Here is a 576,716-nt window from a genome sequence, read left to right on the forward strand (position 1 = left end):
TCAAGGCATAGCTAGGCATTCGTTGCAGGTTAAGAACTGGTAGGTTTTTTTTTTTTTTTTGTGCAGCTGTTAATGCAACAACCTCCTTGCTTCTGAATTCAACTTTTGCGGCACGTACTGGCACTTACTTACAGGTATTAAGTGGACAAAAACCCATGAATCAAGGTGACGCTGAATTAAAAAGGAAGAACAAACAGGAGTTTGGAGGGTCGCTGGATACCCATATTTGGTCAGGGAGTGGAGTTACTCCCATCCCTTTGAAATGAGACCAACCTCCTCCACCTCCCCCTCCTCCTCCTTCTCCTCCTTTATTATTCTGTCTCCGGGCATTTTTCTCTCCATTGATGAGAAAGCCTTTTATGCTAGTGACACACATCCCCTACTGTGATGGAAGTAAGGGTGGAAAGACAAACAAAGTCCTTCCCCTCCTCCTATACCAACCAACCTCCCATCTCTACCGGTGGAGGTCCTCTCCTCCTCCCATAGATACCACCCTCCCATCCTTTACCGGTGGAGAAGAGTCTAAGAATAACAAGGACGATGAACAATGAATATTTGCCTCTGCGTTGTTTCACTCCCCTGCTTGGATAGAACACTGTTGAGAGAAGGCGAGGGGGTGGATGTTTTGGAGTGGCTCATCCCGGTGACTCACATTGCGATAGTAGACCTTCACTAGAAAACTCTTACCAAAATACAGCGGTGCGCACACATTTTTCATTACTTCTCGATTTCAGGTCCTTTGTGTGTTGTCAGTTAAGAACCAGGAGTTCATTTCTCTACAGACGTCATGAAGGAATATATACATGTCTCGTTATCAGCTAATGATATAAAAATTTGTAATTTTTATAAACATTTGATGTATAATCCTCTTATCCTCCTTATATTGGTATGATTTGGTATATATCAAAATATATACCAAATCAAAGTTACTGGAGGGGGAGGGAGGGGAAGGATCTGTCATGTTAGCAGATTTTAGCAAAAAAGAAAAGCTAGGACAAAAGAATGCATTTTGAGACTGAAGACAAGAATTCATTCACAAGAACTAGATACAATGCAAGAATAATCCAAAAGTTGTCAGTTGACGTGAACACAATGATATTCCATTTGTATATTTGATCCCAGCATACACATTCTGCATTTATTTGATTTTATTCTCTTAATTTTCAGGTTGACGTAATACCTCAGTCTTAATCTAAAACATCAATGAGTGGCCATAAAACTCTTTGACAATTAATTATCAACCTTAATGCCTTACCATCCTAGTATCATGAAGAATAAAAGTGGATGTTCATTAGATTTACCACTGTCATAAAAAATTGTAAGGGCGGTGACATCACCATCAATCACAGATGACTGCTCAGATGCAGTATTTGTAGCCATGATTAACACCCCTTGTGAGAGGGCTGAAGACTCATCAGGAGAGATGGGGGGGGGGCTGTCTCGCAGGACAAATAATATAAACAATGAGGAATTATGCACGTGTGTACAGTGTAATAAAGGGATTGGAGGAGGAGGAGAAGACAGTGGAATGAGTGAGAGTAAATGCACACAGCTTGGTTCCCTCTTTCCATGATTTAGATATCACCTGAACGCCAACTCCCCCATTCATGTTTATATGGCTGTCAAATGGAGTGCCAAATGTGTAGTAACCCCCGGAGAAAATATTTGCCTAACATTTAGTGGATGACAGCGTGAAGGGAGGCGGCTGCATTAAAGGGAAAATGCCACGTTTGAGGGCCGAGCTTGTGAAGGCATGTGGTAACCACATGATCTGATGCCGGACTGAGATTTATCCCTTGAGAGCAAAGAAGCTGTGCTTGTTATTTCTCAGTCAACCAATAGTAACCGTCAGCATAAAGTGAGAAACTATACACTTCTATGATAGAAGCAGTAAAGGCAAGGAGTAGTAATAACAGTCGTGTTTAATAACAGTAGAAGAAATAGTGTAGGAACAGATGCTTAAAAGATAAGGCAGATTTACAATGGCAGCATAACTGGTAACTTAAAACTTAATGTACTTGTCAATTATTTTTATGATGCCGCTTTTGTCCTATCTATACATACTATGTGTATAAACAAGTAAATAATATACAGTAAAACAAGATATTTTCACGGCGTGAAATTTTTGCAAATTGGAGCCGGTGGCCTTTTTCGCGGCATGACATTTTCGCGAATTGCCTCTAACATTCAATGCGTATAGTGTAGACAAGAACTTTCACAGGCATTTTAATTTCGCGAATCTTGGCTCTCACGAAATTTGCAAAATTAAAATACATGCAAACATTCGTTTTACAGAACATTAGACCAATGGCATTCTGCCTTATACACAGTGAATATCAAAATAAAACCTTGCCTTCTACAGACTAGAAAGATATTACATAACGTGGATACTATCAGCATAAGATATGAAAGTATCGAAACATTGATATACGCATGTATCAAATGATGACATTAAAAGCTTCTCTAGCGGATAATATTTAAAGAAAACAGTATTAACCCGTTGAAGATGAACTGATTTTGCTGCAACAGCCTTTCCCACAGTATACTCACGACTCATCCTCAACGGGTTAATAATAATTTCCTGAGTATAAACATGTCACATATGACTCTACAAAAATGTTAACAAAGGTGTAGTACAGGTAGACATACATAACAAATAGATTTGCATGACACATATCTAAAGGGCATATCTCACTGGAGGAGACTTTACATAATACCACAACTGCTGTGACTGATCAGTCTTCATAACTCATGCGACTTAAAACACAAAAAGACAACAACAACAACAAAACGGCTTGCACTCTCACCAAGAAAGCAACTCCACTGCAACTTCATAGTTGTCTCCAAATAACATGATAATCTATTTGTACGGAGATAGTGGAAACGTCACTGAGACGTCTCCAGTAGATTACCAATGGGTCTCTACAAAATCATGCAGACATCTCGGAGACCTCATGAATAGAATTAGTCTCTGTGCAGTGACTACTTGGACATCTCTGTGACCAGCTGGACACTGAAAAGAGTCTCTGAAAAAAATCAAACATGTTCGATTCTCTCGCAACTCCCCGGAAATTCAGCTACATTCCAGGAGACGTTACGGAGATGCCCACACGACTATGAAGACTAAAGTTGCCACTAGGTTCCTGACTAGTCTACATCCTAATGAGATACCCACTTAGATGAGCAAAAACTGCACAAATTTTAAACTGCAGTGTGATCATCAGATTTGGCTGGCGCACTAATTTCTACATGGAGCATCCATGCATTCAAAGAGAAAAGTACATGATATCAAAATGAAACTAGAAATGCGGGCATATGGAATCAAAAATTTACAGAGCTCTACTGCTTAACTTTGCTACATAAGAGCAACCTCTGGACAGAATGCACCTTTAAACCGGTTAGGCTCAGCCCAGATATCAGAATTGATGTCAGCACCCAGGGTTCATCCTATTAACGAGCGTGATACCACTCTGCCAGTACTGAAGAGCAGAAATAAATCGTATCCCAAAGAACCTCTTTGGCACTGGCATGATGGGGGAGACAATCAAAGATGACTGAGGGGAAACAACACACAGGATAAGAAGAAGAAGAAATAAGGAAGAATATCACTCTGACTTCGGAGAGATTTGTTGCTAAATAAAGAACACAAGAGAGGGGAGAGAATGAGTAGGAATATCCATTCACGATGGAACTCTGCAATGTCATTTTTTTTTTGTCCTCAGCATCATGATGATCTTCTGCCGAGAGACCCAAGAGGCCAACGTATCACAGGTAAATAACACAGTCTCTTTTTACAAATCTGATGGGGTCCTAGTGCAAAAGACCTTCAAGCCAGTCTAAATAAAAGGGACTGTGAAACCCCATTCATACTTGGAGCTCTCGGACCTAAGTGAGCCAACTTTCTGTATAAATGGTAGAAAAATAGTCAGCCCAAGCTAAAGTTATATATAGCTCACTCTCGGGAAATAGTTCAGGTTCAATGCAGGCCCATGCTAATGTCAGTTAATATGGTATCTCAATTTTAGCTTAGGCTATATTCTGTGACCCTTGTGGGCACAAGCGAGACTGCTGAAGTGTGACAAGGAAAATATCTGTGGCCCAAACAAGTAGGCCTACAGGAGACATGGAATTATCAGAATATGTGGGAGTGGTGGTAAGGTTACCATGACAACTACTCTGGTCTTGCATGCAACTTGGTGCTGGTCAAGAATGGCAGTATAGGCCTACAACAACTTAGCCAAAGCTAAAGTTATCTCCCTTCAGAAGCAAGCTAAAGTTGGGCACAGTATGAAAGGGGCGTGAGTGGGACGTAGGTACTTATTGCCTCATTTCCCAAGTGTGCAAAAGAGAGAGAGGGAGGGAGAGAGAGAGAGAGAGAGAGAGGAAAGTAATATATGGCTGGTTCCCCTGGGCTAGCAGTTTCCATCAACAACACAGAAGGTGATCAGTGTGTAATTGCATACAATCTAGCTCCAAGGTACAGGATTTTCATTGGGGTCTACACAATTCAGATAACTAGTTCAGCAGAAGGTAAACTTTCTCCTCTGCCAAAGGGAATAAAAACAGAACAGATTTGAATATTATCCTTAAACGCCAACACCGACATTGCTATATACACTATATATTTATATTTAGCAAGTCTAATTTTTCACAAATCAGGATTTCCTGACATTTTTGCAAGTGGTTACATTCGCCACTGTAGAGCACAGCAATGGACAGAGAACTGTAGGCCTACTCGTGCACATTGCATTCATGTGAAGATTAGAACAAGGAGGTACTAATTCGCCTAGTACCTCCTTGATTAGAAGTACAATATTTTCCCATGTTTCAAAAATTTGCAAATAGCTCCCAATTCATGAAATTTGTTAGAAACCCTGCAAAATATATGGCATAATATACAGAACTCCTGGTTATAATTAGCCTCAGTGATCATTTTCTTTTTCTATAGAGCTGGCACAATAGTGTATGCTGGAAGTTTGACATCCCCCTCCCCCCCCCCCCATAGGGTATGACTTCTCATCATGTTATTGCTCATGATGTCAATATGATGCATGGTTATGGATAAGCTCGATCATTTTACTTTCCTTAAACAAAGATCTCACAATGAATATAAAATCAACATGAATTTCAAAAATAGCAAAACCTAAACTTTGGTGGGTGTTTCAGACAATCTCTGAACTATTGATCCTTTTTACATAAATTACACTTTCCCAATATTTCGTCATCAATAACAAACGAAAGTGCAAAACTACTGTCTATGCTTCCCTTAACAGATATTACTTTGTATGAGGTATCTGTTCTTGATGATTCAATAAAGAATGAAAGAGAAGTTTGTACACGTATCATCTACAGATCACATAAGGCGTGTCTTCATCAGCCCGAAGTTCAAACTAGCGGGACATTTTTCAGTCTTAGAAAATAGCCCGATAGAGCAAATGTGCGTCTTTATCAGCTCGAACAGCCTACTTCGGGAAATTAGTCCGAAAATTGACGTATGCACACTTTGCATCATTACTCTGCCTAGCTCGCTGTTCGAAAGTGGATTTCCCGCTCAAAATCTCCTACAACACCGTATGTACGATACTACAACCAGGGAGGTGAGCAGTACAGCAAATTCTCTCCAAAGGGATATTAATAACGCTACTCTTCTGTCCAGTGACACATCTTATATGAAATGAACGAATTGCATGATAAACAAATCCAAAATACACACAATCTGCAAAAATCTTTAGCTAAGGTAGAGTGGACCAGAAGAAGTTTACAAAAAAAACAGCTAGCATGCACGGAATCACCTCCCTGGTTTTAAAGATGTCAACAACAGTAGGCCTAGTACACACATGTGATCCTTGAATACGCCGTGAGTGTATGCACTATACACAATCACAATAGCTTGTACATGCGCTTTCAATCGCCAGCTGGCTAACCAGAAGCGTGGAGGGATCGAGAAAATTTCGGGCTGATGGAGACGCACCCGAGATAGCGCGCTATTTCACGAATTAGCGCTCTAGTTCACGAACTAGACCAAGATTTCGGGGGAAAATTTCCCGATCAAATAGCGCGTCATTTGCGTCTTCACTACACAGATAGCGCGCTATCTTGACATCAGACTAGTTTGGTAACCGCAAGATAGCGCGCTATTTTGAAACTTCGCGCTGATGAAGACACGCCTTTTGAGACTGCATACAGCCTTTAAGGTCTAAATAGCACCCCTTCCCACAGCATTGTGGGAGCAATGTGATCCCCCTGTCAAAACAACAGGCCTGGGACTGACGGGAGATGTGTTTGCAGAGACTCATTGGGAAGGAAAACATGGATGTGATTTACGGCAATGATATTGACGCTGAGTGATCTCTTGAATAGGATGAGCCGAGCGCAAGCTGCGATGGTGAAAACAGGAGGAATAATAAGGGGAGTGAGAAGGAGAGACAGAGAAATGAGAAGAGAGAGAGGGAGGAAAAGGAGAGAAAAAGAGACAGATAACAGAGATAAGGGGAAGACAAAAAGACATAAGGCAAGAGATGGAAGATGAAAGACATGGGAAATAAAAAAAAGGTTTGCACGTGAGAGAAGAGAAACGGAGAAAATAGAGAAGAGAGAGATGGAGAGAAGATACAGGGAGATGGGGAGAGAGGAGAGCAGAGAAGGAAGTGAATAGAAGAGAGGGAGGGAGAGAATGTAATGATTGATTTGAACTCTGCTGTAAGCATTTTTGAAGTCACATACTCTACCATACTAAACTGCATCAGCTTTTCTTTGAGACATTATTCCATGATACATCAAGGTCTTTGGTAAAAGTTATATTGAATTAATACAATAGGCTGTACCATTAGCTCAAATTTGACTTTTGATACAAATGCTTTTGTTAAGGAGGCAGCTCTTCATAAAACCTTATTTTTCTTGCTGTCTCTACACTCTACTGCATACATGTTGTCAACCTGAATTTATGTATAGGATCTGTACCTACGCATGTACCTACACATGGGTCTCCCTGAAATCTTATATGGATTCTAAGCCAAGTAGCAAAAAGTGTACACTTGAATGGCCTTACACTACACCAAATGTTTGCTCTTTAAAATCTAATCTAAACAAGACTAAATTATCATGTAATATAATTCTACTAAAGCGGTGACACAAGGGAAACAAATAAGAGCATTGTGGAAAAAGACAATCAAATTACTATTTAATCCATGACTATTTGAAGGTTAATCAGCCATCAAACATTATGAACTTACGTTAGAGTTTGATATGCTCTGAAAATAAAAAGTCCCTGGCTTTAAATATTCACAGTTTTATTTTTTGTACAGACTTTGACTTCTCTTAGTTTTCAGCTTATTTTTTGTAAAAATGCCTGAATGTTGATTATTGATAATGAAGCAAAAGCAATGCATCATGTATCGATTCACGTACAGAAGGTATAGAACTACCCAAAGTCAACAGCAGTATACAGTTCATTCGAGAGAAATTTTACATCCTGGAATATTTAATGATTTGAACAGAATAAACAGCAGAGAGACCAAAGCTTCAAGATAGTTACGGATTTGGTGGAAAGGATGGATGTTGGGCCGATCTCAGGAGCAAAGATGATGAATCAGTCCTCTGATGACTGCTGGTGTCTGGGAGGATTATCATCCATCCCAGGAACCAATCAAACCCCTGACCTAGAGGCAGCAAGATGCGGAAGAAGAAATCGCCTTGAGCATCAGAGACTTAAATTACCAGACCTTGTCTCTTCTTGTTAATATTCTTCCTGCTAATATTTTGTTTTCCGTTCCGTCATTAATTGCATATCAAATTTTGAAAAGTGGGATGGATGCCACGATGCGTAAAGTACTTCATAGACCACTCAAAAAAATTTTATAAGTCTAGTGTCATTTAAAGAATATTTTCAACTTTACATTATCTACAAATCTCATAAAGTCTATTCTACTCCAAAAAGACTGTGTAAGTAACTTGTAATGAATTTGCATGTACTACTTTTCCTCAGGAGAGAATAAATCAGATGAAAAAAAAAAATCACATCAATGAATGCTGTCCAGGATTTATTGTCAGAATATGGAGTGAAGGCTTATCAAAGAATACAAAAACTTTATAATCATTCTTCATATGGAGATGATTCAACTCATTTCAAGTGAAAAAAGGGATATCAACAAAGGAATTACCATTAACCAAATTTAAAGAAAAACTAAAATTCAGGTGAAGCCAAACACAGGCTTGCAAAGATGAAAGATGAAAAAGATGAAAAAAAGATGAAAAAAAAAAGATGCAAAGATGAAAGATGAAAGATGAAAAAATTGATAAGATTGTCTATGAAGGCAATAATATAACAGATGATGGAGAAATTGCGGAAGCATTTAATTCTTTTTTTGTTAACATTGGTCCAAATTTGGCACGCAACATTTCGTCTGCACACAGACCTTTCCACTCATACCTACTAAATTCCAATCCTCAGTCTTTATTTTTTCTCCCTGTATTTGAAGCAGAGGTCTTAGACATTATCAATTCTCTTTCCCCCAAGAAGAGTGCAGGTCACGATGGATTTTCTAATCATCTCATAAAATGTATTATAAATGAAATTCTTTCACCATTAGTCCACATTTTGAATTTGTCTTTACTTACCGGCATTGTGCCCGCTCAAATGAAAATTGCCAAAGTTTTACCAATCTATAAGAAGGGTAGAGAGGATGAGTTGGGAAATTATCGACCAATATCATTACTGTCTTCTTTTTCTAAAATACTTGAGAAGGTGGTTTATAATCGTTTACTTAAATTCTTAAATGAATGTGATATTTTAGCTGATAATCAATTCGGATTCCGGAAAAAACATGCAACCACTCATGCTATATTATTATTTGTAGAGAAAGTTGCGAAAGCTATAGACTCAAAGTCGCATACAGTTGGCTTGTTTCTGGACTACTCCAAGGCCTTTGACACAATAGACCACGAAATACTTTTGTACAAATTAAATCATTACGGCATTCGTGGAAAGGCCTTGGAGTGGTTCAGAAGTTATCTTACCGAAAGAACTCAGTTTGTTACTGTGAATAACCACGACTCAGAAATAGGTTCGATTTGCTGTGGCGTTCCACAGGGCTCCCTCTTAGGTCCTCTTTTATTTATTCTTTATATTAATGACTTCCGCAACTCATCCTCTCTGCTGTCTTTTCTTCTGTTTGCGGATGACACAAGTCTTTTTTATTCTCACTCAGATCCTTATGTGTTGCTTGATTCTGTGAATAACGAACTGCAACTGGTATTTGAATGGATACAGGCGAATAAATTATCGCTCAATATAAACAAGACTAATTATATGGTTTTTAGTAATACAATAAAGTTTCTTCCAGGTTCAGTATTAGTGAATGGTTTGCAGTTAAATCAAATAGATTCAACAAAATTTTTAGGTATTTATATTGATAGTAATCTTTCTTGGAAGGTTCATGTTGATTATTTATGTAAGTTGTTGTGTAAAAACGTTGGAGTTGTTCACAAATTGAAGTACCTCTTCCCCAAGCCAATATTGCATTCCCTCTATTCAACTCTAATATTACCTTACTTAAATTACGGAATATTGGCCTGGGGTAATTGCTCTAAGACTAAAATAGATTCGTTATTTTTTATTCAGAAAAAGGCCTTGCGGATTATAAATCGTGCACATTTTTTGGATCATACAGATGAATTGTTTGTTTCCAGTAAATTACTAAAAGTTTCTGATTTGTATTTGTATCACGTTGGAATTTTTATGTATAAGTTGAGCATTGGCGATCTTCCTAGTTTATTTTCCTCAATGTTTGTTAAAAACAGTGAAATTCATAATTACCCTACAAGACAAAGTGGATCATATCACTTTTCTCCCGTTCGTACAGTTCTAGCCCTTAAGACAATTACTTCTACCGGTCCTTCTTTCTGGAATGAGTTAGATTCTGTGCGGCTGCAATCAAGTTCTCTAAGTTCCTTTAAGCAAAATCTAAAAGCCAATTTTTTACAATCTTATGTATAGTTACTTGCTGTGACCATTTTGATATATCTGTTCTTATTCTCAATGATGCCTCGCTCGGGTGTCTTCATTTGACTTCATTTGACTATATTTCTTTGACCAATAGTGCAATTTTATGGAGCATTGAATCCCTGAGTTTTACCTTGACCATCATAAACTATTTTGTACATTGTGTATCATCTCGACATACCGATTTTCGCTTGTGTTTCGTCATCTTTCGTAATTTAGCATGTTGTACTAAACGCTTATATTGTTTCTTTGGAACCTACATCCTACAAGCATTGCTTTTTAGTAGGTTCCTCATATTTACACATCATTTTATTACATGTCCTTATACATTTGTGAAATTATGTCTACAATTGAATGTTGTGTTATACATATTTTACTCTGAAATCAAATGGAATATGAAGCCTGAATATGGAATGTGGAATATGGAACTTGAATAAAAAAAAAAAAAAGAAGAAAAAAAAAAAAGAAAAATATTTCTGGTAACTTCTCTTGGAGTAACTCAACTTTCTTTAATCAAACGGCCATGCCTGGTGATTCAGCATAACTTTTGACAGCTGAAACACATTATGTCACCTCACAGAAACACTTGATGACAGTACTTTAATTAGAGAACTGCAATTATTCTATCGGAGCTTGGCATCTGCTGCTTAAGGCCAAAAGGACAAGAAAAAAATTATACAGCTGATGAGCTAACAAGCCAAACTTCATCAAGCTGTTGTCAGTCCCACACTTAATTCTTTAACAGTAATGTGATCAACTCTTCAACCTTCTACAAAGATTTGGATGACTTCAACATTCTGCAATCAGGCAGAAACATGTCCCTGCTTATTGTACCACAGATCATAACTACCTTGTAATTAAGTTTCTGGCATTGGGCTTGGTGGCAGGCATGACTGCACAGTGCAATGAATCGAACATAACATCTGTCTTCAGGAAAACCAAATCATATTAAGCAAAAACCAATTTCTACAGATATAATTTTTTTGTTTGGTTATATTTTGTATACTGTGGCGGTAGAAATGTAAAAATTAATGCACAGATCCTGAAATTCATGTATTTAATAATTTCAGATGCAAATGCCGTCACACACAATTTTTGTACAATTTTTGGAAACAGAAGTTCTGCATGACATTACATATACATATATATATATGTACAGTAATCTGTTGTCATACAGGATGGAAGTCCTAAAGAGGCGGAGGAGGAAAACGATGATGAAAAACTAGGCTGTCGCCATGGTGACGGGTTGCAAGGAGAGCCAAAAATCCCACACTGTCCCCTCTCTCAACTCACGTTCAACCTGAGTTTGCTCATCGCACACCACTACCAACTACGCTTCGCAAACAACGTTCGGCCACCACCGTTTTTCACACTTGCTCATCGCTGGGGGCAAACACTGGGAGGGGATGGAACTGAAACCAACTCTGCTGCGCATTTTTTCATCCACTTTCATCCATCCATGGATAGTTGGAGATTTAAGTGCCTCTAACCCTGCCTCACGGGTCACTAAGTAAATGAGGAGTGACGAAAGAGGGATACTGATTGAGTACACTCACTGGAAGTTCATCACAGAGTTAATTTCTTTCAATCACTGATGAGAATAAAGTGCTTAAGCACTCTCATCCCTCCATACCAATTCTCTCCTGGATATAAGCTGTAAGGCTTGTTCACACATGCCCAAAAATAACGGTTTGCGAAAATTGATTTCTGCAATATTAAAAAAAGAGAGATACACACTGTAATTCCTGTGTGTGAAAACACACACACACATGCAAGCAATAGAAATTTGCATCATAGTGCAAAAAAAAAAAAATCAGTCCATCATGACTTTTTTTTTTGGAAGAACTTCCGTACTGTGTGTGAACTGCAAGTGAATAGAAATCAACTTTTCTATGTAATCCCATGAATCAAATCCAGCACTAATCCCTGGGTAAGAGTGCCCTGGGTCATACTCCCGTAATTGTTTATGCATGCATGCACAATTTTAAAAACTGTGAAAGGGGACAAATAAATATAATATTTGCATCATCATCCAAATACCACTAATTCTTGGATGTGAATTGGTTTTAAATATAGCATGAGATTACTGCTGCTTCTTAACCCATTGAGGACAGACTGATTTGCTACAACACACATTTCCCATAGACACCTGCCCGAGTATACTCGAAACTCATCCTCAACGGGTTAAGCCTAGGTACTTACAGGTTTAACCAGCAAAGAAGAAACAAAACAAAAAATGCTTTTGACATTACATTGTGAGTTCTTTTGAATGTCTAATGGAAATCTGCCTATAACAAACAAATCTCAGAGTCTCTTTGCATATTCCAGCCATCTAAAATGTAAGCAACCTGATAATAGACAGGTTGATGATAGCCTGAATGCATGATATACTTTCAACATCTGTGGTATGAAGGCATTCAATAGAGGATTGACTTCAAATTGGCTTTACAGCATAAGTCTCTATGTTTGCATAGAAGCATCTCAATAAATATAATATACGCATATGCACACCTTACAGACACATGCATTATGTTTTCACACAAAAACACATACATACAAGTATATGAACAAACAAATGAAAAAATAAACACAAAGACACACATACACACAGCCACATACACACACACACACACATGAAATACATGTGCGTATGATTGCATCCATTGTGCTTTGATTAGCATCGTAGATATTTCCAAAAGAGTTGTCTCCAACCAAACACCAAATTGTTCATCACTTCCCCTTCATCACCACACAATTCAGTCCAGCTCTATCAAAAATTAGGTCAGCCAGTTTAAAGGCAAGGGGGCGGGGAATGGGATGAACATTCCCTTACATGCCCACATACAAATATTTACTGCACTTTAACGACCTATTTGATGTCCCTATGACGGCCATTTGATAGCAGTCAAGCTGCGCTCCTCCTGCCTCACAGACCAATGTCATTGAAAGAGGAGGGGTTGCTATGCGCCAGCCGGATGACTCAGAGGTGTACGATATGTAACCAGCCCGTCTGATAACCCCTTTCAGACTTGGTAGATCTTCCAGACGTTGCACCCCTGTGGGTCTCGGCCACTGAATCTCCTCTGTCTAAAATTACTCTATAATGAACTCCCTCTCGAAGCACCGATGAGACACAAATAAAAATGTGAAGAAAGAGTTACCCCTCTCTCTCATGACAAATTCCCTATTTTTTTTTCATTGGGGATATCACAGTACACTCAAGTCTGAATGGCTCGCCATCTAACATTTCCATGAATTCAAACGTAGTGTCCAGTGTGGCAAGGCACTGGCGCTACTGCACTTATGAGCTGACACACACACAGAGATTGCTGACATTTGAGATTTGCATATTATTTCATCCATGTGATATTCATTGAATTTCATCTCCTTTTCGGCCCTAAAGGTGGGTGGAAGATCTTCATTGATAATAAAACTCTTACACTTGCTTCATCCAAGTTTCAAGGGCAACACACACATAGAATTGTATAGAAATGGATATAACATGCAGATACAACAGACACAAGCATGAAAATATGAAAATTGCTATAGCAACCTAATACATAGCATATTACACTGACTACATATCTTTTTTTATCAAAGGGTCTACATGTAGAAGAGCAAATCCTCGAAAGTGTGTTTGATATTGACAGTGCATTTGATATTGACAGTGCATGATAACTATAATGACTATAATTGAAGAGTTTGAGTGCAAAACATGTTAACCCATTAAAGACTAGTCCCAAGTTTACTTGGGCAGGTGTTTATGGGGGAAAAAAAAAACTTCCAGTAATACCTTACTTGCTACATTATCTAGAGGTTGTGTTATGATGACAATTAACATGAATGGAGTTTTGTGATCAAGTTCTTCAAATATCCTCATTATGTTGGACAAAAAAATACATACATACCAGTTTGAACACATTATGACATAAATGGTATCCCAGGGTACCAAATAAAAATCAGCCATTTTGTTGAATTATTTTTTTTTTTTTAAAGGTTGTACCCTGGGTGTCAAAAAGAGGAAATTATTTTGGTGCTGGAGCTAGTGTGCGCTAGCCACTGCACTGCACTGCACTAAAGCACACGCTAGTGGTATCGCAGCTTCCATGCACGCATAGTATAACATGAAGTGGCATGGGAATGCTATGTACATGCACACACAGTGCATACATTTTTCTCTGGCTGTCCTCGAGTAGACATGAGGTGGCGCTACACAACGTGGTTACCCGGGGTACTTAGGTACCCCCGGGTAACGCGTGATGCATCACATGCACAATCTTGTCACTGAATGTGAGCAGACAACACATTGTGCACAGTTGTTCAACATACAATGTTATATACTAAGAGCTGAGTTTGCTGTAATTAGCATTGCATGGACAAAGGGCTACGGGTCTTGATAAGCACGTACAGAGGCAACTATGGGATAGTTAGGATGAATATAATTGTGGAATGAAATGTCTCCCATTTCATATTTGTGATTGGCAAATTTTAAAGATAACATTCCTGTATCAAATTTGATTTTAATGATTTTTTGGTTTGTTTGTTTCATTTTATTTTATCTATCCATATCACCCTGATATCATCCTAAGTATGTGCAATGTGGTATTTCTCACTACCTTTGATATGTGAATCGAACAATGTGCCTATCACAGAGACCCATTACCAGAAACTGTCACAAGAGGGCAGCACCACACTGTATTTGCTCTGACTGGATTGAGTGGCTTGTCAGACAGTGAGGCATGCAGGGAGAGTAGCATTTGGTGAGCTCATGGCGTTCTTTGATACAACTTATGATGCAAGGCTTGCAGGGAAAGCTGGTGTTCTTTCTGATTTTTATTGCATCAAATCCAAACATCATGAAATGCAAAAAGGAGGAGACTCTGTCATCTAGTGCTAGTAGTTACTTTAGTTGAAGTATGCATCATTTGTCATATGTTTGATTTGTTTTGTTAATTTTATTTCTGCTTTTTCAAATAACACATAACAAAAGAATACATACATAGACTGTACATTTTGAGCATTAACATTAGCAGATGCATGATGCTTAGCATACTATATTACCAAGTAATTCAAAAAGATATTGTGAAGATAGCAATTGCAAATTAGCTACATAATGATTAAATATTAATTCATATTATATTCATTCAAAATGTTATGGCATTACTATAACCAAAATTTAGGCAAAAAAATAAATAAATAAAAGTGGGCTACCTGAGGTAATTAATTTAGGAATTATGTATTTGCAGGAATTGTATGAAAAGGAAAGCAGGAGGCCTCCACTGCGATCATAACCAGCTGTTTGACATAGATCAAGGCCTCGGGGTTAAATTTGAAATTTAGATTGACTTACATAACTATGAGGGGCATGTATACGAAATAGAATTTTATGATCATGTAATAAGCAGGGCAATCATAGTGATAAAAAATGGCTCGAATATAATCCACCTTAGTACTCAAAGATCTGTATGTATATGTACATTTATGTACAATCAATTTTGTTAGGATGGTATGTTTACAATGTATGTAGAATATACGTTAGAGTGTTTTTATGCTTGGGAAGGAATAGATGCTCCCTCCACATCTATCTATTTCATCACAATAGTCATACATTCAAAGTGTGAGTGAGTTTACCCTTTTCCCCTCTTTCTGTGGTGAATCGAAATTATCTCATTTTTGTTGTGAACTACTGCGTATCTTCCGGTTTTTCATTTCCCCTCTCCCATTGATGGAGGGCTGAAGGTCAAATGTACCTCTACTTTGCTGCCTTTTTTCTCTTTTTCTTTTTTTTTTCTCGCAAAATTTATTTTTCTTGTTTGTGTTATTTGTATACCATAATTAGAAATGATTTATGTTTGTATGCCAATAGTTGAAATCAATAAAACATATAAAGAAAAAAAAATCATAATTATTATCGCAATGTAATTTTATAATGTCAAGACACAGGTCAAATTACAACATATTCCAATTCAATAATATTTGAGACATTTACGCCATGCCTTTGACTTTCAGTGCAAATATGTATACATGTACATGTATGTATGTATGTATGTATGTATGTATGTATGTATGTATGTGTATATTCACACATGTGTATCTCATGGATATGAATTATGTATAAATCATATGTGTGCAGTCATGTTTATGGGTTCATTTATTCTAGTCTAAATAGTCGAGGAAGAAACAGAGAGATAGATACTACAGAGAGAGAGAGCAAAAAGAGAAATATTGAAGATAACAAAGCTTTAAAGAATTACTAACGATCTAATCACCCACACGCTCTCAGTTTTGTCAGGATAAGATAAAGGTGTTGTTTCAAGAAGTCACTTAATAAAATACAATTCCAGACACTGAAATGGGAAGGGGAGAAGAGAGAGAGGGTGAGAAAGAGATAGGAGGAGGAGAGAGAGAGAGAGATGCACTATCTCTCTCTCTCTCTCTCTCTGTTTGCAATATTGTGTGCATCGCAATTAGGGGCATCTGTAAACAATGCGTTGAATAAATCGAAAATGTGGGTCTCTGCTGCTTGTATTATATTACTGAGGCAGACAGGGGGCCTCTCCACACTAGAGACACAGCAAGCTGTTGAAGGTTATCATTATTCAGGCTGAAGTACGAACACGTAGTGGAATGCAGATTACGAGGAAGAATCTGGATGCTTCTAATTCTCCGCTCCTCTTCTCTTCCCCCCCCCCCCCCAAAAAAAAAAACTCTTCTTGCTCTATTTCAATGCTTATGCATGCACTTGATTACTGATTGTTGTTATATTTTGCTCTTTCAATGACATGGTGTTTAATTACTTGGACCAATTGGTACGTTTAGGTCGTCTTGCTTCTTGCTTCTGTTAAGGATGCGTCACCTCCACTGTGCGAGGACTCACAAATGAATGAATTAGGCGTATGGGTGGCTTAAATCATTCGCTGCCCACACACAGGGGTACTCTGAAAACCACTTATACCACCAGTCAGCAAATATGTGCATCAAAGCATATTCATTGGTAACGGTCAACTCCAGTTAAGAATTTTTTTGTTCGTCAGTGCATGTGTATAGGCCCTACTTATTACATAGAGATTAGTTGATAAAGCTCTACACAATTCATTACGGGGATTCTCAAATATATCTGACGCGGGCCAGCCTTCCAACTCTGTGAATCCCCACACTACTGGGTCTTCAGCATTGACCGCTTTCTGCTGACATCCGGCTGAACAGCTTCTGTAGGTGCAAGCTTTCAGTCTCTTTCAGTTTCTCTTAATTTATTTATTTCTAAACATGTACTGACTCCCCAAAAAGCAAAGATATATTGCTTTATAGCTGACAGAGTTACCCCTGCAATCAAATTTGAAAACAGACTTCATAAATACTTGGAAAGCGGTCAGTACTCCAGCCAGTATTCAGTGGGGGCACATTCAGAGCACATACAACTCAACAGGCTCTTTCAGGATTCAAAGTGAGAAAATCCAGGACAATATTACATTACAAACATTTTTGACAGCACCTAATAATGACTAAGTGCTCACGTTCTTCCCTTGGTATGTGATTGCAGTCACGTCTGTCTGGAAGGAGATTTAAACCCCATCGCAGTCATATTCACTAATCCTCAGGATGACATGCATTGAATAATGAATACAGTAAAATAAAACACACATACAAACATATCAAGTGTCAAGATCATGTATTTATGCTAAGATCTTCTAAAATTGCATGTGCACTGGATGGACTGTAAATGGATGTAATGATCAAGCAATGGGAATGAGGAATAGCTTCTTAGCAAATGCACAATGAACGTGATAAGAGGAAAATTGATATCATCTATCTTAGAAGAACAATATCATCCTCCTTCAGCAACGCCCCCCTCCCCCTCCACCTCACCCCAATCCTGAGTGGCAGGCAAGAGCTGAAATCACAGACAAAATATGTATATCTAAATGGATTTACCCTAAACAAAAAGCCCTCCCCAAAAAAACAAACAAACAACAACAACAACCACAACAACAACAACAACTAAAAAAAGATAAAGTTAATCAAGACTGGCTACACAATTACATCTTCCTATTAAAAATACCAAAAGATTGATTGGTCTTTTGCAAAGCTGACAGCCAGACAGACAAATTTGCACCCTGATGCAGCATCACCAGAGTCGGTGCCACAAACACCCTCCAAAGTGCTAGAGCGGAAGTGGGAGTTGTTGTTCCTCATCCTCTGTCGCGAAATGAAGAAGCCCCGCCAGAGATGATGTGAGGGATTGTGGGAATGGTCACCTCCACGGAGATGGGGCCTGTGGTCATATTGGCGACGCCGACTGGCCGTCTGCTCAAGTCCCATTTACCCATCATCCCCCTGGCAAGAGTCCTTGAAGTCGGGCAAGCGCATGAAGGAAAACTCACCCCTTTCAGACTGACTTCGCCCACTGGTCTCGGTGTCAACACGGAGAATTCTGTAATTAACACTGATGGATTTCTCCTCCTACATTTTAGACTGACAGGCAATACATGTACCTAAGCCTGTTCAAGATCTCAACTGAACCCTTGATGACAACTACCTGTGTGCAAGTTTTGATACAAGGGCACAGGTAGTACAATGGTGGATTCCCCACCAGGAGGAGCAACTTCATGAATGTTCAATGGCAGAACATTTTCATATACCGGTACCAGAGTCTCTTGTTGATTTGCCATGGATAGTAATCTTAATCTTACTTACTCAGGGAATGAGAAGGGGGACTTGAGCTATAATTTCCATACAATATTTCCATGAGAGTTAAGCCCACCACACACTACACAATCCAACTGGTCGCATGACTTCGGAGGCAAGCCAGGTAGCACGACCAGTCACACAACTCAACGCCCCACGTTACTCGATCAGACTGCACAGCTAGGCATATGACTGTACTGGTGTAAGTAGGCCTACATAGTGTAGCTTGATTGGATGAACTTTTGTCCACGACCAGATGTGAAAATTTAACATGTCCAATCTTCACATCTGGCATTATGACCCAGTCACATGACTGGAAACTGGCAAGGCTGGTGACATCACACTTTTTTTGAATTGTGGAAAGGTCATGTACTGGTAGCATGCAATGGGCTTTACTCTAAGCAACACTGCAGACCAAAGGCTATGGCCCAAATTCATGGCCCCACTTCACAAAGAAGGTACAAATTTAAATCATGGTTTATGCAAATTTCTTCTGCATAAATATGATTTACAGATTGTGCACATCAATAGACATCCACAAACAAACACGCATTGATATATGCACATGTCAAAGGTATACGCCTATTTCACGCTTATTTTTGACAATGGTCTAAATATGTACCATGGTCTGGGTTTAAACCACCATTGTGAATTTGGGCCAATAAGTCTGCACAGCTTGGTGCAAACATTGGTAATTGTCCAGTGTGAAAGGGGGTAGAAAGTGGCGAAATGAAGGCACCGGCATTTACCTTCCCCACAAGAGGGACTATGAGAGCTGGGACTCGGAGAGCAGGAGGATAAGCCCGGGGAATCGTTCACATTCGATCAGATTTTCATCCACTCGCAACTTGCGATGCATGCCGTGACATTACGAGAAGAAGCTATCTCCTCCAAGCTCTCCACTTGATCCACAAAACTTCCTCTCGTAGGCCTACATAATAAATGCCTCAAGATATGTGGACTAGTCAAACTCTCTCTCGTGAATAAGCATTCTATATTCTTGATGATATGCCTGAGTGCTAAAGTTACTTCCTGATGATTCTTTAAACATTACTCCATCCTACAGATCATTGTGGCTTGAGCATGAAATACAGGTATTTCAAGATCTATATTGTCCTTTGCACTAAGGTTTTTTTGGGTTTTTTTTCAAATATTATTTATTCACTTCCAATCAAATAATACAAAATACATCAATTCTCTTTGGTATTACTGTACAAACATAAGGGAATAATTCTTTTAAAGAATATCAGCATTTCAGCATATTGGCATATCAGCATTTTCATGTTTCAATATAACAAATAAAATAGCAATAGTACAGCAATGACTGGGAAAAAATGGAAGTACATTACATCTAAATTAAACCCATCTCCCTAACTAACCTCACTACCCTTCTTAACCATATAATATACTACTTTAATATACATTACTCCCCCCCCCCAAAAAAAAAAAAAAGGAAAAGTAGGAGACACACTCATGTAAACACATGAAATATATAACTCTGCAGAATCATCATGGATTCACAGGAATAAGAAAAAAAAAACTATCTGTCGCAGAATATTTGTCAGGATGGACGATGTTGTTTGGAGGAGGTATTATGCAGTCAAGGATGAAAAGCTTAGAAGATGTGAGGAACACTAGTCTGTTTGGGGTGGAAGATGGAATAATCGAGAGGCCACTGTCTGCTGCAGAGGAATACAGGCAAGATTTGCCTGGAATACATCTTTCAGTTAGAGAGTGACTATCCATGAAGACAAGTCATTTCTTTACATGATTGTTATTGCCTTCGTCATTCATCATATCAAAAGCTTGTGTCATTTCCTGTTAGCACTTTCTACAAATTTTGTTGTCATTATTCCATATGAGGTTCTAACCAGTACCATGTAGTGCATGGTATCTCCACTTCCCATGGAAGCATGGGGACACCATGGAATGGGAAGGTGGGCCCAGCTCAGAGGTATAGGCCCTATTTGAGATTCCCAGTAATGAATTGTGTACAGCTTTATCACTGATCTCTATGCAAGTACACAAATCAATCAAAAATCTTGACTGGAGTCGACCTTTATCAATAAGCAGACACTTTGATGCACAAATTTCCTGACACCTGGCTAATGGGCCCTATACATGGTTTTCAGATGCTGTGGTAGACAGCAAATTCAATCAAACCACCCATGTTTCCCCATGCTACCATGGCTTTAAAACTACTACAACCATCAAAATCGGTCCCAAATTAGTAAAAATTTTGACAGTAGGTACAGAAAAGATTACTTTCCCATATATTAAAGACACACTTTTACAAATTTGAGTTGGTCAACCTACATGATATACTTTGGTCCATTGCAGAGATTTTGCAACTTTTTGTGGGTTTTGAGCTGGGCAGTCACATTATGTATATTAATATTTGAAAATAGTATTTAAGGCAAATACAGACTTATTCAATTCAATACAATTCAATTTCAATTCAATAGTTTATTTATTTCCATCATCACAAAGAAAGAAAAGAAAAAGTTGACATAATCCAAAGTGATACAATTTTTTTTTTTCATTTCTCTTACACTCGTCCGATAAAGGATTTTTTTCAATACAATATAAAGTATATTATACACGAATGGTGTCGTAAAAAAGAAACAATGCACTTTGTCATGGCAACAAAAATAGTAAATAATCACAATGATGGAAAACAGTGTTCCACTAAAAAAAGCCACGCTTGTAAAACGTGGAACACTGGAACAAAACAACAACAGCACCAATTTGTTATACCAAATAGACATATTCATTTAAATTCTTCTATATACTATTGTACATTTTACTAATTGATATAATGATGTTGATACTATGAACAATACTTACTAGGATTTTAGGATGCAATCGTATAAACTATATAACATATCACATTCGTGGCACAGACACTATGGGGCCAGGTGTGCCAGGAAAATTGAATGGAAAAAGATATGCAATCGGCCACAAAAAAACATAACGACGACAACAACAATAACACAATACACAGAAATAACAAAATTTGAGGAAATGCACTCAGACAGATACTGGACAACGAAGAACGAGGAAAAAGTAGCAGGGAAGAATAGAGAAGGAAAAGGAGAGGGATGGAAAAGGTCTGTGGACACACTACAAAATCTCAAGGAAAAGTGAAACATGACGGGTTTTTCCATTGAACAGAATTAACTGGTATATTTAGAAAACAAATATTTTTTGAGTTTATACTTAAATGTAATTAACTTCACAGATTCTTTTAGATCATTATCTAAGCTATTCCAAAATCTGGGTCTGGTATAAACAAATGTATTTTGAGTGTGTACAGTTCTAACTAAGGGAAGATGAAATTCTTTAGATTGTCTAGTGGGATAATTATGTACGTGGCTGTTACGGTGAAATAAAGAATAAAATATTTTGGGTAGATGATTGCAGTTGTAATTAAACATAAATTGACCAAGTTGTAACAAATACAACTCATTTATTTTCAGAATTTTGTGCTCAAGGAAAAGCTTGTCAGTATGTGCTCGGATATGAAGGTTAAAAACGATTCTGAGCGCCATCTTTTGCAGAAGAAATAGTTTATCTAACAATGTCGAATATGTATTCCCCCAAGCAAGAATTCCGCAATTCAAGTACGGCAATACCAAACTTGAATAAAGCGTAATCAAAGCCGAAGAAGGAAGATAATATTTCAATCTATTCATTATGCCTATGTTACGTGCAATTACTTTACAAATATTGTTTATGTGACACTTCCATGATAACTTATTATCAACACAAACACCTAAGAATTTAATAGACGAAACCTCTTCTAGAGGAGTAGTGTCAAATATAACATTACCTGGTAATCTATCTAAAGAACTACTGAAAAACATATACTTTGTCTTCTCAATATTCAGTGACAATTTATTTGCATATATCCATTGTGAGACATTCTTCAATTCATCATTCACTGTACTAATCAAAGTATTAGGGTCAGGGTGGGAATAAAAAAGATTGGAATCATCCGCGAATAATATGAAAGAGAGTTTATCTGAAGATCTATAAAAATCATTAATGTAAACTATAAATAACAGTGGGCCTAACAAACTTCCTTGCGGAACACCACATTCTATTTTCTTCATAGAAGAATCAAAACTGTTGACATGTACATATTGAAATCTGTCAGATAAATAACTCGTAAACCATTGCAAGGCTTTTCCGCGAATACCATAATGGGATAACTTAGAAAGAAGTATACCGTGATTAATCGTATCAAAAGCCTTTGCAAAGTCCAGGAAGATGCCTATTGTATGCAAAAATGTATCAAGTGCATGTGTAATCTTTTCCACAAAGGTAAGTAAAGCGTGGGTGGTGTTGTGAGTTTCTCTGAATCCAAATTGAAAATTCGTAAATATATTACTCATATTGAAAAATTTTACAGTTTGGATATATACTATTCTTTCCAAAATTTTAGAAATTGAGGTTAATGACGATATTGGTCTGTAATTATTGACATCATTTTTCTCCCCTTTCTTATATATAGGTATAACTTTGGCAGTCTTCATTTGACTTGGTACAAGCCCAGTACTAAGTGATAAATTAATAATATATACTAAAGGATCTATTATTTGAAGAATTATATTTTTCAACAAATAATTATCGATTCCATCACAACCTGGGCTTTTCCCTTCTTTAAAATTATTCATTCCAGCAAAGGTGTGACATGCATCCAGCAGGTGATATCCATACATATGCTACACAATTATCATAATTATGTAAAAAGGTAATTGTTGACTGCAGTTTTATCAAAACTCTAGAGCAATGTGACGTGAAGGATGTTATTTGCTCTTTGTGATTTCATCGAAATACAAGTGAATCTGAACAAGATTTATGCTAGGTCAGAGGGAGACCAAAGGGTGATGATGTCATCACATCATCCATTCACATAAAAAAGTAATCATGGTCAATATTACTGTATTGTGAGAACACATGATTTTGTGAAACACCATAGCCACAAAATCTGCAGCTACAATATCTTATTCTATAGTGGATTTTTGTGGAGATTGTTTATCTCATTTCACTCTCTCTATGACAGTCAAGAAACCTTCACTAAAGTTTAGTTTAACTTTAATTCAAATGTATCTGTTGCATATTTCCACAAACATTCCACTGGCAGTGACCTTATAGCATTCGAAAGTAGTAAGAAAAAAGAGAACAAAATTAAATGGGTTAAAGTTTCCCTTTAACCCATTGAGGATGGCCTGATTTTGCTACAACATGCATTTCCCATAGACACCTGCCCGAGTATACTCAGGCCTCGTCCTCACGGGTTAAACTGCATGAGTCTTGAATTTAAATTGTGTGATGAACCATCATCTTTGTGAGAAAGTCTGGGAGGAAAAAGAAAAGTCATTTGTAAATAACCAGATCATGAATGTCTGGAGAGCACAACACAGCCCTATTGAGGACTTAGTTTGTAAAGCTTCAGTATCATCTGATAACATTACCGACCGGTATGACAGTTTTGGTCCCGGTGCTCCGTAATTCATATTTCTGTGACCAGTGTCTAGGGGAGCCAATAAATGTTCCCGTGGCTGGCATTATGGGTTCATGTTAATTAGCAATAAATCTTCCCATTCTGAGTCACAGGCGGGGATCCTGATGTGAAACATGACTGGAAAGAAAAATGACGAAAGAGACATTCAGAATGATAATATAGGGAAAAATACACGTTGTGTGATCGACGGTGAACATTCCAACAGACGCAGGTAAACAGCAGAAATGTTGTGGTGTACATAGACAAGGTTACGCCTGACTTGAGAAGGGGAGATTCCACATTGATGAGGAGGAATAACTGGAAAGCGTTGTCGCTAAGAATCAACGTCGAACTGCAAAATCATACAAAATTTATCACAACATTTATAGCTTTCAATGATAATATGTTTCATATGTCATTTCTAATGATGCATTTGTCATCGCATTTGCATGACAAGTAAAGGAAGAAAGATGAAAATCAAAATATCTATTTATGAAGAATAATGAATGTGAATAAGACTTATCAAATGATACTACTAATAATGGTTTGTTTATTCAAAATCAGAGAATAATATTCCTGTGACATGGCACAAAAATGACAGACATTTATGTCACGGGAGACATATACATAATCATATATAATATATATTACATGTATAAAGAGAGAGAGAAAGTAATAGAGGAAAGAGAAAGGAGAGAGAGTGAACAGAGACCCGAGGAACACCAACACAGCAAAGCTGAGCCTAATAGGGCACCCCACTGTCCCTATCAACCATGCCTGGCAGGCACCCCAGTAGACTAATGACTCTACCAATTGCCTGGTAATGTCTGAATTGGGTCATGCAACATCAGGCTGCAAACACCAGCATAATACAAATAATATTTCCTTGGTGGGGGGGGGGGGGGGGGGGCAATATTGACATTACCATTTAATTCCCCTATAAGTATATATCCCCTCAGCCCTTCAAACATTCCTCTCTCTAAATACATACCCTTTTGTTTTGTAAACCCTGGATTAAATTAACATTGACCTCTGTTTTCATTTTGAAAGGAAATTAACAAATAGCTTGCATTCTCCTACTTCCCTCCTTTTCTCTCTCCCCTCTCTTTCTTTGTCCATCTATCTATCTATCTATCTATCTATCTATCTATCTATCTATAGATCTCTATCTATTTATCTATCTATCTATCTATCTATCTATCTATCTATCTACCTACACTGTATTTTATCGGTCTAAATTTCTGTATTTCCCCATCCCTCCACTTGGTGTGTTTTCCCACGAGGATTAAAAAACACAAGTGTTGCTATACAGGAGCCATCCCTATTTCCAACAATTGCACACATATTTAGTTATCAGGTAGATAGCATCTACTTCTGTTATGAAATCATGTGCGGCAACGGGATAGGAAAGACATTTTGTCTGCCATAGTGTGTTTTCTCCCACAGCAAATCACTTTATTTCTAAAATGCTATCAATTTATGAAATGAAAAATTACTTTTGCAGCATCGACAGTCTCTTAGTCTCAGATGATATTAGTCTACTCCACTGCCTGCAGCGTTATCTGTGACGACAAATCAAACCATGCATGATTGCCACTAAATTCAAATTCTGCATTTTCATTTCCTACATCCTGGAATTGTTCCCAACAACCCATTCTAAACTAAAGGCTAGATTACAACATTTTCAAACAGTAGTAAAGCTGCACCATGCACAGTGAGTAGAGTTAATTTTAGACACACACACACAAAAAAAACCCTCAAGTTTATGTGTTATTACAAAAATAAATACATTCTGGTACCACATACATTTTTAGACAGTCAAGCTTTATGTTATATTGCTGTGAACCATCATGCCAATGTAAAGCATAGGAAAAGCATGTGTACAAAATCCAGAACCAAAAAGTAAGTGTGTATCAAAGGCACAATCATCAGCAGTTGATAGCTAATTTCACTATGCAATAACATCCTTTTGTTTCTCATATGATGAATTTATATTCAATATTAAAAACCACAAGCAATGTGTTATCAATTCTCAAGAAGCAAAAAAAAATCACTTTTCTTTCACTTCGAATACTCCTTTTTCTTCATTTGCAAAAGAATCAATATTTTTAGAGTGAAATGGCATGACAAACTTGCATATCAAGAGCTCTGCTTTTTAGCTACCCTTCCACTTTCAACATATTATCCTTCATTATTCAGTAATATCATCGGGATAATAATAGAACTTATGTATGCACCTTGAGCACTCTACGAAGTGGATTGGGCAAAATATAAGTGACATAAGGGTATACTATCATTATTATCTAGGCTTCACAATTTATTGTATGTTTACATTATATTTCAATATATGTAGAAAATTTATTGTGATTGCTTTTTTTTTATACATTTAAATTCTTTGTTGAAAAAGAAAATTAATCTATGAAATGAAATGAAATACCTGACAAGCAAACTACACACATATACACTATGACTATGCTGTCATCAATATCATACTGCCTTATAATGCATTTATATATACATGGCAATGAATTCCCAATTTCCAGGAATGTTCAGTTTGAGCCCATGCTTTGCTTTAAATTACCAGGGGAATTGCAATAGCTTTCCAGTTGGAATGGATCATAATTCCTGTCTATGGCGAGACAGGGTATTGCAATTATCTTCTGGATGTGTCAACTTCCCCATTTCGCCTGACTTATTCCACCACTCTTCAATCATCAAGTGCGTGTGTGGGGGGGGGGGGACTTTGTGGCTGCACCATGCAAAGACTAAAAGAGACAAAATGAAATATCACAGGAGGCAGAAAATCCTCAAGACCTCTTCCTGGAAAAGAAAAAAAAGATAGGGAGAGAAAAGAAAACCGAAGTCAATTGATGTCCCGTCCTTGTTCTCGTCACCCAAACACTCCGAACACAAAATTGAGCAATCGTGACTCAAGAGGGAATAAGCGCCCAATGTCCCTGCCCTCCTACAAGACACCATGCCCCAAAGAAAAAAGGGCCAACTCTTGTTTAAAAAGTTCAGTGGATGGGATATCAAATTTTAGCTTAGAAAAATAGAAATCATTGTTAGGGTTTCTCTGCATGTCATATCCCACCCCCAAGAACAAGAAAGAAAAAAAAACTTTGCATAGTTGTTAGATTGTTGGGGGCCCTGTCACTTGCTCCGAAGGGTATTAACTTCTTAGGGTTTCATTTCCGATGCCCACGCATAAAGGCCTGTGTGTGTGTGTGTTGCATTGAACTGTATTGAGTCTACCCTATCAAAAGAGGAATCGTGTCTATATATCGCACGGATAACATAATGGTCACTGTTGTATCTGCAAACATGCAATAATTTTTTCCCCCAACATGGGGTTGAAAGTACCTTGAAATACAAATTGGGAATCCTGACAAACAACCATGCAATTGTAATGAATGAATTGAGTGCACTTCCTGATATCCACCTGTTTATCACCTAGTACAGTCATGGGTTGGTGCAAAATCTTACAATCTCCCCCCCCCCCCCTTTTACCTGAATGCATCAAAAGTAGTGACTGTGCTGAACATCAACAGTATTTTAATCACCAGGTCACTGTATCTAACATCAACATCTCTATTGTAGTCAAGAGCTACAAGGACACTTCTGTAATCCTTTGTTGTTCATTTAATTAACTACTTGCTTAGTGCTTAGTCATGATATAGTTCTGTCGTTACGGCAAAGTAGTCAGACTTATCTATAACATTGCATCCATGCATCTGAATTCTTAATAAATCGATGTTGTTTTAAAGAATCTTACTGCCAATAGAATTATTTTCAAAAACTTGCTCATCTACCACATTGCCAGTCTACAAAAAAATGTGCCTTGCCTCTCAACCCAACTATAAACTGACATGGTAAAGGGCAAGGCAGCAGCAGCTGACCTATAAAAGCATAATAAGGGGGGGCAGGGTTCGAAATTGGCAATGGTCCGCTGGTAATTGGCCACCCAAAATCATGTCGGACTAACTAAAAATCGTAAAATTATGAAGTTACTAGTCCGTCTGGCTAGCCAAAATATTGCTTCAGTGTCAAAATTGATTCTAAGTTGTTTTTAGTCCGCCTGGCTAGTTAAAAAAAAAAAGTTAAGTACGACCCCGGGGGGCGGAGGGGTGAAATGATTGAACTTGATGATTGAAATGATTGAAATTGAAATAAATACTGACAAGATAATCATACCAGGTCCAATTAATGGTGAATATTTAAAATCACAATGTAATAATTCAGTGACTTATTTTATCTTAAATGTCTGGAAGACATATTGCGCAATAAAAGGCTAGAAAAAAGATCTGAAGTCATTTGAATTGTATCATATTATAGCAAAACAAATGCACAGTTCTTGCTGAATTTGATCACAAGGAGTCATAGGCCATCTTCACATGAACTTTGGCTAAAATTCTGAAAGTTCACTCAAGAGAACTACTTTCTCTAAAATGGGGTTAAATGCTTTCAAAACCTCTGGCATTACTTGTAGAACTGAGCAAAAAAGAAAAAAAGGCTGTGCTTTAGGAATTGGTGTGGGGGTATTCACTTTGACAGGTGGTGTCAAGGGTTACAGAAAGTCCTCCAGTCCAAGAAAAACACTGCCCCAATTTTCACATTTGGCATCAATTACAGCCTACACCTACATTTTGGATTTTGTCAGTTTTGGGGGGTTTTATCTTTCTCTAGTTAAAAAGCCTTGTGTCAACATTTTCAGTCTGTAGAAGATTGTTCTGCAAAACGTCAGCTTCCATTCACTGTAACAAGTAAAACACAAGCAATTTGCACAGGTGTGATGGACATCTATAATGTAGAAAGGAAATGAATGCAGAGGATTAGGCAAAAATACATACTGCATACAGATCTAAACATTACAAATATGCCTACATCAAGGAAAGCAGAAATATGCAGTACTGCTGCAATTGAGCTTTAATGCAAAATTTCATTTATTAAAAATTTAACAAATAATTATAACAGAAGCTACAGACTCTGACTAACCTTTGAAAGTTTTTGCTCCCCTAGAAAATAAATAAGGACAAAAGCAGCTTCCTGGTGAGGAATATCACACACTATTATATGGCCCGAATTCACGAAGGTGGTACAAATGAAACCATGGTTTAAACCATGGACAAAAACCACGGAGCGCCAAGTGTTGCATAGAACATTTCGTTACAAAATCAGTCATTTCGTCGATGAAATGATTATTTTGTAACGAAATGATAACATTTTTGTAACTAAATGAACATTTCATCCACGAAATCATAATTTCGTTAACGAAACGGTCATTTTGTCGACGAAATGATCAATTTCGTAACGAAATATTCCATGCGACACTTGGCGCTCCATGGTTTTTGTCCATGGTTTAAAACCATGGTTTCATTTGTACCACCTTCATGAATTCGGGCCTATGAGTCTGACAAATTTGCTCATAGTCACATGGTCAATGAAACAAGATTTTTAGTATCATATCCACCTACAGGATTCCTCCTCCACTATGTCAATCTTTCTCATGCCATGCAATACTGAGGAAACTGTAAGAAGATAGTTCTGCCTGCCCACACTTGTTTAAATAATCCATGAACTAATCTCTCCAGATTTCATACCAATGTCAAAGGGCACATACCTCTCACTCCGTTCTTGGTAGATAAGGAATTTCACTTCGAAAATGATAATGGTGTCACTTCTCTGAATCACGGAAACCGACAAAAAATGCAACAGATGTCGGCACCACTAACATATAAAGTAATCTAAATTGAAGCTCAAATTACATTTCTTGTATTCCTTTTTTTTTAAGGTTTGCAGGAAAAAAGTGATGTCTGAAATTTGCTTCCTAAAATTTGCTGTGCTTTCATCGGTGTAAGAGGAACGGTCACTGACACATGAAACCAATCATTCATTGATAGTGCTATGCTGGCTGGGTTTGGGTAAAGTATTTGATAGATAGGCCTATTCTTTAAAGATGCAAAGCAGAGTGTAAACAGGCAAGAGCATGTTTCAAAATCAATGGACAAAAGGAATTACAAGCTGTTCAATTCTTGTTTCAAAGCAGATTAAAAAAAATGAAAGGCTCATATCATGCCTCTGTGTTACCAAATCAACAGTTCTCAAAATGATCACACCTACAACAAACCAATTAAGTATCAAAATGAAAATTAGATAAAGTTTTGCAAAGTTACCACTGTAAACATATTTCCTCTGCCTTACTAAGATCAAAAGCTTTTTGACTCCATTTGAAGATATGACAAAAATAAATAACTCTTCCAAATCTCTCCTATAGATGTAGGCCTAGATATTGGAAAAAAAAAGTAAAAAAGCTTGTCATTTGATAAGTTTTTGCACAAAGCATAACTCAGGTTTTCTTCTTTTGCCACAGTCACTGATTTACTTGCCACAACTGGTTGACATCTTTGGCGCGGATGCGACTGCAGGTATGAAAAAGTTGTAGCCTGTGGTTTGTAAAACAGCAGGCAGCTGGAGAACTGAGGTCATCTGAGGTTAAAGACAGGTCTTTGGGAGTAATGTACCGAACAATGATGGTATAGGAGTAGAAACAGGCAACTACTGTCTTTGTTTGAACTTTAACCTCATCATCATGTACACTGGAAGTTTTAAACTCTCTTTTGGCAACCAGCCACACATACATTTCTTTCTTTTGTTGAGCAAACTTTGGCATAGCATCAAAATATCACAGCTATATACTTCTTTTCTTTAATGAGTGTATGCCAGAATAATCACATATTTTGCCAAAGAGAAATGATATTAATAGAAAATAAATGCCTTGCATAATCTTTGTATGTGTGTGTGTGTGTGTGTTTTAAGTATTCTGATGTGCCTGAAATCTAAATATCATCATGCTTTGAAATTTACATGCTTACTACTGTAGCAACCATAATGATTCAGACACAAATTTCACATTTCAAATATTACATGTGATTATGGGCAAAATTGGTAGGCTTGCCACTTACACCAATCATTGGAAAAAAAAAATGAGTTGAGTGACTCAGCAACTCAGATATTATTTATTTTCCTTTGAGATCTCCGAGTCTTGGATTAATATGCAAAGTCATTAACAGTTAATTATGATAGCATTCCCAGAATGTCATTCTTCCATTATTTTTTTTTTTACATGATTACCTCTCCTCATAATTTCTAGGTCCCCTCTCTAGATGGGTTTTTTTTTTTAATGAAACTAAGAAAATAAAGACCAACTATTCTTTCCTTCTGTAGACTCATTTTCTAAAATGTATGTTTTCTTTTTGACAGAGAAGGGGCAGGGATTTATGGATGCGGCATTATGACACATGTATCCCATGGGAAACATTAACCAGCAGTTTCATCTTAATTTCAGTGGGACACCCCAGTGGCCATCTACTCAGTGACAAATTTGTCAGTGACCTCAAAAATTCTCGGTGATATGACTTGTTGCAGATGGATTTCTGTTGCTGACAGACATGCTAGGCTTGCTACCAGACCACACAATGGGGAGAGAAGAACTGAGCTTGCAGCTCTAATACACTGTTACATCTATTTTTTTTTTAAATAAAAAGAAGTAACCCCTGGATCCATGGTCATTAGAATCATATCGAATAAAGAATATAGGTGCGAAACAACATTTCAGTTGTAACTTAAAGGACAAGTTCACCTTCATTAACATAAGGATTGAGAGAATGTAGTGATATCAGTAGAACACAGCATTGAAAGTTTGAGGAAAATCGGACAATCCGTTCAAAAGTTATGAATTTTTGAAGTTTTTGTGCAGTCACCGCTGGATGAGAAGACTACTGCAGTGTATGATGTCACATGCGTACAAAATATAAGGAAAATACAAAGAGAATTTCACAAAATTTTATCTTTTGAAAAGAGTACACATTCCCTCGACTCATTTCTGACATATGTTATGGGTAATATTATTCCCATTGCCTTTAGAAAGAGGCAAGTCAAGTGCTCTTTTATTATGCGAAAAAAGTGAAAATATGTTGAATTTTCTTTACATTTTCCCTATACTGTTGTACTCATATGACATCACGAGCCGTGTAGTAGTCTCCTCATCCAGCGGTTCCAACACAAAAATTTTAAAAATTCATAACTTTTGCATAGATTGTCCAATTTTCCTCAAACTTTCACTGATGTGCTCTACTATTGGATTGCTGCATTCTCTCAATCCTTATATTTATGAAGGTGAACTTGTCCTTTAATGTTCTGATTTTTTTCTTTCTTTTTTCTTTACTGTTTTTCTCTGTTAACTTCCCTTTTTATGTTCTGTGATTTTGTTAGTTTAATCATGCATCATCAAATCAGTTGTAAATAGTGTGATTTTTTATGATTCTTTTAATAAAACAGAACAAAAATAAATTAATATATGTGAGAAAGTCTTTTTGGCCACTGGATTACACACACACACAAAAAAAAAAACACTTTGAGAGGTTGTTCTAATGATTGTTCCTCAGCTGTTTCACCATCATCTTGGATCAAGTGAATCCACACATTCTTCTTTACACCTTTGCAACAGATCACCCTTCTCTACGTCCAGGAGACTCAGCCACAACCATACTGAACACAAGTTTCCTACACAGTTCAGTCCATCTGACATCAAACTGAAAAAAAGGTAGGCCGAACTCAGAAAGATAAAATACCAGTATGCAGTGCATATATATCTCAAACTCGAGCAATTTTGAAAGATAATGCTAACACTAATGTTATCTTTACAGAAAACAAGAAACAAGAAAATATTCTTATCTTTTTGATTATTTCTGCTTCCTTTGTAACAATTTGGTTTAAAAGTGAAACAGCACTTTGCAAGAACAACAGTGATTAGTGTACATACAACTGAAGTGACCCACATATACCTTGTATGTTCCTAATCTTATCATAACTATCCTTTCTTTACTTCATCTTGGCAGACAACATGCTTGACATGCCAAACAAATAAAATGAGCACTGTACCTTTCATTCCCCCCACTGCCTAGGAAATCTACAAGGCATCAATGCTTCACCTGCTAACACACCTGTGGAAAACATGGATTGGTGCATACCTATTGATTGGTATTGATCAAAGCTCTTTGTTTCAAAACAACTTTACCATAAATTTGTACATTATGCATGACATGCCAAACAAATAAAATGAAAATGAAAACATTGCCTTCTGCACTGCCTAGGAAATCTACAAAGCATCAAAGCTTCACCTGCTAACACACCTGTGGAAAACATGGATTGGTGCATACCTATTGATTGGTATGATCAAAGCTCTTTGTTTCAAAACAACTTTACCATAAATTTGTACATTATGCATGACATGCCAAACAAATAAAATGAACACAAAAACACTGCCTTCTGCACTGCCTAGGAAATCTACAAAGCACTAATGCTTCACCTGTTAAAACACCTGTGACAAACCTGTGGATTGGTGCATATCTATTGTAGTGATTGGTATTGATCACAGCTCTTTCTTCCAAAACAACTTATTTATCACAAATTTGGTACCTTCACTGAATCTCCCACTGATGAATCCAAAGCAAAGAATTACAGCAATATGCAATTGTGCCTTTCATAAAGCAGAAATACTCAATTCCACTGTTCTGTGCTGCAGGTATGGGTTCTCACCACTTGGCAAAAGACTGAAATTAAATCCTTTATAAAGATATCACAGCTATCAAACAGATATAAAAAAAAACCTAGAAATGTCACTATGGCAACTGGTATGCCTCCACCATCACATTATTCTCCAAATAGGTCTGTAGTAAATATTGACAGTGTAAGACAGCAGTTACACATTATTGGTACAGAATTGAAATGACATAGAAAGTTTGTGGCACAACCCCAAATGAGTTGAATGTTCATACATTCCTTGAACAAGATTTCATTTGGATGGCTAAATTTTCACTTGGCCATTGACTCCTGCCCCTTGATCCCATGGCCCACATTTTTCTTCAAATAATCACTACCTGGTAATATCCAATTTTTATAACAATATTTTGAGCTATTTTGAGCTATTTTCAAAATGAGAGAAAAAGACATCACTTAACCTTTGGCCCCATGGCCTAAATTTTCCTGACAGAATCATTGTGCAGAAATATGCGTATATATCTAGTTTAATCATAAGTGTATGCACTGAGTAATTTTCAAGGTATGGAGAAAATAGTGTCATTTCAGCATGAAACAAAAGAATTTAAGTATTTTTACCAAATCTGTGTCCCTTGACCTTTGGCCCAATGACCAATGCATAAATATGCTAAGCTTTATGTAGATAACTTGAGTCATTTTTGAGATGTGAAGAAAAGAGTGAAATTTTAGCATTTGCACTTGACTTTTAAACCTTTGATCTTTCACTCTATATGACCCAAAACTTTCCCTAGTGAATTTCTACCTAGTTACACTGTACATTAAATTTCATGTAAATACCTCCAGGAATTGCAGAGATATGAAGAAAAAAGTAAACTCTTATCAATATGACCTTGATCTTTGATATTTGACCTTAAGCATGTGTACCCAAAAGTTGATAAGCTCTGGTTCACCCACTCATACAGTATACATTTGCCAAATTTCATTTGGATACCTCCAACGGTGTTTCAGTTACGCTGTCCACAAAATCGATTACAGACGGAAGGATGGATGGACAGAAAGACAGATGGAAGGACAGACAGAAGGACAGACAGAAGGACAACCCTATATGTAATGCCTTTGATTGGAGGCATTAAAAAAAAAGATTGGTAGGTGCAAGTTTAAATACACTGCTACATGACCAATGTAGACAAAATTTTATCAACTCAAATATTTCAAATATTTTCCTCACCATACTGTAGAAGTAGTGATCCTTCATGCAAATCTTGACACAGAAACCCACATTCGCATTTCTAATTTTTAATGTAATAAGGACTGAGTGATTTCAGTGAGTTGATCCACAAAATCAAAATATTGAGATAAAATTTTAGACAGTTTCCCTTAAAATGTATCATGACTAAAATTCTACATGAGTGCCTTTTCCTGAAGAAAGTAATAAGCTGTGATTATTGGTTGCTCTCTATCTTACTTCAATAGACTTTTCCTTCAATCTTGTCTGTCTCTTTTCACTATCACCAGTTTGGTTCTGCCATTACATTAAATCTCTGTCTCATGAAATTGATCAACACTTCCACTAAATCAATACCATGACTCCAACAGATAATCATCCAGTTTCCTGTCAACTTGCTTCCTTTGGCATTGTAATCATTGTAAAATTCCAAGTTCAATAATGCACATTGAGCTGATATTGATGACTACGATTTGAGGCTGAGTCACATTCTCTGCTTACAACTAATCAATCTAAATTTTTGCGAGTCAAACAGGCTTTTGCTGAAAGTCATGGGTGAAGATCCCTTAATATGAGACATAATTTCACATTAATGACCTTCCAATGTCTTCTGTGAGATTCAATCTATAGTAATTTGCAATGGAAGACACTACACTGAACTTCAGATTAAACTGCTAGTTGATAGAGGAAACTATAATTAGGGTAACCATAACAACAACACAGTCATCATCAATTGTTGTGATTATCATCATTACTACTTACTGCTTTCCATATCATCATTATTGCCATCAGTATTGATATGCGTATCATCATTATCATTACCATAATGATTACAATATTAATTGTTCTAGTATGTAACTTATTATCACCATGAAAACCGGACAGAGTCCCTGAGTGTTCATTTTCTACTTTTGGTATCATCAATTTCAAATGAAGCATAATTTGCTCCACTCTTGTTTCTAAACAATCGTTGTTGCCTTTTCCTCCTAATTGAAAGGCACAATACCCAATCTTAGCAAAGCAGTTTCTGTTGATTATAAATTCCTACAACATGATTGGGCATTGCAGAATGATTTATGGTCTCACTCACGCTATAAACAATAGAAAGCCCAATGTACCCACCTACTTAATTTCTGATTAGCTTGGTTTCAAAGGCGGGCAGAAAATATGATTTTACGATGCAAGACAAAGCATGGACAACAAAGAATGATGCATGGCATTTTCTAAAACTAATTTTTAAAAAAATACAGTGATAAATTGATTTCCCACCACTATGGACCCATTAGAGAGGGGTAAAATCCCAGCCATCCATGGAGTCTCTGTCCTCTGGAGAATGAAGAATAATGATGGGGAGAGAAGAAAGAGAGACAGAAAGACAGAAAGGAAGTGAAAGAAAAGGAGAGAAAAGAGAAGAGAAGAAAGGAGAGAGAGAGAGCAAAAGACAGATAAACAGAAAGTCAGACAGATGAGGGAAGAAGAATAATAATGGAGAGGGAGAGAAGGATCAAATTACAGCAATAGAGAAGAGAGGGGAAGAGAAAGAGATGGAAAGAGAGAGGGAGATAGAGACAGATGCTGCATCCATCCCACCCCCTCTTTTTACAGTCCACTGCACAGCCTTTGTGTATGACCAACACACAATGCTCCATTCGGGGCCTCTTTACGACAAATTTGTTTCAATTACCTGCCGCATATATGATAGAAATCATGCAGCAAATTTTCCCATTCGTTTCCATCAGTGACTCAGAGCCCTTAACAAGCATCCCTCCCCAACGACAAGGCTCTGCGAAAATAGGTGATACTGGACAGTCTCACTCGCATCCACTTGGGCTGCCCCCCTTGCGGGTATTTTGCTGGTAATACCATGGACACCAGACGCAAACGGCAGGTCAGTCAAAACTGGCAAGCATTGACTTGAATGGAAAATTTGATGTAAACTTGAATAAATGAGCAGAGTTACTTCAATAACAGTGTACATAAATGTCACAAAAATACCTACTGTGTAGCAGTAGTTTTTTTCATCCTTTGTCCATCTAAATTTAGCCCCTACAGTAATGTGACTGAAGTGGTCACTTGGAAAACATTGGACTTTCTTTGATAGCTGTAAGAAATCTTCGATGTTATTTGCGATGGAAAGCAGGAGCTGCACAGATTGAGCTTTTCTTTCTTTTTTATTTTTTGTGTTGGAAAATGCCCAAAGAAGCATTTGACCTTTCTTTAGAAAGTCCCATAAAGAATTGAAGCCATTCAAAAGCAGTATATCAGAGAACATATAAAAAAAAATCAGAACCATGGTCAACAAATGGTAAGCAAAACATGGCATCTATGCAAAAAAATTCTCCTAATTGGCTTTGTAAACAAAAACAACATCAAAAGCATCATAAGAAATGCCACAAATTCTATAATGAATATCTATCACGTATTACAAATTCCTTTGTGCCACTGCAGTCCCTAGCATAGAAATGCTCCATTTACAAAAACCACTTTTTTATATTCAAGGAATGTGAATATGATAACCTTGCAATAGTTTTGTGGGCTTCATAAAGGCATTCACACAGGCATTCACACATTCAAATAGCTGTGCTTTGAGATACATTGAATTTCTTTGATTCTGCTGAGATTGCTAATGGTCTTAGGCTTTTGTTTCATACTTATATTCAACCTTGCTTTCTTCTGGGGCACACTCTTGTCTGGAGAATTTCTTATTATATCTTCACGACTTATGGAATAATAGATGTGGGGTTGTTGGTGTTTTTTTTAGAAAAATATGAGAAAAGAGAGTACTTTCTCGATAAGTGATGTCACAATCTTGTGACTGATTGACAGTTATTTTGAGAAGCACAGAGAATGCCAATCAAACAAGATTATTGCTTGAAATATTATCATTTCTATCCTTTCAATTTCTTTCCCGTTGCCACATGAGCAGTGTACTTCATTAATCTGATGCATTTTCCTTGACCTGGGTAATGTAGCTTTCTTACTCTCCCAACTCCGTTACCCCTTCCCTCCCCCCCCCCCCCACCACTACCACAACAGCAATTTCATCATCTAGTTTCCATCTAGTAATCATCCACTTTTTTCACCAAGGAAGACATACTTCCTTTCAACTGCTCATTTATTTTCTTCAATATCTTATTAACTCCCTCTTCCTAAAACCAATCCTGTAAATGTCAATTGCTCTCATCCTTTTCCCTGCCTTCATCTCACCTCAAACTATCTCTCTATTTTCATCTCTGTCTGTCCCTTTATTCAGCATTAGTGATGAACCTATCTTTCTTGTCATTAATCTATCTCCTTCACCAAGTCTTTTTCTCCTCTGGCTTTTATTAGTAGCACCTCTCTTTTGAGCCTCTCCTCCTGTAATGGCATGGCCCTGTGTCAATGATTACTGCAAGTCAAGTGCAAAATTACCCCCTGAGTCTGGGCCTGTTTATGGCATTGTGCTATCCTGACAGATGTTTCAGTTCCGCTCCTAACCATCACATCGGTCACAACACATTCACTGATAGCACAGACAAGCAAATTTTCCTAGGCAAGAGAAATTTAGGTGCAAAAAAATAAAATAAAATAAAAAATCTGATGGCAGTTTAAAGGCAATCTTAAAGATTTCTTCTCCACCTGATTATCATTCTATCTCAATGAACAAACATACTTGCTCCCAGAATTATACTTTAAGATGAGCAACTAGAGAGTACTCACCTACTAGGCTTTATCTATTTTGTTCACCAGCGACCACTATAGAGGTTGATACATTCTGTAGGATGTGTAATTTTCTTGACCCATCACTCACAGGGTCTGTTATCCCCTCAGGCTTTATGTATAATAAAAAGACAGACCCTACTTCTCGTGGCAATGGGCTGAATTGAACACGCAGAAGGACTGTGGTGACAAAATCTACATTAACCCGTTGAAGACGAGCCCTGAGTATACTCGAGCAGGTGTCTATAGGAAATGCGTGTTATTATAGAATCAGTCTGTCCTCAATGGGTTAATAGTGTCCAGCACACAAACAAGATACTATGTGTACCTACCAAAGTTGTAACAGAGTAGAGTGTCATGTCTCAAGAAAGCAAGCTATAAATGAAATGAATTTAGTAGCTAGTTGCTGTACCAGGTACCTGTATAATTTTGTCCTAATTTGCATAATTTTTCCTCCTTTTCCCTCAAGTTAAGTAACGGCTGTGAACATTTCTCGTGTTCATAATCCTTGGCTAATACATCACCCCTACCCCTTCTTCAATATTTCCCTCCCTCACTTCCTCAGAAAATTACATGTCAAGTTCTCTCCCATCTGACCTTGGAGTCATCATTACACACGTGGTCAGTCAAGCATGCCAGATCACCCTTGCTGTAGAATAAGAAGGGGCCAGGTTTAACCCTAAAGGGGCCGGGCTTTTTTGGCTATGCTCAGGCCGGGGGGGGGGATTCCGCCCCCCCCCCCCCCGAGATCTCGGCCATCGGTGGCGCGATCGTGATGAAATTTTGCATGCGTGAGACCTGCGTCATAATCTACAAGATTGTGTCATAAGATTTTTTGAAACAATCAATTTCTAATTTTAATTAATTAATTATGCAAATTAAGCTCAGGATCATATTTTAGCCTAATTAAAAGCATTGAGAGTCTAATTTTTGGTCTGTAAATCTGTTGCAGCATATTCAACGATTGTACATCACAAAAACTTCCAAAATTCATTTCAATTCTTATGTATTTTATTGTTTTCAGAATTTCTTATGTATTTCTTTGTTTTTCAACTTTTGTTTTTTTCTTTGTTTTTTCATTGGAAATTGTCACTGACCACTTTTCTACCATAATTAGCACAAAACTAATCAATGAAAGTGATTAATTGTAAAAATAATCAGGTTTTTATGACTTTCATGACAGAGCACTGTTTTCCATAGGAAATGTACACAAAATCACAAAATTGTGCCCGTTTTGGGGCGACATTCTGTTACAAAAATGGGCATGGCTTCGCAAAAGTACGCGCGGACGTCGCAAATTTGGTCTCAAAAGTTGCGCGAGACTTGAACAAACAAAGTCAAGAAGCCTCGCGATGAGGCCTTCTCGCGTAACAGAATTATAGCGCGAAACGCCGAGGGGGGGGGCGGATTCCGCCCCCCCCCCCCCCCGGCCCTTTTAGGGTTAAGAAGAATGGTGCAATTGGGTTAGAGGATGCTTATATGAAATTCTGAAGGGAACTAAAGGAAAATTAGTTTTAGCAGTGGACCTACATTCCATTTCCTACAGTAGAAACAAAGTTTTCTAGGAAAATGAGTATAACTGAAGTAATTACACTGAGACTGCAAAATCTTTAGAATAATATAAGAGCCATCATCACAGCTCTTTCATCAATAGAAATATGAAGACACTTTGCACAGTACATAATAGTTTTGCAAAACATAAAATAATTTCCAAGAATACCTTGATAGTATTGTTCATCAAGACTCAAAGTCAAAGACATTTCATATTGTAGTCATGCATGTATCTTGGCACATTGTGCAAGGCATATTCTCAGCTTATGCACTAATATGTAAGATGTTTTTGCTTCATAATTGTCTGGTCGTGAAAAGCAGACATAAAACAAGCCTGTGATTTCATTCAAAGGAGAGGACAAACCAAATGAAAATGTAATCAAGAGGATCAGAAGGCAACAGGGAGCTCCCTCACAACTCTGAAAAAAAAAATGAGATAATTGTATTTATAAAAAATCACTATTGAGAAGATTTAAAAAACACTCCATTATGCAGAAATGGCAAACATGGTTGACATTTTAAGTACCGGTACCTTTAATCTTCTCCCATCAAAGCAGATGGGGTGCCCTGTACACCGCTTATTCTCACACGAATTGTTCAACGTCATCAATTCTTTTCACTTTGGACTGCAATCAGGTGTTGTTTCCTGTGTCATTAAATATGCATGTTGCCCATTTCACTTTGTACGTGTGCTTCAATTCCACATTATCGGCAAAAAAATATTTTGAAACTTGAAGGCACACTGCTAATCCAGATATTGCATGTATCAATTGAAGTACATGTATACTGTGGATGGGGAATAAGTGTGATAAGAAGCAAAGATGTGTGCTCCATAATAACAGGCAGAGTTGTCGGCTAGAAAATTGTTCATCTGATTTCATGTCACACACACAACGTCAACATGGAATGTAGAATTAAGCTGACTTCAGCTATCGCAGTAACTGCAGCGTTGGATTTTACCGCCATAATGTCCCAAGTACATGAATACAGTAGTTGGTTCTAACACCAGGAGTGGGGCACTGTAGCATAGTGGATAAGACTCTTGACTTTCAATATTAGAAGTTCCGAGTTCAAATCCTATCAAGTGCTTATGTCCTTGGAAGAGATGTTTTTACCAACCACGTTCCCGACAACACCAGTCTAAAAATAATGGCAGGACCCTCTGCTAGAGTAGTGGCAATGCTAAAGAGGCTACCCTGTATAAAGAAGACCATAATTATGACTCTTTATATCTGAAAGCATTTGGTATGCACTCAATGCAGCTGGCTTATCTCTGCAGATTTCAAACAAGAATGTAAACAAACAAACAAACAAACAAACAAACACTATTTGACAGGGCCTTTTTTTTTTGGTGTGTGTGGTTTGTTTTGTTTTTTTTTTTTACTTTAGGCAAAATTCATATTTGCCTTAAAATGAAAAAAAAAAAAAATGGGTCATGTTTTAGAAAAAAAAAATCATTCAAAGAATTTTTTGATAATGAAGTAAAATCTTCAAACAAAATGACAAAATACTCCATAGTTGGAAGCAATGAACTACAGAGTTCATTTGAATACGCAAGAATGTTCTGCTATGCAGAGTAAAGTAGGATGACTATACAGAACAATTACTCATACATACATAACAGAATACAATTGTTTATGAGCATTTGTCCCATATTAGGAGTTGCAATAAATGGTAAAGGCCTATTCATTGCACAGTAAGTCATTGACTGACAATTGAGATCAATCTTACAATTGCTTCATAATACTGAGCCGAGGTCATGCCATGCAGTATTGACGTTGGGCATAATTGAATTGTACCAAGTACAGGAAAAGACAGATGGAGAGGCAACTACAGAGGTTATTCTCAAGGACAGCATTAATTGCTTTTAAATCAATAACTCTACTCCCATTCAGACCACTGCCAGAGGTTTCCTCATATTCAATCATAACATTATTACACATTTGTAAACTTATTCCTGTAGCACACACACTGTATGAGTAAAATGAAAAGGGTACGAGTATGTGAATAACACCTTCACATATTTAGATTATCTATAAATCAAAATCTATAAAATATGGTAGCTCTTTACTTAAAAAAGAAAAAAAAAACTCTCTTAAAGGATAATGATAACTTATATCACAGAAATGGGTGCACTACAATGAACAGATTATGGACTTATTTGTCATGTAAACAATGAAGGGGGAACGAAACAATGATAATGAATTTGTTCATTTGAGTTTATCATTAAAGTTGAACATTTACTACATGCTATTTCATTTAGCTAAGTTTGTCAAATTGACTTGAAGGTAAACTTACCCATTCACTGTTATTGACACATGACATTCATCCTAAGTGTGAATTGCTATGACTTATCGATTTGGTTACATAAAGCAACTTACAGCTTCAGATCAAATAGAAATGATCGAGTTCATCAAAGTTTTCATACAACTAATTGCACAAAGCATTAGCGTGCCTTTAATTTAGACATTTGAGAACCAGGAGGGTATTACAGCTGCAACAAAATCTGCGCAGTTGAAACCAGAAAGGTTTCAACTAATAATATCTAGGCCTGATATTTTGACAGGACCAATATATCAACTTTCTATCCACCAGAGCAACAGTGATTAATTTGATTAGTTTCTCAATCCACAGGGGATCTGGGGAGGCAGGGACAGCTTCCCCAGGTGATGGGGGGGGGGGGGTAAAAACACGCTCAATAATTGATATCCCCCTCCTCCCACGACTGACACTTTCAGTCTAGACAAGGACTCCATTTGATTATAAATATCCCCAGCTGGAGGGGGGATGGAGAGGATGAAAATTTGAACATGGAGATCACACAATTCTCATCCTCACTGGACTCCTTTGCATGGTAAGTAGGTGAGATCACAAGTTACAGTATCGTAACGAAACATCAGCAAGGAAAACATTCCAAAAATTCACCAGCAGAGCGTCGAAGCATAACCGCATATGAAGCATTGGATGTGGGATGCAGTGCGCATATAACTCACTCCTTGGGGAACCCCTGATTGCACTTGTTTCGCAGTCTCTCATGAATAATATTACACCACCAGAAGACTGTATCCCAAAGAGGAAGAGAGGGAGAGAGGTAGAGCCAGCTCTCCATCCTGTCTTCCAGATAATTGAACCAGCTCATGACATCGGCATCAGCATGACGATGGGACATTGCCCCTGACGACGGTTGAGAGGGCCCTCAACATCTTTCGAGAGGGGAAGATCAATAATGCATGTTCCAAAATACAGTTGCTAAAACACAACATTTTATCATTAAACAGTTAGCACTTGAAAACTTCATGGCATTTAGACTTTTTAGTTACTAGAAAAATTAAATATTGTGTTACTGTTTTGTACCAGTAATTCAAATACTAACTTCAGAGACATATGCAGGTACTTGAGTAGCTTTACAAACCCCTTCTTAGTTTATCATCTGTATTTTTGCTCTAAATGCAGGGTTCCTCATGAATGTTCCGTAAAGTATGAACATTCCCTTCTTAACCAATTGAGGACAAGTCCCGAGTATACTCGGGAGATGCGTGTTGTAGCAAAATTAGTCTGTCCTCAATGGGTTAATGCCAGTTTGCATACTGCTCGACACTAACGGTGGCCCGGTGGCCAGGGGCCACCAAAAATGCACGTCGGGCCACCAAAATATCAAAAATGAAGAATTTGGTGGCCTGATCGGGCCACCAAAAAAGGTCGAATGTTTGCCTTTGGGCCATCAAAAATAAAAGTCAGTATGGAGCCCTGGCTAAGAAGATGTCTCCAAATAAACGGCATGGTGCTCCATTATCAAAATGAATCTAATACATTTAGTTCTCTATAATCATACATACAGAGTTTGGCCCGCATTTGCTATCATATCAAACTGGGTCAGTATACCTAGGCACCATCCACAATATCTTGAAGCAACCTCATGTTATAACATGTGAATAAGAGTAAAGTTGGGCTCCATAAAACTGTGATCAAACATTCATATAAGAGCAGCAGCCATCAATCTTTAAAATAATAATAATAATGATAATAATAATAATAATAATAATAATAATAATAATAATAATGAATAATGATAAATAATAACACTAACAGTCACAATGAAATGAGGTCACTGGTTAAAATAATTAAAGATATTATTGGCTGATATAATTATTTCTTTGCCCTTATTTCACAAATTCCTTCCTAGTCCAAATTTACTGGTTTAAAGGATGATTTTTCCTTAAAGACTGGTAGAGTAGGCACATCATGCAATGGGAAGGCTGGCCTGAATACATAGTCAGAAAACCTCATAATGGATTGCGTACATCTTTATCACTGATTTCTACGTAGGGTAGTCAGAAATCCTCATAATGAATTGCGTACATTTTCAGTACTTATCTCTTTATGTAAGAACACACACAGCAGAAAAATGATGACTGGAGTCAAATGTTACGTATGAGGATAGGCTTCAAGGCACACATTCACTGATGAGTGATTCTAGCAGGCCTCTGCTAGTCATGGTTTTCGAAAAACACTATCCCGGTGCATGGGCAGCGAATAAAGATCAATTAATTCAGGTTACCGTAAAAAGCGAGTGCTAAGATTCACGAATTTCGCAAGTGCTAAGATTCGCGAAATTAAAATGCACGCGAAAGTTCTTGGCTACACCAGGGAGGTGTGAGAGAGACACCTCCCTGGCTACACTATATGCATTGAATGCCAGTGGCAATTCTCAAAAATTTCATGCCGCTAAATAGGCTGTCGGCTCCAATTCGCGAAAATTTCATGCCGCAAATATATCATGTTTTACAGTAACCTGCTCTCCCCACACTACCAGGTCTTCAAAGAATTAAATAATCACAACAGTCTCTCACCTGCCATTAGAAAATCATGATCTTCATGCTCTATTGTATAACAAACTCTTCAGGTAACCATGCAGCATGCTTCAAAATTTCTCTACGCACCATTATCTTCATACCTGTACATCTTCATATACATCGCAATCCCCCGCCCCCCCCCCCCCCCACTCTGTCCTTTATTCTCACCCTTGCTCCTCTCTCTTCTTTTTTTTTTTTTATAAACTGGAAGCACTATAGTGGGAAGAGAGAGTACCACGGCTGAACAAACTGTAACAAGATCGGGCTCAATATTTACCGATCTTTATGCTCTTTACACATTACACATCCTGCCGCACAGTGCATCGAAGGCCATCCGGTGTCGCCATCTACGAGCGGTGTTATTGTGCGCGACCATGTCCGGATGAATTGGTTTCCAAGCTCACGGTCAATCAGGTTTGTGATTCCTTGCTACAGTATGTTTGCAGCTCTCACTCCACCCTTCCAGAGATCTTCAAATACAGTACACGACTACTGGACAGTCATGGAAGCACACATTACTCTTGAAAACAGCAGATGTCCAGCAGTTCATCCCATTATAACATATGAGAGATGCTGTTCTAAAGGGCTTTTTACACTTGTGTTTCTTAACCCCGGACTTTCTCTGACCCAGGACTATCGTTAGTCCCGTACCAATTTTTTCAGCTTTTTACACTCGCCAATTAGTCCCGTACTATCTCTTGTCCGGGGCTAAGGAGAAAACTGACCTTTTTACACTCGTATTTCTTAGCCCCGGACTTTCCAAACCACATGAATATTCATAATTACGCTGTGTACTGTACACGTACACGCACGCACCGGCAGCAATTGATTACCTCGTTTCTGATTGGTCAGTGAGGGTCGGACTTCGTCTCCGTTGCTTAGCCCAGGATTATTTTTTCGTTCTGTTTACACTCACTTGCTTAGCACCGCAATTGCGGTGCTAACCCCTGCTATTTTGCAGGGCCAGATAGTACCGTACTATCGGTGGGGCTAGCCCACTTTGGCAAAAACGAGTGTAAACAGAAAGTGGGCTAAGGATAGTCCCGTACCAACGGTGGGGCTAAGGCCCCCCCTTAGCCCCACCGATAGTCCGGGGCTAAGCAAAAATTTACAAGTGTAAAAAGCCTGTACGAGAATGTGCAAGCAGCAATCTCCAGCAGCCCCTGACCCATTGATGACAATTACATTCTCGTATATCATCACATAAAAGTCTTTAAAAGTCTTTGGAAAGAGGTTTTTAAACACAAAGGTAGGAGTATATGCTGTGTATTATTTATTTCCTGCAATTGTCTTTCAATATTCAAAGAATTAGAATATGAGACTTAGATCTTTAAATTCATTTCCTCAGTCCATATTTGATATATTTTATGAAATAATATGTAAGTGCATTCAAAGCCTCAATTTAAAATCTACTTGAATCACAGGTATATCATTTTAGTGAAAATATCCTGCACATAAAAACTGGAGCCAAATACATTTGGTGCATTCAGAGCCTCAGTACTTGAATCACAGGTATATCATTTTAGTGAGAATATCCTGCACATGAAAATTGGAGCTGATAAAGATTTACATCTTAAACATGATCCACAAAATTACACTTCGAAAATTCCTTTTACGTTGGCACTCAACACAAAGAAAAGCTGGCTGTCTGATTTTTGAAGAAAATTTGGACAAAGGAAATAAAAATTTGTCAAATGAGATGCTATCAGTGAAACCTCACAGCAGGTCAGCCGTATTAGATTACACATAATCCCCGAAATCCAGGAGGGTCCAAAACTACCGATTCCTCCAAGAATACCCCCAGAAACACGATCCCCCAAACACGTTCATATGCAGATGAACTCGCACATAGCCAAATTTGCATTGTAATTGACGCTCTGGGTCCTTCAGTGGGATGCCAGGTTGTGAAACGTGCAAGGACCCCCCTTTTCACGGGGAGATGCATTAATTACCCCCACCAATCGATAGTTTTAAGGTGGACAGGGGGCATGCAGAACGGTGGATTACAAGGAGGCAGCTACCAGCACTTTCTTCCTTAACCCTCTCATTACCATAGATGTGACCTGTCTATGCACAATGTCAATGCAATTTTCAGACTACAGTTATGAGAGAGTTAAAAATCTGCTTCATGAAGATCGCAGCCTCCTTCATGAGAGAGTGGCTTTTGTCAAAAATAATGAAATCTCCTGGGTATCTTCTATCCTCACCGGAATCAAGACAATAAGGCATAACATCAATTTCATGAAGGCAAAGAGTGTGAATCATTCACAATAATTAGTCTTTCACAAAAGAATTCAATCAAGATCATCACAGAGAATTCCACATTCTGAAAAAAAAAAAAAAATCACATTTGGCAGCATTGATGATCACATACATAATCACCAATAGCTGCAACTCAACTCTAGATCATACACTTTGGAAGGTTTTAAATGTCTGACTCATTTGAGTTTTTTATGTCTTTGCATGAACATGTCCTGTGATATCATGTCTGGACACAAGTTTACTATCCTGGGCCTCATTTCAAGTAAAAGAAGGCTCAATGCTGTTTTCAAACCTCCTCTCCCAAATGATGATTTACAATTCAAAGAATAGTATTATACAAATTCATAATATACTATCTTTATTGGATGCTACACCATGCTGTACAAGATTGTGAAATTCTCACATACTTTGCCTGGACCATCCTGGATGTTTGAATTCATCGGGATGAGTTCCTTTTTTTTTTTCCATTACACCCCATCATATCACATGAAGTCACAGATATCATCTATCTTATCACATGAAATCAAACATACAAAGTCAAAGACGTAAAAAAATGAGTTGATCGTACTGAAACCAAATGTTTGATGTCGTATGTTCCCTTTTTCATTTCCAAATTTCAAAGTCTATGCATGTTTTGACATTTGACTTTTATGTAACTGTTTTACTATGATGTCTTGAATTGCCCTGTTTCGTTCAAATGTCTGATCTGCAGCTAGCTCATCTATATTTGGAATTGAAGCCAATGTTAAAAAAAGAAAATGTCTTTGTCAGGTAGGAGCCCTCTACAGGAGGAGGTTTATGGCAGTATTCTGGAAATAAAGTAATGTAAAGCATAATTTCCTCATGTCTCAAAAATGTCAATTGTTCAGGAGAGCAATTTAAAACATGGCAGACAAAGCACTATAGGCCTACGGGATTGCCTTTCCTTTGACATGCTGTGGAGGCTTCATTTTGGGGTAAGACAGCTAGAATTTCCAGAGGACATCACCTTATCTGGCAACTAATCCAAAAGGGCATGATTTTCATCAAAATTTCAGATATAAACAAGGCCTTGTCTCCTTAACGAATTACACATCATTGTGTGAGAGAGATACAGAGTCACTAGGAAATACAATAATGTGACAGTATGTTCAGAGAGTTTGGGTAATAATATACTTTTTTTTTAAATCATGACAAGCACTGTGTTTTGAATTTGCAAGTTATGGTTATCAGCTTCATTAAAAAAAAAAAAAAAAAAAAAATCAGCACATTAATCTAAGAGGTTAACATACCTTTTTCTGTTCTCCTGCTGGCCTCTGCCTCGTGGGTAGCTTGTTGGGCAAGGGGTGCTTTCCCTTTGCTGGTAATGCAGTTCGGGGCTGTCTCGTCCTAGTAGATTTCGACATCCTGTCTTGTATTGTTGCTTCCAAAAGCAATGGTTGCTCAAGATTTCACTTACAAATCGTTGATAACATGTGGATGTTAGCAGGGCACAATTTCATAGTTCCACTTGTCAAGAGAGTCAACTTTCATTTGTTTCTGCAAATCATGACTGTCAAAGTTATACTGAATGTAAGACAAGTGAGTGTTCCACTTTATATGTCCTGAAGAAGGATAATCCTCTGAAAGAATTTTTTAATCCAGTTCAAAACATGTGACTTAAAATCCAGAGAAATCCAGATTCCAAGCTGTGCTTGCAGGCCTATTGGAATACAAGAAGAGAAATTAGGCCAAATACTTCAAATGCAGAAAACAATACACATCACATTTGTCACATCCGCACAAAATGAATGACTGACTAAACAATTTAAACATACAAAACAACAAATTTTTGAAAGGTAATTGATTACAACAAATGTAGCCATCCTTCAATCACAAAACAGTGTCCAAGTCATTATCAAGATCAAATCGTTTTGATGACTAAGACTTTTGTAAACACATCCAAAGTGTCCCTTAACCTTGACTTTCCTCACATTCACTGAGATAACTACATTCAACCACTTGCAATACAGTAAGCTCCTCTGGAAGGTGGCCGTACAGTGAGAGGTGTGTGTGTTGGGGGGGGGGGGTTCATCCATGCACTTGGAAGTTAGACTTGGCCTTGCCTTGACTTCCAATCAATTACTTTACTGGTAGAGACACAAGTACTGCACAACACCATCTCTAATCAGATTTGCACATCATACAAGTTAGCCTACAGGATGTCTCACAAGCCTCATAGCCCTAAGATATATTCTCTATAGACCTAGACATGTTTAGTTTGGGTGCTGCTTTTAGCAACAACTGGGAAGCTTTTGTAATGTATACCTTACAATGGTTGACTTATGCACCTGTTTACATAGCAATGCACCTGACTCGATCATTGCAATAACCCACTGAATCATCTTTTAATCTTATTTTGGAAGTTCCTACCTCCCCCCCCCCCCATCCCCAGTTATAACCAACATAAGTTGCAGTGTTTTTAAACTGAACAGGTCTAGACTGTACAATGCAATATGATTCATAATTCAAAGATGTCCATGACATGCCACCATATCTGTAGTATTTTTTTTTTAGTGCAATATGTGGAGTTCCAGAATATGATGCTTTATATGAATTATTTTCAAACTGTAGTAAGACTAACATGATTATCATCAACCAAAACAATATTTTCATACTGCATAATTAGTCATAAAAAGAACAATGATTTTAAAAAAGAGAGATTTTCAGGCCTTGATATAACCTTCCAAGAGGCAAAATCATAAATATACATGATGGTAAAAGATTAGAAGAAGATAGGTAAATAAACTGGCACACACACACACACCACACACACACACACACAGTTTATGCTGACTTTCCAATCAATCACTTCAGTAGAAACAGTTTCTGCTGATTCCACTAGTTTGCAACTAAACATCATTTATAGTGATCTGCAAAGCTTTCATCCCTCAAAACATTGTTCTAACATGGATGGGGGAGGGAGGGAGGGGGTGGTGTGGACAGGTTCACATCCAAGAAAACTCAGACATGTATGGAACAGTAGCATCGTTTCATAATGTGGGGATTTTCCGGAAAACTACACAAAACAATGCACACACAACTATACATCATTTATTTAATTCTGCTCTAACGTGTAAGTGACAGTACATAACAATTAACAAATGAAAAGTTGATATACCCTACAGCAGAAATAATAACACTAAACAGACAACCACCCGACAACTGCTACAATCCCGAGTATTTACCACGTTCAGGAACATTGTGCACAAGTCCTGCAATGATGGAAAAGCAAACTTGCTTATTTTGATGGCTTTACTCGGAATCCCCTTCATCTGTGAAATACAATGTAACTGCCCCTCGAGCTACAGATACATAATATACACAAATGTTCTCACGTAGTGTATGTCAACCTCCCAGACGTTAAATGATGACTTAACAATAAACTTGCACGTTCGAGCTTTTTATCTGCTCCTCTACAACATGACGGATAGGAGTATTGTTCACCATAACGTTCACGCTGCAAAATCAAAATGCGAGTTGATAATAGCATCTCACCATTCAAATCAAATTCGGCTCCTCACAGTCGAGTAAACAATCCAAGAGCAATTTCATCACTAATGATTATTTCCACTGTGATGTCCCAGCGATGTTCTCAACGCCCTGTAGGAAGCCATTGGCAGCCTTATAAAATTCTGTCAGTACACTTGCACGAGAAGAATCTTCAGCTGGCAGCACACGTGTAAATCGTGTTTTGGGTATATTCTGCGATCCAAATTTAGCACGCGTCGAATGTATTGATGCGGTCATTGACGCGATCAACTCGAGCCCCAGAGAACCATGTGGCCGATGTATTATGAGCTTCAGCGATTGGTCGCACTTGGGCAGGGCCATTCTCATTATGAAGAGAAAGGGGACACCTTGCACTTCGCTCTTGTGAGGGACGGGAGCTGGAGTTGGCCTGGACGTTCGGAGGGAAGCTGCAGTTGACGTTCGCTGAGCTCTAGATGGCGTGATACCAATTTTTGTTTTGATATCATCGTCGCTGTCATTCAGTGTTCGTAATTTCATAACGCGACCCGTTTCTCTCGTTGAACGAGTACGAAGGAGCAAGGGGACCTAAATAAGGTGCCAGAAGGTGTTTTGTGGGTCTGCCAGCCGCGATGTCAGCAAATTTTTACAGAAGTGTGGCACGTTACCATGGGTCAAGCAAGCCACCAGCAAACTTCCCGCGTCAAAAAGAAAGAAGGGGAAAAAAGAAATATGACGCTAATGATAATCCGTCAAGAAAATCTTAATAAAGAAGTACTGAATTTAAATGATGTTGTGTAACATGAGATTATATTTCAATGATGGCATTATTTCTTATTTATTCTGACATTGATTATAATTATGTTAAAGTTACTTCATCTTATAACGCACACTTATTCAAACCTTCCGTTAGTGTTGACATCGTTATGGCAGCACTCCAGCAGTGTCGCGTAAAATATACCTATCATTTGGTTTATATCATGTTCATTCTCATGCCAAAAGTATTCCCACAAGGTGAATTTGTTAACTTTTCTTAAATGACGTTTGTTTGTTTTTCTTGCAGAATCGTGTACTGTTCTAAAATCATTGAATTTTGACTGACAATCTGGTATAAAGATCTGATGCATAAGGCTAACATTGTCATTCAATATGATTATTGCACAATTGTAATGTCAACGGAAAAAAGTCCCAACATAGACCAATGAAAGATGAATAAATGAATGAGTGAATGAATGAGTGAATGAATGAGTGAATGAATGAATGAATGAATGAATGAATGAATGAATACATATATCTCCAAAGGGACTGTCGACTATTATATTACCAAGGAAAGTGAAATGTCTATGTTCTTTTCGAAAAATGAAATAAAATTTGAATTGAATTACGATGATTGGCAAGGCAATATTGTTGTAATGCATGGTCATGATACGTACTTCATTCTAGTTCCGTCAGCAGCCAGTCAAATTCGGGGATTACTTGACTTGAGATCATAATATAGTGATTTCGATTCTCGCTGCATTAGTGATGTGATTCGATTATGACCACAAAAGGCCCTGTCACACCTTTCCGGGTAAGCTACGCGGGCTTGTTGCGAATAGAGATTTTCCAGCACGTAGGAATTTTTCTGCGGGCGGACAAGGATGTTGGCGAGTTCCGTACTTGCGTCTTACCTGTTAGAGGCGTGCTATCTACCTGCTACTTACATGTATTCCGTGTGACCTGCGTGAGAACTTTGAAACCGATCCATTTTCAGCTAAGAGCGACATACAACATACGGGGACTGCGAGGTACCTGCGTTACAGCTGCGAAGTAGGCCTACCTGTGAGGGAGTTGCCTGAGAGGTGCTGCCGCTAAAAGGGCCTCCTACTGGTGTTTGCGTGTACCTCTGAGGGCAGATCCCCACGCCTCACCGGAACGAGTTTTGAGCATGCTCAAGGCCTTGTCACACCGCGTCTGTGGGACCCTTGCGGGTTGACTTGCGGGGAAAAAGTTTTGCGACCCGGACCGGATTGTTTTCGCAGTCCCTGTATGCGGCCAAGATAATGACATTATGTGGGACTTCTGCCATTCCTTCAGAGGAATTCCTTCACCGAGTTGTCAGCCCCGCGCCTGACACGCAGGTCACACAGAATACCCGCAAGTAGAACTTAGTAGAACGCGTCCAGCAAGTAAGACACATGCCAAACTCGCCCAAATGCTTGTCCGCCCTCAGAAATTGTCCGGTATGCTGGAAAATACTGACACGCATCTAGCCCGCGTATCTGCCCGGAAAGATGTGACAGGGCCAAAACTTGGCTGCGGGTAAAGAAGACTTGCGTGCGCAACTCCGGGTAACTACGGGTGAGATACGTGCTAGGTATTGTCATATGGGGGTCATCTGCGGGACCTCCGAGTAGCAAAAATTGTTCTTCGCAAGTCGCACGCAAGGCTTGCCCGGAAAGGTGTGACACGACCTTTAACGACTACTTTTTTTTTTGTGTAGACCATATATATAATATAAATGATAGAGATCTTCCTGTACAGGCTCAGCTCTGCCTCATCACGCTTATAATTGACTCTGCGTACGAATAATTATTTCTGACAACGCTGAAACACGATGTGACACGTAGTTAGGGACATAGCTCAGTTCCCATTTTGGGCCCCGTTTTATCATAAGATTCAATCCATTATAAATTTCCTTAACACACAGGCTGCCATAGACTTATGATAGAAATCAACTACTCAGTATATAATCAGTTATAACTCTTCATAAAACAAGGCTGTATAGGAAGTTTCAGTGTGAAGGTCACTTAATGAAAAGTTTGATGGACAAGAGTGACAGAGAATTATCTTTTACCACATGTTAGCCTAATACAACATGCTGAAGGGTGAGGACACTCGCGCCATTAATTTTCTCTTCTGTTGGAGGTTTTCTGTATCGTCAAATACTATCATTATGTTATTACATAACTCGTTACATCTCTATTTGGTATAATATTGATATTAATTACATAATCAATATAATCATATATAATGTAATCACATGTAATATGATATAACATAAATTTTGTTGCTACAGTCACCGAATGATAGTCACTGATTTAAAAATGTATTACGAGATTTGAATCAGTTTATGAAATGAATGCTTACCATGTATAAAAATTGCATTAGTGTGTATGTGTGTGTGTGTGTGTGGGGGGGGGGGGGGGTGTTTTGTGTGTGTGTGTGGGGGGTGTTGTGTGTGTGTATAATTAGTGTGTGTGTGTGTGTGTGTGCCTATATGGTGGATCATCTAGAATATCAACCCATTTAGCAACTGAAGATTCCGTACATAATGTCCTGTTGTTTCTTGGAAGGTACAGCAATATTACTCTCATTTCTACAATGTTCTAAATTATGCAGAATACTAGTAGACCACTGCGTGTTCATTTTTGTCTATTATAAGTTATGTTTATTTGAAAGCCTATTAAGACTTAACCAAGAGACTTATGTGTCAAAGAAATAATTTTGACAGTACTTTTGTTGACCTTTGACCTCTTTCAAATTACGTAATTTTATATTTTATAAAAACAATACAAATAGTAAAGCATACAACAACAACAAACGGACTAGCGGTTTCGGGCGGTTTAGTTACTTGGGTTAATGTGCATTTCATAGTTACTCCGATTTCGTATAGTAAAAAATAAAATAAGTCTCGCACTTTCTAAAAGATTCACATTAAGTTCCTATAATCATACACAAAATGTTCATGCAATAAATCAATCCCTTCCCAATCTAAAATGTTGGTGTCGTGTCTATCGAGGTCATTGACATGCGTATCGACAAAATAAACAAAATAAAACAAATAAAAACCCGGTATAACCCCTAAGCATTGCAGAAATGACGGGTTTAAAGGGGATGGCTAGTAACTGGTCAGTGGGAATCAGTGGGTTTCTGGGGGATGCTTGTTCCAATCCTTGTGGGATTCATTTACGAGTACATTATATATCTATTGTTGTGTGAAAATTATTTGCTTCAGAATGGTCTCATATTCAAGTAATGTGCAGTTTAATGTTTCCAGGTTAGCATGCCTGTACAGTGACGGGACATTAAACTGCACATTACTTGAATATGAGACCGTTCTGAAGCAAATAATCTTCACACAACAATAGATAATAAATAATGTACTCTTAAATGAATCCCACAAGAATTGGAACAATCATCCCCCAGCATTCCCACTGATTCCCACTGATCAGTTACTAGCCATCCCCTTTAAGTTTCAATTTTTGAATATTTTATTTCAAAAAATTGGGGCAATTGTCGCATGACATTGTTTACTCATAACACCATGTCGGAAATATGCCTTTTTATATAATTCAGTATTTTTTTTTTTTTATAGATGTATAAAGTTAAGGACATTTACATAAATTATTTATTCTTTCATTTTTAGCGTAATTTTTGTGGTCTACTCTCGTTGCATCCATTCTATCCTCTTAGAGATGTTCTCATCATCACTTTTCTCTCTTTCTCTCTTTTCCTTTACCTAACACTCGCCGGGGTCTCTTTTCTCACTTTAGTATTTCAGACTTTGCGTTTCTTTCCTCTTCATTTCCTATTAGGCTCTTCTTTCTTCTCACACTTTTAGCATTATTTTGGCTAAAATGATGGTAGACTTCTAATACGTATATTAACACCAAAGACTAGCTTCTATAAACTGGTATGTTCCTTTACCTCACTTTGACGTCGTAGCGACCGATCATCTGCATGTGCGTGAACGACATACTCGTCGGCAGCAGTACAGCTGCTTGAGTACGGTATTATACAGCAATTGCCCAAAAGATGGCGCTGCACATCCATTAAACACAGAGCCTTCATAGAAGACTCTGATCAAGGAGGTTTAAAAGTTAGGAGTTCCTTAATTATTCAAACAATTGTCAGATATCTATTGATGTACAAAAGAATTCCACAGGTGCATTTGTGCCTTTGATGATCGATGTCCGACGCTGCCGTCTTGCTGAGGAACCTGAAGATTCATTTCTAATGTTAATGTTGGCCATATCTTGCTTATTTACCTTTTAAATGAATTGAAATGAAAGCATGTAAAACAAAAGTCAATCCCGTCCAGAAATTTGTGCAGGAGTGTAAATCTGAGCTGTATCATGTGAAAATGTTTACAACTGCACCATCCTGGAAAGCCAGTTTGATCACTTTTCTGCTTAATTTCCACAAATCAAACTAATATGGAATAATCTTCAAATATAATTCTGTATTGATAGATATATCAGATTAGTGCCCAGGTATGCCTAGTCGAGTAATTTTCATCTTTATTTCAGCATTTTTTTGTGCAATTTCTATTTGCACATCCTCGTGTCTGTACCACCTACCTTTTATAAGAAGGGATAGCGAAAAGTATTACCATCACAAAAACATATCTTCCTTTGAAAGTGGCTGATGATTATGCAATGAGACACAAGTCAATTGTCTTCCATCTGCGCGGCAGATCCTGTTTGGCACATGCTTCAAATATTTTTGAGCGGCGGCATCGAACATCTAGCAAAAGAAATAAGACGGTTATGACTCCATTCTCTTGAACCTCCTTGCTCTGATAAAACAAATTACAAAATGCATTGAATATGCAAGTGTGGCACCTTTGGGTAACATGTTTAATATAATACATTGATGCATTATCGTATTATGCATGCACATGTTTAAGGTATTATATAACATATCATAAATGATATTTAGAATATGTGTTTCATTTTATTGTCATTTATTATTTTGTACCATTTTATTATATTAGATGCCCCACATAGATACTGGTTGGTTATTACTTTTGATGCAATCCTGTGTCTAATGAGACAAGGACCACAATTGTTATATTGCCTGTAGTGAAATTAAATTAGGTAACATATATTTCCAGAATTTGACTGGCTGGTGACATTGCTACAATAAAGTGATGGGTATTTACATTGTATATATATCATAAATACTGCCTTGTCTACAGTATTATAACAGGTGACAGTCCCTTAGGAGTTGTACTTTCTCCTCATGAAAATACCTTTCCGTTAGTGCTGTGCGCTTCAAGAAAATATACTTTCTTGGGAAAAATATAACTCCTGCGGGGATGTCCAATTTTATATCACACCTGTTACAGTAATAAGGCAATATCCGTATAATATGTGACCGTGCATCACAAAACTAACAAGAAGTCGCAAGCCCTGATTTGATGTGAAGACTCAAAATAGGTGAAATGGGTCAATCTTGTTTTTCATATTATTTTTCTGAAAGAACAATTCATCTCCTGAATTACTCTGCAGTTTGGGATTATAAAATGAATGGGAAATTGCGTTTCTAGCAGTTTTTCTAGAACACTTATTTTGTAAAATACGTAGTGTGATTAGGTAGAGGTTCCTTTTCATTTCCTAAAAATCCTTATACACTCTCTTAGTCTCTTTACTTTCAACTCCAATTAGACTCTTGAAAAGAAGATGCTACTGCATTGAAAGTTGGTATTAGTAATGGATGGAATGTGGTATCAGAGCAGCTTAATCTGATAATCCCTTCATTGTTGTTGCTAGGGTGTTTTACATCCAGTTTTTCCCCCATTCATTGCACAGCTAGAACAGTTTGGTAGGATTAAACACTTGAGTAGACCCTATACTTCAGAGCCTCTTTCTTTCCAATACATGTACACTTGTATTTAGATAGGTTAGGAGAGCCCATTTCAATAATTATTGAGTTATACATCATTTTAAAGCTTAAAGTCTGCTCTTTCAGAATCTGCCCTCACCTAAAAGTCCATGTCTGCCGACATCTTGTTGGTTTTGTGATGCAGGGTAACATTATGTATACGATACATGTATCAGGGAGGTCTCACCTCCCTGACGAGACCTCCCGGGTGATATAGACAAATTTGACAGTAGAACAATTTTGGGCAACAAATTCCATGAAATTTCTGAAATCATATTAAGAAAATTTTGCTAATCTATCCAACATCACACGCCTCGCAGGGAATATTGCTACATGGGACCAGGCATCTATCACCTGGGCAATAACAGAAGAGTATGTGTTGTGGCTCAGGGCCCTGTTGTATGAAAAGTTGTAATCAAACACAAGACTGAAAATCAAACATAAGTCAGATATCAACCAATCACAGTTGAGTATTCTGAGACTTAGAATTGATTTTCCGTTTGACTTGTTTGATCTCAACTACTGTAAAAGTGGATATTTTCGCGAGACTAATTTTTCGTGCTCGGCGGGCAAGAAGAGTTTTGCGTGTTTTTAATTCCGCGGAATCAAGACTTCAACTACTGGAACATACAGGCAGCAGAAATATTTGTGTGCTTTTATTTTTGAGCTAGTTTCTGGTTATGCAAAATGAACGAAAATTTCAACACCGCCAAAAATTTCCACTTTTACAGTATCGTGCAACAGAACCCATCTGTTTCATCAAACAGCAAGTTTTTACAAGGGAACCCATCAAAATGAGCTGCTTTGGGACACTGAAATTTCCTTGGTATATCAGGTACCTCCTTACATCAGAGATTAAAAAAAAAAAACAGTCTTACTCTTAACTCACTATATTAGGTAGGTACAGTGCACTCCTGTTATAACAACATTCTGGTTACAACAAAATTAAAATTCATGCTGCAACGTTACCCACACTATGTATTTTTACTGTTTATTTGTTCGGTTAAACGAAATTTCGATGTAAAGAAAGAAAACTGCCGGTCCCGAGGACTTCATTATAAAGGGAGTCCACTGTATCTTGTTATATCCGAACTCTTTATAGAAAATGTTTCATGGTACAATTAAGAGAATGGAGACAGGCAAGATAAAGGGAGGCTGACACACATCTCTGTCTATGAATAAGTCTCGTCTCTTTATTACCATTGCATAATCATTGTCCTCAACACACATTACTGACAATGCTTTGATATTGAACTACTTTCAGAACATACAAAATTCAGACTGGTAATGAGGCCCCACTCTTTTTTACAAAGAAGAAGATTACGTCTGGCTGGAATGGTGCATGAATGCAGGGACATATTTCCAAAAAGGTATGGTGTATTTGAAACAGAAATACTTTTGCATCCATTGTGCTCATCTCTCCTTGTACAGGAGAAACACGGACTTGGGGAAAGAGAGGAAACAAAAATTGGAATGAAATTTAAACTGCACTGCCAAAGACCCACATGACACTGCTGTTAGATTTAATGAGCTGTCAAAATCAAACTGCAGTCAAAGCTCACTAAAGGACAGTCTAAAAACTTGCGCCAGTTACAGTAATCCCTTCCAAACCGTTCTGTCTGAATCAGTAGTAGTCCATGGACAAGATTCAGTGATCAATGAATGGTGATTACAGCATGGGCAATTATTACTTGTGGACTGCATGATGAGAGTCATCAACAGACCGTAATTCACATCACTGAGCCATAAGTTTCGGCAGACAAAATGTTGAATTAAAGCCAGCCAACATTCATGATGTCAGATTCTGAATATACAAAGACAAAACAAATTTAACCTCACAAGGAGACATTCAGTACTGTGCTCATTTCTTTGAAACTTGTTTCTTTTTTTTTCTAAACTTTGTGAGAGAATATATACATGTACCTATACAGTGTGCTTAGCAACAGTCTTCAGACAAAATGGGGATGGCAAAAAATTTTCTCACTTGGTGCAAGGAAGTGTATCTCATCACAAACTGAAACTGAACATAGATTGGATAGGAGATGATGACTATAATGTGTGATACAAACGTGTGATACAAACATAATCTCCATCGCTATCATAACTGCACTTCTACAAGTTCTCTCAGAGTTGAATTTCTTAAATGGTATAAAAATTATCTAAATTTGTGTTAGCAATTAACTAACACATTACAAAATAAAGTACACCCTCTAGATATCCATAAACTATGTACATAGAATCCTCCAAATTAATGTATTATGGTTACAAGGGCCAAACAGGTGAGGAAATACCAGTCAAGTCGAATAAATTCACACCTTACAAGAGTGCATGTACGCGGAATTCTGGTTGGAACATTTGCAACATACAACAGGGCACCAGAAACAGGTGTGATGTATTCAACAACTTGTAAGTTTCCATAGAGTTAGACCACTTGGGGATGTTTGACAGGGGTCACTTGCAGTGACTTGAAGTTGCTGCACGCAGGTGATAAAAGAACCTTTTAAAGGCTGATGCAATGACTGCGTGAAAAAGTAAAGAAAAATATATGTCTCTCTCATGGAGAAGTCTTTTCTTTCAGATACAACTTTTAAAGGGGAAGATCCCATATACACATCACTACATTACTGTCTGAGTAGAATGCCAAGAACCCTGGTTTGAATACTCATGTAAATATATCCAACACTGAAAACAAAAAGTGTTCTCTTATTTTCGTACAGATTAGGCTAAATGTCATGCACCAAAACTCATGTTTCAAGCATCCCTGATCAAAGAGCGAAATCCGCTTTTGATACTGGGGAAAGGCAGTACCTGCTTATGAAAATAGGACAACAAGGCAACTATCGAATAGTGTACCCCAGATTGCTTAGCTGAAAAATGACTGATTATTTGGGGGGGGGGGAGGAGTAACCAATATGACCCAGAAAATCCAAGTCTGTTTCTTAACAGCACACCACCTAATTTCATATTGGCAAAGGCTTTGAAGGCAAAAAAACAGCTATTTGTTGAGTGGTGAGTGGTGGCATACGACAGTCAAGGGCAGTATTGGTCAATATTGCAAAATGCACTAAACTCACATGAAACGGCAACCTGATGAAAATCAGGTTACAGCATTTGATGAATTCTAGATTTGACAAAGCCCACAAATAAGAAATCTAAATCCTGTAATTAGAAAAAGTTTCAGAATTGTATGAATTGAGAATCTTGGTTACTGGGGACATGCTAAAACTCAAATAGTCAATCCAGAGGCAGTTCTGAAGCTACACAGGATGCATGCCTTATCTGAAATTCAGTGCCATGATCCCATGTACTTGTAAAGATGATTGGAGTGATTTCACAAAAGGGGGATTTAATCCTACAGAAGCCAGAATCAACCTCATGTTGATTCAAGACAGGCATCGGGATCGCAGAACGTGGAGTAGTCCAAAGTTAGTAACAACGTGGTGGCATCCTGGCTGGGTCTGGAAGTCATCTCTAGGCAGCGAGCTTGTCGCGGAGAATTTTCTCCAGTTTGATGGCATCGGCGGCAAACTTTCGGATGCCGTCTGAGAGCTTCTCCACAGCCATCTGGTCTTCGTTGTGCATCCAACGGAAGGATTGCTCGTCGATCGTCACCTGTTCGAAGTCCTGCTTCTTGGCTGGAGAGCAAATCATTTAAAAACATTTTGTAGCAATTACATCAACCATTCAAAAAAAAAAGAAGCTAGTATTTCACTTCATGCATCTCAACAACAAGACAGGCAAGTGGATGTATAGATTGATATATACATGCACCGATGAACACCTACATTCTAGGTAGCTAGCTAGCTTCATAGATAAATACACAGTCATTTGGACAGACAGGTGGACAATAAATTCAATTAACTCAAGTAACAACAAAATGCATTGATACTTTAAGAGCTAGCTAATTAGCAAGCTACATCAAACTATAGACAGAGCAATAAAGGGGAGTGAGTGAGAGAGAGGAACTCATTATTATCATTATTATCATTATTATTATTATTATATTATCATTATTATTATTATCATTGTTATCATCATTATTACTATTATCATTATTGATTTGATTTGATTTGATTATTATTATCATTATTATTATCATTATCATCTTTATTATAATTATTATTATTATTATTATCATCATCATCATCATTATTATTATCATTATTATTATTATCATTATTATTATTATCATCATCATCATCCTCATCATTATCATCATTATCCCATATGTTGCAGACATTTTGATGATGGTAAGTAACTGATTTCACCTTCCATGTATTTCTTCTCGCTACATGCTTTCATTTCACTCTGCATATCAACAAGTTGCAAGTTAGACAGCTCATCTTTTTACCTACACTGAATCCCCAATAATCTGTTTTAAAGCAAACACTGTCCAATTCTCTCTTTTCCTGTATACACAAGACAACAGCATCAGTTTTAAAACCAGAAAAAAAAAAATTGAAATTCTGAAAGGCAATCAAATCATGACATTACACACCCAAAATGTTATCAAGTCATGGAGGGAAACGTTTGTCTTACCCGATTCAGGAGTGAGTTTCTGAACCACCTCAGTTGTAGAGTTTGCCAGCTCCTCCAGGAGTTTTGGACTGCAAATAAACAAATGAAATGAAGATTCTCGGGACTGCTAGTCACAAACATCTGCACTCTGTCATGTCTCTGGTAGGGGACAAATCAGTCCTGGGCACCGTGTCAAGAAAGTTGTCAGCCCTGACAAGTTGTCAGTCTCTGATGATTCCAGTAAAATCCTTGGTTTTGATCGGCTGAGAATCTCTGGTCACTGACTGTTTTAATACCATGGTACGTAATTGTTAGACTTGACAACTTGTCAGGGCTAAAAACTTTCATGAAAACAGTGCCCAGGTGTTGTAGACTCAATGGCCAAGATTCACAAAGGTATTTTACATCAAATCATTCATTATCAGATAACTGTTGGCATGCACACACAATCATGGAGATGAAATTTGTATAAGTGATGCAGAAAACTTTGCAGTTTAACGTACCTACATATGCATGGTTGGGGTGAATTTCTCGACAGGATATATCATCTCAATACCTTTTATAGGAAGTACTGTTTGGCAAACTGAGCACATTTGCACAGTAGAGCACTGGCCAAAAGGATTAAATAATCCAGGACTCTCAGCTTTATCAATGTTAACATTATTACAGTATCACATGGGAATACATACCATGTATTTTACATCAAGTTAGGGAAACAAATTGGTCACTGTTGAAACCCCATGTTTCAAGAAATAATCAGCATGCACACACGCTGTATCTATTAAAGACAGGAACTTACATGCGATAAGTCTGACAAAGTGTCAAGAAATCACTCTCCTCCAAATGCAAAACTCCCCTTCATCCAAACCACAATGCATTGCAAATTGAGGAATATGAGATGTTTACACATCACAGGACACATGACCAACCTGATGGTGAGATTGTCGATGCCTGCCAACTCCAAGATTTCGCCCACATTGCGGAAGGAGGCGCCCATGACCACCGTCTTGTAGCCGAACTTCTTGTAGTAGTTGTAGATTTTAGTCACGCTGATGACACCTTACAAATATAAGGATGAGATTCTTAGAGTACAGCGACATCATATCAGCAAGAGGAAGGCAAATAACATATGATATTGTCCACTAATTGCTGCCCTTTGAAATCTGTCTGTAACATGACACCTTCCCCACGAAAGTAGCCCTTTTTTTTTCCATATTACCACCAACTATTGCAAGGTTGCCAACCTTGTGAATAAATTGGAGTATTCTGATGGCTGAGAAGACCATATCATTGTATAGATACAACTTAATAGTTTACGGTGACCAGCAGAATAATCTGTAATCATAGACTCCAAATAGAAACACCAAATCACTCTTAACCACCCAACTCAACATGCTGATCTGGAAATTGGCTGGATATCACATTTTCATCACCCCTAAACCCAAATCACCAAACAAGCCCTATCTTCACAGTCAATTTCATTTGACTTTCTGATTGGCTTCTCCCTTTGTGCGGGTTTCTGAATTCGCTGAATTATCTGTGGAAGGGGGGGGGGGGGTGAGTTTAAAAAAGGGAAAGAAAAAAAAGGGGGGGCACACAGTTACTGAGATTTTGACACTGATACTTTTTCAGGCCCCTGCAAGTAGTACCTGGGTCATCCTGAGGCTCGTAGCTGGTCTTTCCGGTGCTCGCTTTGTGCCAGTCCAGGATTCGACCCACAAATGGAGAGATGAGGGTCACACCAGCCTCAGCACATGCAACAGCCTGGCAGAGAAGATGGAAGAAAGAACCAAGAACAAAGAGCAAAGAGGAAGAAGAGAAGGAAGGAAGGTGGAGGAGGAGGAGGAGGAGGAGGAGGAGGAGGAGGAGGAGGAGGAAGAGGAGGAGAAGAAGAAGAAGGAGGAGAAGAAGAAGAAAGAATAAAAATCAGCTTTATATTAACTTGATAGAGCGTAGCCCTCCCTTTACAGTTGGCTAAAATTAATGATAAGCAAACTCATTCACTGGATATACCATAACTGCGATCATTTCAGTTTGATAAAAGGACAATGGTACGTGCACATATTTTCCTGAATGAGGAGGTAATGGACATTTTAGCGAGCGAAAGTGCACTATTACCCTGGTGTATGGCAACATTTTTCGCGCTCTGTTGAAATAATGGTCCAACTGTGATTCGCGAAATTCGCGAAAATTAAACCCTCGCAAAAATAACAGCTTATATACTAACAGCACAGTCTAAATCTAAATTAAGATACTTCCCTCTTGGTTAAGATGAAAACACAGTTTTCTTTGAATCTTCTGTGATTTCACTGCAATAACAACAGCTGCCTTCACACCTCTGTTAACACTGGCTGATCACTTGAGGTAAAGTTACGCTTTGGAACCCTCCTGATGACGACACTGTTTGGGATAACTTTAAAAAAAATACTAGATCTATGTACTACTGTATACACCATATACATAGCTAGTCTCATTTTTTTTTTATTTTTTTTTTTTGCGAATCACAACGATTTTGCGGTGGTTAAATTTGTGATCATGAGGTACAGCAAATGGATGGTGAAATATATATGTGCAAGTAGCATTCATGCCGGGATCAGACATAATATTTGTGCATGTTTTCAAATTTGCAAATTCCACCAGTTCCAGTCCTAGAAAATAAAATCCCTGTGGAAATATACTGTAAGTGCAAAAGCGGATTTTTTCGCGCGCCTAATTTTTTGCACTCCGCCAGGTAAGAAGAGTTTTGCGGGTTTATAATTCTGCGTAATCAAGACATCAACCACTGGAACATATGGCAGGCAAAAATATTTGCGTGCTTTTTGTGCTAGTTTCTCATTGCGCGAAATGTGCGAAAATTTCAACAATACAGAAATTTCCACTTTTACAGTATGGCGTATACAGTATGTATCATTATTTTGCCAATACAGTGTACTCCTGTTCTAATGAACACCATGGACATAATGAAATTCCTGCTACGACAAAAAAAAAAAAAAAAATGCAGGTTCCAAAATTATCATCTGTATATCTGTATGCAGTTAAATGTTCAGCTGTAACAAAATTTTGATATAATGACACAAAACTGTCGGTCTTGAGGACTTTCTTATAAGGGGAGTTGCCTGTATGCATTTCTGACTCGGTTTTAAAGTCTTACAGCAAGACTAGCAAGCCTATATCATCCTCTTTCAATGCTTAAATCTATTAAAGTGCACCCTTCAACTCCTCTAACTTTCTACCACTACTTGGTATAAATGCATATTAACACTGAGATTTCTCCTACCTGAGCGAATGAGAACAGCAGCGTAAGGTTGCAATGAATGCCATAGTCCTCTTCTAGAGTTCTGTAAAGAAAATTGTGAGAAATCAGCTCAGGAATGTCAAGTATGTGATCAATACCACATGTGATGCACAACATGAAACCTGGGCACCGTTTCATAAAACTTGTTATCAATAGCAAGCTACGATAGTTGTTTATAAGCTACTGAAATCCTGGATAAGAGCAAATTTGTCATAGAAATGTGGCAGTTGTTACTGATAACAAGTTTTATGAAACGGGACCCAGGTCATTTTACTTCAAAATAGAGCTAAAACATCCTCCTTCTTGGTAATTTCAAGTATGGCATCTTATACAACACCTAAGAATGATATGAAATTGTGATTGGCCAAGAACATGTCACATGACATTCGACAGAAAATACCTGTACATGTATATTTATATCAAACTCCTTGACAGAGACAGCCGTGCATTAGGCCCCTGTTATTGACAATGAATTTCCAATATCTACACCAAACAGCAAAGAAAGCATGCATGCCCATCGGCAAGTGCAGCGCAGTATGAGTCAATCAAAAAGTAATGGTTATTACTTCTGCCATGGAATGAAATGTTTTTGCTTCTGTTGGTTTGTCAGTTTGCGAAAATAACTCAAAAAGTTGTGAACAGATTATTTGTATGAAACTTTCAGGAAAGGTTGATAATGTCACAAGGAACAGATGATTAAATTTTGGTAGTGATCCAGGATTTCTTATAAATTTTTGAAGGATTTTCTACATTTTGGCAAGTAGGATCAATGAACTTGAGAGTTCAATCTGTGCATATTTGAGGTTTGCATACGCATGCGTACTAAAAGCACATGCTCTGCTCAAGGAGCCGTGCAGCTGAAAGCTGATGAGGCAAACACTTTTTTTTTATAGCTTGTTTTTTTTGTTGGAAAGATGGGTGATTTTCAGAATGGATGCATGAGCAGAAATGAGCTGCTTGGCAGAAGTTTGCCCAGTCAGAGTACTAATATCTAGTTTGTTTCTTTGTGTTTTTTTTTTTTTTTTTTGGTTTTGTTTCTCTGTTATTGTCTTACTTGGCTGCTTGGATGCCCTCCCATGTGGAGCTGAGTTTGATGAGGATGCGCTCCTTGCCGACTCCAATCTGATCGTACAGCTCGATGAGGCGCCTTGCCTTGGCGATCTGACCCGCCTTATCAAAAGACAGCCTGAATCACAAGAAAGGAACATTCACAGGAGAGATCAAGAAAGATCCAGACTTTGCCTAAGTACTTTATACTTACTGTAGACCCCCTTCGGTGGTGAATGCACCAGAATGGTTTCCATACAAGTTTTGCAAGCTCCTTGTAATGGTAATCTATACTGTTACACTCAGTTACCTCTCTAAACATAAAATTGATGGCAATATTCAACTCTTTATGTCTTCATGGCTGATAGAGAATTCAAATGCTATCTATCCTCAAAAAACAATGCCATCTGTTGACCAGGACATCTTCAGTACTACTCATTGCTACAACCACTCAATACCACAAAATCAAAAAAAAAAAAAAAAAAAAAAAAACTGAGAAGAGGATATCAGTACATTCCCACTTCTGCCATTTTGTTTTTATTTGGCACAAAATTTTGAAAAGTGTGATTTATCTGACCTATATCAACTTCAACCACGACAAGTGTACATGTACGTAACTCAACAAGTACTAAAGCTATTACACACATAAATCGAACAAAACTGATTGCATTTATTTGAAGTTTGAAGTTTTATTAGCAACAACATTTGAACATGTACATTTCAATTATTATACAATTATATTTACATACATGTATGGAAAAAAAAAAAAAACTTATCTATTACTCCTTTACAATAACATGATGAAATGAAGACATTTGAGATCTAAATGTGATACATGTAGCGTAATTCTACAAAGTTGTTGTTGTTAACAAGGAAACCAAAAGTTAGCACACGTGCTAGTCGAGATTGGTCACCTTGATCTTCATACTAAAAACTAAACGCAAACGAGAAATTATTACATGGTTGGTTGAAATGGCAGTTAATATTTAAATACAATGTACATCATATATTTTATAACATAGAAAACTAATTATACTTGATACAGTATATAATATCTATTTTGGTCTGAATGTGCATTAAAACAAAATTAGCACTGCATCATTTCTTTCGTGTCTACTCTCTCGAGAGTGCCACACGAGCCAGTCCTCTGACCTCCCTCCGAAATGTCTTGACCACCCCTGACGCCTCACCTAGCATCCACCTCTGTCGAGACGCGTCCGGGGATGATTTTCAGGATCTTGGAGCCAAAGATGGTCACCAACTTGTCCATGGCCAACACCACCTGGTCAGCTTGGGTGCTGTCCAGAAAAAAAAAATGACCCAAGATGATAATGCTTTTGATATTCAATGCTACAACTTACAGCAGACCTTGAAATGATTAATTCTAGCAATAGAACCACATATTGATTCTTCTCTTCACTGACAGTAACCACTAACCCTTTGTTTGCCTTGAGTGTTGATTGGCACATAAAATCCCATAGCCTTGTACACACAGTCTACAGTCCATGGCACATAAAGGGTTAACTGAATATGGTAGTGTGCATTCATTCATTCATTGGCTCAAGCTGAAATAGCTGGTACCTGGATATATCTGAAGATTTCTAATATACAATGTACTGTGTACATCTATGACCACACTCTCCATCAAAGCAAACAGTCATCTCTTAATAGGGGTAGAAGAAAGTCATTCTTGATGCATCCCATCACCAATAATCACTTCTTTCATACATGTATGGCCAAATTGTCACAATCTTCTCTGCAGAACTACCGAAATTGAAATTTTAGCATACATGTATTTTCACTTAAAGACCCAGTAGCATGGAAATTCATGGGTGACCCAACTTAATCCATCTTCATTTGTTGGTTAAAGTGCATTCAATCTCTCATTACAAAGTATGTTTACCAACTGAAGCAATTTGGGGGTTCCCTGGTACTCACGAAGCATTGGTCTTGGCATATGCAACTGCCTCGTCGATGAGGGCAGCATACTGAGGCTTGTTAGCGGCTGCTAGGATCAATGAGGGATTGGTCGTTGCATCTGTTGGCTTGTACTTTTCCATCACTGCAGCACGGAGAGAAAGAAGAGAGGCGATTGAGAGAGAGAAAAGTCAAAGTCAAAAGCAACAAATATAACTTTCCAAGCAGAATGCGAATACCCTCCAAACAATTACAGTATATATCAAAAAGAAATTATTGTATGTGTAATTGATTGTATGCATTGTATCGCATACATGACGTATTTTGCGTTTGTATAGTAGTCCGATTTGAAATACTGTAGCATGCCACTGGACGAACGGGACAGAGAACTGTGTGATCATTGTTACAAAATCACGACTCACATGTCTCAAATTAGCAAATTTGCCAAGTAAATATCAAAGTTGATTATAATATATTCATCTTTAAATCTTTATCCACTATGCATACATATATGTGAAATATGTGAAAAGATTATCATCAAAGACTCAAAAGATGTTCATATATCTGTCAATGAATGACAGCATGCTCTCAAAACATCATTTGATGAGCATTTTCTTTTTGTAAGTGCAATGGAAGCAAAAAAGACTCATTTATGTACACCCTTTCATTCCAACTGCAAACATTACAACAACAACAACAACAACAAAAGATTAGATAAACCGAGACACTGCCATAGGGGGCTTTAGTCATAATAGTGGAGCTCTGCAGCCAGTGGGAATTTATAATGATTGTTGCATTTCTGTAGCATGAGGAAAAAAAAATCATGAAAAATCATGAAAAAAAATCATGAAATGTTCTTCTGTGTAAAAGAGGCAGGATAAGCATGTAGGTCAAGGCACTTTCATTTTACAGCGAGCTCCTATGTCTACATAGCATGTCTACAGGCAGCTCTGAGTCTTGGGCAAACCACTCAAAACCACTCTATGCTGTGCACACACACACACCAATGTCCTAATTGAGAATGTGCCTGCCTTTATGCAATAAGGACTGCCTCACCCTCACTATCCACAGGATGACTGGTGTCGGACCAATTTGATAAGCAACCACTGTGCATACAATAATGTGCTGGCATGTACAAAACTGCCTATTGTTGGTACAGGTATCCCCAAGTGTGCATGCTAAATTGCTAGCTAGTACCTGTATGTACTTAACATGGTTAGGTACTGTGTACACAGTACATGGTCACAACACATCACAACATGATTGGTTTACTTCACAGAGTTTCCTCATATTGAGAATGCATGAAGCACTTCATTACACGTACATCCATATGTACTTGCCAACATTTTCATTCGAGAAAGCGGTATAATCAAGGCTGCCTACGCGAGCAGTGCTAGCTTGAAATCTCTGAAAAGCAGTAGTCTACAGTACCGCCAAAAGTGGTAGAGCTGGCCAGTATGTCATTATGACCTATCCTTGAGAGTGTCATCATTCTCAAGATTTCAGGCTATTTTAACACATGTGATGTGTTTGTTTTAAATATGTATGGTTCCTTACTGCGTACACAGTACATGGTCACACACCATCAACTCCAAAGTATTTTGTCTGGCCGAGCACCACACATCACAATGTCAAATACTTCACAGAGTTTCCTCATATTGTGATTGCATGAAGCATTTCAGAAGGACCTACGCTGTACAGTGTACACCGTCTACAGACAATTGGTATTTTTCATTATCAAGATTTCAGACTGGTAAACATGTAATGTAGTTTTGATTGTTTGGCACACAATTAAAAGGATAAATTGTAGGCCCGCTGTAATAATACAAACCTGTATGTTGTGCTGACCCATAAAACATAGGAAGCAATCATATAATTGCAAGTTTTGAACAGGATATTATTGAATGTATATAAAATGAAATGCAACAAGATGTAACTTTCTGATTATCACTGAGAGGATTTCTGTTAGTGCAAGAATTTTGGTTCATACCTCAAAGCTCTTGTACAGAGTATCTGCAAACTGGCATACCATACTGTATGTCAATCGACACTGTATGGTAAAAATTCATATACAGTGTACACCTGTAATGGGCGGTGCTGAGGGCATTTGACCTTAAACTCATGCTAGTGCTTTACTTGTACTATCAAGTGCAAACAACCAAATGGCTATGCCAGTGTTATTCAGTAATTCTACAGTGAAACAATTTTGCAATGGGTATTGTGCACTCCTGTAGACCTAATGAAGGACAAACTCCATTATGTCCTTCTTTCTGATATCCCTGTCCCCTATGTGCATCTTCTGTCCACTATATTTTGGTAAGGACATCTAGAACTGGATATAAAAAGCAATGGATCATATAACAGTACAGTTTATGCTGTACATACATGTAGGTGTCTATTGGTTTGCAGCTGTATCATCATACTGTTTTCACTGGTATGGTATTGAACAGTATAGCACTGAGTAAAAATTGTAGAAATACACAAGTTTGTAATCAACCAGCTAAGTACTGTAGGGCCTACCATAATGTAATATGAAATATCACTATTGAAACAGCATTCCACGATATGTAAGAATTATGGCTGTGATTTTCCAAATTTGCAGTCATCTTTTAGATGGCGCTAAATATGATTATTACCTCAATGGTTTTGTTCACAGCAAACATTAGCCTTGAGGTTCCTATAGGGGTTATTTCATTGACAATATTTAATTGTGCATCTCTGTGACTTTCTGTTTTCTCATTTTCTCTGCTAGGTTTCTTGAATATTGAACAAAGAAACATGTATCCTGAGATGCACAAAACATGCAAAAATGACTTGTAAATTATAAATGGCATAGAAAATATTTACTTTACTCATACTCATTACCTGAAGGATGAATCTAATGTTTTGAGATGCTTGACAAATTTGACAAATTATGTACATGTATATAATAAGCTGCTCAACAAAAGACTAACGTTTAAAAACACAATGACCATTTCTGGTACATGTACAATATATATATATATATATACAGCTGTATATATGTCAACAAAAAGAAAAAAGCCCTTCTCATGAACCAACTGAACATACGCTGTACTGCTGTAAGTCTACAGTACCAGCACTGCAAGATACACATTGTATCTAAAAGAGGCCTGAATTATATATGCACGCCTCTACCGCTGGCTTTTGATTAACGCCTGTACTGCAGACCCCCAGGTGGTCGCTATTCCTGCATCACACGTAATATTCAGGATTTATCGTGAAGCAATCTCTGCAATCCGGACAATCTACGCACGTCCCAGGGATTGATTACGCTCGATAGCGACGATGGAGGGAACCAGCATCCAGTGTAAACAAAAAAATCTCGGCTATAGGACCCCGTTTACAGTGCGGGGCCGGGCTCGGCCGCGGCTCGGCCGCGGCCGAGTCCGGCCTCAATTGCGCGGCCGAGCCTCGCAATTTTGTCCGTTTACACTGCTGGGCTCGGCCGCGCTTTTGATTCAAACCTTTCAATATTTTGTCGTAGTGGCGCTCTGCTTGTAAACAAACGCAATTTGGTATTGTCTGGTTTTCAGACCCTTTGCCAAATGAATTCCGTGGCGACGAAGTCGCCGTTCGGGCAAAGGCCTTTGCCGAAGGAAAAAATCCTTTGCAGGACAAAACCACCTTAAACTATTCTAGTTTTCCACGTTGAGGGGTTTATATCCTGAATAGCGAAAGATACAGGCAGAGGGTTTGGAAGCCAGACTAAAATTGGCCGCGCAATTGGCCGCGCATTTGGCCCACTTTGCGTTTACACCAAGAAGAGGCCGGGCTCGGCCGCGGCTCGGCCGCGGCCGAGACCACCTCCAGAGCGAGGCCAAATGCGAGGCCAATTTTGGCCTCGCATTTGGCCTTTTGCGTGTTTACACTGAAGCGGGGCTGGGCTCGGCCGCGGCTCGGCCGCGGCCGAGCCTCGCACTGTAAACGGGGTCAAAGGTAAAGCAGGAGGACGGATGACTCTACAGTGAAAAGATGCATGAAGACGCTACACTGCATACGCTTCATGCATGTAGAAATGCAAAGTCTTTACAATACAAACCAACTGCTATTAAACTATTACCAGGAGCTCACTTGGCATGGTACACCTACACCGGTATGCTCATACAATGTAAATGTGGGTGACATAGCAATAATGTCTGACGAGTATGCTAATTTCAGAAATTAGCACTTCTGTTCTCTGAATTTATAAAATCAAATTTTATGTACAGTAGTTCATGATTACTATTATTCGGGTACAATGTTATATAAAGCAAGATGGAAGGATAGGATATTATACAACAGTCTTTGATCTTGCTTGAACATTGTATAAATTGTATACAGTATGTGAAATATTATCCCAACACTACAATGGTAAACTAAAGATTCGCAGAGTTGTGGTAGCTGAACAATATAAATGTGTCTGAATTTCAAACAATTTCTATATGTGGGCCTATGTACTGTATGAACAATGAGGGTACTTTTTAGTGCCAGCATACCATAAATGTACAATGAAGCAAGTTTACAATACACATTGTAAATGCTGATGTCATGATGAATACCACAAAATGCACAGTCATACTGGTTTTGTGCTTCCTTCCTGCCAGTGTATACAAGATCAAGTTTGAAGTACGGTACACATTCACATACAGTAGGCACCTCAGATTGCATCTACTTGTAATCGTACAGTACATGTTGTTCAATAAATACAATGTAAGACTGAAATGTTGTGTGATAATGACAGTAATACTTATCAAATTAATGCTCTTTAATAACAGCTCATTAATTAATCAATTACAGTGTACATTATGCAGAGTGCTACATATTGTACATAACTTAAATACCACTTGCCCGGTCAGGCAAGCAGATTTTCAAATTGTTGCAGAACACTTGCATGAACATGAATTTTAATTGCTAGAAAAGAGAGTCCACAGGTTGTACGTATAAGAAAATGAAAATCACTTGTAAAGCCAAGGGCTTGATAAAACCCAATCATTTCAATAAACAGCACATGTGGGGAGTAACAAGCTTGGTTCGATAGAGTGTTGGTGTTGGGTTTGTGGGACTTTTTCACACTAGTGTTGGGAAGTAAAAAATATCTGTAGCTTCAAAGCTGTTTGCTTGCCCAATTCGGGCAAGTATTTTTTTTTCTCTCATTGTTCCAAAACACTTGCCTGACTTTGATTTTTACTTGCCCCAGGCAATTGGGCAAGTGCTTAGCTGTATGTGGCACCCTGCATTACAGTAAACAATGATATGTTTTGAAATTTGTAATGCAAACAAAGTACATTGCAACTTTCCTTGTAAGGTGATTCTCCACTACTTTGTCTCCTACAAATCTCAAAACAGACACAATAAAACTTTATAAGACATCCATGTACCCAGAAAACTTCAGGCAAACATGATTATGAAGTATGATTTATTCCAGAAATAGTAGTTTAACTTTTATTTCCTCATTGTCTTGTATAATGTACAATTCACCTGAATTCAACAGTCAGAGCACTGTTGCTACAGGAAAACAATACGGATATAGAGTTGTGGGCAGTCCCTCGAAAGGAAAAGAGGATACCACTCCACTGTGGAATTCAGCTTTCAGGAAGAGCACCGGGGCAGTAACAGGAACAATATAGTATCAAGGTTCCACTTGTGCTCCCACCCCCCTTTTCATTGAAAAGAGTGGCATAAAGTTGAAAAGGAGTGCATTTTTGGTGACAAGAGCCAGCCTAACAGTCTGCACTATACTCTAGCACATGTAGTTTATGGGAGGGTCTGCTCTCTCACATGCATCACCATTTTGCTGACAAATTTGCAGCAAACCAGGAACTAGAGTATGATATGTACAGCTTGGGGCTGACACAATAGCTACAGCACAATTGTGTTGTATTCCTCTTCATCAGGCAACTTGCTTCGAACAACACATTCACACCCTGTTGTACATACCAAACATCTGTCAGTGTCCTCTGCACTGTGTTTGTAAATAATCTGATCTACATTGTACATTTCATTCTGGCGAACACTACAACCAGCTGCTGTGCCACTTGTTGAAAACTGTTCATACACCCCATAAAAAAATCAATAATCAAACGAAACGGTCATTTCGTCGACGAAATGACCGATTTCGTAATGAAATAGGCCATGCAACACTTGGTGTCCCACACAAAACTACGGTCTTTGTCCATGGTTTAAACCATGGTTTCAATTGTACCACCTTCCTGAATTCGGGCCGAGGTGTTTATGGGCTAACTTACAAATTTGCATGTCATTGTTTTTGCCGCTTTGCTCCCTGCAAATGAGGCATCCATATTAGTGCCAAGTCATGGCACATTTAAGCCTAACTAGAGTACCCGTACCTGGTATTTGTCCTGTTGTTATCTGGGCTTTGGAGTAGCCGAACAACAACAGAAAAAGAGCACCAACAAATCAATTATGAAGTGCAGATTTGGAAATCATTTGGCTACAAAGGACAGTGCAAACACTGCAGGATAGTATCCTCACAGCAAAGCTTGCGTTATCTACATGTATCAGTTGAGTTTCTAATTCTGTGGAGCACAATTAATGTAATTTGAATAAGATAAGCCTACTTACAATGTAAGTAGACATCCTTGTATCAAATCTAATGCAATTTGTTTAATATTATTTCATTATTAGATATGATATCAGTTTTGTTGTTTATTTGTTGTTTTTAGTCCTTCTCATTTGGTTTTGTACTTTTACAGCTGGTATGTAAAAAATTGTCCTTGTCACTGTAGGTCCATGGCACAATGTCAAATTTACTTCCTTATGAAAAAAAAAAAAATGGTACATACAATGTTCACTGCACATGTACAAGTACAATTGTACATGTATCATGTAAAACACAGAAGGCTGTGTTAAAGGACAAGTTCACCTTCATAAACATAAGGATTGAGAGAATGCAACAACATTAATATGTAGAACACATCAGTGAAAGTTTGAGGAAAATTGGACAATCGATGCAAAAGTTATGAATTTTTAAAATTTTTGTGTTGGAACCGCTGGATGAGGAGACTACTACAGCTTGTGAGTCATATGTGTACAACAGTATAAAGAAAATGTAAAGAAAATTCAACATATTTTCACTTTTTTCGCATAATAAAAGAGCACTTGACTTGCCTCTTTCTAAAGGCAGGGGGAATAATATTACCCATAACATTTGTCGGTAACGAGTCGGGGGAATGTGTACTTTTCTCAAAAGATGAAATTTTGTGAAATTCTCTTTATATTTTCCTTACATTGTTGTACGCATGTGACATCTAAGTTATTCACACACTGCAGTAGTCTTCTCATCCAGCGGTTACTGCACAAAAACTTCAAAAATTCATAATTTTTGAATGGATTGTCCGATTTTCCTCAAACTTTCAATGATGTGTTCCACTAATATTGCTACATTCTCTCGATCCTTATGTTTATGAAGGTGAACTTGTCCTTTAAGAAGCTTAAATACTACACTGTAGATAATCTTGCCAAACACAATGCACTGAAATGAAGTCATCATCCCTTTCCCCCATGCTCAACGTCATGATATACAAATGTACAAAATCTGAACAGCACGACTAATATTAAAAGTTTAATCTTTTGTATCATATATTTTGTTCAAATCGACACTTGAGCAATACCCACAGACTTTATAATGCAATGGGCTTCTTCCAATGGACTGCACATCACATGACTGTCATATGATGGAAATTTCTACAGGTCTGTGGACACTACACTGTACCAGGTATACTGTAGTTAGCATGCTGTCTAAAACTATAAAGAATTCTGCCTTTAAAACTAAAAATGCCTGTACTAAAAAAGCACTACATGTAGTGTACCTGTAAACTGCTTTAATACTGCATATTGTCCATGTACACCGAAGCTTGTCGAAGAATGCTGACCATTCATGAGTATCTGCATACTCACATGTAAACAGTGTACTATACAAAGTAAGAGAGGTACTGGTATAAAGTTTAATCCATTGAGGACAGGCTGATTTTGCTACAGTGTACAACATGCATACAATGTAGACACTTGCCCGAGTATACTCAGGACTCGTCCTCAACGTATTAAATGCCTACTGCTGTATTGATCAATCCCCTATAATAGACTCTCCCTCTCGCACACAGCCAACTTTTTAACTCGTGCAAATACTACATTTGTATGTGTTTGTTCAGTCTGTAGAACAGGGTGATTCACAGCCTGCTTGACATCTTAATGTACAATTGTATAGTAACAGCTGAAATACATTCTCCAACCACCACTGTACACATGCCATTATCTTGTAAGATAATGGCATATGAAATGTCTATTGTTGCAGATCAATGCTTTCACATTACATACCGGTAATCACTACACTTTACATTCATAACAATTTACTATACATTGACTGTCAAAATGGCAAATCAGGTCTTAAATGACATGTATTTGGAAATATTTCTGCATTACTTACATGTTTTGTGCTATGGAACTGATGCCTAAATGTGTTACTGTAACGCTGATGATGTAATAAACCTACAAGTACTTGATTTGACTTTTGTTTTTGTTTTGTTTTGTTCTGATTTGATTTGATTTGATTGTTTGTTTTTTTTGTTTACAAGTTGTTGTTGTTGTTTTTTTTTGGGGGGGGGGAGAGTAGTGCATTGATGCTGCTGGTAAGGCATTTGAAATTTAGAGTGCAAACCTGAGAAAATTACAAAATCTGGGTAAGGCAATTATACAATTTGTTACATGTGTACAGTGTACTCTGTACAAGTGCTGGTCCGTGCCCCTCCCCCCCCCCCCTATCCCATACAGTACAATGTACATGTTGTACATGTATGCAAAATCCATGCACACACAGTACAACATATCAAAAGATGCATATTTATGTATCACCCACATGTAATGCTACACTGTATAATGTATACTAAAAAGGTATTGCACGATTAGCTCCTACATGTAAGTGTATGTACAATATAGTCTGAATGAATAGTCTTAATACAGTACTACAATAACATTTTGATATACAACTTTGAGTCAATAACATGGATTTGCATTGAAAATGATCAGAAATACATTTGTATGTACATGATGTACAATGTACATTGGGTAATTCCATGAAGTTGGGGCACAAAGTGTTACATTTTAGCATAACTCAATACTAATTATGCTATATATTGTTTATAGGCTTTACATTTGTATTGAGACCATACATTTTCCTGGAAATTTTGTGCCATTCAGACTCAATTTTGATGAAGTTGTAGCGGTTTCCAATATCTCGGTATTTTTTACTGTCTGGCTGCTGTCAATTATGCTGTCTGACAACCCAGCATTCTGTCAACATCCATGCGAACTTTCTTTGTGCGCCGGCACACGACAGGTGCGCACTACATTCTTCGCTTTTGTCATCGTGCCGAGGTACGCATATTTCACATTCCAACAGTAGTCGGATTTTCATAAACACACACCTTGTTTTGCTGTCACGGAAACAAGCTACCAATTAGTGGCGAGCTGTACACCTTCATCAGCCAATTACCACTCTCAAAGCTCCTGTCCGTGACACGTTTTCTCCGACCACGCTGTTTCATTTACCACGCTTCCTCACTTCACGATTAGCTTTCATCCCGAGAGCACGTCCTAATCGTTGGAGTCACTCACGTCCGCATACTACGTCCGTATACTTCACACGTCTTCTCGCGCTGACGATACCTCGCGCCGTGGACTGGCATTTCATACGGATAATACTCAATACGGATTATTACACTTTCCCGGATTTCGTACTTCGCGGCATTCGCTACTTTTCATCGCGACTCGCCCTTTCTTCAGGCTACACTCCAACCTGGGGATCTTAACATCGCTACATTCAACGCGACCGGCGCCTCGTTACATCGCTGCATTCAACGCGATCTGAACGCGATCGGCGCCTCGTTACATCGTTGCATTCAACGCGATCTGCGTCCCATCACATCGCTGCTTCTGTCCTGCTAGCGCGTGGTCTGTGGTGTGCAGACTCTACCACAACCAGCTAGGGACCGTGCAGTTCTTCTATCCAGCGCTCCAGCGGTGGATCGACTCTACCCTCGCTTGTGCTAGCCGCGGCACTCGGAGGATACTCCACGCTGCCGCTGGATATTTTGTACATATTTCTATGGGACACTGTCGTCTTCGGACACCCTTAGTGCATTCGGAGTTAGTCCATATTATTTCGGGAAGTGCAATACAACCTACAAGGACACTTTACACCTTTTCTGGTGCCCTAGTGCATTCTGCACTACTGACACGGTCGCCTACCATTCCTGCTGGTGGTGCCTTCAGCTCCAAGTCCCGTGAGCCACTCGGTGAGTAATAATTTAGTTAGGTATTTCATCATAGGCCCACGCCAATAATACCTACAAAGTTATTTAAAAAAAATGTAACGGTGTCCTGTAGCATCGTGACGTGTCCATGTAGCATCGTGATAGTTAAAATCTGGTCCTAAAAGACAAATTAATGCAATTAGCTTGACCAAAATTTGATATAACATGCATAATTACTCAATTAGTCAGATAGCTAAATATCTTTACTCTCCTTTCCACAGTCTTACTTTTACAAGAAAATTACAAAATGTGTCACTACGCTACGCGGTGTCCACCAAATGTAACAAAAAAGGACACCGCGTAGCATCATGATACATTTTGTAATTTTCTTTTAAAATTAAAACTGTGTACAGGAAATTTGAGATATTTAGCTATCTGACTAATCTAGTAAATATGCACATTGCATCAAATTTTGGTCAAGCTAATTGCCATAATTTGTCTCTTAAGACCAAATTTTAAAATATCACGATGCTACATGGACACGTCACGATGCTACAGGACACCGTTACATATTGTTTAATAACTTCATCAAAGTTGAGTCTGAATGGCACAAAGTTTCCAAGAAAATGTGTGGCCTCAATGCAAATGTAAAGCCTGCAAACAATAAATGTATAGCATAATTAATATTGAGTTATGCTGAAATGTATTTTTCAAATATCACGATGCTACATGGACACTGCCCCAACTTCATGGAATTACCCCATTGTATATTCATTTCTCAGAAACCAATTTCTTATTTGCCATTGACGGTGTACAACTGTTCACATGTACTATCTACAATGTTGTTATAAATGTATTTTTTTTTTATATAATAGCTTAAACCTCTAAAACCTATAAAGGGAGCATAAAGCTACTAGACCAACTGAGTATTAATCTGACGTATACACATTGTGTGTACATACTGTACATATGTTGTACATGTATGTAATTGCACATGTACAATGTAGACTGTACATATTTCAAAGTGCTAGTGAGTACAGTGTAAAACAGTCTATTAAACAGCTTGAGTCAGGTGCTGGTACACTACTGTAAAAGTGGAAATTTTTGCGGTGTTGAAATTTTCGTGCATTTCTCGCAAACCAGAAACAAGCGCAAAAATAAAAGCATGCGAATATTTTTGCATGCTGTATGTTCCAGTGGTTGATGTCTTGATTCCGCGGAATTAAAAACACACGAAACTCTTTTCGTCTGGCCAAGCGCGAAAAGTTAGTCGCGCGAAAATATCCACTTTTACAGTACACAATTTACCTTGTCAAAGAATGGAAAGGTTTTCTTGGGAAAGTTAGAAGCCTTCTTCATCAATTCAAGTAAAATGCCCATTACATAGGCACTATGAAGTAAATTACACAATTTGTAATACAAACAAATTTATGTACCTTCTATCTATAACATTTATTACACAATACCACTACTTATACAGTACAAAGGCATTATTACACACTATTACAGTAGAACTATAGCACTCACTGTTTTAATAGTTTCCTATTAAATCACAAATCTATTCATCAATTTTGCCTTCCAACTTTAAAATTATTACTCACATGGTACATTTGTGTACCATATACTACATGTATCATCAAATTGAAGACTCAAATAGACATGATCCTCCCAGAAATTCATCACTTATTTGTACTTGAATTGTAGCAGCCGCGTGATGTTTGTGTTTTTTTATGCACTTGACACCATCCATCAATGATTCACTGAATACTAAACATGCACATCAATGAATTCCAATTCATTCTTTCTTCCTGTGACTCTATAATTCACTGAGTTACCGAGTAGAATCACAGAAACAGAATGATTAAATTTTGCCAAAAATGAAAAAAAAAAACGGCCGCTGTGAAATTTCGAAGTGTCTCAGCTTTTTAATTGATAGAGATTAGTTGAATATGCTCAGGCAATGATCCTTGAATTTGAGGATAAGCTCGTAGTTGAGTACAAGGTGCCAATTGTCGCATGGTCTCTTTCGTCATGAAATTGGAAATTTCCTCACAAAATGACAATTTCATCAACATAATGGCTTTTTTTTGACAAAATGACCAATTTGACCACTGTACTACAGTATATAGACCAACTGTGCATGAAATGTTTCTACAAACCTCTGGTGGTTCTAACCTGTACAACATTCAAGCTACATTTTTTTTTGGTCTTTTTTTTTGTAGACACCTTTAAGAAACAAACATACAAACATGCATTCTGATTCCTATTGGCATTCATTGATTCCATCATTTGAAATTCATCAACACGATCAATATCATTACTGGCCTCATGGATATCAAAACAATTCTGTGATGTAAAAAAACACCCCCCCCCCCCAAAAAAAAAAAAAAAAAAAAAAAATGCCACAGAGCAAAAACAGAGCAGAACTTGAGCCAATTAAAAAATTTTAAAGAAATAAATCCGTTCACACCGGCTGCGCGGGATAACAGCCTTCAGGCAGTGATTGCGCAGAACCCAACCAGAACCAGAACCAGAACCAGAACCAATTTCTGATACCGACTTATCGGCACCTGCGCCATGCACCAAGGTTCAACCTCCCATGCCAAGGTTGGTTCGACCATGCGCAAAAGCGTATAGCCATTGAGTCTACTGACCATAATACTATTAATAGGTTTCTACATGTACCGATGAGATCACTGATGTATTGTAGCTTATAGCAGGTGGTCGAATTATGGGAGGCTTCCGCACTTTACCGCCATTATGTTACGAGCTATAGAACCAAACTGTTACTGTCGTTAATGAGGTAATAACTTTATATGCTAGCGCTAGAGAACATGTCAACAGGGTAAAAATAATTGTTGACATTCTGATGCAGTACATTGTAGGCCTATCCTGGCAAAGGGAGTAAAGCCAAAAAAGGGTAAATTTAGCACTAACTGGTAATAAGATTTAAAAAAAAAAAACAACTATAAAACTGCATGCGACTCTTTTTTAAAGGCTTTTTCAAATATCTGGCTCTAACGTTACTTTGAGCTTTGACGCTTTGCCTTTGTTGAATTAGCTGAACGCTGAATGCGCTGCTTCTCCCTAGGCAGTATTTCTCGACCGCCGTACGGGCTACTCTGCGGTGGAATGTAGTTGCATCTCCGCTGGGTCCGTGTTGGCTGCTGTTGGGTAAGTTCAAGATGGCGTTCAAAGCATGCAGTAAACACGGAAATGGATGACCTTATTGTTAGTAAGTAATTTTGAAATAATGTTAACTACTTACACTCAAATTCGCCTGTGTCACAGACGACAGTGGTATGTTGCTTGAGCTGATCCAAAGAAGACGCCATTCTCATTCGCTTTTCTTCTGACATTGTGACTATTCACTTCCTGCACACCACCATGCATGAGAAAATCTAGCCCTGGCGAGAGGTCAATCATATGCGGGGTCATTGGAATAATTCATTATTTTGTGGGGTGTCAGGATCTAGGTGAACGGCGGGACTTCATTCTCCGAACACAATCATGTGGTATGTTTGTTGTATGTATATCAGCACATATCCTTCTACCTTAGTTTTAGACTGCCGTTTCGTATGATTGGCCTACATGAATAAAGTCAGTAAAAACATAATGATACCACAGTCATGTTAATGCAGGTGACGCTGATATTGGTTGTGGAATCCCGGCTCTATCATAGGTTCGTCCTAAAGAGAATAATGATTTTAGTTGTTATTTTTGTGCTTCTCGCGGAGGACGGTGTAGTTATTCGATTTAATCTGAAATTATAAAACTGGCATGGTTTACTTTTATTGTATGTTATTACGTTGTCTGACGAATACTACAAAGGCGCTGACATTTTCTGTCTTTTTATTTTTATTTTCTATACTGACTGAAGTATTATCGTCCAGTTCTCAGTTAAAGTATCAAAGATAATGATTTGTAAAAAACTTCTTCTTCTTCTTCTTCTTCTTCTTCTTCTTTTTCTTCTTCTTCTTCTTCTTCTTCTTCGTCTTCGTCGGGCAGTATCATGTATGCAATTATGGTTTCCATCAATCATAATAACGAATATAATGATGCTGAGAAAAAAAAAAGAATACATTAGTAGAACATACAATGTATGTCAGTTTTAAAAAACAAAAAAACAAAAACAAGTTCCGATGTTACAATAGGCCTATACACGTAAATTGTTAGCATTTATAATATTGCAAGACTCAAGAGCACAGAAATCAACCGATCGCGTCAGAATTGAATTGATCTAGCTATAAACAACAGTGGAGCCCAGAGTAAGCAGGCAAAACATTTACCACGGCGGAAACATGGGGGCCGTGCGGGCTCGGGCCCCCACACTTTTTGTGCACCACAAAGGAATACATAAGGTGTCATCACTTTGGGCCCCCACATTTTTTTTTTTAACCCGGAAGCGTAAGTGGCACTATAAAATAGAAATAGATAGAGATCTTACTGTGTGAGCGTGGTAAGTTTATGTTTTTCCACTGAGGACCTTTTTTTTTTTTTTTTTTTTTTTTTTTTTTTTTTTTTTTTTTTTTTGCTTGTTAGCTCATGAAACCCGGAAGAGGGCCCCCACACTTTTGAAAACGCTCCGCCGGCCCTGAGAATATCTAAGTCTTGAAAATAAAACGAAAATTTACTTTGTTGCATCAAACACAATTCAAGAAGTAATGAATGCAAAATAAAGCTTTCTACATGTGTATAATGATTAATGCTAATAAATGTTTCATCATCACAAGTATTTGCATTCCACTTCCCTGCTCTATTCTAAATTTAAAAAAAAATTGCAATAATGAGCCTATAGGGCCTATGTGTCTTCTAACAGTAGTTGGTTCTGAAGACTGTGCAGAAAGACATTAAAGGAGAAGCCCCCTCCGCGACACAATCTGTTCATATGTTACAACACTTTCATTTTTCCTTTCAAATAGGAATATCAAATGACTCATCCCTGATGTGCCCGGGGAGGGGCCTCGCACCTGACAAGATGGAGAAGTACCCCTAATCAGCGTCTCAAGTTTTAGGGGACTATAGAATCACTGAACATAAGCGGACTTAAGAGCCCCGGGGCGCCCCGGGCGCCCCCACCCCATTTTTTTTTAAACAAAAGAAATAAAAAGTAAAAATGAAAGGGGGCAAGGGCACCCCCTCTTAATTTTTGAAGAAAGTCCACCATCTTTAATCAGCCAATTGTAGTGGGATCACGAGAAAAGAAAAAAAGTGTGTGCGGAAGGGTGTTTTTTGCTTGTTTGTCTTTTTTTTTTTTTTTTTTTTTTTGCTTGTCAGCCGATGATACCCGGAAGTAGCACCAGAAATATTTCTGGTGCCCCCAGCCCCCTTTTCGGAATTCTTGGATCCGCCCCTGCTGAAGCCCAACGTCAGGCAAAGAGGGTCAGGGAGAAATAGCACAGTTAGGTCTATTTCACAACAGACCAGAGACGATAATGTTAAACAATGTGACCTATGTGAGCCAGAATGTCCTTTATGGATAGTAACCCTACTATTCAGTGACAGGAGATCCTGTCAAGCATGTCGAGCTGACTGTAACCTTCCAATAATACGCGTTACATACGACCAGCGAGGTGGAAAGAGATTCTCTTTCCGCCTCGAGTCCCTGATAAGGCCTACCCATCACTAAGCAGTCTTGACCGACGAAGTACTATAATGATATTGGGGAAAATAAAATAACAGGTTGACATTTTCCCTATCAACTTCGACTAACAGAGCATTACATTTTCTTCTTTTTTTTTTGTCTAAAAGATTACCTAGTGGCGTACAAGAAACTATCTCAGTGACAATCATCTATTATGAATATTGAGGAGTTATGAATTTTTCCTCCGAATGAAATTAGAAATCGCACAATCTATTGCATTGTGGTAATATTCAAACATCACATATTGTTGTAGATTCTCATAGATTCGAGAAACTTCAAAAATTCTTGCTTTTATAAGGGAATGTCCCATTTTTTTCAAACTTCTACTGAGGTGTTGCTTATCTTTGCAGTCAGACATCAGCTCAGCCCTGCGAAAAGAGCTCAGCTTCATGTTTGTCAGGTCAGGGAGGTGGAAGAAAAATTGAGTTTTGGGCATGGTAACGTAGATGGCGCTATAATAATAAAAAAAAAATTTCTTGTGATCATGTCGCACGACGACATTTCGTGCACAGCATCATGCATGCAGTGTACGGTAATTGAAACCACTGAAAAAGTCATTCCTAGCCATAGAGCTGTATTTAGAGCTCTGTGTTCCTAGCTGGCTAGCTCGCGCGACCACCGCCATCTGCGATCGCTGCCGCTGCATGCGTGCCTCCGACACCCGCCTCCACCGCGCGCGCTTAGCTAGCTAGCTGCATGTGTATGATACTAGTATACCAGTAGCAGGTAGTAGGCCTGCCTGCCGTTCAAAGTTCAGAATCCGTACCGTTACCAGCTTACAGTTGCCAGAAACGTGTGCATCGCAGCGCAGGCGTGATAACAAGAAGAGATTTGGGCAGGCATAATCACCTTTCATCCACTATCAATTTCGAGCTCTATTTAGTATTTTTGACATCTATCGTGACAAACCTAGCCTTATAGTTTCAGCAAAAAATGGCAGCCGCAAACGACCCGTGGGTACAGCTGGTGGTAAACATCGGACTAGGGAGTTTCAGTCATCCGATGGGCTATGTGAAGACACTTATCCAGGTAATTTAAGGCTACTCAGATCAGGAAAGGCAAAGGGCAAGACAAGCAGTGTGAAACCATCACAGTAGCATTCCATTGATTGCATGCATACTGTTGGAGGGGTCTAGGGCAATTACCCCCTGGGCAATTACCCCGCACCCTTCCCCTGGCCCTAATCCTAATCCTAATCCTGAACCTAACCCTAACCCTCACCCAAACTCCTAACCCTAAACCTAACCCTAACCCTAATCTTTACTCTTACCTTACCACTAACCAGTATTTGGCCGGGGGGTAATTGCCCTCCGGGGGTAATTGCCCGGATACGTGTTGGAGAAATGCTAACGTTAAATAGCCTAACATATTGTTTGCGCTCAAGGGTCAAACATGACCAAGAGATCTAAATTAACGTTACTCCATTCTCCAGAGTTGAGTCAAAATCAGCTCAAGAGCTGAGGCAATTTTACTGGCCTGTAGTAGTGTTAACCTGGTAAAAGTGGTAACCCTCTCTAGTGGCAGTGCTTCCCTCTTCTCCTTCAGGTTCAGGAGTATGGTTTTACCTACTACTAATCGACCGCCTTGCTAATGTTTATTTGCTTGATAAGAATATTTAACACTGAAATTCACGTAAAAAACTTGACCTACGTGATTGAGAAAATCCAGCTCTATCAAATGCCGTTGTTCCATTTTCAATTTGAAGTTTCAGTGCAAAAATATCGCCGACGAACTTGCGTGGCCTCGTTTCAGCTCCCCGCGGTAAATCGCGTTATTAGGATCGACCGCTGTTTTTGCATTGACAATGCACGCAAACCGAGTTGTATTGAACACCGTGTTGTACGAAGCTTTTTAGAAGCCTTTTAGAAACTTCCATAGATATTACATTGTGCTGTCATTACGATTCGGTGAAAATATTCATTCGAAATTTTGTCCTTGATTAAAACCATTAGTGAACAGTGAATTATTGCGTTTTCCCACACCATCCTCATCTGCATTCAAAGCCAATCCATTTTTATGTGCTTTGCGCGCAGAGAAGTGCATACTAAGTGTTCAGTGCGCGAATTATACGCGGTCGGTTTCAATAAGGCCCTGGGTGGTCGATATGTAGTAGGGCTACCATACTGTCCAACACCCCTAGGCCCTATGCAGGGGGCCAACTGGACAGGGGGTGCGCCAATGTTGATAGCGCAGAGAGAGAAGTAATAAAGTTAACTGTGTTGCTCTTGAATCACAGAATGCAGTTTACATTATCCAAATTCAAGCCTTGCAAAAGCTATTCGTCATAACGTCATACTCTAGAATGAGGTTTTGGACAGTTACAGAATGTAGTACTAGAACAGTATAGTACACCTGTAGATGCTAATTAGATCAGATGTGATGATACAGAGTTTGAGATGTGCAAATTAGATACAGCAGGTATGATGTCAATAATGTCACCACCTCACAAGTCACAACTCCATGTTGATTTGTGCCCAAATCATGCTCTTGCTGATGATTCATCATTTTTTTTTTGATCAATTGCAATCCCTCTCAGACTAAAATGTGACAGTTTGGTCAGTCCATGTAACATATGCATACTTGCCAACATTTTCATTTGAGAAAGCGGTAGAATCCAGAATGCCTATGCGAGCAGCGCTAGCTTGAATGCTAATAAAATCTTTCAAAAGCGGTAGTCTACTGCCAAATGCGGTAGAGTTGGCAAGTATGCATATGGGATTCACCACTAAACTGCACTAAGTTAGACATAGTATTTATAGTGCAGTTTTCAAAATAATTTTAGGGCTGTTATTATCTTGTCTAATCAATAATAGGCCATTCAGTTGAAAAACAACAAATTTCTTTAATGAACATTTGACCTTCATATGTTACTAGACTTCAGTCCAGAGTTTAAACATACAAATGGTAGTGAAAAAATTGTAATAGATTACTTATTTGAAGCAATTTTTGGGCAAAGTTATCTCTTCTTATTAGTTAAAGCGTTCTAAAAGATCATCATTGGGGATACTGTAATGCACATTGGAAACAGAAAATAACCTGACATCCCTGAAATGTAGCCTTTTACCTTGGAAATACCCCATTTTGTTCCTTTGATTACCGGTATGCTATTATTGACATTTAGAGTTGCACTTGAACTTCCAAGTGGAATTCCCCAGAGAACAAAAATAGCAGGTCATTGTTCATCTTTTTTTTTTCAAGAATTTCCAACTAACCGCATGATTTGTCACTGGTAATTAACAGACAATTCGGCACTAAAATATGGCTGTGTCATTTTCCGGACTTTTTGGTTGTCTATTAAAGGTGAAAGAGAGGACAAGAAGGATGGTTGACTATGTGATAAAAGTAGTTACAGTACCTGTGAGAATAGTATCTTTGTTTATGCAAGGGGTTAAAATCCCGAATAAAATCCCCAAAATACTGTAAAAGTGGATATTTTCGCGCAACTAATTTTTCGCGCTAGGCCGGGTCAGAAGAGTTTCGCTTGTTTTTAATTGCGCGGAATCAAGACATCAGGCACAGGAACGTATGGCAAGCAAAAATATTCGCGTGTTTTTATTTTCGCGCTAGTTTCTGGTTGCGCAAAATGCGCGAAAATTTCAACACCGCGAAAATTTCCACTTTTACAGTACACTGAAGTTGCTCTGACCGCAAAAGATCCTTCATGTTGATGATCCATGAATGAGTACTGTGTTGTTGTTGTTGTTTTTTTTCTCGTTTTTGATCTATTTTTTGTCTAGAGAAGTACAGTACTGTAGACAACTTTTGATTTGCAACAGGTTTAATCCATTGTTGCTCTTGGGGTCAATGTTGTCCCGACCTTTGGCTTGGCAGTTGAAGAGAGCACTGTCAGATGAAGAGGATGACAGCATTACACCACAGCATCATTAGATTGCAATAAAGCTTCATATGTTTCAGTGCACATAAGATTCCATTGTTTTGTGCAATAAAATCATCTTGCATTTACAGGTACTGTAGTCTAACTGTACAGTGTAGCATTCCCTGTGAGTTACAGGTATGCTAACTGTATGAACATACTTATACTTATCTTATATCTTATACTGTAATCATTATCTTATACATATCTTATACTGTAATCATTAGTAAAATACAATGTGCAAGGTTAGGATCATAGGAGTTCACAATTCATGAGCATTTTGTTAATTATGGGCTCAGCAGTGTAGATTTATTCTCCTTGGGATTTACAGTAGGAGGCATACTGCGAGTGCACAATAGGTTGTATCCACAGACCCTTTATTCTCGCTTCTTCAGCAAGAAGCATTATTTGTACTGTAGTCTTTTTTTTTTTTTCTACAGTAAGCATTGTAACAGGATGTGCAAAATAATGTGATAAATTACCCATTTGGTGTGTGGGGAATACCCAGAGTACTGGTTCCCATGGTGAATTAACATTTTTCAACAAAATTTTGCCACAGACAATGACCAAATACTGTGCCTCCAGCCACATGTAAAATAGTACTTAGAAGAGGTTCATCTGATTGGTAAATCTCTAATAAAAGCGAATTTCATTAGTTCACAATAAAAAATCTTTTACCTTGTGTGAGCTTTCGCCTACTGTTTTCTGCAGGCTTCTTCAGACTGGCATTGACTCACTGTAGATGGGGTATCGGACTCTCGGACTGTAGGATTGCCAATACCCCATATGAGGCGAGTCAATGCCAGTCTGAAGAAGCCTGCAGAAAACAGTAGGCGAAAGCTCATACAAGGGAAAAGATTTTTTTTTTTTTTATTGTGACCTAGTTAATGAAATGTGCTTTTATTATGTAAATTAGTAGTATGTACATTGTACAATAGGCAACAGCCTTCTTGAGCAGTTGTATGCATTGGAAGGTGCATGTGTGATAACTGCAAATATTGTACACAATTGTACAGTGTAGGCTAGATACAGGACTGATGACATATGGACAGGTATCACTTTGTCCTTTCTGTACGTGATCATTGTCAAGATTATATTGTATAATACACATTCTATATCGCTAGGCTGCCGCTAGGAATAGTCATTCCCTTTTTATCCCCCTCCCCGATAGAGCAGCAGTCTTTATATGATTGATAACAGGACAAGATGAGCAGAGTATGGAATTACGTACAAAGTATGCACTTTTGTAGAAGTTTCATGAATGGGCATTACAATACATGTCATTAACTTTGAATAAAATAACTGAATGTCATATGTTAATGTTATTGAACTACTTATTCTGATGAATTAAGTTTTGTATTTTACTGGGTATATGCTAGGCTTTTTTTTTTTTTTACTCTCCCTTCAAAAGTACTCAATACTTTAAAAAAATATTCCTATCATTAATTAGCATTTTGTTGGTGTACATTTCTGTGATGGATAGATTTATGAGAGCTGTGAGAGCCACAAAGAATAACATTAGTTTTGGTATTATATGATTAAATATAAAGTGTGTTTGTTGATAATCTTATTGATGAATGTAGTCCAATTCTTCAAAACTCATAAAATCTTTGATTTTGGTTCAAATTTTAGCTGGGATATGAGCCCTTACCACCTAGGATGGGGAGGAATGCCTTCTTCAGAGAATGTATGCAACTTCCTGGATTCTTTTCTTACGGTGAGCCTTTCTTTTCTTGTCTATTCTATTCTATTATATGATTTAACATTTTCAGTGCACTCGTCTCACCATAATGGATCAAGGGACAAGACATTTGCTGTTCCTGTCTTTAGGAAAGATTTCAGTAGCTTCCAGTTTGTCAGAAAAAAAAAAAAAATGACAAAGCACTTCATGAAATGCCCCCCATGTTACAAGATTGCCTTTTCAGTTGCATTATATCTGATCTGTTCATTCTGATGACACAGGCTCATCCATTCTTTTTTTTTTTTTTTTTTATTGTATATATACTGGTACCAGTACCAAAGGAAAATTTTAGCATCGACCCAGCCCATTCCCCCCCCCCCCCACTTGTCATACACTGTATACATGTGATACATCATGTAGTGTAAGTTTGCTACATTCTGCAGTGATGCAATTTACCTTTGAGTTTTCTTACATGATGAAAGAGCAATTGGGTTACCTCTCTGACAGGTGAGGGAAATAATGTTACTTTAATAACATATGTGACCATGCATTTTGATTTTATGTGAGGACTCAAAAAGGTGAAATGGGTCAACCAAGTCAATCTTAAGTTTTTCATATTTTCTGAAAGAACTATCCTTCTTCTACATTATTCTTTAGTTCGGGATCATAACATAATAGGGAAAATGTGTTTTCAGCAGTTTTTCTACGACCATTTCTTTGGAGAGTAGAATTATCAGGTGTATCTTTCCAGGCCCCTTTTTATCTCTCGAAATCCTTTGCACACTTTTCACTTTCAAATCTAATAACTTTTGAAAGGATAATGCTACTGCTTTGAAAGTTGGCATGCATGGACAGAATGTGTTGATAGAACATGCTCAATTTCAGCCTAATCTGATAATCCCTTCATTGCTGTTGTGGTGTACATCCTGTGTTTTGTCCCTTTCATCGCACAGCTACAGTAGCATGGTTTGGTAAAGATTAAGTGCTTGAATAGACCATGTACTTCAGAGCCTGTTATCTCAGTTCGCACTTTTCCAGAGTGTGTGCTTTCTTTTCAGTATTTAGGTAGGTTAGGGGAGTCCGTTTGAATTGAGTTACACATCATTTGAAAGCTTAGAGTCTGCTCTTTCAGAATCTGCCCTTCACTAAAAAATCCATGTCTGGCAACTTTTTGTTGGTTTTGTGATGCAGGGCCACAAACAAACAATAAAAATACATAGAGTGGCCTGCAGGGTCACATATGGCATCGAAGTTGTGATTCCATGTGTCTTGTTGCTTTTTCAGCCCGCCATATATACAAGGTGGATGGCTTCTTTGGGCTCTACAGGGGTTTCTTCCCAGCCATGTGCCAGACTTTCGTCTCTGGTGCTGTCAATCGGGCTGTTTCAGAGGTGAGTGTCACCTGAGAGAGACAAGTTTGTTGTCTTTCAATTCTTTAGCCGAGGACAGAAGCTGCCTCCCCTAGATTAAGACACTGTAGCTCTTCCAGAGGGGATTCCACACACACTATGCCTTTCCACTCTTTTCACTATTTGTTTTCTCCAATACTGTGGTCTGTATCTCCCCAGGTGCCAACACCCCCATTTCACAAACATTTATGTAGGGCAAGACCTTTGAAAGATCACTGAAAGACTGCAGAAACTGACAGATCTCATAATGATCTGTCAATGCTCCCCTGAATATTGCAGTCTCCATGTTCTCAAAAAAAAAAAAAAAAAAATGAAATGGTTAAAAGTAGTTTTTCGGCAGTGTTTCATGAAAACAGTCTTTCAGTGGTCTTTCAGCAGTCTTTCAGCGGTCTCTCACTGAGCGCTCAAGGGTCCTATAGTCTTTCAATTACGTTTCGACAGTCTCTCGATGAATTGTCACATTTTTGGAGAAGATCACTGAAAGATTATCGAGAAATCATTGAGGGATCATTAAAGGACTAGTCCCAGATATCTCGATGATTGATCTCTCAAAGACCACAGGGAGTTTGACAGCGGATCTTTCAGTGATCTCTCAATAGTCTTGTTGGTCTCTCAGATCTCTGAGAAATTTGTTTTGAAAAATTACTTTTTTGGGTCTTTCAATAATATTTGAAGGGGTTTTTTTATTTCATTTTTTTTTATAGCCATCCCACATTGCCACATACATTACCGGTATGTGGACACTATTTTCATCTGGTCTTGGAGACTGCTAGCGATCTCACCAATTTTGGGTCTCTCAGTGGTCTCTCAAGGGTTTCCATTATGTGGAATCAGGGCTTAGATGACAAATGTTTACACAGAATAGAAGACAGTGAGGTTTGTTTTGATTAGTCTTGTCAGGAGACATTATCAAAGTCTTGATATCATAGTTGAAAAAACAAACAAACAAAAAAACCCTTCAGTATGTTTAGACAATGTTCAGATGGCATGAACGAGTAAATGGAATAAAAACATATTAATGTTGACTTTAGATGCCAAGCATATTTTTATGATGTGCAAGGTATTTTAACTTTCACATGCAAGCATAGCCAGATTAAAAACAAACAAACAAACTGAACGTTATTTAGAGACCCCACATTTTTAAACTAAACAGAACAAAGAAAGCAGTCAATCCAGAGCTAACAAAAGATGATATGATGGTGTGATCACTATGACAATCGTGTTCTCCAGAAATTGGACGAGGTATTGCCAGTGAGTGATGAGGAGGAGAAGAAGCAGCTGAACCAGAAGAGACCAGAGCTGGCCAAGGTGTCCTTTTCAACGTTCTTGGTCCAAGTAAGATACCATCCATTCTTCTCAGAACTAGAAACCAATTAGTAACAAGGCACATTGTGTGATTTGTTCATATGATCATTTCAATCCCTTTTCTGACTTTTATTTTAGATATTGTAAAAACTTCAAACCAAATGTGGCTGCTCTAATATAGATGTTAACAATTTCATCTGTGCAATAATGTGGGCATCATGAATGACACAGTCATGTCATATCTTCAGCAAGAAATCATATGACCCAAGTGATAATGTTGATGCCAAATATTTCATGAGAGTGTTATTTTTTTGAATTTTTTGAGTCTAGAAAATCTGCAATTTTAACAACCCACCAAAAAGTTGCCCGCCTGTTTTGTATGAGGGCGATGTACGTACAAATCCAACAAACACAGAATGCAGCTAAGCAAAGATGCCTAGCCTGCATGGGTACTACTAGTGCACATGCACACCTACAGTTTGTATGCTGAGTAACTAAAGAGTACAATATAGATATTCACAATCACAGATTCAACTACTGTAAAAGTGGAAATTTTCGCGGTGTTGAAATTTTCGCGCATTTCGCGCAACCAGAAACTAGCGCGAAAATAAAAACACGTGAATATTTTTGCTTGCCATACACGTACGTTCCTGTGCGTGATGTCTTGATTCCGCGGAATTAAAAACACGTGAAACTCTTCTGACCCGGCCTAGCGCGAAAAATTAGTCGCGCGAAAATATCCACTTTTACAGTACCCATAAACTTGTTTTATCTCCCGATATATTTAATATCATGCCTGCAAATATGTGACATTTGTGGCATAGCATTTTGTTTCTTTTCCTTCACAGATGTCAAAGGATTCTGTATCCCATGTATGTGCCATTGTTGTGTCGCAGCCTTTCAATGTGGTCATGGTCAGGACTATGGCACAGTTCATAGGCAAAGAGACAAAATACAGGTGACGAATATCAAGCAATCAGGATTTGTGTGTGTGTATGTGCAAAAGGATCCTTAGCTCAGAGAGATACGTGTAGATATGATGAAATGGAATAAGGGGAATTAGAGCAACAAGCATGCTAATGCTCGTGCAGTATATCTGAGATATATTAATTACGTTGAATAAGGTCAAATGTCAGTGAGTCATGTACCATGACAGTGTTCAGGATCCCAGAGACCTTGTTGTGGTTACAAAATATAATACTTGATGCATTGTACACACTTTGAAATTGTTACATCATGACTTATCCATTGTATCAGACATTATTTTAATTATTGTTTTGAAGGTTATGTCAATGTCTTGTGTTTTGTTCTTAGGGTTTTAATCTCAGCCAGTGATGGTTACATATGACCCAGTTTAATATCGTTTTATCTGATGGATTGAAGATTTTAATTTGAATACAGTATTCATCGCATAATCGGGACAGGTTGGGAGTAGCAAACAAGGCCCCTTTAAGCGAGGTGCCCGACGTACTGTACATGTACATGAATACACAACCACGCTACCCCTTGGCGCGACCCTCTAGCTCTCCCTGCACATGGCTTTGCTTATATGCAGGGGAGAAGAATGTTCGCGAAAGCATGTGTTTCGCAATGGCATGGATACTTATACACGGCTCTTTCGTGGCTATGCATGTACGTGTACTGGATGGACGGAGGTCAAAACACACCAGTCCGAAGCTTGCTTTGTAAGTTCGATGTAAACGACAACTGATAGGGAATCTTTGAAATATTGTTGTGGTATTTTGGTAGATTTTTTATGTAAAATATCAACAAAATCAAAGATCGCTTGAAGAAAAATTGTCCCGTTTATCAGAGGTCCCCGCCCGATTATCCAGTGAAAATAACATGCATTGGAAATGTTTCTGGGAAGCGTATGTCATTTAAGCGAGGTTCCCGATTATCAGATGCCCGATTATGCGATGAATACTGTAATTAGTTGAATCAATCTTGGAATGACGGTAAAGCAGTCAATTTTTTTTTGTTCCGGTGCAGTCTTGAGACAAGAGAGAGCATATTATGTAGATGATAGGAAGGATGGGCTGAAAATTCAGAATGTTTGCAATATATGGAGCAGGCAATGAGGCAGAGGGTCATAACTGTTGTTAATTTTCTCTTTGCAGTGGCTGGTTTCAACCATATGTTGAGATCTACAATGATGGTGGAATCAGGGGTTTGTTTGTGTGAGTATGTCCCTTCCAAGATGTCCAATATTGAGCCTCAGGTTGAGCCTCAAGAGACATAGAGAGATTCAAATTCCTGTTACACCAAAAAATTTGAGTTACTTAGGTCAGCTGGGATCATAGTTTTTTAGTGTAATGCATGAGGGCCCAATTGCTGAACTAAATTTGGTCTCTCTTTGTGAGGTACATGCACATGTAGTCTCAGGCAGGCTCACTTTTGATGTAAACACACACAGGCCAAAATTCATGACACGATATCTACTCACATGGGGCACTTGTCACTACATACACTGCAGCCGTTTTGATGCTGATCCGTCATTGTATGTGTAACACTCTCTTTTTCAAACATAGCAGTATTTTCACATAGTTATATCACCCATAGAAGACGGTTAATAATTTTCTTTTTTTTTTTTTCCTTTTTTTTTTTTCAGCAGTGTAAACAGGGTTTAAAAGAGATCCAGGCCAATGATAGAAGAACTAATTTACTGATAGCATTGGTATTGCAATGTCCGAGCAGCAAGAGCTTGCATTGTGAGGTAATCTCTAGTCAAGGCCAAAGTTTAAAAATGCAAGCATGGTACAACTGCTTATCTCGCTAACTCTGCTAAATATGGAATGTTTTACACTTTATGAGATGTGATTCAGATTTCAAGGAATCTTACTTCACTGAAATTGTGTACATAAAAGACAAAGGTTAAGGGGTATTTTCACCAAGCAATTTACTTTGCTTTTGCTATATCACCGATACACCACTTGCAAACATTATTACAAGTATATCACAGTTTTTTTTCTATCTCAAAAAGTTTCTTCTCACTCCACAAAAATACAAAATTTTTGCAATGATTTTCCAGTTTAGGGTTCTGTGACAATACATAACTCCATGCAGTGGCTGGCAGAAGACTAGCAGTAAGCTTTCTACCATGGTACTCCTGTATAAAACATATTTATAATTTTACTTTGAGTGTTTTGTCTGTCATTTCAGTGGACTTGCCCCACGGCTACTGCTTGACCTCCTGACCCTGTGGCTTGCAAGGTCAATGTACTATTCCTTCAACAGGCTCTTCGTAGATGACAATGTAAGTGACACATCAAACACCAGGGGCCCGTTTCATAAAACTTGTCATCAGTGACAGTTGTCATAGATGTTACTGAAGATAGATGTCATAGATGTTTCAGAAGCTACTGAAATCCTTGCATCTGATTGGCTGAGAGCAAATTTGTCATAGAAATGTGGCAGTTGTCACTGATAACAAGTTTTATGAAACGGGCCCCAGATATACACAATGATACGTTGCTGTATATGCTTTATGTACAGCACTGGCCAGTCTGTATCCATTGGAATGTGCTCTATTGATACCAGAATCTTTGAAGTTTGACCTTTAACCTTAACAATTTGGCAACGTTGGTTGTATTTAGAAGTGGAGGGTGTGAACGGATATTTTTGAAATCCACCCCACAGCTGGTGAATATGATAGGAATGAAGGTTCTTGATCTACAAATATATTATGTTTACATACTCATGATAATCTATGAAATGTTGATCAGTACATCTTTGGTTCTGTTAATGATTAACAATACCCTTCTCCTTACAATTTCAGATGACAAATGTAGTTGAGCTGAGAAGCTACGCAAACGTCATCACAGGAGTAAGTTCAAGTAGCCCATCGTGTGGCTGCCAATTGACTACAGTATACAGCAAATATTTCACGAAGTTTTTATTTTTGCAAATTTTGCGAGTCAGGTGCTATTCGCAAATTTAAAAACAGGCGAAAATATCATCACTGATCCCAACATGAATGTGGTGTGCGTGTATACATTTCTCCGTTCAGTGCTGTACTCCACAATTGCAAATTTAACCACTAGCAAAATTGTTGAGAAGTCCCGATTCGTGAAAAATTAGACTCGCCAATTTATATGATGTATACAGTAAATGGTGCAGATGACAGCCACTTGAGACTTTTCTCATATTAGTATATGTTTTTGATGAATTGAAGACCTGAATATAAGAACAACCCAAGTCCAATTTTTGGCCAAATTCAGTTTGACATGGGAAATTGTAGCTTATGCATGGACTCATCTTGTGTATAAAATGATAAATCCTAATTATCCCCGGAAGTGCCTGAAATGAATAAGTTAAATCTTATATGAATGTAAGAATGAAGGACTTGGGTCATTCTTACATTCATATTATAGCGCCCTCTCTCATCCTTTTCTCATCTCTATAGCATCATATCATGTATATGATTCAAAGAACGACCCAAGTCCATATGATTCAAAGAACGACCCAAGTAGATCACAAAAAATGGCCTCTCCACAAATAATGTAAATATTAATTGTCATAATAATATATGTTCTAATTTGTATATGATTATAAAATGTTGCCTTCCCATCAGAGTTACACTGTAAATAGAATATTATTGGACAAATAAAAAAGATATGAAGTTTTTTAAAGTTTACTCGAAATGGTCTTCCATGGACTTGGATCGTTCTTATATTCAGATACTCAATTGTCAGTGAAGGTAGTCCAGTTCAGTAAGTTAATAAAGAGTATCAGTATCATTTATGGCAACTCATGGATTTTATCTTTTCTCGCAAAAACTTTGTCATGGGGACTGACAGCGTAATTCACATACTACATTCATTGTCATACATCTCCACATAAATGAGCACAGAGTAGATATTGACTGATATTGCAAAGACTGCTGCAAAGAAGAGATAGTGATGATGATGTTATCAGTCTTATAATTCAAGTATGATTATTTATTATCATGATTATTTTATTCTTACTATTTATTATTATTATTATTGTTATTATTATTATCATTATTATTATTATTATTATTATTGTTATTATCTATTTTTTATCATTACTTTTACAATATAAGTATTACTACTACTACTGCTACTATTATTCATATTCATAATACCACTTCTACTTTATTTGCTATTATTGCATATTGGTATTTTTCACAGAAGAAGCATATATACTGTAATAATGATAATAATAATAAGGTCTTATTTACCCAGGGTAGCCTCTTCAGTGTTGCCACTGCTCTACCAGAGGGCCCTGCCATTATTATTACCCCAGCGTTGCCAGGTACCCATTTATACACCTGGGTCGAGAGGGACGTGGTGGGTAAAACATCTTGTCCAAGGATGTAAGCGCTGGGCGGGATTTGAACTCGGGTCCTCCGAGCGGGAGTCGGGAGTCTTATCCACTATGCCACAGCGCCCCCACATTTCTCAGTTATGTATGGATGTAAGCGATCACATCCAGACTTTCGCTGTATGTCCATTTATATTCTGGTATATGATTGTTCTCCTGTGACATGTCCCGTGATGGGGTGTTTTATTTTTCTACTTATTTTTTTTTTTTTTTTTCTTTTCATAGTTCCTAGCAAGCATGCTGACATACCCTTTCAGTCTCATCAACTGCAACATCATAGCCAACAACTGCGGGTAAGTGTGACCTTCACGGATGTTAGGAGTCCTAGTGTATTTGTCAACTTTGTTTGCCTGTGTTGCGTAGAATTTTATGAAAGATACAGCAACTGGTCAGACAATAGATATTTCACAGACATTGTTGGAAATGCTGGATGTATTTTTTTTTTTCTTTCTTACTTTAATGTGTTATTTTTCTCTGCATAAAAGAAATTACCCATTTTTTATGTTAGTCATTCCTGCTGCTGGAACACCTCATTTGAATGAATAAGCCATAGCTTGTGTTGCATTACATTTATGTGAGTGTGTGTGTGTGAGAAACCTATACCTTTGATCTAGAATTCATTTCAACAGTAAGAATTTGTCATGTGCTTTGTGCCACATGACACCAAAGTTCCATATGCAACAGTATAGTATTTCATGTTTCATGAATACTCCTGTGTCAGTTATGTGTGTTAAAACATGAAAAAACAAACAAACATGACAACATGGGACATAAAAGTGTATTCAGAGGGGAAGTGACTAGTCTACCTTTAAGAAGAAAGTGACAACAATGTGTTGAAACTTGTTTGCTTTATTTGAATGATGCCTTACATTTTATCTGATTACGGACACATTTATCTCCTTAGTTTCTATGTCTTTATTGGTGCAGTTATATGATGGTCTGTTTTGGAAATTGTGTATGTAGTAGTCTGTATACAATATCGTTGTGACATGTAGCTGAGTGATGTCTGTGATATCATTTTATGTGTCAAAAAAGCAACATAGCATCTCTATTTTATGCCTACTGCCGTTTTGCATGGCAAGTGATTTGAAATTATAATTGTTTAATGTGACTGGCCTCAGAAAGTTGGCTGGTATCACCATTTTGCACTGTCAGACTGACAAATGTAATTATTGTGTTTTCTTTTCACATGGTTGCTCGTAGATCCATTTTGATTTTGTGAGATGCTATATCCTATGAGAATTTTATCTCATTCTTTTTTTCTTTTTTTTTGTCTATTGGACTCTCTGCGTGTGTGTTTCTGCAGAAGTAAGAAGTCACTGTTTGAAGGAAAATATAAATCTATTGTACATTTGTTGCAGTTTTTTGTTTTTGTTTTTTTTTTTGGCTGGTTCTTGATTAAACAGCTTGCTAATACATGTATTTGCCACTCTTTCTCGAGATATGTGGAAAGTGACCAAAGTCCCAGAGCCAACAAATGCTACTCATACACAACCTGCTCTTTAGAATATATCTGAATATCTGTTAAATGCATATGTAGCCTTCGAATGTGAGGTGTTCGAATGTCATCCCTTCTGTTAGATTCCTCGCAGTGTTGGTCAAAGTTTCTGAAGATGTCTTATTCCACAACACCTATTGCTTAATCAGCCTATAGAGACTACAAAGTATGTAAATGAATGTTTTAGCAATACATGTACTCATACCTTTTATAAACCCAGTTCCTATTGTGCTGTCTCTTCTTTTAGACTGCTTGCCGGTTCAGCTCCCTATGTTCCTGTATATGTCAGCTGGGTAGACTGCTGGCGAGACCTGAGGAATAGGGTGAGTATAGGCTTTCATCAATCTCTACCCTCCCCTCCCCTCCCCTCCCTCCCCTTCCCTAACCCATCACCCAGCATTCTTAGCAAACTTTTTACTGACTATCTCAGAAGCACATTCAGAAGCAAAGGATTTGTCTTATAAATACATAGAAAGCAAAACTCGGGGAACAAAAAGCTCTGATCTTGATGTGTTAAAGGTCCTGTTTATCTTTGGGAGCAGTGATTTAAAGATTTTTCAAGATACCACATTTGAAGCATGATGTGAAATCTGTTGAATCACAAAACATCCTATCATATTAAATTTTTGCAGTAAAGCATATATTATATTAAAGGATATATCAGTATTTTTTTCAATGAACCATAACTGTAGACGGTTGAGTCTTGAAACATTTTTATTATAATTATTTTTCATATTTTTTGTATTCAACAATACTTAATAATGACTATACAGATTCAAATTTTTACAGACATTGTTTCTATCCCTAACTCACATTTTAGAACTATTTCTAAGTACTAATGCTGGGTTTTTGTTTCATCTGCAAATGGTAAATTATGCCTTTAATATTCCTCCTTGCATGTGTAACACTAAACAGTCAATTGGGAATGTTGACAGCCATCGAAGTGATGTGATTTTGAAGCTGCCAGTGCAAAACAACTGTCATGCATGCAAAATAGACAAAGAAATACTATCCAATGTTTCATCTGCCTGGAATGAGTTCTAATTCTTGGTTTGGTAGGTGGGTATTGACATGAAAACTGAAATACAGGTGTATCCTCAGGATGAAAATAGAAATGTCAGGCATTCAAGATGACAATGCTTGGCTTGCTGATCCCTGTTACCAGTCTGAATTTTTCTGAATTAATTGATGCATCAAAAGAATTATCATGCTGGTTCGAAGCAGTCTAACCTGTAGCCCTTCTTCCTTTCCAGGGCCTTCTCAAACGAGGTTCCAGCCTCTTCTTCCGCAGATTCAGCCCCAAGATGGTGGTGTTCCAGCCAGAGCCTGTCACCCCTCTGGATTAATAGTCCCTCGGAGTGGTTCTCTATGTTTCCTGTTCTGTTTTCTTTTCTTTATCCATTATCTCCCTCACTCTGTTTATTCTTGTTTTATTTAGGTTTTTATTTTTTGTATAGCTTTCTTTTTTTTTGGGGGGGGGGGGCATGATCGTTTCTCAGTCGATTCTCTGTGGTAGTCTTCCTGTCCAACAAATTGGATGTGCATGTCTGAAATCACTGTAACCAGTGGGAACACAGAATTCAAAATTATCAAACTTTCACCTGGTCTTTGCAAGCATTTATGTGGTATTCAGGTGCAAAGTGGTATGGATTTGACAGGAAGATACAGGGTTTACATGCATTTGGGGGTGTTTTCAACTTTAAACGGGTTAACACCCATTTTCTCCCCCTTTGTGACTATTAAACCGCAAGGCAGATTGGTGCCTTCTTCAATGGACAGTTGGCTTGGACTGTGCATATCCGTAGCACATCCTTAACTGACCTAGTTGCTTTAGGAGTCATGCTGTAAGCTGAAGCACCAAATATGCAGTGGGCAATAAATATTATATTGTGCAAATGTAGTCAATCTTTCGAATATTTACTATTTTGGGTCAAGAGAAGTTTTGAGTCGTTTGTTTAATCCTGAATCAGGACTCGAGTAGGGATAATTTCCTGCAATGTTCCTTTCATCAGGTCGTGGTAAACCTTTGCCCAAGTGTGTTTGATGTACTTGGCAAATGGCAGGTCATCACGGCTTAGGAGGAGAATTTATGAGGGATGTGTCATAAGACTCTGGTTTTTTTTTTTTTTTTTCTGCATATGGATGCAATCTTACTGTATATTAGCAATGTTGACATGTTGTATGAGGGGTAACCTGGAGAAAATGTGAAGTTTGAAGTACTGATCCCATTATTCTACTTTACATCTCGTAGTCCCAAAACAGAATGCAGACTTTGTTGTTGCACTTTTGTCATTGGATCATTCAAAAGTAGCACTGTTTGTACAACCAAGTTCCCCAGTGCATGCCAGACAAAGAAATGGAATAATCCTTAGAGGAAAAAGAGAAATGAGGTGAAGTCTCGATGTTTCTTCTTGTAATATGACCACCTGCAGCTAACAGTTTCGCGAGTTGGATAGAGGGTGTAGAAATACAGAAAAACTTAGTTAGAAAAAAAGTCGTTAGATTGATTCTGACTGTAGTCTTTTAAGAGAGAGGGATTTCACAGTATTGTCTTTTCTGTATTTGTATGGAACACACTACATGTCACAAGGATTACTCTAGATTCCAGTGATTATTTCTTGTAACATGTGACAAATATTAGAAAGGAATGTGGATGGCCATTCTTTTGCAGTGACCCTCCTGTTTTGATCAAGAATCCTCTGGAAGCATTTATGAAATAAGTAAATCAGAATTTAACAATATCAAAATGAAAAAAGAAAAGAAAAAAGACTGGAGATAGTCTTTGAGTCATGTGAATACTTGTGTTTCACTTTCTTCATTTGGACTAGAAGATTTATAAGTGGTTGAGTGACATTTTGAGAAGTTCTGTGTATTTCATGAGCAAACTTCTCAGATGTATAGTAAGTAGTAGTTTGGTTCAACACAAAGACCACTGGCTGTATCTCTTTGTGTTTACTGTTTGTCTCCATGGATAAGATTATTTTAAAACAACTGTCTTATCAGAGAGTATGTATTGTCAGAGGAACATGACATCAATGCAAACTGAACTCAGGTGGTGTGTATTGATAGAATTTATGTATCAAGGAACCATTACGGGAAGTCTATACCTACATGTAAAAGAGGTATCTGTACTGAGTGAAAAGGGTATAAAAAGAAGCAGACAAGTGAATGTCCAAATGAGATCAAACACAAGGATAGAACAGTTCTGTTCATTAGAGCATGAATGCATAGTACAACATGTTGTCCTAGTGGGCCTCTCCAGAACCACATTGTACCAAAAAAAAAATCTTAACAAGTAAATTTTATTCCAATTGTTCAACAATATGGAGCTCCACTATGGAGAAGATTCTTTTGTAGGGATTAACTTCCACTGATAATCCTTTAGCAGAGTTGCGAAGACTGTGTTTTTGTTCTTGTTTTCATTTTTTTTTTTTTTTTGGTTAAAAAGAATATGCTATGGCATTAGCAGCAAAACTGGCATGAAGTAGCTGGCACTGACATACACGTACCTGTGGCAAATATTTCCAGATGTTTTAGGAAGGTAACCCCAAACTGGCAGAACATTTTTCGTCAATTTTTGTCGCAGTTTGCTCTGCATTTCACCTCTATTGCCCTGTATCATTCAAAAAACGATCTTTCTGATATGTGTGTATTCTCTGTTGACCTGATAATGTGTAAAGTTTATAATTCATGTTTTTGATATGTGATCTCGAAACTTCAGCACTGCTGCTCTCTGAGCTATGCTCGCAATAGATGAATTGGAGATATGGGATGCCCAAGAGTCGGAAGCCCAATTTCTACCACTATGAAATGATTGAGGGATAAGAATTAGAAGGGCTATTTCCTTCACGAAAGTTGAAGCCCAGTGTTATTTGGTATTCAGACTCGACCTGTCCACAGTCGGGTGTTAGTGCATTTCGTCCAATTTACAAATGGATGTATTCGTCATCGATGTACTTACTAGAACAACTCCCGAATAATCTTTACAATAATTGCTCTGAATATTCCACTGGAGAGAAAAAGAAACCATAGGGAAGCCTGAACACACAAGCTCCTTGAAGTGCAAATTAAATCCTGAGAAAAAACAAACAAACAAACAAAGGAAGAAACGCTTACATTTCCTTCAGAGCTGTATTATTTTCACGTAGGTAGCACATTTGTAATTTTATTTTGGGATTTTGTTTAGGATATATATTTTTTTCTTTTATCGAATTGAAGAACAAGAAGAACATTGTTTCAAACAGCACACTTTCCTTTAAATCGAAAGGACCAATTGAATACTTCTCTCACATCTTGAAGAGGGGCAGTATAATGACAATTATTCAAAGTGATTTTAAAAGATACATGTATGTGTTACTAAGTACAGTACTACAAGGTAAATGGGATTGCTCCAAAACCAGGAGGGCTCTTGTACAGAGTCAGGGCTGCTGTGTTATTCATTATAATCAGGAAGAGTGTGGTTTCTTTTTAACCATTTTATTGTTCACATTGTTATTGATAATACAGTGAAGTAGTTGTTGAAAGAAAAAAAAGGCAGATAAGTACCACCAACATCATGAGCTTTTAATAGGCCAAGCCTATTGGCAATAAAGAAAGTTTTCAAAAGTTGGGGGGCATGTTTTCACATTGCATATAAGTGCATGTCCATTCAAAGGGAAGGCTCATATGTCAACAATCCCCAGAGCTCAATACTGTATTTTGGAATGCAGATAACAGGAATCATGTTTTGGTCTATATACGCCAGTATAGTTTTCATTGGAAGAAAATGTTAGCAGCATTATACCTTTATGGTTTGTGTAAAGCAAGTGTGTATGAACACATTTGATTTGGCCATTAATTTGTTTGCATGACAGCCAACCATTGATATGTGTAAATGTGTTTCTAGGTAATGAAAATGCAAATGGAACACCAATTGAACACTTAGTCAAGGTCAGCCTTCTCTCTTGTATCGGTGCTGTCATTGTTAATCACATAGGCACAGGGATGCTTAACGTGTAGGCATAGAGTCGAGATGGCTAATGGAGGCATACATACCTTCTTCATTCAACCATAGAATTTTCTAAGATATTGTGGCTGCATGGCCATTTAGGAAGTCTGATTGGTTTGTCAAAATAACGTCAATCATCTGTTAGAGCAGAGGATGTAAAATATTCCCAAGACTCCCTGTCAAAGAAAAAACAAAACTATATTGTAAATCAAGTGTTATAATCTAATGGATGAACACTTGTTCTTGTTCTGTCCTGATGTGCTGATGTAATCGGTCAGATTGTAAGATACCTATGTGATGGAGATTAAAAAAGTTTATACACTGGTAAAGCCAAGAAGAAACATAATACGTTTGGTGATAGTATTGTTGCTATTCATGTTTTTGTTGTTGTTGTTGTTGTTGTTGTTGTTTTTTTGTTTTTGTTTTTTGCTTAGCGACTTATGCAGAGAGTTTGTGGTCCAGAAATATACACTGGATATGTTAGATATGAAAGGTGTGTAATTGTGAACGAGTACATGGCTTTGTGTTTGCGAAAGTGCCATGTAGTGTGTATCATTTGTATGTGCTTGTGTTTGCAAATTGGTGTTTGATACATTGTAATGGGATCGTCACACTCTCCAGATGCCCATGACTCATCTGAAGGGATATGGAGACTGGGCATTTTCCTCTCGCTCCTGTGGAGCCGCGAAAGTGACAAACGGGATCACTTCAAAGCGTCACTTAAGAGTCACATTTTTTTTTTTTACCAGGCATTCAATTGCTAACTTCTGAAGGTGTCTGCCTTTGTATGTTTCTACAACAGATATATGGCGCTATACAAATGCTGTGGATCACCATATACAGTGTATACTGTAACAGCCCAAGATGAACTATACAATGTACTCTGTTGCTTATGCACTGTTAGAATTTGACCAAACTTAACCAAATTAATTTCCTTTAACATTAGCTCTTAAAGCAACGATTGGCCGTAATACGACAAAAGAGTCTATCTTGTAAACTTTTTTTCCTTTTTTTTTTTTTTTTTTTTTTTAAACCAAGGAAGTGATAACAAGTAAGGAACGAATGTTGTTTCGAATGAAACGGGTCCTTAATATTAGAAATCTTTTTTATCAAGAAACATGTAGATGAATCTTGTCTTGTTTGTTTCTTCTTGTGTTTTGCATCATCACGCATCTATATTGCATTTCATCGTGCTATCACAACAATGTGCATTTGATTAAGTTAAGACTCTATTCCCAGGAGAACTACAGTGTCCCTCAGTGGCTCAGTATACAGTGTATTTTCATATGATTTTTTTTTTTTTTCGCCCCTTCTTCAATACCTTTTTCTTTCTGATCTTCCTATCGTTTTTGTTGTGTACAGTATTCATTATGTTTCCCTCTCTCTCTCTCTCCAATATTCTTTCGTGTATTTGTTCCTAACCCCCCACACACACACACGCACACACACACACACACACACACGCACACACACACACACACACACACACACACACACACACACACACACACACATCCCTACAAATACGCCTTTTTTTTCAGAGTCAGCTTGCACATCTCATGAAATGACATGTTGTACCCTTAACGAAGAAAGACGTTAACAATGCCATTTTTTTCCCCGAAGGAATACATTTTATTGACCAACCACCAGTCCTCACAAAAGGAAAATCCTCCAAGCAATGCAAGTACACTTGCAGAGGATTCATAGCGTAGGAAATTCAGGATAACGAAACACATAGGTTACCTTCCTGATAAGTGCCTTTAGAATGAATAATACGATAGTAGCTGTAAACACGTCCATCATGGCATTATGACAGTTATACGAGAATTTGTTTATTTTCGTTCTCTTTTCTTTCTCTTTCTTTTTGTTTGAATGTGTGTATGAGAGAGCTTTTTTTTTTTTTTTTAAAGCTACTTATAGGGCCTCTGAAATACAGCTCTCATATTCATTGTGATTAAATCTCTGCTACTCATATAAAGGAATGTAATGGTCGCGACCCTCACAAAGGTCAAGCGGTTTACTTATCCAAAACTTTAAGCTGTATTGGTCTGTGACCTATCTGCATGACTTTTTTTTTTTGGCAACCTGTGATATTGATGATATATCTTGGGTATAGCATAATACAGAAAAATAATGTTACAGATGGCTTGTCATAATCGTTCAACCTCAAGAGTTATGAAGAGATGGAATGCCAGTGGTACATGTATTCTGGTCTATAAGCTACATGATTATCAATATTGAGAAATCATTTATGAGCCATAGTCATTGTCTTGTCGAGTCATTCCGAGTGTAACCTCCTCTCGTTGAAAGTGCTCCAGGTGCTGTGAAAAGGAACACAAATAATAATATAAGTAACCAAATGTAAAAGTAACCAAATGACAAGGTCGTTGCTGTGTTATGTTTTTGTGTGTGTGTGTGTGTGTTTTTTTTTAAATTTAAGTAAGCCTTTCTCACATTTGGATATTGAAAAAGCAACAAAATATAAATAGGGCCATGTTGCGTGGTATTTCCGTACGGCGAATATCTGACTATCACCACAGTTGACCTTGCATAAAATACACCTCAAGATGTTTGAAGGCGAAAAAAAAAATCAAACCACAAGTTAGAGGAATTCTAGACCAAATAAGTTATTCTTAAAAGAAAGGGTTAACTGACACTGACATTTGCAAAATTTTGGCAACCGTCCCTGAGCAGTGTATAAAAATAACAATAGATGAATATGCAAATGAGTGAGCTGATGATGTGGTGCATTTCCTGTTTATTTCGTAAAAAGGAAAAAAAATAACTTCTTTTTTCTTTTACCGCGTATCGCGTGATCAAAAATAAATGTCTCCTAAAAAATAAGGACAACGTAAAATATACACAAGTCTCTAACTTCCGCAACAAAGCCGTACAGAGCTAAAAATGAAAAAAAAAAAATCATCAGTCCCCTTTGAAACCAAGAGCATGAGCATGCGTGTGTATGTGTGTGAGCGTGGTGGGGGGGGGGGGGGGAGGATGCTGCCCTGGGAGTTGTATTCGATTCAAGAAGTTCTCTGACATCGACCAAAAACTCTGACAAAAGGCGGTTGAAATGAGCGACACGCCAAGAGGGATTGTTACAACAAAAGCTTTCACTCATTAGGGTATTATAGAAGAGCAATAATCATGAAAACTACTGTACGACACATGGTAATAAAGGAAGAATAATAAAAAGGAAAGGAAATAAACAAAGCATTTACAAAGAGCACGGTGTAGGTCAGAATACGAAAAAACAAAACAAAACAAAAAAACAAAAAACAAAACACAAAACAACCAAACAACCCGATGGGTATGACGGCCTTGTTATTTGTCTAAAAAAAAAAAAAACAAACAAAAAACAAACAAACAAACAAACAAACAAAAACAAGATATCACTGTTGACTCGCTGGGCTGGTAGTACATGTGTTTTTATTTGTCTTGTTAAAGTAATAATTAGTGTTGTTCACAAGCCTGTGAAAGTTTTCACGGTAATCACAGATCATAGGGGGAAAGGGAAGATGTTTATAACGAGAGACCAATATCCCTGCTAAACTCATTTCGAAATGTCTGGAAAATGTTTCTTATTATTGATGTCTTTAGATATTCATAAAATCATTTTTGATTATCGATTTGGTGTAAAAGATGTTAGATTTACAAAGAACATGGAAGAAAATAGTGACGAAAAAGAAGATATTGAAGTCAAATTCGTAGTAGGCATTTTTCAGAGAGTAAATGACCGATATGAAATTTCCAATCTAAAAAGGTTGGTTACTCCTCAAAAAAAAAGTAATAAAAATAATAATTATGGCAAAAGGAAAGAAAGGAGCAAAACAACGCAACAACTTGAAGTATTTCACTGCTGAGTGATTTGAAATATGAATAAATGCATGTTGCTCGAGCGGGCGCTGCTCGCCATTGAAAGGGGAGGGGATGGGGCTCATTTCATGTGGGGTAATGGTATCTATGTCAATGCTCTAACTACATCCGCTATGGGCCTACAGGTGTCTTAATCATAACGTGCCAAATCAAAGCCAAACCTGATGTTTAGTTCAACACTTTCGGTATGCATCGAACGCCAGCATCTTCGCGGTGGCCGCAGTTATGGATTCTCAATCCATTGCTGCCACAATGAAAGATACGCCTTTCTACTCCAATGCAAGCCACCTCATCAAGCAAAATGTCGCCGGTGCCTTCTCCAAAGGCCGCATTGGTCAGTGCTTCTTCTGCACCTGGGAAACCAAGACTTCTGCAGACAACTTCCGCATCGGTGATATCCCAAGAGTCATCGCATACAGTTCCCCAGGCGTCGTTTTCCTCGTCGTAAACCTCTACTCGACCTTCACGTGGGTCACTGCCATCGACGAGGCGAACTAGATAAGACAGCGTAAGCGGGATTGGATTTTTGAAGCCATTTGAAGCCATTCGTTTCTAAGTTTAACATCGAATCGAACTTGCTTTAAATAACCATCACCGTTCTTACTCTTACTTGATTTGCGCACACTTTTAACCTAATTTGGTCAGAAAGTCTAGCAATTCAAAAATGAAAACTTATATGCTTACGGATTGGAGTTGTTAGACCTTACCTGCAGGACCACAGATGACGCCGGCATCTTCGGAATGTCCGCAGTTGTGGACTCCGATTCCCCCGTTGGCACAATCAAGGATGCTGTCTTCTGTTCCATCGCATTCCACGTTATCAAGGAAGATGAAACCGGTGCCTTGTCCGAAGGTTGCCCGAGTCGGTGAGTCTAGAGCGCCGTCAAAACCGAGACTGTTGCAGACAACGGCTGCATCGGTGATATCCCAGTAATCATCGCACACAGTCCCCCAGGCTCCGTTGTGCCAAATTTCTACTCGCCCTTCGTTTGCGACACTTCCACCAACGAGGCGAACTAGACAAAGGAGATTGAAATTAGAAGTCATAAAGAAAAAAAAAATTATATTCAGATCAAGAAATTCAATAAAAACGATACCTTTACTCATTTTGTCAAATTTTCTAAATTACATCGAGTAAATAATAAAATAGTTTAGTATAAAGAATTTCACTTTAAAACAACATCACGTCACTGAAGTGCCCTTCCCTGGTGGTTGACAATTAGGATGGCGCATGGATTAATTACATTTTTATCTATAAAGTGCTCATCTATTCTCGACATATTAGAGACGTGCTGATGACGTGATAAATTATCCAAGTCTTTTTGTCACATATGTATAACATTATATCGGCGACGTTATGATGACTGTAATTTTGCTTGTTTTTTCGACACCACAGAAGAGCCGTAGAGACAACAATATATTTACGTCTTTCTTGCGTCGTACACATCACATCATCAAAAGCGACGTTTCAATATTCAGAAATGTACGTCTTTTATGTATAGTATTTATCACGTCATGTGGCTCTAGGGGGGCCTTAACAATAGTAATTCTGTATCATTGATATCATTCATAATATATGATATGTTGAAAACTGAATAATGATTCATGAAAATAAATCCTAAATGTCAATCTCTGAAATGCAAGTTACAGACTCAGGGTCGGATCAAGGAATTTCGTAAAGGGGGGGGGGGGGGGGCGCAAAGCAGTTTATATTCATGGGGCCACTTCGGGTTTCATCATCTGACTAGCAAAAAGAGCTGTCCCTCGCTTTTTTTATATTTACATTGGTCATCATGCAATAAGATTTCATGCAAACTTTTACTTTAAAAAAGCAAACAAACAAAAGAAAACATTGAAAGGGGCGCACAACGTCCCCTTTTAATATTTCTCGTTATTTCTTTCAGCAAGATACAAACAAACAAACAAAAAAATGAAGGGATGGGGTGCCCGGTGCCGACTGACATGGTTCGAACTGAAAAAAAAAGGCAAAAAAAAAAAAAAAAAAAAGCAGACTGCTAGTTTAACGGTCCATTTTATGGTGCTTTATTCTGCCTTACCAACAGAACTACACGTGACTCCAGCATCTTCTGAATGAGCGCAGTTGTGGTCTCCAATGTCATCGCTGGGGCAATCAAGATGGTCGGATCTGTGTCCCTGCATTGCACGTTATCAAGTAAAATGTCACCGGTGCCTTCTCCAAGGCGGCATTGGTCAGTGCTTCTTGAGCGCCTGAAAAACCAAGGTTTCTGCACACAACGCCCGCATCAGTGATATCCCACAGGTCATCGCACACAGTTCCCCAGGCTCCGTTCGTGTAAACTTCGACTCGCCCTTCATTTTGTAAAATGCCATCGACGAGGCGAACTAGTTGAGGAAAGAGATAACTTTCAGTTAATACTTAAAAGCAATTTACGACCACGAGATATTTGAAAAAAAAATGTTTTACTTACCTCCAAACCAATTTCACATTTGTGTAGCATAAAGTGTAGTATTAATTATTAAAATATATCTCCTATCGAAATCAAGGGGAAACAGTGATATTGATTAGCTTTCGCTTACAGGTGTACTACATATGCGCAATTGGGCTTATTGCAATAACATCTTAGATACATACTGGATATTAATATTGATCATCTCTTCGCTTACATGGAAGGACACAAGAGATTACTCAAATATAAGGCATGCATGGTTTATCTGAAAAAAAAAATGTCTCCTCTGTCTCTACGATACCTAACCCAAGTGCATTCTTTGAGAAGGTAGAGGCTTCATTTTGCCATGAAACTTGAATGAAATTTCAATAAAGTTGATAATGGTCATAGGAACAGATAATTAGGCCCCTAATTCTTGTTAGTGATACGGATAACGGTCTGGTGTAAAGATTTAAAAAGGAAAACCTTTTGAATTACAGTGTATTAGTATTGTTGTTATTTCTAAAGGATTTTTCTATCATTATTTATGTCGGGTCCATCCTGAACTCATGAACAAACAAACAAACACGCAAACTCTAGATGGCGCGCTTGCTTTTGCGACCCTCTGAAGCAGCGACAACTCGTCGGCAGTGAGGGTATGTTCCTGATAATCAAGGACTCTAAATAATGCTGATGATACAAAGGAGTTAGTGTCGGGGGAAGTCACAATAATTGTAGAAATGAGGGGTGCTTGGCTTGGCTCTGGGGTCTGTGCTCCGAGTGTTTTTCTACTTTTAGACGAGCTTGAATGAAGACTAGCCACATTATAAAACCGCACAGATTTTATATCAGTAGGCCGTCACGTAATCTGAAGATAAATGACGAAGCAATGTGCAAAATCTATCTTAACTTGATTTAAAAACAAGCAAACAAACAAGAAACAATATCAACAACTTGACAGGTCTTCAATAAAATCACTACACGACTTGGTCAAAATTTAGTATTATCAGTCGATCAGTTCGCCCAGACTCAGTCAAAGTACAAAGTTAACGTGAATATAATTATGCAGTATCCTGATTTTTATCTTCATCTAAATATTACAACTATGCTACGCTGAGAACGGTATGTCATAATGTGAAATACTGAAGCAATTCAAATTACACGTGTAATGAGTAAATCTTTCCATTTCGAATGGAAGTGACAGGGTCTGTGCGATAGATGCTAGTAATTGGTATTATGGGGTTATCAGATAGGAGTATCTTACCTGCAGGGATTACACTTAACCCCAGCATCTTCTGAATGAACGCAGTTGTTGATTCCGAATCCACTGTTACCACACTGAAAGATGCCCGTTTCTGTTCCAGTACAGTCCACGTCGTCAAGCAAATGTCACCGGTGCCTTCTCCAAAGGCGCTCTACTCAGTGCTATTTCGGCGCCTGCAAAACCAAGACTTCTGCAGACAACTTCCGCATCGGTGATATCCCAGGAGTCATCGCATACAGTTCCCCAGGCGTCGTTTTCCTCGTCGTAAACCTCTACTCGACCTTCACGTGGGTGATTGCCATCGACGAGGCGAACTAGTAATTGAAAAAAAAAGACGAGCATTATAGAACTAGACCTCATCCTCATATAGTACACGTAGAGATCTGTAAACCTATTATATGAAAAAAATAACAACAAACGAATAGTAACGATTGATCAGTGCACGCTGATTGTCATCGTAATTCGTAAAGTTGTCATTTCTTCGTGATCATTCATTCAGAAAAAAAGAACGATGATATTCCAGGACTTATGCGTCGTCTGCAACTTCCGGATGATATCAAAAGTTTGGCATACATGAAAGCAAATAGCAATCGGTCATTGTTTTATAAGCTGTGGTCTATAATTATATCTGGACGCCATTATCCTCTAGAAATTATTCATATTTCACAATCAGATAATGCTGTGATAACTAAAGACTGCAGCGGTCAATATGCTGGAAGGTTGAAACGCCAACCTTTGCTACTTTTTTTGTCAAAATTCTCATTCAAAGATATTTACACATCTATTTTACCTGGAGAGTTCCCTACTCTTCCCCTTCCCTTTCATTTCAGCTTTGAAGTTTCTTTGACTTCAAAGCTGATTTGAGTCAGAATTTTAGCGTATCTGTGATCATAGGATCACCGGTATAAAGTGCAGTTTTCTCAGACCCCACATTTCCACGCTCGAGGCCAGGTGCGGCCGAGCATCAGTAGCAGTAATCGCATCGCTAGATCGCTGTATTGAAAATCTGGCAGACGCTAAGCCTCATCTTGACTCCGTACGAACATGTGGCCAATTATTTTTTTTTTCTTTTGCAGTTGGTCACATGGCGTGACTATTTGCAGAAACTAGTTCTGAAAATATATGACACATTGCAACTGATTGACAACTATATAGCCGCCTTGTTTCTTTCATGAATCGCTGTGCGTTTTCTTTTGAAAATGTGGAGGGTGGAGGTGGTTATATTTTCTGGTGCCCCCCCCCAAAAAAAAAGAAGATGAAGAAGAAGAAGAAGAAGAAGAAGAAATAGAATTAAATGAATAGATAATAAAAAAAGGGGGCTTCAGAGTAATTTTCTTGCCCCCCCCCCCCCCCCCCCCAACACACACACCTCGGTTGAGTCGGCCATGTTGTTAATGCGCAAATTGAAATTCATTCTCTTTGTGAAGACAAATAATTTGTAGTTTGATTCACAATGTGCAGATGGTAAAAACAAAGATTGAAATTGCATGCCTTTGTGATGAGCTGCCGATACGATAGTTGTAGGAGTTATTCGCATTATGTAAAGGTGTGACATGTAGATTTGATATTTTACGAGGTCTTTCGTAACTATGCAATGTGATTTTCAATTCAATTATACAATTCTGTTACGTTTCATCACATTATGATAATATGTAAGATAAAGCACACCTATCACAAATCATAATTGTTTTGACAATCTGTAAGAAATACTTTTAATTCAAGGTGAGTCATAATAGTGTATTACAAAATGTATGTACAATTGAAGCACAGTAAATTCTGAATAAAAACAACAACAGTGAACTTAAGACTGTGAAAGTAACATCATCAGAAAACGAAATGCACTTTCAGCAATTCAACTTTGTCGTTGATTTATAGGTAACATAGCCACAACATGCACGAGCATGGACACATGGACATAAAGAAAAATAACGTTATATTATGACCTATTATCATGATAAGCAATGCAATATCATTATCAATGTCAATAATTATTAATTATCAATTTAACCAATGTGCAGTTAGTCAGGTTTCTGTCACGTGACCATCGCCACAAGGATGAAAAGCGTTGTATTTCTCAAACATGACATAAAGAACGTATAACCGTGGAATGGCATCATTCAGGATGTCAAGTTCAAAACATTTTATGAGTGAGATTTTCATGACTCGGCATCTTGGAGCGCGAATGTGCGCGCGAGCGAGGGTGTGGGAGGGTTTTTCCCCCTGTGGCCTCCCACGGTTTTCACGGTTTTCAATTTTTAGCTCTTAATGGTGCTATCAAGTGCATACTTATGACTATTTTTTACTTACTTTGAAAGACAAAAGGGAAATATACCTTCAATGCAACTATCACTTTAATCTTTTGAGCTATGCTCATTATTATAGGCCCAAGTTGCAGACTTCGCCCGATGCGTGAGAAAAATGGGTGCCATGCGTTGCCATGAGATGGCCCCTAAATGCTTGAGTCTCACGCAGAATGCGTGAGACTTGGTAGCTCTGCATCATTTACAAACAGACGGCTATAAACTGCTGCGCGCAGATGCTTTGTACATAACGCGCGACAGTGAAGCGCTGGTATACACAAGCGCGAAATAATGATAAGTATTGAAAATAGATAATAGTAATAATGATGATGATGATAATGATAATGTTAATAACAATAATAAGATCATGAATACTAATGATATGTTTTAATATTAGATGGCTTAGACAGTTTCTGGTATGTGATTGGTCGAGAGCTCATCACGTGATGCTGTTTGCGAGGATCGCAAATGTTATATTTTCCCAGCTCGTTATATTATACAAATGATGCACAGGATAGTATACAGATATTGACTTACCAGAGGTGGAATATAACATTTGAGATCCTCGCGGGAAGTTATATTTTGTCGAGGATTATTATATTTTTCCGAAGCGCGTAGCGCTGAGGAAAAATATAGTATTCCGAGACAAAAATATAACTTCCCAAACGAAATTAAGTGTTATATTCCTACCGAAGGAAAAAGTCAATATCTGTTATACTATATGACCTACAGTACAAGAAAAAAACTGCTGTATAGGCCCTAAAGCAAAACGACTAGGTCTATATGTGTGTGTGTGTGCAAAGCGTCTCTGTGTATGTTGCGCGCATCATAACAATTGATTTTTTTGATTACGTCACCCCTCCAGATATAACGCCATTTGTTTAACGTAGTCGCTGTTATATTCCATGATTGTACGTAATTTACGTCATGTTATGAAATATAACGCTTCTCATCCTTGTGAACATGGTCACGTGACAGCATTTTGACCAATCACACATTGGTATCTATATAGGTGATATAATAATGTGTGTTAGTGAAGGTGCGGCGCGCTCGAGAGTATTGACAATGGTGCGACATGCACGAGGCAGCGAGTGCATGTTTGCAACCGTTGTCAATACTCGAGAGTGCGCCGCACCTTCACTAACGCCACGAATAATCCTGTGCATCATTTGTTTTATAAAATGGGTCGAAAACTAACAGCATTATTCACGTACCTTTGTGGGTCAATACCAGTCAGCTACATGTAGCACTCGCTCAAAAGTCAAGATGTCCGAAGATGTTCCTCCCAAACATTTACGCACGTCGCACTCGGAAATCCCGCACGTAAGTACTGTACGTACGTATAAGAGTACACGTACGCCACGTGTTATGCACAAGAAAGGCCGCCGGCTGTTGTGGCAGCCCGCGCCCCGAACTAGAAGTTGTTTACAGGATTGACAGCGAGTATAGTAGCGCGTGACGCACTTGTAACAACTGATTGAGTGCGCACTGCTAGTGTAAACATTGTGACGTACGTCAGGCCAGGGAGGTGGAAGAGAGACTCTTCTTAGTGCATTTACTAGGAAATTATTGCACGCACACGTGACTCATTTCAGCGCTCCAATTGGCTACATTCTTGAACCCATTTTATAATGACCAACTGGTCAAAAGAATATATTTTTCCATGTGTGTCGCCCTCTTACGGTTGAAATACAAACAATTACACCACGTGTGGGACCACGTCGGTAACTTGGAGGAGCAAACGATTACTATCGATAACTGCAGTCTGGATCGACATAATCTGTTCCCACCTCACCCCCCCCCCCCCCCAAACACACACACGATACGTGAGAGAGTAGACGGCACGGCGCGGCGCGGAGTACGAGTAGCGTCATACGTACAGTGTAATAACGTAGGTTGTACCGTAGGCCCTACCCAATGTAGGGGAGACCGGGTCTAGTTGTTACACGGGCAAGTTGTTACACTGTCATTTTCTCTATTATGATAAAATGATGGCGTTATACAAGTAATATCAAATCAAAACGTATAGCCAACGATCTCTGCATGCGAAATCTGGCGTTGCCTGGACGTCACATGTGGAAGGTAGGTCCAAAAAAACCTTTTTTTACCTCTCCGAGTAAAATTTTGAAAATTCGATTTTTCTTTATTACACCAAATTAATTCTTCTCCAGTAAGTGATGAGTATGTGGTTGAAAGAAGCGTGTTTTGGCTGTCTTTTGGTGAAAGTAGCAACACATGATGTTTGATTGTTTATTGGCCACACGTGTGAAAAGTTTTGAAAACGCACTGGGTCAAGTTGTTACAACAACTTGACCCGTCTGGAGAATCGAGTGGTGTAACAACTTACCCCAATGCACTTTCAATTGAATTTATGGTTATATATATATATATATATATATATATATATATATACACACACACACACACCCACACACACCCAACACACTCATACACCCCAGCATAGGCTAACATGCACACCCTGACAGGTTAATATTAAGAATTACCTAACACGTCAGATCTGCATTACCCGATTTGAGTTGACTTTCTACGGTGTAACAAAGTACCCCATGTGCTGTAACAACTTACCCCAACATCGGGGAAAGTTGTTACAAAATTTTGTGTTTATTGATTACGTAATATCTTGTTTATATTATCTGACTTCCAAAGTTTGTACTGTTTTTAAGTAAAGGAGGAAATAAGGTATCCTCAAAGCAAAAATGAAGCCGATTCCTCTATGGTTTTTTGTACAGACCTAAAAATGTGAAAATTGTACCAACTAGACCCGGTCTCCCCTACCGTTTACGTATGCACGTACACGTAAACGGCCCGCGAAGTTTGGATTCACACTTCAAAATGGAACCCCGTTTTGTCTATAATAAACGACGACGAGCTCGATAAGATTTTGGAGATAAGGATTCTAACTCCACTAACATATCCTAAAATAAGCGAGTTAAATATCTAGGTCCTAGAGACACTTTGTTCAGTTCAATTCTTAGAACGAGGGCAATTCATGAATCTTTGTTTTGACGTAAATTAGAGTTAGACTAACGTTAGATCCAGGCCTAACGTTACATCGAACAAACAACAAGTGGAGGACTACGACACCGAGCAGACTGGTTTGCAAATCACTGTGTTTCTACAATGTTCATCTCTGCAACAGAGGAAAACAAAGACTGATTTTGAACTTGCTGCAGATTCCTGATGACAGAAGGTAGGCCTACGTCGTTATTTGATACCGGTCCTGGCACAAGACAAATTGACTAAAAATCACAGGGTAGGGCCTAACAACAGGCCTAGAAAAAGATGATGCACTGTGTCTGTGGAACCAATTTGGACGCATGTGAATTGTGATGTAGGCCTAGGCCCTTCTAACGTTAACGTTACACTTAGGGCCTAACTCTAACGTCAGACTTAACGGTTGTTAGAGTTTACTTTTAGACGCTAGACTCACGTATTTCATACGCAAGTCGAACGTTAAACGTTAGACCTTGTGACGTTAGATTCTTACGTTAGAACTCCTTAACAATAGATCTAAATTAGGACTAACGTTAGAATAGAGTCTATCTAGTAGGCCGTATAACATTTAACAAACATTAGAATCTAGACATAGGTTCTAGGGCCTACCTGTAGAAACAAATGTCAAATGATAAAAATTGCCCAGTGGGCCATAACGTTAATAGACCTAAAGTTAGTTAGATTTGTTTTGTAAGTAGACCCTAGAACATCTGCTGATCTTTTTGGACCTGAGCCTAATTTAACTATAGGGCCCCAAAGCGTCGTTACTTGACTTGAGCCTAACGTTAACGTTAGTACTAGGCCTAGGCACCCTACATATAGTTCTAGTAAATAGTAGACTATCTTAACCATCTACACAGTCCAGTCGCCGCTGGCTACAAAATCGCGAAAGCTCGCGCACACCGCGTCTGGTCGGGTGAATCGGGCTAACATGAGCGTAAACGGTTAAGCTATGCGTCGTTAGTGTAGACTCTTCTGTAAAGCACAATCAAGGGCAAGGCCATCTAATATAACAGATATCGACTGGTAGGGGTGGAATGTAACAATCTTTGGAACGTCAGGGAGTTATATTTTCCCTCGTAATCATATTTTCCCTTGGGAAAATATAACTCCCTGGCGGTCCAAAGAATGTTAAATATTCCACCCCGTACCAGTCAATATCTGTATAATAGATGTCTATTATGTAAATCTATTTTTTGGACAAAAACCAGTTTGATTTTATCAGAATGGCAGCTTCGACGACCAGATTCAATTCAATTTAGGCCTAATTCATTTATTTCATACTTCTCATTTATGAATATTACATCACAAATAATAGCACAATTTCTTTTACCTTGTCAACAATGTACAAAAACAAATATATATATATATATATATATATATATATATATATATAGTGAAAACTTTGAGCAAAGAAAATGGGACCGGTGCGCGGTAGAGCACCGGTCTAGTAATCCGGAGGTCTCGGGTTTGAATCCCGATGAAAACCGATTTTCTTTGCTCGAAGTTTTCACTATTTATTATTTGTTTCTGGTCAGTTTTCCCTTTCTTTGTTTATATATATATATATATATATATATATGTATATATATATATATATATATATATATATATATACATGATCATAAAACAGTAATTGCTATGATAACTGGTCGAAATCGAAATGGGGTTGTACAAAGAGAAGTATGACGGGACCTACATGAAAGCAAGCTTGTTTGACTGTAGCCCCGAGTAACCAGTGTTTGTGAAAAAAAAAAAAAAAAATGTTGTCAATTAGAGTTGCTGTGACATCAGAAATTCGAGTGGGCTTCTTTATGAGAGGTGAAAAAGACTGATAACATCACGTCTTGGCATATGGATTTGGTATGACAATCTAAAAGCTTAGAATTAAAATCACCCATGATAAAGTGTTTTTCTACTTTTAGACGAGCTTGAATGAAGACTAGCCACATTATAAAACCGCACAGATTTTATATCAGTAGGCCGTCACGTAATCTGAAGATAAATGACGAAGCAATGTGCAAAATCTATCTTAACTTGATTTAAAAACGAGCAAACAAACAAGAAACAACAACAACAACTTGACAGGTCTTCAATATAATCACTACACGACTTGGTCAAAATTTAGTATTATCAGTCGATCAGTTCGCCCAGACTCAGTCAAAGTACAAAGTTAACGTGAATACAATGTATAATTATGCAGTATTCTGATTTTTATCTTCATCCAAATATTACAACTATGCTACAGAACGGTATGTCATAATGTGAAATACTGAAGCAATTTAAATTACCACGTGTAATGAGTAAATCTTTCCATTTCGAATAGGAGTGACAGGGTCTGTGCGATAGATGCTAGTAATTGGTATTATGGGGTTATTAGATGGGAGTATCTTACCTGCAGGATTACACTTAACCCCAGCATCTTCTGAATGAGCGCAGTTGTTGATTCCGAATCCACTGTTACCACACTCAAAGATGCCCGTTTCTGTTCCAGTACAGTCCACGTCGTCAAGCAAAATGTCACCGGTGCCTTCTCCAAAGGCGGCTCTACTCAGTGCTTCTTCTGCACCTGGGAAACCAAGACTTCTGCAGACAACTTCCGCATCGGTGATATCCCACAAGTCATCACACACAGTTCCCCAGGCGTCGTTTTCCTCGTCGTAAACCTCTACTCGACCTTCATGTGGGTGATTGCCGTCGACGAGGCGAACTAGTAATTGAAAAAAAAAAAAAAAGACGAGCATTAATAGAACTAGACCTCATCCTTATAGTACACGTAGAGATCTGTAAACCTATTACATGAACAAAAAAATAACAACAAACGAATAGTAACGATTGATCAGTGCACGCTGATTGTCATCGTAATTCGTGAAGTTGTCATTTCTTTCGTGATCATTCCTCAGAAAAAAAGAACGATAATATTCCAGGACTTATGCGTCGTCTGCAACTTCCGGAGTTCCCTACTCTTCCCCTTCCCTTTCATTTCAGCTTTGAAGTTTCTTTGACTTCAAAGCTGATTTGAGTCAGAATTTTAGCGTATCTGTGATCATAGGATCACCGGTATAAAGTGCAGTTTTCTCAGACCCCACATTTCCACGCTCGAGGCCAGGTGCGGCCGAGCACCAGTAGCATGCAGTAATCGCATCGCTAGATCGCTGTATTGAAAATCTGGCAGACGCTAAGTCTCATCTTGACTCCGTACGAACATGTGACCAATTATTTTTTTTCTTTTGCAGTTGGTCACATGGCGTGACTATTTGCAGAAACTAGTTCTGAAAATATATGACACATTGCAACTGATTGACAACTATAGCCGCCTTGTTTCTTTATGAATCGCTGCGGTGCGTTTTCTTTTTAAAATGGGGGAGGGTAGAGGTTTATATTTCTAGTGCCACTGTCGAGTTTCTGTAGAACTTCCGGGGTTCATCGGCTGGCAAGCCAAAAAGAAAAAAAAAAGAAGAAGAAGAAATAGAATTAAATGAATAGATAATAAAAAAAGGGGGGCTTCAGAGTAATTTTCTTGCCCCCCCCCCCCCCCACACACACACACCTCGGTTGCGTCGGCCATGTTGTTAATGCGCAAACTGAAATTCATTCTCTTTGTGAAGACAAAATAATTTGTAGTTTGATTTACAATGTGCAGATGGTAAAAACAAAGATTGAAATTGCATCCCTTTGTGATGAGCTGCCGATACGATAGTTGTAGGAGTTATTCGCATTATGTAAAGGTGTGACATGTAGATTTGATATTTTACGAGGTCTTTCGTAACTATGCAATATGTCTTTTCAATTCAATTATACAACTCTGTTACGTTTCATCACATTATGATAATAAAGCACACCTATCACAAATCATAATTGTTTTGACAATCTGTAAGAAATACTTTTAATTCAAGGTGAGTCATAATAGTGTATTACAAAATGTATGTACAATTGAAGCACAGTAAATTCTGAATAAAAACAACAACAGTGAACTTAAGACTGTGAAAGTAACATCATCAGAAAACGAAACGCACTTTCAGCAATTCATCTTTGTCGTTGATTTACAGGTAACATAGCCACAACATGCACGAGCATGGACACATGGACATAAAGAAAAATAACGTTATATTATGACCTATTATCATGATAAGCAATGCAATATCATTATCAATGTCAATAATTATTAATTATCAATTTAACCAATGTGCAGTTAGTCAGGTTTCTGTCACGTGACCATCGCCACAAGGATGAAAAGCGTTGTATTTCTCAAACATGACATAAAGTACGTATAACCGTGGAATGGCATCATTTACAAAACAGACGGCTATAAACTGCTGCGCGCAGATGCTTTGTACATAATGCGCGACAGTGAAGCGCTGGTATACACAAGCGCGAAATAATGATAAGTATTGAAAATATAGATAAAAGTAAAAATGATGATAATGATAATGTTAATAGCAATAATAAGGTCATGAATACTAATGATATGTTTTAATATACATGTATGTCTATTATATTTTAAAAAAATCTATTTTTTGGACAAAAACCAGTTTGATTTTATCAGAATGGCAGCTTCAACGAGCCGATTCAATTCAATTTAATTCATTGATTTCATACTTCTCATTTATGAATATTACATCACAAATAATAGCACAAGTTCTTTTACCTTGTCAACAATGTACACAAAAACAAATTATATATATATATATATATATATATATATATATATATATATATCTAGTGAAAACTTTGAGCAAAGAAGATGGGACCGGTGCGCGGTAGAGCACCGGTCTAGTAATCCGGAGGTCTCGGGTTCGAATGCCGATGAAAACCCATTTTCTTTGCTCGAAGTTTTCACTATTTACCCCCCATTATTTGTTTCTGGTCAGTTTTCCCTTTCTTTGTTTATATATATATATATATATATATGTATATATATATATATATATATATATATATATATACACATGATCATAAAACAGTAATTGTTATGATAACTGGTCGAAATCGAAATGGGGTTGTACAAAGAGAAGTATGACGGGACCTACATGAAAGCAAGCTTGTGTGACTGTAGCCCCGAGTAATCAGTGTTTGTGAAAAAAAAAAAAAAAAATGTTGTCAATTAGAGTTGCTGTGACATCAGAAATTCGAGTGGCCTTCTTTATGAGAGGTGAAAAAGACTGATAACATCACGTCTTGGCATATGGAGTTGGTATGACAATCTAAAAGATTAGAATCAAAATCACCCATGATAAAGTGTTTTTCTACTTTTAGACGAGCTTGAATGAAGACTAGCCACATTATAAAACCGATTTTATATCAGTAGGCCTTCACGTAATCTGAAGATAAATGACGAAGCAATGTGCAAAATCTATCTTAACTTGATTTAAAAACAAGCAAACAAACAAGAAACAACAACAACAACTTGACAGGTCTTCAATAAAATCACTACACGACTTGGTCAAAATTTAGTATTATCAGTCGATCAGTTCGCCCAGACTCGGTCAAAGTACAAAGTTAACGTGAATATAATTATGCAGTATTCTGATTTTTATCTTCATCCAAATATTACAACTATGCTATATACAGAACGGTATGTCATAATGTGAAATACTGAAGCAATTTAAATTACCACGTGTAATGAGTAAATCTTTCCATTTCGAATAGAAGTGACAGGGTCTGTGCGATAGATGCTAGTAATTGGTATTATGGGGTTATCAGATGGGAATATCTTACCTGCAGGATTACACTTAACCCCAGCATCTTCTGAATGAGCGCAGTTGTTGATTCCGATTCCACTGTTACCACACTCAAAGATGCCCGTTTCTGTTCCAGTACAGTCCACGTCGTCAAGCAAAATGTCACCGGTGCCTTCTCCAAAGGCGGCTCTACTCAGTGCTATTTCGGCGCCTGCAAAACCAAGACTTCTGCAGACAACTTCCGCATCGGTGATATCCCAGGAGTCATCGCATACAGTTCCCCAGGCGTCGTTTTCCTCGTCGTAAACCTCTACTCGACCTTCACGTGGGTGATTGCCATCGACGAGGCGAACTAGTAATTGAAAAAAAAAAAGACGAGCATTAATAGAACTAGACCTCATCCTTATAGTACACGTAGAGATCTGTAAACCTATTACATGAAAAAAAAAATAACAACAAACGAATAGTAACGATTGATCAGTGCACGCTGATTGTCATCGTAATTCGTAAAGTTGTCATTTCTTTCGTGATCATTCATTCAGAAAAAAGAACGATAATATTCCAGGACTTATACGTTGTCTGTAACTTCCGGATGATATTAAAAAGTTTGGCATACATGAAAGCAAAATAGCAATCGGTAATTGTTTTATAAGCTGTGGTCTATAATTATATCTGGACGCCATTATCCTCTAGAAATTATTCATATTTCACAATCAGATAATGCTGTGATAAACTAAAGACTGCAGCGGTCAATATGCTGGAAGGTTGAAACGCCAACCTTTGCTACTTTTTTTGTCAAAATTTCTCATTCAAAGATATTTACACATCTATTTTACCTGGAGAGTTCCCTACTCTTCCCCTTCCCTTTCATTTCAGCTTTGAAGTTCCTTTGACTTCAAAGCTGATTTGAGTCAGAATTTTAGCGCATCTGTGATCACAGGATCACCGGTATAAAGTGCAGTTTTCTCAGACCCCACATTTCCACGCTCGAGGCCAGGTGCGGCCGAGCATCAGTAGCAGTAATCGCATCGCTAGATCGCTGTATTGAAAATCTGGCAGACGCTAAGCCTCATCTTGACTCCGTACGAACATGTGGCCAATTATTTTTTTTTTCTTTTGCAGTTGGTCACATGGCGTGACTATTTGCAGAAACTAGTTCTGAAAATATATGACACATTGCAACTGATTGACAACTATATAGCCGCCTTGTTTCTTTCATGAATCGCTGTGCGTTTTCTTTTTAAAATGGGGGAGGGTGGAGGTTTATATTTCTAGTGCCACTGTCGAGTTTCTGTAGAACTTCCGAGGTTCATCGGCTGGCAAGCCAAAAAGAAAAAAAAAAGAAGAAGAAGAAATAGAATTAAATGAATAGATAATAAAAAAAGGGGGGCTTCAGAGTAATTTTCTTGCCCCCCCCCCCCACACACACACACCTCGGTTGCGTCGGCCATGTTGTTAATGCGCAAATTGAAATTCATTCTCTTTGTGAAGACAAAATAATTTGTAGTTTGATTCACAATGTGCAGATGGTAAAAACAAAGATTGAAATTGCATGCCTTTGTGATGAGCTGCCGATACGATAGTTGTAGGAGTTATTCGCACTATGTAAAGGTGTGACATGTAGATTTGATATTTTACGAGGTCTTTCGTAACTATGCAATGTGTCTTTTCAATTCAATTATACAACTCTGTTACGTTTCATCACATTTTGATAATATGTAAGATAAAGCACACCTATCACAAATCATAATTGTTTTGACAATCTGTAAGAAATACTTTTAATTCAAGGCGAGTCATAATAGTGTATTACAAAATGTATGTACAATTGAAGCACAGCAAATTCTGAATAAAAACAACAGTGAACTTAAGACTGTGAAAGTAACATCATCAGAAAACGAAATGCACTTTCAGCAATTCAACTTTGTCGTTGATTTACAGGTAACATAGCCACAACATGCACGAGCATGGACACATGGACATAAAGAAAAATAACGTTATATTATGACCTATTATCATGATAAGCAATGCAATATCATTATCAATGCCAATATTAATTATCAATTTAACTAATGTGCAGTTAGTCAGGTTTCTGTCACGTGACCATCGCCACAAGGATGAAAAGCGTTGTATTTCTCAAACATGACATAAAGTACATGTACGTATAACCGTGGAATGGCATCATTCTACAGACGGCTATAAACTGCTGCGCGCAGATGCTTTGTACATAATGCGCGACAGTGAAGCGCTGGTATACACAAGCGCGAAATAATGATAAGTATTGAAAATAGATAATTGTAATAATGATGATGATGATAATGATAATGTTAATAACAATAATAAGATCATGAATACTAATGATATGTTTTAATATATGTCTATTATATAAATCTATTTTTTGGACAAAAACCAGTTTGATTTTATCAGAATGGCTGCTTCGACGAGCCGATTCAATTCAATTTAATTCATTTATTTCATACTTCTCATTTATGAATATTACATCACAAATAATAGCACAAGTTCTTTTACCTTGTCAACGATATACAAAAACAAATTATATATATATATATATATATATATATATATATATCTCATTATATATATATAGTGAAAACTTCGAGCAAAGAAAATGGGACCGGTGCGCGGTAGAGCACCGGTCTAGTAATCCGGAGGTCTCGGGTTCGAATCCCGATGAAAACCCATTTTCTTTGCTCGAAGTTTTCACTATTCATTATTTGTTTCTGGTCAGTTTTCCTTTTCTTTGTTTATATACATATATATATATATATATATATATATATATTATATATATATATATATATATATATATATTATATATATATATATATATATATATATATATATATATATACATGTTCATAAAACAGTAATTGTTATCATAACTGGTCGAAATCGAAATGGGGTTGTACAAAGAGAAGTATGACGGGACCTACATGAAAGCAAGCTTGTTTGACTGTAGCCCCGAGTAATCAGTGTTTGTGAAAAAAAAAAAGAATGTTGTCAATTAGAGTTGCTGTGACATCAGAAATTCGAGTGGCCTTCTTTATGAGAGGTGAAAAAGACTGATAACATCACGTCTTGGCATGTGGAGTTGGTATGACAATCTAAAAGATTAGAATTAAAATCATCCATGATAAAAGACTTCAAATCAAAATCACCCAGAAAAACATTCGCTTCGGTCACGGGAGATCCAAGAAAGAATATGGAAATTTTCGAATACAATATGAAACGGGGATTATGTTAAATGATATGAGCTATAGGAATGTACATAGAAGCATTTACTTGGATAGGGCGTACATTATCTATTTTAATGTCTTATCTTGAGGCTTATCTTACTTTAGGCCTATTGTTGTATATGCTACTGTTTAACAAATTGCCCTACATCGACGTCGATGTATTGGCAATTTGTTAATCGGATGCAATAGCTCGACAACTCGACGGAAGATTTTCATGAATTTGATTTGTTGTATGCTATAGTTTTGCTCATTTTGAGAGGTTTTACAAAAACATCAAAATATTACAAATGATAATTGAGGCCGTGATATTATGCAGTAAGGAGATAGACTCACCATTAATTTGGGCGGTTGCCGATGCCAGAAGGCAAAATATGACGATTGATCTGATCATCATCTCCCGAAGTTTGAGAAAATTAATGCTGCGAAAAACGATGGTGGTGGTGGTGGTGGCAAAAGAAAGCTTTTCACTTCGAAATCCTCACACCTTCATCACCTGAGAAAACCATTAAGCATGTCATCACGGAGGCCCGCCTTTTATCCTATTATTCCACCTTCGTTCAGAGATGGGCTACGACTGGATAGACGTGATTTGATAGCACCATCTAGTTCACTCTAGTGCCCTTAATTGCGACCTTGTGTAACTTGACAGACATCATCATATGAAGGAAAATGAAGAAATGAGATATGATTTCGTTACTTGCTGGCACGACAGGGGACACCACTTGATCAAGTCACTTTATCTTAAATGGGATTATTGACAAGGTCTCTTGATTCCAGCAGTAATGACATATCAAAAAGTCTTTATATTTTGATGACGTTGACCCTTTTCCTTATAGTACAATGCACTTTACCGTCATCCGTTTGTTTTTTTTAATGTGTATTGTCTGGGTTTCTGTACCCTCACAGGAATCAAATCTTATTGGTGTTGCTTTTGTTTTTCTCTCTTTGTCTCTCGGTATAGATTTGAGACCTGAAATAAAAATGATAACCAGTCTACCGAGGTTTCGAACTCAAGGATGATACCAGAACTTTGCTTCAGATTATGTTTAGAAAAGAATAGAATTACTTGAATGTCTATAAGTCAAGCAGAAAAAAAGCTAACCAAACAAACAAACAAACAAACAAACAAATAAGCAAAGTAAATACACCATCACCACAAACTAATTTTTTTTTTCTTTAAATGTGGACTTGTAGGTTGCAGCAAACCATTCACTTATTAAACAAACACACTTACAGCCCCCCCCCCCCAAAAAAAAAAAGCAAAGAGTTATAGGGGATTCTGGTCTTCTTGCACAGGGGCTGGATTAAGCGATGATTGCAGAACTCAGTGATTTTATTGATAGGAACTGTTTCCACAGAGCTCATTAACGTTTCATCTACGATATGTGTGACGCTCTCTCTGTTTTTCAGACAGAACATGAATATTTTCTAAATATTAGTCCCTTTGCTAACGATATAATACCTCCATTAATTCCACTGAGTTCAAATGTTAGGCATCTGATTCCATTAGAACTGACTTTAATGCTAATTATAATTCTTGCAAATATAAAATTATGCATTTAATTCTGTGGCTTATCACTCTCAGATGAGTATAGGCCTTTATGAATCGATAGAAAAATGCACGCTACTGCGTGTGCTTATTTCCTCTGAATATTGTCTCTGAGGGGAAATATTACTGTTCAGTCGTCAGGGATATTAACACTGGAAAGAATAACGTGCATAGGTTGATTTTGAACTGGATTTCAATAAATTTTCATAGGCAGGCTGGAAATCTTTGTATAACGAAAGGGCATATAATAATACGCCACTATCAAAACTCTCAAGGAGTGGTGACTCACATTATTCAGCTCCCCAAGCTACACAGAAATTTCAGAATTCACTTTCCCGGACTTATTTGTACAAGCACATGAGAAATTACACTCGTGGACGAAAGAAAATGTATTAGAGTACAGGGGTCTGGGTTATTGGCAGAAAATAAAAACAACAAAAACCATCAAAGAAAAAAAAACCAACAAAACAAATGAAAGCAGGGAAAAGCTCTCAAATTGTCCACGGGTGCTTTTTGTCTATGAACACTTCTTTCTGGATGGTGATAGTGGCGGTATAAACTCCGAGCATCATCAATAGGTTGAAATAGATTGAAATAGATTGAAAATAGATCGAAAATATTCTTTAAAACCAGAGCATCATCAAAACACATCTCCAGAACGGATAAAACCTTGGGTCACGGTATCATGAATCCTCTTTACGAAACTTTCGCTGGTATAAAGATTCTCCTCTTGGACCCCTTCACAGTTCTTGAAACACACTCAACATATTATCTTTCTGCCTGGATGGACGCATCTCTTGGTATGAATGTTCTTGACCTGTCTGATTTATTCATTTATTTTTTTTTTAGATTAAAATGACCTCGATCAGCCAAAAGAAGTGCTATTTTTCAGAGAGAAGACTAAAAAAAGAAAAGAACAAATAAATCACTTCATATAACCAACAACACAGGAAAGCGAAATAAAACAACAACACAAGTAAGATCATATATCAAACGAGAGAAGGTAAAACCAACGGTGACGAGTACATGTAACTTATTGCCCTATCCTTGCACTATTTCAATGCAAAATTAATTACTTCAAATCCACAATGATTGACGGCATATGATCTTGTGTCTTCTCAAAAGCGTTTTGATTGTTAATTATTCTTGTTACTAAATATCAATGGAACACCGGAGTAAATGCACACTCCTTCTTCTTTGTCGATATTGATTGGATTTTCTTAAATGGTTTTGTAAAGAGCTTAACATCTAAAACAATTATTTTGATACTTGGAACTCCAAATTTCTTTGAAACACATTATTTCACGTATCAAACTATGACAGGCGTTCCGCAGAAACGTTGAGCAGTAATCCAATATGGGACTGAGTTACACGTTTGTGTAGCATAAGGCCAATTCCTAGGAAATTGACCTCTTTCTATGTGCATATAAAACGTTACAGCTTGTAGTATGGTGAGGTGCCCGCACCTCGTCAGGGGCCCGAATACCGTCACCCCGCTTAAATTGTTTTAAGCGCACTAAACAAAAATTTATGCCCGGGATTGTGTTCAGTACGCTTGAAACTTGGCAGGGCTACCACAACCAAGCAATTTTGGTGAAAACCGAACAGTTTTTCGCGAAAATCTGAAATTTTAATCGGAATAGGACCCTACGTGTTATAAGTATCACCACTGTCCTCGCACGCATCTTTTACGTGTATGTCTATGGGAGCATCACGGTCACCCGCACACGTCTTTTACGTGCTTTGTCTATGGGAGCGCGGGTGACGAGTTGCGGGCCCCTTCCTTAAGCCGTGGTCACAACTCGCCGTACTTGCAAGTGCGTGCTGTCTACTTGCAAAAACGTGGACAAAATTTGGGGATCCGTACGTAGTAAGTACCGCCTCAGTGCGGATTTTGAAGCACGCAGACACGCCGTAGCACTTATATGTCACGAGGAACTTTCGCTGCGTTCGGGCTACGGATTCACCCTAAGTACGGGCAACGTACGTGCCCTCTACAGTAAACGTGCGTACAACGCACTGACTCCGTGCGTCTTCCTGCCGTCACTTGCTCGACGGACGGCGCACGTAGCACTTGCGTGTTGAGCACGTGATTAGTGCGTAGTCCGTGCTTATTCGGCACTGCATGAGTTCAACTCTTCAACAGAGCACGCAGATCGTACCGAATAAGCACCTGCTCCGCACTTACAACGCAAGTTGTGCGTACTGATTTCTGCAAGGAACGCAAGCCCAGCCTAGGGACGAGTGTCATTAATTTTCGTTTCCAAGATGTTGGCAATTAGGTATTCGTACTGTTCTACTTCACCTAGGGGGCAAAAATGCCCTATATGGATTGTTGCCTCGAAAAAAAAAAATCGCATACTTAGAAAAATGATTGTTATGTTACATGAAAGAGCTTTCAAAAATCTATCGAATTGTCATCACAAACCAAAATGTCATGCCATATGACCTTTCTGCCTGGCAGTCGATGAGTAATAATTAAGGTTATTAAAAAATATATACAGTATATATATATCATATTTTGCAGAACATGAGAGACAGTCAAAAACTGCTTGAAGAAGAGAAATCTTGAGTTCTGAGTATCAGTGCATGAAGTGACCAGGTTTTTGGAGTTCAGAAAAATTGTTACATTCAAGAGTTGCACAAGCTTGGTTAAAATGCATTGGTCATCATTGTTTTTGTAGAGCAATGATAAAGTCAGTACAATTTCAGTTAAGCTGAAATTGAGAATGTATATTTTGAAATTAAGGAAGGAAGAAATTACTATGATGACAGTATTATCTTATATGAATTGCAAACGTGACACCTTCAGACTCAGCGAAAACTGGAAAACCATAGGCCAGGGCTGCACACTAACCCATTTTTTGTGCCGGTCCAACCTGTCTCAGTCGGACCGGTAAATGCCCCGTTTTAACATTTTTTACCGGTCTGAACAGAAAATTTACCGGTCAACAACGACAACCTAAAAAATAAACTTATTTTCTTGTTTTTTATGGATGTACCCCCCCCCCCCTACCCATGTACATTTTACAGATTAATATTTTTTTTTAAACTTGCATTATCTATTGCACAAGAAATAAAAAAAAAAGATAGGAAAAACTAGAATGTCTGTTTGTGAATTACAGTGTAAAATGATAATGAACAAAATTAGATTGTATCAAATGCGTTTGTGACTTTTTCTAAACATCGGCGCACGAACTTGCTGCGTAACCTGCTCTTGGTGGTCAGTTGGATTGCGACGATTTAATGAATTATTTTAGCTGTGAAATTTTCTGATGTACGCGCTCCAAGGAGTTCTTTATTTTTCGCCCGATAATCTATTCGCATTTGTGCATGCGTTCTTGAAAGGCACACGACATGCAGGGCCGAATTTGCAATCCTTTTTGCGCCCATTTCCACCTCAAATATTAGCGGGATTGTGACGATTTCATAAATTACTTCGGCTGTAATCTTTTATGATAACGCGCCAAAATAGTTTGAAAATGTGTCCTTCATTTTTTCCCGATAAACTCTTCGAATTTCGTAAGTGCGTTCTTAAAAAGATGCACCACATGGCCGAATTCATGATACTTTTTGCGCCTATTTCCACCTCATATAATCAGCGGGATTGTGACGATTTCATAAATAACTTCGGCTGTAATCTTTTATGATAACGGGCCAAAATGGGTTGAAGATGTGTCCTTTATTTTTTCCCGATAAACTCTTCGAATTTCGTAAGTGCGTTCTTAAAAAGATGCACCACATGGCCGAATTCATGATACTTTTTGCGCCTATTTCCACCTCAAATATTAGCGGGATTGTGACGATTTCATAAATTACTTCGGCTGTAATATTTTCTGATGCAAGCGCCAAAAGAGGTTGAAAATGTGTCCTTTATTTTTTCCCGATAAACTCTTCGAATTTCGTAAGTGCGTTCTTTGATGCACCACATGGCCGAATTCATGATACTTTTTGCGCCTATTTCTACCTCAAATAATCAGCGGGATTGTGACGATTTCATAAATTACTTCGGCTGTAATCTTTTATGATGCTAGCGCCAAAATGGGTTGAAAATGTGTCCTTTACTTTTTCCCGATAAACTCTTCGAATTTCGTAAGTGCGTTCTTAAAGATGTTCCACACAGCCGGATTCATGATACTTTTTGCGCCTATTTCTACCTCAAATATCAGCGGAATTGTGGCGATTTCATGAATTACTTCGGATGTAACTTTTTGTGATCCACGCACCGGCTAGAATGGTTGAAAATGCGTTCTTTATTTTTCTCCCCATAATCTCTTCGCATTCCGTACATGCGTTCTTGTGAAAGGTATACCTATACGACACGGCGGAATTCACGATCCTTTTTGCGCCTATTTCTACCTCAAATATCAGCTGGAATGCGATGATTTTATGAATAACTTCGGCTGTAATCTTTTATGATAACGCGCCAAAATGGGTTGAAAATGTGTCCTTTATTTTTCCCGGATAAACTCTTCGCATTTCGTAAATGCGTTCTTAAAAGATATACGACACGGCCAAAAATCATGATTCTTTTTGCGCCTATTGTTTCCTCAAACTTCAACGGGATTGCGATGATTTCATGAATTATTATTCGGCTGTAATCTTTATGATGCACGGGCCAAAAAGGGTTGAAATGTGTCCTTTTTTTTCTCCCAATAATCTCTTCGCATTTCGTACTTGCGTATACGACACGGCCGAATTCACGATCCTTTTATCGCCTATTTCTACATTGAATATCAACCGAATTGTGGCAATTTCATGAATTACTTCAGATGTAATCTTTTGTGATGCGCGCACCAACTAATAGAATGGTTGAAAATGCGTTCTTTATTTTTCTCCCCATAATCTCTTCGCATTCCGTACATGCGTTCTTGAAAGGTATACGACACGGCCGAATTCACGATCCTTTTTGCGCCTATTTCTACCTCAAATATCAGCTGGATTGCGATGATTACATGTATAACTTCGGATGCGATCTTTTATGATGCACGCGCCAAAATGGGTTGAAAATGTGTCCTTTATTTTTCCCCGATAAACTCTTCGCATTTCGTAAATACGTTCTTAAAAGATACACGACACGGCCAAAAATCATGATTCTTTTGCGCCTATCGTTTCCTCAAACTTCAACGGGATCGCGATGATTTTATGAATTATTATTCGGCTCTAATCTTTATGATGCACGGGCCAAAAGGGGTTGAAAATGTGTCCTGTATTTTTCACCCAATAATCACTTCGCATTGCGTAGGATGCCTATACGTCACGGCCGAATTCACGATCCTTTTAGCGCCTATTTCTACATCAAATATCAGCGGGATTGCGATATGTCATTAATATTATTATTTCGGCTGTTATCTTTTGTGATACATTCACCAGAAGGGTTGAAAATACGTTCTTTATTTTTCTCCCGATAATTTCTTCGCATTTGTGCATGCGTTTTCAAAATTATACATTGCATGCAGGGCCGAATTCGATATTCTTTTTGCGCCTATTATTGTTTACTCAAATTCCAACGGGATTGCCAAATTTTCATGAATTACTATTCGGCTGTAATCTTTATGATGCAAACGCCAAAAGGGGTGAAAATGTGTCCTTTATTTTTCTCCCGCTAATCTTTTCCCATTTCGTACATGCGTTCACATTCACGATCCTTTTTGCGCCTTTTTCTACCTGCAAATATCAGCGGGATTGTGGCGATTTCATGAATTACTTCGGATGTAATCTTTTGTAATGCACGCACCAGAAGGGTGAAAATGTGTTTTTTATTTTTCTCCCGACAATCTCGTCGCATTTGTGCATGCGTTTTTGATGAACAACATGGCATGCAGGACTGAATTCAAGATCCTTTTTGCGCCTATTATTTCCTCAAATTTCAACGGGATTGCGTTGATTTCATGAATTGTTATTCGGCTGTAATCTTTTATGATGCACTCACCAAACTGTTTCCTTTATTTTTTTTTCTCCTCTATATTCTCTTCGCATTTCGTACATCATAAGCTTTTGAAAGATACGACGCGGCCGGTCGAATTCATGATCCTTTTTGGGACTATTTCTACCTCAAATATGTAAGCGGGACTGCCATGATTTCATGATTTTTTTTTTCCTCCCTAGTATTATCTCTTCACATTTTGTGCATGCGTTCTTAAAAAGTTCACGGAAGGGCCGATTTCGTGATCCTTTTTTGCGCCTATCTTCATTATGAGACCATTCTGAGCGAATGAAAATATTCATTTGTGAAATGACTGTGTAAAATGAAAATAAACGCAATCAGATCCATTTACTGTATCGCTGAATATCGAATGTGTTACTACTTTTTCTAAAAATCGACACTAGTATATTAGTTCTAACATAACTGCCACGCTGCAGCGAAGCCGGGATCGGATCGATCTTGCGTTAAAAATCATGAGTAAAATGACCCAGAAATGCATGCGCTTCTATCAATGCTTCTTGTCTGGCATGACCGCCGATCGCAAGCAATCGAAAAGCGGTTACACTGTATACATGCTTTGCATGTATTGCATTGCATGCAGTGCGTGAGCAGCGCCAAATGCGCAAGCTAGCGCGACTCCGATAACACTGGTCGACTGCTAGTGCTCAAAACTAATCCCGTTTACTGTACACATTGCACCGGTAGACATAAACGAAAACTTGCGTAAAACTTGTTGAACAGTGCGATATCTTGCATTCTGTTTCTCCCTGATCGGGGCTGCTCTTTTTCTTTCTACTGACCCCACCAATGTTTTTTTTTTTTTTTTTTTTTTTTTTTTTTTTTTTTTTTTTTTTTTTTTTTTAAAGGTCATGTCGGACCGGTAACTTGTGGATTTCCTGAAAAGTTACCGGTCCGACAGTGACTTTTACCGGTCTTTGACCGTCGGACCGGCGCCAGTGTGCAGCCCTGCGTGATAGGCCTACAATTATCGTTCCAGCAATTTGCTGTTAATCTAGCTCAAGAAATGCCTGGATGGCTGAAATGAACCACTGGTCACCTCTGAAACTGCGTGCAAAGATGGCAGACTTCAACATCAACTCATATGCATCTGCAATAACAAACGTATATTCTTAGCTCACCTCCAGTGCCAATGTGTTAGGCTATTTGAACCAAAATAATATTTTACAATGTCAATGTATACACGATAATATGTTTACACGTGTACCTGGACCCCATTTCATGAAATAAGTTAGGATGGCAACTCTTGCTGGAATGACAACTTCCAATGGCAACAGCCAATCAGGAAGATGGATTCTTGTCGTTACTATGACAACTGCAATTCCAGCAAGAGTTGCTATCATATCAACTTTTTATGAAATATATAGGGCCCAGATGTATCAACCCTTTCTCTGTCAGTGAGTCATATATTCACACATTTCACATATAAACCTATGACCATGAATTGAACTGCCATGTACACGTATGGAGAAGACGTATGATTATACATCAGAAGAATCTCGGAAGGTGGTCCCCAACATCTGACGGGAAAAAAAAACAAAAAAAAAAAAACAAAACATCGCACTTGCACGCACTTTCAACATGCGAGAGAGTAGGGATACCGTACGTGAGCAGCACGTGTAATTACAGTCTCCGCAAGATAACGTGGCAATCGCACGGAGATTGTACGTTACAAGCACGTACAACTCACTTACCACGTGCACAACGTACGATGCACGTAACCCCTCACGGCCAGGCGTGGCGTGCGGGCTACGTACTTACACCCTGCGCAACCGTGCGAGTGTCGTGCGTTGACGTACTTCCTCCCTGCTCTAGTCACTCCCTCCCCACGTTTTCAGAAAAAAACGTGAATGCCGTGGCCTCCGCCAAAAACGTACGGACTAAAAGCACGCACGGCGAGTTGTGACCAGGGCTTTAGCGCGCAACTTTTTCGCATCGTTCGCGTTTGACGACGATAGCTGCAAATTTTCGATATCGATCAGTGAACTTGTGATTCCATTGGAATTTTCAGCATTTTTCCTGTATGTGAGTTGAATTTCAAAGAATTTCAGTGGCGAAATGTGATTCAAATATGCGCAAACATTAACTATGACGAGGTGCGGGTCATCTAAGTGTAATTGCAGAACTTAGCTTGCTTTTTATTGAACTTTCGTAATTTTGATGATTGCTCTACGTTACATGAACTTCTGTATTTGTATTGACTTTTTAGTAGTAGTTTAATATTTTGATGTGCATATTACTTGCCTTATCATTTTGCTTTTGACAGTGGAATTGTACCCTCTGAAAGTACAAGTATTCCTATTTTTTTTTTTTTTTTTTTAAGAATAAAAGTGAAAATACGAATCCGGATAATTATAGAGGAATTTCCTTGTTGACTTGCATTCGTAAACTGTTTACACGGGCACACCAGATTTGAATAATGGGATCTTTAACTTTCTTAATGAGAATCATATGCTAGGTGAGTAACAAGATGGGTTCCGTTCAATTATTCACCCACTGATCATGTATTTGCTTTGAAGTGTGTTATCAATTTTCATTTACAGAAAAAGGAATGTTTATACTGTGCTTTAATTGATTACAAAAACCCACATCTGATCGAATTTATAGGAAGTTTTTGTAGTTTAGTTTAAATTGTTAAAAGGAGGTGAATGACAAAATCCTTCATTAATGTTGTTAAAAATTTGTGTAAAAGTGCGAAGTCTTGCATTTCTGCCAATGGTGCGATGTCTGACTTTTTCACTTGTAACGTAGGACAAGGTGAAAACTGCCCACCACTGTTGTTTGCCGTTTATTTAAATGATTAATATCCCTGAATTTAATTGTTATCTAGAGAGTTATATATATATATTGTTTAATAGGGTGAGGATTTGGAGGGTTTTTTTTTTTTTTTTTTTTTTTTTTTGCAAAGATGACTTGATTGTTGTATGCAGTTGCTACAATAATCTTATCAGAAAGTCCTGACAAATTGAAAGTAGCTCTGAATCTGTCATAAATAACTCCTAACAGTCAATGCAAGTAAAACTAAGATAATTATTTTTCTTTCAGAGTCAAAATTAGGAACATCCCAAATATTAATTATTGTCATGAAAGAGTATGATGTGGTTCATCACTGTTTATCTTAGCCTACAATCTAGTTATAATGGTTCTTTCAAAAAGGCAATCTTGAGCTAAGTACACGTAGTTCAGGCCAGAAAATCTCTATGGCGACTAAAGCAAAAGAAAAATGCAGTTGTCAGTTGATATTCAATGTCATTCATTTGACCATCTAATTTTGCCCATCTTTTTGTATGGAAGTTAATATATATATATATATATATATATATATATATATATATACATTGAATTTTGAAGTTCCAAATTGAGAGCAAACTGAAGTTGTTTTTTATAGGAAATTCCTTCGAATTTTGTTACCTATAACGCTGTATAAGTTCATGTACCCCATACTGTATGTGGCTTTAATACTAGTATGCAAAGACTGGACGAGGATTGATTTTAAATCATGTGAAGTTCAGAACTATGAATTTCTGGTTAAGAACATTGAGAGGTAAAATGTATGAATATTAATATATATATATATATATATATATATATATATATATATATATGTATATATATACAAGCCGAGCCGACGAAAGAGTATCATCATTTCGTCTCCAAGATGTCCTGATGTTGGCAATTATATATTCATACTATTCTATTTCACCTACCGGTCAGAAATGCCCTGTAAGGATAATGGAATCGAAAAAATCGCATACACAGAAAAAAAATGATTGTTATATCATTATAAAGGGCACATAAGACACCGTCAAAAACTGCTTGAAGAAGCAAAGCATATAGAAATTTGAGCTCTATGTGGTCAGTACATGAAGTGACCAGGTTTTCGGAGTTTTGAAAAATTGTTTGAAAATGCAACAAAATATTAACCGGGACATGTTGCGTGGTATTTCCTTATCGTGAATACATGTATTTGACTATCACCACATTTGACCTTATTTACAATACTTGTACTTTGATATCAGTCAACATGCTGAAGTTTTCTACTGATTAGACACTCTCGAAGTAATCCAGAAGTATTTTGTTGTACTCTGGTGTCAGACATCAATATTTGTCCCACTGGAAAGCCCACTTACCATTAAGCGATTCTGGATAGTAAATGAAGACTTTTACGCGGGCACATGAAACCGATCACAGTGAGCCATGCTTAGTATTGTAGGTGTACAGGATTGATGATCGATGGGGTAAAAGTTAAATGTACCGGCCCATTTTATAAAAAAAATAAAAAAGATAAAAAAAAATAAAAAAACGAATGATGCACAGGCTTATTCCGAGGATCAGTGAGGATCGGATGCTCTTGTTTAACTTAAGAAAGTCTGAACCCATTCACGAGCTCGCATCCAATTTTCACCGATCCACTCTGTCCTGGGCCTCATTTTGTACCATTGTCTACATGATATTAAGAATTATTCACCGTAAGAGATTCGAAATATGGGTTGGATGAAAACAAGTATTGTTATTAAAAGGGAATCTTTCAAGTCCTCTTTCTTCTCCCCTTTTTCCATGCCATCTTTAAAAAGTCTCTTCCTGTTGTTTATTCGAATCTTTTGTCACAAGAAATTTCCCCTATATTCATGCGTGTGTGTATTAATGTCTAGGTTGTTTGTTGTCTTTCTTTCCCTTTTAAGGCAATTTGCCTCTATAGATTTGTTAGTTCATAAAGTTCAGCAGTTATTATATGTTTTCTCTGCCAATTTCGCACCTCTTTCAATCCAATTCCTCATTGCTGTATTCGTATACGTATATGCTGCGCTCCTTCATTCAAATTCATTTTGGGGCGTCCAGTTTAACATGTTCTGCAGTCAATTTAGCAGACAATCATGTTTATGCTTTGGTTCTTTCTTTACTGTCTTTCATCATAGTAATTATTTTGTAAGCATCGTAACATTTCATATTTTCGTATTCATTTTCGAGATTTTGCCGAATGTGTCGCCCAGTTCCAGGAAGTCAAGGTTATGATCCTAAAATGTTATATCATTATTTCTCTGCCCTCTTGAGATATACGTCTGTATCTAACTTGTGCTGTCAGAGAACGCATGCCGATAGGACCTTTATCTATTTACTCTGAGCAACAACGGAAAGAAATGCCCCAGTTGCTATGAGTTTCTGATTTTTGTTTTCGTACTGACGAAATTATTTGTAAATCTTTTATCTCAGCGCAGCAACCGAGACCGGAGGGCGGGGGGGGGGGGTGGAATGGTGGAGGGTATGAAGGTGATGTCCCCTCGGCACACCAGGGAATATTTGCATTTTAAGAACTGGAACTCAACTATCTGTTGCTTGGAAATTTCTGGAATTTTTAAACCACACAGGTAATCATTCATCAAAACTGCAAAGACAAATAAACAAACAAAACAATCAAACCAACAAACTAGAATCTTTCTTTGTTTCGTGATTAAAAATCAAAACACAGTTTTGTTAAAGATGACTCTGCTCCGCAAGAAGGGAGGGGGAGGAGGTCGATGCACATTCAAAGTATCAATTTCTATGCGTTAACTACAGGACTCCTAATCATCACAGTCATGTAAAGTAAAAACACACACAGTTCGTTGTGCATCGAACGCCAGCGTCTTCGATATGGCGGCAGTTGTGGACTCCTATTCCCTTGTTCTTCTTTCCCCACAACCAAAATTGGGCTCTTCATAGCTGACGATTATGAAATGGTATCCCTCCAAATTTGGATTACCATTTTTTTTTTTAACACAATGCATATAAGATAATGATTACGCAATGATGAATATAAAAATCAATGCTCAATCAATCAAAGTTATACCAGTGGTATAGGTCAAACAAACACACGATGACTCGGCTCGCAACTGATTCTATTGTGTTTATTGTATAGATAGGGGTTATTTGGCATTACCAATAGAATTACACCTGTCTCCAGCATCTTCCGTTTGTCCACAGTTGTTGACTCCGATTCCACTGTAGGCGCAATCAAAGATGCCCGTTTCTGTTCCAGTGCATGACACGTTATCAAGCAATACATCACCGGTTAGCCATCCTTCTCCAAAGTGGGCTTCACTCAGCGCTTTTTCAGCACGTGTAAAACCAAGACTTCTGCAGACAATGCCCGCATCGATGATATCCCACGAGTCATGGCATACAGTTGCCCAGGCTCCGTTGGCGTACACTAAGCTACTCAACCGTCATTTGTTGAATTGCCATCGACGAGGCGAACTAGTCGAATGAGAGAGATGATTTAAGTCAGTTAAGGCATTTTACCACGACGAGATATTTTGAAGATATGCTGTTTTACTTAGCTTTGATTTTAAATCTCTTAGTTTTCCCATCCACGCAAATATCCATTCTGTATTCAGGGTGTTATTGTAATATGCCCACTTCAATATTGTTTTTCTTTAAGTAAGTTAAAAAGGATATCACTATTTCCCATGATTCTGTGTGCAGGTATATTTTCACTTGGCACACTTTATGGTACACGACAATAGATACAAATTTAAAAAAAAAACTGTTACAAACAAATCTGAATGAAATTTTCAGGTTAAGTCGATAATCATAAAGGCACAAAAGATATAACTTTTACAGTTGTCCTGATCACCATTGGGCTCAAAGATTTTGTTTTTATATTCTATTAATTGTATCTATTGTTAATTTATTTCAGAATTCTTTATCATTATAGGGTCAATCATGAACGCTTATTGGCGTGCGTGCTTTTGCGATCCTTGGAGCCATTGCACTGTTGGCCAGAAAGTATGACGGAGGCAGCGATAGCCTGTCGGCAGTGGCAGTGAGGGTATGTCTTGATGATCAAGAACTCTAATAATGCAGATGATACAAATGAAGGAGTTAAAGGAAACCAAAACCCAAAGAGAAATGTAGATTGAGTGAAAGAAGCAACATTAGTAGGACATGCACCACAGTGAAATTTTGAGAAAAAGCAGAAGTTATAAATTTTTAAAGTTTTGGAGTTTCTGGATTGAGGAGACTACTAGATGTTATGGCGTCATGTGTGGACAACATTTTGAAGAAAATATAAAGGGAATTCCACAAAAAAAAAAAATCATTTTTTTTTCATTCTATCAATTTGATACTGAATAATGCTAAGGGTAGCAATTTCCCCCTGCTTGCTGAAAGCGGTTAGTCGGGTGCCCTTTCATTATGCTGGAAGAGTAATTTTCGTACAATACGAGTAACTTGATGCATTGTCATTCTAGAATTCTGAGAACGAAACTGCCAAAAAGGAGTCCATTTTCCTGCGCTAAACTTTGCCATTATGATAGAAATGCCATTTCAATTCAAAGGCAAATTGTCTTTAACACATTATTGTAGGGTTCTTTAGTTTTCGTTGCGCTTGTATACTAGAGTATTTTTGTTATTGACACTCAATTTTCCTTGCGTCACACCGAATGATCATTGTCGTGGACGTAAAAAACAACATACAAAATACTTGTCTTCCTTGTCCTGATAGCATCATTAGAAGATCATGTTTATTATTTCAAAGGAACTCTTGATCTGAAATTCATGTTCAAAATTATTGAAATTATGTATCATTGAATATTATTGAAAATGAATAAATGATAATTTGATAATTACTGATATTCATTAATACTTAAAATATAATAGATCATCATTAAATATTTCAAAACACATTATGTGCATTTTAATCGTTTACATTTTCAAAATAAAGATATGTAGTATTCTGTATAGATGACAAATTGTTATATGGACGAGCGTGAAATAATATTTTTGGAGTAATTTCAAATAATAGATATTGACTTGGCATGATCATGAGGAATATAATAGTTGTAATATCCAGGCAGATTGGCGTTGAATTAATTGCGATATCTATTGTCTTCTAAATCGTTATACATACTTTGAAATGCATTGAATTTTCTCTGTGTTACCTATTGTAATGTTGTTTGCGGCAATTGTAATACGACGAAGGAATGTTATGACGCAGAATAGCAATCAGAAAACACACTGCACATTTAGCATCTACAACCCTATTTTTTTTTTTAAGTGCGCATTTAAAATTGATGACTTACATACTTTTCAAAATTCTGTATTCATGTCAAATACATCAAGAACTTGATGCTGCAGTCCTTTCAGAACTTTTCCTATGATGTAACATTCACTCGTACTCTACACAATACTCTAACAGATTTCCACCTTATGATCAAGAATCCCTTACAGCTCACAGGTCAGTGAGACATTACAGAACAGATATAGAATGTCTTTCCCGACTCAATGAAAACATGAAAATCACTGTTTTCTTTTAAAGCTAGAATAAAGAAGCATTATCTAGCCAAATTCACGAAGTGAAATATAGCGCCAAATGGTCTGAATTGGTTAGTTTTATTGTGTGAATGTATTGAGGAAGGGTATATTATATGTATATATATATATATTATAATGTATATATTATATGAAAAATTATATACGTATATAAATCTCCCCTCCTGTAAAGGAAGTAGAATACGTAAAGGCCTCACCATAAGTATAATTGTTGTATTATGGGACATGGAGTGCTTTTTGCCTCTGTTTCTATAGGTATGATTCATTATGCTGTAATATGGCATAGCAGAATGTCGTCAATGTCATTTGTGTAAATTGTATGAAGAAATAATGTTGATATTGCACGTTCATGAAGATTATAAACATTTTTGGTACTTCTACACTGGTAAACAAAGTGGACAAGAACTGTTTTTGAAGTGGAGAAAATGAAATATTTTTCAGCTCATGGCCAGAAATATACAATCTAGGTGGCTTCTGTAACTACTTCCTCAAACGTCAATTCCATTACAATATATGTGATTCTCTGATTGTATGTCATGTTTTTCATTTTATCCAGTCATAAGCTCCCCAACTCGTATTACAAACAAAAGTAGAACTACTCTAGACGATATATTCCTGAATACAGATACTTATTATACACCTGGTATACCTGTTTGTGACGTTAGTGACCACCTGCCGGTCTTTTTTATTATGGCTGAATTGTCACATCCAGAGGATGACTCTGAAATTTGTTTTAGCACAAGATGCATCAACAATGAAACTCTTCTTAAATTTTGTGTTGAAAGTCAGTGTATATCAGTAGAAATCACAAATGATGTGAATGAATCTTATGATAATTATGTGCAAGAGATAACACATATATATAATAAGTGTTTTCCATTAAAGGAACATAAATGTAAAAGGAAGAATAAGAAAGTTTGGATGACTTTTCAGTTGCAGAAGTTATGTCGGAGAAGATCTGCTTTGTATAAGAAGTATTTGAGAAACCCAACTCAATACCGTAGAAATGATTATAAACAATTCAGAAATTATGTTACGAATGAGTTGAAAAAAGCAAAATGTAAATATTATTCTGATAAATTTGATATTGTGAAGAATGATATTCGGAAAATATGGCAATGTGTCAATGGGCTCATAAAAAATAATGAGAATCGAAATTTAAGTTCACACGGAATAAAAATAGACAATGAGTTGGTCACAGATAAAGCTGAAATCACAAATGTGTTCAATGATTATTTTTCAACCATTGGTCATAATTTGTCAATGAATCAATGTTTTAAAGATGATGGTGCGTTTATATCCTTCTTAAGCACTCCTGTGTATTCATCAATATTCTTTAAGCCTATCACATGTGGTGAAATTTTGTCTGTTGTTTCTGAGATGAAAAATAACACTAGTGCAGGATCTGATTTTATAAGTATCCGGGTTGTGAAACAAGTTATACCATTTATTGTGAGAACATTGTGTGATATTTTCAATGTTAGTTTATCAACTGGTATAGTACCAAATAATATGAAAATTGCACGTGTAATCCCAATATATAAAAAAGGTGATAGAAGTATTATGAGTAATTATCGTCCCATATCTATTCTTAATACATTTGCTAAGATATTTGAAAGATGTATCTACAATAGAGTTACTGCATTTCTTCAAGATTCAAATACACTCGTCCCAAATCAGTATGGTTTCAGAAATGGGCACTCCACTTCTTCCGCAGTACTAGAATTTATGCATAATGTCATTCAAGGGATTGAAAACAATGAATTTACTTTATCTGTTTTCATTGACCTGTCAAAAGCCTTTGACTCTATTGGTCATGATATTTTATTGTATAAGCTTAGTCACTATGGTATACGGGGTATTCCTTTAAAGTGGTTTGAAAGTTATTTACATAATCGACAACAATATACTGTAATAAAAGGTTTCAAATCAGATTATAAGGTTGTAAAATGTGGAGTCTCTCAAGGTTCCATTCTTGGACCTCTTCTTTTTTTTTAAAATTTACATAAATGATTTACCAAACTGTTCTCAATTGCTACATTATATACTGTTTGCTGACGATACAAATATTTCTATGCGTAACAATGACCTCTCATTATTATTTGATAACATGAATATAGAATTGAAGAAATTAGATGTATGGATGCAGGCAAATAAGTTAATTTTGAATGCAGGAAAGACTAATTTTATGATATTTGGGACTCGTGAGTGTACTGATAATTTCGTCTCATATTATAATAGTGATATGATCAAACGTGTAACAAATATTAAGCTTTTGGGTGTTATGTTGGATGATAAACTGTCTTGGAATAGTCATGTTAACTTGCTTTGCAACACACTGTCGAGAAATATTGGTATATTGCGAAAACTGAAATTTTTACCTAAGCATGTGTTAAAATTGTTATATCATTCTTTCATTTCATCTCATTTGAGTTATTGTACTCTCGTCTGGGGCCATTCAACTAAAAAGAATGTGAAACGTATTTATTTGTTGCAAAAGAAAGCTATACGTATCATAACCCACTCACATTATTTGTCACAAACTTCTGCATTATTCCAAAAAATGAATATATTACCATTTCAAGATATAATCTGCTTCCAAACAGGAATTTTTATGCAACAATATTTATTTTGTTCATTACCAGTCCCCTTACAACACTGTTTTCATCTTAATAGCAGTATTCATTCTTATAATACAAGAAACCAACAAAATTTTCATCCTCCCCTCTACCGAACCGAATTAGCCAAGTCAACAATCTTTTATCAAGGTCCCATTTTGTGGAATACCTTACCAAAGGAACTGAAAAACTGCAAATCATTACAGCAGTTCAGAAACAATTTTAGACGCACTTTCCGTATTTAATAGCAACATAGTTTTGTATATTCTGCCAGTATGTCACTCTTTTCTGTTTTCCTTCTTCAGCCTGCTTTGATGGTGTACCGTTTGTGTTCTATATATTTTGTACCTATATATTGTAAGTTGAGAAAGTCTTGTATTTACTTTGGGGCCTATTCCCAACAAGCCTGAAAGGCTTTAATTGGTCCCCCACAATGAACATGTTTATACTATGACTTGAAATGTAATGATTGTTGTTTTTAATGTGGAAATAAATGAAATGAAATGAAACTCAAGGTGTCATCACTTGAATTCTCTAAAAAAAATAATGATACGACACGGACTCCATCTTTAGTAATATCAGAGAGTTTAAACACCTTCAATTACACTTGATTGCCTTGGTCCTTTCATCACCATTATATTTAGTTTTCTTCAAATTATTTTACAATTCATTAAATGAAAATAATTCATGTCTGTACCTTCCTTTCTTTCCACCTTATGTCAATTTCTCTTCGACCTTTTGAGAAAGTATTGAAAATGTGGGAATCGTAAGCAAATGACAATCGTTTCTATCTGGTAGTATTGTAATTACACTTTGATTCACGTAACTTAGTCTCCATATCGCTATCATCGCACTCAGATAAAGATTCCTTTTTTTGGGGGGGGGGGAGGAGGAATGGGGTATTTTGAGTGAAAAACAGGTATTAAAGGGTGTTCACCCCCTCCTGAGTTTGCGTAATCGCCTCATTATACAATACCTTTAGTACAGAATTACCTATGCGGTGACACTTTTTTGTTGTTGTTGTTCAACAATGTCACTAAGTCATGACACCGTGGAGGAGAGTGTTCACCCTCCTCCCGAGTTTGCGTAATCGCCCCCGTTATGCAATAATGGACCATGAGCACAGTAATTGCCTATGCGGTGACACTTTTTTTTTGTTGTTTCTCAGCAAGTCGTGACATCTTGGAGGAGAATATACTAATTTCCCCATCCTCCCCTACCACAGAACACAAATGGCCATCAAGCCTGCATATTAGTGCAAGACTCTCCCGTCGTGAAAGGGATTAACATGTATGAACCATTCTTAGATATACGTACATACGACATGTATCTGCTATATGCTCATTTTCAAAAAGTCCCAAATGCGGGAGGGCATCTTCCCCAATCCCTTTAACCCTCGGTCGCTTCGCTCCTTCGTAAAGTCCTTCAATGTTGGCCCCTCCCTGTCATAAAAAAAAAACTGCATGACTATTGAAACATGCATTCTGCATAACTAACATGCATTCTGCATGCTTAAAAACACATATTTGATATACTAGTACGTATTCTCAAAAGATCCTTATGTCGGATGGAGCTTTGATATATTGTTTACCACTGGGACAGTGATTCAGCAAATGTTCGAGTTATCACATTTGATGCATATAATGTAGGTCATTCGAATTACAAAGCATCCTGTCATATAAAGATTTCATAATAAAGCCTAGAATATAAGTAGATATCACTATTCATCTCAGGAAACCATAATTGTAGACTATTATTTTATCTTTAGAATCAATTTTATCATAACTATTGTTCACATTTTGTATATTTAACAATACTTAATATTGATTATACTGAATAACATTTTTACATTGGTTGTTTCTATCCGTAACTCACATTTTAGAGCTATTTTAAAGCACAAAAGCTGGGTATTTGTTTCATCTGATAATGGTAAATAATGACTTTAACACTCCAACAACTCCTTTCCCCTACCAGTAACTTCGCTCTTCTTAAATGTTTTGCTCCACCCCATTCCCCTATTCTAAAAATGGATCAACATATTTGCTGCCACGTCATGTAAGTTCCGGATATGTACAATTAGTTCTCCGTTCAATATACAATTCATTTCAATTCAATTCAGTTCAATTCAATTCAATTCAATTCAATTCAATTCAATTCAATTCAATTCAATTCAATTCAATTCAGTTTCAATTTCAGTTAGTTTTACTTCTCCACTAGTACATAACAGAAAATAAGTATAACAATATCGAACATATCATTCACAAGTCATGAAAATATAAACAAAATTTCGCATTACAAATATACAGTCATGTTAAATAATACGTAAATATCATTACAGGTGGAGGAGGCCGTTATCAATAAGCAGAACGCTTGACTTGGAAAACGGCCTTTGAACATAATATGCCTTATAATAATTTTTATTTACCTAAAGGAAGGAACGGAACAATCATACACACGTAGAACAAATAATGTAAATCTTTAAAGTATTTTAAATGTCATTTGACCAAAAAGGACAACACAAAGTGGAATAAATAATGACGAAAGAAGAACAAAACAAAACAAAACAAAACCCGAGAATAAGGTATCAGAATAGGAAGAGTAGAGGAAAGAGAGAAAAAAGAAAAGCGATGAGATACAGTGTTCAGGAATTGGGAACTATATCAAAAGCATAATTTCTAATTCGAGTTACACATTGCGAGAAGAACGTTTTTATAAGATGATTTAAAATGTTGTAAAGGAGAACTGCATTTAAGGTCGTCATTCAGTGAGTTCCATACATCTGGACCATGATGTCTTGTGGAATTTTGAGCTATGAGGAGTTTAGGATTTTCCAAATGATAATCTGTTGCATGACGGGTAGGATATGAATGAATATTATAATTTAAAATATACATATCTTTAACCAATTCAGGGAGCTGATTGTTAGTATATTTATACAAAAAATATTGCTGTTTGCCATGTATGTGTATCAGAAATTCTAAGAGTCTTTAAATCATAAAACAAAGATTCAGTGTGTGCTAAGTAGTGTGAACCGGTAATAAGTCTTACAGTACGTTTTTGTAATAGCAATATCGACTTTATTTTGTTAACGCCGCAATTGTCTCACACAATATTACAGTAGGTGATATGGGGTAATATGAGTGAATTATAAAGAATTTGAAGGGTATGTTTGGTAAGATATTCTCTTACTTTCCAGAGGATCCCGATATTTTTTGATATTGCTGAATGAACTCGATGTATGATCGGACCATGTTAGGTGTGAATCGATAGTTACCCCCCCCCCCCAAAAAAAAAAAAAAAAAAAAAAATTACACAAGACTTTGATCCAATTGCTTACCATCGATGTATAACATGATATCATCCATTGGTATATGGCCATTTCTATAGAAAACATAATTCGGGGTTTTTTTTCAATATTCAATGATAACTTATTGCGCTTAAACCACGTTGAAACCTTTAATAATTCTGAATTGACAACTGTAGTGAGTGTATGTAGGTTTTTATGTCATCTGCGAACAAAATAAAGTTGAATAACGAAGATGAAAGCACTAAGTCATTTATATTATATCAAGAACAACAAATGTCCTAAAATCGACCCTTGTGGGACACCACAGAGAACGTTTTGTTTGTTGGACTCAGTCGATTGATAAAACACATATTGCTTTCTGTTGTGTAAATAATCTTTAAACCAGTTTAGAGCTTTGCCGCGGATACTGTATTTCTGTATTTTATACAATAAGATATTATGATCAATGGCATCGAATGCCTTGCTCAGATCCACGAAGATCCCGATAGCATGTTCTTTTTTCATAAACGACTCAATAATTTGATCATATCATTGAATAATTGCATAATCAGTAGAATGTCTTTTTGTACATCCAAATTGATTAGGAACTAATAATGCATTATCATTCAGAAACCTATAAAGTCTTTTATGTACAATCTTTTCTAAAACTTTTGATAGGGCAGGGAGCAAAGAAATTGGACGATAATTCTTCGTTTTGAGAGGAGTCATCTTTCTTATAAATTGGTATAACCTTGCCTGTTTTTAATGAGTTTTGGAATTGACCAGAAGAAATCGATAAATTAAAAATATGAGATAATGCGGCTATGTGGTCTATTACCTGCTTAACAAGGTTAACACTAAACCCATCATAGCCTTCAATTCAATCTCAACGTACTTTCGTTTCCCGACAATAAGAATAGGAGAAATGTTGTTTGAAGGTTTGCATGGTAAAGAAGTTAATGAGGGAGAAAGGTTTGCCGTGACACCACAAGAATAACAGAATATACCTCTCACTTTGTTTACTGACAAAAATCATGTAAACAAGACAATGTATAAAGGGATACGTTTGAGGGCAAGACATTCTTTTTAGATGTAACTTTGGAACAACATGTATTTCTGATATTAAGTCAGTATTTTACTGCTATCGTTTAAAACCAACCTACGAGATGTATTCATGATATAAAATTATATAGTGAGTAGTTCCGATGTGGACGTGCCTTCCTTTCGTGTTACATGAAAATCATCATTACATTCTCGAGAGTGTTTTCAACTTGTGTGTTTTTCTCCCGACTTAACCAGTAAACATAAAATAGACGACACGAAAGAGGCAAAACATTCCCAGCTAGAGTGTATACATAACAATCCGTGTCCACGATTTCTTCATTGCTTTCCAGGGGGAGGGGCTATTGCCTTGATTCCATACTATACTCGAAACTTTTAACACCCCTTTTAAACAAATGCTGGGTACGCCCTTGTGCCAGTCAGTTTTGATCCGTCATTATCTTTGTGGTTGTGCATGTTTTTCATGATATAACTTTTTCGATAATCAACGTAGTAATTATTCATGATGCGTTTCAGTACTGTGGGCTCAGTTGAAAAAGGAATTTGTAATTCAAACTCCACGATACAACTTGATTAAACATTTTATGTATCTGTAATTCAAAGTAGGTTTAACTACAGCACAAAACATAGGAGAATGCAGGGAAAGAATGGTTAGAAAAATTGCAATTGCAAAATAGGGCACTCGCGGGTGGTCGAATGGAGGTTTCTGAGTATTTTAAGGGGCCCTCCGGATGATTTTCAGACTTTTACATTTGAACAACTATAGATTAGTTAAACTGAGCACAATGTTTCAGAATTTATAGTGATTGGGATGAGGAATGAGAATGTTTTCAAAATTTATAACAAATTGCAATGAACAAGGATGATGACATGGCAGCCTCACCATAATAATGCATGAGATGGGACTAAGCAGAACAAAAGAAGACGGCATGCATAGATTCTTCACAGGTGAACTTGTTGAGCAAGCGGTATTGTAATGGAATTACACTGCTGCATTTCTGAAATACGTGAGGCTCTGATGTCATCAACACTGTTCAGTGTAATTCGTTTAGAATTTTCATTTTATCGGTTTCTCTGCTCAAAGACCACAATAAATTCCACGAATCCATACACGGAGCTTTCGATTAATGAACTACATGATGTGAAATTATGAAAATCGTCTGGAATGCCCCTTTCAGAGTTTGAAAATTGATATTCTCTCAGTACGGAGAAATAAACTTATATGCTATTTTGTCCATTAAGAATGATGCTTTATGAGTTAATAAAACAGTTTGTTTTCAATACACACACACATACACACACACACACACATATATATATGTAGCCCAGCCAGTTGGCTATTAAAGGGGCTTTACCAAGTACCAGTTTATGTAGTCCTTTGATTTTATTCCATCCTTTGTGCCCATCTACAAACTGGAAGCACATTTTGATCTATTTGACTTAGGCTATTACTTTGTTCCATCAGGGAGGTGGTTCCACCTCCCTGGTTCCATCTATCTCTCAATATGTTCATTCAGGATCAACACCCTCTCACTAGAGGTCATGCGGTCTCCCTACTGGGGTCAGAAACTATAAATCATCCCTTATCTATCAATCAACGGCGTAAATCCGTACTGAGGAGTGGGGGGGATGGTCACCATCACCACGCTTACAAGCCCATAACCGGACCGGCGCAGCCTTGGGGGGGGGGGGGGGGGGAGAAGCTTCTCCCCCCCCCCCACACACACACACGCACACTTTACAGGGATCGGATGTCCCACTCTTTTGCATGAAATATAAAGTGGGAGGAAAGTGGCACCAAAAATATGAAGACTTTTTGTTCTTGTTGTTGCTTTTTTTTGCTTGTCAGATGACTTGCGGCGGAAAATCAGACCTTAAAAGTATGAAGACATTTTTTGTTTTTGAAATATCTGTGAGAGAGAGCGACCGGGTTAACGGGGGGGAGGGTGTGTAGGGGGGGGGGGGGGTGTCCCTCTCCAACACGAGGAAGATTTTGCATTTTCAGACCTGAAATTCAGCGATCTGGTGCACACTTATGGTGAAATTTTTGTTTGTTTTTTCTTTAAAAAACCAATAGAAAATGAAATATTCACAATATATTATTGAATGACTAAATCGTGGTATTTCAGCTCTTGCTCCGCCTGTGCGACATCACTGCGAAGGCCTACTAAATAGTGGGGCCTATCACCGGCGTAGACAGGATTTGATCTTGGGGGAGCGGTTATGAGATCGTGAGGGAGCGAAGCAAGCGAGGGGGGGGGGGAGGGTATGGTAGGGGGGTTTCTCCCTCCCACGGTGAAATCTTTTATATTGAAAATTTTGACATTTTACAGTCCAAAAACTGCCGTTTGTAGCTATATTCTTCGCTTTGGAAATTAAGGGGGTGGCACACCGTGCGCAACTGCTGTCAATCACTGGCAGCAGCATCAGGAAAATGGCATAGCGATTAAATGCGAGCGAGCGGAGCGAGCGAGCTTGAAAATTTTGACATAATGCTTTTACATGCTGAAAACTGCCGTTTGTAGCTATACTTCTTCGCTTTGGAAATCAAGGGGGGCCGCACCGGGCGCAACTGTTGTCAATCACTGGCAGCAACATCAGGAGAATGGTATAGCGATTAAATGCGAGCGAGCGAAGCGAGCGAGCTTGAAAATTTTGACATTTTACAGTCCCAAAACTGCCGTTTGTGGCTGTATTTTTTTGCTTTGGAAATTAAGGGGGGGGGGGGCGCACCGGGTGCAACTGCTGGCAATTACTGGCAGCAACATCAGGAGAATGGTATAGCGATTAAATGCGAGCGAGCGAAGCGAGCGAGCTTGAAAATTTTGACATTTTACAGTCCCAAAACTGCCGCTTTTGGCTGTATTTTTTCGCTTTGGAAATTAAAGGCATAATTTACCATTTGCAGATGGAACGAAAACCCAGCATTAGTGCTTCAAAATAGTTCCAAAATGTGAGTTAGGGCTAGAAACAACCAATGTAAAAATTTGAATCAGTGTAATCGATGTTAAGTATTGTTAAATATACAAAATGTGAACAATAGTTATAATTTGCGAAGAATGTTACAAGACTAAACCGTCTACAGTTATGGTTTATTGAGAAAAATAGTGATATCTCCTTACATTTTAGGCTTCATTGCGAAAATTTTATATGGCAGGATGTTTTGTGATACAACTGACCTACACATATGCATCAAATGTGATATCTTGCACATTTTTAAAATCACTGCTCCCAAAGGTAAACTGGACCTTTAAGGGGGTGCACCGGGTGCAACTACTGGCAGTTACTGGTAGCAACATCAGGGGAATGGCATAATGATTGAATACGTGCGGGCGAAGTGAGTGAGCTTGAAAATTTTGACATTTTACAGTCCCCAAACTGTCGTTTGTGGCTGTATTTTTTCGCTTTGGAAATCAAGGGGAGGGGGGGGGGGGACACACCGGGCGCAACTGCCGGCAATTACTGGCAGTAACATCAGAAGAATGGCATAACGATTAAATGCGAGCGAGCGAAGCGAGTGAGCTTGAAAATTTTGATATTTTACAGTCCCAAAAACTGTCCTTTGTGGCTGTATTTTTTCGCTTTGGAAATTAAGGGGAGCGCACCGGGCGAAAACTACTGGCAATTACTAGCAGCAACATCAGGAGAATGGCATAATGATTAAATGCGAGCGAGCGAAGCGAGCGAGCTTGAAAATTTTGACATTTTACAGTCCCCCAAATTGTCGTTTGTGGCTGGTATTTTTTCGCTTTGGAAATTAAGGAGGCGCACCGGGCGAAAACTACTGGCAATTACTAGCAGCAACATCAGGAGAATGGCATAATGATTAAATGCGAGCGAGCGAAGGGAGCGAGCTTGAAAATTTTGACATTTTACAGTCCCCAAACTGCCGTTTGTAGCTATATTTTTCGCTTTGGAAATTAAGGGGGGCGCATCGGGCGAAAACTGCTGGCAATTACTAGCTGCAACATCAGGAGAATGGCATAATGATTAAATGCGAGCGAGCAAAGCGAGCGAGCTTAAAAATTTTTGACATTTTACAGTCCAAAAACTGCCGTTTGTAGTTTGTAGCTATATTTTTCGCTTTGGAAATTAAGGGGCCGGGGCGCACCGGGCGCAACTGCTGCCATTCACAGGCAGCAGCATCAGGAGAATGGCATAGCAAGGAGGTTTAAGAGATGGAGTTCCAACTGGCTGTAATTATTCAAACAGTTGTCACTTTTCTATTGATGTACAAAAGAATTCCACAGGTGCATCTGTGCCTTTGGTGGCGGGGTTTGATGCCGCCGTCTTGCTGAGCAATCTGAAGATTCATTTTGAACGTTAAATTAATGTTGGCTATATTTTGCTTGTTTATCTATTAAATGAAACGAAATCTCACTTAATGATAAAGCTCATTAAACAAAGGTCAATCCTTTCAAGAAATATGTGCAAAAGTATAAATCAGAGCTGTATCATGTGAAAGTGTTTAAAACTGCACCCTCCTGGAAAGCCGGTTTTATCGCATTTCCACTTGATTCCTCCAAATAAAACTGATATGGAATAGTCTTCGAGTATAATTATATATTAATAGATATATCAGATTAGTGGCCGGGCACGGCCAGTCGAGTAATTTTCATTTTCATTTCATCATTTTTTGCGCAATTTCTATTCGCGCATCCCCTTGTCTTTACCAGTATGTATACCAACTATCTTTCATAAGTAGGGATGGCGAAAAGTAATTACCATCACAAAGACATATTTTCGTTAGAAAGTGGCTGATGATTATGCAATGAGACATGAGTCAATTGTCTTCCTATCTGCGCGGCAGATCCAGTTTGCCACATGCTTCAAATACTTTCGAGTGGCGGCATCAAACGTGACTTTAAAGGAAATACGACAGTTGTGACTCCATTCTCTTGAACCTCCTTGGGCATAGCGATTAAATGCGAGCGAGCGGAGCGAGCGAGCTTTAAAATTTTGACATTTTACACTCCAAACACTGCAGTTTGTAGCTATATTTTTCGCTTTTGTTTGTCCCACTTTTACGGGGGAACCATCCCCCCCCCCCATCGACGCCTCTGCATATGAGGGTGCTTTTGTTTAGTGAAAGATCTGCTGCACACTCTTTGATAAATTAGGGAAATATACGTCAATCTCAAAAGTGTACAAAGTCTATCGAAAGGGATCCTGTATAGCGGAGCTTTTGCATGTTTATGATTGCAATACAACGATCTGGTGCATAGTTCTGGCGATATTTGGACAATTTTCCGTTAAGAAAGTGCGAGATTTGTCCTCATCTCGGGAATTGCTTGGGGGATAAATGATTTGTCTGCCTAAACACTTCCGTAGGGGCGGGGCAAATGCCCCTTTGCCCCCCCCCCCCCAGATAGATTCGACGCCCCTGATCTTCCCTGGGTATGCTCACATAGATGTATCCTGACTGAGTCACCAGTCACTGTCGTTTCTCAGGAATGATTCAGGAAATGGAGGGGGTTCAATTATGGCGATATAGTTTTTGTTATTGTTTGTTTGTTTGTTTGTTTTCCTACATATCTTGCAGATGGTCCCCAGTTACTCGCGTCATAGCATGTTTACATTATAGGCCTATACTATTTGACGTTGTCAACGTCTGAGCCATATATACAGTGTATGTCGATGTAACTTTCTTCGCGAGCGAGCGAAGCGAGCGAGCGCTTGAGAAAATTATGTATACATTTTCCTACAAGATAGAATACTGTTCAGCTCTGTTACCTGTCTGAAGGCCGGCGTACAAACGTCATGCAATATGCCAAAATTGATACAATCACATTTCTGCTTCCTCCATTTTTTTCCCAAAATTCAGGGGGGGGGGGATGATTGTACAGGCCATCCCCCCCCCTCCTCCATTTCGGGGGGGGGGGGGGATATATCCCCCCATCCCCCCCGGGATTTACGCCCATGCTATGAATCATACAGGAACTGCCCATTCACAGAATGTTTCTGAGCTCAGTCTGTTACTACACCTAAAGATCGTATTTCAATGTGAATTCCCCCATATTACTCCCACAGGCTGTCCCATTTACACAGATAGCAAAATCTAAAACAAAGTTTATCTTCCTTGTGTGAATAATGTAGTCTAGGCCACTGACCGGCCAAGCCCAGAGTAAATGGCGACCTTTGTCCTAAAACTTGGAATCATTAATGACCGAGGTCAGAGTAAAGAGAAACCCAATGGAAGAGAAAGTAAAGAAATTGGAGATTATGCAGACCTCTACCCCAACCACAATAGCAACCACTTCGAAGGGTTTGTGAATAAACCAGATGCATCAATGGACAGTTCAAGGCAAGTCATGGCGTAGTAATCATTTTTTTTTTTTTGGAAGAGTTTGGAAGGATGATAGGCAGAGCCAAAGAATATTCGACCAATCAGAATTTGTTTTATACTTTATGCCCAACCTAAAATGTAATCAACCAATGGTACTCGACAACCATCAGTGACTGACATGTAAAGCTAACCAATTAGCGTATGAGTTGTAGAGAGAGGGTTTTAATATTAATGAAGATTGTTTAGGATGGAGGTGATATGAGATGTGGAGGTGAGAGAAAATGATAACTGGATGCGATTTCTCCTTTGGACTCGGAAGGGAGCAGTCATGCCTCCCAAATCCTTATAATCCAGAGCAACTTTTCCCTTTAGACTCTGAAGGGAGCAATTATATTTCCCTAACCCTGCGAACTTCGAGCAATGCCTTTCTGAGACTTCTTCTCGGGACCCCAGAGGAGCAGAAATGTTCCAAGCATCTTAAAAGTTGCATAACTTCTCTACAAATTTTCAAAGTGATCAGTCTCGCAACGTGAAACTTCAATATGGTACCTTCCTGAGACTTTGTACCAACTGTCTACAGCTCCTATTTTCATCTTATGTGCACTTGAGATGCTTGTCTGATTTTCCTGACCCCGGGAGCGGATTATGTCGCATCAACAGTTACAATTGATGCTTCTGGACTTCGACAGAAGACGTTGATTCACATCGTGTCGTGCCCATGTTCCTGTCGCCTATTCAAAGTCGACACCGAGTACCCGAACAAAATTTGATGGAGATTAGACGTCCTGACGAACACTCTAGACCCCTTTTTGGAGCCAATCCTGGAGCGCCGCTGCCATTTAACATTGAGGATCCAAACCATGGAGACGCCTCCTCCCATGTCGCGTTTCGCTGAAATTATCTAATTTGATGACCTGTGCATCCTCCGAATTATAAAAACGGACAATGGACTCAGCGCACGGTACCGTGAGTAGCACAAATGAAGTTTAGGGTTTTATAATTCACCTCCATATTAAGCATCTATAATTTGCATGAGTAATTAAGGAAATAATTAAGATACACCAAATTGATGGTTTCAACCTATCAGACTTGCAAGACCCTAATATAATGTGGCATCCACGTAAATCAAATGTCTGTTGTCTTCATTTAGTGTAAGGAGTTTATATAGCGCATGCTGGAGTGATTGTGATGGATGTGGTGGTGGTTTATGTGAGAGAATTAATAATGATGACCAGTCAACTATATATATAGTGTAAACATATAACTTTACACATTTTTATAATTAAGGCAATAACAGACCAACCAAAACCTAAACCAAATCTATAGCCTAAACCTATAGAGGAGGTAAGGGTTGCATATATATATATATATATATATATATATATAATTATACATACATATAAATGTATATATGTATGTATGTATATATATATATATATATATATATATATATATATATACATACATTTCATATAATGGTTTGAAAAATACACAGGCCTATAAGAATTTGGAATAACCAAGGTCTCGTACAAACCTAAACAAACGGATTCTATTCAACGAGCTATGGCGAGGATAATTATCAGGTAACGGCATCAGCTTCCTGTAAACTCGAATGATAAATCATTCGCTGAATTTTATATTGTATGTGTTTAGCTGTTGGACTGAATTAACGGCGTCCCATTTTTTGTATCTGCTAGATATATTTGATGAACAAAAATAAGTACATATATACAAATATTCATTACTTTGCTATGAATGGACTGGGGTAGATTTTTCTTTATCAGTGTATTATGTCTTGGCTTTGTGTGTACTATATCATTTCGGATATTACTGTATAATATTCTTGCATTTATTGGTGTATGCGTATTTTATCGGCATGGACCAGCTACAGCCTTTTGCTAGAGCAGGTCAAATACGAACATAAAATTAACTGAACTAAACTAATCATTGTTTCTCTTTTTACTCTAAGAAGACAATTAAACCTCTTAATAGGACAAGCAGTTGACAACAGTGTAGATTACTTCCAAAGCCATAAATATTAATTGAGAATATAATTTGCTGTCGTGAAATCATTTTCGTTTGAAAAAGTGCAGGATCGGACTCTTACGAAAATGCTGAAACATACATACACACACACACACACACAACACCAACAACAACAACAATCACACACACACGCACGCACACATACACATACACAGCATTGCACATAATATATATATATATATATATATATATATATATATAATTATAATATATATCTTGTATAAAATATCATTTTATTCAAGAACGCTTTCTGTCATAGGAAACTTGCTTTTTGCCTAAAATCGAATACACTGTATACACCCTCGATGAAAACAACAATCAAGCGAACAAATAGACGTCATCAATGCCAATTTTGCAGAAGATATACATTTATTGACCAGCCACCACTCTTTAAAGGTACTAGCCCACATTTGCAAACCCACGAAATCAAAACTGCATAAAACAGGTCCAATATGACTTCAAGTACAAGTTATAACAGTAACATACCTCACCTGTTGATCTTTGTCTATACCATTCGATAAAAGAGAGAAAAATCATCGTTTTAAAATCAATTTTCAAACCGGGTCAACCCGACCCAAAATCGAATTCCGAGCGCGGGCTAGCTACGTACATTAACTTACACATGTATCGCATGCATGTAGTACGCGCGTGGACCGGAGCTAGCGAGCGTTTTATACGCATGCATACGGTGCATTTTCATTTATTTTTATGAAAGTAATGGACTAATTGGAACAAAATTTTGCACAGGTGTTACTGCAATCATACCCAAACTCCATGCTAACTATGAGACCAATTGCTGCAGGTTTACAAATGTGGGATAATACCTTTAAAGAAGAAAGTCCTCAACGCAATGCTAACAAAACTTGCAGAGGATTCGTAAGGTGTAAAATAGGAAATCCAGGTTGAGGAACCATACAAAGTTACATTTCTAATTGATGACACTGGATAATTTTTAACTTGTCGTGTCGTTCTGTGAACCATTCTGCATGAGTTTGTGTAAATTTTAGAATATTTATGAAAAAATGTAGGATAGCCTGGTACAGAAGATAAGGTAAGATTACTGTTGATTACCTACGATTACTATATTTCTCGACAGTGTTAGTTCAATTGGAAGCATTGAGCTAAGTAAGTGGTGGAATGTCTTTGGTATTCGCAAATTTCACTCTAGAAGCTAGACAGTATCGCAAATTCAATTCATTTGAATTGAATTGAAAAAAAAAGTATCCCATATCCATCGTCTCGTGAAATTATTTCCATTGTAGCCTCTGTCACTGCAACCTTGGAGGGCCTAGGAAAAGAAAAACAATTATAAAAGTCAACAAAAGCGCATTTTTTCTTGGTAATTATGGTACAAAATGCCGCATAAAAATATAACATGGTATTTGAGGTGTTCCTGCCATTTTTTTTCCGAGTTCATTCGATTTAACGATGTGATCATTATTCAGATTTACAACGAATTTTCATAGTGTCTCTAAATTGAATGAAATTGAATCTTAAAGGAATGGTATGAAACGAAGCTGATCACTCAAAAAATAAATATGGACCAGGAGAGTACGGTGTTAAAGAAAATTGAATTTGTATACGCCTATGCGTGAATTCGAATGCAAGTCTGATGGAAAGGGGGGGGGGGTGGTGGGGGTACCTGTTGCCGGGTATTTATCAATCACCACATTTAACCTCATTTATCTATCAATACCAATCAACATGCTGAACCTTTGCTAATTTGTTCCTATACCTACTCCGAATACATTTCGTTCCACCCAAAGGTCTGACATCAAAATTGTGTCGGAAACGCAGGTAAAACTCAACTTCTAAAGAGAGTTAAAGGGTAGGAACTTTCATATGAATATTTCAGAGAATACAAAGATTAGGTTTGCTCAAGGCAAGTCTTATTTGATGGAACATACACCACATCATCTGCTGACTATTGAACACTTTGCTGCTGCAGATAAAAGGATGATGATAGCTTTATGCGATAATGACACACGTTCAGGTGTGAGTTTCTTCAATTTCTTTCCCTCTTGCTTTCATTTAATGAGACACCTCTTATGAAATATAAAATATGAGTATACCAAACTACAAGGAATTCAAAGCTTATTTGACAAAAATTGACTTTGAAATGGCCGAGATATAAAAAAACACAAAGCAAAAACAAAGGGGTCCTATCAAAAATGTCGGACCCAAGATTATTTTTTAAGGACCGCTTTTTACACTTTATTTTGATGTCTCAGTCATTTCAAAACAAATTTTCATCTAATAAACTTAGAATCCCTTTCAGAATTTCAAAAGTGGTTCAAAATTCATATTTGAGTTCCCATCTTAACCAACACTATACCATCCCTCTGAGGTAAAAGGGTTATAATCCTTTTTTTATATAGGATTTTATTGGACATCAAATTTGAACTAGGAATCACCCTATCAACAATGTTGTTTATGGTACCATCGGCCAGATGGACAACTTTTCAATTCAAATGGGGCAAGTCGGGTTTTTTTAACAATGCGACAACTAAATCAACTACTGCATGAATCTTGATAACCAACTGCCAAAGCAATGACAAACCTGCTATTAGTTGTCTGTGCATCGCACGCCAGCATCTTCTGAATGTCCGCAGTTGTTGACTCCGATTCCACTGTTGCCACAATCAAAGATGCTGGTTTCTGCTCCAGTGCAAGCCACATCATCCAGTAAAATGTCACCGGTGCCTTCTCCAAAGGCGGCATTGCTCACAGCTTCTGCAGCGCTTTCGTAACCAAGGCTGCTGCAAACAACGCCCGCATCGGTGATATCCCAGGAGTCATCGCACACCGTTCCCCAGGCTCCGTTGGCGTAAACCTCTACTCGACCTTCATTTGAGGTTTCACCATCGACAAGGCGAACTGAATAAGCGAGATAAAATCTTAAAGGCAATTAAAACTTGCTTAAACTTAATGAGTGTACAAAAAAGTCTTGTTTTGCTTATCGAGATTGAATCTAGTTTCAACTTTGTTTTCTTTACTAAATTTACTTCCACAAGTCGTTGAAAACGGGAATTAGAGAAATAAAAACTCTAGGCGCTTACAGACTGGAATTGGACGGCATTACCTGCAGCACTACACCTGACTCCCGCATCTTCTGAATGTCCACAGTTGTTGATTCCGATTCCACTGTTGCCACAATCAAAGATGCTCGTTTCTGTTCCACTGCATGACACGTCATCAAGCAAAATGTCGCCAGTACCCTGTCCAAAGGCGGCATTACTCAGTGCTTCCTCAGCAGCTGGGAAACCAAGACTTCTGCAGACAACACCGGCATCGGTGATATCCCAGTAGTCATCGCACACAGTTCCCCAGGCTCCGTTGGCGTAAACCTCTACTCGTCCTTCACTTGAGCTTTCACTATCGGCGAGACGAACTATAGATAAGTGAGAAAGAGTGTAACACCATTAATAGAGTATTTTTTGGAAAAAAAAATTGTTTTACTTAATACAATCCGATATTATTCAGAGTTTGTTGTCCTTGCATTTTAAGAATAATCTTCTTTTAACAAAAACACAAAATCAGCAATTTGCCAATTAGATAACCGAGGACTATAGTAATTGATATTGTAGCGCTTTGAGATTGAAGCTGTGGGGCCTTTCTACCTGCAGCACTGCACCTGACTCCAGCATCTTCTGAATGTCCACAGTTGTTGATTCCGATTCCCCTGTTGCCACAGTCAAAGATGCTCGTTTCTGTTCCGATGCATGACACGTCATCAAGCAAAATGTCACCGGTGCCTTCTCCAAAGGCGGCATTGGTCACAGCTTCTACAGCGCCAACAAAACCAAGACTGCTGCAGACAACGCCCGCATCGGTGATATCCCAGAGGTCATCACACACAGTTCCCCAGGCTCCGTTGGCGTAAACCTCTACTCGACCTTCATTTGAGCTTTCACCATCGACGAGGCGAACTAGATAAGCGGGATAAAATCTTAAAGGCAATTAAAACTTGCTTAAACTTAATGAGTGTACCAAAAAGGTCTTGTTTTGCTTATCGAGATCGGATCTAGTTTCAGCTTTGTTTTCTTAACTAAATTTATTTCCACAAGTCGTTAAAATCAGGAATTAAAACACCACCAACAACAACAAAAGAAGACTGTAGGCGCTTCCAGACAGGAATTATATGGCATTACCTGCAGCACTACACTTGACTCCAGCATCTTCTCAATGTCCACAGTTGTTGATTCCGATTCCATTGTTGCCACAATCAAAGATGCTCGTTTCTGTTCCACTGCATGACACGTCATCAAGCAAAATGTCACCAGTACCCTGCCCAAAGGCCGCATTGCCTAGTGCTTCCTCAGCAGCTGGGAAACCAAGACTGCTGCAGACCACGCCCGCATCGGTGATGTCCCACAAGTCATCACACACAGTTCCCCAGGCTCCGTTGGCGTAAACTTCTACTCGACCTTCATTTGAGCTTTCACTGTCGGCGAGACGAACTATAGATAAGTGAGAAAGAATTTAAGACAATAAGTGGAGTAAAGAGTATTTTGAAAAAGAAAAATCTCGTTTTACTTATTGGAATACGATATTACAGCTGTATTTAGAGTTTGTTTTCCTTGCATTTTTAGAATAATCTTCTTTGAAAAATAAACAAAATCAGCAATTAGATAACCGAGGACTACAGTAATTGATATTATAGCGCTTTGAGATTGCAGCTGTCGGGCTTTTCTACCTGCAGCACTGCACCTAACTCCAGCATCTTCTGAATGTCCGCAGTTGTTGACTCCGATTCCACTGTTGCCACAATGAAAGATGCTCGTTTCTGTTCCGATGCATGACACGTCATCAAGCAAAATGTCACCCGTGCCTTCCCCAAAGACGGCATTTCTGAGTGCTTCTTCAGCACCTGAAAAACCAAGACTGCTGCAGACAACGCCCGCATCGGTGATATCCCACAAGTCATCACACACAGTTCCCCAGGCTCCGTTGGCGTAAACCTCTACTCGACCTTCATTTGAGGTTTCTCCATCGGCGAGGCGAACTAGATAAGAGAGATATGATCTTAAGGCAGTTAAAACTTGTTCAAACGTAATGAACATGTACATAAAAGAGGGGGAAAAACTTGGTTCGATCATGGAGCTTGGATCTTATTGTAATATATCGAATGGAGGAGTGTTGTTGCCACAAACCCATGTTGTAACCACTACAGACTTGAGGGAAAACTCCTTCGGTGCTATTCTCAGAATTTTGTCCTACCCGACTGGACATCACACCCTGTGGTAAGCCTACAAGCCCTACCTCCCTAGGAGCCTAACCTTTCCCATAAGCATTTCTTGATAACCTGTCTCCCCATTGTCTACAAGTGCTCAGCTTCTCCCCCATCATTCCCATCATGTAATATGTAGATCACTGGTGTCAGTGACCCATAGATAACCGTGGTCACTATTAAGCTATACTTTTGTTTTATTCTAATTTGAATCCCTGTATTTTGGATATTATAGATTAAGCCCCACCTTCAAGTATGCATGAACTATAAAAGTGACCATGTGCTTTGGAGACGAGTTCTCTCTTTCACCCTCTCCCGGTAAAGACTACATTGTGTTGGTCTCCTTTGCCATCCCTCTTTTGGGGCAATATATGGCCGTCGAATAGGGAGTGCCTATTATACCAAATACTAAATCTTATATCTCTCATCGTCGCCTGGAATATAATCGTCCTGGTTATAATTGTTGCCATTTTCATATGATTCTGGAGCAAACATTCCTTCTAATAAATAAAGAGCCTGGAATTGAATACCGTATGAACTGGTCTCTTGGTCCCTTTTGTCAACCGTCGAGAAAACGTTTAATACCAATGCAGCACCGACATTTAATACGCCATCGAATAACATCGACTAAAATGTTACATTATCATAACTATATATTTTTTTCTGATTTTTATTTCTTTTTTTTTGCTGTTGCACTTTTTAAGTCAATAATTGATAAAAAAAAAAATCAAGACTGCACGCCTTTACAGATTGCAGCTGTTTGGCCTTACCTGCAGCACTGCACTTGACACCTGCATCTTCTGAATGTCCGCAGTTGTTGATTCCGATTCCATTGTTGCCACAATCAAAGATGCTGGTTTCCGTTCCGTTACATGACACGTCATCAAGTAAAATGTCACCGGTGCCTTCTCCAAAGGCAGCGTTACTCAGTGCTTCTTCAGCGCCTCCAAAGCCAAGACTGCTACAGACAACGTCCGCATCGGTGATATCCCAAGAGTCATCGCATACAGTTCCCCAGGCTCCGTTGGCGAAAACCTCTACTCGACCTTCACTTAAGGTTTCACCACCGACGAGGCGAACTAGATAAATGAGATAAAATTTTCTTAAATTCCCTTTCATAATTTGTCAAAAGAAAAAAAAAAGGAACAATAACAGCAAGGTATTAAGATATTGAAGACTGTCAACACTTACACAATAAGAGTTATCTGACCATACCTGGAACAATACACCTAACTCCAGCATCTTCTGAATGTCCGCAGTTGTTGACTCCGATTCCATTGTTGCCACAATCAAAGATGTTCGTTTCTAGTCCACTGCAAGCCACGTCATCAAGCAAAATGTCACCGGTGCCTTCTCCAAAGGCGGCATTACCGAGTGCTTCTTCAGCTGATCCAAAGCCAAGGCTGAAACAGACAACTCCCGCATCGATGATATCCCAAGAGTCATCGCATACAGTTCCCCAGGCTCCGTTGGCGTAAACCTCTACTCGACCCTCTCGTGAGTTTTCACCATCGGCGAGGCGAACTAGATGAGAGAGATAGAATTTTAAGGCAGTTCAAACTTGTTCAAAGGTAATGAACATTATACACAAAAAGAGGGGAAAAACTTGGTTCGATCATGGAGCTTGGATCTTATCACAATTTTATTTTTTCTGATTTTTATTTCGTTTTTTGCACTGTTGAGATCGAGAATTGATAAAAAATGAAGACTTGAACGTCCTTACAGATTGGAGCTGTTTGGTTTTACCTGAAGCACTACACTTGACACCTGCATCTTCTAAATGTCCGCAGTTGTTGATTCCGATTCCATTGTTGCCACAATCAAAGATGCTGGTTTCTGTTCCGCTGCATAACACGTCATCAAGCAAAATGTCACCGGTGCCTTCTAAAAAGGCGGCTCTACTCAGAAATGAATATTATTTATTAGTGGAAAAATGAGCAAAGAAAATGGGATTCCATCGGGATTCGAACCCGAGACCTTCGGATGCTAGCCCGGTGCTCTACTAACTGAGCTATAGAAAGCCCTAGTTCAGTGTTCGTCCCAGAAACCCTAAATTCTCAATGCTTGAATGGTCAGAGCATAACTATACCTAAAAAGAGGGGGAAAAAAACTTGATTCGATGATGGAAATTGGATCTTACCAAAACTTTATTTTCTTTTCTGATGTTTATTTCTTTTTTTTCTTGTTTTTTTTGCACTGTTGAAATCGAGAATTTATAAACAATGAAGACTATAGATTGCAGCAGTTTGGCCTTACCTGCAGCACTACACTTGACACCTGCATCTTCTGAATGTCCGCAGTTGTTGATTCCGATTCCATTATTGTCACAATCAAAGATGCTGGTTTCTGTTCCACTGCATGACACGTCATCAAGCAAAATGTCACCGCTGCCCTCTCCAAAGGCGGCATTACTCAGTGCTTCTTCGGCACCTGGAAAGCCAAGACTGTTACAGACTACGCCGGCATCGTTGTTATCCCATAGGTCATCACACACAGTTCCCCAGGCTCCGTTGTGGTAAATCTCTACTCGACCTTCACTTGAGGTTTCACCATCGACGAGGCGAACTAGATAAATGAGATACAGTTTCAAGGCAGTTCAAACTTGTTCAAACGTAATTAACATAATTATAAGTGGAAAATTGAGAAAAGAAAACACTAAATTCTCAATGCTCGAATGGTCAGAAGCTATAGCAGTGTGTTTGTGTGTGACACACACGTACACACTTGAACCTGGCATAAACCCGAAAGAAAATTCAGCTAAGTGATGAATGTGAGGGATCACCGAAGTGATGCAGCTTTTTGAGTATGCAACAAACTAAAACAGAAAAAAAAAAAACTGACCAGAAATGAATATTATTTATTAGTGGAAAAATGAGCAAAGAAAATGGGATTCCATCGGGTTTCGAACCCGAGACATCCGGATGCTAGCCCGGTGCTCTACCAGCTGAGCTATAGAAAGCCCTAGTTCAGTGTTCGTCCCAGAAACCCTAAATTCTCAATGCTTGAATGGTCAGAGCATAACTATACCTAAAAAGAGGGAAAAAAAAAACTTGGTTCGATGATGGAAATTGGATCTTACCAAAACTTTATTTTCTTTTCTGATTTTTATTTCTTTTTTTTTTTTTTTTTTGCACTGTTGAAATCGAGAATTTATAAACAATGAAGACTATAGATTGCAGCAGTTTGGCCTTACCTGCAGCACTACACTTGACACCTGCATCTTCTGAATGTCCGCAGTTGTTGATTCCGATTCCATTATTATCACAATCAAAGATGCTGGTTTCTGTTCCACTGCATGACACGTCATCAAGCAAAATGTCACCGCTGCCCTCTCCAAAGGCGGCATTACTCAGTGCTTCTCCGGCACCTGGAAAGCCAAGACTGTTACAGACTACGCCGGCATCGTTGTTATCCCATAGGTCATCACACACAGTTCCCCAGGCTCCGTTGTGGTAAACCTCTACTCGACCTTCACTTGAGGTTTCACCATCGACGAGGCGAACTAGATAATTGAGATATAACAATTTGAAGGCCATTGAAACTTCCTTAAAGTTAATACCTGTATGTATATTAAAATTTGGTCTTACTTTTCGAGCTCTGATCTAGTATCAACTTTGTTTTCTTTCCTAAATTTATTTCCGAAAGTCGTTAAAATCGAGAATTAAGAAAAATGACGCTTATAGGTGCTTACAGATTGAATTTAGTTGGCAGTACCTGAAGCACTACGTCTTACGCTAGTATCTTCTAACTGTCCACAGTTGTTGATTCCGAATCCACTGTTGCCACAATCAAAGGTGTTTGTTTCTGTTCCACTGCATGACAACCCTGGCTCCTCCATTTCAGGCTTCGAAAGGGTCGGAAAAAAGAGTCTGTGCTAGACCAGCACTCACCTTAAAGCCATTGACTCCGTGCAGCTCACAGATGTTCCTCCTTCTACTTTAGACAGAAATCAATTCTCGGGACTACTCCACAGGAGATACTGTTCAATAGTCCACCTCGAGGAAATTTCAATAATCTTGCCAATATATAGATGACTACATAGGGACAAAAGAAGAACGTCACAAAGATATCTTCTTTGTACCTTTGAAACGCCCATGCTGTCAATAACAGGTACGATGAACTGTCTACAATTATTCTTGACGAGGAGATTGAAATTTGTACCGTTACGGAGACGTTATTCAGACATGACTTGCCCCTAGAGCATGTGTCCGTGCCTGAATATATATTGCCTCAAAAGCAAGGAGGAGGTGTGGCCCTTGCGACCAGAGGACGTTCCAATTCTTGAAACCTTGAAGTCGTATGGATTCAGGTTGACCCAAAACGATTGCCTTCACTGAGAAGTCTCATGCATCTTCTGCGATGTTGTCTCTTTTCCTTAGCCGAACAACTTAATAGTCACCCAACTTTTAGATCATTTTCAGTCTAACCATCAATTTATTTACAACAAAATACCCAGATGCAACTTTCATCGTACTTGGGGACGTTAATCGATTCGATCTGCAACCTCTACTCCTGGACAAATATTTTTCAGCAGGTTGAAGATATCCCAACGAGCTGCAATCGGTCATTACATAAAGTAACATCGGCAACTTGTATAACAGTTTGCAATTCTAGTTGCCAGTTTGTCAGTAAGGCTATCAGATCATGCTGCTTTGTTGTAAATGCCAAAAGGTTCCATGGTGACACAGAACGCTACAAAGCCTGTCTTGAGTATACCGATGCCAACCAGCGCAATGTGTTCCTTCGACCGGTCAGCTCATACAATTGGCCAGAAGTTTTCATGAGCAGTGACGTCAACGATCAGTGCACGGTTGTCTATGACAGGCAGCTCGAAGCAATAAACATTTCTTACCTGTTCATCCTCGTGACAAACAATGGATAACGGTTGAGATCAAATCATTGATTCGCCTTTGGCAAACTGCCTTCAATATCACGTTGATGATTGAAAACAATTTTGAAAAAAAAATTAAGAAAATGATCACGATAGCAAAGTCTGATTACTATTCCACTCGTGTGCAACAGCTGAAAAGATCTAATCTATCTGCTTGGCATCGAGAGATTGGTATCATGAAAGGAGGAAGATGGGATGAACCATTGACTTCAGTTCCTGGACTGAATTCTGAAGATACCAGTTTACTCGCGAGGGTTTTTAATAATCTTATCGCATCTGTAACGGAGGAGTTTGATTCATTATTATCATCCTGCCTTCCTGCCTTCCTGCCTTCCTATGAGTTTGAACGGTGTCATATACCATAAACTATCAATTTACCTGATTGGATAAAAGTAATGATTAGGCATGATTGGCATTATCACTTAATGCATTCCAAAGTCTTGGCCTTCATGTACTAACGTATTTCGTGCTAGCATGGATCTTAAACATAAATGATATTGTCAGGATCGTTTGGCACGGTATTTATGACTACGCAATTTCTTACGAAACAAGATATTAGATAGAGAAGGTAAAGTCCCATTTTTTTAAAGTAAATATAAACTGACCTAAGTGAAAATAACATTATCCTTTATTTCTAGTGATTTATTCTTTAATCAAAGAAAGATTGTGGGTCTGTGCAAGGTCGTATACAGGATTTAAAATTATCGCGGATTGCCTTTTTCAGAAGAAGCGATTCGTCTAGCAGATTTTCATAAGAGTTGCCCAAAGTCAACAAGCCGTTATGTACACAAGATAAAATCAGGGAGGAAAAACCATAAGTAAGAGAGTAGTAACTGCGAGGTAAAACTTAATCTCTTATTCACATCAATATTTCGAGATACGATTTTAACCACATGACATTTTCAGGATAGTTATTATCACTGTTTATTCCTAGAAATTTGATATAAGGAAAATCTGCCGTAGAAATCTCATGGGAAATAATATCTCTTGGTTGATAAAGAGACTGGAAGGTTGATGAAGAATTCCTATACATAAGAAGAGAGTAAAGAGGACAGCAATACACTATAGACTCCCCACGAGTGACTCAACTCGGCACTTCACAAAAATAATACCCTCGTTGAGTAGCACATTATGCACGGTAGAAGGTTCAAATTATTTGTGCTGATCTTCAACACAAATAAAAAAAATTCATAGTCGTTCAACATGTTGAATAAACACTGCAGTGAATGTGCAGAGCAAGAAAAATAAAATCATAAGTCAAGCGTTCATTAATATATCCGCGGTATAATTAAGAGAGAAATCAACAAATCCACGGATGCTATCAAATTCCATAATGAATCCTTCAAGCTGATATAAAACTCACACTGGCGAACAAATGACAAAAGTTCAATATGCAGCAAATCAACAGAGACAAAAGATGGATTTTTATTTCACATGCTTCTGGGTGTTTTGTGCACTGGGTTGACTATATGCCCCATAGAAGTACGCAGTAATGGGATAGAGGAATCTGCCTCTGAAATTCTACGTGTCTAAACTGCTTTCTTTAAAAATGATTTGTTGGGATTTCGTGGATTTAGCACGGTGATGTATGGCGATCGAAAAATGTATTGTGATGGACGGTAATGTATGGTGACCGAGAAAGGAAACGAAATTTGAATTGAATTGAATTGAAATGAATGTACAACACGTAAATGTTATTGTAATGACTACACTTTCTGTGACTTTTGTCTTCTTGGATAATTTGTTATGTCTACTTTTTTTTATTGCACAGAAATGAAATATCACTTCAAAATGTAAAATTGTTTTTCGAATAGTTATTTAGTTACTGCTTTTCTTGTTGATTTTGAACTTCAACAAGACGATCAAGAATTTTCCGATAAAGTACTTGATCTAAAAAAAAAAAAAGGTGTGAACACATTTCCACCACAGTAACACCAGTTGGTGTGGTCTCCTATTGAAGCTGGGCCGGTGTTATACCATTGACATTAACACCAGCAATATCAAATCAAGACCATGCGGTGTTATTGTTGAATTAACACGATCGTAGTGAAGTGCCAGGTGAACACTCTTCAACACCATCACATCATACTTTTTACACCTGTGGGTGTGGTCCTCTATTGACACTTGATTGGTGTTAGATTTAACACCCGCGGTGTTAAATCTAACACCAATGTTTTTGCAGTGCAATCCATACTATAGATATAGATATCTTTTTTATTTTAACAGGGAAGATACAGTAGTTTAATCAGTGCACAATGATAATGATCATCATTCATAAATTCGCCATACAGTGTTAAAGAGGATTACTACAATTGTATTATCATTCAGTAAAGATAAGTGTGAAACAAAGATCTGGTATTATAAACGCTCAGGATGCTCTAACCAAAATAGTAATTATTCTATTTTACTCAGTTGTTTACAAGGAAGACAATGATAGCAGGTGAGATAAAGTCCCCTGGATGAGTACAGTAAGCATTAACCACGGAACCGATAAGTAAGGCTGCAATCTGCAATTTGGATTGAAAATACTCGAAAACTCTCCCTCCCCCCCCCCAAAAAAAAAGAACAAGGACAAAAGAAAATCTAACGAAGACAGAGCTGATAAAAGCGGTCTAAAATCTAGAGTTTCTGGAGTGGATGAGACGACGGAGGTCCTCCCCTTGTTGCCATTTTCCTCGCCCCCCCCCCCAAAAAAAAAAAATCTATAATAAAAACAAAGTTCCTCTGCCCCTTGTGACTGCCGGAGGTCGTTTGGTACGGTGTCGTGTAGGAAAGAGCCCAGTATCTCTTGTAAATCATGAAAGCATTTCCACAAATTACAGCTGAGTGGGTGGTAATACAATTGTAATTATTTAGACTATTCAATGCATAATAATGTTGGAATGAGGCAGAATTTTTTGTGAAAAAAAAACCCAGAAAACTAATCAGCATTGATAAAGTAAATTTCTCATTTAGTAATTCTATCAATAAGAAAGGGATCTATAAAAAGAAAAAAAAAATGAAGGATAGCAAATATCGACCAATTTCCTGGGTCTCAAAGCACAGAAGATATCAAATCGTAAGTATGTCCCTGTAAGGACATCAAAAGTATAAATAATGTAGAGCATAAAATTTTTAAGGAAAAGGTTACCATTTTCAACAGCAGTTGCTGATGCCAGGAGGCAGAATACGACGATGGTACCGAACATCATCTTTGCAGGTGCGGTTTGAGAAACGCTCCAAAACGATGCTGATGGTGGCGATAGGAGAAGCTTTTCAAGACGAGATCCTCACACCTTCTTTTACCTAGAAAGCGTTTGCCGTATCATAACCGAGGCCCGCCTTTTATCTTGTTCTTTTCACCTGTGTGGACAGAGGAGCTACAACCGGCTGGACGCGATTTGATACCACCGTCTAATTCATCGTAGGATCCTTATTTGCGACCTTGTGCAAATCATAATCACTACTGTGGACTTGAGACGGACATCATCATGTCAAAAAAAAAAGAAGAAACGAGACAGTTTTCGTTACTTGCTGGTATGGCATGTAATACCACTTGATCACGCCACTTTACCTTTTTATGGGATTATTGGCTATCAGATCATGTACAAGTAATAACGGACATATCAATGGTCTGATATTTAATACGATCATCGCGTTGACCTTTCTCCTTCTACATCACTAGGACCACTTCACCGTCGTCCACTTTTGATGTCTGCCACTCGAGACTGGCATTATATTTCATAGCATAGGCCCTACTTTAATTTGAAAACGGATATCAATTATTTTTGATATTTGCTGGCAGACTAAAAGAAGACTACCCCATGTGCTTAAGCCACTCGGCTCCAAAGTGCTGGTGATTCGCATAAATTACTGTCCAAACTACACAGGATTTCGGAAGTCACCTTCGCGGACGATGAGAAGATGAGAAATTGCACGTAGGCGACAAAGAAATGTGTGGAAGTAGAGGGATCTGCTTGATTGGCAATAAAAATGCCTAAAAAAGAAAGAAAAGAAAGAAAAACGAAGAAAAGAGTCCAAACCATCCATGGTGGCATTGTCTATACAGCACTTATTTTTGCTGACAGTGAATGCATGAACGCCAAGCGGGAACGCAAAAACGCCAAGCTTGTATACAGCATCTTCAAAGCATATCTTGAGATTTAGACTCGGGTTCCTGTTATTAATGTCGTATTATCTTAACTAAACTTGTGCTGCTTTAGTATCTTAATCCTCCTCTATAAGTCTCAGTCAGTGACAACCCTTTCATAGTTTGTGACATACACTCTGCATCTTCTTCCTCTCTGAGACTCTGCATGGCCTCATCAGGAAACCGGTAGAGTCCATGATCGCAAAGAGCAGGGTGCATAACCCGATGAAGTGGTCCCGCCCACACCCAGCTGGACCCATGGAAGACCCGCTAGTGCAGCTGAATATGGCATATCCAGTCATCTTTCTCAGTTGGATAATGAAACCAAACAACAAACCAACTAACAAACAAACAAACAAACAAACAAACAAACAACAAGGAAGGCTCTTGACCTGTCTGAAATTTGCTTTTTTTGTTTTGGATGAAAATGACCTCGACAGGACCAAAGAAGCACCGTTTTTTCAGAGACCAACAGCAAAAAGCAAAGTGATCAAATCACATTAGCAACCCCAAAATAGCATAAATAGATACTATATAACAGAAAACCAAATACAGTGCAACAAAAATATCTACGGGTTTACAGAACGCAAACCGTAATAAGAATAGGTAAAAAAAAAAAAACAATCGTGATGCTTGACTATTCAACAAGCAGCTGCTCTATCTTTGCACTATAGGTACATGTACTTGAAGTCCATAAGAACAGAGAGCAAAATGTCGTATTCTTCCAAGTGCTTTGAAATACAGTTTATCGTAAATTACGCTAACATTTTCAGATACATTTCTAAATGCCTGAGCACTAGACTAACCATACCAAAGTTAATCAAACTTTTCTTTTGAGGCTGTTCCAAGCAGGCATATTTCGACTTTCACCATTCGCAAAGTGATTGTTCCACGTTCAAGTAGAAAAAGGGCGTAAATCCGGTGGGGGGGGGGGGGGTGGTGGGGATGGGGTGATGCATCCCCCGCTCTTGGAAGAGTTGGCGGGGATGGCCTGCATTAAAAACATCCCATTAAAGTTTTAAAAAATGGAAGAAGAGGAAATTTGATTGTATTGATTTCGGCATTCTGCATTACGTTTGATCGTACGCCCCAATAAAGAGAGCTAAACATAGCTAATTGTATTCTATGTTTTAGGATTTGTATACACAATTTTTTCAAGCACTCGCTCGCTCGCAAATAGTAATACCGACTTAAAGCATAGTTCAGATAAATACCATACCAGTATACCTGCTATGACGCGCGCCACTCGGGACCATCTACAGATTACATACGAAAAACAACATGAAACAAAATAAAACCACCGGAATTAAACAACCCCCCCCCTTTCCTGAATCATTGAGCAAAAGATGATGACTCAGTCAGGATAAAGGCACCCAGGCATGATCAGGGGCGACGATTCTACGGGGGCAAAGGGGTAGTTGCTCTCCTCCCCATGAAAATTTTGAGGGCAACCATATTATCATTCCCCACATAAAACCCGAAATGAGAAAAATTCTCAAACTTTTTTGATGGAAAATTGCAATCATAAACATGCAAAAGCTCCCTCGATAGCTATGCCCCTTTTCATAGGCATTGTACACTTTTGTGTGCACCAGATATATCACTTACAAAATGTAGACATTCCTTCATATAGGGTTGGTGATATCCCCTTCAAAATAACCCTTCCGCCGCTCGGTTGCCCTACATAGATTTAGTACACTTGTGATTGAAAATTTCCCAAATATTCCATCATAAATGTGAATCTGTTTTCATTTTAATTATAAAAAATGCAATATCTCTCTCGTTTTGGTGGGGTTGTGGGAAACAGAGACTATGAATTATGTAATCTTTGAGGATTGACAATATTAAATTCTTAATATAACCCCAAAAGTGTGCGCCAGATTGTTGAATGACAATCACGAAAATGAAAAAAAAAAAAAAAAATAATAATAATAATCCCTCGTGTGAGAGGGGGTATGTCGCCACTTCCACATCCATCACCGCACATCGCTTTGAATACTAGTTATTAATTTACTCATTTTTTTTTATAGAAACAAAATTCTGATATTTCACCAACAGTGTGAACCATAAATCTCAGAATTTCAAGTCTAAAAATACAAAATCTCCCTTGCATGGGAGGGAGCATAATCCCCGTCCCGAAGTTTCCACCCCCCCCCCTCCGATTTTCCCTACATAAAATCTCTCTTGCTTTTTGGATAGAAACACTAATTGAATATGCTATTGAATATAAACGCAAAAATCTCCTCGTGTGGGAGGGAGTTCCCCTCCAACACTCTCACACCTCCAACATTTCCCTGAGTATTTTTTCTTACTTCTTGAAAGAAACATAAGAAGAATAATATTTCATAGAAAAGTTTCACCAGATGTCTGAAATTCAAGTTTGAAAATGCAAAAATCGCCATCGTGTAAGAATATCCCCCTACACATTTTACTGAATACATATTTTCATACTTTTTAAAATAGAAACAACTATCGAATATTTCACAAAAAGCGTGCATCAGATCTCTTAATTTCAAGTCTGAAAATTGTAAAAAGATATCTCTCGTTTGGGAGAGGAGCCCCCCCCCCCCATCCCCAACCTCGCCCGTTTCCTTGAATACTTTATAATTGTTCTTACTCCTTTGATAGAAACAATCATCGAATATGTCGCAAAAGTGTGCACGAGATCTATATGCCAGGTTATATGCAAAATCTTCCTCGTGTAGGAGGGGGCCTACCGCCCACCCACACCCTGATATCCTGGTACATTCCTCTAAATATAAATGTGTCTTACTTTTTTGTTGTTGACAGAAGCCAAAAGCGTGGGCTAGATCTTTAAGTGCAAAAGCGCCCTCATGTGCAAGTGGGTACCCCCTCCCACACCCTATCCCCCTCCCGCCTCGATCGTTCCCCTCTCTCACACATATCGTCCAAGTTTTGCCCTCCTCCCCCCCCACCATCATGAAAACAGTTCGACGCCGCTGAGGATGATTGATTTAATTGTCTGAATCATGAAAATTCATAAATCCGATAGAAATAAGAAACTATCCACTACCTACACAGATCGAAATGAATATCCATATTTCCATTTTTAATCTAATTTCATGTTTGTATACGTACACATCGCGCGCGTGTGCATATTATGGGCTTGTTCTCGTTGATAGTATTTGATGACTATAGCCGATCATATCCCTCCTCCACTCCTCGGTACGGATTACGCCACTGTCTTGTGAGGGTGAGTCCCTCCCCCTCCCCCCCCCCCCAAAAAAAAGGAGTCCTTCTCCGCCAGGGGGCTTTTGCATTATATTCTCACGGTAGGAAGCACCGCATTTAAGGTGGAAAATTTAAATAATTTGTACATTTCATGGTGCTAGTTAAAGATCTTTTAAGAAATGAAAAAATGAACACTCTTCAATTCTTCGTTGATTTTCTCGCCAGCTACTCAAATCAATAAGTTATTACCTGTAAAATTAAGTTCGGCGACATGGGAGCCTTTTGTGGAGTCTATTGTAAAAATATGACCATAATCTGTTGATTCTTCCAGGTGCCTTTAAAAGATCTTTTAAGAAAAAAGAATAAGCATGTTTCAATTCGTGCGTGAATATCTCGTCAACTCGTCAAATCATTCAAAATATCACGTCTAAGTTCAGCTACACCGAAGCCTTTACTTACATTGATAAAATTGAGAATTTTTGAAATTTTTAGTAAATGTTTGAAAATTTTCCAATTCAGTATAACGATACCTTTATGATTTCTCTGATATACAAAGTACAAAAATATCTTCTTCTTTTCTTGTGATATCCTCATTAACTACTCAAATTATGACAATAAAAAATGATATAGAAATTAAGCAAAGAGGGAGCCTTAGCATTTATAAAATATTTGAAATAATATATAATATAGAATATTTGAAAATTTTGCAATAAAACGTATGAAAATATATTTGTTATCTCTTCAAAACCGAAGAATTTTTTTCTTTATGTTCTAATGAACTTTTGCAACTATCTATGAATATAGCATTTCCCTCAACCTTTAGTAGAATGTATTTTTTTTCAAAATATTTCATTAACAAAAAGAAAAGCGCCATGTTGTTTATAAGAATTTGAAGAAAGAAGATCAGAATATACATTTTTGTTTTTTGTTTTGGACTGTTGCGTTCATACTAACAGGGACGTCATGAATACAAAGTAATTTTCTAAATCCATCTAAACAATTGAAATAAACCATTGACCTTGAAAAGTGCTCACTGGGAAAAGATGCTGTGAAGGTACGAGTCATTTCAAACGCCAAATCTCACAAAAGCTGCGCTCTGTGCAATAAACGGGGAAAAACAGGAAGTAAAATTCCACAGCAACCACAGTGAAAGGAAATTTTGCACATCCTATAAAAACAGCGACACTCTCCTATCAAAAATTATTATAGTTCAAAGGGTAAAGTATGTATGGAAATTGTAAGAAATAAATTGGGGCTGTGAGACACAACTAAAATATTCTGCACACAGACAAAAAAAAGTGTTTTAGAGAATTTGCACAAAACACAATTCCCATTCTTTTACGACCCTTCATTATTGAATTATTTAGACTAGTGGGTGTATGACGTCATACTTGCTATCATCAGTTTCATTTTACTCCTATTCTTTTATTTACAAGCGCCTTTGCAAACATTAAAAAAAGACCAAAAGTTAGAACGATAATACATGTATTTTGTAAGTGTCTCTGTGAAGCAATTTGACACTGTACGATTAAACGGCTTTTTCTCATGAGTTACATTACCATCTGTGTTTGGCATCTGCATGATCCTCAATAAAGCGATTCTCAATGGACTGGCCCAGGCACACTGGTTCTGCAATGCTAAACTTTGATGCATGTAATTATTCTTCGTATCACTTTCATCGCTGAAGAGGAAAAGATTTCTTTTTTATTTGGGTTTTGATGTTGTCATTGATGTTCTTGATTGTGATGTTCACTGCTGCTGAGTTTTGGTTCTGTTTGTCTCAATGGATGTGCATGTTGATATGCTTACTTTGACGCCTTCTGAAATAATTCTTCAAAGTGCCTTTTGTCGTGAATTTTGTGAATTTGTGAATGGATTAGTGAATTAAACCCCATGATGATCACAGTGGATTGATTGGTCATTATTTATCATTTTAAATCTAAACAGGTAAACCTCTCCGCAGAAGAACCAGTTAACAGCAGTGGAAAATACATGTCTTTTCCGTTACATTTCACTCCTCTAGGCAGCATGGAAAATTGCATAGACTATAATGTGATTTGCAATCATGAACTCATTTCCGTGGAAATGAGTAACTGTGTGTGTGTGTGTGTTTTTTCTTAATGAAAACGCTGAACACACACACACACACACACACCAGGGGCGCATCCAGGAATTCCGTAAAGGGGGGGGGGGGGGTTGATAACAATATTTCTGGTGCTACTTCCGGGTTTCATCTCATTTCTTTCTTTGTATTTCTTTTGTTTTAACAAAAAAAAAAAATAAAGAGGGGACGCGCTCCCGGGGCGCCCCCTGGATCTGCCACTGCACACACACACACACACCAAAATCCCAAAGCATCACACATCCATACAAACACTTTCTGTGAAGGGAAACTCTCTTCTAACCTCAAATCAAAATACACCCTCTATGAAAGCAGACGTCACCGATGTGAATTTTGCCGAAGAAATATATTTTATTGACTAGCCACCATTTCATTTATAGAATGAAAAAAAAAATCTTCTAACAAAAATTTGCAAAGCATTCAAAGCATAGGAAACTCAGGACTAGGAAAACTCAATAACGTTACCATCATGATCGATGCTATTAGATACATATTAAGTGTAAACACAGGCGATATGACGATTAGGTATACCTTTCAAGATTTCTTACGGCTAATGCAGTACAGCTGTGACTATCCATTTTAACCCATTCAGGACGAGCTGTTTGTTATATTACACGTATTTCTAATAGACAACTTCCATCAAATACTCGGGAATAGTCTTCAGCGGGTTTCTATGATTGTGATAACATTGAACCTCTAAATCTCTCTGTTGCTAAGAAAGAGTGTAATTTTTGTGACCAAAGGTCAAGGTCAAAATGCGCTCGGAAGACACCAGGAATGTTTTAGGACAGCGCGGAACCGATGCGGATCTATATATGCAAGTGTCCGGAACCGATGCGGAAATTTTGTGATCCAGACACGAAAGTGTCGACATTTTCCGCGAGCGTCATGCCAGTGAAACGCAAAAAGAGCAAGAAGGGAGGTCCCCCATGCAAATATCCCCATCACAGCACACCTTTCGTCTGGTGATGAAGAACAGGTAAATCTAAGGAGTTCCCGGTCCCAGAAGGCAAAGAAGAAGGTAGTAGAGACTGTGCCAATAGCAACCAGAGAGAAGTGAAATCAGCCCTCCTAACCTCCTAGTAAGTTTATGTTGATTTGATCTTTTCAGAAATTATTTTTCATCTGAGTGACTTTCATGGTTCCCATTACTTACTATGATACATTTTCCTTTATGCTGTTTTCTTATTTTATTTGCAAACAAACTAGGCTGTCCCATGTGACAGCTACCCCAGCTGAAAAATCACAAAAGTAGGTGGAAATACACTCAGAAAAAAAAAGGATAGAATTTTTGGCTAAATGTTAATGTATTATATAAACATGAACAAGTTGTTATACATACGTAAATGCTCTCTAATGATACAATATATTGAACAAAAGACAAATTCATCACAATAAAAAGCATGAATTCAATTGCAAAAATATACCTGTGGTCTCATTACAATGTAATATCTTTGAAGCCCAAAATAACAATGAAAGCTAAAGATAATGGAGGAAAATGAAGAATTTTCTTTCAAATCAAAATTTAAGTGAAATGAGAGAAAAGGCAATAAATTATGAACTCGAAAAATTGTTTAATTTCTTTCTTTCTTTCTTTTCTTTTTTTTTTTTTTTGCTGAGTGTATATATTTAAGTACACGATACATTGCTCTAAGCATCACAAATCATTTCAGAAATATTATTTACCTGAATGATTTTTGCAGTTGTTATTACCTAATGATTTTATGTTCTCTTTTTGTTTTAGTTGCACATAAACTCGATTGTCCAATTTGACAGCCCAGCTGAACCCCCCCCCCCCCCAAAAAAAAAGAAGTAAATTAAAGTAGGTTAAAAATATTTCCCCATTTTTACACTTCATTGACAATAGGCTATAAGCTCTCAGCATGAAAAAAAAAACAGTTTCTCGGACTTGAATCATTGCAAAATGTTCAAAAGTGATCAAAATAAGAGAGAGTTAGAGATGCACAAGAGTAAAAATGAGAGAAAGAAAAACAAATTTAATGATTAGGGTCAGTTTGGCATGCTCTGCAGAAGTATCAGACAAAACATTATATACTTCACGATGGATAAAGCACTGGTGTAAAAAAAGGGAATATATATATATATATATATATATATTATATATATGTATATACATTATATATATATATATATATATATATATATATATATATGTATATATATGGTTCAAAAAGTTTGCAAATATCATCCATGTGACTGTAGGCAGAGAAAAGATTGTTCTCCCAGATGAGACAAATTAAAAAAAAAAAATGAGTCGTCAGCCGACATGCAGACAGTCCTATTCTTCGACTTTTGGTGGTGACATTTGTAAAATGATATTGACCAATCATATCAAAATATCAGCAGCTACTGCGGAAGCACAACAAGGAGCATCAGTGACGGCTAGCGGTCAAATGAGGAAAAGTCAAAGTCAGCGCCAAATTTATACCTTTCCATTTTCCTGGTATTGTCCGCAGTTTGTCCGCATGCCTAACTTATGTTGTCCGGAAGGCATCCTGATTGTCCGCGTTCATTCTTGGTGTAATCCTAGATGTTTCCGCGCTGCCCGGCTACGATTAGCATATTCCGAGGTATTTCGCGCTCTTCCGGAGTGATTCCTAGGAATGTCCGCAGTCAGTCCGCGGACAGTCCGCGGACAGTCCGCGGACATTTCCTACGAATGTCCCAAGACAAGCCGATTCACACACTTATTCCGCGTCTGAGGCGGACAGGATGCCGAAATGACAGAATTTGCTTCCGCAACCCTTCCTGGGCTTGTCCGCGCCCAAGTGGACGTCCGCCCTAAGCATGGTGCAGTTTCACTTGAGATGGGGTTTCAGGTTTCTAACGTTTTTTAATGGTAACTTTTTGAGATAGTGAGAATATGGAAATATAGTGTGATTTGTAGAGCATATAACTATACCAGGAATTCATAACTTGTCATTATCAAGAATAATGAAAAAGCGAGCCTCGATTTCTTCACTTGCAGATATGGCATGTAACACCACTTGACCGCAGATAGCACTAGAAGCAAGGAACAGTAACAGTAGAGTAAACCCTAACTTTAAACACAACAGTTTAGATTTACAGCAAATGTTCGTGACCACAGGCATCACCTTCGCCTTTGAGTGCTTCTTCATATGCGACAATAAAAACAATGACTTGTGAGTACTAACTGCAACAACTTCAAGGAAATGATATTTTGCTTCATATTTTTGTCTGCAAGGGGTGTAAACGTTTTAATTCATTCGTCATGGATTACGATCATTCGAGACAGGCATTGTAATTACATAACTTACAAACATGTGCATAGGGTCGTATTTGATTTCGAAATGCAAGAATTAAATAATTTCAACCGTATGTCTAAAAAAAAATATAACGGTTTGTACCCACCACAACGATAACTTTAAAAATAGTGAATCAATCCAAACACAATTTCAGGGTATGAACCTATAACTCATTGCCCACATCTTCCAGAAAATCCCATTCAATTTGCTTCAGTGGTCAAAGAGAAATTAGGAGTTTTGTGGAGCATGTCAGCAATCCTTTCCCTCCAAGTTCTGTCTATTGTGTTTACACATCAATAATGTTATGCAAGTCCAAGAGCATCCAAGTGCTAAACTTGGAAGAATCAGACTCATGACTTTTACAACAATCCACATTTCTCTGTGACCGCTTAACTAGATAGAATGGGGTTTTCTGCAAGATAGAGCTAAGATGTTATATTTTAAGACTCTGAAGCAGCATCTAGACAATTTAATCATATTGGATGTTATCAATGCAAAAATCCGATTGTATTTGTTTTTGGTTTGTTTTCGGTTTTGTTTTTGTTTTTGTTTTTGTTTTTGTTTGTTTGTTTGTTTGTTTGTGTTTTTTTTTTTTTTTTTTTTTGGGGGGGGGGGGGACATACTGTACATTGGTTGGCGAACAACGAAAACTCTACCAGATGCTCATAAGCCATCCGGCTCCCAAGTAGCGGTGATCCGCATAAAATTATTCCCGTATTACACAGGATATCAGAATTCATTTTCTCTGGCTTGAAAAAAAAAATGCGCGTAGAAAAAAAGAAATGCAGTAAAAATGCATGGGTTTGTCAAAGTGGCAATACAAAGCAAACACACAAAAACAAAGAAACAGTAACAAAGGAAAGACCCTACATTTGCATTGATTGTACTGTCTATACAGCATGTCTTTGTGCTGATTGTAAAACTGTTTAAGCCAATTGTGTATGGCATCTTTAAAGCATATCTTGAGAAAACGAATTCGTCCCAGAGTCCGTCTATAACGACGTATTATGTTATAACTAAACTTGTGCGGGTATTATAATGCTCCTCTCGATCCCCGTCCTTGAGGGCCACTTCATAGTTTGGTACACGCACTCTGCGTTTTCTTTTTCTCCGCACGGCGTCATTACTTCTTAGGAAGACTCTTGACCTGTCTCAAGTTTGTTTGTTGCGTGTTGGATGAGAATCACCTCGACCAGCTGAATGAGGATTGCTTGTCAAAAAACAAGCAAACAAACTATTCACATAATATTAACAACACAAAAAGTAGCGTAAAGAGAAACATGACAACTTTTGACAGAAAATAAAAAACAACAACAGGAATGAGTTTATAGAAAAAAAAAACCGCTACAAAAGAAAAAAGGAAAAATAATGATAGATATAAATATAAATATTAATATAAATATACATATACATATATAACGTACATAAATTATTGGTATATTCTTGCACTATAATATGCGAATTACTATAAATCAATGAGAACAGACAGCCAAAAGTATTATTATTTCAAAAATTGTGCAAACATTTTCTGGGACATCACTGAATATCTGAGCATCAAAGTTACTATACTTAAATTCCATGATAGTATATAGCCTCATTTTTTTATTCTTTTGTAGATGATGAGTGGATTTCATTTTGAGCAAATGGAATGTGTATTCAGTGATGTAATAACTTTAAAAAAATAGATACTGCAGCTAATTCTTTTTTATTGGTTACCAATGGGTCAATCTCAGTGATTTGTGCAGTTTGACATCCAAACGATAATCTACTGACGAAATAGCCGAGAGAGCTCTTTAAATTTCACCTGTCAAATTATCCTGAGTGTCCTGAGAAATAACTTACTATTTTCAGTCAGCGCTGAAATGAAGATGATCTTATAATTACTTCTATTGTATGAATGCTGATGCCCGTAATATAGCGTAGAGTATATAGACAATGTAGCGTACTACGCTAGCTCATTATGTTGGCTCATAAATAGCTTATATAGGTATGTTAGGATTTATTAAAGTAAATTGCTGCATTGGTCTTTTGAAAATCATATTTACGATTTCATGGAAACTAAAATTGTAAATAGAATATGCAACAGATATGCACATGACGCACAAATCCACTAAAAACAAACCTAATTATATATCATATGCCCAAACGTTAAACCAAAAAATTGTACTTCACGCCATGCACAGCACAGCACAGCACAGCACAGCACAGCACAGCACAGCACAGCACAGCACAGCACAGCACTAGCACACACCTCAATACAGTATTATAGTAAAGAATGCCTTTTGAAAACAAACAATACTATAACTATTTTGAGTTTTCTTCTCTATTCTTTTTTACTTCACAAATAACTACAATATTTTGGAGTTGATTATTGATTCTATTTTGTAGACACCGCCACACATTTATGTAAGTCGAATTTTAAGTTTTGAATTACACAGCACCGCGAGGTCGGCCGGAATTGGGCGACGACAAAAAGTGATGGCGCGTGATTACAGTAAAATGCTACAAATTTCATCCATTCTTTAAAACACAACGATCTTACTTTTGCTTCCAGGCTAAAATTTATTTAGCCATGTCTAGAGTGTTCATGGACGTTGTACGTGAGGGACCATTGCATATAATAGCATAGACTATGCACGTAAAACGTGCATCTATTATGGAAGTGGAAGTGGAAGTGGATACGGGCGGGTCTCTCACGGCAACGCTAACACCAGCACCGAATTTGAAATGACGAAAAAAATGATAATCCCTAGGGGCTAGTGTTAGTCAATGGGGAAAAAGCACGTAAATCGCTAATACGAGCGGCGGAGCTCGTTTCAGCAGACGACATTCTACACCAAGCCCAACACCAGTAAACGGAAATACGTCATAATTTTGAGGTTAACCTCCCAACACCGACTGATTTCATGGCCGGTACTAGTACTGATATAGCATTAGCACTAGCACTAGACACCGAACTTGAAATCACCCAATGTCTAAAATTGCACAATTTTAAAATCAATTCATTCAATTTCCCTTTTTTACTTTTTTCTTAATGTCGTTTATAGTAGCGATCTATTCTGAATGAATAATCAATCATCATTTAGATAATTTACAACAATTATTTTCACGATTTCCTTCTGAACTTTTTTGTATAATGTTATGCTATACGTATCATACATCGAATACAGTCACACATTGTTCATAGAGTATGCATGTACTTTGAATTTATTTGTGATACAGAATGCTAAGCTTAAAATGTTATGTAATGTTATTTTGTAAATGTGTATATTCTTTTGTGTGATTTGGAAAAAGGCAGAAATAAACCAAACCAAACCAAACCAAACCCAAACTACGATTAATATTTCTTTAAAAGATATCAATCACTGTCTTAATAGTTCAGATGTGGTAATTGTCTATGATTTACATTCATACCTTTGATATTAAAGTGCTTGCAGTAACTATAAGACTAACACAGGCCCATGAGCAGGATTTTTACAGGAGGGGCAAGAATTATACTATATTATTATACTATATTATATCATTTTAATTTTACTATATATTATCTTTCAATGAGGACACACAGGGGTTGGGGTGGGGAGAGTAACAATCTAGCAGGGAGGAGTTTGTTAAAGGTTAGTCTATCTTCCAAGAGGGGTTTTTCTTTTTGTATTATTATTTTTTTTTCTTGGGGATTCAAATTCAACGAATCATCTACAAGACATAAAGATGGAGAGGTTGATTAAAAAAAAATGCAACGAAAAGTATGACGATATATGGCTTACCTTTTGAAGTTGCAAAGAAAAACAAAAAATCTCCAGTAATCTTTGTGCCACCTTGTCAATGTTCTCAAACTATTTAGAAATGTTATATCTACGTTTAAGTACAAGGGAGCCTTACATTATTTGAAGTGAAATGCAACGTGTAATGGAATGTCTTAAACATTTTGCAATGAAAAAGTAGAACGATATCTTTCATTTCATTTCATTTCATTTCATTTTATTTTATTCTTCTCCTCTTTCCAACAGAACATAACACAGTATAAATCAGGAATCATATCACAATCTATCGTAAATTTTCTTTTAAATTCATGGAAAAACGTAAACGTTAGTTAATTACATTTTTGAATTAAATTTTCATTTACTAAAAACTTACAGATGTTATATGTAAGTCCAGCTACGCTAGCTGGAGCCTTAGCATAAAGAGTATTAAAATGTAGGAATCTGGATGAGTGTTTCCCACAGGTATGATAAGGTAATTAAGACAAGGTAAAATCAAAGCTGAATATAACATGAAAAGGGTTGGAGTGAGAAAATAGTATTTAACTCTATTTATAACACCTATGTTTCGAGATATTGTGTGACAAACACTATCAATAATATTATAATGGTTTTATATTCATACTTATATGATTAAGTATAAAGCGTTCAGTACTCTGATGTGTTTTTGTTGTGTAAAGCTAGGTAATATATGCTCTGTGTGTTTCTGTTGTGTAAGCTAGGTAAACTGCCAGCTCAGCGTCTTCTCTGTCTCTTCTCTTCGTCTTAATTAGCTCGTCTATTGTCTCTTATGTTGTTCTTTGTCTCTCGTCTCGTCTCCCTCTCTCCCTCGCTTATGTTGTTCTTTGTTCTAGTCCAGTCTCTCTCTCTTCCCCTCTCCTATGTTGCTCTTTGTTTGTAATCCGGTCCATCTCTCTTCAGCTCTCCTATATTGCTCTTTGTTCCCCGTCTAGTCTCTCTCTCTCCTCCTCTCCCTTCTTGTTCGTTGTTTCTGTTTACTCTGAGTCTGGTGTGTTTGATTTGACCGTCTGCTTTGTAAACGTGATTGACAGCTAGCCACACTGACGGTCACTGCCATGTCCACTATAAATAGAGCAGGGTTTCTGTTTGTTAGGCAGATTGAGATCGAGTTCTGAGGTTGGATTCAGATAGGAGATTAGAGATTGAGACCAGAGTTAGGATGTAGAGAGCGGAGCGGATTAGGCCAGTTTTGTGAGAAGTTCTTGCACTGTAAACATGTATTCGTCTTGGAGAGTTGCTATATGCTATTCATGTACCGAACGTCATTTGGAGCAGGCGAGTGTCATATCGCCTGAATAAAGTCATTGTGAACCGGAATCTTGAGTCTTAGTGCAGTCTGTCATGCTTCAACATCCATTCTACAGTCCGTGAGGCCCGCTACCAACCTCATCACGGAATCTCAAAGGAACATACATGTCTTCTCACACTTCTCCGACCCAGTACATCACACTCACAATCTCCTAATAACTATACCACATACGACTTTGTTCCAAAGAGAGACCCCGTGACAATATGTGACTTCCAAGAAAGAGTTATTTCATTATCAAAAACCAAATATATATACATTAAAAAATATGTATTTTGAAGTATCTAGTCATTTGATTTCAGTGATGTTTTACATATTTATCTTCTGGCCAATTTTTCTTTGACTGTTTCCTTGTATATTGATGAAACACCTATGGAATGGTCATATCTCTCATTTTTTTTTTATTTTTTTTTTACCCCAGCCCTCAATGGTTGATGTATATATATATACATATATATATATATATATATATATATATATATATATATATATATATATATATATATATATATATATATATATATATATATATATATATATATATTTTTTTTTTTTTTTTTTTTTTTACCTTACTTGTATATACGTTGCTCGATCCAGGCGTGGAACTTGTTTTTTTTTTTCTTTTAAAAAGTAGGCCCATATCGACAATTATGTACGTTGTGCTCTTGGTTGTCGTCAAATTTTTTACCTACTACAGTTCTGTCTATATGAGAGAATTTAATGTAAAGTCAAAGGTCCCATTTAAAGGTACATTTAGTTTGAATTATTTGTTCAAACGGATGAATAGCTACAAAGAACATAAACAGTGACGAAATGGACTGCCCAGATGTGGTAAATGTTTGCCTTTCGCGATTTTCAATTCTTTAACGTTCGTCCTGGCCGTGCTGATGCGAATTGGAAGCGTTTCCCCTGCAATCATAATCCGAACGCGCTTTTTACGCGTTTATGCGAGAAAATCCTGACAAAGAATGCTGATGAAATCAAAATGAATTAACTGATTAGCCTTTTGAATGTTGATGATTATTCAAATTCTCTCGAACTTGAATGATCGCATCGTTAAATCGAATGCAAATCTGATGAAATTGGACAGGAAAAACTATAGTCATTTCCATAAATGACATTCCATTTGTAAGTTGCATTTTGACGTTCTATCAAACGTCAGATTTGATTTTATATTTGATTGTCGCATTTATCAAATGAACCGGAGCCAGTGATGGTTAAAGTCGGTGCAGTGTCACTTACATTTATTTGCAAAGCACTGCCTAAGTACTGTATGCTGCAATGTTAAATTCTGCCAACCTGTTATGGGTATGCAGGAGTTCCGTTTGGAGTAAAATGTTTGCCGAACAGGCCATAGATTTCTAGTAGTAGTAGTAGTAGTAGTAGTAGTAGTAGTAGTAGTAGTAGTAGAAGTAGGCCTACAGCTTAGGAAACAAAAGGGTTCAAGCAAAGTACCTTAAATTTCCATTTCAATGGTGACATGTTTTGCGGAGGAGGCTGTCTCCCTTTGTTGAATCGTCCCTGCGATATTCTCTGGTTGCCTAAATGTGAGGTAGCGAAGAAGCTCGTCATAATACCAGTACATGTAAAGGAGAAGGAGAAGGCGAGATCAGTGATGTTGAGCGAGACGTGTTGCTGTTTGATTGGCTCACTGGTTACCGAGGTTAAAGGTTGGTTGTCTTCTGTGTGTTTAACCTACAGAGCCACTCCTAGTGGGCAGTATACAGTTTCAATGCCAGGACAAGGAAAGATGCGCTGTAGGCTTCTTCAAAATAATGTGTCACAGATAAATTGAAATAATAGTCAGTTTCATCATCAAAATTGCATTCACGTCCAAGTTTGGAGCACTGAATGAAACACTGGTCCGCAATATTTGGACTTACAGCAATGCAGCGATATTAGTAGAACAAATAGTGAAAATTTGAAGAAATTATATTATGTTCAAAGCTATGATTGCTTTATGTTTCTGTACAGTCACTGCTGGCTAACAAAACTATTGCAGTCTAAGATGTTTCATGCGTAGAACGAAATAAGGAAAATACAAAAAGGATTTTACAAAAATTTCATTTTTTTTAATATGCGTTTCCTCGACTTGTTACTGACGTATGTTAAGGGTGATAATAGACTATTATTCCCCTGTCTTATTAAAGAGGCAAGCCAAGTGCGCTTTTTTTTTTATGCGCGTAAAGAGAATTATGTGGAATGTTCTTTATAATTATATTTCATTTATTGTTCTACGCTTATGAAACATTACTCTTTACGTTCGCCAGTGAAGAGTTTAGGAAATGATGTGCACTTTCTTCAAAAAAATAAATTTTGTGAAATTCTCTTTATATTTTCTTTATACCGTTCCATGTATGTAACATCATACACTGTAGTAGTCTTCTCATCCAGGAGTGACTGCGCAGATACTTTTTTAAAAAGATCGTATTCTTTTTTGGACTTATCCTTTAAGCCGAAATTTCGCTTCAAGGGTTCTTCACAAAGAAATAGTGTGCCTTAATGGTGAGTTGAGGAATTCGTAACACGAGATGCGAAGAATAGGTTAGCCGAATCCAAGTCTTGTTATAAATGTGATGAATGCCCAATATCTATCTATCTATATATATATATATATATATATATATATATATATATATGTATATCAGATATATGTTAGAAATGTATTTGAATTATACCAAGGAGGTGACTCACTTCCCTGATGACACTGATTTTGTACATTGCACAAATTATCAAAAGGAAAGAACTAGCCAATTCCTGCTCCCCCTCCCCCTCCCACCAGCGCCCCCTCAAAGGAGATAGAGATAGAGAGAGAAAGAGGGAGAGATACAATTTCTTTGTCTAAAATTTCTTTTTAAAGAAAATAAAGGTATCAGCGCCAGGTTTGATGCTCATCATCAGATCATGAAATCTTATATTGGAAGAACGACAGTCCCGGGGTCTCATTTATGTCTACCGAAATTGCGCTGGTATCATAATCCTCCGCACCGACCCCTTTACAATTTTTGACCGACACCTCGCGTCATATTTCTATTGGCGTGGCCTCATCACTTGTTAAGAATCTTGACTCTTGACCTGTTTAAACTTTGTTTGCTTTGTTTTGAATAACATATCCCTCTGAAAATCTTGAAGTGAGTTTGTGGTCATGCATAGCAATGATGACGAAGTCGATGATTCATGATTTAATTTCGTGATACCTTACCTTTTAAAAGCGACTTTGAGACATATCCCAGCAGACCGATACCAGAACTGTAACGTGCAATAGTCACGTATTCACAGCTTTGAAGCACAATTCATTCCGGAGACCGATTAATCTACATGTTCCTGGCGACTGTGTTACTTTGTTGGTAGACAACTCGTTTTACTTAGTTCATTTGTTCTTTTAAACGGATGTAATTGACAGCAATATCATGTGTTTTAATTGGACATTAAGGTTATGCTGGTCCATAATTGATTATGTTAGATAACCCCATATGATTGTAACCTGACCAAAGAGATCATAGGCATTACTAATGCCTAGGCCTATAAAATTCTGAGGGAAATTAATGTAAAAAAAGTCCACCAAATGATCCATTAATTATGACTCCCGCAGTAGTCAGTCGTAAGTGGTGATATTACACTTCGTCGCATGTATGCGTTTTCTTTTTATCACTATCGTTTCTTTCATTTGTTTGTCGATGTTAGAATATTAATGCTCGTTACATGCAGATAATGATGTAGACTACTCCTAATACTTCTGTTTGTCTTTGTTTCCGTGCTTGCCGATAATTGATTTCTTCAGATTTTTTTTAATACACTCTAAATTAAACTGAATAGAATTTGTGAATTTATGCAGATTACACACAGAGTGATCTTTGTTTATTTTTCTCGTTAATCTGTACTGAGAAATCTCGTAATTAAACAAGTCGAGAGCAATGTTACACGCTTTTCATCATGTAATGTCGATTCCGACACAATACACTTTCCTATTGCTATACACGTACTTCCAATGTTTGCAACCATAGATTTACTTTATCTCTTTCTTAAATTCTGCCGTATGAAAAAATTCTCTTAAAGATCAAACTTTGTCTTCAATACATTTTATCATGTATATACTCTTTGAGTATCAAACCTACTGTACAATTTTTAGTATAAAATTGGTAAAAAGAAATATGAAGTCTTTCGAATTTCTTAATAAGACAATAAAACTTGATGCTGTCATAGGTAATTTGTTTTGATACCTTTACCTTGACAGGGCCTTAGTTTAAAATACCTACACAGTGATATTTCATTGTAAATATTAAGCAAGACGTTGACGTAAAATTTAAAGTACGTACACTTTGTTTAATCAGAACTTTTGAAATGTTTATATTCTTTTCTCGTCAATCAATTGTAATGTCTATATTCCTGCGTGTTAATTTTTGATGCAATTTGTCACATTTGTGTGTATAATAATGATGTAACTTTATCTGAGTTCTTTTTTTTTTCAGAATTTGTAACATCAGTATAAAAAAAATAATAATCCTCCATCACAAAATCGCCAAACGCCACCTTACATTCATTTTTCATTCAGGGGAGATTCTATAAGAGCAGTCAACGATGTATTACTCAATACAAACGGACTTTCCTAGACCCTAACGTATCTAGACAATAAAAATAATGTACACACTTTGGAGAGAAAAGTATTTCCAACTGAGGAGGGATTTTGGCGTTACTCATGTGTTTAATCTCACCAAGCTGAACTCTGTGGAATTGATGGGACAAAATACAGGGTGTAAATTTCCATAGATTCTACAAGGATGGAATTAAGCTAAAATAAAAAATTGCACACTCTTATAATGATTACTTGTTCTTAGAGCAATATTGCATTATTTCGGAAGTTATCAAATGTATAAAGGAACAATTACTCTTCAGAAAATACGAGAATTAAAGATTGAATAGGTTGACCCATCTTACCTATTTTAAAGGTGCATGGTCCCGGTGTTTTAGTCAAATGCGTACGCGGGCGCACGGCGCTAGTTTCCTATAAAGACCTATGCTATCGACTCCTCTTTGGCGTTTATGCTGTGGCCTTTGGCTGTGGCCCACTTCCCAGAGTCCGAAGAAGTCCGATCCACTGTAGTCCTCAGTGGTCCGATCACAGTTCGGCTCATGATTCGACTGAGGGGATGACAGCTTTAGCAAACTTCTTTTGTGATGTCATAATAAGAAGCACATATGCACGCACCCTGGCATTACCACAGACTGCGTGATGCGCAGAGAAGACAACAAAGGCAACGTTACTTAGCAACACCTACGCGCTTTACTCTTGATGACAGCTCAACTTCGGCAATCTTCGTATCAATGCTAACGGTGATCGGCAGTATCAACAGCGCCCTCTACACTACCGGGACTATGCCCCTTTAAGGGTCAATTTCAAGTAAAATCCGGTTGCGCGACTTTAATGTTGCTTTTGTGATGCACGGTAACAAAGAAGAAAGTGGTTAATCACCCAAGGTGAATACTAAAGAAGCTGAATGACGTAAGTTTTCCTTTTCTAATAATTCTATAATAGTCACAACATATTCCCAGGCCGATATCTATCTTTGTTCATGGCAGACACCAAAATTCGGTTAAATATCGATATATATATATATTTTTAATATTTCACATTAGGGGACAGAAATAGAACTAACAAGAAAGGTCTCAAAGGTGTATGGACTCCCTTTGCTTTTCAATTACTTTATAATCATTCCATAACATAAGATATTCTATACTCTCAATCAAATCATCAACACAATCGAAAGCTTCCCAACATTATGCAAATAATGCACAGGTGTGAATGCGTTAGTGGAGATGCAGCGCACTAGAGGGTAGTCTATCAGATGATAAGACTTCATATTTCAATACAATTGGGCCACTCTTCAATCGATCACACCGTGTGCAGTGGTGCCGCGCGCGAACGCACGTACAGTAGTAGTACGTATCAAAGAGATATCTGCCACAGGATAACACGCCGTGCTTTTATGACTTTTCGTTGCACACTTTTTGCACGTCCATGCATGTTAGTAAGAAAATCAAGAGCGCACACGTGACTCATTTCAGCAGTTCTGACTGGCTACATTCTTGAATCCATTTTATAATAAGAAATATTATGGCTCCAAGGGCGTTTGAAAAAAAAAATAGGTTTGTGTTTTATATTTTGTTGTTGTTTTCATTAGTTTAACTCCTTTTCGTGATATAACTCAAAATGAGTTAAAATGCTCCAATCATAAATGTGAAGCATCCAGCTAAAGAATTCGCAGGATTTTTTTAATTGTCTGCACTACTTTATAAAGATATGAATACCTCCTCTGATTTCTCGATTTGTGATTCATTAAGATACCGATTTATTGGTAGCATGTTTCGAAGATATTTCCAGGTCTGTATTGGCAATATCACAATTCATGCTTTTGTCCCTTCCGCGAGCAGGTTATTCAATTATAGATACTCATGCTTGCTCAAGGAAATGTGCATATTTCGCAGTGTGTTCTTCGTTTTGTTTTTCATTTTTGTTGGCTTTAAAAGCCTATGTACAGATTTATAGGTAAGGTACGGACTCTCAGCTGTCAGATGCTGGGATGCCGCAGTTCGGTATTTTATGGTGTATGTAGTCTTCTGTAGTTTTCCCATTTTGTACCTCTTTAAGTATATTCTTTGCAGTAATTTTCATGTACCATGCAACTGTCTCTGCAGATATGTTTGGAAATGCCGACGGTGTTTTTGTTTTTAGCTTTTAGTTATTATTATTATTTTTACATTTCGGATCATCATCTTCCATTTGTTTGACAGTATACATCGATACTAAGCTACCATCTTGAAATAGATGACTTTGATCGTATCAAATATCAGGTGGTACAAATGTCTTTGTTTTCACATTGAGGACAATATAAGCCAGCAATCCCAACTAATATCAGAAATTGACGAAGCGACATATCATGGCATATATGTTGCTGCCTCTGTTTTCTCATTTTTATTTTTATTTTTTTGCTGATACAATTACATCTGCTATGAACATAGTGATTTTAAAAAAAATGTAATTCAACTGATTTTTAGTACATGAGATTAAAGCAATACATACTGCACAAAGTCGACAGGGTAATTTTATTGTTTCACAATAAGCTCATTTAACCGTGAATTGACACGTATTTTGTGCAAAAGTTGCAATTAGCTTTCAAAAACATGAATTCGATCTATCAAGATTATGTAGGAAACACGTCAAGACAGCAGTACATTGTATTGACAATTTTCCCCTGGTTGGTTGTTACTCAACCGTGAAATTTAGCCCACAAAGTCCAATGGTTCCATAGGAAGCACATACTTTGTATTTCACCTGCCTTGTTATGCTGGAAATTTGGCAATTGTTCCAATATCATTAAATCGAAGTTACGAAATTGAGCTTGGGAACTTAATGTAAGCGCTATGTACTACTTTGTATCATTTTATATGGAAATAAAATCATTTGAATAGAATTTAATTTAACTGAATTGAATTGGATTGAATTGAATTGAAAGTGATTATTTTGAATTTACAGTATGCCCACTGAAGCGCGACCGACTGATATCTTCTAAATATCACATGAAAAGTAGCTAAGAGATACAGCTGCAAGCTCCTGTTTTCAGATTTCCTCAAAGGTTCTGAGTTAATTTATGAAATGACCAGAATCTGCTTCATTATTTTAAAAAATAAATACTACACATAATTTTGCATGATCACCCACACTTGGTACTTCCGGAAAAGTCCAGACACTCTCGGCTATCGTCTCGGGCGCGTTAGTTTATTCCAAATGTACCGTGTTTGTATGATTCTTAATGCCTAAAGGATGTGTATTATATTCGTTACAACACTTTGCAATTATCTTCAAATGATATTTGCTTGTAACTGTGAAGACTATTCACAAAATGCAAACATCCATATAAACGCACGCCCTTCCACTCTACTTTGTATTCCAAGTTACCGGGAATGAAAACACAGCTCAAATAATTACAAACTCGACACGTAGTATTTTTGCCCAGAAAAGAGATTTATTAAATGATATATTGGGTAAGGATAAATTCAAACCAGTTATGATGCGATGGAAAGTCCTTGACTACTACTATCAAAGCAGTAGCTGGGGACCTAACTCTACAAACATTACACCTACTTCAGGTTTCGACATTAGCTATGGCCCGGTGGCCTTGGGCCACTAAATATGATGTCAGACCACAAAATTTCAAATATATATTATATACACATATAATATTATACAGATATTGACCGGTACGGGGTGGAATATAACATTCTTTGGACCGCCAGGGAGTCATATTTTCCCCAAGGGATTATATTTTCCCGAAGCGCGCAGCGCTGAGGGAAAATATGATCACGAGGGAAAATATAACTCCCTGGCGTTCCAAAGATTGTTACATTCCACCCCCTACCAGTCGATATCTGTTATATTAGATGGCCTTGCCCTTGATTATGCTTTACAGACAGAAGAGCCTACACTGACGACGCATAGCCTAACAGTTTATACGCTCATGTTAGCCCGACCAGACGCTGTGTGCGCGCTGTCGCGATTTTGTACAGCGGCGACTAGACCGGCTCATGTCCTCTAACGACAGTAGGCCCTACTATTAGTGTACTAACGTTAAGCTCAAGTCCAGTATAACGACGCTTTATAGTTAAGTTAGGCTCAGGTCCAAAAGATATCAGCAGATGTTCTAGGGTCTACTCACAAAACAATTCTAACTTTACTCTTAGGCCTAACGTTATGGCCTACTGGGCAATTTTTATCATTTGACATTTGTTTCGTAGTACAGGTAGCCTAACAGTTAGATTCTAATGTTTGTTAAATGTTGGGCCTAATTTAGAACTAACGTTAGAATCACATTGGCTCCCCATGCCCAGTGCATCATCTTTTTCTTCCCCGTGATTTTTAGTCAATTTGTCTCGTGCCAGGACCGGTATAGACATTACAACATTAGGCCTACCTTCTGTCATCAGGAATCTGCAGCAATTTCAAAATCAGTCTCCTTTTTACTCTGTTGCAGAGATGAACATTGTAGAAACACAGTGATTTGCAAACCAGTCTACTCGGTGTTGTAGTCCTCCACTTGTTCGATGTAACGTTAGGCCAACAGTTAGATCTAGACTAGTCTAAATAAGTTACGTCAATAAAGATGAATGAATCGTCCTCGTTCTAAGAACTGAACTGAACAAAATGTCTCACAGACTATTAACTCGCTTGTTTTAGGAGATGTTTAGTGGAGTTAGAATCCTTATCCTCCAAATTCTTATCGAGCTCGTCGTCGTTTATAGACAAAACGGGGTTCCATTTGGAAGTGTGAATCCAAACTTCGCGGGCCGAGTGATACGTGCATGTAGTAAACGGTACATCGGTACGGTGTATACCTACCCCAACCAGGCAAGCCTAGCGCATGGCGCTAATCCGCGTCGCGCCGTGCATGCCGTCTACTCTCACGTACATCGTGTGTGTGTGTGTGGGGGGGGGGGGGGGACAGATCATATCGATCCAGACTGCAGCAATCGATAGTAATCGTTTGCTCGTCCCAGTTACCGATGTGGTCCCACACCCTTATATTGGTGTAATTGTTCTTATTTCAACCGTAAGAGGGCGACACACATGGAAGAAATATATTCATTTGACCAGTTGGTGAAATATAACGAGCTGGGAAAATATAACATTTGCGATCCTCGCAAACAGTATCATGTGACGAGCTCTTGACCAATCACATACCAGAAACTGTCTAAGCCATCTAATATATGTACATATATTTGGCAAAATTTCAAATGGTATGATATTAGTGGCCGGATCGGCCAACCAGAGTACAACAAAGGCAGTGTCGAGCCTGAATTGCTTAATTGTAAAATCATTCAGAGAGGCAAATTTATTTGTTTTTTCTTTACATGCAAATGGTAATTGCTGTGGAGGTGTTTGATTCCACACACCAATATCTTCGAATTATAGAATTAGTGCAAAACAGCAAACTAATAATTAAGTTTGCCACGTAACTGTTTTATTTCTTTACCACTGAATCCTTATCCTGAGTCCTTATCCCGAGTCCTTATAATGATTAGTAATGGAGCTAGAGGAGATAAAATGCCATTAATACCACTGCTACTACAAGTTCTATTCTACAATGAGCTCAAAGGGAAAAGTGACCCATAACCGCATTGACGAAAAGTCAGTTAGAGCTGTAGTCTTAGTCATCGTAATGTAGCGAGGCCTGTAAAGGAAGAAAGGAAAGGAAAATAGAATTAGAAAAAAAAAATCATACCTTCAAATACAATTGTAGATAAGATCAAATTATATTTGGTTCTAGTGAGAAATCAACTGAGATGCATATTTTGTTCTTTCTCACAAAGTGTCATGGCAAATACCTCTGAATACCATCAATGATATTGGTTGATCTCATAAATTATATTGTTTGTGTGTTTTAAGAGACAATAACAGCATTATCAAGCTTGTTGACATATTTTTCAAACTTTGAATTTGCTTTCTTCCATGTTCGTTTGTTTGGGGGTTAATCTCGCATTATAAATATATCTTATGGCATCTATACTCAGCCGACCATTGCCGTCCTTTCTTTCCATGGAAGAACAAATTTACTTTTGAGTAGTGAATTGGTAGTTTTTTTTTTTTTTTTTTTTTTTTTTTAGCGGAATACGAGAAGCACATTGTTATAAACAAATGCTGAACCTGACGGCTAGTTGGTGATGCATCGCACGCCTGCATCTTCGTGATGGCCGCAGTTGTTGACTCCTAACCCCGCGTTGGGGCAATTCAGTATGCTCGTCTCGTCTCCCACGCATTGGACATCGTCAAGAAGGATTTGTCCGGAACCTTCTCCATATTCTGCGTTGCTAAAGGCTTCTGATGCCCCTTGGAAGCCAAGACTGTTGCAGACCACGTTAGCGTCGTCGATATCCCAGAAGTCATCGCACACAGTTCCCCACTCACCGTCGCTTCGTACTTCCACTCGACCTTCACAGGACGAGGAACCGCCAACCAAGCGCACTGGATGATGAACAAGAGAAGAACACACACAGTCATTTAGTACTATTGATTCTGAGCTGCATTCTCATATTTTCACTTTCTAGCATAATGAAAGAGCACTTGACGTATCTCTTTCACAAAGCCCCAGGGGCAGGATGATATTACCCTTGAAATATATCAGTGACAAGTAAAGGAAATGTGCACTTTTCATTAAGAAAAAAAAATCAAGTTTGTGGAATTGTTTTTCTTTCATATCGATGTACAATCATGACCCTATGGAATGGATCAGTTTTTTCGTCCACCGATGGCGGTACCGAAACTGTTGACATAATTTGATAACTTTTGAATGGATTGCCCATTTTTCCTTAAACTTTGCTGATATGTACTTATTCGATCCACATGTACTTTTGGGTTTCAATCCAATTCTAATACAACTCGCTCACGGACCAAAATAAGCGCAACGTGCATAAGGCGTGTCAGCGTGCATTCTTCATTGGATATCTGCTGGCGTAATGAAGGTGTCACTCATATACGCAATCGAAATTTGTATGATCAATGGACTTTATATTGAAAGAAAATTCTAGTCACGATACATGTACTTCAAATTTTCCCCAGGAGAAAATTTGGATTAAGCTGACCGAAGGATTACTGGGAGACATAAAATATGCACCTTGATATAATATAAACTCACCCTCCATGAAGACACAGGTTAAAATATGAAATATAACAACATTCATACAATTGGAGATTCAGGCTTCTACCAACTTTTAGTGATTTGCTGGCTAGCTTTTATCCACTCCTGTGGACTTCTTCAGGCCTAACGATTGCACCGTTTCTCTAACACCGCCTGCTTGTTTCTTGATCATTAGACCTTTCGTTCTTTTTTTTTTTTTTGTGTGTGTGTGTGTTCCTCTCAGCCGACTTTCGGCCAAAAATTGCACCTCAAAGATATGAAAACATTTTTGTTGCTGTTTCTCTTTTCTTTGCTTTCGTTTTGAAAGACGATTTTAGCACCCCACTTTTAAAATGATAGCCTCGACCAGCAAAATGCAAAAATGAAATCAATGAAATGGTAAAAAAAAAAATGAATATCCATTTCTTTGTATGTAATAATGTAGTACTATAGATATTTCATTATACCTATTGTGTTACTAAATTCTCTTGATTTCAGTCAATTGAAGTAATCATCACCAGGGGCATCGTTCCGTATAATCGATGGGGGTGGAGCAAAACATGGAAAATCTGTGCGATAGAGCGGTGCGACCAAGAGGGCGAAGGGAATGGGAGGGGCAGGGGCGTCGATCCGTTTTCACGATTGGGGGAGGGGAACTTGGAGTTGGAATATCTGTGCGAGGGAGCGCGAGCGGAGCGATCGAAGGGGGGGGGGGGGAGGGGTATTCCCCTTCCACGCGAGGAAGATTTTGTATTGTTTGACCTGAAATTCAGCCATCTGGTGCACACTTTTGGTGAAATGTTGGATTTTTTTCAATAAAAAGTAAGACAAAGAAATATTCACAGATAACTGAATGACTGAATTGTGGTATGTCCGCTCTCGTTCCGAGTATGCGACATCACTGTGTATGCCTATTTAAATAATACATGGAAGTTGTCAGGGGAAAGGGGGAAGATGTGGGAAGGGATATCCCGTTGTATCCTAAAATAGTTTCTCATTATCAAAAAATCAAACGATTTATAGTCATAGAAAGGAATAAAAATTACAATGAAAGAAATGTAGATTACAACAATCAGAAAAACACGGTAACAAAGAATGCAAGAAAATTAACGGTGTCTATACGAAGAATGTACATAGGCCTACTTGGATTGTGTTTAAGACACTGTAATTGTCTTCTGGAATAGGTATTAATGCTACTTTTATTTAGTAGTGAACCTTACCTGCAGCACTACACCTGACTCCAGCGTCTTCTGAATGTGCGCAGTTGTTGACTCCAATTCCCCTGTTGCCACAATCAAAGATGCTGGTTTCTGTTCCACTGCATGACACGTCATCGAGTAAAATGTCACCGGTGCCTTGTCCGAAGGCGGCATTGTTCAGTGCTTCTTCAGCGTCAGCAAAACCAAGACTTCTGCAGACAACGCCGGCGTCGGTGATATCCCAGAAGTCATCGCACACAGTTCCCCAGGCTCCGTTCGCGTAAACTTCTACTCGTCCTTCACTTGGTGTTTCGCCATCGACAAGGCGAACCGTCTCTTCACACATCAAATAAAAATGCAAATACAAAATGTCATACAGGTATGGATATTGCGATCTCAGTATGTTTATTTTCCAATGAAAGTACAAATTACGTTCAATAATTCAACGAACTAAGAGAGATATAGGTACATTTTAAAGAGTACCTTTGTCAATTGTGGCTTAGCATTTATCCCGTTCCATGACATTTGTTCCTGTGACAATTGCTCCCTTGAAATATCTGCATGCAAAGCCAAACATAAATTCTACCCACAAACATAGCACAATAAACTTAGTCTTAATCTTCACATCAAACTAAACCTAAAACTCCATCACAACCATAACCCTAAGTCCTTGGAGAAAGTATGACCGAAGCAAATGTACCACGAGCAAATGTCGTGTCACCCAATTATCCTTGTAATATGCAGTATCAACACATTTTTTTTTATTCATTTGTTACCAGGGTTAAGCTTATGATTATACCTCACCTTGCGTTACCGAACAATCTGAATTATCCAACACGGGCGGCACTTTTTTTAACCAACGGCTAATTTCAGAATTGCAGGGACAATGTTACGCAATACATGAAATTCTTTAAAAAAAATCTGTCAATTTTTACCCTCCGGCCTTAATATAAAATGTTTAATAGACAAAAACAATAGAAGTGATCAGTAAAACAAGGAAGTCAAGAGAAACCAACGTCTAAACTTTTCCACAAGATAAGCTAAGATTGTTTGATGAAAGATGAAATTGTCAGAATTAATTCTGAAATCTTGCCATAATCGTACGGATATCATACCTCCACATTATGATTTAAATGTCATTGCAATCCATGAAAATTATTACTGCCTTTCTTTTGAAAGGCAGTAATAACGAAAGTGGTGATAAGTGGTGATCGTGACGAAATTGAGAATTATAGACCAATATCTGTTATGCCTCTAATGTCGAAGGTAATAGAAAGAGCGGTCCATGAACAACTGTATGCTTATTTACAGACTATTAATTTTTTGTGTGATCAGCAATCAGGTTTTCGGCCAAAACATAGCACACAGTCAACGGTATTAGATGTTACCGATTATATTCTAACAAATATGAACAGAGGAAAGGTGACTGGTGCACTTTTTATCGATCTTAAAAAGGCGTTCGACACAGTGAACCATAATATATTATTACATGTTTTACAGAATGTCGGTATATTAGAGAAAGAGTTTGAATGGTTCTCTTCTTATCTGACTGAAAGGAAGCAGAAAACAAAAGTTGGTAAAGACTTGTCTGACTGTATGATCATTAAGCACGGCGTACCACAAGGTTCGATTTTGGGACCGCTGCTCTTTGTCATGTTTATAAATTCGCTCCCGGAAGCGGTGACAGAAGTCAATTGTAAAATCCACATGTATGCTGATGACGCAGTTTTATTATTTGAAGGTTCATCAACAACGGAACTACAGAATGATATGCAGAAAAGTTTGAGTGCTGTCAATTATTGGTTGAAGACTCTTAAATTAACAATGAATGCCGGTAAAACAAAGTATATGCTTTTTGGATCAAGGCAACGCACTCAAAACTTTCCTAATAATATTATGAAACTTTCAGTTGACGATACAGAGATCGAAAGAGTAACAGAGTTTATGTATTTGGGTGTACTGCTAGATGAACATTTAACATATGAAAGACATGTAAGTTATACCGCAAAAAAGATATCAAAGAAGATTGTTTTTTTGAGGACAGCCAAAGAATGTGTTCCAAATGAAGTGTTTATAGGGTATTGTGCAATGCGCTCATAATGCCCCAATTCGATTATTGTGATCTTGTATGGTCAAATTGCTCGTTGGCTCTATTGAGAAAGTTGGATTGGTTGCATAATAGAATGGCGAGGATGATACTGGGTGCTCACCCTAGAACACATATTGTTGATATGTTCAGGAATCTAAAGTGGCAGAACCTTGAAGAAAGGAGACATGTTCATAGAATGTGTGAGGTATTTAAATGCGTTAACAACATCGCGCCTCCATATCTGTCACAACGCTTTGCAAAGCCCTCACACGCAGTGGGTACTAGGTCAAAGACAAATGCATCTCTATCTGAAGGTGGTTGTCAAATTTTGAATAATAGTGGCAAACGCACTTTCCGGTACGTGGGTACCAAAGAATGGAACAGCCTCACACCTGAGCAAAGGCAACTAAATACAATCAGTGCACTACGAGTATCAATGAGAGGACACACGCGGCCCATCCCTTAATTGTAAAAACAGTGTAATCCGATTTATGTGCTTTGTTTCTCGATTGTAGCAGATTTTGTTGGTATTGAAGTTTGTTTGTAAGCCGTTCATATTTACTTTATCATGCTTTCGGAGTGCCTTCCCTTCTTACCCCCTCCTTTAGTTATCTCTTTTTCCTCTACTGCCTTTTCCTTCATCTTTCTTCTTCCTCTGCAAATCTTCTTCTTTTCTTCTTCGTACTCCGCCCGTTTTACTGTTAAGATATCTGTGTAATGACTGGAGTGATTCTGGGAATAAGAAATGAGATTAAATACTTTATCCGTTTATGCATTGTGCAATTGTTTTTTAAGGAACATTTCATTTAATCATACTCATGGAAATTAATATATGATAATTTTAGATATGTGTGTGTAATATAACGTATATTTCTAATGATGTATTAATGATTATGTTTAAAGACATTCTAAGTTTGTTGTTGTCAAATGTGTAATTATTTTTTGAACTTATGTTTTGTCTGTTGCAGTTTTATCTGTAAACCTTTGTTTTCAAATGTCATGTGTTGTATTTGTATGTTTTTACCCATTTGCAGGGCCCTCATTGAAAGCGGTTTTATAACTGACGAGGCTACCCTGATTAAATAAAACTGAAAAAAATAAAATAAAACTAAAACTGGAATACAGATGTTCTCTCCAATTTACAGCGCAATTGATGTTCTTAAAACTTTCAGGGACGTTTCTTGTCTTATATTCCAAAGTCGGTAAATATTAAAGAGCCGTTCGAGCTCACATTTAGCAAATTACTTCAGGGAATTTGGATATAGGGATTGCATATAAAAAAACTGAAATTGTCTCGCGTAATCAGCATTAAAGCTAGCATTACCCTAGATTGGTGAACCTTACCTGCAGCACTACACCTAACTCCAGCATCTTCGTGATGTCCGCAGTTCTCGACTCCGATTCCAGGGTTACCACAATCAAAGATGCTCGTTTCTGTTCCATCGCATGACACGTCATCAAGCCAAATTTCACCGGTGCCTTGTCCGAAGGCGGCATTGCTCAGTGCTTCTTGAGCGCCACCAAAACCAAGACTTCTGCAGACAACGCCGGCATCGGTGATATCCCAGGAGTCATCGCAGACAGTTCCCCAGGCTCCGTTCGCGTAAACTTCTACTCGTCCTTCATTGGCACTACTACCACCGACGAGGCGAACTTTTTTTTTTAAAGGAAAAAGGACATGAACGAACACTTGCGATTTAACATCCCATGAACAAGCGAGAATACCCTTTTCTGTCGTCATGTTTTATTATGGCTCTGTTTTTTGTTTGTTTGTTGAGAATGCTCATGTGAAGGTGAATTGTACTGACGAAATACTTTGCAGCTATAGTTCCAAAGAAAGTATCTATCAGTATTTATTAGCTTGTACAGGTGTAACATAACCGTGTCACACTTATGGACAAATATCAATACATTCGAAAAGAATTTGGTTCCATAGAAATAGTAACTGTGCCTTTGAAAAAGTAAATGCTTGCAATGTGAATGCTCTTGTAGAATGTAAAACAAAGACCTCCGTTCGCGTAAACTTCTACTCGACCATCACTTGATGTTTCTCGATGAACAAGTCCAGTCGTCTCGGGCGGCATTTTTTTTTAAACAACGGCTTATTTCAGAATTGCAGGGACAAGGTTACTCAATAAATGTAAATCTTTTAAAAAATCAACGAATTTTTACCCTCCGACATTAATATTTTAGACAAAAACAACAGAAGTGAACCATTGAAACCTACAAAACAAGGAAGTCAAGAGAAACCAGCGTCTAAACTTATTTACAAGATAAGCTCAGATTGTTTGATGAAAGATGAAATTGTCAGAATAAATTCTGAAATCTTGTCATGATCGTGCGGATATCATACCTCTACATCATGATTTAAATGTCATTGCAATCAATGAAAATTATTACTGCCTTTCCTTTAAATACAGAAGTTCTCTCCAATTTATAGCGCAATCGATGGTCCTAAAGGTTTCAGGGACGTTTCTTGTCTTATTTTCCAATGTCTGGAAATATTAAAGAGATGTTCGAGCTCACATTTAACAACTAACTTTAGAGAATTTTAAAATAAGGATTGGATTTTAAAAACTGAAATTGTCTTCCGGAATCAGTATTAAGGCTAGCATCACCCAAGATTGATGAACATTACCTGCAGCACTACACCTGACTCCAGCATCTTCTGAATGTCCGCAGTTGTTGACTCCAATTCCCCTGTTGCCACATTCAAAGATGCTCGTTTCTGTTCCACTGCATGACACGTCATCGAGTAAAATATCACCGTCGCCTTGTCCGAAGGCGGCATTGCTCAGTGCTTCTTCAGCGCCACCAAAACCAAGACTTCTGCAGACAACACCGGCATCGGTGATATCCCAGAAGTCATCGCACACAGTTCCCCAGGCTCCGTTCGCGTAAACTTCTACTCGTCCTTCATTGTCACTACTACCATCGACGAGGCGAACTTGTTTGTTTTTTTATAAAGGAAGAAAAAAAATACAGAATACATGAACGAATACATGCGATTTTACATCCCATGAACAAGCGAGAATACCCTTTTCTGTCGTCACATTTTCTTATGGCTCTGTTTTTTTTTCCTCAGAATTCTCATTTGAAGGTAAACTGTACCAATGAAGTACTTAGCAGCGATAGTTCCAAAGAAAGTATCATCAGTATTTATTACCTTGTACCGGTGTAACATAACCGTGTCACACTTATGGACAAATATCAATACATTCGAAAAGAATTTGGTTCCATAGACATAGTTGCTGTGCCTTTGAAAAAGTAAATGCTTGTAATGTGAATGCTCTTGTAGAATGTAAAACAAAGAGCTCCGTTCGCGTAAACTTCTACTCGACCTTCACTTAATGTTTCTCCATCAACAAGTCCTACCGTCTAAGGCGGCACTATTTTCTTTTTAAACAACGGGTAATTTCAGAATTGCAGGGAAAACGTAACTCAATGAATGTAAATCCTTTAAAAAAATCAACGAAGTTTTACCAGTGAAACCTTCAAAACAAGGAAGTCAAGAGAAACCATCGTCTAAACTTATTTACAAGATAAGCTCAGATTGTTTGCAGAAAGATGAATAATTGTTAGAATAAATTCTGAAATCTTGCCATGATCGTACGGATATCATACCTCTACATTATGATTTAAATGTCATTGCAATCCATGAAAATTATTACTGCCTTTCCTTTAAATACAGAAGTTCTCTCCAATTTATAGCGCAATCGATGGTCCTAAAGGTGTCAGGGACGTTTCTTGTCTTATTTTCCAAAGTCTGGAGATATCAAAGAGATATTCGAGCTCATATTTAGCATATAACTTCGGGGATTATGGGTATAGGGATTGCGTATACAAAAGCTGAAATTGTCTTCCGGAATCAGTATTAAGGCTAGCATCACCCAAGATTGGTGAACCTTACCTGCAGCACTACACCTAACTCCAGCATCTTCTGAATGTCCGCAGTTGTCGACTCCGATTCCACTGTTGCCACAATCAAAGATGCTCGTTTCTGCTCCACTGCATGACACGTCATCGAGTAAAATGTCACCGGTGCCTTGTCCGAAGGCGGCATTGCTCAGTGCTTCTTCAGCGTCAGCAAAACCAAGACTTCTGCAGACAACGCCGGCGTCGGCGATATCCCAGAAGTCATCGCACACAGTTCCCCAGCCTCCGTTCGCGTAAACTTCTACTCGTCCTTCACTTGGTGTTTCGCCATCGACAAGGCGAACCGTCTCTTTACACATTATATAAAAATGCAATTACAAAGTGTCATACAGGTATGGATATTGCGATCTCAGTATGTTTATTTTCCAATGAAAGTACAAATTACGTTCAATAATTCAACGAAGTAAGGGAGATATAGGTACATTTTAAAGAGTGCCTTTGTCAATTGTGGCTTAGCATTTACCCCGTTCCATTACATTTGTTTCTGTGACAATTGCTCTCTTGAAATATCTTCACGCAAAGCCAAACACAAATTCTACCCAGAAACATATCCCAATAACTCTAGTGTTAATCCTCACATCAAACTAAACCTAAAACCCCAATCACAGCCATAACCCTAACTCCTTGGAGAAAATATGCCCTGAGCAAATATCGCACGAGCAAATGTCGTGTCACCCATTTATCCTTGTATAAAATTTGCAGTATCAACACATTTATTCATCTGTTGCCAGGGTGAAGCTTATGATTGTACCTCACCTTGCGTTACCGAACGATCTGAGTTATCCAAAACGGGCGGCACTTTTTTAACCAATGGTTAATTTAAGAATTGCAGGGACAATGTTACGCAATAAATGTAAATCCTTTTAAAAATCAGCAAATTTTTACCCTCCGGCTTTGATATAAAATGTTCTAGACAAAAACAACAGAAGTGAACCAGTAAATCTACAAAACAAGGAAGTCAAGAGAAATCAACGTCTAAACTTTTCTACAAGGTAAGCTAAGATGGTTTGATGAAAAATGAAATTGTCACAATTAATTCTGAAATCTTGCCATAATCATACGGATATCATACCTCCACATTATGATTTAAATGTCATTGCAATCCATGAAGATCATTACTGCCTTTCTTTTGAATACAGAAGTTCTTTCCAATTTACAGCGCAATTGATGTTCTTAAAACTTTCAGGGACGTTTCTTGTCTTATATTCCAAAGTTTGTAAGTATTAACAGGAGCCGTTCGAGCTCACATTTAGCAAATTACTTCAGAAAATTTGGATATATACATTTAAAAAAAAACTGAAATTGTCTTGCGTAATCAGTATTAAAGCTACCATTACCCTATATTGGTGAACCTTACCTGCAGCACTACACCTTACTCCAGCATCTTCGTGATGTCCGCAGTTCTCGACTCCGATTCCAGGGTTACCACAATCAAAGATGCTCGTTTCTGTTCCATCGCATGACACGTCATCAAGCCAAATTTCACCGGTGCCTTGTCCGAAGGCGGCATTACTCAGTGCTTCTTCAGCGTCACCAAAACCAAGACTTCTGCAGACAACGCCGGCGTCGGTAATATCCCAGAAGTCATCGCACACAGTTCCCCAGGCTCCGTTGGCGTAAACTTCTACTCGTCCTTCATTTGGTGTTTCGCCATCGACAAGGCGAACCGTCTCTTCACACATCAAATAAAAATGCAAATACAAAATGTCATACAGGTATGGATATTGCGATCTCAATATGTTTATTTTCCAATGAAAGCACAAAATACGTTCAATAATCAACGAACTAAGGGAGATATAGGTACATTTTAAAGAGTGCCTTTGTCAATTGTGGCTTGGCATTTACCCCGTTCCATTACATTTGTTTCTGTGACAATTGCTCCCTTGAAATATCTTCACGCAAAGCCAAACATAAATTCAACCCACAAACACAGCCCAATAACCCTCGTCTTAATCCTCACATCAAACTAAACCTATAACCTCAATCACAACCATAACCCTAATTCCTTGGAGAAAATATGCCCTGAGCAAATATCGCACGAGCAAATGTCGTGTCACCCATTTATCCTTGTATAAAATTTGCAGTATCAACACATTTATTCATCTGTTACCAGGGTGAAGCTTATGATTATACCTCACCCTGCGTTACCGAACGATCTGAGTTATCCAAAACAGGCGGCACTTTTTTAACCAACAGTTAATTTCAGAATTGCAGGGACAATGTTACGCAATAAATGTAAATCCTTTTAAAAAATCAGCCAATTTTTACCCTCCGGCCTTAGTATAAAATATTTTAGACAAAAACAAGAGAAGTGAACCAGTGAAACCTATAAAACAAGGAAGTCAGCAGAAACAAACATCTAAACGTGGATAGACTGAATTAAGGATGTTTGATGAAAGATGAAATTGTCAGAATTAATTCCGAAACCTTGCCATAGATATCATACCGCCACATTATGATTTCAATATCATTGCAAACATGAAAATCATTACTTCCTTTCTTTTGAATATAGAAGTTCTCTCCAATTTACAGCGCAATCGATGTTCGTAAATGTATGGACGTTTCTTGTCTTTTGTCCAAAGTCTGTAAATATTGAAGAGTCGTTCGAGCTCACATTTAGCAAATTAGCAAATTACTTAAAGAGAATTTAGATAGGCCTATGGGGATTGCGTTTAAAAAACTGAAATTGTCTTCCGTAATCAGTATTGAGGCTAACATTACCCTAGATTGGTGAGCCTTACCTGCAGCTCTACACCTGACTCCAGCATCTTCTGAATGTCCGCAGTTCTCGACTCCGATTCCAGGGTTACCACAATCAAAGATGCTCGTTTCTGTTCCATCGCATGACACGTCATCAAGCCAAATTTCACCGGTGCCTTGTCCAAAAGCGGCTCTACTCAGTGCTTCTTCAGCGTCATCAAAACCAAGACTTCTGCAGACAACACCGGCATCGGTGATATCCCAGAAGTCATCGCAGACAGTTCCCCAGGCTCCGTTCGCGTAAACTTCTACTCGTCCTTCACTTGGTGTTTCGCCATCGACAAGGCGAACCGTCTCTTTACACATTATATAAAAATGCAAATACAAAGTGTCATACAGGTATGGATATTGCGATCTCAGTATGTTTATTTTCCAAGGAAAGTACATATTATGACGTTCAATAATTCAACGAACTAAGGGAGATATGGGTACATTTTAAAGAGTGCCTTTGTCAATTGTGGCTTGGCATTTATCCCGTTCCATGGCATTAGTTCCGTGACAATTGCTCCCTTGAAATATCTGCATGCAAAGCCAAACATAAATTCTACCCACAAACATAGCCCAATAACCCTATTCTTAATCTTCACATCAAAATAAACCTAAAACCCCATCACAACCATAACCTAATGTGGGGATGTAGTAATTACTAGAGTATGTAGAGACATCAGCAACAGAGGGGCGCCCCCATGTGACAGGCACCTCTCTGCTTGCTATTCACAGGTGAGTTGATGAAAATGAGAACGTCGCAAATTATACAAGAATTTCAGTGCTTACATGTTACGGTGCTGTATTATCATTATTGGTAATTTATATGAAGAGTTTTAGGGGCCAAACAGGCATATTATGTGGAGTGAGAGTGTTTGTCAGAATTTACATGAAGCCATTCTATTTGTTTCTGGTTGATGGTGGTTTTGTTCAGTGGCACTGAATGCACGGTAACTTATGTATGTACGTACCTGTGTTAAGTGGGTCTACGGACGTGTGTTGTGTGTACGGGCGTATGTAGTTAATTGCGGCTGCCGTAGTCTTGTGCGCACAATTGTATTCGTAGTGCAGTAGTACAATGCAAGGGCTGCAGGCCTGCGTAGGTTTGTGTACGTGACCAATTACGGTATTGAACAGTGTATTATGTAGCGCTGTGTAACAGTATAGGGCGTTTAGCGTGATCTGTGTACTCTGGTGTTACATGATGCTGTGTAGTATGGGGCGCCTATAATAGTGTGATAAGTTGCCGAGTTGATGGTTTTTGATGGAAGCTATTTACCTATACTACATTTTGGTAATGCATTTAAGGTGGAAGAATTTAGAGATAGAGTCAGATGTACAGTGTAGGTACAGTGTTGTGGGTTTATGATGTAATACCACTGAGGTTGTAAGAGGGAATATTATTCCTTTTGCTTCCCCTAATAGAGTAAGATTCTGTATTGATAGGGACTAGGGTATTTTGTAAGTGTGTCGTCTGGCAAGAGATTTAAGAAGCTAGCTGAGTATCGATCATAATAGTTTTGATACACACAATGGAGGAGTTAAGAATACAGGTGTATTGTACTGCCGTTACCATCATTTAAGGTTTGTTATGCTGAGACATTGTGTAGATTTGCATTTGTTTTTCATAGTTGGTGTACCCTGTGATCTAAAGTTGTAAGATCCGCAGTAGTTTGGTATAATGTAATTTTTCAGCATTATTATACCCCCATCTTATCTTGCTGACATTCCAGATTTGATGTAGTGGGACCTATATGGATCAGATGTGTGATTGTAATTGTTTTGAGTAGGGATGGGTGATTTGACTGTGACGAAGTGATCTGTAGATGTTAGGAATGGTTGGTGGAAGAGAGGATTTATCCATATGATATCGCGTGACTTTTATCTAAGAGCAAAGGTGATCTTATAGAAGGGTTATGTGGAAGTGTTAATAATAGGATGCATTCAGGCTCTGGTAAACTGTTCAGTAATTCAAATCAGTGAAGAGAGAACTGCTGTCTCATTTGTTTTTACTATCTAAACAATAGCATAGTTTGAGTCAGATCTTTGCTGGACTCTAAAACAAAACAGGTATTATTCTTTTCACAAATAATGATGAATAAGATAATTATTATGTATTGTATATGTATATGCAAGGACTGGTAGTCACACATGTAAAAAGCCCATATCCTACTATATGGAGTCTGACATTACACTAACAGAGTGGACATGACACTGGCTGCTTATCATGAAGTGTGGAGAGTATGATTCTATTCCATAGAGTGAGCCCTTTATGTGAATAGACATCACAGTGTTGCAACATATAAGTCTCAAAAAGCAGATATTGTTACAACACATTTACATTGTATCAAATGGTTCCACAACATTTTGTACCCAGCCATTTACAGTCTGTTTAATGTATTATAAATGGTTTTTAACAGTCATGATAAGTGAAATAATACAGAGAGAGAGAGACTTATGTCACATACAGCTGATTATATGGCAGATGCTTTCACTAGTTATGATATTATTATTGATACTCCATTGTGGATTTATATAGACACAATAACTCACTTGGTATCTGTGTGTTATAATGAATGAGTTGTTTTGGTGTTAAACATGTGCGGACTTGATGATGTGCACATATAGTGTTTCAAGGGTTCTCCTAAAGTACATTTTAGGAGCTGTAATTGTGTTGTGACTACTTTATTATTATGAGTCAATAAAAGTGACCTCTCTGCTTGCTGTTCACAGGACTCCTGTCTAGTGTTTGTCTTCATTGACTGCACGACCTCCCACCCGAACCCGCGTGCCGTATAACCATCTCCATCATAGACACACATACACACACACACCGTCTTCACATCATCTCGCCCTTCTCCATATTTCTCTCTCTCGTCCGCGCGCCCCATTCGGCCACCCCCTACAAGTCCTTGGAGAAAGTATGACCGAAGCAAATGTACCACGAGCAAATGTCGTGTCACCCAATTATCCTTGTAATATGCAGTATCAACACATTTTTTTTTTTTATTCATTTGTTACCAGGGTGAAGCTTATGATTATACCTCACCTTGCGTTACCGAACGATCTGAATTATCCAACACGGGCGGCACTTTTTTTAACCAACGGTTAGAATTGCATTGGACAATGTTACGCAATAAATGTAAATTCTAAAAAAAAAATCAACCAATTTTTACCCTCCGGCCTTAATATAAAATGTTTTAGACAAAAACAACAGAAGTGAACCAGCAAAACAAGGAGGTCAAGAGAAACCAACGTTTAAACTTTTCCACAAGATAAGCTAAGATTGTTTGATGAAAGATGAAATAATTCTCAGAATTAATTCTGAAATCTTGCCATAATCGTACGGATATAATACCTCCACATTATGATTTCAATGTCATTGCAAGCCATCAAGATCATTACTGCCTTTCTTTTGAATACAGAAGTTCTTTCCAATTTACAGCACAATTAATTGCAACTGATTGACAAATTGCCCTACATCGACGTAATAACGACGTAATTACGTCGATGTAGGGCAATTTGTCAATCAGTTGCAATGAAAACATCTCGACGGAAGAAATTCATAAATTTGAAAAAGCACAATTAATGTTCATAAAACTTTCAGGGACGTTTCTTGTCTTATATTCCAAAGTCTGTAAATATTAAAGAGCCGTTCGAGCTCACATTTAGCAAATTACTTCAGAGAATTTGGATATAGGGATTGCATTCAAAAAAACTGAAATTGTCTTGCGTAATCAGCATTGAGGCTAGCATTACCCTAGATTGGTGAGCCTTACCTGCAGCTCTACACCTGACTCCCGCATCTTCTGAATGTCCGCAGTTCTCGACTCCGATTCCAGGGTTACCACAATCAAAGATGCTCGTTTCTGTTCCATCGCATGACACGTCATCAAGCCAAATTTCACCGGTGCCTTGTCCAAAAGCGGCTCTACTCAGTGCTTCTTCAGCGTCATCAAAACCAAGACTTCTGCAGACAACACCGGCATCGGTGATATCCCAGAAGTCATCGCAGACAGTTCCCCAGGCTCCGTTCGCGTAAACTTCTACTCGTCCTTCACTTGGTGTTTCGCCGTCGACAAGGCGAACCGTCTCTTTACACATTATATAAAAATGCAAATACAAAGTGTCATACAGGTATGGATATTGCGATCTCAGTATGTTTATTTTCCAAGGAAAGTACATATTATGACGTTCAATAATTCAACGAACTAAGGGAGATATGGGTACATTTTAAAGAGTGCCTTTGTCAATTGTGGCTTGGCATTTATCCCGTTCCATGGCATTAGTTCCGTGACAATTGCTCCCTTGAAATATCTGCATGCAAAGCCAAACATAAATTCTACCCACAAACATAGCCCAATAACCCTATTCTTAATCTTCACATCAAAATAAACCTAAAACCCCATCACAACCATAACCTAAGTCCTTGGAGAAAGTATGACCGAAGCAAATGTACCACGAGCAAATGTCGTGTCACCCAATTATCCTTGTAATATGCAGTATCAACACATTTTTTTTTTATTCATTTGTTACCAGGGTGAAGCTTATGATTATACCTCACCTTGCGTTACCGAACGATCTGAATTATCCAACACGGGCGGCACTTTTTTTAACCAACGGTTAGAATTGCACTGGACAATGTTACGCAATAAATGTAAATTCTAAAAAAAAAAAAAAAAAAAAAAAAAATCAACCAATTTTTACCCTCCGGCCTTAATATAAAATGTTTTAGACAAAAACAACAGAAGTGAACCAGCTAAACAAGGAGGTCAAGAGAAACCAACGTTTAAACTTTTCCACAAGATAAGCTAAGATTGTTTGATGAAAGATGAAATAATTCTCAGAATTAATTCTGAAATCTTGCCATAATCGTACGGATATAATACCTCCACAATATGATTTCAATGTCATTGCAAGCCATCAAGATCATTACTGCCTTTCTTTTGAATACAGAAGTTCTTTCCAATTTACAGCACAATTAATGTTCATAAAACTTTCAGGGACGTTTCTTGTCTTATATTCCAAAGTCTGTAAATATTAAAGAGCCCTTCGAGCTCACATTTAGCAAATTACTTCAGAGAATTTGGATATAGGGATTGCATTCAAAAAAAACCCTGAAATTGTCTTGCGTAATCAGTATTAAAGCTAGCATTACCCTATATTGGTGAACCTTACCTGCAGCACTACACCTAACTCCAGCATCTTCGTGATGTCCGCAGTTGTTGACTCCGATTCCACTGTTGCCACAATCAAAGATGCTGGTTTCTGTTCCACTGCATGACACGTCATCAAGTAAAATGGCACCGGTTCCTTGTCCAAAGGCGGCATTGCTCAGTGCTTCTTGAGCGCCACCAAAACCAAGACTTCTGCAGACAACACCGGCATCGGTGATATCCCAGGAGTCATCGCACACAGTTCCCCAGGCTCCGTTCGCGTAAACTTCTACTCGTCCTTCATTGTCACTACTACCATCGACGAGGCGAACTTGATTTTTTTTTTATAAAGGAAGAAAAAACACAGATTATATGAACGAATACATGCGATTTTGCATCTCATGAACAATACATACAACAATGAGAATACCCTTTTCTGTCGTCAGATTTTATTATGGCTCTGGGTTTTTTTTTTTTCTCTCCAGAATGCTCATTTGAAGGTAAACTGTACCAATGAAGTACTTAGCAGCGATAGTTCCAAAGAAAGTATCTATTAGTATTTATTACCTTGTACCGGTGTAACATAACCGTGTCACACTTATGGACAAATATCAATACATTCGACAAGAATTTGGTTCCATAGACATAGTAGCTGTGCCTTTGAATAGGTAAATGCTTGCAAAGTGAATGTTCTTGTAGAATTTAAAACAAAGACCTCCGTTCGCGTAAACTTCTACTCGACCATCACTTGATGTTTCTCGATCAACAAGTCCAGCCGTCTCGGGCGGCACTATTTTTTTTTTTTTTTTTTTAACAACGGGTAATTTCAGAATTGCAGGGACAACGTTACTCAATGAATGTAAATCCATTTAAAAAAATCAACGAAATTTTACCCTCCGGCATTAATATTTTAGACAAAAACAACAGAAGTGAACCAGTGAAACCTACAAAACAAGGAAGTCAAGAGAAACCAGCGTCTAAACTTATTTACATGATAAGCTCAGATTGTTTGAAGAAAGATGAAATTGTCAGAATAAATTCTGAAATCTTGCCATGATCGCATAGATATTATATCTCTACATTATGATTTAAATGTTATTGCAATCCATGAAAATTATTACTGCCTTTCCTTTAAATACAGAAGTTCTCTCCAATTTATGGTGCAATCGATGGTCCTAAAGGTTTCAGGGACGTTTCTTGTCTTATTTTCCAAAGTCTGGAAATATTAAAAAGATGTTCGAGCTTACATTTAGCAAATAACTTTAGAGAATTTTAAAATAGGGATTGGGTTTTAAAAACTGAAATTTTCTTCCGGAATCAGTATTAAGGCTAGCATCACCAAAGATTGATGAACATTACCTGCAGCACTACACCTGACTCCAGCATCTTCTGAATGTCCGCAGTTGTTGACTCCGATTCCACTGTTGCCACAGTCAAAGATGCTCGTTTCTGTTCCACTGCATGACACGTCATCGAGTAAAATGTCGCCGGTGCCTTGTCCGAAGGCGGCATTGCTCAGTGCTTCTTCAGCGCCACCAAAACCAAGACTTCTGCAGACAACACCGGCATCGGTGTCATCCCAGGAGTCATCGCACACAGTTCCCCAGGCTCCGTTCGCGTAAACTTCTACTCGTCCTTCATTGTCACTACTACCATCGACGAGGCGAACTTGATTTTTTTTTTAAAGGAAGAAAAAACACAGATTACATGAACAAATACATGCGATTTTACATCTCATTAACAAGCGAGAATATCCTTTTCTGTCGTCATATTTTATTAAGGCTCTGTTTTTTTTCCCCAGAATGTTCATTTGAAGGTAAAGGTAAACTGTACCAATGAAGTACTTGGCAGCGATAGTTCCAAAGAAAGTATCTATCAGTATTTATTAGCTTGTACAGGTGTAACATAACCGTGTCACACTTATGGACAAATATCAATACATTCGACAAGAATTTGGTTCCATAGACATAGTAGCTGTGCCTTTGAATAGGTAAATGCTTGCAAAGTGAATGTTCTTGTAGAATTTAAAACAAAGACCTCCGTTCGCGTAAACTTCTACTTGACCATCACTTGATGTTTCTCGATCAACAAGTCCAGCCGTCTCGGGCGGCACTATTTTTTTTTTTTTTAACAACGGGTAATTTCAGAATTGCAGGGACAACGTTACTCAATGAATGTAAATCCATTTAAAAAAATCAACGAAATTTTACCCTCCGGCATTAATATTTTAGACAAAAACAACAGAAGTGAACCAGTGAAACCTACAAAACAAGGAAGTCAAGAGAAACCAGCGTCTAAACTTATTTACATGATAAGCTCAGATTGTTTGAAGAAAGATGAAATTGTCAGAATAAATTCTGAAATCTTGCCATGGTCGTATAGATATTATATCTCTACATTATGATTTAAATGTTATTGCAATCCATGAAAATTATTACTGCCTTTCCTTTAAATACAGAAGTTCTCTCCAATTTATAGCGTAATCGATGGTCCTAAAGGTTTCAGGGACGTTTCTTGTCTTATTTTCCAAAGTCTGGAAATATTAAAAAGATGTTCGAGCTTACATTTAGCAAATAACTTTAGAGAATTTTAAAATAGGGATTGGGTTTTAAAAACTGAAATTTTCTTCCGGAATCAGTATTAAGGCTAGCATCATCAAAGATTGATGAACATTACCTGCAGCACTACACCTGACTCCAGCATCTTCTGAATGTCCGCAGTTGTTGACTCCGATTCCACTGTTGCCACAGTCAAAGATGCTCGTTTCTGTTCCACTGCATGACACGTCATCGAGTAAAATGTCGCCGGTGCCTTGTCCGAAGGCGGCATTGCTCAGTGCTTCTTCAGCGCCATCAAAACCAAGACTTCTGCAGACAACACCGGCATCGGTGTCATCCCAGGAGTCATCGCACACAGTTCCCCAGGCTCCGTTCGCGTAAACTTCTACTCGTCCTTCATTGTCACTACTACCATCGACGAGGCGAACTTGATTTTTTTTTTAAAGGAAGAAAAAACACAGATTACATGAACAAATACATGCGATTTTACATCTCATGAACAAGCGAGAATATCCTTTTCTGTCGTCATATTTTATTAAGGCTCTGTTTTTTTTTTTCCCAGAATGTTCATTTGATGGTAAAGGTAAACTGTACCAATGAAGTACTTGGCAGCGATAGTTCCAAAGAAAGTATCTATCAGTATTTATTAGCTTGTACAGGTGTAACATAACCGTGTCACACTTATGGACAAATATCAATACATTCGAAAAGAATTTGGTTCCACAGACATAGTAGCTGTGCCTTTGAAAAAGTAAATGCTTGCAAAGTGAATGCTATTGTAGAATGTAAAACAAAGAGCTCCGTTTGCGTAAACTTCTACTCGACCTTCACTTAATGTTTCTCCATCAACAAGTCCAGTGGTCTCAGGCGGCACTATTTTTTTTTAAACAACGGGTAATTTCAGAATTGCAGGGACAACGTCACTCAATGAATGTAAATCCTTTAAAAAAATAAACGAATTTTTACCCTCCGGCATTAATATTTTAGACAAAAACAACAAAAGTGAACCAGTGAAACCTACAAAACAAGGAAGTCAAGAGAAACCAGCGTCTAAACTTATTTACAAGATAAGCTCAGATTGTTTGATGAAAGATGAAATTGTCAGAATAAATTCTGAAATCTTGCAATACTCGTACGGATATCATATCTCTACATTATGATTTAAATGTCATTCCAATCCATGACGATTATTACTGCCTTTCCTTTAAATACAGAAGTTCTCTCCAATTTACAGCGCAATCGATGGTCCTAAAGGTTTCAAGGACGTTTCTTGTCTTATTTTCCAAAGTCTGGAAATATTAAAGAGATGTTCGAGCTCACATTTAGCATATAACTTCGGAGACTTTGGGTATAGGGATTGCGTATACAAAAGCTGAAATTGTCTTCCGGAATCAGTATCAAGGCTAGCATCACCAAAGATTGGTGAACCTTACCTGCAGCACTACACCTAACTCCAGCATCTTCGTGATGTCCGCAGTTGTTGACTCCGATTCCACTGTTGCCACAATCAAAGATGCTCGTTTCTGTTCCACTGCATGACACGTCATCGAGTAAAATGTCGCCGGTGCCTTGTCCGAAGGCAGCATTGCTCAGTGCTTCTTCAGCGCCACCAAAACCAAGACTTCTGCAGACAACACCGGCATCGTTGATATCCCAGGAGTCATCGCACACAGTTCCCCAGCCTCCGTTCGCGTAAACTTCTACTCGTCCTTCACTGTTACTACTACCACCGACGAGGCGAACTTTTTTTTTTGAAGATAAAACACAGATGACATGAAAGAATACGTTGCGATTTTACATCCCACGAACAAGCGAGAATACCCTTTTCTGTCGTCATGTTTTGTTATACCTCTGTTTTTTTTTTCAGAATGCTTATTTGAAGGTAAATTGTTCTGATGAAGTACTTAGCAGCGATAGTTCCAAAGTTAGTATCTATAAGTATTTATAACCTTGTACAGGTGTAACATAACCCTGTAACATTTATGGACATATATCAATACATTCGAAAGAGAATTTGGCTCCAAATACTTAGTTGTGCCCTTGAAAAAGTAAATGCTTGCAAAGTGAATGCTCTTGTAGAATTTAAAACAAAGAGCTCCGTTCGCCTAAACTTCCACTCGACCTTCACTTGATGTTTTTCCATCAACAAGTCGAACCGTCTCGGGCGACACTTTTTTTTTTTTTAAACCAGCGGTTAATTTCAGAATTGTAGGGACAACGTTACTCAATAAATGTAAATCCATTAAAAAAATCAACTAATTTTTACCCTCCGGCATTAATATTTTAGACAAAAACAACAAAAGTGAACCAGTGAAACCTACAAAACAAGGAAGTCAAGAGAAACCAGCGTCTAAACTTATTTACAAGATAAGCTCAGATTGTTTGATGAAAGATGAAATTGTCCGAATAAATTCTGAAATCTTGCCGTGATCGTATGGATATCATACCTCCACATTATGATTTAAATGTCATTGCAATCCATGAAAATTATTACTGCCTTTCCTTTAAATACAGAAGTTCTCTCCAATTCATGGTGCAATCGATGGTCCTAAACGTTTCAGGGACGTTTCTTGTCTTATTTTCCAAAGTCTGGAAATATTAAAGAGATGTTCGAGCTCACATTTAGCAAATAACTTTAGAGAATTTTAAAATAGGGATTGGGTTTTAAAAACTGAAATTGTCTTCCGGAATCAGTATTAAGGCTAGCATCACCAAGGATTGGTGAACCTTACCTGCAGCACTACACCTAACTCCAGCATCTTCGTGATGTCCGCAGTTCTCGACTCCGATTCCCCTGTTGCCACAATCAAAGATGCTCGTTTCTGTTCCACTGCATGACACGTCATCAAGTAAAATGTCGCCGGTGCCTTGTCCGAAGGCGGCATTGCTCAGTGCTTCTTGAGCGCCAACAAAACCAAGACTTCTGCAGACAACACCGGCATCGGTGATATCCCAGAAGTCATCGCACACAGTTCCCCAGGCTCCGTTCGCGTAAACTTCTACTCGTCCTTCACTGTTACTGCTACCACCGACGAGGCGAACTTTTTTTTTTTGAAGATAAAACAAAGATGACATGAAAGAATACATGCAATTTTTCATCCCACGAACAAGCGAGAATACCCTTTTTCTGTCGTCATATTTTATTATAGCTCTGGTTTTTTTTTCCGAATGCTTATTTGAAGGTCAGTTGTTCTGATAAAGTGCTTAGCAGCGATAGTTCCAAAGTTAGTATCTATAAGTATTTATAACCTTGTACAGGTGTAAAATAACCCTGTAACATTGGACAAATATCAATACATTCGAAAACATAAACGCTTGGAAATTGAATACTCTCGCAGAATGTAAAACAAAGAGCTCCGTTCGCGTAAACTTGTACTCGACCATCACTTAATGTTTCTCCATCAACAAGTCGAACAGTCTCAGGCGGCACTTTTTTTTTTTTTTTAACCAACGGTTAGTTTCAGAATTGCAGAGACAACGTGCGCATCGATGATACCCCAGGAGTCATCGCACACAGTTCCCTAGGCTCCGTCGTTGTAAACTTCTACTCACTCTCACCATTGACGAGTGGAACTACATGTATAACGCGAATTAGCCTTTAAGAAACATTTATGTATGAACATTGATTTTGTTTTATGAATCGAAATAACTCTCACTTTGTCGAGTTCCTATAAACTGTAAACAGTGCTGACGTGCTAAAGGGCATATCTCATACGTCTTCGCGACCACCGAGACTTGAATCGACATAATAATAGGGCGCCACCTAATCTCCACGCCAATGAGATACCCACTTATTCTTTTTTTTTTTTTTTTTTTTAAGATTCAGTTTCGAATAGCAGCAAATGATTTCCTAGACGGTTGTGATTCGTTAAAAACTGCTTGGTATAAGCAAAATTGTGAATATCTAGGGCAACGTGTACTTTGTAATAAAATTCGATATCGAATAACACAAAGACAAAGCACTACTGAGGAAAACGATGAACACAATACTAGTAATGTAACAATTCATCGAAGCAAACTGCCAGATCTCTGGTTTATCTTTGCGTGGCCATATTCTGCCTTTGTTCTGTTTTGTTTTCCTCCACAAAAAAGTCTCTTTTTTATTGCAGGTAAAAAGTCCATTAGGTCGAGTGTCAAGTAAAAATACATGTATGAAAAGCAGATCAGAATTTATGACTTTGTCAAATTGTAAACACTGTATAACTTTGAAGATAGACACTCCTTTTACCAACTGAGAAATCAAGGAAAACGTCTTCCAGCGTAACGCTTTGGGACAGATCTCAGGATATCGAAAAACAGTGTGAAGATACAAACATAAAGCTGTCTATTGCGGCAAAAATGAATGCTCCATAAAATATAAAACGAAGGAAATTTATTTCAAAGAAAACATGAGCCAATTAATTAATAATTGCTGTGAATTATTCAGTTTCACTTCGACATCTCACACGAACCCCCACTTTTTATTGTTTTTCTGGAATAGATATGCCTTCTTCTACAATTTGGTCAAGTTCCGTGAAAATGACATAGGTTTTGAATATACACCATGAAATTCATGAACCCACTCTGTTAGGGCATCCCTGCCCAGAATCCTAACTAGATTTTGGGGTCTTACGATGGTTTATGTCGCATGGGGGAGCTGCTAGCACAAAACGAGCAAACGAATCCCCACTATTTATTGTCTTTCTGGAATAAGTGAGCCTTTTTCTACACTTTGGTCAAGTTTTGTGAAAATGGCATGGGTTTTGAATGTACAGCATGAGATTTATGAACCCACCCTGTCAGGGCATCCCTGCATAGGTTCCTGACCAGATTTTGGGGTCTTACGATGATATATGTCGCAAGGGCGCGCTGCTAGCACAAAAACGATCACATGAAACCCCCCCCCCCGGTTTTTTATTATTTTTCTGGAATTAGTAAGCTTTCTACTACAATTTTGTCAAGTTTAGTGAACATGGGTTTTGAAAGTAAAGCATCAGTTTTATGAACCTTGTCCTTTAACTCGCCCCTAACAGTAATGTCCCTGACAAGGATTTGAGAGATTTTGGTGTTTTCTACCTTGTGAGGGCGCTGCTTGCTCAAGAATGAAAGTGTAAACCCTAACTTTAAAACATATATCTCGTTTTGGGTACCTTTTTCTGCAATTCTTGCAAATTCATAGAAAATAACGTGGATTTTTCAAGAATTATGGGGATTAAGTCTGTCATTGCAGATTTTGTTGCCAATCATGGTCTTGATCCTGTAACGCTATCATTTTGGTACTGGACGGCAGATTTTCATATTCTTCAAAGTCCCGTAGAAGAAAAACATGCACATGAACATATGGTTTTATTTACATATTTGGACTTCGGATGGGTCAAAGTTACGGTATGAAAAGTTTAAAGAAAATGACATGGACTTCACTTTATCTGAGGAAAGTCCTTAAGGCGTTTTATAAAACAAAATTATAATAGATATTTTCATTCGTACAATGGACAGAATATTTCATTCGGTGAAAGATGAAATCTTTGATCCATTCAACTTGGCTGTGCCAAGTTGAATGGATCATTTTATCTTTCACCTCATGATATTCTGTCCATTGCACTCATAAACATTCATTATTTATATATTATATAACGCCTGAAGAGATCCTTGTCATTTGATTGGTTGTTTGACATTGATAATTCTGCCCATTTCACTGTGACGTCATCATCCGTGCAATTGTGGTTCCATTTACCGTGCAATTGTGGTTCCATTTACCGTGCAATTTTGGATCCATACGATTTGCTCCATGGCACGCTCGCTGAGAACCCGACAAACTACGCATGTAAAACGCTTGCGTTTGCAGTGTGTGTATGCGACAGCGCGCTAGCGCAGCGTAAAGCGCTCAGTGAGCACTCTCGCGATCTCTCTTGTTCCTAATACAAAACATCAAATGACAAGGATCTAGGATCAGGCGTTATATAAAACAAGTAATAAATGTTTTTCATTCGTGCAATGGACAGAATACTTCATTCGGTGAAAGATGAAATGTTTGATCCATTCAACTCGGCTGCGCCTCGTTGAATGGGATCATTTCATCTTTCACCTCATGAAATATTCTGTCCATTGCACTCATAAACATTCATTATTTGTAAACTCTTTGCCGCGCACTCAACAAGCGCATATTTTTGACACTCATTTTTGTGAACAGATAAACTTCAACAAGTCAGTTCCGCCTACGTACGTGTGTATATATTATACTTGACGGCTGACTGTAATACACAAATGCCTAAAGTGCGTTTTGTTCGGCCGCTAGACCGTGTACGTACGCTCCTCTAAAATGGAAAATTTACACTTTGTCCACCAGATTGACGATTTGAACAACGGATGAGAAAAATCTCGCCCGTTTCTTTTACGGTGGGAATATCCGGCAAATGAAAATGATATGCGGTAACCCCACTCCCGAACTTTCTTCAAGGTTTACACAATAGATAGTTAACGATGGCCAATGTTTTGGGGTGTTGCTTAATGAAAAAAACAAAACAAAACAAAAACAAAGTTCGGGAAAAAAGTCATTAAGTCTTATGCATCTTCGTTTCTTCATCACGCATCCGTATTTTCACTTAAATCTTATTGCATTTTCTTTTTTGTCAGTCAGCCTTAAAGGTTCTGTTTATCTCTGGGAGCAGTGATTTCAAACATTTTCAAGATAATTATCACATTTTGATGCATATTGTGTAGGTCTGCTGTATCACAAAACATCCTTCTTTATACGATTATAATATATATATATATATATATATATATATATATATATATATATAGATATATACCTGTGTTTTGGTGCCTTGTCTGCTACCGGCGGTTTCACGCTGTCGCGATCTTCAGGCAGACCTTAAGACCTTAAGACCTTAAGACCTTAAGTCTGCCTGAAGATCGCGACAGCGTGAAACCGCCGGTAGCAGAAAAGGCACCAAAACACAGGTACGCCTAATATGCTCTGCTTTACAGCATTGAGCACTTTTCGACCCTCAACAAACCATATATTCCCCACGGATATTATACCCAACGGATATATATATGTATTGCAATAAAGCCAAAATATAAGGAATTATAGGTTTTCCCGGCCAATTTCGCACTTTTGTCAGTTCATTTGATAAAAGGTTCATTCAATTTATCGAAAAATCCTCTTCACTGCACATTCTGTCATTAAAAATTGAAAGTTGGTCGTTGAATTAAGCATTTCGATCAATGAAATTTGCACATGTGCCTTTCGAATTCGTAAAACAGGCATTCAAATTGGAACGTGCTCTTCAGTCATTCAAATTCGCCAGCACTGGCCGAAAAGGGGTATTTTGGTCATTCAATTTCGTGTTTGGGTAGTCAAATTCCAAACATGTTTATTCAAATTAACGTCATGTTATTTCTTTTTTGAAAAGGTGAGAACATTTTAACACGTATTTCTAAGTGACTTTTTTGTTTCACCTATGCGCTGTTAAGCAGTAAAACTATCATATTTTTGATCCCATATATATAGCCCTAGTTTGTTGTTCTTGTTTATATTTGATTTATTGGCGTTCTTCTGCGGTGCGTGTGTCCCGCGGATTTGTGAATGTCTCCTCTTTGTGATTGACCGGAATGTTTACACGTAAAGTGAATGGCGAGACCCGGATGTAGGGTGATACCAACTAATATCGCCCGCTGACCTCGATGACCGATCAGAATACCAACTTCAATTGCCCCTCAAAACTAACCCATATAGGTAATAATTTCTGGTATTTCCCTCAAGGCCAGTCAATATTATAGGTCTTCCCGGCCAATTTCGTACTTTTGTCAGTTCATTTGATAAAAGCTTCATTCAATTTAGCGAAAATCCTCGTCACTGCACATTCTGTCATTCAAATTTGCGAGTTGGTCGTTCAATTTAGCATTTCCATTAAGGAAATTTGCACATATGCCTTTCGAGTTCGTAAAACGGGCATTCAAATTGGCTCGTGCTCTTCAGTCATTCAAATTTGCCAGCACTAGCAGAAAGGGGTATTTCGGTTATTCAGTTTCGCGTATGGGTAGTCAAATTTCAAACATGTTCATTCAAATTAACATCATGTTATTTCTTTTTTAAAAAGGTGATAACATTTTAACACGTATTTCTATGTGACTTTTTTGTTTCATCCACACACTGTTAAGCAGTAAAGGTATCATATTTTTGACCATATATAACTCGAGGTTGTTATTCTGTAACGCCCCTTTTCTTTCATACATGTCATTTTAGGCCTACATGCACCAATACTACAGATTAACTTCATCATCTTACAGTCATGACAGCACAAGTTATATACAGACGCATTTCTCATGAAGACAGAACAAAAAAAAAAAAAAAAAAAAAAAAACTGTTGCCAAAATCTCTAAAATGAGTACGAAGACATGAAATGTAATGACGCTTGCAAAATGATGAATATGTTGAAAAAATAATAAAGAAGAACCAAAGCATAAACATGCGTGCTAAATTGACTGCAAAAGATGTTAAATTGGATGCCCAAAAATGAATTTGAATGATCCATTGCAGCATGTCCGTGATCACGTGACCATATCATTCTAAATTGAATGAACGAATAACGAAATGATACTTGTTTTACGAATTTCAATTGAAAAAGTGTTAATTACAATGAAGCTAAAGGTAATTTAGATGCTTCAAAATGAATTTGAATGAAGAGATCATAAAATTGAACTACCGAACATGTCATCTACGCTAATTTTTTGCTAAATTGAATGCAGCAATTAGGAATTGGACTGACAAAAGTGCGAAATTAGCCGGAAAATCCTATATGTAAATATCAGTATTTTTCTCAATAAACCATAGCTGTAGATGGTTTAGTCTGGAAACATTTTTTATTAAACATACTGTTCTTATTATGTAAATTTAACAGTATTCAAAATCGAGTATACGGATTCAAATTTTTACATTGGTTGTTTCTATCCCTTACTCTCATTTTAGAACTATTTTAAAGCACTAATACTGGGTTTTTGTTTCATCTGCAAAATGGTAAATTATGCCTTTCACAGCCAGAGTCGTAACATGAAGTCAACGTCCATAAAAAAAAAAAAAAAAAAAAAATGCACTGCATGACTGGCTCTCCTTTTCTCCATAATTTATTTTGGCTTTCAGTGGAAACCACATTCAATAAAAAAAAAAAAGAAAAGAAATGTAGCCAGGTAAAAGACATCACTTAGACTTCCAACAGTACTGTCGACAATAGATTCGGACAATATTGCGAGAAATGAACTTATGATCATACTTTGATCACTAATTTTGCTTATAAAAGTCGCTAAACACCTCCCTGGATCCCTTACTTTTCGATCTACCTTTGAGGTTTCTGGAAAAAAAAAAGACACTTAGAAAGTGATCGAATTAGATAACTCAAGAATTGTAAAACAGACAAAGCATAGATATTCCAATAAATTTTGGGGTTTGTTACGTGGCTTTGCCTCACAAAAGCAAAAATAATGATAATGATAATGATAGCTTCCTTAACAATTTAACAAAGAGATTCTCACCTTTAACATTACACACACAAAAAAAAAAAAAAATCACCGCTCTTGTATTTCCCTAACCCACAGAAATAGGAAATGGAAAAAGAAATTAATGCTATTCTAAAAATCATTAAGCTACACATAATTATGTCAAGTCCACGGGCACACCCTCAGCAAAGCTTTTTTTTTTTTTTTTTTTCGAAGACCCGCTCCCCGGAGTCATTCAAGAGAAGAAAGTAGAGACAGATCAAGCCAGCAGCGATAGGCCAGCTCCCGATGAAAGGTTCACGTGAAATCAATCCGGATTTCCAAACTTAAGAATTTGAATTCCCGAAATAAGCCAGTTCACGTTAGCTCATGTGAACATTGGTACAAATGACATTTCTTCTTTTTCTTTTTCTCAATTGGTTAGGCACTTCACTCATTTTCAAAGCAGGGTAATACATAAGCGTGCTCACAATTTATGGAATTCAAGTTCAAACAACGAATTAACTTGCGCAGAGCAGTTTGAAAAGAATAGTCTGTCAATGGACACTTCGGCAGGCATTCATTTCATTGTTTCGTGTCGAATGCACAAACACAGTCTTTCTACCAACATTGCTAAATAGCAGGCTTGCTGTCAGGTGGATGTGCTAGTAAGCACCATTTACAAGGGTTACATGGATAATCATTAAATGAAGGATGCTTTTCTCAGTGAATCCAAAGACAAATATGCCTGATTGTACAAAATGAGCTTTTTCTGCCCATGCCCAAAGTGGAACCGTAAACGGGCTTATCAGCTGCCAGCGTTTGGTGGCAACAATAATAATAATAATGATAAAAAAGAAATCTGCAGAACTCTGTTCGAAAACTCATATGCATATATATTTCATACCGGCCGGCCGATTAGCGACTTTTGGTACCAATTAATGATACCGTACCATTAATTGGTCTCAGTGACTATTCAGGAGTGGTGCAAGTATATTGACTAGTAATCTCACTCGCAGATTTCAAAAGGTACTATAGAGCTGACGCGCTCGACAGTGGTTCATTTCATTCGCTAAACCAGCGTGAGTGCTGTTAAAAATTCTTAATGTTTTGCGTGCAAAAAAAAAAAAGAAAAAAGAAGAGAGGATTCCAAATGTTTATGGCAACAATGTGAAGGAATCAACATATAACCGAAAGACTTTTTACACTTCTCGATAACACTGAACGAGGGCTTTCTATAGCTCAGTCGGTAGAGCACCGGGCTAGCATTCGGAGGTCTCGGGTTTGAATCCCTATCGAATCCCATTTTCTTTGCTCAATTTTCCACTAAAATATAATATTAATGTTTTGGTCAGTTTTTTTTCTGGTTGCGTTTGTTACATAGTCAAAAAGCTGCATCACTTCGGTGATTTCTCGCATTTATCCCCAAGTTGAATTATCCTTCGGGTTTTTGTCAGGTTCAAGTGTGTACGTGTGTGTCGCACACAAACACACTGCTATAGCTTCTGACCATTCGAGCATTGAGAATTTAGAGTTTCTGGGACGAACACTGAATTAGGGCTTTCTATAGCTCAGTCGGTAGAGCACAGGGCTAGCATCCGGAGGTCTCGTGCTCGAATCCCGATGGAATCCCATTTTCTTTACTCAATTTCCCACTAATAAATACTATACATTTCTGGTCAGTTTTTCTGTTTCAGTTTGTTACTTCTCGATTACATTACATTACCACCTGTCATTATATCAACAAAATCAAAGCTATACCGCTTATCACTTTTAAAGCTTCTGTTACCGTTTTTATGCCCATTTTCGCATACTTCATTGGTACGAAACAGACAAATTGAATTGAAACAGGAAGAATGGGTCTACTAAAATGATAAAGAACAAATTCTACACTTACTGTTTAATGCTTTTCATGCTTGCACACTGTGGATGATTCTTTTTTTTTTAAGTTACAAAAAACGCCTGAAATTTGACATCGGAACTGGCAAGCATAATATCAGATCTTACGAAATCAATCTATGTCACAGTAAAGTTTGTGATGTAGTGATGTTTTGTGACTCATGGCTATTAATATGATATCTTAAAATGTATAATAATATCAACCGCACGTCTATCGACTCATTGTATCATAGTACCTCTTTTTTTTTCTTGACCAACTTGACCAATATTATCGTACATTCCATATTGCGACATTGTATGCAACAACTCGGTTTATAGAGATCATTCAGATCATTCAGAAAAACACCCAAGGTAGATGACATTATTTTTTCTTTTGTGTGCAAAACTTACCCTCTGTGTTTCGCTTACATAATGGTCAGTTGCCATCTTCTCTTTCTCTCATTATTTCAATTAAACAAGGACATACATTCTTATCCCATAAGACGATCTGAAAAATTTCACCTCCATAATCCTACATGGCTTTGATGGCTCTGAAATCTACCAGACACTTAGGACCAGACGTTTGAAACTCTCTTCCTTCTGAAATTTGAAGATTAAAGTTAATGTACCCTTTTAGGAAAGCTGTAAAAACAATGTTACTCTCTGTATATCAGTAATTTCATTGTCATTGTAAGTGTATTATACACGAAATTCTTTCTTTTTTTTAAAGAAATATCGCCCCATTTAATCTACTATGAAATTATATAAGCGACCATGCACTGTATAAACTGTTTTCCTGTTCCTCGATTAGAAACTGTTTTGTCACGCCTTGCTGATCAGTGGTCCAGGTGAACTTACTTTACAAGTGTAAACCTTAAGTGAAAGTAGATAGACATCTCCTTTCCCTTTCTCCTTGCTGCTATCCTATCTCTATGCAAGTCATCCTTCCCTCCTAAGCCACTCTTAAATGCCGTAGCCCCACTCTCTTATTCACTGCTGTATTGCTGATACGTTTTGCTATACATCGTGTGAAGGCAATGAGGAAAAAAAAAATGTTAACAATTTATGTTTATGTATATGTATGTCACGACAATGTATGTATATATATACATGTACATGTACAATGATAATTCAGGAACCAATCAATCAAATCAACTTCCCTCTTAAATTTTGGGGCCATTTATAGCAGACTGAATGGTTCAGATTTTAACTAAGAATTGATATCATAAAATCTGCCAAACATCTGTCCGTCGTTACACTTTGATCAGAAAGCTTAGAGTACGATATTAATTTCGAACGACTGTATAATCTATTATACTGACGAGAACCAAGACATTGACTCACCATTTGTCGTCGCAGTCGCCGATGCCAGGAGGCAAAATAGGGCTATTGCTCTTATCATCATCTCGCCCATGGCGATGTTTCTGACACGCCCAGGAGTCCAAGAAAAAAAAAAATGCTGAGAAAGCGTTGGTTGGAGAAAATTTCTATTGTGATGAGACCCTCACAACTTCGCAGCTTCAGAAGTGTGTGCCGTGTCGGCACAGCGGCCAGCTTCTATATTTTGTTGGCACAAGCACGACAACCAGGATCTCCGCTGTCCTTGAGCTAGAGACACAACGTCCCACACAGCTCTTCATTTGTGCTTGTACCCGATTTGTTTACTCTCTCAAATCTACTTCAGGACTCTTGACAATCAACATGGCATTGGAAATCTCCGTAAACTGGACCCTTAACAAAAGAGAAGTATAATTGAAACGATATACGATTTCGTTTCTTGCAGGTAGGTCGATACGAAAAAGTAGCAACACTTAGAGGAGAAATCCGTACCAGTTAAAAGTTAATATGAAAAGGCAAAGTGTTATTTTCATGAGCACAATACTGAAAATTTGATAATAATCCAATGATAATAAGGGAAGTTATGAAACTGTTCAGTTTTGCTAATTTTCACGAAACAATTCTTGAATAGTCGATATGATTATGAAAATGAGTGATTCCATGACTTCATCGCCTAACAACTCCCGATGGTTTGTACACAAATTGTTGACATTTCCCTTTTTTAATGCAATTACCCTTGTCTTATGTCCTAATTTATCTCACTCAACATATATTTAATTTATTCAGCCAGGAATAACATTTTGTAGGCCAAATAACATTACTTTCCCCGCAATCAGTGTCATATCTTTTCATATCTTTTCTTTTAATTTGTACACGATCGATCTGAATTTGAATCATCAGCTCATTTGTTTGCGTACCCATATCAACTGTTTGAGAATTATGTTGTAAAAATTAGCAAAACGCCACGTTATTTTCTAACTTCCTCAAAATTTATGAGATTTTGATCAGATGTGCACTATTGTGCTCATTAGATTGCAATCTTTCTTTTCAGACTATTGAAAGTTTCAGCTGGTTCTCATTTTCTCCATTCTTTAAAGCACAAATCCGTGTCATGTTTAGATTCACCATGATAACAAGTTAAAGCAGAAGAATAACAGGAAGATCAACTGGAATGTATTTAAAGTAGACCCCCCCCCCAAAAAAAAAAAAAAAAGCAAGAGAGTAATGAGATTTGTATGTTTCATATTTCAAACACATCACGCAAAGTGGCAGAGGCAATGATCGCATCACCACACACCTCTCACAGTAAACAAAATACAGAGACTAGAAAGTTATTTTTATGCTGGTTGGTAATTTAGACGCTACGTCCTCATCTCCCTAAAACTTATCTTTGCTTTACTTTGCAAGACTTCTATAATAGTAGTAAAAAGCAAACCAGTGGGAGCAACGCCGACGTCGACCCAGAGGGTCGAGTGTGATTGGCAACCAGCACCCAGCGGCCAACGCCCTCCTATCCGGCATAGTCGCAAAGCTGCAAGCCGACCTGTGATAGTTTCTCACGCTGATTCGTCGACCACGTTCATTCACGCATTCCCCACGTGATCAGCGTCTAGCGTCGCCTCCCCGCCACGTCACATCAGATGAGTTAGGTCCCGACGTTGGTTCTTTAACCCTGGCCAGTCATCTGTATTCAAGTTACCTTTTGTTAAAACGATCCTATCTAATCTTGAACTGCTTTGATTAATTTCACTGTGATAATGCTCTAAGTAAGAATGATTATTCTGCTTGGAAACTGATTGTAAAGCAAACCCTTTTCAATCTTTGGAAATGTATCTATTTCAGTCTACTTTACGTCGCCTTGCATTAACTTGAATACTTTAAGTTGATCATAACAGTATATATTGTAACAAAATGATATTTATTTTGGGTAGTGTGTAGTGCATTTCATTTGGAATTTGTGCGAAGCCTTTGTTAAAGCGAAATTTGTTCATAGCAATTCAGTAAAACAATGAAGTCGTGGTTACTTTGTGCTGATTTATACATGTAACAAGCTATGCATTCTAAAAGAGTGTTTGAATTGTTCCTTTAAGTCAGTCTTCTGTATTGATGATTATTTGTCAATTAGTGGTTTTTGTGGAAATTCAGATAGTGATAAAAAGTATGGATGATAAGTGCAGCGATTATTCCTACAGTTAGTTCAAAGTTGTGTTACAGAGGTTTGACACACACATTTAGCATTGTGTGTGTATACGTGTGTATACAGGTTGGCCATATGACACATTTTAGACAATTAACGTCAATTAATTACTAAACATGATCAGTTATGGGACTGAATATGGTGTTGATGTTTGATTAAAATGATTTCAATCAAACTGTGAAGAGTTTAAAGGGATAACTTAACTCTGTGTAAAATAAAGTAAGAATAAAGGAAATTTTAGGAGAAATTAATAACCATGCCTATAATAATTCAGCACAGGTACTATTAGCTACCTCATTTTGCCTCAGAAGGTGATGTGCTGGTATCACACTGGCACGCTATTCTGCTCATATTTTCAGTGCTCGGCAGTGAAGAAGAGAGGCTGATCCTCGGGATAGCATTGTCTTTCTGTCTTGTGCTCGGTATGAGTTGTGAACGTGAGTATGTACAACACTATACCTGTAAATAAGCAAGTTGGTGCCGGTGTTCCGGTACATCGCCTCTGAAATTGTGATGCATTCGTGTTCAGTATAACATAAGTACTGGTTGGAATGAATACTGGTGAGACTAGGATGGCATCCGGTGGTTCTGCAGCAGAAGATAACTCATCCAGCAGCCTTTGCGAGCATTCTCGAGCGGGCTTTGCTGCACCGTGGGATAACTGAGTATCCAGAACAGACGTCGGAGAACGAAGTTCAGTACTTTGGAAGGGACAAGTACGTCCCACGTACTTTCAGAACAGACGTCGGAGAACGAAGTTCAGTACTTTGGAAGAAACAAGTACGTCCGACGTACTTCCAGAACTGACGTCGGAGAACGAAGTACAGTACTTTGGAAATGAAAAGTACAAACGACGTACTTCCAGGGCGAACGTCGGAGAACGACGTACTCTAGAAACGACGTCGGGAGTGAGAGTGAAAATTCACTGGTCAGTGTGTTGGGTGAATTAGATGTGAGAAGTGAGAATGTGCCTTTGAATCAGATAGTGTGAAGTGCAAGGTGTAGACTGGTGACGTACAAGTGGTGGGAAAGTTAAGGTTTTATCCTCTTCATAGAGTGATCGTATATTTCGATCAAACGGACGGTCGGCTCGGTCTGCATAAGTGCCAAGGCCCCGTTGTTCGCTACAATATATATATATACTAGGTGTTACAAAAAATCCCATTTTTGATCCTTAAAGGTACCGTTTGCCATTGGGAGCAGTGATTTAAAAATATTCGAGATACAGTGTATCACTATTTTCTTATGCATATGTGTGTTGGTCAGTTGTATCACAAAACATCCTGCCATGTAAAAATTTTGCAGTAAAGCCTAAAATATTAAGGAGATATCACTATTTTTCTCAATAAACTCTAAATGTAGATGATTTGGTCTGGAAACATTAGATCAAGTTCGAGTGAATTTTGATGATCACCGAGATCGACATTCAAAAATGTTACTAGTTCATTCAGTTTAATTTCATCACCATACGATTTCACGAGTTTCTCACACAAGGGTTTAAAAAGGGCATTCAAATTAAAAAAGCAAGTGCAACGCATTCAAATTCATATCAGCACTGCCGTGAAGAGCGTTAAGAAATTCAGATTTATGATAAGGCAAACAACTACAAAGTATTAACAGTCTTTTTCGTTGTTGCTTTAATTCTTTGTATTTACTCAGCTGTTTGAATATGCAAACTTAATATACCTTGAAATGTTATTTTTGGGGGGTCATATTACAAGCTAATAACTAGTACAACCCCACTTTCAAACACAGACAATTTACACTTTATTCTTACGCGACTTTAGTCCCTGTTACATTACAGAGTATGCGTGAACATCTCGAATACGGACAGAATTAGTGGATGAAGCATGACCTCGACAACCAGCAAAATTGGCAATATAACCCTTTGGTGAAATAAGTCTATCTACAGCTGATCCGATTGCGACAACTTATTATATGGACACGAGGAACTAAGGAATGGAATCAAAATTTGTAAATACGGATTTGAACGAAAAGGACCCTTAAAACATTCTGTGATAAGGCTATTTCCTAAATGTTACACCCATATTGTTAGGGATGAATTGAAAGTGACAGAAAGGTCGACAGGAAAGAAATACATCCCATACAATTAAGATAATTAAATGAGACTTTGAAATGAAAATGAAATTGCATCATCCAATAACTGTATGACGATGAAAAAAGGCCCGTAGAAATTGTGTATGTTGATTGAATTCGAATTTTCAAAGTGCGAAGTTGTGTTCCTATAAATGAAATTGAAACTGGTATTTGGCACGAATTTGAACATCTATCCAGCTGGCGCGAAATTGAATACCAACTTTGAGTCGTAAAATTGAATGAATTTCTCTCTAAATTGAATGAAATGAAATCTAAAAAGAATGACATGAAATGAAATTGAATACTCAAAGAATTAAAATAAGCCCTGAGAGTAAAGCAGTGGCCAAAATCGCTTGAATTTGGACGCCTTTTCATTATTTCGAATGCAAATCTGATGAAATTAGGCGGAAAAACGTACGATATCATACACACTAAAAGTGTTCAAACTATAAAATAAAGACAAAAAATGTTGCAAAATATTCGGCATTTGAGAAGTCCCCCCCCCCCTTTTTTTTTTTTTTTTTTTTTGAAGACGATGCAGTTTGGAGAGTTTCGACGGGTATGCAGTGTTGCAATATACTGTATAATATATGGAAAAATGATTATACATCTGAAACAAAATACGAAGGGGGACAAAATATGCTTTATGTGTTGAAGTATGCCAATAATTCTGGATACTTTGGAACTGACATGATTGATAATGCAAATCCCAAGCAAAATGTTGATTTATACTCCCAAGTACGTAACTGCTGAACAATGTTCAGATCAGTGTCATTAATATAAAGTGATAGATTGTCACAACTTTCACTCAGATTTTGCGAATAACGAAATGACTGTTTACAGTCATTCTGGTCTCCATCATGTCCATTCTTAAAAAAAAGGGATAACTTTAGCGGTTTTCATACTCGACAGAAATACATCAGTTTCGAGAGACAGATTACGTATAGGTACAAATGGTTTAATCACAAAGGTGATAGCTCATTTTACAGTAGAAGCAGGTACAGTATGTTATCAAACCAGCACTCTTGTTACCATCAATTTCTTTGTGGACAATATCATAATATTTCCGATAGTGAATTCGAATGACCGGATTTTTTTGATTGATTTGATTTGATCTATTTCTGCTCAATTCCGTTACATCAGATATAATTATGTACAAGTATACGGTCTGTGTTACATTTGTGGGTTGCCCAAATAATGTTGCAATACGATATATATGACAGGATTAAAGCATTATACAGGGTAAACAATACACGAGTTGGTAAAAAATACTGAAGCTTAGTTAACAGGCCAACGTTTCGGGATACAGGCAAAATAATGTGTTTTACATGATCTGGATTTGGAATTAGATTGCTGATTCAGTGCTGCGAGCGTGGAATGCGTGAAATTGAATTCTCGGAATAGGAACTTGAATGACAAAAGTATAAAATTAACTTGGAAAACCTACTATATATATATATATATATATATATATATATATATATATATATCTTCATATATATATATACATATAATATAATATATGAAATTTGCTAGAAATTTCATTTCCAGAGGAGAACAGTTCCTTGCATGTCAAAAACTATGAAGAGAAGTTTTATGAAGACTCGTATCAGAGATCCAGGTGATCTAACTCTGTGTAAACCTTTAGTGAAAGCAGAGAGATCTCTGCTTTCGTTCTTTTTTTACCCTCTGTTCTATACTGTCTCCACGCAAGTCATTCCTCCCTTCTATTTTTCCGATGTGTATTACGTACGAGGGCTGCATGCAACTCAAGCTACGCTTTAGCTGTAGCCCTGCTGTATTATTCATTGCTGATACGTTTGCTATGGTTGTACATTGTAAAGGCAATGAAGAAAAATACTTTGTTAACCACTTATTTTTATGTTTATGTGCATTATGTATGACACCAACATAATTCATGAACATGCATGTACCTGTACAATGATAACACAGGAACCAATGAATCAAATCATATCAAATCAATTCAAACCTGCAAAATGTATTTCACTTATTTTCTTTTTTTTTTTTATTTTACACTTTTAATGGCCAAGAGGCAAGTTAGAGAACCTTAAAGTTGTAGCTATTTTTTTTTTTTACCTTGAGCAAGGAAACACACAACAATGTAAGGTTCTACGTAAGTATTTCGTAATGACTGAACTGAGTATTGATCGCAAAACACATTGATAATATTGATAAAAAGGGTCCTATCATATGGACTTCATAACCATTTCCTCGAATGTGTATGCCGCCATGTCTTTTCTTTCAGAGAATAAGATGAAATTGAGCTTGGGTATTTGTTCCATGTTCATCGTGTCACTGCCGGCAACCAGGCCAGCCTGGTGGTAGTGTCGCTGCCCGGAAAGCAGTAGATGACAGGTTCGAGTCCCACTGGTTCCTCTTTTCCGACATGTTTGTTAATTTACAGATCAGCAGTTGCGATCTTAACAAATTTAATTTGTAGAGGGAGACAAACAGGAGAAACTCACACCTGAACCTTCACCCCATTGAATAATATCTTACTTTCATTAATAAGATGAAATCTTTTTTTTTTTAATTCATTGATTTCAAATGTTGTGCACCCAAAATGATAACTGTAGCTGACGTGGTACAACGTATTTTCCCCAATTATGCCTGTAAGAGAAGCTTACACTACGCTCTCACATGTTGGTTAAAGGGACTGTACAGTACTGGTGGAGGTGGGGATTTATGTTTTGAACATTCCTAAGTGAGATAATGAGAAACCTCTTATGGAATATGAAATGTAATTTTAAGGATTCAACGTTTATTTGATGAAAATTGGTTTTCAAATGGCTGAGATATAAAAAAAAATGGTAATAATAAAAGGCGACAGACCACACCTTTTATTAGGATCTCTTTGTTTCACCTTGTTTTTGGATATCTCAGCCATTTCTAAACCGATTTTCATAAAACAAACTTTTGATACCCCTTAGATTTGCATGCTCTTTGACATCTCATAGCGTGGTTTCTGCATATCGCACAAAACGTAAAGGTTATATCTGCCATATCAAATTCCTTCAGTGTGATTCCTTCCTTTCCTTCAGTTATGTGCAAGTCAATACGTAGCGTATGAATGTACAGTGTAAAATAGGTTGCGTCCATTGTGTATAGAGCATGAAAATGAAAGTGCAGCTGTGATATGACAGATGAAAGTAGAAGGAAAAAATGATATTCGTACTGCATGTAGGTCAGTTAAAGGGGTGCAAGAATGTATAAGCAAAATTGATTAAGTAAAACAAGGCTCTGTTTTATCAAAAGATAATAATCGATTATAAATTCCCTTACCACACAGGCTGCCATAGACTTGTGATAGAAATCAACTATATAATTAATTATAACTCTTTATAACACAGGGCCCAAGTTTGGTATATGGAATTGTTAGAATGCTAGGGCTCTATCGTGTGTGACTGAGTGCTGTTGTAAGGCATGATGTAGGGGATTATGTATTGGTTCGTTGTAATGCTGCTGATATAATATAGTATAAGTAAGATAGTACGGTAGTTTTGTATTGTTTAGATTCAGGGACTGTGTGAAATTGAGTTGGGTCTGAAACAGAGAAACAGCTCAGTTATAAATTCAGGTGTATTTGACAATGACAGAGAGATAAAGAGAAAGGGGTTAGGTGTGCATATGAACTCAATGTGTCAGGCTAATTGAGCAGTGTCATAGCATTTGTTTATCCATCATTCATGCAAATCCATGATGTGTAACTGAGCACAAATGTTCATTGTTATTCATTTAATTTGATCTTGCAGATTGAACGTGCAAGGTGCAAGGTGTGAGGTGCAAGGTGTAAGGTGCAAGGTGTAAGGTGTAAGCTGTACAGAGCAAAGACAGAGAATAAGACACCACATCACAGTGTCAAGCTATGGACTGAAGACTCAGTTATTTGTGTACCGGTTTGTAGAGTTTGTTTAGTAGCCTTATACGTCGCATTAGTAGTCTTGGTCTTGTGTGTGTGTGTGTGTGTGTGTGTGTGTGTGTGTGTGTGTGTGTGTATGTGTGTGTGTGTGTGGTAAACAAGACGAAACAGGACAAAACATTTTTCTGTTGAAGAGTCATACGTGCCACATAATGTATAATCCATCCAATGACATGAATGATGATGTGAAGTAGTCATAGATTTAGGCATTAATGTGGGGTTCTATATGTAATAGCTGAACTGAAGGTTTCTTTGGAATGGGTTTAGTAAAAGATGGCGCCGCCATGTAGACACAAAAGCCTTCATAAAGATGTGTGATTAAAGACAACGCCTTATGTGTTGTGACTATGATAGTCAAGGCGCTAATTCTTGTAAGAGGCTTAATAAAGGAGTTCGTTCAACCCACCCCGCAGAAAAGGTTTGACCAGACAAGGTGGTAGATGGGACCTCTATGAACATCCCCAGGTAGTATGTGGTTCCAAATTGTGGTGTCAGTAGAATTTTACTGGCCACTTTTCATCATGATTTTGTTGGAACAAACGTAAAAGAGTCTGCGCACGCCAAGACTATTACACGCACCACTGGCACTGCTACAGGCGCCAGTGCCAGTGCTGCGTGTAGTAGTCTTAGCGCGCATATACTTTTTCTTCGATAAACAAGGGTTTTGCCTTCAAACTAACTTTTCACGCCAAGCTGGGTTCGGTGTAGTGTAGTTTCTAGCCGTTTTTATTTCGTCTTTATTTCAAGAGTTCAAGCAAGCCGAGAGAGAGCGCATACCCGGTGATTGTGACGACCGAATCGCAATCACTGGGTGTGTGCTCTCACTCCACTTAGCGCAATAAATACAGCGGGCTTCTGCATAATACACAAGCTGCAACTCAGAGAAATAAAGACGAAAAAACAGCTAGAAATTAAGACTAGGGTTGGTAAACGCTTGTCGCTATTTGGGGCACTGAAAACGACAAACTCACACAGTTTTTGCATTTATTTCACGAAGAATTCATCAAAACTGCATAAAACTATATATGTACATGTTGCTAGAGATGTCATCCATACAGTGGGATTCATTGTAAGTTATAATATTGTGCATGGTTACCATGGTAACCGGATGCCTAAAGGTGACTGGTAACCCCCAAAATGCCTCCTGCTGCTGCAAACATTGGTCTTTTTTTTTATATCTTATAGATGCAATAAAAAAAAAACACACTTTTTTATTGATTTTCATTAAAAAAATGTTTTCCCTGTTGCCATGGCAACCAGTATTATCCAATCAGAATTTAGTTGTCAATAACTCAAAAACTAAAGCCCATAATTTCAAAAAGCTCAATAAGCATGTCCTTCCTTCTGCATAAAGTGTACGACATATATGTGAAGAATATTTTGAAGCATTCTTAAGTTACAGCAAAATTTGTAAGCAAAGGCATAATAAACGGCCATTGAAAGAAAAATATCATTTTCGAATAGTAAAATGCATGAAAAAGTTGCATCCGTCTTACTTTCAACACAAATTTGACTTCAAAGCATAGGCAAATGTATATAGTTTTTAATAATGTATGGACACAAATATCCCTTAAAAATAAGATGAATACAGAAAGCAAAGCCAATATTCTATAGTAGCTCTTTCGAGTATTTACAGAGCGATGGTTATTCAAAACAATCCTGGAAAAGAGCAGAGGAAAGCAATTGGTTGTTTATGTTCTTAAAGGAAGTTTATTCAGGAATACCGATAAATTCCTTTCTAAAGAAGGAATATACACGTGCGCTGGATTATCCATCAAAGAATTAAGCGTACTTTTGTGCTCGTTAGCTATTGGGAAAAAATATATATTTATATATATATATATATATATATGTAGAATGAAATGTCATATCATGATATGTAAATTTTATTCAAAACGTGCAGTAATGAATTAATGCTGAGGAGAGAATGAGGGAAAAATCTTGGGCGTCTTTTCCCTTTTTATCCAGACTAATTTTACAGTGTAGAGCTCATCTTCAATGAGTGATGTGCACGAAAGGCAAAAGAAACAAACCCGTCTAAATTCCAGATATTTTTGGGAGCTCCCAATCACCTGTAGGCATCCGGTTACCATGGTAACCATGCACAATATTATACCTTACAATGTATCCCATTGTATTGCTGACATCTCTAGCAACATGCACATATATAGTTTTAAGGCGTTTCGAGGAATCCTTCGTGAAATGAATGCAAAAACTATGATACTTTGTCATTTTCAGTGCCCCAATAGCAACAAGCGTTACCGACCCTAGTCTTAATTTCTAGCTGTTTTTATTTTACCTTTATTTCTCTGAGTTACAGCTTGTGTATTGTGCAGAAGCCCGCTGTATTGCGCTAAGCCGAGTGAGGGTGCATGCTCAATGATTGCCACAAAAAACGGTTCGGGCGTCACAATCGAGGGGTATGCACTCTCACTTGGCTTGCTTCAACTCGGAGAAATAAAGACGAAATAAAAACGTCTGGAAACTACACTACACCGACCCCAGCTTATCGTGAAAAGTTAGTTTGCAGGTAAAAACCGATGTTTGTCGCGGAAAAAGTCTTTGTACGCTAAGACTATAACACGCACCACTGGCATTGGCGCCTGTAGCAGTGCTAGTGGTACGTGTGGTAGTCTTAGTGTGCGCAGACGCTTCCTCGAAGAATATGGTCATTTCGCAACTAAAATGGCCTGTAAAATTAATTTCATTGATACCACAATTTGATATCACATACTACCTAGGGGTGTTCCAGAGGGTTCAACCGACCACCCCATGCAGTCAAACCTTTTCTGCTGGGTGGGTTGAACGAAGTCATTTTTTCTGGGTCGCTGCGCCTGGACTATGAGTTAGTAAAAGACCTATCTGCTTGCTGTTTACAGGATTCCTGTTGAGTGCTTGTCCTTTTTGGCTGCATGACCTCCCTACCGAACCCACGTGCCCTAACCATCCCTTTCACACACACACACACACACACACACAAACACACACACACACACACCGTTCTCACAAAATATCTCACTAACACACTCCACTCGGCCCCCTAAATTTAGTCAGAACTTTCGATATGTCTGAATTCCAGCGTATTAATTGTTGATGCAATTTGTCACATTTGTGAATGTATTCAACTTTTCAGACTATTCTGATTTTTCTGGGGGGTTGTTTGTTTGTTTGCTTGTTTTTTGTTTTTGCAGAGATTGTAATGTCAGTATATAAAAAAGTGAACTTGCATCACAAAATTGCCAAAAGCCGCTATACATTTATTTTTCATTAAGGACAGCTTCTAAAAGACCAGACTCTAATCTAGTATCTAATGATGCATTAAGCCAGGCTGACACTTGCACGACTTTTGGCCACGATTTTGTCGTGGCAAGTCGTGACCAAAATTTTGATCATTTCAAAATTCTCGTCCCGACATGGCACGCAGGTCTCGACGGGTCTACGCACACTTCACGCCAGTTTACGACTAGTTTGCGCACTGGCACGACTCGAGTCGTGCCAATGCGTGCCACAGAATCGTGCAAGTGTCAGCCTGGCTTTACTCAATAACCCAGTTCGCAGTTCCACTTTGCGCATGAGCAGAAAAAAGGTCATTCGTATCAACAGGCATGTGGGTTTTTAAATTCACTGGGATAAGCATCTGTGATGTAATGATTATTCTCGTAATCCTCACAAATGTTGCTTGCCAGCACATCCACCTGACATCAAAAGTGGTATTTGACAATATCAATAGAAAGAGAGCGTTAATACATTCAATGCCAAATAATAATATTTTAAATGGATGCTTTCACAGGTGTGAATTGACTTATCATTCGGGCCATCTGGTCGCTACGCAAGTTCATTCTTTGTTTGAACAGGATTGATGAATCCCATAAGTTGTTACGTAAAGTTTATGCATTATGTCCCTCGGAAAACGAATGAAGTGCCCCTAACCGACTGAGAAAAAGAGAGGTCATTCGTACCAATTATGTGCCATGAGCTATAACTCCGAACTGGCTTATACAAACGGACTTCCCTAACGTATCTACACAATAGAACGAATGTACACACTCTGGAAAAGTGTTTCACAATAGGCGTTTTCACATCAGCCCGATAAAAATCCAAGCTCGAAATATTTTCCGCGATTGCGAATTAGAGCGCTATTTCATTTCTTATTCACATCAGCCCGAAGAGGGGGTAGCCCGAATAGTTAAAAAATTTTTAATAGCTAATTCGACAGCTGAGTATGTGCAAACAGCATCAGTAATGTGTGTGCCCTCTCAAAAATTCCTCATGATTTATGTGCAGTTTGCCTCGATCGATCGGGTCACACACGCTAGGCATGATGGGATTCATTGCGCTAATTTTTCGAGTCGTTTTCACATTATCAAATCTATCCCGCTATTTCAGAAATTTCCCGAGTTGGAGTCGAGACATTTTCTCGAGCAGAGCGATACAATTAGCGCGCGAATTTGTGTTCACATTATCAAATAGCGCGCTATTTCGCTATCGGGAAAATTTCCCAAGTCAGAAAATAGCGCGCTATTTCGAAACATCGGGCTGATGTGAAAAGAAGAACAGGTTTTGGCGTTACTCAAGCGTTTAATCTCACCAATCTGTACTCTGTGGAATGGATGGGACAAAAAACAAGATGTAAAATCCCATAGAAACCACAATGAAGGAATAAAGCTAAAAATTTGCACACTCTATAATAAGTTCTTATTCTTACAGCGATATTGTATTATTTCAAAAGTTGTTTGAGCCAAAAGTATGAAAGAGGAATTACTCTTCAGAAAAATATGAGAATTAAAGATTTAATAGGTTGACCCATTTCACCTATCTTACGCCTTCAAGTAAAATCAGGTTGCGCGACTTTTTGTTGCATTGTCACACGAAAAATCACCCAATGTGAATAGAAAAGCAGCTGAATAATATAAGATTCGCGTTTTAGGAATAATTCCATAACAGTCAAAGCATATTCAAAAACAAATTTTTATCTGCAGAAATCGAGATTCGGTTAATGTAGAGATACTTGTTTTGTTTTTGTTTTTTGTTTTTTGTTTTCTTTGTTAATATTTTGCATTGAAGGGACCAGAACAGAACCAACAAGAAAGGCCTCATAGGTGGGCTCCCTTTGCTTTTCGATTACTTCGCCATCGTTTCCTATTACTTTAGACATTCATTCTTAATCAAACATCAACACAATCGAAAGTTTCATATAATCAAGAAATATATTGGCTGCAAGGTTGTTTGCGAAAGAACAGAATTACGTTCAAGTTTTATAATTGTGTTGTTTTCATTAGTTAAACCCTTTTCGTGATGTTAATAGCGAAAAGCTACAAATATAAGTGGGAAGCATCCAGCCAGCGGAGTCGCAGGATTTTTTTTTTCATTATTATTGTCTGCGCAGCACAATTCCATAATTTCCACAATTTCTTACCTTGATTTCTTGATTTGCTTTTCATTTACATTGAACACCTGTTCCCAATGTGTCTGGCAGTGTGTGTTTCTCCGCATAACTGATAGCATATTTCAAAGATATTTTCAGGTCTGTATTGGCAGCACACCACAATACATGTTATCGCCCCTTGCGCGAGCTGGTTATTCAGCTATAATAGATCTTCGTCTTTGCGCAAGGAAAGGTGCTCTTCGTTTACATGGAGTTTTTTTTTTTTTTTTTTTTTGTTGTTGTTGTTGTTGTTTCTTTTTTTTTGGTGTTAATGCGTATGTACAGAGTTTCAGGTAGGCCTAAGCCTCAGAATCTCGGCTGGAACCTCTGATGCTGGGTAGTCGGTTTTTGTTATGGTGTGTGTGTAGTCTTCTCTAGTTTTCCCATTTTGTACTTCTTTAACTATATTCTTCGCAGTAATTTTCATCTATTTTACCATGCCAACTGTCGTGTCTCTGCTGATATGTTTGGAAATGCCGATTTTTATTTTTATTTTTTAGGTTTTTTTTTGTGTGTTTTGTTTTGTTCTTTTTTTTACATTTCGGATAATCATCTTCCATAAGTTTGTCAGTATACTAGCTTCCATTTACAACACTTGCGTGTTCCATCTCAAACTAACTGATGGAGCACTTTCATCATATCGAATATCAGGCGTTGCAATTATCTGTGTTATCACATCGAGGACGATATAAGCCAGCAATCCTATCTAAGAAACTAACCTAGTTTTTTTTTTCTCTAGCGATATCTCACGATGTCTCTGTTTTTTGATTGTTTAATGACATGCTCTTCTCTAAACGTTGATGACAGTATTTCTTTGGACTTAACTCAAAATAGTGAGGAAAAGATATACAGTGGACTCTCGTTCTAACAAAATACTCGTGAACGGCAGTTTTCTTTCGTCATATCGAAATTTCGTTATAAACGAACAAATAAACAATAAAAAAAACATAGAGCGGATAAGGTTGCGGCCTGAATTTATGCTTTGTTTTAACCGGAATTTCGTTATAACCATGTTCATTATAAAGGGAGTGCACTGTTACTGATACATGTTACAGAAGCCTCTAAATGCTGTCTACGTGGTGCTGAATATTCTCACTTTTGGGTGAAGAAAGTGTGAAGCTCTAAACTATCATAATTTTCTCATGGTTTGCCAAATTTTAACACCTAACATTACTTTGGTATAAGCCTTGGCTGATTTCAAGTTCGGTGTTACAGTGCTAGTGCCTAGTGCTGTCTCAACACTATAGCACCGGCATTAAAATCGCACTTGAAATCAGTCGGTGTTGGGAGATTGACCTATAAATTATGACGTATTTCCGGTTGCTGGTGCTTGGCTCGATGTTGAATATCGTCTGCTGAACCGAGCTATGCTGTTTGTGTTAGCAGTTGACGTGTTTTTTCCCCCATTGGCTAACACTAGCCCGTAGGAATTATCATCTTCGTCATTTTAAGTTCGGTGCTGGTGTTAGTGTTGCCGTGCGAGACCCACATTCACATCCATAGCAGATGCACATTAAAGTACGTGCAAAGTCTATGCTAACGCAATGGTTGCTCACGTAACGTACATAAACACTCTTAGACATGGCTACATAAATCTGAGCAATGATCTGAGTCTGGAAGCAAAATTAAGATGGTTGTGTTTCAAAAAAGGGGGGATGAAATTTGTGGTATTTTAATCTGATGTCTTCCTTATTATGTGTCTTAAACTAAGCAGTCATGGCTCGATCTGTTAGTAATTGACTGTAATCACGCGCAATCACTTTTATCGGTTTTTTTTTTTTATTTTATTGATTCCAGCACCTACTGCTGTGGATCGATGTGATCAGTATCGCTACGTCAATTTGACCATCCGTGTTGGAGCTCGATTTAAAGCAGTTGGATGGGAGATAGCACAAGCAAAATAGCAATAGTATCGAGCTTGAAATCACCCATTGTGTAGAGTCCCATTTTAAAATAAGTGAGGACATAACTACGCCTTTGCCAATCCAAGAAGTAATTTAAGATAAAGATAAACGTTAGGTCCGAGCTGTAAATCTGGTAACATAAATTATTATGGACTTTGAGATGAAGGTGATTTATAAAACGACAAGTATCTGCTTTATCAGTAATTTTATAAAACAAATAATACACATAATTTTGCCGAGGAATAGCATGGTCACCCATTCTTGGTAAATTCGAAACAGTCCAGAGACCTTATCTTCTCGGGCGTGTTAGTCTGTTCCCAAAAGTACCGCGTATGAGTGATTCTTACTAATGCTTAAAGGATGTGTATTATTTTTAAAATGATACTTTGCAGTTATCTTTAAATGATTTTGCTTGTAACAGTGAAGACTATTCACAAATGCACACATCCAAAACGTACGCTCTTCCACTCTAGTTTGTATTGAAAGTTTCCGAGAATGAAAACACAGCTCAAATAATTACAAACGTTTCAGGTAGCATCTTTGCCGAGAAAAGAGATTTATTAGCCAGATATAATTGTGCAGTGATTAAATTCAAAGCAGTTTTATAGTGATAGAAAGTGCTTGGCTACAACATGAAAGGAACGTCATCGAATGGCTATCAAGACAATAGCTCGAGATTTAACTCACCACAGTTTTTATATACCTATGTCAGGGCTCGACATAAGCTGTAGCCCGGTGGTCAGGTGCCACTAAAAATTGATGTCGGTCAACCAAATTTCCGAAAGGTTATCTTTGGTGGCCCTATAAGGCAACTGTGATACAAAATGGATTGCTACATTTCCCTTTATTCCGAAATTTCCTTTAAAAAAAATCCTTTTTAAAATTTAAATATTTTAGAGGCCTCGAAGGAGGAAAAAATAGTGTCGAGCCTTGCCTAATTGTAATATCACTTTATAATAGAGCGGCAAACCTACCTTCTTTCTTATTATCATGCAATGGGTGATTGCTGTGGAGGTGTTTTGATTCCACACACCAAAAACTTCGAATTATAGAATTAGTGAAAAAAAAAGCAAACTTAACTAACTAAACAACGTAATTTTACCAGTTAACTACTTTATTACTTTACCTGTGAATAATATTATTGCACAACAGTCCCTATAATAGTCATTGAAATAGAAGAGGTAAAATTGCCACAATACCACGATTACTGTCAATTCTATTCTACAAAAAGCTTAAAGGTATGGCAAGGGGCAAATGCCCCAAATCCTCATAGTCATATTCATCAATGCTGTAATCTCCGTCGTCGAAATTGTGGGGAGGCCTAAAAAGGAAAAAAAGGAAAGGAAATGAAAATTTGAAGAAAAAATACCCAAAGAATAGATTACCAGTAGGCAAAATTATTGATAGTTCAAGTGAGAAATTGCTTGAGATGCATTATTTATTCTTATACATTCTCATTATTTTGCCTGTGTCTTGGCAGATAACTCTGACTTCATCAATGGCATCCATTGGTGTACTAATGATATTTTTTTTTTGAGCTAATAGCAAAATAATCCAAAAGAATTTGTTGTATCACGGTTGATGATTTTTTTGTTTATTCAAAGCTTGATTTCGCCACGTTTCACTTTCATACTGTTTAAACATCGTGTTCGTTTGTTGTTGTTCTTGTTTTTGTTTGTTTTTTTAATCTCGCATTCCAAAAATATATTTCATGGTGTCTATAATCAGTCAACTGAAGCTATCCTTCCTTTCCACGACAGAACACACTAACAATTTTATTTCTGAGTAGAAAATCTGTAGGTTTCCATTAAGCGGAATATTTGCAGCGGATAACAAACAAATGCCGAACCTGGCAATTAGTTGGGTGTGCATCGCACTCCTGCATCTTCGTGATGTCCGCAGTTGTCGACTCCGATTCCCCTGTTGCCACAATCAAAGATGCTCGTTTCTGTTCCACTGCATGACACGTCATCGAGCAAAATATTACCGGTGCCTTGTCCAAAGGCGGCTCTACTCAGTGCTTCTTGAGCGCCAGCAAAACCAAGACTTCTGCAGACAACACGCGCATCGTTGATATCCCAGGAGTCGTCGCACACAGTTCCCCAGGCTCCGTTCGCGTAAACTTCAACTCGTCCTTCCCTTGATGTTCTGCCACCGACTAGGCGAATATTCCCTTCGCAATTACATAGAATAAATTTACTCACAAAGTTAAATATTAACACAGAATGCCATAAAGGTATGGGTATTGCGATATCATTATGTTTATTTTGTGTTCAATAATTCAAATGATTAGTAGGATGTGGGTAAAGTGTTTTATTCGAATGCGTCTTGTCATTTATTCTTGAATGTGATCCTAATTATTATTCTTTCATCTGTTGCGGATCGTAAAAAATTATAAAGATTTCTTGCAGCGTTACCCAATGATTTGAGAAATCTAAAACGGAAGGCACTGTTTAGAAAGCGGTTAGTTCCAGAAAAGCAGGCGCAATATGTTCCCGCACAAAAACAGCTCTTTTTAAACAGTCAAAAGCAATTTCAGGCAATTTTTACTGTCCGTCTTTAACATAATAACTTAACCAGACGCAAAAATCAAACATGTTTAAAATTTTCCACAGGATAAGCTAAGTTTATTACAGGAAAGATGACACTAACTGAATGAAATCCGAAACCTTACCATAATCGTATTGGGATACCACTTGCAGACTATGATGTAAATGCTATAGCAGACATTAGGGATTTTTATTTTTTCTTCCTCTATATACAATGGTTCTTTCCAATCGGTGCAAGCGACATTCTTAGATTTCAGGGACGTTTCTTGTCTTATTGTCCAAAGTCTGTAAATCTCTAAGAGCCGTTCAAACTCACATTTAGTATCATTACTTCGGAGAATTCAGACACGCATTGATTGTGTTTGAAATGCTGTAATTGTCATTAGGAATAAGCATTTTTACCTTAGATTGGTGACTCTTACCTCCAGCTACTGCGGCACTAAGCGTACACCTAACTCCAGCATCTTCATGATGTCCGCAGTTGTTGACTCCGATTCCCCTGTTGACACAGTTAATGATGCTCGTTTCTGTTCCCCTGCATGACACGTCATCAAGTAAAATGTCACCGGTTCCTTGTCCAAAGGCAGCTCTACTCAGTGCTGCTACAGCGTCTGTAAAACCAAGACTTCTGCAGACAACGCGCGCATCGTTGATGTCCCACAGGTCATCGCAAACAGTTCCCCAGCCTCCGTGCGCGTAAACTTCTACTCGTCCTTCCCTTGATGTACTGCCACCGACTAGGCGAACATTCCCTTCACAATTAAGAAGAGTAAATTTACCAACAAATATAAATAATTATACAAAGTGCAACAAACGTATGGGTATTGCGATATATTGTTCATTTTCGTTAATAATTCAAATGATGAGTAGGACGTTGGTAAAGTGTTTTATTCAAATGCGGCTTAGCCTCTATTCTTCTGATCTATTTCAAGTATCATTCTTTCAACTATCGCGGATGAAGAAAATTATCATGATATCTCACAACGTTACCCAATGCTTTGAGGAATCTTATACGGAAGGCACTTTTCTTATAAAAAGGGGAAAAAATCCAGTCCAAATATAAGTTAGTCCGATAAGAAAGAGTAAAATATTACGAGTTTAGCTTAAAATTATGATCGAAATCGGATGAAAAATAAGGAAGTTATAACATTTTGAAGTTTCGCTAAATTTTTTTTAGGGAACAGCTCTTGAAGTGCGCATGCATTCCGTCACAACTTGCCATATAGTTTGTTTATAAAATTTTCATGCTCCTCGCACAAAAGTAGCTCCTTTTAAAAACAATTTCAGTCATTCATTCAATTGTCAGTAGTTAACATAAGAACTTTAACAAGACGCAAACCAGTTGGACCTACAAAACGAGGAAGGGAAGAAAACATGCTTAAGATGTTCCACACGATATTCTAAGTTTGTTACATGAGAGATAAAATTAAGTGAATAAAATTCAAAACCTTACCATAATCGTATTGGTACCACCTGCAGACTATGATATAAATGCTATGGCAGACCTAAGGGTGTTTTATTATTTTTTTTTTCTTCCTCCTGAATACAATGGTTCTTTCCAATTGGTGTAAGCGACATTCTTAGACTTCAGGGACTTTTCTTGTCTTATTTTCCAAAGTCTGTAAATCTCAAAGAGCCCTTCAAACTCACATTTAGTATCATTATTCAGGGAATTCAGACACGCATATATTGTGTTTTAAATACTTTAATTGTCATTAGGAATAAGCATTTTCACCTTTATAGATTAGTGACTCTTACCTACAGCTACTGCAGCACTTGGCGTACACCTAACTCCAGCATCTTCATGATGTCCGCAGTTCTCGACTCCGATTCCATTGTTGCCACAGTTAAGGATGCTCGTTTCTGTTCCCCTGCATGACACGTCATCAAGTAAAATGTCACCGGTGCCTTGTCCAAAGGCAGCTCTACTCAGTGCTGCTACAGCGTCAGTAAAACCAAGACTTCTGCAGACAACGCGCGCATCGTTGATATCCCAGGAGTCATCGCACACAGTTCCCCAGCCTCCGTTCGCGTAAACTTCTACTCGTCCTTCCCTTGATGTACTGCCACCGACTAGGCGAACATTCCCTTCACAATTAAGAAGAGTAAATTTACCAACAAATATGAATAATTATACAAAGTGCAACAAACGTATGGGTATTGCGATATATTGTTCATTTTCGTTGATAATTCAAATGATGAGTAGGACGTTGGTAAAGTGTTTTATTCAAATGCGGCTTAGCCTCTATTCTTCTGATCTATTTCAAGTATCATTCTTTCAACTATCGCGGATGAAGAAAATTATCATGATATCTCACAACGTTACCGAATGCTTTGAGGAATCTTATACGAAAGGCACTTTTCTTATAAAAAGGGGAAAAAATCCAGTCCAAATATAAGTTAGTCTGATAAGAAAGAGTAAAATATTACGAGTTTAGCTTAAAATTATGATCGAAATCGGATGAAAAACAAGGAAGTTATAACATTTTGAAGTTTCGCTATTTTTTTTTTTTTTTTTAGGGAACAGTTCTTGAAGTGAGCATGCATTCCCTCACAACTTGCCATAATAGTTTGTTCATAAAATTTTCATGCTCCTTGCACAAAAGTAGCTCCTTTTAAAAGCAATTTCAGTCATATATTCAATTGTCAGTAGTTAACATAAGAACTTTAACAAGACGCAAACCCCTTGGACCTACAAAACGAGGAAGGGAAGAAAACATGCTTAAGATTTTCCACACGATATTCTAAGTTTGTTACATGAGAGATAAAATTAAGTGAATAAAATTCGAAACCTTACCATAATCGTATTGGTACAACCTGCAGACTATGATATAAATGCTATGGCAGACCTAAGGGTGTTTTATTTTTTTTTTCTTCCTCTTGAATACGATGGTTCTTTCCAATTGGTGTAAGCGACATTCTTAGATTTCAGGGACTTTTCTTGTCTTATTTTCCAAAGACTGTAAATCTCAAAGAGCCCTTCAAACTCACATTTAGTATTATTATTCAGAGAATTCAGACACGCATATATTGTGTTTTAAATACTTTAATTTTCATTAGGAATAAGCATTTTTACCTTAGATTGGTGACTCTTACCTCCAGCTACTGCAGCACTAGGCGTACACCTAACTCCAGCATCTTCCTGATGTCCGCAGTTCTCGACTCCGATTCCCCTGTTGCCACAGTCAAAAATGGTCGTTTCTGTTCCCCTGCATGACACGTCATCAAGCCAAATATTACCGGTGCCTTGTCCAAAAGCGGCTCTACTCAGTGCTTCTTGAGCGCCAGCAAAACCAAGACTTCTGCAGACAACGCGTGCATCGGTGATATCCCAGAAGTCATCGCACACCGTTCCCCAGGCTCCGTTCGCGTAAACTTCTACTCGTCCTTCCCTTGATGTTCTGCCACCGACTAGGCGAATATTTCCTTCGCAATTACATAGAGTAAATTTACCCACAACAAAGTGCCATAAAGGTATGGGTATTGTAATATCATTGTGTTTCTTTACGTTCAATAATTCAAACGATTAGTAGGAAGTGGGGTAAAGTGTTCTATTCGAATGCGTCTCTTCATTTATTCTTGTGATCTTAATTATCATTCTTTCATCTGTTGCAGATCGTAGAAATTATGATGATATCTTACAGCGTTACCTAATGATTTGAGAAACCTAAAACGGAAAGCACTGTTTAAATAGCTGTTAGTTCCAGAAAAGCAGGCATAATGATATGTTCACGCACAAAAATAGATCTTTTTAAACAGTCAAAAGCAATTTCAGGCAATTTTTTACTGTCCGTCGTTAACATAATAACTTAACCAGACGCAAAAATCAAACATGTTTAAAATTTTCCACAGGATAAGCTAAGTTTAATACAGGAACGATGACATTAACTAAATAACATCCGAAACCTTTCCATACTCATATTGGTACCACCTGCAGACTATGATGTAAATGCTATTGCAGACATTAAGGATTTTTATTTTTTCTTCCTCTTAAGTACAATGGTTCTTTCCAATCGGTGCAAGCGACATTCTTAGATTTCAGAGCCGTTCCTTGTCTTATTTCCAAAGTATGTTAATCTCTAAGACCCGTTGAAACTCACATTTAGTATCATTACTTCAGAGGATTCAGACACACATTGATTGTGTTTGAAATGCTGTTCTTCTGGTCTATTTCAAGAGTCATTCTTTCAACTATCGCGGATGGAGAAAATTATCATGATATCTCACAACGTTACCCAATGCTTTAAGGAATCTTATACGGAAGGCACTTTCCTTATAAAAAAGAGAAAAATCCAGCCCAAATATAAGTTAGTCTGATAAGAAAGAGTAAAATATTACGAGTTTAGCTTGAAATTATGATCGAAATCGGATGACAAATAAGGAAGTTATAACATTTTGAAGTTTCGCTAATTTTTTTTAGGGAACAGGTCTTGAAGTGAGCATGCATTCCGTCACAACTTGCCATAATTGTTTGTTCATAAAATTTTCATGCTCCTTGCACAAAAGTAGCTCCTTTTAAAAGCAATAATTTCAGTCATTTATTCAATTGTCAGTAGTTAACATGAGAACTTTAACAAGACGCAAACCCCTTGGACCTACAAAACGAGGAAGGGAAGAAAACATGCTTAAGATTTTCCACACGATATTCTAAGTTTGTTACATGAGAGATAAAATTAAGTGAATAAAATTCGAAACCTTACCATAATCGTATTGGTACAACCTGCAGACTATGATATAAGTGCTATAGCAGACCTAAGGGTGTTTTATTTTTTTTTTCCTCTTGAAAACAATGGTTCTTTCAAATTGGTGTAAGCGACATTCTTAGATTTCAGGGACTTTTCTTGTCTTATTTTCCAAAGTCTGTAAATCTCAAAGAGCCCTTCAAACTCACATTTAGTATTATTATTCAGAGAATTCAGACACGCATATATTGTGTTTTAAATACTTTAATTGTCATTAGGATTAAGCATTTTTACCTTAGATTGGTGACTCTTACCTCCAGCTACTGCAGCACTAGGCGTACACCTAACTCCAGCATCTTCCTGATGTCCGCAGTTCTCGACTCCGATTCCATTGTTGCCACAGTCAAAAATGGTCGTTTCTGTTCCCCTGCATGACACGTCGTCAAGCCAAATATTACCGGTGCCTTGTCCGAAGGCGGCTCTACTCAGTGCTTCTTGAGCGCCAGCAAAACCAAGACTTCTGCAGACAACGCGTGCATCGGTGATATCCCAGAAGTCATCGCACACCGTTCCCCAGGCTCCGTTCGCGTAAACTTCTACTCGTCCTTCCCTTGATGTTCTGCCACCGACTAGGCGAATATTTCCTTCGCAATTACATAGAGTAAATTTACCCACAACAAAGTGCCATAAAGGTATGGGTGCCATAAAGGTATGGGTATTGTAATATCATTATGTTTCTTTACGTTCAATAATTCAAACGATTAGTAGGATGTGGGGTAAAGTGTTCTATTCGAATGCGTCTCTTCATTTATTCTTGTGATCTTAATTATCATTCTTTCATCTGTTGCAGATCGTAGAAATTATGATGATATCTTACAGCGTTACCTAATGATCTGAGAAACCTAAAACGGAAAGCACTGTTTAAAAAGCGGTTAGTTCCAGAAAAGCTGGCATAATAATATGCTCACGCACAAAAATAGATCTTTTTAAACAGTCAAAAGCAATTTCAGGCAATTTTTTACTGTCCGTCGTTAACATAATAACTTAACCAGACGCAAAAATTAAACATGTTTAAAGTTTTCCACAGGATAAGCTAAGTTTAATACAGGAACGATGACATTAACTAAATAACATCCGAAACCTTTCCATACTCATATTGGTACCACCTGCAGACTATGATGTAAATGCTATCGCAGACATTAAGGATTTTTATTTTTTCTTCCTCTTAAGTACAATGGTTCTTTCCAATCGGTGCAAGCGACATTCTTAGATTTCAGAGACGTTTCTTGTCTTATTTCCAAAGTATGTTAATCTCTAAGACCCGTTGAAACTCACATTTAGTATTATTACTTCAGAGGATTCAGACACACATTGATTGTGTTTGAAATGCTGTACCTTAGATTATTGAACCTTACCTGCAGCACTACACCTAACTCCAGCATCTTCCTGATGTCCGCAGTTGTCGACTCCGATTCCCCTGTTGCCACATTCAAAGATACTTGTTTCTGTTCCCCTGCATGACACGTCATCAAGCCAAATATTACCGGTGCCTTGTCCAAAGGCGGCTCTACTCAGTGCTTCTTGAGCGCCAGCAAAACCAAGACTTCTGCAGACAACGCGCGCATCGTTGATATCCCACAGGTCATCGCACACAGTTCCCCAGGCTCCGTTCGCGTAAACTTCTACTCGTCCTTCCCTTGATGTTCTGCCACCGACTAGGCGAATATTTCCTTCGCAATTACATAGAGTAAATTTACCCACAACAAAGTGCGATAAAGGTATGGGTATTGTAATATCATTGTGTTTCTTTACGTTCAATAATTCAAACGATTAGTAGGATGTGGGGTAAAGTGTTCTATTCGAATGCGTCTCTTCATTTATTCTTGTGATCTTAATTATCATTCTCTCATCTGTTGCAGATCGTAGAAATTATGATGATATCTTACAGCGTTACCTAATGATTTGAGAAACCTAAAACGGAAAGCACTGTTTAAAAAGCGGTTAGTTCCAGAAAAGCTGGCATGATAATATGCTCACGCACAAAAATAGATCTTTTTAAACAGTCAAAAGCAATTTCAGGCAATTTTTTACTGTCCGTCGTTAACATAATAACTTAACCAGACGCAAAAATCAAACATGTTTAAAGTTTTCCACAGGATAAGCTAAGTTTAATACAGGAACGATGACATTAACTAAATAACATCCGAAACCTTTCCATACTCATATTGGTACCACCTGCAGACTATGATGTAAATGCTATCGCAGACATTAAGGATTTTTATTTTTTCTTCCTCTTAAGTAAAATGGTTCTTTCCAATCGGTGCAAGCGACATTCTTAGATTTCAGAGACGTTTCTTGTCTTATTTCCAAAGTATGTTAATCTCTAAGACCCGTTGAAACTCACATTTAGTATTATTACTTCAGAGGATTCAGACACACATTGATTGTGTTTGAAATGCTGTACCTTAGATTATTGAACCTTACCTGCAGCACTACACCTAACTCCAGCATCTTCCTGATGTCCGCAGTTGTCGACTCCGATTCCCCTGTTGCCACATTCAAAGATACTTGTTTCTGTTCCCCTGCATGACACGTCATCAAGCCAAATATTACCGGTGCCTTGTCCGAAGGCGGCTCTACTCAGTGCTTCTTGAGCGCCAGCAAAACCAAGACTTCTGCAGACAACGCGCGCATCGTTGATATCCCACAGGTCATCGCACACAGTTCCCCAGGCTCCGTTTGCGTAAACTTCTACTCGTCCTTCCCTTGATGTTCTGCCACCGACTAGGCGAATATTTCCTTCGCAATTACATAGAGAAAATTTACCCACAACAAAGTGCCATAAAGGTATGGGTATTTATCATTGTGTTTCTTTACGTTCAATAATTCAAACGATTAGTAGGATGTGGGGTAAAGTGTTCTATTCGAATGCGTCTTTTTATTTATTCTTGTGATCTTAATTATCATTCTTTCATCTGTTGCAGATCGTAAAAATTATGATGATATCTTACAGCGTTACCTAATGATTTGAGAAACCTAAAACGGAAAGCACTGGTTAAAAAGCGGTTAGTTCCAGAAAAGCAGGCATAACAATATGTTCACGCACAAAAATAGATCTTTTTAAACAGTCAAAAGCAATTTCAGGCAATTTTTTACTGTCCGTCGTTAACATAATAACTTAACCAGACGCAAAAATCAAACATGTTTAAAATTTTCCACAGGATAAGCTAAGTTTAATACAGGAACGATGACATTAACTAAATAACATCCGAAACCTTTCCATACTCATATTGGTACCACCTGCAGACTATGATGTAAATGCTATCGCAGACATTAAGGATTTTTATTTTTTCTTCCTCTTAAGTACAATGGTTCTTTCCAATCGGTGCAAGCGACATTCTTAGATTTCAGAGACGTTTCTTGTCTTATTTCCAAAGTATGTTAATCTCTAAGACCCGTTGAAACTCACATTTAGTATTACTACTTCAGAGGATTCAGACACACATTGATTGTGTTTGAAATGCTGTTCTTCTGGTCTATTTCAAGAGTCATTCTTTCAACTATCGCGGATGGAGAAAATTATCATGATATCTCACAACGTTACTCAATGCTTTAAGGAATCTTATACGGAAGGCACTTTCCTTATAAAAAAGGGAAAAATCCAGACCAAATAAAAGTTAATCTGATAAGAAAGAGTAAAATATTACGAGTTTAGCTTGAAATTATGATCGAAATCGGATGAAAAATAAGGAAGTTATAACATTTTGAAGTTTCGCTAATTTTTTTTAGGGAACAGGTCTTGAAGTGAGCATGCATTCCGTCACAACTTGCCATATAGTTTGTTCATAAAATTTTCATGCTCCTCGCTCAAAAGTAGCTCCTTTTAAAAGCAATTTCAGTCATTTATTCAATTGTCAGTAGTTAACATAAGAACTTTAACAAGACGCAAACCCCTTGGACCTACAAAACGAGGAAGGGAAGAAAACATGCTTAAGATTTTCCACACGATATTCTAAGTTTGTTACATGAGAGATAAAATTAAGTGAATAAAATTCGAAACCTTACCATAATCGTATTGGTACTACCTGCAGACTATGATATAAGTGCTATGGCAGACCTAAGGGTGTTTTATTTTTTTTTTCTTCCTCTTGAATACAATGGTTCTTTCCAATTGGTGTAAGCGACATTCTTAGATTTCAGGGACTTTTCTTGTCTTATTTTCCAAAGTCTGTAAATCTCAAAGAGCCCTTCAAACTCACATTTAGTATTATTATTCAGAGAATTCAGACACGCATATATTGTGTTTTAAATACTTTAATTGTCAGTAGGAATAAACATTTTTACCTTAGATTGGTGACTCTTACCTCCAGCTACTGCAGCACTAGGCGTACACCTAACTCCAGCATCTTCCTGATGTCCGCAGTTCTCGACTCCGATTCCCCTGTTGCCACATTCAAAGATACTTGTTTCTGTTCCCCTGCATGACACGTCATCAAGCCAAATATTACCGGTGCCTTGTCCAAAGGCGGCTCTACTCAGTGCTTCTTGAGCGCCAGCAAAACCAAGACTTCTGCAGACAACGCGCGCATCGTTGATATCCCACAGGTCATCGCACACAGTTCCCCAGGCTCCGTTCGCGTAAACTTCTACTCGTCCTTCCCTTGATGTTCTGCCACCGACTAGGCGAATATTTCCTTCGCAATTACATAGAGTAAATTTACCCACAACAAATATAAATAATTATACAAAGTGCAACAGAAGTATGGGTATTGCGATATATTGTTAATTTTCGTTAATAATTCTAATGATGAGTAGGACGTTGGTAAAGTGTTTTATTCAAATGCGGCTTAGCCTCTATTCTTCTGGTCTATTTCAAGTATCATTCTTTCAACTATCGCGGATGGAGAAAATTATCATGATATCTCACAACGTTACCCAATGCTTTAAGGAATCTTATACGGAAGGCACTTTCCTTATAAAAAAGGGAAAAATCCAGTCCAAATATAAGTTAGTCTTATAAGAAAGAGTAACATATTACGAGTTTAGCTTAAAATTATGATCGCAATCGGATGAAAAATAAGGAAGTTATAACATTTTGAAGTTTCGCTAATTTTTTTAGGGAACAGTGTTCTTGAAGTGAGCATGCATTCCTTCAAAACTTGCCATATAGTTTGTTCATAAAATTTTCATGCTCCTCGCACAAAAGTAGCTCCGTTTAAAAGCAATTTTAGTCATTTATTCAATTGTCAGTAGTTAACATAAGAACTTTAACAAGACGCAAACCCCTTGGACCTACAAAACGAGGAAGGGAAGAAAACATGCTTAAGATTTTCCACACGATATTCTAAGTTTGTTACATGAGAGATAAAATTAAGTGAATAAAATTCGAAACCTTACCATAATCGTATTGGTACAACCTGCAGACTATGAGATAAGTGCTATGGCAGACCTAAGGGTGTTTTATTTTTTTTTTCTTCCTCTTGAATACAATGGTTCTTTCCAATTGGTGTAAGCGACATTCTTAGATTTCAGGGACTTTTCTTGTCTTATTTTCCAAAGTCTATAAATCTCAAAGAGCCCTTCAAACTCACATTTAGTATTATTATTCAGAGAATTCAGACACGCATATATTGTGTTTTAAATACTTTAATTGTCATTAGGAATAAGCATTTTTACCTTAGATTGGTGACTCTTACCTCCAGCTACTGCAGCACTAGGCGTACACCTAACTCCAGCATCTTCCTGATGTCCGCAGTTCTCGACTCCGATTCCCCTGTTGCCACATTCAAAGATACTTGTTTCTGTTCCTCTGCATGACACGTCATCAAGCCAAATATTACCGGTGCCTTGTCCAAAAGCGGCTCTACTCAGTGCTTCTTGAGCGCCAGCAAAACCAAGACTTCTGCAGACAACGCGTGCATCGGTGATATCCCAGAAGTCATCGCACACCGTTCCCCAGGCTCCGTTCGCGTAAACTTCTACTCGTCCTTCCCTTGATGTTCTGCCACCGACTAGGCGAATATTTCCTTCGCAATTACATAGAGTAAATTTACCCACAACAAAGTGTCATAAAGGTATGGGTATTGTAATATCATTATGTTTCTTTACGTTCAATAATTCAAACGATTAGGAGGATGTTGGATAAAGTGTTCTATTCGAATGCGTCTCTTCATTTATTCTTGTGATCTTAATTATCATTCTTTCATCTGTTGCAGATCGTAAAAATTATAATGATATCTTACAGCGTTACCTAATGATTTGAGAAACCTAAAACGGAAAGCACTGTTTAAAAAGCGGTTAGTTCCAGAAAAGCAGGCATAATAATATGTTCACGCACAAAAATAGATCTTTTTTAACAGTCAAAAGCAATTTCAGGCAATTTTTTACTGTCCGTCGTTAACATAATAACTTAACCAGACGCAAAAATCAAACATGTTTAAAATTTTCCACAGGATAAGCTAAGTTTAATACAGGAACGATGACATTAACTAAGTAACATCCGAAACCTTTCCATACTCATATTGGTACCACCTGCAGACTATGATGTAAATGCTATCGCAGACATTAAGGATTTTTATTTTTTCTTCCTCTTAAGTACAATGGTTCTTTCCAATCGGTGCAAGCGACATTCTTAGATTTCAGAGACGTTTCTTGTCTTATTTCCAAAGTATGTTAATCTCTAAGACCCGTTGAAACTCACATTTAGTATTATTACTTCAGAGGATTCAGACACACATTGATTGTGTTTGAAATGCTGTACCTTAGATTATTGAAGCTTACCTGCAGCACTACACCTAACTCCAGCATCTTCCTGATGTCCGCAGTTCTCGACTCCGATTCCCCTGTTGCCACATTCAAAGATACTTGTTTCTGTTCCCCTGCATGACACGTCATCAAGCCAAATATTACCGGTGCCTTGTCCAAAGGCGGCTCTACTCAGTGCTTCTTGAGCGCCAGCAAAACCAAGACTTCTGCAGACAACGCGTGCATCGGTGATACCCCACAGGTCATCGCACACAGTTCCCCAGGCTCCGTTTGCGTAAACTTCTACTCGTCCTTCCCTTGATGTTCTACCACCGACTAGGCGAATATTTCCTTCGCAATTATATAGAGTAAATTTACCCACAACAAAGTGCCATAAAGGTATGGGTGCCATAAAGGTATGGGTATTGTGATATCATTATGTTTCTTTACGTTCAATAATTCAAACGATTAGTAGGATGTGGGGTAAAGTGTTCTATTCGAATGCGTCTCTTCATTTATTCTTGTGATCTTAATTATCATTCTTTCATCTGTTGCAGATCGTAAAAAATTATAATGATATCTTACAGCGTTACCTAATGATTTGAGAAACCTAAAATGGAAAGCACTGTTTAAAAAACGGTTAGTTCCAGAAAAGCAGGCATAATAATATGTTCACGCACAAAAATAGATCTTTTTAAACAGTCAAAAGCAATTTCAGGCAATTTTTTACTGTCCGTCGTTAACATAATAACTTAACCAGACGCAAAAATCAAACATGTTTAAAATTTTCCACAGGATAAGCTAAGTTTAATACAGGAACGATGACATTAACTAAATAACATCCGAAAACTTTCCATACTCATATTGGTACCACCTCCAGACTATGATGTAAATGCTATCGCAGACATTAAGGATTTTTATTTTTTCTTCCTCTTAAGTACAATGGTTCTTTCCAATCGGTGCAAGCGACATTCTTAGATTTCAGAGACGTTTCTTGTCTTATTTCCAAAGTATGTTAATCTCTAAGACCCGTTGAAACTCACATTTAGTATTATTACTTCAGAGGATTCAGACACACATTGATTGTGTTTGAAATGCTGTACCTTAGATTATTGAACCTTACCTGCAGCACTACACCTAACTCCAGCATCTTCCTGATGTCCGCAGTTGTCGACTCCGATTCCCCTGTTGCCACATTCAAAGATACTTGTTTCTGTTCCCCTGCATGACACGTCATCAAGCCAAATATTACCGGTGCCTTGTCCGAAGGCGGCTCTACTCAGTGCTTCTTGAGCGCCAGCAAAACCAAGACTTCTGCAGACAACGCGCGCATCGTTGATATCCCACAGGTCATCGCACACAGTTCCCCAGGCTCCGTTTGCGTAAACTTCTACTCGTCCTTCCCTTGATGTTCTGCCACCGACTAGGCGAATATTCCCTTCGTAATTATGGAGTAAATTTACCAACAAAGATAAATGATTATACAAAATGCCACAAACGTATGGGTATTGCGATATCATTTTGTTCATTTTCGTTAATAAAGGAAATGTTGAGTAGGATGTGGGTAAAGGTTTTATTCAAATGCGGCTTAGCCTGTATTCTTCTGGTCTAAAGTATCATTCTTAACATCTATTGCGGATCGAGAGTTATGATAATATTTCACAGCCTACCCAGTGATTAAAGGAATCTTATACTGGAGGGACTTTTCTTAAAGGGGAAATATTCAGTCCGAATATAATTTTTTTCTGATAAGGAGGAAAATACTACGAGTTTAAATTAAAGTTATATGATCGAAATGGGATGAAAAATTCAATTCAACTAAATTCAATTTATTTCACATCTTTCAAAAAATCACAAAAATAGACATATGTATAAAATGTACAGAACAGAACACAGAAATATACACAAAACAAAGCATAAGCAGTACAAGGACAGTTACAGTGAAGTATACACACAGTAAAAACGGTAAGAACTGCAGCAGATGTGTGGGAATGACAAAAGGCCATTGGCCTGTCAAAGGTCAAACCCTTGATAGACTGCATCTTACAAATTTGCATTTTAAAAATTGTGTTTAAATTACAGAACATAAACGGAGACAAAAAGAAAGAGTAAAGAACATGGCAAGAATAAGATAAAGAGAAGCAATGACAAGATTTACAGGTAATAAACTCAGAAGACAAATACAACAAGCTAATGAGCTACAACAGCAATAATAAACAATACATGAACAAACAACAGGCAATCAATAAAACTTAAAGATACCTCATTACATGTTGCATATTATTCTTTCTGTAATGAATGAAATTTATCTGTAATTTGTTGGCTAAAAACCATGATTGCACTTTTTGCATTTCAGTATTGATAAGCTCATTGATCGTTACAACATCTTTTTCAGGTAGAAATAAGCTGGTGTCATCAGCAAATAAAATTACAGATAAAATATCACTTACATATTGCAAATCATTAATATATATTAAGAATGATAGTGGTCCAAGATTTCGTCGCTGAATCCACGAACCGGCACACGCGCACCGCCGGTGCGCGAAGTACATTTCGAGTGAATCGCATTCAAAGATTTCTGTTTTTTCAAACTATCAGTAAGATATGTTAATGGAATTGCTATTCAATAAATTTCACTGTGACGTATGAGAAGAATCTGCTCTTTCTTGCTATACATAAAAATACTCCCAGTGTTGTAAACTTTGCACACAGTAAGGCTATAAAGTTGTGTGTCGTTTTGTGAATACTCCAGACTAGGTAGAAAAAAATCCACGAACCGGCACACAGCGCTTAGTGTCGCGCAGAGCGTTCAGGATTCTCCGCAAAATAAATCCACGAACCGGCACACAGCGCTTAGTGTCGCACATGGCGTTCAGGATTCTCCGCAAAATAAATCCACGAACCGGCACACTGCGCTTGTGCCGCACATAGCGTTCAGGATTCTCCGCAAAATAAATTGGTTACAGCTAGTTATTCCGAAGGTTCTTTAGTCCGAAGGTTCATTATTCCGAAAATGAAACAAAACTAGTTATTCCGAAGGTTCGTTACGGACCCTATACCCTATCATTTCGGATTAAAACCTTCGGAATAACGAACCCTATTTCATTTTCGGATAAACGAGCCTTCGGAATAGCGAACCCTATTTCATTTTCGGAATAACGAACCTTCGGAATAACGCCGGAAATGTTCGGATTATTGAACCCTACTTCCTTTAGCGGATTAATGATCGTCTAGGTATAGGGAATTTGTGTGTTTCGGATTAACGAACCTTCTGGATAACGAACCTTCGGAATTACGAACCTTCGGAATAACGAACCTTCGGAATGGCAAACCTTCGGAATAACGAACAGAACCCAATAAAATCACGAAACGGCACACGGCCTTCAAATTTATTTCTGGTTAAGGTTATTTCACTAAGAAAATTTATATTACAATTAGCTCTTCTAGTAATCCTAGCACTGTGCTCTTGGGATCGTTAATCTAATATCCATGGATAAAAGTATTGTAGAATAGTAATTATGTTGTTCTTTTTTAGATCATGGAGCTTCATGTTTACATCTTTACTTTTTTCTTTTTTTCTCTCAATATTCATCTAAATAGAAAGGCAGCCTTTTATATTTTATGTTCTTCATGCAGTTGCTTGCTTACGAAAATGAACAAATTCCAGACTCATTTTAATAGGTATGCAGACGTACATTAAAATCCAATTAGAATTCACACAAATTCCTCGTACTCCCCTCCTCTCTCCATCTCTCCTTCTCTTTCAATCATCATCATCATCATCATCATCCTCTACACTTGTCTTCTTCGAGAAATAATGACATTTTCAAACTCTCTCAAGTCCTGTATTATATTCAATCATTCATTAAAGGAAGAAATACACATTCCTTTTTTAACAAATGACATTTATTTTTATTAGATTATATTCAACATTTAATTCGTGCACAACTGCAAAAAAAAAAAAAGAAATGTAGGAAAAATAATCGTTTGAATATATACATTCATTACTATAATTATATCGTATTGTTTGCAAGTATCATAAGTTGTACATTTCATTAAACAGATTTCCACATTTCATTTTCAGCTAAATAATAAGTTCATTACTATGGTATTCTGTAACTACAAATATATAAGCAAAACTGCTGTTAAATAAGAAGCTATCGATTAGAATGAGATTTCATATTATCTCGAGGATGGACAGTAGTTCATTCAATCATAATTTAAATAACTATATTTCCCGTAATGAAAGAAATCTTAACGTTATTAACATAAATGTTCTATTGAACAAGACAATTTCGAGGATCCCATATCACAATGAAATAAAAATATATTATATTGTACCTTTACACAATATTCCTTTACCTTTATAAAATAAAATATAGCTTGGTATTTCTTATATCCATTTCTTGAACAAAAAATGAAGGATTAATTTTTTTTCTTATCATCAAATTAAATACTAGTCATCTCTGCTTTTTCGGAACCGATTGTAAAACTCATTGTTCTCGCAGCTTTCAGCTCTCTGGCAGAAAGAAATATCATGTTCATTCCAAATCGGCATAATATCAATCTCGTTTCTTACTCTAAAATCAGTTACTGGATATTCCCTATACACGAATTAATGATAAGTTTTACTTCTTAAACTATACTGTTGTTTTAGTGTGATTTATTTTGATTGCAGGAATAAAGTCTAACCTCTTCAAAGTAAAAATTTCTTTAAACAGTACAAAGATATTGTTAAACACTTTACAAAGTTATCTACACAAGTAATGTTCTTTAAAAAGATTTCATACAGATTAATATCTACGTGATATTTTTACTATAGATTTACTCGGAACTAATCAGTTTTGATATCTCTTCGAGTATCACACTTTCCACATTCAGAATCGTTAACGCAATCAAATTTTACATGTTTTTACATTTCTGTGGTTCTTTACGGCACAAATATTTCTGTATATAATTTCTGCACATATTTCTGTGAATAATATTGACACCATGAAACTAGGTGACTGTGTTTTTTTTTTCTGTTACTCTACCTGTTCACAAGTAGACTGCTTATATATCAGACCTACATTTTCTCATTTTTCCTTTAAAAAATGAAATCCACAACAATATTCAATATAAAAAGACATAGGTAGTGATGGCCATGCTATAAGTCCTGATGTGGACACAGACTGCAAGAATATGGCTGTGTACTGCAGTACATGTATCATCCAATTAAACATGATCTGTCAAAGTTTATTAGTCATTCTTGAGGTGAAATGAGAGCAAACAGAGAAAATGTAAGCATCCAACTGCTTATAACCCTCTTGCAGTCTCCTAATACCTTTCTAACTCGCACAACTTGACTTGAAGCTTCGTCCTGACTTATATTACGTCTGCTGTGGGTGTCCCAGGTGCTGGGGTAGGCATGATTAAACAATACTGAGAATCGTTAATGGGGTTGGCCTAATGGCGGCCTGGCTAAAGGAGACAAAATGAATAGTATGATAGGTGAGCTGGTTCAAAAAACAAAGTAAAAGAAAATACATTTTATATGGCTTTTGATACTTATATAGTTTTTGTTGTGAAAAGCACTGTTAAGCCAAAGAGAATGGAAGCATACAGTGGAAATTGAGGATGGCATCATTGTGACAAAGCTGTGTGGAGAGACCCATGGGTTGATGGTTATCACGAGTAATGCCAGTGAATAAAGTGACAGTGTAAGATACAGTACATAGGATTAATGTCCCTTAATGTCCCCTTGATTCTTTCACATACAATATTTGGAAAAGTGAGACTCCATCGATAAACACATTGCAGTACGTTCAGTTCATGGTTTCTTCATTTGACATGTTGATTTCATCATTAATTAGTTTGTGGATTGCCAGTCATACAGATACAGATATCCCAAATTCTGCTGCAAGACTAGTGTTCAAATTAAAAAAAAAACAACAACATATTAACACAAATTTCAGTGGTTCTACGAAGCTTCCACTGGTTTCAAGTCAAAATTCATATTCAGTACAAAATTTTGATATTAACTTTTGAAAACACACTATTTGAGAGAACTACTTTAAATAGGAGACACACCAGAGAGAAACCTTTGTTCGAAAGGCAGGGACTTATTTGTTATGCTGAATAAAAAAGCAACAACATACATATTTGCTTGTCATGTCTCTACCATATGGAATAATCTACCGCAGAATTTAAAATAATTTACAAATAATAAACAAATCTAAGTCTGCCTTGGGAATGCCTTCATTACAGTCTAAACATGAAACAAGGTATTATTGTTATTTGCAATTGTATGTTTTTGTGTAATCATTTTAATCCTTGAGCACATAGGGACATAACACAGAATGTTCTATGTGCTATACATAAGCACTGTTGATTATTGTTATTATTACTTTTATTATCATTTATATTATTATTATTGATATTATCATTATTACCATCACTATTATTATTATAATTTGTAGTAGTAGTATCATTATTATTATTGTTATTATTAAAATGATGTCATATTTTATAATCACACTACCCCCCCCCCCCCCCCCCTTTCTGCACAGACACAGAACCCAAAGTCATTAAATACGACATTACGCAGAACATTCAGATAATGTTCTGCCAGAACCTGACTGCCCATTCATCAGGCACACACATTCGTGAAAAGTTCGCCGAGTGCTGTCTGGAGCAACTCTGTGATTGTAGTGAAATATTGCTATGATCTCCTTCCATAATGATCCCTGGCTTGGACTTTGGTGCAGATGTTCAGCTCAGCCACCCTAGTCATTTGAAGCTATTCCTGGTTTCTCTTGGCTTTCTCCACTTCGACATATCCAGTAGACAGTTGTCATCAGCTGCTCTCCCTATGCAAAGATGAACAATTGTTTTTCACAGACAATGTTACTTCTATATTGCAGAGGGGAATGATGATAATTATTTGAGACGACAGTCATAACATTTAAACAATTTTCCACATCTGTAAAACTATATTTGATTTGCCTGAGAAAATTATTACATAATAGTGTTCCTTTCATATCAACACTTTGGTAATGTTTTGCTCAAAAGTGCTAATGCAATCCTGTTGAATTATAAGTTTAAATCAATGTGATATTGTACTTAACAAGACTATACTAGGATAACTTCTAATTGTCCAATGACACTGGATATTCTGAGTAAGATCTATGACAAAATAAAACCGAATACTACCTGAATAAGTGTTGCACTGATTGCTGTTTATATCTTGCTCACCTTTAGCTCAGTGCACAATGTAACCTTTGAGTGCGAAAGAAGAGGATGCTAAGCCAGACGAAATGGTGGATGAACACATTGTTTCCTAGAATCAGGAGCAGAACTGAAGTAAAGAATAAGACAAAGAATAAAGAAAGCAGAACATCACAAGTAAAAATCAGTGACATAGTCAACCCCATGTATTAAGTAAAGTCTCAGATTCTTACAACATTTGACTTCTGAGTGTACAAAGCAAAAAAAAAAAAAACAAACCCAACATTAATATGAATGAAGCTCTAAATGTATATTGAGACCTTTCATTTTCATCGTCTTTGCCAAGTATTTGTCATACAGTATGTGCCATTGACTTTTGCAAAGTTGATGGTATCTCATATCAGCACATAGAGCTGCTCATTCCCCATCTCCATTGTCCCCCCCCCCCCAAAAAAAAAAAAAAACACAGCAAAAAAAAAAAAACACAAAAAAAAAACACAACTACAGTTATAACAGTAATGAAAGATAAATGACACTAAAGAAATGCATATCGGTACCATATCAGGATCACATTGAGACAGCATTGCCGTTATACCAAAATGCAGCATGACTGCAGGTAATTAGATACGATGTCAAAATGTCGGATTCCATGTTATGTCAGTGCTTCACGTCCATCTAAACTACAAAATACAGTTGTGATTTAAAAAAGAGTAAGATACACAATCATTTCATTATGTGAAAAGTCAAATTATTTGTCGTATGCCTGCACCGTGTACTAGTACACACTGGTTTGTCTAACTCCTTGTCAGATAGTAATGTAACTTACGGTTCTTGTTCAAGCTTGTGATGATGGTAGAAATCTACAGGAATGCGGTTTGGAGTACAATTTTGTAAAGTAGCCCATCATCGAAGAACATCACTCATTTCAGTCCAGTCTGCAAGTTGTTGCGTTGTCCACACAAATGCCTCAATATCTGTTTGGAATGGAAGATAAATGCAAGATGTCAGTCACATAAAACTCCATCACTACTAACCATTCTGTAAGATCATTAATATGAGCAACAAATTTGCAAAACATCACACTGCCCCCTTCCCCACCTCCTTTTCAGGTCTACATTATATTGGCTTAATAGAATTTGAATTTTGAGAACATCACTCTGGTCTAATATTATAATTTGCACAGTTCTGAATCCTCATACCTCCCCGCCCCCCCCCCCCCCCAAAAAAAAAAACAAACAAACAAACAAAACACTGTGTTTCAAAGAACTGTAGATTGTAGAAAATCAAAGCAAGCAAAGTCACAAACTAAGGCAAAATTACTCGCCAGGTACATGTTTATAAATGTTTACATTTAGGCCTATAGCATGATAGAACAATTTGTGAATTCAGGTACTGAGCATTAACGTTGCGTAACAAACATGTTTTTGCTTGCTGTCTATCTAAATCTAATTTGCTGGTATGAATATTCACGACCACATTAACAAACATTATTGTTGTTCTTAACACCTCAATTTAGACAATGAGGTGGGAGGTGGACCTTCCTCATTTACATTTTAGCATAATTAAAGTAGCTTTAAATCATTTCTTTTCCATTGAGACTTCAAGGGTAGTCAGCGAAATAACATCACAGTAACCTGCACAGGTAACGGTATTCACGAGCACTATTAATAATTTAACACCCCCAACACAGTTAGGGTCTAAATATCTAAATTAGATCTAGAAGAACTGTAGTGTAAGTGTATCAACGTTAGATACTTCCTGGAAGTTTCAGAGGATCTATAAGAGAGCTACACTGTATATTACCTGGGAAGAAGTAGGCCGTAGCACTACAAACTTGAGCTCGTACTACAGGTAACAATAAAATTGTACAATATATCACCATTTTAGTGCGTTACAGATTCGATGCAAATGTGAGACGAGTTCATTTGACTCTACTAGTTCGAACCGCTTTCCCTTTTCTTTACTTACACCGAACAATAGCTGTGGGACTGCAAACGTAGAGTACGAAGCTAGGACAGAGCCAAACTAAGTCATTGTGTCCTGTTACACTACATATTTACACTCTTTTGATATTCTAATTCCTTATTCACAAATCTACATTCAATAAAGTGAAAATTTGAATAATTTAAGTGTCAATACAGAGCGATATGTAACTTTACCGATTTCATCTGTCTCGTTTCCGTTGCTCAGGGCGCAGCCATTTTGGACGAGCGCGTACGAGGACGTTAGACAGATCAGTGATTTTTTATGAAGTCCGGCGTGTACGCACGCGATAGTGCCACTTCGTGAAAATCTAGAAGGACCGGTCGGAGTTTTCACGAAGTGGCACAGTCATCATTATTATTACGTAATTACTTGAGATTGAGGTTCAAAAATTTGTCAGGTTGTAGAACTCGGTATATACTATCATAATATGCAAAAATCTCAAAATCGAAAATTTACCCGATTTTGGCCGGTTGTGCCGGTTCGTGGATTCAGCGACGATTTGATCCTTGCGGCACACCAACTGGAATATCTCTAAAATGTGAATTAACATTAGCTATACAAACATACTGCTTTCTCTCATTTAAATAACTCTGTAACCATTTCATTGCTATACCCCGTATACCATAAAAACTAAGCTTATCAAATAAAATAGAATGATGTATACAATTAAAAAAAATATGGAAGTTATGACATTTTGAAGTTGAGGTATTTTTTTTTTAATTATTATTCAGGAAACAGTTCTTGAAGTGAGCATGCATCCTCTCACACAAGCGCGCCGGAACACTTCTTTTTTTTTGGGGGGGGGGGGGGGGTGCAAAAACTCACAGGAAGCACATTTATATAACGATGAGAAATTCTCGGCGAGTTAGCGAAGCAACCGAAGGGGGGGGGGGGGAAGGAGGGAGTGGAAGGGGATATCCCCCCCCCCCCCCACGGTAGGGACCTTTTGTAAAACAGAGTACAGAAGTTGCGTTTATAGAGGATTTAAAAGCAAATTTTCTAAGGAATTAAACATAGTAAAAAAAAAATCAATGCGAAGGACTATGATAATATATCATGTACGGGGGTACATTAATTTGACGGTGTGAGGGTGTTGCAGGGGGATCCCCCTCCCACGGTAGGGACTTTTTGTAAAAACAGAGTACAAAAGTCGCGATTATAGAGCATTTAAAAGCAAATTCTTAGGGAATCATTCTGAAGGACTATATTTGATCATAACACACGGGGGTACATTATGTCGAAAATGGAATTCGGAATAACGAATCTTCGGAATAACGAATCTTCGGACTGAAGAGCCTTCAGAATAACGAACCTTCGGAATAACGAGCTGTAACCGAATTCACACCGTTACATTAATGTATCCCCGTACATACGTTATCATAGTCCTTCGCACTGATTTTTTTTTTTACCATGTTTAATTCCTTAGAAAATTTGTTTTTAAACGCTCTATAAACGCGAGTTTTATAGTCTGTTTTTACAAAAAGTCCCTACCGTGGGAGAGGCCGGGGTATCCCCCTCCCACACCCTCCCTCGCTCTGTCGCTTCGCTCCCTTGCCGAAGATCTCACACCGTCACATAATGGGTAACAGCTCGTTATTCCGAAGGTCCGTTATTCCGAAGGTCCGTTATTCCGAAGGCTCTTCAGTCCAAAGATACGTTATTCCGAATTTCATTTTCGGATTAACAAATCTTCGGAATAACGAACCTTGGAATAATGCTACAAATGTTCGGATTAACGAACCCCTTTTCATTTTCGGATTAACGAACCTCTAGGAATGGGGAATTGTGTGTTTTGGAATAACGAACCTTCGGAATAACGAACCTTCGGAATAGCGAACCTTCGGAATAACGAACAGCACCCGTGAATTCCTAGGCGAGGGAGCTATTAAAGCGACCGAGCCGGGGAGGGGGGAGGGTGTTGGAGGGAGATCTCCTCTCCCACGGTAGGGTGTTGTTTTTTTTTTTTTTTTGTTTTTTTTTTTAACAGAGTACAAAAGTCGCGATTATAGAGCATTTAAAAGCAAATTTCTAGGGAATTAAATATAGGGAAAAAATTCAGTGCGAGGCTAAGATTATAACATACGGGCGTACATTATGTGACGGTGTGAGATCCTTAGCGAGGGAGCGAAGGGATCGAGCGGGGGAGGGCGTGGGAGGCGGATACCCCGGCCTCTCTCACGGTAGGGACTATTTGAGTATAATAGTCGCATTTATAGAGCATTTTAAATGAAACTTCTCGGGAAATAAACATAATAAAAGAAATCACTGCGAAGGACTATGATCATAATTTATGACAACTATTCATTTGACTGTAAGTATGGGCAGAGCGAGCGATCCACTTACACTTTTCCATTCATGTGAAATATATTCATTAAAAGCTTAAACGTGATATCATTTCCGGCACTGCCACCGACAGTGCTTGCTAGATTTGTATTCGTGTAAAATTCATGTAACTTTTCAAAGAACAATGTAATGATTTGCATAAGGACATCGAACAACAATACTTCGGTACAAGGAATCTTTAGGTCAGGTCTTAAAAGGTGAGTGAAAATGTTCACTCTTGAACGAGTGAATAACAGAAAACCGTGAGTTTAGGGTGAAAATGGAGGGCAATTTTGAATGAAAATGTTAATTTTCCACTAAGTTTGGAGTGACCTCAGGGGATCACTCTAAGAATTTCAAGGGATCCCTGAGGACATTCCAAAATAAGTGAAAAAAGCATTTTCAATCTACATTTACTACGATTTCACTGTCTAATATCCACTTTGTTTTTGAAATTCACTCCTAAGTGAACATTTTCACTTCTTTTCTTTGAAAGAGTAGGTGGTATCATTATTGATGGGTAGCGAGAATCCTGCAATCTCATTGGTCAATAGCTTTGCCTTGGTTTTGTACTGGCCGCACGCTGAGTCACTTTGGTAAGCATGTTATCGCGCACTCTCAGCAAAAATACGCGCATTTGTAACAAAGGTTAAAAAAAAACCGATTCGACAGAATCATGCTGTGTAGCATCCAGTAAAATGGTATACAAATAGTGAATGGTCACGAGTGCAATGGTACGAGATTTCGCACGAGGTGAAAGATAGAGGCGCTCTATTCAACGAGGCGAAGCCGAGTTGAATAGTGCGCCTCATCTTTCACCAAGTGCGAAATCTCGTTCCATTGCTCGAGTAAAGACCATACACTATTTGATTTATACAACGTCCAAGTAGATCTTTTTGGTCTAAGTAGGCCTAGAAGTCTATATATGTATGAAAAATATAGCCATACTTACATGTGGATCCACTGCGATTCTCTTTCTGGCTTGTGCAATCAGTGTAGATTATCGATACAGGTCACAGCTATACTAGCGCTCATACACGTACACTAGCACTACGTAGGCCTACGTACGCGCATGCATGTACCGCACACGTACCTGCGCTAGCTGCATGCGATCCTCAATATGCAACACACAGTACACGCAGTATACCGTACAATTTCTCGAACCGTGGAATAGAACGAAAAAATCGAACCAAGTTGCACGCAAAAATAGAACCAAAATTGCACGGCACGTTGAATGGAGTACTTATTTAATATCACGTCACCAACAATCCTCCAATCAAATTACAAGGATCTACTTGGACGTTGTATAAGAAGCACTGTTCGGGCACCCGTCCCCCTTCATCATGAATATTCATCAGATAGTAAGATAAGTGCACTGAACGCTGGATAGGTGCCATAGAATGTAAAAACGTAATGCCGGGAAATATTAAAATCTCGAAAAATCGCATCAACGGGGAATTAAGAAACGTCTCGGTGCTTACCCAGTATAAGATACTGGATGCCCGAGTCTATGGCAAGCCTAAAAGGAAATGAATCCAGTAAATTTGTCAAAGGGTAACATGATAGAAAAATGGATTTTTGGCAAGAAACTTACCCATTCTATAGCATAGACGCATATGACTTTTCGTGCGTCAGTTGGAATATAGTGTGCATGCGGTAACTATGGAATTTAGCCTACACGCACCCGGCTTCGCCTCCTGGTTTAAGGATTCCATAGTTACCTTATGCACACAATTCCGACTGACGCACTGTGCGTCATTTACAGGTCCATGAATCCGATTTCAATTTGATTTTGTAGTAGCTGTAAAGACTTATATAACAAAACAAAAAAAAAACCTACAATCTCGGTATTTCTCTGACACCCCTTAAAAGGAATTCTAAAAGCACGTTTTATCAGCGAAACCACATGTGACAGGTAGACATTGTCATAATGTCTTTTCATAAGCAGGGTATTAAAAAAGGAGTTGCTGGTACAATTAAGCCTACTGTTGAGTCTGTAGCATGTCTTTGGGACTGACGTATACCGAGAGAATAGAAAGCAAAACCATCCAAGTAAAATCCGAAAAAGATTTACCCAGTACCCGGTTGTCCTCTGGAGGCTACTCCAAGTTTACTCTAGAGGCTTATTGCCATTTTTGTCTACTTACTAGTATCAGATGGTCTATTTTCAGTTCCTCTGACACCACTACGGCTAAACTCATTGGTCCAAATTCACGAAGGTGGTACAAATGAAACCATAGTTTAAACCATGGACAAAAACCATGGAGCGCCAAGTGTCTCACGGAATATTTCATTACAAAATTGGTCATTTCGTCGACAAAATGACCGTTTCATTAACGAAATTATCATTTCGTGGATGAATGTTCATTTAATTACAAAATGTTGTCATTTCGTTACAAAATAATCATTTCTTCGACGAAATGACTGATTTCGTATCGAAATATTCCATGCGACACTTGGCGCTCCGTAGTTTTTGTCCATGGTTTAAACCATGGTTTCATTTGTACCACCTTTGTGAATTCGGGCCATTTGGTCTACTATCAATTTTGTCTAATGTTCGTTTGGTCTAATCCCCACTTAGTCTTATACCCAGTTTGGCTACTATCATTCCGTCTCATGACCGGATGATGTAATTGTCATTTCGTCTTTCTTGGATTGTTTCCCACTTCGTCTAATATCATTTGGTTTATTGTCAGTTCGTCTAAATTCCATTTAGTATATTTATCATTCGGTCTATGGAAGTTTCAGCTAATTACAAGTTGGTCCACTGTCCGCTTGGTCTATATTTCGCCAGGTCTAATAGGCAGTTATAGTCTACTCTCGTTTCGTCTATTTTCCAGTTTGTCCACTAGCCAATTCGTCCATTTAGCATTTCGTCTAAACACCGTTTTGGCTAATCACTTTTTGGACTAATTTTCATTAGGTCTAATTTTTAAGATATTCAATGATTTATAATACATTTTTTATTTCCAACTCGGCTGCCATTAAAGTGCCTTTCTTGTGTGGCATATTAACCAAATAAATTGTGATTTCATCTGCGCGTCTATTTCTGCTTGTTCCATTTTGACTATTCACCAGCTGAGATTTGGCTCCCGTGCCCGCGTGCCTGGTTTCTGGAAAGTTTTCAAAAAAAAAAAATGTTCTCCGATATCAAAGTTTAGTATCATAAAATCACTAGATATTCCTTACATGATGGCTAGAAGTTGTCACTTTGTGCATTTTTCTCACTTTTCCCTGTTAAGCTGAAGAGCGAAGTCCACTGCAAAATCATGTTGAAGTCAATATCAGATTTGTTGTTTGTTTTTTTTCAGTGATGTGTCATTTGCCATGACGAGGATAGGTTGTGCATTCTTCTCACTTTTCCCTGTTAAGCTGAAGAGCGAAGTCCACTCCAAAATCATGTTGACGTCAATATCAGATTTTTTTTTCCAGTGATGGGTCATGTGTTATGACGAGGGTAGAAAGTATGATTACCGGTACGCAAGGAGGTAGGATCTCTCTGGTGTAATGTTCACTAGAGGTGTCATACACATTCCATCTGGTTCATTTAATTACCATAGACAAAAAAAGAAAAAAAAATGTCTCATCATGTCAAGGAGGTGGAAAGAAAGTCTCTTCAACGGATGATGAATGTCTCTTACATGTATTCTAAAGTTGCACAGCAATATCATGCCCACTATAGGCTTTGAAAATACATGTAACTTTATGTAGATTCTACTTAATTCTTTTCCCTGTGACTTGCATTCCGCACATTGATCTCAAGAAGACCCATATTGAATAAAAAAAAAAAAAAACAGCCCAAATTCTGAAATCCTCCGTGTAAACTCTAAATAGTTTGCCAAAGTGAACATTGGACTAAATGTGCCTTACACTAAATGACATTTAGACAAATCGGGCATTGTACTAAGTATTCACTAGACCAACTGGCTAGTGGACATATTGATAAGTAGCCCAAATGGTAATTAGAGTAATCAATAAATTGCAGAAGTGGATCAAGCCTAAATGGGTGTAGCTTAAGGACGTTCCTCAGTTGAGTTTGTGCGCATCCTAGCTGCGCAGGTTTCAGTGACGTAACAAAGAGCGCAGAAGCGCACGCACGAGTGATGAGCTGAGATAGCTGACCTGAGCACGGCCGTGATAAGGCAAAGGAACGTAACTCAAAATTTGGGCATTTTGAGTTATGAGCATATGGCTCCTAAATAAAATGCGCTCTTTTTAATGGTGAAAGTCTCAATTTTCAAATGTTTACCATTTCAGAGATAAAAAGCGTATCTTACACACCTTTTTCACAACTTTGCCGTTTCCAGCTAGGCAAAACAACGTAACCCGAGATACGTATAGAAATGACAAAGAAAGCATTTTCGCTGTTACGGCAAATGAACGTATCTTTACATACACTGTTTTTTTCATGGTGGTTTCTCAAGAAAAAAGAAGGAAATTGCGACGCCAAAAGAACGTATGTCATCATACAGCGCTTTGCTGTGTAAAATCAGGGCCATGCGCGCTACAGTCAGCACGGCAAAACAACGTATCAACATCGTGGCCATCACAACACACGCTGCACTGCATAACTCTATGTGTAAGACCTACGGCTACGTGCTGCAGATCCATTTCAGCCGCGGCATGCAGTGAGTGTATTGTAGTGCCGCCGCTGCTGCCGCGCCGCTTTCTCGCATGCGACAACAGCTTAAGCAGAGTTCATACACCGACTGGTTGACTGGCAGGCAAGCTTTGCTGCAGTGTGAACCATGAAGTCATGCCCATTGTTTTGTTTTGCAGTCATGGAATGGATATTCTCCTGACCAGCTAATGCTACCACAAAGAAAATCAGCGGTAACACCGGTAAGTTTTATGGGTTTTTTGTCAGGTCTAAGTTTGATCTAGCCCGACCAGACGCCGTGCGAAGTACGGCTCCATCCGCAATTGGGCTGTACAGACTGGACGACAGTACGCTTTGCTAGTAGGGTCCAGTACCTTCGATAATAGTTTTCACTAAGATTTAAGAACTCGATGAGTAAAAAAAAAAAAATAAACAAAAAACACAGCAAGCTATGAAAATAAAGAGCAAACTTAGAGCTATGAGTATGACAGCCTTTCCTTTCGGTGGGCTTGCCAAAACGTGGCTCATTGGTGTGGTTGTGGTAGTGGTTCTACTAATGTAATAATGACTATGTAAATGTAGGATACTTGTAGTAGTACAGGTACTACTACTAGTGGTCTAGTAGAAGTAGTGACTCTCAAAAGAAATTTACCTATGCGCAAATACATTGAGTGGACCCTAATATTATACTGTTATGATCATCGACTTGACGTCTTCTACCTCAAATTCAGTTTTCGTCTAAAAGTCTAAAAAAGTAAGAGCTTTATAGTAAACAGTAGTTTCGACTTCAAGCTAATGACAATAAAGCTTGATACTGATGAATTCAATTTAGTCTTCAGTGGCAACATGAACTGATGGAAGACGATATGTTCTAATAATGACATTAACATCATTACTTTAGCAAGAAAAGTAAGGACAACAAAATTTGTTGTCAGTACTTGTGTTTAACCAAAGATGTAGCCAAACATTATTTAATAATGTTTGGGCTACATCTTTGGTTAAACACAAGTACTGAAGTAGTCTTGGATCTTGTTTGTTATTTCTTTAAAGAATGAAGAATGTGATTGTGGTGTTTTCATACATACAGGAATTTATCCACTTAAAATAAGCCTAAAAGAATAAAGTCATATTAAATGGTACTCTGTACCTGCTAACTATGGAAGCCTGATTTATCTTTTTTCTTTTTTTTTTCTTTTGTATTCTTGGTGCAATTTTAGTCAGCTATACATATTCTTTAAAACATTTATTTTTTTTTCATTTCGATACAAAAAAAAAACAAACTGCATTGTAGCCATGGTAGATCCTATACATGTTATACGTTCCACCCCTCCCCATAACAATGTTGAGGGCAAAAGCTCATGGAATTCAAATATCTATTCTGAAGTTACGTGGTTTTAAATACTATGGAAAGTTCAAATATTCAGACCCAATCGTCTACTTTAGATGATATTAACATTCGTGTTGAAATACATATTTGCATGTCTCTCTTTTCAGTGTCCACACCAACCGCCAGCCTAGACCAGCACAGAAAAGGAATGCAGTGTATCAAGTACAATAAAAGGTACAAGTTGAATAATCACCTATTAATTCATACAACAAAAGTAGAAGAAGGGGGAAGAAATGAATCCCTCCTTTGTCATTATCACTGGCGACACGAGCCGGCATTTTGAAAAATCATAAAAGAAAAAAATAAAAGAAGGCAAAATCCATGATGATGACCCTCTGATAATTTGAGAATACCACATTTCACAGTTCATTCCTTAGCAATGAAAAAAAAAAATAATATGAAATGAAAACTGACGAAATAGTCACCATTCTCTCTCAAAAATAAACACACAGCCTTGTATATCCTCAAGGGGTATTTGTATGATGTTGGATAATATATATTGTGAGTGTATTTCGATATTAAATACTCATTCTCATTTCCTTTGATTTTTTTTTTTTTTGGAGGGGAAGGGGGTCTGTGAGAGAGTATTTGTTACACACAACCATGTCTAATGAAGAATTTAATCACATGATATAACTAAAGCAGAGTTGAAATTCACTGTCTTTTACGGAAAGAGTGCCTTATTTTGTGTTAATTATTCTCTTCCATTTCTTTTACATTTTCCTGCAGTGGTCTACCGAGCAGTTCGAAAGCAGAGAAAAGAGCAACTATACAGATTTCAGAACAGCTGTGCACAATGGAGATGGAGATGGAGTGGATTGTGCACTAGATCAGTCAACTCTAGAAGAAAAATAATAACACTCGGATTGTTTATATAGGATCAGGTAAATCTTTCACAGTTAGATTAGGAACTCGCAAAACTCAACTGTGAAGTGTTAATGACTATTCTCACGTTATGAAGGCACAAGAAAGATTTTTTTTTTTATTGATATGAAACTAAAGGTTCTATTTCGAAAAAAAATATATGATGAGGGCTTATTGCCCTTTGAAATGATGACTATCAACTTTAGGTAAAACTATCACTTGTTCATATCAAATATTGTTGTAAATGCTTTCCCTCAAAATCAATATCATGTCGATTGAAACATGTCAACTTATTTCAGAAAACCAGGGAAATAGTAACCTTATTTCCTGCAAAATTTTCATATCTTATTTTGAGCCTTATCCCTCCGGGAGCTCTCAGACAACGCAGATGTAAATTGCAGCACAGCAAATCGCTGTTGTGATGAGACGTTTATTGAAATGTGTTTAACGTGAATACTGTTGCAAATTTTCCCTTCGTTTAAGCTGCCTAATAATTGTTCTTTACCCAAGTATTTACTTCTTACTACACTTGATCTTCAACAACAGTAAGGATTAAAAATGTTATGTGTGCTATTTACAATTTGTAATTTGTAGATGTTCTGATCTTCCAAGATAAAAATTGATGCGAAGGTCTGATATGGTAATAGTATAACTAATCTCCAGAAAAAAAAAAAAAACACAAAAAAAACACAAAAAAAAAACAATTATGTTCTGTTGAAAATTTTGTTCCCAGGGTTTTGTTCAACTGTGGTACGTATGTAAGCTAATAACTTTACTCGGGAATTAAATGACATTTTTTTTTCTATTTCTAATTAACCATCATGATAATGTTTAGTTACTGCTGATTTGCTTTCAGTGTGATAAAAGCATAATGGCATACCAAACTCTCTCTTAAATTTTAACAAGAAAGCGTAGATATCTATGTCATATTTTTAGAACTTGCAAATAATCGAATGATTTTTGTAATGCTGTTATCTTTGAGAAACAGATGTACACACATTTTTCCCTATAAACCTTTCAGAAGATGTAAATCAGTCTCTGCATCTACATTTCTGTCATGTCTTTCTCAAAGTTATTCTACTGAGAGAATGTTTGCAACTCTGACAAGTCTGAGGTGTGTGTGTGTGTGTTTTGTGTGTTTTTGTACTTGCTTGGTTGTGTGTGTGCGTGTGTGTGTGTGGTCAAGTTACACCTAAAAACATTAAAACCTGGATTCATGATTACCTCATAAAGCATTGTTATTATTGTTGTTGTTCAAAGAATTGAGGCATATTATCATTAGAAGTTTTAACCTCACGGATACAGTTCATGCTATCAACCAAACATTAACAAATTATAACGATAAAAAAGTACACAATATCATTCTTTCTGTTCAAATCCTTTCATCTCAATGGAAATCGTTAAATAAATCAAAGAAAAGATAGAAATTAAAATAGGAGTCTCAATATTAACACATTAAATGCGTGTATGTCTCTTTGAAACGATGTGCATGTACAGATGTCTATACAATTTCTTAATACCCATTTTATTTTATTTTTTTGCCAGTTCTCAAACAGTCCATTTTACAGACTTTACCCAAACTCGTACTTTAGTTGTCGATATTAATCCAAATCCATGTTTTTGTTAAAACAACATGAATGATAAACCAAATATAATTATGTTCACAATGAAAAATCTTACATCAAGGGATAAAAAACATACACTTAAAGATAATAAAAAAGAATGGACATCTCAATAAACTATAAACTGTATATGCAAATGAAGTAAAACAAAAATGAAAGGTAATTGGTAGATAACAACTAATTACATTTTAGCACATACTCGGTAAGTTTTCAGGAAAAAAAACCAAACATGAATGTTCTCTTGCATCAATAATTTTGCAAGCTACTGTGTTTTACTATTCTTAATATATATTTAAACACATATAACGGGACTTTTATTATCCAGTTAACAAAATTGTCAAATAAACAAATGAGAGATTGTTGCCATTGAGTCGGGATACGTCATTCTGCCTAATTACATTGATAAAAGGGATAAGGCGCAGATATTTGTAAGTCGAGATACGTTCTTTTGGCATACTGAAGTGGCTTCGCGGGAGAATGCTTACGCGCCGTAAGTCAAGATACGTTCTTTTGCCTAATTGATATGTTGCCGCGTGAGGATTCCTCGCACAACCTAAGTAAGGATACGCTCTTTTGGCAAACTAGAATTACTCATCAGCACAGTGCTGTGATTCGCTAAAATGCGGTATCTATTCTAAACATGGCAATTACTCTAAAACGGGAAGTCCTATTTTACTGAAATTTTATCGAGATATTCTTTATTAATGCCTAAGAAACTTCGCTGCTTCAAAAGTGTTTTACTCCTTTGACGGAAAAATGGGAACCAATTGAATTTTCAAACTCGTTTTTCTCAGAACATGATATTCTGAGTTACGCTGTTTTGCCTTATTACGGCCGAGCAGCTGCTACTAGATCGAGCTAGAGTGTGGTACGTATGGATACCCGACAACTCCCCACCGCGGCCGCGCTGGGCGGCCTCGGTCGGCTCGCGTGCCGACTGTACGCGTTACAATCTGTACGTACTACGCAAAGTTCAGCAGTGCTTTCAGCGGTCCGAGCCGCGTATATATGGTCATGGTAGCACAACTCTGATCGACGGAATCGGGAAGCTTGTAAGTCGAACAGAGCTGTTTCCATTTTCAATCCATAGATCTGTTTCGTGACATGCAGTTCATTATCTGTTCATCAACATGGTAAAGTCGAGTGCTAAGGTACCAAGGGCCTATAGGCCCCATTCGGGGTTTACTAGTCTGCTGGACTAGGTGTTAAAAAGAACAACAACAAAACAAATCAATATGACACACATTTCACCTTTAGGTCTAATAGCAACTAAAACAATCTGAGTGTCTCTGTTAAAATCTAGATTAGATCTAGTCATTACTAACATTTTTTTTTTTATTTTTGGTTACAAAATACAAGGTCACGAAAGTATTATCAAACAAGTATTCATCACTTTTACCATTCAGATATTAATTTCAGGCAAGGTACATCTCCATAGCTTACAACACACACCTTACCAACCACTGCAACAACCAACACATGCAATCTACAACCAACGTCATTGTATTAAGATTTCTTTTTTTCCTTTGGAGGACCGTCAGACTAATGCCAAAACTCCCATTTCCTTATAATTATTCTTCTTCCTCCATTATCACTTTCTGCACACGGTTACACCAAGTGGGTAAAACAAATGAACAAACAAGCATGTCAATATGGAATTTTCCACGCTGGCGTCCACATAATATCATTATGGCTGAGTAAGGGAATTATTAACAAAAACACACATGGACTTTCCTTCCTGAATATTTTCCACCATTTCACTGCAATTGTGACACGTTTTTTGTTTGTTTGTTTGTTTAAAAAAAAGAAAAGAAAATGGGATTTCAAGTGAACCGCATGAGATTCATGCATCCTAGCAGGGTATATCCCTGCATTGGTTCCTGACCAGATTTTTTTTTTTTTTTTTTTTGGGGGGGGGGGTCTTACGATGATTCTGTCGCAAGGAGGCTCTGCTAGCACTATAACGAGCACATGAACCCCCCATTTTTACAATTGTTCTGCATGAAGTATCCCTTCTTCTACAATTTGACAAAGTTTCGTAAAAATGGCATGGGATTTGAATGTGCAGCATGACATTCATGAACCCCACCTAATTAGGGCACCCACGACAGGTTTTTAACGAGATTTTGGGGTCCTAGGGTGATTTCTATCATCTATGGATGCTGCCAGCACAAAAGCTAGGACATGAACCCCCTCTTTTTATTGTTTTTCTGGAATTAGTAAGCCTTCTTCTATAATTTGGCAAAGTTTCGTGAAACTGACTTGGGTTTTGGATGAACAGCATAAGTTTTATGAACCTTGTCCTCTTGCTCACCCCTAACAGAAAACGTCGATGAGAAGGATTTGAGATATTTCGGTGTTTTCTGCCGCGTGAGGGCGCTGCTCGCTCAAGAATGAGAGTGTAAACCCTACCTTTAAAACCTTTTCCTCATTTTGGAAACCTTTTTCTGCAATTCTTGTAAATTTGGAGAAAATAGCATCAATTTTGAAAGAATTATAGGGATTTAAGTTTGTCATTGCAGATTTTGTTGCCATTCATGGTCTTGATCCTGTAACGCTATTATTTTGGTACAGGACGGCAGATTAGTCATATTCTTCAAAGTCCCGTAGAAGAAAAACAAGCACATGAACCTATGGTTTTATTTACATATTTGGGCTTCGGATGGGTCAAAGTTACGGTATGGAAAGTTTGAAGAAAATGACATGGACTTCACTTTAACTGATGAACGTCCTAAATGTCCGAAATAGACAAAATGGCAATTATAGACAAAGTTGATATTAGACGAATTGGAATTACACGAACCGAATATCAAGACGAATAGGTGATTAGACAATGTTGTATATAGACCATGGCAATAGACCAAATGGATATTAGACGAAATGGGCATAGCCTATCTGGTAATTAGTCATAAGGCTAAGTGGCAATTGGACTAAATGGTTTCTAGACGATTGGTTGTAGATGAAACAGGATTAGACCAAGTGGGTTGACGAAGTGGGAGTAGACCAAGTGATAGATCATCATCATAATAGACGCTCTAAGATAAAATTTACATCACAGGACGTCCTCTGGAGTACACTGGAGGCTGTTGTCTGTTACGACGTGGTACTAGTCTTGAATTCTTTGCCCTCCTCCAATCTCGATTTCTGAGTAAATGCTTTTAATATAATGCTACCTCAGTCCATCTCTTCTGGCAAGAGATCAAAATTTAATTCATCTAATAGTTAAATTAAAATTTTAAGACCTGAATTAGTAAGCAAGAGCAGTGTTAAAACAGAAGAGGCCATCTCCCTTTTTTTTTCTGAGGGGGGGGGGAGGGAGGGGAGATCAAACCAGTATCATAATATCGGATTAAATCTTGAAACTTTTAGACTTGAACTAAGAGTTGAGTGGCTTTGCTACAACACATAAGAGGACACCCCTTTATTTTTGGATAAAATCATTATCATGATAATTTACATTACGGTTTTGAAACTTTTTAGACTTGAAGTAAAGATCTGAGTGGTTTTGCTACTAACATACACTGCAAATAAATGTGGGCTATTTTTCTGCTTCCAATGCTGATTTCCGTCAAAGTGTAGTTTTAAACATTAACAGCACTACATTTTGTGACCTATTTAGGTGAAACTCACCCACACAAAAATTATGGAGCTTTTAAAATATCAACATAATGACAAAACGGTTCCTGACTTGTATCTGAAATACCTTTGGAATGTTAGGAATATTATTATGCCATCATACATGATAGTTTAAAAAAAAAAAGGAAAGAAAGAAAAAAGAAACATAGGCCGTAATGCTGGTCATAAGGCGGTTCAGACTTTGCCGAAAATAAGGGTTTTAAACATGAAATTTTGTAACGCCGAAAACCCAACTTCTTGTGCGTAAACACACACGCCAACACAAACACCCTCACGCACACACACATACAATAAAATCTCTGAGTCGGACTTTCTTGATCTGTTTTTAAAACCTGCAGACCTACTAGTAATAATTTGCCTCGCAATGTAGGCGCGTTTATACGCACAAAAAGTCAACGGCTTTGAAAATGATTTTTTTTTTCTTTCCGAAAACTGATAGTGCTTTTGATAGGACACACACACACACAGAATCATTATTAATCTTTTTATCCATCACTCTATCTATCGTGATCCGCATCGAGATGAAAATATCAGTCCATCTTGATCTTGTCTCGCACACGACGAAAGACTTTAATAAGTTTTTAATCCCGTGTTGCAATTTGCCGTACTAGGTCCAAGGTGTGGGTGCCCCTGGTCATACTTCTGCCATTATTTAACCGACTTCTTTAACCGCTTCGCTTGTAGGCGAGTGAGAATTATATTTTTTTTCATGTGTGAACGGCTGCAAGTAAAATTGATTTTGCACATCGCGATCAAAAAACAAATAAGTATTGTGTGTGAAAAGGTGTGCCAGGCATTCACGCGTACCGAGATTGCAAAATAGGAAAACAATTTGTGATCAAGCAAACTCAAATAAAGTTTGTAATTAAGCAAATTTGCCGTGTGAATGGATACTGGAATTTCGGAGGGTGATATGAAACTTAATTGCAATTAAATGCATAATAAAAATTACCATTTGCAGATAAAACAAAAACCCAGCATTAGTCCTTTCAAATAGTTCTGAAATGTGAGTTAAGGATAGAAACAACCTCTGTGAAAATTTGAATCAGTACAATCGATGTTAAGTATTGTTAAATACACAAAATGTGAACAATACTTATGATAAAACTATTTCCAGATTAAACCGTTTACAGTTACGGTTTGTTGAGAACTATAATAATATCTCTTTATATTTTAGACTCTATTGCAAAAATTACAAACCTACACATAATAAATGAAATTTAATGTGATATTTGGAACATTTTATAATCACTGCTCCCAAACTTAAACAGCACCTTTACGTTTGAAATCATGGTCCGGAGATGTTTTTCAATCACGTTTCGCCAGAATTAAGCAACGAACATGATTGACCTCCAATCAATTTTTTTTTTTTGAGGGGGGGGGGGGGGCTTTTTGAGTCCCTATATTCCTCCAATTGTATTGTTCCTAAGAAGATGTCGAAGCCGTTTCTCTATTCCTATCTGGCTTAGATGTTCCAACAATTTCAGAGACTCAAAAAGGAATCTTAAATGGCCCAATTACAAAATCTGAATTGTGGTCTACCTTTAAGACAATGCCTTCAAACAAGACTCCAGGGTTGGATGGCCTCCCAAGTGAATTTTATGTGATATTTTTCAATGATATTGTTGATATTCCGATAAATTCATATAATTTTTCTTTCACTAATGGTTTATTAGGCCAGACACAAAGAAATGGAGTAATAACATTCATGAATTTGAATAACATTGTTTTTGAAAGAAGGGAAAGACCCTATAGAAATCAAAAGTTATAGGCCAATTTCCTTGTTAAATGTGGTTTACAAATTAATTGCTAAAGTACTGAGTCAACGCTTAAAAAGGGTTATTAATGCTCGAATTCATGCAGATCAACAGGGATTCTTGAGTGGTCGTAATATTAGTGCAAATATTCGGACCATTATTGACCTCATTGAGTACTCTGATTTTGTGGATAAGCCTGGTTCAATAGTTTTATTAGATTTTGAAAAGGCCTTTGATTGGATTGAACACGACTACTTTATGATTATGTAAGTCATTAGAGCAATTTTATTTATTATATCAAAACTTTTTATAATAGAAGATCTAGCTTTGTCATTAACGATGGATTATTGTCAAAGTCATTTTCCATGAACCGGGTTATATTTCAGGGTTGCCAGTATCACCTTATTTGTTTATCTTGGCAATTGAAATGTTGGCTAGTGCTTTTAGGGACAGTCCAGTCATCAGAGGTATTAAGGTGGGGGATGTGGAGAAAAAAAAATCTCCTTGTTTGCTGATACTTGTTTGCTGTTATGGAAAAAAAGAAACTCCCAATGTGTGTTTAATAAATTGAAAAACTGTCAAATGATTGAAACTCTGAAGATTTGGTATGAATATAGACATTAATATTAAAAGAAATGAATTTAACAAAGTTTCATAATAATTATTATGCAAGATTCCATTTAGTATAATAAGCATGTGAGTTAAAGACATACAACATATTTTACTATCATGCTTGGTATGAAAGAGGTATTTGATATGTTTCTCACTTGTATAGGGGTTCCAATTTTGTGAAGACTTTTGAAGATATAGTATTAGAATATGACATCATTATAAAGGACCGTCGCAAGTACGATTCCCTGATGAATGGTTTAGTTTTGGATTGGTTTACAGATCAGCATGACGTCAATGAAAATATCTTTGATAAAATTGTTTTTGAGTTGGTTAGAAAACCCAAGGTACGTAACATGCATATTCTTTATTACGAAATAAAGACTATTTCTCTCAAAACGAGGTTAAAAACAAGTGGGAAAAATGTCTTGGTTAGCCTGACTCCGATCGGGTAAGTTCTGAGATGCGAACCTTTTTGATTAATATTTTGCATTTTCGTAGTTACCCAACGAATATCTTGTTATCACAGCGTTATTCCACACATTTCTAAGGCACGCGTGTACATTTTGGAGCGAAATTTGACAATATATTTTGCAGGCGTACCAGAACTTTGCTTTGCCTTTAATCTGTAATAGCTTTTGAAAGGATAATACTACAGCTCGTATTAGTCAAAGCATGCCCAATTTCAGCCCTAAGCCCTTTCAAGCCCTTCATCGTTGTTGCTTTTTGTCTTATTCATAGCACAGATCATGGCTTGGTGAGATTAAGCGCTTGAATAGACCATGTACTTCAAATCCTCTTTTGCCAGTTCACACTTGTCAAGAGGGTGTGCTTTCTTTCCAGCAGTATTCAGATAGGCTTAAAGAGTATATTTGAATTGAGTTGTATATCATTTTAAAGCTTAAAGTCTGCTCTTTCTGAATCTGCCTTCAACTAAAAGTCCATGTCCGGCGACTTTTTTTTTTTTTTTTTTTTTTTGGTGGGGGGGGGGGGTGCGTTGTGGTGCAGGGTCACAGACACACAGACACAAACACACATACACAGACAAATACAGATTAAAGGCAAAACATAGTTCTGGTACGCCTGCAAAAATTGTCAAATTTCGCTCCAAAATGTACACGCATGCCTAAGAAATTTGTGGAATAACGCTGCAATAACAAGATATTCGTTGGGTAACGACGAAAATGCCAAGTATTTTTAATCAACCAAAAAGGTTCGCATCTCAGAACTTACCCGATCTAAAGTCAGGCCAAAATGTACACGCATGCCTAAGAAATGTGTGGAATAACGCTGAAATAACAAGATATTCGTTGGGTAACGACGAAAATGCAAAATATTAACCAAAAAGGTTCGCATCTCAGAACTTACCCGATCTCAAGTCAGGCTAACCAAGACATTCTTCCCACTTATAGTCTTTATTTCGAAACAAAGAGTATGTATGTTTACGTACCTTGGGTTTTCTAACCAACTCAAAAACAATTTTATCAAAGATATTTTAGGGCGATGAGTTGGCTCAGTCAATAGCGCATCTGCCTCACGATCACGCGGATCGGGTTCGAACCCGAGTCTGAACTGAGCAATGCTGTGTGTAAACATACCGCCCCCTCAAGCAAGAGGCAAAACATTCTGTCCCTCGAATAGGACATAAAAATAATGGAAGGTCCCGTATATGAGAGAGTAACAACTAATGCACGTAAAAGATCCCGCTTCATTCATTCATCGCAATTGCTTTTTTTTTTTTGAACAATTTCCCTCTAAATTTCTGGCGCAATTCAACACACTGGATAGTTGTTGTTTTTTTTTAAACTAAAAATTAAAAGTATGAAATCTGCCAAACATCTGTCCGCAGTTTTACTTTTTATCAAAAAAGTTTAATGAGTAGGATATCAGATTGTAAGAATGAACAACATAAACTCACCATATGTCGTGGTAATCGCCGATGCCAGGAGGCAAAATACGGCTATTGCTCTAATCATCATCTCGCCAATGGTGATGTTGCCGACACGCCCAAGTGTCAGAGAAAAAGATGCTGATAGTGTTTGTCAGAGAAAGCTTCTTGTCATGAGACCCTCACAACTTCGATGTTTCGGAAGTGTGTGCCGTGTCGGCACAAGCGGCCAGCTTCTTATTTTGTTGGCACAAGTACGACAACCAGGATCTGCGCTGTCCTTGAGCTGGAGACACAATGTCCTACACAGCTCTCATCCGCATGTGCTCGAATCCAATTTGTTTACTCTCTCACATTTACTTCAGGACTCAAGACAATCAACATGGCATTGGAAGTCGGCATAAAATTGATCAGTAACAAAAGAGAAGTGTAACTCATGGAAACGAGATACGGTTTCGTTACTTGCAGGTATAGTTCTATACCTAAAAGTGGCAATACTTAAAGGAGAAATCCGTACCAGTAGAAAGTTAGAATGAAATGGAAAACTTTTGTTTTATGAGAGCAACCCTGAAAAATGATAAAAATCCAATAACAATTAGGGAAGTTATGAAATTATGAAGTTTTGCTAACTTTCACTAAGCAATCCTTGAACAGTCGGAATGATTATGCAAATGAGTGAATAAATGCCGTCATGCCTTACAACTTCCTTCGATTTGTACACAGGTACTCGATATTTCCCGCGCTTCTTTTTTCTATTCTTTTCTTAAAATGTCATTGTGACCTAGTCTCATATAGTAATTTACCACACTTATCACTATATTGAATGAATTCAGACAGAATTATCATTATGTAGGCTTAATACACCATTTCACCCCCGCCCGTGTCATTTTTTTTCTATATCATTTTTTTTGTACACGATCGATTTGAAATTGAATCATCGGCTTATTTTTCTATTGATGTTCTTTACCACAAGGCTCCACATTCTACATGCTTCGTCCCTCCATATTTCATTTCCATGACTTCAGTTTTCATGACAATGTAAAGACTAAGGTTCAAAAAAAGGTTCTCAAAAAGTTGTGAACCGATTTGAATGCGGTTGCTCCTGATATTACCTGTGTCGAGGAAAAGTTCAAATATGATTTTCAAATTACCTTTCATTTTCTTGGCCACATTTTCATGAAACTTTTCTTATTCTGTATCGTCTACTTACAACGGCAACTAAACATGTAGAATTGAGGATTCCCGTAGTAAGTAAGTTTGATAACATTAAAACACGCTGTTCATAATGAACATCTTCTCTGCCAAGGCTTTCCGCTGTTTGATGTTAACACATTGCACATGGGGATTTCGATTGTATGTTGAATATGTCCAAAAAAGTATACATACCAAAAATTGGACTCTCAATGCTTTTGATCAGTGTTCAACAGGCTAAAATAAAATCGTGGGCTTAATTTGCATTACTAATGGATTAAAAATAGACATTGAAAAAAAAAAAAGATTACGACGGGGGTGTGGCGAGTGCCGAATATCGTTGCGATCGCGCCCTGATGGCCGATATCGGGGGGGGGGGGGGAATCCGCCTCCCCGGATTTATCATGGCCAACAAAGCCTGGCCTAATTAGGATTAATACAGTAGATATTTTAGAATACTTCAATGAAAGTTAACTTTGCACTAAAATGGCTTCAAACAAGCAATCTAATACAATTTTTGCCAATATGAAAATATAAACACTGTTATTGTCTATTCTACTCATTATCGGGTAATTCAGATTCAACAAATTCAGTCAATTCAACTAATTTTTATCACATGATCTTTACATGTTATATTTGTATACATAAATGTCAGCATTCATAGATGTCATAAATGCCTGATTACGTAAATACAGTAGACATTTTAGAATACTTCAATGAGAAGTAACTTTGCACCAAAATTGCTTCAAACAAGCAATCTAATAGAATTTTTGCCAGTATGAAAATATGGGGTAAACACTGTTATTGTGTTTTGTAATCATTATCAGGCCATTCAAGTTCCAACAAATTCAGTTAATTCAATGAATATTTATTACATGACCTTTAGATGTTATGTTAGTACAACGTGTATGCATAAATGTCAGTCCCGCGTTACATTATGTTACACCGCCATAATTTTAGATTTCATCTTACAGTAGGAAAAACGTGTTTTACGTATGAAGAAAACAGAGTTTAACAGAATGTAATCATAATACGCAAATCGCAACTATTTAAAGTTTTATGAAGGAAATGTTGATGGAAATAAAAGGAAGTACTGAAGAAAAAAAACTGGCCTGGAGAATTTGGTCCCTTCAGTCTTTCGGTGTTTTATTTTCTCAGTCTCTATGATAAGTATTTGACAAATGTATGCTGATATCAATTCAATAACAATCATTACTCAATAGACTAATCACTAAGATGATCATGAAAGTCATAATGTATGGTAACAAGGTTTATTGATGATTTCATCGTCATTCTTTTATGTTTATTCAGAGGGCACTTTTTCCATCGTGATTCAAAATGAAACACGTAGAGGCGAAACACATGAAATATTAGGTCTTTAGACAAAATAAGGGGACAAAAATAAATTGATTTTTTTTTGTTTCTTTTTGTGGAGGGAGCACCATATTACTTTTTCGGCCAACAAAATTTCAAAATCATACACTTTTTTTTTTTACTTTTTTTTTTGTGGGCCCAAAAGGGCCACCGGAGGGGGAAGACACTACTGTGGAGCACTGAGATGAACTTCTATTCACAGCACCGTTTGGAAGGTTGTACGGGGTTTTTTTTCCCTTGCTGTTTCGTATCTTTCTTTTTTCTTTCTTTTTTTTTATACATATTTTCATTTTTAATTTATCCATGTCCTTGCAAACGTGTACATGATCTCCAAACACTTTACAGACTGAAGTGTCTATACGATTTCCCAGACAGATATTTTTTTCTCATTGACGTCGATGTTCTGCACTCCAGTTAGCCAAATAGTCGCCTACAAGGATCGTAGATAACATGATGTCTTTAAAAAGGTTTATACAGACTTCCGTAAAGTGAGAGGGATGTTCTACACTCTAGCTAGCCAAATAGTCGCCTACAAGGATCCAATACACTGTAGATAACATTTATTCAAATCCATGAAATTCTTCCGTCGGGATGTTTTCATTGCAACTGATTGATCAGGAGGTCGTAGGTTCGAATCCTGCTCGAGTATGTACGCCCATGATTTTTTTATCATGACTACTACTAAAACACTGATCAATTCAATGCTTATTTACGTCGATGTAGGGCAATTTGTCAATCAGTTGCAATAGATAACATTTGTTTTTAATTTTGAATACCCGCAAAACACTGAGTTACTTCAACCTTTCACGCGTAGTTCTTTCTGCACAAACAAGATGATTTGATTTGATTTCATTTAATTTGATTTCTGAATATTCACAAAGTAAATATAACGTAAAAACATTTTTCCAAAATTAATTGTAGACTGGAAAAATATGAATATAATAATGATCATGTACCATTCATACCAAACATACGTGAATTGTAATCATACGCGAACAAAGTCAGAATTAATGGAAAATCGTTAATCATTCAATTAAATTATTGGAACAAAAGGCAGGAGACCGCCATCTTATGCAGTAGATTGATTTTGATCACCGCCTTAAAGATATACATGGTTTATCGTTACAACATGGTTTATCGTTACAAATTATTTTATTACGAGGTGGGCGCATGGTGGGGTGAATAGAAAATGCATCAGTGGGAGGGTGGGTTAGGGTGCGTGTATAACGCATTTGCAGTGTAATCAATCTATTGTATTGTTGTTTTTTTTAATTCTGTGTGGATTTCATTATGAATCTTATGTTTGCGAACATGTATGAGTGGATTTGCACATAATGTGTGAATGCGTGTGTGTGTGCGCGCATATCAATGTATGTACACAAGTCGTGTAACATTTTGACGAAGAGAAAAAGCTGTCTATATCTTTGCTGTCTACATCTCTGTGCTTTTCATTAGGCACTAGACTCTTGCTGGAAAAATTTAAGTTTTCGGTACAAAATTGATTTTTAAATAAATTTCAGATCAACCTGATATAAAACAACATTAATCAAAAACTGTTATCTTATACTGTTTTCCGGCAGTGACACTACCACCAGGCTATCCCTGGTCGCCGGCAGTGACACGATGAACTTGGAACAAATACCAAATTCCTACATTGTTACGTTAAGTTATCCAAGGCGGACAAGGGATTAATGAAAGCAACAGAATATTATTCAGCAGGGTGAAAGTCGAGGTGTGAATTGTCTTGTTTTCATCGACTCGGGGATGAGAGAATGGAGTCCATTTGTTTATTTTATATCACATAAACCTACTTGCCAAGTACACTATTAGAAAATTTGACTATGCAGTATCCACAAAAAAAGGAGAATTTCTTCTTTTTTTCAAAATGTTAAGACTATTTCGGTCTCAATTCGATCATCACTGATGATCTTCAATAGATAACCTTGAAGTACTTCAGCAATGTAGTACCGTGAGTATTTTGGCTTCAAACAAGACTTTCTGTTATCTTTATCCTTATCTATTTTATATTCTCTTATTAGGGGGTTCTGCATGGGGTCCCTCTGAGGAATATACATTGTCTCCCTTGTGAAAATGCCTGCCAAGTTTGCTGCCAAGTTTGATCATATGATTCAAAGAAGAAGAAGGAAAACATAGGTTCTATTCCCCCCCCCCCCCACACAAGGCCCATCTGTCAGCTCTTGGCCCTGAGTAGCCTGGCTGACGATAGATTAGGTCCTGTTAATAGCTTATATGAACTACACAAAGAAGGGCGGCTTTACACAAGTGCATACCGTGAAATAAATTATTTATTAAGGACGAGCTCGGTGCTTTCCGGCTCGTCGAAATATAAAAATCAACTGGTACAAAAAAAAAAAAAAAAATCAATGTATACGTATACAAGGTAGTAACAATATCGCAGCAAGAAAATATTATCATACTAATTCAATGCTGTGGCAGACATAAACGTAGACGTGGCGTTTACTGGTTATGTAGCACCTGGGGAAAGGATGAGCAGTTAGAGTTACTGAGTCCTTCAGTCCACTCTCGTGATGCTCACAACATCTAGGTGTCCCAGGGTCATACGCGCTAATGAACGACGGACGCGTCACCCTGACGAATGACGAACAACGCCGGCCGATGCCGAATGATGACGAATTGTATCGAGTGGCGGATTGTGCGTGACAAGTGGCGTATGATGTGTGCTGAGTGATGTGAGCGTCGCGTGCTGAATAGCACCTCCGGAACGATGCCTGCTGGATGTCACGTTATAAGCGATGCGGGCGGGAGATTACATCATGAGCCCAGCTCATCCCTGAAGTAAATAAAATTTCGGGTTATCGAAATGGGGGAGTAATTCTATCATTCCTACCTTTAAACTCCATTCTGCCACGTTCGTCTTGTCAACGAAAGGTATGTATATGTATAATCTGGTCAAATACATAACTATTGTAACAAATCGCCCCTTAATTATATGTATTGTATCTTCTGTACAATGCAATTTCACAAACCAATAAATACTGTGTTGGATTAATAATTTCCTGTCATCAAACCGCCTCTTACTTTTATCATTCTTACTCAGAAGTAATACATGTGCGTGTATACACCTCGATAGCACTGAATCATACAAATGTCATACTTCTCAAACATCGGAGTGAGTGCTTATAAACATAACCAATAGCTCACTTTGATATGCATTTCTTGCGCCTCACTTTAACTCAAAAGAACCTCATGGATGATTTTGATGCAATACACACAGCATAGCCTCATTCTCAGACCATAATAAATTTCTCCTTACGTAACGACCATCATATCAATACGGAAACTTCAAATTCTGTATGAACATTATTTATTATGTGAGATAATTGTTTCTACTTTCAAAGGATTACAACTATTCACGCTTTCCAAAAGGGGTACTCTTTCCCCAAATAATGTCAGTAATTAAGATTTTCATCCACTTTGACATTGGATATACAAAAACTACATAACAAAATACAAATAACATGACAACTTACAGTCCATGAAGGGGTGCGTCAAGCTGGGGGAAATGGGGCTTCTCTTGGCCTGTGCTGCCAAAAGTTGCGCTGAATGTGGGGTTTCTTCCTGGCCTGTGCCGCCAGAAGTCACGCTGCCTGCAGTGCTCTGGTTTTGCCAGCCATGCTAAAACCAACTTGCAAATTAGGGCGTGCCTAAAAGCCCGGTCCCACTGCACTTACGGATGCAAAGAGGATGTAAAGCGTACAAAAAATCTTGCCATCCGTTGGAAAACGCTACGAATCCGCTGTGTACCCATCGCATACGTGTTTCATCCGCTCTATCCATCGAGCATCCGTCCACTGTGATTTCATCCGCGCAAAAAGTTTTAAGCTGCTTAAAACTTTTAGAACGGATGAACTTTCCGCTGTGTACGATGTAAATCCGCGACATACGAGCAACAAACGTTATATGTCCGTGCGGCATCCCTTAAACGTCCGCTGCATCCTCTCTGCATCCTCTGGGCATCCTCGCAACTCACATCCGCTGCAGCTAAAAACGGAAAGAGGGAGGAAAGATATGGTACGTGGAACGTCTTTACATCGTTAATAGCACGTTAATAGAAAGGATGTAAGCGTATGCATCTCGTATATAAAGCATTTCGAAAGCATCCCCTCTGCATCCGCTCTGCATCCGCTCTGCATCCACTCTGCATCCGCTTTTTCTGCTATGCGTCCGTTTCGCAATTATCTCCGGTAACCCCTTCGGAGCTGTCATCCCCTTCCATCCGCTTTCATCCGCTAGGCTTCCGATGAACATCCGTTTAACATCCCCGCTACATACTACCCACGTCCGTTCTATTTCCGTTCTGTTACCGCCAATTTTCTCCAATTTTGTCAATTTCTGGAGCGGATGAAAGCTCGTCCGCTGTGTCCTTTCTGCATACGCTTTGTGTCCGTCGGCCAGTGGGACCGGGCCTTAAGCCTCAGCCTCAGTGCCTCCAATTCCCTATAGCTACACACACATAGGAGCCTGGGTTGCAGCTCCTCAGCCTCACATCCTTCTGCAAGAAGCTCTGGGTGTCATCTGTTCACTCTCACACTTTCTCTCTCATATCTGGGCACTCTTATACTCACTTGCATACACAAACACAAAAGATTTTGCATCCTACACAATTAATAAAAATAATAATGAATGTTTATGAGTGCAATGGACAGAATATTTCATGAGGTGAAAGATGAAATGATCTTGAATGGATCAAACATTTCATCTTTCACCGAATGAATTATTCTGTTCATTGCACAAATGATAAACGTTTATTATTTGTTTTATATAACGCCTAAAATATATCCTTGTCATTTGATGTTTTATCAATTTAGAAACAACAGAAAATCTGCGATCGCGAGAGTGCTCACTGAGCGCTTTACGCTAGCTCGCTGTCGCACACACGCAGTGCAAACACAAACGTTTAACACGCGTAGTGTGGCGGGCTCTCAGCGAGCGTGCAATGAAGCAAATCGTGTGGATCAAAAATTGCACGGTAAATGGAACCACAATTGCACGGATAATGACGTCATAGTGAAATGGGTCGAATGATCAATGTCAAACAACCAATCAAATGACAAGGATCTCTTCAGTGTTTATATAATATATATATATATATATATATATATATATATATATAAGTCACTTCTAATTCTAAAGAAAAAAATATAAAGATTCCTTAATTTGGCGCCTTGTCTCCCCTTGGCCTTCCGGGCATTGTTCCCCTGCACCTGCCCCTCCCACCCTCCCCCCCCCAAAAAAAAAAAAAAATTACCTGGGGAATTGTGTCCATTGGTACAAATATATTTGCTTCACTCTAGCGATGACGTCCGTCCCAGGGCAGCTGTCAAGTTTGTTAAAAACCTACCCTTATGGAACAGTCATAGTTTTGCCACAGAGTAAAATACACTGTGATTCACAGTGTGAAACACAGTGAGTTTTGTCACACTGTAGTTACCTGGTGTTTTATTATCACACTGTGGAAAATCACAAGGTGGATACTGTGGTATCGGGTGCCTTTACCACAATTCTGAAAATGCCACAGTGTGTCACGTACATTCACATAATCCCCAACAGTCTACCCAAAGAAATATCACACTGCAGACTGTGGTAGTTAACACAGTATGTCAAACTGAAGCATCCCATACTGTGTTATCTGCCACAATCTCTCACGCTATGTTATCTACCACAGTTTCACACTGTGTTATCTATCACAGCTTTTCACACTGTGTTATCAACCACAGTCTGAAAAAACAAATCTTGGACAATCAATATCCATAATATATCCCAGAATTTACCTGATAGACGAGTGATGGATTTCAGAACAAACATGGCCCTACGTAATAATCTGTCCTACTCCTTGTAGCCTCAAACAACAGTCTCATGTCCTATATACCTACAATACCATTCTATTCTTATATAAATCTATATAGACATCCTATTCCTAGATAGTCATCGGTTGGATCAATACATAATTATAATTATAAAGGTCATTTATTTGTAATGCATTAAGGCACGGCTGCTAACTAGACAATACTGTATCATTAAGATGTGAAATTACCTGTTCATAATAAAAAAAAAAATATGACATTGGGTGTAACTAACATTATTAGATAATTTCTAATAAAGTTTAAAGTAAACCGCATCATAAAGACATTGAATTTAAGTCTTTTATGTGTTTTCTAAAATTTAGATGGGCTTTTACGAATGTCATGACCTATGTGAAAATTCGTGCCTGAGGAGTACCACAGGAGTGCCACAGATATACCACATGAAGTATCAGCACTCCCACCTAATAGGTGATACTGTCGAAGTTTAGGAAGTACTGCTTTATAAATCAATTGCTATTATTCACAATATAACTTAACTATCAATTAAATTCTGGAATATGTGTTTTGTTTTGTTTTGTCTTTTTTTACTCCAGTTGGGTACTGTGTGGTACTAGTACTCCTATGTGGTGCTGCTGTGTGGTGTTGCCCTGAGATAGTCCTGTGTTACAGTATGTCAAGAAAAAAAAATACAATATAGTGTGGTATACTTATGTGATATTTTTCTATTGTATTTTGTGAGGTTTCGCGTTGTGGTATTACTGTGTGATATTACTATGTGGTACTGCCATGCGATATACTATGTGGTTTTGCTGTGTGGTACTTCTGTGCGGTATTGCTGTTTGGTGTTGTCCTGGGGTAGTCCCAAAATACCACAGGAATATCCTGTGGTATTTTCGTGTGGTACTATCTATTGCATTTTCTCTGGTTTTGCTGTGTGGTACTCCTGTGTGGTATATCTGTCTGCTACTGTTGTGCGATACTAATGTGAATTTACCTGTGTGGTACCCCTGTGTGGTACTGCTGTGTGGTACTGTCCTGCTGTCCTGTGGTATACATATGGATCCACAAAACACACTCACACACACACCCACAAACACACGCACACACACACACACACAGAAATATATTCTGTGGTATTTTCATGTGGTACTTTCACTTTTTGATGAAAAATTGTAACATAGGATATGTACATTACCACACGGATATCACAGCTTGCAGACTATTCTCATTTCCACATGAGCCTGTGCTGCCCTACTTTGGCAAAAGGAAGCAAGTGACAAAAGTGACATTTCTCGTAAAAGAGCAAAATGTGTCTGTCACAGAAATATATTCTGTGGTATTTTCATGTGGCACTTTCACTTTTTGATGAAAAATTGTAACATAGGATATGTACATTACCACACGGATATCACAGCTTGCAGACTATTCTCATTTCCACATGAGCCTGTGCTGCCCTACTTTGGCAAAAGGAAGCAAGTGACAAAAGTGACATTTCTCGTAAAAGAGCAAAATGTGTCTGTCACAGAAATATATTCTGTGGTATTTTCATGTGGCACTTTCACTTTTTGATGAAAAATTGTAACATAGGATATGTACATTACCACACGGATATCACAGCTTGCAGACTATTCTCATTACCACATGAGCCTGTACTACTGACGTGGTACTATAATATCCAATTAGTCCTGTGGTATCGAATACCCTCATGGTATTTTGTGTGGTAATTTAACGTCTGGTATCACATGATATATTGCATTTACCACATAGATACGACAACCAGCTATTATGAGCCTGTGGAGTCTGTAGCACTTTACCACACAGACAGTGCCTGTGGTAACATATCTTGTGGTATTTTGCGTGGTAGGCACCAATATGTACCACAGGGAATACTACAGGGCGTCATCATCGTAACATAGATTATAATACATTGCTATGTGGGTACTGAAGCCAGGCATTCACATTACCACATGAGTATGTCGTACATTACCCATTAAGCATGTGGGTTTTACATGGGACACTGAATTGTCCCCAGAATTTAGGCCCATGTTCAACCAAAAAAATTTCAACCAATAAATGATATGAAATCAAACGAAATAAAATGAAATATGGGCTCCATATTATTTGCTTCTGTGTTACGTCATGTGCATCATACCACGTGGTATCACTAGACAATTTGAGAACCAGAACGATGAGTTAAAGGTATAATGCTAACAGCATATCATAGGCCTATCGTTCATTTAATTCATGATCTTGTAAAACAAGGGCGAGAATGAATATCACTCTTAATATTCAGAATGCATGCTGACCAAAAACATGACTCTCAGGATCACTCAAAATCATCTTCCATAATTTGGAATTGCTTTCAAAAGGCCAATAAAAGAGTCTTAAACTTGTGTGACTGTCTGAAATGATTAAATAAGGATTGTGAATGAATGTTTTTCCCCGACAATGTGATAATATATGTATATATATATATATATATATATATATATATATATATACATTTACAGTTAAGTTTCCGAGACCGCTTCTCTCTCCACTCTGCTTGGCGTCGGAGAGAAGGACTGGGTCGCGCGGGACCACGTTAAATTTCCGTTTTCATGACGCCCCCTCCACATTCACTTGTGGGTCGGTCTAATGTGACAAATCTGAAACACTACATTCCAACATGCTGCAACAAATGACACGTTCTGTGGTTATTTTGTGGTAAGCTGTGGTGACGAGTCACTGTGTGACTTTTGGGTAAGAAACCACGTAATCTAGAATTTCACGCTGTGACAATTCGGCGGACACAATATCCCCACATACTGCAATAATTATGTGACACAATGTGGTTTTTGTGTGGCAAGCTGTGGCAACTGTGATTACTATGTGATTTTCCGTGAAGAGAAAACTCTGTGGACACGCAAATTTCACATATTGCAGTATGTAATACACTGTGGTCTTTATGGTAAGTTGTTGTAACTGTGATTTCTGTGAGATTAGTATGTGGCAAGTCACATAGTTTTAAATACACACTGAGCACTTACGCGAACGCATCTTCCTCACAGACAGAAATATGTAGCACACTGTGGCTATTATGTGGTATAGCTATTGTAACTGTATACTACTGTGTGAGTAGCAGTAGATAAACCACATATTCCATCGTTTCACACTGTGTGACATCTCTGTGGGGGCACTACTAGTATTCCCATAGATTGCAATACGTGACACACTGTGGCTCTTATGTGGTAACTGCATGTCACCATGATTATGATTAGTATGGGTTAACCGCACTGTGTGAAAATTCATATGACAACTCTATGAACAGACCATGGCCACATACTGCAGCATATGACACACTGTCACTTTTACGTGGTAAGCTGTGTATGACTGATATTATGAGTTGTATGTGGTGAACCACATAGTGTGAAATTTCACACTGTGACAACACTGTGAACACATATTCACACATTTTACACATATAGTTAACTATGTGAACACAGTGTGGTAACTGTGTGTTTGTTGCATAAGGGTAAGCATGCGTTCAAGAAGATTGACATGTGAAAATCGGGCCCCAACCACCAATGCACCTCCCCTATACACCCCTAGATCTACCATGGACAAACTTGAAAATGTACAGTCACCAATGTACTTACTTATTTCACTCACTAATATTATCCCTTATGGTTCTAGAGAAGAAAATTCGTTTAAAAAAAATCTTACTTTGGGGATTTTGTCGAATCCCCCCTCCCCCATTGCAGTGGCATTGTGCTCCTCGAGGCCCTTAAGTGGGGAATGGTACCCATTAGCATGCATTCTTTCACTCTAGCGATAATGGGGGGGGGGGGAACAATGTCAATAATAATGTTTGATTCGTTTAAGATTTATTATGGTGTAATTTGATTTGAGTTTTGTTTGGGACAACTTTTTTTTTAATATAGGGTCCCATTTATTCTTTTTTAACACAACAACAACCTAGCGATAATCCTGCCAAGTTTGGTGAAACTTCAAACGTTTCCAAAAAGAAGACGAAAATTAATACATCTGTCCTTATATGGCCCCAACCTCCTCTCGTGGATCCCCCGATCTACCACGAACAAACTTAAAATACAGTCACTAATACTACTAGCACTATATAACCTAATTTTCTATTCAAAGCTTGAGAGAGAAGATTTGTAAAGAGCGGTCGTAAAAAAGTGTGGGTCCCATGCTTTATTAGAATCGCTCTGTTTTGGATATCTCCGCCATTTCAAAACCAATTTTCATCATAAGAGGTTTCTCATTATCTCACCAAAATATGTTAGAAACCTGAAATTAGGTATCAATCAAAACTATATGATCCCTTTAAACAAAGTTTTGATAACGTTAATGATAATGATTACATCTCTGTTTTCCAGAATTCATAAATATAACTTACTATTTAGCAAATGGAGACTCCTAATCTTTTTGAATATTGAATGAGAATAAAGACTCCAAATCGAGTTTGACGTTACAGAATCAGAATTCCTGTGTTCCGATGACACCGCAAGTCCACCTTGCCTTAATTGCGGGATAGGCGCCAATAACATTCATTCATTCTTTCATTAATTCACTCATGCCTTTATATTTTCATGTCCAAGCAAAATGAATTGACGTTTCATATGTCAAAATGCAGTGTATTCTATCTTTGGTATGATAGAAACGCATCTTATTTCATTTAAAGACTGGAAACGCAAATCGAGGGGCTTCCAAAAAAAAAAAGCGAACTTCTTATGGTTCACTCCCCTCATTTACGGTATTATACTACGACACATTCCTACAAAACTAAACATAATAAGTAAACAGACAACATATTAATCAGTGCAAAAATGCACTTATCTGTATATCAGTTCTATAAACATGACACACACACGCACACATATACACACATAGGCACACACGCTCACACTGGCGCAGAACAAAAACAAACAACAGAGGAAAGTCACAAATGTGAGTTCACCCAATAAAGAACCTCGAAGAATGAGGGAAATTAAGCAAATAGACAGGGGGAGGGAGAACGGGAAGGCAGGTCAGTATATTCTCGATGCAGGACGAAAAAGATCAATTTCTAGTGATATGTATATACATATATATATATATATATATATATATATATATATACTGTACATATATATATATATATATATATATATATATATATATATATATATTCGAGCTTGGGTCTGCCTGAATCGCTATGACGTCTCCGTGGCCGAGCGGTTAAGGCGTTGGCGTTCCATGCCAAAGACCCGGGTTCGATCCCCGGCGGAGACCAATTTTTCAACTCTTGCGCTTTTCCAAAAAAGAGGAACAGTAAGAGGAATAATGATGTCAAAGCTACGCACCGATTTCTCCTCATTTCTCATATCTCACATATGCAAATTATTCAGGAGAAGCCCCAAAGCTGTTGTAGCGGTGTCTTCTTTCGCAAAAACATTATCCCAATTCACCGCTACGTGAATCTCATTGCAGATCCAGCTGAGGCACGCGGCTGGTTGTTATTCATAACTCTCTGCCCCAAAAAGGAACGTGCGCATAAAGAGTTGAAAGGTTGGTCCGTCGGGTATTCGAGCTTGGGTCTGCCTGAATCGCTATGACGTCTCCGTGGCCGAGCGGTTAAGGCGTTGGCGTTCCATGCCAAAGACCCGGGTTCGATCCCCGGCGGAGACCAATTTTTCAACTCTTGCGCTTTTCCAAAAAAGAGGAACAGTAAGAGGAATAATGATGTCAAAGCTACGCACCGATTTCTCCTCATTTCTCATATCTCACATATGCAAATTATTCAGGAGAAGCCCCAAAGCTGTTGTAGCGGTGTCTTCTTTCGCAAATATATATATATATATATATATATATATATATATCAATTAAGGTATATTTCAAAAGGGTACATTTAGATTAGGGAAACATTTATTCAAAACTAATTAGAATAAGTCATAAATAAACGTGATTTGGTGCAAACGTAATGAGCAGTAAGACAAGTGGGCATTTAAAATACTTTTATTTTTGCTCAACCAATTTTCCAAGAAACTGGAGGGAGGATGTTATTATGTAAGGAAGGAAGTTGAATGTGTTACCCAATACTATAGTTCCATAAGTCAAAGTCAAATACCTATCTCTTTGTCATTCCCAGGAGAGCTTATTCTCTGCTGAACCTAGAAATTTAATTGAATAAGCATGTTAAATCATTCGATTTTCAAAAATTAGATGATATATAAGCGTATTAGTGAACAACATCAAGTTTGTTCCTTGTATACATTAAGCAATAATCTATTTACTCTCAACCGTTGTATTATTCTAATACAGTTCTACATTCATGATATCAAGTAATGTATTTGGGATTTGAATGAGAAAAGATGAGATTAGACTGATCTTAAAATGATAATAAGAAAAGAACATTTTGGGGAATTTGGAAAATCGATGATGTAAATGACAAAATTTAATGTTCCAAGTATATTACCCTGTGGAACCCAACAATCACTCGGGCTCACAGAAGAATATTCACTGTTAAGTTTTTTGTTTGTCTTTCAAAATGAACTTCTGAACCACTCCAAGACATTCCCATGTATATCACAGTGGTTGAGTTTATATAGAAGATGGTAATGGTTTATCGTGTCGAAGGCCTTTAAGACTTTTAAGAAGACGCTGACAGCGAGTATGTTGAAATCATCGATGGCCGAAAAACTTTTCCAGTAAAATATTATTACATATATTGCATGCGATGTACTATTTTGATTAAAAGGAGTCCACTTTTTTTTTATATAATTACATATTTCTTTTTCTCCGCACGCAATAGTTGAGTGAGGGGTTTTCTAAAATGCTTTATACTTAGTAATTATTGTGGTTACTTATCCTTATAAAACTAACATCATTTTGATTTTTGCCATTAAGTCAACGCACAAACAACTTTTAACCCCGCAGAGTATTTGATTTCGGTTTAATTATGTGACTTTTCTCTGACTAATGAAATATGAGTATTTTATGAAGTCACTATTTTACCTATATACTTGTATATCAGAAGCTACTTTCATATTTTACAAAGTATATATTTCTGACCAATCAATTTCCATCAAGCACTCTTGAAACCGGGCCGATAACTGAAGTGTGAACTTTTGCTTTCTTTCATAATTTTGTATTTTTCTGGTCTGTAAATTGAAATATGAACACATATAGATTGAATAATGGTCAGATTTGTACGTAAGCAAAACGCCAGAATCAGAAAGGGGATTAGATTTTAAGTTCATTACATATATATAATAATACATGTACATATGCATATATAATATATATTCTCAATTAGGTTGCAAGATCTCTATCACCCTATCCTTTGTATATCCATAAATTTCATTTATCATATTTTGTAATGTTGACATTATGTACTTATATTTTTATGTGAAAATGTTTTATCATTAAGTTCTGTTGGAGATGCAAAAAAAAAAATGAATGAATGAATGAATGAAGATTGTTGAGTAACACCAGTCGGTTTGGAAATCAATGGTAAGAAATATGGAGAGAGCATAGCATTCGTTACAGTTACTTAAAGACAATAAAGACGGTATAAGGGCCGCTTGATAAGCACAGTGTAGTAAAAGCTGAAAATTGAAATGGCCAAGATCTAATAGATGAATAGCCTGTTACATCTATTTCAGATTTTCGACTTGATATAGAATAGTTGCAAACTTTGAACATTTCAGATATTTCAACAATACGTCTGACATCTAGAAAAGCGTACATCTGACTCCGGCGTCTTCATTATGTCCGCAGTTGTGTACGTTTAGCCCTGCGTGGGGGCAGCTCAGAATGTTAGTCTCAGTTCCCCTGCACTCCACGTTGTCAAGAAAGATCGGTCCGGAGCCTTGACCAAAGGCTGCTTGAGTGAACGCCGACTCACTTCCTGCGTAGCCCAGACTTCTGCATACTATGCTGGCGTCGATGATACCCCACTCGTCATCACATACAGTTCCCCAGACACCGTCAACTTTGATTTCCACCCTGCCTTCCCGAGACGATCGCCCACCAACAAGTCGAACTGAGCAATGGTATAAAAAACAAATGACAGTTGTATTATGCATTATTATCCTGAGTGTGTTCAGAATAAGTATTATATCAGAAATGAAATCATTATTCGCAATTAATGAACCAACTCGCTTCATCATCCGTTTTACATTTTTTCTTAATATTATAAAAATAGAATACACATAAACAACTTTAGCTGCTGTCTTCATTTGTTGGAATATTAGCATAATTATTCACTGATGTTCCCACCTCAAAATCATTTGCCTTTTCTTAATGTTGCATACAAATCCGCAACTTGCCAAGAGCCTTTACGCATATTTATTGATCCTGATAGAGAGAAGTATGAAATTTTGTTTAATCGTGTGATTTGCTTGTACATTTGTACGTAAAGAGATATATTCTGCAGTACGCAACAAATAAATGTGCCTCGCTAGAACGATGCTGTGAACGAATGGAATGCCTGACATTACCCTGTACGTTACATCGTACTGCCGCATCCTCGTGATGTCTGCAATTGTGGGATCCTATCCCTCCGTGGGGACAGCTCAAGATGGACGACTCAGTACCCCTGCACGAGACATCGTCCAGAAGGATTTGCCCGGAGCCCTGGCCAAAGAATGCAGAAGATAACGCCTCCGAAGCTCCCGAGAAGCCAAGACTATTACAGATCACGTTGGCATCCTCGATACCCCAGAAATCATCGCACACGCTTCCCCAGACACCGTTAACCATCAGCTCCACTCTCCCTTCGTGGGACGACGTGCCCCCGACAAGACGCACTAGATGAGATAGGCATTTTTCAAAATTTACTTATCAGAACAGCAGAATAATCTAGTTCTTTCTTTTTTCCATCCTTGAGAAACTAGCTTTCTTTATAGGCCATAGATTAAATTACATCACCGCTGACAGGCATATAAGATAATGTATTTAATAGAAACTCAATCCATTTATCAGACTGATAAATTCCACAAAAAATCATCAACTCGATAGTGACATAAAGGGAGGCAATTATTCCCCCTGCTTTCTGAATGCGGTTAGTCAAGTGCTCTGTCATTATGCTCGAAAAGTGATTTTTTTTTCTCGAAATCCTTTTATATTTCCTTTGATTATTGCTGTCTAGTAGTCTCCTCATCCAGTCGTTCCCACAACAAAACATTTTATTTATAACTTTTGCGTCGATTGTTCGATTTTCCTCAAACTCTCACTGATGTGTTCTACTAATGTTGCTGCTTTTACTCAATCCACATTTCCCTTTGGGTTCTTGTTTTTCCTTTGAAGGCGATTTCTTGAGATGGACACATTGCCAAACTGGCAGATATCACATTACAAACGTTTGTATCACATCTGGCATTACGGCTCAACGGCAATTTGCGAAGCATATTTATCGGAAATTTGGCCTACCCAGGTTGCAAATAACCCCAGCATCTTCCTGGTGTCCGCAGTTATGGGATCCTATCGCGTTGCTTGGGCAGCTCAAGATATTGGACTCTGTTCCGTGGCACGCAACATCGTCCAAAAGAATTGGTCCGGAGCCTTGGCCAAAGGCTGCGTTGGACACAGCCGCAGCAGCTCCCGCAAACCCCAGACTGTTGCAGACGACATTGGCGTCGACGATGCTCCAGTAGTCATCGCATACGGTTCCCCAGACACCACCAGCCATTACCTCCACTCTGCCTTTGTGAGATGACGAACTACCAGCAAGACGAACTGTGAGATTTCGTTTTCGTTGTTATTGTTGTTTTTGGATGAAAGACAGAGATAATTTCAGAATTATTTGTTTGTTAATCAATTCAAGAAAGCATACATAGACAGTATTAGAGCAGTTGATTTTTGCTTGCATTTTTCCTTGCTTTTCCTGTTGAAAGTGGTTACACTCTCAGGGCGTGAGAAACACAGTGATAGTGAAAACAAGCGGCGAGCGTGTTTTCAGATAAGCATTGTAATTGAAGTACACGTTTGTACTCACTTATGAACTATGTATGTCTTACATTATTATTGTTAGTTCCTTGTATTAGTCTCTTTCCTCATGAAGTCTTGTATCTCTGTACTCGAATACTACTGGGATGTCTTGACTGCCACAACGTATTGAACTATGATGTCACCCTTTTTACATAAAGAAATGCAGATTTCACTGAAATACATATAACGAATATCTGAATAGTGAAATTACCGCGAGGGTTACATCGGACACCTGCGTCTTCGGAATGATGGCAATTGTGTGAGCCTGTCCCAGCATGCTGGCAGTTCAGGATGCTCGACTCAGTTCCCCGACACGCAACGTTATCGAGGAGGATTGGTCCGGAGCCTTGACCAAAGGCCGCTCTCGAGAGGGCTTCAGAGGCCCCCGCGAAGCCAAGACGGTTGCAGACAACATCAGCATCGTTGATATCCCACAAATCATCGCATACGGTTCCCCAGACACCGTTGACCATTACTTCCACTCTGCCTTCGTAAGATGACTGGCCACCAACAAGACGCACTGATTGAAAAAAAAAAGAAGAAATAGTTTGTGTACTTATCAGTTACTTGACCAGTTAATCTATGAACTGCAGAGATGTTCACAGATGCATCGATGCTTCTCATAAGCTCCCTTAAAATAGAACGGGGAAGAAACTTGACACTGTGTCAAATTATTAACTGAAGGCACAGCATAAGTTGGCATTATCTAAACAAACGTAGATTTTGATACGAAATTTCTACTTCTAAAATGCTCTCGAAAAGGGGTCCGTAATTACTTTGTTTACTTAATTTGTGTAAGATGACTTCATCTTAAAAATTCTGAAATATCAACCACAAAAATGATACATGTCTTTCAACAATATTGTCTCTACTGGCATGGTCGTTTCTTTTCCTTCGTAATATGTGTAATTTCATTTTTTTTCTTTCTGTAGGATGTCAAATACACTGTTTGAATCATTGAACTCGCTCACAAACCTAATGCCAAATTTTCCTTTTCAGAATGGCTACCTCTGCTTTATTTATCCATGTGTACTACAATTCCAAGTTTTGTAACACACATAATTCTCTGTTGTCAGTGAAAGAGGAGATATTAGGTTTAGATTCCAAAATTCTGAAATATCTTACCTATTCTGATTCTGATTTATTCTGTGTTATGTTATGTTGGAAAAAGAGAATGAAAATATATGAATTGAAATAAATTGAATTGAAGTTCACAGGTCAAAGATCTCGAAGTTTTGCCAGTGTGACCGCGGCAATTATTTCGGCACATTGGACGTCTCTCCTCTCCTACTATAATTCATGTTAACAAATTAGCCTATTCCTTTCTTTTTCTCGCTTTTCTTTAGAGGATCAATTGTCTTCATTGCGCTTTTCTTAATAACAAAGTAAACTTGAAATGTCTGTGCATGTCGAGAGGAAATCTTGTCACAACAAAAACATTTTCGTTAATTGCTTGACCTTACCTGAGGCACATTTTACGCCTGCATCTTCGTGATGTCCGCAGTTGTGTGTTCCTACCCTTGCTTTGGGGCAGCTGAAGATGTCACGCTCAGTTCCTCTGCAGGCCACATTGTCGAGAGTGATTGGCCCAGAGCCCTCACCAAATTCTGCGTTAGAAACGGCTTCAGCGGCTCCTGAGAAACCAAGACTTCTGCAGACTACGTTGGCATCCTCGATATCCCAATAATCATCGCACACAGTTCCCCAGACACCGTTGTGCAACACTTCTACTCTGCCTTCATTGCGCGACGTGCCCCCAACTAGCCGCACTGGATTATGTATTGAAAAAGCACAATGCAATTATGGCTTTTGATCTTTAAATCTTTATTCATTTTTTTTTTTCAGTGGCTAACTTAATGGACAACTTAGTATCGAGAGATTTCCAGTGCATTTTGCATAGCCAGAAAGCTATAACCGGTAAACTATTAATGTTAAATCATCCGTTCTGTTCGTGAGATGTGTTTAAATGACCGGATAAAGAATCATTTAATGTATATCCATTAAACTTCATTTAATGTCAACTGGAACAAGTAGATTTTCAAATTCAGTTCATGTATGATCCCTTTCAATCTAGTGTCGAGCGTTTCTACCACTTCACATTTTGGTTAACTTGAGATGTTCAAAACTTTGCTCTCCATTCAACCCCCTCAACAGTCATCAGCTTGGTCGTTTTCATTAATAAGAGGAAAACACGTAACTCAGTATTGCGCTTCCAACAGACAGTTCAGAACAAACAAGAACCTTGATTGTATCAAGATGCCTTCCGCAATGTGACAGCATTTTGCAACATATCCAGCGTTCATTCCATAGATTATCTTTGAAACATTTCAAACTGTTACTTCTTTATCATAAAAAAAAACCCTCATTCATCAACATTTCGAAACGTGCAATAATGTTTATATCACCTTGAGCGCTGCACCTCACTCCCGCATCTTCACTGTGTCCACAGTTGTGGGTTCCGATACCGATAGCTGGACAGCTTAAGAGATTGGATTCCCTTCCAGAGCAATCAACGTTATCGAGGAGGATTGGTCCGGAGCCTTGACCAAAGGCCGCTCTCGAGAAGGCTTCAGAGGCCCCCGGGAAGCCAAGACTGTTGCAGACAACATTAGCGTTGTTGATATCCCACAAATCGTCGCACACGGTTCCCCAGACATCGTTGATCATCACTTCCACTCTGCCTTCGTAAGATGATTGGCCACCAACAAGACGTACTGGTTGTGGGAAAATTTACATAGCTCTCTTATATGCCTGCAAATGTCCGTGAAGTACGGGTTATTCTCTAGAATACAATCTATTTCTGTCAATTGACCTCTCGAAGGGAACACAAAGTATATAATGATAATAGAATGATACGCCAAAGATAAATACAAATCTACATCTACAATGCAAAAGAGGAATGCATATATCTGTCACATTTCAGGTTTTTTTTTTTTCTTTTCCGTTTTCATGATCAAGTGATGATTAAATATTACACCGCACAAAATATTGTGCGGTGTTTATCATCATTAGGGAGCCTTAGATTTGCGACGCGAACGTTTAGACGATGATTGCGTAAGCCGTTTTCTTGTCTCCCTGGGTGTTGCAAAGTAGCTTCAGATTTCGCTAAGACGCAAAGTAAAATGGCCTAGTGCTTCCATAGGATGTTTGCATGAAGTAGCTCTCTGCGTCGTGAATTTGAGCAGAAGCAAAAATGGCCAAGAACCGACGTGAAAAAAAAAAATCAGACAACTCGAGCTCAGGTTTTGATAAGCGATTTTGCGCATGCGCAGAACAGGGTTTTTTTTTCGCCTCATTAAAATCCTCGGCGGGAAAATTTGAAGCTCCCTATTGCTAGCGTAGGTTAGCGCACAATCAAAGATACTTCAAAACAATGGGGAAATTCTCAAACAGTACACCCTGTCATGACGAAGGGTCACTGAAAGAATCACACTTGAATTGGACAGCTTCACCACATCATGAAAATATCTCCCTTCAATCCATCCGTAAAAGAGAATTAACAACATTAGAGTACTGTACGGGCTTCGTACAAATTTAAGTTACCCTGAGGGTTACACCTGACCCCAGCATCCTCTTGGTGTCCGCAGTTGTGGGCCCTTTGTCCGGTGTAGGGGCAGCCTAAGACATTCGACTCTGTTCCTATGCAGTCAACATCGTCGAGAAAGATTGGTCCGGAGCCTTGGCCGAAGGCAGCCTGAGAGAGAGCCTCTGATGCCCCTGGATATCCCAGACTGTTGCACACGACAGTGGCGTCAGTTATGCTCCATGAATCATCGCACACGGTTCCCCAGACACCGTCCATCATCACCTCCACCCTGCCTTCGTAGTATGATTGACCGCCAACTAGTCGAACTGAATGACGTGTAGAACGAACAAGAAATGTCCGATCTGATAAATACATCCTCATTGTGACTGCAGCAATCGAAATTATCTTTGCCTATTAAGTAACTGCATGTAATTCTGCTTGTTCATCTGCCTCTTGCTTAAAAAAAAACAACACATACGTATATATACCTAGAAATTCCCTTGCTACCGACTTACGATCCACACCTTATACACAGGTATCAAAGAAATGACGACAAACCACGCCGTCAAGACAAAAATCTCAGCTAGTTATATCTTTCACAAACTTACTCAGGCTTTTTGAAGTAAGCTTTTGGATATTCATTATATTTCAGGATGAATGGTGAGATCGTTGAAAGAAATTACCCCCCACAATTACCCCCCACTCAGTGAGTAGCAAGATTTTCTTTATGTATCTCTTTACCTGGGGCCATCTTCCTCGTCAAGCTTAGCTTATGATGATGGTCCCCTGCATTTCATTTCTATCATTTCCTATTGCTTCCTTTCATATATGATATTCGTTCTTGAAAAAAAAAAGAAAATGTATGTAAGATCCAAACGTTACGAATATTAGCTGTGTAAATGACTATGTAAGTATTTTGTTGATTTGTCGATTTGTATTGATTTTGAAATGCAGAAATAAAAACTGAACTGAACTGAACTGAACTGAAATTCCCTCATATTCATCTTGATTTACTTATTTTTGCGTAATTTCCGTGTTTTGGAAAAGGAGGCAAAAGATGACGCCTTTTTGTTGGTCCAAAGACTTAATGGAAGGCAAGTGGTTGATATATTCATGTCTTCTTTTCAAAAGTAGTAATGAATGGGATCACATCAACTACGTTCTTTCAATAGCTTGACAACACATAATTGATTAGTTTCTTAATCTTTACCTTTTTCTTTCTTTCTCTCTCTCTCTCTCCCTCTCTCTCTTCCTTCTCTTCTGTATGACTACTGATTTGTCAGGTTGTTTGTTCAGGGTTTATAAGGTTTTTCATGTCTTAGTTCATGTAATTGAATTTTGTAATTCCGCTTTGCATGTATAACACATTATTAACCATTTAATTTGCATTACATGCACTACGTGTTGGGGGAATGCACCCTTCAAGCACTGCGTTTTTTGGCATTCTTTCCTATTTCCATCTTCACATAACTCAGACTGATTTACTTCACTAATTGTGCATTACAATGTTAACTTATGTACTCAGTTTCTGTAAAGATTAATGTATTTCTGTCGCAAATTCAAAACTACAAGCGAGATTAGTTAAGGTTATACAGGCGTAGAAAGGGACCTCAAATTGCCAGTGTTTTGTGTTCCTATAAAAATGTTTCCTTAATGATTTTCCAAACTTTGCTCGAAATTTGATGGAGTTTCAGTGTCTTTGTATTGATGGAAATTCTTCGGCAAAACAAGTGTGATATTACCGTTGATATTACACCTGACCCCTGCGTCTTCTCGATGTACACAGTTATGCACCCAAGTTCCTGCATGTGGGCAGTTAAAAAGGCTGGATTCATATCCTCTGCACTCAACATCGTCAAGGAAGATTGGCCCAGGGCCTTGACCGAAGGTGGCGATGTGGAGGGCCTCCGAAGCCCCTGGGAACCCGAGGCTCTTGCAGACAACGTTGGCGTCGGTGATGTCCCAGGAGTCGTCGCACACGGTTCCCCAGACACCTCCAACTTGCACCTCAACTCTACCTTCATAGAACGAACCGCCATCAACAAGACGAGCTGCATGTATTAAGATACAAAACAAAACAAGAACAAACGCATACAAACTGTAGTATCATTTGTAGTGGCATATTTACCTACTTCTAATGCAGCTTTCTTCCTTTTTTCTCCTTAATTAGCATCTTCGTTTCATTTCGTAAGGAAGTTGAAATAAATGACTCTCGCCCATCTTGAATTCAAACTACACGTAGTTACTATCTATTTAGCACGGTGCTTTAATACATTATACAGTTTATTTGCTGCATGGTGCATTTGCATCGAACGAAATAACATCTGTAAACATGCACATTTTTTGGCAACAGGTTCTAAAAAAGCAGGACTCGGTTTCGCTCATCGTAATATGAACAGATTTTCCCCAACACATGTAGGCCTATATTGAAATAGACAAAGCAGAGTGTATTAATATGCTATCTGTAAAAAAAGTTGATTTACAAACTTATGTGTAATTATTTGCTTGATAAGTCCACAATTAAACTGCATCATATTATGTTCGATTATATAGGGGAAAAAAAAAACCCTCGCATAACGTTTAACGTGAATTGTGCCTGAGTGGAATACCATTTTGCAGACAAATAACCCCGGCGTCCTCTGTGTGCGAGCAGTCGTGATTTCCCCTGCCATTGTGTGTACAGTCAAAGATACTATTTTCTGTTCCTCTGCAGTGGACATTATCAAGGAGAATGGAACCGTAGCCTTGTCCGAAGGTAGCTGCCTTTAGTGCCGCCCTCGCACCTCCAAATCCAAGGCTTCGGCAGACGACATCAGCATCGCGCATGTCCCAGTAATCATCGCACACAGTTCCCCACACGCCGTTCATCAGAACCTCCACTCGCCCTTCAAGTGAAGAGCTGCCACCAACAATGCGAACTAAATACAGATTTGATAAAAAAGCAAATTGGTGACAAGCAAGCAATACAAAGATATGATAGGGGCGTTATCACTTTCGGCCCAATCTAGGCAGGCTGCATATGTACCCTGTATTGATTTCTCCCTGTCTTACCATTATCATCATATTATGCAATGTCTCTTTCTTATAATGTTAAGACAGTGTTGGACGCTGATGTTACGAAATTTTCAATTACGGAATTATCACGTTTCTAACTAGTATCTTCATCTTTGCATACTTTAAATCTAATTGTTACTAAGCCTGAAGGTAAGAATTACAAAACTATACTAAAGCGATTAGAAGAAAAAAAAATAATTGGGTCCAATTTTTTATGGCGTATTCAAAAATCTATGATCCCAAGAAATTTGTTTCCGCACCTATAAGTGACATTCCTCAAACGTCTATACAGCAGTACTGTGTTTGCATCTAAAATACAGTTCTTGTACTTGCAACAACTTTACCGAATGGTTTGGTCCATTCATTTGTACGAATATATTTAGGCCTATTTGTAACACTTTAAAAAGACGAGAAAAAACAATCAAGAATGTCCGAGTTGAAAATTGTCTAACTGGGATTTCATTGCAGTTACAAAATAATACTGAAAGAATGTCAGGAGGTGGATGCATCATGTTGCTCTGCGTGCCAAGTGATCATAAGGCTTATTGAATTTCGTGTCTTCCTGCTTCAAATTTAAAAACAAGATGTTTCCTGAAATGCCTGATTTAGGAAACAGCTCTAGTAGTATACCCAACTCACACTGGAATTAGAAGATGTTAGCGCCATCTCCCGTTTGATTGCTGGATTGTTTTAAACATGTTTAAAGGGGCCCTGAAATCCAAATGCATGTTGATTTGTGTTGAATTATGATACCCTCAACATCACTTTTGCGGTGAAACAAATATCTAGAAATATTTCATATATTTTTAATGATTTTTTCTTCTATTTTTCTTCAGATTACTCGGGAACGCCCACAAAAAATCCTTCCAAACCAATCAATATTCATATTCTTGAGATGACATCATCTGTCAATCACTGCTAAAGTGCTGAAATGTTTAACAAAAGACATTGGAATGCACCTTCCCCTCGACTCAGCATAACTTGCATGTTCCCTCGCCATGTCTTTTGTTAGTCACATTAATAATATGACAGAAACATGCAAGTTATGCTGAGTCGAGGGGAAGGCGCATTCCAATGTCTTTTGTTAAACATTTCAGCACTTTAGCAATGATTGACAGATGATGTCATCTCAAGAATATGAATATTGATTGGTTTGGAAGGATTTTTTGTGGGCGTTCCCAAGTAATCTGAAGAAAAATGAAAGAAAAAATCATTAAAAATATATGGAATGTTTCTAGATATTTGTTTCACTGCAAAAGTGATGTTGAGGGTATCATAAATCAACACAAATCAACATGCATTTGGATTTCAGGGCCCCTTTAAGGAATACCGTATAAATTACTGATCCAGGGTTTTCCTGTTAATATCAAAGCAAATCACACGCACATGTATTATGGCACGAAAATCCAATTGACTCTAGGGCCCGAATTCACGAAGGTGGTACAAATGAAACCATAAACCATGGACAAAAACCATGGAGCGCCAAGTGTCGCATGGAATATTTCGTTACGAAATCAGTCATTTCGTCGATGAACTATTTTGTAACGAAATTACAACATTTTTTAACTAAATGAATATTTCGTCCACGAAATTATAATTTCGTCAACGAAACTGTCATTTTGTCGACGAAATGACCAATTTCGTAAGGAAATATTCCGTGCGACACTTGGCGCTCTATAGTTTTTGTCCATGTTTTAAACCATGGTTTCATTTGTACCACCTTCGTAAATTCTGGCCTAGAGGTTTATTCGAAATGTATTACCTTTTTATAAAGTAATGCCTTTGCAGGCGTTCGCTTGTTTGTCCGTCTGTCTGTTTGCTAATACCTCAAAGTTATGAACAGATTTAGATAACATTTTCAGCGAAAGTGGATGATGCAAGGAACAGATGATTAAATTGTTTGAAGCATCCAGATCACTTGGATCGAGGGTTTCGTTGTAAAGTATTGTAAAGTATGGCGGAGGTAGGGACGGTCGACAGTGTGGAAATACTAATGTGGTGGTCAAGGAATTTGATAATGCAGATGATATGATAGGGTGGAAACAACAATATGGGTGGAAATGAGCTGCTAATGGTGGTGATGTGTGCTCTCGGACTGTTTTTTTTTTTTTTTTTCTTTTTAGTTTTATGGTGGATTGGCGGTTTGGTGCGAATCCACCATTTTGCAAAGGTTCCCAAAAGTTGCTTGAATGGCAGTTGATTTCTGACAACAGCAACTATAACAATGCTTCCAACATTACAAACTGCCGAGAAGACTCTGTGCAGCTTAGGACATCCACCTAGTGACTGCCTGGCAGTGGCGTATCTAGGGGGGTGGGGCAAGGGGGGCACGACGTGCCCCGGGCGCCACTCCTGGGGGCGCCAAAAACGAGAAAACTATTTTAAAAAAAATCGAAAAAGAAGAAGAAAAAAGGGAAGAAAGGAAGAAGAAGAAGAAGAAGAAGAAGAAGGAGAAGAAACCCTCGCCCGGACGGCGGGGGAGGGGGGGGGGGGCAGAAAATCAAATCAAACAAGATAAAAACAAAACATGATGATGATGCGGACAATGTTTATTGTGTTCACACATGTCATTTTATATTTAGCAGGCAAAATGTTACACAGAGCAGCGGCTGCAATTTCTTTCGTTCTGAAGCGATCGCCAATTGGATCGAAGGAGGGCGCCAACGGTTTCGAACATAGGGGGAGGGGGGCGCAAAAAAAAAAAATCAAACAAGATAAGAACAAAACGTAATAATTTAGAGTATTTTTTCAAGTCCTCTGTTTGTTGGTATGCATCGTTATCTATAAGGCCGTCACTGTATCTTGATTAGAATTGTAAGATTTAATAAGCAAAAAAAATGACAAGAATTCCATGTTTTTTAAGCTGAAACACAAAGATTTTCGGCTCGCTCGCTGCGCTCGCTCGCCAAAATTTGTCACAAAAAAAGAGATAGGAACAAAACGTGATGATGACGCGGAAATATACAAATTTCGGCTCACTCGCGCGTACTGAGTTGAAGTATTTAATTTGTTGGTATAAATCGTTATCTATAAGGCCGTCACTATATCTTGATTAGAATTGTAAGATTTAGTAAGCAAAATATGACAAGAATTCCATGTTTTGTAAGCTGAAGTAAAAAAAATTTCGCCCCCTCGCTGCGCTCGCTCGCCAAAATTTATCACGATTCATTACATTTAAATTACTCTCAAAAAGACCCCTTTTAAGTGCTTGAAAAAGCATATATAAAAAAGCATAAAGTCCCAACCGGGATGGGGTTGGGGTTGAACACTTTTTTTAGAAATTAGGGGGGTAGATTTCCGCACTTGCCCCGGGCGCCGTTTTCCCTAGATTGGATACGCCACTGCTGCCTGGTGTCTATGATCGGTGTAAGTGATTTCAACTTTTTCTTCACAAAAGTGGTCCTCCAAGCTGTCAGATATTTTGAGCTTGTTGTCTAAATCAGATGCAGATTACTGTAGGTGGATCATTGTTCGATCTGAGGGGTGTTGCTGCAAAAAAAAAAAAAAAAAAAAAAAAAAAAAAACAGGTGCTGAAAAGGTTCATTCTAGAAGTTACATGTTTGTGCATTATTGTGCTCTGATGACGCACGTAGAGAACCGTTTAAAGGGATGGTACAGTATTGGTGGAGATGAGAATTGAGCTTTTCACTTTTTGCGAGATACCAAGAAAACACTTCTGATGTAGTACAGAACATACCATTTTAAGAGCAATTCAAAGTTTATTTGATGAAAATCGGGTTTGGAATTACTGAAACATCCAAAAACAAAGTAAAACAAAGCGATGGCAGTAAAGTGTGGGTCCCACACTTTATTAGAATCGCTCTTTTTTGGATATCTCAGCCATTTCCAAACCAATTTTCATCAGATAAATGTTGAATTCCTCATAGAATTACATGCTCTTTCATCTTTCATAAGAGGTTTCTCATTATCTCGCCAAAAAATGTTAGAAACCTGAAATTAGGTCTCAACCAAAACTATACGATCCCTTTAAAGGCTATCGTGAACATTCCGAAGCATGTACACAAGATGTTTGGCCTGACAATCAGTCTCCTGAAGACAGAAGTCTTTGTTCAGCCCGCACCAAGGAGTGCTCTCTGCCAGCCAAACATCACTGAGCCTGTCAGTGGCATACAGCTGAAGAATGTAAACGGCTTCTTATACTTGGGTAGAACAATTTCCAACGATGGTACTATGAACATCGAAACCGTACATCAAGGATATATACACGGGGCCAGGCTGTTACTTGACCACCTTAGAAAGTCTTACAGCACAAGAACGTTTGCCAGTCAGCCATACTGAAGGTGTGTGGAGCCGGGAAATGTGCAAACGCCGGGAAATGTGCAAACGCCGGGAAATGTGCAAACGCCTGGAAATGTGCAAGCGTCTCGCCGGGAAATGTGCAAACGCCGGGAAATGTGCAAACGTCTTGCCGGGAAATGTGCAAATCTCTAAATTTCATCAACGGGAAATGTGCAAACGTGACGCCGGGAAATGTGCAAATGTTCAATTTTGCCGGGAAATGTGCAAAACGTCGCCGGGAAATGTGCAAACCATTCATTTCACCTATATTATGTAGAGATGGAAGAGAAACTCTCAATCAAAACTGCGCACGAACCATTACCATCTTTACCACCTGTCTTAGCGACCATCTGTCTTGTTTTTTTGTGTTTTTTTTAATTACATTTTCAGCATTTTCTTGCAAACCCTACAACGAATTTTCACCAGATTTGGCAGATAACATCTTAATGGTGATATGATCGTAATTTGTCAAAATGAGCCCTCCCCACCCCCCCCCCCCACCAGTCCTAAGGAGGGGGGGGGGAGGAGAAGTTGAAGCCTCAGAGTCCCTAAATGCTTGATTTTTTTTTTCTTCATCTGTCGAACCGAAAAAGAAAGAGCTAAGTTAGTGCTATGAAGACATTAATGACTAAAATTTCATGTTTGATTATGGCGGACCCAGGGGTGCCCTGATCGGGGGTGAGGGGGAGGAGGGGGATTTTCCACATTTTCAGCACATTCTCGAAAAATCTATAATAGGACGGATTTTCACCCAACTTGTGAAATACAGTCATATTTATGGTAATATAATCTTGATTTGTTAAAATGCGCCCCCCCCCCCATCGCCGAAGGGGGGGGGGGGGTTAAAGCTTCACTTTTAACATCCCAAAAATCTGGATTTTTTTTTTAAATCTTCTTCTGTCAAACCGAAAAAGGTAGAGCTAAGTTAGTGCTATGAAGACATTAACGTGATTAATGAATGAAATTTCATGTTTGATTATGGCGGATCAAGGGGTGCCCAGATCGGGGGGGGGGGGGGGTGATGGGTGGAGGGGGATATTCCACATTTTTAGCATCTTATTCTTGAAATATGTATGAGGGATTTTCACCAAACTTGACAGATAGCAAGATTATGGTAATAATTATGATCTTAATTTGTTCAAATGAGACCCCCCCCCTTCCCCCACCGCCGAAGGGGGGGGGGGGGTGGGGCTGCGGGGGGTTGAAGCTTCAGCGTCCCTAAACTCTGGAATTTTTTTAATCTCCTTCTGTCAAACCGATAAAGATATAGAGCTAAGTTAGTGCTATGAAGACACAGCGTTAATGAGTGAAATTTCATGTTTGGTTATGACTCGGATCAAGGGGTCTCCAGATCGAGGGGGGGTGAGGACAAGGAGAGGAATTTTCCACATTTTCATCATCTTCTTGAAAAATCTACGAAGGATTTTCACCAAAATTATTGGCAGATTGCGTCTTTACGGTGATATGCACTTAATTTGTTAAAATGAGCCCCCCTCCCATACACACACACACACACACACACACACACACACCGCTTAAGGGGGGGGGGGGTGACGCCTCGGAGTCCCTAACTCAATTTTTATCTTCTGTCAAACCGGAAAAGAGAACTTAGTTAGTGCTATGAAGACATTAATGCCTGAAATTTTATTTCACGTTTGATTGTGGCGGATCGAGGGGTGTCCTTATGGGGGGGGGGGGGGGGGGTGAGGGGGAGGAGGGGGATTTTCACATATTCTGCATCCTCTTGAGAAATCTTTGACGGATTTTCACCGAACGTGCATGGGAGGTAGCATCTCTAGGGTAATAGAATCCCACTTTGTTCGAAGGGGCAACAAGTCCAAGTTGTTCCCCTTCCCCAAAGCTAGGGATAAGACCAGGGTAGCCCCCACGTCATTTAGTAACCAGACGTGAAATTTCATCAAAGTATACAGTAGATCTACCTTCTAAAAATGTGATAAAATTGTGTTCTATTACTCTTGGTTGTATAAAGAATTTCTTTAAAAAGTATGTATTCCGGGTTTTTTTTTTCATATGTATAGGGTTTTCAATAAAATTCTGAATTCCACCCGAACGACCCCACCCCCCCCCCCCTCGTCTTGGTCCCTTTCAAGTTCAAGGGGCGGAGATGGGGTAGGGGGCTCCATCTCGTCCCACCTTAGGGGTTGGGGCAGTGCTCATTTACACAAATTGAGGTCATATCACCAGATAAATACGCTACGCTACGTTTCAAGCTTGGCAAATATCTATTATATAAGGATTTCAAGAAGAACCTGAATATGCGACAAATCCGCCTCCGCCGCACTTAACATTAATTCATGAATTAACTTACCATAACAGGCACTAGCACTCTATTAGCTCCATCGTTTTTGTATAGAGTTTTTTTTTTTTTTTTTTTTTTTTTTTTTTTTTTTTTTTTTTTTTTTTAAGCTGATATATGATTTTATTATCCGAGGGATGCGTCTTGAGTTTTCAGGAGAAAGGCAAAAAATGTGAAAATTAAGCCTCCTTCCTACCCACTCCCCTTTTTGGGCATTCCTTCATCTGTCATAGTAAACTTGAACCTACATCATGCATTAACTGTATTTACAGTACTATCACCATAAAGATGCTATCTGCCAAGTTTGGTGAAAATTCGTCATAGATTTTTCAAGAAGATGGAGAAAATTTTGAAAATCCCCCTCCCCCCCCCCTAGTTACAGCTCGTTATCCGAAGGTTCGTTATTCCGAAGGCTCTTTATTCCTAAGATTCGATATTCCGAAGGTTCATTGTTCCGAATTTCATTTACGGATTAACCAGTCTTCGAAATAACGAACCTTCGGAATAACGCCACAAATTTTCGGATTAACGAACCTCTAGGTATAGGGACTTTGCGTGTTTCGGATTAACGACCCTTAGGAATAACGAACCTTCGGAATAACGAACAGCACCCCCTCCCCCTCACCCTCACCTACCCCTGATCAGAGCACCCCTAGACCCGCCATTATAACCAAACATGAGATCTCGGTCATTAATGTCTTTACAGCACTAACTTTTTCGGTGGGGTGGGGTGGGGCTCATTTTACCATAGACCATATCACCGTAAAGATGGTATCTGCTAAGTTTGGTGAAAATCCTTCTTGAGAATCATCAAGAAGATGCAGTAAATGTGGACAATCCCCCTCCTTTCCATCACTTCCCCTCCCCCCACCCACAATTAGGGCACCCCTGGATCCGCCATAATCAAACATGAAATTTCAATCATTAATGTCTTTAAGGCACTAACTTAGCTCTATCTTTTCTTCTTCTTTTTTTTGTTCGACAGAAAAAGATTTCAAAAAATCCAGAGTTTAGGGACTCTGAGGCTTCAACTCCCGTATCACCGTATAATGAGGCTATCTGACAAGTTTAGTGAAAATCTGTCCTAGACTTTTCAAGAAGATACTGACAATGTAGAAAATCCCTCTCCTCCCCTCACCCCCCCCCCCCCCGCGATCCGGACACTCCTGGATCCGTCATAATCAAACATGCAATTTCAGTCATTAATGTCTTCATAGCTCTAGATTAGGGACTCTGAGGCTTCAATTTGAAGACCATTAAGCCATTAAACGTGAACTCATGTCATCAATATCTTTAAAGAACCAACCTAGCTCATTCTTATTTGGTTATATAATACAAGAAGAATTTCGATAATACCGTAGTTCTGGGACTTTGAGGCCCCCTCCCCTTTTTCAGGGCGGGGGGGGGGGGGGTGGCTACTATATAAACAAATTGAGATCCCATTGCCATAATCGTGCTACCTGCCAATTTTGTTGAAAATCTGTCAAGGATTTCATTAAGAAAATCTAAATGGTGGAAGTTCATGGGCAGTTTTGATATGGAGTTTATCTACTATCTTTATACACAATATCGCTAAAGTAAATGATTTGCACATTTCCCGGCAAAATTGAACTTTTGCACATTTCCCGGCCTCATGTTTGCACATTTCCCGTTGATGAAATTTGCACATTTCCCGGCGAGACGTTTGCACATTTCCCGGCGTTTGCACATTTCCTGGCAAGACGTTTGCACATTTCCCGGCGTTTGCACATTTCCCGGCGAGACGTTTGCACAAATCCCGGCGTTTGCACATTTCCCGGCGTTTGCACATTTCCCGGCTCCACAAGGTGCACAACTCAGTAGTCCTCTCATCGCTGCTATTCGACTGCAAAACACGGACAATGTGCAGCAGACATACAGATTATCAAAAAAAAAAAAAAAAAGAAACACACCGAGAACATTATAGCCATCATGCATTATGCCGGCAAGATCGCACCACAAATCAAGATGTTCTGGACAGAGCCAGGAGAACAAGCATCGAAGCCCAAATCTTCAGAGATCAGCTTCAGTCGTCTGGCCATGTCATCTGCATGGAAGACTCGATCCCTCGATAGCTCTGTTACAACGAGCTTATACACATGGTAGTCGCAAGCAAGGATTTCCAAGGAAGCGGTTTCCAGACAAGCTCAAACTCAAGGGCTTCCTCAAATGGGCGGATCTTCAGACTGCTGTGCTGCTGATAGAAATCACTGACGGTTCCAGTCAACGAAGGCAGAGATTTCCTTTGAAAATAACCGCAGCCAACGCATTTTAGGTGTTCCAGAGAGACATCAATTTAAACTGCAATTACCTGTGTTCTACCTGCTTGCAATCGCATCTGCACCTCCATTTTTGGCAGTCACAGGCGGACACACCAACGAGAGTGAAACATATTGGCCTTCCGCGGGCCTTTAGAGACAACTAAGATGAGCCGTGATAACTCTAAACTGTAATTCGTAAGTTTTCTTTCAGACGACACAAAAGGTTAATGTACCAAAAAACCAAGCTCATCAGAGTTGACACTCCTCATACAAGTTAGATTATGAAAATGCCAAGACACTAATACAGATATTTCATTAGAAATTAGCATATAAGGGCAACGTGTTGAAAGAGAAAATTCATGTGAACAAAACAAAATGTTTGTGAAGAAGAGAACATTATTATCAAAAAGCTCCTCCCCCATCCGCAATCAATCAATCAATCAATCAATCAATCAATTAATCAATCAATCAATCAATCAATCAATCAATCAATCAATCAATGTAGAAAACAAAGGGGCATACCAATATCATTGGGGTCATCCATGATTTTCTACATTATTAGTGGTACAAAGTGAAAATCAAATATTGCAGAGAGTTACTAAATTCAGTTATGTCACTTTAAGATTGATTGCAGAACGAGTAAGCTTCTTTCTAGAATATATTTATTCATAGTGGTAAAACAGCTTAAACAGCAAAGAGTAATTAGAAATACGAGATTTTTTTTCGTAACTTCAAGAATATCCCTTGTTAAGTATTCAGTGAGGTAGCGCATACAAGGTTTATTTTGCTCCTGGCAGTTGATTATTGCCTATAATAAAATTGCCGGATATATGTTATATATATATATATATATATATATATATATATATATATATATGTATATATATATATATATATATATATATATATATATATATATATATAGATAGATAGATAGATAGATATAACATATATCCGGCTTGATATTACAATAATGGACCAGACAACATAGCCTACATGGAAGACGGTAGAAGATAATGTAAGTAGTGTCGCTAGAAAACAAATTCGCTTTTAACCACTTAACCAGAAAAAACAAATATCACTTGCTAGCATTTTCACCAGCTTTACAACCGCCAACACCATTTATCGACCTATACGTTTGTAATAGCCTTTGCTAGATTTCCGTCAATACATAACCATTCCCTATTAACAGTCATAGGTATGAACTCTAGTGTATCTTATTCTATGGTATAGATTTTTTTTTTTTTTTTGCCTATTTTGATGTAGATTGTGGGCATGCGGAGGCACACGTAGATCAAACTTACCATTGGTTGCGGATGTTACGGAGCACAGTGAAATCACTAGGAGTGTTAGCAATTCCATGCCGTCTGTTAGCGCAGACTTGCCCTACACGAATGAAGTTGACAAGATTATTTTTGGTTTATGCCAGGCTTCGATCTCAATATAAAGGGACACGGATTTCCACATCATGTCACTTCAGCGTACAAAATTCCATGTTGAGACGTCCTGGTTGCTGCGCGCATGCGTCCCTGTTTTGTTTTGTGCTGGTTTGTCGTCATCAGCGTCCCTATTTGACGTGCATTCCGCATGCGCAAAACTTTACCGAGAGGTGTCATCATTCGGTAACTCTGCATTCATCTAATCTTTGTAATCTTCGAACTCATGCTTATGTGACTATAGGAGTTTCAAAACATTGAAGCAACTAGTATTTATATGGTTTTCTTTTTATGCAATTGTATTTCGACGTTTATTCCAAAGAATGCCCCTACAGGGTTCGTACCAAAGCCAGTTAGTGACAGTAATTCTGCAGTCTTTCGACTTCATCACAGAATTCGTGTTACCATTCATTTTGTGTTTGCTTTATGTACGATGTTTGCCGTTCTTTTCTGGGGAATTAATGCTGATCGTGATGATTATGATTCGAGAGATGAGAATCAGGTTTAAGTATTGTGTGAAATGAATTATACTGAAAGTATTTGGAGTAATTTACACGGTAATTATTTTAGTTGAAATTCCTATAGCTAATATATCTTCACAATTGCCTAAAGAAATACAAATATTTTGCTGGGAAAAGATCTATTGAATCGAAAATATATTTTAATGCTTGATAATACTTTGCTGTTGCTTGTCTGATATTCTACACTCTCATGAAATTATAAAGAAATCGCTACAAAACCAAACTGAATTTTTTTTTTTTTTTGCAAAAAATGACATTGGTGAAACAATGACTTGTAAAGTGATGTCATGCAGAGATTAAATCAAATCAAATCAAATTGAAGGAAAGCTGTGAGAATTTGTATGAATTCCATCTTATACTGATCTCTTATTTCATCAGTTAAAAGTTCTCAAATTGCGTGATATCAATGCTTTTCAAACAGCAACATTTATATCATACAAAAAAGGATATGAAAGAATGACACATTACCTGTGTGTGTGTGTTTGTATATTTACTGTTTTTCTTCATTAACTTTATTCATTTGGTATTTAAGAAAGATGTTCAGACTTTAATCACACGCACACACACACACACACACACACAAAAGATGAAATCTAGAGAATCTAAAACAAAGCCCTGCCTGGATATGATTTTTTTTTTTCAGTGAAATCAACCAAAACGATGTTTCTTATACAATCACTTAATAAAATCACTATAACATTTTAAAAACCAGTAATGGAGAAAAATATTTGCAAAGATAATTTTTAATTTGGGAAGTGGTATTCAAAACTTTGGATTCATTTCAAAATTCATCAACAGAAAACAGATATTCAGTCCAACGTGGAAGGAAAATAAGAAACTAAGAGTTGACTAATGAGAAGAAAGAAGGCATTAGGGAACTAGAAATGTCGCTTTGGCGACTGGTATGCCTCCGCCATAATGCATGATTTTCCCAATAGGTTTAGATAGTACATGTGGACAATGTGTGATTACATTTTCACAAAATTGGCAAAATATTGAAATGACAAGTTTGTCACAAATGTGTTGAATGTTCACCTTCCTTGACCTAGGTTTAATTGGATGAATAGGAGAGCATGTATCTAGGGATTTAAGGACTTTAACTCGACTTTGACCCATTCATACATTTAGGCATTGAGTAATTTTCAAGGTACAGGTGTGGAGAAAAAGTGCAATTTCTGAATTGAATTGTAAATTGTTACCATTTTCATCTGGCCCTTGACCCTAAAATTCATAAGATAATCACTTTCAGGTAGAACATGCATAATATGTACTAAGTTTCAAGATAACTTGAGCCACTTCCGAGATATGGAGGAAGAAGTTAGTTCAGCACTTTCACTTGATCTTTGACCTTTTGACCTTTGAGGCAAAAAAAGAAGAAAAAAAAAACTTTCCAGAGAATTTCTATTAGGTTACACATGTATGCATACACCAAGTGTAAAAAAAAAATAACCCTGCTGGCATTGCATGATAGGAGGGAAATAGTAAAATTTTGAAGTGTTGCACTTCACCTTTGACCCCTGACCTTTGACCCCATGAACCCTACATTCTCTAGATAATCACTTCTAGTCAGTATATGTATATACTATGTTCCATGAAGATACCTTGAACAATTTTCCAAGGTATGGAGAAACTAGAAATGTCGCTACGGCGACTGGTGTATGCCTCCGCCATAAACTGGTATGCCTCGCCCATAATGCATGATTCTCCCAATAGGGCTATAGTACATGTGGACAATCTGTGATTACATTTTCACAAATTGGCAAATATTAAAATGACATGTTTGTACAAATGTGTTGCATGTTCACCTACTTTGACCTATGTTTATTGGATGAATAGGAGAGCACGTATTTGGGGATTTAAGGACTTTAACTTGACTTTGACCCTTCACAAGTTTATGCATTGAGTAATTTTCAAGGTATTGAGAAAAAGTATAATTTCAGTATCAAATGGTAAAATAGTATTATCGAAACCTGGCCTTTGACCTTTGACCCCACAGTTCCAAAGAGAATCACTGTTAGGTAGAACATGCATAAATATGTAAGTTTCATGACAATACATTGAGTTATTTTTGAGATATGGAGGAAAAAGTGCAATTTAGCACTTTCACTTGACCTTTGACCTTTTGACCTTTGACCTTTGGCAAGAAACTTCCCACAGAATATATATTGGGTTATACATGCATACATCAAGTTTTAAAAAATCCTTCAGGCATTGCATAAATATAAGGAAAGTAGTTATATTTTGAGGAGTTGACCTTGACCTTTGACCCCTGACCTTAGACCCAAGACCCCCAACTTCCCTAGATAATCACTGCCCATCGGTACAAGCATATATACTAAGTTCCATGAAGATACCTTGAACCATTTGCGAGATATGGAGAAAAACATGAAATTTCAATTTTTTTTCACAAAATAACCTGTGACCTTTGACCTTTGACCCTGTGACCCTAAAATCCACACAAAGTATCATCCCCCAAGGATATACCCTCATACCAAGTTTGATGCAAAACCACCACACGGTTCTTGAGATATCGACAAAAACAAAACGGGACGGACGGACGTACGGACGTACGGACGGACGGACGGACGGACGACCCGAAAACATAATGCCTCCGGCCACTTCGTTGGCGGAGGCATAAAAAAAAGTTTTAATATTTTTACTTGACCTTTTGACCTTTGACCTCTGACCTCATGACCCAAACTTTCACCAGAGAATCTTAATTGGGTAATACATGTATACACTAAGTTTCAAGCAAATCTTCAGGCATTCAATAGATATGGTGGAAATAATGAAATTTTATGTATTTGACCCTGACCTTTTGACCTTTGACCTTTGACCTCATGACCCAAACTTTCACCAGAAAATCTTAATTGGGTAATACATGTATACACTAAGTTTCAAGAAAATATCTTCATGCATTCAATAGATATGGTGGAAATAGTGAAATTTTATGTATTTGACCTTGACCTTTTGACCTTTGACCTTGAGCATGTGCACCCAAAAGTTGATAGGCACAACTTCACCCCCTAATACACATACATGCCAAGTTTCATTAGGATACCTCAACAGGTTTTGATAGTTACCTTGTCCACAAAATTCATTACGGACGGACGGAAGGACGGACGGACGGAAGGACGGAAGGACGGACGGACGGAAGGACGGAAGGACGGACGGACGGAAGGACGGGCGGACGGACGGAAGGACGGACGGACGGACGGACAACCCGAAAACATAATGCCTCCGGCACCACTTCGTGGCGGAGGCATAAAAACATAACTATCACACCTGCCGAATAGCACGGGCTATCATTCCCTATTTCAGATCGGAAGTAGAGATACCTTTCACGTGTTCAGATACCAATAGAAATCATGGGAAACCCCCCGGCTCTTTAAAATGGTAGCGTTGATAGCGAAGCGGAAAAAGAAAAATCTAACGCTGTGCTTACACCACCATGTTCCCGGCTGCCACGGCAGCCCCGTTTGCCCGAAACGTAATGCGCTGTGGTTAGATGGGATAATCTTCTGTTTTTCCCCTCCGTATTTTAATATTGTTTGTTCCAGCCCTCCCTCCGGTGAACATGTAGCTATCAGACACCGTTCTCACAGCGCAGCATCTGTTCAGGCTAGGCTGCACAATAATTTCCGTCACGTCCCATTACGGACTGCCTCCAAGTTTTATCACGGCCTATCATGAGCTGTCACACTTTGCTGCGTTCACCCCGTTTTATTAGGGTTTACAAGTTTTCTCATAAGCACCGGGACTGCAGTTTAGAAATGCAATTTATTTGACACGGCAATCACTGCCTATCATGTTTGTCCACCCCGTTCCACTGCATGGTCTCACGTCCATCCCTTTTTGTCCACGTTGGCCTGATACGTGATTGCCATGGCCGCCGGGAACAAACTGTAAACGCAGCAGACGTTCTGCAGTTTGTTTGTTTGTTTGTTTTTTTGTGAAGGGGGAAGGGAGAGGGTTTTTTTTAAATCCCCCCCCCCCCCCCCCCCCGCTTGGGTGATCAGCGGCCCATGTCTATAACGTTCCACCATCCATGATGGGGCACAGGCTAATAAACGGCAGACCACATTATGCACTTTTGGAGAAAAGTGATAATTACAAGTAAAAATTCACAACCCTTTCCATTTTTTTAATCTTTCTTTTACATTGGTAACTTGTAATGTATGCAAAAATATTTATATCAGGCATACATACGTGTGCCTTTGTGTGTGTGTTTGTGTGTGTGTGGGGGGGGTGTGGGGTGTATGTTTATGTGGGTATGTATTTAGGCATGTATTATGAAATCATGAGACTACAATAAAATGTTTTAAAGCACTAAATCACAGAGTGTGAACTCGGATGCTTTCTGTTACCACTTGTGAAATGAGCCATGCAGTATTATCTATTGATTTGATGCTCATCATAATGAACGTAAGGCGAGAAGATGCAACCTGAGTCTTGGTGCAGCGATTAATTGATTAGTTGAAATCTGAACTTATATGCTGTCTAGAACATGCATTTCATAATGATTGAAAACAACAAATCAACGAAAGACGATGCAGCATGGTGTACAGACAGTGCACTCTTTTCTTTTCTTTTTTTAATCAGATAACAGCACATCAAAATCAAAAATCGGTAAGGACCACAGTCTGCATTTTGGTTGTTTGTATTGTTGCACTCGAGGAAATGGCCTCGCAGAGCTAAATGGAAGATTACAATGATGTGATTCGATGCCATTAAATGTCATTAAAGATGCCTTTTCCGTGGCAGGACCTATCAGGAAGCAACCCTCATTGCCAAGCCGTATTAAGGGTAGGTAACTATAACACAAGGCGATATACCCAAACCGATTTCAATTTCCTCTCCAAACCCACAGGTTCCACAATATGTATAGCATATTTACTTCGACTGATGTTCATTTTTTTCGAAGGTTCGCTATTCAATAATCCGAAAATGAAACAAGGTTCCTTATTCCGTATACCTAAGATTAAAAGGATTCGTCATTCCGAAAGTTCGTTAATAATAGAATAAAGAAAAGACTCCCTTAATCCGAAGGTTTGTTAATCCTTAGTTGGAAAGAAGGTACATTATTATAACTAAACCTTCAGATTTAAGAATCTTATTCTTCCGGATCAATGAATTGAACTAATTGAAAAATTGTCCCACATCGACGGAAATGTGCACCAAATTAGTGTCTTTCGTGGTTTTTTATCATCAGTTGTTATGGCTACTACTAACCATTGATTAATTTCGTGTTTACTTCCGTCAATGTTGGGCAATTTTTCAATCAGTTGCAATAAAAAGAACTCGACGCAAGAAGTTCACTAATATGAGTAATAATATGCAGTACTCGTTGCATGGTAAGGATTGGAACCAGCACTGGGTGTCGGGAGGAGGCTCGGTGGTCTAGTGGATAAGACTCTTTGTCCGGTGATCAGGAGTATCATGTGTCCATAATTTTTCATCGTGGCTACTACTAAACCGAGATAAATTTGGTGCCTACTAACGTCGATGTAGGCTTGTAGGGCAATTTGTCAATCAGTTGCAATCTGTAACCATTTATTTCATCTAGCAATCACGTACATTTTGCATTCAATGTTAAAGCATAAGCTGAACAACGTTACTTTACCCCAATAAAACTAAAACATTATGATTCAGCAATGATCGAGAGAGTGGAATGGGAATAAGTCCTTTGTCTCTTCGGTTTGATGTCACATCAGCACCTGATCCAGAGGGGGCGCCCAACTTAGACATTATAGTGTATCATCATGAAAGCCAACTTTCACTGGCACAAATATTGTAAAATATTGAAAATACATGCAGGAAAACTTACAAACTTAATAATCAAGGACTGAAAGATTTTTGTCATGTGTGTGGTTTCAAATACTCTTGTTCTTCTTAAAACTGATCAGCATAATTTGCCGCCGACATGGCAGGGTTCACGAGACACCCATCTCCTGTTGTTGTTGTGGTTGTTTTTTCAAGGGAAAATATTATTAGTATTCCTTCAAGTAAGCACATAAAATACCTTAATACAGTGCAATGTCAGCAAACATATGAACAGTTAAATTCGTACATTCAAATATTTAATAAAAACTCCAACTAAAGCGTACATTCACATAACTGAACATCCTGTAATCTTAAAAGAAAAAAAAAAACACGTGCTTTTTTCTATTTCAAATCGATAATTCGTTCTAATTCAAAGTAGTATCTTAACATCGACTGTCCAAAGACAATTAATATTTACTTAGTTTGCAACTGAAGGTATAGGCCTACGTTTGTGTTTCCAGTACTGGGCTCTAGTTAAGAACAGCTCTATGTTAACTGATGCTATACACAAGTCAACTGATGCTGTACACTACCCAAATATGTTTTTTTTTTTCACTCTCTCTTTCGCTTCCTATGCTTGTACTATGTTTCTATATTTCATCTGTGACAAAACGGGAATAAATTTCTACTAATATTATGAAGCTTTTTGATCCATTTTTTTTTCTCTTTAGGCGCATGAGGAAGTTTGAATGAGCGTGACATCAGCATGAACAGGAGTGTATGAATTATAACGTCGAAATCTGCACAAGATCTTCACAGTCCACAGTCGTCAAGGAATGTTGCCTCAAAAAAAAAAAGTTGCCTTACGAAGACGACTTCCTTTTGTCAGCTGTAATTTCACCGTATCGGATGATTAATGGCTGCATGGGATAATGATACTGCGGGTCTTTTTAGGATCGTAAATATTGACAGAAAGTTAGGAAGTCACCTTCATGTTTTACTTTGTAAGACTGTATATTGAACGAAATACCGCTCAGTATGTCTCGATTTCATGTCACGGTTGGAGTCGTTTGATATTTTCTTCCTGGTACAGGTTTCACCAGATCAGACTGTCTCTTTCTTTTAAAACTTGTTAGTTCCTGCCTTGCAGTGCCAATCCAAAGTATTTCCTAGTGGGATGGCGTAATTCTAACCTTGAATGAGAATTTCCTTTTGAACCGGTCCTGGCAACATTAAGCCCTATATCAGTTACTAATTATGGACGGTTAGGGTTTTTTTTTTATTTCATGTATAATCATCATGCTGCTTTGTTATTTTGGCAAATGTCCCATAAAATATAGATTTTAGAAGGGAAGAAAAAAAGCAATGATGTTCTTGAAGAGATGTATATACCGTATATTGTATATGTTCTTTCACTTTGTCGTTATGTTTTTGGTACACCAACGCCTTATTGTGTTATCCTTTTCCCTTATAGATACCCCAGAAGAAAACAACAACAATCTTTTAAAATTATTGCACCCCACCTTCAATTTTCCGAATCTGACATGATACGTAAAATCTGAATAATTCAATCACCAATGTGCTTCGTTGCGATAGATGCGGGGATAGTAGGTTTGGAGAGTCAAAATCAATACCCAGAAATTCGAAGGAGACATTATGTTTGATAAAAGTGCGTTGTTAATGTAAAGCAATGCACACTGACACACTCATGACGCAACTAAACCACAGTGGTGATTTTTCTTTTCTTAACTTTTTATACCTCTAACGTCTAGGCACATGAACAAGCAAAAACTCATGCACACACAGACACACAGTGAACAAGCAGTGAGAGAAAGTGGAAATGGTGTCAGACTATTGAGACACATCTTCGACATTTCGAAAAATGAATATAGATACCCTATAGAGCAATTAACATAATGATAGCCCATGCAAAATGATTTCGGACAAGGATTTCCTTCTTCATGTTAAATTCATTGTCATTTGATTTGTCATCACATCATTTTGTTTTTATTCTATAATATATTCTTTTGGCATTATGTATTAGGAAACACATAGTTTTAGGAAAATTCCTATAATTTTGACACCGAACCGTACGTGTAAACTGTTTGTATTTTTTCATCTTATTTAAAGTTATGAATGCCTTGCAAATCGTACACTTTGGAATATTGGGGCTATGTAATCATTATGGTTATGAATACAATCATGTTCTCTTAAGATGTACCCTTCAAAAATGCAGTATCAATCTTGTGATTCGTGATCCGGCCTTCCGTTCCGGCCAGTCGATAAGTTCCGCCGGAACTTATCGGCGGACTTTGGCCAGTATATCGGATCCCCCGGATCCAATCGGCGGGATTATTGCCTCACCGCCGATAAGATCCCCCACCGCCGATTCGATCCGGGTCTCTACCGTACAATGTATACAAAGTGGTAATGGGGAAACACCCCTTCAGTAAAATGTACTCTTCCAGTCTCCCTCTACAGCCAATGAACTTCTCCAAATCTCTCTGACCAGCCAACCGAACGAAGTTGCCAATTTGAAACCCGGATTACAAAGCGATTCCTTTTTTTTTTCCTCCCTTATCTCTTTCGTCGTCATGGTGGCCATGGTACAGTCACAGAACTCTGCTCTGTAGAGTTCTGCACGATGTGACGTTGGTCATGCCAACCTATCTCTGATCTGAATCATTTTGAACAAAATAACCGAATGAGTTAGTGTAATTGGGATGTTCGGCATGCTTCATGTTAACTACTGTAATACAAGGAGCTTTATATTAAACATACGTATGAGCTCAAATAGTCCACTTTCATTTTAATGTCTATTTTCAGGGCACAGAATCTAATCATTTTAGTGCGATATAACGACCAACATAAACGCCAACGTCATACATGCATGTTCGTTTGGTTCTTTATTTTTTCAGTTGTAACAACTAAAAATGATGGGATGAATTTTGTTTTTGTGTGTTCAGTTGTCTTATTATATCTTGTGTCCGTGTGTATGTGCATTTGTGTGTGTGTGTGTGTGTGTGTGTGTGTGTGTGTGTGTGTGTATGTTTTTCTCTTTTGGGGAGGCGGTCTATCTATACACAGAGATTACTTCAAACAGGCAAGGTATTCTAAAGGGATACAGTATAGTTTTGGTTGAGATGGGCGATTGAAGATTTAACGTTTTGCAAGATAATTAGAAAGCACATTTGAAATAGACAGCATACAATTCTAAGAGAAATTGAAAGTACATTATACCAAATCGGTTTGGACTGAAAAAAAAAATACATGTGTAGTGGGCAGATAAGGTGAGTCCATCCTTTAATTATCAACAAGATTTGATTTCAAATTTGTGAAGATTTTGTTAACTTTACACCAAAGTGAGTAGCAACATCTTAAAACCATATATCTCCTCTTCAAAATGATATTTATGCATACACGGTCATGGGTGGCTAAGTAATCATTCTTTTTAAACAATGGGTAAATTGGACTTGGGACCAAGTTTAGACAATGCAAGAATCAATGCACCTTATCAGAAATTAACTTAACAAATGGAATAATGAAATTAATAATCACAACTTACCATTGGTTTTTTTTTCGGATATCTCTTTTTAACATTACATCCCATGCCCCTCAACATGGCCACCATTCCTTCCCACACAGAGATTAGCTCTTTTCTCCATCTCACGCACAGCCCTACGTATCATTGGGGCTTGATGGCGTAGAGCTTCAAATTCATCAGTGATTCTTTGTCTCAGATTTGCAATGTCAGGTTGAGGGGTAATGAACACTTTGCTCTTGAGATAACCCCAAAGAAAAAAAAAATCGCAAGAAGTCAGATCCAGAGATTCTGGTGGCCAATCCACATCATGATACAAGGCAATCACCCGATTTCCAAATAACTCAGCCAATCTGTTTCTTACTGCAACTAGTGGATGGGCTGGTGCGCCATCCTATGCCCACCATAGGCGTCTGAACACACCCCTTTGTTGCACAGGAAAATTTTCCATTAATTCAGGAATCACATATTCATTTAAAATTTGTAAGCATCCATTTTCGTTGTGGTTGTTTTCAAAGAAGAAGGGCCCTATGTCTCACCAGTCTGAACATTCAAAAAAAAAAGTGAATCGAAAAGGATTTATGCTGGTCTCACTAACTGAAACTTGGTCCCAAGTCCAATTTGACCCATTGTCCAAAAAGAATGATTACTCAGCCATCCATGACCGTGTAAGAATAAATAAGATGTAATTGGAAAGAGGAGATGTATGCCTTTATGATGTTGCTACTACTAAATACCATCTTCACAAATTCGAAATTAAATCTTTTTACTTTTTCTATACGCACTGTAGCTACATATATCTCAGCAATTTGAAGCTAATTTGTGTAAAATGAACTCTGAATTCCTACAAGAATTGAAATCTCTTTAGTATTGCAGGTTTCTCATTATTTTGTTTGTTCTGAACAATATCTTATAGTAAAAAATCTTGAAAGCCTTCCCTTCTCATGATAGGGACTGCGGCCCCCAAAAAAGATCTTCTGTTAAAAGGGGATGGCTAGTAACAGATCATTGGGAATCAGTGGGAATGCTGGGGGATGATTGTTCCAATCCTTGGGGAATTCATTTAAGAGTACATTTTCTGTTCTGTGAAAATTATTTGCTTCATAATGGTCTCATATTCAAGTAATGAGCAGTTTAATGTTTCCGGGTTAGCATGCCTGTACAGTGACGGGGAATTAAACAGCACATTACTTGAATATGAGACCGTTCTGAAGCAAATAATTTTCATACAACAATAGATATATTAATGAACTCTTTAATGAATCCCACTAGAATTGGAACAATCATCCCCGAGCATCCCCACTGATTCCCATTGATCAGTTAGTAGCCCTCCCCTTGAAAGAAATTAGAGTGCATGCAAAATATGGGGTATCACGAACTCACGTAAATTTTTGACTCCAAGTGATAACTAACTTGAATATCCAAACAGTGCACCTATGTCCGAAATCTGGTGTTCAAAAAAAAAGTTACATTTTCTCTTCGTAAACATTAAGTTTCATTTATACATGTACATACATTTTTAATGGAAATACATAGTACATGCACATGTAAAAGGTGTGAAGCCAATAGTGGCGATGGGATAGACAGAAATTAAAAGAGATAAGAAAATGAAAAACAGCTATAGTAAACTACATGTAACATGAATTTGACAGGAAACAAACAGAAATATGGCTTAATGTACCGGAAAAATGGAATCTTTATAAATAAAAAGTAAAAAGGGTAAAGCGGTAGGCTAATAGAGAGAGAGAAAAAAATAGAATTAAAAATAAAAAATAAAGAAGAGATTTAGAGTGCGAAGGAGAAAAATGAGAAAAGTAAACAAAGGAAAATGTTATTCATCTCGAGTTATAATGGCTTTAAATCAACAGCTTTAAATAAAGAAATTTTAATCCATATTGTCTCATTATGGCATACGGGAGAAGGCCTTGGAGTGGTTCAGGAGAACCGAAAAACAATATTCTCTGAACGAGAATAACTCAAGTTTCAATTATTAAATGTGGCGTCCCTCAGGGTAATATAAATTAGGTCCTTTACTTTTTATAGTTTATATCAATGACTTCTGCAAATCATCTGACATATTCTCATTTATGCATTTTGATGATGATTCAAATGTTTTCTTTTCTCATCAAAACCCAGTTACTCTCGTATACAGACACCGTCAACTCTGATTTGAGAAAAAAGTAACTCAGTGGATAAGATCTTCATAAAACCTTCAGAAAATTAAGTATACACTTTTTAGTAAATCCTTATAAATATTAAGCACAGATATTATTTTGATGATACTCGATTAGATCATGTATCCTATGTAAAATTTCTTGGTATCACAGTAGATGAAAAACTTTCATGGAGGCCTCATGTTATTAAAATAAGTAAAATTATTACGCGTAATATTGGTATCACATTCCAACGTCTTCTTTGTTAACATTGTATTTTCTGTGATATTACCTTATCTCAAATACGAAATTTTAGCATGGGGCAGCGCCCATCAAATTTTATTAGATAGATTATTATTGCAAAAAAAAGTAGGCCCTACTTCGTATTATCTGTGGGGTTTCGGCACTCAGATTCATTGTTCATCAAAAATATAAGATTTAAAAAAATTAAAGATTTGTTTCTTTTTCAACTGGGTCAATTCAAGTTCATCTACAACACAAATGTTCTCCCCAGTAGTTTTAATTCAATGTTTCCACGAAATCAATGGTTTCATGATTATCCTACTAGGCGGTCTGAGTTTCATCTACCCCTTTTGAGAACCTTTAGCTCAGAATACATTTATATACACCGGCTCTAAATTTTGAAATTCCTTAAGTTCTGAAAAAACATATCTCCATCATTATACTCTTCAAGCGTTATTTTTTTTTTTTGTTAAATTCTGGCTGAGATTTCTATTTTTCATTATCTATATAGGTTACAGCAAATAAAGACTCTCATCATCAGTAACACCCTAACGCAATGAAAAAATCACATTATAAAGTAATGAAATCAGGCATTTCATTTCCATAATTTTTCCACAGCTGCATGCAGTCACCAGCTGCTGTCCGAAATACATCCTCAATCATCAGGCAATAATATTGAGCAAACTGAGGCTGGATAGAACACTGATGGTTCTTTTCTACAATTCCTTTATCCAATCTATTGTCATGTATAACTTGATTTGTTTTTATGGCAATCTTACACAAAAGGACAAGGCTAGAATCGATAGACCACGAAAGTGGCAAAAGATCATTGGGTTGGAATTGCCAGTGGTACAGGATTTACACGTGGAAAGAATGATGGTCAAAGTAAACAAGATAATGACCGATTTAACACACCGTATGTACGGTTACTATTGCCTGAACAGATCAGGTATCAGACTCTGTCCTCCTCGCACAAAGCGTACCCGTTTTAGAAGTGCTTTTGTCCCGGATTCCATTCACACGTATAATGCCAGAGTAATTAGACACCGGTAAGTTGTTATGATTTGTTTTTGGTGTATTTATTATTATTATTATTCTTATCATACTCCCGCATATCCAAGAGTATAAGAAGGTATACAGGAATTGTATGTGGTTGGTCGGGCGGTCGGTCGGTCGCAAAGTTTACGTCGCGAACTTTTCTACAGCTCTGAATTAATTCTGATGAAATCTGGGGTATATGGTGATATTGAGTGATTATCTTTATAAGTTGAGGTAATTGAGTTCAAATTTGGTGATGATGAAAGTGAGGTGTAGCAGTAGGATATATGTTTCTCGTGTGTGTGTGTTATGGTAATTGTATTTTTTTTTTTTTGTGGAGTGAATTATTCCCACAGTATTTAAGTTATGTAATTTTAAATTTGGAATATGTAATGATATAAAGGTGTACATGTAAGACACATTTGGTGTTATTTTGATAAGGCGGTGCCATGGTAATGATAATATAATATATTGGAATTTTTTGGAGGGAATTATACAAATATATTGGGATATGTGGTGATATAATTGTTTGGTGTATAATGATGATGTATGAAAGGATATCATCAAATATATTTATGAGTGGAATAATTATATGAAAGTGATATACAGCTGTATATTAGTATTTTTGTATACATGTAGTTGTAAATGTCGGGTTAATGTATTATGTTATTATGGTGCATACGTTACTGTATGTTAATGTGAGTGAGTTTCATTTTGTACGCTATGACATGTCTGATTGTGGTGTACCTGTGATGTATTGAATGTTTATTTTGTTGCGATATCCAATGTATAAAGAATTTCCAGAGTGGACAATTTAAGTAATCAATCAATAAATCTCCTCTTCCGTTTATTCTGTTCAGCGTGTAGGCATTCTCTCTCTCTCTCTCTCTCTCTTTCTCTCCTTCTTCCTTTGATTTTGTTTTTGCTCTAATCCTTTCATTCGTATATTCCCCTCAGTTTAGTCATGTCATGTTGTTGTGTCTCTGTTGTTTGTTTCATTTTGTCTTTTCTTTTTTGCATTATGCATTACGTACTTGTAATTATAATAAGTATTTTTGAAGATATTTTAGAGTGGTCGAAAATCTACAAGCAATGCTTTTTAGTGGACCCTCTTAGTTCTCATTTTTACCCTGCAAACAAAACTTTGTAATTCCAGTATGTGTGCATATCTTTATTAGTTTGTTAATTACCACTGAATGTCATACTTTGTAATGTATATTTGCTTATGATTGCATTTTTGATTTACTTTATGTTATGTTTTTGTAAGAGTGCTGGTAGTACATGTGAAGAATACTGTTCCACTCCTTCTTGGCCCATGACCGAACAGAGTCGGGGACGGAGTAAGATTGATCTCTCAACTCCAGAAGCATAAGATAGGGACATGGATAGAAGTTAAGAGATTAGTAGGAGAGGGTCTATGATGTGGGGATTATAGGTTCATTGAACAGTACTGTGTAAGGAACTGGTGGTGGGAATTGTAAACACAGTTAGTCTGAATTTACTTAAACTTGATTGAGGACAAAGGGAAGGATTAACTATTGAGTAGAGATTAACCAAAGTAATAACAAAGATGGTTGGGTTCTCAATGGAAGTTTCATTGGAGGTTTGATGGTCTTGTTAATAAAAGGACATGAGACTATAAAGCTGGGAAGTGTACATAGGGTTTTGGATTGGACTGGTCGTATATTAAGACGTATAATTGGGGCAGGAAATGGAGATAAATTCTTAACTTGGTCAGTCAAGAGACACTTATAAATTACATGAGGTTAGTTCTGTTCTAAGGTATAAACTCCCTATTTCTCCATCTTACATTTTGTTGAAAGAAAAATGCGAATAAAATAAATAAATGAAATGAAATCCACATGCATAGCTCCATTTTAGTCCCCTGCATACACATTAACAATTTGTTTGCAGACTATTAGACCAACATTCTTTTTTGTTTTGAAGTACAGCTGAACAATCATTTTCTTATCAGTACAAAGCTCACTGAATAAAAAGAAGAAAAAAAAAATGTTTATCCACGCTGTACCCTAGCAGCACAACCTCCCTCTCTCTTCCTTTCCACTTCAAGCAGTCTCTTTTAAATGTAGGACCTATAAAAATAGTATTATCATGCTCTTTCGTTGAACTATTCTTTGAAGTTTTGTCTATAAATAAAGGCTAATCGCACCACACTGTCTGTGCAACGGCTCCAGATGATCGACTCGTACGTTTTGTGCATGCTATTTAGCTGATACATTGTAGGCCCTACAATAATTCATTTCTTCGCGCCACTTGTACGAGGCTATATTATGATTCATTTAAAGGGAAAATATCAGAATGTAAAATTAGGCTTGTCCTTAATATCATTTTAAAAAATGAAGAAATAGCTTGCTTAGATATTTTAGGTTTGGTATAGGCATCTATAATAAACAGATATTATTTTGTACTGCCTATTGTGCTGTATATTCGTTCCGCGGAACTAATCGACTGGATTCGGCCAGTATATCGGTTCCCCCGGAACCCGGAACGGATCGACTGTGACACCGGCGTCAAGCTATTCCAAAGTCACTGCGGTCGTAGAGGGCAGCAAAATCAGAAGTGTCAGAAAAGTTATCACACTCTGACATGACTTGTCGGTGGCAAATGAAAAATGGAGCCGGATGACACAAGAAGAAGGATGCCAAAGGGATCACACTGAACACACAAACACACAAATGCGTTTTGCGATGCCGATGAATTTTATTATGATACGTTGTAATCATCACCTCATAGGAAAGCAAGAAAGTTATGGAATAATTTGATTTTAAAAAATATCATACACAAACAGATTAATGCTACTTAAGCATTATCCATAAGTTGTTTGTCACTCTGGTGCTGTCGCAATTCAATGAACGTATCCTCATTTATTTAAAAGCGTATAGGTTATATTATCGTAATTCATGATGAGAGAGCCATTTCATATATGTATGTAAAAGTTACATTGTACATAATTTGTTTAGATGAAATTGTCATATTATATGCGGTTTTGGCCGGAAATGAAATAAAAATGAAATGAAATGAAATAGAAATGAATTGAAATGAAATGTTTGTGTATGCGATTGTGCGTATGTGTTCTTTTTCTTTTTTTCTTTTCTTTTTTTTTTTTTTTGCTCTGATTTTTTGTTCTGTCTTTCTTTTTTTCCGAACTTTTTTCACAGTTTCGTTAGTTTGGTACATACTGTAATTAGATGTTGTTAATGAGGGGACTGCAAAGTATGAGCCAAGCTTTTCAGCAGTCCCCTCCATTTCTTATAACTTCTCTGTCATACAATTAAGTCTCATTATACGATATTTCCTTACACTTTAATTTCCGAATAGAGAAATGAGCCTCATTGATTTCGTACATGTATAACTATGTATTTGCAAATGTTATATTCTTAAAACATGTTGTTGGAAATTAGATTACATTATATTAAATTAAATTAAATGAAATTAAATTAAACTTGATTAAGTTAAATTTAATTAAATATAATATACTTCTTTTATGGCTTTTACCAAAAGTTTTTGTCTCTAGACAGATGTTAATCAAAATAGTGGCATTTGTATATGAAGGAGCAAAGAGATAGCCAAAATGTTTAATCAACCTCTTTATTGTATAATGTTCTTTTAATGGCCATAAACGCTCAAGGGTGGCCTAAAACTTCATTGGTAGGTGATAATCGTAGATGCATTGTAAGCATAAAGTGAATCAATGAGCGTCAAACGAATCAATCCATGTCATTATTTATATATATATATATTTTTTTTTTTTTTTAATCCGGAAAGCACAAAGAGGTTCGAGTTAACTTTATATCAAGAAGCTAAATGGTATATCATATTGGAAAAGAACTAAATGATTTCATATGAACTCGCAGCAGTTTTCACACTGTGGATATCTCCTCTAAAGAGAAGTCACTTTCATCAGACCTGCTGTCCCTTTAAGCCTTCGTCAGAACTACAATGCGATACAAAAATAAGGAACAAGCATTACGTAACGTCTGAATAATCACATAAATTGATAATCAGAAAACACGAGAAAGTATTTCACGCAACGTGAATCATTTTTGTCATTATTGTCAGTAAAGAGCAGCACGTGAGTATTCGTCGCTGAGGTGATAATACCTTGTATCTACAAGTTTGGTGAAAATGAGGTGTTTTTTTTTTTGTTGATTAATGGACAAATAATGGGTTTAGTGATGTCCTGTCCAAATCCCAACTGTCTTACTCCAAAAATGAAGCCACCATGGCATGTCAAAGGAAAGGCTATCCCATTCGCCACAGTGCTTTGGCCGCCATGTTTTTTGGCTCTCCTGAACATTTGACATTTTGTAGATACGAGGTTTTATCGCCCAAGCGAAGCATGTATTACAACGGATAATCGAAATTTAATGGATAACGAATAAGACAGTGTGCGTTCTGTATACTGTTAATATAATTTACCACAGGGAGTGATTATTAAACTGTTTCAACTGGAATGGGGGAAGGGGGCTCTATAGACTTTCCTGTGAAAGGTTACATTTTAATCTTTATTTCAGATCGGACGATGGACAAGACAAGAGGAAAGTGAAGAAACAAAGGTGCAGGGGCGGATCCAGGGATTCCATAAAGGGAGAGGGGCGCAAAAAAATATATATATATATTTGTGGTACCTCTTTTGGGTTTAATCACGTGCACTTTTTTGTTGTTTCTCGTGCCACTTCCGGGTTTCATCGGCTGACATGCTAAATAGAAAAACAGTTTTCAACCATTATTTTTTGGTGACCCTACAATCGGCTGACAAAGATGGTTTCCTTTAAAAAAGTTCAGGGGCCACACGCGCCCATGCACTTTCATTGCTTACTTTTATTTTTAATATGAAAAAATAAAGGGGGCGCCTTGCGCGAACCTCTCCCGATCCGCCACTGAAGATGTAATAAACAAAGCGAACTTCCCAAGCCCTCACTTACGTCAGATACACCTCACTCCTGCATCTTCGGAATGGAAGCAGTTGTGGTCTCCTATCCCAAGGTTGGAGCAGCAGAAAAACGCACTGTTCGTTTCCTGTGCACCCGACGTCGTCAAGGAAGATCAGACCAGATGCTTTGCCGAACACTGCGCTGGAGAAGGCTTCAGAGGCCGCTGAATAACCAAGACTTCTGCAGACCACGTTGGCATCATCGATATCCCAGAGATCATCGCACACAGTTCCCCAAGCACCATTGTGCAACGCCTCCACCCTTCGACGAGCCCCCAACCAGTCGCACTGAGAGAGATTTGGTCGAATAAGAAGGAATTAAATGCAGCTTGAAACTAAAATTCGTTTGAATTCAATAGCTGGCCTTTTACAGGGAGCGGTGAACATTCCAAGACATGTCGTTACCAATATCTGGGATTTACATACTAGCAGCTGGTGACGATAACAGCACAGGATAACAGGATAACAACACAAAATAAACCAAACGTAATGCGATCTTGTGTACAAGAGAAAACGAGAACAATGAAATTTGATAATGAGGCATTTTGTTATTATCCTCGAGTTTGTTCTTATTGCAATAACATAAGTTGAATTATCCTTCAGGTTTATGCCAGGTTCAAGTGTGTACGTGTGTATCACACACAAACACACTGCTATAGCTTCTGACCATTCGAGCATTGAGAATTTAGGGTTTCTGGGACGGACACTGAACTAGGGCTTTCTAGCTCAGTTGGTAGAGCACCGGGCTAGCAATCCGGAGGTCTCGGGTTCAAATCCCGATAGAATCCCATTTTCTTTGCTCAATTTTCTACTTATAAATGATATTCATTTCTGGTCAGTTTTTCTGTTTGCCTTTGTTAACTGACAAATATCAAAGTTGTTCAAAATGGCGAGGACTACTAATAAAAGTGTGCCTTGTAGTTTGCAGTCTCCTCGTACGTGGGATGTATTGTCTGACTGTGTTCTGGATCGGACATATCATTGGTATGTACCACAAAATTTTAAGAACTCTATGAGCACGTATAGAATTACAGAGAACATTAGAAATATCAAAGTCTTAAACAGACGAACGTCCGTGATGCTTCTATCTCTATCGCTGCTGCAAATATCTTTGTTGTCCCAACGAAAATTTGGTGTTACACCTAGTGTACATATCCTGCAAATATTGTACGTCTGCTGGCTGTACATGGGATGTAACATTCTTTTATGCAAAATAACAATTATTTTTCGTCACGGACGTGCGTTCGCTATTTATGAAGATCGTAGCCCATTGCTCGTTATTGGCGATATTGTTCTGAGTCGTAATCAGCTAAGATCTGGCCACATGGTAATATGTGTGTTTTGAGTTTCTGTCCATCCCTTGTCAAATACGAACCGAAATTACATTTCCGTGAATGTCCGTGATTATTAAAATGTTATCGGTTATCGAGTAAGGCACCATCATGCTTTGATGGCATAGGTACATTTTATCTCTGCCTCTCTAGCCGAGGAGCTGCATGCCATTTTTGGACCGAACTGCCTGGGGCTCGTCTTCAAATTTTGGACTATACAATTCACCGAAAACGAAAGAATGACTGAATGTTATTGGCGCCTATATCCCGCAACAAAGGCAAGATAGACTTGCGATGTCATCAGAACACGGAGGGTTTAGTAACCTATGAATCCCGAAAAGTCACTGTTAACATGTGTCATGACAACCTTATGAACAAACAAATGAAATGTTATACATTTATGGCATGACTCGATAATCATTCCATTTATTAGTCGCTCAGACATCAAATGCAAATGGCGATTATTTCGCCACGCCCAGAAGAGTTTGATAACCAATTAATCCTGACGAATCATTGTAAACGTAATGACAGCCTACGAAGAGAATGTTAGAATTACTGTCAAAACATGATTATTCTGGTTATTGGTCGTTCAGGTAAGCTATGAAGCTATGTCTCGTCATACGTGAAAAGGGGCTTCATAGCCGTGAAGATCTCGAAGGAAAGAAAAAAAAAGCGAAAGAAAAAAATAAAGGTTAACATCAGAGTAAAAATCAGGTAGTGCAGATCAAGAAATTTATACCTCTGATGCTCCGAAGAGCGTCTGGAATTCTGAGCAGACGTATGACTAATATTATGAGTTGTATGAGGTGAACCACGTAGTGTGTAATTTCACACTGTGACAACACTTTGAACACACTATATTTACACATTTTTACACATAGGTAACTATGTGAACACAGTGTTGTAACTGTGTGTTTGTTGCGTATGAAACGGTAAGCATGCGCTCAAGAAGACCGACATGTGAAAATCGGGCCCCAACCACAAATGCACCTCCCTTTTACACCCCTAGATCTACCATGGACAAACTTGAAACTCTACAGTCACCAATGTACTTACTTATTTTACTCACTAATATTATTCCTTCTGGTTCTAAAGAAGAAAATTGATTTGGGGATCTTGCTGAATCCCACCCCCCCCCCCACCCCCACCCATTCCAGTGGCATTGTGCCCTCCGGGCCCTTAAAATTTAATGGGGAATACAGTACTCTCCGTGTAATCGGGTATCGCTTAAACGGGTATTCCGTTTAATTCTGTGATAGTAATGTCAAAATCAGTTCGAAAGCATATCAAAATTACCTGACAATCGGGTTGCCTCTCCCCATAAATGGGTAAATATTTTTCTTCTACTCTATTTTCTACCCACATTTTATCGCAGATATAACATTTTAAGAAATAATGAATGTCAAATTTTCCACGGCTAATCGCATTCTCTGCTTAATTTGCAAAGAAGACCGATCATTTGGGGGGGAGTGAATAAACATGAAAACAAATGTACCAGTACCGACTTCCCACACGTAAACGAACATTACAAATGTAGCTGGCACTCACAATGGCATAGACAGACAGGAGTTCAACACACTTGCGCTCCTCCCTTGCTCCGCAACAACATTCACAATACTAGAAGTTTGCAACGAAAATCAGGCCATCCACTAGCTCTTTAATTTTGCTTTTACCCAGTCACTTCTCGGAAAGTAACCCGACGTTCTACGTGACTAGTGCACGCAAAGAGCCGTGTTCATTTCGGAAAACGCGTGCGTGTTTATACATCCCTAACACTTGCCCAGTCACGAGAAATAATTTACACTCTTTTTTTCGGACAAATATATCTTCAGAAAACTTTGTCATTTGACTATAGACTCTTCGCTAATAGCGAAGAGTCTATAGTCAAATGACAAAGTTTTCTGAAGATATATTTGTCCGAAAAAAGAGTGTAAATTATTTCTCGTGACTGGGCAAGTGTTAGGGATGTATAATGTGCCGTGCTAGTACGTGTGTTAAGCATAAAGTGTAGGTGTTTGGTGCAGTATACAATGCATGTACATACACATTGTGTGTGTCAATTTTGAATGAGACGTGTTCTTCTGTTATTCGGGTACTCCGCTTTATCGGGTAAGAAACGCTCTGCCCGAGCCTACCCGATTATGCGGAGAGTACTGTAGTACCCGTCGGCATAAATTCTTTCACTCTACCGATAATGGGGGGGGGGGGGGGACAATGTCAATAATGTTTGATTTGTTTAATATCTAATATAGTGTGATTTGATTTGAGTTTTGTTTTGGACAATTCTTTTTTTAATATAGGTTCCCATTTCTTCTTTTTTTAACACAACAACAACATAGCGATAATCCTGCCAAGTTTGGTGGAACTTCAGGCATTTCCACAAAAAAAAAAAAATGTATATTAATTAATACATCTGTCCTAATATAGTCCAAACCCTCTCTCGTGGATCCCCCGATCTACCACGAACAAACTTAAATTCAGTCACCAATCTAACTTAATACTCATAGCACTATATAACCTAACTTTCCATTCAAGGCTTGAGAATGAAGATTTGTAAAAAGTCTTAATTTGGGTGGCTGGTCTGCCACTCTCCCGCCCACCCCCACCCCCCCCCCCCCATTGGCATTGTGCTATAGGAGGTGGGCAATGGGGCACATTTGTGCACTATCACCCTAGCGATAATATCCGCCAGTTTTTGTGAAAATTTTACCACGCATTTTTAAGAAGAAAATGAAACTTAACAATTTAGACCCCAATTTGGACACGCATCATAAATTCCCAAGAGGCTCGACCCTAAATCTGCCATGGAGAAGCTTGATACTGCAGTCATCAGTGTCCTTAGTTATATTCATTAAATCAGTTCTATAACTCCTGATATTTCATAGAGAGGGCGATTTCAAAAGATTCCTTAATTTGAACATATTAAGTATTCACCTTTGGATGTTACATGTTAGAATTGGTAAAAAATCCATCAAGGAATTATCAAGAAGACGAAAATGTAACGCAAGACGGACGAAGCGCGACGGACACCAGACTATGTATAATCACAATAGCTCACTTGAGCTTTTGGCTCAGGAGAGCTGTCAAGTTGAAGGGCGTCTTGATAGCTTTGTTCACATTTAATCGTTTTCTGTATCTTAAACAAAGTTTGGATAACGTTAAAGATAATGATGGCATCACTGTTTTGCAGAATTCATGAATATAAACGACTATTTACCAAAATGTAGACTCCTAAACTCCTTGAATATTGAATGAGAAGTAAAGCTTCCAGATCAAGTTTGTCGTTACAAAATCAAAATCATGTGTTCTGATAACATCGCAAGTCCACCTTGCCTTGGGATAGGCGCCAAAATGCAGTGTATTCTATCTTTGGTATGATAGAAATTCATCTTATTTCATCAAGACTGGAAACGCAAATGGAAGGGCTTCTAAAACAAAAAGCGAACATCTTATGGTTCACTCCCCTCACTTACGGTAGAATACTTCGATACATTCTTACAAAACTATAAATAATAAGTAAACACACAACAAATAATCAGTGCAAAAATGCACCTTTATGCATCTTCATATCACTTCTATAAACATGATGCACATACACGCACACATATATACACACATAGGCACACACGCTCACACTGGCGCAGAACAAAAACAAACAACAAAGGAAAGTCACAAATGTGAGGTCACCCAATAAAGAACTTCAAGAACGAGAGAAAATAAGCAAATAGACAGGGAAAGGGAGAACGAGAAGGCAGGTCAGTACATTGTCGATGCAGAGTGAAAAAGGATCAATTTCTAGTGATATATACGTATATATGTATATATATATATATATATATATATATATATATATATATATATACATACATACATACATATATATGTGTATATACATATATGCACATATATATACATATCACTAGAAATGACTTATTTTAATTAAATTTGAATAGGATTTAATGTTTCCCTAATCTAAATGTACCCTTTTGAATATATATATATATATATATATATATATATATATATATTCATATATATATACAAATTAAGATATATTTCAAAAGGGTACATTTAGATTAGGGAAACATTAAATCCTATTCAAATTTAATGAAAATAAATCATAAATAAACGCAATTTGGTGCAAACGGTTTAAAGAGTAAGAGGTACTCATCTGTTTGACAAGTGGGTATTTAAAATACTTTTAATTTTACTTAACCATTTATTTTCCAAGAAACTGGGGGGAGGATGTCATTATGTAAGGAAGGAAGTACTACCATATTCCCATAAGTCAAATACATATACCTGTCTTTTTTCATTTCGAGGAGAGCTGATTATTCTCTGCTGAACCTAGAACTTTGATAGAATAAGCCTGTTAAATCATTTAATTTTCAAAAATTTGGCGCATTTCTTATATACATGTATAAGCGTATTAGTGAATAACATCAAGATTGTTCCTTGCATTATAGATTAATCAATAATCTATTTACTCTTAACCATTGTATCATTCTAATACAGTTCTACATTCATGATATCAACTAATGTATTGGGATTTCAATGAGAAAAGACGAGATTAGTATGATCTTTCACAATACATTGGGGGAATGTGGAAAATCGATATGCAAATAACAAAATTTAGTGTTCCAAGTGTATTACCCTGTGGAAGCCAACAATCACTCGGGCCGAAAGAAGAATATTCACTGTCAACGAAAGTAAGTCGATTTTTTTTTTTTTTTTTGGGGGGGGGGGAGGGTCTTTCAAATAACTTCTAAACCACTCCAAGACATTCCACGTATATCACTGTGGTTGAATTCATATAGAACATGGTAATGTTTTATCGTGTCGATCGAAAGCCTTTAAAGGGACTGTACAGTAATGGATGAGGTGGGGATTCATGTTTTGAACATTCCTAGGTAAGATAATGAGAGACCTCTTATGAAATATGAAAGAGCATGTAATCTTAAGAAGGATTCAACGTTTATTTGACGAAAACTGGTTTTTAAATGGCTGATATATCCGAAAAAGTGATAATAATAAAACTCGACAGGCTACTCCTTTTATTAGGATCTCTTTGTTTCACTTTGTTTTTGGATATCTCAGCTATTTCAAAACCAATTTTCATCAAATAAAGTTTTGATCTAAGACTTTTAAGAAGACGCTGACAGCAAGTATGTTGAAATCGATAGCCGAAAAAATTTTTCCAGTTGAAGATTATTACATATATTGCATGCGCTGTACTACTTTGTAAATCCACTTTTGTATATAATAAGGTGGTTTTTTTTTTCTCCGCACGCAATAGTCGGGTGAGGGTTTTTCTAAAATGCCTTCTACTTGTAATTGCTGTGGTTACTTATCCTTATAAAGCTAACATCAATTTTTTTTTTTTGCGATTAAGTCAACGCAAAAACAACTTTTAACAACGAGGGAGTATTTGATTTCGTTATGATTATGTGACTATTCTCTAACTAATGGAATATTAGTATCTAATAAAGTCTCTACTCTTAACTATAACAAAAAGTCGCCAGACATGAATTTTTAGTTAAGACCATATTATGAAAGCGCAGACTTTAAGCTTTAAAATGATATATAACTCAACTCAAATGGACTCTCCTAACCTATCTAAATATTGGAAAGAGAGCACAAACTCAGGAAAAGTGTGAACTGAGAAAAGAGGCTCTGAAGTACAGTGTCTATTCAAGCGCTTAATCTTTACCAAACCGTGCTGGCTGTGCGATGAATGGGACAAAAAACAGGAATACCACCCGAGTTACAACAATGAAGGGATTATCAAATTAAACTAAAATTAAATATGCATCATCAACACATTCTGTCCATAATTAATGCACATTTTCAAAGCAGTAGCCCTATTCTTTCAAAAGTTATTAGAGTTGAAAGTGAAGAGTGTGTACAAGGTTTTTCGGAAATGGAAAGAGGACTGTAAAGACACATCTATCACTCTATTCTACCAAAAATGTTCGAGATAAACTGCTGAAAGACACACTTTTCCGCCCTTTTTATGACCCCAAATTTAGCATAATGTGAAAGAAGACTTCCTCTTTCAGAAAATATGAAAAAGTCAAGATCGGCTAGGTTGACCCATTTCACCTATTTTCAGTCCTCACGCAAAATCAGTGTGTGCGACTTTTTGTTCATTTTGTGATGCACGGTCACATATATCAGAAGCTATTTTTTTTTAAATCTTTGACAAAGTATATATTTCTGACCAATCAACTTCCATTAAGCACTCTTGAAAGCCGGCTGATTACTGAAGTGTAAACTTTTTCTTTCTTTCATAATTTTGTATTTTTCTGGTCTGTAAATATAGAAATATGAACACATGTAGAATGAATTAGGGTCAGATATGTACGTAAGCAAAATGCCAGAATCAGAAAGGGGATGAGTCCATTACATATATGTACATAATATATATACTGTATATATATTTGTATTATATGCATATGAAGAGTTGTTCGCAAAATCCGATAAGTCCATTTTTGAAGATTTTGAAGTACGGTCTCTGGCATAAAGTACAAAATAACACCTTTTAAATGATATATTGGTCACTACGTATAAAGCTATATTTTTGAAGTTATGATCAAAAGAAGCAAAATATCTCCATTTGGTAAATATGGACTTATCGGTTTTTGCAACCAAACTTTTCACATATACATAGGCCCTATATGATATACATATTCTCAATTGGGATGCAAGATCTCTATCACCCTATCGTTTGTATATCCATAAATAACATTTATTATATTTTGTAATGTTGACATTATGTACTTATATCTTATGTGAAAGAATTTTGATTTTAAGTTCTGTTGGAGATGGAAAAAATAAATGAGTTAAGATTGTTGTGTAACACCAGTCGGTTTGGAAATCAATGGTAAGAAATATGGAGAGCATGATATTCGTAACAATTACTTAAAGGCAATAAAGACAGTAAAAGGGCTGCTTGGTAAGCAAAGTACAGTAAACAAAAATCCTTCTGAAAATTGAAATGGCGAAGATCTTACAGATACTAGCCCGTTACATCTATTTCAGATTTTCGACTTGATGTCGAATAGTTGGAAACTTTGAACGCTTCAGACACTTCAACAATACGCCTGATATCTGTTATTACCCAAATGTGTCAAATTAGGTATAGGTCCTCAAAGGGGAACCGCCACGTTAAGTTCTGTTGGAGATGGAAAAAATAAATGAGTTAAGATTGTTGTGTAACACCAGTCGGTTTGGAAATCAATGGTAAGAAATATGGAGAGCATGATATTCGTAACAATTACTTAAAGGCAATAAAGACAGTAAAAGGGCTGCTTGGTAAGCAAAGTACAGTAAACAAAAATCCTTCTGAAAATTGAAATGGCGAAGATCTTACAGATACTAGCCCGTTACATCTATTTCAGATTTTCGACTTGATGTCGAATAGTTGGAAACTTTGAACGCTTCAGACACTTCAACAATACGCCTGATATCTGTTATTACCCAAATGTGTCAAATTAGGTATAGGTCCTCAAAGGGGAACCGCCACGTACGAGTCGTACATCTGACTCCAGCGTCTTCGTGATGTCCGCAGTTGTGTACGTTTATCCCTGCGTGGGGGCAACTCAAAATGCTAGTCTCAGATCCCCTGCACTCCACGTTGTCAAGAAAGATCGGTCCGGAGCCTTGACCAAAGGCTGCTTGAGTAAACGCCGACTCAGCTCCTGGGTAGCCCAGACTTCTGCATACTATGCTGGCGTCGCTGATACCCCATTCGTCATCACATACAGTTCCCCAGACGCCGTCAACCTTGATTTCCACCCTGCCTTCCCGAGACGATCGCCCACCAACAAGTCGAACTGAGCAATGGTATAGAAAACAAATGACAGTTGTATTATGCAATATTACCCTGGTTGTTTTGAGAATGAGTATTACACACTCAGCAAAAAAAAAAAAGAAACACTTTTTTGAGTTCATAATTTTAATAGACAATTTTGACGAAAAATCAATGTATTATATAAAATATTAAAAATAATTCAATTGGCTGTCAACCTAGTAGGTCAATAGAAAAGGAAACTTTACGCATGAGTAAGGCACAAAAGTAAAAATTGCGAAAATTGACATTTATTGTCTTTCATTTTCAAATGCTCTTTAAGATAACAGTGATAACAAAAGACCAGTTCAACACAATGAGAGACATGAAAGACATCAAAGATATTACAGAGATCATAGGTATATTTTGCCACAGAGTTCATGTTTTTTTATTATGTTAAATTTGTCTTCTGTTCTTATTGTAACATTGAAGAGCATTTAGGAAAGATGACAACTTCTTAATTTTGGTAATTTTCACTCTTGTGCTTTGGAAGAAAAAAACAAAAGTGTTCACTCATTCGTAAAGTTTCCCTTTTTATTGAGTTACCAAGTTGATAGCCAGTTAAAATCACCTTTCATTTGATATGTAATACATTACATTTAGCTGAAAAGTCTATGAGAAATATAAACTTGAAAAAGTGCTTATTTTCTTTCTTCTTATTATTATTATTATTTTTTTTTACTGAGTGTATAAGAATTGAAATCATTCTTCGGAATTAACGAACCAACTCGGTTCATCTTCAGTGTTACATTTGTGTGTGTGTGTTTGTGTGATATTATAAATAATAAGATACACAGAAACAGTCTTCTCTGCTGTCTTCATTTCTTGGAATATTCAGTGCACTGCGTTAACATTATTATTCACTGATATTCCCGCCTCAAAATCGTTTGCCTTTTCTTAATGTCAATACAAACCCGCGACTTGCCAAGAGCTTATACACGTATTTATTGATCGTGATAGAGAGAGGTATGTAATTATGTTTGATCGTGTGATTTGCTTGTACACTATGATTTGTACGTAAAGAGATATATTCTGCAGTAAGCAACAATTGAATGTGCCTCGCTAAAACAATGCTGTGAACTAATGGAACGCCTGACATTACCCTGTACGTTACATCGTACTCCCGCATCTTCGTGATGTCCGCAATTGTGGGATCCTATCCCTCCGTGGGGACAGCTCAAGATGGACGACTCTGAACCCCTGCACGAGACATCGTCCAGAAGGACTGGCCCGGAGCCCTGGCCAAAGAATGCAGAAGAAAAGGCCTCCGAAGCTCCCGAGAAGCCAAGACTATTACAGACCACATTTGCATCCTCGATACCCCAGAAATCATCGCAGACGCTTCCCCAGACGCCGTTAACCATGAGCTCCACTCTCCCTTCGTGGGACGACGTGCCTCCGACAAGACGCACTAAAATAGCAGAAAAATAATCTAGATTTTCATTCTTGAGAAACTAGTTTTATTTACAAGCTGTAGATTAAATAACATCACAGCAGACAGGCACATAAGATTTGATGGAAACTGTCAATCTATTTATCAGACTGATAAATTCCACAAAATTCATTTTGCATGAAAATCACGTATTCCATCATATTTCTTTTATGTTGTTGTCCATACACGACATCATAAACATCTAAGTAGTCTCCTCATCCAGTGGTTCCAATACCAAAATAGTCTTTTTCGTCGATTGTCCGATTTTCCTCAAACTTTCACTGATGTGTTCTACTAATGTTGCTGCTTTTACTCAGTTCCCATTTCTCTTTGGGTTTTAGTTTCCTTTAAAGGTGATTTCTTGAGATGAGCAATGGACACATTGCCAAATTGGCAGATATCGCATTACAAACATTTGCATCACATCTGATGATAACTTTACGGTTCAACGGCAAACGCAAATTTATCGGAAATTTGGCCTACCCATGTTGCAAATAACCCCAGCATCTTCCTGGTGTCCGCAGTTGTGGGATCCTATCGCATTACTTGGGCAGCTCAAGATGTTGTATTCTGTTCCGTGGCACGCAACATCGTCCAAAAGAATTGGTCCGAAGCCTTGGCCAAAGGCTGCGTTGGACACAGCCGCAGCAGCTCCCGCAAACCCCAGACTGTTGCAGACGACATTGGCGTCGATAATGCTCCAGTAGTCGTCGCACACGGTTCCCCAGACACCACCAGCCATTACCTCCACTCTGCCTTTGTGAGATGACGAACTACCAGCAAGGCGAACTGAGAGATTTCGTTTTTGTTGTTTTTGTTGTTTTTGGTTGGAAGACAGAGAAAATTTCAGAATTTTTTATTTGTTAATTAATTCAAGAAAGCATACCTAGACAGTATCAGAGCAGTTGATTTCTGCTGGCATTTTTTCCGTGCTTTTCCTGTTGAAGGTGATTACAAATTCAGGGCGTGAGAAACATAGTGACAGTGAAAACAAGCGGTGAGCGTGTTTTCAGATAAGCATTGTAATTGAAGTATGTACTGTGAATGTGTTACATTATTATTGTTAGTTCCTTCTATTTAAAGTCTCTTTCCTCATGAAGACTTGTATCTCTATACTCGAATACTACGGGGATGTCTTGACTGTCACAACGTATTGAACTATAATGTCGCCCTTTTTAAATAAAGAAAGTCTGATTTCATTGGAATACATATCACGAATCTCTAAATAGTGAAATTTACCGCGAGGGTTACATCGGACACCTGCGTCTTCGGAATGCCGGCAATTGTGTGAGCCTGTCCCAGCATGTTGGCAGTTCAGGATGCTCGACTCAGTTCCCCGACACGCAACGTTATCGAGGAGGATTGGTCCGGAGCCTTGACCAAAGGCCGCTCTCGAGAGGGCTTCTGAGGCTCCTGGAAAGCCAAGACGGTTGCAGACAACATTGGCGTCGTTGATATCCCACAAATCATCGCATACGGTTCCCCAGACACCGTTGACCATCACTTCCACTCTGCCTTCGTAAGGCGACTGGCCACCAACAAGACGTACTGATTGAAAAAAGAAATAGGTTGTGTACTTATCAGTTATTTGACTAGTTAAATTTATGAACTGCAGAGATGTTCGCAGATGCATCGATGCTTCTCAATGCTCCCTTAAAATAGAAAGGGGATAAAATGATATACCGATACCGTCTCTACTGGCACGGTCGTTTCTTCTTCTTTTTTTTTTCTTTTTCTCAATACCGTAAAGTTCATATGTGTAATTTTTTTTTTTTTCTGTAGGACGTCTAATACACTGCTTGAATCATTGAAATCGCTCACAAACCCAATGCCAAATTTTCCTTTTCAGAAGGCCACATCTGCTTTATTTATCCATGTGTACTATAATTCAAAGTTTTGTAACATACATAATTCTCTGTTGTCGGTAAAAGAGGAGTTATTAGGTTTAGATTGCAAAATACTGAAATATCTCATCTATTCTGATTCTGATTTATTCTGTGTTATGTTATGCTGGAAAAAGAGAATGAAAATCAATGAACTGAAATAAATTGAATTGAAGTTCAAAGGTCAAAGATCTCGAAGTTTTGCCAGTGTGACCGCGGTTTTTATTTCGGCACATTGGACGTCTTCTCTCCTACTATTAATTCATGTTAACAAATTAACCTATTCCTTTCTTTTTCTTGCTTTTCTTTAGAGAATCAGTCGTCTTCATTGCGCTTTTCTTGATAACAAAGTAAACTTGAAATGCCCGTGCATGTCGAGAGAAAATTTTGCGACAACAAAAACATACCTCGTTAATTGCTTGACCTTACCTAAGGCACATTTTACGCCTGCATCTTCGTGATGTCCGCAGTTGTGCGTTCCTACCCTTGCTTTGGGGCAGCTGAAGATGTCACGCTCAGTTCCTCTGCATGCCACATTATCGAGAGTGATTGGCCCAGAACCCTCACCAAATACTGCCCAGGAGACGGCTTCAGCGGCTCCTGAGAAACCAAGACTTCTGCAGACCACGTTGGCATCCTCGATATCCCAATAATCATCGCATACAGTTCCCCAGACACCGTTGTGCAACACTTCTACTCTGCCTTCAGTGGGCGATGTGCCCCCAACCAGCCTCACTGGATTATGCATTGAAAAAGCACAATACCATTATGATTTTTGATCTTTAAACTTTTTATTTTTTTCAATGTCTAATGGGCAACTTTAGTCTAGAGATGTTTCCAGTGCACTCTGCATTGCCAGAAAGAGAATGCTTACTAGTAAACTAACAAAGTCAAATCATCTGTTCATCCGATTTGTTTAAAAGACAGGATAAAGAATCATTTAGTGTATATCCATTATTAACTTCATTAATGTCGACTGGAACAAGTAGATTTTCAATTACAATTCATTTATGACCCCTTTCAGTATAGTGTCGAGTGCTTCTACCATTTCATCTTTCGTTCAACTTGAGATGTTGAAAACTTTGCTTTCCGTTATATCCTCTCAACAGTCATCAGCTTGGTCACTTTCAGTAACAAGGGGAAAACACGTATTAAACTCAATAATGCGCCCCCAACAAACAGTTCAGAACAAACCAGAACGTTTGCTGCATCACGATACCTTCCGCAATGTGACAGAATTTTGCAAGATATCCTGCATACATTCCATAGATTATCCTTGAAACATTTCAAATGTTTGCTTCTTTATCAATGAAAAGAATAATTCATCAACATTTGGAAACGTGCAATGATGTTTATAAATTACCTTGAGGGTTGCACCTCACTCCTGCATCTTCACAGTTGCGGGTTCCGATTCCGATACCAGGACAGCTTAAGAGATTGGATTCCCTTCCAGAGCACCCAACGTTATCAAGTTCGTCAGGGAATCGGACGCGAATGCAACCACGAACTAAAGATATATATATATATATATATATATATATATATATATATATATATATAAACAAAAAAAGAATTCCACTTCAGTCTGCAAGCGACCTCAACGCCGGACGCTAAATAATTATTCTTTTTTTTTTTTCGTGCAACAGGGACAAAAAATCGAGGGCAACAAAAAAATAAATAAAATAAAATAAAAACATGGCACCCGGGGCCTGGCAGCACTGATTTTATACATATCTATTCTACAGCGTTTAATATTGTATCGACCGTACTGTTTGTACATACGTGTACGTGTGCTACTAGGATAGGGTCTATGTATACACCTCTTTACTTCTGACCAATCCAAATTAAGAATGCAAGCCCAAGTACGAGCCCTAGCTTCATGAGATTTTGGAGGGGCAAGCATATTGTAGTTTTGCCCCCCATAAGTAATGATTCCCGAGATGAGATGAGAAGATTTTCTTGCTTTCTTGACAGAAAAAACGTTCCCCTATAAATGAAAATATTGCAGGAGTAAGCATATCGGAAAATAGCATTCAACACAGACATACTAAAGCTTTTGACATGCACTCATCAGAGTTAAATCGCATGAATGAACAGAAATTCTATTCTATTCTATTGTTGTATTTAATAAGGATCTATCTATTGATAATTTTCCCCACAATGAACGTATTCTTTATATAAAGTCATGTGTTGTTAATGAAAATGGGTGGATTGTTAGATGAAATGGGGGATGTAGCGATATATGTGTTGGGTTCATAGATAACTGTATAGGTTTGTTCATTTTATAACGTTTATATTGATAATGTTATTCATAACGATGTATGTATGTGTTCATGTGTTATATATGCGATATATATATCATGATTATACAGATATTGACTGGTACGGGTGGAATATAACATTCTTTGGACAGCCAGGGAGTTATATTTTCCCAAGGGATTATATTTTCCCGAAGCGCTTTTGTTAACCGCGCCCGGTGGTATTTACCACACACAGAATGCGCCTGTCCGAAAGGATGTGCTCCCTATTATATTACGCAATGTAGCAATGTTATTTACGAGTTCAAGTGCCGATGTGAAGCTCGGTACATGGGGCGTCCAACCCAACGGTTAGCAGATCGCATTAGCCAACATGTGCCCGGCTCAATCCGGAAGCGTAACATGCGTTCCCAACCTTCGCGCGCATGTAGGCAGCCTATGGTGTGCGTACTGCGGTGGATGGTGGCAATTCGGCCATTGCTCACCACTTGATGAACAACCAAGAGTGCGCGGAACAATTGTTCATCTTGGTTCAAGGTTCTCAGCCGAGCGAGAAGCTTCACGCATCTGCGCATGCTCGAAGCAACTTACATTCAGCTCACGGACCCCATTCTGTGCCGTCAGAAAGAGTTCGTAAGAACGCTTGCAATATTTTAGCATTAATCAACCAAACGGCAGGCAGCAAGGCTAATTTTGTTTACCTTGACAGCCAATCACAGCTCGACATTTGGCCCGTATGGTTTCCTTCGCTTCCTTTATATCGTTTCGTTTCTGTTTATTCATGCGATTTTACTCTGATGAGTGCATGTCAAAAAGCTTTAGTGTGTTTGTGTTGAATGCTATTTTCCGATTTTGCAGTACCAAGCACTTATTCAGTAAGCGTATCATTAGACCCCCCCCCCAACACACACACGCACACACATAATTATAATTCCCGATAAGGAAAGAATTTCTTGCTTTTTTGATAACAATCAGTCCAAATATTTCACCCAATTGAATTTCATTAAAAAAAAAAAAAAAACCGTGACGGTGGAAGGGGGATACCCCTTAATTACCACATCCTCTCCCGTTTGGTCTCTTTCCCATGGACTAAATGCATCTTCAGATTTCATCGAAAGAGTGCACCAGATCTGTCACTTCACTTGAAAAAAAAAAAATCCAAAAGTTCTGTTTCCCCTCTTGGTTTCCTTTCATATTATTTATACACTAAAAGTCGCCTGTTGACAGCTTCCCAAATTCCAAATATCTTTATAAGATATTTTCATTTGAATAAGAAAAAAAAATGCAACAGCTTCCTCGTATGTAGGGTCATCCTTTTTTAATAGAAAATTCTCCAAATATTTCACTCATTGTGCAACATATTGTTGAATTTCAATTCAGAAAACGTAAAATCTCCGCCGTGTTGGAGGGGGATACTCTTCCCACCAACGGCGTAAATCCGTACTGAGGAGTCGGGGGGAGGGGGGTGGCCGGCGATAGTCACCATCACCACGATTACAAGCCCATTCCAACCGCACCGTACCGGCGCAGCCTTGGGGGTGTGGGTGGGGGAAAAAAAAAACTTGGTGGAGGCCGCCCCCCCCCCCCCCAACACACACACTTTATAGGAAACGAATGTTTGCACCCGCCACTCTTTTCCATAAAATGTAAAGTTGGAGGGAAGTGGCAGCAAAAATATGAAGACCTTTTTGTTCTTATTTTTGTTTTGTTCTGTTGGTTTTTTTTTTTTTCTTGGGAGGCCTGGGGGTTTCCTCGCTCCCACGGCGAAAACTTTTTGCATTTTGATAATTACCGCGTGGGGGGTTACATCGGACACCTGCGTCTTCGGAATGATGGCAATTGTGTGAGCCTGTCCCAGCATGTCGGCAGTTCAGGATGCTCGACTCAGTTCCCCGACACGAAACGTCATCAAGGAGGATTGGTCCGGAGCCTTGACCAAAGGCCGCTCTCGAGAGGGCTTCTGAGGCTCCTGGAAAGCCAAGACGGTTGCAGACAACATTGGCGTCGTTGATGTCCCACAAATCATCGCATACGGTTCCCCAGACACCGTTGACCATTACTTCCACTCTGCCTTCGTAAGACGACTGGCCACCAACAAGACGTACTGATTGGTGCGATAACAAAAATGGAAAAAGAAATAGTTTGTGTACTTATCAGTTCTTGACCAGTTAATCTACAACTAAAAAAATGAACTGCAGAGATGTTCACAGATGCATCGATGCTTCTCATAGCTCCCTTAAAATAGAAAGGGGAAGAAACTTGACACTGTGTCAAATTATTAACTGAAGGCATAAGTGAACAATATCTACACTAACGTAGATTTTGATACAAAATTTCTACTTCTTAAAATGTTCTCGCACCCGGGTCTGGCAGCACTGATTTTATACGTATCTATTCTACAGTGTTTACTATTGTAAAATTGGGTTCCGATTTCGAAACCAGGACAGCTTAAAGGGATCGTATAGTTTTGGTTGATACCTAATTTCAGGTTCCTACCATTTTTTGGTGAGATAATGAGAAACCTCTTATGAAAATATGAAAGAGTATGTAATTCTGTGAGGAATTCAACATTTATTTGATGAAAATTGGTTTTGAAATGGCTGAGATATCCAAAAAAAGAGCGATTCTCATGAAGTGTGGGACCCACACTTTAGTACGATTGCTTTGTTTTACTTTGTTTTTGGATGTTTCAGTCATTCCAAACCCGATTTTCATCAAATAAACTTTGAATTCCTCTTAAAATGATATGGTCTGCACTACATCACAAGTGTTTTCTTGGTATCTCGCAAAAAGTTAAAAGCCCAATTCTCATCTCCACCAATACTGTACCATCCCTTTAAAGATTATAAAGTTTTGGTACCTAAAAAGTTTCCCTGAATTTCCTTGTCTTGGTCTTGACTTCCTGGTCTTGACTTACTCATTTTCAGGACCCCTTTACACCTATATATTCTAACGAAAAGCTGAATTTCCAACGAGAAAGTTCTTAAAAATAACATTTACAGATCAGTTCGGTTTCAAAGGTACTACATCCACTACAATGACATCATCGGGAAATTGACCAATCAGAGAGCAGCATTGACTTGACCCTCTACCATTGTCTGCTGACTTAGTCTGTAAACAATAGAAGTTAGGCTTTTGGTTTTTGGCTTTCTGTTCAAATCACTACGCAAATCTGACAAATATCTTTTAAAACTCATTGCATTTTGATCAATAATAAGCAATGGAGAAAATGAAGGAGAACTCATTGACAAAACAAACCATCTCAAGAAAAGGATCAGGAATTAAAACCAGCAGACAAGAGCAAAGGAGAAATGGCGGAGAAACTGGAGAAATTACGCGACTTTCATGTAGTCCCACATACTGCATTTACTGTTAGTTACCGGTGCTGTACTGCTAGGGTGTTGAGTTTGAGCCATAAATTGTTCCCAGAATTAAGTACAAACACTTTGTAGGTATGGACTATGCCTTATATAAATGGCTTCACAGCTTATAAGTGTGTGACAATTAGTGTGAAAGCAAAGTTACTTTGTTAAATGTATACAATGGTATGAAATTCTGAAATCCCTACCAACAGTGCTTTGCCTGTGGGATTGCTGCGCTATTCTCTATGTGCGTAATGTAAAGTACCAGGGCTGGAAAGTACGTAGTGGCATGAAGCTTTGAACACTAGATTCATATTCATCCTTGTAAATGACACCTATTACTTATACAATGTCACAAATGTAATACCAAATATGTGTTAGTATAGGTGGTCATATATTATTCATCGACGGTCTTGATTTTATCAGATTTTAGATTATCAGATTTATCTTACCTGATAAAGAACATACCAGAATGAAATTCATGTAATGAATTTAATTACAGCGTTGAGAGAATACAGCACATTGATATGCTGCTTTTTCACCTTTTCCCTTCGAAGTTCCATTAAAAAAAAAGAAAGATAATGCATACAGTATTCCTGAGACACGTGAGGGGAGAATTCACAGAGAGAAAGATAGCCAGAAAATTTTGATACAGAGAAGAAAAGAAAAGAAATCATGAGATAAAGCTCGTGAGAGCAAAACAAAAGAGAGAAATCACCTGGTGAGATATTGTGACCCCTCCCCATCTATAAAAATTTACGCATAATGGTCGCCCCACCAACACCACCATGCTCGATGGATCTAGAACATTTAAAGCATGTGAAAATTGATTGCATGTTTATGACCAATGACAATCATTCATTCAAAATATTGGTCAGCAAGGGAGAAGTGGGCATTGACTGTACACATAGGTTTGTTATTCTTGCTGCAAAATAGGGCAGGGCATTGTTAATTACCTAGGCCCCCTTGACCTCGTTATATCCCATCCCCATCAACACCATTGCTGGAAAAAAATGAATCCACGAAACATGTCATAACATCAAACTGAATATATCACTGGTATCTGAAATTTCGGTTTCAAAAGGTACTACATCCACAAAAATATGAAAATGATTAATTCATTAAAATAAATGTATGGACTTGGATTTTCTTAGAGAGTGGTTTTAGTATTGTGTCATTTAGCAGTATGATAGGGGGAAATATCATTCCAGTCTGAGGTTGCTAAATATGAAAATCAAAAAATCACGTTTTTCTCAGAACTTGAAATTATGGATGTGGTACCTTTAAAAACCGAACTCTTCATGATAGAAACAAAAAAGAATGCCACTTCAGTCTGCGAGCGACCTGAACGCCGAACGCGGATTTTTTTTTTTTTTTTTTTTTTTTTTTTTGCACCAGGGACAAAAAAAAAAAAAAAAAAAAAAATCGTGGGGAAAAAACAAATTGCACCCGGGCTCTGGCAGCACTGATTTTATACATATCTGTTCTACAGTGTTAACTTTTATATCGACCGTATACTGTTTGTGCATATCGTGTACGTGTGCTACTAGGATAGGGTCTATGTACACCACTTTACTTCTGACCAATCCAAATTAAGAATACCAGCCCAAGTACGAGCCCTAGCTTCATAAAGATTTTGGAGGGGCAAGCATATCGTAATTTTGACCCCCCCCCCCCCGATAATTAATAATTCCCGAGATGGAGATTTTCTTTATACTTTATTGACAGACAAAGTTTCCCTCATAAAAATATTGCAGAGGTAAGTGTATCATTTGCCCCCCCCCCCACACACACACACACACACAATTATTATTCCCGAAATGAGATTTTCTTGCTTTTTTTTTTTTTTGATAGAAATCTGTCCAAATATTTCATCCAAAGTGTGCACCAGCTTCCTGAATTTCAATTCTAAAAATGCAAAGTCCCATTCCTGACGGCGGGAGGGGGATGCCCCTTCCCACACCCTCTCCCGTTTGGTCTATTTCCCATGGACTAAATACACTTTCAGATTTCATCGAAAGTGTGCACCAGATCTGTCACTTCACCTGAAAAAATGCAAAAGTTCCGTTTTGTGAGAGGGGAATAATTATCTCCATTCAATTAACCCTTTCCCCGCTAGGTTTCCCTTCATATTATTTGTACATTAAAAAGTCACCTGTTGACAGCTTAATAAATTCCAAATGTCTTTATAAGCTATTTTCATTTGAATTCAAAAAAATGCAACAGCTTCATCGTACTATAGGGTCATCATCTTTTAATAGAAAATCCTCCAAATATGAAACTCATTGTGCAACGGATTGTTGAATTTCAATTCAGAAAATGCGAAATATCCGCCGTGTGGGAGGGGATACCCCTCCCACCAACGGCGTAAATCCGTACTGAGGAGTCGAGGTGGGGGCGGCGATATTCACCATCACCACGATTACAAGCCCATTCTAACCGGAGCGTACCGGCGCAGCCTTGAGGGGGGAGGGGGTATGGGGGTGGGGAGAGGGAGAAGCTTGGTGGGGGCCGCCCCCCCCCACACACACACAAACACACACACACACACTTTAAAGGGAACGAATATTTGCATCCGCCACTCTTTTCCATTGAATATAAAGTGGGAGGGAAGTGGCAGCAAAATATGAAGACCTTTTCGTTCTTGCTTTTGTTTTGTTTTGTTGGTTTATTGTGCTTGTCAGCCGACTTTCGGGGGAAAATCAGACGTTAAAAGTTCAATCACCCCCGGTGCATCATTCTGTTTTAATGATGGTCGGTGTGGGAGGGACTTGGAGTTGGAATATCTGTGCGAGTGAGCGGAGCGACCGAGCGGGGAGAGGGTGTGGGAGGGGTAGGCTCCTTCCCTCAGATTTTGCATTTTCAGACCTGAAATTCAGCGTTCTGGTGCACACTTTTTGTGATATTCTGGATTTTTTTTCCAATCAAAAAAAAAAAAAACAAGTAAGAAAAATGAATATTCATAGATAACTGAATGACTAAATCGGGGTATCTCAGCTCTTGCTCCGCCTGTGAGATATCACTGTGTAGGCCTACTAAATAGTGGGACCCATAACCGGCTTAGCCAGGATTTGCTCTTAGGGGGGCTATTAGATGCGAGGAAGCGAACCGACCGAGCCTGAGCGAGCGGAGCGAGCGAGGGGGGGGGGGGTTGTGGGAGGGGATTTCCTCCCTCCCACGGCGAGAAGTTTTTGCATTTTGATGTTTACCGCGGGGTTACATGGGACACCTGCGTCTTCGGAATGAAAGATTATTGTGACAATAATTTTCATTAGAAGAAATAACTTTTGAAAAGCGATCCCTACTCACTAAAGATCACCATACAAATTAGCAGCCACTTATAATCTGCGTCTTGAAACATACCAACCAATGTTCATTGAGACTTGCTTGAATTGAATCAGTTCTAAACAGCTTCTTGTTCTTGTGAGCGACCGCAATACATTACATATTTTTCTAATGAAAACTCCAATGCCTACTGAAGTACGTCAATATAGGATTATGTGTTATAAAGATCATTATATATATATATATATATATATATATGATTATGACAATCTATTGATAATCAAAACAAATGCATATTAATCAATAAAGTATTTCTAAGGAGAAGCAAAATAGAACATTAAATTTGATAGTGTTTTCCATTGAATTTTGTTAAGAAGAATAAGACAGGCAGACGGTGATTTTGGGACTTCAGGATAATCAGTTTTTGTTATCTATATTAAGTAATGTGTGTGTATGGCGTATGTACGGGGGATTTTAGGACACACTGATATATCATCAATAATTATATGATGTTAATGTTTATTTTATAGAGCATATATATATCATAAAACATGTTATCAATAATTGCTTGAGGGCACTTGTCCCCCCCCCCCCCATATATCAAATTTTGTTGCCGCCCCCCCCCCCCCCCCCTGTAACAAAATTTTGAACAATATTTAATCAAAGACCGAAATGAACAATAAAGGCACGTTTCTCGTCTAAAAGTTGTCAATTTCAGAACTGAAAATGCCAAATTTTCGCCCGTAACGGGGCAAATAATACACTAACATTATGCATGATTATATCGATACACTAATATTTACTTATGAGTAGTATTGATGGCAGCCTCACCCCCTGAAACATACCTTTAGTAAACCTTATAATTATACACTTTTCCTTTTCTCCTGTGCTTCTATGCTAATAATAAGAACAATTTGTATTGCTCGAACTATGCGATCACGTTTAAGCTTTAAATGAATACATTTCATGGCAAAGAGAAAGTGGCTCGCTCTCTCTGCCCGTACTTATAGAAAATGAATAGTTTTCATAAGTTATGATCATAGCACTTCGCAGTTATTTTTTTACTATGTTTAATTCCCTAAAAATTTGATTCAAGATGCTCTATAAACACGACTTTTACACTTTGTTTTTACCAAAAGTCCCAACCGCGGGAGGCGGATATCCCCCTCCCACACCCTCCCCCGCTCAGTTTTTGCCCCCCCCCCCCTAAAAAAAAAACAACAACCAACAACAACAAAAGCAAAACAAAAACAAAACAAAACAAAAAACAAAAACAAACGAACAAAAACAAAAACAAAACAAACATAAAAACAGAAGTGTTCCGGCCCGCTTATGGGCGGGTGTGTGTCACTTTGTGTGTTTAACTAACAATTTCAGTGTTATACAAAGAATATGTAAACTTCCCGTGACAGTTCGTATCCAATACTAGGCCTAAATAAAAAAATAATGTATCTAAGTATGTTATTTAAAGTGATACTCTATCAAGTGTGCAACATATCGCACAATTCACGTGCACATTGTAAAGGCAATGTATTAGAAAAAATACTTTGAAAACAACTTATGCTTATGAAAACGTGTCACTAGCAATGTATGTATACATGTGTTATATGTATATGTGCATGTACATGATGATACAGGAACCAATAAATGAAATTAAGAAGAAAAAAATCTGGCAGGTTACATTAAGTGTCAAAACGCACCCCCATTGAAAAAAGCTGGTGACGTCCCTGGTTATCGGGGAGGATTGGTCCGGAGCCTTGACCAAAGGCCGCACTCGAGGGAGCTGCAAAGGCCCCCGGGAAGCCAAGACTGTTGCAGACAACATTAGCGTCGTTGATATCCCATAAATCGTTGCACACGGTTCCCCAGACATCGTTGACCATCACTTCCACTCTGCCTTCGTAAGATGATTGGCCGCCAACAAGACGTACTGGTTGTGGGAAAATTTACACAGCTCTCTTATATGCCTGCAAATGTTCGTGAAGTACGGGTTACTATTCTCTAGAATACAATCTATTTTTGTCGATTGGCCTCTAGAACGGAACACAAAGTATACATACAATGATGCGTCAAAGATTAACACAGATATCTTTTAGATCCACAATGCAAAAGAGAAATTAATTTATCTTTCACATTTCAGGGTTGTTTTTTCAATTCCGTTTTCATGATCATTAGGGAGCTTTAGATTAGCGACGCGAACGTTTGGACGATGATTGCTTTGGCCATTTTCCTGTCTCCCTAATGTTGCAAATCATCTTCATATTTCGCTATGAAGCAAAGTAAATGGTCTAGTGCCTCCATATGACTTTGCATGAAGTGGCTTTCTGCGTAGTGAATTTGAGCAGAAGCAAAAATGGCCCAGAACCGACGTAAAAATTCAGACAACTCGAGATCAGGTTTTGATAAGTGATTTTGCGCATGCGCAGAACAGGTTTTTTCCTCCTCATTACGGTCCTCGTGAAAATTTGAAGCTCCCCATTGTTGTAGGTTAGTGCACAATCAAAGATCATTCATAACAATGAGGCAATTCTCAAACAGTACAACCTCTCATGACGAAAGGTCACTGAAAGAATCACGCTTGAACTGCATGGACAGCTTCACCACATCGGTCATTATGAAATCTCCCCTCAGTCCATCTGTAAAAGAGTATTAACAACATATATTAGAGTACGTACTGTACGGGCTTCGTACAAATTTAAGTTACCCTGAGCGTTGCACCTGACCCCAGCATCCTCTTGGTGTCCACAGTTGTGGGCTCTCTGTCCGGTGTAGGTACAGCCTAAGATATTCGACTCTGTTCCTAAGCAGTCAACATCATCGAGAAAGATTGGTCCGGAGCCTTGGCCGAAGCCAGCCTGAGAGAGAGCCTCTGATGCCCCTGGATATCCCAGACTGTTGCACACGACAGTGGCGTCAGTTATTGTCCACGAATCATCGCACACGGTTCCCCAGACACCGTCCATCATCACCTCCACTCTGCCTTCGTAGTATGATTGACCGCCAACTAGTCGAACTGAACGAAGTGTAGAACGAACAAGAAATGTCCGATTTGAAAACGTCCTCATTGTGACTATAACAATCGGAATTATCTTTGCCGAAAAGTAACTGCATCTAATTCTATTTGTTCATCTGCTTCTTGCTAAAAAACAAACAAACAAATAAATAAATACGTATATATACCTACACTTAAAAAAAAAAATCCAGGTGAGAACTGACCAGAAACTGGGTCTGTTGGGGGTCACACCTCGTTTCGGGGTAAAAAATGACTTGGAATTTTGTCATGAAGACCCGGAATGGGGTCACCCTGATCCAATTCATGACTTTGAGTGGGTTCATATCTGACCCCATTCCTTGTTATTTCTGACCCGAAACGGATGTGACCCCAACGGACCCTTTCCGACTTACCCGGATGTTTTATGATTTGTTTTATGATGAGTGTAGAAATTCTCTTGTTACGACTTACGATCCAAAACGTAATACACCGGTATCAAAGAAATGACGACAAACCATGCCGCCAAGATGATGATAATCTCAGCTAGTTATATCTTTCACAAACTTACTCCTGTTTTTGAAGTATAAGCTTTTGGACAATTGTTTTATTGGAGGATGAATGATTGATTTACTTATTTTTGTGTAATTTCCGTGTAACGTGTGCAAGCGTCCTATAATTTGTGAAATTCGTAATTTTGATATATTATATATATATATATTTTTTTTTTTTTTGGGGGGGGGGGGAGGAGGCAAAAGAGGACTTTTTGTTGGTCCGAGGACTTGATATAAGGCATATGGTTGCAGTCAGGCACAGGCGCAGAAAACCTGTCGAAAAGAGCCGAATTCTGCTATCATGAATATTATAATGACAATACCCATCATGCAACGCGATGCTCATTGTGTTAAAGTCATGGGGAAAATTTTGGTGATGAAGACACCAAATCGATACTAATTTTGTAGCAAATTTGAACCCTGACACTTTTCTGATTTTTCATCTGTAGTAAGCCAAATACCTAATCTTGCATAGGAATCCTTTTCCAGAGGAAAAAAAAAAACCATGACAACTGGGGTAATTCTGGTCGGAATACATAATTAGGTAAATGTTTTTGAATGACCAATTGTTTGCTTTCTTATTAGCCTTGCGCAACAGGCAATTGAATGGTGTAACAGAATTGTTATCTTAAACAGCTGGTAGGGACACTCTTTCCTTTCTCTCCCCCAGCACAGCCACCTCCCATGTCTTAACACATCATCTCTTTCCCCCTCTCTCTTCTGCCTGGTACTCTCCCCGGCAGGTTGGGTTCTTATCGGTGTTATGTTAGTCCAGATACTGGACGATTTTTATCATCCGCAGTCCCCACACACTCGGCTCCCATCCAATGCGCCCAACCGCTGATTGCGACACTTCGCCAATTGGTACTCCCGAAAAAAAATCAGGAGGGGTGAATTGTGTAATACAGTGTATACATACAGACACCATCAACGTACGTCCGTACACACGCGGGCACACTACGAATACAGTCCAGGAAGTGGACTAGTGTTATGTAAACATAGGGCAGCAGTTTAAAGGGAATGTACAGTACTGGTTGAGGTGGGGATTCATGTTTTGAACATTCCTAAGTGAGATAATGAAAAGCCTCTTATGAAATATGAAAGAGCATGTAATTTTAAGAAGGATTCAACGTTTATTTGATGAAAATTGGTTTTCAAATGGCCGAGATATCCAAAAAAGTGCTAATAATAAAAGGCGACATGCCACAACTTTATTAGGATCTCTTTGTTTCACCTTGTTTTTTGATATCTCAGCCATTTCAAAACCGATTTTCATCGAATAAACTTTTGATACCCTTTAGAACTGCATGCTCTTTGACTTCTCATAGAGTGGTGTCTGAATATCTCGCAAAACGTTAAAAGCTAAATCCTCACCTCGACCAGAACTGTACACACCCTTTAAAACAAAGAACGTTTTGTGAAAGTGCGAGCCTCACATCTCTGTGTGGTCCACTTCCTGGACTGTATTCGTAGCATCACCTCCCTGCACTGACATGCAGTGACGTACGGACGTACGTTGATGGTGTCTTGTATGTACATTGTATTACACAAGATCACCCCTCCTGAATATTTTTTCGGGAGTACCAATTGGTGGAGTGTCGCAATCAGCGGTTGGGCGCATTGTGTGGGTGCATGCACGCAGGGAGGTGCTAGAGATGCATGATTGTGTATGCGTGTGTTAGTGTGGGGAATGCGGACGATTAGGGGAATGCGGACGATTAAAATCGTCCAGTATCTGGACTAATCTCTGTGGGCCGGGCCTATACCTCCCTGGTGTTGAACTGTGATGACCATGGGCAAAGAACAGAGGCAGGGGCTATGCGATGGGTATGAAAGGCTGTTACGCTGCAGTTTTAGATGAGATTCCAGAGGGTCGAGACAGAGTTATACCAGAGATCCCATAGTTTTACCAGAGTTATCAGAGTTATTTGTAGATGATTTTGCAATTAAGGCAGCATAACAGCTTAACAGCAAGGTAATCACAATTACTCCTACTTTTCATTCTTACTAGCCTATTTCTTTGAATATGAATGGGCGAGGTATGGTCAATGTGGTGAGAGCTACATCTTTATTTTGTGCATGGCGTCTGTTTGTGAGAGCGTGTGGCTCTGTGATATGCCTTATGACGAATGCCGTATTTCGATAGATGGTGATACAGTGCAATATACATGGTATACTATTGTGTTTTTTATTCTAAAGCACGTTCACTGTCTTGCATACAGTAGTGCACTGCACATCAGTGGAACAGGCTGGGAGGAGGGGGGGGGGGTGGGAGGGAGAGAGATGTAGGAAACAGTAACGAGCGCCTGGCACACAGACGGTATCAATGGAACCGACTGTTCGCAGAAACTACGAGCATCGATTGTATAGCCCCGGCACACTTGCTCGGCGCTCGGGCAGATAACCCCAAAGTAGCAGTTTTCTGCGCCAGTTGGGAGGCGCAGTTTTCTGCGCCTGGGCCTGACTGGTTGGTATATTCATGTCTTCCTTTTTGAACACAGTAATGAACGTGATTACATTGCTTCTTGTGTAGTTTTAGTCAACCACCCTTTAACTACCTGACTACGTTCTTTCAATATCTTGACACCACATAATTGATTAGTTTCTTCATCCCTACCTCTCTCTCCCTCTTTCCCTCTCTCTCCCTCTCTTTCTCTCTCTCTCCCTCTCTCTCTCTCTTCCTTCTCTTCTGCATGACTTAGTGTAATGATTTGTCAGGTTGTTTGTTTACTTTTACATTCTTTTTTATGTCTTAATTTATGTAATGGAATTTTGTATAGTACTCCCTTTTTGGGGAAAAGCACTGCTTTTTGGCATTCTTTCATATTTCCATCCTCTTCGTATACTGAAACTAATTTACAAACATATGACTGCATTTATTGTGCATTGTAATGTTAATTTATGTACTCAGTTTCCGTAAAGATTTATGTATTTCCGTCGCAAATTCAAAACTACGAGCGAGATAAGTTAAGATTGTAAAGGCGTAGAAAGGGACCTCAAATTGCCAGTGTTTTGTGTTTTAATTATTCTCCAAACTTTGCTCGAAATATGATGGAGTTTTAGTGTCCCTGCTTTGATAAAAATTCTTCAGTTAAAAAAAAAAAAAATGTGATATTACCGTTAACATTACACCTGACCCCTGCATCTTCTCGATGTGCACAGTTATGCACCCAGGTTCCTGCATGAGGACAGTTCAAAAGGCTAGATTCAAATCCTCTGCACTCGACATTGTCGAGGACAATTGGTCCATGGCCTTCACCGAACGTGGCAGTGTGGAAGGCCTCCGAAGCCCCTGGGAACCCAAGGCTGTTGCAGACAACGTTGGCGTCAGTGATGTCCCATGAGTCGTCGCACACGGTTCCCCAGACACCTCCCACTTGCACCTCAACTCTACCTTCATAGAACGAACCGCCATCAACAAGACGAACTGCATGTACAGATACAAAGCAAAACGAAAACAAACGCATGTACACTGTAGTGAGCATTTGTAGTGGCATATTTACTTACTTCCAATGCAGCTTTCTACTTTTTTTCCTTAATAGGCATCTTTGTTTCTTTTCGTAAGGAAGTTGAAATAAATACTCTCGCCCATCTTGAATTAAAACTCGTTACTATCTGTAGTACGATGCTCTAACACATTATACAGTTTGCAAATCAAGCCTACATTTACCCAATAACATTCACTGCATGGTGTATTTGCATTGAATGAAATAACATCTGTAAACATGCAAATTTTTGGCAACAGTTGCTAAAAGAGCATGACTCGATATCGCTCATTTTAAACAGATTTTTGCGCCAACATATAGGCCTACATTGGAACAGACAGACCTAGAGTGTATCAATATGCTTTCGCTACAATAAACTGATTAACAAACTTATGTATAATTAATTGACTGATGAGTCCACAGTCAAACAACTTATTATTACCTTTTCAAGTTACATTTGTGCATTAGTTTTATTATGTTCAATTATGTAGGGGGAGAAAAACCTCGTAAAACGCTTTACGTGAATTGTGCCTGTTTGAAATACCATTTTGCAGACAAATAACCCCGGCGTCCTCTGTGTGCGAGCAGTCGTGATTTCCCCCGCCATTGTGTGTACAGTCAAAGATACTATTTTCTGTTCCTCTGCAGTGGACATTATCAAGGAGAATGGAACCGTAGCCTTGTCCGAAGGTGGCTGCCTTTAGTGCCGCCCTAGCACCTCCAAATCCAAGGCTTCGGCAGACGACGTCAGCATCGCGCATGTCCCAGTAATCATCGCACACAGTTCCCCATACGCCGTTCATCAGAACCTCCACTCGCCCTTCACGTGAGGAGCTGCCACCAACAATGCGAACTAAATACAGATTTGATTATAAAAAAAAGCAAAATTGCGACAAGCAAGTAATACAAAGATATGATAGGGGCGTAATCACTTTCGGCCCAATCTAGGCAGGCTGCATATGTACCCTGTATTGCTTTCTCCCTGTCTTACTATTATCATCATATTATGCAATGTCTCTTTCATATAATGTTATGATATTAAGGATAGTGTTGGACGCTGATGTTACGGAATTTTCCATTACGGAATTATCACGTTTCTAACTAGTATCTTCATTTTTGCATACTTTATATCTAATTGTTACTAAGCCTGAAGGTAAGAATTACAAAACCATACTAAAGCGATTAGAAAAAAAAAAAAAACAATTGGGTTCAATTTTTATGGCGTATTCAAAAATATATGATCCCAAGAAATTTGTTTCCGCACCTAGTGAAATTCCTCAAACGTCTATACAGCAGTATTGTGTTTGCATCTAAAATACAGTTCTTGTACTTGCAACGACTTTACCGAATGGTTTGGTCCATTCATTTGTTTGAATATATTTAGGCTTATTTGTAACACTTTAAAAAGACGAGAAAAAACAATCAAGAATGTCCGAGTTGAAAATTGTCTAACTGGGATTTCATTGCATTTACAAAATAATACTAAAAGAATGTCAGGAGGTGGATGCATCATGCTCCTCTGCGTGCCAAGTGATCATAAGGCTTAATGAATTTCATGTCTTCCTGCTTCAAATTTAAAAACAAGATGTTTCCTGAAATGCCTGATTTAGGAAACAGTTCTAGTAGTATACCCAACTCACACTGGAATTAGAAGATGTTAGCGCCATCTCCCGTTTGAACAGTGGCGTATGGGGGGGGGGGGGGGGCAAGGGGGGCACGTGCCCCGGACGCCACTCCCCGGGGGCGCCAAAAAACGAAAAAAATGTGGAAAAAAGAAAAAAAAAAGAAGAAAAAAGAAATGACAATGTTTATTGTGTTCACACAAGAATTCCCTGTTTTGTAAGCTGAAATACAAAAATTTTAGGCTCTCTCGCTGCGCTCGCTCGCCAAAATTTATTATGAAAAAAAAAAGAAGAAAAAAAAAAGATGACATGGACAAAATGACAATGTCTATTGTGTTCTTGCATGTCTTTTCATATTTAGAAATTTCTTTCGTTCTGAAGCGGGGGGGGGGGGGCACCAAAAAAAACCAATTCAAACAAGATAAGAACAAAACGTAATGATGACGCGGAAATATTCAAATTTCGGCTCACTCGCTCGTTCTAATTTAAAGTATTTTTTGAAGTCCCCAGTTTGTTGGTATAAATCGTTATCTATAAGGCCGTCACTATATCTTGATTTGAAGAAATGACAAGAATTCCATGTTTTGTAAGGTGAAATACAAATTTTTCGGCTCGCTCGCTGCGGTCGCTCGCCAAAAAGAACAGAACGTGATGATGGCGCGGAAATATACAAATTTCGGTTCACTCGCGCGTACTAATTTAGAGTATTTTTAAGGCCTCAGTTTGTTGGTATAAACCATTATCTTCTGTATAAGGCGTCACTATATCTTGACTATGGAGTTGTAAGATTTAATAATAAAAGAAAATGACAAGAATTGCATATTTTGTATAGCTTGAAATTCAAAAATGTTCGGCTCGCTCGCTGCGCTCGCTCGCCAAACCTTATGTAAAAGAAAACGAAGAGGAACAAAACGTGATGATGACGCAGACAAAATGACAATGTCTATTGTGTTCACACATGTCATTTTATATTTAGCAAAATGTTACACAGAGCAGCGGCTGCATTTCTTTCGTTCTGAAGCGATCGCCGAATGGATCAAAAGAGGACGCCAACGGTTTCGAACGTACGGGGGGGGGGGGGCACAAAATCCCAAATCAAACAAGATAAGAACAAAACGTAATGATGACGCGGAAATATACAAATTTCGGCTCACTTGCTCGTACTAATTAAGAGTATTTTTCAAGTCCTCAGTTTGTTGGTATAAATCGTTATCTATAAGGCCGTCACTATATCTTGATTAGAATTATATGATTTAATAACCAAAAAATGACAAGAATTCCATATTTTGTAAGTTGAAATACAAAAATTTTCGGCTCGCTCATTGCGCTCGCTCGCCAAAATTTATCTAAATTTACTATATTTAGATAACCCTCAAAATACTCCTTTTAAATGCTTGAAAAAGCATATCATGGGGACCTTTTTTCAAAGACCCTATACCGGGACGGGGTTGGGGTTGAACACTTTTTCAGAAATTAAGGGCCCAATTTTCGCGCTTGCCCCTGGCGCCGTTTTCCCTAGATACGCCACTGCGTTAGAATGCTGGATTGTTTAAAGCACGTTTAAGGAATACCGTTACTGATCCAGGGTTTTCCTGTTAATATCAAAGCAAATCACACGCACATATTGTATTATGGCACGAATATCCCATCGACTCTAGGGCCCGAATTCACGAAGATGGTACAAATGAAACCACAAACCATGGACAAAAACCACGGTGCGCCAAGTGTCGCATGGAATATTTCGTTGCGAAATAAGTCATTTTATTTTCGTCGATGAACTATTTTGTAACGAAATTACAACATTTTTTAACTAAATGAACATTTCGTCCACGAAATGATAATTTCGTCAACGAAACGGTCATTTTGTCGACGAAAGACCAATTTCGTAAGGAAATATTCCGTGCGACACTTGGCGCTCCATGGTTTTTGTCCATGTTTTAAACCATGGTTTCATTTGTACCACCTTCGTAAATTCGGGCCTAGAGGTTTATTCGAAATGTATTACCTTTTTATGAAGTAATGCCTTTGCAGGTGTTCGCTTGTTTGTCCGTCTGTCTGTTTGCTAATAAGTTATGAGCAGATTTAGATGACATTTTCAGCGAAAGTGGATGATACAAGGAACAGATGATTAAATTGTTAGAAGCATCCAGATTACTTGGATCGAGGGCTTCGTTGTCGTTGTTATTTGTTGTTTGTTTGTTTGTTTTTTTGTAGATATCTAATTGATTCTGTAGCATTCTTGAACGATAGATGGCGCGTTTGCTTTTGCGACCCTTAGTGTCATTGTGCTCAATGCGCTGGTGGCCAGAAAGTATGGCGGAGGTAGGGACGGTCGACAGTGTGTGAATATTAATGTGGTGGTCAAGGAATTTGATAATGCAGATGATATGATAGGGTGGAAACAACAATATGGGTGGAAATGAACTGCTAATGGTGGTGGTGTGTGCTCTCGGACTGTTTTTTTTTTTTTCTTGTTAGTTTTATGATGGATTGGCGGTTTGGTGCGAATCCACCATTTTGCAAAGGTTCTCAAAAGCTGCTTGAATGGTAGTTGATTTCTGACAACAGCAACTACATTGTATAACAAATGCTTCCGACAACTCTGTGCAACTAAGGACATCCACAACAAGCAACGAGTGACTGCCTGGTGTCTATGGTCGCTGTAAGTGATTTCAATTTTTTTCTTCACACAAGTGGTCCTCCAAGCTCTCAGATATTTTGAGCTTGTTGTCTAAATCAGATGCCGATTACTGTAGGTGGATCATTGTTCGATCTGAGGTGTCTTGCTGCAAAGAAAAAAAAAAAAAAGAACAGGTGCTGAAGAGGTTCATTCTATAAGTTACATGTTTATGCATTATTGTGCTCTGATGACGCACGTAGAGAACCGTTTAAAGGCTATCGCGAACATTCCGAAGCATGTACACAAGATGCTTGGCCTGACAATTAGTCTCCTGAAGACAGAAGTCTTTGTTCAGCCCGCACCAAGGAGTGCTCTCTGCCAGCCAAACATCACTGAGCCTGTCAGTGGCATACAGCTGAAGAATGTAAACGGCTTCTTATACTTGGGTAGTACAATTTCCAATGACGGTACTATGAACATCGAAATCGTATATCAAGGATATATACACGGGGCCAGGCTGTTACTTGACCACCTGTGAAAGTCTTACAGCACAAGAACGTTTGCCAGTCAGCCATACTGAAGGTGCACAACTCAGTAGTCCTCTCATCGCTGCTATTCGACTGCAAAACACGGACAATGTGCAGCAGACATACAGATTATTATCAAAAAAAGAAACACACCGAGAACAGTATAGCCATCATGCATTATGCCGGCAAGATCGCACCACAAATCAAGATGTTCTGGACAGAGCCAGGAGAACAAGCATCGAAGCCCAAATCTTCAGAGATCAGCTTCAGTCGTCTGGCCACGTCATCTGCATGGAAGACTCGATCCCTCGATTGCTCTGTTACAACGAGCTTATACACAATATGGTAGTCGCAAGCAAGGATTTCCAAGGAAGCGGTTTCCGGACAAGCTCAAACTCAAGGGTTTCCTCAAATGGGCGGATCTTCAGACTGCTAGCTGTGCCGCTGATAGAAATCACTGACGGTCCCAGTCAACGCAGGCAGAGATTTCCTTTGAAAATAACCGCCGCCAACGCCTTTTAGGTGCTCCAGAGAGACTTCAATTTAAGCTGCAATTACCTGTGTTCTACCAAGTGAAATTCATGTCCTGCTTGCAATCGCATGTACGCCTCCATTTTCGGCAGTCACAGGCGGACACACCAACGAGAGTGAAACATACTGGCCTTCCGCGGGCCTTTACAGACAACTAAGATGAGCCGTGATAACTCTAAACTGTAATTCGTAATTTCTCTTTCAGACGACACAAAAGGTTAATGTAACAAAAAAAAAAAAACCCAAGCTCATCAGAGTCCACATTCCTCATACAATCTAGATTATGAAAATGCCAAGACACTAATACAGATATTTCATTAGAAATTAGCCTATAAGGGCAACATGTTGAAAGAGAAAATTCATGTGAACAAAACAACAAAATGTCTGTGAAGAAGAGAACATTATTATCAAAAAGCTCCCCCCCCCCATCCGCAATCAATCAATCAATCAATCAATGTATATATATATATATATATATATATATATATAACATATATATAATATATGTATATATATATACATGTATATATATAATCGGTTATTTAGTTAATAGACCTCCATCCAAATATTGAAATCCAGCTTGATATTACAATAATGAACCCGACAACAGCCTAGATGGAATACTGTAGAAGATAGTATAAGTAGTGTCGCTAGAAAACAATTCGCTTTTAACCACTTAACCAGAAATAACAATTATCACTTGCACTTGCACTAGCATTTTCACCAGCTTTACAACCGCCAACACCATTTATCGACCTATAAGTTTGTAATAGCCTTTGCTAGATATCCGTCAATACATAATCATTGCCTATGAACAGTCATAGGTATGAACTCTAGTGTATCTTATTCTATGGTATAGAATTTCTTTTTTGCCTATTTTGATGTAGATTGTGGGCATGCGGAGGCACACGTAGATCAAACTTACCACTGGTTGCGGATGTTACGGAGCACAGTGAAATCACGAGGAGGGTTAGCAATTCCATGCCGTCTGTTAGCGCAGACTTGCCCTACACGAATGAAGTTGACAAGATTATTTTTGATTTATGCCAGGCTTCGATCTCAATATAAAGGGACACGGATTTCCACATCATGTCACTTCAGCGTACAAAATTCCATGTTGAGACGTCCTCCTGGTTGCTGCGCGCATGCGTCCCTGTTTGGTTTTGTGCTGTTTTGTCGTCATCAGCGTCCCTATTTGACGTGTATTCCGCATGCGCAAAACTTTACCGAGAGGTATCATCATCCGGTAACTCTGCATTCATCTAATCTATGTAATCTTCGAACTCATGCTTATGTGACTATAGGAGATTCAAAACATTGAAGCAACTAGTATTCATATGGTTTCCTTTTTATGCAATTGTATTTCGACGTTTATTCCAAAGAATGCCCCTACAGGGTTCGTACCGAAGCCAGTTAGTTACAGTAATTCTGCAGTCTTTTCGACTTCATCACAGAATTCGTGTTACCATTCATTTTGTGTTTGCTTTATGTACTATGTTTGCCGTTCTTTTCTGGGGAATTAATGCTGATCGTGATGATTATGATTCGAGAGATGAGAATCAGGTGAGAATTGTGTGAAATGAATTATACTGAAAGTATTTGGAGTAATTTACATGGTAATTATTTTAGTTAAAATTCCTATAGCTAATATATCTTCACAATTGCCTAAAGAAAAACAAATATTTTGCAGGGAAAAGATCTATTGAATCAAAAATATATTTGGATGCTTGATACTTTGCTGTTGCTTGTCTGATATTCTACAATCTCATGAAATTATAAAGAAATCGCTACAAAACAAAACTGAACAATTTTTTTCGCAAAAAAAAAATGACATTGGTGAAATAATGACTTGTAAAGTGATGTCATGCAGAGATTAAATCAAATCAAATCAAATTGAAAAAAGGCTGTGAGAATTTGTATGAATTCCATCTTATACTGATCTCTTATTTCATCAGTTAAAAGTTCTCAAATTGCATGATATCAATGCTTTTCAAACAGCAACATTTATATCATACAAAAAAGTATGTGAAAGAATGACACATTACCTGTGTGTGTGTTTGTATATTTACTGCTTCAGTTTTTCTTCTATAACCTTATTCATTTGGTATTTAAGAAAGAGGTTCAGACTTTAATCACACACACACAAAAAAAAAATGATAAAGTCTAGAGAATCTAAAACAAATTACAAAATCAGAGCGCTGCGATATATTTTTTTCAGTGAAATCAACCAAAACGGTGTTTCTTACACAATCACTTAATATAATCACTATAACATTTTAAAAACCAGTAATGGAGAAAAATATTTGCAAAAATAATTTTTAACTCGGGAAGTGGTATTCAAAATTTTGGATTCGTTTCAAAATTCATTAACAGAAAACAGAAATTCAGTCCAACGTGGAAGGAAAATAAGAAACAAAGAGTTGACTAATGAGAAGAAAGAAGGCATTAGGGAAAAACATAACTATCACACCTGCCGAATAGCACGGGCTATCATTCCCTATTTCAGATCGGAAGCATAGAGATGCCTTTCGCGTGTTCAGATACCAATAGAAATCATGGGAAATCCCTCGGCTCTTTAGAATGGTATCGTTGATAGCAAAGCGGAAAAAAGAAAAATCTAATGCTGTGTTTACACCATGTTCCCAGCTGCCATGGCAGCCCCGTTTGCCCGTAACGTAATGCGCTGTGGTTAGATGGGATATTCTCCTGTTTTCCCCCTCCGTATTTTAATACGACTGTATCGTTTGTTCCAGCCCTCCCTTCGGTGAACATGTAAGCTATCAGACACCGTTCTTAATGCGCAGCATCTGTTCAGGCTAGACTGCACAATAATTTCCGTCGCGTCCCACTACGGACTGTCTGCAAGTTTTGTCACGGCATATCATGTGCTGTCACACTTTGCTGCGGTCACCCCATTTTATTAGGGCCTACAAGCTTTCTCATCAGCACCGAGACTGCAGTTTAGAAATGCAATCTATTTGACACGGCAATCACTGCCTGTCATGTTTGTCCACCTCATTCCACTGCGTAGTCTCACTTCCATCCCGTTTTGTCCATGTTGGCCTGAAACGTGATTGCCTTGGGCGCCGGGAACAAAGTGTAATAAAAAGGCAGCATATAATCATTATCATGCATGAATTAAAGAATAACCATGTACTGTGGAACTAGATTAATGAGTTGGGGGGGGGGGGGGGGGTAGTCTAGTTCTGGACCCTTTTTATCGATTCTTTTTTCGCCGACTATACGCGTTAATCCGAGTGAGGGCGCGATCCCGAGAACTTTCTCGGTTGCGCAGTTCTCGGGATCTCGCCCTCAGTCGGATTAACGCGTATAGTCGGCGAAAAAAGAATCGATAAAAAGGGTGCAGAACTAGACGGGGGGGGGGGGGAGTCGGAGACGTTCTGCAGGGGGTTTTTGTGTGTGTGTGTGTATGTGAAGGGGGAAGGGAGAGGTTCTGTTGAAATCCCCCGCTTTGGTGGTCAGCGCCCCACGTCTATAACGTTCCGCCATCCATGTATAGGGCCTATGAAGGCCACATTACTCATTTTGGGAGAAAAAAATTATAACCACAAGTAAAAATATACAACCCTTTCCATTCTTTTTAACCATTCTTTTACATTAGTAAATTGTAATGTATTTCAAAAATATTTATATCAGGCATACAAAAGTGTGTGTGTGTGTGTGTGTGAGTATGTTTATGTGGGTATGTATTTAGGCATGTATTATGAAATCATGAGACTATAATAAATGTGTTAAAGAACTAAATTACAAAGTGTGAACTAGGCTGCTTTCTGTTACCACTTGTGAAATGAACCATGCAGTATTATCTATTGATTTGATGCTTATCATAATGAACGTAAGGCGAGAGGATGCTACCTGAGTCTTGGTGCAGCCGATTGATTTATTAGTTGAAATCTGAACTTGCACGTTGTCTGAATCATGCTTTTCATAATTGAAAACAACAGTATCAAACAAAGACGATGCAGCATGGTGTACAGACAATGTACTCTTTTCTTTCTTTCTTTTTTTCAATCAGATAACAGCACATCAAAATCATAAATCGGTAAGGACCACAGTCTGCATTTTGGTTGTTTGTCTTGTTGCACTCGAGGAAATGGCCTCGCAAAGCTAAATGGAAGATTACAATGATGTGATTCGATGCGATTAAATGTCATTAAAGATGCCTTTTCCGTGGCATGACCTATCAGGAAGCAACCCTCATTGCCAAGCCGTATTAAGGGCAGGTATAACACAAGGCGATTTAGCCAAACCGATTTCAATTTCCTCTCCAAACCCACAGGTTCCACAATATAATGGGCACTTTTACTTCGATTGATGTTCATTTTTTAGAAGGTTCGTTAATCCGAAAATGAAACAAGGTTTCTTATTCCGTCTATCTTTATTAGGACGTTCGTTAATCCTAAGATTGATAAAAGGGATCGTTCTTCCGCAGGTTCGTAATTCCGAAAATGGAACTCGGTTCGTTATTTCCAAAGTTCGTTAATTCTAAAATTAAAAAAAAAAAGAAAAAAAAGGTTTCCTTAATCCGAAGGTTTGTTTATCCTTGATTGGAAGGAAGGTACATTATTATGATTAAACCTTCAGATTTAAGAATCTTATTCTTCCGGATCAACGAAATTGAACTACATGTAATTGAAAAATAATATTGTCCTACATCGACGGAAATAATTATGCACCAAATTAGTGTCTTTCGCGTTTGATTTTTTATCATCAGTTATTATGGCTACTACTAAACATTGATTAATTCGGTGTTTACTTCCGTCAATGTTGGGAAATTTTTTCAATCAGGGGGGCATTTCATGAAGCATTTTGTCCGACTGCAATAAAAAGAACTCGACGCAAGAAGTTCACTAATTTGAGTGATAATAATTATGCAGTACTCGTTGCATGCTATAAGGATTAGAACCAGCACTGGGTGTCGGGAGGAGGCTCGATGGTCTAGTGGATAAGACACTTGTCCGGTGATCAGGAGTATCATGTGCCCATAATTTTTCATCGTGGCTACTACTAAACCGAGATTGATTTGGTGCTTATTAACGTCAGTGTAGGGCAACTTGTCAATCAGTTGCAATCTGTAACCATTTGCTTCATCTAGCAACCACTTACATTTTGCATTCAATGTTAAAGCATTAGCTGAACAATTTTACATCAATAAAACAAAAACATTATAATTAAGCAATGATCGAGAGAGTGGAATGGGAATAAGTCTTTTGTCTGTTCGGTGTGATGTCACACCAGTACCTTATCCAGAGGGGGCGCCTAACTTAGACATTATAGTGTATCATCATGAAAGCCAACTTTACTCTTTCCTGACGAGATTGCTAATTTTCACTGGCATAAATATTGTAAAACATTGAAAATACATGCAGGGATACCAAGGACTGAAATAAAAAATGTCATGTGTATATGGTTTTGAATACTTTTGTTCTTCTTAAAACTGAGCAGCATAATTTGCCTCCGAAATGGCAGGGTTCAAGAGACACCCATACCCTGTTGCTGTTGCTTTTTTTTCAAGGGAAAATATTATTAGTACTCCTTCAAGTAAGCACATAATATAACATAATACGGTGAAATGCTAGCAAATGTATGAACAGTTAAATTCGCACGCTCAAATATTTAGTAAAAATTCCAAGGAAAACGTACATTTAGCTTAACTGAATATCAAGTAATCTTAAAAGAAAAGAAAAGGTTTTTTTTTCTATTTCTAATTGATAATTCGTTCTAATTCAAAGAAGTATATTCACATTTACTGTCCAAAGACAATCAAAATTCACTTAGTTTGCAACTTAAGGTATAGGCTATAGTTCACTGATGCTGTATGTCAACTGATGCTGTACACTACAAAGCTTTGTTGTTGTTGTTTTTTCACTCTCTTTTTCACTTCCTATGCTTGTACTATGTCTCTATATCTATGACAAAAGGGGAAAGAATTTCTACTGATATGAAGCTTTTTGATCCATTTTTTTTTTTTTCGTTCTTGGGGAGCATGAGGAAGTTTAAATGAGCGTGACATCAACATGAACAGGAGTGTATGTATTATAACGTCGAAATCTGCACAATACTTCACAGTCCAAGCCTAGGATTGTTGCCTCAAAAAAAAAGTTGCCTCATGAAGACGACTTCTTGCTGTCAGCTGTAATTTCACCTTTTCGGGTGATTAATGGCTGCATGGGATAATGATGTTTTACTTTATAAGACTGCATATTGAACGTATGTCTCGATTTCATGTCACGGTTGGAGTCGTTTGATATTTTCTTCCTGGTACAGGTTTCACCAGATCAGACTGTCTATTTGTTTCAAAACTTGTTAGTTACTGCCTTGCAGTGCCAAGCTAAAGTGTTTCATATAGTGGGATGGCCTAATTCTAATCTCGAATGAGAATTTCCTTTTGAACCGGTCCCAACAACATTAAGCCCTATATCAGTTACCAATCATGGAAGGTTAGGTTTTTTTTTCATGTATTATCATAATGCTGCTTTGTCATTTGGCCAAATGCCCCATAAAATGGATTTTAGAAGGGAAGAAAAAAAGCAATGATGTTCTTGAAGAGATGTATATACCGTATATTGTATATCTTCTTTCACTTTGTCGTTATGTTTTTGGTACACCAACGCCTTATTGTGTTATCCTTTTCCCTTATAAATACCCCAGAAGAAAACAACAACAATCTTTTCAAATTATTGCACCTCACCTTCAATTTTCCGAATCTGACAAGACACATGAAAACTTTACATTGCAATCACCAATGTGCTTCGATGCGATAGATGCGGGAATAAACGTAGGTCTGGAGAGTCAAAATCAATACCCAGAAATTCGAACGAGAGATTAAATGTTCGATAAAAGTGCACAGTTAATGTAAAGCATACTTTCCAATCCATACTGACACACTCAGGACGTAACGGACATAAACCATAGTGGTGGTTTTTCTCTAATATTTTTATACCTCTAACGTCTAGGTACATGAACAAGCAAAAACTCACGCACACACAGACAGGCACTGAACAAGCTATGAGAGAAAGTGGAGAAGGTGTCAGACTGATGTGTAGACACATCTTCGACATTTCGAAAAATGAATACCCTAGGGCAACTAATAGAATGATAGCTCATGCAAAATGATTTCTGAGAAGGATTTCCATATTAAATTCATTTTTGTCATCATCTTTTCTTTATCCTTTGATATATTCTTTTGGCATTTTGTATACGGAAACACATAATTTTAGGAAATTGCTTAAAATTTTGACGCCTATGCGTACGTATACAATGGAGTAAACTGAACTGAAATTCGGAACATACGATTTAGAACAAAGTGTTGTTTTTTTTTTTTTTTTTCATCTTACTTAAGTTATGAATGGATTGCAAATCGTACAGTTTGGAATATTGGGGCTATAAATAGTTATGAATACAATCATGTTCTCTATGATGTACCCTTCAAAAATGCAGTATCATTCTCGTGATTCATGATCTTTATCAGTGTTTATGCAGGCGCGTCACGCTATTCCAAAGTCACTGCGGTCGCAGAGGGCAGCAAAGTCAGAAATGTCAGAAAAGTTATTACACTGTGACATGACCTAAATGAAAAAATGGCTTCCAAACCGGATGACACAAGAGAGATGGCAGAGGGATCACAATGAACAAACAAACACACAAATGCGTTTTCCGATGCAGATGAATTTTATTATGATACGTTGTAACCGTCACCTCGATGAAAGCAAGAAAGTTATGGAATAGTTTGATTTTAAAAAAAATATCATACACAAACAGATAAATGCTACTTGAGCATTATCCATAAGTTCTTTGTCACTCTGGTGCTGTCGCAATTCAATTAACGTATTATAATATACTTATTATTTAAAAGCGTATAGGTTATATTATCCTTATTTATAATGAGAGAGTCGTTTAATGTATGTTTGTGTATGCGATTGTGCGCATGTGTTCTTTTTCTTTTTTCTTTTTTGTTCTGTGTGGGTTTTTTTTTTTTTGTCTGTCCTCCTCTTTATCCGAACTATTTGCCAAAGTTTCGTTAGTTCGGTACATACTGTCATTAGATGCTGTTAATGAGGGGGCTGCAAATTACAAGCTAAGCTTTTCAGCAGTCCCCTCCATTTCCAACAACTTCTCTTTCATACAATCAAGTCACATTATACTAAGGTATTTCCTTGCACTTTATTTTCCCAATAAAGAAATGAGCCCCATTGATTTCGTATAACTGTTGTTGGAAATGAAATGAAATTGAATTGTATTAAATCATAATATTAAATTGAATATATAACTTATACTTCTTTTGTGGCATTTTATAAACTTTTTTGTCCCTAGACAGATGTCAATCAAAATAGTGACATTTGTATATTAAGGAGCAAAGAGATAGCCAAAAATTGTAATTCAACTCTTGTATGACGTTCTTAAAATGGCATTAAACACTCAAGGGTGGCTTAAAACTTAATTGGTAGGCAATAATCATAGACACATTATAAGCATATTGTGAATCAATGAGCGTCAAACGAATCAATTCATGTCATTATGTTGTTGTTTTTTTATTCATAAAGCACAAAGAGGTTCAAGTAAACTATAATCAAGAAGCTAAATGGTATATTATATTGGAGAAGAACTAAATCATTGCAGATGAACTGGCAGCAGTTTTCACTCTATGAATATCTCCTCTTAAGAGAAGTCACCTTCATCAGACCTGCTGTCCATGGAAGCCTTCGTCAGAACTACAATGGAGTATAAAAACAACGAACAAGTATTACGTAACGTCAGTATAATCACAGAAATTGATAATCACAGAATACAAGAAAAGCACTTTACTCAACGTGACTCCTATTCGTTTAAAGGGGCATTCCAGACGATTTTCATAATTTCACATCATGGAGCACATAAATCAACAATTCAATGAAATGAATATATAGATCCATGGATTTTATTGTGGTCCTTGAGCAGAGAAATCAGTACTCTGAAAAACCTGAAGAATTATGATGACATAGGAGCCTCACATTTCTCAGAAATGTAGCAATGTAATTCCATGACAATACCACGCGCTTAACAAGCTCGCCTATGTCAAATTTATACATGCTTTCTTTTTTGTTCTGCCTGCGACTCCTGCATTCTTATAGTGAGGCTGCCATTTCATCAGCCTTGTTCATTGTGATTTGTTATAAATTGTGAACTCTGTGCCAGGCAGTGGCGTACCGTGGGTCAAGACATTGGGGGGGGGGGGGGGGCACCTCATGGCAACAACATCAGAATTGCATAACGTAACAATTAAATGCGAGCGAGCGGAGCGAGCGAGCTTGAAAATTTTGACATTTTACAGTCCCCAAACTGCCGTTTGTAGCTATATATAATAATATATGTATGTATGTATGTATATATATATACATATATTTGCTTTGGAAATTAAGGGGGTTGCACCGGGCGCAACTGCTGGCAGTTGCTGGCAGTAACATCACGAGAATGGCATAACGATTAAATGCGAGCGAGCGGAGCGAGCGAGCTTGAAAATTTTGACATTTTACAGTCCCCAAACTGCCGTTTGTAGCTATATTTTTTCGCTTTGGAAATTCAGGGGGGGGGGGCGTACCGGGTGCAACTGCTGGCAATTACTAGCAGTAATATCAGGAGAATGGCATATAACGGTTAAATGCGAGCGAGCGAAGCGAGCGAGCTTGAAAATTTTGACATTTTACAGTCCCAAAACTGCCGTTTTAGCTATATTTTTTCGCTTTGGAAATTAAGGTGAGGGCCTGGGCGCACCGGGCACAACTGCTGGCAATTACTGACAGCAACATCAGGAGAATTGCATAACGATTAAAATAATGCGAGCGAGCGAAGCGAGCAAGCTTGAAAATTTTGACATTTTACAGTCCCAAAACTGCCGTTTTTAGCTATATTTTTTCGCTTTGGAAATTAAGGAGAGGGCCTGGGCGCACCGGGCACAACTGCTGGCAATTACTGACAGCAACATTAGGAGAATTGCATAACGAGTAAATGCGAGCGAGCGAACGATTTATGTTCCCAAAACTGCCGTTTTTAGGTATATTTTTTCGCTTTGGAAATTAAGGGGAGGGGCGCATCGGGCGCAACTGCTGGCAATTACTGACAGCAACATCAGGAGAATTGCATAGCAATTAAATGCGAGCGAGAGAAGCGAGCGAGCTTGAAAATTTTGACATTTTACAGTCCCAAAACTGCCGTTTGTAGCTATATTTTTTCGCTTTGGAATTAAGGAGAGGGGGCGTACCGGGCGCAACTGCTGGCAATTACTGACAGCAACATCAGGAGAATTGCATAACGATTAAAATATGCGAGCGAGCGAAGCGAGCGAGCTTGAAAATTTTGACATTTTACAGTCCCAAAACTGCCGTTTTTAGCTATATTTTTTCGCTTTGGAAATTAAGGAGAGGGCCTGGGCGCACCGGGCACAACTGCTGGCAATTACTTACAGCAACATCAGGAGAATTGCATAACGATTAAATGCGAGCGAACGAGCTTGAAAATTTTGACATTTTACAGTTCCAAAACTGCCGTTTGTAGCTATATTTTTTTCACTTTGGAAATTAAGGGGAGGGGACGCACCGGGCGCAACTGCTGGCAATTACTGACAGCAGCATCAGGAGAATTGCATAACGATTAAATGCGAGCGAGCGAAGCGAACGAGCTTGAAAATTTTGACATTTTACAGTCCAAAAACTGTCGTTTGTAGCTACATATATTTTTAGGTGATCCGAGTATCCTTCGGATCACCTTCTGTATCTGTACTGATTCTTTATTTCTCCTCAAAAGTTGTGCAGAGGTTAGCTCAGAAAGTGCATTACCTATCAATGTCAAACTTATACCATATATGTATCATGTCGCAAAGACGACAGCGCAAGTAAAATCATAGTGATCAGTTGACCGTGACGTCACTATGACGTCATTATATGAAAACACATTTTCATGCATATCTCATTAATGGAATGGAATATTTCAATGAAATTTACGTCACATATATTTCAAGTCAAGTGAATTCTACTCATATTCTCAAAATTCATTTTTATCTCAAAACGCGCGCGTACGCGCGCGTGGAAATATTTGTATGCTCAAATCGAGCTCAAAATTTTTTTGCACACGTTTCAGACCATTTCGAGCATTTTTTGAAAAATTGAAAAAATTGGACGGACGCGTACGCGCGCGCACATATTCGCACACACAGCTCATATGCAATAGAAATTTTCAGTTTTTTCACACGGATCGGATGTCCAAAATGTCAAGAAATATTTCTACCAAGTTTCAAGTCGATCCGACTCAATATGACGTCATACGGGCCCGTCAAATTCAAAATTCCGCGCGTGCGTCAATGGGGATACACAGTGCAACTATGCCAAAAACCGCCAATTTTATATCGGATTTTACTCGTCAGGATGGACGGTGACCCCTCATTTTCTTGACATATTCTGAAAGCTGATGAGTTGTACATATCATTTCATGGGTTGGCTATGCTGACAAAATGATTAAAAGATATCAAATTTCTTAATAAAGTAAAGAAAGTAAATTTTCAAAATGACGTCATCAAATTTCAAGTTTACTCGAGCGTATCTCACTTATCCCTGGCCAATTTTCACCCAGATTTCAGTATACTGTAGCTTATTTAATTCTCTATCAGTTTTAGTCAGTCAAATATTTCGCTGGATGAACTCTTCACCTCGTAAAAATAGATTGAAGGTAACCTTGTCAAATTTGACCCATTTGCGAGTTTTTGTAATAGTGCAGTTTTTCTTGAAATGAAAATTAACATGACTATCTTTACCGAGCACTGTATCACTTATCCTATGTTGAATTTCTCCCAGATTTTAATATGTTGTAGCTGAGACTTTGTGCTATCATATGAGTTCCCTTTATTTTTTCACACGATGTCGGTATCACGTCAAAATACTTGGTTGAAATTAAACCTCATCAACGATGTAATGAAATATTTCTTTCTTTGTGCAACTTTCTTTGCAAAAACTCAAGAAAAACATGCTCTATCACCACCATATTTTGCACATGTTTAGTTCATGTCACCTACATTATTTCATAAAATAACGACTTCTTGATCAGATGCCATCTTGGGTATGTAAATAAGGGTCAAATGTCATAACTGCTTCATCTTGTATCTTGGTGAATACCTGTCCTATCTTTCCCATATTTTGCACACTTATAGACGATGTCGCAAGAATCATTTCACAAATTAAGCACTTTTTCCTCAGATGCCATCTTGGGAGTGTGAAGGTGGGTCAAAGGTCATATGTATTTGTTGCTGTATCTTCGTTATCTAGTGTATACAGAACTTGGTACCAAGGATGGCAGATATGACTCCCTTTTCTAAATGAGAGTCCAAACATCACACGGCCAATGTCTCTAAACACAGATGAAACCTGTATGATCACGCGTATTGCGATCAGGACTCGAATCATAGATAAAAAAAAAAATCGGATCACCTTAATTTGTCAGTAATGGCAAATTACAATCTCTAGTTTTTTTTCGCTTTGGAGGGAGGGGGCGCCCGGTGCGCCCCCTGGATCCGCCACTGGTAGTCAAGGGTGTCGGTTTATGTTCATGATTGGGGGAGGTATGACCAGCGAGGGGGCGTCGAAGTGACCAAGCGGGCGAAGGATGTCCAAAATCTGCACTTTATATAGAGCATCCCCTAATTTGTTTGTGTTTGTGAGTGTGTGTGTTTCATCTAGATGGAAAAGTTAGGAAATAGCCAAGGTCAAGTCTTATTATTGGCAATGCAAGGCATTTTAATGTAGACTAGTATGTAAAGCAACACTGCAAAATCAATGATCAAGCTTTGATAGCAAATGTGTACAACCTATATCAAACATCACATTGCGCAACATTGCAGCGACTCTTTTTGCCATTCCGATGTTCTGAGTACACTGCGCACATCCTGCTTGTATTCAAAATGCCAACCAGGAATCACACTGAATCACAATCTTTTGTCGTCTCCGGGCTTTTTGAACAATGTTTCACTATAATACCTCTTTAATTATTATGGTTAAAAGAAATCTTAGAAAATATCTTTTTTCTTGATCATTCTTTCATGTCGATTTCAAAAGCAGTTTACTAACCCTTGAATTATCATTTTGGTAGGTTTTTTTTTCTTTTTTTTTCTTCTTTTTTTCTTTTTTTTTTTTGCCAGCGGATTGGGGGGGGGGGGCACGTGCCCCCCCCCCATGCCCCCCGTAGTTACGCCACTGGTGCCAGGTATAACCAATTTATTGTTGTTCATTATGTAAAAGTCTGAAAATCATCATCATTAAGGTCTCCTTTAATCAGCGTTGTCAGTAAACAGCAGCTCGTGCGTATAAGCATTTACAACGGATAATCGAAGACTTAATGATTAATGAATGGTGTGCCTTCTGGAGTGTTGATATGATTTATCACAGTGAGTGTTCATTAACTGTTTAGATTGGAATGGGGGGGGCTCTAACGACTTTCTTGCTAAAGATGACCGTAAAAATAACAAATAATACATTTTAATCTTTATTTCAGATCAGCAACAGAGAAGCAACAAAGATGCAGGGACGGATAGAGGAATTCCGAAAAATGGGGGGGGGGGGTGCAAAATAGTTCTGGTGCCACTTCCGGGTTTCGTCGGCTGACAGGCAAAATAATAATAAAAAAAAAAACAGGCTTTAGTGCAAAGTTTTGGAGCCATCACAATCAGTTGACAAAGATGGTTTCTTTATAGAAATCAATTTTAATAAATTTTATTTATTTTATCAAAAAAATAAAAGGGGAACATCCCGCCAGGTGCCCCCCCCCTACCCCCCACCCCCATCCGCCACTGAAGATGTAAGAAACAAAACGAACTTTCCAGGCCCTCACTTACTTCAGATACATCTCACTCCTGCATCTTCAAAATGGAAGCAGTTGCTGGCTCCTATCCCGAAGTTGGGGCAGCTGAAAATGCACGTTTCGTCTCCGCTGCACTCGACATTGTCGAGGATGATCAGCCCAGAGCCTTCGCCAAACGCAGCGTTGGAGAAGGCTTCATCGGCTCCTGAGAAACCGAGACTTCTGCAGACCACGTTGGCATCCTCGATATCCCAGTGATCATCGCACACAGTTCCCCAGACACCATTGTGCAACACCTCCACCCTTCCTTCACTTTCCGACTCGCCCCCAACCAGTCGCACTGACAGAAATAAGGTCGAATGAGAAGGAAATGCAGCCTGAAACAGGTAATTCGGGACTAAAAGTCGTTTTGATGTTTTTTAATTAGATAGCTGGCCAATGACAGGGCGCGGTGAACATTCCCAGACATGTCGTTACCGATATCAGGGATTTACATGCAAGTAGCTGGCGACGATAACAGCACAGGATAACAGGATAACAACACAACAAACGAAAATGTAATGTGATCTTGTATACAAAAGAAAAAGAAAGCAATGAAATTTGCTCATGATGCAAATTGTTATTAGCCTTGAGTCTGTTCTTGTGATATGGCAGTAATATAACTTTGGGCAGTTGAAGGGTACATTGACTAGATTGATCTTTACTACTGGTGGTCATGTGAACAAGAGAAAATGAAAACAAGGAAACGTACTAATTTTGCAATTGTGGTATTGTCTTTTAGGTTGTTCTTGTGATGTGGCATTAATTTAACGAAAACAAAAAGAGGTTCCGGCAATTGAAGGGTACATTGACAAAGTTAATAGTCTTTATTATTGGTGGATGTACCTACAAAATGCATCTATGGAGGTTGTAATCGCAATATAGAGATAGCGTTCTGGGGAATAGAATTAAAGAATTCGATTTATGAACCTTATGTAAACTATAAGTCAAGGGATGTTTTATCAGTACTGCAATAAATCCAAAATAAACTAAAATCGACGGCATCATTCATGTCATTTTGTCATTAATGTAAGAAATTGACAAACTTTGGCAATACTTCCCTCCCCCATCCTCCCTGTTTTCTGACTTGTTATCATGAAATGTTTTAGTTCGATACCAGGAATATCCACTGCTCTTTTGCCTCTCTCTCTCTCTCTTTGGTACCTTCAGGTGAGCACCTAACCCCTGCGTCTTCAGTATGCGCACAGTTGTGGATTCCAGTACCGGAGTGTGGGCAGTGAGTAATGCCTAATTCACTTCCGGAGCACTCGACGTTATCCAGTACGATGCTTCCACTTCCTTCTCCGAACTCAGCTTCCAACTCGGCTTCTTCTGCTCTTTCAAATCCGAGACTTCGACAGACCACATTGGCGTCGTTAATATCCCAGTCGTCATCGCACACGGTTCCCCATTCTCCGTCGTGCAGGATCTCTATCCTTCCCTCGGATGAACAATCACCACCGACGAGGCGAACTTGGTAGGTTTTTGGAAGAGACGCAGACACACCAAACACAAGATACCTATTAAATGCACACCCCATTGCTTATCGATCCCACGTATTTACACTTCATAATTGTCTGGAGAAAAACCTCAATATATATGTGTATTTTGGTTTTCCCAGATATTCCTATTATAGGCAAATTTGAGAAACATGATTATTTTAACGTATAGAAAGTACGGCTCTCATGCACAATGTACAAGAATCACAATGTAAAGACTGATTTGTCCAATACTGGCAAAAGGTGACATGTTTACGCAAAACATAGGTCAGCAATGGTGCGGTCAGTAGTTACCGACATGTAATCGCAAAATGAAGGACGTCATGAATATAACGTATATAGATCCAATATCGACAGCATTGATTTGGAAGGAAATATCAATATCATGCATCTCATGTGCCAACAAATCTAAAGTAATTAAAACATCTTGGGCCAATATTTTTGAGGAAAAATGAAAAAGGATCTTCATTCTGGTCAGCAAAATTCAACATATCTGTTGCAAAAACCTCCAAAAGGTCACGGGAGGGCTCATCATAAATATATCATCGGAGAAAACGTAACACACTGTGGTATAAACGAGTTGGTTTATTGGATGACACATTCCTGCAATCATTCTTGAAATCATTCATATTGTAGTAACTTTGTTGTGACATAAATCTTAAAGAATATATTTCAGAAAATCATCAGGTGGGTACAAGCCTAAAATATATTATACATATCCCATAGCGATAAGTCTACAGATCTACAGACATATATTCGTTTTATCATCGCATCAGCAGTAACAATTTCAATTGCATTTTTACAAATGATATGTAAAAAGACAGCTCATACAAATCAAATACACGGAGTATCAGTGACCAATGTGATTGTACCATTATTCATCATTTCATACAATTTCGCTTATTTCATTTCCAAAAAGAAACATTTTGATACACATGACACCAAGTTAGAGCAATGGAGTCAAGAAAAATACTCGTAACTGAAATTCTGTAAATGTTCTAACTTTAATGACAAATATCAAAGTTCCTCAAAATGGTGAGGCAACTAATAAACGCATGCATTGTAGTTTGCAGTCTCCTCGCAAAAAGAAAAATAGCTAATGGCTAAACTAACAAAACTAGGCAAATGCCTGAGAGGAAAAGAAAAGAAAGACAAAATACATGCACACACACACACACACACACACACACACAGCTATCTGGTAAAAAGAGAAGATAAAGAAGAACCCAAAACTTGGAAGAAATGGAGATGAAAGGCCAAAATCAAAACCTACCTCCAGCGGAACATTTCACTCCCGCATCTTCATTGTGGAGGCAGTTGTTGCTCCCGAGTCCGGCGTTTGGACAATCGAAGAGACTTGTCTCGTTGCCGATGCATCCAACATCGTCAAGTGGGATCTCGCCAGATCCTTCTCCGAATGCAGCATTTGTCGTTGCCTCGAGTGCAGGACCATGGCCAAGGCTAGCGCAAACTACATGTGCGTCTTCCAAATCCCAATCGTCGTCGCAGACAGTCCCCCACTCCCCGTCGTAAAAGACTTCCACCCGTCCCTCCAGCGGGGAATTACCTCCGACGATGCGAACTGAGAATAGTGTGGGTCAACGATTAAGAGTAATAATGAACAGTTTGCTCTCTGAGCAGGTTAAGCGCATTTTAACATAATAATAATAATATATATAATATATATATATATATATATATATATATATATATATATATATATATATGTATAATTATAGGCAATAATCAACTGCCAGGAGCAAAATAAACCTTGTATGCGCTACCTCACTGAATACTTAACAAGGGATATTCTTGAAGTTACGATTAAAAATCTCGTATTTCTAATTACTCTTTGCTGTTTAAGCTGTTTTACCACTATGAATAAATATATTCAAGAAAGAAGCTTACTCGTTCTGCAATCAATCTTAAAGCGACATAACTGAATTTAGTAACTCTCTGCAATATTTGATTTTCACTTTGTACCACTAATAATGTAGAAAAGCATGGATGACCCCAATGATATTGGTATTCCCCTTTGTTTTCTACTATCTTTTTTTTTTTTTTTTTTTTTTTTTTACCGGAGTGTTCATAAAAATAGTGAAATAATAGGTCAGGCTTCAGTAAGAAGGTAATTTGTTCCTCGTTACCGCCTGACATACTTGAAAAGCATGTGATATAATGTAACTGTTGCATATTAAAGGAAATCGGTGATTTCAGCATGGTGTCCTCCCCTCCCCCTTTTTTTGTTTTTGTTTTTACGAAACGTTTTGTGAGTTAAAACAAGGACTTACACTGCAATGATTACTTTCCTTTTCGCTTACCTTCCAGGGAGCATCTAACTCCAGCGTCTTCGTAATGGAGACAGTTGTGTTCTCCAGTGCCGGGATGTTCGCAGTCAATGATGGTTGATTCACTTCCGGAGCATTCGACGTCATCGAGAAAGATGCTGCCTTCACCCTCTCCGAAGTGAGCTCCCGACTTAGCTTCTATGGCACCCTCAAATCCAAGACTTTGACAGACCACATTGGCGTCGTTAATATCCCAGTCGTCATCGCACACGGTTCCCCATTCTCCATCGTGCAGGATCTCTACCCTTCCCTCGCGTATAGATTCACCACCAACGAGGCGGACTTCTGCATAGATGGAGAAACACACACACACACACAAACACACACATACACACACCCGGGAAAATTGAAAGTAAGCCCACTCAACTTTTCAACGTATTCTATCAATCTATTCTACTCTGCTTGAGATTTTAATTCAGGCGTAGTGTGTCAAGGCATCGCGACACTTCAGATTAAAGACAGATTTGACGTCAATGGCATATCATTATCAAAGTGAACGACAACACCTTTCCATGGGGAACACTTAAATAAAGGGTTGTTCTTTCTCAGTGGGGGGCATCTGCTAATTATGTACCTCGTATTCTTATCACTGATTAGTCAAGAGTAGGACATGTGACATGATCCGGTTCCGCCTTTCATTATTTCATCAGGGTGTTAAATGTCTGTCACTTGACCATTGGTCAAATGATAGAAAGCCGAAACTCTCTGATAGAAAGTCAAAACCCTCTGATACATAACCTCTCCGCGACTTTTGTACACAATATACACATAGACTTATGCAGTGTCCGCAGCCTACACAAATTGCCTTTCGGTTTTCCAAGGACGTTACTACTGTATACAGTATGTTAACGGTTACTTTACGCGCATCGTTTCTACTTGAACTAGATTTAGTTGAATTCTAGAGGTTAAGCTAGTTAAACCTAATCAAATACGATAAGGTTAAAAAAACAAATATACACTGATATGTATTCGGATGATGGTGGAAATGATATATCCCTAGGTGCTTTTAACACAGGGTCTTCTATCATACCTCGGCCAAGGCCTCGGGGTGATAGAAGGGTCGGTATGAGAGTGGAGTGACGATTTCCATCTCATGAGCAGTCAATATTTTGCTATATTTTATTGTCAATTATGTTCTTATCCAAAAGCCGCGCCCCTAGACTCGATGGATTAAGTTTATTCCGGGGTTCGTTAATCAGAAATGAAATAAGTGGTGTTTATTATTCGGAAATAAACGTGTTTTTTAAACTACGTGTTGCTAAATCCGAAAAGAGAAATGGAGTACTTTGATCCCAACATTTCTGGTATTATTCCAAGGTTCGTTGTTCCCAGGATGTGCTAATCAGAAAAAGAAATACAGTTCCTAATACCAAACTAAGTTTCATATGAAATGAAGTTCGATTATTCGAAAATGAGAAGATGGTGTGTCTACCGAACCTTCGGAATTATTCGGAACCTTACCTCGTTTTCTGATTAACGAACCTCCGGAAATCGAAACAATTTTTTTCTTTTTCTTTCGCAGAATGAACTGTAGCCATCCTGACTTGCTCTGCCTGTGCCATTTGAAATATTCCGTATCCCCTCTATTCCATAATATAATAATTACTTCATTGATGTGCGACTTGATGATATCACTAAACAGGACCTGCATGGCGAGGATCAGCTTTGCTCTCGGTTTAAACTTGTTCTATCTATTAACGTCTTTTATATCACTTCACTAAAAAAAAAAAGATATATATATGTATATATGTATATATATATATGCAAACTGCAGGAGCCTTCATCAGGAGGATTTGTCAATATGTTTCACTTATTGTAACTTTTCTCCTATCATTGCCTACAAAACATTTGGTCTTTCCTAGCGAATACAAGAAAAATCACCGCAGCCATATTCTCGCAAATTTTAAAACCAATGCTTAACACAATGATCTCCGTGCACAGCTCAAAGAACACTTTCGAGGTCACGAGGTTGATGGAAAATAATTTCACTGAAGAAGTCATGACTAGTTGTCTCTACTTTACGAGGTTAACATGTTTTGACCTCTTGTTTTGCAATCCAGTTTTCACTAGGGCCCTGTTGCATAACAATATGAGATCACACTTATACATATGCTCGCTGATTGGCTGATATCAGACTTATGATTGATATTCTGACATATGTTTAATCTCATCTTTAATGAAACAAGGTCCAGATTTTTTTTTGTGTGTGTGTTTTAAGTCTGTGAGATATTATTATAAGTATTGACTGAAATCGAAACATATTTCTTATTACCGTTTGGAATGCATCTAACTCCTGCGTCCTCGAAATGCAAACAGTTGTGGTCCTCGATGCCGGGATGTTCGCAGTCAATAATGGATGATTCACTTCCGGAGCAATCGACGTTATCGAGGAAGATGCTGCCTTCACCCTCTCCGAAGTGAGCGTCTGACAGAGCTTCTAGGGCACCCTCAAATCCAAGATTTCGACAGACCACATTGGCGTCGTTCATATCCCAGTCGTCATCGCATACGGTTCCCCATTCTCCTTCGTAACGGATCTCTACCCTTCCCTCACGGACAGATTCACCACCAACGAGGCGGACTTGTTCATTGGCATAGATTAAAAACATAGATTCTTTTTTAAATGTTCACTCAACTCTTCAATTCATCTCATCTTATCTTTGCAAATGGAAATCAAGGTATTAAATATGACCTACAGTTCCACAGATTCCTTTCATCCCTACTTAAAATGAGTAAATTCTAACCCATATTTGTTACGCTATCTCGGGTCGAGTAATTTGGAAAGGACAACTTTGAAATGTGAAACATTTTCTATAAATATATATTTCTTTTTATAAACAAAAAGTTCTGCCCCTACACCCAACAGGTTTATCAGTGACTTTTGGAACACTCTGTAACCTTATTTCTAAGATAGATGGTTTATCACACATCTTTCTGTGCCAATGAGCCAAATGTGCAACAATTTCAGACGCATAATTGGTCAGGAAATCAGTATGACACGCAGAGGGTTACATTCTTATGGACGATGAGATAAAAACAAAATCAAATGTTGGCCTTTCCGGCCCTATAAAAATTTGCACAAAAACTGTGTAAATGTTGGCTTGCTGGCACCATAAGCAAACAAACAACATATGTAAAAAAAAAAAAAATCGTCTGTTGCCATCTTTTCGAATGACATCTTGGGTGAAATAGAATTCGAACTCTTCCATTTTCTTTCGTTTAAATGGAAGAATAACGTCATACTCAAAGGCTGAATTCAACATGGAATCATTTTTTTCTTTATTCCTCTGTGTTCAATTGACTCAAGCTATCATTTCAAACAAAGGATATGCAGACGGTAGTAGCCTACATCGATTCTGGGTAAATCGTCAATGTGCTTCAATTACTGTTGCCTTTCTCTCATAAACACTTGGTCTTTCTTATGGAATAAAAGAGTATCTCACAATAAGAATATCAACCTAATCTTTTTTTTTTAACTACAAAAACAAACAATAAATATTAACTTCTAAAGTATTTGAACAGTTTTGTTCTACAATTAAGGCTTACAGAAAGTAATTCTAGCTGGAAAGTCGTGACTTCTTTTATGTTCATTTCATTTCCTTTGTGTCTGGATGGCACGCATTAACAAACCTCTTTAGAAAAGAGACACGTTGATTAATCATTTATCATGGCTAAATAAAGTTTACGCATGACAGATAAAGTAAACATCGTGACAGAATACAGAAATATACGGAGAAAAATCAAACTACCATACAGCAGGGTCTACAGTATAAAACTAAGAATAATGTTTGGGGCCTCATTATTACACAAAGAAACAAATCCACATTTATAATCAACTATCGATTCACTTAAGTATAAAAAAACACAACAGCATACAATTTCACAAGACAAAACATCAACAAAAAGGGATAACAAAAGTGAAAGATAATGAGAAAGAGCAATAGAAAAGCAATATAGACTTGATAATACGAGGTTCATATTTTTATTGACTCGTTTTTTCATACTCCCATTTCACAAGAGGTCATGCAATTTTGATAAAATATAGTCTATGGACTGACTGAAATTGAATTTTAAAAAAAAAATCTGTCCTCCATTACCCTTTGGAAAGCATCGAACTCCTGCGTCCTCGAAATGAAAACAGTTGTGGATCCCGATGCCGTTATGTTCGCACTCAATGATGGTTGATTCACTTCCGGAGCACTCAACGTTATCGAGTACGATGGTGCCCTCACCCTCTCCGAAGTGAGCTTCTGACAGAGCTTCTAGGGCGCCCAAATCCAAGGCTTTGACACACCACAGTGGCATCTTCAATACCCCAGAAGTCATCGCACACGGTTCCCCATTCTCCGTCGTCCAGGACCTCTACTCTTCCCTCGAACTCAGATTCACCATTCACGAGGCGGACTTGTTCATTGGCAGAGAAGAAACACGTAGGGAAAATATTAAGCACTCAAACTCAACCCTGTATTTTCTTGTTATTTTTATTTCATCTTTGCAAATGTAATCAATTTATCGAATATGGCATCTTACGGACTTTCAGAGAAAATCCGTAGAATCTTCAGCAAGCATCATATTCCTGTCTCCTTCAAGCCTACCAACACATTGAGACAGAAGTTAATCCATCCTGAGGATAAGACTCCAAAGGACCAACAAAACAACGTGGTCTATGCTATCCAATGCAAGGATGACGAGTGTGAAGAGCTGTACATAGGAGAGACAAAGCAGACCTTAGCCAAACGCATGTACCAGCACAGACGAGCTAACTCGTCTGGATGTGGAGACTCTGCAGTATACTCCCATCTGAACAGCAGTAACCACACCTTTGACAACAAGGACATGGTCATCTTAGATCGCGAGGCACGGTGGTTCGTGAGGGGAGTCAAAGAGTCTATCTACGTAAAAAGGGAGGAGCCATCCCTAAACCGAGGAGGAGGCCTGCGACACAACCTAGCCGGAGCCTACAACCCGGCAGTTCGGAAGATTCCTCGGCGCTTTCGGAAATTCCCCGACCCTGTTACGGGTCAACAACCAACTGCCGCCAAAGATCAGTCGGCCTGATGAAGCGTCCCGGAGAGGACGTGAAACGTCGCTACTCCAAATTACAAGTAAGTCCAGTTGACCAGATTTACTGACATAGTTCATGAGATACTCTACCTGGATGACTGAGAACATTCACTGACATAATATGGCATCTAGTTCTCTTCATTCTCTTCACATGGTTTCTTCTATTAAAGCGAAAAAATTCTTCTTCTACCCTATCGTCTGAAATTCACGCTAGTTACGCTGTCAGGGCCAATAAATTTCTAAAACATACATTAGATATCTGAAATTTTTCCTTAAACTCCAAATATCTATCCATAGACCCGACTGTCGTACTATGCAGGATCTATTGGGAGAGGGTCAGGTTTGGGCCTTGGGGGAACTGCCTTGTGCCCCATTCTGAATGTTCATATAAGTAATCCACTATAGCACAGGTTTCCAATATGGATTCGATATGTATATATATATATATATAATATATACATATCGAATCCATATTGGAAACCTGTGCTATAGTGGATTACTTATTTTTTATTTTTTATTTTTTTTAAGAGGAGACGCTATCATCGAATGATATTATTTCAAAGAACCACTGCACCTCGGGGCCTTATGAATCATTTGAACTACATACATCTGGGTATGGACCAGGAACTCTAAAACTTTCGAATATGGCTGCGCTCACTTTGATAGGTCCTGCATGCTTCTTAAAAAGCTGGCATCTTATAATAGTGGCAAGCCATACTGATATTGTCTAGATTTCATGATTTCCAAAAAAAAAAAAATCTTATTGTGGACATAACTGAGAGAGGGAAGCCACCGACTCGAGTATACTGGGAAAGGGACATGGCTATACTCAGATTTTTGTTTTCCTTTGGGAAGGAGGGAGTGAAGCAAGAATCCACATCCAAAAGGAAATCGATGGAGCGTAACGCACGGTCGGGGATGGGGGATTTAGGAAGAGAAACCCCCTGTGTTAATGGGAGCATTGGTACATTTCTAGAATTGATATTGAACGATCTGGTGCACACTTTGAATGATATATTTGAATTGTTTTTCGAAAAAAAAAGTATGACGGTAAGTTGGATATATTCAAATAGTCTACTATATGAGTTGGAAAAAAAAATCGAGCATGAACATATACATTGCAGTTCATTATTCTTATTTCATCTACTGATCAAGTTATCTAAAATCTAATAGGACCAATAGGCCTGGTGGAAGTCCAGCCATTGGGGATGGGGAGGGTGTTAGAGCTTGTGAATTTTCGGAGTTGAAATGAAAGGATCAGGTTCACAGTTTCGAAGAAGTATTTAGTAATAAATTTCAACCATAAAGAAAAATTCGTTCATTATATATTCGTTAATGTCTTCTTGATTTTCTCGATTCCTGCAAAAAAAGAAATCTAACAGTGACACACAAGCATCCCCCTCCCACATGAAGGATCGAGTACAATTTTAGACATGCTTTTTTATAAGATATTGCGAAAATGTTCAATCAAAAAGAAAGAAGAATGCATGTTCAGAGAAAATTATGATGGTATCTGTCACACAACCTCTTGTTTCTCGTTTGCTTTACTTTTCATTGTGTATAGTCTACGGAATTATCAACTTCCCAGACGAAGGAGTGTTTGCATTTTAGATAAGGAAATTCAACAATCTCGTAAACACTTTTGACCGAGTATTTGAATGTTTTAATGAAAAAGTAACAGAAATGCACATTCATAGAAAATAATTGTCGGCTAACTCGTAGTACTTGTCACCTTAGTGCTTGGACGGGGTATACCCCTCACACAAGCAGGAGCTTTTGTGTTTTTAGAATGGGAATTCTAGACTTTGATGCATTTCTTGTGTGGAATATTTGTAAAATTTGAAATAAAAGAGTATTAGACCGGTTACAGCTCGTTATTCCGAAGGTTCGTTATTCCGAAGGCTCTTCAGTCCGAAGATTCCTTATTCCGAAGGTTCGTTTTTCCGAATTTCATTTTTGGATGAACAAATCTTCGGAATAACGAACCTTCGGAATAACGCCACAAATGTTCGGATTAACGAACCCTTTTTCATTTTAGGATTAACGAACCTCTAGGTATAGGGAGTTTGCATGTTTCGGATTAACGAACCTTCGGAATAACGAACAGCACCCATTAAAACAATAAATACTGACCGACAATCTTAATAGGTAGATCGTGTTATCTTTCACCTCAAAACCCTGTTTTAAAAGAGCTTTCCGCCACTTAATGTCGCGAAAGCGTATTGAGAACAAATTCCTCGCCTTGGGCAATAAAAGAACAGGAGAAAGTGAAGGGCACCGAAAACTTTCTCCGGGTAAAGGTTCCTACTAAAGGGGTGCGTCCACTGACGCGACCAGCCCACCTACCAGCCAGTTCTAGATGGTGCACGTCCAAAACGTGTCTACAATCAGCTGACAATCATTAATCTCAACTACTTTAGATCAGTGGTTAAAATCCATGCACGTGATCAATCCATGCGCGTGTCAATCATTCTTTAAGAGAACTATTAATTTTTTGAAGTTGCATAATATTTTCACTAATTCTCAATTTGGTTTTCGAGAGAAGCATAATACAAATCATGCTCTTTTATATTTTGTTGATAAAGTAGCTCACGCAATTGATAATCACTCTCATTTAATTACTATTTTCTTGGACTTCTCCAAGGCCTTCGACACAGTTGATCACGATATTCTACACCACAAGTTATCACATTACGGAATACGTGGGAAGGCCTTGGAGTGGTTCAAGTGTTATTTAGGAAATAGAAGACAATTTGTTACAATTAAAGACAATTATTCAGTAATAAGTGAAGTGAATTTTGGCGTTAGCACAAGGAAGTTTATTAGGGCCACTTTTATCTATTGCTTATATTAATGATTTTTGTCAGGCATCCGATGTACTGTCCTTTATCCATTTTGCTGACGATACCAGTGTATTTTTTGCCCACAATGATGTTAATTTTCTTGTTCAAAAAGTCAATACTGAATTACAAAAAGTGAATAATTGGGTAAGAGCCAATAAATTATCGTTTCAACAGAATTCGAAAATGCAAATGAATTCTAAACAATTTGAAATTTCCTGATTGGTTTCTTTAAATCGAATACAGAATATAAGTACACAATAGCAATTCATAAAGTGTTATGCAAATATCCGAAATAAAAGTTGCACCAATTTACATTTATATAGTAGATTTCTGTTTGTCAAGTTAAGTTCATCTCTTCGTTTTCGGAAAATAAAAAACGAAATATATGATTTTTAGTAATACTGTTGACATTTTGAATACAGCTATAGTCTTGAATGATATTCATTTAGAACGAGTTTCACATTTTAAATTCCTTGGAATTATTGTTGACGACAAACTTTCCTGGAAGTTACATATTGATTATATATCCAACACAATCTCTCGTAATATAGGTGTTATAAATAGAATGAAATTGTATATCCCACAAAAATCATTACTTATGTTATATTCGTCATTGATATTGCCTTATCTTAATTATGGTGTTTTAGTTTGGGGCAACACTCACCAGAACCTACTGGATAGAGTGTTCCTTCTACAAAAGAAAGCTCTCCGTGTCATCAGTTATCCTTTCATGTCCTCCCACTCAAATATGTTATTTGCCGCTAATAAGCTGCTAAAAATCAAAGATTTGTATCTATTTAATTTGGGGTAATTTATGTATACGTACAGCAACAACTCACTCCCCTCCATTTTCGATTCTATGTTTCAAAGAAATTAATCATTCCATGACTATCCCACTCGACGTTCCAATGAATTTCACTTACCTCTTCTACGAACAATTCTTGCTATGAACACACTTATCTATACTGGCCCAAGTTATTGGAATTTTCTGAACAATGACATAAAAAATGCACCCTCTATATTTTCATTTAAAAGGAGATTAAGGTCTTTTTTATTGCAATGTTATGTTCCTACAGAATTGAATCAGCCTGTTGGCTCATTTTAATCTCTTTTCGAAGAATTTTGATTACCAATAATATGCTGTCACATATTTTCTCGTCCCTGTTGTCCTGTGACACTTACAGAGTAGATTCGATTCTACTTGTATTACTTCCGCATCTATTTCTCTCTATTTTTCCATATTTCCGTATCCTTTCCACGCATCCCATTATTTTTTCGATATAGTTCTGTCGAGGATCGCTGGATCTGTTTTGCCTTTCTGTCCGTTGTATTGTCTTCCTATTATGTCAGTCTTGTCTCGTTCTGTCTTGTATTTAAGTCCCCCTTTATAAGTTTTGTCGTCCTAGTCTCGTTTAATGTTCATTCGCCTGTGTATGTGTGTCTGTTTGTTACTCTGTCTTCTTATTGGGCTTCCAGACTTTTCTTTTATCTGACTTTATTCCCAATCTTTTTTTCCCTTTTTGCGTCAGTTCATTTTCTATTGACATTCTGTACCTGAGGGGCCCACATTCTACAAGCATTGCCTTTTTAGTGGGTCCCCCCCCCCCCATTTTTCGATATTTTGTGTAATGTTATATCGTTTATATCACTTCAGTCAATTTTCATTACAACATATTTGTTACCCCAAGGTTCCACAATTATGTTTTCTCAATTTACTTTGTTATGATTATATGCAACCTTATTCTCTGTTACCAAAGAAAGTGAAATGTTTATTTTTTTTTCGAAAAATGAAATAAAGTTTGAATTGAATTGAATTCTCTTTCTGCAATATTGTTACCCATGCGTTTTTAGTGTATGAAAGATTAATATCATCGCAGTTTGGTTCTAATAAAAGGCTTGTCGGGTGGGTTATGTCGCGGTAATATCAGGGTAATGTCGGGGTATGTCGGAGTAATTACCCTAGCAGGTAATAGGATAGAATTTGGCAAAATTTCCGCGACAACGTAAGAGCATAGTTTTGTGTAAACCGTTTTAACAGGCAGGGTTAAAAAAGAAAAATGTTATCCGGATGTTGTAGTGGTATCTGTAGTTTCAAAGGCTCTGTTCAAACGGGGCTCAAGTTCTTCAATGTGAATGAGTCTATGCATAGTCTATGAAGGTGGCTATTATAGCGGTCAACTGGCGAGGATAAAAATAATGAATGGTGAAGTGGCGATCGACATGAAATGCAAAGTGATGGTCATGTGTACATCACACGATAATAACGAGAAATTTAATCAGCAAGTACAAATGACTTCAGTTCCATTCTGTTCCCTTCAATTCAATTTGACAGAACATAACATACGAATTTGCAACTAATGCGGATCTTGTAGTACACAGTGGTTGAGTTAATGAAGAAAATTAGAGATTTTGAGTTTTTTAATGCATAGTTTAAAACCAAAGTCGTTACATTCCACGTATTTTAGACTTTCTAAAAAAAGGGAATCTCAAAGTAATTCAAACAGGACACACATTGCCAGACAAACGAGACAGAAAAAGGAAAAAACACAAACACAAAAGCACAGCGACACGATAAAAGAAAACAAAAATGTCTCTCCAAGCTGCTACTGAGAAATCAAAACAAAGATGATAAGAGAGAATGGTGATTGCAAAGATGTGCTTGATGAAATGTGGTATGCTTTCCACTGTCTGGGGATAATGATGTTTAAATTTGTTACGGATTTGCTTATAGATGAATCACTTTCTTGGTAGGACATCCCCTCCCAAAAAAAGGGGGTTCAAGGGGCAGTCCAGAAGCTTCACAATTTACGGTCTGTCTATAAATATACACGTAAAACGGTCGTTATGAAAGTAAATCAAAGTCATTAGACTGATTACCAGGATACTTCTGGATTCTTTATGTACCACGGCGAGAACCCCCTATGTGTCACATTACTCTGAGACCGCAAAGAAACATGCTTTGGGGAAACATTCTGTCTTTCAAATCTAGGTAACCTTTCTAAAGACTTTTGCTACGCAGGACATATAAAAGGCAAAGTTGTATGCCAAGTTTTGCTTTGATCTAAAATTTATGACAAATCTATGATCATATTTCTTCCAAATGACCATTATTAGCTGCACAGTATATTGTACAGGAATAACGTTGCAATCAAAACAATGACAGAAACTTTGAACCTACCTGCAAATCTAATACTATAGTAGCTAATACTTCTTGGTATTCAGTCATCACACAATGCAATCTACATGTGACAGGATAGTCGGGTACAAATTGTTCAGACCCTGAAAAATTTTTAAGTGTAAGTTTTTTGTTGTTGTTGATTCGTAATCTAATAAGGTATTGAAGTAAATTCAGCTTGGTTGCTACCTTGGCAACCTTGGGCAACCTTTTTTTTTTTTTTTTTTTTTTTTGCCTAATCAGCATAATCATATAATGAGCATATTTGCAATATGTAATAAATTACAAATTTAAAACAGGAAGCCAAAACATGGAGAATATAAGTTTCACGTTTTTATTTTCCTATGATGAAGAATACATCCAGTAAGTGTCTTAATGCAAATTAGCATAATGAACTAATTTGGATATGTACACTGTTTAGTAGATACTATATACTATGTATATGATGTGTAAATTTTTTTTTTAATGTAGTAGGAGAATTTTTGTTGAATCATGGTGTAGATGGTATTGAGGTATATTAAGCTTGGCTGCCATCTTGGCAGTCTTGTGCAATTATGTTGCTAATTCTAATCTAGGAACCCTGAAAACATGGATAAAACAAATTTTCCAGGTTTTTTTTTCTTTTTTTACGACGAGGAATCTGCTTTATAACAAAAGTTTTCATTTTGAAATGATTTGAGTGTCTTAAACATGCAAATTAGCATAATAAGCATATCTATCTACACGGATGGTACCCATAGTGTGTATATTGCAAGTTATCTTAATTCGATTCGATTCAATTTATTCATTTCATAAAATCCCATTCAAAATATTTGCAGAGATGTGTGAGTCAAAGGAAGAAATCACGCAAAAGCCTGGGGCTTGAAAATGGAGATTTCTTTTACAATTTATGTTAAAATCACAGTTTTGATGGAAAATATTATGTCAAATTTTGCCTAAAAATAGAACTAAATTCAAAGGACCACAGGATTAGCAAAACATTAATTATAGACAACACAAGACAAAACAACGACTGAATTAAAACAATAATAAACAATAAATACAAAACAAAAGCATACGTGCAGGATAGTTGTCAAAGGTCTGTACAATAATTGATCTTTTTTTCATTCATCTTTGATATGTAATAAGCGAATTAATACAAATTAAGAATGAGCTGCATTTAATGATTCATAAAAAAAAAAATCAGTGTGCAAATTGTTTTCAGTTTCGTGCTTAAAGGACAGGTTCACCTTCATAGACATGTGGGTTGAGTGAATACAGCTATATTAGTATAACACATCAGTGAGAGTTTGAGGAAAATTGGACAATCCGTTCAAAAGTTATGAATTTTTGAAGTTTCTGCTCAGTCACGGCTGGATTAGAAGATTACTATAGCTTGTGATGTCACATGTGTACAACGATATAAAGAAAGAATAAAGAAAATTCAACATATTTTTACTTTTCTCGCATAACAAAAGAACACTCGACTTCTCTCTTTCAGAAGGCAGGGGGAATAATATTCCCCATAACATACATCAGTGACAAGTCGAAGAAATGTGCACTTTATTCAAAAAGTAAAGTTTTGTGAAATTCTCTTTTTATTTTCGTTATGGGTAATTCCATTAAAAAGGGTCCCACTAGTTAAATGCCCCTTCTATTTGCTTCATTATTGTCATTGCTTAAAAATTACATACCCTAAATCAATTTTACTTCTGAATACTCTTATTCAGGTAAGTATCTTCCTTTTCAAAGTAAAATATAGAAATTGCTTCTTCAAAGTTCCACATGAATTTTGACAAAAAGTGCAAAATCACAACGTTTTTGGGCAAAATTGTGTGATATTTTACTGTAACACCAGTTAGACAGATTTACAGCTTGTTTGTGGATTAAACTCTATTTTAAGGGGTCAAAAATGATAAAAGACGAGCAAATTTTGAACACTATAAATATAATTCATGCATCAATTGATACACATTTGCGCACGTAAATCCCAAGAAAGACGTTTTACGTGTAATAGTGTCCCCACAATTGCTTACTCGAGAAACCTTAATTTATGAGTGTGGAATCCATATTAAGGAGCAGTGTTGAACTGATTGTTGTTATTTTGGTAGCAATCACATAGTTTAAAAGATTTCAAGAGAAAATTGGGGTAAAATAGATAAATTTGAAAAAAAGACCAAATCGTAATTTTCACACACGTGGCTTTGGTGTCCCCCTAAATATTACGTCGGGGCACAGTGATAGCTAAGTTTTTGTGTCTTATCACAACAATAATTGCTCCTCATTGGCATATTTTACAATGTAGCTGTGGTTTCTTTGTAACAGGTATCAAAACTTGACCACTCTATTAATTTGAAAAAAAATGCAAAAATAATATTTGGTGTCCCCCTTACACGAGAAACATTGAAGAATCTTTTTCCTGGCCAAAAATAGGGGTTGTGTCATTTTTTCAATAGTATAGCTAATTTCTTACTTCAAAATAATCACTTCTATTGAAACAAACATACAACTAGTTTGAAATATGTGGTAAGATGCCAAAATGGATGGTTCACCGTGTAAGGGGGACACCAATGGTGTCCCCTTTACATGGTGAACCAGTTTTCCCCCATACACTGCAATTTGGCATGCTGACTTCCTTCAATTTCAGTTTAGAATGTTAATTTTCAGTCAGTTTTCAAGGGACTTACTCAATATGAATGTTTTTTAAAGTTATGTTGAACAAAAAATCTGATTTTATGATTTCATTGGCAAAATAGGCATGTCACAAAGTGGATCCCTATTTTATGGAATTACCCTTATGTCGTTGTACGCATGTGACATCATGCACTGTAGTAGTCTCCTCATCCAGCAGTGACTGCGCAGATACTTTAAAAATTCACAACTTTTGAACGGATTGTCCGATTGCCACCAAACTTTCACTGATGTGCTCTACTAACATTTTTGCCTTCCCTCAATCCACATGTACATGAAGGTGGACTTGTCCTTTAACAAATTTCACAATTTAGCCCCTTTTGTACTTTATTGCGCTAGACTGACTAATTTTCAGGAGATAAAATTGTAAAATATAAGAGTGCCTATCTTCAGCATTAAAGGACTGTTTCATGGCATGAGAAGAAAAATCGTGAGATATATTAGGCAAGACTAAGCCCGGGGACTACGCAAGCATATTTATACATAAAAATACCAAAGTTTACATGAAATTTTGTCACGAAAATTTCATTTGAAAAGTTGTTTAGTAAATATTTCTGTTTTCTATTGATTTGTGTGCTAGGTGGGTATTGAAGTAAATCTAGCGTGGTTACCAACTTAGCAGCATTGGAAAATAATCTTTAGTATTTTTATAAGCATATTCAGCTAATCACCATACTATGTAATATGTTGCTTGATTTTAATCGATGAAGCCTGAAAACACGGATAACACAACTTTTCAAGGGTGTCTTTCAAAGCGAACTCAATTTATAACAACAGTTTCATTTTGAAATAATGCAGTGGTCTTATACATGTAATTTAGTATAATGAGCTAATTGGAACAATCTCACAATAGTTCAGTAGATGGTACCATATACCATGTACATAAAGTTTAAAAGTTGTTTAATAGGAGGCTTTCTGTTGATTTGTGTTGGAGATGGGTATAGAAGTAATTCTAGCTTGATTGTCACGTGGGCAGCCTTGGGCAATTGCTATCTTTATTTAGTCTATCAAGCATATTCAGCTAGTTAAGGTAATAAGTAATATGTTTCTAATCTTAGTCCAGGTAGCCTGAAAACGATATCTTTAAAGTTTTGAATGACATGGAAACAGTGGACCTTTTTGTAGGAGTGAAACGAAGTGGAAGGGGGAGAAAGGGGAGTTAGAGGGGGTATATTATCTCCCTTCCCTGACCTGAACCTGAACCAATCAGTCAAATTCTACATTATTGTTGCATTATTGTTTCATTCAATGATGAAATTATTTGAAACTATATCCAAGGGCAGTGACAAACCTTTTTGTAAAAGACCAAAAAAACAAAACAACTTTCCATCTCTTGCATGTGTCGTACAGTGTGTTAAAAAAAAAAGAAGAAACGCCCAGCCCGGTGCCCCCTGTGATCTCTGACAAGTAAATCAGTGGATCCCCCCCCCCCCCGATTTGCATACAGTACTACTCTTGATGCACGTATATGCAAGTGAACGACAGAGCAAAAAATCCGACATCTATTATAATTCATACAGGGGATAACTCCCCGCTTCTGTCACAGGTTGCTGGCCTTTGAGTAGAATGTGAAAGAACCATGTATCACATACACGAATCTTCACAGACATAACAGATGTAAGCCTATACTGTAAAAAAAAATAAATAAAAGTTTTCGGAAATGATTTATTTCTTAAAAGATTTCAGCTAGAATTATGTGACGAAAGATCATGTGCATATGACATAGATGCTAAAGCGGTCAAAATAGTATGTCAGAAGGCATAATTATGTCATCTCTGGCAGCGAAAGTTTAGAAAGGTTTGGCTTGCCGTACAAACTCACCAGTGGCGGACGCCGTAGACAACAGTGACAAGACGAAAAGCGCTACGATGATCATTTTCCTCATCTTGACAGGCGTTGCAACCGTAAAACGAAAGGTTCAACTGAACATAGAAAGTGAGTGAGAGCTTATTCCAAACAGCGTTTGAATGCTTTCTCGATAAGACGTAGGAAGTCCTCGTATTTATAGCCATTTTAATTGAGAAAAAAAAAAATATGCCGCCACTATTCAATGCACTTGGTACAGCGTCACATGGCAACTTACTCAAGAGGAGCGTGTCTGCACAAGTATAGTGTTTCATTTGATAACAAAGCTATTTTGGTTGGACATATTCTTTAAATGGTACTTGCATTTCATATAATATTCGGAAACCCAATTGAGACAATTACAAGGAGTAACGCTATATCTTTAAGAGATCTAACCTGCACGCAATGCATTTTTACCTATCAAAGAAAAAAAAAATAGAATGATTCTTAGACATCATGTACTTTCTTGTAGGCCTACAGTCGTATTGAAGTGATTCAAGAGTGCAATGAACTAACTTAACAGTAAGCCTGAGGTAGTGCAAAACTTTACAAACTTTTAGAGCTATGGTATAACTGCTGCTGCTAGAAGTATGGTGTACCGTGCACGGACACGACAACAACTATATGATGAAATCCTGTAGCAATAAAGCCCGCCGACAGTGTACGACTTTCGGTCGCACAACTAAGTGACTTTGGATCTGAAATAAACAAGAACGTTTACTCTGAGGCTATTGTGATTTATTTCGGATGCAAAGTCCGCTAAGCTTGCGACTGAAAGTCTTATAGCGTGCTGCGGGCTTTATATGATGTGAATGAGCGACTACGATGACCATGATGATGATTGCAAATGAAGACCCTCCCTTAAAAAAAAAAAGGAAGTGCCAATGATGTTTGTTTGTTTGTTCATTTCCGTCTGAGAAGATGGCTGGATAGCCCATATTTAGCTACGCTAAGCTGGTCTACCATGTGACCCAGTTGGATGTGAGGTGCAGGGGCGGATCCAGGAATTCCGTAAAGGGGGGGGGGGGGGCGCAAATAATATTTCTGGTGCCACTTCCGGGTTTCATTTCATTTTTTTTTTCTTTTTATTTCTTATGTTTTTAACGAAAAATAAAGGGGGCGGCGTGCGCCGGTTGCGCCCCCCTCTCGATCCGCCACTGAGGTGGGACCACTTCACCGGATTAAACACCCTGCTCTTTGCGATGAATGAATGAAGCGGGGTCTTTCACGTGCATGAGTTGTGACTCTCTCATACACGGGACCTCCATTAAGTTTATGTCCTATCCGAGGGACAGAGTGTTTTGCCTCTTGCTAGAGGGAACGGTATGATTACACACAACATTGCTCAGTCCAGCTCGTGTTAGAATCGTAAGACAGACGGGCTACCATTGAGTCACTGATCCAACTCACCGCCTGAGAGGGAGCAACTGCATGTTTCTGAAAGTAAAAAATATCAAGAAAGATCAAAAGCTTATATCAATTACGTATCGCGTTTCAATGCACTGAACCTATAAGGTAAAAATATGAACAGTTGTGTAAGATGTTCAGGTAAGACGAATTCATTCATCCCTCATACAGAAAATGAGAGAAGTACTGCATCACATCATAGCTCCCGAGATATTCTTGGTATTTTTTACTTTCAGAAACCTGCAGTTACTTTCTATAAAACAAAAATCCAGTGAAAGTGTTCACTCTTGAAAGAGTGAATTACAGAAAAGACTGAGTTTAGAGTGAAGTTGGAGTGAATTTTGAGTCAAAATTATAATTTTCACTATGAATTAGGGAATGACCTTAAAAGGGATGATTCGAAGATTTGGAGTGGTCCCTGAGGTCACTCCAAATCAATCACTCAAAATTCACTCCAATTTCAGTTTAAACTCACTCTTTTCTGTTATTCATTCCTTGAAGAGAGAACATTATTTTTTTCACTCCATTTTTTGTTTTTGTTTTTGTTTTTGTTTTTGTTTTTTGTTTGTTTGTTGTTGTTATTGTTGTTGTTTTTGTTTTTTTTTTGGGGGGGGGCAGTATTAAAAAAATCTTTTGCTATGACTTCCATGGCTCTATTGATACAAATCTAATCTTTCTTTACCAGCACATGTTACTAAGATGATGAGAAGAGGTAATTTCCATATTCAATCAAACACCACTGGAGCCTGTCTGGAGAAATATCATGTTTCATTGGTAGATATAACGAGTCTGAAAGAATATAGCTTTGGAGTGATACTTGCTTTTGATAATGTCATCCCACCGGCACCCAATTAAGACGATCACGAGGAGAATATAGCTTTGGAGTGATACTTGCTTTTGATAATGTCATCCCACCGGCACCCAATTAAGACGATCACGAGGAGAAACGCTACTTTAAGATCAAGTGTATACTCGATGCTGATATTTTTGAAGCCTTGTCACACCTTTCCGGGCTAGCTACGCGGGCTTGTTGCGAGTCGGGATTTTCCAGCATGCAGGATAATTTTCTGCGTGCGGACAGGGAAGTTGTCAAGTTTCGCATTTGGGTCTTATCTGCTAGGCGCGTGCAACTTGCATCCTAGTTGCGTGGATTCCGTGTGACCTGCGTGAGCTTGAAAGTCGATCCGTTTTCAGTTACGAGCGACATACGGGCACTGGGAAGTACCTGCGTTACAGCTGCGTGTTACTTGCGGGGGAGTTGCCTTAGAGGTGCTGCCGCTAAGGACCTTCTACTGGTGTTATGCGTTGACCTCTGCGGGCAAACCCCCGTGACTCATCTGGAAAAAGTTTTGGCAAGCTGTGCGTGTTGACTTGCTGGGGAGAATTTTTTTGCAACCCGGAGCTTCCCGCAGATTTCCCGCACCTGACAGTACCTAGCACGTATCTCGCCCGTAGTTGTATGAAGTTGCGCTTTACCCGCAAGTCCGATTTACCCGCATCCAAATTTTTAACATGTTCAAAAATAGATCCGGATGAGTCGCGGGGATTGCCTGGAGGTCCACGCAGAACACCAGTAGGAGAGTAGGAGGCCCGTAATTGCCACAATTCAAAGGCAGTTAACCTGCTTGAAGTACGTAAGTTGCCGTGGATCTGCATGTCATTTGCAGGCATTCTACAAGCATAATACGAGTGTTTTACTGGCAAGGAACCGTGTCGATATTGAAAACATCCGTGTAGCTAGGCAGTTCTGCTGCTGGCGTGGAGCGAGCTACAGCAGCAAATTGTGTGCATAATGGTCAGTTACTGCCTTTCTGTTAGATAGTCGAGAATCGACTGCGGCCATGATAATGACATTCTGTGGGACCATTGGGATTCCTTTACCGAGTTGTCACCACCCATGCGCCTGACACACAGGTCACACGGAATACACGTAGGTATAACGTATGTAGTACGGGTCCAACAGGTAAGACGCATGCGAAACTCACCCAAATTTTCGTCCGCCCGCAAAAATTGTTCCCCATGCTGGAAAACCTCAACACGCGACAAGCTCGCATAGCTTGCCCGGAAAGGTGTGAAAGGGCCTAAACTTGGCTGCGGGTAAATAGGGCTTGCGTGCGCAACTCTTGGCAACTACCGGTGAGAAAAGTGATAGGTACTGTCATGTGCGGGCCATCTGCTTGGACATCAGGTTAGCAAAAATTGTTCTTCCCAAGTCACACGCAAGGCTTGCCCGGAAAGATGCGACAGGGCCTTATCCACTAGATAAGATAGCGACTCTGAAAGGACACATTTTGGAATGATACTTGCTTTTGCTCCGGAACCCAATTGAAACCATTATATCAATTAAGGAAGAATGCTAAATTTATCAAAACATGAAACTTACGCGCGATATGTTTTAAAATGAAGAATTCTTCATTTTAATATATTTAAATATTACGTCCATTCAATACCATAGCGACTCTGAAGGAATATATTCTTGAAGCGGTTCTTGCTTTTGGTGATGTCATCCTTCCCGCATACCCAATTCAGACGACATCAAGGAGTAACACTGTATTCGTAAAAAAAAAAAAATAAAAATCAAACTCACATATTTTCCAATCGCAGAAATCACGCTTAATGTGATACCAATGTATAGTTTAAGGGTGCTTTCCCTCATTAATTCAGGATTTGAAAAGAATAAGTTTTCAAATTGTAGGCCTCACTCAATTTAAAGCTATCAAAACCATTGCTGCTGATGCTATGCCACTTTTCTACTAAGGCAGTATTCAACTAATATTGGCAGTAACGCGATAACTATATCCGACAATCCATTAAGTCCTGCATGGTCCCAATACACTGCTATAGTACTGCAGAAATTATCCCAACATTATCTTGTCAAACTTGTAATTGATGATGTTCCTGTATATTCTATATCGGAGAAATGTTAATCTAAACTACAGAAAACATCTTCCTAAAATCAGGTTCCGAAACAGAAATACAAGAATTTGCTGAAAAAATGACAAAGCACAGCCACATAAATGTGCTTTCCGAGACTTGGTCGGACGAAAAACAAAAACAAAAACAAAAAACAACAATAAACACACTCGTCTATATTTTTCCGCAATTGCTTGTTTGATAACCTCATAACGTTTAATAGGCTACCGACGTCCAGTTGTAAGATGGTAAGATGTTGTCTATGGGCAGTTCGTTTGATTATCGATTTAATTTCATTATAATTATTTCATTAGTCTATTTTGCATTTTCAAAGATAGCATAAACGTATCATGATAGATAAAAAACAGTATTTGCCCAGCATATTCTGAATATGTTAAAATAATAGTGTATCATCATAAAATAATATCTTTTATAATAGATTGTAGAACAACTTAGCATATGATTGTGATCCTTTTCCAAAGATCTGGTCCACATTTCACTATGTGTTATATTCGACTGGTTTCATTTTGACAGATTTAATTCATTCCGGTCTGCAAGAATATCAGTACAATTTTCATTTCATGTAATCAATAATTACAATAAATCTAATGAAATCACCAGCGGGCTACTCTCTTTTTTTCTTGGGTACAGGTTACTAGCACTAAAGCTAGATTTAAATCTGAGCAAGTGTATATCACTAATTTTTGCAACTCGCGTCTGTCCCTATACCCTCTCTCCTCAGGCGGTCAGTTACGTAGTTGTTGCAGGTTCTGAAAGACACCCTTTAAAAGGTTGGTATAGTTTTGGCTGAGATGGGACTTCAGAGGTGTCCCACTTTTGTGAGATAATAAGAAACCTTTTATGAAATATAAAAGAGCATGTGATTCTAAGAGGGATTCAAAGTCAATTTATGAAAATTGGTTTTGAAATGATAGATATATTCAAAGAAAGAGATCCTTATCAAGGGTGATTCCTTAGTATCTCACAAAAAGTTTGAAGCTCAATCCTCATCTCAACCAATACTATGCCATAGGAATGGTTTAGGAATTTGACCCCCTATCACGGTTTTTTTTTTTTGAAAGGACGCCATCAAAACTACCCCCCCCCCCCCCCCAATGACGGGCTTTTGGAAGCGAAGCCAGAAAATGTACCCCATCAAAGATTTTTGGAAGGAAAGCTAGCAAAGAAGAGTGCCGAACATGCAGCTCATACGGCGAAATGTCCTGAAGAAGGCCAGCTCGGCATGATTTGTAGCAAAACGTGGACACAATGTTGTAGGCCCTACATTTCGAGACAAACACGAAGCCGCACTCCCCCATATCAGAATTTTCGGGGATTTGATTGAAAGTAACGATATACAAGATCCAGATACGATTTTGAAAACTTCCCCTGATAAGGGGTTTTATGTTGAAATTCATTTTATATCATTGTACATACATGACGTCATAGATTGTTGTAGTCTCCAGCTATGACTGCATTCATCTAACTTGGCTTATGTGGTCTATGATATTGCTGCTTTCCCTCAATTTGCACTTATGTTTGGGATTCATTCTCCTTTAAACCATGTACGCGAACAGGCGTATCGAGCGGCGTCAGAAACCAAAGATGTAAGATTTAAAAAAAGAAGAAGAAATGACCAGTAATTGAGAAAATCACCCAAGAATGGCAGAGTTTGCTCATGACGAAAATCACTCGTTTGAAGAGCTACACCCCAGTAAATAATGCCAGTGCATATCTTGGCAATCAATGACTTAAAGTCAAAGATATAAAACACCTGTTTCTTGACCCTGGCCTAATCTAAGCATCAGTCATCGCCACAGCGCCACAGGAGGGGGGGGGGGGGCACCGCGAGAGGAGGAGATTGTTTTGGTTTTGGCATGGGCCATGTAGCTCCATGGTGCGTGTGTGTGTGTACGTGTGTGTGTGTGCGAGTGTAGACATTCAGCGTATGCAGACAGAGCATGCCTGTACTGTAGTGACCGGAACTATTGTCATTCCATTTTGCTCTCACCTTCTCCCTCCCCCATCTCTCCCCCCTCTCCTAGTTTGCAGGCACAAACCCTTGTTGGTCGTATAGGAGTCTGCATGCACCAAGACTAATACACACACCACTACACTGCAGCCTCTCCCAGTTGGGAGAAGCTTCAACACAGGGCCTATGGGACAGTGCCAAAGTGGTGCATGTAGTAGTCTTGGCGCAGACTCCTTTACGACCAACAAGGGTTTGTGCCTGCAAACTACCTCGCTCTCCCCCCCCCCCCCCTCTCTCTCTCTCTCTCTCCCTCTCTCTCTCTTTCTCAATCATCCAGTCAGCAGGCTGATTGTAACCAGGGAGGTAGTCTCACCTCCCCGTTGTAACTCACTGCCAAATAGCACATTGTCAGCACCGGCAAACTGGCAACGCTCTCCTTCTTATTCCTGTATTTTCGTTATTTACGGGTCGATTTTTTTCGTTCGAAATGTAAAATGGATGATCATAGAATTTCTCAATAGAATATAAAATTGAAAACTTTAGAAAGGATAGAGAAAATTGAGTTCACTTTGAATGGTCTGCCACAGGCAGATATCCTTATCATGCTCTTACGTAATACGACAGCTGCTTTCTCAATGATCCAGTCAGCAGGCCAGGAGGTAGTCTCACCTCCCCGTTGTAACTCACTGCCAAATAGCACATTGTCAGCACCGGCAAACTGGCAATGCTCTCCTTCTTATTCCTGTATTTTCGTTATTTACGGGTCAATTTTTTTCGTTCGAAATGTAAAATGGATGACCATAGAATTTCTCAATAGAATATAAAATTGAAAACTTTAGAAAGGATAGAGAAAATTGAGTTCACTTTGAATGGTCTGCCACAGGCAGGTATCCTTATCATGCTCTTACGTAATACGACAGCTGCTGGAGTCATCAAACCCTGGCTTGGCCTCCAGGTTTGTCACGCCTCAGCAGAAAGTTTATTTGCAATGGACAAGTACTTCGACTCCCGCTCTCAAACGACAAATAAACGCACCCCACTGTGGACTAAATCCGGCTGGGGTTTCGCCTCAAACGAGAGATTGACGGCATGTGTTCTTGTTTTGCTTTGATTATTTGTTTCATTTTTTGGATTTTTTAATTATTTCTTTTTTGCACCTCCTTAAAGGACAAGTTCACGTTCATATACATGTAGATTGAGAGAATGCAGCAATATTAGTAGAACACATAGGTGAAAGTTTGAGCAAAATTGGACAATCCGTTCAAAAGTTATGAATTTTGGAAGTTTCAGTTCCGCGATCGCTGGATGTTAAGACTACTACAGCTTGTGATGTCATATGAGTACAACCATATAAAGAAACTATAAAGAAAATCCAACATATTTTCACTTTCCTCGCATAATAGAAGAGCACATGACTTGCCTCTTTCAGAGGGCATGCAAGGGGAGTAATATCACCCTTAACATATATCAGTTACAAGTTGAGGGAATGTGTAATTTTTTCAAAAAATGAAATTTTGTGGAATTCTCTTTATATTTTCCTTATATCGTTGTACGCATGTGACATCATCAACTGCAGTAGTCTTCTCATCCAGCAGTGACTGCACAGAAACTTTAAAAATTCATAACTTTTGAACGGATTGTCCAATTTTCCTCAAACTTTCACTGATGTGTTCCACTTATATTGCTGCATTATCTCAATCCACATGTACGTATATGAAGGAGAACTTGTCCTTTAAATATCGTAGTATGACACACAGCATCATTATGATTCAGTACTTTTGTCACCACTCCATCCCGGCTCTCCATTCATTGTTGTATTTTGTCATTTGCCGCTGAGCGCTATGCACCTCCATAGGCTTAATCCACAGTAGAGACAAATCCCTAACCTAATCTTTTTTTTTTCTTTCTCTTTTGATTATGAAATGTCCTTTTTGAAAAATCCAAGTTTTGAAGGTTCGTATTTCCGAAAATAAAATAAGGTTTGTTATTGCGAAAGTTCGTTAATCCGAGAAATGAAATAAGGTTTGTTATTCCGAAGTTCAGTAATCCGGAAGTGAAAAAAAAAAAAACCTTTCTTTTCGAAAGGTTCGTTAATCCGAAAACAAAATTAAGGTCGTCATTCCGAAGATTCGGTAGTACACACCTTTTGGTCATTTTCGGAGCCCTATTGTCATTGTTTGTCACTGACTAAATTCTTACGTCGAGTTGTGTTTAATGCAACTGATTGATAAATTGCCCTACATTGACCTAAATAACCATCGATTATTCAGTGTTTTAGAAGAAGCCATGGTAAAAATCATAGCCATACATACTTGGGTTGGATTCAAACCAATGATCTCCTGCATGGTTGTTAGATAGGGATATCGTATCCAGTAGACTACAGAGCTTCCACCCGACGGCAATTGTCCCTCGCAGAAGCGTGTACTGCACATAATGTATACAAGTATATATATATATATATATATATATATATATATATATTAACAATTCTTGAGTGGACTTATTTTATGGTAACTGATTGACAGATTGCCCTTCGTCAGCTTATAAACACAAATTATTCAGTGTTTTAGAAGTAGCCGTCATTAAAAATAAAATGGAATAAGTATTTGGGCTGGACTCGAGCCAACAATGTCCAGATTATAATAGACAGTGAGATATTAACAGACATGCGTCTTCTTTAATGTAGCACCAAGCTTCCGCTATTATAAACAAGCCATTTGCTAGTTCATATCCTTCAAGGCAGCTGGTGCTGTTGTGTAAGAGTTCATCTCTTTTATTCAGTTGAATATTACTTTTTTGAAGAGACTTTCACCTTCTAGGGATCTGCAAGCTTCATCAGATCGTACTGCTGCAAAGACATCCTCATGCTAGGGGAAGTAGCTGGTGCTCTTCGAGCGTCGGAGAGAATGAAATCGTATGAATTATTAAAAAGAATGTCTGTATCGCTACAGGTCCCTGTTCATTGTGTATTGGGGTTACACCTGCTTACAAAGTTTAAAGAAAACCCGAAATCCAAATGATTGACAAATTGCTCTACATCGACGTAAATAAGCACTGAATTGATCAGTATTTTAGTAGTAGCCATGTTAGAAAATCATGGGCGTACATACTCGAGCAGGATTCGAACCTACGACCTCCTGATACTACTAAAACACTGATGAATTCAGTGCTTATTTACGTCGATGTCCCGACGGAAGAATTTCATGGATGTGAATAATTACGCAGTACCCGCTGCATGCTATAAGGATTAGAACCAACACTTGCTGTCGGCGTGGTCGGGCGGAAGTTCGGTGGTCTAATGAAGATGACCCCTGTCCGGAGATCAGGAGGTCGTGGGTTCGAATACCGCTCGAGTACGTACGCCCATGATTTTTTATCATGGCTACTACTAAAACACTGATCAATTCAGTGCTTATTTACGTAGATGTAGGGCAATTTGTCAATCAGTTGCAATGAAAACGTCTCGATGGAAGAATTTCATGAATTTGAAAAACCCGAAATGGCTGCCATTTTAGGCAACATTTTGGATTTCTGAAAAAGGTCAAGGAGTTTTGATAGTTCTTGTGTGTTTCGAAATTTCTTAATACTGTACGCGGATTTTATTTAGTTCCATATGCTGCAAAATATCTATAAATTGAGATCTTGTATTGAGGTTATTTGCATATTATTTTGTTAGATAAATGAGAAAAGCTGGCCATTTGGGGCACCATTTGATTCCAGGAATTCCAGGATTCCAGGAAGAGCCCAATTGTATCAATTGACACTGTTGTTTTTGCAAATCTCAAAAATAGTAAAGTACTTTTGGAAGTTCCTTGTCTTTCATAGCACACACACACAGGCACACATACGCACACACACACACACACACACACACACACACACACATATATATATATATATATATATATATATATATATAATATGTAATAAAGATAAAAAGCTGTCATTTTTAAAACCATATTTGATTGTTTATGAGTACTTTCGTTTCGTTTTGTTTATTGAATTTCATTTTCATTAAAGAGTGACAGTGTACACAATGTCCACAATGTACACAGTGTACTTTCACCGTATCACGATCCTGAAATTTCAGCTTGTTTCCAAAAATGTCCAGATTTATGCCAATTTTGACTTAATCTTCCAGGTCATGTTCATTTTGTTTCTCCAATGGATTTTAGGAAATTATCATGGATTGTTGCCGTTTTCTATCTTGCTACTCCCCCCCCCCCCTTTCTCTCTCTCTCTCTCTCTCTCTCTGTATTTACCTATCTCTTTGAAAGGTCTCGCACACAAGATGCAAAGATAACGTTCATAATTGCATTATGATTATAGAGTGAGACTCGCGTATACACGAAGTGGGGTAGAAACTGACCACTGAATATGAAGTACAGTCCAACGTCTCCTATCCGGCCTCCCTTCATCGGGGTCTCTCTATTATCCGGATGCGATCTCTTGGCGTGATTATTTTTGTTCAAGCTAATGATTACGGGGAAAGAGGGATTTCAAACTCAAACAAAATTGCTACACAAACTTACAAGAATTACATATTATTTTCAATACAATTAACACACACTTTTAATTTTCATGTAAATAACATGCATTCAGACATTCACTACCTCCAAATCACCGCAAGAACATAGACAAAAAAAATTTCATTAAGTCAGGGCACGGGACAGGCGATCGTTCTTTGGCAGCTGCGTGTTTTAAACATTGAGTGTCCCATATCCGGCTAAATTCCTTCAATAGCACCGGTCCCGACATGTCCGGATAGGAGAGGTCGGACTGTCTGGAATTATTTGTAATGTCATGTACCATGTATCCATACTTACGTTTTCAGAAGTTTTAATAGGCTATTATGAAGCTATTTTAAAGGTATTAGCCCACATTTGTAAACCTGCAGCAATTGGTCTCATAGTTAGCATGGAGTTTGGGTATGATTGCAGTAACACCTGTGCAAAATTTCGTTCCAGTTAGTCCATTACTTTCATAAAAATAAATGAAAATGCACCGTAATCCGTATGCATGCGTATAACGCTCGCTAGCTCCGGTCCACGTACGTGTTACATGTACAATGTACGTAGCTATAGCCCGCGCTCGTAATTCCATTTTGGGTCGGGTTGACCCGGTTTGAAAATTGATTTTAAAACGATGATTTTCTCTCTTTTATCGAATGGTATAGACAAAGAGCGACAGGTGAGGTATGTTACTGTTATAACTTGTACTTGAAGTCATATTGGACCTGTTTTATGCAGTTTTGATTTTCGTGGGTTTGCAAATGTGGGCTAGTACCTTTAATGCTTTAGCGAGACTTTAGCAGTTGTTTCTGGGTTTTTTTTTTTTCCACTGATGCATGAAATAAGATTTATACCATCTTGTGAGGCAGTGATGAAGGTGTCAGTCAATGGTCAGTGGATAATATGCTTGATATCAACAGCTCCCCACCGTGGCCGCGCTGGGCGGCCTCGCTCGGGTCGCGTGCCGACTGCCCGCGTTACAATCTGTACGTACTACGCAAAGTTTAGCGGTCCGAGCCGCATATACATGGTCATGGTAGCACAACACTGATCGACGGAATCGGGAAGCTTGGAAGTGAAACTGAGCTGTTTCCATTTTCAATCCATAGATCTGTTTTGTGACGTGCAGTTCATTATCTGTTCATCAACATGGTCAAGTCGAGTGCTAAGGTACCTAGGGACTATAGGCCCTAGTCGGGGACTACTATAGTCTACTAGACAAGGTGTTGAAAACAACAACAACAACAACAACAACAACAACAACAACAACAACAACAACAACAACAACAACCACAACAACAAAACAAACATAAATTATGACACACCATTTCATCTTTAGGTCAAACAACTAAAACAATCTGAGTATCTCTGTTAAAATCTGAATTAGATCTAAACTTGTCATTACTAATACAAAATATTGGGGGGTATTTTTGGTTACAAAATAAAAAGCCACGAAAGTATTGCCAAACATGTATTTATCACTTTCACCATTCAGATATTAATTTTTGATTACCAAATCTGGTGTAACAAAAGGAGAATCAAAGAATTTTTTTCGAGGGGGGGGGGGGATGGTACTCAAGGTACATCTCCATAGTTCACAACACGCACTTTACCAACCACTGCAACAACCAACACATGCAATCTACAATCAAAGTCATTATATTAACATTTGTTTTTCCTTTGCAGGACCGTCAAACTAATGCCAAAACTATCATTTCCTTATATTTATTCTTCTTCCTCCATTATCACTTTCTGCACATGGTTACAGGCTCACCAGCAAGTGGGTAAAACAAACAAACAAGCATGTCGACGTGGAGTTTTCCACGCTTTTACAGGCTCACCAGCAAGTGGGTAAAACAAACAAACAAGCATGTCGACGTGGAGTTTTCCACGCTTGCATCCACATAATATCATTATGGCTGTGTAAGGGAAATAATAACAAAAACGCACATGGACCTTCCTTTCTGAATATTTTCTACCATATCACTGCAATTGGGACACGTTTTTTGTTGTTGTTGTGTTTTGTTTTGTTTTGTTTTGTTTTAAGAAAATGGGGTTTTGAGTGAACCGCATGAGATTCATGCATCCTAGCGCAGGGTATATCCCTGCATTGGTTCCTGACCAGATTTGGGGGTCTTACGATGATTTCTGTCGCAAGGAGGCTCTGCTAGCACAAAAGCGAGCACATGAACCCCCCCCCCCCCATTTTTACAATTTTATTGTTTTGCATTAAGTAACCCTTCTTCTACAATTTGATAAAGTTTCGTAAAAATGACATGGGTTTTGAATGTACAGCATGACATTCATGAACCCCACCTAATCAGGGCACCCACGATAGGTTTATAACCAGATTTTGGGGTCCTAGGATGATTTCTATCATAATGGGGGTGCTGCCAACACAAAAACTAGCACATGAACCCCCACTTTTTATTGTTTTTCTGGAATAAGTAAGCCTTCTCCTACAATTTAGTGAAGTTTCGTGAAAATGGCATGGGTTTTAAATGTACAGCATAAGTTTTATGAACCCACCCTGTCATGGCATCCCTGCATAGGGTCTTGACCAGATTTTGGGGACTTACGATGACATATGTCGCTTGGGGGCGCTGCTAGCACAAAAATGAGCACATGGACCCCCACATTTTATTGTTTTTTCTGGAATTAGTAAGCCTTCTTCTACAATTTGGTCAAGTTTCGTGAAAATGACATGGGTTTTGAATGTAGGTCCCACAGCATAAGTTTTATGAACCTTGTCCTTCAGCTCACCCCTAACAGAAAACGTCGATGAGAAGGATTTGAGAGATTTCGGTGTTTTCTGCCGCGTGAGGGCGCTGCTTGCTCAAGAATGAGAGTGCAAACCCTAAGTTTAAAAGTTTTTCCTCGTTTTGGGTACCTTTTTCTGCAATTCTTGCAAATTTGGAGAAAATATCGTGGATTTTGAAAGAATTATGGGGATTTAAGTTTGTCATTGCAGATTTTGTTGCCAATCATGCATGGTCTTGATCCTGTAGCGCTATCATTTTGGTACAGGACGGCAGATTAGTCATATTCTTCAAAGTCCTGTAGGAGAAAAACAAGCACATGAACCTATGGTTTCATTTACGTATTTGGGCTTCGGATGGGTCAAATTTACGGTATGGAAAGTTTGAAGAAAAGGACATGGACTTCACTTTAACTGAGGAACGTCCTTAAGCTATTTTTGTGACAGACTGACAGATGTCATGTGTATCAGAATGATAACAGTTTGATTCATAGTGTGTTTAATATGTTCTTACATGCCAGGAGAGGGTTTAATATTTCAATGTTTTGATGTTTTAATCGGATACCTTTCAATGATATCTTTTTGACATAAAACTATTACCAGTTTAAGAAAAGTCCATCCTGCAGGATATGCTGCCTAGTAAGAAAACAGAAATCAGAGCAAAGGGTCAATGAAATTTCGGGGGGAAATTCAGACACACACACACACACACACAAAGTTATTAACTGACAAAGTTTAGAGGGTAAGACAAATTAAAAGATCTGTGTAATATAGGTGTTGAGCAGCTCTACCTTTACGTCCACAAACTTTTACGATATATATATATATATATATATATATATATATATATATAAATTCAATTTTCTCACATATTTTGCCACAAACAAAACTTCAATATTTGCTGAGGAAGACACCAAGGGAGAAAACTGAAAAATTGTGATTTGCTGTTCGATTGTGATCTATGTCACACAGAGATGCTCATGTTTCTAGCTATCTAATCTGTAACAGTTCGTAACTTTTCCATGTGTCCCTCCCCCCCCCCCCCACCAAAAATGCACTTATAAACTTTTCTGATTTTTCTGTGTTCAAACAAAGTAATCAAGAAGGAATTTCCTTTCAATGCCTTTGTGACCTATCAGTGACTGATGTTAGTCAAAATAAGTGTAAATAGGTAATTGTCATGGGTGACTTGACCTCAATTTATGAGCTTACAACATCAGAATACTTGTCGATTTTAATAGTTGACTTACATATTACTTAGATTTTACTTCCTCTCGATTCCTCTGATGCATCGTGATGGAATGAAGAAGTCTGTCGTCATATTATGTCCCCGACGTCACTAGCGGTCTTATGATGCAGAAGGGTTTCTTTGTTTCATTTTGGTTGTTTTTTTTTCCATCTGAGAAGATGGCTGGATAGCCCATATCCAGCCGCAAGAGCTGGTCTTCCGTGGGGTCCAGCTGGATGTGAGGCGGGACCACTTCACCGGGTTAAACACCCTAGTCTTTGCGATGAATGGATGAAGAGGGATCTTTTGAATATTCACTCTGTCGCAGTCGGGACCTCCACACGGTCTCTCCATTTTATGTCCTATCCGAGGGACATAGCGTTTTGCCTCTTTGACAGTATGATTACACAGATCATTACTCAGTGGAACCCCCAAGAATCGAACCGGGGTCCTTAGGATCGTGAAGCAAAGATCTTTTTCGATCGCCGAAGACTTTTTTTTTTTAGCTTGTAAGCTCATGAAACCCGGAAGTGCCCCCCCCCCTTCCCCTACTTTTGGAAACGTGGCACCTGCGCTGACTCGCTGCCCGGTTGTCATTATCAGACATTCTGAAATTTTTTCCAGCTAAATCTAAAGTTCCGAACCATTGTCCCGCTATAGATTCAAACTTACATGATTGCAAAAGGATGAGAAGTTCATAAAGTTATGGTGCATATATGACAGTTAACTTTCCAAAGATAACAATACTTCAGTTACAAGAAAATATCCTGGATCAACACATTTCAAAATGCCGTCCAGCTTTCAGTTTGTGTCTTTATCACACACGTAAACTGCTTTTGTAGTATGAAGGCTTAAAGGGATGGTATAGACAGTATTGGTTGAGGTGAGAATTCAGCTTTTAACCTTTTGCGTGATATTCAAAAACCACCTTATGGAATGGTAAGAAGTCTACAATTCTAAGAGGAATTCAAACTGTTCAAAGTTAATTTCATGAAAATCAATTTTGAAATGGCTGAAATATATAAAACAAAGTAAAACAAAGTGATCCTAATAAAAGTTGGGTCCAACTTTTTATAAGGATCGCTTCGCTTTGTTTTGGATATCTCAGCCATTTCAAAACAACTTCATCAAATAAACTTTGAATTATTCTAAGAATTATATGCTCTTTCATATTTCAGAAGGGGTTTCTCTTTATCTCACAAAATCATCACCAAAAACCGTTAGAAACCTTAAACTCCATGTCGACCCAAGCTGTACAATCCCATTGAAATACCTGTATACCATGGAAGCATAAAAGTGCTCCCCTTATGTCAAAACCATTCAGCTCGTCATGTCGAATTTTCTTATACATGTCATGTGTAAGAAGAACTATGGGATGACAAAGTCTCGGATGTTGTCATCTACATCCTGTAGAAGAGATGATCATTTGAAGAGAACTTGTTAGTTTCTGTCTTTTTTTTCTGTGATTTTTTAGATACACCTAACTCCAAAACTATATTTTTCGACCCAACATATAAAGAAGAAATAACAAAGATCGTTTCCAAATTGAAAGAAGGAAAAAGTCCTGGCCACGACAGAATTGACAACCATTTGATAAAAAGCATAATTCCCCAAATAGTGGATCCCTTAGTACACATTATCAACTCATCGCTTACAACCGGCCAAGTGCCAAATAGTATGAAAATTGCGAAAGTAATTCCTATTTATAAGAAAGGGGAGAAGGACGATGTTAATAATTATAGACCCATATCTTTACTATCTTCTATTTCTAAGATTCTCGAAAGAATAGTTTATATAAGGACAGCACGTTTTCTTAAAACCTGTGATATTATTTTAATATTCTCAATTTGGATTTAGAGAAAATCACAGCACAACACACGCACTACTCGCCCTCATCGACAAAGTCACACACGCACTCGAAACATTTTCACACACAATAGGTATCTTCTTGGACTTCTCCAAGGCCTTTGACACGATTAACCATGGAATACTTCTCGCCAAATTATCTCATTATGGCATACGTGGAAAGGCCTTGGAGTGGTTCACGAGTTACCTATCAAAAAGATCCCAATTTGTACATGTCAACGGCTTTGACTCTCAAAATAAAACAAGTGCATGTGGTGTTCCACAAGGGAGTTTATTAGGCCCACTGTTATTCATTATTTATATCAATGACTTTCATAGATCCTCGGAGAAACTATCTTTCATATTATTCGCGGATGACTCTAACCTTTTCTTTTCCCACCCAGACCCAAATATCATAACAAGAACAGTAAATGAAGAATTGAAAAAGGTTATACAATGGATATACGCAAATAAATTGTCACTAAGTATTCAAAAAACAAAATTTATGCTCTTTAGTAACTCTTTAGACAGCATCCCAGGCAATATAACATTTGATACTACTCCCCTAGAAGAAGTTTCTACCTTTAAATTTCTAGGTGTTTGTGTTGATAACAAGCTTTCATGGAGGAATCATCTCAATAACATATGTAAAATTATCTTACGGAATATTGGCGTCATGAACAGATTAAAATATTATCTTCCTTCATCTGCATTATTAACTCTTTATTCTAGTTTGATATTACCTTATTCAAACTACGGGATCCTTGCTTGGGGTAATACATATCAGATATTACTTGATAATCTTTTTTTATTGCAAAAGAAAGCGCTCAGAATTGTTTTTAATCTACATACCCGAGAACATACAGATGCTTTGTTTTTTTACCATAAAATACTAAAAATAAAAGATTTGTACGTGTTTCAACTTGGCCAGCTTATGTTCAATTATAACAGTAATTTTTTACCTAAAATATTTCATGACTTATTTCATCGAAACAGTCATGTACATAACTACCCCACACGACGATCCGGTGAATTTCATCTTCCATTAATGAGAACCGCACATGCCCAAAGTACATTTCTTTATACCGGACCCAAACTTTGGAATAATTTAGATAATAGTTTAAAAGATTCCCCCAAATTTGTCACATTTAAATACAAATTCAGAAAACATCTACTCTCTACTTATAATTTTAGATAATTCAAATTGTTTTAATTCACGCTTGAGCTTTCACCTGCCCTGATGTCGCAGCACTTTGCGTGTTCTGTATGCGGACCTCTCTTCTTTCTTCTCTCCTCTTCCTTTCCCGTCTTTTGTTCTTCGTAGACTTCTATTGTTACTGTCTTCTCTCCTCTCGGTACTGTCTCGCGTCTTATATGTGTGTGGGTAATGTGCGTACGTGTGTGTTGTCCTTGTCATTTTTTCCCGGTACACGAGGTCAGTTAACAGTGTCCGGGCATTAGCATTGATATTTTTTTTTCCCGACCTTCGTATCTCAATTTAACTACATATATATCTTTTTTACAAATGATTTAAATAATCTATATCAAATATAATAGCTATAAAAAAAACCTCGAATAATATATTATTTACTCATTACTTATCTAGCGATCCACGTCCCACAAGCTTTACTTTTTAGTGGATCACTATTTTCCACAATCGAATCTATTTTCCGCACGTCCACGAAGTATATATTTATTGTTCCTCAAACATATGTTGTTATATAATTCATCTCGGATACTACATGAATCTTTTGCAAATGTTCGAACAATATCATTTCATGACATGTATACTTTGTACTATGTTTCGATTTTCGTTGATTGGAAATTTGTACTATGTTTTCTTGATTCTCGTTGATTGATTGGAAATAAACTATGATTGAATTGAATTGAATTGAATTGAATTGAATTGAATTGTCTTGCCAGTGTCAAGCAAAAATGCTTCCCAGTGGGGTTGGTGGGATGTTATTGTAAACATACTAGAATGAGTGTTTCCCCGTCGAGCCAGTTCTGACAACATCAAAATTTTCTAATCGAGGAAGGTTAGCTCTCTGTATTTTATGTAATCGCTATCTCTTATCATGTTTATGGTGCGGGTAGTATCGATATGGTTATCCCGGATATTTTAGCAGAAGCACCAGAGTAGGGATTTTTGAAAAGGAACCAAAAGTACCATCCATCTTCTGTAAGTTTTGACAACGTAATCGCTTTGTCAAGATTTATTTTTATATTATATTTGCAGTATAGTCGTCGTACTGTGGAGTGATATCATGGTAGGAAAGAAATTAACCTTTTCATCAGTTTGTTTGTTTGTTTTTGCCTGGAGACGCACGTAGTTATATGTCATTGTATCACTGTATCACATGTATTTTCTTCCTTCTTTTCGTGACTGTTATTTTGGCTTGGCATTGTCTTTATATAATTGTGTTTTCTAGTTTTATATGTATGGTAGCCCTACTACATATCGACCACCCTTATTGAAACCGACCGCGTATAATTCGCGCACTGAACACTTAATACGCACTTCTCTGCGCGCAAAGCACATAAAAATGGATTGGCTTTGAATGTAGATTAGGATGGTGTGGGAAAACGCGATAATTCACTCTTCATTAATGGTTTTAATCAAGGACAAAATTTCGAATGAATATTTTCACCGAATCGTAATGACAGCACAATGTAATGTCTATGGAAGTTTCTAAAAGGCTTCTAAAAAGCTTCGTACAACACGGTGTTCAATACAACTCGGTTTACGTGCATTGTCAATGCAAAATCAGCGGTCGATCCTAAAAACGCGATTTACCGCGGGGAGCTGAAACGAGGCCACGCAAGTTCGTCGGCGATATTTTTGCACTGAAACTTCGAATCGAAAAGGGAACAACGGCATTTGATAGAGCTGGATTTTCTCAATCACGTAGGTCAAGTTTTTTACGTGAATTTCCGTGTTAAATATTCTTATCAAGCAAATAAACATTAGGCGGTCGATTAGTAGTAGGTCCAACCCTACACATATATAAAAGCACCAGAGCGCTTAGAAACACCCTTATAAAGCGTCATAAATGCAATTATAATGATTATTATTATTATTATTATTATTATTATTATTATTATTATTATCTAACCTTTTTCTATGTTTGATACAATTTTGTTAATCAGTGAAAAGAAATTGATTTGTTATATCTGAAATTTCGTGAGGACCATGACATCATGCATGCACATACAGCATCTATACCATTTTACTCCTGAAGAACTTGTTGGAAATGCTGTTGCGTCGTACTTTTCGTACTTTGTATTGTTGGCAATGGTATGCGGGCAGACATCAATTCTTGAGAGGTGTTTTGGCTCACCTGAGCCAGAGGCTCAAGTGAGGGTGCGCCAAAGAGGTTCTATCGAACCTCTTTGGGGTGCGCCTTTAGCGTCGCGCGTCATGCATAAACTTCTTCAATATGGTTCATCACCAAGCTTGGCGCGTATCACCCCGAGGGTAACAGGATATCATTTTTTTTTTTCTTGCCAAATGGGGACCATGGTCCCGTTGCATAAAACTTTTTTAGCAACCTTAAAAAATTCAGGTTGAGATTTGCCCAACCTGAATTTTTTTAAGGTTGCTAACCTAAGAATGTAAAATCCGTTGCATAAAAACTCTGGTTGGGAGCTTCCAACCGGAATTTTGTGATTTCAACCGGAAAAAAAAACCCGGTTGGAGTTTTATGCAACGGGCCCCATGTCACACGACCACCCAACTCCCATCATAAAATTAAGAAATCTTCAAAAATCTTTCCTAGAACCGGAGGTGACAGAGCTTTATAGTTTAAAGTGTCATGAGTCGGTACATTGATGACTGCGGTGTTAAGTCTTTATCATGGCGGATCATATGGGTGCCCCATCAGACAATGTGTGTGTGAGGGGGGGGGGGTACCAATTCGGTGTCTGATTTCTGCGGTTTCATCTTCTTGAATACGCATGGTCAATTTTCTTTCAAAATCTGGCAGGTATTATCTCTGAAGGAGATAATGTGCACCATCTACCCCACTCAAAACCCAAATAAAAAATATATTATTTTGTAATTCCAAAAATAATTGAATTAATGGTGTCAATACATATGTGATTGCAGTTTCATGTTAGCTTGTCCCCGTTTTATGTTGGGAGGGGGATGAGATGAAAGTGAGGGCCAGGTTGATATCTTCTCGAAAACGCATGGTCACGGTATTTTTGTCACCAAACTTGGGATATCACTATAGACACCTGACAGGGTGTAGAAGGATTTGTTCGTACAAATTATCACTGTGCTCCCTCTGGGGCCCCAGTATGCTCCAGAGCCACCAAATTACACGAATTAAAAGAAATACAAATCTTTCTGGGTGCATACAAATGCACAAAATTAGAGAGAGTGAACGCTTTTTTAAAGTTGACGTAATCTGCAAGGAAAACTCAAGGTTTTATTTGCAACACACTTGATCCTGTAGAAGGCGGATAAATCACTGTTCAAGGGGATTCTCTTCGAAAGGATTACTTGACGGTGTAGTAACTTTTAGACATATTTCAGACCTGTATTGACAAAGGTAAGAGATGGACTACATGAAATTAATATAACAAACAAAAGTTATGTAATTCTAATCACGCCAACAATAATAATAAAAAGGAATACAGGGAAAAGTGAATACGCTATTATATTTCGAAAATCTTTGTGTGCTGTGCACGAATGTTTAGTGTGTATAAAACGTATCTTTCTCGTTGTCATACTCCTGTAAAGTCCCGATAGACGATGTGTCAAACCGACTAAGACTGAAATTTAGATCTTCGAGCGATCTGAAATTTTATTTCCATCCTTCAAATGCACATGTGTCAGCTTATTTCTCGTAAAAGAAATCAATGTCACTCAAATCTCCCGCAAGGAAATTTTCTTCATGTTTCAGAAAGCTTACATATACTTTTGTGATCACTGAAAGATAGTCAGGTATATAGCATACAATTCTTCACCATTCCACAAAAAAAAAAAAACTGTTTTCCCTGATAATAATATGTAATTTTTTTTTCACGCTTTCCCTGTGTTTTTGGTCTCAATGAGATTCTGCTATTTTTTTTTTTTCAATTGCAAATACCCTAGTCGGCGCTATGACGGCAATGAAAAAGGAAACAGTAGCAATCTTTCAAAGAATTGATCCTCACCTTCAGTTTTCCATTTTGGCATGATAATTTGTGTTTGACGATAAAGCAAAACATTGTATTCACACATATTTTTGATACGATGAATGTAATTGCAGGGTCGAGATTACTACCAAGCATTGAGCACGAACTGTTAAGGTGCGAGGCTCATAATCCATCATTATTCCCATCCACACTGACACACATGCCACATAATCATAGTGGTGTACGTTTTTCTCTACCTAACTCTTTTTTTTTTGTCCGATGTTTGTACATGAACAAACAAACGCCCTTCAACACACAGACACGTAGAAACAATAATTTGTGCCAGTGAACAGTAAGTTATGAGGCAATTTGAAAAATAGTACCATAAGATTAATACGATTCCGACTGATGTAAAATGATGACTAAGTATAATTGTAGGATTAACGATAGTAACGTTGATTTGTCATTTTATCCTTTTTTTATCCTTTGATGTCTTCTTTTATAGGCATTCCTATACATTTATATAGGGAAACCACAACTTACAGAATACTTTAGATTTTTTACACCGAACCTGTACACTACTTGAACTGAAATTTGAAAAATGAAAGTTCGAACGAAGTACCATCATAAAGTTTTAGTAGTCCTGAAGACTTTGTAAGCCATACGATACAGGATTGAAGCATTTCAACTGCATTGATCATATGGTTATAAATGCATCTTCTATTTTAAGGCACCCACCCAAAATGCAGTATCAAACTCGTGATGCGAACCTTACATTCAATTCTCAGTGAGTCACTGAGTTCAGTCTTTTTTTTTTCTTTGCCATGAGAGGGTGTGCAGAGGACAGAATTGATATTCCTCGACATTAAATACGTTCCTTAATAGATGTATTAACTTGAGTGGCATGATTTTTCCCTCCAAAACGAGTGATAGAGAAAGAGAGAGGTGGCAGAGAAATCACAGTGAAAATAAACAAAACAAACGAGCAAACAAACTAGTTTTTCGATGCAAAGAAACTTTATTGTGACAATGTTACCGCCACCTTGGTGAAATTTCTGGAATAATCGTATGAGTCGAAACAAAGAAAGACAAAGACAAATATCTACTTAAACATCATAGCTATATAATCCGTTTTCACTCCGCAATGCTTTTTCAAATAGGTGTACAACATTCACCTAAAACTACTTCAGTGGAATTTGCCTAAATTTTGTCTTTAGACATCTAACCAATTTAGAGTAAGAACGAAAAAGTACACTTTTATCTTGAAGAAAATAAAACCAAATAGAACTACTGAATTCCTAAGTCACCTCTTGTGCAATGTTTACATGCTTTACTGAAGGCTGAACAAAAAGAATCATATTAGGCGTCATTGTCCTTATACCATTGTCATTGCCATTATGATTATAAGCATATAACCAACTAGCTTCAAAAATCAACTAGTGTAGTTACGCATTTCCCATTTAGTTAACTGGTGGAGAATATTGTGTAGTTATATCTCAAAAATTTGAATGCCATTGGGAAGAAAAATTATACATCAAGAAGTTTATGCCATATGGCATTATCTATAGAATTTTATAGAATTATCTAAATGATTTCGTAAAGAATTCCCAGCAGCTGTAGCTTGCACTGTTTTAAGAAGGCATCTTCATCTGGGCCCTAAACTGTCCGTGGAACTGCGAGGTCCTTCGTCAAAACAGTAATACAGTACCTAAAAACGAAAACATAACATTAGATTTAATAGCAAACATCTGGCTAAACAAATTAAGAAAACTATGAATAATTCCAGAAAAGAGAAATTAATTGTCATTCCGACATTAGCGTAGTTCTTGCATAAAAGCATGTCCTACTGACATCCCAAAATTCCTACCGCTGTTTCAAAATTCAAATGAATAACGACTAATGTGCTTTCATAAATGTTGACGTGACTTACCACACGTTCACACAAGTTTTAGGTATAAAATTTAAAAAGTGAAATCTTATTGATATTTAGCTTTCTCTATTTCGCTCCGGAAGCATAAGTAAATCTCATGGAGAGAAGTTACCGACGCCAATATCTAACAAGTTAGATATTGTATGCAGTCTTTAACATTTCAATGTTGCTGAAGGTGGTTCGTAATCGTACTCGTAATCGTTTTCTATCGGTTTCTTCTTCAATCATTTTGGGGGTGCTATAGAATGGCTGATTATAATATCGCTTCAGAGTGTTCATCAACTGTTTGGAATGAAATGGGGGGGGGGGGGCTCTTACGACTCTTAAGCTCAGGCCATATGAATAAAATATCATATGAAAGACCATAAAAGACCATAAAAGACCATATAGGTAAGACCAAAAGAAAAAAAAAAGAATAAGAAGAAGTAGGAGAAGTAGGGAAGCAAGAAAGTGTCAAAACGAACTTTCCAAGCCCTCACCTACTTTAGGCACATCTCACTCCTGCATCTTCGAAATGGAAGCAGTTGTGGACTCCTATCCCAGAGTTGGAGCAGCTGAAAATGCTCGCTTCGTTTCCTGTGCAATCGACGTCGTCAAGGAAGATCAGCCCAGATCCTTCGCCGAACTCTGCGCTGGAGAAGGCTTGAGAGGCCCCTGAATAACCAAGACTTCTGCAGACCACGTTGGCATCCTCGATATCCCAGTCATCATCGCACACAGTTCCCCAGGCACCGTTGTGCAGCACCTCCACCCTTCCTTCACTGGCCGACGAGCCCCCAACCAGTCGCACTGAGAGAGATAAGGTCGAATGAGAAGGAAAATGCTGCCTGAAACAGGTAAAGTGCGACTATAATTCGTTTTGAAGTTTCTGAATAGCTGATGGTCCTATTTCAGGGCGCGATTACCATTCCCACAAATGTAATTACCGATATTAGGGATTTGAGTAGTTTATGACATGAATAATTGCACAGAATAAGCCCATAATGTATGTGCTGAAAGAACGAGAGAAAACAAAATGAAACTTGCTATTATAGGTACAATTAACGTTAATAGCATCGTGCCTGGTCTTGTGATGTGTCAATAGAAAAATCAAAGCGTTTGAGAAAGCTAGCCTTTTATAGAGCTTTCACCGTGACTGAGTGCCTATTACAACTGCCAGCCAAGCCAAAACATTTAATTGGAGTCAAAGCTACTTTGATCCATCAATAGGAAAGCTGTCCTGTAACAGGCAATTATTAGTGGAACATTTTAAAATTGGTATTTCACTGCAAGTGAAACACACTGTACAAAGTTTGCAAGTATAATAAAAAAAAATCCAATTGCTATTATATCTACACCTATACCTATACGTCCGCCAGAAGAGTTGCCTTTACCACGAAGATGTATCTACATAATGGAGCTTAAAAGTACCAGACATCAGATCAGGTATCTTCAAATAGTTCGGGAATATTCATTATTTTATTTCCTTTGATGACAAAAACGTTCTTTGTCATGCAATGCTGCGTATTTCCATGCTTGTGTTCATGAACTCTCAGATTAAAAAAAGAAAAAAAAATACGGATTTGAACGTGATAATAGGTCATACTCACTGCTACACTGTGTATGTTGAATTGCATACATGATATATAATTCTTGTTTTCAATAGAGCGGCACAAGCACTGAATTTAAACTCAAGTAAGGAGTGTATCTCAGACCACTGAAAGCATACCTTACTATACGGGTGAGTGGATCTACAAAATGTATCTTTAAGCTGATAGCGGTAGCAATCGAAATATAATGTAGATAAAGAATAGAATAGAATAGAATAGAATATAGTAGAACAGGTATTGATTTTGGGGAAAACTCGTACTGAGGAAATGTAATATGCATACATGTATGTAAGCCTTAGTATTATACGAAGACGTATATATTGGACCCGCACTATCACCAGCAGTAGGCCCACATACACTGTATGTGTATGGTTAATCGCCTGAGTAGGGAGGGCCGTGGCACAGAAGACACTAGTCTTGTTGTCCACAATTCATTAATCATAATTTGTGAATTCAACACTGCTTCCCTCCCCTCCACCTGTTCTGCTTATATCAGCGGACATTAAATATTTTTGAGAGCTAAAGCACGGACTGACCACTGCAATGATTTGTTTTTGTTGTTGCTGCTGTTGTTGTTGTTGTTGTTGTTGTTGTTGTTGTTGTTGTTGTTGTTTTAATGCGCTTACCTTCTGGAGAGCATCGAACTCCTGCGTCCTCGAAATGGAAACAGTTGTGAACACCAAAGTCGGAACGTGGGCAGGCAACAATGGATGATTCTGTTCCCGAGCACTCAACGTCGTCGAGCAAGATGCTTCCGGTTCCCTCTCCGAATTCAGCGCTCGAAAAGGCTTCTACAGCGCTTTCAAATCCAAGGCTTTGACAGACCACACTGGCGTCGTCAATATCCCAGAGGTCATCGCACACGGTTCCCCATTCTCCATCGTGAAAGATTTCTACCCTTCCCTCGGATGAACACTCACCATCAACGAGGCGAACTTGGTACAATTTGAAAGAGACGCAGACACACAAACACAAAAAACGTACTGAATGCATGTCTACTCCATTGTTCAGTGATACACAGGAAGTACATTCAACATAGGCATGTCTAAAGAAAAATTATATCAGCACACCCACTAAAGTTTAATGTGTGTTTTGCTTTTCCCAAAATAATGCGAGGCAAAAGGAGAAACATAATAATTTTGATACATTGGGAGAGCGGAATGACATTCTTTGATCTTATTTGCATTTACTCTTATAATGTAAGAACTGATTGTCCAGGAGTGACATAACGCGATGCGTTTAGTCAGCCGTAATACAGTAGTCAGTTTATTGATATTCTATTGACAACGGAAAGGGCGTTACAAATATCGGGTGGAAGGATGTAATGCCGACATCCTTGACTTTGAACGAAACATCGATATTATTAGCGAAGGGTCTTGAATATCTTAATACCTCTAACCAACATTTTGTAAAGACAAATGAACAAAGACCTGGTCAGTATCAACTCAGCATAGTTATTATTATTCATCTGTTATGCTGAAAACCTCCAAAAAAGCCGTTGAGATTGTTTTTATAATTCCAAAAACTTTAAGCGAAATATTCTTTTCCTGATTCCGCCGCACTGTTGTATCACAGATATCAAAATCGATTATCAAAAGCTGATACAGAATGCTTTAATTTAGTTGATCAAAAATAAGTTCTTTTGGTTTTCATAAAAGTGAATTCCAAACCCATAGTACCCTGAAGTCTGAAGGCTGGTTGCAAATTGCTCAGGGGTGGAGTAAACGTAACACAATTGGGTAAAGGGAGTTGGTTTATTCAAATGCGGGAATCATACAAACGTGATCACTCTTGTGCTGTACTGACTTTGTCATTCTGACTTCAATCTAAAAAAGAACGCATAAGCACTGCCTCTTTTAAGAAAATTGTCTAGTGGCTATCAAGCCCCGCAACAGCGACCATGGCCTTAAAGGAGACCTCATGATGATTTTCGGATTTTTACATTTGAACCACTATAAATTAGTTATACTGAGGACAGAGTTTCAAAATTTATGATAATTGGGATGAAAAATAAGAATATTTTCGAATTCTCTAACAAATTGCAATGAACAAGGATGATGACATGGCAGGTTCCCCATTAGAATGCATGAATTTGGGCTCAAGGAAGCAGAACAAAAGAAGGCATGCAAAGATTATACACAGGTAAACTCGCAAGCAAGCGGTATTGTAATGGAATTACACTGAGCACTACATTATTTTCTGGAATATGTGAACCTCCTATGTCATCATTCTTAATCAGTGTCATTCGTGTAAGGTTTTTCAAAGTATTGTTTTTCTACTCAAGAACCAAAATACTTTCCACAAATCTATACATGGAGCTGTTGATTTATGTAATACATGATGTGAAATTATGAAAATCGCCTGGAATGTCCCTTTAAGTCTATATCCATATGCAGACCATTCGTTTCACCAAAGTATATCAACAGTAACCATTGCAACTGCAATTTAAAACGACAGTGCATATCTATACCTCCTTGTGAGCATCTCACTCCCGCATCTTCAAAGTGGAAGCAGTTGTGGCTCCCGGGTCCGGCGTTTGGACAATCGAAGAGACCTGCCTCGTTACCGATACATTCAACGTCGTCTAGTAGGATCTCGCCAGATCCTTCTCCGAATGCAGCATACATCGTTGCCTCGAGTGCAGGACCAAGGCCAAGGCTAGCGCAAACTACATTCGCGTCTTCCAAATCCCAATCGTCGTCGCAGACAGTCCCCCACTCCCCGTCGTAAAAGACTTCCACCCGTCCCTCCAGCGCGGAATTACCCCCGACGATGCGAACTGGATCATTTAACGGAAAACAGTTATAAAGCGATAATAATTGAATTCATTAGTATACTGCTTACTTGGGAGTAGAACATCCAATTCTAAAGACTATGATTTTCCATACATAGCACAGTGCTATGTCCGTCTTCAAAAACGTTCTTTACAAATATTGATTTTAAGCAGACAGTCATGAGTAAATTGTCTCTCTGCAATGCTTTGTGAGGTTGATTGTTTACCTTGTTTTTCTCCCATTTTAATAGTGGTCAGAAATATTGTAGCGAAATATAAGGACTGACTGACGTTGAAGTAAAACGTGTCTCATCGGGTGGAGAGCTGCATTCAACTCCTGCGTCTTCGTAATGCCCACAGTTGTTGTCCCCGATGTCGTTATGATTGCAGTCAATGATGGTTGATTCACTTCCGGAGCACTCGACGTTATCGAGGAAGATCCTGCCCTCACCCTCTCCGAAGTGAGCTTGTGACAGAGCTTCTATGACACCCTCATACCCAAGACTTCGACAGACTACATCGGCGTCGTTAATATCCCAGAAGTCATCGCACAAGGTTCCCCATTCTCCATCATGCTGGATTTCTACCCTTCCCTCACGGACAGACCCACCACCAACGAGGCGGACTTGTTCAATGATAGAAAAGAAATACATTGGAGAAAATTGAAAGCATGCTCACTTCAATTCTTTGTTTAGTTTACCTTTTCCACTCTACTGAAGGTATTGAATCTGACCTGTAGATTTTCAGGCCCATGATACAGTCGAGCTTCAAGATAAATTTGACCATAAGGGTGATGTTCGCAATTCCGAAGATTCGTTACTCCAACACACAAATTCCCTTTACTCACCTGCAGATCCGTTTACAAGAAAATGAAAGAAGATTATGGTAAGTTTTTAGTGAAGTAAATTGTACAAGCTTATCCGTGGGTTTTATATTTGAATGTCTAAAGAAACAAGCTGGTAATGATTTTTGGCCAATAAAGCATTAGTTTACTTGACTCAAATTTTCGGCGTCCTATGTCTTCTTCAGGAGTCTTGACGTCATCCCGCGAGACCGATACCCATGCCACGAGTCATAGCTACAGCTCACGAGACCGACATTGAAAATAGGTCCATGAGTCATACAGCCCGCGAGTTCGACACTGGGCAAATAAAGCCCATCAGTTCGACACTGGGCAAATAAAGCCCATCAGTTCGACACTAGGCAAAAAAAAAAAAAAAAAAAAAAAAAAAGGCTCACGAGACCGACACCACGCAAACAAAGCCCAGGAGACCGACACTACGCAAAAGAGGCTCACGAGACCGACAAGATGAACAACGTCATCTATAGGTCAACTACAAGTGTGTATCTGTACAGGGTACACGTGTTGCATTAAGAGGGGAACATGAACGATGCATGGCTTCAAGCTTAGGTCTTTCATAGTGACATTTCCTAATTTTGATGGGTTTTCCCCATTTCATGCTGGAAGATATTTATGGGCAGGATGTAAGATTTTCCCCTTTTTCATCTCTCCACTAGTTAAGTATTAGATATCCTACCCGACTGCTAAGGAGTTATAGAGAACCAATTATTTGTCTCCGTAACTAATAATGTATGACATTTAATTGATGCAAACTTTTTATATCACAGCGAGGATCCTCGATTTATTGGCTTGTGTTTGCGATATTATCATTCTCCTCAAAACGGTAATTTTTTGAAAGAATAAAGCTGATTTCATAGATGCATTACTTTTTGTTTTCCTGAATCAAAACAGATACCTTGAAAGACGATTGCGTTATTTTGTGTAAATTCATATTAAATCCACGCTTTTGCTGATTACCAAGCCACCTCCAGATCATGTAAAGCAGGATATGCACTGGGATATGCGCTGGTATGCGCTGGGATACTGATCATTACTTTTGTGAAACATTTTCTTATTAACTTTTCAAGTGGACTTTTTCTAGTAGGCTGACCTGAATAATTATGCTCATCATTTTATCTTCTTCTTTTTTTCCTGAGTAAGTGTATGTAGGAGGGGACAGGACGGCTTCGGTGGATAAATTCTTCTACCTCATTAAAAAAGAAAAAAAAGAAAAATGGACGGCGAAGGTACAATTTTTCATAAAGAACTGTTATAAACTATAACAACAAAATTATTATTACAGGCGCTATCAAGGAATTTTGATATATATAGCAGTCACATTTTCTTTGAAGGTCCCACACTAGACTGTAATTGCCATGGCAGCGCACAATTTTTTTTAAATCTTTTTACTTTTTATCTTTTAAGGGAGGGGGACAAGACTACCTGAAAATGTCGCGGAGTTAACATGCAAACGACGCGTCGTTTGCATGTTAACTCCGCGAAGGTGCCTCTGCATTTTAGGAATTAATGTACAAGTACAAAGATCTGGTGCACACTTTCAATGAATTCCATCAGTTTTTGCACAAACAATCACACACACACACACACACACACACACACACACACACAAATACAGATCTTGAAAATTTCTGGGGTGAGAGAGGGCAACTGACGCAGCAACACCTTACCAATCACTTATTTCTTCGCTATGCAACTATCAGGACATCCTATACAACGATCATGCATTCTCCATTGGTTTATAGATGTCATCCTGACGGTCTCGTGGGCCTTCTTTGCCCAGTGTCGGTCTCGTGAGCCTGAGTCTACCTGTGACGTTCGAATCAAATTTTTCATCCCTTGTTTCTAAAAAAAAACTGGGTTGAAGTCTTTTTAACGGTTTGATGAAACTGTTAAGTTTTTGTGGGCTCGGGGCATGATAACCATTACAAACTGGGTTAAAATGTATCCATTTGATGTGTTACGCGTGCTCTCATTATTCGCTTGTTTTGGGTTTTTTGTTGTTATTGATGTTGTTGTTGCTGCTGCTGTTGTTGTTGGGTTGTTTTTTGTTTTTTTTTCGCTAATGCACGAGGGTGCAAAAGGTGTGCAGGGAAAAGCGTAACTGCCCTGCGTGTTATCCCGTGCAGGTAGCTCCGCGCGTTTCTAGAGCCCAAACGATCGCTTTGATTCACCCCTTTGTCTGCACGGTCAATCGAACAGCCGTCTCATTGTATTTAAATAAATACAAAGTTTCAACAAGTTGATATCAGAGTTCATAAAAACGTTTTACAAAGCAGATGATGCACTGGTTTAAGTTTATGATGATACTTGAGATGCAGTACCCTCGAATGTGTATGCCTCTCCACCATACATCAACGCATTCTAACTTGTATAACATTTTTTTCTTCTTCTTCTTCTTTCTTTTTCCCGTGTTGGAAGGCGGATTTACACAGAGAAGTGGAAGCAAATATACAAACAAATATGCGGGATGTGGGAATTCGAGGGCGAGAATTGTAGCCATGATATCGGAATAAAAATAATAATAACAATAATAATAATATCACAATACCTCCTTTACCCTCTTTTTACATCTGGAATGAAGTAGAATTTAAAGGACAAGTTCACCTTCATTAACATAATGATTGAGAGAATGCGGCAATATTAGTAGAACACATCAGTGAAAGTTTGAGGAAAATTGGACAATCGATGCAAAAGTTATGAATTTTTAAAACTTTTGTGTTGGAACCGCTGGATGAGGAGACTACTAAGGCTCGTGATGTCATATGCGTACAACAGTATAAAGAAAATGTAAAGAAAATTCAACATATTTTCACCTTTTTTGCATAATAAAAAAGCACTTGACTTGCCTCTTTCTAAAGGCAATGGGAATGATATTACCCATAACATATGTCAGTAACGAGTCAAGGGAATGTGTACTTTTTACAAAAGATGAAATTTTGTGAAATTCTCTTAATATTTTCCTTATATTGTTGTACGCATGTGACATCATACACTGCAGTAGTCTTCTCATCCAGCGGTGACTGCACAAAAACTTCAAAAATTCATAACTTTTGAACGGATTGTCCGATTTTCCTCAAATTTTCAATGATGTGTTCTACTAATATTGCTACATTCTCTCAATCATTATTTTAATGAAGGTGAACTTGTCCTTTAATTAATTCTATGCACTTTGTTGATATTGAAATATGTTTTATTTATCATTTTAGTGAAATATACATCAGGATGAATCTGGGTGAATCGGGATGAAATCAGTCATTTCACCGACGAAATGACTGATTTTGTAATGAAATAGGCCATGCGACACTTGGCGCCCCAAACAAAACTACGGCCTTTGTCCATAGTTTAAACCATGGGCAAAGATTGTACCACCTTCGTGAATTCGGGACTTTTAGTTTGCGTAGAAGAAATATAAAGACAAGCAGCTAGTTATTTCGGGGGAGATGTCATTCCAGTCTGTGGGGCCTGTATACAATATACATTATCGGGATGTTTTTGTTTTTGTTTTTGTTTTTCTTTTCTTTTCTTTTTTTCAGCGAAAATTGCTCTTGTACGTGAAAGGTGAAATACGTTGCTTTGGCGGGTAGGAAAACCGTGAATCAAATTATTATTATATTTTTAACATACAAATAAAAAAGAATCCGGTAACTTCTTGGCGGAAAATTGATACATAAATATGCCAACGTTATAACTGAATACAGATAGATCTGATGATTTCAGTATTTTGTTTTCGAAGAATAGCTGATAATAAATGTTCGTATGGGAAAATTTCCGATATGGTTGATATTTCTTATGGCACGCTTTTGAATACGTAACAGTACATCAAGAAGATTTCTAGTTGCATTTCCATCATACAAAAATACCATAATTAAGATACAGAGATATCAAAGTGGAATAAAGATTATAAAAACTTTGATAAGAAAAAAAAAATACTCTTAAGTTTACCAAGAACACGCATGTTTCTAGAAAGAATATTACTTAAATATTGCTATCACTATCAATGAAAAGCCCTAAAAGTTTTGTACAATTAACTTGGTTTGATTCAGTTTCATTAAAAACCTTAATATTATGAAGGGGAAGCGTTTGAAGACTGTTACTTAAAAGCATACAGTGAGTTTTATCTATATCGAGTGATAATTTATTGGCATATATCCAAGACTGTTTTTGTATTCATAGTGTCAATGAGAGTATAAGGATCTCTGTGTGTACAAAACAGATTGGAGTCATCAGCAAAACATAAAAAGGAAAAATTGCGAGGAACAAGGAAGATCGTTGATCTGCAAAATAAACAGAAGTGGGCCTAATATTAAGCAAGCCTGAGAATCGCGGCCATTTATAGTCACAAATTGTTTTCTGTTAGATAAATAATCTCGAAATCAGTCCAAAACCTTCCAAGTATTTTCTCATAATAATGCCGTATAGCTTGTAAATCAAAATATCGTGGTCGAATGCCTTAGAAAAAATCAAGAAAAACTCTAATAGTGTGGGAGACATCATCTATCGTTTGAGCAACTTTATGGATAAAAGTGAGTAAGGCATGGGTCGTGCTGTATCTTTTCCTAAAACCAAATTGGGAGTTACAAAAACTTCACACTTTTCATACTTTTCAAGAAATGTGTGTGTGCGCGTATATACCAGTCTTTCAAGAATAAACTGTGTTGAAAATGAAGTCAGCAGAGAAATAGGTCATAATTCAATTATTTCTTTTTCCTTTTTTAAAGATTGTTACTACTCTAGCTATTTTCATTCTTTGAGGAACTATGCTAGGCGATAACAATAAATCAAAGATGTGTGTTAATGGTGAAACTGCTTCATTAATGATATTTTAAAGGAGAAAATTTGTGATTCCGTCACATCCCAAGCTTTTCTTGGTGTTCAAATTTTGCACGATATCTTTAATTTCCTCTTCAATGACTGGTTCGGAAAAAAAAAGAGACTGCTGATTCTGATCTTTTAAAAAGTAATGGAATTCGGTGTTTGAATGCGGGGTTCTTGAAAAGCTTGCCTCTTAAAACATGTGGCAAGTCGTACTGGCATTTCTCTGGAATTCATAACTTTCAGAAAAATGTGATTCTTGATATCACAAAAATTGCTCATGTATAGATTCAATCTATTATATCAAAAGACGTCAGTTGTTGACCAAAGAAAGCCAGTTCTCGATATCACAAAAATATTTCTTCTGATCAATGTGAATTATCAACAGTATCAAAGACAATTAGTTATCTCTAACATGTTAATATTCCTGATATAAGGAAATGATTTTGAGTTATGAAGAAGGAAAAACATGTTGATTTCATTATAACAAAAAAAAAAAATAATTACAAAGTTAACACATATAGATTTTATGAAACCAAAGGTGAGATTTTTCGGATAGCAAGCTAGTGGCATTTCTTCATTTTCAAAAACAAACACATAAATCCTTTCTGATGGTACAATTCGTTTCTTATTCAAATTCACGAATTTTTTCGGTTTTCAGATTTTAGATCTTATTTACGTCGATGTAGTGCAATTTGTCTATCAATTCGTTACTTGTTATACATTCCAAATTCTTTACATCACAAATTTAATTCTTGGCATAACAAACTCTTCTCGTATATATATATATATATATATATATATATATATATTAAAGTTTCCTAAAAACCTTTCATACCACAAAGTTTTCTTCAGAAAAAGTGTGGATATTAAGACTATTAAGACTTTGAATTTGCCAACGAAAGTACAGAAAGGGGTTTAAGAAATCAAAATGTTTTCAGTTTATGATACAAGAAGTTAGATTTCTCGGATAGCAAAGCGGCTTTTCTTCATTTTCACAAACACACACGCACACATCCTTTCTAATAACAAGAATTCGTTTCTTGTTCTGTCACACATTCCAAATTCTTGACATAACAATTTGACTTCTTGATATAAATTCTATTTCTCGTATAGGAAAGCTTTCATGACACATTTCATACCACAAAGTTCTCTAATAAGAAAAAAAAATATTGAATATTAAGACTTTCTTGAAGACTTAGCATTATGCCAACGAAAGTACAGAAAGGGCAAAGGTTTGGCTGGCCATTAAAAAACAAACAAACAAACACACACACACACACACACACACACACACACACGCACACACACACAAAACTCACCATTGGCAGAAGCGGTAGACAACAGTGACAACACTACAAGTGTTGCGATGATCATTTTGCTCATCTTCAACGCGTCAAGTGATAGACGATGCTGCCTGCAAAAAGGTTCGACTTAACGTGGAAAGTGAGAAACTGCTAATTCAAAGTCGCGTTTGAATGCGATCTCGATCATTCGTACAAAATCTCCGTATTTATAACATATTTTTTTTTGAATGGCAACGGACACGCCCCCAGCACTTGGTTCAGCATCACAAGGCAACCTGACACCCCAGGAGCGTGTCTGCACAAATATTATGTTTCGTTAAACACCAAAACGACTCTGAAAGGTATACTCGGTGAGTGGTACTTGCTCTTCATATTAACGTCCATCACCTTAATAAGACGATTATAATATACAAGGAGTAACGCTATATCATCAAGAGATCGATCCTGCACGTAAAACATCCTCTTTGATACAAGAACACAGTTATAATATCGATTTGACGTACTTTCGAAGGTACTTCATCTAAAGAGTGTATCTTCATGATAGTAAGCCTAAGGTAATTCAAAACTTGAGAAACCGTTCAGCTTTATAGCTACTGCGTCTGCTATTATGATAACCAGAAACAAGACAGCAACTGATTGACAAATTGCCCTACAGCGATGTAAATAAGCACTGAATTGATCAGTGTTTTAGTAGTAGCCGTGATTAAAAAAAAAAAAAAAAAAAAAATCATGAGCGTACATACTCGAGCAGGATTCGAACCTACGACCTCCTGATCACCGGACAGGCGTCATCTCCACGAGACAACCGAGCTTCCCCCCGACAGCAACACTTAGTGTTGGTTCTAATCCTTATAGCATGCATCGGGTACTTCATGAATTTGAATAATTACGCACTTATTTTGGAAATTGTTGGTTAATTAGTAAGAGAAAGTGGCGCCAAAATAAAAGGCATAACATCAACAACACTAATCGCTCCATAGACCATATCATTGATGTGCTAAATAAATACATGTACTAGAGAAAGTTTTCTTGTGCTTTGTGTGAGTGTGTGTGTGCGTGTGTGTGTGCGTTGTGTGTGTGCGTGTGTGTTTGTGTGTGTTTGTTTGGGGGGAGGGATTGACGGCATCATCACTTTCAAAGACCTGTTTTTACTTGTTCTGTTTTTCCCCAAGTATCTTTCGAGGTCCTTTCCGCTCGATATCATATTTCTTTGCGATGCTTTCCGATAGATCAACTTCTTCTGGAGTGTCCAATCCCTCCCTCCCTTCAACACAAGCTATGACCAGTCATCAACGATGACAAGTGTGGTGCTTAAGAAATTAACACGGTACAAGCAGTTTTATTACAGTTGCCTGAATCCGACGCTCTGAGACTGGCGAGATATAGGAACCAAGATTTTCTCCCTTTCAGGAAACAACATTTACCATACTAGATAATGTCTCAGATCGAGATATATCTTACGATGATTAAACTTATTACGTGCAATATAACCCTAAATACTGTACTCTTCTCGTCATATTTCGTGTTTATTACAAGTGCATAAAGAACTTGGGATCATGTTCAGCACCCTTTCGTTTTTTTAATGATTTAATAAGGAACGTATTGTCAAGGCAGTTCACTTGTGAATCAAGAGACAGACTCGGGGCATGAGGCCATTTCCTGTATTGTTGATGTACCAGATTATTATGTGACTGATATAATATTCGTTTCCTATGAACAGTGAACTTGTTCCACAATTTTATGAATTTCTCATCATTTGAGAATAAAGGAATACTTTGCCTATAAGGACAGACAGCGGTTCAAAGCATTTGGTTTGTCCGTTTTTTGTTTTGTTTTGGTTTGGTTTGGTTTATGTTATTTATTGTTCATATTATCATTACTATCACTTTTTCTGTAGTGAATCTCAAAAACCCTTGGATACTACAAGACATCGGAGACATAATGTTAACACAAACACATCAAACAGTCTTTTTTTTTTTTCGTTCGATCATAATTATGCACTGGGGAACTTACTCAGAATCAGCAAAGAAAACAAGGAGAAATATTTTCTTAACCTTTCCGCACCTAAAATCAATCATTAAAGAAAGAAAAATCAAAAAATTAACATCGACAAGCATACACTATGAAATTGCAAACTAACAAATTGATGGCAAGTTATTTGTGACATTTATTTATTCACATATTTGTAATAACATCATCAGTCATATACATCGAATAGCACATTTGCATTAATATTATATACTGTAACGTCCAATATGATATCTTTCAAAACAGTATATACTAAGTGATTTCAACATGATATGTGTTTCATTACATTATAGAGCGGTAAAAATAATCTATATGACGCCCATTATGAAGATATCGAGCACACTGTCAATCAAACTGTTAAAGCTATACATTTATAATGATACACATCTGTCACTTTCCTTTGCAAAAATATTACAAAACTCTTTCAAAATAGCTCAATTCAAAACCCGTGAAAACATTGGCTTCATATACACTGTCTTGAACGGTTTTTCTTCTCGTTAATCTGTCTGTTTCTTCCCAACTTGGCGTATAGAACTTGACTCACTCTTGATCTAAGTCTGAATTTGTTCTACTGCTCTGCACAGTTTAAGTACTTCTTTTGGAGAAGATTTTACACATTACAGAAGAAAATGTGTTGGCAATTCTGATCGTTAATTTGTTTTGTTTTGTTTTTGATCTATGACCATAAACAAAATAATATATATGATTTCATGTTACAAAATGGTTGCTTAATACTGACGAAGTGCTTGTCGAATGAGTGGAAGTACATGTATTTTACATTCATGATAGCGGTGGTCATAACTTCAGAGTGTTCTTTTTCAAGAGAATGATCATAGAGTACACTTCTACCTAAACGAGATACTATCGAGTGAACGATTTCTCTCAATTTGCCCGAATTTTCACTGACCTGAGTTTTTGCGATGTTATTGCTCTCACAACCACCCCTTGGACGATCTTTTTCCTCTTTGCCTCTCCTGTATACATGGCAACGCAATTTTTTGTGCGATTGATGCCACTGCCTGCCACAGCAATCATGAAAAAAAGTCTACCTGTGTGAAACCACCACAATCAAAACAGCTGCTGAACGACTTATGTCTTCTATCGAGCCCGTTTAAGACCAAGGTTCGACAGGCATGTTATAAAAGCTAGATGGCTAATTTCTATAGTAATACATGACTCTATTACATTTACAGCATCATCTATTCTGAATACCTCTGTGTAGATGAAACAAGTGACTATAAATTTCCCTTTAATTTGGCAGGCAGGACCATATAGAGACCTGAGCGAAATCTAAGTAGGCCTGTCAAAATACATAATTGCATAATTGAGTTGTTACAAATTAGCAACCTAATTTTCTTTTACTAGAATATAGTATGTCCCCAATTCTTGCAAATCTCTGCACTACTTCTAAAATACTGAATTTAACATAATATTATATAAAATACAAGCTTACATCATTCAAATACAGCAAAATTAATGCCAGGCAAAATGTATCAAAAGAAAAACAACTTTGCATAATTATTGGCTAAAATATAAAAAGTGCATATCATTAATCATGTCAGACTAGTAATGCACAAATAAGTACATTTGATTTACACGGTAAACACAGAGTAGAACAAAATTGAGATAACATTAAGCAAACGAGTAGCAAACAAATTATTCATATAACTGCAAAATACTATCAGCACCATTATATCTTAATGGCAATGTTCTTTTTCTGCAAATGCAGCCTGAAAAAAAAAAAAAAAAAAAAAAAGAATCTGTCCGGTCACACTTGTAATTCACTGAGATATCTAAGTGAGTAGGGCACTGTCTTTACAAACTTAAATTTCATATTCAAATTTAATGGAATAAGTGAACCGATACTACACATTAGGACATGACTTTTCAAAAGTTTGAGCCTTTAAACCTTACCTTCTATTTTGACAATGTGAACCACATTGTGCAATGGTACATTAAGTTGTGTTTTTTGACTCTAATAATAGTTTCCACACCTCAAGAAATAGATGTCATGTCAAATGTTCCTGGCTTTTCAGAGTTTGAGTACAGAATATTGTTTCTGTTGTTACACATACCCTGAATGACAGATAACACAATGCACTGTTTAAAAATGGCATCATGGATTCCTTATTGCTTTAGTGGACAGAATCATTTGACCATCTACTTAAAGGTAGGGAATCCCATTTGCACACCTTAAATGAAGAGTTGTATAAATACAGTGGTATGTTGAAGAGAGTATCATTTTAGAAACTCCCATAAAGTATTGAAAGTGGAAGGTAACATTTAGTACATTTTTTGACCGTTAGATTTTGAATTGAATTGTTTTCGGGGCTCACCGTAAATTCCAGTACATTACTAGGCTACCTTTGCAGACCCATGTACTGCATGTGTGTCCATCATGTTTATTTTGTGAAGAAAGTTCATCAACACTTACAAACATTTCTATATACATTCTTGCCACACACTCTATATGTTATTACATCAGCTCTTGTACTTTTAGATTTGTGTTTATAGATCACAAATACAGAAGAATGCAACAAAAAGGCTTAAGTGTGGCTGACACACAAAACTACTGAGTAGTTGAGTTTTGTGCATTATTCAAATTTTAGATAACTGTTGACTTCCAAATTTCTAAGCAGTGGCCTAAGCAAGTCCCCTGAGGTTCATATTTAATGTTTTGCTGCATTTTGGGAGGTCTGTAAAAGGTATCCCCTACCTTTAAGCCACAATTCAAGAAACTAGTTGCTTACTGCATGTATTCTCATATATTAACATAAAATGCAACAGATTCAAGCAGAAATTCATTGTCACACCATTCAAACCCGCTATAAGATAAATTGTACAATACGTACATAGCATAAAATAAACTAGTATTCTATGCCATAAAACAACTTGATATGACAGTGTAAATGAGTGGATAATGATGGCTATCTGAGTTCTAACTCTTAACCGCATTACTGAGGATCCACAAGAACATCCTGATCGGCAAAATGAATAAGAGAATGAAAGGACAGAGTACACCCACATCTATGCTTGCTGATTCAAACCTGCAAGGTAAAATAGATTCAATAACTGAACAGCATCAAAACGATTGATACTGAATAAGAGTATCAGAATATGAAACTTACGTGACAGCTCAAGGACATTGAATATATTTGTAACCCCAACAAAAGTGGCTCTAAGGAAGACTTCAGGTGGGCAGTGTTCACAATAATCCGTGAGTCAGGTCTTGGGAGATTATATGGAAGACTAAATTCACAGGAGAGGTTTCTCAAAGGTTGGTGGGACGTGTCAATAGGGAGATTTAGATTTTCAGGACGCGGACGTTCAGAGGGGAAAAAAAAAACAAACATACAACTTTCCTGCACATGCGCAAAATTGCTTACCAAAATCAATTTCGCATCAACAGAGTTTTCACTATGTGTTCTGGGCCATCTTTGCGTTCTCTCAACCCATGACGCAGAGAGCTACATGTGCTTGATGCAATGATCCTATGGGGGTGCCATTTTACTTTGTATTCGATAGGTCCTCGCATAATAATCTTAATTAAGCTACTTTGCAACACGACGAAGGTAAAGAGGAGAATGGCCAGCGCAATTATCGTCTTAAACGTCCGCGTTGCAAATTTAAATCTCCCTAATAGCTACACACGAGAACTTCTTCAACATTTCATAATTATTCAATCAGAGAATGTGACTCACTGATATCAAGTCTAGGTGACCATCGCGTATTGGATGTAACGAACATCTACTGCAAACTACTTCAGAGAATGACATGAGGTCTTAGGTCTATGAATGAATTTCCCCTGGATACGACATTCACTGTGCTTTTATGAACTCTCTTCAATGAGGAACAGTCTCTTACTTTTCTTCACCCAATCTATTGCAAATTTAGGCAAGATTTTGTGCATTGCAATACAACTACAAAATGATTTCAAACTGCAGAACGGTCCAACACGAACATGTCAGGAGTTTTACTTCGCTCCAGCTCATCTTAAACACACTTTCTATCTGTTTGTGTGTGTGTGTGTGTTTATGTGTCTTCCTGATTCTTTGTTCAGTTTTGTGGATTTCATTGTTTCAGAAGAGGCACAAGAATTCACTGCATTTCCCATCTGATGCAAGGTATTACATCTCCTAATAGTTACAGGAATAAGTCAAATTCATTGCATACATGTAACCTTTTTTTTTGTGTGCTCTACAAATACTGTTATATATTCTTTCCCCTAATGCTTATCACAAACATCTTTTCATTAGCATGGAGAATAAATCATAAGTCCGTCGCAACTATTTACATAATATGGTTCAGTGAGTAAATATCCCTGCATGAAGACAGACAGGACAGACATAAATCAGAACCTGAAGCACTCTGCAGTTTAAATGCACGCCTTGCTGCACTGAATATCTCCATGTCTCCATGATACATTCTTAAATATAATCAAGAAGCAAAGCAAAAGCTTACACATTTTCAGTGATCTGCAGCTCAATGACAGATTCTACACATTCTCTAAAAGTCAAGATTAAATACTACAAGGTCATACTTTCATGTTTATTGCTTGTACCATATGCCAAATATACCAAATATTTGTGGAAAATTAATTGTGTATAAATATTAGACTTAATCAAATTATTTCACTTGAATTGAAGGTTTGGTTACCTTTTTGTGCATTCTACACAATGCAATATCTTCACGATTTGCACTCGTTTTTGTTTTGTTTTGCTTTTTTCATCACAATCCACATACAGAAAGAGTATAAAAACACCATATAAAAACTTTGACAACTTAAAAACTTTGACAACTTAATGCTGCATACCGGTGGCGGTGAAACACATGAGGACATTCCTCTAAAATACAGCATTATACTAGGTGTTACAAAAAACATTTCCCACTTTTGATGCTTAATAGCTCAAAAACTATATATCAGAGTAATGTAATTGATATGAGTAATAGCTGAATAGTGTACAATTTAGTTGGAGGTGATTTGAATATGAAAACCTGTATCAGTGTCATGAAATTCATGATTAATTTCAAAGTTTTGTTCCAGATTTCGGTCATATTTTAACCCTCTGTACATACAAAACCTGAACTTTACACAGGAACTAATGATGTGTATGCGAGTGTGTACTTACAATGACCCTGAACAATGGACCTGGATACCACCTGTTCAGAGCTCTGCTCCAAGGCACATGCATGCTTTATTAATTATTCATGATGGATTGCCTGGGCACTGCTAGTCTGAATTCCTAGCAAAGGGTGAAACGCATGCACATGACATAAGTAAGCACATGTTTCCAAGTGCTTGCATACACTACATCTCAGAATGAATAAAGACTAGCTGTGATAGTGGAATTTCTCATGAATAAATAATGGAGCATTCAAATCTTGGTCATTGTCCAGGACCATTGTCTGGGTGTCAACTACACACTCCCATACACACCAATTGACTTCTGTGCAAAGTTTAAGTTTTGTACAGAAGGTTGAAAATAGAGCAATATCTGAAACCTAACTGAAAAGTTAATGTTTAATTCAATGAAACTGAATTATGCTGTCATTTTGAAATTGCCTCCAACAAAACTGTACACTATTCAGCTTTTGCTCATATCAATGTCACTGTTATCTGATATATAGTTTTTGAAATATTAAGGATCAAAAGTGGGAAATGTTTTTTGTAACACCTAGTATTACTTTGTATTTTTTGGTAACTGCAGGACATCAAAAAGGTCAATCTACCTCTATCAAGAATGCAGTAACCTTATCCAAGGAGGTGGGGGGGGGGGAGGGAGGGGGATTCTTAATACACTTTGAACATTCACCACAGATGTGGCTAGTAAGTGGACATTTTCTTTTCTTTTATATGGTTACTCATTTCCTAACTTCAAAGAAAAGAAGAAGAAGAAGGAGAGTCTCTTCCCATATCGCTACACTTCTTCTTGACGTCATATACCCGGTTTACCATTTTTCCATTAAAGCATACATCCAGGTGTCTCGGCCTAAGAAAAAAGTAATAACAATAAGATGAAACATTCCACTGTTTTCTATGTTTATAAACAGGAATGAAAACAGTTAAACTGGACCTTGTTATTCACTTACAAAATGTAGCTACAATGTACAAATGTCCTACTCTAATAAGTCAATGCAATAGTTACCATGTGTCTACACTCAGTAGCACATTTCTGGGTAAGACATTTACTTATTTACACATCACTTTTCCAGCCCCATATCCAGCTGCTTTAAGTTACTACACATGTAAAATTATATCTTTCATCACTGTATGAAAATCAGAGTATAGCATATTGACAAAGAAATGAACAACATTAGTCTGTTTGTCTGTTTGTTTGTTTGTTTTTTTCTGCTCATATTTTGCTCTTACACAGCATTTCTCACCAAAAACAAACATTAATAACAAAAACCCACATGATACATCAATTTGTTAATATTCTAAGTGGAGCAGTAATGGTGTCATGCCCGGCATTTCATTGTACAATATCAATATGCTGTTTCAGTTCTATAAATGATGACATAAATGGTATCCCGGGGTACCAAATAAAAATCAGCCATTTTGTTGAATTATTTATTTTTTTAAAAAGGTTGTACCCTGGGTGCCAAAAAGAGGAAATTATTTTGGTGCTGGAGCTAGCGCGCTCTAGCCACTGCACTGCACTACACTAAAGCACACGCTAGTGGTATCGCAGCTTTCATGCACGCATAGTATAACATGCAGTGGCATGGGAAGGACTATGTACACGCACACAGTGCATGCATTTTTCTCTGACTGTTCTCGAATGGACGTGAGGTGGCGCTACACAACGCGGTACTCCGGGGTACTACGGTACCCCGGATTACCCCATTCTTTTGGCAGGTCAATAGGTATCAGACAGGTTGGTAATCCACCTGTGCAAAAGCAGTCGAGTGATACATATATCTCCTTTCCACCATCAACTACATAGGTCATCGAACAATGAAATAATCAATTGGGTGCGAGGTACTAAATAGATGTGTGTGCTGATGGGCTCACAAACTTCTTTGTTATACACAAAAGAGGCACCTGAATGGGGTCAGCGAAAGCCGAAATCTACTGAGCTCAGCCTTGATCACTTTGTACATCTTCATATAAGTTTTACAGCAAAACGGGCGCAAACTGCACAAACCAAAAAAAAAATTTAAGCCATGAATGCAGGCAGTCTTGTCTACATTTCGTCTACACCTGGTATACTAGGTTCCCATATATCAGTTGATGCCATGGGAACCTTGTATACCAGGTTCCCATAAGGAATGGGTTCATTTGATCACAGTTTTAAACCAACTTGGATGGCATTGTTCTGCACATACAGAAAAAAACAAAAACAACCCCCCCCCCAAAAAAAAAAAACCTGCCCATTCCCCACCCCCCCCCCCCCCCACCATATGACACTGACAGTGGACTTTATCATACCCATGCATTCCTGAAGATGATGATAATGAGTTGTGTGTTATATTGGTTTTTTTTATCATATTTCTGTGCATGTATCACTTTTAACCAAATTACAAAAAGCATTTGAGAAAGGTATCTTGCATAGACAAAAACATCTCAGAATTTTATTTCACTATGTTTACTCCAAAACATATATCTTGTAGTGGGGATAAAAATAAAAGAAGATATCTACTATACATAAATGTAATATCTACAGGTGTAGGTATCAAGATCATTGAAATTGTGTCAGTAGTTTCGAAATTACTCTGAACAGTATACATTGCATAGTTTGAGCCTAAAACCAAACACTTCTGACATTCTGCTGCAGAATACAATCCAAACGTTCCAAGTCCAAGTAACAGTATAGCTACAAGGTATGTGTGTGATGAAATCAAATGAAACATTAACGTGCTACAATTTCAAGATGACTACCTTCCTTAGTCTGGGCTAAATCTGCTGGAAATACAATAAGAGACTCAAGTTTATAAAAGTCTCTTAACATTTGAATAAACAGGATCTTACCAAAGGAGGTACCAGAACCTTGGACAAAAATTTTATATCTTTCACCAAATTTGACATATTTTGAGCACTTCTTGCTACAGAGACATCTAATCTATACGAACTTCTTGATTAACCAGTTGAGGACAAGTCCCGAGTATACTGAGGCAAGTGTCTATGGGAAATGTGTGTTGTAGCAAAATCAGCCAGTCCTCAACGAGTTAAGGAGTGCAGACACAAGGTCCAAATGACACTCTTGATGCCAGCCTTCCTCTAACATTCACAAGCTGTGCTACACTCATATAAAAAAAAGCCTCATAAAGAATTACTAATGAATGATGAGATTCAAGAAGCAGACTTGTGCACTGCCTGAGTTAACGGGTCAAACGTTGAGGTACATGTGCAGTGTTCATGACTTGTCTTTTTCTTTTCTTCTTCTTCTTCTTCTTTTTTTTGAGGGGGGGGGGGCAAACTAGGCTCAGTGAAGCCATCTCTTTTAGCACACCTTGCATCCAAGACATAAAGGAATAAAGAACCCTCTGGCATCACAGAGTCTTTGCAGGAACAGAGCCAACATGGTCGACAGGGAATCCAACCCCCTCACACCAGGCCGAGCTTGGCAAGAGACATCTGCTTACGGAGCCGGATGATCTCCCAGTAGTTCTTTTGCACTGGAGATATGGGAAGGAAAGTAAAGATGGAGGGAGGTGTGCTTGTGAACATCAAAGAGAGCAATACATCCAAGGGGTTGGGGGGGAATAGCGGTTGGTTTATAGTCGAGAGTCAATGCTCTCTTCCCACCCCATCCCCCTTCTCCCCTCCTTCCCTATTTCTTATGTTGCAAAAAGTGTAGAGGGGCTGTAGATCCACAAATTCCCCCGGCCCCAATATTGATTTGTTATAAATCAGTCTGGATATTATGTACATTTTCTGAGGCACATTTTCTTCACCCCATAATGGGATACTCCTATGGCACATTAAGTCATTGCACGAAAACACTTTAACCCGTTGAGGACGAGTCCCGAGTATACTCGGGCAAGTGTCTATGGGAAATGCGTGTTATAGCAAAATCAGCCCGTCCTCAATGGGTTAAGAAGTATGTGAAATAATAATTCTGTTTTTTCTCCTTACCAAGGTGGATTTACACCTTTTGGAAAGGAACTCTTCGTACACTGATGTGGGGGAGGGTCCAGTAACAAGACTGACAATAGTTCCTGTCTTACATGACAATGCTAGAACGGCTACTACACAACAGAACCAATCGTGAGCATTTGACACCAGCATCCCATGGATCCTAGCAAGTCAGTAACTACTCTAGTAAACATGTTCTAAATAATCATTTTTCATAGAGTCTAATGTATACTTACGGTCATTCTTGACAATGCCCTGCTGCATGTATCTCAGGTATGTGTAAAAATCACACACCGCTGTTATCTGCAATACAAGAGATAAGTACATGTACATGATCAGTCAATTATATTAATATCGATGACACTCGGCACTGACAGATAGGAACAAACCTGGCATGCATTTCATATCATATTTCACTGACAATACATCTCTTGCAGAGAGGACAGATGACAGATGATAGTATGCTCATGAAGAATTGACAGACCTCTTCACATCTTCTCATTCATCTAGCACCACCAGGCCATGTCAGGCCAGCCACAAATCATTTCTACTTTGTTGCCCTCTAGAGGCAGAAAGAGGTTAGGAGGCTGTATGCACTTCTGTATAGCTATAAAACATCAGATCAGTTTTTTCTGTCAAAGTCAACAAAGGATTCAACTGGGTTGGGGAATGTTGGCATCTCCCATGAGATCTGCATATAGAGTTCTTCATTCGCATGGACTGCAAAAGACAAATCAAACTCTTGGTCATGTTCATCTCGTAGAAAGATGTCATACAGCACACTTTGGTCTGACCTAAAAAGAGCTGTTGAGGGGGGAGCAGTTGTAATGGCTCAGTGAACAACACAAGTGTCACTTAATCTTGAGGTCCCAGAGTCAAGTCCACTAGCAGTAGCGGTAGTGACCTCAGGCCAGGCACTGCTGCATCACCCAATTCTCAGAAGGAAACTTTTGATGGCGGTCAGTCAAATATGTGTAGCTGCCTGTTTGCCTCAAGCATTGGAATGCTTTCTCACAAGAAATACATTGTGCATCCTCACTGGGCTATTTCACATTATTGTGGGTTCAGGTATGCATCATCTACTCTATACATTGACATCAGTCATGTAAGCTCTATCTACTACTGTATACACCAAATATTTTGCAAGGTTTTAATTTTCGCGAATTTCGCGAGTCAGCTGCTGTTCGCGAGATTAAAAACACACAAAAATATTGACTCTAATGCACATGTGAATGTGACGTATGTGTATACATTTCTCCATTCAGTACAGGACTCCACGATCGCAAATTTAACCCGTTGGGGACCAGTCCCGAGTATACTCGGGCAAGCATTTATGGGAAATGTGTGTTGCAGCAAAATCAAACCGTCCTCAACGGGTTAACCACTCACAAAATTGTCAGGGAAGTCCTGATTCGCGAAAATTAAGACTCGCAAAATATATGGCATACACAGTAACTTGTCATTCTTCATGCCACTGGAGGCAGAGAAAGCCACAGCTGGCATCCCCGTTGCTTACCCTGTTTCTGGCTGGAGCACAGATTGAATGCCAGTTATCAGAATCGGCAAGCTTGATGCGGTAGTGGCAAGGTCGCTGCTGGTCACTGAGAGAGCATCTCCTAAAAAGTGAAATAATTTTTTTTTTTCCAAGTAAAAATTATTACGATTACAAAAGTGCAGAAGATGGCGATCATAAAGATGATGCAAAAAGCAAAACATCAAATACTTTCACTTTTCTATAAGCTTTACATTTATCTGATTATATGTGCTGCCATAAATTCATGCACAGTACAAAATTCAACAAGTTGTAACATCAGGCTATATCAATATTACTGCTGTTCCACACAGCAAACACACCCAAGCTCAAGCTGTTTGAGTGACAATTAGAACTTCAAAGCTCAGGAGTACCATGTGTGTAATAAGATTGGGAAAAGTGAAGTTTGACAGTATGTAATCCTAGTCATAAATTCATCTTGATGGTGTCAACTTTCACATTCTTCTCTACTGTACCAATGTCTTAATGTAAGTAATATGTGCACTAAGCATTGTGCCCTGATCTCTAGTCCCTTAAGGAGTACCGTACAAGAGTTATGACTTTCCCACGCCAGTTGAGGATACTACTTGTCCTCTACTCATCCAACTTTGCAGGTATACACTCAACTAATTCACCAAGGCCAGGGGAAGCAATTCAGACAAGATTGCATGTAGTGGCAGCTGCTTGGTCAAGGTGACGGCTACAAGGACCTTCTTGATATCTAGGTACCAAATATACCACGCCAACCGCAACGACCACGATGGCATACCCCAGTGTACGATAGGTACCTGGGAAGGGTAGTTTTCCCATTGATGGTCTCGATGCACAGCATGTTCTTCTCGATGCTGGATTGCAGCTGTAACGACAGCGTGGCATTGCAGAACGTCAGACACGGCTGGATGTCCTCTGCAAATATCCTCTTCGTAAAGGGGTTGTCGACGCCCATTGACGGCGCCTCACGCCAACCCTGGAAGTCGTGCAGTAGCAACGTGTCGACCTGCACATTTGAAACACATGGGCAAAAGCAACTTTAGTCATAAAACAGAAAAATGTGACTGCCCAGCTCAAAACCTATAAAAAGTAGGCTACAACTACTTTTCTACAACTTTTTTACATAGTTTCATAGAGTCAGCTCTAAGCTTTAAACCTAAAGGGCCGGATGGGGGGGGGGGGGTGGACTCCGCCCCTCTACGCGTTTCGCGCAATAATTCTGCAATACCAGAAGGTATCCTCATGTCACCCCTCATATTTCGTGATTTTGTGTACATTTTGTACGGAAACACAGTGCTTTGTCATGAAACTCGTGAAAACCTGACTAATTTTACAATTAATCACTTGGATTGATTAATTTTATACATTAATTTTTAATTCTATAAATTATGGTAGAAAAGTGGCCACAGAAAATTGAAAAGGAAACTTGGCACGAATGCACTCACCTACAACCAACCATGGTTCTCTAACATAGGTCAATACATTTTGTGGCAAATTGTGCCTATTTCACTCAACCTATTGATTGGCTTTTGCATTGACAATACTGTATGTGTTCACAGCTGCAAAAATTCACAAATTCATGTACCCCTGGACTGACAGGCAGTAAATTCTGTAAAAGCTCCTATTTTCGTACAGATATTTTTACGAAAGAGGAGGACACAGACATTTTCATGAGATGTTGTTTTCACAACTTTGACACCAAGGCTATAATAAGTACACTAATACCTGTCCATTTGTGACATCTTAAAGTGTTGCTAAATTCATGGTCAAACCATGATTCATGATTCAAACACTAGAATAAGACAAGCACAAACCTCCTTAGCTTCTGTACTGGGTGAGGGTGTGGTAGCTCCTGGTGAATTGTGAGAGGTTCCATTTGCTATCGGGGGGTGCCCAGTGTCTGAAGTTGGTGTGATTGGACCCTGAAGGCTGTGAGCTCTGTTGTGTATAGACAAACATGACAATTAGCTTTGTTTATAAAAAACAACAACTCATGCCATTTCACAATTTCTTCTTGGGACCTCCAACATATTGAAATGAATCTTCAATGTACACTAACACTCCTACAAGCAGATCAATTTCTGACTGCAAACACCAGAACCTAAAATCTATGGTTTATTGCCATTTGATAGTCTAATATCAGATGGTCTACTTCCCAGTTCGTCTAACACCACTACGGCTAAATTCATTTGGTCAACTATCAATTTCGTCTAATGCCCATTTGGTCTAATCCTCACTTTAATAGTCTAATGTCCAGTTTGGCTAATTATCATTTCATCTAACTCTTCATGTGCCATGGTGTAAACCACCTGTGTGCCACATTATTCTGAGAAAGCAATGTAGTTTGCTTTGGGATAACATTCTGTATTTCGAATCTAAGTAATTTTTACAGATTTTCTTACCCTCGACATGACATAATGCGCAAAGTTGTGGAGAAAATGCCAAGCTTTGATTTGATGTACATTGTATAACAAATCTATGTTTATTTTTCATTCAAATGACCAGTGCCTACATTATTGTACAGGTATTACTTTTGCACACAAAACAGTGACAGAAAGTTAGAATTTACTCGCGAATCCATTAAGGAACATCGCTTGATATTCAATCAGCGCATAAAATTCAAGCTACATGTGACAAGAATGGAACTGCAAGAAATGCTTTCATTGTACTGTGGCATTTGGCGATTTACTGATCGGTTTGGGTGGGTTTGTGCGTTTGAGCAGAATATGCGAAGTTGGCACGCCATCAACTGAGTCGGGCGTGCGAATGGGCTCATAAAGAGCTAAGGATCTGATGATCTAATTGCAATTTTTTGTGCCCTTGGATTTTTTTCCCCATTTTGTCTAGTAATTTGTGGGTATTTTAGACGAAATGGGCATAGCCCATATGGAAGTAGACTAACTGGTAAAGAGGCTAAGTGGCAATTGGACTTAATGGTCATTGGACGCACTGGTTGTAGATGAAATGGGACTAGACCATGTGGGTTAAGACTAAATGGCTATTAGACGAGGTGGGAGTAGACCAAGTGATAGATCACCAAATCTATGAATGCTGGGCTTCATTCTTGTAGAGAGGAGGTTTAATCACAGCCAGATGAGGCTGGAAGATACGATATTATTTCTGAGGAAAATATCTTGAAAGAGGACTGCTATTATATTGAGCTGATATGAAACTAGAAAAGCACTTGGAGAGTGCAGACCTCTGCCAAGCATCTCATCCACCCATACACATATGCTGAAAATATCCAAATTTCCCAATGACAAAGAAGTCTTGTGTTTACCTCAGCTCATCAGCGTCCTGCATGCTGTGTAGCACTGCCTCAAGCAGAGACATGTAAATGTTTAACCCGTTGAGGATGGACTGATTTTGCTACAACATGCATTCTCTATAGACACCTACCCGAGTATACTCGGGACTCGTCCTCAACGGGTTAAGCTGAATTTGACAGAGCGAATGCATTTCAAAAATTGTGATTGAATGTAAAAACAATTATTTTTCAGTTGATTGTGAGTAAGCTTTGTAGAAAGAGTGACTGCATACAATTCTGAGTGAATGTAAGGAGTATTGCTATTAGATTAGATGATATGCTGGTACTGGGCATATTTGGTAATATGAGGTAACAAATTTCTGCCACATTATCTAGAATGATATCCAGTGCACTCCCGTTATAACGAACATGGTTCTAACGAAATTCCGATTTCAACAAAGTAAAGTTTACGGCCACAACAGTACCCACTCTGTGTATTCTTATTGTGTATTCATTCGGTTAGAACGAAATTTCGATATAACGAAAAAAAAAAAAAAAAAAAAAAAATTGCTGGTCCCGAGGACTTCGTTACAACTTGAGTCCACTGTATGCATCTGTAGTAAAGAAGCAGGAGGGGATAAAGTCCCGGGGAAAAGACTTTTGTTGTATCTACCTGTGGTGACCTTGGATGCTTAGCCTGATATTGCTCTTCGACCGCCGGAGTAGCGAGTGCTTCTTCTGCGTCCCCTGTTCTTGAGGATGAGGCATACTCGGTGTGGAGGTGAGTACCAGCATTTTGAGAGCAGCAACCTCTGCCTGGAGTGCTTCAATCTAGGAGTGGGGGAAATGGGAGGGAGAGCAGCCATTATACCACCTTTGTTATCTGGGCTGACCCTCCATCGCAGTAGTGTAAAACCAGAAATTTTCGCAAGCATGACACTTTGGTGAATTTCGCGAGGAGGCAAGATTCGCAATAGTAAAATGCATGCAAAAGTTCTCATGTCTTACACAATGCTTCAATTGCCAGTGGCAATTTGCGAAAGTTTCACGCCACAAAAAAGGCTGTCACTGCCAATTTGCAAAAGTTTCATGCCGTGAATGTTTCTCATAATTATGGTCACTTGTTTCTGGTCATTTTGAAGTCCTTTTTCTTTCTCTTTAACCTGTCATTACCTGTTGCTAAAAAGTACGACAAATCAACAAAGTTCTACTGATATCATCTGATAATACTAATAGAATGGATCAAATCTGGGAAGGGAACGGAGAAAAGGAGATGACATGACCTACCCTGGGACCCTGGGCTGACCCCCTATGAATAAAAAACTCATTGCCACTTTACCTTTTTTATCTTTCTATTTGCACCCTCGTGGCAAGTACATCATGTTGTCACAAATTGATCCATGATTCCATAAATCCATGACTTGGTGTGCCATGGAATTGCAGGTGGGGAGGGGAAAGGGGAGAGGAGGTTGCAATTGTGAAGACGTTTGCTCTTGATATGGCTTACTACAGAACCCTGATAAAAATTCTTGCTCCTTAGGTCTCTAATGGACATTGATTTATCATCAGTAAAGCTTTCTTTTCATAAAGAAGAAAAGAGTTTGCATGGTAAGCTAATGATTGCAGTGTCATAATGTGAAAAGAAAAATCAAATTACAGCACTGACAGCCAGCCATAAGTGTGTTTGGCATCATATAACCACTTACCATGGATCACTAGTCATTGAATTCAACAAGAGAAGAGGACATGTCATAAATCAAGGTAGGCAGTAGACATGCTGCAATGTACACCTGCCCACCAAAAGAGCAACATAATGTTTCCCAGTGGCGGATCCAGAGGGGGGCGCACCGGGCACATGCCCCCTCTTAATTTGTTGTTAAAACAAAAGAAATAAAAAGAAAAAAAACCAGATGAAACCCGGAAGTAGCACCAGAAATATTGTTTGCGCCCCCACCCCCCCCCCCCCCCTTTCTGGAACTCCTGGATCCGCCCCTGTTTCCATATTGAAGACAGACACATCAGACTATAATGTTTACACTCAGCAGGGTACTAACCCCAAAGGGGGCGTGTATGCAGAGGACCACGTACATCACAAGTCAATATTTCTGAGAATTTGAGAGATGTAAGATTTCTGAAAAGACCCTCAGGGATCTAGAGTATATACTAAACATACATCTGGCTTTCAGGAAAAAAAGGGGGAGAAATTTCACTCCCATTCTCTGTGCTGACACTTGGTGTTCAAAAAAAAAAAGTAGACAAAAAAGGGAAGGAGGTAATTGGGCTATGAACATGGTCCCTACTAAGTTGCTATTGCTTCTAGAAGCTGAAATGCCAAGACATAATGTAACAACTCTGCAGTTATTCACAGTCATATTAAAGTCCAGGGCACTGTTTCATGAAAGTTGTCAGCCCTGACAAGTTGTCAGTCTCTGACAATTTCAGTAGAGTCTGTGGTTTTGATTGGCTGAGAACCTCGGATTACTGACTGCTACTATGGTATTTGTCTGAGACTGACAACTTGTCAGAGATTACAAATTTTCTGAAACGGTGCCCTGATTAGTATTTAATTTACTGGGGTATGTGGCACATTCGGACCCTATTCCATAAATTTGACAAGAAGATGCTGTGAAGACATCAAAGTATGAACATCAGAAAAGATTCCGGAAAATAATTTTTTTTTTTCATTAATTCAGCATGGAAGTAGTAAAGATTCATCTGACAAACTGCATCCAAAGTTTGGTAATACGGATCGTGCTAGCAGAATCACAAAAATCGATGGGAACACCCTCTTTGTCATTGCTTTTCACTTAATACTCAACTCACAGAACAATACAATAAAGTGGCAGGTTTCAACGTAGGAGTGTTGTCATGGCAACTCAATAAGATTTTACAGCACTTCTTAAAGAGAGGAATGTGGCAGTCACATAAGACAGCATGTGCCTTCTGAAAAGTATTACTGAGGCTGTCACACAAAGAACTGCCAAAATTTAGTGCATCCCTATCAGGCCCATTACCTTATTGGCATTGTGCACATACAACTTTCATGCAATAATGACAGGATTAAACAACATTGTTGTATACAACGTACAAGAATGTCAACCTTGTAAACAGCATTGCCATATTCTGAGGGCTGAAAAGGTGTGTTTCGGTGGAAAGACAGTATTTCTTGCCTTCCTGCAAAGGGACATGTGCAGTAATACAATTTGGGGAAAATGATACTTTTTATGAGACCTGCAGTATTTTTGGTGAAAAAATGTGAAATAATTGAAAAGAAAAAAACAGTTGGCATCTCAACATATATTCTTCTAACCCCTTTATAGGATGAGCTGATTTTCCTTCTAACAAACATTTCCCATAGACACCTGCCATACTCAGGACTAGGCTTCTTAACCCATTGAGGATGGTTTGATTTTGCTACAACACGCATTTCCCATAGACACTTGCCCGAGTATACTCGGGACTCGTCTTCAACGGGTAAAATGGGTAAAAGGTTTGTAGATTTAGCAAAGTTTTCACGCATCACTGCAGGTGACTGATTCTGAATCTTACCTTCCCGCTGGCTTCCTTAAATCTGCGTTCTGCCGCTGCTCTCTTCACATTTGCCTCATTGACCATGGCGTGGGCTTCCTGCTCAATAAGAGACGCACGAAACACAGCAATGGATTTAGAAATGCCATAAAGCAATCATTTTTGACAATAACAAAATCAATTTCATCAATTATGGCACCGCATGTTTACTAAGTTTTGTTAAACAATTCCCCTTACATATAAAAGGAAACTTAAAAAAAAAACAACAGTATGCAGATACATACAGGTTTATTTGAGTGAGAAAGACTAAGCCCCCGATGATAGCTGCACACATGTATTATGTCATTTGAGCAGCCATTGCCTGAAATGGTGTATGAAAATCGGGTGAGTGAGTCACTATTTATTTATCATTCGGTACAAATAAGTCTCATCGCAAGTAATGATGCTGATTTCATGAGCAATTAAATCATTTGGTTGCAATGTATGTGATGACAATACAACCTTTAAATTCAATTCAATCAATCAATTCAAGATCAAAATGAGGGTTTAAGCATATCCAATGATCTACAGATTTCACAAAACAGATTTTGGTCCAGTTTGGCAGAGTCAACTCAATCATCAAAGAGTCCAGAACCATCTTTCAATCAATCCACATGGATTCAGAAAATCGTAAAAAAAAAAATACCCATTTGAGAATTGCTGTCACACTTTGAAAACCTTGATGTAATATCTCTCTTATTACAAGAATTTTCCTTGAACCACCGCCAACTGTCGATCTGCAGACATAAACACTGGCCTTCATCAAAATACTACCACCACCCACCAGAAGGGAAAGTATGAATCAATCAGTAAAGCCAATATTCTCGGAAGAAGACAAACATACATACACACAAACACACAAACATAAACACACACACACACAGATTGCATACCTCAAAAAGGCTGGCAGTCAGCTCTGTGATTTCTCTGTCCACCTCCTCTCGTACGCGCGACAACTGCTCTACTTGCTCATCTTTCAACTGCAGGGTCTGTTTGAAGGTAAGAACAACAATGAGCACAATTACACACTAAATGTCACACCTACAACCTTTCTGCAATTCTTCATCCAGTCATAAGGTAACATAAACACTGTAAAATGAAGCAGGAACTAGGTGCACAGAGACAAAATAAATTCATATTCGTGTAGAAGAAACACACTTCATATTTAACAGAGACTATTCTGAGAGAGCAACTTATTTCAAAGAACATGAAGGTGATTCATAAGCAAGCAAATCTTTTGAAAAGCCAGAAATACATTTTTATCACATGGCAATAATGTTTTATCAAAAACAGAGACTGCATCTCGTGAATATCATGTTTACATTACCTAACAAAGCATTGAGAATTCAACGTCTACGACCCAAACAGTGAATTTCACACTGAAGATTTCTGACAGATAAATTCTTTTGGCAATGCTACCAACTATGGTAAGCAAATCATTTCTGTATATTGTACAATTTAATAAATAATCATTATCTAATTCTCACGTTTCCTTCTACATTGTATTTCTGGGTGAAAGTGATGTATATTTTCAGTTCTGTTAATGGTACGTATGTCTTACTTGTAATAGACCATCAATAGGGCCTATAGTCCTACATCAAAAGTGATATGACTAAGCATCATAAGAACGAACATAATACCACAAATAAATAAATGAATAAACAGATAAAAGACAGAAAGAAAGAAGTCAATGAAAAATAATGAATGGGTTAATGAATTATATCTTTTTCAAAATCAAATCAAACTCAGCACACCTATTGCCTGAAGAGTTAAATCAATGAGAACAATAAGCAACAAGGGTTGTATCTTGACATGATTTACTTTCATTTTCAAGTAAAACAGTGAAAATGAAACCAAATCAAAACAGCAAGTACAACAAAATATAAGCTTTCCAGAGCAAGCTATTCCTCAACTGCAAAGACCATGCATAAATAACTGGGGTAGGACTTCTTTACCATATTACCCATAATTGAAATTCAAGATGGTTCACGAAATGCAAAAGAGGTATGATGATAATAGTGCAGCAAGCATCTAAACATGTTAACTGCAGTGGGCACCTTGTAGTCTCACATCAAGCCATCATGTTCTTGTGATTCCTACACAGTGAATAGGTCTTGAGCTCATGGTAAGGCAGCATATTGAACATCTTGTTGTTGTTTTTTTCTGTTACTCAAAACTTTAAATTATCTACACTAAAGTAAACAAGAAAAATATCCATACTACTTTTGACCAAGGGCATTCTCCTGATAGCTGATATTACAAATGCATGATATGTTTTACCCTCTTGATCTTACAAAAACTGTTGAATGAATAAGAATAGTTGAATGCTACTAGAGTGCCCTACGTGCGACAATGAGGGGTCTACTGTAGGTCAGTGGTGCGCAACTGTGAAGCCTGCTTATTGTACGAGCAAGGCTGACCAGACTTTGTCATCATCATGCATTAGGTACGTCTTATTTGCCCTAACTTTATGACAGCAGACTGCTGCCCACACATATAATTACAAAGTAATTTCATTTACTATCTTCAGTAATTGTTCTATGTATCAACAGAATTGATATCATGCAGAAAAAGGCGCAAATATTCAAATGTGAAGAATGTGGCTCTTAAATATAACAACAAGTACAACGAACAATAACAATTAACAACATCTTGTCAGTAGAGACACCTAGAATGAAGAGAGAGGTGGAAAATATTCTGCTCCTTTGTGAAAATATGATGCACCACACGTTACCATGGGGGGAACAGTCATACCCCCAGATACTGCATTGTATGGTGCTACCGTGTATATCGTGTTCGGAAGAAGTAGACATATGGTAGCCAAACTTCAGGACTCGGCGATAATTATCCCAATCAATATTTTTGGGTTGTTTGTTTCCGGTTTTTGTGAGGAGTTAGGAAACGCTTGTCAGGCTTGTGAACATGAAAAAGGTCCCTGAGATATGAATCTCATGCTTTCATGCATGAGACTTGATAGGTTTGCATGGTGAACATGCTCTAAAGTACCCATGAATACGGTACTAAGTAGATCTCAATAGGTACTACTGTGTAACCTATCACTGTATTGTTTTATGGGCAATATACTTCACGTCCAGTGTACATGTACATGGTATTTAAACTTATAACATTGTTCAATTTCATTTCATTGCATAGTAGCAAATTAACTGTATGTTGAAAGACAGTTCTTCTTCTAATAATGGAAGCAAAAGACATACAGGTACATTATGCAGTTGTTTCAGTTGATGCTTTACTCTATGACTGTAGGAAATTCATGATGAAACCAAACAAGTACCAAGACAATGTCAGTTGAAGAGCAAGTAGAAAGAAATGGGGATTTTTTGCTTGTTTGTTGTTTGTTTGTTTGGTTTTGTTTTTTTTTTGACTGACACACCCAAGACTGGAATTAGTATGTGAAAGATGCCACAGTACAGTTTTCCACCAATCAGTTTCTTCGTACGTATTTTTATTCCTATTTCTTCCTTCTCTTCCTGTTGCTTCCTGTTCTTCTCTCTTCATCCATCTCCTCATGGTTCTCCTCCTCATCCTCTTCCCCATCCGCCTCCTTCTTCTTGATTGCCATTGTCTTCATCATCTTCTCCTTGCCACCCCCCCCCCCCACCCCTTCCTGGTAGCAAGGCAAGTGGTGCATAAATGCATCCTGAGAGAGAAGCCAGACTTCAAAAAGGTCACATCATTCCACCAGTAATTGCTCTGCCGGAAACAACGGATGGTATGCTAATGCATGTCACATGGGACGTACGCTACCAAAGCAGGTGCATCATACTGTACATACAGTATCAGGTGCATTAGATAGCCATATGGCTGCTACAATTACAAGCATCTTCCAAATACACGATTAATCATATACAGCAGAATACTCTGTGAATATCTCTGATGCATTTGGAAACAGCGAAGTTTCATATCAAAAGTTTATGAAACGCAGTTTGCTGGTTAATTGAAAGTCACATTCATAGTTACATCCTTACGCACCTCACAAATGATCTGAAAATTATGAATTCATGGCGGGGGGGGGGGGGGGGAGGTTATGCAGGGGCAGTACACTTTAATTTTTTGATAGCCTGATTTTGTATTTGATGATATTGTACAATTGCGGAAAATGTATGATTGGATGATACATTTACAATTTACCTCCTTGATTATATTTTCCACTGGATAACATCTGATTGATACACGATGAAATGAGGCTATCAACTTAATTCACGAGTAGTCACAAATGATATGAATTATGAGGTACTTTTTCATGTCAGAAGAGCTATCTGCTTTCAAGTGTCATTTTTATGATGTACGATATTCAATGATTGAGTAGATTTCTGCTTGTCAAGTCTCAATGTTAGACTCTTAACCCATTAAGGATGAGCCAGAGTATACCCGGGCTGGTGTCTATGGGAAATGCGTGTTGTAGCAAAATTAGCCCATCCTCAATGGGTTAATCCGTTTGTGACACATGATATCCACCATGTGCAGGGTACACTTCTACGTACATGTATGTTATGCCAAGCTACAGTTGTACATTGCTGAAGCACTATTGGAGTCATGGAGTTGGACCAATTCAGGAGTACCTCTTCAGGTGGACGAAATGCTGGTAGGCTTGTGCGTTTCATAGTCATAAATCAACCCTTCACTGAATAGTGCAAAGACCTCATGCAGTCTACACCAGCATAGATACATTAACATTGCACTTTAACGGAACTTTCTTCTCAACTTCTGACCAACGGCGTAAATCCATACTGAGGAGTGGGGGGGATGGTCACTATCACCACGATTACAAGCCCGTAACCGGACCGGCGCAGCCTTTTTTTTTTTTTTGGGGGGGGGGGGGGGGTGGAGGGCGGGGGGTGGGGGGGGGGGAGAAGCTTTGTGCCCCCCCCCCCCCTCACACACACACACTTTACAGGGATCGGATGCCCCACTCTTTTGCATGAAATATAAAGTGGGAGAAAAGTGGCAGCAACAACATAAAGACTTTTTGTTCTTGTTGCTTTTTTTTTGCTTGTCAGACAACTTTCGGCGGAAAATCAGACCTTAAAAGTATGAAAAAAAAATTTTTTTTTTTTGGAAATATCTGTGAGAGGGAGCGGAACGACCGAACAGGGGAAGGGTGTGTATGGGGGGGGGGGGGGGTATCCCTCTCCCACACGAGGAAGATTTTGCATTTTCAGACCTGAAATTCAGCGATCTGGTGCTCACTTGTGGTGAAAATTTTGTTTTCTTTTCTTTAAAAAAAAATAAGAAAATGAAATATTCACAATATATTATTGAATGACAAAATCGTGGTATTTCAGCTCTTGCTGTGCGACATCACTGTGAAGGCCTACTAAATAATGGGGCCTATCATCGGCGTAAACAGGATTTGATCTCAGGAGGAGCGGTTATGTGAGGGAACGAATCAAGCGAGGGGGGAGGGTATGGTAGGGGGGTTTCCCCCTCCTACGGTGAAATCTTTCTGCGTTGAAAATTTTGACATTTTTCAGTCCAAAAACTGCCGTTTGTAGCTATATTCTTCGCTTTGGAAATTAAGGGGGGCACACCAGGCGCAACTGTTGTCAATCACTGGCAGCAACATCAGGAGAATGGCATAGCGATAAAATGCGAGCGAGCGGAGCGAGCGAGCATGAAAATTTTAACATTTTACAGTCTAAAAACTGCCGTTTGTAGCTATACTTTTTCGCTTTGGAAATTAAGGGGGGCCGCATCAAGCGCAACTGCTGGCAATTACTGGCAGCAACATCAGGAGAATGGCATAGCAGTTAAATGCGAGCGAGCAGGGCGAGCGAGCTTGAAAATTTTGACATTTTACAGTCCAAAGACTGCCGTTTGTGGCTGTATTTTTCGCTTTGGAAATTATGGGGGCACACCGGGCGCAACTGCCAGCAATCGGGCAGCAACATCAGAATGGCATAATGATTAAATGCGAGCGAGCGAAGCGAGTGAGCTTGAAAATTTTGATATTTTACAGTCCCACATGTCCTTTGTGGCTGTACTAGTATTTTTTCCCTTGGGAAATTAAGGGGGGGGGGGCGCACCGGGCGAAAACTGCTGGAAATTACTGGCAGCAACATCAGGAGAATGGCATAATGATTAAATGCGAGCGAGCAAAGCGAGCGAGCTTCAAAATTTTGACATTTGACAGTCCAAAAACTGCCGTTTGCAGCTATATTTTTCGCTTTGGAAATTAAGGGGGCGCGCCGGGCGAAAACTGCTGGCAGTTACTGGCAGCAACATCAGGAGAATGGCATAGCGATAAAATGCGAGCGAGCGAGCATGAAAATTTTAACATTTTACAGTCTAAAAACTGCCGTTTGTAGCTATACTTTTTCGCTTTGGAAATTAAGGGGGGCCGCATCAAGCGCAACTGCTGGCAATTACTGGCAGCAACATCAGGAGAATGGCATAGCAGTTAAATGCGAGCGAGCAGGGCGAGCGAGCTTGAAAATTTTGACATTTTACAGTCCAAAGACTGCCGTTTGTGGCTGTATTTTTCGCTTTGGAAATTATGGGGGCACACCGGGCGCAACTGCCAGCAATCGGGCAGCAACATCAGAATGGCATAATGATTAAATGCGAGCGAGCGAAGCGAGTGAGCTTGAAAATTTTGATATTTTACAGTCCCACATGTCCTTTGTGGCTGTACTAGTATTTTTTCCCTTGGGAAATTAAGGGGGGGGGGGCGCACCGGGCGAAAACTGCTGGAAATTACTGGCAGCAACATCAGGAGAATGGCATAATGATTAAATGCGAGCGAGCAAAGCGAGCGAGCTTCAAAATTTTGACATTTGACAGTCCAAAAACTGCCGTTTGCAGCTATATTTTTCGCTTTGGAAATTAAGGGGGCGCGCCGGGCGAAAACTGCTGGCAGTTACTGGCAGCAACATCAGGAGAATGGCATAGCGATAAAATGCGAGCGAGCGAGCATGAAAATTTTAACATTTTACAGTCTAAAAACTGCCGTTTGTAGCTATACTTTTTCGCTTTGGAAATTAAGGGGGGGCGCATCAGGCGCAACTGCTGGCAATTACTGGCAGCAACATCAGGAGAATGGCATAGCAGTTAAATGCGAGCGAGCGGGGCGAGCGAGCTTGAAAATTTTGACATTTTACAGTCCAAAGACTGCCGTTTGTGGCTGTATTTTTTCGCTTTGGAAATTATGGGGGCACACCGGGCGCAACTGCCAGCAATCGGGCAGCAACATCAGAATGGCATAACGATTAAATAATGCGAGCGAGCGAAGCGAGTGAGCTTGAAAATTTTGATATTTTACAGTCCCACATGTCCTTTGTGGCTGTACTAGTATTTTTTCGCTTGGGAAATTAAGGGGGGGGGGCGCACCGGGCGAAAACTGCTGGCAATTACTGGCAGCAACATCAGGAGAATGGCATAATGATTAAATGCGAGCGAGCGAAGCAAGCGATCTTCAAAATTTTGACATTTGACAGTCCAAAAACTGCCGTTTGTAGCTATATTTTTCGCTTTGGAAATTAAGGGGGCGCACCGGGCGAAAACTGCTGGCAGTTACTGGCAGCAACATCAGGAGAATGGAATAATAATTAAATGCGAGCGAGCGAAGCGAGCGAGCTTCAAAAATTTGACATTTTACAGTCCCCAAACTGCCGTTTGTAGCTATATTTTTCGCTTTGGAAATTAAGGGGGGCGCACCTGCTCACAGTCACTGGCAGCAACATCAGGAGAATGGCATAGCGATTAAATGCGAGCGAGCTTGAAAATTTTGACATTTTACAGTCTAAAAACTGCCGTTTGTAGCTATACTTTTTCGCTTTGGAAATTTAGGGGGCACACCGAGTGCAGCTGCCGGCAATTACTGGCATCAACATCAGGAGAATGGCATAGCGGTTAAATGCGAGCGAGCGGAGCGAGCGAGCTTTAAAATTTTGACATTTTACAGTCCAAAGACTGCCGTTTGTGGCTGTATTTTTTCGCTTTGGAAATTAAGGGGGCACACCGGGCGCAACTGCCGGCAATTACTGGCAGCAACATCAGGAGAATGGCATACGTCTAATGCTAGCGAGCGAAGCGAGTGAGCCTGAAAATTTTGACATTTTCCAGTCCTGAAAACTGTCGTTTGTAGCTATATTTTCGCTTTGGAAATTAAGGGGGGCGCACCGGGTGAACCTGCTGTCAATCACTGGCAGCAACATCAGGAGAATGGCATAGCGGTTAAATGCGAGCGAGCGGAGCGAGCGAGCTTTAAAATTTTAACATTTTACACTCCAAAAACTGCCGTTTGTAGCTATATTTTTCGCTTTTGTTTGTCCCACTTTTATTTGAGAACCATCCCCCCCCCATCGACGCCTCTATACATATTAGATTGCTTTTGTTAAGTGAAAGATCTGCTGCACACTCTTTGATAATTTAGGGAATATACGTCTATGTCAAAAGTGTACAAAGTTTATCCCTTATCCTGTATAGGTGTATTAGCGGACCTTTTGCATGTTCATGATTGCAATACAACGATCTGGTGCATAGTTCTGGCGATATTTGGACAATTTTCCATTAAGAAAGTTCGAGATTTGTCCTCATCTCGGGAATTGCTTGTGGATAAATGATTTGTCTGTCTAAACACTTCCTTTGGGGCGGGGCAAATGCCCCTTTGCCCCCCATAGATTCGACGTCCCTGATCTTCCCTTGGTATGCCCATAGATGTATCCTGACTGAGTCATCAGTCACTGTCGTTTCTCAGGAATGATTCAGGAAATGGAGGGGATTCAATTATGGCGATAAAGTTGTTGTTATTGTTTGTTTGTATGTTTTCGTATATATTTAGCAGATGGTCCCCAGTTACTCGCGTCATAGCATGTTTACATGTAGACCTATACTATTTGACGTTGTCAACGCCTGAGCCATACCTTACAGTGTATGTCGATGTTACTTTCTTCGCGAGCGAGCGAAGCGAGCGAGCGCTTGAGAAAATTATACATTTTCCTACAAGATAGAATACTGTTCAGCTCTGTTACCTGTCTGAAGGCCGGCGTACAAACGTCATGCAATATGCCAAAATTGATACAATCACATTTCTGCTTCCTCCATTTTTTCCCCTCAAAATTCAGGGGGGGATGATTGTACAGGCCATCCCCCCCTCCTCCATTTCAGGGGGGGATATATCCCCCCCATCCCCCCCGGGATTTACGCCCATGCTTCTGACACATAATATGTTCCACTTTACATACTCTTGTCTAGATCTACAGAGTAGTAGAAGCCATTACTCTTTATGTGCCATGTTCGAATCAGTTGACGGCGTGCCAAGTTTGCATTTTCTGCTCAAACGCACAAACTCGCCCAAACTGATAAAACACCAAATGTCACAGTACAATGAAAACGTTTCTTGTGATCCCATCCCTGTCACACGTTGCTTGCATTTTATGTGGTGAATGACTATCAAGCAGTGTTTGCAACTGAATTTGCGAGTAAATTCAAAATTTCTGGCACTTTTTGTGTGCAAATTTTATGCCTCTACAATAATGTAGCTCTGGTTATTTGAAAGAAAAACAATCATAGATTTGTCATTCACTTTACATAAAAGCAAAGCTTGGCATTTCTCTACAACTTTGCCCATTGCATGTCCAGGGTAACAAAAGTTATATATGTTTGAAAAATATGTTTTCCCAAAGCATGACTATGTTGCTGTCCTAGAATAATGCACATGGCACACAGTGGGTTTACACTATGGCACATAAAGAGTTTAATAATGAGGTACTGTATGACATTGAACCATAGAAAAAAGCCATAAAACTTATCTGCTAAACAAAGAACTATAGGCCTGGTATACCCTTAAATTACAATGATTTGTTTGTTTGTTTGTTTGTTAGTGTTTGCTTTCTTGGTTTTGGTTTAGTATTTTGAACTGCATGGGATCAAGGTCAGTGATAAAGCCATTGGTGCGTCGTACAGGATATTATCTGGTTTGAGTGCGTACAATTTTTCTGTCGTACTTGTACATCAGGCACATCTGCAGCATATTTCCTACAACTATTCTGAAATACCAAGAATGGGAGGAACCTCTGACTCTGCATGTTACTAGGAATCCAACAAGGAAGTGAAGAATAAGCTAATATCCCATTATCCCTACCCTCCACTGTAAAGGCATAGTCATTCCCATTGTTCATTGTACAGTTCGACCTCGATTATCCGGCCTCCTTTTATCCAGAAATCTCTATTATCCGGACGTGTTCACGCAGTGAAGGACTTCTTTTTTTTTTCCTCCAAAAATTGAGAAAAAACAGTGACTTTCAATGATCTATTTCACTAATTTCATAAGATGTGCATGATAGGTTTCTAAATATCTAATGAGGTAAAACATGTGTGATTTTCACATAAAGATAAACTTTATCTTTGTGAAAAAGGGACTACAATTTTGCGCAGGCTAGCATAGATTACAACACCGTTGCGGGGTACGCTACTGTACCTGCCTAGCTGCCAGTGCACTGGGATGGCAGCTTGGACGGCAGCTATATATACATTAACATTGTGTCTCCCATATCCGGCCAATTCGCTTATCCGGATGAGCGCCGGTCCCGACATGGCCGGATAATCGGGGGCATCCCACGAGACCGACACCCACGAGTCATACGGTCCACGAGACCGACATCAATAATAGGTCCATTAGTCATACAGCCCACGAGTTATACAGCTCAGGAGTCATACAGCCCATGAGTTCGACACTACGCACAAAAGGCTCATGAGACCAGGGAGTCACCTCCCTGATGAGACCGACACTAAACAAACATAGCCCACGAGACCGACACTAAGCAATAAAGGCTCATGAGACCGACACTAAGCAAAGAAAGCCCACGAGACCGACAGTAGGCAAAAAAGGCCCACGAGACCGACACTAAGCTAAAAAGGCTCACGAGACCGACACTAAGCAAAGAAAGCCCACGAGACCGACAGTAGGCAAAGAAGGCCCACGAGACCGACAGGATAAACAGCGCCATCTACATGTCAATCACCTGTACAGGGTGTTCCATGAGCGGAAAAATAATATACTGGTGGTAGTAATTTCGTCATGCTATCAATTGAAAGGTGGTGACCATCTACATAATTATGAACGACATCAAACATGTATTTCTACATACTTGGGGGGGGGGGGGGCAAGTGTGTCAGGGAGCGACATTTTTATCAAGTAGAAAAATAGAATTGTGTTCTTCATCCCCCCCCCCCCAAAAAAAAAATAGAAGAATTAGTATTCTTCATTCCCCCCCCCCCCCCAAAAAAAAAAGAGACAAAAAACCCCACATGAATTAAAAAGAGGGCAAGAACGATGTATGGATTAATTTTAGAGCTTTGATAATGCCATTGTGCTATTTTGATAGGCTTTCCCAGTTTTTAGCTAGAAGATGGACAGGATATAATTTTTACCTCTTCTCTTTCCCGATTCACTAGTTACTTATTCTATTTTAGATATTCTACCCTCCTGCTTGGAAGTTTTGCAGTAAGATCTACTTGTAATTTTCTCTGTAACTATAAAGTAATGCTACTGATTAAAACATTTTATATCGCAGGGATTCACCTCAATTTGTGACTTGTGTTATTCTCCTCCGCACAGTACATTTTTTTCGTGAAATACAATAGCTCTTTTCATGGATGCATCTTATTATTTCCGAATCCCTTACGCTTCCTTAATAGACGATTACGTTATTTTTTACTTTTTATTAATACTAATTCAACACCCTCGCAGGTTTACTGTGGAAAGATCTGTCACACACTTACACTGTACTTTGTTCGTTTTTTTTTTTTTCACAAACAAACACCCATGCAAACACAATTAAAGATCCTGATCATTTCAGGGGGGGGGGGGGGGGCAACTGATGGGGTTACACCCTGCCGGAGATGGCAACTCTTCTTTTCCATCTCTCATATCTTCCTATGCTATTATCAGGACACCCTATACAATTTATTGGTCTATAGGTGGCGCTGTTCGTCCTGTCGGTCTCGTGGGCCTTCTTTGCTTAGTGTCGGTCTCGTGAACCTCTTTTGCGTAATGTCGGTCTCGTGAGCCTTGTATGCGTAGCGTCGGTCTCGTGGACCTTTTAAGTGTAGTGTCGGTCTCGTGGGCTTTGTTTGCTTACTGTCGGTCTCATGAGCCTTTTGTGCGTAGTGTCGGTCTCGTGAGCCGTATAACTCCTGGGCTTATTTTACTTGATGTCGAACTCGTGGGCTTTATTTACTTAGTGTCGAACTCGTGGGCTGTATAACTGGTGGGCTGTATGACTTGTGAGCTGTATGACTCGTGGGCTGTATGACTTGTGAGCTGTATAACTTGTGGGCTGTATGACTCGTGGGTGTCGGTCTCGTGACGTGCACCCGGATAATCAAGGTCGAACTGTATTAACATGTATCATCGTACTGGTAGGGTACTGCATTATCTGACAGGTCACATCAGATCATTAAATAGTAAAATCAAGTGAATATATCATAGGCTGACACATGCATGATTGCTGTTTAAAATACATTGGAAATACTTGCTAAGACTACAAATAATTCAATCGTAGTTAAGCACTCAAGACAGTGATTGATAGGCCCCGTAAACAGGTTAATCTCATTATCATTTGCTAGTATTAGTAATCATCTCTGTTTCAATGAAATTGGGTAATTGAGGCAACTTCCTGTGACTCTGCTTTCCAGCACTAGTACAGTGTGCAACATAAAGGACACAATAGGTACCATGGCAACTTCAGCTCATAATTATTTAGGACTTCCTAAATTGTATATGAACTTTGGAAGATTGAATATTGGTTGTTTCCACCTGGTTCAAAAACAAAACAAAAATGTTCTTTATAGATTGCCTCCTTTGTTCAATTTGTGTCATGTAAAAACAAGTTTACTGTGTACATCACAGTCACAAGGGCATGTAGGAACTGAAAGCATTTTACTCGTATTTTCATTTTGAAATCAATTTTCAGCAAAATGTGACACATCTGGTAAATATTGATCAGTCTAAGTAGGAAATAACAAATGATAGCCATGGAGAAAGTAGTCACTATTTGTTGTCAAACACACAGAGAGAGAATATCACCACCTTTTTGCTACTATCATACAGTTGTACTTTATATCATCACTACATATCTCATGTGACATACCAGTAGTGGGCTGCACACAGTGTTGTAAATCAATTTCTACAAAATTAAAATACACAAATTATAATACCTCATATTAGTATGGGCATACAGTCAAATGCACACGAATATAGCAAACTCCACACTTATCATGTTTCAACCATAGATTTTAATTAAAACTCTTGTTTAAATTTATTGTAAAGTCTCAGATCAAATCATGAAAACGGCATAATAGTTATAATAATAGTTATAATGTCATTCAGATCAAGTCCCTGCAGATTTTCTTCTTCTTCTTCATCTGGGCAGGACTGACAATGCATTCAGTAATTACTAAATCTTTTGCTTGCACAATATTGCAATTTCCCACAGTTTTTTGTAGGCCTATGGCTAATCTAGCTGTCATTATAAAAGTGCAAATCCAAGTCAGAAAATCAAAGTTCAAATTACAAAGACTTCATGGTTACATGCAAACCACAAATTTGTCATATGAAATTGTTTATGTATTGTCTTCTATTAGCTTTTAACTACTAAATCAGACTGAACTACAACTTGTGTACACTGTTCTTCCAAGGCTTCCCTGTAAATCTTAGCGTGAATGTACAGTACATGTTTGACTATCCTGTCGTACACATTTCCTGGCTTTTATGAATTATCTGGCTGTTTTTTAACCCGTTGAAATGAGTCCCCTGGAAGTGGCTATACTCAGGCAAGTGTCTATGGGAAATGTGTGTTGTAGCAAAAATCAACAGCCCATCCTCAGTGGGTTGAGTAAGAAGAATAAGAAAATCGCTGTACAAGTTGTAATTGTACCTACATTGTACCTATAGGTAATAGACAAGAGAAACATTGTTCAAATAGGCCAGCATCAACCCCCCCCCCCCCCCCGACCCCAACAGAGTGACTCCAGACCATTGTGTACTTTAATAATTATTCATACACATATTTTGCTGAAACAAAGGTTTGTGTTTACATTATATGGTAATGGGGCAGCACAATGGTGCCCACCATGGCATAAATAGTCTCAACTGCCAGCCTATGAGATAAGATTATCAGTTTTATGGGACAGAGAGATCGACCCCCGCCCCCATTCCCTTTTCATAGTGATTGTGTCAAGACAGCTTAAAATAGCAGACTAACCTTGAAAGAATAAAATCTGTCTACTGGTAATTAATCTGACACTGGGGTCCATATAAACTTGTGGGGTGCTTCAGGAGTAACTGCTTTGAATTTTAAACATTGATGTTTGACTTGGAATTGGATGAATTCTTCAAAGAACACAAACGATGACACCTATCTATCATTATGAAATGCAATTACTGTTCTGCTCTTAAATGCAGGAGGGTAGTTCAGATCAGGTGCACTGCTATGTAATTTCAGTCTTTGTCAGTTGTCGGACACATAAACCCGTTGAAGACAAGTCCCGAGAATACTCGGGCAGGTGTCTATGGGAAATGCGTTTTATAGTAAAATCAGTCTGTCCTCAATGGGTTAATAAATGGAATTCATTCTTAAATGTCATTGGAAATCAATTATCATAGATACAAAAACAATTTGACGACAATGTGTCCAGTTTCTTGAACCCACCTCAGCTTCATCAAACAAGTTTCTTAACACTTTGCTGACACACTACGGTGGGTGCAAGGATCAAAACTATCACCTTGTAATCAAAAGGAGCCTAATGGCCTTTTTATTGATGCTATTATTAAATCTCAAACTGATAGGACAACTGCAGATAAAGACTATTTCATTACAAACTGATTTAGTGTCAACACAAGACCACTACCCCTGTTGCAAAGAGGACTTTGTTTCACCTGATTTGACCTTTATGTAAATAAACAAAAGATCTTTTTAATCATTTTTACTGCTAGGTTTGTGTCAAATGAAATAACATAATGTGTGGCATTACTTAATACCTTTGTCTTCAAATATTTACAATTATGGGTATGACTATGAAGTACAGAATTGCACCATAGGCCTACTGTGCAGTAGCAATGCTCCACCCTACACGTACCCTCACTGGCATTCATATATGATATCATTTCCCCAATATTTCCATATTTTCTTATTATATGAAGGAGCATTCATTGAATCTGATAACACTATACAGCTGTACAACCACAAGTGAGCTACATGTATCAACAAGCACATACCTAGAGTGTAAAAAAAAAAAAGAACCAAACCACACATTTATAATATTAATAGGTAACTTCCAAGAATGATTTTGAATACAAGATCGAGTGTATTCTGTCAACAGGATATATATTTTTTTCACACAAACATATCAAAAAGATTAAATTCATCTACAATGTAGTTCTAAGCATTTTCCAACCATGCCATGCACCTTTGCACCGACAGCTTGCAAGAATCATGTTTATGGTGGCAAAAAAAAAAAAAAAAATGTTAATGGATGAAATGGGGATGAAGAAGTAGACTCATCAATGTTCATCAGCAATTTAACAGAATTTGCAAATTTGGGAGGCAGATAGTACTATTTATGCATTTTCTAGCCAACTGTTATTGCTATTAATGAATTTTATACAATAAAACACATAATTCCTGAATAGAATAACAGTGTCTGTACTAATCCTTGCTAATGTTGAGGAAATTGAAAGGAAATTTAAAACACAGTGGGAAAAAACATACCTAATATTTCAAAAAGAATATTTGAAGTACAATGCTAGAATAATGCAACACAATGTTCATGGAAAATCATAAACAGCAAAGATTATTCAAACACATAATTTTCAAACACACCAGTTTTCAGTCAATTCAGGTTTAGGACAAATACATTATGTACATTCAGATTAGATGCAATGTAATTTATAAGGAAAACACATGCCTAAGATTGTACGTATGAATGAATGTCATACTCAGAGAGGAAAATAAGTAGATTTCCAGCCTCTTAAAGAATAAAATGTTAAAATTTCAGAAGAGCCAGGAGAGCTACACATACTTAGTGTTTACATGTATTCACAGTTCCAACTGTGCACAAAGGGCAGAGAAGCGGGATGTGGCATCCAGCATATTGATCACTTTCTTTCCGATTAGGCAGAGCCTACGCTTTAGCAGCTTTCACAAACAGAAGTTACCTTTACTGCCTGGTGATGCAAAAATTTGAATTTCATTTCTGTCATTCACACATTGTTTATGGAAATCCACTCGGCTGCACATGAAGCACTTTGAATCTCCAAACTGAGCATGCCTAAACAATGACCGGAGTGTGTGGACCGAGTGTGGCATTAATCGGAAATATTGAATGATGGTCATGTTGTTCGGACATGCTGTATAGGGCAAATTATTGCAAGCTTTAAAAAAAAAAAAATGAGATGGACCAATTTTTGTATCACAATGCATATTGCTAGAGTGAAAACATGTGTTTTTTTTTTTTTTTTTTTTTTTTTGTTTGTTTGTTTTTGCCTAAACAATGACCGGAGTGTGTGGACCAAGTGTGGCATTGTTAGATTTGAAATATTAAATGATGGTCATGTTGTTCGGACATGCTGTATAGGGTAAATTATTGCAAGCATTAAAAAAAAAAAAAAAATCTAGATGGACCAATTTTTGTATCACAATGCATATCGCTAGAGTTAAAACATGTGTTGTTGTTATTTTGTTTTTGTTTATTGTTTTGTTTTGTTTGTTTGTTTGGGGGGGGGGTGGGTGTCCACATACAAGACTTACCCCGTTGAGGATGGGCTGATTTTGCTACAACATACATTTCCCCAAGTTTACACACCTGCCCAAACATCCTCGGGACTTGCCTTCAACAGCCTAACGGTTTTTCTATTATGTTGCAAAAGTTGATGAAAAAATATCACATGATTTCGGGAATCTGTGTGAATAGAACTGTATAGAACTGTCACCAAGAGAAGTCCCTGCCCTTTACAGGAGGGACACTGTGGAGCATTGACAGCGGAATCTGAGGTCTGGCTGAACAAAATCTCCTGGCGTTAAGCTGTATTAACGGAGGAGCTTTGAATGGGATTTAAGCTCTTATACCTACAATAGCCCTGCTGCTATTAGGAAGGATTATCCTGAAAGCTAAGGGATTTAAACCTTCAGGTATTCAAGAATTTCTCACACAAAATCCTCATTTGTCCAAAGATTCTGAAGAGGCACCGAACCTTGCAGTGCAATCCCATGGATTTGATTTATAGACACTCGTGAACTTGATTTTAATCCATTCTGTTTCCTCTTTTTCGTGGTTGTCTTATTCAAGATAATCTACACACAATAGTGCGTTTCTGAGTGAAAAAGAAAAAAATGAATTGAAAATCTACTTTAACCCATTGAGGACAAGTCCCCAGTATACTTGGGCAAGCGTCTATGGGAAATGCCTGCTGTAGCAAAATCAGTCCGTCCTCAACGGATTACAAGCAGTTAGGTGGTTGAGTACTTAGAGGTTTACAAAAGGTAGGAATAAGTTTAAGTATGTACTTACAGTATTAAGTTTTGTACCTATGATACACAAGATAACAAGCAGGGTTCCTGCTTGCTGTACCCATGCATGGGTTCTAGTGTGTTGGCACTGAAACCAAATCCCTTTTAACAAATTGCTGCAAGATTGCAGTTGCTACTCAATGCACTGGTGCTGATGAGGATGGTCTGGCCCTTTTAACCAAAAACAGAATATACTCATCAATGATCAGATTCTGTCAATTGACAGAATCTCTGATCATGAGCTATTGGTTCAAAACACTTCAATTTGTTTTCTGTTTATAATACCTTTATTATCTCATTATTTTGTGATCTGAGTCACAACATCAAATGTAGGACTGAATACATCATTTGATATTCATGAATGCACAACACTCGCAATCCCTTCACCCCACAAAAAAAAGAAGAAAAAAAAGAAAGAAAGAAAAGAAACACAACTTCTACTGTGTAATGCTACAGTTGGCAATCGCATACAAGATTGTACTTAAAGGACAAGTTCACCTTCATTAACATAAAGATTGAGAGAATGTAGCAATATTAGTAGAACACATCATTGAAAATTTGAGGAAAATCGGACAATCCGTTCAAAAGTTATGAATTTTTGAAGTTTTTGTGCAGTCACCGCTGGATGAGAAGACTACTGCAGTGTATGATGTCACATCCGCACAACAATATAAGGAAAATGTAAAGAGAATTTCACAAAATTTCATCTTTTGAAAAAAGTACACACTCCCTTGACTCGTTACTGACATATGTTATGGGTAATATTATTCCCATTGCCTTTAGAAAGAGGCAAGTCAAGTGTTCTTTTATTATACGAAAAAAAGTGAAAATATGTTGAATTTTCTTTACATTTTCTTTATACTGTTGTACTCATTTGACATCACGAGCCCTAGTAGTCTCCTCATCAAGCGGTTCCAACACAAAAATGTTAAAAATTCATAACTTTTGCATCGATTGTCCAATTTTCATCAAACTTTCACTGATGTGAACAAGTTACCCATTCATATACGACAAGCCCCATCAGTAGAATCATTTAAGGCACTACTTAAAACTTATCTTTTCCCATATTGATTCCTTCCCTAAGTTAATGTGTTGAGTGTAATTCAATTATTGTATGTGTTTAATTACTGGTACACATTTGATTTATGTCATGTTATTCTTACTTATGTTTTGACCTGTCTGTTTTCCCTCATTTTTCATCTTTCCTTTCGTCTCTTCCCTGTGCGCTTAGAAACATTGTATTAAGCGCATTACAAATGTAATGTATTATTATTATTATTATTATTATTATTATTATTATTATTATTATTATTATTATTATTATTATTATTACTATTATGTGTTCTACTAATATTGCTGCATTCTCTCAATCCTTATGTTTATGAAGGTGAACTTGTCCTTTAATCATAACTGAAAATTACTTATAATCAGGGCTGGTTGGTTTTGATATGAATCATCAAATACAGTGTTTTTCATTCCCTTCATTCTCTCTTCTACATTCACAAGTTTAGAGCTCAAAGAATTTTTCAAATAGCTTCTGAAATTCTGGCCGTTACAATTTAAGTTATATAAAATCATGATGAACTCTCTCCATACACACAGGTTGAACTCATAAGGAATCACTTTAAATTCAATCATAATATTAATGGACACCAATTTCTCTAGTATTTCTCTAGAGTGGAAGGAATAATGGCAATCATTTATGATAGCAACTACTGTAACACCAGAAACGTTCACATGCTTTAAACTTTTACAAACTTTGCGAGGGGCCAAGATTTTTGAAAGTAAAATTCACACAAAAGTTTTTGTCTGCAATATGCATTGAATGTCAAGTAAAATGCTGCACAAGGCACAAGTACCCCGGTACTCATAATTTTTTCATGGTCAGCAATTCCCAAAAGCTTCATGCCATGAAAAAGACCTTCGGCTCCAATTCGAAAAAGTTTCCCTGTTCTACAGTAATTGTACCATGATGAAACTCTTGAATCCCCTTCAAATCATCAGTAAAGAGGTGGATGAAATATAAAGCTGCTGTAGAGAGAGAACCAACTCACCTCTTTTGCTTTCATAAGTTCCTCTTGAAGCTTATCAAAGGCATGTGCCTGAGCCTCAGCAACAGAGTTGTTCCTGGTGGCAAGACTATCCATGCGTGACCTTTGCTCTGGCAAGAGGTCAGGTGGGTCGACTGTGATGGTAAGTTCATCGAGTTCACTGTCCACATCACTGTAAGGATGCATAAAATTAATCTTTCTAGCTGAATTTGAAATTTAGGGCAGATCTATCTCAACAAATACATGACACAAAACTTAGGTTACTATATTATTATTCGATTAATAATACTGTAATTACTAAGAGAATTTGGAAAAGAAACATGAATTTAGTCCTTAATGTCATGTAGGTGCCTTACAGATGATCCATCTTTGTAATGTGACAGTAATGTTTCCATCATAGAAACTCTCACTCCATTTTTATTTGTTTGTCTTTTACAAATGTTCCCAAAGTCAGTATTCATGATGAAAGAGTCATTATCCTGTCTTCAACTTCCACAGCTAAAGTAGGACTAGGCCAAATAAATTACATTGTATATTCTAATATTCTATGACACCTTAGCACTATATCAACAACATTGATGTAAATAGAAATGACAGAAATTGTTTTCTTTTGTTCTGACCCCTTTTGTTTAATGGTGGGAACCAACTCAGATTTGTGACATAACACACACATCAGAAAGTATTTCTGACTGCAGGGGAATAAACCTCTATCTACTGTAGTCACAACATAAGGGCAACTGCAACTTCTTGGCAGCAGAATGTACATTTTCTTTTTGCATCAATACTGAAGTTACGGGTAACACTGTAAATCCATTGTCTACAGGGGACCTGCATCACATCTACAGGGATTGCATAATCTCAAAAGAATGCATAACATTAATGGCACATCACTAATTTACCCTACCACCCTTTCAGAATGTTCTCTCTTATTACTCAATATAACAGCAGACTGGCATACAAATGTACAGCTGTAAGTTCTGTGGCAAGTGAAGAAGCCGTACCTCTCATTCTGACCATTCACGTTTTGGTTTACTCCGTCTATGTCATTTAGGCGTCTCTGACTTTGCCCTTTCATGCCCTCTCCCTCCTGGTCGATGCTCTTCTGCAAAGGCCCTGGGTCGCTGCTTGCTTTGAGGTTTTGGTAGCACAACGAGGGAGACAGTTGGAGATTTTTCGAACTCCCATCCATGGTTCTTTTTCAGGTCTTGACACTGCTCTTGTTATTCTCTTTATTTTTCTTGTCCCTAATGTATCAGTGTCTCAAATGGCAAACACCTTTCGAACGCTCTGAATTGCTCAATTCATATTCTTCTCCTTTTATGCTGTTCTTTGCTCTTCTAGGTGAGACATTTCCTGCACCTTTCCAATGAAAATCAGTGTGATAAGCTGGCTATTTATAGAGCCCTCAGTCAAGTGATCTGCTCTTTCAGGAACTATATTACTTGAGAATCAATAAGAAAAAAAAAATCAATTTAAGATATTTGATTGGTCTCAGTATTTAATCAATCAAGAAATGATGGCAGCCACAAAGTATCACCATAAGCTATAATTTCTGGTGAGATTTGATATGTCCTTATTTGTATTTTGCTTTTATATTAGTTGTTTTGTTATTCTACTTTGTAAAAAATGTATATATTCAGGTGGCAAAGTTCCTCCTACATCCGAAGCTGGTTGGAATCAAAGCAATGCAGTCTCGTCAGTGTCAGTCATCTGTGAGAAATTGAACCCAAGAAGACAAGAAATAAAAAAATATATATTGCATAGGGCTAGGGGCCTACTCCTTTTTTTACTCACATGCGCAGCATGCCACTCTCAGGCATATTTACTCAGTAATGTGCATTCGGAACTATGGAGCGAGTGCAGCACCAGGCAGATTAAATCATAGACCTAGGCCTACAGTACTGTACAACAACCCTGCCGAGCCTTACAAACCTCGTGCCCAGGCCCGTCCGGGGCGCGTTTTTTTTTAAGACGGCACAGATTGGGGCATGGCGCGTGTTAAACCTATGGGAAAAACGTTGGGTTAGGGTTTTTGGTTATGGTTAGGGTTAGGGTTAGGGTTAGGGTTGGGGTTAGGGTTTGATGGTTGGGGTTAGGATTAGGATTAGGGTTAGGTTTAGGAATAGGGTCCCCGATAGATTTTTAGTTTCCCCAATCTGTGCCGTCTAAAAAAAACACGCGTCCGGGGCGCTCCATTGTCATGCACGATTGTACAGACTTAGCAGTCGCAGTTAGTCAACCCGGCCCCGCGAGCGAGCGAGGTCCATGATCATGACCTATGCCATGGCTGTGACTCCCCCATGTGTGATGCTTTCTTACTATTCTGTGACAATCTGTGAGATACATTAACTAAGTTCGCAGAAAGTAAAAATACACTTGACGAACCGCGATTGCCCGAGTGTCGATGTCAAGACTTGTTAGCACGCAGAGACGCGGCCAGATCAGATCTAAAGTTTGTACTCACCTCACTCCGCACCGCACCGTCGCCGTCAAGGAAATACAAAAATAACACAGATGAATGTACATGGGACTGAGCCAATCATTCGGAAGTAAAGATGAAGTTATGATAAAGAAATCTTTCTGGGATACACGATTACCTTTCATCCACCGTCAGCTTTATTTCCCAATAAAACAGTAACGTTGTTTCCCAAAAGATGTATGCAACATGCCCTGTTTCAAGATTTTATGAAGAATCCATGGACAGAAATGCGTCGTTCGCAGAAAAGTAGTGGTGTTCTCCAGTTTGTTGTGATCCGCCTCCTAAAATGCCGATACCATTGAGGGCGCTATGCAGGATCAACTGATCACTCCTCATAATTTTTTTTTTTTTTTCTGAGAATGAGCGTTATACAGTATCTCTTCGAAAGGAAAAAAATACATGTATATCACAGTAGTTGGTCGCTTTTTTGTGTGTGTGTGATTAGTTTCATAAAATGACAATTTCAAATAGATTCTTTTATGGATTCAGTTATAAAAAAAAATGATGACAAATAGAGGGTCAGAAGTGATTGATGTTGTTGTTTTGCGCGTTTTGAATTAAAATAAAAAATGATGTCAAATAATATTATTTATTGCATAAAAACTGAAGTGATTCTTAAAAACCCAAATAGGACTATCTTTTTCATACCCACTATTTAGCACAGTGACTGCCCGAAGCCATGGACTGTGTCTGATCTGTTATCAACACGTTTATTGACAAGTCACTGGCGGATATTAATGTGTCATTATCACAGCTCGTTTCGAATCCCTCCATAGTAATACATTGCCGGTACAATAATAATTTTCCGAAAGAGAAAGGTCATCGACGGATTCGAGAGAGGAATCTGTCAAATCTGACACTAAATTCTGAACATGGCGTCATCGTCATCGTCGCCGTCGAAGTCCATGTCATCTGATGACGTTGAAGAGTTCTGATAATATTCACTCCTATGCACTCACGGACAACACGTTATCTTCTCCCTCGCCATTGTCATTCTCATCATGATTATTCCCCATTCAAATTTTTCTAGGTCAAAAAGTGATAAGCAGAATATTGCACCACAGACTATATGAAGAGTTTTATCGCAATATGGCCTGAGCGCCATTTTTAAACATTTCAAAGTACATGAAGTAAGTCCATAATCAGATAGAGCAAAATTTAACCTTCCAGTATAATACCTCATTTGTAACATAACAAGGAATATTCTAGAAGTTATGATTAAAAATATCCTGTATTTTGTTATTATTTTTCTTTGTGTTTAGCGGCTTTAATCACAAATCTCTCAATTTAACAAGAAGGGATTTAGCTCGTTTTGCGATAAATTTCTTCATATCGAAACTCATAAGATCACCAACTGATACGGGAAACGTCGACAGCCAAAACGTCCCGGTGGTGACAAAACGGGACCCAACGCGACGTTGCACAACTTATATAATTAGTTAATCTTGATAGGAAGCACGATGGTACTGGTCATCTTGACACAGGGAACAGATATCACGGTGCCAGGAACGATTAACAATACAAACAAAACTCATCAGCTTCGAATTAATCACTTCAAAAGGTCTTGATCAATCTTACAATAGTGCTGGCAACTGCCAGCGTACCGTGTATCTTCTGGAACTTTTATTGGACACAAGTTTAAAAGAAAATAATAGGGCCCTATTCCTACGTTGAGTAATTTTAAGAAGCTATTTAGGAATAAACTGTTAGAAAGATATTTTGATCGAAATTATGATCATCCTGCGTGACATCCTCTCCTCTCTCCATCTCTTCTTTCCCCTCTCAGTCAACTTATCCCATCTATATTCCCTCTCTCATATCCCCTCCTTATATCTCTCCCGCGCTCTCTTAATGCTGAGCTTCAGTTTAGTTATTGCTGTGTTTTTAAAAAATGACATTTCGGTGTATATTTTGTTTATTGTTATGTTTGCCTCATAATGATGATATTTTATTCTTTTTCGGGGATATAAGTGATGCATGTACAAGCCATGCTTTAGTCTCCCTTACTTTGATTTAGTCTCCCCCATTTTGGTTCTCATGATTCCAAGTGTTGCAAGTGGTGTTATTAAATAATTATATTATTGTTTTCGATTATGTTTGTACATGAAATTGGAAAAAAAAAATGTTTGTATAATAACAATCATTGTAATAATCATTGTAACTCAGTTATGTTTGTTTCATACTTTTGTGAACTCAAAGTTGAAATTAATTTAAATCAATCAAAAAAAATATTATATATATATACATATATATACATATGTATATATATTATATATATATATATATATATATATATATATATATATATATATATATATATATATATATATAATATAGTATATGTATATGCATATATATATATATATATATATATATATATATATATATATATATGTGACCGTGCACCACAAAACCAACTAAAAATCTTACTCCTTCATTTTACGTGAGGACTCAAGAAAGGTGAAACGGGTCAACCAAGTCAGTCTGGAGTTCTTCATATTTTCTGAAAGAGCTATTTTTCTACATTATTCCTCACTTGGGATCATAAAATGAATGGGAAGGTATGTTTTAAGCAGTTTTTCTGCAATCTTTTTTTTTTTTTTTTGTAAAGTTGTGAGATCCGGCATGTCTTACAGAGGCCCCTTTTCATTTCTTGAAAATCATTTACACACTCTTCACTCTTAACTCTATACTTTTGAAGAGATGATGCTACTGCTTTGAAAATTGAAATTAATCATGGACAGAGTGTGTTAGTAGAGCATGCTCAATTTCAGCTTAATTTGATAATCCCTTCATTGTTGTTGCTCCGGTGGTTTTTTGTTTTTTTTTTTGTTTTTTTTTTTCCATTCATCGCACGGCTAGCACCGTTTGGTACAGATTAAGCGCTTGAATAGACTCTGTACTTCAGAGCCTCTCTTCTCGGTTCACACTTTTCCAGAACGTGTGCCTTCTATCCAATATTTAGATAGGTTAGGAGAGTCCATTTGAATTGAGTTACAAAATACAACATTTTCAAGCTGAGAGACTGCTCGTTCAAACTCTGTCTTTAACTAAAAATCCATGTCTGGCTACGTTTTGTTGGTTTTGTGACGCAGGATCACATGTTATTTATGATCGTAAATATACACAGCGATGGGTATTATTATTATTATTATTATTATTATTATTATTATTATTATTATTATTATTATTATCATTATTATTGTTATTATTATTATTATTATTGTTATTATTAATATTATTATTATTATTATTATTATCATTATTATTATTATTATCATTATTATTATTATCATCATCATCATCATCGTCATCATCATCATGGCATCATCATCATCATCATTATTATGCCGTGTCAAGTGTCGGTTCACCCCCTTTTTATCCATGTGCAATGTAATTTGATGCAGAGGGCTCTGTGCAAGCATATAGATCTGCGAGGGTATGTATGTTAGTAGGCCCTACTGAATTATTCAGTTGTATTTAAGCATGTGTCCGCGTGTGTGTACTATCAACTGTGTGTGCGTGTTTGTGTGTTTGCTTGTTTGTTGGATTACAGTAGTGTTCTTCAAAATAATTTCGCACGTGAATCAAAATTCTTTTCAGTTAAACATCCGCAGATTACAGTGTAGGCCTACGTGATTCAAAGGAGAACAAAATAATAAGTTGTGAATGTACATAAATGGGAGAGCTCTTTTGTTCGAATTGGTTTATTTATTTTAATAGGCGCGGTCACACTGGCAAATGTCAGATCGAGAAGATCTTTATTATACTAAAGATCTCGAAGTTTTGCCAGTGTGACCGCAAACTTCTCGTGAAACTTTTCACTCCAACTAGGGATATTTCCTTCTTCTTCTTCTTCTTCTTCTTTTGGATACCTCCTTCAGTAACTTCCTATTGGTTCCCACAGATTAGTTTGAGGAAGAGTTAGTTCACATATATTTATCTTATGATTTTACTTCATTTTTACGACAGCTTATGGGCTTGTTGCAACAGGTTGAGGAACGCGAATCCAGTGATCCAGCCTATACTATCAATCGCATGCAATCGTCCGAGATTCGATTGATAATCGAAATCGATCACTAATCATCGGGCAACATGGCGACTTCCAGTGGACATGTGGGGCTAACGCTGTTTGTGAGAAATTTGCCATATTCGACCACGAAGGAGGATTTAGAAAATGTTTTCGGAGAAATTGGTCCCCTTAAAAAGTGTTTTGTCGTGACTGATAAAGGTAAGGTCATTCGTAAGCTGTGGAAATGAAAAACAACGTTTGTTTGTTTGTTATCAAGCCGTGTTCATGAAACATAGTCCCACCTACTTAGATTTTTGTTGGAAGTGTCCAGTGTTACACGTTCCGCGCTTTATTATTTAGAGTTTAGAACTAGACTCCGTAGTTCTAGATGTGCTGACTTATTCTAAGTCTACTAGATCTAGTCTTAGACTATCGTTGACTAACATGCATTTTATAGGCAAGTGCACTTAAATAAATTGTGTAAATTTAGGTCTAGATCATAGTTCTTATGTGAAGGGTTTTACTTTTTACTTATTTTGGCAGTCCTGGGTTTAATTTTGGGGGCTAAATTATTTTAAGCTTCAAACTTCAGCACAGCCCCCATAAGCTAACTATTACTCTAATCCTAAACTCTAAGTTAACCCTAGCCCTACAGGTATTAAACCCTAAAGCCACCTAAATTTAACTATATGCTAGTTTATTACTTTTAAAGTTTAAGGTATTTAGGCCTACCTTGAATTTACCTTGAAGTGCCACACCTCCATCTTCACGTAGATAGATTGCAAGTGTGGCAGGGTTCAGGGAGCTTTTTAGTCCATTAATAACCCAATTTAGACAATTTCATTTTGAAGGTGAGGAGTGTCTGTGACTGGATGACATCTTCTGGGAGTTTATTCCAGCTGTCTACCACTCGTTGGCTGTAGAAGTGTTTTCTTACGTCCAGTCTAGGACGTGTCTTTGCAAGTTTCTCGGAATGCCCTCGGGTACCTTGATATATTGTTTTCTGGAAGATGGAATTTGGGTTGATGTTATCTAACTGTGTTATGATGCGGTACGCTTGAATGAGATCGCCCCTCTTCCTTCTGACTTCCAGAGTGGTAAGGTTGAGTCTTCTGAGTCTGATTTCATAAGGTAGATCTTTTAGGTTGGGGATGAGTTTAGTGGCCCTAGCCTGCACTTTCTCCAGTGTTTTCTTGTCTTTCTCTAGGTATGGACACCAGGCCTGCATACAGTAATCCAAGTGTGGTCTTACAAGTGATTTGTAGGGTTTTAGGATAACTTCTCGACTTCTGTATTGAAAGCTTCTTTTGATCATTCCCAGGACTCTGTTTGCTTTTTTTTTTTTTTTTGCGGCTGCTGCACACTGGGTTGAGACTTTGAGGGATTGGTGTATCAGTACTCCCAGGTCTTTTTCCTCTGGTGTTACTCTTAATGTGGCATTCCCCGTGTGGTAGGTGTGACTGATGTGGGTTGTGGTACATATTACTCTTTTTTTCCCCTATTTTTAGTGGGGGGTATACCCGGGTAGGGTAAGCCTACCACTAGTATTCAGTCACTTATCACTAATCACAAGCCAGTAAGTTCTTTTTCTACTGTTGCAACACATGCAAATCACATCATTTCACATACATGTAATGCCGTATTTTACTGGCACTGTCATTCACAACAGGAAAGTCTCGTAAACCCCTCCAAAAATCCATCCAAAATCCCAAATTTTGCCATCAAAAATGCAGAATCAGTGCAACTTTTCCAAGCATGCGTGAATTAAGCCCAGTTTTAAGAGTCAGAGTCTCCTAAAAAGTGCTACAAATTTAGAATTACACCATTCTCTGGAAAAATTTTTCGCTTATCGCAAGCTCAGAGTGTGATAGTATTCTCAAAAAAGCCAAAGAAAAATAAAATCTCCATACATGCCAGTGCAGTGACTAAATGTACAGGGGTTGAATGCAAGTGCTGACTTGCCAGAATTTGGTCACCATGGGCGCCGCAACGTCCTGATGCAATTTTGCACCAACAAAGTACAACTGTATCGTGCGGCACATTTTTCAGTGGTCTTGAACGTGCATTGACATTGAACATGCATGTCACCTGACCAAATTCTGATCGTGTTGACCATATTCTTGGGGATTATCAAGGTGATATATTTTGTGATTTTGTGAAATTGTATGATGTATTTAACAAAATAAAACGAGATTTATAAAAGAAATTTGGTAAAACATACTTTGTTGTAGATATGATTTTGCATGTATTATTTTAGTTTTTTAAAAAAATGGGGGTTTTACCCTACATATGGAATGGCTGTGCTGAAGTTAGAAGCTTAAAATAATTTAGCCCTCTAAAACCCAGGATTGCCCTCATTTTGTAGTGTAAGCAAAAATGGTCGAAATATGGCCAGTATGGGCGGCTTGCTTTAAACTTTAAAGCAAGCGGTGCGTAATTCGACCATACATTGTAATGCTGTCCTTCAACCACCAGCTACACATAATCAATGTTTTTCCGCGTGCTCCAATTTTACGCATGGGAGGTCCAACCTTGGTGCAGGTTTTCTAACTTTTTAAAAGTTTATAGCAAAGTAGAATAAAACTAGAAGTCCTGATTAAGTAAAGGCTTAAAGATAAAGCTACAGTCCTGCTCTAAAAATTTTCTTCATCATTCATTTATGAAATATAAGGCAGGATTTGAATACTGTATACGCCGAATATTTCGCGAGGTTTTTATTTTCACGAATTTTGCGAGTCGGCTGCTATTCGCGAAATTAAGAACACGCAAAAATATTGACTCTAATGCCGATATGAATGTGACGTACGCGGATAATATTTCTCCGTTTAGTACAGGACTCCATGATCGCGAATTTGACCACTGGCGAAATTGTCGGGAAGTCCCGATTCGTGAAAATTTAGGCTCGCGAAATATATGGCGTATACAGTAGTAAAGACTATTTGTATTTCATCCAAACTACACATACTCAACAAAATAGTCAATTGTTTAAACTTGTAGAAATAGTTCATGCACCACTACACCAAGTACATAAAGCTTTCAGTGAAGCAGACATGCAATGGTTTAGAGTCCTTCATTGCTTTGTTCTTAAAAGTGAAGACTTGATATTGATATGATTTACAGTTTGTACACTAAATTATGATTATGACCTACTGTACAGTGTACGTAGACTGGTTTAACAACAACAACACACACACACAAAAGTCTTAACAGTTCATGAACCCGTCATTTCTCTTCCTCTAAAGGTGTGAAGGACAAATGCCGTGGATTTGGATATGTGACATTCGCACTGAAGTAAGTGTTTTCTTGTTCCTTTCTAATTTTGTAAGTGTACACTTGGTTTTGTCATGCTTACCATTGATTACATAATTGCATTAAACAGTTTTGGATGGTCATTAATTAATGCTTTCATTTCTCTGAAATCACAGGAAAGAAGGTTTTGACGTTACTCTTTTGTCATACAAATAGTGATATTTGGCAATGCAAGTTCAATATGATTTCATTCAATTACTGCAGATGCTGAATATTTTGTTACTCAAAATTTAACAACTCGCCAAAATGTCGCCCTCCAGATATCTGCGCACATAGTGTGAAAGCAATGCGAGTAAATGCAACAAGGGAAGGCAGCAGCTGCACACAAATGCCTAGCCTAAGGAGCTTGTACATGAATATATGCTGAGTACATGCTAGCAGTTTGATATTCACATTCTTTACACAGTTGTATCGCAAAATCAAGTACCCATGCTATTGTCTTCCAACTCCAGATTACCAAAAAAAAAAAAAAAAGAAGAATGCTATGCCTTCGAAATATTTGATATTTCCAATAATAAATCATCTACAGTATGTGTTACCAATTTAGAAATTAAAGTGTGTACAGTATTACAGCTTGTAGAGGGCTGATTATGGATATTTTAGATTGTCTTCACCCACTCTCTGTTTCACTGGTTCCATTGCCCGCAGGGATGATGCAGAGAAAGCCGTTAATTCCTCCAAGTCTCTACAGGGAAGGAAGCTGAAAGTTTCCTTTGCTGACAGGAAGCCCAAGAGGGATGTCCATTCTGCTGCAAAGTCAGAGGCTGGTGGCATGACAGAAGGTGAGGCTGACTGCTAACATCACAAAGTATTCTTGAATGTGTGTGTGTGTGTGTGTGAGTGTGTGTGTGTGTGTGTGTGTGTGTTGATGAAACAGCATTTATATAGCGCCATTGTGTGTGTGTGTGTGTGTGTGTGTAAGTGAGGGAGTGAGTGTGCTTTTGGAAGAAGTCACATTCACCTCTGATCTAATTTGTAACACTCGTTTAACTCTGTATGTGCCATGTTTAGACGCCAGACTCAGTTGACACTGTGCCAGGTTTGCATATTCTGTTCAAACGTACAAACCTGCCCTAACCGACTGATAAATTGCCAAATGCCACGGTACAATGAAAATGTTTCTTGTGATTCCATTCTTGACACATGTAGCTAGCATTATATGTGGTGACTGAGTATCAAGCGGTGTTCCCTACTGTATTTCGGTGTTAGTTCTGAGTTTCTGTCACTGTTTTCTGTCCGAAAGTCATGCCTTTACAATAACATGGCTAATGATCATTTGAAAGAAAAGCAATCATAGATTTGTCATGCAATTTACATCAAAACACTGCTTGGTACAGTATTTTCTCAACAACTTCTGTCATTACATGTCCAGGGTAACAAAAACCTATAAAAGTTACATAGACTTGAAAAACAAAATGTTTTTCAAAAGCATGGTTATGTTGCTGTCTCAGAATAATGTGGCACACATGGGGTTCACACAATGGCACATAAAGTGCACATACACCATAACACCATGCTTTCTTTTTCAGACGATTTTCATTGTACATTTGGTAGAATGTAATATGTGCATGAAACATACACGTTTAGCCCATAATTCATATTAATGACCTCTAATTTTGTTGTTTCTTGAGAACTTTACTACCAACAGTGCTCTTTAAATGGGATTATCTGTGTGACTGTAGCATTACTTTGTATTACTTTGATAAATGCCTGTCAACTTTGTATTTTTTATTTGCAGCGATGATGTACGGACTATGTCATGTCTAAAATCTTGAAGCGAACAATTCACAAGCGATACAGTTTGACCCATATTAGATCCTATAAATGGTGCATTTCCTAGAAGTCAGAATAAAACCTTGTGTACCCTTTTGACTGTAAGTTACTTTACATAATATGCATTTGCAATATTTACATGACATAAAATATTACATTTATCTGACAATTGTTCTATTTTCCTCTGACTTTTATAGATGATTCCTCAGCCACTAAAACAAGACAACCTGTGAAAAGGAAGAGTGAGGTTATTCAGAAGAAAGAGGATCATGCAGATTCCCAAGGAAAAGAGAAAGAAATGCAGAAGAAAAAGAAGAAAAAGAAGAAAGGGGATGTGGAAGATGAGAAGGAAAAGAGGAGATGTAGACTTATAGTGAGAAACCTCCCATTCAAGGTATGTATTGTGTGCATTTTGATGGTTAACCCTTTGTGTGCTTTGAGTATTGATTTGCACAGAAAGCCCCCATAGCAATGTACACACTGTCCAAAGTGCCTAGCACAAAAAGTTAATTCTACTGAATCTCAGATGACAGCAGCTGTGTTAGAGACATCTTTCACTAGCTGCCCTTGATAGAGGTGACCTTGATTCACCCAAAGTTTGCTCAGTATAAGAGTCTGCTGCAAGCAATAGTGTACAGTACTGTGTGTCTATACCACTTCAACCCAGATCGTAGCCCCTCCCTCGCACATGAACATATGCATGCACACACACTCGCGGTATTATACAGAATGAGTGTTTGTGAAGGGTTAATTGGACCAATTATTTTTCACATGCTAGTACTTGTAGTACCTGTTGCAATAATGTTGCCAAATTTGCTGTTACGTGCCACTGTAACACTCTACACAATACACAACACACAATATACAATAATGGTATGCCATGTTTGGTGATATTTTGATAAAATCCATTTTTTGAAAAGTGATGGTATACAATGATATTATGAAGATGCAACATTTAGTCGTATCAAATGCACAGTGCATATCTCTCAATTTCCTCCCTCCCTCAACGTCCCCTCTCCTCTCTTACTCTCATTCTCTGTTACATTCATAACTGCATATCGTCGCTGGGGTGACAAGACCTTGTATCTACAAAATGTCAAATGTTCAGGAGAGCAAAAAAACATGGCAGCCAAAGCACTATTTCAAATGGGATAGCCTTCCATTTGACATGCCATGGTGGCTTCATTTTTGGGGTAAGACAGCTAGGATTTTGACAGTACATCACTTAACTAATTATCTGACCATTAATCCAAAAAGTCATTTTCACCAAAATTTCAGATACGAGGTCTTGTCGCCCCAGCGACGATATGTGATCACCCGGCTCAATGCCCACAAAATGTGTGCCAAAATGAATTTTGACTTTCCTACATAGTTTAAAAGAGTAAGCTCTAAACTTAAAAATGGTACATGACTTTTTAGAATGGGGCCATCCTATGCCATCAAAAATATGATTGAAATGAGAGAGAGATAGGAAGTGCAGCATTATACAATAGGGATTTAAAGATTGGGGTCACTCAGGCATGCTGTGCAGGAGTATCAATTGAACATACAGTAAACCTCGCATGAGTCGAAGCTCTCGGGACTGTCAAAAATGCGTCGACTTAAGTGAACTTCGACTCTCGCGAGAGTCGATTTTTTTTTCGACTCACAGTTATGTACATGTATTATAGTACATTTGCATGCATGTGTGTGTGTGTGTGTGCGTGCGTGCGTGTGTGTGTTTGCATTCAAATTTGTCTGTTCTTGAAGATAATGTTCTTATTTTGTTCTAATTTGAACATGGAATTTGTATCAATACTAGTAGTCTAGTTCTGAGAATGTCTGCGCTAATGTGGCAATGTGCATATGCATGCTAATGTGGCAATGTGCATGTGCTATGTCTATGGTGCAACATAGGTAGCCATCTCCGTCAACCTACCCTGAGACAAACACTCTCCCAGGCCCATCCCACCTCCATTGAACAAAACTATACAGCCAGCCGGGCACGCACAAACAAGCTCCGCCCACTTGGCCTGTCACTGAAATATTAAAGCAGCGATTGGTTGACCAAGCATGTGCTGTGTGTATGGATAAAGTATGGATCGATGCGCTGTGTGTATACATGTATACATGTGTATGTATTCGACATGCGTGCGGAGCGGTACGGCGAGTGTGCATGCTTACATGCAGCAGGTCAGGGGACGGGTTCTGCGACATGCCGATTTTTTTGTTCTCGAAAATGTAATGAGAATGCCAGACAAATCTTCTTCGGCTCAAGTGATGTAAATTACGTGTGTTTTGTACAAAAGGGACTGAAGGTTTTACTTCGACACAGCCGAAATTCGACTCTCGTACTTCGGCTTATCCAAATATTTCTTAGAGTAAATACATAGGGAAAAATGGGGACTTTTCATTTTGCTTCGAGTTAAGTGATTTTCGACTCACTCGACGTCGACTTATCCGAGGTTTACTGTATTTTTATGCCTCCGCCAACGAAGTGGCCGGAGGCATTATGTTTTCGGGTCGTCCGTCCGTCCGTCCGTCCGTACGTCCGTACGTCCGTCCCGTTTTGTTTTTGTCGATATCTCAAGAACCGTGAGGTGGTTTTGCATCAAACTTGGTATGGAGGTATATCCTGGGGGATGATACTTTGTTTGGATTTTAGGGTCACAGGGTCAAAGGTCAAAGGTCACAGGTTATTTTGTGAAAAAAAGGTTGAAATTTCATGTTTTTCTTCATATCTCGCAAATAGTTCAAGGTATCTTCATGGAACTTAGTATATATGCATGTACCGATGGGCAGTGATTATCTAGGGAAGTTGGGGGTCATGGGTCAAAGGTCAAGGTCAACTCCTCAAAATATCACTGCTTTCCTTATATATATGCAATTCCTGAAGGATTTTTTTTTTAACTTGATGTATGCATGTATTACCCAATATATATTCTGTGGGAAGTTTCTTGCCAAAAGGTCAAAGGTCAAGTGAAAGTACTAAATTGCACTTCTTCCTCCATATCTCAAAAGTAACTTGAGGTATTATCATGAAACTTACATATTTATGCATGTTCTACCTAACAGTGATTCTCTTTGGAACTGTGAGGTCAAAGGTCAAAGGCCAGGTTTAGACAATACTATTTTACCATTTGATACTGAAATTATACTTTTTTCTCAATACCTTGAAAATTACTCAATGCATAAACTTAAAAGGGTCAAAAGTCAAGTAAAAATCATCAGTTCCCCCAAATACCAGCACTCTGACGTTTTAATCATTCATCAAATTGAACCTAGTTCTAGGAAAGTGAACATTCAGCACATTTGTGGCAAACCTGTCATTTTAATATTTTGCCAATTGTGTGAAACTTTCATCACACATTGTCAAGACATTGTACTATAGACCTATTAGGAGAAGCATGCATTATGGCGGAGGCATACACCAGTCGCCGTAGCGACATTTCTAGTCTTTTCTCTGGTGAAAGCAGCACCCGCCCGAAAAATTATAGTTCCATTTTGTTTTAAGCTGCCAAATTTTGACAGTAGGTAGAGAAAAGCTTTTAGGACTTGGATTACATTTCTCCATTCCAAGCTGATGTATTTGATAGATTCTAGAATTTCACCCCAGATTACATATTTTGGTCCATTGCAGAGAATCCTAATCTGCGACTTTCGTGGGTTTTGAGCTGGGGGTTACATTTTTTTTTCCCCCGTTAACCATGGAGATCACTTGTGTTGTCATTGATTGATTCTCTCCAGTGCTCAGAGGAAGTTCTGAAGTCTGCCTTTGAGTCATTTGGGCAGGTGAACGAGGTTCTGCTGCCAGTCAAAGGCAACTCGTCCAAAAAGCTCGGCTTCGGCTTCGTGCAGTTCCAGTCACTCAAGAATGCTGCCAAAGCCGTGAAGCACATGAATGGCAAAGAAATAATGGGTAAGATGGTTAGGATGTGTGCATCATAATATTCTCAAATTTATGGGGCTCCTGATCTTGAGGCTCAAACTCTTGAATAGCTGCACGTACATGGACCATTACAATACCGCAGTATTAAAGTACAAGAATATCTTTGAGTGCAACATGTGTATGGTTCATTTAGAGACATGCCATCAAAGGAGTGCCAGATTTGAAGACTGTAGTGTCCAATATTGCAATTTAAGTCTCATCATATAAACAAAAAAATTAAAGTCTATTCTGCAAACTGCATGTATACAACATATTACTGTTGATTTGAACCTCATTGACACTTTGCATGTTGTACTTTATAAAGCTGGTTGCAGATAAGAGATATACTCTTCACAGTATAATCTAAATTATTCAGAATATAATGCAGGAAATTTGCCTTGCGACTTTATACTACAGCTAATTTAAAATGATTTGTATCATTTGCAGTACACAGATGTTAACTTGAAGTTTTAATGATAAATGCATTCGTATGATACTAAGCTTATTGCATACTACCAGAGAGGTACTGTTACTACTGCCTTATTTTCTCTATATGAATTGTGCAGGTCGCACAGTGGCTGTTGATTGGACACTACCAAGAGAGGATTACCTCAAAGCAATGCAGGAAGCAAAAGTGCATGGGTCCAACACACAAGGTAGGCCTATGTGAACTACTATGCTATGGTGGTCAATCAATTCAAAGAATAATGAAGCAAGAAATATTCACAGCATGAAATTTTCGCCAATTGGAGCAGATGGCCTCTTTTGCAGCATGGAATTTTCACGAATTGCCATTGGCATCCAGTGCATATAGTGAAGATGGGGACTTTCGCATGCATTTTAATTTTGCAAATCTTGGCTTTTTGGTCCCCCCTTAAGATCTTGGTCGTGGATCGCGCGATCGTCATGAAAATTTGCACTGAGGTAGAGGCCAATGTAATCTACAAGTCTGTATAGTTAGATTTTTCAAATTTTAATTATGTATTTTATATTAATTAATTTATGCTAATTTATGCAAAATATTTTTTTTTTTTTTGCCTATAAATCAAAAAATAAAGCTCCAAGACTTCTAATTTTTGGTGAACATATTCTTTTCAATATCCTCAACAATAATATTGAAGCGAAAATTCGGCTTCATAATTATTTCTTATGTATTTTATTGTTTATTGAATTCCTTATGTATTTCTTTGTTTTTTTACTTGTCGCAGAACTTTTTTAAAGCATAATCAGGCTAAAATAATTCATTATCAGCCATTGAAAGTAAAAATATTTGTTTTTATAAGAATTAATTGCAAAAACACAATTTACATTGGATTTGTACACAAAATCACATTTTTAAGGAATTTTTGGGTCGACAAATTTTTTTCAAAGGGGCGTGGCTTCCAAATGGTATGCCCGGGAGCGACAAATTTGGTCTCAAAAGTTGCGCGATACTTGAAAGAAAAAAGTCATAAAATATCGCGGCGAGAGCATCACACGTTACAGAATAATCACGCGAAACGTCCAGGGGGGGTTAACCATGGTTGTTTAATCACTTGGTGTATTTATGATAGTATTCTCATTTTTCCCCCCTTGTCTTGGAAAGATGATGAACAAGATGATAACCAGGAAGACGAAGAAATGAAGGAGGAAACAGATGAAGATATGGTGTGTACATTTCTAAAGGATTATGTCTTATCTTCTGTTGTGTGAAAATTTTTGAAGGTTTTTGCTGAGGTTTTGCAGGGATGTTTATTGTCAGTATACAAGAATGCATATATATCTAAATATGAAGATTAATAGTGCCTGTTTGTAACCTAGCAAATTTTCAGGATTTTGCACAAGGCCAGTTGGCAATAGTATTTTATTGCAGCTCTTGATCTATTTGAACTGTGAAAGCATGCTCTTCAGTTTATTTTGTTTTCTAAAACTTTAAGTATTGTTTTAGCTCAGAGAGCAAGTTAGCAAGGAAATTTCTTGCTTCAGTGTTTGGGTCTGGCACCATTAGAAATGAAATGCTTTAAAGTGAACCTCTTACGAAGTAATGATGCAATGTTTTGCAGGAACTTTCTTGTATTGAGTGCTCATCTGTGCTTGGTAATGCACTGATACACTGACAATTGCCTTTGTTTGTTTGTTTATTCTCTCTCTTTCATCTCTATCCTGAAGTCGCATAGTGATGATGAAGGGGACGGAAGTGCAGATGATAGTGACATGGGAGATGAAGATGACGAGGAGGAGGAGGAGGAAGAGGATAATGCTGAGGAGGAGGAGGAGGAGGAGACAAATGATGAAGAGGAAGAAGAGGAAAGTGAGAGCTATGAGGAAGATGACGACGAGGAAAATGAAGAGGGTCACGATGATGGAATGTCACTTGGTAAAAGACCACACAAGACTAAAGAGAAGCAGCAACCTGAGGACATACAGGAAGGAAAAACACTCTTTATCAGGTTAGACACCCACAAAAATTTCTATTTAAATTCCAATGGCATTTATTTATGAGGGGAGATAGAAACCACCTTGGTTCCATCAAAGCTATTGGTATGTATTGACTGTAAAATTGTATTGTTAATCTCAATTTTCAAAACTGTGATATTTCATGCATTATGCAACGTGTAGGATGTAGGTCAGCAAAATAATGCAAACTTCTGAAGATTGAATGCACCTCATAATTACCTACAAAAATTTGAATATATTGGTTGATAGATGTATATACTTTGCATACCTACCAAATACCCATATTCTTTTGAGGAAAGAAAGCTTTGCATGAGTTTTCTTTCTTGTTTTTTTTATGAATACATGTCAATAGTGATATCTTACTATAGGAGGTGAGTGAAAATTCCTAGTTTTATTATATCTTTTATCACTATTCAGTGAATTTCAGAGTGGACAGTACTATTATTTACAAATATTATCAGTCACGGAAATTTGTGTGAGAACACAAATGTTGATATTTTCAAGCTGCAATTTTTCAAACACTTGTCTCAAAATATAGGAGGAGGCACATATCACCTTGTAATAGGAGTCACTACTTTTTCTTTCTTTCTTTTTTTGCGAGCAAAAAGAATATGGGAGTATAGTTATGTCCACTCAAAACGACCACATATATTTATGTGCATAGCCCTCGTTCTAAAGTGCTGCATATCAAGAGTGGATATATTTGGTTTCTCTTGCTGTAGGAATGTTCCCTATGACTGCATGGATGAGGATGTGACAGAAGTCTTCTCCCCCTTTGGTGACATCGAGTTCTGTCGGGTTGTACTCGATCAGATGACGGAACACTCTCGAGGTACATATGAATTGATTGTAGTTGATTTGTGGTTATGTGACCACTGAAGACACCAGTGAATGCTTGTAAGCAAGCAGTCATGGGACCGGAAGGTACAAGTCCCTTTTAGAGAGGAAATATAACAATTTTTTTTCTTCTAAATTTCATGACATACATGAAAAATTGTGAGGGTATGACATCATCACCTTGCTTATTTGGATATTTATAAGGACTGGTTAAGAAACGTTTTCAAAAAACAAAATGTGAATTGTCAAAATGTCATATTTTCTTCTCATATAATTTCTTCTCCGATTTTTTTCATTTTTGCATCATTCTGTAGGGAGTTTTTTTTTTCCTCTGTCATTTGAAGTTTATTTATTTTTGGGGTGGATTTCCTCTTTTGAGATCTCAGGGCAATGAGGATGAATGCCTTGAAGGGCCCTGAAAACTGCTCTCGCTAGGGGACTTGGACCAGGGACCTCATGATTGACTGTCAGTGGTGTTGTCCATTGAACCACAGCTGATGATCAGATGAAACTCATTTTAATGGGGAATGTCACTATGTGGATGCAGCCATGACTGCTACTACAGATACTACTACCGCCACTGTTGTAACCACAAGTACTACATGGACTACAACCTTTTCTCTGTTTACCTCTTCAACGCTGAAACATAATTGCTACTGACACTTAAACCATAGCCATCATGGATCACTTTAATGATCAGTATAACAATACTGCAATGATGAAGGAGTTGTAATCTTTGATGATGACACCGATAACAGGCGCGGTGGAGCACCCCAATTTGCATCTCATTATCGCCCCGTTCTATTTGAATTTCCAACGGGCATCCACGGCTGCCCGAAACTGTGTGCATGAAAAAGTCAAATCTTTACCTTCTCCTTGTGCCGCTATGCGTGCCGCTAGTAAACTCAAACTTCCAACACTATCTAAGTTTTTAAAAACCTTCCTTTTGATGAAAAAATTATGAAATTTGCTGCACTAGAACTTGAGATATTAAAGCGTTTTGAAAATCTCCTCTCGCAAAACATGCTCTCTGTTTTTTTCCGACTGGACTATGGCCGGGCTCCAATGTGTCCGAAATTGGCAACATAAGTTCATCAGGCCTCAATCCATATATGGTGAAAGTTTTCACTTGGTTCCACCTGTACTTTTTGAGAAATCAACTTGTTTCTACAGGGTTTGGAATAGAAAATTGTAGTCAGCGAAACAATTGAAAATGACGTCGTTTCTTTTCCCGTAATATTGGGCATGCGTGGTACGTGAGATTCAGGATTTCGTGCTCATTGTTGGTTTGCATGTGACGCAGTCAATTTTGCTGAGTGTCGCACGGCGGTGACTGCTGAGCTGCTGCCGCGCACACTGCATGCAGCAATGCGTTGTGTGGTGTGCTGTGACATGCAACGCTACAGTGACGTGATTATATATACATGGGACCGACCTGTACGCTTTGCGTTCGTGTCATTTTTGACATCACCTTCTGGTTTTTTCCGACACAACCATGGCCGGGAATATTACGGTATGAAATTTAAAATGCAAGCAGATAAATAAATTTCGGTGTAATGGCGCTTTGGTTCCGCAATCACACTTCGTGAATTTTAGGATGATTTTTGAGGCATATTTTTGGTAATTTTGCTCGCCAGGTTTTCGCTAGAATTTCACATATTATCATTGTCATATTCTTTAATATGTTATATGTGCATATTCGGACATGTTTTCAAATTCAAATTAACTCAATTTTAATCCGAAAATAGGTTTCCTTAAATTGTTATTAGCTTGAGAAGTTGTTTACTTTTTCTCAACTACGCGAGTACATGTTGTTTACTTTATGCAAATGAGGCTCGGCTGCCGATGGATTTCTGCGAGATAATTGGGGTGCTCCACCGTGCCTGATAATATATCAGGAAATTTGCATATTACATAGACATTGCATGCATATATTTTGATGTTGTACATATTATATTTAGGAATGCTTTACTCTGCAAAGTCTATCATGATCACAATTGTTAACATGTATCCTGTTGCACTGTTTCTTTAGAACATATTTTGTCCCTCCAAATATACCTGTAAAATTAGCCGTCCTGGTCAGGTATCACACTGTGCCTTAGTCCAACTGCAAGGCCATAGTGGCATAAACGATGAATTTGGAGGATTATGTAATCTCTGTCCAGACACAATTAAGTTAGAAAACACTCCAACGGACGTGTTAATTGGCAAACAAAATGCCGTAATGCCTGAGGTCATTAGTCCCATGAGGACATTTTTTTGGTAGCATACTTACTGCAACAGAAATCATGAGCATTGTGATTTGCATAATACAGATTTGCAGCGATGAGATATCTCCCCTCCCCCCCCCCCCCCCCATTATACTTCCAGGAACAGCATTTGTGAAGTTCAAGAGGAAAGAAGATGCTGAGAAGTGTCTCCAAGAGGTAAATCTGATCATTTATGTGGATGCAATGATATTTGCAAAATGTTACTTGTGCAAATTAAATTGCAGATAAGCACCTTATTCAATGTGGCCGTATTTAAAGAGTAGAAGCAGGAGCACAGTATGATAAAAGTTTCATCAAAATCAGACATGAAATAGGAAAGCAATGAATTCTTATGATTCACATTTGTTTACCAAATACGTGCAATTTTGAAGAGGTTATAGTGTCATCACCCCACACTCTTCCATTAGTCTTTATTGAAAGAATATACACTTGTACAATGCACGTCTATCAATTAAACCAACATGAATATGGTGTGAAATTACACTTTGATTTGACGAGCAGGCATAGTAAGGTTATTGCAAAACTGTTTATCCTAAGTAGAATTAAATGTTAGTGGAAAATAAATCAGAACAACTGTTTGGTACGAATGTTGATGTCGGAGTCATGACTGACTTTGATATCAATTGCCACAATGAAATAATTGGCAGAACTGGTGCACTTTGATTGTACCTTTAGTAATACTGATCAAAATGATTTAAGGCATGCAAGGCTTCACCTCTTTCAGATAGCCTTTCTTTTCTTCCATGGCTCAAATATTGCTCAGATAGGAATGCTATATTTTCACAATGAGCAAAGAAGAAAAGAATGCTTCTCATAAGCTCGCCAACCACCTGACAAGGGATCGTAAGAGATGGTTTGCCTGCTACTATGCCTGTTGTAAATCTTGATATCGAGAGTATCTCTTATCCATGAACTCTGCTTTATATCAGGGCACCGCTCTGACCTTGCGAGGGCGTCTGCTGGCGGTGAGTCCAGCCATCAGTCGAGCAGAAGCCGTCCGGCTCAGGATGGCGGAGAAGGAGAAGGCCAAGGAAGAGCAGAAGGACAGGCGGAATCTCCACCTGCTCAGGGAGGGCAGTAAGTGTGTCTCTACCCTGTCTCTTGGGCATTTGTAGTTTGATACCATTTCCCCATTATCTGTAGTAAGGTAGAGTTTATCGCAATGTCTTTGAAGACCTTTCTCCTGTTCCCTAGTTTATGCATGTTTGCTTTTCACTTTGTGAGATTATCATGATGCTTCAATCAGTGTGAAACAAAAATTTGATGTTCAGCAATTTTAAAAGCTCTTACACATGCATGGCCCTCTTTAAAGTGTTTTCTTGTACTCCTGCATTAGTTTGTTTCCGTAAGATTCTTGTTGAGGGTAGACTGATCAGAAAATATGGTAAAGCCACTAACAAATGGATAGTTTAATGAATATGACATCCTGTATGAGAAACATTTTCATTTACATGATGCATATAAGAGTGATTCATGTATTTATTCGGTGTCTTCTGTTTTATTAGTTTGTTGTTGTTTTTTTTATTTAATACAACTTTCCTGTAATAGAATCAAAGGAGAGATGCTTTTTATGAGGAATGATTTCTTGTTGTTCTTTTATTATGAGGACCACATAGTCCTGGCATGCAGTTAATGTGGATCATTACCATCTTCCCCATGCAGTGATTCGGCCGGGAACCAAGGCTGCCGAGGGCCTCCCCGAAGTCTACCTCAACAAGAGGCTCAAGGTGGAGGAGATGAAGCGGGACAAGCTACGCAACCTCAACATCTTCGTCTCGCCAACACGCCTGGCGATCCACAACCTGCCCAAGTCTGTGGATGACAAGCGTCTCAGGGAGCTAGCCAAGGATGCTGCCGGAGACAAGAGGTCAAAGGTCATTGAGGTATGTTGTACCAGTGATATGTGCCTCTATGAAAGATTGATTTAGAATAATCAATCGCATGACAATCATATGTGGCCTTGCATCACAAAACCACAACAAAAAACCCCCCAAAACCCCACCAGACTTATTATCTATGTATAGCTCAATACAAATGGACTTTTGTAATCTATCTAAATAATGTAAAGATAGTTCACGCCTTGGAAAAGTGTTTACTGAGAAAAGAGGCTTTGAAGTTCAGGGTCTACTCAAGTGCTTAATCTTACCAAGCTGTGCTCTATGCATAAATTGAACAGAAAACAGGATGTAAAACTCCAGGGCAACCACAATGAAGGGGTTATTAAACGAAGTTGACATTTTGCTTTAATACTTAATACTCTTGAAGCCCATTCTATTAATGACTAATATTCCTGTATAAAGCAGTTGCATTATCTCTTCAAAAGTTATTAGACTTGAAAGTGAAGAGTGTGTAAGGGTTTGTAAGGAATGAAAAGGGGCCTCTACAAAGACATTATACCTAATAACACTATCCTACAAAAGTATAACAGAAAAGCTGCTAAAAAACAACAAAAAAACATGATTTCCGACTTGTTTTATGATCCCAAACTTTAGAATTACAAATTTGTAGGTAGAAGAGAATTACTCTTTCAGGTGACATAAAAAACTCAAGATTGACTAGGTTGACCCATTTCACCTATTTTGAGTCCTCGTGTAAAATCTTGGCATAACACTTTGTATTGGTCTTGTGATGCAAAGTCAGATATGGTGCAGCACAATACTCGTGAAAGAAGTACTGGAAAGTCGTGACTGATTAATCTTTATTAGTTGTGTCAATAGTGTCTTGGATATGTTAAAATTTAATGAGCATTTGACATTCTGGATATCGTCAAATTGTGTTTCGAATAGGTAACCCTTCAGCTCTCTAAGATCAAGCTCTTGGAAAGTATTAGAAAGCTATAAAAGGTTTCTTTACTGAAACATTAGAATTTCATTCTATCTCACACTCAAACAGAAAATCTTAAAAATTATGATTCAAACATGTAAGTCTTCAGTTCCCAAGGCTTGTTTCCACTAACAACTGAAATAATCTTGGAAAGCAGGAACATTCTTTACAAATTTCCTTAATTGAAATATCAGTGAAATTTTATGAAAAGAGTGCAATGCTACATCAGTATAGGAAGTGTACGAGTTAATATATGGTGAAAATTTAAAGAAGAGGGTTCTAATCATACTTGAATTAGTTTAATTTATATGGAGATTGATGTTTATCAAAACCCCAAACATCACCAATTGTACAGCTTGTGGAATGTAGGAGTCCATTATCACACTGTGCTCATGATTATCCATAGTTGTTTGACAAGCCATTGAGAGAGAGAGAGAGAGAGAGAGAGAGAGAGAGAGAGAGAGAGAGTTTCTCCATAGCTAAATTGAATTCAAGTTCATATATGTCTCACAGAGGTAGAATGCGACATAGAATGCCAACTCTGATGTTACGTGTCAGCGGTTAAGTTTTGCAAAAACAACAATTAAATTGATTGTTTTCTTGAGCAGGAACCTCCTCAAACTATTTTTGGCAATCATCATCATCGCACTTTTCTGCAGTTCATTATTCTCCAACAAATGTAATTTCAATCAATTTTAATTGCACTGATATTTTCCACTTTTACAGTGATATTAGAGTGATAATATTGCTCTGTTTTATTCTTCATTCCCACTCCTCTCCTGCCTGTCTGCCTGCCAACACTTTAGGCCAGGATAATGCGAGACAGGAATCAACCCAATGCCAAGGGGGTCTGCAAGTCGCTCGGCTTTGCCTTTGTAGAGTTCACAGAACACCAGCATGCCTTAGCAGCACTTCACCATCTCAACAACAACCAAGATTTGTTTGGCCCAGCAAAGGTAAAAACAGTTGGCATCTACTTCACAAGCATTGATACAATACACAAGATTTTTGCATTCTATGCAATGCACGAAATAGTGCTCTTATGTCCTTTTTAGTAAAGAGAATATAAGTGTGGATAGCACATTTAGGAGTATTAGTTCTCATATTGGAAGAGATTGTGTACCATGCTTACTATGTCATAGTAAAAGAAAAGCACACGAGTAGAAGACAGAATTTCTCCTCTGACTCCAGAGTTGTCAAAGTAATAGCAATATTGCCAGAAGTCCAAAATCTGCCTTGATTCTTCAGGAGGTAATGCAGTACATGTATGTGCTGAATCATTGGGATTCACCATAGACTGCAGGGATATTTGCCATTGGCCAAGACCAAAGCATTGATACATCTCTTCATTACACTCTTATGGTTTTGAATTTATTACATTTTCTTTCAGAGAGAAATTAAAAAAATGATGATTTTGATGTAGGTAAATGTGTATGCAAAGTAATGTCATTGTACACAGCAATCCTTCTGAAGAGAACATTATTTTTGTTTGTTTGTTTTATTATACTTTTTGTAAGTTCGCGCTACCTAGATGAGACTCCCTGGTGCCCAAGGTACTTAGCGTATTATTTCAATTATTTTCTCAGTAGTACTAGAGACAGCCATCCATATCTTACCCAGCTACCACCACCAAAAGAAAAAGCAAAGATTTAATTTCAAACTTTTTTGTATCGTAAAATAAAGGACAGCTTAAAATAATTTTGTCTGATATTTGTCTTTGTTTTAGCGACCCATCGTGGGATTTTCCCTGGAAAACAAGCGAGCACTTGAGATCAAACAGAGGAGAAAAGAGAAGGCAATGGTAAGCATGTGAAGAAGAAAAAAACTTTTAAAATGAACAAAGAAGCTCAATAAAGTGCACTGTCTGTGTCGTGTCTTAATTGTCTTCAGTGGACATTTTTACATTTTGAATACATTTACATACATTTTGATATGATTATTCTGTGTGTATTATTTTAAATGCCTGCACCATGTCAGCCAGATATACGTTAAAGATTTGCTGTACCTTCTTGTGTTACTTTACTCTTGTTGATAGTTGTGTTATTTGTTGTCACTATGGTAACATTTCACTTTTAGAGCAATAATTTCTAGATTTTATCAATTCGTAGCATATTTTCCTGTGTTGTTGTGAAAGCCTTTTTCTTTAGAGACAAGCTAAATTTTGTCTTGACTGGTTGATTTTACACATATTCTTTACTGTATTTTCCAGCAAACTGAACCTAAAATTGATATGTTATGACAAGAAAGAAAACAAACTTGCTTCAAAACTGTTGGAGTTGTGAGACCATTATAAAAATGATTATCAGCGCTTGGACTAGTAAGTTTGCAGTCATACTTGTTGCTTTCCCCCCCACCCCAGATGAAGCAAGATGTCCTGTCAGAGAGGGGTAAGCAGGAGGACACGCCCCAGCCACGGAGGCCGTACTCACAGCAGAGGATACTGAGCCAGCAGAAGGCCAGCCAAGAGGCGCCCGCCCCAGCCAACGAGGCCATGGTCATGCCCGCCGGCGGCAGGAAGAAGGCACTTCCACGCCACTTTGGGGCCAAGAACCGCTGGCGGGACCGGGGTCGGGTGGCGGAGGAGAAGAGGAAGAGCCGGATGGAGAAGAGGAAGTCCCTCCAGCGACAGGTGTGGAGCAGCATGAAGGATCCCGTGCCGGCAGGAGCGCTGGGCGTGTCCAAGAAGGAGCTCAGGAAGGAAAGACGAGTAAGAGGAACTCTTCTTAACTCTTTATGTGCAATGATGTGAACCCCGTGTGTGCCACATTATTTTGAGACAGCTGTGTATTCATGCTTTGGGAAAACATTCTGCTTTTCAAATCTATGTAACTTTTCTAGAGTTTTTGTTACCCTGGACATGTAATTAGCCAAGTTGTAGAGAAAATCAATGCCAAGCTTTGCACCTACTACTTTTTCTTTGTTTTCATTTGCATTTTGCAGAAGAATCAGAGCAAGAAGAAGCATGGGCGGGATGTGAAAGAGGAAAAACAGTTCAATGCCATGGTCAGCAAGTACAAGAAGAAGTTGATGGGTACAAACACTGGGATGGCCGGTCAGAGGGGATCATCCAAATGGTTTGACTGATGATGCTGCACAGGCGTATCACCGAATGAGGCAGGAACCCAGTCCTCTAGGGCTAGGCTCTGCCCGGAGGTTTTGGGGAGAGATTTAGAGCTGTCTTTGACCGGTAGAGAGCAGGAGGGTGGTTTTGACCAAAGTGACCACGACTGTCAGCAATCAGCAAGTGTCGCGGACTCACAGATTCATGGTGTCTCTCAGCTGTGATAATGAGTGTGACCTGATCTAGGGAGTCAAAAGACAACAGTTCCACAAGGAAATGCATTTTCAACTTGCATCTCAAATCGGATTCCTGTCATTATTCTGTAGAGATCTCACCAAGTCAACTTACCACGTTGTCTGCAGGAATGGTTGATCTTGCAAGAAGGGACGTGGACCAATGATTTCACTCCCTATCAAGTTGAATTTGCTGGAGAAAAACACTGAAGATTCTTGCTTGTACTGGAAATGTCAGTATTTGAGCCTCGTAAAACAGAATGATATTTATGTCAAAGGAAAACCATGAAGATTCATCAGAGGTCAAAACTGGTGAAAAAACAAACAAAGAGGAAAGAGTCTTTTTCTCCAAAAATATTAAACACAAAATGCAGCACAATGTTAAATAATTTATCCTTCTAAATAATAAAATTAAATAATTTATCCTTCTATAAAATGGACTCCATTTTACGTTTTTGATGTTTTGACCATAAACCTGTCATTTTCTAACCTTACATTGGTCATTTCCATCACAGTGTCAGTGGTTGTCAAATTTGTGGAAGTCAAGAGAATGTTATTGAGAAACAAACTCTTTATTTTGGAGTGTCAGTGTAAGGTTACAATGATGTTTGGTACCATCCATAGTGATATGGAGGAATTTAATTGTAACGGGCTGCTCGGAACCACTGAAACTTCCTCGATATACTGTAAAAGTGGAAATTTTGTGCATTTTGTGCAGCCAGAAACTAGCGTGAAAATAAAAGCACGCAAAAATGTTTGCTTGACATATGTCCCAGTCGCTGATGTCTGATTCTGCGGAATTAAAAACACGCAAAACTCATCTTACCCAGCCAAGCGCAAAAAATTAGTTGCGCAAAAATATCCACTTTTACAGTACAGGACCGGCAGTTTTCTTTCGTTATACAATGTATCAAAATTTTGTTATAACCGTACAAATAAACAATAGACAACTTAAAGGCGAGAATGTTGCAGCCTGAATTTTTAATTTCGGTGTTACCGGCATTTCGTTATAATCGTGTGCGGAGTGCACTGTATTTGGCAAGTCATTATATCAAGAATGAATATAGAAATGGAATTGGACCTGCAAGATTATCTTGTCACGTCAAATGTCCAGCTATATCCGACCTTGTTAAAATGAGGTTCCGCTGTTCTATTGGCCAACTTTCCTACCTCAGACACGATATGTGCCATCAACAGGATGTAAGTGATGTGTGGAATTGACTACAATTAGCAGCATCCTTAATGTGTCAATTGCTCAGACAAGGAGAGTTTGACAGTACATGTAGTCATCCATGATGCCCTTTGGTGATCTCAGAATATAATACGGCACCAAGGTTCGGAGTAGGAGAAGTCAGACTCGGGGGGAAAACCGTCAACATTTCAACCTGTAGATGTTATAAACTACAGGTCTGAATGGAATGATGTTGGACAAAGTGCTTATCACACACACTTGCTGCAAATTGAGGATGCTGTTTGGTATATGTATGTGTGAATAGGAGATGCTCATATTTATGTATATTAATGAATAATGTTGAAGAACATAAACACAGAAGAAACAGGAAAGGAAGTGAATGGAAAAAAAAATACAGAAAAAGGAGAGTTTCTCATCAGAATGACCAATGCTCTCCCAGCAGGCAAAGTGTGGTTGTTATGAGTGCAACTCTGCGTATTTCGGAGTCTTCATTAAAAATGTACAAGTCATGCACACTCTCTTCGAAATGGCAATGGTTGCTCAGAGCATTGCCAAAGTTAACCAGAGACTCATCTGGCTTACAGTTGGCCCCTTGCCACAATCACCATGTTGCTTCTCCATTTCACCTTAACCCTAAAAGGGCCCCCCCTCGACGTTTCGCGCTATAATTCTGTAACACGAGAAGGCCTCATTGCGAGGCTTCTTGACTTTCTTCGTTCAAGTCTCGCGCAACTTTTGAGACCAAATTTGCAACGTCCGCGCATACTTTTGCGGAGCCACGCCCATTTTTGTAACGGAATGTCGCTCCAAAACGGGCACAATTTTGTGATTTTGTGTACATTTCCTATGGAAAACAGTGCTCTGTCATGAAAAGCATAAAAACCTGATTATTTTTACAATTAATCACTTTCATTGATTAATTTTGTGCTAATTATGGTAGAAAAGTGGTCAGTGACAATTTCCAATGAAAAAACAAAGAAAAAACAAAAGTTGAAAAACAAGGAAATACATAAGAAATTCTGAAAACAATAAAATACATAAGAATTGAAATGAGTTTTGGAAGTTTTTGTGATGTACAATTGTTGAATATGCTAAAACAGATTTACAGATCAAAAATTAGACTCTCAATACTTTTAATTAAGCTAAAATATCACCTTGAGCTTAATTTGCATAATTAATTAATTAAAATTAGAAATTGATTGTTTCAAAAAATCTTATAAATAACACAATCTTGTAGATTATGACGCGGGTCTCACGCATGCAAAATTTCATCGCGATCGCACCACCGATGGCCGAGATCTCAGGGGGGGCGGAATCCGCCCCCCCCCCGGTCTGAGCATAGCCAAAAAAGCCCGGCCCCTTTAGGGTTAACATACCCAGTGGTCTGAGGCATGAGTGAGGGATTGACAGGATTCAAACAACATCCTTTGTACTCCCGCTGGCCGTCTCCAGCGCTTGGAATTGTGATCATGTAATACATGTGTATGATGTCAGCTATGTACACAGTCTTCCATTGGTATGCATTATTTGTCTGGAGGTAAAACTGAAGCCGTGTTAAAAGTCACATGTATGGAATGGCAATTATAATAAATTCAAATGTTTATGGACAATTTCAACTTTCATATCTTAGAAAATCTGCATTCCTATTCTGTGTCTGTCTCTTTGTTTTTTGTTTTTCTTTTTGTATCTTTTATCATATATGTATATTGTAGGGAAGCATATGTTTAGACTGTGTCAGAATTGATTGTTTTACGGTGGTAATGTGACAAACTACTTGCAGTGCTCTTGAAGTTTTCTTGAATATTTTGTGAATTACACAATTAGTTTGGACTTCATTTCCTGTTATCCATATCATCAATTTATAAGTTTCTATCAGAATGCAATACAAAAGCTGATGAGCCTGGGAAGGGCTATTTTCAATTCTGGAAAGTAAGCTGACCCATTTGTCAGTTGTGGTGAATTTAAAGCGATATCTACGCACATAAAATATTTATGCAACACTAAAGAGGACTCAGTGTACACTATTACAGCATCGTACACTTGTACTGTACCTCTTGTTGATGGTGCTATTCTGATTTTTTTTTGTTGGGTTTTCATCGTGTACGCCTGTTCTTCACATAAAAACAAATAAACAATTGCATGAACAACTAAACCAAATAGTATTCCACATCCATATTCACATTACCACAACTGTCTTGCAATGGACCTGTCTGCTGACATTCAAGTATTCAAATATTCATACATTGAAATACTTCAGTACAGAAGTCTGTTCCTATGATCCTGTTCTATTTGAGGGGTGTTACACAAGTGGACCCTCTGAAAATTCATGCACCACTCTCTCACTTCTAGTGGTTGTCAATGGCAGGATTCTTAATAATGTCCAAGTAATATCTACAGTTAAACCTGCAGTTCACTTCAAAATAAACTGGCACAAAGGTTTAGCAGATTGACACAAACAGATGTTGAACTGACATGGTTATGCAATAGTTCAAGGGCTGCACTTCTCTTTCAAAACAAACACAAAGAAAAGTTACCCGGTACAATGAATGGGCAAGACATCCTTTGCTTCATGATATGAACATATATAACATTTATTATGGCATAATCACCACAAATTATAGTTTACGTTACTGACACAATGATCACACTCAAATTTCATTTTGGACAATGTCAAGACCATTTGAACCCGATAGTACGCTGTACATTAAACATACGTGTAGTTTCAAAATGCCTTGGAGCCACATCAGTTTCAGATCCAATAAATATGGTAAGAATAAAGACGATCTCTCTTCACAAAATATACATTATCTTATTTACATACACTTGAATATTGTTTCATACAATCGCCCTTGAGTCTTTCAAAGGATATGATTATGGGGAAAGACAAATTGGTGGCACTGGTGGCACTTTACAAAACTAGAATGCATCATTTTGATTTGTTTATGACTGAATACAGTATTTCACATTCTGTGTCTCGTTTTGAATAGCTTGGGATACATTTTTCCAAGATGCAAAAGGTACAAATGAAGGCATGTTTCTCAAGTAATAAGCATTTGCATAGACCAAAAATGAAGAAAAGAGCTAAGGAACAATGAACACAAAAAGAAATATGAAAATGGTTAATTTGTTTCACTATGTACCAAATAGAAAGCTGACTGAATTTACCTCTCATAAACAAGAAGTTTGTTAATGAGAAATCTTGCACGGGAGCAAGACGTTGATGTAAGGATGGACTCCGGATAAATAGCATAACAATTATAGCATTATACAATCAGTACAGCTTAACACAATTATTATAGCTTTGTTCTGTCACAATGTGGCTGTGTTCAAACTGGAAGGATAAGGAATGTTCACCACTACACATTGTTCATGAAGTATCTCCTGCCCAAAGGCACCAGTGTAAACTTGAAAGCATAGTTACCTGATTCTGGAAGCATAGTTTGGCTAAATAATGCTCTGATCATACCTTTCTTCATAAAGTTAATATCAATACATATATTTGCTGATGTACTTGATGTTTTCTTTGGTATGAACTAAACCCAACCCGAACCTAAGTAGCAATATTGTTCTTAATGAGAATGCATTTTGCAATAGGTATCTTCCGACAACATAATACATTTAAGAATTCGATGGGAGTGTTGTAATATAGCACAGTCAGATTTACACAGTTTATAAATGACATTTCTAGGCAGGTAATCAGTCAGTGCCCTCTACTTCTCACAAATATTCTTCAATTCCCAGAAAAGTGAAAAGATACCTCTGCAGATTTAGCTGAAAGTTTGCCATTGTGTACATCCCTCAATTCATCACAAAGTTGATTGCCCCTCTCATCATGCTCATTGCTCTGATCAGTGAACATCCTCCCCTTCAACTGCAGCCTGGGGCTGTTCCACTTGCGAGCTCATAGGGGTGCCAGGGTGGGGTGTGTTGGCAAGCAGTTCGGCTGGCGTGCTAGGTGCCTTGCTCGCCCAGTCCTGTGCGGCAGCCCAGTTCATGCTCTTGCGAATGTCAAACAGGTTGATGACTGACAGGCGCTGCAGTTGAAGTTGCATTTGGGTTAAGAAAAACTCTTCTTCTCTATAATATATACACCGGGTCCTATGCTGTAACCATGATCTTAATGGTGCTATCTTAAAGTGTGTCAGGGGGACGCAGGGAACCTCATTATTCAAGGACCTAAAAGCCATGATTACAATTGCCTTGTTATCACGTTTTCTTACTACATCAAGATACAAAGACAGAGCAATATAAAGAGAGTTTTGTTCAATGCGATCTCTTGATAGCAATGTTCCACCATAAAAGACCGCATGAGGTGGCCTCTGTGGGCCTAGTGAAAGCTATAGCCTTCATAAATAATGTATTTGAACTTAGAATTTTCAAAAAGAAGGCATTCTCATCTACAGCAGAAATAGAAATATAGAGTACTGGAACCTGCAAATTCACCCTGTTATACTAGAGTTCTGTCATATTAAAGTAATCTCTTTACAATGAGGTTTCGCTGCTATGACCGAATGAGGTAGCCTCTCTGGCTTAATTAAACATACAGTATTCACGAATAACCTATGTTATGTAAAATGTTTGAAGAGAAGGCATCACTCCCATCTAAGGCTATTCTGTGTCTAAAACATGTACACAGACATATTTTCAGAACAAGGATACATTCTTGGCAGGAAGCGGTGGCAGCTGGAAGATTGACGGTGGTTGTGTTAGCCTCAGGTGACCCAAAGAACCTGATCAAAGAGACACAGCAAGTTTCCTTTTTAGTTCTTTGTTTGACAATTCTCACCGAATAAATTGTTGGTAATGTAGCCAAGACACTGACTGTACCTGTAAATGAAATATCAATCCCCTTCCTTATCAGTAAACATTAACACAAGTACAGTCATTTACAAATTAACTTCAGAGAATGGTATTAAAATGTCTATTCTTTATTCTTCTTCTTTTTTCTTCTTCTTCTTTCTTCTTTTTTTTTTTTTTTTGGGGGGGGGGGGTTGCTTGCTCTGAAGCCAGACACGTTGTTGTCATGGTGCTTGAAAGACCCCCACTTCTGAGAGAGGAAAATTTTCCAACTGTTGATGTCTAGAGGATAAAATTACGTGAATACATTCAATATCATGTTCCATTACTCACTGTGGCATTGTCTTCCCTCTTATCTACCGTGTACATATTTCAAAATTCTATCCACTCTTTACATTGCAAACATTTCCCCCCTTTTTTTTTCATTTATAGACTCCTGTCTGTCAATTGTGAGAGCACCCCAAAACGTACGTCTACATTAGGTTTTTTGCATAGTGCTAGAAGAAGGAGACTGATTAATGATGAACAGCGTAAGATATGTAAAAATAAAATGTCAAGACTGACCCGATGGATGGAAATAATGGTGGGCACGAGGGTTGTACAGCTGTCCCGTTCTGGTTGGCATGAACACAGCAGGTAGGCTAATATCTGGAGAGGATCGGGAAGGGGGGGGGGGGGGGAAAGAAAAGAAATTACAGATTGCTGCTCAAAAGAAATGAAAAGTAATTGCGGTTTACAGAAAGCATCCATGGTTGGATGAGTGCAGCATGCTTTATGGTCAGGGAAGGCAGAAATCTGTCAGTTGCACTGACAAAGCATTTGACCAATCATCTAATTTCATTTAGAGGTACACAATATCATCCTTTGAGTGTATACATGGACTTAAAAGTAAGATTAAACCCCTGGATGTACTCCAAAGACATACAATGTACATACAGTTAACTTTGTCAGAGTCTTCTCCTGTGAAAGATAAAACTTTCTCATGATTACTTTTTTTTGTGAAGGGCCGATTTTACTTATCTCTACTTCTTTCTTATTTTGTGGAGGTGAGTTTTTATACCCCCGCCAAACGAAGTTTGAAGGGGGTATATAGGAATCAGCGGACGGTCGGGCGGTCGGTCGGGCGGTCGGTCGGGCGGTCGGTCCGTTGCAAATCTTGCGTCGCGAACTACTTCCTCAGTTTTCAACCGATTCCCATAAAACTTGGCACAGATGTCTTGGGTTGTAGATGTGCAAGACGTATTTTTTGACAGTACCCAAAAGTACGTTGCCATGGTAACGGCATATTATGGGCAAAAATGGGTACAAATCTTGCGTCGCGAACTCCTCCCACAGTTTTTGATCAATTTTTATGAAATTAGGTACAGATGTTCATCTGAATATGTTAATGTGCAAGACACATATTTCTGCAGTGGCAAAAAGTGCGTTGCCATGGTAACGGCATGTTATTGGTAAAATATAGGGCAAAATGCTTCATGGCAAAACTGCTTCATCAGTGTTCTTCCAATTCTCATGGAATTCATATTGAATGTTTGTCTTAGGATATAGGTCAGCATGACACATTTCTTGACAGTGACAAAAAGTATGTTGCCATGGTAACAGCTCACATATTATGAGCCAAAATGATGGAAAATTTTGTGTTGCAAACTACTTCCTCAGTTTTTGCCCAAATTCCATGAAACTTGGTACAGATGTGTGCCTTTGGTTGTAGATGTGCAAGACGCATTTTTCGACAGTTACCCGAAAGTACGTTACCATGGTAACGGTATATTAATGGCAGAAGATCAAGGAAAGATCTTGCAGATTTAACTACTTCCTCAGTTTTTTGACCAAAGCTTATGAAATGTGGCACACACCTTGATCTTGGTGGGAAGATGTGGAAGACATATTTTTCGGACGTGTCGGAAGCTGCGTTGCCATGGTAACGGCATATAAATGGCAGAAGATCAAGGAAAGATCTTGTGGATTGAACTACTTCCTCTGTATTCGACTGAAGCTCATGAAATGTGGCACACACATTGGTCTTGGTGGGAAGATGTGCAAGACATATTTTTTGGACGTGTCGGAAGCTGCGTTGCCATGGTAACGGCATATTAATGGCGGAAGATCAAGGAAAGATCTTGTGGATTGAACTACTTCCTCAGTTTTTGACAAAAGCTCATGAAATGTGGCACACACATTGGTCTTGGTGGGAAGATGTGCAAGACATATTTTTCGGACGTGTCGGAAGCTGCGTTGCCATGGTAACAGCATTTTAATAGCAATAAATCTGGAAAAACCCTTGCAGATTGAACTACTTCCATCGTGACATCAAATCATTGCAGTAAATCTTGGAAAAATCTTGCGTAGCAGGCTACCAATACACATTAACCTCTGTTATTGCATGTATTCTGTTTTTGAAATAAGTTATCTCAGTGTGTGTTATGCCATGTTATAAAATGGGTTCAAGAACGTAGCCAATAGGAAGCGCTGAAATGAGTCACGTGGGCTTTGATTACTTTAGTACCATTGCACTGCAGTACCAGTGCGCACTCAATCAGTTGTTACAAGTGCGTCGCGCGCTACTATACGCGCTGTCAATACCTGTAAACAACGTCTAGTTCGGGCTGCGTATGCCAGCCAGCCTTCCTTGTGTGCATAGCATATTATGTGGCGTACGTATACAGTACTTGATACGTACAGTATTACATGTGCGGGATTTCCGAGTGCGACGTGCTTGACTCAACTCTCTCGAGCGAGTGCTACATGTAGCTGACTGGACTATTGACCCACAAAGGTATGTGAAAATGCTGTTAGTTTTCGACCCATTTTATAAAACAAATGATGCACAGGATTATTTCGTGCCGTTAGTGGAGACGCAGCTCACTCTCGGGTATTTACAATGTAGTGCAACATGCACTCGGCTTCGCCTCGTGCATGTTTCACAATTGTAAATACCCTCGAGTGCGCTACGCCTACACTAACGCACTCTATCCTGTGCATCATTTGTATATCATATACTGTCTTCAATGCATGTTTCCACCAAGTGCTGTAATTTCCTTGGGTAAGACTGTCGTCACGGGGCGGGGGTATTAATCACCTTCAGTGATATTTCTAGTTTTGTTTTCTTTTCTTTTTTTTAACCTGTTGAGGGCAAGTCCCAAGTATACACAGGCGAGTGTCTATGGGAAATGCGTGTTGTAGCAAAATCAAACCGTCCTCAACGGGTTAAAGTATGGTGAACGAGACATAAAAATCAAGAAAATCATATAAGATAAGGTGTCAAAGCAAAGGGAAATGTCTCCTAAAACAGATTTTTAGTGTGACTATTAAAAGATATATGCGCGCCACTGAGAAATCGCGAGTTAAAACTGACTGATTTGCTTCACCGATATTCTCTCCGGAACAGCCGTCTTTTTCGAGCCCTAAAATATGACGTCATGAAATGAATAAAACCCTTTACGAGTGCAGCGGGAAATCGAGGCCGCCATTCATGAAGCACGTATTTCTTGGTGAGCGGATGCAATATCTGGCCTGTCTTTGGTCGCATCTGCTTTCTTGGCTGAGACATTAAAACGTCAAATATTTACCTTATATTGTACGGAAAGACTTTGAGTTTGACATCGAGAGTGAATTGAGTGATGACAGTGACAATGACACTGATAGTGACAGTGGCAAAGTCGGGGTGGTAGAATAAGCGAGGGAGAGGCAACGGATATGGAAGGCCGCTGCGGACACAACTCGTTTGGGGCATACATGGAAACGGGCATACGTATGCAACTGCCTCTCCATACGTATGTACCAAACGAACCACGTCCGCAACGGCCCTCCATAGACGGAGCTCACTGTGTGGATGGAGTGCGTAGCACAGAGCACATTTCGTGACGTCATAATTTTGGTCACCAAAATTTTGCCGTCAGATTGGGTTCAGGTGGTCTAAAAAGGATCTCAAAACACCATCTCTCCATCATTGTGGAGACGCTTTTACCGTCTGAAAGTTAATTATTCATATTCCTAGAGACTTAAGCTTTCCAGAAATGTATACATTACCTTGTTTATGAATATCGTCCTTTTTTTCTCGTTCACCATACTTTAAGAAGAATTCAATATCTCCAAATTTATTTATGTGTAATTGTTTTCCCAGAAATCAGTCAAGTGCAAGATTTCTGAAAATTTCCACATCGCATAATATTCCATGTTTACAGTGTGTCCAAAATAGACACATACAAAACCAAAATAAAGTGGCAGTTAACACAAATAAGAAAAGATTTCATGCCTAATAAGAATTAGTTTGTCATCTTGAATTCGAGATGTCAAAAAGCCAGGCTGGTTTCAGGTTACCTTTGGTTGCATCCTCCGGTGTGCCATCTTGTTGGTTCAGCTTGTATTGGCCAGCAAGCTGTTTCTCAATATGACTGCTGATCTCCGTCTTCGTCTTTTCGTTCAGCTCCTGGCGCCGACGCTCGCTCTCCTCAGTAAACATCCGCAGCCTCTCCAAAAACTGGCAGGTTTGATGGAAACATTGAAATACGGCCATTTTCACTCAATTTGGGGAGAAATTTCATCAGACAACGGAAATAAACTATGCTTCCATTTACTGACCACACTCAATCACAAGTGAGAGTATATATCTATCTACACTCTCTGCCCATAGCCATTCTTGCTCTGGTGTGTGCAATGATAATTCATTCATTTTGTATCATTATATCTTCATTGGAAAATGGTTAACATTAAATACATCTTTGTCTTATGCCTTATACATAGCAGCAATGGTTATGACATTATCATCGAAACAAAAGTATCCATTTTTTAATGAATCGGTTCCATAGATTCAACTGGGGACTAACACTATGCATTATCTGGGCTCACTCAGGATAACAACAAATGAAGACAATGAATGAAATTGATAACAAAGATATGATGTTAGAAATGCATTGCAGGTTTCCATGTTTTCATGACCTTGTGACTGAGCATTCATAAAAATTACTTTTCATAATAATTACTCCCATCTGGGAGTAAATGAAGAACCCAAAAAAAAAAAAAAAAAAAGGAATAGAGGAGGAGTGAGAAGGCTGGTTGCCCTTACGTCTTTGGGGAGGTCACTGCCCCACTCTGGCAGCTTGGTGCCCATCTTCTTGGCCTTCCTCTTGTTCGCTGACCGCTCCCTGGGGTCGGGCGGCTGCGGGATGGCCATTTGGCTGTCTCGCCCCGGGCTCCACCCTCGCAAGGCTGACCTGGAGAAGGATACTGGGGGATGCCAAAAAAAAACAACGGAATGCTCAGGAGTACCGATTTCAATTCATTTTATTTCAATCTAGTCATAGACTGTCTTCTGAATATGTGCATATGCGTTTGTGTAATTAAAAACAAAATGCTGGCACTGTATTAAAGCATGAACAAAAAAAAAAAAAAAAGCGAGGAGGGTATAGTACAAAATTGACGAGTGTTTCCACTTGTGAAAAGAGACAACAACAACAAAGACAATATACAGTGTACTCCCGTTAAAATGGAGACATTTATAACGAAATTCTGGTTACAACGAAGTAAAAATTTGGGCTGCAATATTATCCACTCTGTGCTTTAATTATTGTTTATTTCTTCGGTTATAGCAAAATTTCAATATAACGAAAGAAAACTGCTGGTCCTGAGAACTTCGTTATAACTGGAGTCCAATGTATTTTATGCATGCAGAGCCATCAGGGAATAAATACTGTCCAGTCTATAAAATGAACATTATGCTGCATCTCATCCACGATGTACAAGTCAAATTTATAGAAAGTCTGATTCTTTACTTGCTTTTCTCACAAACCTGTATGGGATGATATAAAAAATGCTCACAGGCAGACAAAATGAGACAGACAGAAAGACAAACATGCAGGCAAGCAGAGAGATCGAGGGATGAGCTGACTCTTCCCTACATTCTACACACCTGATGGATTGGGAGGGAGTCCACTCAGCATGTTCAGCTGTTCAGTTTGGACGGCTTCCAGTGCCGCGGCCAGATCCCGTATTCTTGACCTGTGAAAAATCCGGATCGGAAAATTTTGAGAAAGATAACATCTTTATTTTTGAAAGGGTGTTATGTGGATGACAAAAAAAAAATGCATTCAAACAAACCACTATCACTAAATTACTTCATATTCAAACTCATAGGTAAAGTAAAAGTGTAATGTAGAAGTGCCCATGTAGAAGTTCCACAGAGTAAGAGACATACTGGACTGCTGTAATTAGAAAAACACATACATGTATATGATAGAATCCAACTGTGGTAGTGCATGCTATCTGTCTTTGCATCAACAGAGAATAATTCAAATGTGATAGTCTACCATAATGAGAAGAATTTTCTTAACATTACTTCCCCATAAACACAGTTTGCTTTCACCGAAAATCTGTTTAATAAATCCAAGATTGGTATCACTCACTCAAAATCCTCCGTCAGCACTGCGAGTTCCTGGTTATGTTGCTCTAGCACTATGTCCAGCTCGGCCTTCGATATCATTTCCTGGAGGAAGACAAAGTGTAAAGAAAATCAGATTCTAGTGTGCAGCCAGAATTGATTCAGCAAAAATGGTATATGAATACCACAGACTACTTAGACACTGAACTTATGTAGCACTACATAGCAGGCAGCTTGGACAGAAAAGGGTGATTTTGCACCTGAGAAGCTCACTTCTTTGAGATATGGTGCAGGTGCAGCTTAAAATCATGTATGAACAACATATTCTCATACAGTAATTCAATCAAGTACCGAATGGAGAATTGAGGCAGCTCTTTCTGGTTTATTTTTGCTTCCATAATTCTTACTGGAAGAGTGGTGAAGCATAGTTTGCACATTAGAATTTGAATAACCTCCTACAAAGAATAACATATATTTCAGTAAACCTGTCTGGGACTGCATGGACTATCTGTGACAACATTTTGATCCCCAAGGAAAACGGAAGAGCAGTTTAGGTATGTTCTGGCATGAACTCCGCAAAATGCTATTATGTGTTAGGAGTCTCCTGAGACCTCTAGAAAGCACGGTTAAGCTTTCATTTTAAGTATTAAAGTGTTTTTTTTTTTTTTTTTAAATATGAGTTAACTGATTATCATTCTGTGTCAAGGAACCAGCACCATTAGTTTAAACGAGATATGAAACTCGTCAGACTGACGAGTTAGGTGATACGCTTGGGGTTATCAGATGTCGGTCATCGGTGATCGACAAAGAAAAGAATGTGATATAGGCACCTTGAAGTTATAATTGAGTTTGCATGCAAAACCGTTTCCCTAACCTCTCGGCCACGGGACATCCACGGAAATGGTAAGGCAAAAAAGAAATGTATAGATATTACAGGGAGAAAAGTCAATGCCCACTCAACCAACGTGGCCGCGTGAACATGTATTGCATTGCTAGACGGAAATGCGGTCTTGTAACTACTGATGTCGCTATGCCATTTCTGGCAACTTGGGAAAAATACGTGCCGTAAACATAAAACCTATAATCGGCTGGTTTTGATACCTTGCCTTTAGTCACAATTTTCAGTGTGATGACGTCATCAAAGTACAAAATAATGATGTGGTCTTGAAAGACAATTGTTCAAAGTACAACACCTTCGTCGTCGTCATTACATTATTATGATCAGTTTGACAAAGTCAGCCTGCAAAATTTTGCAGCAGTCGAAGCAATATGGTCTCCAACACAAAAAAGAGGGATATGGTGTGTGTGTGTGTCTGTGTGTGTGTATAGGTGCATTTATATACGAATGTGATTTCTACATGGACGAATATGTAATACAAAATTGAAGAAAAACAAGTAAAATAGCTAAGTATTTTGTTTCGTGATCTTGTGGGGTTCGAACCCGCACGTGTGCAACCTCACGTCTCTGAGACGTCGCCTTTAACCACTCGGCCATACGTCTCGATGAGAAAAAAAGAGGAACGTAAACTTATGTATGTGAAAGATGAATCAGGAATCGTTTTGTCCACATTCCATTCTCATTTTCAGTTTTAAACTGCAAAATTGTCAAACTAATGAGGAGATTTCAAAGAATAACATGCATGATTACTGCAGCTTATTGTCTCAGTTACCACACACTTAAGTCACAGAGGAAATGGAGCAAAATCATCTGAGATAAAGGTGCTTAAACGTTGTCAAGTCAATGCACATTAAAAAAAAATCACCTCCCATAGAGATAACACGTAAACTTGTCTGATTTTGAGTCTTTACCTTTAATAACAATTTGAAGTATGATGGTAAGTCTTCTCGAACCAAGAGTGTGGAACGTAAGCTTCTACGTGAAAGATGAATCATGACGATCACCAGTGACCGACACATCTTCAAAGGGATCAGTTATTAGAAGTGGAAGCCCTCGTGCCAAGCATATTGCCTCAGCAATTCCAAAGCAATGATACCCTTACATTTATGCATACCATAATTTCCCTCTGAAATCAATGGTAGGTATATTCATGTACAATTGCTTGCCTTGTCCATAAACTTTGCTTTACAAACTTTCAGTGAAACGTGTCATAACATAATTCTGTAACTCCATTAGCAGGGATTGACTTCATAAAGAAAGATAACGCTTAGCGCGTATAACTAAGGGGGATTTTAGCCTGATGCTCTGTTATTCACTGCTCAGATACCAACAACACTCATTACCTACGGCTACGTATAGAGAAACAGCCATGACGAAAATAAGTTATTCCTTTTCTTTGGCAGATAGACACACAACCCCTTTAAACCACACTACAATTGACATGGAGGGACATGAAAAAGTTCATTACGACTACTAAACAGTGATGCCTTCTACTCATGTGGCACAAGATACCTCTATAGCAACATAAAACCTGTCTACAATTCCGTTATTGGGTCAAACAATAACATCCTGGAATTTCAAAGAGATGAGCGAGACGCCATACAGCTGGCCTAGAGTTAATTCATTCAGTTGCCATTCCTGCTCCAGTTGAGTTATGCAAATTATTTTCCGACCTGTCTTGTGACAATATAACAGGAACAAACGTAGAGAAAAGGAAAGGGAAAAGGAAAGGTGGCAAGCGGGGCACTGTACCAAGGGCAATTTAAACAATACGTATGATAAATGAAGCAAATCCAACCTCCAGCCTCCGACAAAAAGAAAAGGAACTTGAGCGACTGTGTGTCGTGGGGTAGTATAATTGATAAGATAATACGATAAATGACATCGATCGGAATAAAGCTGAACTGCCAAAAGAAACACAAAGAAAGAGAGAGAAAAAAAAATGATAGCGTCCTGCGGGTCTCGAACATCTCGTCCTAAGGTAGTGCATAATGACCATGCAGCGCGCTAAGTGACTATAAAGCCACACGGCTGTACCGAAGATTGGATGTGAAATTTATCTTTGATCTTTATATATATATATATATATATATATCAATCTTAAATATTTATACCATATACAACATGAAAAAGTTCATTACTACTACTAAACAGTGATGCTTTCCATTCATGTGGCACAAGATACCTCTATAGCAACATATAACCTGTCTACAACTCCGTTATTGGGTCAAACAATAACAACCTGGAATTTCAAAGAGATGAGCGAGACGCCATACACCTGGACTAGAGTTAATCAATTCAGCTCCCATTCCTGCAAGTTATTTAAACGTACATGTTCCTACCTATCCTGTTACAGTATAACAATAACCAATGAAGAGAAAAGGAAAGAGCAAACGAAAGGTGGCAAGCGGGAAACTGTAACAAGGGGCAATTTACAACATTAAGTGTGACAAAATTAATGAAGCAAACCCAATCTCCAAACTCCAATACAAAACAAGGGAAATAGAGCAGCCGTGTTCACGGGTTACGTACACTTGATAAAATAATACGATAAATGACATCGGAGTAAAGCTGAACTGCCGAAAAAAAAAAGAGAAAAAAAGAAAGAACGGATAAAAGTCCTGCGGGAGTCGAACCTCTCGCCTTCCGGTATGGCGTTATGAACAACCAGCGCGCTAACCGATTATGCTACATGGCTGTCCCGAAGATCGAGTGCGAAACTTAAATCTAAATACTATCGTGACAGTGTTGACTTGTGATGGCGCTATTCAACTTCCCACAAGTGGCAGCGTGGATTCGATCAATATACAGTTGCAAAGAAAAATTGGGAATCGTTCCGTACAGATTGCATTCTCATTTTCAGTTTTAAATTGCAAAATTGTCAACCTGATGAGGAGATTTGAAAACATAAAATGCATGATTACTAAAGCTTGTTGTCTCAGCTACAACATATTTATGTTTCAGAGGAAATGGAGTAAAATCAGATGAGGTAAAGGTGCTTAAACGTTGTCAAGTCAATGCATGGTTTAAAAAAAAATCACCTCCCATAGACATAACACGTAAACTTGTCTGATTTTGAGTCTTTACCTTTAATCACAATTTCTAGTATGATGACGTCATCATATTTCAAAACCATCACATGGCCTTGAAAGGCAAATGTTCAAAGTGCAACATATCTGAATTTGGGGTAATATTGAGCTTAAACAACAGAGATACGAGCAAATGAATGTCAGAAACAGTACCTCAAAAAAATCAATTCCACTTTTTTGATTTAAAATGACGATATGATGACGTCATCGCGTATTCCTGGCAATACTGATACTTGGAATGTTACTTACAATTCATATACTTTTGTAATATGCAATAGAAATATAGGGTCAACGGACGATTTAAAGAGCTATGGCGAAATAAACAAAGACATGTTTTTTCACTATATTTGCAGAAAGACGCGCACGCGGAATTTCAACTTTGACGCCAGTGCATTCCTTTGTTATAGGTCAACATCGATCGGAAATCAATGGATATTATTACTCAAAGTATCAGGAATCCAAATCAGTCAAAAAAATTGCATTTTCATGTTGCTTACGGGCTCTGCGCGCGAAATTGCGCGGACGGACGCGCACGCGAGAAAATGTTTGAAACGCTTAAAATTGTCTGAAACTTCGCGCGTAATGATGACCTGTGTAACTAGCGTTAAAAAGTAAGATAGAGCGTGACCTGAACTTCATGTCCACCGAAAATGATACAGAAATGACATCTAGTTATGAAGTTATGATCGATCATGTGACAAGGTCCGAAAATCACAAAATGGCGCCTAGATGACGTCATAGATATGTAACTGTCATGAAAACCTTATTGTGGCTAGATTTTGTCATGAGACATGTTGACTGAAAATGTCATGTTATTTCGTAATGTCATTCTTGAGATATTGACGACACAAAATTGTCCAGAAAGAAAGAAGAATAAAAAAAAACGAGATATGAAACTCGTCACACTGAAGACGAGTTAGGTGATACGCTTGGGGTCATCAGATGTCGGTCATCCGTGATCGACAAAGAAAAGAATGTAATATAGCACCTTGAAGTTATAATGAGATACTTAGTTGAACTTTTTTGGGCCTACATTATTCAGATCACATTTGTTTTGCTGTCACACAAACTAAGTGGAAATTCTGTGCGAGTGCGACTAAGTCGATTTACGGACTTTTTGAGTACGTACAGTGCATAAACTTACACCCCGTTTACGGTGCGGGGCTGGGCCGAGCCGCGGCCAAGGCCAACCTCAATTGCGAGGACCCCCGCAATTTAGTCCGTTTACACTGCCGGGCTCGGCCGCGCTTTTGTTTCAAACCTTTCAATATTTTGTCGCAGTGGCGCTCTACTTGTAAACAAAAGCAAGTTGGTATTGTCTGGTTTTCAGATCGCACGGATATGAGGCAGGTATTAGTACCTGTATGAAATTATTATAGGCGTGGTTATCAAATTTCCCTAAAATTTCCTTATAATTGCCTTATTTTTACACACAGTTATGCTACCCTTTAAATTCGTCACAGTTTAATTAGAATCATTAACATCATACATTAGTACCATATTCAGTTCCATAGCTGATCACGTTTGCTAATTAATTAAGATTATTTGTCTAGAATGTGTCATATGGCCAACCTGTATACACACGTATATACACACACACAATGCTAAATGTATGTATCAAACATCTGTAACAAAACTTTGAACTAACTGTAGGAATTATCGCTGCACTTATCATCCATACTTTTTATCACTATCTGAAACTCCACAAAAACCACTAATTGACAAATAATCATCAATACAGAAGACTGAGGGAACAATGCAAATACTTTTTTTACAATGTATAGCTTGTTACATGTATAAATCAGCACAAAGTAACCACGACTACATTGTGTTACGGAATTGATATGAACAAATTTCATTTTGTTACAATATACTATATCAGTTTAAAAAGCCCAGTCAGCAAAATTTTGCAGCAGTCGAAGTAACGCAATCGTTACGTATCTGATAGCGTATCACCTAATAAAGAGAGATTTTGACAATCACAATAGGTGATACGCTGATAGCGTATCACCTAAAAAGAGCTTGCCACTTGCCTAGCAATCAAGTGCACTGAAATACTGTAAAACCAGAAATTTCATGTGCATGAAACTTTTGCAAATTTTGCTAGGAGCCAAAATTCATATTAGTAAAATGCACATCCAAGTTTTTGTGTACAAACAGCACTGAATGATGCGAGTGGCAATGCGCAAAAATGTCATGCCGCCATAAAAGCCATTGATTCCAGTCACAAAATTTCATGCCACAAATGTTTTTGGTTTTACGGTAGACTTCCTGCATTGTGGGAGAGTTATGGAGAGGGAGGACTCACAGGTTTGTCCGACGTGGTACTGGAGCGGAGGGAGAGGGCTGAGAGGCACCGCTCCTCAAACTCCTTGTTGATGCTCAGGTCCTCCTTGCGCATGGTGTTCAGATCCACCCCCGTCAGCTCCTCGATGATCTCATTGAGGGTTGCTGTCTCTGTGGAGGGGAAGACAGAAGTCTCAAAACTCAGTGTTGATCTATAGGAGTTCAGACTTTTTCAGCCATGATTTCAGATGGCATTCGTCAGAAGAAAAGTGAATTTCAATGCTGTTTGGATGGAGAGGAGGGAGATGATGTACTGTATACACCGAATATTTAGTTAGGGTTTTATTTTCACGGATGTTTCGAGTCAGGTGCTATTTGCGAAATTAAAGACACATGAAAATATTGACTCTGATCCCGATGTGGATGTGACGTACGCGTGTACATTTCTCCATTCAGAACAGGACTCCACGATCGCGAATTTAACCACTCGCGACATCGTTGGGAATTCCCGATTTGCGAAGATTTAGACTCACGAAATATATGGCGTATACAGTATATAGTGTCCTTCATACAAAGCAGATGGAAGAAAGACAGAAAATGAAGAGAAATAAAGAAAGAACAAACACACTGACAAGATGGAAAGCAACATCTGTTCTGAAGCCAAATGGCACAGCTGGATCCCACTTCTTAATTAACAGACCATAATAGAATCACAACTTGCAAAAACAAACCAAAATGAAAAACTGTCACAAATGTTTTACTTGTAGGAGTGGGAGCTGCCATGATTGCAATCTTGATGTAGTTAGTCTCTTCATAAAATGTTAAACTGATGACTAATCCAAGGGAATTTAGAAGGGTTAATAAATAGGTGACTACATACCAAAACAAAACTTTGGCAGAATTTACAATTCTTTCTAATGGGGATGTCAATTGTAGTTCAGTAGGACATCCACAAATTTCCATGAGCTATGCTTCTATGAGAACATTGTGGTAAGGTTTCAAAAAGCAATATCCACAAGAAACATGCTTCTCACCTGTGTCTTTCTCAAATGTGAATGGTTTGTGGATGCGAGTGTAGAAGAAGATGATGGGCAGGGATCCAATTGGTTCCTCTGGGCCCCCCTTGAGTTTGCGACTTGGTTTGATGGGGTAGATGGGGAAAGAATGGGGGATGATGTCTTGGGTCTCGTCCACTGACTCCAAAATCTGAATCTCCTGAGAAAGCAAAAGTAGATAGACACAAGTTGCACATAAATGCTATTATCTCTTATGCAGAATGAAATGGAAATCAAGCACAGTTATGTGTTGAATTATGTGTGCAAAACCAGTAAACTTTTCAGTATCACAAATAAATAGCCCAGTCTAGTTTTGAGGGCAAGCATCTGTTTCTGGGAAATACTCGCTTACTTCGGTTTACTATGACTGACATTGACAACCTTGTTTTTCAATTCTATAATACTGGCAACTTGAAAGAATCTACCTTGCCGCAATACAAACATGGATATGGGTAAGTCAAACAAGTAAATTTTTTCATTTGGCAAGAAAAAAATAGGGTTGGATATTGAATAACTAATATTATTATTTTACAACAAGGAGTAAACTTCTCTAACTTTATTTGCAGTTTCTTCTAAAGACTTAGCTTCCAATTACAGCAAACAATGAGAAAAGAGAAGGTGACAGTCACTATATACCTCTCCCCTCAGGTCTCCTAGATCGATGTTGCCCATGGCAACCAGCTCATCAAGGTGTCCCTGATGCACTCCCAGTTTGACGGGCACCTCCCCGCCCAGCGACGTAGTGGTGGAGCGACCAGACTGGATCCTCTCTTCCAGGTCATCCCTGTCTGCATCGCCTTCTCCACTTACTGGCAAGCGAGGGCCCTGGAACAGGATGACAAGCATTAGGCCATTTCGTAGTTTCACTTTGCACATGAGCAGGAAAAGGGTCATTGGCCACAACAGGCATGTAGGTTTTTAAATTCACTGAGATAAGCATCTGTGATGTAATAATCAGTCATGTATTTTCATATATAGTGCTTGCCAGTACATCAATCTGACAGCAACAAACTGTTCATTAATGTCCAGTTATTTGGCAATAAAGATAGAAAAGAATTGTTAATGCACTCAATACAATCAAAGCAAGGAATGGATGCTTTCAACAGATCACCTGCTAGTTTACTCAAGTACATTCTTTGCTTGGACGTACGAATTCCATAAATTTTTACATCGGGCAAGCCTATTTACATTGTGTTGCTTTGAAAATGAGTGAAGCGCCTGACCGAGAAAAACAGAGAAGTAATTTTCTGACATGTGCACAAAAGTTTATGTTACAAAATAGTTTATTGGTAATTAATGATATTAGAATTAAAACATATGCACAGCATGCATGCACCAATCTCTTCTTGGTTGTATTGCTTCTGAAGTATAATTGTTGTTGTTTTTTCCTCACAGAAACTGGTGAAATCTATCTGTCAATGGCAGACAGTGTCATGAAATCTCTGGCCCGAATTCTCAAAGCTGGAATAACTATTCCGTGGAATAAGTTATTCCACCTTTGAGAATAGATTCCAGGGAATAAATCGTGTCATTTTACATCACGAGGGCCTGATTTGCATAAGAGGCATAATAAATCGGCGGAACAAGCGGTGTAATAAAGTCATTCCACCTTTGAGAATTTGGGCCTTAGAGTGTAATTCCACACTGTGCTCAAGTGGCTGCAATGCAATACAGAGAGTAATCTGAGGCACACAGAATGGTATAGGCTGTATTAAAATCAAGCTAAAAATTAGAAAGGGTTTCAAAATTTCCTATATGATTTTACAAATGAGTGGTATACATCACAACCACATAATTATTCACACCCTGGCAAGGGTGATCAACGATAAGATCACTTCTCAACCCTCCCCTGAAGTGTGATGCAGAGATCTTAAAGAAATTTCCCGTTTTGACATTATTAAGGATAATGTTTCATACTGTCTCTTGTTGTTGTTTGTTTGTTTGTGTGTGTGTGTGTGTGTGTGTGTCTGTCTGTCTGTCTGTTACTGTCTTTTTTTTTTTCCTTTTTTTTTGTGGGCTTCCCCAGAGGGACCTAGTTTGCCCGCAAAAACCGTTGTTGGTCGAAAGGAGTCTGCGCCAAGACTACTGTATGCACCACCCTGGCACTGTCCCATAGGCCCTGTGTTGTATATAGCTTCTCCAAACAGGGAGAGGCGGCAGTGCCAGGGTGGTGCAGACTCCTTTACAACCAACAAGGGTTTGTGCCTGCAAACTAAGAGGGGCCCACTTTCTATGAGTACTTGTTTGTTTGTTTGTTTGTTTGTTTTCTCAGTGGGTCCCTCCCTTTATCATACACTACATACATTGTCCACTTTACTTTGATTATTCATTACATTGGGTGATTTCAAGTTCAGCGATAAAACCGACTTGATATTAGATGGTTTTGAGAGGTTGACCTCAGAATTATGACATATTTCTGGTTGCTAGTGCTGGGCTCCATGTTGAATGTCATCTGCTGAACCGAGCTCCGCCGTTTGTGTTAGCAATTTATGTGCTTTTTCCCCATTGACTAACACCAGCCCCTAGGGATTATCATTTTCATCATTTCAAGTTCGGTGCTGGTGTTAGCGTTGCCATGCGAGAGCCACACTCATTTCCATAATACACATGTAGATGTATGTTTTACGTGCAAAGTCTATGCTGATGCAATGTTCGCCTACATTATATGTACGTAACGTACAAAAACACTCCAGACATGGCTATTTAAATCTGAGCCTGGCAGCAAAATTAAAATAATTGTGTTTTAAAGAACAGATGAAATTTGTGGCATTTTAGTCAGTCTTCCTCATTATGTGTCTAAAACTAAGCAGTCATGGCTACATCTCTTAACCTGTTGAGGATAGACTGATTTTGCTATAACACGCATTTCCCATAGACACCTGCCCGAGTATACTTGTGACTCATCTTCAATGGGTTAATATTTGACTTTGACTATGCAGCATCACTCTTTTCATCACTCAATTCCCGCGGATTTTGCAGTGGTGTGATGCTAGCACCTAGTGTAGGAATCGGTGATTGGTATTACTTCGTTAATCTGATGGTCAGCGTTGTAGCTCAATTTAAGGCTGTTATTTGGGGACTAGCACTGGCAGTAGCACCGAACTTGAAATCACCCATTGTATCACTACTATAAGGTTATACTATTATAGTTGTATACTCTGATCAGTTCACATTGTCTTGTTTACATTATTCTCTGTTACAAATGAAAGTGAAGTGGATTTTATGTATTAGTCGAAAAGTAAAAATAGATTTGAATTTGAATTTGGATACGCTGGTATGATGAGGCATCTCCTTTGCATCTAATCACTGTAGTCTTGTAATGATCTAGTATTGATAACTCTAAAGGGGAAGGAGATATATGCAGTTGCTTTAATCATCTTCAAACAGAGACAAGATTTTTGTAATGTTTTTCTTCATAAACCAATAGAAGAGTTTGGTACAGACATCATCACCTCTTGAAATTTGTGTGTGCGGGTGTGACCACCATTTCTATTTCATGAAAATATGTAAAACTTCAAATTCCACTGAAGCTTTCTTATCTAAGGTCTGATCTTTAAGGAACTTTTGCCACCTTGATTGCCACATTTGAATCTATCTATGCAAGCAAACTTTAATAAACAAGATGAGGAAATGACTTGACATGACATGTATATGTACTTTGTTGGCTGTTCTATCACTTTTGTTTCTTTTCTTTTACTTATTTTATAAAGGAAGTGAAATGTTTTATTCAAAGTAAACTTACCTCTGGTGTTTTAGCATCTTTGCTCGTTTCGGGCTGCTGGTTTTCCTCCGTCTCCTCCTTGACTGTCAGTGGGTCCTCCATCTCAAACAGTGGACGGTCACCAAGAGCAAAGACAAGATTCTGCCACCTAAATTGAGGTTTTAAACAGGTGGTAAAGATATCTTTACTCTGGACATCTATATTCTAAATGTATGAAATCATATTTTCCCCTGATATAACATGATCAGAATCTAAGTCTTTCTCTCAAATGTGAAGATGCATTGCCCTGATGGGAATTGGGTTATTCATTGACATGAAATTACACAGGCAATGAAAAGATAAACAAGTATGTACATTTTGCAGTCATTGATCCAAATGCATATGCATCATGGTTATCTTTTTTGGTGGTCCTCATTTAATTGGTCTCCCAAATTATGAAGTGTTTTCCCCCTCTGTGACTTCAGGAAATAGTTGAATAATATTCACACATTGATATAAACAAGTATTGGCTGTACAGTTGGAATGCAGTTTGTGGATCCCATTGAAGATGAAAAAGAAAGTTACACAATTTGTGATATGCCAACCACTTTACTTCAAGGCACATCCCTTCCTTCATGAAGTCTTAGTTTCATATTTACCCACTCTGAAATGCTTGTGGCAAAGCCTCTCTCCCACCCCCATTTATACTTGATGATTTTGTAATGATATGGCCACAATATGATTGGCTTGCCACCATATTAGAGCAACTACCCCGAGGGCAATTACTCCCCAGCTAATTACTAATTAGTGATATGGCTAGAGTAAAGACTAGGGTTAGGGTAAGGTTAAGGGTTCGGAGTTTGGGTTAGGGTTAGGATTAGGTTAAGGATTAGGATTAGGGTTAGGGTGAGGGGAAGGGTCCGGGGTAATTGCCCAGGGGGTAATTGACCTAGACCCCTTGCCACTCATAGCAAGTGCAAAGTGTATTCAAAGTACTGAAATCCACCGAGTATGAACGCTTGGATGGAACAGCTCATTACCTGGCTATAAGAATTAAACATCAATAGGGCCACCTACCCTTTGAAAACTTCAGCAAAAGGTCTATTTCATGCAAGAATTTCATCACTGTTGAATCACAGGACCAGACTCACCTGTCATCAGGCTTGGTCTCTGCCGGCACCTGTAGGGTCACTGCCTTGGGAGACTGGTTGCTGTTCCCCATCTTGCTTCCAATCATGCTGCGACCCCGGCCGGATCTTTGTTGAGATCTCCGTCCACTCTTCTCTGCAGATGTTAATCACAAAAGATGTTTCACAGGCTGCATTAGCCAGAGATGTTGTACCAAGTCTCATGCCAGTTGAAGTCTAAGTCGCCTGCATTCTTTTGCTTTTTAATTATTTCTTTTAATTCTCTCTTCCTCCAGTCATAAATCAAGCTAAAATAAGGATGCAAGGTTTACATCTGAAACACATAAATCCATAGAGAACTAATAACCTGTCCTGTTTATAGTATGGGCTGGGCTATGTTTTAGTTTCTCTTTCTCCAAGAATAATTTGTTCCATAAACTAGATATATCGCTACGGCTACTGATATGCCTCCGCCATAATGCATGGTTCTCCTAATAGGTCTATAGTACAATGTCTTGACAATGTGTGATGACAGTTTCACACAATTGGCAAAATATTAAAATGACAGGTTTGACACAAATGTGCTGAATGTTCACTTTCCTAGAACTAGGTTCAATTGGATGAATGATTAAAATGTCAGAGTGCAGATTTTGGGGGAACTGATGATTTTTACTTGACTTTTGACCCTTTTATAAGTTTATGCATTGAGTAATTTTCAAGGTATTGAGAAAAAGTATAATTTCAGTATCAAATGGGAAAATAGCATTATCTAAACCTGGCCTTGACCTTTGACCTCACAGTTCCAAAGAGAATCACTGTTTGGTTAAACATGCATAAATATGTAAGTTTCATGATGATACCTTGAGTTACTTTCGAGATATGGAGGAAAAAGTGCAATTTAGCACTTTCACTTGACCTTTTACCTTTTCACCTTTGACCTTTTGGCAAGAAACTTCCCCAAAAATATATATTGGGTAATACATGCCATACATCAAGTTAAAAAAAAAAAAAAACCTTCAGGCATATTGCATTTTAAGGAAAGTAGTGATATTTTGAGGAGTTGACCTTGACCTTTGACCCCCTGACCTTTGACCCATGACCCCCATCTTCCCTAGATAATCACTGCCCATCGGTACAAGCATATATACTAAGTTCCATGAGAATACCTTGAACCATTTGCGAGATATGGAGAAAAACATGAAATTTCAATGTTTTTTTCACAAAATAACCTGTGACCTTTGACCCTGTGACCCTAAAATCCACACAAAGTATTATCCCCCAAGGATATACCCTCATACCAAGTTTGATGTAAAACCACCACACGGTTCTTGAGATATCGACAAAAACAAAATGGGACGGACGGACGTACGGACAGACGGACGGACGTACGGACAGACGTACGGACGGACGTACGTAGCGTACGTACGGACGGACGGACGACCCGAAAACATAATGCCTCCGGCCACTTCGTTGCGGAGGCATAAAAAAGATCCCCTAAAAAAAAAGTTTGTATTATATTTCTTCAAGTACAAATGTAAGTGATTTGAGTGAAATTGAGCATCCACATCTACATGCTGTTATGAGCATTTCAATGCTGATAATTATGTTAACAATCATTGTATCCTGTGAGCACCTTGGGGAAAAAAAAAAAAAGATAATCAAAACGTTGTTGCAGTCACCTGACAATGATGTGCCTTACATCTACTTTTTCCTCAGTGCTTTGCCCATTTAATGACTGATGAAATTTCTATACCACATGTGCCTAAAATGTATGCAATGTGAGAGAACACACAGATATTCAAATGTTCATAACTTCATAACAGCTGTGACATTTTCCTTCCACTTTCATTGATCCCTCAGCTACCTTTTTTCTTTCCTTCACTCTTTCTATTCAAAATGACTTTGCCCTTTGGTCGACTCTCCAACAGTGAAGTTCTTCGTCCTCTTACCTCTTGTCACTGGTCTCTCGTAGAATTCAGTCTTCTGGAATTCTTTCTTGAAGTTGACGCTGCATTTGATGTCTGCGCCTTGGACTCCAACAGGATGATAGATCTATGTGTTGTTTTCAGGAAGAAAGGCCAGCAACAGAGAATCATTTGTAAAGTTGTGGTGAGAATTTCAATCCACATACAAACCTTGCTCACTACTGACAGCAACGTTAAATCAATATAGTGGTAATAATCTTCGGAGATAATTTGACATGGTGGTGAGACTAACAATCTTCCACTGCTAATGGCATATCATTTGCATAAAGATAGATACTTCTTACTCTGCCACGATGGATCAAAAGGACTGAATCACAGCATCATACCTTCACATTTAGAAACCAGTCATACTGAGGCTCGTGAGTCCAGACACATTTGTCTGACGATGGGGGCTTCGGGGCTGGCACCTCCACAATAACAGTCTCGGGGATGACCTCAGGAGCATCACCAACTCCCTTCTTGGGGTCAAGGAATGTCACCCTCTGCATACATCAACAGGAAAAAAGGGAAGGTTGGCTTGAATGAACAATAGAATCAATGAATGTCATGTCTCAATCAGTGTGACATCTCACATGCACATAGTGTTACATGATGTAAATGTATCCACATCTTAGACAATACACATTAGACAGGGATCAAGGAATGGGGGGGGGGGGGCTACATGGGGGATACTATTGACCCCCCCCCCCACTCTGAAAAATGTTCTGTGGCCCCTGTTAGAGTCAGTTCACATTGACTGAAACATTCACTTATCTTCACTCACAATTCATCATTATGACTCTAGCTTGCAGGACAGCAAAGAGCAGCAAATTTTCCATAACAAGCAGAACTCTAAAACTTCTACAGCTTCAAGATGGTATACATGTGAGTTTTAATACATGTTTTAACATGTATCATATTCATATCATATACCTCCTGTTTTTTGTCGCTTCTCTAGTCCTATCGTGCTTTTACTTTCTATTCCATTTCCTTCCTCACTTTTCTTCTCCATCATCTTGTAAATTTCTCTTCTGGCAAGTGTGTGAAGGTCACCTAAATATTCTCTTTTTTCCTGTCACTTTGTTAATTCTGTCAACCAAAGCACAGGCAATCTTTCACACAGCACAAAACAAAACAAAACTGTTTGTGCTCAAATTCCCATAACATCGAATTTTCTCTGTGGGCATAAGACAACAAAGACAAACAGACAAGTCATTCGTCAAACAGATTGTCACACCACAATGGTGCCTTATGACCCTTGAGTTTACACCAGACAGACGTTTTCAGATCAAATGCAGATTATCAGGCAAACAAGTGCCAAATATATGTATGAAAACTTCACAGAGAGTCTCCTCTTCACACTTTTCACCTTGAACTTTGATCAATGACAATCTGCCAATGCAATAATCTGGCATGATTTAGTGTGGTAAAACTGGACAGTTTATCATTTGAAATTTGTCAGTCACTGAAATCTGTTTTAACCCTATTCTATCAGGCGGGGGGGGGGGGGGGGGGGGGGGGTCGACATTTCGCACCACTATTCCGCAACGTGCAAAGATTTTGCTGCGTCGTTTCATGACTTTTTTCATTGAAGTCTCCTGCATATTGTGTGCAAATCCAGTGCAATTGTGTGGGGGGTTTTTGTTAAATTGATGTAAATTAGATTATTTCAACTTTTAACAATTGAAATTAATCAATTCTAACGTAGAGAAGCTTGAAAACGTGCCTGCAACAAATTTTGGCAAAAAAAAGCAATAGAAAACAAAAGGTCGAAAAAACAATAAAATACATAAGAAATTAACAAAACAATAAAAACAAAAGAAACTGATTTTAATTGTGCTATTTGTTTACAAGAAAATTGTTTGATGTGTCTTGAGAAACTCTGACACAAAAATTTAGCAATCCTTCAGTCTTTTTAATGGAGGTATAGGTGAAAATATGATTTCATGCATAAATTTGCATAATTAATTTACTAAAAATAGAAAGTCAATATGTTTCTATTGTATAACCATGTAATCTTGTTGTTGACATCCGGCTCTATCTGCAGGCAAAATTTTGTGGCACGCGATCGGTGGCTGAGATCTGAATGAAATCTTTGCATCTGACTGGCTGAGAGCAAACTGTTGGTGAAAATCACTAACAAAACACCTGCTGAAATGCCCCATGGGCATCCCTTTGAAAATTTGATAAAACGAATGAATGAAGTGTGAATCATAATACAGCCCAGGGAGAAAGAATTTGACTGAGGCTCTACCCACTCACTAACAAAACACTTGATGAAATGCCCCCATGGTTCTGTTTAATGACATCCCTCTGAAAATTTGATGAATGAATGAATGAAGTGTGAATCATCAGTGGCGGATCCAAGGGGGCACACTGGGCGCGCACCCCCCATAAATTTTTTATTTTTTGAAAATAGAAAAAAGGAAAAGAAAAAAGTGAAAGGGGCACATGCACCCCTCCTTTAATTTTTGCATCAGAAATTTGCACTGAAGCCCCCCCCCCCCCCCCCCTTTCTTTTTCTTTTTGCTTGTCAGTCAATGAAACCCAGAAGTGGCACAAGAAAACGAAAAAACTGCACAGGAGTCTTTTTTCTTTTTTTTTTTGGCTTGTCAGCTGATTAGACCTGGAAGTAGCACCAGAAATATTTTTTTCGCCCCCCAACCCCAACCTTTACGGAATTCCTGGATATGCCACTGACCATAACACAGTCTCAGGAGAAGAAATTTGACTGAGGCTCTACCAAACTACCTCCTCTGCTCACAAACAAAACACTTGAGGAATGCCCCCTTGGGTTCTGTTGAATGGCATCCCTTTGAAAATTTGATAAACGAATGAATGAAGCATGAATCATAACACAGCCTAAAGTGAAGGAATTTGACTGAGGCTCTACTCGACACATACCTTGCTTGCTGGAGTGACGATGTCGCTATCCAGGTCATCCCTCTGTGTCTGGGCCGTGGCCCTGGCAGTGCTCTCATGCCCGTCCCCCTTCTCATCATCACTCTCAGACTCCTCCTCTGTGAAATCCAGTTCATCGGACTGAAAGAAAGAAAGATCAAAAGGTACCCATACCGTCCACTGTGAATGAGAGTTTCAATAAATTCGTAAACTGAGATTGTACACTATCTATAACCACATACTACAGACTTGGTTCACTAGTGCATATGGTTTTCCACTAGTCACCATTTCAGGTTCAGCTGAATATCATTATGACATATTTGTCACTGTGTTACCCTGACAGAGTTGCAGATATTGAAGTTGGAAAGGCTGAAAGTGGTGCAAATCATATATGTAATTATTCAGTGAAAGCTGACAGTATGAAGAATTAAGAATTCCAGAGAAGGAAATTGATTTTCTTGCAGTATTAGATTTCCACAGTGACGGGTCTATGAATAGTATGTCTTTGGAAGGAGGCAGATACATTCTGAACTGATACACATCAGTATTTGTCCGTGTCAGATTGCAGGGGATGGACACGTCTGAACTTGAGTCAAGACTAGCTTTGTCTGGATTTAAAGCAAGACTTACTGAGCTGAGGAGCTGAAGTTCATTGACGGACGACTGGCTGCGAGTTCTGGGTTCTGGTGACTTCCCAGAATCCTCCTTGCCCTCTTCATTGTCGGAGTCAGGTTCCTTGTCCAGTGACTCTATGTAGGCTTGCAGGTGTTCCATACTAAAGCCAAATATAAAATGGATAGCGATCTTAAGAAATTTAATTTGTAAAGGGAGACAAATTGAAGAAACTCTCACTTGAACCTTCACCCCTCTGAATAATATCTTTCTTTCATTTAATATGCCTTGTCCGCCTTGAACTATTCAACATAACAATGTTGGAATTTGGGAGCTTGGGTATTTGTTCCATGTGTATTGTGTCACTGCCAGCAACCAGGGACAGCCTGGTGGTAGTGTCGCTGCCCGGAAAGCAGTAGATGACAGGTTCGAGTCCCACTGGTTCCTTTTTTCTGACATGTTTGTTAATTTACAGATCAGCCGTTGTAATCTCAACAATTTAATTTGTTGAGGGAGACAGATTGAAGAAACTCACACCTGAACCTTCACCCCTTTAAATAATACCTTTCTTTCGATTACAACCTTCTTGCAAAAATTAACACAGACCTGCATAAGAGATGATATAATATGTGGTCATTGCTCATCTGCACTGGACAGAGACTATCTGTCTGATGACTTACCCTAGTTTGGCCTTTGCTTGAAGTTGTCGATGAGGAATTTCCAGCGTCTGCCATGGCCCCTGCAGCTTGTGAGCTTGGAGAAGAGTTTCTCCCACATCATGATTCGTTTCTCTTTGGCCATCCGTTTGGCCTGAAGAAAAAAAAAAAAAAACACAGATTAAGAAAGAACCTGTATGATATGCATTTTTATGCTCATCCAGTTGAACACACATTCCTTTTGTTTGCCATCATACAAGTGAACCATATTCCTAAATAACTCTTCAACTTCATCCTTCATTGTCATCGATCTGTTCAGGACACAATGTCATTCCCTGGTCAAAGGTCACACAGCACCTTTACTATTTTTGATATTCAATTGGATCAGACTGGTGACCAAAGGGGATAAAAGTACATGGTAATTATTACAATTATAACCTTTTAGAAGTCTGATTATGGCATATTGCACTCACTCTCTGTGAGAGTATATGAAAATATGTTTTACACGTTTCTACAGTTCTGCACACGACACAAGGCTGAGAATTTGAGGAATAACTGTAAAACTACAAATATTTGTTGCATGAAACTGTAGCGGATTGCTCCTGTTATTTAATGCATTGTCTAGACAAAACCTTATTGCGTGAATTTCACTAGTGCAAATCTTGGCTCTTTGCAAAATTTGCACGAGTTTCATGTACATGAAATTATCCGGTTCTACAGTATTGTCTTCTCTCTCTCTCTCTCTTTACATAAAATGTATATGTTGCTCATTTTCATGGCAAAATTTATACACAATCTTGTCACAACGTAAGAAGGAAAACATAAGGATTGTTACAAACAAGAAGCAAACACAAGACAGAGACAATGCATTCTCCGTTTTCAATTATTGACAAGGGAACAATGCAATCACCTGTGCGTCCAGCAGCTGCAGCCTCCTGACAGCAATGTTCAGCTGCTTGTGTTTGCTCTCGTAGTCAGTGTGAAGTTTTTTGAGGGCGGCGCTCTTCTCTTCCCAGGACACCGAGAAGACACGCACCAGCCTGACGAGCTCTGTCACTGGCGTCTGCAGGTCATTTGTGCTGCAAAGGCGGAGAAAGAAATGGTGTGGTGCGTGATAAAATGTTTGACCCACTTTCTCCAGTCACTCAAGAGAAATCTCTCAACTAGACAAGTATGATGTTTTCATCATCAATGAAATGCAGCAAGGGTCATGGCCACATTACTTGAATATAAAATTCTGTTCCAATTTCACAGCGATAAAGCTGGAGTGGGGCTCACCAAAAACAGAATGTGGGCATATATCTGGTGCACTTCACAGTTCTGTCTGTGTAATATTAGCATATGCATTTGTATCAAATTACTAAATGAACAGTAATGCTTGATGTTGTGGAAGTCTAACATAATGCACAGATCATCTGAGTGAATATTGTAGGTTTCAAGTGGATTGCCTTCTGTAAAAGTAACACACAACAATATTTTTTTCCTTTTTAAAGACATTTGTATGTACAGCTGTATGTGTGAGTGCAGAGAGAGAGAGAGAGAGAGAGATATTTACCTTCTAAAGATTCTGCCAGAAACCATGATGAGCCGAGCCATAAGGGTGGGTGGAAGTGCATGGACAAGGAGTTCATCTTTCAGGGACAAGAACTACGCAATAGATTGGACAGAAAAATTGGACAGCAAAACTTGACAAGTCTTTTTTATTATTATCATTATTATTATTATTATTATTATTATTATTATTATTATTATTATTATTATTATTATTATTATTATTATTATTATATTATTATTATTATTTATGATAAAGCAACAACAACAAAAAAATATTCAAGAAATATTACAAGGACACTTGAGTTATGACATTGTTTCTTTTTGGTATGTTTGATTCTTCTTCTTTTGAGCCATAGGCATGGAATGATTAAGAAATTAAAACTCAAAAGTTTAAAATTACTTTTTATTTATCTCTACTTCTATATCTCCTAAAGAAATGATTGCAGTTCACAAAGTTTCCCAGTCACTAGTAACTATTTAAGGAAATTAGAATTATAAGAATTTAGATGAAACACCTCATCCCTTGAGAAAAAACAAATCTTATATAAAAAATTTCCCCTAACACAATAATTGCATAATATCAAAACAATCACCTCGGCTAATGTTGCCTGGACCATCGCGATTGAGTTGACCACTCCATCACATAGCATCTCAAACTTGTTGCTCTCCTGTTGAGCAGATGCCATGATGTCAATTTCATCATCCATGATCTGGAGAAAAAAAAAAAAATCATAACTACAAGCAAATAAGAAAGGTGCATTTCATGGCAGCTGAAATGTTATATGGCTCATGAGATTTAATTGATGATGAGATGATGATGATGATGATGATCCACCACATTTGCATAGCGCCTTATATCTGTTACAAGTACAAACATTCAATGGTGCAGACTCCTCCAAGAGAGTTAGCAATTGAATGCCTGGCGGAAAATATGAGTCTTCCGTGAGGCCTTGAAGAGCGCCAGTTTGTCAACTTCATAGAGAAAAGATGGGAGGGAGTTCCATAGGTGAGGAGTGATAGAGGAAAATGCCCGGTCTCCATATCCCTTGACATGTGTAATAGGTATCTGGAGAGCAAGGGCTAGATGAACAAAGGCCAGGGCAAGGCTCACAACACTCAATTGGGGAAGACAGGTATCCTGGGGCCTGACCATGAATGACCTTAAAAGTGAGCTGTAGGATCTTGAAATTAATTCAATGCAGCTTAGCCAGGACAGGGATGATGTGATCATACTTCCTCAGCCCAGTGAGCAAACGTGCCGCTGCATTCTGTACTGCTTGAAGTCTATTCAATGTTGCAGATGGAAGGCCAGCTAGAAGACTGTTCTGGAAATCCAGTCTTGATGTAATGAGTGAATGGATAAGGCTTTCTGCTGCTATCCTCGTAAGCAGAGGTTCAACTAATCTACAGAAGATGTAATTTCAAGGAGCCTTGATTGCTATAGATCCATTGATTCCACCACTTAAAGAACTCTAGAAGTAGATATGTAGACACTGATATGATTAGATCTAGAAATGTCTTATGTAGGCATCTACATGTAGTGTTAGAGAGCAGAAATTAGTCTAGTCTTCTAGATTCTTACTTAAGCTGTTAAGTAATGCAAAAAGAGAGAAAACCATCCACAAGCCTGAATTATTCCAGTTTTCTGAGCTGTAGCTCAGGCAGTAGGGAAGGTCCAGAACCGAAGCAAATTGCAAATTGTGTGAAAGCTACAGCAGAGATTTCATTAGACTCAAGGCCCAAATAAAGAAGATTCATTACGACCCTATACCAGCATTCATGACCAGACATATTGGGTACTATCATATACATTGTAGCGCTTGCCCCAGCATTAGACTGGGCACTTGCCATTTCTAGATAGGCCTAGAGCCAGAAGGCAATAGGTGATTTCACGTTAGGTGCAAGCACTGTTTTTGTTTGTTTGTTTGTTTTTCAGTGGGTCCCTTTTTCCTACACTGCATACTGTCAGCTTTACTTTGATTATTCATTACATTGGTGATTTCAAGTTCAGTGCTACTGCTATTTCAGCACTAGCACTGGCCATAAAACCAAACTTGAAATCAAGTCTGTGTTTGGAGGTTGACCCCAAAATTATGACGTACATTATGTATTTCCAGTAGTTGGTGCTGGGCCCGGTGTTGAATGTTGTCTGCTGAACTCGGCTCCATCGTTTGTGTTGGCGATATACATGCTTTTCCCCCATTGGCTAACACTTAGCCCCTAGGGCCAGAGTGATTATCATCTTTGTCATTTCAAGTTCGGTGCTGGTGTTCTACTGTTAGTGTTAGCATTGCTCTAAGAGACCCGCATTCACTTCCATAGATGCATCTTTTATGTGCAAAGTTTATGCTAATAGAATGGTCGCCCACGTAACATACACAAACACTCGAGACATGGCTACATAAATTTGAGCCTAGGACTGGTAGGACCAAAATTAGGATCATTGTATTTTGGGAATGCAAAGGTGTGGTGCTGCCAGTTTGGCTTGCTACTACGGATCATGTGGCAACTGCAGGTGTATGAGGTGGCAGTGTCCAGGGTTGAGAGAATGCAGCAGAAGATGAACTGGTATTACCGGAAGTGGTTAGGCATTCCGAGAATGCTTACAGATCTGGCATTCTTTTGCAGATCAGGCGAGCTGCAATTACCTATGATGTCAGTGGTTGAGGAGTTTAAAGCTGGCAAGGTTAGGCCAGTGATGATGATGAGGGAGTCTAAGGACCAGATAATAACAGGAGTTTATAGGCCACTGATCCGCACAGGGAGGAAGTGGAGGGTGGAGGAGGCTGCGGACGAGGCAGTGGCAATGGCAAAGTGGAAGGAGCTGCGGGGTGCGGTTCAGGTGGGGCAGAAAGGGGTTGGGTTTCTTCAGGGCGTGAACAGCAAGCAAGGCAGGAAGGGTAGGAGGCATTTGGTGGTGGAGGCGGTAGAGGAGGAGTACCGCTTTGCCAACCTGGCTCTGCAGTAGGGAGTACAGGGGGCGTGAACTCGATGGGAAGGGGTGGAGCAGAGGAAGGTGTCATGGAATGACCTCAGGTCAATGTCCTCTGGAGCTTTGCCCTTCATGACCAGTTCCATCTTTGATGTTTTGCCTTCTCCAGTAAATCTTAAGAGGTGGGGCGTTGTGGAGGACAGTGGATGTAGGGTTTGCAACAAGGCGAAGGGCTCACTAGGCGTGAAGGCGTGGAGAGGGGAGGTCTATCATAACTGCTCTTGATTTTCACATGCTCCTTCGCATATGATACCAGTATTATGCTTTTTTGCGGTGACATAGACGTGATGATCTGAAAACTTGAAGGTACAAAAGGTACTGTGTTTTGTTGCTTGATTTTGATGTAACTTTCTGGTCAAAATGTTGAGCCACACGCAATATGCTGAATAGGAAACTCCGAAAACCCGCACCCGGACCGGGGGGCTGAATCAAGCACAGATGACCGAGGAACTGACTGCTGGTCATCAAACAGAAGCAGGGACAATTGAGGGTAATACCACTCTCAATCTCGCCATTGAAGTGAAAATAAAGGAAGCGCTTTGTTTGGAGGATGTGTTGAAAGTGCTCATGTGCGCCGTGAAAGAAGCTGTTCTTGAACAAAATACACAGCAGGTACATATGAGGCTCTCAAAATGGACGCTGACCAACACGAAGTTCATGTGAACAGCTTGGAAAAGAAAGTGAAGGAGCTGGAAGGAAAACTCTCAGTGATGACTAAGCGTTTGAGGAACAAGAGCAATTATAGTCCGTGCAACTGTCTGAGATTCTACAGTGTCAAGGAGAGACCAGGCGAAAGTACTGATACACTCATCACTGACATTGTGAGAGACCACTTGAACATTCACCTGGCAGAATCTGACATTGATCACAGCCATAGAATCACTATGAGAAGCAGCACCAGGACAGGGCCAGAGAGGGGAAAAAGCATCATTATCAAGTTTGCCAGCTACAAGTACAATGTGCAATAAAAGGTCTATGCAGCAAGGTCGAAATTGAAACGGACATCTGTCTTCATCAACGAGGATCTTGGATGAAGGGCGTCAAACAGATGTTATAATCATGGATTTCTCAAAAGCTTTTGACAAGGTTGGACATGAGCGGCTTTTACGTAAACTGGACTACTACAGTATCAGGGGGAAAAATCTGAGATGGACTTTCCAGATGGTCTAGCGTCAAAGGTTTGCCTTTTTGCCGATGATGCAATTTCCTACATGACCATTGACAATCAACATCATACGCAAAATCTTCAAGAGGACCTAAACAAAATTGGTGACTGGGCGAAAAAATGGATGATGGTTTTGAACACAGATAAGTGTAAGGTTTTGACAATATCCAGGAAAAGAAGAAAGGTGCAACACGTGTATCATCTAAATAACGTCCCTCTTGAATTTGTTGAATCCGTGAAGTACTTGGGTATAACCATCACTTCTGATTTGAAGTGGACCCAACACATCAACAATACTGTCAATAAAGCCAATAATGTCCTTGCATTTCTAAGACGCAATCTTTGCATAAAATCTTCTGATGTTAAAAGCCACAGCTTACAAAACTTTGGTTCGACCAATTGTTGAGTATGCTTCCACAGTTTGGGACGCATCTTCCAAGAACCTAATCCACAAAGTGGAAATGGTCCAGAGAAGAGCTGCGAGATTCACTTTAAATCGCTACCATAACACCTCAAGTGTCACCAAAATGATGCAAGAACTTGATTGGATCACTCTGGAACAACGCATAGAAAATGACAGACTAATTATGATGTACAAAATACTGTAAAACGAGGAATGTTCGCGTGCATTTTTTTAATTTCGCAAATTTCGCATGTGTCAAGATTCGCGAAATTAAAATGCACGGGAAAGTTCTTGTCTACACTATATGCATTGAATGCCAGTGGCAGTTTGCGAAAATTTCATGCCGCAAAAAAGGCTGTCGGCTCCAATTCGCGAAAAATTCACGCCACGAATAGACGTCTATAGTACAGTAGGGTGTTTTACAGTACACAACTCCTCTTTGCAGGACTATAATAGTGTCAAACAGGTTACTCAGTTGACGAGAGCCTCGCAATTAGCAACCACACTCCTATCAGTGCCATACTCGAGAACTGAATCGCATCGCCATTCGTTCTTCCCAAGAACTGTAAGGAACTGGAATTCCCTGTCGTCAGAAATTCTTTCAGCGCCATCTGCTATCTGTGCGCGCGGTGGGATCATTCCGAAACCGTCTAATGTACGGAACGGTTGATCAGCTTACCGGTCATAACGTCCCCACGCCAAAACGTCCCCGAGCCAAAACGTCCTCGGGTACGACCAAAACGTCCCCGGGGCCCAGCTGGCACCAAAACGTCCTCAGGTCAAAATGTTCTATGTCATAAATTTTTATAAAATCTAAGTATCACTTATCAATTCAGAACGGTAAATGTGAGGAAATTTTGTTATTTAGAGCAGCATTTAGGTGGCTCGCTGCTAGCTAGCTGCGCTGCCGTACGCCGTGCGCGCTGTCTGCTCCTATGCAACGCGAATTCTATGCAACGCAGTGATCGCCGAGCGAGTAGTTGCGATCAAGATTATTCCCATAAGTAGATAAGTGACCAAAAAAAAATGGTGAAAATTCCATTTCTACTGGACTCGAATCTTATTCAGATGCAAGTATTTAGGTTACTGGATAACTACAGTAGGGTGAGTTTATGCGCCAGAGTGTATTTTCTTCATGCATTTCTATCGAGTCCGCTGGACTATGCGCCATATAAGAGGAGGCAGGGCGGCGGGGATCGGACTGACGTTTTGACCCACAGAGCGCGCGCCGACAAAAGCGGGGACGTTCTGGTACTTGACCCGGGGACGTTTTGACCGGATTCGGTTGATCACACTTAAATTTAATGTTACAGTGACAGTCACAGTGCAGTGGCTAGTTATTTTCGTCAAATTTTCTACGTGCTTGTAAATATCTGTAAATAAACTGTATTATAATGTAAATAGCACAGTCTGCAAGAATCTTCAGCCTATTGAAGGAGGCAGACTTAATCAGAAGAAAAAGAAGAAGAAAGTCGCACCAGCAACTTGACCGACGATGCTGTAGGCAATACACAAGATTACACGTGTGGGACTGGAAGTTTTCGCTTCAGCGTCAGTAGTAGGATAATTCCAGCTCCAGTCATGGACAAATACGAGGTGAAGAATGTGTCATAATAGCTGAAATGCAAGTTCATATATTATTTAAACAAACAAAACAGTACCTTCAGTGATATTTTCAAGGGATTCCTACTGTCAGTCAATGCCAATGGAAGACTTATAATTGAACGTCCCAGTATCGACGCGACAACAGCACAACCGATTTTGCGTTGGTAGGTTTCTAAGCAACACGACATTGAGGGCGCATGTCAAAATTCTCTTCCCTGTCGAGAGTTCCTAGTGTAGTGTATTGAAGGAGCAATCAACGAGAGTCCGTCATCAATACGAGAGAATCACCCATCTCTATCCCGGCTTGGCCTATACATTACCGAGTACTAGTAATCAGATCAGAGGGAAGAATTCTAGTAGCCCTACACCCTGAAGACTCGCGCTGCCTGCTCATATGGTTTTGGGTTGTGTTTTCTTTTTCTTTTTCTTCTTCATCTTCTCCTTCCTTCTCCCATATCTTCTTCTTCTTCTTCTTCTTCTTCTTCTTCAGTACCGTACCTTAGTCATAGTCTCATAGAGATGTTATAGTTTTAGTTACGATAGGCGATTCGGATTTTAACTTTTTGATTTGGAAGGTGATTTAAACGACTTATGTCATACTTTGTTGAAGAACATACAATTCTATTAGGTATTCAAAGTTTATTTGATGAAAATCGGTCTTGGAATGTCTGAGAAATCCACAAATAAAGTAAGGCCCTACTAAACAAAGTGGTACTAATAAAAAGTGGGTCCAACCTTGAACAGAACGTCTTTGTTTGTTTGTTTTTTTATATCTCAGCCATTTCAAAACCATTTTATCAAACAAACTTTGAATCTCATAGAATGGTATGCTCTTTAATATTTTATGAGAGGTTTCTCATCATCTCACAAAAAATGGAAATCTGAATTTCCGCCCCATCTCAGCCAAAAGCACAGTGCCTTAAAAGATTAAAAAAAGAAAGAAAGAAATACAGCCCGAAAACATCTTAATAACTGAAGGACTCTTCGTCTTCTGCAGTGACAGGTCACCACGTCTCATTGTAGATATCATCAATCTTGTGTACGATGGCAGACTCTTGTAGATAAAAACTTCCCGCGAGGCTTCAAGTTCATAAGCCGGGGCATCTTCTGTGAGTCATTATTGAACTTGCTATGGAGTCAAGAACAAGCCGACTTGATCGAGACAATGTGAGTCCGAAAAAACTAATCAATCAACCCTACAGTCTGAAGACAGCAGAGATTTGAAGAGATGATGGCAATGCTTTGTTCATAACAAGCAGAAAGTCAGTTAAAATAATCACATTTAGATGATAATCTAGTGTACGTGTTTACAGCATAAAAACACAGTCTGCTATATACTATACTTTTCAGGGCTGTACTGATTGATCAGCATGAACACTAGAGTGGAAGTCTGATTAGAGATGGATTGTCTGGTTGAAGAGTATGGATGGAATCGCGCTGATTGATGACTTCAGTTTTCAACTTCCCCATTAAACTCGAGTAATATGGACCCTAAATGGAAGCTAGCATCAGCTAATCATCAACTTGAAATTGCTCACAGTCAAATCGTATCACAGGAAGTCAACTACGCTCCCACGTCAAAAACAAAAAGTGTCGAAAAGGGTCTCCTGCGTATTAGACATATAGGACGATAGCATGTCTCCCATGTCTCTGTTTCCTTTAGTCTCCATAAAGGGTCAATTTCTCGTGAAAGGGTGTGTTTTCGACATTCAAGGGAGGGGATTAAAGTGAGAACAGTCAGTGAAATGAATATCACTATTACAGGTAAGTGATGTGGATAAAAAACTGTATAGTAAATCAGAAACTGTTTAACTATAAGTCCGTATTTTGTAGTGAAAGAGAAGTATTCAAAACACAATTTAGGGTAGGCTTTTGTTATCGGCACCATAACAAAATAAGCTATTTACGGTCTATTTTTGCCCCTCCCCCCCCCCCCCGAAAAAAAGCAGTGTGCAGTGCGTGTGTGACAATGATCATTAATTATGCAAGAGACATAGATAGATAGACAGTATATATTCAGTACAAAGATAGACAGAATAGAAATAAATATATAACTAGACAGGTATTGTATATGAAATGGAAAATTTAAACAAGCAAATATATATGCATAGATTAATGAGTAAATATGCAAATGTACTCATATGAACGAATAACTGAATAGATTCTTAAGATTCATAAAACAATATACGCACTGAGGCCCTATGACCTAAAGGTTTTTTTTTTTTCCCACAGTGCATTTAATGGTCATACCCCCTTCCCCCTTCCCCCCTTCCCCCTTTCCTATAGTCACATTATTGGCGAAAATGTCTACAAGCCACTATGTTCCATTGAACAAGCCCTTTCATCTCCTTTTATTTTGTTATTATTCATACTTCCTGCAGAAAATGGACTCAATTCCCTTTTGTGCCAATGACTCAAATGCGCACAAATTTCACACACAAACCTATAGACAGGAAATAAACGTGGCAGGAAGGCTAATTGGCCTGTCGTAGATACACTCTAAAAACGCAAATGTTGAATCAACATTTAAAAGGGCCGAGGAGTGACAGCATTTTTGAAGTGTTGCATCCAACTTTTAAGATAACACTTTAAATGTTGAATCTAGCAGGAAAACCAACACTTTGAAAATGTTGTCACTCCTCGGCCCTTTTGAATGCTAATTCAACATTTGTGTTTTTAGAGTGTAAGGGTGCGTACACCTTATCGCAATATGGAGCACGTTATTCCTTTTAGGGATCGGTGGATAACGCCGAATCGTTTTCAAAAAAAAAAATGAATAATGTGAACGTATACTGCTTGCAATGAGCGGTTGATGGAACTATTCTTTTACCCCGGCTAATGTGATGGGAATATTAACATGATCATGGCGACAACGCAGTCACACTGATTGAATGTTTCTAACAAGATGGGCATTACCAAATGCAGCTTAGTAGCTCCATAGTAACCGTTTCTATGGATACGGAAGGAAGTGGGTTTATCGCCACTAGAGCATTTCTTGCTCTCCTGTTAACTAATTAAACTCGCTTAATAATTTGATTGTTGGTGAAGCGTAACATGCATAATACAACGTGGGCTTGCCCTCCTGTACTCGTGTCGTGTCCCTTGAGTAATGCACTAATAAGAAAGAGGATGCTTTCCTCATTTGGCTCCGAGCGCTCTCCGCGCAGCAGTATAAAAAAAGCCACAAAAAGTATACACGAATTGGATGATCATCATGAGATGAGATCATGCAGTGCACACCAAGTTAGTTCAAATGCATTGCCAAACATCCAACTGGGCAAAGCGATGAATATGGAATCTCCGTTCTATTTCGTTAAAATCTGGTCAGTGGTTGGTAATGAAGCAATCCCTTGACTATAATGCAGGGAGGCAATACAATTCAACTGGCTGCCGGATAGAATGATCTACATTCGTGTATGCATAAACCATATTAAGTTTAAGGGTGACCAACATTTGCTCCTGCTACATTATTGCTACGGTCATATTTTCTCCAAGGACTTAGGGTTAGGGTTATGATAGGATTTTAGGATTGGTTTGATGTGAGGATTAGGATTAGGGATCGGGTAATGTTTGTGGATATGTTTTATGTTGGCTTAGCGTGCAGGTATTTCATGGGAGCAATTGTTTCAGGAGCAAATGTCATGGATCCAAGTCTAACACAATAGTCATTATTGCCTCGTCAATATCGTCGTTATTATATCACGTTTATCAGTTTCCCATAGCACTGCGCGCTGCGCGCTTCGGCAAAGTAATGATCTTTTAGGGAAATAGATACTATCTCCCGCCTGGATATCAAGTGTTATATCAAACCTATAACACTTGTGATGATGACGATGATGACGATGATGATGATGATGATGATGATGATGATGATGATGATGATGATGATAATAATAATAATAATAATGATAATAATAATGATAATAAAATTTTCTGAAAATTACCAAGTCACTTAATTGTGTGTATGTGTGTACGCATCATGTAGGCTGATGTCGGTGTGGTACATAATCGTTGAAGTGCCTGGCTTTCAGCCGGGGTATGGACGGGTGCGTCTCTTCCCCGAAAAGTCAGAGTGGGCACGGGTAAGGAAGGGTTCGGGGATGGCAGGTTTGAAATGCCGAACTACTTAACTCTGTTTATTTAAGATTATAACAAAAATCATGTGGATGTCTGTTGGATCTCCCTGAAGATATTTTTAATTTATGTATCTTGTTTTGCTGTTGAACACTTGTTTGTACTGTCTTGTGCATCTGCATGTTCTTGTGACATATCTTATTGTATATAATAATAAATGTGCTTTGTATGAAGCGAATAAAGAGAATAATAATAATGATAAAATCCTGTCTGATTTCGATGTCAGCTGAAGAAACCCGGAAGTGGCACCAGAAGTTGCGCTGAGGGTCTTTATTTATTTTTTATTTTTTACTTTTTGCTTGTTAGCTGATAACACCTGGAAGTACCCCCCCCCCAAAAAAAAAACAAAAACAACAACAACAACAACAACAACAACAAAACAAACTTTTGAAAACGTGGCGCCGGTGTCACAGGCGATCCGTTCCGGCCAGTAGATAAGTTCCGCCGGAACGAATCGGCGGAATTTGGCCAGTATATCGGATCCCCCGGATCCAATCGGAGGGATTTTTGCCTCACCGCCGATACGATCCCCCACCGCCGATTCAATCCGGGTCTCTACCGTACAATGTATACAAAGTGGTCATGGGGAAACACCCCTTCAGTAAAAATTAATGTGCTCTTCCAGTCTCCCTCCACAACACCGATATGACGTTGGTCATGCCACCCTCTCTCTGATTTGAATCGTCTTGAACAGATCGAATGAGTTACTGTACAGTCGGGATGTTCGGCATGCTTCATGTTAACTACTGTACTACAAGGAGCTTCATATTAAATACACGTAACTATGAGCTCAAATAGTCCACCTTCATTTTAATGTATTTTCAGCGCTCAGAATCTAATCATTTAGTCCGATATAACGACCAATATAATCGCCAACGTCTATACATGCATGTTGGGTTTTTTTTTTAATCAGTTGTAACAACTTCAAATGACGGGATGAACTTTGTTTTTGTGTGTTCAGTTGTCTTTGTTCTATTTTGTGTCCGTGTGTATGTGCATTTGAATGTGTGTGTTTGTGTGTGTGTGTGTGTGGCGGGGGGCGGTCTATCTCTTCTGGGGTATTAACGTCTTACACAGAGATAACTTCAAACAAGCAAGGTATTCTAAAGGGATACTATAGTTTTAGTTGAGATGGGTGATTGAAAATTTAACGTTTTACAAGATGATTAGAAAGCACACATTATGCCAAGAGTATTAGTTTTAATCTGGACATTTCCAGTAACAAGCTGATTTTTTTTTTTTTCAGGATAGCTCCAGGAATGTGTCTAGAATAACATACTTAAAGTCCTCATAAATCCTCTGAGCATTTTCTGCAATTGAAGGTGGCGTCCAAAATGGCCTCCATTTTCTAAAATTCTTATAACTGTTCAACCAAGGCCTATGATAGCCCAAATACAAAATTTAAATACCTAAATATATGTTTTGAAGCATGGAATACCCAATGAAATACACATTAAGAGTTGTTGAAGCACGCAAGTGCCACAATCTAAGATGGAGTCCAAAATGGCAGCCATTTCCTCTTTTTGTTCTCATAACTTTGCAAGTAGATTTCACCTGTGCACACTTCAGATGTCGAAATATACATTTTGAGTCACAAGGAATCAAATAGATTACTTTTTCAGAGATTCTGAAACACACATAAAGCGCTTAAGCACTTTCAGAAATCCAAAATTGTGTCCAAAATGGCCGCCATTTCCTGTCTTTCTCATAACCCTGCGACTAAGTAACCCCGATACGCACTTAAATGTCTAAATATACATTTGGAGACGTAAGTAACCCAATAAAATACTTATTCAGAGCTCATGAAACACCGTGACGTAAGTACCAAAAAAACAAACAAACAAAACAAAACACGCGAGTTCTTCCCGGAAACCAAATATTGCCCAAAATGGCCGCCATTTTTTTTTTTTTTTTTATCAACGCATTGCTGTTTTTAGCCTGTTTCAAAAGACAAATAAATTCAATACAATGTTAGAGATTCAAAAACTCTGAAGGTCCAGCGGAATCTCTACCTTAAATGTGCACAACATGGGTATGGGTCGACTTGGATTTATCCCCCGTCCCCCACTTCCCGCTCCCCCCCCCCCCCCCCCGCTCTCGGGGAAAGGAGGGGTGGCCTGTACAATCATTATTGTCCGAAGTTATTTAATCTGAAGTATGCACTTTATCGTTGAATTGCAATCATAAAAATGCAAAACGTCCCTCGCTCGGCCCCTTTCCATAGACTTTGTACACTTTTGAGATTGACAAATTTCCGAATATGTCATTAAAAAGTGCGCACCTAGATCTTTCACTTATTACAAAATGATAAAGTTCCCTCAGGGGACTTGTTTAGGCCGCTGCTGAGAAATTTGGAAGTCAACAGTTATCTACAATTTGAATAATGCACAAAACTCAACTACTCAGTAGTTCTGTGTGTCAGCCACACTTAAGCCTTTTTGTTGCAGTCTTCTGTATTTTTTATCTATAAACATAAATCTAAAAGTAAGAACTGATGTAATGACATATAGAGTGTGTGGCAAGAATGTATATAGAAATGTTTGTAAGTTTTGACGAACTTTCTTCACAAAATATACATGATGGACACACATGCAGTGCATGGGTCTGCAAAGGTAGCCTAGTAATGTACTGGAATTTACGGTGAGCCCCGAAAAAAAAATTCAATTCAAAATCTAATGGTCAATAAAAATGAACTCAAATGTTACCTTCCACTTTCAATACTTTATGGGAGTTTTTAAAATGATACTCTCTTCAACATACCACTGTATTTATACAACTCTTCATTTGAGGCATGCAAATGGGATTCCCTACCTTTAAGTGAGCATGTACGATTCCGTAAGAGAAATTCAAAGTACATTATACAAAATCGGTTTGAACTGAAAAAAAAAAAAGATACAATGTGCAGTGGGCAGATAAGGTGGGTCCATCCTTTAGTTAGGGTCTCTTTGTTTATGCATATCAGCAATTTGAAGCAAATTTGTATCAAATGAACTCTGAATTCCTAAAAGAATTGAATGCTCTTTTATATTGCAGGTTTCTTATTATTTACTTGTTGATTTTTTTGTTTAGTTGGAAACCTGAACCCCCATCTCAGTCAATACTGTACCATCCATTTAATCTTGAATGCCTTCCCTTTTCATGATAGTGACTGCGGCCCAAAACAGATCTTCTGTTTAAAGAAAGTAGAGTGCATGCAAAATGTGGGGTATCAAAATCTCACGTAAACTTTTGACTTCTAATAATACCCCAACTTGAATATCCAAACAGTGCACCTGTGTCCAAAATCTGGTGTTCCACAAAAAAGTTACATTTTCTCTTTGTACACATTAAGTTTCATGCATACATGTATATGCATTTTTTTTAATGGAAAATACATATTACATGCACATGTAAAAGATGTGAAGCCAATAGTGGCAAGGGGATAGACACAAATTAAAAGAAAATGAAAAAACAAACAAACAGCTAGTAAACTACCTGTAATATGAATTGACAGGAAACAGACAGAAATGTGGTTTAATGTACCCCAAAATGGAAACTATAATAAATAAAAAGTAAAAAGGGTAAAAGCTGTGGGCAAACGGAAAAGAATAAAAAACAAAGAAGAGATTGCGAGTTCGAAGGAGAAAAATAAGGAGAAAAGGATACAAAGGAAAATGTTACTCATCTCGAGTTATAACAGTTTTAAATCCACATGTAGAGCTCCATTTCAGTCCCCTGCATACACATTAACAATTTGTTTGCAGACTAAGCAACATTTTTGTTTGAAGTATACAGCTGTACAATTATTTTCTTATCAGAATAAAGCTCATTGAAAAAGCCAGTTCATCCACGCTGTACCCTACAAGCAAAACCTCCCTCTCTCTTCCTTCCCACTTTAAGCAGTCTCTTATAAATGTATAACTACAGTATTATCATGCTCTTTCGTTGAACTATTCTTTGAAGTTTTATCTAAATAAAGGCTAATCGTATCATACTGTCTGTGCAACAGATGATCGACTCGTACGTATGTGTGCATGCAATAATTTAGGTAATACATTGTACAGTAATTTATTTCTTCGCGCCACTTGTTCGAGCGCAATTTAAGTACGAGGCTATAATATAATCCAGTTAAAGGGACATTATCAGAACGTAAACATAGGTTTGTCATTAATATTATTTAAGAAATTAAGAAATAGCTTGCTTACATAATGTTTGTTTGTTTGTTTGTTTGTTTGTTTGTTTGTTTGTTTGTTTGTTTTTGGATAGGCATCCACAATAAGCAGATATTATTTTGTTTTTAATGAGGCCTACTCGCACAACCCGGATAGGATCGGCGGTTGCGGAACGTTTCTGCGTACTGCCTGTTGTGCGGTATATTCGTTCCGGCGGAACCAATCGACTGAATTCGGCCAGTATATCGGTTCCCCCGGATCCCGGAATGGATCGCCTGTGACAGTGGCCATGATATACAGTACATGCACGCACCGAGTACCGACATGACGTTGGTCATGCCAACCTCTCTCTGATTTGAATCGTCTTGAACAGATCGAATGTGTTACTGTCGTCGGGATGTTCGGCATGCTTCATGTCAATACAAGGAGCTTCATATCAAATACACGTATGAGCTCAAATAGTCCACCTTCATTTTTAATGTCTGTTTTCAGCGCTCAGAATCTAATCATTTAGTACGATGTAACGACCAATATTATTGCCAACGTCTATACATGCATTTTTTTTTTTTAATCAGTTGTAACAACTTCAAATGACGGGGTGAATTTTGTTTTTGTGTGTGGTTGTCTTTTATTCTATTTTGTGTCCGTGTGTATGTGCATATGAATATGTGTGTGTCTGTGTGTGTGTGGGGGGGGGGGGTGGGGGTGGGCGGTCTATCTTTTCTGGGTTATCTCACACAGAGATAACTTCAAACAGGCAAGGTATTCTAAAGGGATAGTATATTTTTGGTTGAGATAGGCGATTGAAAATTTAACGTTTTGCAAGATAATTAGAAATCACATAAGAGAGCATACGATTCTACGAGAAATTCAAAGTACATTATACAAAATCGGTTTGGACTGGGAAAAAAAAATAGATGTGTAGTGGGCAGTTAAGGTGGGCCCATCCTTTAATTAGGGCCTCTCTGTTTATACATATATCTCAGCAATTTGAAGCAAATTTGTATCATATGAACTCTGAATTCCTAAAAGAATTAATTGCAGGTTTCTCACTATTTGTTTGTTGATATATTTTTTTTGTACTTGGAAACCTGAACCCCCATCTCAGTCAATACTGTACCATCCATTTAATCTTGAATGCATTCCCTTTTCCTGATAGTGACTGTGGCCCCCAAACAGATCTTCTGTTTAAAGAAAGTAGAGTGCATGCAAAATATGGGGTATCAAATGCTCACGTAAATTGTTGACTTCTAATAACCTAACTTGAATATCCAAACAGTGCACCTGTGTTCAAAATCTGGTGTTCCACAAAAAACGTTACATTTTCTCTTCGTACACATTAAGTTTAATACATGCATGTATATGCATTCTTTAATGGAAAATACATGCACATGTAAAAGGTGTGAAGCAATAGTGGCAAGGGGATAGACAGAAATTAAAAGAGGAAAGAAAATGAAAAACAGCTAGTAAACTACCTGTAACATGAATTGACAGGAAACAGACAGAAATATGGTTTAATAGGTACCCCAAAATGGAAACTATATAAATAAAAAGTAAAAAGGGTAAAAGCTGTAGGCTAACGGAGAAAAAAAAAATAGAATTGAAAATAAAAAATAAAGAAGAGATTGAGAGTGCGATGGAGAGAAATAAGGAGAAAAGGATACAAAGGTAAATGTTATTCAGCTCGAGTTATAACAGCTTTAATTCCACATTGTATAGCTCCATTTTAGTCCCCTGCATACACATTAACAATTTGTTTGCAGACTAAGCAACATTTTTTTTTTTAAGTACAGCTGTACAATTATTTTCTTATTAGAACAAAGCTCATTGAAAAAAGTCTGTTTATCCACGCTGTACCCTATATACCAGCAAAACCTCCCTCTCTCTTCCTTCCCACTTCACGCAATCTCTTATAAATGTATATAACTACAGTATTGTCATGCTCTTTCGTTGAGCTATTCTTTGAAGTTTTATCTAAATAAAGGCTAATCGTATCATACTGTCTGTGCCACAGCTCCAGATGATCGACTCGTACGTATGTGTGCATGCAATTTAGGTAATACATTGTACAGTACAATGTAATTTATTTCTTCGCGCCACTTGTTCGAGCGCAATTTAAAGTACGAGGCTATAATATAATTCAGTTAAAGGGACATTATCAGAACGTAAACATAGGTTTGCCATTAACACTATTTAAGAAATTAAGAAATAGCTTGCTTACATTTTTTTTTTTTTTTTTTTTTGGTATAGGCATCCACAATAAGCAGATATTATTTTGTTTTTATTGAGGCCTACTCGCACAACCCGGATAGGGTCGGCGGTTGCGGAACGTTTCTGCGTACTGCCTATTGTGCGGTATATTCGTTCCGGCGGAACCAATCGACTGAATTCGGCCAGTTGATTATCGGTTCCCCCGGATCCCGGAACGGATCGCCTGTGACACCGGCCATGTTATATATTTAGATACATTATTTAAAATGTGGGAAGAAAAGGCAGGAGGCCTTGTGAAAAGTTTGAAACCTGATGTATATTATACACGATATAGGCATGTATGATAGGGGACAGGTGCCTGATCTGACTGCCCTATTCACTACCAGCTATTCAGGGAAATTGTCCATTGGACAATCCTATATAGCAAACAGGTTCATATAACTCAAAAGGGACCTGCTTGTACAGCCCTAGCAACATAACTTGGCATTTTCATCATAAAGTATGACTTGGAGAACAATGAATCAGAAGACAATCCGGATGTGCACCTACAAAATAACGTATTCGAGCAAACAAATTCGTAGTTATACATTAATACATCTTTACATTGATACATCTTAAGCAATGTTATAGACCTAAAACATACTCAACATTAATAAAATCCTAAGGTAATATATCATACCCATCAGCCTTTCATACATTTATCATTGTCTTTTATCTGTCAGAATAAATAGTATATCTATATAGCGTAATCAATCATAAAAGAAAATATGTTTTCCGTATAATATTGAAATAATTTTATTGACTCATTTAAAGAGAATCAAACAAAGTCAAAAGAGAGACATTTAGACATGTGTGCTGTCATGGTGATTAAAGTGTATCTTTGGCCAAAAAATATTTTTTGATATGTGTAAGAGCTACATTTCAGTAACCTATTACACCAAGAATTAGAAAAAAAAATGTTCAATATTAGCAAAGAAAACTACATTTAAAGTTATAAACATACCACTAAAGCCAATGGGTCTGAAAAGAAGACTATAACTTTGCTATTGTTCCCAGGCTGCCTAATCTCTTGCTGATTCCTTAATCCCTTGCTAGTTCCTGAGAACAAAAGAAAGTTGATAGTCTTTTTTTTTCAGACTCACTGATTTCAATATTTTCTATATCAAAATATACTTTTTCTTCATTTATATGTAACATTTTTTTCTGATTTTTGGTGCAACAGATTACTAAAATACATCTCTTTCACATATCAAAAAAAATATTTTTTTGGCCAAAGATACACTTTAAAGCATCAGCTAATGACTCAAAATCTAACAGGACAATCTCTGGAAAGTAGACGAAATGAAATAATAAAAAAGTTAGTAAGAAAAATGGAGGTAAAAAAAAAAATGAGTGTGGTTATGAACCACCGCTCATCTGACGAGAGGAGGAAGATCTATAAGTATATGATTACAGTTCGACCTCGATTATCCGGCCATGTCGGGACCGACGCTCATCCGGATAAGCGAATTGGCCGGATATGGGAGACACAATGTTAATGTATATAGCTGCCGTCCCAGTTCACTGGCAGCTAGGCAGGTAGCGTACCCCGCAACGGTGGTGTAATCTATGCTAGCCTACGCAAAATTGTAGTCCCTTCTTCACAAAAATAAAGTAGGCCTATATCTTTATGTGGAAATCATACGTTTTACCTCATTAGATATTGAGAAACCTATCATGTACACCTTATGAAATTAGTGAAATAGATCAATGAAAAGATGTAAAAGTCACTGTTTTTTCTCAGTTATTGGATGAAAAAAAAAAGACCTTCACTGCGTGAACGCGTCCGGATAATAGAGATTTCCGGTTAAAAGGAGGTCGGATAATCGAGGTCGAACTGTACTATAAAATATATTTTAGAATGCAAAATGGGTATGTCCCTGCATTTAAAGGGAAGAAGCATGGAGCTCAGTGGAACCGTGCGGATATCACCTTACAAATACACCATACTGAAATGAGATGCGCCCTGTAATACATTTCGTGATGGAGATTGAAACTGATGTTCAAAATCATCAAGGTATATAAGAGACACTAACTATGGTAAGATGCGAAATTTTGAGCGCGAGGTCAGTGTGTCTCCTCTGACAATTCGCCAACACCAATCAATTCCGAAGCGCGGAGAACATCGCACGACGACGTAAAATTACTGGAAATCACTGGCGTCCATAACACATCGAAGCTCGCTTATAATCTGTCTCAAGGCTGTCATGATGCGAATTTATCAGTAGAAGAGCTTTCATCCGCCCAGCAATGTTAGGTTATCCCACCTGCATAATTATGTGAAAAGGAGATAGCGAGGATCTGGGGTGGGTCGAGAAAGTAAAGTAAAGCGAAAGGAAGAGAGTGTATCACGATCATTATCCGAAAGGACCGACACCAATAACAGAACCACTCGATCTGCATGTTTGGTATCAACAATGACTCACTTTATGTGTGAGCGTGTGTAAGTGTTTGTGTGTGTGTGTCTGTCTCTCTGTGTGTAGGTCCTACCACATATTTGTAATCATTTTCCGAATGAAAATGATAGAGTTGAAGGTAGATATTTACAGATTCAAAAATTTTAATTTTAATCTTAATACTTTGAGCTATTTTTAAACTACAAGTAAAGATACTGAAATGTTTGCATGGTCACTTGACCTTTGACCTAAGAGCCCAAATCTTTCCCTTGGAATCATTGTGCGGCATACAGATAATATGCGTACAACCAGTCTAATTAGGTGTGTGCAGTTTGCCATTTCCAAGGTATGGAGAAAATATATGTGTAACTTCAGCGCTACATATTTGATAGCATAAATTTCAGTATTTCGACTTGACTTTTGTCCATTGACCTCTGACCCAATGACCGAATACTTCCTAGGAGAATCATTTTCGGGCAGTATACAGGCCTACGTGTAGGCCCTGGATACTGAGTCTCATGAAATTTCATGCATCTGCATGTTGATAGACACACAGCTTCGTCCAGTCGAATAGATTATGCTATCTCTTTGGTACCTCTAATGTTTCTTAAGTTAAATGTCGTCCACAAAGTCGATTACGGATAGATGCATTTATACGGACTTTTTCGGGTATGATGATTCAGATTGATATTCACACACTCATATCTTTGTCAATATTTTGAAACACCTTTCACTTACTAGTTGTACTTGTTAACTTATTGCTGTATGCAATGTAATTACTGCCGGTATGCGATATTATGGATATTGTACATGTATGTGTTTTCATGTTGGCGCAATCCACTTGCCAAGAATACATAACATTGTCTACGGTCTATGAAAAAGCCGATACAAATGAGTCCAGTCTATTGATGAAAAATTGGTAGATAACAATTATCATTTTATTTCTCTTCATGATTATATCGTTGAAATATGCGTCACATTATATTGGGACATTATAATTTTTCGAATACGGCGTATCCGTCACAGGTTGTATTTCTTAGATCTTATCAACAAATGCAAGTGACACAAGGTCTAAAGACAGTTTTTAACGAGGTCTATATTTTAATCGTTTTTTTTTTCTAAAACAAATAGACGGCGTTTTCATTTCTTTAAAGTAAAGTCATCATAAGTAGAGAAACACGACACCTTTTCAATGATACCGCACTCGTTACTTATCAAGAACTGTTTCTGAAGATATCACAATCATCACATTATCTTAACAATTTTCTTTGTTTACAGTAGCTTTAATCTCAAATATATCAATTGCTAAAAATGGATATATGTATTTTTGCATTTGAACTCTTCGTTTTCCATTAGCCCTAAAGCTCATAAGTAGCTTATTAGCAATGGAATAGCTCGTGCAATTAGATGGTAATAGTACGAAAGAGTGAGAATTTGTCGATCCCTCTTTTGAGCTGCCTCCTGCGTTTTATTTCACAAATTGAAGGTGCCTCTATAAAGCATTATCATCATTGAAGAAGTAGTCAGTATTTTCAAGCTCGCTCGCTTCGCTCGCTCGCATTTAATCGCTATGCAATTCTCCTGATGTTGCTGTCAGTAATTGCCAGCAGTTGCGCCCGATGCGCCCCCTCCCCTTAATTTCCAAAGCGAAAAAATATACCTAAAAACGGCAGTTTTGGGAACATAAAATGTCAAAATTTTCAAGCTCGCTCGCTTCGCTCGCTCGCATTTAATCGTTATGCCATTCTCGTGATGTTACTGCCAGCAACTGCCAGCAGTTGCGCCCGGTGCAACCCCCTTAATTTCCAAAGCATATATATATATATATATATACTAATACATACATATATTATTATATATAGCTACAAACAGCAGTTTGGGGACTGTAAAATGTCAACATTTTCAAGCTCGCTCGCTCCGCTCGCTCGCATTTAATTGTTACGTTAGGCAATTCTGATATTGCTGCCAAGAGGTGCCCCCCCCCCCCCAATGTCTTGACCCACGGTACGCCACTGAGTATAATCACCGCGACTATGCTGTAATGACACATCACAACCACACCCTGAACGTCAGAAGATCCGCCAATTAACTGCATGTTGCCAAATGTGGTGGCAACTGTATTGCAAAGTCACCGGAAATTTGAATTGCGTGTACTAATGACTTTGAGAAAAGCGGTCGTATTGGTGTCTGCTCTACTTATCTGGTGATTTGTAAAAGCATTTCTCGGATTTTTTTTTTTTTTGGGCACTATCTTTGTGTCATCTCAGACGTCTTAAAGTCATCATTGGATAACACCGCCTTATCCCCTGGCCTGGATGATCAAACTTACCCTATGGCCCGAATTCATGAAGGTAGTATACAATTGAAACCTTGGTTTAAACCATGGACAATTTGTATGGAGCACCAAGTGTCGCATGACCTGTTTCGTTCAAAAATCAGTCATTTCCACTAAATGATCATTTCGTCAACGAAATAGTCATGATTTCCTACCGAACTAGGCCATGCGACACTTGGCGCTACATACAAATTGTCCATGGTTTAAACCATGGTTTTAATTGTACCATCTGCGTGAATTCGGGCCAATGTGATAAACAGATTCAAAGCTTTAGATGTGTCGACGAATGATGTCACCATTTTGCGAGCAACACTTGCCACATCTATAATTCAAGATACATCTCCTTAACATTTATCAAGAGGAGCACTGCCACCTCTTACGTATTACAGTATACACTCCCATCAAAAACGTTCTGAAAGCAGGGTTAAAGGGGTCGTATAGTTTTGGTTAGGACCTAATTTCAGGTTTCTAACATTTTTCTTTTTTTGCAATACTAAATAGCCTCTTATGAAATGTGAAATGACATGTAATTCCAAGAGGAATTCATCGTTTATTCAGTGATGAAAATTGGTTTTGAAATGGCTGAGATATCCAAAACAGAGCGATCCTAAATGGTGGGACCTACCTTTTGTAGTACCATCACTTCATTTTACTTTGTTTTTGGATGTCTCAGCCATTCCAAAAGCAATATCTTCATCAAATAAACTTTGAATGCCTCATAGAATGGTGTGCTCTGTACTATTTCATAAGTGGTTTCTCGATATCTCGCAAAAAGTTAAAAGCCCAATCCTCATCTTCACCAGTAACTATACCATTCCTTTAATGTTACTTTACAACAGGTGCAAATGTGCACTCATAGTATAACACACAGTGAGGCATTTTCATTTCATTTCATATATTGCGGCACGGCACATGACTCAGTCAATACGACTGTTCTTCATGTCCGTGCATTAAATGCAGTTATGTTTAAAACAAAGTTTAGCACAAGACTTTATGTATGATATTACATCATCGTGATTTGCATATTACTTTTGATTTTGCAGCATTGACAATAGTGATAATGCCACAGTGATAACTGATAACTAATTAAATGTAAGAATAATAGATCCAGTTAATATAAGTAAATAATCAAATAATTAAGGTAAGAAATACGTAAATAGAATGATTTAGAGATTTTGAAGCTTCAGTAGACGACATCCAAACAAACCGTTTGAAAGGGGTTTTACTCGACTGAATTCTTGAGATCTTTCCTTTTGAATCAGTTCGACCTCGATTATCCGGCCTCCTTTTAACCGGAAATCTCTATTATCCGGACGCGTTCACGCAGTGAAGGACTTTTTTTTTAAAAACTAAAAATTGAGAAAAAAACAGTGACTTTCATGGATCTATTTCACTAATTTCATAAGATGTGCATGATAGGTTTCTCAATATCTAATGAGGTAAAATATATATGATTTTCACATAAAGATATACTTTATTTTTGTGAAGAAGGGACTACAATTTTGCCCAGGCTAGCATAGATTACACCATCGTTGCGGGGTACGCTACCTGCCTAGCTGCCAGTGCACTGGGACGACAGCTTGGACGGCAGCTATAATATACATTAACATTGTGTCTCCCATATCCGGCCAATTCGCTTATCCGGATGAGCGCCGGTCCCGATATGGCCGGATAATCGAGGTCGAACTGTAGTTCACTCTTATTAAATGGAGTAAACTATTCGAATAAGGCGTATAAACATCGTATACCTTCAAATGGTTCATTCTCTGTTAATTCTACGTCATTGCATATTCAAACAGTGGTATTCGACATAAAACAAGAAAATTATGGAATCCGACAATTTCATAAGTTACATTTTCCCAATAAAATTGTTGAGTTTTCGCAATCGCATCATAGAAATTAAATTAAGTGATGATATGACTCATTTTAAATTTCCCACGGACTTGTAAAGGGATAATCACTGCGTTCCCTCGTAAAATTGAAATAAAGAAATAGATTCACAAAACGATGTAGACAATGCTTATTATGATAGTTCCGTCGCAACGAATTGACCATACCTATAATATTTGAAGGATAGACTATATGTCAGCGCCTTATTCTTCAGAGGGTTACAATGCAACCAAGGATAGTCATCTCTTGGACTTATAGTAAGATATTTGCGTTTTTAATTTAATTTTCTTCAACTCCTGGTGACATATTGAGAATACTAAATTCCTCAAGGGACCCAAGATTTAAAGCAATTGTACTTAATTGGTTTAGGGTCGCCCATTTCATTGTTACATCTGTAGGTTTTCTATTTTTGCAATGGGTCTCTTTACAGAACTTCTATGACATTCTTGAAATAGAACAGACAAACTGTTTTTCATGTTGTCGTCTTGAACTCCAGTCAAGGATAAAATTGATATTAATTTTAAAGAATCAACAGAGCATAATACTGACGTCATCATGACGTATACGCGGCAATTGCTTCGACATGTCTGCCGCTCACCATGCTAGTGGACATACCTGCTACATCGGCGATCAAAATGTCACAATGTTATCCATTTAATTTCGTCTGTTTTCGTTATTCAAACTTGATCCCCTTTAGCTTCCACAACCTGAAAAAAAAAAGGCATGAACATCAAGAGTTTATACTTGGAGTAGAGCAGTATTGGTATGTCATGCGCTACCAGCTTTTGTTTTTGTTTTTGTTTTTTCTGCAAAAGAAGGAATCCATGTTAAACATCACACTCCTTCGGTTATCTGCAGTTCTCGACAGCAAAGAAACGAGCGGAAGTTTTGTTTGAAGTAAGTATTCGTGTATGCGTACAGAAAGGGATTGATAGTTGAATGACCCCAGAGCATAAAGGTCAGTACCTGAGACACCACGACGTCTCTTCCATCCGAACTAAAAGCAACGTACATGTCATATGTATAATACGGGAGAAGAGTGATGAAAAAGCCGGCCACTAGTAGTGAAAGAAGCTTTGCCGCCTTGTGGGGACTGACCTGGGTGTTCCCGCCCCTGTGGACGCGCATGATCCTGCTGTTATTCCGGAGAGGGTTTGGGGCAGTGACAGTTCTTGAGGTGGCGCGATTACAAGACGGACTACCCTGACACGTGACTTGCATCAACGCGGTAGCATTCTCGTCGGCTTCGAAAAAATGCCCAGATGCATTCATGTAAGACGTTAAGGTCACTGTACCAGGCTCAGCATATAACCCACTAGCGGCATCCGTACCCAAATATGACTGTCTTAAAGGGATTTGGTGACGGCCAGAGAGGAAACTTTGGCCTTGCTGCCTTTTTAACCGGAAGTACACCACGGAGTTTAGCAGTAATATACAGAAAGCAGGCATCACAAACTCAATGATAGTCAGGATGAGAATGAGCCATTTGCTTTTGCCGTACTCCAGGTTACAACATACAGTATCAATGCCGTTCGCATGTTTGTGGTACACGAATGCTAGACAGAAATGAACGGAGAGACACGCGACCCACGTGAGGCCGAAGTAGAGTCCGATCCTCTTGCTGGACCGCTGCGACCTGTGTCGGAGGGTGTCCTGAATCATGACGAATCGATCGCAGCTGACCGCTATCACGGCGATGACCGACATATCAGTGCAGGTGAAGTCGAAAGCCCACACAAAGATGCATAGGTTTTGGCCGAACAACCACTCGTTAAGGATGTACGACGGGGCATTGATGGCCATGATCACGCCGACGATCAAATCGGCTGTTGCGAGATTGAGAATGATAGTGTTGGTTCTGTTCCTCCTGACCCTCTCATCTCTGCAATAAGCCACGAGAACGAAGACGTTCCCCACGATAGTGATGATGACCACCGGGATATAGAGAATGCACACGAGCACCACACGTAATGCCGTAATCTGCGTCGTCGTGCCGTTTAATAGTGAGATAGCAGAGTTGGCTTCCATTTCCGCCATATGGTAACGTTACGATAAAACGTTGCGAGGACAAGTTGTGCTATGGTGCACCCATACTGAGCAAAAACAATTCTTAATGCGTGACTAATCTACAACCACACATAATTCATGTAATGAATCCAGACAAGCGGCTCTTGGTGAAGCGCGATGGTAGCTAAGTGCGGTAAAACGCTCTATTGACTACAAAACGTCAGATTAAACGATGCTTCCCTCCCTCATTCCCATAACAAGCGGCACTTAAATAGATTCCTTATTTTGCAGCACTTTGGGGAAAACAATAACTCTGAAGTTATGTCGAGGGAAAATGCTAATAACAACTGGAAAGCCTATATGCAAACACAACGCGTAACATATTTTTTCTTTCGGTTAGCTTTTAAAAATCCATCTGTTGACATAACCAATCGACGTCATGCCAGTGCTTGGAAATTCGGAAAGCCGATGGATATGCGGAAACGAAATGACTTCACGGCGCCAATCAAAATATTCATGCAAGTACACGACTGGGCTGATTGCTTCTGTGCGATGCAAAACTTGATTCACAGTTGTCATAGATAATGATAATGACGAGTCGACGTGGTTCCCCTTCACTGAATAATAATATGGAAAGAAGGAGTAAGAGATCCACTGTACATGTATTCGCTTCCGTCGGTTAGTCGAATCCACGTCCACACACGTGCACTCGATGAAATATGGCGCCACAAATTTCCAGGACGTGTCGAGCAAACACAACATTCGAGTCGCTTCACATTTGACAGTCAGGAAAAGAGAAGTCCGGGAGGCGGGACCGGCCGAAGAGGACTGAGCAGTAATGAACATCAATGTTCACCGCTCACTCTATTACCTGAAACAGAGAAAAGCAATGTGTGTGTGGGTTTTTTTTTTCCTGAAAACCAATTAGACATGATACAAAATTATGAATTGAAAAAGCGCTATATGGTGGTAAGGGAGAAGTGGTGTCCTCAATGCTCCTTGGCCCATAGCGAAGTTGAAGTGAAGCTTTCGCCACATGATTGAAAAGCACAAAGAATGACATTATAATTATCAACTGAAATTTAAGTCATCAGTATTACTCCTCTCATATGGTGTACACACACAGACACACACATGTTATTTACTCATATATATATATATATATATATATATATATATATATATATAAACATGTTGAGATTTCACGTATTGGCTCCACGAACGTTGAAACAAAGTGGTCATGCATTTTTGACCAGTAAAGCATGAGTTTATTCGACTCAAATTTTCGGCCTCCTACGCCTTCTTCAATACTCCTGAAGAAGGTGTAGGACGCCAAAAAATTTGAGTCGAATAAGATTACCATTTTGTTTCTTCATTTTATATATATATATATATATATATATATATATATAATATATATATATGTATATATATATATATATATATATATATATATATATATATATATATTTATATATATATATGTATATATATATATAAACTCGTGATATAAAGTGTATAATATATATATATATATATATATATATATATATATATATGTGTGTGTGTGTGTGTGTGTGTGTGTGTGTGTGTAAACATACACACTATATGTACACACACTTTTTTTTTCGGTCGTCCCATTAAAAAATTCAAGCAATTCTGCGTTTTGGTACAAACAACCTTTCGTTTATCCCTACATCATTCCAAATCAAAATCAACGCAGACTGGCTAATTGAGAGTCCAGATAATCTGATAGAATTCAAATATAATGCTTTCCTTGTTCCACCTCTCGTAATCTCTCATAAGATGGTAACTTTCATTACTTTTTCATAGTTATGTGTTGTTATGTCATGTGGTCAAAATGTCACCAGAAACCTGAAACCCGAAATTTCATCGATAATAGAGAATTATAGAAAAAAAAAGAAGAAATTGCACGTGAATGGAGTAACAAGTAAATCTGTGCACCTAACATACAAACATCAGTCTTAATTAATGCATAGATGTGACATTGTATTACATAACGATGTATGACGTCATAGTCACTCACCGTCATTCTGCTGGCCATTGTTTACACAGCTTGTAACAGAGCTACGTAGCTTTGCCACTGGCGGAGGTAAGGTTAAAGTATGGGCAATCCGGCCATCTTATCATGGAAAACGAAAAAAAAAAAAAAAAAAAAAAAAAAACTACAACAGCAACTAAATCTAGACAATGATGATTATAACTGTGGTTCATAGCCAACATTGATTATTGAAATCAGTTTCGATCGCTGGAGCATATATTATCTACCTATCATTCTCCCTAAATTCGTCCTAACTGTTACTTGAAATGTACATGAATAAAATGAATGCTCGATTATAATCAATACACCAATTAACCATCGATATGAATCAGCGGTGTACTTCCAATAAATTTCAGTTGGGATACATTATATTCTTAAACCAATGCAAAATTTCGTGTCGTTTGTAAGAAAGGATACACGCGACCTTTAAGTCCACTCCGAAAGACTGGGCAACGAGGATAAAAGTGTCTTGCCTCAGGCCGCCAAATCCGCTACCTCGATCCATGGATGCACAAGGGCTCTTACGATTAAGAGTTCGTGGTCTTAAAGGGATGGTATAGTTTTGGTTGAGATGGGGATTCAGGTTTAACTTTTGCTGAGATATTTAGAAACCATTTATATAAAATATTAAAGAGGATTTGATATTCTAAGAGGAATTAAAAGTTTGTTTAATGAAAGTCGGTTTTGAAACGGCTGAGATATCGAGGAACAAAGAGGTCCTGATGAAAGTTTATTTTGATCGCTTTGTTTTGCTTTTTTTTTTATCTCGGCCATTTCAAAACCGATTTTCATCCAATGAACTGTGAATTCCTCTTAGAATTGTATGCTCTTTAACATTTCATAATTGGTTTCTAAGTATCTCGGAAAATTTAAATTCTGAATCCTCACCTCAACCAAAACTACACCACCCCCTTTAAGAGGTCGTTGTCTTAACCATCGAATAACAACGCCGGTTATTAAACATGAATGATCATTACCGGATGTCAGCTCATTTGACAACATCGGAAAATTGGACCCTATGTCATGATGGATCCAACCTTTTTTCATTTAGTAAATTTTAGTTGTTGTATTTTTTGTGTGTATGTGCATCCCCCCCCCCCAAAAAAAAAAATGATTGCATTTCATTTTGCCTTCCCGAGCTCCCGATTATCACGACACACAGCTCCCGCATTACGTTGGGTGCGCCTGATGGCATAAAACCTTTATAAGTCACGTCTAGGTGCATTGATTAGCCCTTTAGACAATCTTGGTGAAAATCTAATCTAATACAAATTCTTCGTAACACCTTGTAAGCGAGAGTTGTAGAAATATTATTCGAATCCGTATTTTAGGATACCAGTGAAGCTTTTACATTTTGCGAAGGGGAAGTATTTGCTTCAATTGTGAACGAGATTTCTGAATGTAATCAAACAATGATTATTCCACAATGAGTTTATGCAGAAAGGTAGAACCTCCCTCGTTTATTCAATGTGTAGGTTTGCATCTTAAAGGTCTTGTTTACCTTTGGAACAGTAATTTTTAGAAATGTTCAAGATATGACATACGATGCATATATTATGTGTAGATCTGTTGTATCACAAAACGTCCTACCATATAGAATTTTTGCAATAAAGCCTAAAATATGAGGAGATACCAGTATTTTTCTCATTAAACCAAAACTGTGGGTTACGGTTTAGTCTGGAAACATTTTTATTAGAACTATTGTTCACATTTTGTATATTTAACAATACTTAACATCGATTAATACTGGTTCAAATTTTTACAGTGGTTGTTTCTATCCCAAACTCACATTTTGGAACTATTTTAAAGCATTAATGCTGGGTTTTTGTTTCATCTGCAAAATGATGAATTATGCCTTTAAAACACAAAGATAGCGGGAGCGTAAATGTATTTTCTGAATTTCACTGTGCCGAGTTAAGTTTTTTTTTTTTTTTTTTTTCTCTCTCTTTCGACATCGCTGTCCCCCCGCCCCACCTCACGTCTCACTCAGTCAACGCTATGAGTTGGCCATAACCGCTGATTGGAAACCCGCAGGCAGTGGCGGATACTACAGGAGGGCGCATCAGGCAGGAGGGGGCGCACCTGGCGCGGGCCCCTTTTCTTTTTTGTTAAAACAAAAGAAATAAAATTAAAGAATGGAGGGGATGCTTGCGCCCCCCCCCCCTTAATTTTGTAAAGCCCTCCCCCTTTTTTCAAACAGAATTCCTGGTTACGCCCCTGCGAAGGGAAAAAGGGGGTGGGGAATGGGGAAGAGAGAGAGAGAGAGAGAGGGGGGGGGGGGGCAGAGATTGATGCACGTCTTGCCCGAAGGAAAGACGATATTTCGCTCGTGTGTGTGTGTGTGTGTATGTTTTACTAGCTCAAGTAGCCGTCAAATTCCCGACTCATTTTCACAACCTGCTGTGTGCGGATTACATCTCCAATTTACTGCGATCGTGCTTCTCATTATCCCACCAGAAATAGCGTCCACTCTGAATTAAAGCTAATGGGCTTAAAAAAAGAATCGACTGAACACTTACCGTTTGCTTTCATAATTCCCCTGCTTCAAATTAGAAAGGAAAGTTTTCCCAATGCCGCTATTAGTTTGAATAAAGACAGAACCCCCCCCCCCCCACAGAAACACCATTTTGTTGTTTATGTCATATGGCTTTTCATTGAAATTTATCGACAATTGCCCTTTATTTACATAAAAACAACCCCACGCAAGAATTCATCAATTTGACTATGGCATCTTAATATGTATTTAATTGATTTGAATTAAATTCATTTGTTCAGCATAAAAAAGAATAATGACAATGATAAACAATCATGACAAAGTACAGAATAAAGACGGTAAATATAGGATACGTGATATATGATAAGCAATGTACAGATAAAGCGAAACGAATGATGAAGGAAAAAAGTAAAACCAATGGCCAAGACGGACGGTCTTTTGATGTTGCCATTTGTAATGGCGGTCTACTCTTTCAAATTGTTGGTAACCTATGTACTATCGATGTTGCACATAGTGCTTGTCAATAATGTTTGTCTTTTTTTTTTTTGCCATTTTGGATAAAAGAAACGACCAACTGCTTATGCTCCTTTTTGTACGAATTGCCTTTTAATTTTGATAAATTGAGTATATATTAAACGCCTTGACTATTTTTAGTTTGAATGAAAAATAAAAATGGAAGAACATTTCAAATTGAGTGGTATATGCGGTAGTTGTATGGGAGCATTAATCCGATAATCCAAGCATTTTGCCAAAAGAAAAGCAAAACAAAACAAAAAACAAGAAGCATACACACAGACAAACACACACACACATACACACACCAAGTGTTTTGAAATCACGTTATACTGTAGGCGGTGGATTATACCAAATCATATTGAATAAATGAATATCTCCATGATTGCCTGTACAATTTCACAATGATTACACACAAAGAATATTAGATGTGATGATTTCCTTACTAACCAAGATTGGTTTGGGTATTGGACTTTGGTGTAGAAAGACATTTTTATTTTGTATCTGTTTCATGCGCAAAAGGTTTTTTTTTTTCCCTTAGGTTGTCTGCGCCGTCCAATAGTGGGCAAGGGTGAAACGAAAGTGCGCCTAATTAGGCAATTGCTGACTATGATTTTGTCAAAATGTTGGTTTGTCCTGTAGGGCCCGTAAGGAAAACAAAATATGCAGAATACTTCGTTCGGATACATGTATTTCTCTTACGTATTCGTTTACAGTGTATTTTAAAGAGTTTGATCCAAAAACAAGTCAGCTATTCTTGTCAATTTGAGATATTTGCGATCAAACTTGCAAAAAACAAACAAACAAACAAACAAACCAAAAAATGCTATAACAGAGTATGGTGTATCCCTAATATAACTTCAAGAATTTTCCTTATTTTGTAACAAGGGAGGTGTCAGTGGAAAGAATTTACTTTAATCTATTCCATGATAGATTTACTCTGAAATGTGTTTAAAAAGCGCTTTTCCCGTTTTGCGATCAAGCTTGAATTTTATCTATTTTCACCTCAAATAAATATTTATTTATTTTTGTATCTATTTGCTACCACGGCACTGAAAGTAAGTGTTTTGTGTCCTTTCTTTGCTCTCAAAAGGAATTCAGGTCTACAATTTCACTCTGATATCATTTCCTGAATGTCACTTACCGATACGGTTACAGTTTTTATTATCATAATCATACGGCAACTGAAAAGGTAGTGATGAAAAGTCAACCAATGTTGTCAATTTTTTTTTTTGTTTAGCTTGATTCCAAGGAAAAAATAAGATTGCTGTTGTATAAGTATAAGCATAATCTCGAATTCATAGTTTTACGATGATACCGAATCAGGCTGTCATCTCTGGTCATTATCGAGGTTAAGCTCATTTCTTGATCCCATGTTCAGAATTATCCTTCAGCGTCTCGAGAGCCCGGTGACGCATCGGGGGGGGGGGGGGGGGAACACTTGTCAATAGAGGGCGTTATCACAATTCAGATGAGTGTGAACACGAACTCGTTCTGGCTTAGTTCGCTTCCGCGGTCCACTGAAAATTCTTCCAGTTCAAGAATTCATTTGCCGGTATTTATTAATTCATTCATTCACGACACCTTTCTCTTTTATCACATTCTTGTTTCTAAATTGTAAACTAGATACTAACTTCTCAATCTGAAAAAAGATGAAACAAAGAAAACATATTGATCATCAATTGTACGATTCGGAGCGAAGATACCGAAGCGGTACAGGGAAAACCCCTAAGGTGACCTTTGTATTTGTGTATCGACTGAAATAGTTTCTTTTCTTGTTGTTGAATGGCAGGACTTTGGATTGAATCAGCACTAACGTACATTCACATATCGCGGTTACTTGGAGACGGGTTAAACAATCGAGATATACCTCTCCGCTCCTTGTATTGATCACGTCCTATTTGAAAGCAAGTAGGGCTCAGCCTTATCACACTTGGATCATTGCTACGCTGGACTCTACACAGCCCTGACTCTAAATTGAATGAAATGATGTCCACAGAATTGAATTCGGTCCTTTGTATAGGACCTATAAGGAACTCGAGGGATGGTGACGGCATTCATGAGATTCAGTGCGCCGTTTGCTTGGCTGTGAACCCTTCTTTCCAAACCACGATGCCCTCGTGTTCCCACGTCGTGTGCCAGACCTGCTACTCCCTGGTGGCCGCCGGAAATGGGACCGTTGTCTGCGTACTCTGTCAAGTGCGGAGTGTGTCGCCTGCTGCATCGGAGAGAGACGCCCTTCACGGATCTCGCTCTCCTCTGAAATTATTGCCGGCTTTGTCCGGCATGGCGGGCGAAAAGAAACACATTTTGCAGAATCAGTTGAAACAGCTGCGCCACCTCGACCATGCCGTGTACAAACCTCTCATCCGGCATTTCGACAAGCTGATTGAACACGTAGAATCGGAGGCACAGAACGGGATCGAGATCATCGAGAGCTCTTTCCGACGGATTTTGACCGCGTTGAAAAAGCGTAAGGATCTCCTTATTCGAGCTGTGATGCAGAAGGCCAAATTAAATAAGGCTTATATAGAAAACAAGAAAAGCAAAACAATAAACGAGAGGGAAAAGCTCATGAAGTACTGCAAAAGTCACCAAGCAAAAGTGAAAACAGGCAGGCGATATCACGATGACCGCATAGAAATATCTCAGTTTCTAAAAGAGGCAGAAGACTTTCAGCGACAAGCTCGACATACTAGCACGAGTAATGCGATCACCACCCTTGATGAGATAGAAATCGACGTGGAATCAAGTGCTGAGGGTGTGATCAAAGAGTCATTGGAACGATTCGTAAGAAAGCGCGACGTCGTCAAAACCTGTCACTCTCGTGTGGGTACTCCATGTTCATCCCCCCAAACAAGTTTCGATCCCGAAGAATGTCCTAGACAGCATACTGCAATACCCGAAATACATGTTGCATTGTCCATTGACCAGTCCCCGGACACAAGTCCGTTATCCACTTCCCAATCCGACGGAGTCTCTTTTGATGTAACGCCGATTCACCATCAGTTAGCTCCAAATTTGACCCTGCCTATCTCGCCACGGGATGCTCGTTCTCCCGCTGACGGACGCGAGCACGACAACGAGCCTTGCCGCCTTCCAGACATCAACACGCCATCACCTAGAATCGAGCGTCAACAACGACGCCATCAACCTGACATGCAGAATGATGCAGAATGCTTAAATGACTGCCCGTTATCTCTCCCGGCATCTCTCTCCTCCGATGTCGACAACCTGCGCTGCACGAGAAGCATCGACCGACGCCATCCCGATCAGAACAGCAGGCGCCAGATAGCCGGGCGACGACCACGACGCATGTTGCCAGTCATCAAGAAAGACCAATGGATTGATCAAAGACACTCCCCGAAACCGCCACCGATAACAACCAACGCACTGGAACGGCCGAACGGCATGACGTGCTTCTCAAAATGTCAGACTTTGAGTCCGAGAGGAAAAGACGACGTCGTCTGGGTGGCCGATTGCGGGACGGGTGGGATTGGGGCTGTCAGCTTGAACGGCCGTGAGTTGACGCATTTTCGATCCGTCTGGGCGGATGATGGCGACTCCGCGAAAGCTCAGGGAGTGTTCGATCTTACCATAACGAGAGACGAAATCATCGTCTTGTCTGACTCGCAAGAGAAAAAGGTGCATGTTCGTTTCTTCTTTACCATGAGTCCAGGGACATCGTCGTCACTGTGATTATCAATGCCATCTCTTTTTGTATTGCGCTCAAATTACTGAACATTGTTCTCTTTGCTTGAACACCTAGTGTACACATCTCATGTCTATTAATGATATCGGTAAATTTTGGTTGCAAACATGCCCCTGATTTTAGTAATTACAATTAAGTACAGTAAACACATTGAAGCACAAATGCCACAAGATCATCTGCAAGAAATCACTTCTTTGTGCGTTTTAAATTTTTCAACAATTCTATTTTGATCTAGAAAAGAAATGAGAATATAAAGTCGCATAAAGAAAAAAAGTAGGGCCTAAGTATCATTGTTTTATTTTCATTTATGTGCTCTTTGATCGAACGATATTAATATTTCTAAAAGAGGTAGAAGACTTTCAGCTCGACATACTAACACGAGTAATGCGATCACCACCCTTGATGAGATAGAAATCGACGTGGAATCAAGTGCTGAGGGTGTGATCAAAGAGTCTTTGGAACGATTAGTAAGAAAGCGCGACGTCGTCAATATCGAATTATGTGCTCTTTGATCGAACGATATTAATATTTCTAAAAGAGGCAGAAGACTTTCAGAATCATATTAACATCGAACGATATTAATATGATTTGAATACAATCTGATTTAAAGTTCATTAATTATTCATATCTTGTTATTATTCAATAGTTATTACAATGACAAGCGTCAGTAATCACAATTGTTTTGTTTATTCAATTTTTCTTGATCCTTGAAGGTGTTGCTACTCCAGAAGGACCGACCACTCAAGGTCATCAAATGCCCCCACGGCACAGACCCTAGAGGCGTGGCATCCGACGGTGAGCGCATCTTCGTGTGTGACCAGGGCAACCAGTGCGTGCAAATGATTACGTTGTCCGCCGGTCCAGATGGAAGCATTGATGCCGACCGGTCAGCAGTGACTCCCATCTCTTTAGGCAAGCCGCATCGCTCTCTGCCTATCGACCCGTACTTCATCGCCGTAAACCGTTGCGATGGACGGATTCTCGTCACTGACCACAGTAACCAGCAGCTCATTCTGGTGAGCGCGGACAACAGTCAACCTCCTCGACGCGCGAACTTGAAAGCTATGATGGAGAGTGAAAACTCGAGTGGCATTAGACCGACAGGAGTCGCGTGGCTACCCGACGGTAGAGGCGCCGTGGTCGCCGACCAGAGGGGGCATCGCCTGGTGATCGTCGACGAAGAGCTCAATATCGTAGCCACATACGGCAAGCAGGGCAGTGGGCCAGGGGAATTTTTGTTCCCACATGGACTGGTTTTCACCTCTGCAAGCATCCTGGCCGTGTGCGACATGAATAATGCTCGAGTCCAGCGCATTAGCCTCGGAGCCTTGCTTGGACACGAATGTTAGAGTGATATGAAATCGTTGGTTTGCTGTCTTTTCATAGCAATATTTGCCTGTCCACTTGTTCAAAGCCACCTGAATTTGTAGTATACGGATATTTTTTTGTAATGCTATATCGACACGAATTCTCCTGATTGAACTTTACTTTGGTGTAGGTGGATGAGATTTAACTACAGATAATTCTAAGCTACTTTCTAGCTTCCTGGTGGTGGGATTTAATGTGCATTGCAGTTGTGACATACTAAATAGCATATTGCAGACTATTTGTTCATTGGTATTGTTTACTTATTTACTGGTAGTCAGATAGTGGGGCATATTTGATAAGCTATTAAATATCTTTCTGATAGTGCCTTGTAGGCAGTTTCCTTGCAAAGGCAAACTTTTCTACCTCCTTCATGTCCTTTCTTCATTACCGTCACCACATTAAAAAGGAGGGTGCAGAATGGATAACCAATATAGATGTACAGATTTTACTATCCATGAATGGTCGTTAAATTGGATTTTCATCAAAGTGATGAGGCCATGACGGATAAATAATCACGTGTGCGAGAATATTATTATCGCCGAGGGGATCAAAGTGACGATCGTATTTAAGCTGTGAAGTGAATTTGCTGCATCACGTGCAAGACAATGTCAAGTTTGAAAGAGGTCGGTAATCTAAGCGTGTGTGATCTGTGCAAACGTATGATATTTCTTATTGTAAAGTGGGCTTTAGAATTTTTGCAATCTGATTGGTCAATTTTATCGTGCATTGATTCTTACTGAGCCACACCGAGCCATGCGTCCGGTAAAATCCGAACGCATGTCTCAAGCCTTGTCTAGTATTAATAGTGATGATAATAAAGGACATTTATATTGCGCAGCAATTATAATGATATACTCTACTGCGCATTACAAAATGACATGCATACAAGAAATTCAAACAGATAATACATTACTTCAAGAGATGACTTTTTAACCTGGCCTTAAACTCATTAATTGTAACTGCTTGTCTTACAAACAAAGGGAGATTATTCCATAATTTTGGTGCAGCGTACAAAAATGCCCTGTCACCAAGAGTAACTTTTGATTTCCCCGATGGATGTCTTAATAATGTTTGATCCCGTGAACTTCGAAGGTGTACTGGACACAATGATGGGGAGAAAGGTTGAATTTCGAGATTTTACGGACCCGTTTTATAAAACGACTGATGCACATGCCTATTTCGTGGATCAGTGAAAATTGGATAGTCTCATTTGACTTCTGAAACATAAAACCCTCTCGCTGCAATCGTGGGTTTAAACAGTTCCCAATTTAAACTCGCGCATTTAATTCTCACCGATCCACTCTGTCATGTGCATCCTTTGTATACTTTCATGCTATGATTATGGTAAGTGCCTACTCAAGCTGCAAGGAGCCAGAGTAAGCATGATACGTGTATATATATATGATACAAAAATAATCAATCATCGCCGTTCGGTATTATAGTGTTTTAGGGGGCTTTTCCATGCATTTGACATTATATTATATGACTACACGTTTCACTTCATAGAAAAAGTTCGATGCTTACATGTTGGAGCATAACATTATTGTCCACCAGAAGTGTACACAAAGGTGTTCAGTATTTGGTAGAGGTGCATGTTTTTTTTTTTTTTGTGTGTGTGTGTGAATGTATGTAAGTACCTATGTATGCATGTGTCACTTATACGCTTATAATAACATGTGTGGATCATTTCAATTTCTACCATTTTTATTCAGTTGTACCGCCCTGACGATCAGATTCCGTCCTTGTTGTTTTTTTATCTTTGTTGATAATTATGCATAGGCCGATATCATGGCACTTTAATTGCTAGCAATTTGTCTTTATGCTTCTATTTAATGTAACTTCCGTGACTTTACACGTACATTATAGTGGAACTCCACCCACAAGCCTTTCCGCTTTGGGATTAATAAAATGCCGTTTACTTGTCTCATAGTCCGTCAGATTTATCCTGTTTTGCATGAATGGATAGATGGGAAACTCGGTTTTAATTTACTGGCACCTCCCGACTTTCCCGGTTTTTACACCGAATAGAGTGACTCATAGACCAATCTCGTACGTGCTTTTACTTTGTAAAGAGATAATGAATATCACTGCAAAAATCGTCCATGACGGCCCGTAAATAATAACCTAAAAGCAGCTCAGACTTCTTATCCGCGAAGTTTATCCACTGGAAAACTCTTGAAGTGCGACTCAATCTGTGTCAGGTTATGTAGCCAGCCTCATGCATTCCATGTAAATATGACTTATACGTACATTGTCTCGTGTTGATTTTTTTTTCTTTTCCTCTTCACAATCAAAGAAGTTCACTGTTATGACACCAAACCTGTTCCTCGAACATGGTGAGCGCGTGAGTAGGTGGTTGTGTCTTCTTCGAATGGCATCTTATGGGCATGAATCATTCATAGGTACCTATCGATGCTCGAAATGGAAAAGTGGCGCTATTTGGAAGATCTACTCACAGCCATATTCCATTCCACTTTGCATACAAATCTGATCATAAAGGGAAAGTGTGTGTGTGTGCGTGTGTGTGTGTTTGTGTGTGTGTGTGTGTGCGTGTGTGTTACTCCCTATGTAGTAACGACTGGTAAACATACATTAATTAGTCTTCGTACGCGCGCGTTTTCAGTTTAGCAATTTAAAAAGAAAATAAGTATACAATTTCTTTGATCACTAATGGGATTTCTGTGTATATTTGAATATTTTGTGCCACATTATGGTAGGACTTCTTTTTTCTCCAAGTGAGCAG

General features: G+C 38.2%; 8 protein-coding genes, 2 long non-coding RNA genes, 2 other non-coding genes and 1 pseudogene across 12 annotated transcripts in view; 6 read left to right on the forward strand and 7 right to left on the reverse strand.

Annotated features, from left to right (window-relative positions):
- LOC140228524 (uncharacterized) overlaps window positions 1-49,010 on the reverse strand; it is a 456,303-nt gene extending 407,293 nt beyond the window's left edge. The window contains exon 1 of the mRNA XM_072308758.1: window positions 48,614-49,010. Coding sequence (XP_072164859.1) covers window positions 48,614-48,727 — 114 coding nt within the window. The 5' untranslated portion in view covers window positions 48,728-49,010. The remainder of the gene's footprint in view (window positions 1-48,613) is intronic.
- A 9,636-nt stretch (window positions 49,011-58,646) lies between these two features.
- On the reverse strand, window positions 58,647-81,932 carry LOC140228597 (transaldolase-like). The gene is made up of 9 exons (XM_072308830.1): window positions 81,793-81,932; window positions 68,278-68,401; window positions 67,530-67,637; window positions 66,347-66,478; window positions 65,275-65,335; window positions 63,647-63,761; window positions 62,927-63,056; window positions 62,019-62,086; window positions 58,647-61,114 (listed from the first exon to the last, which is right to left on the reverse strand). Exons 1-9 carry the CDS (start codon window positions 81,881-81,883, stop codon window positions 60,951-60,953), a joined length of 993 nt encoding a protein of 330 aa, XP_072164931.1. The 5' UTR covers window positions 81,884-81,932; the 3' UTR covers window positions 58,647-60,950.
- Window positions 81,933-84,961: 3,029 nt separating this feature from the next.
- On the forward strand, window positions 84,962-100,731 carry LOC140229101 (mitochondrial carrier homolog 2-like). Its single transcript, XM_072309366.1, has 11 exons — window positions 84,962-85,197; window positions 89,675-89,759; window positions 91,008-91,114; window positions 92,363-92,467; window positions 93,286-93,395; window positions 94,558-94,617; window positions 95,600-95,693; window positions 96,216-96,263; window positions 98,009-98,076; window positions 99,529-99,604; window positions 100,535-100,731. Exons 1-11 carry the CDS (start codon window positions 85,102-85,104, stop codon window positions 100,625-100,627), a joined length of 942 nt encoding a protein of 313 aa, XP_072165467.1. The 5' UTR covers window positions 84,962-85,101; the 3' UTR covers window positions 100,628-100,731.
- A 5,618-nt stretch (window positions 100,732-106,349) lies between these two features.
- On the reverse strand, window positions 106,350-440,271 carry LOC140228525 (uncharacterized; annotated as a pseudogene).
- On the reverse strand, window positions 263,913-264,830 carry LOC140228599 (uncharacterized). The gene is made up of 2 exons (XR_011901246.1): window positions 264,695-264,830; window positions 263,913-263,998 (listed from the first exon to the last, which is right to left on the reverse strand). It is a non-coding gene; the product is annotated as an uncharacterized lncRNA (long non-coding RNA).
- LOC140228598 (uncharacterized) lies at window positions 272,881-275,129 on the forward strand. The gene is made up of 3 exons (XR_011901245.1): window positions 272,881-273,018; window positions 274,271-274,337; window positions 274,893-275,129. It is a non-coding gene; the product is annotated as an uncharacterized lncRNA (long non-coding RNA).
- Window positions 298,153-298,224, forward strand: Trnag-ucc (transfer RNA glycine (anticodon UCC)). The gene has a single exon. It is a non-coding gene; the product is annotated as a tRNA-Gly (tRNA).
- Trnag-ucc (transfer RNA glycine (anticodon UCC)) lies at window positions 298,549-298,620 on the forward strand. The gene has a single exon. It is a non-coding gene; the product is annotated as a tRNA-Gly (tRNA).
- A 10,299-nt stretch (window positions 440,272-450,570) lies between the features above and the next one.
- LOC140229102 (guanine nucleotide exchange factor for Rab-3A-like) lies at window positions 450,571-480,404 on the reverse strand. The gene is made up of 10 exons (XM_072309367.1): window positions 480,151-480,404; window positions 479,153-479,321; window positions 460,464-460,559; window positions 459,553-459,630; window positions 456,677-456,834; window positions 454,571-454,694; window positions 453,554-453,762; window positions 452,751-452,850; window positions 451,471-451,537; window positions 450,571-450,774 (listed from the first exon to the last, which is right to left on the reverse strand). The coding sequence occupies exons 1-10, from the start codon at window positions 480,336-480,338 to the stop codon at window positions 450,704-450,706; spliced, it is 1,260 nt and encodes a 419-aa protein (XP_072165468.1). The 5' UTR covers window positions 480,339-480,404; the 3' UTR covers window positions 450,571-450,703.
- Window positions 480,405-485,723: 5,319 nt separating this feature from the next.
- Window positions 485,724-506,249, forward strand: LOC140229103 (RNA-binding protein 28-like). Its single transcript, XM_072309369.1, has 16 exons — window positions 485,724-485,859; window positions 488,883-488,931; window positions 489,598-489,731; window positions 490,920-491,116; window positions 494,449-494,620; window positions 495,196-495,285; window positions 496,215-496,276; window positions 496,778-497,058; window positions 497,788-497,897; window positions 500,273-500,328; window positions 501,102-501,249; window positions 501,835-502,055; window positions 503,802-503,951; window positions 504,722-504,796; window positions 505,355-505,702; window positions 505,936-506,249. Exons 1-16 carry the CDS (start codon window positions 485,724-485,726, stop codon window positions 506,077-506,079), a joined length of 2,373 nt encoding a protein of 790 aa, XP_072165470.1. The 3' UTR covers window positions 506,080-506,249.
- A 3,814-nt stretch (window positions 506,250-510,063) lies between these two features.
- Window positions 510,064-544,815, reverse strand: LOC140229104 (uncharacterized). The gene is given in 21 exon segments (XM_072309370.1): window positions 510,064-511,515; window positions 512,141-512,211; window positions 512,843-512,926; window positions 516,599-516,758; window positions 517,344-517,504; window positions 518,187-518,275; window positions 518,680-518,759; window positions 524,950-525,098; window positions 525,962-526,142; window positions 526,619-526,779; window positions 529,721-529,851; window positions 530,834-530,966; window positions 532,759-532,861; window positions 533,121-533,276; window positions 535,678-535,815; window positions 536,305-536,449; window positions 536,963-537,096; window positions 537,853-538,021; window positions 538,498-538,589; window positions 539,090-539,206; window positions 544,718-544,815. Coding segments are annotated over 20 exon segments (2,637 nt in total). The 5' UTR covers window positions 539,204-539,206; window positions 544,718-544,815; the 3' UTR covers window positions 510,064-511,329.
- A 17,679-nt stretch (window positions 544,816-562,494) lies between these two features.
- Window positions 562,495-563,854, reverse strand: LOC140228528 (muscarinic acetylcholine receptor M3-like). The gene is made up of 2 exons (XM_072308761.1): window positions 562,916-563,854; window positions 562,495-562,524 (listed from the first exon to the last, which is right to left on the reverse strand). Exons 1-2 carry the CDS (start codon window positions 563,852-563,854, stop codon window positions 562,495-562,497), a joined length of 969 nt encoding a protein of 322 aa, XP_072164862.1.
- A 7,028-nt stretch (window positions 563,855-570,882) lies between these two features.
- Window positions 570,883-573,954, forward strand: LOC140228529 (uncharacterized). Its single transcript, XM_072308762.1, has 2 exons — window positions 570,883-572,538; window positions 573,319-573,954. Exons 1-2 carry the CDS (start codon window positions 570,883-570,885, stop codon window positions 573,952-573,954), a joined length of 2,292 nt encoding a protein of 763 aa, XP_072164863.1.
- Window positions 573,955-576,716: the final 2,762 nt, after the last annotated feature.

This window comes from Diadema setosum, chromosome 5 (genome assembly GCF_964275005.1).
Source record: "Diadema setosum chromosome 5, eeDiaSeto1, whole genome shotgun sequence".
NCBI classification, from domain to species: Eukaryota; Metazoa; Echinodermata; class Echinoidea; order Diadematoida; family Diadematidae; genus Diadema; species Diadema setosum.

What these genes read in the sequence shown, in the direction of transcription:
- LOC140228597 (XM_072308830.1), bottom strand. Translation starts at nt 81,883, where the DNA reads ATGTCAGAAGAAAAGCGAATGAGAATGGCGTCTTCTTTGGATCAGCTC. An exon ending in ATCGACAATCTCACCATCAG is followed by an intron (nt 62,087 to 62,926) that starts GTTGGTCATGTG and finishes GTTTATTTGCAG; the next exon opens with TCCAAAACTCCTGGAGGAGC. An exon ending in GAAACTCACTCCTGAATCGG is followed by an intron (nt 61,115 to 62,018) that starts GTAAGACAAACG and finishes TTTGCTCTCCAG; the next exon opens with CCAAGAAGCAGGACTTCGAA.
- LOC140229101 (XM_072309366.1), top strand. Translation starts at nt 85,102, where the DNA reads ATGGCAGCCGCAAACGACCCGTGGGTACAGCTGGTGGTAAACATCGGA. An exon ending in GGAATCAGGGGTTTGTTTGT is followed by an intron (nt 94,618 to 95,599) that starts GTGAGTATGTCC and finishes CTGTCATTTCAG; the next exon opens with TGGACTTGCCCCACGGCTAC. An exon ending in GGCTCTTCGTAGATGACAAT is followed by an intron (nt 95,694 to 96,215) that starts GTAAGTGACACA and finishes TTACAATTTCAG; the next exon opens with ATGACAAATGTAGTTGAGCT.
- LOC140229102 (XM_072309367.1), bottom strand. Translation starts at nt 480,338, where the DNA reads ATGGATGGGAGTTCGAAAAATCTCCAACTGTCTCCCTCGTTGTGCTAC. An exon ending in AGCATCCAAGGTCACCACAG is followed by an intron (nt 454,695 to 456,676) that starts GTAGATACAACA and finishes TATACACAACAG; the next exon opens with AGCTCACAGCCTTCAGGGTC. An exon ending in GTGCTCCAGCCAGAAACAGG is followed by an intron (nt 451,538 to 452,750) that starts GTAAGCAACGGG and finishes CTTGTATTGCAG; the next exon opens with ATAACAGCGGTGTGTGATTT.
- LOC140229103 (XM_072309369.1), top strand. Translation starts at nt 485,724, where the DNA reads ATGGCGACTTCCAGTGGACATGTGGGGCTAACGCTGTTTGTGAGAAAT. An exon ending in TTTTGTCGTGACTGATAAAG is followed by an intron (nt 485,860 to 488,882) that starts GTAAGGTCATTC and finishes CTTCCTCTAAAG; the next exon opens with GTGTGAAGGACAAATGCCGT. An exon ending in AGGAAACAGATGAAGATATG is followed by an intron (nt 496,277 to 496,777) that starts GTGTGTACATTT and finishes TCTATCCTGAAG; the next exon opens with TCGCATAGTGATGATGAAGG.
- LOC140228528 (XM_072308761.1), bottom strand. Translation starts at nt 563,854, where the DNA reads ATGGCGGAAATGGAAGCCAACTCTGCTATCTCACTATTAAACGGCACG. An exon ending in ACAGGGGCGGGAACACCCAG is followed by an intron (nt 562,525 to 562,915) that starts GTCAGTCCCCAC and finishes TTTTTTTTTCAG; the next exon opens with GTTGTGGAAGCTAAAGGGGA.
- LOC140228529 (XM_072308762.1), top strand. Translation starts at nt 570,883, where the DNA reads ATGTCCACAGAATTGAATTCGGTCCTTTGTATAGGACCTATAAGGAAC. An exon ending in CTGACTCGCAAGAGAAAAAG is followed by an intron (nt 572,539 to 573,318) that starts GTGCATGTTCGT and finishes TGATCCTTGAAG; the next exon opens with GTGTTGCTACTCCAGAAGGA.